Source organism: Lepidochelys olivacea (genome assembly GCF_965140295.1).
Source record: "Lepidochelys olivacea isolate rLepOli2 genome assembly, chromosome: 3".
Lineage (NCBI taxonomy): Eukaryota > Metazoa > Chordata > Testudines > Cheloniidae > Lepidochelys > Lepidochelys olivacea.
In genome coordinates, this window is record NC_140413.1 from 278,529 (window position 1) to 835,672 (window position 557,144).

A 557,144-nucleotide genomic window follows, 5' to 3' on the forward strand; every position below is an offset into this window, starting at 1 on the left:
GCTAGGGCAGGGGGTTGGGACGGGGTTGGGGTGCAGGCTCGAGGAAGAGGTTCCGACCTGGGGCAGAGGCTGGAGGTGTGGGCTCAGGTGGTTCCTGATCTGCAGCGTAGCAGGGCTAAGGCAGGCTCCCTGCCTGCCCTGGCTCTGCACAGCTTGTAGAAGCGGCGGGGGGGGGCGGCGGGGAACAGGGACACACGACACGAAGGCAGCTCTGTGTGCTGCCCGCAGGCACTGCCCCTACAGCTCCCATTGTCTGCGGTTGCCAGCATAGGGCCTGGCCCCATGCCCGGGGGTCCTGGCCACCAGCACCGCCCCTCTGCGTCTGGCCCCCCATGCAGCAGCCGGCCCCATGCCACTTCTGGCCACGCATGCGGCTGCTGGCCCTGGGCCTGAGGGTCCTGGCTGCTGGCCCTGCTCTCGACCCCAGCTGTGGCCAGAGCCTTGGCTCCCTTACTGCTGTCTGGGTCCCCCACCCCCAGAGATCTAGCCCTGCTCCCAGCCCCAGCTCTGGAGTGGACAGGGGGCTGGCTTTCAGCACCCCTATTATTAAAATGTTCCAGCACCACTGGTTCTCAGCCACTGGGAGCTGCGGAGCTTCCCTGATCACCCCTGTGCCTAGGGGCTGCAGGAACATGCCGGCCACTTCTGGGACTGCATGGAGCCAGAGCAGGCAGGGAGCCTGTCTTAGACCCGCTATGGCGCTGACCGGACTTTTAATTGCCCAATCAGCAGTGCTGACCAGAGCCACCAAGGTCCCTTTTCAACTGGGCGTTCCAGTCAAAAACCAGACACCTGGCAACCCTACGGCTGGCCTGAGCAGGACTCTACCCCTGCCTGTTTCAGGGAAGAGGAGGAGCAAGGGTGGGGTCACAGCCTGGGTTAGGGGAGCCTCCCCTGGCCTACGATACTCCCAGCTCATGGAAATTGCTCATTCATTAACATAAATGTGATCTAGTTGGTAGGACTGACACCCAGTAGAATGATTCACAAGATTGGATTCTACTTCTTTAGAAAAAAGAAAAGGAGTACTTGTGGCACCTCAGAGACTAACCAATTTATTAGAGCATAAGCTTTCGTGAGCTACAGCTCACTTCATCGGATGCATACCGTGGAAACTGCAGCAGTCTTTATATATACACAGAGAATATGAAACAATACCTCCTCCCACTGTTTCATATTCTCTGTGTATATATAAAGTCTGCTGCAGTTTCCACGATATGCATCCAATGAAGTGAGCTGTAGCTCACGAAAGCTCATGCTCAAATAAATTGGTTAGTCTCTGAGGTGCCAGAAGTACTCCTTTTCTTTTTGCGAATACAGACTAACACGGCTGTTACTCTGAAACCTGTCATTACTTCTTTAGAAAGAGTCACATGGGCAAAAGGGGAATGGGAGGGCCACTCTGTGTCAAAAATGGCATTACCTGTTTCCAAGTCACTGGTAACTCAATAAAACCATTTTGAATGTTCATGGATCACTGTTGTAACAGGTAAAGCACAAGATGGGCAATGAGTCGGTGTTCGCTACAAACTGCCAAATCAGGTTCCTTATATCTCTGTCTAAAGTGCATCATGGGGAAATTGCAATTGGAGGGACATGCTGGAGGTCTCATATGGCCAGTAGAACCCTAGAATCACAGAGTCTCAGGGCTGGAAGGGACCTCAGGAGGTCATCTAGTCCCAGCCCCTGCTCAAAGCAGGACCAACCCCAACTAAATCATCCCAGCCAGGGTCTTAAAAATATCTAAGGAAGGAGATTCCACCACCTCCCTAGATAACGCATTCCAGTGTTTCACCACCCTCCTAGTGAAAAAGTTTTTCCTAATATCCAACCTCAACCTCCCCCACTGCAACTTGAGACCATTACTCCTTGTTCTGTCATCTGCTACCACTGAGAACAGTCTAGAGCCATCCTCTTTGGAACCCCCTTTCAGGTAGTTGAAAGCAGCTATCAAATCCCCCCTCATTCTTCTCTTCCCAGACTAAACAATCCCAGTTCCCTCAGCTTCTCCTCATAAGTCATGTGTTCCAGACCCCTAATCATTTTTGTTGCCCTCCGCTGGACTCTCTCCAATTTTTCCACATCCTTCTTGTAGTGTGGGGCCCAAAACGACACAGTACTCCAGCTGAGACCTCACCAATGTCGAATAGAGGAGAACGATCACGTCCCTCGATCTGCTAGCAATGCCCCTAACTATACATCCCAAAATGCCATTGGCCTTCTTGGCAACAAGGGCACACTGTTGACTCATATCCAGCTTCTTGTCCACTGTAACCCCTAGGTCCTTTTCTGCAGAACTGCTGCCGAGCCATTCGGTCCCTAGTCTGTAGTGGTGCATGGGATTCTTCCATCCTAAGTCCAGGACTCTGCACTTGTCCTTGGTGAACCTCATCAGATTTCTTTTGGCCCAATCCTCTAATTTGTCTAGGGCCCTCTGTATCCTATCCTTACCCTCCAACGTATCTACCACTCCTCCCAGTTTAGTGTCATCTGCAAACTTGCTGAGGGTGCAATCCACACCATCCTCCAGATCTTTTATGAAGATATTGAACAAAACTGGCCCAAGGACTGACCCTTGGGGCATGCTACTTGATACCGGCTGCCAACTAGACATGGAGCCATTGATCACTACCCGTTGAGCCCGACAATCTAGCCAACTTTCTATCCACCTTATAGTCCATTCATCCAGCCCATACTTGTTTAACTTGCTGGCAAGAATACTGTGGGAGACAGTGTCAAAAGCTTTGCTAAAGTCAAGGAACAACACATCCACTGCTTTCCCCTCATGCACAGAGCCAGTTATCTCGTCATAGAAGGCAATTAGATTAGTCAGGCATGACTTGCCCTTGGTGAATCCATGCTGACTGTTCCTGATCACTTTCCTCTCCTCTAAGTGCTTCAGAATTGATTCCTTGAGGACCTGCTCCATGATTTTTCCAGGGACTGAGGTGAGGCTTACTGGCTTGTAGTTCCTAGGATCCTCCTTCTTCCCTTTTTTAAAGATGGCCACTACATTAGCCTTTTTCCAGTCATCCGGGACTTCCCCTGATTGCCATGAGTTTTCAAAGATAATGGACAATGGCTCTGCAAATCACATCCACCAACTCCTTTAGCACTCTCGGATGCAGCGCATTCAGCCCCATGGACTTGTGCACGTCCAGCTTTTCTAAATAGTCCTGAACCACTTCTTTCTCCACAGAGGGCTGGTCACCTCCTCCCCATGCTGTGCTGCCCAGTGCAGCCGTCTGGGAGCTGACCTTGTGAAGACAGAGGCAAAAAAGGCATTGAGTACATTAGCTTTTTCCACATCCTCTGTCACTAGGTTGCCTCCCTCATTCAGTACTAAACATCATTGAAATTTCTGAATACTACCACAATCCATTTCCTAACTCAAACTGTGGCATCCAGCATGGTGGGATTGTGTATTAGACCTCATCTTGACCGATAAAGAACTGATCACAACACTAAAAATTATAGCTCAGGTGTAAGTAATCATTTTCGTTGCCCTCCGCTGGACTCCTTTCAATTTCGTCACATCCCTTCTGTAGTGGGGGGTCCAAAACTGGACACAACACTCCAGGTGTGGCCTCACCAGTGCCGAATAGGGGGGAATGATCAGTTCCCTCGATCTGCTGGCAACACTCCTACTACCGCAGCCCAATATGTTGTTAGCCATCTTGGCAACAAGGGCACCCTGCTGACTCTTGTCCAGCTTCTCGTCCACTGTAACCCCCAGGTCCTTTGTAGCTCTTTGCAATCTACTTTGGACTGAACTATCTTGAGTCGCTTTGTATCGTGCACATTTTTCCATCTCACTGTTTATCCCTTTTTCCAGATCATTTATGAATATGTTGAATAGGATTGGTCCTAATACAACCCCCTGGGGGACACCAGTATTTACCCTCTCCATTCTGAGAACTGACCATTTATTCCTACCCTTTGTTTCCTTTCTTTTAACCAGTTACCAATCCACGAGAAGACCTTCCCTCTTATCCTATGACTGCTTACTTTGCTTAAGAGCCTTTGGTGAGAGACTTTATCAAAGGCTTTCTGAAAATCTAAGTACAGTAAGTCCACTGGATCCCCCTTGTCCACATGCTTGTTGACACCCTCAAAGAATTCTCATAGATTGGTGAGGCCTGATTTCCCTTTACAAAAACCATGTTCACTCTTCCCCAACAAATTATGCGCATCTGTCTGACCATTTTGTTCTTTACTATAGTTTAAACCAGTTTGCCCAGTACTGAAGTTAGGCTTACAGGCCTGTAATTGCTGGGATCACCTTTAGAGACCTTTTTAAAAATTAGCATCACATTAGCTATCCTCCAGTTATTTGGTACAGAAGCTGATTTAAATGATAGGTTACAAACTACAGTTAGGAGTTCTGCAATTTCACATATGAGTTCCTTCAGAACTCTTGGGTGAATACCATCTGGTCCGGGTGACTTATTTCTGTTTAATTTATCCATTTGTTCCAAAACCTCCTCTACTGACGTGTCAGTCTGGGACAGTTCCTCACATTTGTCACCTAAAAAGAATGGCTCAGGTTTGGGAATCTCCCTCAAATATTCAGCCATGAAGATGAATGCAAAGAATTCATTTAGTTTCTCCGCAATGGCCTTATCATTCTTGAGTGTTCCCTTAGCCTCTTGATTGTCCAGTGGCCCCATTGGGTGTTTATCCGGCTTCCCGCTTCTGATGTACTTAAAAAAAATTGTGCGATCACTTTTTGCGTCTTTGGCTAGCTGATTCTCCGTTCTTTTTTGGCCTTCCTAATTATATTTTTACACTTCACGTGCAAGAGTTTATGCTCCTTTCTATTTTCCTCACTCGGATTTAACTTCCACTTTTTAAAGGATGCCCTTTTTGCTTCTCACTGATTCTTTTACTTTGCTGTTTAGCCACCGTGGCACTTTTTTGGGTCACTTACTATGTTTTTTAATTTTGGGTATAGAATCATAGAATCATAGAATATCAGGGTTGGAAGGGACCCCAGAAGGTCATCTAGTCCAACCCCCTGCTCGAAGCAGGACCAATTCCCAGTTAAATCATCCCACTTGAGTTGAGCCTCTATTGTGGTGCCTTTAAAAAGTTCCCATGCAGCTTGCCGGGATTTCACTTTTAGCACTGTACCTTTTAATTTCTGTTTAACTAACTTCCTCATTTTTGTGTAGTCCCCCTTCTGAAATTAAATGCTACCATGTTAGGCTACTGTGTTTTCCCTGCCACTGGGATGTTCCATTTTATTATGTTATGGTCACTATTACCAAGAGGTCCAGCTATATCAGTGGCGGGCAAACTTTTTGGCCTGAGGGCTGCATCGGGTTTCGGAAATTGTATGGAGAGCCAGTTAGGGGAGGGAGTCGTGGCCCAGCCACCACCTCCTAACCGCCCCCGGGACTCCTGCCCCATCCAACCCCCACTCCCCGCTCCCTGGCCCCTGACTGCCCCTGGACCCCCACCCCAACTGCCCCCCCGGGACTCCTGCCCCATCCAACCCCCCCTTCTTCCTGACTGCCCCCCCGGGACTCCTGCCCCATCCAACCCCCCCCTTCTTCCTGACTGCCCCCCCCGTGATCCCTGCCCCATCCAACCCCCCCTTCTTCCTGACTGCCTCCCCGGGATCCCTGCCCCATCCAACCCCCCCTTCTTCCTGACTGCCCCCCCCCGGGATCCCTGCCCCATCCAACCCCCCCTTCTTCCTGACTGCCCCCCCCGGGATCCCTGCCCCATCCAACCCCCCCTTCTTCCTGACTGCCCCCCCCGGGATCCCTGCCCCATCCAACCCCCCCTTCTTCCTGACTGCCCCCCCGGGATCCCTGCCCCATCCAACCCCCCCTTCTTCCTGACTGCCCCCCCGGGACTCCTGCCCCATCCAACCCCCCCTTCTTCCTGACTGCCCCCCCCGGGATCCCTGCCCCATCCAACCCCCCCTTCTTCCTGACTGCCCCCCCCCGGGATCCCTGCCCCATCCAACTACCCCTTCTGACTGCCCCTGGAACCCCTGTCCCTGACTACCCCCTGCCGCCCCATCCCACCCCCCCTTCCTGTCTGCCCCCATTCAACCCCCTGTTCCTGCCCCAACCCTTATCCACACTCCTGCCCTCTGACCACCACCCTAAACTCCCCTGCCCTCTATCCAGCCTCCCCCCCGCTCCGTGGCCCCTACCACGCTCCTGGTGCACTGGTGGCTGGCGGCGCTACAGGTGCTCCGCCCAGCTGGAGCCGGGCCACGCCGCCGCCGCCACCGTGCAGCACAGAGCGCCAGGTCAGGCCGGGCTCTGCAGCTGCCGCTGCCCCAGGAGCTCACCCCGCCGCCCAGAGCATTGCGCCAGCGGCGAGGTGAGACTGCAGGGGAGGGGGTGGGGGACAGCCTCCCCAGCCAGGAGCTCAGGGGCCGGGCAGGAGGGTCCGCAGGCCAGATGTGGCCCGTGGGCCGTAGTTTGCCCACCTCTGAGTATATTCACCTCCTGGACCAGATCCTGTGCTCCACTTAGGACTAAATCAAGAATTGCCTCTCCTCTTGTGGGTTCCAAGACGAGCTGCGCCAAGAAGCAGTCATTTAAGGTGTCAACACACTTTATCTCTGCATCCTGTCCTGAGGTGACGTACCCAGTCTATATGGGGATCATTGAAATCCCCCACTATTATTGCGTTTTTTATTTTTATAGCCTCTCTAATCTCCCTGGGCATTTCACAGTTACTATCCCCATCCTGCTCAGGTGGCCGGTAATATATCCCTACTGCTATATTCTTATTATTCGAGCATGGAATTACTATCCATTGAGACTCCATGGTACAGTTTGGTTAATTTAAGATTTGATTCTACACTTTCTTTCGCATCTAATGCCACTCCCCCACCAGCACAACCTGTTCTGTCCTTCCAATATATTTTGTACCCTGGTGTGACTGTATCCCATTGATTATCTTCATTACACCACATTTCTGTGATGCCTATTGTATCAAAATCCTCATTTAATATGAGGCACTCTAGTTCACCCATCTTATTATTTAGACTTCCAGTATTTGTATATAAGCACTTTAAAAAATTGTCACTTTTTAGCTGTCTGCTATTACATGATGTTACATCATGTTACATGATTGGTCCTGCTTTGAGAAGGGGGTTGGACGAGATGACCTCCTGAGATCCCTTCCAACCCTGATATTCTATTATTCTATGATGGGACTCTTTTCCTTTGACTGATTCTCATCAGATCCTACCCATATTTTATCATCTTCCATCCTCTCCTCCTTAGTAGGACATAGTGAATCTCCATTAATAGATCCTCCCCTAAGGGATGCCTCTGTCCAAACTACGTGGTCCTCTGAACCTGTGGCTTTCCCCCAGTCCTTAGTTTAAAAACTGCTTTATGACCTTTTTAATTTTAAATGCCAGCAATCTGGTTCCATTTTGGTTTAGGTGGAGGCCAGCCTTCCTGTATAGACTCCTCCATTCCCAAAAATCAGAGGGGTAGCCAGTCCACATAAGAGATCCACTTCCTGGACACGACAGTGCAAATAAGTGATGGTCACATAAACACCACCCTATACCGGAAACCCACTGACCGCTATACTTACCTACATGACTCCATACAGCCATCCAGGACACATCACACAATCCATTGTGCGTTACCTAGGGAGGTGGTAGAATCTCCTTCCTTAGAGGTTTTTAAGGTCAGGCTTGACAAAGCCCTGGCTGGGATGATTTAACTGGGAATTGGTCCTGCTTCGAGCAGGGGGTTGGACTAGATGACCTTCTGGGGTCCCTTCCAACCCTGATATTCCATGATTCTATGACCTCCAAATGCTCAAACCCCACACACACACCCCCAACCCCTCCACCTCCACGTGCTCAACCCCCCCCAAACACACGCAACCCCTCCGCGTCCACATGCTCAACCCCCCCCCACACCCAACCAACCCCTCCGCGTCCACGTGCTCAACCCCCCCACACACCCCCAACCCCCCGCCTCCACGTGCTCAAAACCCCCCCACACCCAACCAACCCCTCCGCCTCCACGTGCTCAACCCCCCCCCACACCCCCAACCCCCCCGCCTCCACGTGCTCAAAACCCCCCCACACCCAACCAACCCCTCCGCCTCCACGTGCTCAACCCCCCACACACACACCCAACCCCCCCGCCTCCACGTGCTCAAACCACCCCACACCCAACCAACCCCTCCGCCTCCACGTGCTCAACCCCCCCCACACACACCCAACCCCTCCGCCTCCACGTGCTCAACCCCCCCACATCCAACCCCCCCGCCTCCACGTGCTCACACCGCCCCACACACCCACCCAACCCCTCCGCCTCCACGTGCTCAAACCCCCCCACACACCCAATCCCTCCACCTCCACGTGCTCAACCCCCCCTACCCCACCCAACCCCCCCGCCTCCACGTGCTCAACCCCCCCCACACACCCAACCCCTCCACATGCTCAACCCCCCCACTCAATCCCTCCACGTGCTCAACCCCCCCCACACACACCCAACCCCCCGCCTCCACGTGCTAAAACTCCCCCACACACCCAACCAACCTCTCCGCCTCCACGTGCTCAACCCCCCCCGACACACCCAACCCCTCCGCCTCCACGTGCTCAACCCCCCACACACACCCAACCCCCCTGCCTCCACGTGCTCAAACCCCCCCCCACACCCAACCAACCTCTCCGCCTCCACGTGCTCAACCCCCCCACACACACCCAACCCCTCCGCCTCCACGTGCTCAACCCCCCCCACACACCCACCCAACCCCTCCGCCTCCACGTGCTCAACCCCCCCACACACACCCAACCCCCCGCCTCCATGTCCTCAACCCCCCCCACACACCCACCCAACCCCTCCGCCTCCACGTGCTCAACCCCCCCCCACACCCACCCAACCCCTCCGCCTCCACGTGCTCAACCCCCCCCCACACCCACCCAACCCCTCCGCCTCCACGTGCTCAACCCCCCCCACACACACCCAACCCCCCCGCCTCCACGTGCTCAACCCCCCCACACACACCCAACCCCTCCGCCTCCACGTGCTCAACCCCCCCCACACACCCACCCAACCCCTCCGACTCCACGTGCTCAACCCACCCACCCCACCCAACCGCTCCACCTGCTTAAACCTCACACACACGCACCCAACCCCCACCCACACACACACCCAACCCCTCCGACTCCACGTGCTCAACCCACCCACCCCACCCAACCGCTCCACCTGCTTAAACCTCACAGACACACACACCCAACCCCTCCACATGCACAACCCCCCCAACACCACATGCTCAACACCACATGCTCAACCCCCCGCACTCAACCCCTCCACGTGCTCAACCCCCCCCACACACACCCAACCCCTCCACCTCCACGTGGTCAACCCCCCACACACACACCCAACCCCCCCGCCTCCACGTGCTCAAACACCCCCACACACCCCCAACCCCTCCACCTCCACATGCTCAACCCCCCCCACACACTCAACCCCTCCACCTCCACGTGCTCACCCCCCCCACACACACACCCAACCCCTCCGCCTCCACGTGCTCAACCCCCCCCACACACACACCCAACCCCTCCACCTCCACGTAGTCAACCCCCCCCAACACACACCCAACCCCCCCGCCTCCACGTGGTCAACCCCCCCCAACACACACCCAACCCCTCCGCCTCCACGTGCTCAACCCCCCCACTCACACCGAACCCCCCCGCCTCCACGTGCTCAACCCCCCCCACACACACCCAACCCCCCACCTCCACGTGCTCAAACCGCCCCCACACACACCCAACCACCCCGCCTCCATGTACTCAAACCCCCCCACACACCCAACCCCCCCACCTCCACGTGCTCAAACCCCCCCCCACACACCCAACCCCCCCGCCTCCACGTGCTCAACCCCCCTACACGCAACCCCTCCGCGTCCACGTGCTCAACGCCCCCCCACACACCCAACCCCTCCACCTCCACGTGCTCAACCCCCCCACACACACCCAACCCCCCCGCCTCCACGTGCTCAAACCCCCTCACACACCCAACCAACCCCTCCGCCTCCACGTGCTCAACCCCCCACACACACACCCAACCCCCCCGCCTCCACGTGCTCAACCCCCCACACACACACCCAACCCCTCCGCCTCCACGTGCTCAACCCCCCCCACACACCCAACCCCCCCGCCTCCACGTGCTCAACCCCCCCACACACACCCAACCCCCCCCCCGCCTCCACGTGCTCAAACCGCCCCACACACCCACCCAACCCCTCCGCCTCCACGTGCTCAAACCCCCACACACACACCCAACCCCTCCACCTCCACGTGCTCAACCCCCCACACACACACCCAACCCCCCCGCCTCCATGTGCTCAACCCCCCCCACACACCCACCCAACCCCTCCGCCTCCACGTGCTCAACCCCCCCCCACACCCACCCAACCCCTCCGCCTCCATGTGCTCAACCCCCCCACACCCACCCAACCCCTCCGCCTCCACGTGCTCAAACCGCCCCACACACCCACCCAACCCCTCCGCCTCCACGTGCTCAACCCCCCACACACACACCCAACCCCCCCACCTCCACGTGCTCAAACCGCCCCCACACACACCCAACCACCCCGCCTCCACGTACTCAAACCCCCCCACACACCCAACCCCCCCACCTCCACGTGCTCAAACCCCCCCACACACACCCAACCCCCCCGCCTCCACGTGCTCAACCCCCCTACACGCAACCCCTCCGCGTCCACGTGCTCAACGCCCCCCCACACACCCAACCCCTCCACCTCCACGTGCTCAACCCCCCCACACACACCCAACCCCCCCGCCTCCACGTGCTCAAACCCCCTCACACCCAACCAACCCCTCCGCCTCCACGTGCTCAACCCCCCCCACACACACCCAACCCCTCCGCCTCCACGTGCTCAACCCCCCCACATCCAACCCCCCCGCCTCCACGTGCTCACACCGCCCCACACACCCACCCAACCCCTCCGCCTCCACGTGCTCAAACCCCCCCACACACCCAACCCCTCCACCTCCACGTGCTCAACCCCCCCTACCCCACCCAACCCCCCCGCCTCCACGTGCTCAACCCCCCCCACACACCCAACCCCTCCACATGCTCAACCCCCCCACTCAATCCCTCCACGTGCTCAACCCCCCCCACACACACCCAACCCCCCGCCTCCACGTGCTAAAACTCCCCCACACACCCAACCAACCCCTCCGCCTCCACGTGCTCAACCCCCCCCGACACACCCAACCCCTCCGCCTCCACGTGCTCAACCCCCCACACACACCCAACCCCCCTGCCTCCACGTGCTCAAACCCCCCCCCACACCCAACCAACCTCTCCGCCTCCACGTGCTCAACCCCCCCACACACACCCAACCCCTCCGCCTCCACGTGCTCAACCCCCCCCACACACCCACCCAACCCCTCCGCCTCCACGTGCTCAACCCCCCCACACACACCCAACCCCCCGCCTCCATGTCCTCAACCCCCCCCACACACCCACCCAACCCCTCCGCCTCCACGTGCTCAACCCCCCCCCACACCCACCCAACCCCTCCGCCTCCACGTGCTCAACCCCCCCCCACACCCACCCAACCCCTCCGCCTCCACGTGCTCAACCCCCCCCCCACACCCACCCAACCCCTCCGCCTCCACGTGCTCAACCCCCCCCACACACACCCAACCCCCCCACCTCCACGTGCTCAACCCCCCCACACACACCCAACCCCTCCGCCTCCACGTGCTCAACCCCCCCCACACACCCACCCAACCCCTCCGACTCCACGTGCTCAACCCACCCACCCCACCCAACCGCTCCACCTGCTTAAACCTCACACACACGCACCCAACCCCCACCCACACACACACCCAACCCCTCCGACTCCACGTGCTCAACCCACCCACCCCACCCAACCGCTCCACCTGCTTAAACCTCACAGACACACACACCCAACCCCTCCACATGCACAACCCCCCCAACACCACATGCTCAACACCACATGCTCAACCCCTCCACGTGCTCAACCCCCCCCACACACACCCAACCCCTCCACCTCCACGTGGTCAACCCCCCACACACACACCCAACCCCCCCGCCTCCACGTGCTCAAACACCCCCACACACCCCCAACCCCTCCACCTCCACGTGCTCAACCCCCCCCACACACTCAACCCCTCCACCTCCACGTGCTCACCCCCCCCACACACACACCCAACCCCTCCGCCTCCACGTGCTCAACCCCCCCCACACACACACCCAACCCCTCCACCTCCACGTAGTCAACCCCCCCCAACACACACCCAACCCCCCCGCCTCCACGTGGTCAACCCCCCCCAACACACACCCAACCCCTCCGCCTCCACGTGCTCAACCCCCCCACTCACACCGAACCCCCCCGCCTCCACGTGCTCAACCCCCCCCACACACACCCAACCCCCCACCTCCACGTGCTCAAACCGCCCCCACACACACCCAACCACCCCGCCTCCATGTACTCAAACCCCCCCACACACCCAACCCCCCCACCTCCACGTGCTCAAACCCCCCCACACACACCCAACCCCCCCGCCTCCACGTGCTCAACCCCCCTACACGCAACCCCTCCGCGTCCACGTGCTCAACGCCCCCCCACACACCCAACCCCTCCACCTCCACGTGCTCAACCCCCCCACACACACCCAACCCCCCCGCCTCCACGTGCTCAAACCCCCTCACACACCCAACCAACCCCTCCGCCTCCACGTGCTCAACCCCCCACACACACACCCAACCCCCCCGCCTCCACGTGCTCAACCCCCCCCACACACACCCAACCCCCCCGCCTCCACGTGCTCAAACCCCCTCACACACCCAACCAACCCCTCCGCCTCCACGTGCTCAACCCCCCACACACATACCCAACCCCCCCGCCTCCACGTGCTCAACCCCCCCCACACACACCCAACCCCTCCGCCTCCACGTGCTCAACCCCCCCCACACACCCACCCAACCCCTCCGCCTCCACGTGCTCAACCCCCCCCCACACCCACCCAACCCCTCCGCCTCCATGTGCTCAACCCCCCCACACCCACCCAACCCCTCCGCCTCCACGTGCTCAACCCCCCCACACACACCCAACCCCTCCGCCTCCACGTGCTCAACCCCCCCCACACACACCCAACCCCTCCACCTCCACGTGCTCAAACCCCCCACACACACCCAACCCCCCCGCCTCCACGTGCTCAAACCCCACCCCACACACCCAACCCCCCCGCCTCCACGTGCTCAACCCCCCCCACACACACCCAACCCCTCCACCTCCACGTGCTCAAACCCCCCACACACACCCAACCCCCCCGCCTCCACGTGCTCAACCCCCCACACACACCCAACCCCCCCGCCTCCACATGCTCAAACCGCCCCACACACACCCAACCCCTCCACATGCACAACCCCCCCCACTCAACCCCTCCACGTGCTCAACCCCCCCCCACACCCAACCCCTCCACCTCCACGTGCTCAACCCCCCCCACACACACCCAACCCCCCCGCCTCCACGTGCTCAACCCCCCCCACACACACACCCAACCCCTCCGCCTCCACGTGCTCAACCCCCCTACACGCAACCCCTCCGCGTCCACATGCTCAACGCCCCCCCACACACCCAACCCCTCCACCTCCACGTGCTCAACCCCCCCACACCCAACCAACCCCCCCGCCTCCACGTGCTCAAACCCCCTCACACACACCCAACCACTCCGCCTCCACGTGCTCAACCCCCCACACACACACCCAACCCCTCCGCCTCCACGTGCTCAACCCCCCACACACACACCCAACCCCTCCGCCTCCACGTGCTCAAACCCCCCACACACCCAACCAACCCCTCCGCCTCCACGTGCTCAACCCCCCACACACACCCAACCCCCCCGCCTCCACGTGCTCAACCCCCCCCCCACACACCCAACCCCCCGCCTCCACGTGCTCAACCCCCCCCACACACACCCAACCCCTCCGCCTCCACGTGCTCAACCCCCCCCACACACCCAACCCCTCCGCCTCCACGTGCTCAAACCCCCCACACACCCAACCAACCCCTCCGCCTCCACGTGCTCAAACCCCCCCACACACACCCAACCCCCCCGCCTCCACGTGCTCAAACCCCCCCACACACACCCAACCCCCCCGCCTCCACGTGCTCAAACCGCCCCACACACCCACCCAACCTCTCCGCCTCCACGTGCTCAAACCCCCCCACACACCCAACCAACCCCTCCGCCTCCACGTGCTCAACCCCCCCACACACACCCAACCCCCCCGCCTCCATGTGCTCAACTCCCCACACACACCCACCCAACCCCTCCGCCTCCACGTGCTCAACCCCCCCCCCACACCCACCCAACCCCTCCGCCTCCACGTGCTCAACCCCCACACACACCCCCAACCCCCCGCCTCCACGTGCTCAACCCCCCCCACACACACCCAACCCCCCCACCTCCACGTGCTCCAACCGCCCCACACACACCCAACCCCCCCGCCTCCACGTGCTCAACCCCCCACACACACACCCAACCCCCCCACCTCCACGTGCTCCAACCGCCCCACACACACCCAACCCCTCCGCCTCCACGTGCTCAACCCCCCCACACACACACACATCCAACCCCTCCGCCCCCACGTGCTCAAACCCCCCCACAGTCTCTCACAGTATTCTTGTCAGCAAGTTAAGGAAGTATGGGCTGGATGAATGCACTACAAGGTGGGTAGAAAGCTGGCTAGATTGTCGGGCTCAACCGTAGTGATCAATGGCTCCATGTCTAGTTGGCAGCCAGTATCAAGTGGAGTGCCGCAAGGGTCGGTCCTGGGGCCGGTTTTGTTCAATATCTTCATAAATGATCTGGAGGATGGTGTGGATTGCACCCTCAGCAAATTTGCGGATGATACTAAACTGGGAGGAGTGGTAGATACGCTGGAGGGGAGGGATAGGATACAGAAGGACCTAGACAAATTGGAGGATTGGGCCAAAAGAAATCTGATGAGGTTCAATAAGGATAAGTGCAGGGTCCTGCACTTAGGATGGAAGAACCCAATGCACCGCTACAGACTAGGGGCCGAATGGCTCGGCAGCAGTTCTGCGGAAAAGGACCTAGGGGTGACAGTGGCCGAGAAGCTGGATATGAGTCAGCAGTGTGCCCTTGTTGCCAAGAAGGCCAATGGCATTTTGGGATGTATAAGTAGGGGCATAGCGAGCAGATCGAGGGACGTGATCGTCCCCCTCTATTCGACATTGGTGAGGCCTCATCTGGAGTACTGTGTCCAGTTTTGGGCCCCACACTTCAAGAAGGATGTGGATAAATTGGAGAGAGTCCAGCAAAGGGCAACAAAAATGATTAGGGGAATGGAACACATGAGTTATGAGGAGAGGCTGAGGGAGCTGGGATTGTTTAGCCTGCAGAAGAGAAGAATGAGGGGGGATTTGATAGCTGCTTTCAACTACCTGAAAGGGGGTTCCAAAGAGGATGGCTCTAGACTGTTCTCAATGGTAGCAGATGACAGAACGAGGAGTAATGGTCTCAAGTTGCAGTGGGGGAGGTTTAGATTGGATATTAGGAAAAACTTTTTCACTAAGAGGGTGGTGAAACACTGGAATGCGTTACCTAGGGAGGTGGTAGAATCTCCTTCCTTAGAGGTTTTTAAGGTCAGGCTTGACAAAGCCCTGGCTGGGATGATTTAACTGGGAATTGGTCCTGCTTTGAGCAGGGGGTTGGACTAGATGACCTTCTGGGGTCCCTTCCAACCCTGATATTCTATGATTACCCCCTCCACACCCAACCCTTCCACCTCCACATGCATAAACCCCCTCTGCTTCCATGCACCCAACCGGACTCACTCAACCCCACTTGCTTTTACAGGCTTGACCCTCCACTTCCACATGCGTGACCCCCCCACATGCCCAACCCCCACCTGCCTGAGCCCCCAACCTCCATGCATCCACCTCTCCTTCACCCCATGCCTGATCTCCAGTCTTCACATGCCCAACCCCCTACCTCCATGTGCCCGATCCCTCTTTCCCCTACACACCTAACCCACCTCCATGTGCCCAATCACCTCCCAGCTCCATGCACCTACCCCCTCACTTCCACATGCCTGCCTCTCCCATGGACCTGCCATCCTCTTTCCCCAGGCCTGCCCTCACTCCTTCTTACATACCCAGCTGCCCCAGTGCCACACATCCAGCACTGCCTCTTCATGCACCCTGACTCCCTCAAATGCCCAACACCCCCTCCCCACATGCTCTCTCAGGCCCAATACCCCCCGCTTCCATGTTCCTGAGCACTCCTCCACCTCACCCTGACCCCACTCGCTCCAACACACCCAAGTGATGATGATGATGAACAGTAATGTGTGTGGCTCGGCAGGTGCATGCTGGGCCTGAGTGGTTTGACATCTGTGGGCCAGACCTGGCTACGAGGTGGCTGCTCTGTGCCTTGCTGCTGGCAGAGTCTGGCCAGGGAGCCACAGGACCATCAGGTCAGCAGAGGGGGTGGGAGTTGACTTAGCAGTTAGAACAAACCCCCCTTCATGATAATGTGGGCTGGGACCAGGATCCCTGCTACTACACTGGCCTGTTTCTGCCCCTAGGGAGTGTTAGCATCCAGAATAAGCTAGAGCCGCCTGCAGGCCCCAGGGTTGAGAATTGCAGAGGTGAATCTTAGCTACAGCCAACGCTCTGGCCCTCAGTCTATACTGATCAGGTGGTGCACAGCAGCCAGAATGCTAGGTTGCCAAATGCTAAAGAGGAGGCGGCCCTCATAGCAGGGGCTCCGCAGGCCCTGCGGCAAGGGGAAAGGTTATTCTATGCCATGCTGGCTACAAGCCCAGGAATGTACTGACTGCCCAGCCCGGCCAGAAAGCTCAGTTCTGCTGCCTGAGAATTGCGCCATAATCTTGTTTTTCTCAGAGTGCAGCCAAACCGAGTTTGGAGATGCAGGGATGGCGTGACAGCACTAGGAGGGAGATGATTACAAAGTCAAGGACAATGCCCACCACAGTTCCTGTCTGTCAGTGTCCTGGTAATGTGGTGCCTAAAGCAAAGGCAAGGGGTGCCCCCACAGCTTTAGAACACAGGACTGTTGCAAGGCAAGTTCCTCACATCGAACCTCCAGCTCCAACATCCATCATCCCACCTCCAGAGATAATGCAACAAAGGAGTTTGCCATGGCAGGGGTGTGTGGAAGCTGCTGGACACAGGGACAAATACAAGGGTTTTTGACAGCCCTGGCCCTCCAGCCACTCAGTGAATAACTGCCACAATGCAGACACCCCTTCCCCTCCAGCCCCTACTGGTAGGGTGGGGCTGTGCCTAGGCCCTGACAGACAGGCCCTGGGGGCGGCTGGCAATCAGTACGGTTTGGAACGGGTGGGCACACATCCCCTCTGCTGCCAGCTCTGGTCTTGCACAAGCTGGGAAGATGCCCATGAGTCCCTCATAGCTGAGCTGACAGCACAGACAGCTGGGCAAACAGAAGTTTATTTAAAAAAAGAAGAACAAACAAAAGCAATGAAGAGACAACAGCAGAGATCACAGCGTGACCCCCCCCCAATCACACATCCCCCCTGCAGGGCTCACAGGGTGACTCAGCCCTCCCACCTCCCAGGAGATCACAGAACACAAGGTGACAACATCCAGCCCCACACGTACAACCCACCCCATGCTCTGGGGATTACAGAACAACTTCCCTCTGGAGCTCATATCACAGAGTGACTCTTCCTCCTCCCCAGAACAGAGAGAACAGCTGACCTGCTCAAAGGATTACAGTGCACCCCACACCCTGATTCCCCAGGGTAAACTGATACCCCCCCGACCCCATCCATCAGAGATTAGCTCACCCAGAGCAATCCAGACCCCTGGGGAGCACATGATCCTCCAAAGAAATTCAGGCTCTTAGAGAACACAAGACTCCCACCTCCAGGTAATGTCCCCTCCCACCAGGAGCTAACAGGAGAGCCCATGGCACTCGGCCTCCCATCTAGGCAGGTGCTGCTCGTGTTCACCAGATCCCAGCTGCTGCTCTTGTTCAGGGAGTTGGCTTCTCTCCCTGCCTGGAAGACAGCCCACACTGCTGGATCCGTACAGAAGTTAATGATGCTAGGCCCTTCCCTCCCCACATAGTCCCCTTAGTGGATGGGTGCTGCCTCCTACATGCTCCTGCCTGTGGAGTCTGATTTGTCTGCACCCCGTTTGCGCCCCGGAGCATTCAGTGAGGACTCAATGGCTGCTCGGATGGATGGGGAGGTGTCAAGCCGCAGCTGAGCCTCCTGCACTGAGCAGTTCCGCAGCAGGCACAGAAGGGCTGTGGGGACAACCTGGGAGATAAGAGGAGACAGTGTCAGAATCAGGCAGGGGGAGCGCTCACCAGCTCATTTCCCCACCAGCTCAGCCAGTTGCACAGGCCCTGGTGTGCAGGTGCTAAGGGGAGCACCACCTGCTAGGGATTTGGGGGCATCAGCACCCCACTTGTCTACTTAATGCATCTGGGGTGGCCTCCCCCCTTCCAGGGGGAAACCTGCCTGCTGGTGCCTCCCGAGAGCCTCACCCCTCTGCAAGGGGAAGCCCCAGCACTCATGATGGTTTTTGGAAGGTGGCTCCCAATCTTCGCCCCACACCAACCACCTGAAATTCTGTCTCCTGCCTTCGAAAGCTGTTGCTGCATGTCCCTGTGCTGGTGTTACAGGTGCCAGAGTTTGCACCAGACCCATCGAGACGCACATCTGAGCAGACTGGAGCCAGTGGGCTGGGGCCCCACCGTGCATGACACCATGAGGTGGGGTGCTGAGGAGAGACAGGGCATGGGCCTTGTTACCTTCTTCTTCTCCGTTGCTATTGCAATATGTTTGGAGATCTCTGTATTGCGAATGTCATCTGAGAGCACCTCAGCGTCATATATGGTCTGCAGCAGGCCCTCTAGGCACCTGGCCTGGGAGTGCCCCGTGAACCGCTGTGGGGAGAGCATGCCAGTCAGAGCAGGGACAGAGACCAGATTCCATTTCAGCGCAGCTCAGGAATGGTGCTGGAGTGGCTCTCATAAGGCTCAGCAAGCGGCATTTGCAGAGCCCTGTACACTGATCCTGAGCAGGCCAGGGAACCAGGGGGAGTGGTAAGTAACACTGAGAAGAGGACTACGACAGCCAGAATGGCTGGGAAGCAAGGCTGGCTCCTGTCTGCTCCAAATCTACATGGCTTGGCTGGGGGATGGGCAAACTCAGAGTTGTGTATGACATCAGAGATGACAGCCCCAGCCAGGGTTGGGTGAATGGGGGTGTCATAAATATAAAAGGGAAGGGTAACAACCTTTACGTATGCAGTAATATAAAAAAAGGGGGGGGGGAAGAGGCTTTGTTTTTGTGCTCTGTGTGTGTTCTCTCCAAGACAGAGAGAGAGACCAAGCAAGTAATCCAGCTCCTACTGAAATGATACATCTAATATTACAAAAATAGTAAGTAATAGCAAGGAATGCGTTACATTATCTTTTGTTTTAGCTTGTGAATTTTCCCTATGCTAAGAGGGAGGTTTATCCCTGTTTTTTGTAACTTTAAAGTTGTTCCTAGGGGGGGAATCCTCTGTGTTTTAAGTCTTATTACCCTGTAAAATTACCTTCCACCCTAATTTTACAGAGGTGCTTTTTTTCTTTATAATAAAGTTCTGTTTTTTAGGAATCTAATTGTTTTTTAGTGTCCTAAAAACCCAAGAGTCTGGTCTGTGCTCACCTTGTTTACCTATTTGGTTGGTAGATTATTCTTAAGCCTCCCCAGGAAAGGGGGTGAAGGGACTTGGGGGAATATTTTGGGAAAACAGGAACTCCAAGTGGTCCTTTTCCTGAATCTTTGTCTAACTCATTTGGTGGTGGCAGCAGTAGTCATCCAAGGACAAGGAAGGATTTGTGCCTTGGGAAGTTTTTAACTTAAGCTGGTAGAAATAAGCTTAGGGGGTCTTTCATGTGTGTACCCACATCTGTACCCTAGAGTTCAGAGTGGGGAGGGAACCCTGACATGGTAGCAGCACGGTGGGATCATTCTGAACCAGAAGCACAGACCTCAGGATTTTAAAAAGAAAGTATTTTTTCTTTTACTTGCTTGAAGTCAGGGAGGTTTGTTGTTGTTGTTGTTTTAAAAGGACACTTTTTTTTTAAGCTGAGAGCAGCTGGAGGTTTTGGGGTTTTTTTCCTCTTTCTTCTCTGCCTCAGGGCAGAGTATTTAAGCTACAGCAAGGGAATTCACAAGCTAGGGTTTTTTTTCTTTCTAGCTCTCGGGTTAGGCAGGCTAAGTGCAGGGAGGTTAGGATGACAGAAAGTGATGTCCAAAAGAAACTAGATTTAGCAAGATTGGAAGCTGAAGAAAGAAAGAAGGAACATGAAAGACAACTGGAATTAAAACAGATGGAGATTGATGCACAAGTGGCCAGAGAAAAAGCTGCTAGGGAGAAGAAGGAAAAAGAGAGGCAGCATGCTCAGGAGGAGAGGGAAAGAGAGAGGAAGCATGAACTGGAGGTGATAAAGTTAAAAGGACAAAACCCTTCAGCAGTTGGCTCCACCTCCCCAAAAATCCACAAACGGGAGCGACTATGTCCACAGTATGATTAATCCAGTGATACTGCTGAATATTTCATCACCTTTGAAAGACTGTGCACTCTCCATGCAATTCCTGAAGATCACAAGATGACCACATTGGTAGCAAAATTGACTGGAAGAGCTCTGAACATATTCAACAAAATGCCTATTGAGGATGCTTCTGTCTATGGTAAATTCAAGGATTTGGTTTTGAAGCAATTTCAAATTACACCTGAAACTTACAGAGTGAAATTTAGAGCCCTTAAGAGAGAGGCTGGACTAAGTAATGTGGCTTATGTAAACCAGATAAAGGATCCGTTAGATAAATGGATCAAAGGAAGGGGTGTAACTAGCTTTAAAGGAATGTGTGATTTGGTTGTCCAGGAGCAGTTCCTGACTATGACCAATGATGATGTAAAACAGTGTTTATGGGATAAGAAAATGGACTCAGCAGAAAGTCTTGCTTCTTATGCTGATCAATACGAACAGTCCCAGACTGTCAGAAAGGCAGGGCAAATCAGAACAAAACAGATGGAGGTAGCAGAGAGGAACAACCCTGGTCGCAGTTTGGGCGGATACCAGAAGGGACACCCCGAGACCACATCCTACCACCAGGGGCAGCCCAAGGCCCCAACTACACCCCAAGGAAAACCCCAGACACCTTATTGTCCCACCACACCATTCTCCAGCAACCCACCTCGCCCCATTGACCAGTCAGCTGGGCGATGTTTTAAATGTAACAAGCTGGGGCATGTAAAGGCCAACTGCCCCAAGAACCCCAACAGTTTGCAGTTCATTGCACTGGGGTCACACCAAAGGTCCTCAGGCCCAGATGCCTCCCAGATACCCTCAGAACGAAGGGAAACTGAGTGTGGGTGGGAAGAAGGTTATCGCATGGAAGGACACTGGAACACAGGTGTCAGCTATCCATCAATCCCTAGTGGACCCCAAATTCATCAATCTAGAGGCCCAAGGGACGATTCAACCCTTCAAGTCAAACTCTTTTGACTTGCCTACAGCCAAGTTGCCTGTTCAGTACAAGGGCTGGTCAGGAATGTGGACTTTTGCAGTCTATGATGATTATCCCATTCCCATGCTCCCGGGGGGAAGACTTGGCCAACAACATAAAACTAGCCAAGCTAGTTTTATGCACAGCTACAGACTAGAGACCAAATGGCTAGGCAGCAGTTCTGTGGAAAAGGACCTAGGGGTGACAGTGGACGAGAAGCTGGATATGAGTCAGCAGTGTGCCCTTGTTGCCAAGAAAGCCAATGGCATTTTGGGATGTATAAGTAGGGGCATAGCGAGCAGATCGAGGGACGTGATCGTCCCCCTCTATTCGACATTGGTGAGGCCTCATAGAATCATAGAATATCAGGGTTGGAAGGGACGTCAGGAAGTCATCTAGTCCAACCCCCTGCTCAAAAGCAGGACCCATCCCCAATTAAATCATCCCAGCCAGGGCTTTGTCAAGCCTGACCTTAAAAACTTCTAAGGAAGGAGATTCCACCACCTCCCTAGGCAACGCATTCCAGTGTTTCACCACCCTCCTAGTGAAAAAGTTTTTCCTAATATCCAACCTAAACCTCCCACACTGCAACTTGAGACCATTACTCCTTGTCCTGTCCTCTTCCACCACTGAGAATAGTCTAGAACCATCCTCTCTGGAACCACCTCTCAGGTAGTTGAAAGCAGCTATCAAATCCCCCCTCATTCTTCTCTTCCGCAGACTAAACAATCCCAGTTCCCTCAGCCTCTCCTCATAAGTCATGTGTTCTAGACCCCTAATCATTTTTGTTGCCCTTCGCTGGACTCTTTCCAATTTATCCACATCCTTCTTGTAGTGTGGGGCCCAAAACTGGACACAGTACTCCAGATGAGGCCTCACCAATGTCAGATAGAGGGGGACGATCACGTCCCTCGATCTGCTTGCTATGCCCCTACTTATACATCCCAAAATGCCATTGGCCTTCTTGGCAACAAGGGCACACTGCTGACTCATATCCAGCTTCTCGTCCACTGTCACCCCTAGGTCCTTTTCCGCAGAACTGCTGCCTAGCCATTCAGTCCCTAGTCTGTAGCAGTGCATTGGGTTCTTCCGTCCTAAGTGCAGGACCATGCACTTATCCTTATTGAACCTCATCAGATTTCTTTTGGCCCAATCCTCCAATTTGTCTAGGTCCCTCTGTATCCTATCCCTGCCCTCCAGCGTATCTACCACTCCTCCCAGTTTAGTATCATCCGCAAATTTGCTGAGAGTGCAATCCACACCATCCTCCAGATCATTTATGAAGATATTGAACAAAACCGGCCCCAGGACCGACCCCTGGGGCACTCCACTTGACACCGGCTGCCAACTAGACATGGAGCCATTGATCACTACCCGTTGAGCCTGACAATCTAGCCAATTGTCCCCTACGCTTTCCAAAAACTTCCTGGATTGTCTATGCACCGCTGTATTGCTCTCCCAGCAGATATCAGGAAAATTAAAGTCACCCATGAGAACCAGGGCGTGCGATCTAGTAGCTTCCGCGAGCTGCCGGAAGAAAGCCTCATCCAGCTCATCCCCCTGGTCCGGTGGTCTATAGCAGACTCCCACCACTACATCACTCCTGTTGCTCACACTTCTAAACTTAATCCAGAGACACTCAGGTTTTTCTGCAGTTTCGTACCGGAGCTCTGAGCAGTCATACTGCTCCCTAACATACAGTGCTACTCCCCCACCTTTTCTGCCCTGCCTGTCCTTCCTGAACAGTTTATAACCATTCATGACAGTACTCCAGTCGTGTGATTTATCCCACCAAGTCTCTGTTATTCCAATCACGTCATAATTCCTTGACGTCACCTGGACCTCCAGTTCTCCCTGCTTGTTTCCAAGGCTTTGTGCATTTGTATATAAGCACTTGAGATAACCTGCTGATCACCCCTCATTCTCAGTATGAGGCAGGAGCCCTCCCCTCACAGACATTTCTGCCTGTGCTTCCTCCCGGTATCCCGCTTTCCCACTTACCTCAGGGCTTTGGTCTCCTTCCCCCGGTGAACCTAGTTTAAAGCCCTCCTCACTAGGTTAGCCAGCCTAGTACTCATCTGGAGTACTATGTCCAGTTTTGGGCCCCACACTACAAGAAGGATGTGGATAAATTGGAGAGAGTCCAGCGAAGGGCAACAAAAATGATTAGAGGTCTGGAACACATGACTTATGAGGAGAGGCTGAGGGAACTGGGATTGTTTAGTCTGCAGAAGAGAAGAATGAGGGGGGATTTGATAGCTGCTTTCAACTACCTGAGAGGTGGTTCCAGAGAGGATGGTTCTGGACTATTCTCAGTGGTAGAAGAGGACAGGACAAGGAGTAATGGTCTCAAGTTGCAGTGGGGGAGGTTTAGGTTGGATATTAGGAAAAACTTCTTCACTAGGAGGGTGGTGAAACACTGGAATGCGTTACCTAGGGAGGTGGTGGAATCTCCTTCCTTAGAAGTTTTTAAGGTCAGGCTTGACAAAGCCCTAGGTTGGAATGATTTAATTGGGGATTGGTCCTGCTTTGAGCAGGGGGTTGGACTAGATGACCTCCTGAGGTCCCTTCCAACCCTGATATTCTATGATTCTAAGAGGGTGGGAATGGTCACCTGCAGCCAGGCTAAGCAAGCTGTCATGCCTAGCTCTGTTCCTGAGCCTTTGACAAGGGCCCAGTCTGTGATACCAGAGACCCAGACTGAGGTGGTGGAACTGGACCCCCAGGCAAACATCTGCGACAGCAGTAGTGGACCCAGTCACAGAGACCCAGCCAGAGCCAGACCCAGAACCAGAACCGGCAGAGCAACCAGCACCAAAACCATTGCCAGCACTGAGTCCAGCGCTTGCAACCCCGTCTGCAACCCCTACACCAGAGGGCCCCACCGAGCCTGCCTTGGTAGCAGCAGCTAAACCTGCACAAGAAGCTCAGCCGGAGCCTGAACCCCAACCAAGTGCACCTGCGGAGATTGGGTCACTGTCCCCGGAACCAGCCCCATCCCCCGCATCGCTTCCTGAGGGACCAAGTCGAGGTCCACTATCCAGTGATGAACTGAGGTTCCATTTCAGCAAGTAGCTGTGGATATTCTGGGTCCTTCCCAGGGGAAAGCAGTAGATACTGACTTTCATGGATTTTGCCACCCGATGGCCGGAAGCAGTAGCTCTAAGCAACACCAGGGCTAAAAGTGTGTGCCAGGCACTAGCAGACATTTTTGCCAGGGTAGGTTGGCCCTCCGACATCCTCACAGATGCAGGAATTAATTTCCTGGCAGGAACTATGGAAAGCCTTTGGGAAGCTCATAGGGTAAATCACTTGGTTGCCACTCCTTACCACCATCAAACAAATGGCCTGGTGGAGAAATATAATGAAACTTTGGGGGCCATGGTATGTACATTCGTAAATGAGCACTCCAACCATTGGGACCTAGTGTTACAGCAGTTGCTCTTTGTCTACAGAGCTGTACCACATCCCAGTTTAGGGTTTTCACCATTTGAAAATGTGTATGGCCGCAAGGTTAAGGGGCCATTACAGTTGGTGAAGCAGCAATGGGAGGGGTTTACGCCTTCTCCAAGAACTAACATTTGAAACTTTGTAAACAACCTATAAAACACCCTCTGAGACTCTTTAGCCCTTGCTAAAGAAAACCTAACAGATGCTCAGGAAGAGCAAAAGGCCTGGTATGATAAACATGCCAGAGAGCGTTCCTTCAAAGTAGGGGACCTGGTCATGGTCTTGAAGGTGCTCCAGGCCCATAAGATGGAAGCGTCATGGCAAGGGCCATTTACGGTCCAAGAGCGCCTGGGAGCAGCTAACTATCTCATAGCATTCCCCCACCTAAACCCTAAAGTGTACCATGTTAATTCTCTAAAGCCCTTTTATTCCAAAGAATTAAAGGTTTGTCAGTTTACAGCCCAGAGAGGAGAGGACGCTGAATGGCCTGAAGGTGTCTACTATGAAGGAAAAAGTAACGGTGGTGTGGAAGAGGTGAATCTCTCTATGACCCTCGGATGTAGGCAGCAACAGCAGATCAAGGAGCTGTGCGCTAGCTTCACACCGATGTTCTCAGCCACCCCAGGACAGACCGAACGGGCATACCACTCCATTGACACAGGTAATGCTCGCCCAATTAAAGCCCAACCTTCCCGGGTGTCTCCTCAAGCCAAAACAGCTATAGAACGGGAGATCCAGGACATGCTACAGATGGGTGTAATGTGCCCCTCTAACAGTGCATGGGCATTTCCAGCAGTTTTAGTTCCCAAACCAGATGGGGAGATACGCTTTTGCATGGTCTACCGTAAGCTAAATGCTGCAACTCGCCCAGACAACTATCCAATGCCACGCACAGATGAGCTACTGGAGAAACTGGGATGTGCCCAGTTCATGTCTACCTTGTACTTAACCAAATTTGCTGAGAGTGCAATCCACACCTTGGCAGGTACCGCTAGATGAATCCACCAAGGAAAGGTCAGCCTTCACCACACAGGTCGGGCTGTATGAATTTAATGTGCTCCCTTTCGGGCTGCGGAATGCACCCGCCACCTTCCAGAAACTTGTAGACAGTCTCCTAGTGCGATTGGGAAAATCTGCAGTCACCTACCTTAATGATGTGGCCATATTTTCTGATTCATGGGCAAAACATCTGAAGCATCTGCAAAAAGTCTATGAGTGCATAAGAGAGGCAGGACTAACTGTTAAGGTTAAAAGGTGTCAAATAGGCCTAAACAGAGCGACTTACCTTGGACACCAGGTGGGTCAAGGAACTATCAACCCCCCTACAGGCCAAAGTGGATGCTATCCAAAAGTGGCCTGTCCCAAAGTCAAAGAAACAGTTCCAATCCTTCTTAGGCTTGGCCGGATATTACAGGCGATTTGTACCGCACTACAGCCAAATTGCTGCCCTACTGACAGACTTGACCAAAAAGAAACAGCCAAATGCAGTGCAGTGGACTAAAAAGAGTGTCAGAAGGCCTTTAACCAGCTTAAAGCAACACTCATGTCTGACCCTGTGCTAAGGGCCCCAGAGACTTTAACAAACCTTTCCTAGTAACCACAGATGCATCCAAGCGCGGTGTGGGAGCAGTTTTAATGCAGGAAGGACCTGATCAAAAATTCCATCCTGTCGTGTTTCTCAGCAAAAAACTGAGAGGGAAAGCCACTGGTCAATCAGTGAAAAGGAATGTTACGCCATTGTGTATGCTCTCAAAAAGCTATGCCCATACGTTTGGGGGCGGCGTTTCCACCTGCAAACTGACCATGCTGCGCTAAAGTGGCTTCATACTGTCAAGGACAGTAATAAACTTCTTTGGTGGAACTTAGGTCTCCAAAATTTTGATTTTGAAATACAACACATTTCAGGAGCTTCTAACAAAGTGGCTGATGCACTCTCCTATGGACATTTCCCAGAATCAACTGGTTAAAATCGTCCTTAAAATGTGAAAAATATTGTTCGTTTTTATACAGTATATCTAAAGGTGCATGTGTCTTATTAACTCTGTTTTCTCCTAGAGCTCCAGGAAGAAATCACAGCCAGTGTGGAACAGACTGTCCCGCACCATCTGTGATTTGGGGGGGCATGTCATAAATATAAAGGGAAGGGTAACAACCTTTACGTATGCAGTAATATAAAATCCCTCTTGGCCAGAGGTACAGAATCCCCTTACCTGTAAGGGGTTAATCAGTTCAATTAACCTAGTTGGCACCTGACCAGAAGGACCAATGGGAAAAGAAGATACTTTCAAATGGGGGGGGGGGGAAGAGGCTTTGTTGTTGTGCTCTGTGTGTGTTCTCTCTGAGACAGAGAGAGACCAACCAAGTAATCCAGCTCCTACTGAAATGATACATCTAATATTACAAAAATAGTAAGTAATAGCAAGGAATGTGTTACATTATCTTTTGTTTTAGCTTGTAAACTTTCCCTGTGCTAAGAGGGAGGTTTATCCCTGTTTTTTGTAACTTTAAAGTTGTGCCTACGGGGGAATCCTCTGTGTTTTAAGTCTTATTACCCTGTAAAATTACCTTCCATCCTAATTTTACAGAGGTGCTTTTTACTTTTTTTCTTTATAATAAAGTTCTGTTTTTTAAGAATCTTATTGTTTTTTAGTGTCCTAAAAACCCAAGGGTCTGGTCTGTGCTCACCTTGTTTACCTATCTGGTTGGTAGATTATTCTCAAGCCTCCCCAGGAAAGGGGGTGAAGGGACTTGGGGGAATATTCTGGGGAAACAGGAACTCCAAGTGGTCCTTTTCCTGAATCTTTGTCTAACTCACTTGGTGGTGGCAGCAGTAGTCATCCAAGGACAAGGAAGGATTTGTGCCTTGGGAAGTTTTTAACTTAAGCTGGTAGAAATAAGCTTAGGGGGTCTTTCATGTGGGTCCCCACATCTGTACCCTAGAGTTCAGAGTGGGGAGCGAACCCTGACAGGGGGTGTGTACATGCACATGTGTGTGGACGCTAGCTGGGCAGGGGCAGCACAGAGAAAGGCCCAGGTTACAGATAACTGGGCAAGAAAACCCCAGCTAGATCCTATTATCCATCCACCCTCCCCATCACACTAGCTGAAGTCCAGGAAGCCCAGAAAAATATTAGAGCCACAACCTGTGCAATGGATCCCTGCCCTTCCTGAATGATAAAAGAGCTATGCCCACTACTAACCGGAGTAGGCAGGGAGAAACACTTACCAGCTCCCTGAGAAATGCCAAAACGCAACCTTGAGACCTTTTCAACTTCTGTCCCATCTCCAACCTCCCATTCCCAGGCCCAGTAATTGAGACAGTAGTGACCACCAAGCTCCAGCAACATGCGACATCAGCCAACATCCTGGCCGTCTCTCACAATCTGCCTCAGAGCACGGCACAGCAAGGAGACGGCTTGAGGGGCACCAACACATGTTCTATAATGGCCTGGTACATGCTCACCATGTTCATACTGCTGGGCTTCTCCCCCAGTTACCCCATGTAAATAGTGGGCTATATACTTCCACCTATAGGACAAAGCAGGTTAGCAGTACACTGTGGTGCACTGTTGCAAAGGCTGCATCTTGGTGATGAGATTCTCTCATGCTCAGAATTAGGATCCCAGCTATGGTACAGGGGATGGGGGAGGTGGAGGACGGGAGGGTCAGCTACTGGGCTGTGGTGCTCTGCCTGGCCTTGAAAAGGTCCCACTGGGGGCAGTGCCAATGTCCAGAGAAGGGCCACACCAGGATTCCCTCCTCCCCCCCCGCCCCACTTAGCTATTGACCTTGCTTCCTGCCTTTCTCACAACTGGGGCCTCCCCCTACACTCTGAAGTAATAACTGGTAATGCTGCTACCTTCTTATTCCCTCGCTAGGCCATTGACTTGGGCCTCAGTACCTGCAGGATGGACAGCGCCCTCCAGAAGAGCTTGGAGTTGCTGATTCTCAGGTCCACCATGTAGTTGTGGAGAATTTTGCCCTTGAGGACATGGGCCCCGGTGCTGACTGTGTTGAGGATCCACTTGGTGCTGAGCTCCCTCTGGAACTTCTGTGTGAAATACAGAAAAACAGACCCCCGTGAACTAGGCAGCCACAAACTGCCAGCCAGAGGAAGCCAGCCACGGCCCTGCAGCAGCCGGGCCCACCTCCCCGCAGGGCGAGCCACGGCCCTGCAGCAGCCGGGCCCGCCTCCCCACAGGGCGAGCCACGGCCCTGCAGCAGCCGGGCCCGCCTCCCCACAGGGCGAGCCACGGCCCTGCAGCAGCCGGGCCCGCCTCCCCACAGGGCGAGCCACGGCCCTGCAGCCACCCCTCACTTACCTCAGAAATCACAAAAGTCCAGTCAGTCGGCACCCTGCTAGGAATCGACCTCAGGATCCAAACAGGTTTGTCATGCATTACCTGGATAAAATTCCCCTCATACTCCAGGAACAGGATGGGCCACATGATGCTCATGATGCAAGGAAACAGCTTCTTGAGGGAGGCCTGGTGAGGATAAAGATACTAACAGAAATCTTGTTGTGACAGATGTGCCCAAGCATGTCCTGACAGGGATACTGAGTCCCACCGTTTTCTCAATATTATACCGAAGGGAGTTGTGTTTGGTCTGACAAAAGCTAAGCTCTAGCTGATTATCCTGGTTATTATGAGATGTTTGTATGGGAAACAATTTTAGAGTTAGCTAACACAGGACATTGTGTTCTAAATCTGTTGGGAGTGAAATCTAGCTCTCGAGGGAGGGCAGTCTCAGAGCTGACCCAAACAGGAGAACAATGAACACCCATCAGACAGCCTATGTTTGCTGTCTGGAGTAGATGCAGGCTGGAGATTTACAAAGCCAAACCGAGAGTTCTGGGGAGAGTGGGCCCCCTGGGGTAAGACTGTAAGAGCAGACGATTGTCCCAAGTAGGTATCCATTAGGGAAGGGGACTGTGTCAGTGGGGACAAGCGCTGGACAAACTAACCATTGGGTGAGAAATACCTTATTAGATAGGAACGTAACTTGTTGATAAGTATAGGCTGCAGATGGCTTCTTTTGTTCTTCTTTGACCTCTGAGGTTTAGGGCTGGTTGGGGGCAGTGTGGCCTTGGTGCAAGTTAGAGTAGCTCCAGGGGCACCCAGTGCCACCATGGGGCAAGACTCACTCCCTTCCCCCTCAGCAGTTAAGGAATTAAGGAATTCCAGAGTGAAGGCAACCCCAACCCTGCCCCCTCTAGGCGTGCACCAGGGTACAGTCTAATTACATGAGCACAAGCTCCATTTCCCACAGGACCGTTCCCTCACCTGGGATGGAGACAAAGAGCCTTCTCTACTCACCGGAAGGTACTGCCCAACAGTGGCATGAGAAAGTGCTTGGACATTTGATGTCTTCTCCTTCACCTGAACCACAAGCTTCTCCACCTCTGTGAGGTCATCTTAAAGCAAGGGGGAGCATAAGACTGGGGTAACCAGGCTCTGGACAGTCATTCAGGAAGATCCAGAGCTAGTCAGAGTCAAGAGTCCTTTGCACATCAGCCAAATCACCATACCAACATGCAAGAGACATGTTTACACACACATACACATCCCAGCCTATACTTTTCACCTTACTTCTGTCTCATTCACTTTCTTTGCTACAACTCCAGGGTAAGAGGGTAACAGGTCCATGGACTCCCTCCCAAGCCTTGTTGCTGAGGTACATCAGAGAACAGCTGCACCCCTCTACCAGACAACACAAACAGGCCTGGTTTGCCTGTAGCTCAGCAACGGACCCAGTGTGATTGGCTCTGCCATGACAGATCTAGACTGCAGTGACATTATTAGTTACATTGGATAAGATGGGGGTTAATCTGAGAATTGAAAGATGGATAAGGAACTCGTTAAAGGAGAGACTACAATGGGTCATTCTGCAAGGTGAACTGTCAGGCTGGAAGGAGGTTACTAGTAGAGTTCCTCAAGGATTGGTTTTGGGACCAAACTTTTTTATTACTGACCTTAGCACAAAAAGTTGGAGTGTGCTAATAAAATCTGTGGATAACACAAAGTTGGGAGGTATTGCCAATATGGAGGAGGACACGATTATCATACAAGAAGATCTGGATGAACTTGAAAACTGGAGTAATAGAAATGGGATGAAATTTAAATAAGTGCAAGGTCATGCATTTTGGGACTAACAAGAATTTTTGCTGGGGATGTATCAGTTGGAAGTGACGGAGGAGGAGAAAGACCTGGGTGTATTGGTTGATCTCAGGATGCCTAAGAGCTGCCAAAGTGATGCAGCCATGAAAAAAGCTAATGCAGTCTTAGAATGCATCAGGCAAGCTATTTCCAGTAGAGACAGGGAAGTGTTAGTACCATTATACAAGACACTGGTGAGATCTCATCTGGAATACCGTGTGCAGTTCTGGTCTCCCATGTTTAAAAAATATGTATTGTATTTTCTCTGATAATTCTGGATATTCTTCATGCCCATAGGAACGTCTAACCCCTCTCTGAATCCTGCCAGGCTCTTAGTCTGTTATGTCATGTGGCAGGGAGTTCCACAAGCCCCTTGTGCCTTTGTGGGAAAATATTTCCTTTGATCAGTTTTTACTTTGCTGCCTTTCAGTCCCAGTGAGCTTCCCCCTCATTCTTGTCTTATGAGACAGGGAGAACAGATACTCTTGATCTCCCATCTCTAGACCCTGCATTGTTTTAGATACTTTTCATAATTTTTTTTATCGTGTTCCCTCTTACTTGTCTTTTTCCAAGGTAACAACAACCCCAAACTTTTCAATCGTTCAGCATACTAGGGAGAGGTGAGGCGAGATAAATCACAGCAAGAGGCTGACATGATCACTCAGCAGAGGGTAGTGCCCAGCAGGGGGAACAACAGCTCCTTCCTTCCCCCCCCAAACTAGTGCTGACCCCTTCCCTCAGCTCCCAGCCACTCCTCACCATCCAGCGTGAAGAGGAAGAGAACAGTATCAAGCTCTGTCAGTGATGGAAGGATCGTCTTCACAAAGTCCTCCTGAGAGAAGGCAAATTGTGGGCCCTGCCAGAGAAAGGGAGCCTGTTTAGCATGATGCCAGGGCTCCCGCTAAACTCTCTGACACATGGGCCGCCCTATCCACCCCTTCACTGGAGCCCCCTCCTTCTCTCCCAGACACTAGGGTTACCTTCCATTCCCAACATTAGAGCCCTCTCCTCCCTTCCCAAACCCCATCCCCTTCACAACACTGGGACTTCCCTGGCTCTCTCCTGCCCTACTCCAGGTCCCCCCATCTTCCTGACACCAAGGCCCCATGCCCCCCCATAACATCAGGGTCCCCCCTCCACACCCTGCCACTGGGACCTTCCACCTGCCCTCCCCCAAACCAGGACCCCATGCATCCCTCTCCAGCCAGGTTTCTCCACATACCCTGAGACCAGGCCCCTCATCCTCCCTGACATCTGGACTCCACCTCCAGTCCCTAACACTGGGGAATCCTTCCCCACGATGGGGACTCCCCCTTTGCTCCCCGACATAGCAGCACTCTCCTCCCTTCGCTGATACCAGGGAGCACAGGGGTATCAGTCCCTGTCTGCCCATGAGCCTGGGAGGCTCCGGGAACCAGAGGCATGGGCACAAAGAATCACCACACGCTCAGAGTCCACCACGCCCCCACAGTATGCGCCCCAGGCCAGCACCCACTCCCCACCCAGCACCCATCCCAGACCATGAGGTTCACCACACCCATAAGCTACCTCAGATCAGACCCTGCCTGGTAGCCACCCCAGCCGAGTCCAGCCCCGGACTCATGGTCAGAACTACTCCCAGGACTTACTTCCCGCCTAGAACCTACCCAAGGGCGGGCTCACAATCAGCTAGAACTCCCCAACCACCCCAGCCCCCTCCCACCAGGCCAAGCAGGATCTCATCTCCTCCAGAATCCGCTCCAACAAACCCAAAACACACCTAGAGTAACCCTGACAGCCAGGGCCTTGTTCGTCACCCGTACTGCAGCCCAGCTCCTACCTGCATTATCAGATCTGCCTCCTTGTTGAACATCTCACTGCGATCCCCAATCAGAAAGCCCCGCACGTCATTGTAGTCTGTGTAGGAAAGCAAGGGGGTGACCCAGAGGTAGAGGGAACAGGGCTGTGGGCCAAGGGGTCTCTTTGCAGGATCCCAGAGGCTGGAGGTCAAGGAATCTCCAAGCAGGATCCCTGGTGGCCAAACGGCCTCTGAGCAGGATCCCCAGGGATCCAACTTGGGGATATCTTGCCCCCAGCCCCTCAAGATCCAGCTGAGACACCCCCTTTTCCCCCAGCCTACAGGGATCCAGCTTGGAGACCCTAGGATCCAGCAAAGAGAGAAATTTCCTTCTGACCCCGGGGGATCCAGCTTGGGCACTCCTTACTCTCCAGCCCCCAGGAAACCTGCTCAGAGAACCCTTCCCCCCAATTCTTTGGGAGTCCTGCTTGCAGACCCTTTGACCCCCAGCTCCCAGGATTCAGCTCAGAGACTCTTGCATCCCACCTGCAGGTATCCTGCTCAGAGAGACCCCTGGCCCCCAGGTATCTGCTCAGAGACCCCTTGGCCCTCCCGTCCCCAGGGATCCAGAACAGAGAACGTTTGCCCCACAGACCCTGGGAATCCTGCTTAGAGGGCCTTTGTGGGGCAAGATATCCCCAAGCTGGATCCCCAAGGGCTGGGTGTGGGGGACAGCATCCCCAAGCTGGGTCTCCTTGCTGGGTCCTTGGAGGCTGAGTGCAGGAGTCTCTCGGCAGGCTCCCTGGGGGCTGGGGGTCAAGGGGTCTCAGAGCTAGAACCTAGGCAATTGTTCATGAAGCTGTGGTAGCCAATACATGCTATGTTAGGCATAGTTAGTATAAGTGTTGGGAAGTTATGTTAACTGACTGTATTATACTTGCCCCACAATTCTGTTCACCGATGTCAAGTATCCATAACACTTTGCGTTAGCTGAAATAAGCTTTGGTTTAAGTAGAAAGGAAAACTGTCAGGATCAGGACATATGAGTGTCTTTCCATAGCACCTGGTAGGATGTTACGCTCACAGGCTAAGACTGGAATGTCCCAAAGGGAAAGGACAATATACATGAATGGTCTACCCTGGTACAAACATAGGAGGTGCCTTCATGCTCCTTGGTACCTGAAATGCATGTGTTCAGAACAAAGATAAGGTATACATCATGATACCAGAAACACAAGGTGGTAAACTGATTGGTTAAATCTAATTTTAGATGATGTACACAATACCTTTTACTTGTAAACAGGCAGAGTATAAAAATGGCGTTAGGGTTGTAACTTTTGGAGCACACCTTCTGTGCAAGGTGACCGTAACAACACTGTACACAACAGCTTCCTGGAGACTGGTATCAGATTGAACTTTTTTCCTGTACTTATATGTGATGTTGTATGATTAAAATAGGACCATGTAGAACGCTGTTGCTACCACTGCTATATAATTACAACAAATCTTGTACAAAATATGTCATGTAAAGTGTCAATGGAAAAGTTATGGTTTACTGAATGTTATTACCCTATTTGTTTGCATGTATCATTTTTGTCTCTGAAGTTACAAATATTGACTATTGTACTTGTATTTCAAATGTGTTTGCTCCCATGGTAATATCCACACAGTAGTTTACATCCAGTCTAGTCAGCACATTGTGAATGGACTATTCAAGCTGACGGCCCATCAGTTAACACAGTGGGCCATGGAAGAAGCTTATCTCCACTGATGGACTTTCCTGAGGATGTTCTAAAGAGAGTAGGGTAATGGCTGCTATGACTCATTGAAGAATACAAGGGCATGTGACGAGATTATGTGGTAATGAACTCCATCTCGTGTGCCTGTACTTTTCCCACAAACTGTGCTGAGGGCTTTACTTGGAACAATGATTTTCCCTCCACATGACAGAAGCTACAAAAGGCCCTGGAAACATCTCCATTTTGCCTTTTTCCTGCTCTGATCTCTGGACTATGGACTTAATACTAACGGGTTTCAGAGCAGCAAAAACAACGAGGAGTCCTTGTGGCACCTTGGAGGCTAACAAATTTATTTGGACATAAGCTTTCGTGGGCTAGAACCCACTTCAAGGGACCGAGGACCTTCCAGGCATTTGGAAGCAACCAGAGACTTAACAAGCCAGCAGTTTATTCCATCAGTGCTTCAAGCCCGATCCAAGAACTTTGCCATTATTGTATGTATTTGATTCCTTTAACCAATTTTAACTTTCACCTCTTTCTTTTTTCTTATAAATAATCCTTTAGATATTAAATACTATATAATATCTAAAGGATTATTAGACTATTAAATATTAGATAATCACGCTATTGCCAAAGGATTGGCAATAGCATGATTATTGGGTAAGATCCGAGTTATATATTGACCTGGGTGTGTGGCTGGTTCTTTGGGATCAGAAAAACCCTTTGGTTGATTAAACTGCTTTTAAATAACCAATCATCATTAAGTCTAGTGTCTGGGTGGTGAAACAAGGACCGGGATACTTAAGGATACTGCGTTTCTGACTTCTGGTTAGCCAGTGTGGTGAGACAGAAGTTTACTTGTATTACTGGATTGGTATATCTTATGGGAGAATAACCACCAGTTTTGGGGTATGTCCGCCCTGTTTCTCACCAGTTTGTCCTGCATCTGGTATTCTCACTTGTGACCCACAGAGGCATGATGACACTATATTATTATTTGCTTAGAGCAATAAACCTGATATTGGTTATTTGGTTTTTTGAATATATTTTAATAATGAACCAAAGTGTGGTCAAGCAATTGACTCTATGATATATCAAAAGCCTGGTGCAGGGGGAGCTCAGAGCAAGGAGCTTGGACACCTCTCTCACATCACAGAGACCCTTTATTTGAGGCATCAGGGCTCTTTCCAACACAGCCAGTTCCCTTACCTGCCCCAAACGTTGAGATGCATTCAGCACCATCCATGATGGCAATGATGCCCAGCGTGTGCCAGCCCACCATGAACACACAGGCCTTCTTCTGCAAGCTGGGGAAAGGACAGCACAGACGGGTTACTCAGGATGCTCAGAGGGTAGGGGCAGAGCACAGCACAGGGGTATTGCGGGGTCAGGGCAGACCACAGCACGGGGGGTTAGTGGGTATTAATTGGCTTTTCCCCCCTGTAACAGGGTGCATTCACCCCTCGTGAGCATCCCCTTGGCCAAGTGTGTGTGCTGCTCTCTCTGATTGTACCTGCTCTGGGATAGAACAATGCCCCAGAGCTCCCTCCCTGGAGACAATGCCTTAGCCCTCTTGGGCTTCCTGGCTACAGCTCTCCAGCTGGGCCACTATAATTCAGTTCCCCTTCTGAATTACAGCTCACCGCCCAGGCCACTTCCCCACAGTGGCTAATGCAGCGTTGGGGAGACCTGGGCCCACCCACTACTCTGGGTCCCAGCCAAGGGACCCTGTAGAGTGTAGCCATCTGCTGTGTCCCTTTAATTATATTGCATGGCTTCTCTAATTCCCTGAGCTACTTCCCCGTGGCCCCATGCCATCTTCACCCTTACCTCAGGGTCTTGTCCTAATGGAGTCCCAGCAAGCAGCTCAGGGCTCCTTCTTGCTCTCCCCGGCTTCTGGCAGCGCTGCCCTGTCTGGGGTTCTGTAGCTTATCCAGCCAGGAATGCACCACCCACACCCCTACAGCTCCAGAAGGAACTGAACTGCCTCTGGCCCTGCAACTCTTCTTATACTAGGCTGCTGGGCTGTGTCCTACACAGCCACTCTAAGTAGCTTGGAGGACTTCTCTACTGCCTTTTTTGGGGGGCAGGGTGTGCCAGGGCCATGAGGCCTCCAGCAGGGGGCCTCAGAGGATCTGATATACCACATCTCACCCCCACGCACTGTTCACTGAGTAGTCCTGCACCCTACACGTCTTTCCTCTCCCCCTTCCTTCTATCCCCAGCCCCCACTTCTCCAGCAGAAATGGAGATGCCTTCCCACCTCACCTGGTGCCCGCTTGCTTCATCAAGGCAGCAATCTTTTTGCTCTGGGCATAGGTGACTTTGTGAGCACGTTCATATGTCCTCAGGATTTCCAGGAGGCACCTAGACATTGGAAGAACATAGAGAGGACTCATGGGACCTGTGCATGCCAAGCTCCTGTCTGCCCCAATGCCATTCACAGTCTGACCAGGAGCAGTCAAGTGCGGAGGTCCTGTCCCAATGTCCCAGCATGACATCAATATTCCCAGCCAATCCCCGACCATAACAATAGGCCAGCTGGGTACCCAGCCAAGCAGGGGACTCCAGCACTGGGGGGAGGTTGCCTGCCTAGTGTAGCCTACTAGCTCTGTAACCGGAGACTTACTTCTCTGAGATGTCAGTGTCCTTGGAGGCTGTCTTGTGTGCTCCCAGCAACAATGTCTCTAGCAGGATCTTGGTGGCACTCCCACCCTTCATCCGTGAGGAGCCACTGATGCCTTCAGGCTGAGGCAGTGGGAGAGAGAGAACTGAATGACACATGGGCACTGGGGCTCAAACCCACTCCCCAAGCCCCCATCCTGAGTGTACTGGAAAATTAAACCCCACTCCCTGTGCACCCCATCCTGTGGGATTGAAGACTGTCTTCCAAGCAGCCCCATCCCGGGCAGGTACTCCCTAGACTTATATAAATATATGGCTGGAAATGATCTGAGTTGTCATCAAGTCAAGACCCTGCCCTCAGGCAGCACCAAGAACACCATATAGACCATCCCTGACAGGTGTTTGTCCAACCTGTTCTGAAAAACTTCCAGTGATGGAGATTTCACAACTGCCCCTGGAAACATATTCCAGAACTTAACTACCCTTATAGGTCTTAGGAAAAACTTTCTAACTAACCGAAATCTCCCTTGCTGCAGAGAAGCCAATTACTTCTTGTCCTGTTCTCAATGGATGTGAAGAACAATGGATCACCATCCTCTTTGTAATAGCCCGTAACATATCTGAAGACTATCAGGTCCCCCTCAGTCGTCTTTTCTCAAGACTAAAGCTGGACAATCACAAGTCCATGCACTGCATCCGAGAGTGCTAAAGGAGTTGGCGGATGTGATTGCAGAGCCATTGTCCATTATCTTTGAAAACACATAACAATCGGGGGAGGTCCTGGACTGGAAAAAGGCTAATGTAGTGCCAATCTTTAAAAAAAGGGAAGGAGGATGATACTGGGAACTACAGGCCAGTCAGCTTCACCTCAGTTCCTGGAAAAATCATGGAGCAGGTCCTCAAGGAATCAATTCTGAAGCACTTAGAGGAGAGGAAAGTGATCAGGAACAGTCAGCATGGATTCACCAAGGGCAAGTCATGCCTGACTAACCTAATTGCCTTTTATGATGAGATGAGATAACTGGCTCTGTGCATGAGGGGAAAGCAGTGGACGTGTTATTCCTTGACTTTAGAAAAAGCTTTTGATACGGACTCCCACAGTATTCTTGCCAGCAAGTTAAAGAAGTATGGGCTGGATGAATGGACTGTAAGGTGGATAGAAAGTTGGCTAGATTGTCGGGCTCAACGGGTAGCGATCAATGGCTCCATGTCTAGTTGGCAGCCGGTATCAAGTGGAGTGCCCCAAGGATCGGTCCCGGGGCCGGTTTTGTTCAATATCTTCATTAATAATCTGGAGGATGGCATGGACTGCACCCTCAGCAAGTTTGCAGATGACACTAAACTGGGAGGAGTGGTAGATACGTTGGAGGGTAGGGATAGGATACAGAGGGCCCTAGACAAATTGGAGGTTTGGGCCAAAAGAAATCTGATGAGGTTCAACAAGGACAAGTGCAGAGTCCTGCACTTAGGATGGAAGAATCCCATGCACCGCTACAGACTAGGGACCGAATGGCTAGGCAGCAGTTCTGCAGAAAAGGACCTAGAGGTTACAGTGGATGAGAAGCTGGATATGAGTCAACAGTGTGCCCTTGTTGCCAAGAAGGCTAACAGTATTTTGGGATGTATAAGTAGGGGCACTGCCAGCAGATCGAGGGACATGATCGTTCCCCTCTATTTGACACTGGTGAGGCCTCACTGGAGTACTGTGTCCAGTTTTGGGCCCCACACTACAAGAAGGATGTGGAAAAATTGGAAAACATCCAGAGGTGGGCAACAAAAATAATTAGGGGACTGGAACACATGACTTATGAGGAGAGGCTGAGAGAGCTGGGATTGTTTAGTCTGCGGAAGAGAAGGATGAGGGGGGATTTGATACTGCTTTCAACTACCTGAAAGGGGGTTCCAAAGAGGATGGATCTAGACTGTTCTCAGTGGTAGCAGATGACAGAACGAGGAGTAATGGTCTCAAGTTGCAGTGGGGGAGATTTAGGTTGGATATTAGGAAAAACTTTTTCACTAGGAGGGTGGTGAAACACTGGAATGCATTACCTAGGGAGGTGGTGGAATCTCCTTCCTTAGAAGTTTTTAAGGTCAGGCTTGACAAAGCCCTGGCTGGGATGATTTAATTGGGGATCGGTCCTGCTTTGAGCAGGGGGTTGGACTAGATGACCTCCTGAGGTCCCTTCCAACCCTGATATTCTATGATTCTATTATCCTCCAGGTGCTTACAAACTGATTGTTTAATAATTTGTTCCAGTATCTTTCCAGGTATCAAAGTTAGATTGACTGATCTATAATTCCTGGGATCCTCTATGTTCCTCTTTTTAAAGATTGGTATTAGGTTTGCCCTTCTCAAGTCCACTGGGACCTCACCCATCCTCCACGAGTTCTCAGCAATATTGTGTTGAGTATCTTGCATTAAATGCCTCAGCCTTCTTGATGTCATCAGTCATTAGCTCTCCTTCTCTGCTAAGGAGAGGACCTACATCTTCCTTCATCTTTCTCTTGTTCCTCATGTATTTAAAGAACCTCCGCTTATTGCCTTTATGTCCCTTGCTACGTATGATGCATTTTGTGCCTTAGCCTTTCTGTTTTTGTCCCTACATGCCCAGGCCGTTCTTTTGTACTCCTCCTTAGCAAATCGGACCTTTTACGTAGAATTCTTTTTTCGTTTTCAGGTCATTGAAGAGCTCCTGATGAAGCCATACTGACCTCTTATTATTTATCCTATCTTTCCTTGATATGGGAAGTTTGCAACTGTGCCTTTAATATGGTCTCCTGGAGAAACTGCCAGTTCTCCTGAACTCCTTTATCCCTTAGATTTTCTTTCCATGGGACCTTACATAGCAGTTATCTGAAGTTCTTAAAATTGGCTTTTTTGAAATCCATTGTCCTTATTCTGCTGCTCTCACTCCTTGCTTTCCTTAGAACATACTGGTACACTGAACCGAGGCCAGAAACCACTGAGTTTCAGTCTCTCACTGCAGATGTTCATGGGCAGCTTGTCCAACTGGGGAGACCAACCCAGAGGCAGGGCTTCTGGGACACAGTGCATTCTGCATGCAGTTCACAGCTGTCCCTGCAGGCAGCAATTCTCATGGAGCTGGAACAAGTACCTGTGACCAGAGTGCTGGGAGCTTGTCCCTACTGGGAATCCAGGCGTCAGTCAGCTCACCTGCAAAAGACTGCTGGGGATGTGTAAGCTAACCGGCTGGGAGGCTGGATGAGCCAATTAGTCCATTAGCTGAGGGGTATAAAAAGGACAGGCAGTACTGGGGGAGAGAGGGAGAGGAGCTAAGTCCAGTCTGTTCACAGCGCTGAGGGAAAGAGCTAATGGGTGAGAAGCCCTGTCTATAATATTGCTGCCTGGGATTGTATTGGGGTTGGTGGCGGGAATGTAAAGAAACCACACAAAGTTGCCACTCAACCGAGAGATTCTGAGAAGTTTCTGGGGTATCGGAGGACAGGGATGGGGAGGGCCCCGTTACAGTGCCAAATCCCTTCAACTCCTACTGTGACTGCAACACACAGCTCTAGCTCCCCTCCCCATCCGGCCTGCTGCACAGACACAGATCACAAGAGCAATGCTGAAAGGCTGAAGGCAGAGCTGCCTCCCAGCGTCAGCAGTGCTCCCATTGGCCTGGCTCACCCCACTTCCTGCCCTGGCCTGCCTCATCTCATCCTGCTGTTCCTGTTGTCACCTGACTATGCTCCTGTGCAGGGATCCCAAAAGCCCCAAGCACCTTTTGTGCATGAGAGGGGGAACAAATAAATGCTGGAGGCCTACAGAGCCCCACTAGCAGTGGGAGCTCCCTTCTGCCTGAGCTTCTGATCCTGTGCTATTCCCATGGCAATGGGGTGAGGTGTAACCCCAGTCCTGAGCCTCTTCAGACGCAGCACTCACCTATATTAAATCCAGACCCCCACAGGTCGACTCCGAGCAGGAGCTGGGCTGCTCTGATCGCAGAGGCCTTGGCCCTCTACCCCAGGGATCTGCAGAGCTCTCTCTCAGTTCCAGCCCCTTTCTCCCCAGTCTTCTGTAACTGATCCTGCTGACCCTGTCTCATCAGAACTCCTTGCTGAACGTTAGAGACAGCCAGCCCTTCACCGAGCAGGAGCCCAACCCAAAGAGGATTTCCAGGCAGCATTCTGGAGAGGATCCAAAAAGCGGATGGAACCTGTCACCTACCCCCACAGCAGGATTGAGGATAAAGGCTTTGTGCGACTCCTGCAGCTTCTGCATCCGCTCAGCCACCTGGCGGAAAGTAGAGTGCCAGCCCTCGATCTTATCATTCCTGCAGGAGAGACCTACTGCAGTCAAGCCTGGGACAAGGACCTCACCCTGCCTCAGAGACTAACATCCCTGTGACCAGGCCTGGGCCTGAGCCAGACACTGGGGCTTCCCCATCCAATCCCAGGCCTGACATCCCCAAGAGAGGGCCCAGCCCTCAGCCCTGCCCTGGGGCTTCCCCATCCAACCCCAGGCCTGACATCCCCCTGAGAGGGCCGGGCCCTCAGCTCTGCCAGGGGCTTCCCCATCCAACCCCAGGCCTGACATCCCCATGAGAGGGCCGGGCCCACAGCTCTGCCAGGGGCTTCCCCATCTAACCCCAGGCCCTCAGCTCTGCCAGGGGCTTCCCCATCCAACCCCAGGCCTGACATCCCCATGAGAGGGCCGGGCCCACAGCTCTGCCAGGGGCTTCCCCATCTAACCCCAGGCCTGACATCCCCGTGAGAGGGCCGGGCCCTCAGCTCTGCCAGGGGCTTCCCCATCCAACCCCAGGCCTGACATCCCCGTGAGAGGGCCGGGCCCACAGCCCTGCTCTGGGGCTTCCCCATCCAACCCCAGGCCTGACATCCCCGTGAGAGGGCTCAGCCCTGCCAGGGGCTTCCCACCCTGCTCCAGGGGGCCGCGTAGATTTTCAGGGAATCATAGAATCATAGAATATCGGGGTTGGAAGGGACCCCAGAAGGTCATCTAGTCCAACCCCCTGCTCGAAGCAGGACCAATTCCCAGTTAAATCATCCCAGCCAGGGCTTTGTCAAGCCTGACCTTAAAAACCTCTAAGGAAGGAGATTCTACCACCTCCCTAGGTAACGCATTCCAGTGTTTCACCACCCTCTTAGTGAAAAAGTTTTTCCTAATATCCAATCTAAACCTTCCCCAGGGAACTGGGTGAGACAACGTGGGAGGCTGACTGGCAGGTTCCACCTCAGCATGATCTGGTTCTCACTGGAGATGGACTCAAGCTCTGGGCTGGAGAGGCCAGCATTAGGGCCTGGTGGAGCAACTGAGCCCACGGTGCCCCTTCCCTGCTCCCTGTTACCTGGCCATGCTGACGGGGTTGAATCCCACCAGGACTGGCAGGAAGATGTCCAGGTTATTCATGCAAAAGTCCAGCTGTCCTGCCACAAAAGGGGCCTGTAGCAAACAGAGTCAGTGAGACCCCTAACTACTCTCCCCAGGCTGAGCACAGATCAGAGTCCACCCTGCCTGCTACCACAAAGGGGACCAACCAAGGCTACAAACCAAGACAAGTTGCAATCCCCACCCTAACTGTCCCCCATGCTGAGCACTGATTGTACCACAGCCAGTAAGCCACCCTACCATGGCAGGCACCCACTCCCCTCCCAAACCTTGACTATGGCAGGTACCCACTTCGTCACCCCCTTCTGTGATCATCCACTCTGCAGCTCCCCACCCCGACTATACCAGGCACCCACTCTGCACCCGCACCACGACAATGGCAGGCACCCACTCTGCACCCACCCACCCTGACAATGAAAGGGACCCACTCTGTTTCCCCTCCTAACACTGACTGTACCAGGCATCCACTCTGCTCCCAGCAAATTTGCAATAATCCATTGGATACTTACAGAAAAACCACATGAAATTCCAATGAAAACTACTTTTTTCTTCCCCTCACAGACCTGGGGAGAAAATGGGAGAACTCAGTATGGTGCGGGTGAGAGGAGGGGCTGCCCTGGCACTGCACTGGGGTGGGGAGAGGGGCTGCCCCGGCACTGGGATGAGTGGGCAAGGTGACCTTGTACTTTGCTGCCCCCTCCTCTCCCTGCCTGAGCAGTGGGAAAGAGGGAGACCCTGCCCAGGCAGAGTTGAGAGAGAGGAAGCCAGAGCTGCTCTGGCCCTTCCTCCGCTGTGCCCTGCCTCGCTGCCCCCTTGAATGCCTTTGGGGAGCAGTGGGCACTGCCCGATTTTCACCCTGTGACCTTTACTCCCATCCCTGTTTTTTTGTTTGTTGTCCCCAGTGTTCAGCTGTGGCCCCAGTTCCCTGGCCCATCCCAACGGCTAAGGAGGAGGGCCTTAGCTATGTGCGGGGCTTAGGCCCGCTGTCTCCTGGAAATCCACAGTATGCCCCCCCTGGCAATCCTCTTCCTGCCTTCCCGCCTTCCCAGAGAGACTCGGTGCATGAAACCGCCATGGGTCCTCTGAGTCACAGCTGAAGTTTTGTTTCAGTCTGTCTCCTTCCCCATCTCCAGACCTCACCTTGCTCAGCTCCTCGATCCCCAGCAGGGCGCAGTCCTCCAGTTCCTCCTGGGACACCACTAGGGATCTACATGAGGAAACAACCTTGTTCAGTTACTCACAGGTACAACCAAAACACACACACTCAGATCACAGGAACCCGCAGGCTCATGCTCCCCTTCTCAGGGCTGAACTGTCCCCCATGCACTCAGGGATGCAGGACATGTAGACTCCACAGCCTGCAGCTGGCAGACACAGGAAACCTAAGCAGCCTGTGACCGCAAATGGGCCCCGTCACTCTAGCCCAAGTGGCCTGGGCTGCCCCCGGTGCGGTGCAGTGCAGCACACATGTTGCAGCTGGTTAATCTGGAGGCCACAAACACCAGGCTCACTGCAGCCACATCCTGCACCTGGGAGAAATGGGCAGTGAGCTGGTGCTTGTGGCCTCCGGGTTAACCAGCTGCAACACAGGGGGGAAAAGGGATTTCTGGCTCCATTTGCCACCTGATAGCTAAAAGCCCCTCTTCACTGAATCTCAGAGTGGGAGCAAGACCTCCTCCTGTGCACCAGCCTCAGCTCAGTCCTATCTGAGTGAGCTCCAGCTGGCTTGGTTGCATAGATTCATTGAGGTTAATGTCAAAAGTGACCAGCATCATTAGCTCATGTAGTCTGATGTCCTGTAGAACACAGCCAATGTGTTAATAATTCCACCCAGCTACCCTTGGACTCAGCCCAGTAATTTGTGTTTTGACTAAAGCATCTTCCAGAAAGGCAGCTAGGCTTGAGCTGGAGATATCAAGAGATGCTGAATCCATCATTTCTACTGGTAGTTTGTTACAATGGTTAATCACCTGTGCCTTATTTCTAATTGGAATTTGTCTGGCTTTATCTTCCAGCCATTGGTTCTTGTTCTACTTTTCTCCACCAGATTGAAGAACTCTTTAGTACACAGTATTTGCTCCCTGTGAAGGTACTTAGACACTGGAATCAATCAGCTTTTGATCTTTTTGACTAACTAAACCAAGGGTGGACAAACTTTTTGGCCTGAGGGCCACATCAGTGAATAGAAATTGTACTGCGGGCCATGAATGCTCACAAAATTGGGGTTGAGGTGTGGGAGGGGGTGCGGTCTCTGGGGTGGGGCTGGGGATGAGGATGAGGAGTTTAAGGTGTAGGAGGGTGCTCCAGGCTGGGATCGAGGGGTTTGGAGAGTGGGAGGGGGATCAGGGCTGGGGCAGGGGATTGGGGCCCGGTGAGAGGCTCAGGGGGTGCAGGCTCCGAGCAGCGCTTATCTCAAGTGGCTCCCGGAAGCAGTGGCATGTGCCTTCTCTGGCTCCTACACGGAGGTGCGGCCAGGTGGCTCTGCACACTGCCCCATCCTCAGGCACCGCCCCTACAGCTCCCATTGGAGGGCATAGGAGCCAAAGCGGGGCCATGCCGTGGTTTCTGGGAGCTGCGTGGTGCAGCCCCCGTCCTTGTGTCCCGGCTGGAGCACCGGAACAGACCTGAGCTGCATAGCGCGGCCCCAACCCTGCGCGGCTCAGCCCCACTCCGGCCGAGGCATAGTGCGGCCCTGAACCTGTGCCCTGGCCGGAGCACTGGAGCGGGTTTGAGCAGCATGGTGTGGCCCTTGACCCAGCACACAGGCCGGAGCAGGGCCAAGCCGCATGGTGCAGTGTGGCCCCGACCCAGCGCCCAGGCCAGAGCACCAGAGCAGGGCCCAGCTGCTGGTGTGGCCTCCGACGCAGCACCCGTCTGGAGCACCAGAGTGCGGCCGAGCCGTGTGGTGCAGCCCTGACCCAGCGCCCCGGCTGGAGCGCCGGAGCAGGGCTGAGCCGCATGGTCTGGACCACAACCCTGTGCCCCGAACAGAGCACTGGAGCAGAGCTGAGCTACGTGGTGCGGCTCACAGGCTGGCTTAAAATGGCTCGCAGGCCAGCTTAAAATGGCTCGCAGGCCGGCTCCAGCCCACGGGCCGTAGTTTGCCAACCCCTGAACTAAACTGATTGAGCTTCGTAAGTCTCTCACTGTAAGTGAATTTTTCCAACCCTTGAATAATTTTTGTGGCTCTTCTCTGCACCCTCTCAAATTTTCCAACATCCTTTTAAACTGTGGATACCAAAACTGGATACAGTATTCCAGTATCAATCTCACCAATGTCATATACAGAGGTGAAATCATCTCCCTGCTCCTACTCACTTCTCCCCTGCTTATACATCAAATAACTGCATTCACCCTTTTGGCCAGACCATCACACTCCTCTTCAGCTGCTTGTCCAGTAGGATCACATAATCTTTGCAGAGTCACTGCTTTCCAGGATGCAGTCTCCATTCTATAGGCATGGCCTACAGTCCTCATTTCTAGCTGTAGGCATTTGGCAATATTAAACCACATTTTGTTTCAAATCAGCCAGCTTACCAATTGATCCACCTTGCCCTGTATGATGCCCTGTCCTCTTCGTAGTTTACTTTGACAATCTGTGTGTCATCCATGAGTTTATATTTAATTCCAGATCATTGATTAAAGGGTTGAATAGCATCAGGCCCAGTACCAGTGAATTCCATTAGAAACACCCCCATTAGATTATCATTCCCTATTGACAACTGCTAACCAGAGACCCACATGCGCTCGACCCCACACGCGCTCGACCCCACACATACAGTACTGGTCTATAAACGGTGCACTGGAGCACTCTCTGCCATCCCCTGCTTGGCCAGGCAGAGGGGGAGGCAAGATGCTACCCACTAGGGTCTCAGATGGGACAAATGTCGGTGTCTGGCTGGGAGACAGCCAGAGCCACAGCCGGAAGCAAAGGCCATTATCTGCTCAGCCAGGCTGAGTGCAAACACATGCTCTCCCCCTTACCTGTCTCCCCCAGCAATGATGTACGTGTAACGGGGCAGCTGACCTAGACCCTTCAGCAGCTTGTTAAAGGAAACCTGGGAAGAGAGAGAGAGAGGAGAGAGGCACAAAAACAGGCAGGCCATGCACCCCAGCAACCTGTCTATAAATTAACCATCCTAGGAACCACCCAGCCCATGCAGGCCAGGGAGCTACAACATACTGTGAAGAGAAGACAAAGCCAGAGGCAGCAGCAGACCCCTTTCCCCAGTGACATACACAACAGGAGGCCCCCTAAGCCAGCACTGCTGTATCTGCCCTGTAGAGCCCACCTCTAACAGGAAACTACTGGTCCTCGCCCCAAGGTTTCCAGTCCAGGCATGAGCTCCAGTGCACAATTATTTCTGCCAGGGGCTTGGGGCTGGCCCCATAACACAAGCAGAAACAGGTATTATAAGTGGGAAATCGAACCCAAGAGGAGCACCCGCACCCACCCCATCCCAGGCAGCCAGAACTGACCCAGAGAGTTCATGGCAATTTGTGATTGCAACCCATTGCACCCTTTCTGCCTGCTGCCATGGCACCCTGGGGCGCCCCTGTGCTGCTTACAGCACCCTGCAACCTCAAGCCCTCCTCACCCATGCAGCCCATGGCACTGTGTTCTCTCCCCTCATGGTTCAAGGCCTGGGGCGTGCTGAGCACCTGCAGGAAAGCTGAGGGGCCAGGGAGAGCTAAGTGTCTTGATGTGGCGAACCGGGGAAGTCCCGGATGACTGGAAAAAGGCTAATGTAGTGCCAATCTTTAAAAAAGGGAAGAAGGAAGATCCTGGGAACTACAGGCCAGTCAGCCTCACCTCAGTCCCTGGAAAAATCATGGAGCAGGTCCTCAAAGAATCAATCCTGAAGCACTTGCATGAGAGGAAAGTGATCAGGAACAGCCAGCATGGATTCACCAAGGGAAGGTCATGCCTGACTAATCTAATCGCCTTTTATGATGAGATTACTGGTTCTGTGGATGAAGGGAAAGCAGTGGATGTATTGTTTCTTGACTTTAGCAAAGCTTTTGACACGGTCTCCCATAGTATTCTTGTCAGCAAGTTAAGGAAGTATGGGCTGGATGAATGCACTATAAGGTGGGTAGAAAGCTGGCTAAATTGTCGGGCTCAACGGGTAGTGATCAATGGCTCCATGTCTAGTTGGCAGCCGGTATCAAGTGGAGTGCCCCAAGGGTCGGTCCTGGGGCCGGTTTTATTCAATATCTTCATAAATGATCTGGAGGATGGTGTGGATTGCACTCTCAGCAAATTTGCGGATGATACTAAACTGGGAGGAGTGGTAGATACGCTGGAGGGGAGGGATAGGATACAGAAGGACCTAGACCAATTGGAAGATTGGGCCAAAAGGAATCTGATGAGGTTCAATAAGGATAAGTGCAGGGTCCTGCACTTAGGACGGAAGAACCCAATGCACAGCTACAGACTAGGGACCGAATGGCTAGGCAGTAGTTCTGCGGAAAAGGACCTAGGGGTGACAGTGGACGAGAAGCTGGATATGAGTCAGCAGTGTGCCCTTGTTGCCAAGAAGGCCAATGGCATTTTGGGATGTATAAGTAGGGGCATAGCGAGCAGATCGAGGGACGTGATCGTTCCCCTCTATTCGACATGGGTGAGGCCTCATCTGGAGTACTGTGTCCAGTTTTGGGCCCCACACTTCAAGAAGGATGTGGATAAATTGGAGAGAGTCCAGCGAAGGGCAACAAAAATGATTAGGGGACTGGAACGCATGAGTTATGAGGAGAGGCTGAGGGAGCTGGGATTGTTTAGCCTGCAGAAGAGAAGAATGAGGGGGGATTTGATAGCTGCTTTCAACTACCTGAAAGGGGGTTCCGAAGAGGATGGCTCTAGACTGTTCTCAATGGTAGCAGATGACAGAACGAGGAGTAATGGTCTCAAGTTGCAGTGGGGGAGGTTTAGATTGGATATTAGGAAAAACTTTTTCACTAAGAGGGTGGTGAAACACTGCAATGCGTTACCTAGGGAAGTGGTAGAATCTCCTTCCTTAGAGGTTTTTAAGGTCAGGCTTGACAAAGCCCTGGCTGGGATGATTTAACTGGGAATTGGTCCTGCTTTGAGCAGGGGGTTGGACTAGATGACCTTCTGGGGTCCCTTCCAACCCTGATATTCTATGATTCTATGATGGGTCCGGGAGAACCTGAGCATCTTTGTGGGAGCTGGGGAGGGGGAGGGGGCAGAGTGTCTCCACTGAGGCCAGTGCGGCTGGGGGGTTGAGCATCTCCAGGGATCCCAAGAGGGATGTGCCTCACTGGGAGACCATGGGGGCACAGTGTGCTTGGGAAATGGAGAGGGATGCTGAGCCCCTCTGGGGTGGGGTTAGGGAGGCTGAGCTGCACTGGGTAGCCAGGGGCGTTGCTGGAGAATGTAGGGGGCTGAGTATCTCCAAGTAGGCTGTGTCCTTAGGAGGTTGGTGTGCATCATTGGGAGGATGGGGTGTGCTGAGCATATCCCGGGTGTTCCCCAGGGCTGGGATTCTGCACCAGCACACTGTGGAGATGAGGAGGAAGCAGGAGCAACTCACGGCTATAAGGAAGGCCAGCCTGCCCGAGGTGCCCCCGCCGCTCAGCACGATAAGGGTGTTGTCTGGGTCCTGCAGAACCAATGGAGACAGGTGACTGTCCTGCGGAGCTGGGCCCATCTCCCCAGCCAGAGGCAGGAGTCCCACAGCTGCTCAGAGCAGACAGAGGCCACGGTCGCTTGCACTGAGGACTGTGGCAGCCTTTGATAACAACATTCAGGATCCCCAGTGGCTCTTAGACCAGGAGTGTTTTTCCCTTTCATATCAGCCTTCCCTGTGAGACCTGGGCCTTGGCCCCCTCCCAGCCACACTCTGCAACACGCTCACTCAAAGCTGCAACTTGTGCAGAACATGGCTGCCTGCTCCGGGAGTCCCAGACCTGGCCTGGACCACAGGCCCAGATGCCTGCCTTGAGGGATCCCATCAGCTGGCTGCTGTGCGAACACATGGACTCCAGAATCTGGGGTAAGAGCCCCCAGACCCTGCTGCCTCTCCAGCACGTCCTTGAGGAATAGGGAGTGGGCTCTGTGATGGCAGCGCATTCACTGTGGTGAGACACCTCTTCCTTTATCATGCCATGGCCCTGATATGGCCCAAGGCTGGTCTGTCCCCAGCTCCCCTGGCTCTGCGAGAGGGAAGGAACCCAGGATGGGGCAGGCCTGGTCCTGTCCAGTGTGGAACTCCAAGAACCACTGAGCCATGGCTCCCCAGACATGCTGATGATGTCACTAAGGACAGCAAAGAGGGCTGATTGAGCATCTCCTGTACGATGTCCAAAGGGTACAGTACCTTTCAGAGCTGACAAAGGGGTACAGTACCTTTCAGAGCTCCATTCCTGTACTGTATCATGCTGCACCTCACCACACTGTACCATGCTGCTCCATACCTCACCTCACTGCACCATGCTGCTCCATACCTCACTGCACCACACCTCACCTCGCTGCACCACACCTTGGTGTACCATGCTGCAACACACCCCACTGCACCTCACCTCTCTGTATCATGTTGCTCCATACCACACTGCATCTAGCTGCACACCTCACTGCACATCACCTCACTGTACCATGCTGCTCCATAGCACACTATGTCTCACCTCATTGCACCACACTTTACCTCATTCCACTGCACTGCACCTCACCTCATAGGAACCACATTGCATTTCACCATGTCATGCCACACTACACTGCATTTCACCATACCACATCCTACTGCATTGCTTCATGCCAAACTGCAGCATACTGCATCACAAGCACGTCCTACCATACCGTACCACACCACATTTCTCTGCACCATACTGCAGTGTGCCGTACCATACCACACCCCACCCACTGCCCCACAGTGCACTGCACTACAATGTACCTTCAGGACTTCCTGCACTTTATTGATAATGTCAATCATGGTCTTCAGCACTGACTCACTGTACAGTCTCTGAGAAGAAAGTGAGAAGATTAGGGCTTTGTGATGTTATCTCCCAACCAGCCCATAGATCGTGAGGGAGAGGTCAGGGCTCTGTGGGGTTACTCACCCCAGCGGGACCCATACTCCATGGGGTGGCTCAGTGGCCTATGAGGTAACCCCCTCACTCCAAAGCTCAGGGCTCCGCGGGTTTACTGCCCCACCCACCCATATATACACACACACCAGAAATAGTATGAAAAGGCAGACTATTAACATCATCTGAATACAGGGTTCAGGGTGAGGGCCTGACTGGTCGTCTGCTGGGCTCTGAATGACTGAACTGGGGTTCCCTCATGTGTCATCTCTTTCCTTACAATCAACAAGCTCTCGGTGATGAGGGCAAGGCCAGTGGGAGCAAGAGATAGAGCCTTCTCAGGGGCCAGCCTGATGGCTTTTCAATGCCCTCCAACACAAAGGGAAAACTATCACAAATCTCAGCACCTCCAGGACTCAACGCCAGGCCTACCACTTCCCTAGGCTCTCCCACAGCTCTACAACCAATGTGGCTATGGCAAGGGGATCTCAACACACAGGCAGGCAAGGCAGAGAACTTACCGTATAGTTGAGCAGAGCTTCGTCCTCCTCCTGGAATATCTCTGCATCACATTCCTTCAGAAGCTGGACAATCTGCACAGGGTCAGCCTTATCCAGCTCCCTGGTGATGGGGTTTGACTTCTCACTGATGGGCAGGGTTGCCTCGTACCCCGCCAGCTGAAAGCCAATGCACACAGGATGCAGAGTCTCCCCAGGGCAGAGCAGGACTGGGTCCCAGTGCTAGAATGGCTCCCACAGCCTCTAAATATACTAGTCCAACTGTGCGCATTTAGCCTGGGACAGAAAGCCCCTCCACTGCAACCCTCCACCCCTTCCTCCTCCGCTCACCAGATGGGCTTATTTAAGTTCTTTCATTGTTGTTATTGTTACTTTCTATTATGGCTGCTCCTAGGAACCCGACCGGTGATCAGGGCGCCATGGTGTTTGGTGCTGTACACATGCTCCCTACCCAGGGATCATCCAGTCTTGGGTCAGAAAGGGCACATTAGGAGAACAAAACAGAGCAACAAAGAGGGCTAGAGATGAGGAAACAAAACATTTGGCAAGGGCACAGCAACCTCAGCATTAACTTGCCTTTGGGTTTCTAAACCTGCTGCACTTGAGATTGAGCCTCAATGGAGAAGATTTGGGAACAAACCGATTAAACAAACAGCAATAAGTCACCAGGACCAGATGGGATTCACCCAAGAATTCTAAAGGAACTCACGTATGAAATTGAAGAACTCCTAACTGTGGTATGTAACCTATTGCTTAAATCAGCCTCTGCACCACGTGACTGGAGGGTAGCTAATGTAATGCAGATTTTTTTTAAAGGATCCAGCGGCAATCCTGGCAATTACAGGCTAGTAAGCATAACTTCAGTACCAGGAAAGTTGGTTGACACTATAGTAAGGAACAGAATTATCAGACACAGAGATGAACACAATATATTGGGGACGAGCTGCTGCTGCTGCTTGCCAGGAGCTAGGATTTGCGATGTGACGGAGAGACTGCCGAGACTCATCAAGCCCTCAGATCGCTGCCCCTTCCTGCTTCTCCACGTGGGCACCAATGACACTGCCAAGAATGACCTTGAGCGGATCACTGTGGACTACGTGGCTCTGGGAAGAAGGATAAAGGAGTTTGAGGCGCAAGTGGTGTTCTCGTCCATCCTCCCCGTGGAAGGAAAAGGCCTGGGTAGAGACCGTCGAATGGTGGAAGTCAACGAATGGCTATGCAGGTGGTGTCGGAGAGAAGGCTTTGGATTCTTTGACCATGGGATGGTGTTCCAAGAAGGAGGAGTGCTAGGCAGAGACGGGCTCCACCTAACGAAGAGAGGGAAGAGCATCTTCGCAAGCAGGCTGGCTAACCTAGTGAGGAGGGCTTTAAACTAGGTTCACTGGGGGAAGGAGACCAAAGCCCTGAGGTAAGTGAGGAAGTGGGATACCGGGAGGAAGCACGAGCAGGAGTGCACGAGAGGGGAGGGCTCCTGCCTCATACTGAGAAAGGAGGGGCGATCAGCGGGTTATCTCAAGTGCCTATACACAAATGCAAGAAGCCTGGGAAACAAGCAGGGAGAACTGGAAGTCCTGGCAAAGTCAAGGAATTATGATGTGATTGGAATAACAGAGACTTGGTGGGATAACTCACATGACTGGAGTACTGTCATGGATGGATATAAGCTGTTTAGGAAGGACAGGCAGGGCAGAAAAGGTGGGGGAGTTGCACTGTATGTAAGGGAGCAGTATGACTGCTCAGAGCTCAAGTATGAAAATGCAGAAAAACCTGAGAGTCTCTGGATTAAGCTTAGAAGTATGAGCAACAAGAGTTAGGTAGTGGTGGGAATCTGCTATAGACAACCGGACCAGGGGGATGAGGTGGAGGAGGCTTTCTTCCGGCAGCTCGCAGAAGCTACTAGATCGCATGCCCTGGTTCTCATGGGTGACTTTAATTTTCCTGATATCTGCTAGGAGAGCAATACAGCGGTGCACAGACAATCCAGGAAGTTTTTGGAAAGTGTAGGGGACGATTTCCTGGTGCAAGTGCTGGAGGAACCAACTAGGGGCAGAGCTCTTCTTGACCTGCTGCTCACAAATCAGGAAGAATTAGTAGGGGAAGCAAAAGTGGATGGGAACCTGGGAGGCAGTGGCCATGAGATGGTCGAGTTCAGGATCCTGACACAAGGAGGAAAGGAAAGCAGCAGAATATGGACCCTGGACTTCAGAAAAGCAGACTTTGACTCCCTCAGGGAACTGATGGGCAAGATCCCCTGGGAGAATAACATGAGGGGGAAAGGAGTCCAGGAGAGCTGGCTGTATTTTAAAGAATCCTTATTGAGGTTACAGGGACAAAACATCCCGACATGTAGAAAGAATAGTAAATATGGCAGGCGACCAGCTTGGCTTAACAGTGAAATCCTTGCTGCTCTTAAATACAAAAAAGAAGCTTACAAGAAGTGAAAGATTGGACAAATGACCAGGGATGAGTATAAAAATGTTGCTCAGGCTTGCAGGAGTGAAATCAGGAAGGCCAAATCACACCTGGAGTTGCAGCTAGCAAGAGATGTTAAGAGTAACAAGAAGGGTTTCTTCAGGTATGTTAGCAACAAGAAGAAAGTCAAGGAAAGTGTGGGCCCCTTATTGAATGAGGGAGGCAACCTGGTGACAGAGGATGTGGAAAAAGCTAATGTACTCAGTGCTTTTTTTGCCTCTGTCTTCACGAACAAGGTCAGCTCCCAGACTGCTGCACTGGGCAGCACAGCATGGGGAGGAGGTGACCAGCCCTCTGTGGAGAAAGAAGTGGTTCGGAACTATTTAGAAAAGCTGGACGAGCACAAGTCCACGGGGCCGGATGCACTGCATCCGAGAGTGCTAAAGGAGTTGGTGGATGTGATTGCAGAGCCATTGTCCATTATCTTTGAAAACTCATGGCGATCGGGGGAGGTCCCAGATGACTGGAAAAAGGCGAATGTAGTGCCAATCTTTAAAAAAGGGAAGAAGGAGGATCCTGGGAACTACAGGCCAGTCAGCCTGACCTCAGTCCCTGGAAAAATCATGGAGCAGGTCCTCAAGGAATCAATTCTGAAGCACTTAGAGGAGAGGAAAGTGATCAGGAACAGTCAGCATGGATTCACCAAGGGCAAGTCATGCCTGACTAATCTGATTGCCTTCTATCATGAGATAACTGGCTCTGTGGATGAAGGGAAAGCAGTGGACATGTTGTTCCTGGACTTTAGCAAAGCTTTTGACACGGTCTCCCACAGTATTCTTGCCAGCAAGTTAAAAAAGTATGGGCTGGATGAATGGACTATAAGGTGGATAGAAAGCTGGCTAGATTGTCGGGCTCAACGGGTAGTGATCAATGGCTCCATGTCTAGTTGGCAGCTGGTATCAAGTGGAGTGCCCCAAGGGTCAGTCCTGGGGCCGGTTTTGTTCAATATCTTCATAAAATGATCTGGAGGATGGCGTGGATTGCACCCTCAGCATGTTTGCAGATGACACTAAACTGGGAGGAGTGGTAGATATGCTGGAGGGGAGGGATAGGATACAGAGGGACCTAGACAAATTGGAGGATTGGGCCAAAAGAAATCTGACGAGGTTCAACAAGGACAAGTGCAGAGTCCTGCAGTTAGGATGGAACTATCCAATGCACCGCTACAGACTAGGGACCGAATGGCTTGGCAGCAGTTCTGCGGAAAAGGACCTAGGAGTTACAGTGGACGAGAAGTTGGATATGAGTCAACAGTGTGCTCTTGTTGCCAAGAAGGCCAATGGCATTTTGGGATGTATACGTAGGGGCATTGCCAGCAGATCGAGGGATGTGATCGCCCCCCTCTATTCGACATTGGTGAGGTCTCATCTGGAGTACTGTGTCCAGTTTTGGGCCCCACACTACAAGAAAGATGTGGATAAATTGGAGAGAGTCCAGCAGAGGGCAACAAAAATTATTAGGGGACTGGAACACATAACTTACGAGGAGAAGCTGAGGGAACTGGGGATGTTTTAGTCTTCAGAAGAGAAGAATAAGGGGAGATTTGATAGCTGCTTTCAACTACCTCAAAGGGAGTTCCAAAGAGGATGGATCTAGACTGTTCTCAGTGGTAGCAGATGACAGAACGAGGAGTAATGGTCTCAAGTTGCAGTGGGGGAAATTTAGGTTGGATATTAGGAAAAACTTTTTCACTAGGAGGGTGGTGAAACACTGGAATGCGTTACCTAGGGAGGTGGTGGAATCTCCTTCCTTAGAAGTTTTTAAGGTCAGGCTTGACAAAGCCCTGGCTGGGATGATTTAGTTGGGGCTTGGTCCTGCTTTGAGCAGGGGGTTGGACTAGATGACCTTCTGAGGTCCCTTCCAACCCTAATATTCTATGATTCTAAGAGCCAACTTGGCTTTTGTAAAGGGAAATCCTGCCTCACCAATCTACTAGAATTCTTTGAGAGTGTGTCAATAAGCATGGGGACAAGGGTGATCCAGTGGATATAGTGTATTTAAACTTTCAGAAAGCCTTTGACCAGGTCCTATACCAAAGGTGTTTAAGCAAAGTAATCAGTCATGAGATAAGAGGGAGGTCCTCTCATGGATCAGTAACTGGTTAAAAGATAGGAAACAAAGGCTAGGAATAAATGGTCAGTTTATACAATGAAAGAGCTAAATAGCAAGGTCCCCCAAGGATCTACACTGGGACCTGCGCTGTTCAACATATTCATAAATGATCTGGAAAAAGGGGTAAACAGTAAAATGGCAAAGTTTTTAGATGATACAAAATTACTGACAAAGCTCTGGCTGGGATGATTTAATTGGGGATTGGTCCTGCTTTGAGCAGGGGGTTGGACTAGATGACCTCCTAAGGTCCCTTCCAACCCTGATATTCTATGATTCTATGATACTGAAGAAAGTTAAGTCTAAAGCAGGCTGTGAAGAGCTACAAAGGGATCTCACAAAACTGGATGACTGGGTGACAAAATGGCAGATGCAATTCAATGTTGATAAGGGCAAAGTAATGCACACTGGAAAAAATAATCCCAACTATACATAGAAAATGAGTCTAAACTAGCTGTTACCACTCAAGAAAGAGATCTTGGAGTCATCATGGATAGTTCTCTGAAATCATCTGCTCGATGTGCAGTGGCAGTCAAAAAAGCAAACCGGATGTTAGGAGCCCTTAGAAATGGGATAGATAATAAAACAGAAAATATCAAAATGCCACTGTATAAATCCATGGTGCACCCACACCTTGAGTACTGCATGCAGTTCTGGTCATCCCATTTCAAAAAAGATATATTGGAATTGGAAAAAATACAGAGAAGTCCAACAAAATTTATTAGAGGGATGGAGCAGCTTCCGTATGAGGAGAAATTCAAAAGCCTGGGACTGTTCAGTTTAGAGAAGAGATGACGAAGGGGGGACTCAACAGAGGTCTATAAACCATGACTGGGGTGGAGACAGTGAATCAGGAAGTGTCATTTATCCTCTCACATAACACATGAACTCGGGGTCACTCAATAAAATTAACAGGCAGCAGGTTTAAAACAAACAAAAGGAAGTTCTTCACACAACACAGTCATCCTGAGGAACTTGTTGACAGGGGATGTTGTGAAGGCCAAAAGTATATGTGAGTTCAAAAAAAGAACTCAATCAGTTCCTGGGGGACAGGTCCATCAAGGGCTATTTGCCAAGATGGTCAGGGACACAACCCCATGCTCTGGGTGCTCCTCAACCTCTGACTGCCATAACCTGGGAATCGACAAGAGGGGATGCATAACTGCCTTGGTCTGTTCATTCTCTGTGAAGCATCTGGCACCAGTCACTGTCGGAAGACAGGATATTGGGCTCGATGATCATTGACCTGACTCGGTGTGGCCGTTCTTTTGTTCTTATTAGTTAGTTTAATCTCAGCTATTAGAGTTGGAGCAGAAATTACTTCAGGGAAGTTCTCTGGCCTGTGTTATACAGGAGTTCAGACTAGATCAGAGGACCCCAAACTGTAGGGCATGCCCCCCTAGGGGGGCACGGAGGAACATTGGGGGGGGCACGGCAGGGCCTGGGCCAGCCCCCATGGAAGGGAACGCCACCTAGCCCCGCTTTGCTCCCAGATCTGCTCCAGCCCCGCCCCCGGGCTTGGCCTCTGACCGTGGACCAGCCAAGGCTCTGCACCCATCCCCAGTCCTGTCCCCGTCCTCAGCCTTGGCCCCTGGTCCTGGTTCCACTACTATCCTTGGCCCCTGGCTGCAGCACCCCCCTCCCGGCTCCACTCCTGGCCCCAGACCCACCCCCAGCTGCAGCCCCAGCCTCAGTCCCTTTATCAATATCGGCATCCCCCACCCCTGGGGGCCATAGCCCTGCTCCCATTCCTGGTGCAGGCGGATGGGGGAAAGGGGTATGGGTGGGGGTGCAACCCTGAAAAGTTTGGGGACCACTGGACTAGATGATCACAATGGTCCCTTCTGGCCTCAGAGTCTGTCCTTCTGTGCTGAAGTCTGTTCCTTGCACGTCATGAACCAGAACCAGCTGAGCCACTGTGGGAAGAATCACACTCACAGACGCACACTGGCACTGCCAGGTTGCAGCTTTTCTTCCTGGTTCCCTCTCCCATGTTTCAGGGTCATAGTAACTGGAATCAGAGTAACAGCCGTGTTAGTCTGTATTTGCAAAAAGAAAAGGACGACTTGTGGCACCTTAGAGACTAACCAATTTATTTGAGCATGAGCTTTCGTGAGCTACAGCTCACTTCATCGGATGCATACTGTGGAAAATACAGAAGATGTTTTTATACACACAAACTATGAAAAAATGGGTGATTATCACTACAAAAGGTTTTCTCTCCCCGCATCCCACTCTCCTGCTGGTAATAGCTTATGTAAAAGTTCTCTCTCTCCCTACAATGTGTATGATAATCAAGGTGGGCCATTTCCAGCACAAATCCAGGGTTTAACAAGAACGTCTGAGGAAGGGGTGGGGGGTAGGAAAAAACAAGGGGAAATAGGTTACCTTGCATAATGACTTAGCCACTCCCAGTCTCTATTCAAGAATTATGTCAAGAATTATAACAGTCATAAACCAGTAAAATACTCTACTTGCGCTATATTGATGACATCTTCATCATCTGGACCCATGGAAAAGAAGCCCTTGAGGAATTCCACCATGATTTCAACAATTTCCATCCCACCATCAACCTCAGCCTGGTCCAGTCCACACAAGAGATCCACTTCCTGGACACTACAATGCTAATAAACGATGGTCACATAAACACCACCCTATACCGGAAACCTACTGACCGCTATTCCTACCTACATGCCTCCAGCTTTCACCCTGACCACACCACACGATCCATTGTCTACAGCCAAGCTCTGCGATACAACCGCATTTGCTCCAACCCCTCAGACGGAGACAAACACCTACAAGATCTCTATCAAGCATTCTTACAACTACAATACACACCTGCAGAAGTGAAGAAACAGATTGATAGAGCCAGAAGAGTTCCCAGAAGTCACCTACTACAGGACAGGCCTAACAAAGAAAATAACAGAACGCCACTAGCCGTCACCTTCAGCCCCCAACTAAAACCCCTCCAATGCATTATCAAAGATCTACAACCTATCCTGAAGGATGACCCAACACTCTCACAAATCTTGGGAGACAGGCCAGTCCTTGCCTACAGACAGCCCCCCAACCTGAAGCGAATACTCACCAGCAACCACATACCACACAACAGAACCACTAACCCAGGAACCTATCCTTGCAACAAAGCCCGTTGCCAACTGTGCCCACATATCTATTCAGGGGACACCATCACAGGGCCTAATCACATCAGCCACACTATCAGAGGCTCGTTCACCTGCACATCCGCCAATGTGATATATGCCATCATGTGCCAGCAATGCCCCTCTGCCATGTACATTGGCCAAACTGGACAGTCTCTGCGTAAAAGAATAAATGGACACAAATCAGATGTCAAGAATTATAACATTCATAAACCAGTCGGAGAACACTTCAATCTCTCTGGTCACGCGATTACAGACATGAAAGTTGCGATATTACAACAGAAAAACTTCAAATCCAGACTCCAGCGAGAAACTGTTGAATTGGAATTCATTTGCAAATTGGATACAATTAACTTAGGCTTGAATAGAGACTGGGAGTGGCTAAGTCATTATGCAAGGTAACCTATTTCCCCTTGTTTTTTCTTACCCCCCACCCCTTCCTCAGACGTTCTTGTTAAACCCTGGATTTGTGCTGGAAATGGCCCACCTTGATTATCATACACATTGTAAGGAGAGTGATCACTTTAGATAAGCTATTACCAGCAGTAGAGTGGGGTGCGGGGAGAGAAAACCTTTTGTAGTGATAATCACCCATTTTTTCATGGTTTGTGTGTATAAAAACGTCTTCTGTATTTTCCACTGAATGCATCCGATGAAGTGAGCTGCAGCTCACGAAAGCTTATGCTCAAATAAATTGGTTAGTCTCTAAGGTGCCACAAGTCCTCCTGTTCTTTTTAGTAACTGGAATGGGAATGGTTTCTTGGCAGTGGCTGCCACAGGGCAACCAGCTCATCAGGGCTGGTTTGGTTGAGGAGTGGCAGCAGGTGATGAAGAAAGCTCCTGCCCTGTCCCTGCTGGAGCAGCCAGGGCAGCACCTGGTCCCGGGGTAGTGTCCTACCTCAGTCCCGGCACAGGGGAGTTCCTGGAGACAATAACGACCCACAAGCTGCTCTGTGGTTCTTACCTCCCACTTGCCGGGATCTGGCGTCTCAATAACATGCCTGTATTTCTTTGTCCCACGCATGGTCCAGGCCCAGAACTGATGGCGATGGCTCTGAAAGAATCCGAAGGTTCCCAAACCTGTTACTCCAGTACAAACAGTCGCCTGCCTGCAGGCGGGTGAGACAAGGACTGGGTACTCACTCCTCCCCCCTCATTCCAGGCAGCGAGGTTTGTCCCAGTCTTATCAGCCCTACGCTGTAATGATTAATCTGAACAGTTACATTTCAACTGCTCCTATCACCCCATGTCCTGCTGCTGGGCAGATACCCCAGCTTATCTCTCCAGGGTCCCCACCACCCCCACCACTGATCCCAGGAGGATAAGGGCAGCTGCTTGCGCCATTTCTGCTGCACAGGCAGAACACAGAGCCCAGGCAACTGGTCAGCAGCTGTGCAGCTGCATGGCATGACAGGTGCATGTGGGCTCCTGGCCAGGGCCCGCGTGCAGGGCAAGGGACTGATCATGAGCCCAGCTCACCCTCAGAGCAGCCAGGGACGCTGCTTTCCCCAGCAATGCTGTAGGCAGCCAGAGAAAGCTTGTGCCCCCTCCCCAGGAATCAGACAGAGCAAGCATCCCTACAGCCCGTCTCTCCCCACTCACCTGCTATTCTGTATCCACCTCAGTATCCTGAGGGCCCTGTCTGCTCCACTTCAGCACCATGGAGCCAGCATCTCGGGCCCAGGAGAGATCACAGAACTGAATGGAATTGTCTCTTATGGGAGCATGGGCAGAGATGGGCAGCCCTGCCCTTGAAGGCCTGTGTTCCCACCTCCCCTGGAAGCACACACGTGGGGGAGACTGCCCTCAACTGCACCAAGTCCATACACGCTCATCTGAGATTACACTACCCTATACCAACAACTGCTGGTGGGAAATGGTGCAAAAGGGCATCACAAGAACTGACCTGCTCTAAATAAAACAGCCAAGTTAATATGAGTCAAGAATTGTGTTGAAATTTTGCTTGTTAAAAACAGGAGCTGTGTAGCCAGAGGCTAATGATCCAAAATTGATATGTCAGACATTAGGCCTAATTGGCAGCCACAGTAACGAGGGGATGGGCTGTTCCACCCAACACTCCCTCTGTGGGGCATTAAAAGAAAGAGATTTTGCAGGGAAAGTACAAAAGAATGGAGCGGCTACTAAAGAAAGCTTCACCACCATGGTGTGTGTCGTCCCCCCCACATTGTTTCCTGGGACTCTGGGCCATCATCACCCTGAGCCTGAGAAATGTCCTGGCCAGGCCAGGCCAGGCCAGGAAGAAGGAGCCCAATGACACTGCTAACCTACCAGCTCCATCTGAATCTTAACCACCGCCTGGGAGGAAAGGACTTTAACCAGCAGCAGCAGGGGCAATAACACCAGCTCCGGCCTCTCTCAGCGAACCTCTCACTCTAGGAAGGACAGCGATTGCCATCTCAGATACCATCTAAGAGCCTGTCAAGCAAGGGTTGGGTTTTCCTTCAAAACACTCTGCTCCTAAAGGAAAGGGAACAAGAAATGGTCACATGAAAGCCTTGTTTCATCGCTCACATTTCAGCTGCTTTACCTGTTTGCCTTTTTCTGTTGCTGTAACAGCAGGTGAGCATGCTGTTTAACGGGGAGTCGGCCATGGTGCTAAGCAAGCGGAGGCCTCTGCACACCAAACGCCAAGCCTTGGTTAAACCTGATTAATGTTGGGCAGTGACTGTGTTCTGTTAACAGCTTTGTCCCATTTATTCCATCTAAATTAATACTTCGCAGGCCGGAGAGGACCAGGCTGGACTGGGCAGCGCGGGCAGGGCCGGGCAGGGCCGGGCAGGGCCGGGCAGGGCCGGGCAGCGCGGGCTGGGCTGGACGGAGGGTATGTCTGCACTGGGGCTGGAGGTGTAATTGCCAGACAGAGAAGACATAAGTGCACTAACTCTGATCAAGCTCGAGTGTTAAAGGTAGCAGTGTAGCCACGGCTGCATGGGCAATGGGATAGGCTACCTGCCTCAGGGACATACCTAGGGGTCAGATAGGCGCGTATGTGGGGCGGCTAGCCTGCTGTTTTCAGCACAATAGCTTGATCAAAAACTAACCGTGGCTGCACTGCTATTTTTAGCACAATCGCTTGATCAGAGCTAGTGCAGGTATGTCTGCCCCAACAGGAAGTTACACCTCCTGCTCCTGTGTAGACTTGGGGCTGAGCAGAGAGGGGCAGGCAGGGCTGGGCCGCACAGGGGAGATCCACTCTTGGTTCAAGCTCGGAGCAGCTCTGTGTTACTTGCTTCAGCCCCAGCACCCGCTGGCAACCAGCGAGATGTAAAATGGAGAAGCGGAGCCCACCAGATCTCTGGCACAGCAAAGCTCCTCATTGCAAACTTGTTAGTTCTCATCAGACCCCGCAGGGTCAGCAGCTCCAGGATGTCCTCCCCGTACACCATTGCTGGCTTTCTCTCCTGTGCCAAGTGGCCAGAGGAGCTCAGCCATGCTGGAGGCAGCATGGGGAAGGAGGGTATTGTACTTGGGCATCTCCTCCCCAGAGACACAAGCTGGAGGGAGCTCCGAGGCGAGTCCTGGCCTGCAGCACCGCCAGGCTGAACTACTACAGGGGCCTAGAGTTTACTGCCGCTGGGGCCGCCTGTGGCAGCTGGTTTCCTGATGGCACTTTCCTGCAGGACCCCATGTCGTGCTGCTGCTCTGGGATCTGCACTGGCCACTCAGTGGTTTCCAGGTGGAATTGGAGGTGTTTGTTCTGACTTATAAAGCCCTAAAGGGACATCCCTACTTGAGAGAGACTGCTCTCCCCACCGGGCCACACTCCAGGTAAGCGGAGGCACCTCAGCTGGAGCCCACTTGTTATAAGAGAAGGGGTTGGCAGCAGGGCTCTCAGCTTTGTAATCTGCTCCCCACATTACAGGGCAAAATAGTCTGGTTCTACAGACCTTCAGGAAATGTTGCCAGACCCACGGTGTGAGGAGTGAAGCCTTGATGGGCTGGTTTGTGGGGAGGGAGGAGCTTTGGTTGGGGCCTGTTAGGGGGCTAGATGCTAGTTTGATCTGACTGTTTAAATGCATCATCGAGGTGCCTGGTGCCTTTTGTGTATGAACCAATGGAAGTCTACAGCAATAAACAAAATGCATATATTAATTTGAGTCTTAGGAAGCAACTAGAGCCTCCTGCCTTTCACTATTGGTCTTGAGGAACTCCGAACCCTTACCTTGGGAATATGCTCCAACCCAGGGCATCTCTCAGTCCACAGGAAAAGGCCACCCATAACAGCCCTCCTCCCAAACTGATCTGGTCTGAGGATGCTGCCATCCCTGGAGACCCTGGGGGTCGCATGCCTCCAGTTCTCTTCAGGAGCAGGGCCTGGCTGGTCATGGGCCACAGCACCCATGGACAGGGCTGGCCTTACCATGTGGAGAACTGAGGCGGCCGCCTCTGGTGCCAGACTGTGGGGGGGGTGCCACTGCGACCCAGAGTGTAGAAAATGGTGTCTGCTGCTGGTGCATCTGTATTCTCTCTGCTCTGGATGCACAGAGATGGGGGAGTGCTGTGCTGGAGGAAGGAGGGCACAAGAGACATAACAGGCAGGCAGGAGAAAAGGTGAGGGGGAATAACAGAAAGCAGCAGGAGCTGCAGGGACAGAGAGGAGCAGGAGCCTCTTATGTCCCTCGCCTGCACCCCCAGGAGCCTGGACTGATTAATCCCAGCTTCTCCGGGAGCTTCCTGTTTCCTGCTGCTTCCCTGAACCCACTTGAGGAGAACAGGCAGCCAACTGAAGTAGTAGGAGCCAGTTAGCCCTTAAGACGCTGACCTCTTCCCTCACTCAGGCCCTGCTACCGGCCTGCTTATTTGTCCTCTTCAGTTGAGTGCTGGGAGCCACTATAGCTGGCCCAGAACAGCAGTCATGAGTGAAAGAAGAAAACGCCCCTCTGGGGCAGCATTCAGAAAAAGAAAGAAAGCAAAGGAAGCTTTTCTATCTAAGCAGGAAGGAGCTCTCCCGAGATACATAGACACAAATGTTCATGGTGAGTCTTCCGGCCCCAGTGAGGATGTGAGTGGTGAGGAGATGCCTGATCTTCCAGGTAGTCAGAGTGCAGGTGACCTGGCAGCTACTGCAGCATCCGTATCTCCATCTCAAGTGGATGGAACCCTGCACATTCCTGAAGTGTAGATCAGAGAAGAGTGTGGTGGAGGCGCAAGAAACAGCTGCTGCTGAGTTTAGTTCCTTACGTCTAGAGGATCCAGGACTGTGGACCCACTTGAGCAGTAGCCCGAGGGACTTCCTTGTACTGCATGGGCCACAGCAAGTGAAAAACTTCATGTTCCCCAAAGACAATGAAAATCGAAGTTTCCATCCAACACATTACTGGTGTGAAATCCCAAGTGGTGACAAAGTGAAGAGGCCATGGTTTATGTTCTCAAAAACCCAGAATGCTGCATACTGTCTTTGTTGCAAACTCTTCCGGTCTAATGTTCCAGCCACATTGGGTTCTACAGGAACAAAGGACTGGAAAAATCTGGCAAGAAATCTGGCATGCCATGAGAAGGCAGCAAATCACCAGAGAGCATTCCACAGGTGGAAAGAGCTTGAGATGAGACTAAGGTTAAAGGTCACCACAGATGATCAGCATCAAGAGAAGATTTGCCAACTTTACTGGCAAAATGTTCTGAAAAGGCTCATTGCCATTGTGAGAATGCTTGCTACCCAAAACCTAGCCCTGCGTGGCACTGCAGATCAGCTGTATGTGCCAGACAGTGGAAACTTCCTTAAAACTGTGGCGCTGATGGCTGAGTTTGGTGCAGTACTCTAGGAGCATCTAAGAAGAGTCACCACCCAAGAAATGTACACACCCCACCACCTTGGAAAAACAATTCAAAATGAGATCACACAGTTACTGGCATAAAAGTCAAACAGAAGATTGTGGCAGATCTGAAGCCAGCAAGATATTACTCTGTTATTCTGGACGGCACACCTGACATCAGCCATAAGGATCAAATGACTTTAATGGTGCGTTTTGTAACAACAGCAGAACCTATGACAATGTCCCTGCAATGGTGACTGTCAGAGAGCATTTCCTAGAATTTATTGACATTGATGATACTACCGGAGCTGGTATGACAAATGTGCTTCTTAAAAAGCTGGAAGAGACGGGAATTGCGATAGCTGACAGGAGAGGTCAGGGCTACGATAATGGTGCCAACATGAGAGGCAAGAACAGAGGAGTGCAGACATGGATCCGAGAGTTAAACCCTCGAGCTTTTTTTGTCCCATGCAGTTCTCATTCATTGAACTTGGTGGTCGTGATGCAGCATCAGCTTCTCGTGAGGCTGCTGAATTTTTTAATGTAATTCAAAGCATCGATGTATTTTTCTCTGCATCAACTCATCAATGGCAAATTTTGAAGCAACATCTGGGAACATCCTCTCTGACACTGAAACCACTGAGTGCCAGACGATGGGAAAGTCGAGTGGAGGCGATAAAGCCTATCAACCGCCAAATTGGGAAGATAGATGATGCCATAGTTGCCATTATGGAGGATAATGCTATGACAGGAACTGTTCGTGGGAGAACAGTGGCAGAGGGAAATGGAATCACCAGAAACATACATAACTTCAAATTTCTGTGTGGCTTAGTGTTGTGGCATGACATAACTGTTTGAAATAAATGTTGTAAGCAAGAGACTCCATGGTGTTGACCTTGATATATCTGGAGCAATGGAACAACTGGACAAAGCAAAGTCATACCTACAGTCTTATTGGTCAGATGAGGGATTTCAAAATGTTCTGAAGAGTGCACAGAAGTTGGCAGAGGAACTTCACACTGAAGCTATTTTCCCACCCATTCAAGAATACAAGAGTCACCGAAGAAGACATTTTGATTACGAGGCATGGGATAATCCCATAAGAATCCCCAAACAACAATTCAAAGTTGAATTCTTTAACCAGGTGCTAGATTGTGCAATACAGACAGTTGAAGAACATTTCATGCAGCTCAGGGAACACAGCAGTATATTTGGGATGTTGTATGATATTCCAAAACTCCTCACTGTACCTGAAGAAGGCCTACACTGCTGCAAACCAGCTGAGCGGCGAACAGCTGAGAGGCTAACAGAGGGAGTTTGCCTGGGATCTGTCTGAGAGGAGGTATGCTAAGGGCTGCTTTAGGGAGGCTGTGTTGGTGAGTATCCGAGTGTCTGTTGTGGGGACAGTTTGACCACGTGCTTGATTGGTTGTTTGAAAAAAGTGTGAATTGGACGTGCTTTGTTCCAGGTGAGCCTTGAGTGGGCCTGAGTGTTATAAAAAGCCAGTCAGCTGCGAACAGCAGAGAGGCGAACTCCCAGGCAAACTCCCTCTGTTAGCCTCTCTGCCGGCTTCTCTGAGTAGTTACTACAACTCCTGAGGAAGCTCGTAGAAGGAAGGTAATATGGATGGGGAGCGTTCAGCTGTTGTGACCTGCACTGGATGTGCCATGTTTGTCTTTCTTCCACAGGACAGAAGTGACTGTCTGTGCAAAGTGCAAGGTGGTCTCCATATTGGAAGAGAAGGTTCAAGATCTGGAGAAACGAATATCGACCCTGCATTGCATAAGAGAAACTGAAGATTTCCTGGACAGATGTCAGGATATGCTTCTACGGGCACAATGTTCTGAAGATTCAGAGCAGGCTGCGCAGTGGGGACAGAAGGACAGTGAAGAAATTTGGCAGCATGTGACCTCCAGAAGAAGAAAGGGGAGCGTCCATGTACCAGCAACGCAGATACAGGTAAGCAACCGTTTTCATATTCTCTCCACAGGTACTAATGTGGAGAGTGGACTAGATGATACATCTGAGGGAAGGGAACAGAAGGAGACTCCGCCGATTGGAAGGCATGAGATGCACTGTCCTAGGGATGGGGGTTCCACAACCACCGCTCCCAAGACGAGGAGGCGAGTAGTGGTGGTCGGGGACTTGCTCCTCAGGGGGACTGAGTCATCTGTCTGCTGCCCCGACTGGGAAAACTGAGAAGTCTGTTGCTTGCCAGGAGCTAGGAATCACGATGTGACAGAGAGACTGCCGAGACTCATCAAGCCCTCGGATCACTACCCCTTCCCGCTTCTCCACGAGGGCACCAATGATACTGCCAAGAATGACCTTGAGCAGATCACTGCAGACTACGTGGCTCTGGGAAGAAGGATAAAGGAGTTTGAGGCGCAAGTGGTGTTCTTGTCCATCCTCCCCGTGGAAGGAAAAGGCCTGGGTAGAGACCATCGAATCATGGAAATCAACGAATGGCTACGTCGGTGGTGTTGGAGAGAAGGCTTTGGGTTCTTTGACCACGGGATGGTGTTCCAAGGAGGAGGAGTGCTAGGCAGAGACGGGCTCCACCTAACGAAGAGAGGGACGAGCATCCTCGCAAGCAGGCTGGCTAACCTAGTGAGGAGGGCTTTAAACTAGGTTCACTGGGGGAAGGAGACCAAAGCCCTGAGGTAAGTGGGGAAGTGGGGTACCGGGAGGAAGCACGAGCAGGAGCGAGCAAGAGGGGAGGGCTCCTGCCTCACACTAAGAAAGCAGGACAAACAGCAAGTTATCTGGGAGGAAGCACGAGCAGGAGCGAGCAAGAGGGGAGGGCTCCTGCCTCACACTAAGGAAGCAGGACAAACAGCAAGTTATCTCAAGTGCCTATACACAAATGCAAGAAGCCTGGGAAACAAGCAGGGAGAACTGGAAGTCCTGGCACAGTGATTAGAATAACAGAGACTTGGTGGGATAACTCACATGACTGGAGTACTGTCATGGATGGATATAAGCTGTTCAGGAAGGACAGGCAGGCAGAAAAGGTGGGGGAGTAGCACTGTATGTAAGGGAGCAGTATGACTGCTCAGAGCAACAAGGGCGATGTCGTGGTGGGAGTCTGCTATAGACCACCGGACCAGGGGGATGAGGTGGACAAGGCTTTCTTCCGGCCACTAACGGAAGTTACTAGATCGCAGGCCCTGGTTCTCATGGGAGACTTCAATCACCCTGATATCTGCTGGGAGAGCAAGACAGCGGTGCACAGACAATCCAGGAAGTTTTTGGAAACGGTAGGGGACAATTTCCTGGTGCAAGTGCTGGAGGAACCAACTAGGGGCAGAGCTCTTCTTGACCTGCTGCTTACAAACCGGGAAGAATTAGTAGGGGAAGAAAAAATGGATGGGAATCTGGGAGGCAGTGACCATGAGATGGTCGAGTTCAGGATCCTGACACAAGGAAGAAAGGAGAGCAACAGAATATGGACCCTGGACTTCAGAAAAGCAGACTTTGACTCCCTCAGAGAACTGATGGGCAGGATCCCCTAAGAGAATAACATGAGGGGGAAAGGAGTCCAGGAGAGCTGGCTGTGTTTTAAAGAATCCTTATTGAGGTTGCAGGAACAAGCCATCCTGATGTGTAGAAAGGATAGTAAATATGGCAGGCAATCAGCTTGGCTTCACAGTGAAATCCTTGCTGATCTTAAACACAAAAAAGAAGCTTACAAGAAGTGGAAGATTGGACAAATGACCAGGGAAGAGTATAAAAATATTGCTCGGGCATGCAGCAGTGAAATCAGGAAGCACAAATCACACCTGGACTTGCAACTAGCAAGAGATGTTAAGAGTAACAAGAAGGGTTTCTTCAGGTATGTTAGCAACAAGAAGAAAGTCAAGGAAAGTGTGAACACCCTTACTGAATGAGGGAGGCAACCTGGTGACAGAGGATGTGGAAAAAGCTAATGTACTCAATGCTTTTTTTGCCTCTGTCTTCACGAACAAGGTCAGCTCCCAGACTGCTGCACTGGGCAGCACAGCATGGGGAGGAGGTGACCAGCCGTCTGTGAAGAAAGAAGTGGTTCGGGACTATTTAGAAAAGCTGGATGAGCACAAGTCCATGGGGCCGGATGTGCTGCATCGGAGGGTGCTAAAGGAGTTGGCGGCTGTGATTGCAGAGCCATTGGCCATTATCTTTGAAAACTCATGGCAATCGGGGGAGGTCCCGGATGACTGGAAAAAGGCTAATGTAGTGCTCATCTTTAAAAAAGGGAAGGAGGAGGATCTGGGGAACTACAGGCCAGTCAGCCTCACCTCAGTCCCTGGTAAAATCATGGAGCAGGTCCTCAAGGAATCAATTCTGAAGCACTTAGAGGAGAGGAAAGTGATCAGGAACAGTCAGCATGGATTCACCAAGGGCAAGTCATGCCTGACTAGTCTAATTGCCTTCTATGACGAGATAACTGGCTCTGTGGATGAGGAGAAAGCGGTGGACGTGTTATTCCTTGACTTTAGCAAAGCTTTTGACACAGTCTCCCACAGTATTTTTGCCAGCAAGTTAAAGAAGTATGGTCTGGATGAATTGACTATAAGGTGGCTAGATTGTTGGGCTCAACGGGTAGTGATCAATGGCTCCATGTCTAGTTGGCAGCCGGTATCAAGTGGTGTGTCCCAAGGGTCGGTCCTGCGGCCGGTTTTGTTCAATATCTTCATTAATGATCTGGAGGATGGTATCATAGAATCAAAGAATCATAGAATATTAGGGTTGGAAGGGACCTCAGGAGGTCATCTAGTCCAACCCCCTGCTCAAAGCAGGACCAAGCCCCAACTAAATCATCCCAGCCAGGGCTTTGTCAAGCCTGACCTTAAAAATCTCTAAAGAAGGAGATTCCACCGCCTCTCTAGGGACCCCATTCCAGTGTTTCACCACCCTCCTAGTGAAAAAGTTTTTCCTAATATCCAACCTAAACCTCCCCCACTGCAACTTGAGACCATTACTCCTCGTTCTGTCATCTGCTACCACTGAGAACAGTCTAGATCCATCCTCTTTGGAACCCCCTTTCAGCTAGTTGAAAGCAGCTATCAAATCCCCCCTGATTCTTCTCTTCCGTAGACTAAACATCCCCAGTTCCGTCAGCCTCTCCTCATAACTCATGTGTTCCAGACCCCTAATCATTTTTGTTGCCCTCCGCTGGACTCTTTTCAATTTTTCTACATCCTTCTTGTAGTGTGGGGCCCAAAATGACACAGTACTCCAGATGAGGCCTCACCAGTGTTGAATAGAGGGGAACGATCACGTCCCTTGATCTGCTGACAATGCCCCTACGTATACATCCTAAAATGCCATTGGCCTTCTTGGCAACAAGGGCACACTGTTGACTCATATCCAGCTTCTCGTCCACTGTAACCTCTAGGTCCTTTTCTGCAGAACTGCTGCCGAGCCATTCGGTCCCTAGTCTGTAGCGGTTCATGGGATTCTTCCGTCCTAAGTGCAGGACTCTGCACTTGTCCTTGTTGAACCTCATCAGATTTCTTTTGGCCCAATCCTCCAATTTGTCTAGGTCCCTCTTTATCCTATCCCTACCCTCCAGCGTATCTACCTCTCCTCCCAGTTTAGTGTCATCTGCAAACTTGCTGAGGGTGCAATCCACACTATCCTCCAGATTATTAATGAAGATATTGAACAAAACCTGCCCCAGGACCGACCCTTGGGGCACTCCACTTGATACCGGCTGCCAACTAGACATGCCAACAGAGCATGAGCTGGCCCAGACTGTGGACCTTCAGGAAGCAGCTCAAATCTTTGCAGCCAAGAAAGCACGGAAAGCACCACTTTGGTTATTCAAACAGATAAAAATGCCGGTGTTTACTATGCAGACAAGAAAAGTTACATTTGCCGTTCAGCGTTAGAAAGTGAATTGTTACTTAAAATTTTTGAACAAGGTATTTTAAGTTGTTAGTTCTCCTATATTGGGGTAGGTGGCAGAGCAGGACCATGAGAGGAGAAGAACAGGAAGAAGGCAGAATTGAGACCTTTCAAAGTTTTGGCCCAAGCAAGGTGGCATGGGGGTGTCATTTGAGCTCCCTGCCTCAGGTGCCAAAATGTTGTGGGCCGGCCCTGCCCATGGAGAACAATAGCAAGGGAGGAGACAGGAGGGAGGGAAAGCAAGGCTGGGCAGCCATGTCAGATAAGGAGCCTCAGAAGTCCTCTGGGATCCACAGCCTTTCCCTTTCGACCCTTCCTGGATCCCCCAGCCCTGCTGAAGGCTGGGTCTTCGAACAATGGGAGCATGGAGCAGGTCATTAACCTAACCCACTTCCCCCCACCTCACACCAATCTCCATGCAGGGAGGGGACTGGGCTCCACCTCCCTATCAACCTATCCCCACCCCCACCAGCTCTCCTTTCAGATTGGCTGAATGAGGCAATGCGGGGCCAGGTTCTGGAAGCAGGGGCCCAATCTCGGAGATGTGTTGCACAGACCAGGCCAGGCAGCCTCACGGGGATTGCACCAGGGAGAACAGCCAGCTGAAACACTCACGCTTTCCCCAGCCTGGCTCCTCGCTGTGCCCAGACAGGGGTTCCTAGAGGGAGCACTGGGCATCCCATGTACAGTGTTGCAGTCCAAACTGGGCCTGGTTTAGGAAAGCATATATAGCAGCAATCCCTTCCTACCCCACTTGGGAGCGCCTCACACCTGGTTTTGCTGTTTGCTCCTGGGACTGTAGTCATCTCTGCATACCTGGGAAGTTAATATGTCCATCAGTGATTTAAAACCAATGAAGCAGGAATGAATGGGAGGGACCTGGTCTTTGTCCTCCTGTCACAAGCAGCCAGAGGGTTCAGGACGAGTCTGTGTCTGGTGTGATCATGCCCCCAAATAATCACGTTTCACTGGGATGGGACAAGGGCAGCTGAGCCACTCACATCTGCAGGCTGATTATTCTGAGCTGATTGAATTTTACATTGATTTGTAGATATGTGATCAACAGCAGTCAAAAGGTCACAGTCAGTAAACAAGGCAAATCAGTCCCAGCAGGTGGACGCTGTCCCCTTGTCTACAGAGTTCAGAAGTCTGATCTCTTTGCTGACTGCCGTCTCTGTTACTACTTGGCTAAGCCTCTCACAGCCACAGCGAAGGAAAACACCTTGCCTTTAGGAGAAACGTGGGTCCAGTGCGACCCCTAGCCAGGAGTGAAACCACCAGCAGATTCTCTACGCGGAGGCCAGGTCTGCCTCAGCACAAGCGCTTTCCTACTAAAGGAAACCAGCACGCAGTTGTATAGAGAGCATTTGCACAGCTTCCTCCTGCCTCTGTCCCCACCTGCACTGCCAGACACACTGCTGGAGCATGCTGGCTTTATCTCCACACCCCCAGAATCCAGCAGCTCCTCTCCAAGGCCTCAGTTGCCTCACTCCTCCTCCTTGGCTGTGGCCTCCTGAGACCATCTCTGCCTTACCCAATCTGTCCAAACTGGAGCTGCAAACCCTACATTTCACCGCCCACACCTCTCCCTGCCAGCTCCCAGAGCAAACGCTCCTTGTTCTGGCCTGTGAGGCCCTTCACACCACAGCCCCTCATCACCAAGGCTTAAGCTCTCTCTTCTTACCAGGACCCCAACTGCCGCAGATGCTCCTTCATGTCTTCGTCCACTTTGCAAGGAGGCTTGCGAATTGAACTAAACACAAAGGCAGAGACTACAAGTCACCAAATGAAATTAACAGGCAACAGGTTTAAAACAAACATAAGGAAGTACTTTACACTACGCACAGTCAACCCATGGAACTTGTTGCCAGGGGATGTTGCGGAGGCCAAAAGTATAACTGGGTTCAAAAAAGAACTAGATAAGCTCATGGAGGCTAGGTCCATTAATGGCTATTAGCCAAGATGGCCAGGATAGAGCCCTATGCTCTGGGTGTCCCTAGCCTCTGACTGTCAGAGCTGGGACTGGACGACAGGAGATGGATGGATCACTTGATAGATGCCCTCTTCTGTTCATTCCCTCTGGGGCACCTGGCACTGGCCACTGTTGGAAGACAGGACACTGGGCTAGATGGACCATTGGTCTGACCCAGCTTGGCCATTCTTGTGTTCTTATAATTGAAATAGCTATTGGCCTACCTCCCTGGTTAAGAACCCGCTGAACTAAGGAGGTGGCTCTGGGAATGGCTTGTTCTGATAAATCTGGGTTGAAGGACCTGGAGAGGTTCTTGGTCGATCTGCAGTCACAGTCAGAAGGAGCGGAGGTAGTTGGGGTGCCATCCCCCTTTTCATAGCCATGCCCTGAAACCATTCAGAGTATGTCCATCCTTCAATCACAGGTGTGACTGCAGCCTGGGTAAAGATACCCACGCCAGCTCTAATCTATCTAGCCTGGCCAGGGCTGGATTAACCTCTTGTAGGCCTGGCGCCAAATATATTTGTGGGCCCCCATGGGAGCAATGGAGCATGGCGCAGGGAGATCGGTCCCTGGAGCGAGGGGCCAACCAGGGGCATGGCATGGCAGGGGCGGCCCCGCTCCACCCAGCCCAGTGCGAGGGCACTGTTTTTTGCCAGACGTACAATGTCCTGCCCAGCCCTGTGCTGCCAGCATGCCCCTTCCTGTTGGGGGTAGGCCTAGGCCACACCACACAGCCCCCAACCCAACATCCCCCTGACTCCCTATGGCCAGAGCCCCCCCGGACTCGCTATGCCCAGCACTCCCCGAGACCCTCCCACAAATGCGCACCGCCCTGCACAACACTGTTGGGAACACTGGGGCATGGCCACTAGGTAACTCGAGGGGATGGAAGACCACGAGTGTCGATGAAGCCCCCTCGCACTAGGCCCCGGTGTCCTTGCCCCCCCCCGCCTGAAGGCACACACAGCAGTTATGCTGAGAATCTGCAACAGTATGTTGCAGAGTCAGACTGCCTGAAATTAAGCAAGGCCAAACAGGGGAGATATGGAAGAACAATGCTGAATAAAGCAGCTTTATGTATAGTTTAACAAATGATACAGAGAATCAGGGAACTAGCTGGGAACTGGATTGGCTGACTAGATGGATACTTGGGGCAGCTTGCTATTGGATAAGTATGCTGGGAAAAAGGATGTATAAAAGCCTGTGTAACTTCCTGCTCTGGTGTGCAGGATTTGAGATTTTATTCTCCCTGTACCTTTTTGCAGCTGCAAATAAACTTTTCTGCTTCTCCACCCCGTTGTGATTATTGGGTGTAGCACACCGGGTAACGAACCACTCAAGCTGTTGTTCAGCCTCTCGGCACTGGGTGCCAGCAACAGCTTTTGGCGTCCCTGGGTGGGCGACGAGGCTGCAATTTAGCCTTGCCCGGACCCCTCCTGGAGGTCGAGGATTGCGGCGAGAACCGACGCCCAGCGCGCACCGGTGAGTTCATCGGGGGCCTCGGAGGAGACGCAATTTGATCGACCCCAGAGGGCACAACGGTGCAACGCACTCATATAGTGGAGAAGCTGTTGTGGACGGCGGTGAAGAACCGGTCCCTTAGACGTGGGGGAGGAGCAGCTGAAGGCCACGGTGAAGAACCGGTCCCTTGGATAAGGTAGGATCCTTTTAAAATCCGGATTATATGCTCTGTTGGAACCTGGGGACGCCCAGAGTTACCCTGTAGGTATGGGACAGGGACAGAGCTCAGAGGTTAGGGCACGGTGTACGCCCCTAGAGTGCATTCTAGCAAACTGGAAGGTATTTGGTGCGGATCCGATGACTAAGAGCCAATTAAAACGATTCTGTACAGTTGACTGGCCTCAATATCAACTAGAGGACCAGGAGTGGTGGCCACCAGGAGGGTCAATTAATTACAACACGATCCTCCAATTAGTTTTGTTTTGTCAGTGAATGGGTAAATGGAATGAACATATGTATGCGCATTTGTTTCTGACTTTATGTACTCGACCAGATATTTTACAGCACTGTAATCTGACTCCGACTGGTTCGGTAGCAGCTAATGTTAGTCCCCAGACCCCCACCCCCACTGTAATGGCAGAGCCGGTGTCCCCTTCGGCCCCCACACCCCCACCGTATAAGGGTAGGATGCCTCGGGTTACAGAGATTGCCCTCTCGGTGGTACTCTATCCTTTGCTTACCGAGACTGTTGTGGCTTGCCCAGGGGCAGACGGACGTCAGGCTACCACTATGCAAGTTTACACCCATGTGCCATTCAATCCAATAGACTTAGCAGCTTTCAAAGCACAGGCAGGAGAGTTTTCCACCAACCCAAGCAGGTTTATTTCAGTCTTTAAGGGGTGCCTCAGTAGTCACAAGCTGGTTGAGACGACTGTAATATCCTCCTGAGAACCCTGTGGTCTGAGGTGGAGAGGGATCAGGTTACAGCTAAGGCAAGGGGAGCGTCAGCGTTCAAGCGAAAAAAAAGAAAGGAATCTATCTGTCAAGTTCCTCTCCAAATAATTGTGAGCGGCTCAGGGCATTTCTGGGTATGGCAGGCTTTTGCAGGATATGGATACCAGAGTTTGGACTGTGGGCTAAACCCCTGTACGACTGTGTAAAAGGAGCAGATCATGACCCCTTCTATTGGACCCCAGAGGCTGACAGGGCATTTAAAATCCTGAAAAGAAAATTGATGGAAGCCCCGGCTCTGGGCCTGCCAGATCTCTCTAAGCCGTTTCAGTTGTATGTACATGAACGAAGGGGGGTGGCCCTAGGAGTGCTCACACAGCTGTTAGGAGCATGGAAGCGTCCTGTGGGTTATTTTTCTAAGCAATTGGATCAGGTTGCAAAGGGTTGGCCGGCATGTTTACGGGCGGTCGCAGCTACTGCCCTATTGCTTGAGGAAGCCGAGAAGCTAACATTGGGAGGGGTTATGCAAATCTATACTCCCCATATGGTCAGAGCCTTATTGGATGCAAAGGGAGGGCTTTGGCTCACCCAGGCTCGGATTGCTCAGTACCAGGCTAAGCTGTTAGAGAACTCTGAAGTCACCCTACAGCCTTGCCCCTCCCTTAACCCAGCCACTCTCTTGCCAGAAACAGAGGAACAGAAACATGACTGTTTAGAGATCATAGATGTCCAGTACTCCAGCCGTCCGGATTTAAAGGATGCACCCCTCCCAAATGCAGATTATGAGTGGTACACTGATGGTAACAGTACTGTAATAGATGGGCAAAGGAGGGCGGGTTATGCTGTTGTGACCCTCCATGACACTGTGGAAGCTGAAGGTTTGCCTGCTGGGACCTCTGCCCAGCTTGCCGAACTAATAGCCCTGACCCGTGCACTTGAACTGTCAAAAGGAAAGCGGGTCAACATTTGTACTGATTCAAAGTATGCTTTTGGTGTGCTGCATGCTCATGCTGGCAGGGAAGCACTTATCCAGCTAATGGGAAAATACTTTATCACTTCTGGACTCCGACCCCTGGCTGCCCAGGTACAAGCGGACTGCTTAGTCTGCCAAAAGAATAACCCCCGACCGGGACATCCTGTGCCACCAGCTGCCCTAGAACCCACTCCGGGCCCCGGACGAGTGTGGCAAATAGATTTTACTAAGTTTCCCCGGACCCAAGGGTTCAAATATCTCCTTGTCTTAGTGGATCGGTTCAGCGGATGGCCAGAAGCCTTCCCATGCCGTAACTGCACTGCCAGAACAGTGGCCCTCAAGTTTGTTAAGGAGATCATTCCTCGCTTTGGACTCCCCCTGTGGATGAAATCTGACAACGGGACACATTTCACGTCAAAAATCATTCAAAGCATCTCACATGCCTTACAGATCCCCTGGAAACTCCATACGCCCTGGAGACCGCAAGCCAGTGGGGTAGTGGAGCGTACCAATCAGACCCTTAAACGGCATCTCTCAAAAGTGTGCCAAGAAGCCTCACTGCGATGGCCTGATGCTTTGCCCCTCATCCTACTCCGTATCCGCGTTCTCCCAAAGGGTAGATTAGGGCTCAGTCCCTTTGAAATTATGTTTGGAAGGGCATGGCCTATGAATGGCACCCCGGTTCTGTCAGGGGAATGGGAGTTGGGTAATGTTTTTTTGTCACAGTATATGTGTTCCCTGTCTGCTGTTCTCTTGTCTCTTCACAGGTATACCAAGGATTCCCAGCCTCTCCCCTTGGACTCTCCCGTTCACTCCTTACAGCCCGGTGACTCCGTGCTTGTTCGCACCTGGAAAGACGAGCCTCTCCAGGAAAAGTGGAAAGGACCCTATACCGTCCTGCTGATCTCCCATACAGTGGCAAAGATCGAGGGACACAAGAACTGGATCCATCACTCTCGTCTGAAGGCAGTACCTGCCCCCTCGTCAGCAGAACAGTGGACCGTCCAACCTGCTGACTCCTCATCTAGTGACGATCTCGGGCTAAAGCTACTGTTTAAAAGACACAAATAGTGGGCATCTTAATGCTAAAATGGGCCCACCCAGGTACTGGAGACCCTGGGTTGGGAAGACTCTGGTAATAATTAATTGGGTAACATTGTTATTCTTTGTATTGGTATTTCCAAATTGTGCATATCGGGAGCATAACTCCTTTGTTTTGCTTGCGCACCATGTTGCTACTTTAACAAACCAGACTGATTGCTGGGTGTGTGCTCCGACTCCACTGTCCCGCAAAACGGGAATGCCCCTTGACATGCTGCCCTTGACCCTAGCAGAATTAGCCACCACCAAAGAGCAGGAAAGAACGGACTCACCGTTCTGGAACAAGACCTCTTTACAGCAGGCCACCTATCAGGACCAGGAGTATTCAGTTGCAGTACTCACTGAGGGAGTGTTATGTTTTACCCGAAACCAATCTGATCCCTATGGGCATCCTGTGGGAAAGAGCTCCTGTGTTATTACACAGTGGGCTGATGGGTATTGGATAAAGACCAACAGGGGAGGCCAACGGTGTGGGTGTAATGGTTCCTCCCCTTTTAGGGAAACACTTACAAATAATCTTACCACAAAAAAGGGGTTTGGAAATGTAACTTGCCGTCCAGTTAATATCTCCAATGTAGCAAGCCCAAGTGAGAAAACTCAGAGCCAAGGCTGTTGAGTGTTCTCAAAGGGGGGAGTTGTTGGGAACACTGGGGCATGGCCACTAGGTAACTCGAGGGGATGGAAGACCACGAGTGTCGATGAAGCCCCCTCGCACTAGGTCCAAGTGTTCTTGGCCCCCCTCCCGCCTGGAGGCACTCGCAGCAGTTATGCTGAGAATCTGCAACAGTATGTTGCAGAGTCAGACTACCTGAAACTAAGCAAGGCCAAACAGGGGAGATATGGAAGAACAATGCTGAATAAAGCAGCTTTATGTATAGTTTAACAAATGATACAGAGAATCAGGGAACTAGCTGGGAACTGGATTGGCTGGCTATATGGATACTTGGGGCAGCTTGCTATTGAATAAGTATGCTGGGAAAAAGGATGTATAAAAGCCTGTGTAACTTCCTGCTCTGGTGTGCAGGATTTGAGATTTTATTCTCCCTGTACCTTTTTGCAGCTGCAAATAAACTTTTCTGCTTCTCCACCCCGTTGTGATTATTGGGTGCAGCACACCGGGTAACGAACCACTCAAGCTGTTGTTCAGCCTCTCGGCCCTGGGTGCCGGCAACAACACCACCCCTGTCTAAAGCCCCACGACAACTGCCCAGCACCCGCCCCAGAGCCCCCAACATACACAGATCTTCCCCGCCCCCTCACAGCCCAGCACCCCAGCCCCAGAGACCCACTCCCCGACTCTCTGCCTCCTGGCTGCACTCACTGGCCCTGCTGGGAGGCAGCTGTGTCTGGCGCAATCAGCCAGGCCAGGGCCTACCTAGGCCGGGCTCCCTCAGGACCCACTTGCCTGGAAGGGCCCAGCCAAGCCCCCCACCCCCACACACACACTGTCCCCTCCCCACCCCACGACTGCCAAGACTGGCCAGGCTTCTGCACGAGTCCCAGGCGGCTCAGCTCTGGGGAGACAGGCGGGGCCCCACAGGTGGTGGGAAGCAGACACTGCCCGGAGCCAGAGGTGCGCTGAGGTCTGGCCAGGGGGCAGAGAGAAGTCCTCGGCTGGCCAGCGGGCAGGCCGAGAGGAGCAAGTGATTCAGGGTGGAGGGAGCCAGCGGGGCCTCATGGCACAGTGCAAGCAGAGCAGGTCGGGACCCCTTCTGAGCATTGGCCCGACATTGGCCACTGGTGCCATTGTAAACCCGGCACTGAGCCCAGCTCAAAATAGCAGTGATGAGACAGCAGTGCCGATTCTCCAAGCCTATCGGGAATTGCTGCATCCGCACTTTTATTTTCAGTCATGCTAGCTAGATTAGGGTTAGAATCATAGAAGATTAGGGTTGTAAGAGACCTCAGGAGCTATCTAGTCCAAGCCCCTGCTCAAAGTAGGGCCAACACCAACTAAATCATCCCAGCCAGGGCTTTGTCAAGCCAGGCCTTAAAAATCTTTAAGGATGGAGATTCCATCACCTCCCTAGGGAACCCATTCCAGTGCTTCACCATCCTCCTAGTGAAATAGTGTTTTCTAATATCCAACTTAGACCTCCCCCACTGCAAATTGAGACCATTACTCCTTCTGTCATCTGCCACCACTGAGAACAGCCGAGCTCCATCCTCCTTGGAACCCCCCTTCAGGTAGTTAAAGGCTGCTATCAAATCCCCCCTAACTCTTCTCTTATGCAGATTAAACAATCCCAGTTCCCTCAGCCTCTCCTCGTAAGTCATGTGCCCCAGCCCCCTAATCATTTTCATTGCCCTCTGCTGGACTCTCTCCAATTTGTCCACATCCCTTCTGTAGTGGGGAGCCCAAAACTGGACGCAATCCTCCAGATGTGGCCTCACCAGTGCCGAATAGAGGGGAATAATCACTTCCCTCGATCTGCTGGCAATGCTCCTACTAATGCAGCCCAATATGCCATTAGCCTTCTTGGCAACAAGGGCACACTGCTGACTCATATCCAGCTTCTCATCCACTGTAACCCCTAGGTCCTTTTCTGCAGAACTGCTGCCGTGCCATTCGGTCCCTAGTCTGTAGCGGTGCATGGGATTCTTCCGTCCTAAGTGCAGGACTCTGCACTTGTCCTTGTTGAACCTCATCAGATTTCCTTTGGCCCAATCCTCCAACTTGTCTAGGTCTCTCTGGACCCTATCCCTACCCTCCAGTGTAATTACCTCTCCCCCCAGCTTAGTGTCGTCTGCAAACATGTGGAGGGTGCAATCCATCCCATCATCCAAATCATTAATAAAGATGTTGAACAAATTCAGCCCCAGGAACAACCCCTGGGGCACTTCGCTTGATACCGGCCGCCAACTAGACATGGAGCCATTGATCACTACCCGTTGAGCCCGACAATCTAGCCAGCTTTCTACCCACCTTATAGTCCATACATCCAATCCATACTTTTTTAACTTGCTGGCAATACTGTGGGAGGCTGTATCAAAAGCTTTGCTAAAGTCATCATATATCATGTCTATTGCTTTCCCCATATTCACAGAGCCAGTTATCTCATCAGAGAAGGCAATCAGGTTGGTCAGGCATGACTTGCTCTTGGTGAATCCATGTTGACTGTTCCTGATCACCTTCCTCTCCCCCAAGTGCTTTAAAATGGTTTCCTTGAGGACCTGCTCCATGATTTTTCCAGGGATTAAGGTGAGGCTGACTGGTCTGTAGTTCCCCGGGTTCTCCTTCTTCCCTTTTTTAAAGATGGACACTATATTTGCCTTTTTCCAATCGTCCAGGACCTCCCCCAATCGCTATGAGTTTTCAAAGATAATTTGCCAACTTTCTAGTTGCTGAAAACCGAACACCCTTGCCCCATCCTCTGCCCCGACTCTTCCCGATAGGTCCTGCCCTGTCCCTTCCCCCGAAAACCCATCCCCCACTCACTCCTCTCCCCCCTCCCTCCATCGCTCGCTGGTCACACACACACCCCACCCACTCCCCATGCCCGAGCTCACTCCCCACCTCTTCCAGGACTCACCTGCTGCCTGCAGAGCCAGGCTGGGAAGAGCTGATGTGGAGCCTGGCCTGCCTAATCGTGGCACAGTGGGGCGAACAGGGGCAGTCCCCAGAGTGAGGGGTTGGGGCAGAGTGTGGCACAGCAGGGGCCAGTCCCTGGAGCAAGCGGCCAGGGCAATCGGGGCACGGCAGGGGCCAGTCCCTGGAGCAAGCGGCCAGGGCAATCGGGGCATGGCAGGGGCCAGTCCCTGGAGCAAGGGCCGGAAGAGGTCAGTCCCCATAGCGAGGGGCTGGGGCAATCGGGGCACAGTGGGACAGGAGGGAGGGGGTTGGTCCCCAGAGTGAGGGGCCGGGGCACAGCAGGGGTCAGTCCCTGGAGCAAGTAGCCAGGATCAGGGCACAGAGGGGGATGGTGGGGGTTGGTCCCTGTAGCGAGGGACCAGGGCTGGGGTAATCAGGGCACGGTGAGGGCCAGTCCTCAGAGCAAGGGGGCTGGGACAATCAGAGCACAAGTGGGGGCGGACAGGATCCCCCCCACTCCGGGCAGTGGCACCCACCTCTGGGAGCCTGCCCTGGAAGCCTGCCATGGTTCTGTCAGGTGTCAGCAGCTGACCAGAGAGCAGCTCCTCCATGTGGCTCCAGCCGCAGCTGCTGCTTTTCCAACCCCCCAGTGGCAGAGGCCAACTGGACTTTTTAGTGTCTGGTCAGCTGTGCTGACCAGAGGCTGCCAGGCTCCCTTTTCGACCGGACGTTCCAGTCAAAAACCAGAAACCCGGCAACCCTGAGACAGATTAAAGCTAGCACAGACATTGCCTCTCGCTCTGCAATCACACCTCCAGCTGCAAAGTAGACACTCTCAGAGAAGGGGGGGGGTGTGCGAACTCTGCAATGAGCACTGCCACTGGAAGGTTCCACTGATCCAGGCTGCCTTTGTCCAATCCCAGCCGTTAATTTCATATCATCCCTTATGCTGGCCTGAGCCCCTGCCTCCTCCCACATTGCTCCCCCAGTCCCTGGCTCAGAACACACTGCACCTTCCGTGGTGCATCACCAATGCCTTGGGGCTCACCTACCGCAGTGCCCAGTGTGGTGCGCCGTGCGCCCTGTGAGCAGAAGAGTGAAGCCCAGGGACGCTACATAGTGGCTTCCAGCTCTAAAGAGCGCTACCCAAACAAGACCGAGGAGGCGTGACCACCATAAATTGTGCTGTGCCCAACCCCAAGAGCCTCCAGTGCTGATGCAGCATGAGCACCAGCTAATTAATTTAAGAGGCAACTTGTGATGCCAGATTTCATATCTTACTCTTAGTATTCAGGAATACTTTGTTGTCAGGAGGGGGAAGGCCTGGGTGCTCCAGTCCGAGAGGTGGTTTCTCCTGACCCAAGATGCACTCTCCAGGGCTTGGAGGAGCCCTGAGGAGTGAAGAGGGAGCAGAGCGATCCCAGAGGTTGAAGGAGCTGGGCCTAGAGCCAGCTGCCTGCCTGGGAGAAGACTGAGGGGGTCCAACAGGAGCAGACGTGGATGAGGTACGAAGGGAGGTCAGGAGAGACAAGGCAGGTGGGGCCTCCTGCTGAGACAGGTGTAGAAAACAGGAAGGGGCAATGAGGACGAATGGAGCAATTCTAGAGGAACTAGACAGGAAGAAAACATGTCTGTAGCCATGAAACCAAGATACCACCAGGCGGTGAAGGGAGAGACTGAGAACTCGCCAGAGGCAGAGAACAGTCTGGCCAGGGACAAAGATGTCAGCTCTGAAAGGAGCCACGACATCCTGACACCATAGGAAGGAACATGGCCTGAGACCCCTGCAACCCAGCAAAGCAGCTGCTCCTCTGTCTCCTAGCTGCCAGGAATAGGCAGAGCAAGTCCCCAGGGTGCTGGAGAGCTCCCACTAACAGCCACCCCCTGGGATCGAGGGCCAGGCAGAGTCCCCATAGTGCTGGAGAGCTCCCAGGGGATCCAAGTAGAGGGGGATCCAGCTGAACCAAGAATGACCTTGGGCTGAGGGAGAGCTGGAGGGAGAAGACTCACAGACATGCAGGGCTGGAAGGAGCCTTGAGAGATCATCACAACCAGGGCTGAAGCAAGACCAAGTAAATCTCTGAACCATCCCTGACAGGTGTGTTCTGTAAACCGCCAACAACAGGCCTCCAAGGCAGGCTGTGAAATCCCTACTCCAGAACTTAACTATCCTGACAGTTAGAACGTTCTCCCTAAAATTTAACCTAAATCTCCCCTGCTGCAGATTAAGCCCATTACTACTTCTTCTACCTGCAGGGGAGCTGGAGAACAACTGATCACCGTCCTCTTTGTCCTCAACATATCTGAAGACTGTTATCAGGTCCCCCTCAGTTTTCTTTTCTCTATGCCCAGTTTCATAACCTTTCCTCAGGGGTCAGCTTTTCTAAACATTTATTATTTTTGTTGCTCTCCTTTGGAATCTCTCCAATTTATCCACATCTTTATTACAGTCCGGCACCCAGAACTGAACCAGCTGCGGCCTCACCAGTGCTGACTAGAGCGGGACATTTACCTCACATGTCTTACAGCCCACACTCCTGTTAATGCACCCCACAATTACATGAACCTGCTCTGCAACTTCATCACATTGTTAACTCAGACTCCATTTGCAATCCACTACAATCCCCTGGTGCTTTTCAGCAGTACTGCCGCCTAGCCAGCTATTTTGTAGTTGTGCGTTTGATTTTTCCTTCCGAACTGTAGAACTTTGCCTTTGTCTTTATCAAATTTCATCTTGTTGATATGGAACCAATTCTCTAATTTGTCAAGGTCTGGAGCTGCAGCAGCCAGAAGTACATGTGGTTGCCCGGACGACTTCTTGGGGCACCTTCCAGGGTTAAACAGTCCACGTGGCCAATCAGAGGGCCGCAGGGTACCGTCAGTCTGGGACCTTCGTCCGGTACTGCCTGTAGCACCTACTCTCCACCGTGCTCCCTGGATGCAGCTTTGCATGCCTGCCGAAGGCATTGCGGGAACATCAGCCATCCCAGGCTCTGCCGACCTAGGTTTAATCCAGAGATCCTTAAAAAAAAAAAATGTATGTCCTCTACTTAGCTTTCTTGATGTCCTCAGCTATTAGCTCTCCTTCATGTCAGCGAGGCCTGATGAAATGTATCCTAGGGTACTTCGGGTACTAGCTGAAGAAATCTCAGAACTGTTAGCAATTATCTTTGAGAACTCTTGGAGGACGGGTCAGGTCCTGGAAGACTGGAAAGGTCAAACAGTACCTGTCTTTTAAAAGGGGAATACAGAGGATCCAGGGAATTATAGACCAGTCAACCTAACTTCAATATCTGGAAAGATACTTGAACAAATTACTAAACAATCCGTTTGTAAGCACCTGGAGGATAATAAGAATAAGGAATAGCCAGCATGGCTTTGTCAAGAACAAATCATGCCAAACCAACGTAATTTCCTTGTTTGACAGGGTTACTGGCCTTATGGATGGGGGGAGGAGAGGAAGCTGTAGACATGATATATCTTGATTTTAAGGCTTTTGACACAGTCCCACATGGCATTCTCATAAGCACACTAGGGCTATGTTGTCTACATGAAATTACTATAAGGTGGTGCACAACTGATTGAAAGACCATACTCAACACATAGACATCAATGGTTTGCTGTCAAACTGGGTGGGTGAATCTACTGGGATCCTGCAGGGGTCAGTCCTGGGACTGGTACTATACACTTTCTTCATTAATGACTTGGCTAATGGAGTGGAGCTTACACTTGTAAAATTTGCAGGTGACACCAAGCTGGAAGGGATTGCAAGAACTTTGGAGGACAGGATTAGAATTCAAAACAACCTTGACAAATTGGAGAATTGCTGTGAAATCAACAAGATGATGTTCAATAGAGACAGCTGCAAAGAGCTACACTTAGGAAGGCAGGGGGCGGGGAATCAAATGCCCAACGGCAAAATGGGGAATAAGAGGCTAGGTGGCAGTACTGCTGAAAAGATCTGGGGGTTACAGTGGACCGCAAATTGAATATGAGTCAGTGAGATGCAGCTGCAAAAAAGGCTAATAAAATTCCGGGGTGTACGAACAGGCATGTAAGACATGTATATAGGACATTGGAAATAATTGCCCTGCCCTGCTCGGCAGTGGTGAGGCTTCAGCTGGGGCACTGTGTCCAGTTCTGGGTGACACACTCTTGGAAAGTTGTGGACCAACTGAAGAGAGTCCACAGGAGACAACAAAAATAATAAAAGGTTTAAAAAAAGCCTCTGAGGCAAGGTTAAAAAGCTGGGCATGCTTATGTAACAGTCATGTCTCAGACATTTAGCGACATGCCTACAGCATCTGCAGAGAAGTGGGGGGAGTGTGTGTCTGGATTGTTATTGCTAGGCAGATGCACAATTAGCATTCCATGCCCAGAAGTGTCTGAAACTGGGGGTGAAAGTTCTGGGCATCCTCAGCAGGCTGCCTGTAGCTGGACTAAGACTTCACTGAAGGCAAGTAGTCAGGGCAGCTGCTTTACAAAAGGATGCGTGACCTTTGTGGGTTGAGAGACGCTCAGCCACAGGAGCTGAAAGCAGCAAACTATTCTCCTTAACTCTGAAGCATTTTGGAGCAGGAATATTAATTTATATACTTACTATTGATTGGTTGGTTAGTTAACTGACTGGCGAATGAAGTAATTCCAGCCACTCAGCAGAAGGAGAGACAGAGTGTGCATAGGTTCCCCAAACTGAACATTTCTGCAAGCAAGAGGTGGGAAATTATTATTGCAGTGCTTTTAACGCAGCAGACTGTAGAAAGCTGATAAACACTCTAGGCTCAGGTAAACTCGACCTAAGCTTTGGAACTCCGAGTTCCTTCTCACTGCGTTTCCCCAGGGACTGATCTGTTTTGATTTAAATTTGTTTCTTTTATTAATATCTATGTATAACTGAATATAATGTATGTGGATTCTGAATTACTTGCTATGAATAGACATTAAGCTATTATATTTCTTTATCATTATAAGATTTTATAAAGTTGGCACTTAAGAATTAATTTCATTTCCCTTGTTCTTTTTGGACTGGATTTTGGGGAGGTTGACCCTGTGCAATCCTTACTGAAATGCCTCAGATGCAGTGATGAGCTGCCAAAATCTTAACAACGGGTTCCCTACTCACCCCACGAGGGGGTCGTTGCCCACCCCCGCCCCCCGGGACTCCTGCCCCATCCAACCCCCCCACGTTCCTTGATGCCCCCCCCGACCCCTGCCCCATCCACCCCCCTCCCCTGTCCCCTGACTGCCCCCAGAACTGGGCAAGAGGGTCTCGTGGGCCACCGTAGTGGGTGCCCACCCCACCCCTAAGAGCCAGAGGGACCTGCCGGGGGGGCGAGGTGGGGAGTCCCGGCAGTGCTTACCTGGGGCAGCTCCCAGGAAGCATCCGGCAGGTCCCTCTGGCTCTTAGGGGTGGGGGAGCATAGCTGGGGGGGAGAAGGGAGAGCGGTCGCTCCCCCACTGATCACATCAAAAGTGGCGCCTTAGGCACCGACTCCCTGGGTGCTCCGGGGCTGGAGCACCCACGGGGAAAATTGGTGGGTGCAGAGCCCCCACCGGCAGCTCCCCACCCCACGCCTGGCCCCAGCTAACCTCCACTCTGCCTCCACCTCCTCCCCTGAACGCGCCGCCCCGCTCTGCTTCTCCGTCCCCCCCCACCCCCCCGCCACAGCTTCCCGTGAATCAGCTGTTCGCACGGGAAGCAGGAGAGGGCTGCAAAGCAGGCGGCGGCTTCCAGCTCAGGCCCAGGGAGGTGGAGGTGAAGTATGGGCTGGATGAATGCACTATAAGGTGGGGAGAAAGTTGGCTAGTTTGTCGGGCTCAACGGGTAGTGATCAATGGCTCCATGTCTAGTTGGCAGCCGGTGCCAAGTGGAGTGCCCCAGGGGGCGGTCCTGGGGCCGGTTTTGTTCAATATCTTCATTAATAGGTTGGTGTGGATTGCACTCTCAGCAAATTCGCAGATGATACTAAACTAGGAGGAGTGGTAGATACGCTGGAGGGCAGGGATAGGATACAGAGGGACCTAGACAAATTGCAGGATTGGGCCAAAAGAAATCTGATGAGGTTCAATAAGGATAAGTGCAGGGTCTTGCACTTAGGACGGAAGAACCCAATGCACCGCTACAGACTAGGGACCGAATGGCTAGGCAGCAGTTCTGCAGAAAAGGACCTAGGGGTGACAGTGGACGAGAAGCTGGATATGAGTCAGCAGTGTGCCCTTGTTGCCAAGAAGACCAATGGCATTTTGGGATGTATAAGTAGGGGCATAGCGAGCAGATCGAGGGACGTGATCATTCCCCTCTATTCGACATTGGTGAGGTCTCATCTGGAGTACTGTGTCCAGTTTTGGGCCCCACACTACAAGAAGGATGTGGATAAATTGGAGAGAGTCCAGTGAAGGGCAACAAAAATGATTAGGGGACTGGAACGCATGACTTATGAGGAGAGGCTGAGGGAACTGGGATTGTTTAGTCTGCGGAGGAGAAGAATGAGGCGGGATTTGATAGCTGCTTTCAACTACCTGAGAGGTGGTTCCAGAGAGGATGGTTCTAGACTATTCTCAGTGGTAGAAGAGGACAGGACAAGGAGTAATGGTCTCAAGTTGCAGTGCGGGAGGTTTAGATTGGATATTAGTTAAAACTTTTTCACTAGGAGGGTGGTGAAACACTGGAATGCGTTACCTAGGGAGGTGGTAGAATCTCCTTCCTTAGAGGTTTTTAAGGTCAGGCTTGACAAAGCCCTGGCTGGGATGATTTAACTGGGAATTGGTCCTGCTTTGAGCAGGGGGTTGGACTAGATGACCTCCTGGGGTCCCTTCCAACCCTGATATTCTATGATTCTATGGGGCGGGGAGCGGTTCCCCTGCGCGTGCCCCCCTGCCCGGGTTACCTGCTGCAGCATGGGCAGCCCTCCTCGCGCCCCACCCCGGCCCGAGCTCCCCTCCGCCTCCCTGGGCCTTAGCGGGAAGCGGCGGCCTGCTTCTCAGCCTGCCCCGGCTTCCCGCACGAACAGCTGATTCGCGGGAAGCCTGGGGGGCCCAGAAGCAGAGCGGGGCAGCGCGTTCAGGGGAGAAGCGAGCTGGGGCTGGGAGCGGGGCAGGGAGCTGCCAGTGGGGGCTCTGCACCCACCAAATTTTCCCCTTGGGTGCTCCAGCCCTGGAGCACCCATGGAGTCGGCGCCTAAGGCGCCACTTTGGGCCGGTTAAATTTAGAAGCCCTTTTAGAACCAGTTGTCCCTCGCAGAACAACCGGTTCTAAAAGGGCTTCTAAATTTAACAACCGGCTCCAGCTCACCACTGCTCAGATGTCTGAGTTCTGTCTCTCCATATGCTTTTGTATAGTTGTGATGAAGTGGGAATTTTCTGTCGTATTTTTATGAACCCTATGTGTGCCTCAGTTTCTCCATATGCTTCATTACTACTTCATAGAATCATAGAATCATAGAATATCAGGGTTGGAAGGGACCCCAGAAGGTCATCTAGTCCAACCCCCTGCTCAAAGCAGGACCAATTCCCAGTTAAATCATCCCAGCCAGGGCTTTGTCAAGCCTGACCTTAAAAACCTCTAAGGAAGGAGATTCTACCACCTCCCTAGGTAACGCATTCCAGTGTTTCACCACCCTCATAGTGAAAAAGTTTTTCCTAATATCCAATCTAAACCTCCCCCCCTGCAACTTGAGACCATTACTCCTCGTTCTGTCATCTGCCACCATTGAGAACAGTCTAGATCCATCCTCTTTGGAACCCCCCTTCAGGTAGTTGAAAGCAGCTATCAAATCCCCCCTCATTCTTCTCTTCTGCAGACTAAACAATCCCAGCTCCCTCAGCCTCTCCTCGTAAGTCATGTGTTCTAGACCCCTAATCATTTTTGTTGCCCTTCGCTGGACTCTCTCCAATTTATACTCACATCCTCAACATGAGTAAACAATGTGATGCTGTTGCAAAAAAAGCAAATGCAATTTTAGATTGCATTTGCAGATGCATAGCAGGCAAGTCATGGGAGATGATAATACCGATTTACTCAGCACTGGTTAGGCCTTCGCTGGAGTACTGTGTCCAATTTTGGTCACCAGTATATAGAAAGGCTGTAGAGAAACTGGAAAGGATCCAGAGACGAGTGACTAAGATGATCAAAGGGATGGAACGCAAGCCATGTGAACAAAGGCTGAAGGAGCTGGGTAAGTTTAGCTTGGAAAAGAGGAGATTAAGGAGAGACATGATAGCGATCTTCAGATACTTGAAAGGCTGCCATAAAAAAGATGGAGAAATGTTGTTCTCTCTTGCCACAGAGAGTGGGACAAGAGACAGTATGTTCAAACTACAGCAGAGCAGATTTATATTAAATCTCAGGAAAAGCTTCCTAACTGTAAAAACAGTAGGATGATGGAACAGACTGCCTAGGGAGGTTGTGGAAACTCCTTCACTGGAGGTTTTCAGAAGAAGGCTGGATAGCTATCTGTCTGGGATGGTTTAGACACAACAAATCCTGCATCTTGGCACAGGGTTAGACTAGATGATCCTTGTGGTCCCTTCTAACTCTATGGTTCTATGATTCTAAGCAGAGCAACATCTTCCTAGCTCAGGAACAAAGGACTGGGGGGTGGGGGTGAGGTGGTTAAGGGTTGGCTGCTGAGGGCTTCTGAGGATACACACAGGAGTCTGACAAAGGAGATCAGACAGACACAGGGACAGAACTTGAACCCTGGGGGTTGCTGCAGCTGGGCTGGGCGCCGGCTGCCCAGAACGGACTCTGCTGGAACCTTCACTTCTCTGGGCGACCCCAGGGCTGCCTGTGCCGTGTGCCAGGCCACGGATACACCCGCCTGTCTGCCTGCGCTGGCTGGGTGTCCCTGCAGACGCTGGGGGGGGGGGCGGGTGCGCTGCTCCCTAAGATTGTACACATCTCCCCCAGGGTCTGGCTCAGTGGGACTTGCTGACTGGCGCTCCCAGGTTGGGACAGGGGTCTGCAGCCCCAGGGGCCCAGTCTTAGGAGGCGGCGAGGCCGCATGGCTCACCCTGGGGGAAGAGCAAGTCCCCGGGGGGAGGGTTGGCCGACTGTAGGGCTCCTCCCAGAGACTGTTCCCAGGCTGCGGCCAGAGCACCGGCCCTGTGGGTCTGCGACAGAGGGACAGTAAACTCTAGCCCAACCAACGGTTACATTTAGTTGTGAGAAAAGACTGAGGGGGGGCTCTGACAAGTCTTCATATGATGATGGCTGTTATAGAGGATGGCGATCAACTGTGCTCTGTGTCCACTGAGGACAGGACAAGAGATAATTGAATTATCGGCAGCAAGGGAGATTTCGGTTCGGTCTTAGGGAAAACTCCTAACTCTTGGGTAGTTAAGCTCTGGAACAGGCTCCCAGGGGAGGCCATGAAATCCGGATCATGGGAGGTTTTTAAGAACAGGTTAGACAAACACCTGTCAGGGACGGTCTAGGTTTGCTTGGTCCTGTCACAGTACAGGGGGTTGGACTCGACTCCTCAAGGTTCCTTCCAGCCCTACATTTCTAGGGTTCTGTGGACTCTGTTAGGGACAAGGCCGAATCCCAGTGAAAATGATGGTCTGTGGACCCAGATATTCATTTAGGACTCCCTTCCCCTTCCATGCCTGGCAGAAGTGCCTTGAGCTCAGAGCCCTTGGGTAGCTACTGAACGCAGTTATTTTATCATTGATCGTTGGTGTCCCCCCAAGACACCAAGCAGCAGGAAGATGCACATCTGGGTCACTGCCCCCATCCTGAGGCATCAGTATCAGCTGTAAGAAGCCCTTCAGACACCCTCAGCTTAAGCTCCACACTGCCAACACAGAGTTCTTCGTCTTCCCCACGTCTTGCCACTGCCTCCTTTCTCAGTTACTGTGGAGAACGTGGCCGTCCTCCCTGTCACTCCAGCCCGTAACCTGGGCATCCCCTGAAACCTGGCTTTTTCTCCAGGTCCTCACCCACAGGCCAGGGACCCTGCTGGTTCCTTCTGTAAATTCTCTTTAAGATCCAGTCTTTCCTCTTTGTCCACAAACCTAAATTTCTCATCCAGCCTCTCATCATGTCGCTTCATGACTACTGCAGCTGCCTACTCTGTAGCTTCGGCATATTCATGGTCACTCAGAATGCAACTGGAAAGATCATTTTCCTGGTTCCCCACTTCGACCATGTCCCCCCCCGGCAGCCTCCACTGACTCCTCCTTCATTGCATCAGACACAAACTTACTGGTCTCTAGTGTTAGGGTGCTTTGTGGCCTATCCCCATCAAATTTACAGTCTCTCTGACACACTCGGGCTGTTGGCCCCTCCTCCCCCCCGCCACTTCCTTCTACAAATGAAGACTCTTTAATTGCCCATTTAAAAAATATTCCATCAAGCACCTTCACCCACATTGCCCCATACACATGGGAGGAGCCGCCCACAAATGCACCTCATTGTCATCTTTCAAATGCCTCCTTCAAACGCTCCTGCCTGGATGCCTGCATGCAGCTCCGCAATAGCTGGGCAGCTGGTATGCTGTGACCACGGGCTTTCATGCTGACTGGGATTGTCACACTGTTTCCTTATGTCCCCATGTGCCTGTTGTTTTCAGCCTCACACTTCGGCCTGGTCTACACGTTGGTAGAACTACATCACTCAGGGGGACGGGTATGTGAAAAACCCACACCCCTGAGTGACGCAGTCACACGGGCCTGCCCCTGGGGTCAACAGCGCTAAGTCCATGGGAGAATTCTCCCATCAGCCTAGCTACTGCCTCTCAGGGCGGTGGATTCCTTACGCCCCCGGGAGAACCGCTTTGGTTGGCACAGGAAGCGTCTTCGCTGAAGTGCTAGCATGGCCAAACTGCCCTGAGACTGTGAGCTCTCCAGGGCGGGTGCAGTCTCTGTGCTGAAGGCCCCAGAAATAATCCTCAAGACGAACAGGACAGGCTTGTTTCAGGGCCCAGGTGCTGAGAGAGTGGCTGCTGAGTCTTGCTGACAGGAGGGAATTTGCCCCGGGAGAAGCAGTGGAGACCACAAGCTGTGTGACTTCACCAAGGGAAACCCCTGGGAGCCTGAGGGAGCACAGAGTCCCTCCAGCCAGGCGGACGTCCACGAGCTGCAGGGAGCTGTGTGGTCAGTGTGTGGAAAAGTCCCAGCAGCCAGGAGAATGGTCTGTCAAACGTATGGGTAGGAGGTGTGCTGAGAAAGGACAGGGTCTGGGCTTGTCTCATGCCCCAGCACCGACACCAGCCATGTGAATACGCGGGAGTCCTGCCCCTTGCTGTGGCCCTCTGGCATCACTGCATTATTTCAGCCCCGAGTGGATGAACGGTGCAGCCTCTTCCCCTCCCTCATTGCGGGAGCCAGCGAGAACCTAGCAGGACTGGTGGATCATCTCGCTCAACTCCCTCAGTCTCATGGCCCCTCTCCTTAGTGAGCCAGGAGTGCTGCCCCGGCCCAGAAAAATCTCTCCTCTCAGCTCCTAGATCAAGCTGATTAAGCCCTTTCTCTTCACTTGCTTTGCTTTCCCTCCCAAACATCCTGCCAGCATCAGCTGCACTGCCTGGGGGATCAGCTGCAGTGCCTGGCAAGCACATTCTGTTTCCTCCATCTGGGTGGCACAGACCCAACCTTGGCTCCTTGTTCTTCCTTAATGGAAGCAAATGCCAAGTCAGCCGAAGGGAAATGCAGCAAGTGGATCCAGAATCAATGATGCAGATGACAAATTGTCCTGGCCCAGAGGAAATGCCAAAGAAAAAGCACCAACCTAGCACTCTTTGGAAGAAGCTGGGAATTAGTCCAGACCCAGCCAGAGTCTAGTGATGGAGGAACAAACAACTCCTCCTCATCCCACCAAGAGTCTCCTGGGGACCTGGGACAGGTGTGAACTCAGCCCTCAGGGCCCTGTGGGGAACTAAGAGAAGAGGCATTGCCTGACTGGATAAGACTCAAGGTCCATCTAGTCCAGTACCCTGTCTCTGACAGTGGCCAGTACCAGAGAGTTTAGATGGTGAAAGAATCCTTCAGCAGCAGATAACCTGCCCTCCCTTCTCCATGAAGGGCTCATCCTGGTCTCTACTAGCCAGAGATCAGCTTATACCCTGAAGTATGAGGGTTACCTCCTCTCCAAAACTTATCAGTAACTGTAACAACTCTGGATATTCTTGTGATCCATCCAATTCTCCAGCTCCTTTTTAAATCTTGCTAAGGTATTGCCTCAATGGCATCCTGTGGCAGGGAGTTCCACAGGCTAATTATCATAGAATCATAGAACTGGAAGGGACCTCGAGAGGTCATCTAGTCCAATCTCCTGCACTCAAGGCAGGACTAAGTATTATCTAGACCAGCCCTGAGAGGTGTTTGTCTAACCTGCTCTTAAAAATCCCCAATGATGGAGATTCCACAACTTCTTTAGGCAATTTATTCCAGTGCTTAATCATCCTGAGAGTTAGGAAGTTTTTCCTAATGTCCAACCTAAACCACCCTTGCTGCAGTTTAAGTCCATTGCTTCTTGTCCTATCCTCAGAGGTTAAGAACAATAAATTTTCTCCCTCCTCCTTGTAACAACCTTTCACATACTTGAAAACTGTTATCATGTCCCCTCTCAGTCTTCTCTTCTCCAGACTAAACAAACCCAATGTTTTCAATCTTCCGTCATAGGTCTGGGTGAAAACCGAAATAAAGAAGTCATTAAGCACCTCTGCCATTTCCACATTTTCTGTTATTGTCTTTCCCCCCTCATTGAGAAATTTGTCTTTGAAAAAATATTTCCTATTTGTGGTTTTGAATTGACCATCTTTCAGCTCCCCATCCATTGATGAAGCTCAGATCCACCTTTTCTATACTTCTCCACTCCATTCATTAGTTTGGGGGCTTCTCACATTCCACAAAGTGTTGGGTTTAGGTTTGGGTCTGTTATTAAACAGAAAATAATCAGGCTCAATTGGAATTTATTACTCAAAGATTGTTAGTAAAAGATTAATGCAAGACAATACGGAATAAAGAAAACAAAGCTTTATGTCACCAAACAGAGCTGGATCCTGGAGAAGTGACTGCAGCTCAATTAATTCCCAACTAGCTTCCAAAACTCTCATCCTTATACTTCTGTAAGACAAATTCCTTTCCTGAAACTGACCGACACATGGAGTTCCTTTTGTGGTAGCTCAGCTTACCTAACCAATAGACTAAAGATACCAGAACTAATTCCTTATTATAGATGATATCTGTGGCAACAAGTAATTCTTATTAATCTAAAAACATCTTTCAGAGTACCTGTAGCAGGAAGGCCTAGTGACCAGTTGGCCTAGCGTTTAACATCCTTGTAGGGAGGAAATATCGAAGAAACCCACCACAGTAGCATTTAAGTTCTAAAAGGGGAACTACACAAAAATGAGGTGGCTAGTGAAACAGAAATGAAAGGGACAGTCACATGAGTGAAATCCCGGCAAGCGGCATGGAAACTTCTTAAAAACACCATAAGAGAGGTTCAAACTAAATGTATACCCCAAATAAAAAAAAAAAAAATAAGAACCAAAAAATTGCACCATGGCTCAGTAATGCAGTAAAAGAGGGTTAGAGACAAAAGGGCATCCTTTAAAAACTGGAAGTCAAATTGTACTGAGGAAAATAGAGAGGAGCATAAACTCTGGCAAGTCAAGTGTACAAGTGTAATTAGGCAGGCCAAAAAAGTATTTGAAGAGCAACTAGCCAAAAAAAACAACAACAACAAAAACAACCACCCCACAAACACTGAACAGCAAAATTATTTTTTAAGAACATCAGAAGCAGGAAGCCTGCCAAACAATCAGTGGCACCACTGGACAATTGAGGTGCTAAAGCAGCACTCAAGGAAGACAAAGCCATTGCAGAGAAGCTAATGAATTCTCTGCATCAGTCTTCACTGCCGAGGATGTGAGGCAGAGGTGGGCAAACTACGGCCCGCAGGACCGTCCTGCCCAGCCCTTGAGCTCCTGGCTGGGGAGGCTATCCCCTGGTCCCTCCCCCGCTTCCCCCCTCCTCCGCAGCCCCAGCAGGGCTGTGCGCTCCTGCAGGGCAGCGTGGCAGCATGCCTGGCTCCAGCTGGGCAGCATGTCTGGCTCCAGCCAGGCGGTGCGGCTGCCAGACATGCTGCTCTGAGCGGCATGGTAAGGGGGCCGGGGGGTTGGATATGGGGCAGGGGGTCCCGGGGGGCAGTCAGGGCACAGGGAGCAGGGGGCTGTTGGATGGGGCGAAGGTTCTGGGGGGGGGCAGTCAGGGGACAGGGAGCGGTGGGGATTAGAATCATAGAATATCAGGGTTGGAAGGGACCCCAGAAGGTCATCTAGTCCAACCCCCTGCTCAAAGCAGGACCAATTCCCAGTTAAATCATCCCAGCCAGGGCTTTGTCAAGCCTGACCTTAAAAACCTCTAAGGAAGGAGATTCTACCACCTCCCTAGGTAATGCATTCCAGTGTTTCACCACCCTCTTAGTGAAAAAGTTTTTCCTAATATCCAATCTAAACCTCCCCCACTGCAACTTGAGACCATTACTCCTCGTTCTGTCATCTGCTACCATTGAGAACAGTCTAGAGCCATCCTCTTTGGAACCCCCTTTCAGGTAGTTGAAAGCAGCTATCAAATCCCCCCTCATTCTTCTCTTCTGCAGGCTAAACAATCCCAGCTCCCTCAGCCTCTCCTCATAACTCATGTGTTCCAGTCCCCTAATCATTTTTGTTGCCCTTCGCTGGACTCTCTCCAATTTATCCACATCCTTCTTGAAGTGTGGGGCCCAAAACTGGACACAGTACTCCAGATGAGGCCTCACCAATGTCGAATAGAGGGGAACGATCACGTCCCTCGATCTGCTCGCTATGCCCCTACTTATACATCCCAAAATGCCATTGGCCTTCTTGGCAACAAGGGCACACTGCTGACTCATATCCAGCTTCTCGTCCACTGTCACCCCTAGGTCCTTTTCCGCAGAACTGCTGCCTAGCCATTCGGTCCCTAAATTGGATTGGATAGGGGGTGGGGTCCCGTGGGGGCGGTCTGGGTCAGGGGTCTTGGGAGGGGGCAGTCAGGGGACAAGGAGCGGGGGGAGGGGGTTGGATGGGTCAGGGGTTCTGAGGGGGGCAGTTAGGGGGTGGGAAGTGGGAGGGGGGCGGATGGGGGCAGGGACCAGGCTGTTTGGGGAGGCACAGCCTTCCCTACCCGGCCCTCCAGACAGTTTTGCAACCCTGATGCGGCCCTCGGGCCAAAAAAAGTTTGCCCACCCCTGACGTGAGGGGATTCCCACAACTGAGCCATTCTTTTTAAGTGACAAATCTGAGGAACTGTCCCAGATTGAGGGGTCAATAGAGGAGGTTTTTGAACAAATTGATACAAACAGTAATACGTCACTAGGGCCAGGTGGGATTCACCCAAGAGTTCTAAAGGAACTCAGATATGAAATTGCAGAGCTATCACTGTGATATGTAATTTGTCGCCTAACTCAGTCTCTGTACCAGATGACTGGAGGACAGCTAATGTAATGCCAAGTTTTAAAAAGTCTCCAGAGGCAATCATGGCAGTTACAGGCCGGTAAGTCTGACTTCAGTACCAAGCAAATTAGTTGAAGCTATAGTAAAAAATAGAAATGATCAGACACAGAGATGAACACGATTTGGTGGGGAAAAGTCAGCACTGTTTTTTGTAAAGGAAAAATCAGGCCTCACCAATTAGAATTCTTATAGAATCATAGAATATCAGGGTTGGAAGGGACCTCAGGAGGTCATCTAGTCCAACCCCTTGCTCAAAAGCAGGACCAATCCCCAATTAAAACATCCCAGCCAGGGCTTTGTCAAGCCTGACCTTAAAAACTTCTAAGGAAGGAGATTCCACCACCTCCCTAGGCAACGCATTCCAGTGTTTCACCACCCTCCTAGGGTGACAGTGGACGAGAAGCTGGATATGAGTCAGCAGTGTGCCCTTGTTGCCAAGAAGGCCAATGGCATTTTGGGATGTATAAGTAGGGGCATAGCGAGCAGATCGAGGGACGTGATCGTTCCCCTCTATTCGACATTGGTGAGGCCTCATCTGGAGTACTGTGTCCAGTTTTGGGCCCCACACTTCAAGAAGGATGTGGATAAATTGGAGAGAGTCCAGCGAAGGGCAACAAAAATGATTAGGGGACTGGAACACATGACTTATGAGGAGAGGCTGAGGGAGCTGGGATTGTTTAGCCTGCAGAAGAGAAGAATGAGGGGGGATTTGATAGCTGCTTTCAACTACCTGAAAGGGGGTTCCAAAGAGGATGGCTCTAGACTGTTCTCAATGGTAGCAGATGACAGAACGAGGAGTAATGGTCTCAAGTTGCAGTGGGGGAGGTTTAGATTGGATATTAGGAAAAACTTTTTCACTAAGAGGGTGGTGAAACACTGGAATGCGTTACCTAGGGAGGTGGTAGAATCTCCTTCCTTAGAGGTTTTTAAGGTCAGGCTTGACAAAGCTCTGGCTGGGATGATTTAACTGGGAATTGGACTAGATGACCTTCTGGGGTCCCTTCCAACCCTGATATTCTATGATTCTATGATTCCTAGTGAAAAAGTTTTTCCTAATATCCAACCTAAACCTCCCCCACTGCAACTTGAGACCATTACTCCTTGTCCTGTCCTCTTCTGCCACTGAGAATAGTCTAGAACCATCCTCTCTGGAACCACCTCTCAGGTAGTTGAAAGCAGCTATTAAATCCCCCCTCATTCTTCTCTTCTGCGGACTAAACAATCCCAGCTCCCTCAGCCTCTCCTCATAACTCATGTGTTCCAGTCCCCTAATCATTTTTGTTGCCCTCCGCTGGACTCTTTCCAATTTATCCACATCCTTCTTGTAGTGTGGGTCCCAAAACTGGACACAGTACTCCAGATGAGGCCTCACCAATGTCGAATAGAGGGGGACGATCACGTCCCTCGATCTGCTCGCTATGCCCCTACTTATACATCCCAAAATGCCATTGGCCTTCTTGGCAACAAGGGCACACTGCTGACTCATATCCAGCTTCTCGTCCACTGTCACCCCTAGGTCCTTTTCCGCAGAACTGCTGCCAAGCCATTCGGCCCCTAGTCTGTAGCTGTGCATTGGGTTCTTCCGTCCTAAGTGCAGGACTCTGCACTTATCCTTATTGAACCTCATCAGATTTCTTTTGGCCCAATCCTCCAATTTGTCTAGGGCGCTCTGTATCCTATCCCTGCCCTCCAGCGTATCTACCACTCCTCCTGGTTTAGTATCATCCGCAAATTTGCTGAGAGTGCAATCCACACCATCCTCCAGATCATTTATGAAGATATTGAACAAAACCGGCCCCAGGACCGACCCCTGGGGCACTCCACTTGACACCGGCTGCCAACTAGACATGGAGCCATTGATCACTACCCGTTGAGCCCGACAATCTAGCCAACTTTCTACCCACCTTATAGTGCATTCATCCAGCCCATACTTCTTTAACTTGCTGACAAGAATACTGTGGGAGACCGTGTCAAAAGCTTTGCCAAAGTCAAGAAACAATACATCCACTGCTTTCCCTTCATCCACAGAACCAGTAATCTCATCATAGAAGGCAATTAGATTAGTCAGGCATGACCTTCCCTTGGTGAATCCATGCTGACTGTTCCTGATCACTTTCCTCTCATGTAAGTGCTTCAGGATTGATTCTTTGAGGACCTGCTCCATGATTTTTCCGGGGACTGAGGTGAGGCTGACTGGCCTGTAGTTCCTAGGATCCTCCTTCTTCCCTTTTTTAAAGAAGGGCACTACATTAGCCTTTTTCCAGTCATCCGGGACTTCCCCCGTTCGCCACGAGTTTTCAAAGATAATGGCCAATGGCTCTGCAATCACAGCCACCAATTCCTTTAGCACTCTCGGATGCAACTTGTCCGGCCCCATGGACTTGTGCACGTCCAGCTTTTCTAAATAGTCCCTAACCACCTCTTTCTCCACAGAGGGCTGGCCATCTGTTCCCCATGTCGTGATGCCCAGCGCAGCAGTCTGGGAGCTGACCTTGTTAGTGAAGACAGAGGCAAAAAAAGCACTGAGTACATTAGCTTTTTCCACATCCTCTGTCACTAGGTTGCCTCCCTCATTCATTAAGGGGCCCACACTTTCCTTGGCTTTCTTCTTGTTGCCAACATACCTGAAGAAACCCTTCTTGTTACTCTTAACATCTCTCGCTAGCTGCAGCTCCAGGTGCGATTTGGCCCTCCTGATTTCATTCCTACATGCCCGAGCAATAATTTTATACTCTTCCCTGGTCATATGTCCAACCTTCCACTTCTTGTAAGCTTCTTTTTTATGTTTAAGATCAGCTAGGATTTCACCGTTAAGCCAAGCTGGTCGCCTGCCATATTTACTATTCTTTCGACACATCGGGATGGTTTGTCCCTGTAACCTCAACAGGGAGTCCTTGAAATACAGCCAGCTCTCCTGGACTCCTTTCCCCTTCATGTTAGTCCCCCAGGGGATCCTACCCATCCATTCCCTGAGGGAGTCGAAGTCTGCTTTCCTGAAGTCCAGGGTCCGTATCCTGCCGCTTACCTTTCTTCCCTGTGTCAGGATCCTGAACTCAACCAACTCATGGTCACTGCCTCCCAGATTCTCATCCACTTTTGCTTCCCCTACTAATTCTTCCCAGTTTGTGAGCAGCAGGTCAAGAAAAGCTCCCACCCTAGTTGGCTCCTCTAGCACTTGCACCAGGAAATTGTCCCCTACGCTTTCCAAAAACTTCCTGGATTGTCTATGCACCGCTGTATTGCTCTCCCAGCAGATATCAGGAAAATTAAAGTCACCCATGAGAACCAGGGCGTGCGATCTAGTAGCTTCCGCGAGCTGCCGGAGGAAAGCCTCATCCACCTCATCCCCTTGGTCCGGTGGTCTATAGCAGACTCCCACCACTACATCACCCTTGTTGCTCACACTTCTAAACTTAATCCAGAGACTCTCAGGTTTTTCTGCAGTTTCGTACCCGAGCTCTGAGCAGTCATATTGCTCCCTTACATACAGTGCTACTCCCCCACCTTTTCTGCCCTGCCTGTCCTTCCTGAACAGTTTATAACCATTCATGACAGTACTCCAGTCATGTGAGTTATCCCACCAAGTCTCTGTTATTCCAATCACGTCATAGTTCCTTGACATCACCAGGACCCCCAGTTCTCCCTGCTTGTTTCCAAGGCTTTGTGCATTTGTATATAAGCACTTGAGATAACCTGCTGATCTCCCCTCATTCTCAGTATGAGGCAGGAGCCCTCCCCTCACAGACATTCCTGCCTGTGCTTCCTCCCGGTATCCCGCTTTCCCACTTACCTCAGGGCTTTGGTCTCCTTCCCCCGGTGAACCTAGTTTAAAGCCCTCCTCACTAGGTTAGCCAGTCTGCTCGCAAAGATGCTCTTCCCTCCCTTCGTAAGGTGGAGCCCGTCTCTGCCCAGCACTCCTCCTTCATGGAACACCATCCCATGGTCGAAGAATCCAAAGCCTTCTCTCCGACACCACCTGTGTAGCCATTCGTTGACTTCCACGATTCGACGGTCCCTGCCCTGGCCTTTTCCTTCCACGGGGAGGATGGACGAGAACACCACTTGCGCCTCAAACTCCTTTATCCTTCTTCCCAGAGCCACGTAGTCCGCAGTGATCCGCTCAAGGTCATTCTTGGCAGTATCATTGGTGCCCACGTGGAGAAGCAGGAAGGGAAGCGATCCGAGGGCTTGATGAGTCTCGGCAGTCTCTCCGTCACATTGCAAATCTTAGCCCCCGGCAAGCAGCAGACTTCTCGGTTTTTCCGGTCAGGGCGGCAGATAGGCAGATAGAGAGTGTCAACAAACATACGTACAAGGGTGATCCAATGGACATAGTGTAACTTGGACTTTCAGAAAACCTTTAACGAGGTCCCTCACCAAAGGCTCTTAAGCAAAGTAAGTTGTCATGGGATTAAGAGGGAAGATCCTATCAGTTACTGGTTAAAAGACAGGAAACAAAAGATAGGAATAAATGGTCAGTTTTCAAAATGGAGACATGTAAATAGTGGGCTTGCCCAAGGATCTCTACTGCACTGTTCAACATATTCATAAATGATCTGGAAAAAGAGGTAAAAACAGTGAGGTGGCAAAATTTGCAGACAATCCAAAATTACTGACGATAGTTAAGTTCAAAGCTGACTATGAAGAAACAAAGGGATTTCACAAAACTTGGTGACTGGGCAACAAAATGGCAGATGCAAAACAATGTTGATAAATGCAAAGTAATGCACATTGGAAAAAATAATCCCAACTGTAAATACAAAATGAGTCTAAATTAGATGTTACCATTCAAGAAAGAGATCTTGGAGTCATCATGGATAGTTCTATGAAAACATCTGCTCGATGTTGTTAAGAAAAAGTTAGCACATGTGGCTCCATTTTGGTTTTGGGCCCACCATTGTTTAAATGCCAGCACATCATACACCAGGAGGAGTGATCCTTAGATACTGAATCCCTGTGAAAATCCTCCTTCTTGTCTCCAGCCTGCCTTGACTCCCAGTATCTGTTTTTTGTCAGTCTCTAACTCCCTGTCTCTTGGCCTTGATGTGAGGCCTCCCATCCTGATAATAAAGGTTACTGATGCATGGCTTTAGGACCATGCTGTGTAATTAACATACTGGTTTAGCACGAGGAATGCACCAAGCAGGGATAGGTGGTAGATAAGAACAGGGTTTGTTTATTGGCTAAGGTTTCCGATGCACGAGGGCAACGTGCTTTGCTAAAAAGTATATAACCTTTGTATAATCTGTATTCAGGGTCCCCTCCTGGCTAGCAGGGGGGCACCACGCTCGAGCGTAATAAACTTAGTGTTTTTTTGGGAACTCTGCAGTTGTGGACTTTGTTTATGTGCCTCAGCCTAGATTCGAACTGTGCGTGTCCTACCAGGTGTAATTCTGAGCATTTCTGCGCGTGTCCTACCAGGTGTAATTCGTAACAATGTGCTGTGGCAGTCAAAAAAGCAAACAGAATGTCAGGAACCATTATTAAACGGATGGATTACTATATAAATCCATGGTACACCCACACCTTGAATAATGCATGCAGTTCTGGTCACCCCATCTCAAAAAAGATATATTAGAACTAGAAAAAGTACAAAGAAGGAGAACAAAAATGGTAAGGGGTATGGAACAGCTTTCATACAGGGAGAGATTAAAATGACTGGGACTGTTCACTTAGTCATCCCTTTTCTAAGCTGGAGATATGTACCGTCTATAAAATCATGAAAGGTGCAGAGAAAGTGAATAAGGAAGTGTTATTTACCCTTTCACATAACACAAGAACCAAGGATCAATCAATGACATTAATAGGCAGCAGGTTTAAAACAAACATAAGGAAGTACTTCACACTCCTTGCCAGAAGATGCTCTGAGGGCCTAAAAGTATAACTGGGTTCAAAAAGTAATTAGACAAGTTCATGGAGGACAGGTCCATCAATAGCTGTTAGCCAAGATGGTCAGGGACACAGCCCTGTGCTCTTGGTATCCCTAGCCTCTGACTGGCAGAAGCTAGGACTGGACAAGAAGGTTGGATCACTCAATGATTGCCCTGCTCTGTTCATTCCCTCTGAAGCACCTGGCCCTGGCCGCTGTAGGAAGACAGGACACTGGGCTAGACTGACCATTTGCCTGACCCAGTGTGGCCGTTCTTAGGTTAGCGTCAGTTTATGGCCTTAAAGTTTCTGCCAGTTTAGTCATCCCAGAGGGAGCCCCTGCTGCAGCCTCAATCTCCCCCTTGTTCTCCGATTGCTCGCCCAGAGCAGCCTTCACAAAGATGTTGCCACTCCCTGCCCAGTTCTCAGCATCAGCCTTGCTTCCTACTGCCACATGCAGCTCGTTCCCACTTCTCCTGGGCTAACAGTGTCCTTTTGAACTGTTCCTCCACGTGGAACATGCCTTGCACCTGCTGAGGGCAGGGCCTCCCTAGCCCAGCGCTGCCCCACTCGCAGCCATGGTTCAGCGCGGGGCCTGTAGATCCCATCCCAAGGTTTTTAATCTCATTGATGACTGCAGACATATCCCTCAACAAGTATCCCTCAATCAATCACAAAGGGTCTTTCTGTGGCATCTGGATACATTCGCCACAGGTCAGCAGGATCAGGCGAAAAATCGTACACACATTCCACCATTTGGTCACACGCTAAATTCACCGTAAGTACAGAGTCCCCAGGATCCCAGGGGTTTATATACAAAGAGCCATGGGGCCTCTGGTTCATTTGTTAACCAAAGTTACATCCCGATACAGCCCCCAGAGCTGGAACTCACATCCCAGGAGTGGGACTCCCCCTCCCTTTTCCCCCAGCCACCATCAGGAAAACCTGAGGCTGCACTGGGGACATCCCAAGCAGGATGGCAGGGCACAGGGCCCCAGAGCTAGCACACATGGCCAGACCCTGGGCATTTTGACAAACCCAGCTGCATGGAAACTTTTTAAAAACAAAATGACACAGAGGGCAAGAGATGAGATTTCCTTCCCACCGCTGGCCACCCGGATTTCCTCTCAGCCCACTGAAGTCAACAGAAAGGCTCTTATTGACCTTCATGGTCTCTGGATGAGGCCCCTGATGAAGAGCCCTGCAAACCTCAGGCGAGGGTCGTGGGAGAGCAGCAGTTGGGAGGAGAAAGAGCTCTTCACTCTAGAGCTTTAGTGAGCCCAGACTGAGCTACAACTAAAAACCTGGAGGGGGTGCTCTTTGGAGAAGTGCTGCTGAACTGGAATTGGGGGCCTGTTTCAGACCTGCCCCCTGCAGTTCATTCACGGATACATCTTCATCATCCGGACCATGGAAAAGAAGCCCTTGAGGAATTCCACCACGATTTCAACAATTTCCATCCCACCATAAACCTCAGCCTAGACCAGTCCACACAAGAGATCCACTTCCTGGACGCTACGGTGCTAATAAGCAATGGTCACATAAACACCACCCTATACCGGAAACCTACTGACCGCTATTCCTACCTACATGCCTCCAGCTTTCACCCAGACCACATCACATGATCCATTGTCTACAGCCAAGCTCTACGATACAACTCCAACCCCTCAGACAGAGACAAACACCTACAAGATCTCTATCAAGCGTTCTTACAACTACAATACCCACCTGCTGAAGTGAAGAAACAGACTGACAGAGCCAGAAGAGTACCCAGAAGTCACCTACTAAAGGACAGGCCCAACAAAGAAATAACAGAACGCCACTAGCCATCACCTTCAGCCCCCAACTAAAACCTCTCCAGCGCATCATCAAGGATCTACAACCTATCCTGAAGGATGACCCAACACTCTCACAGACCTTGGGAGACAGGCCAGTCCTTGCTTACAGACAGCCCCCCAACCTGAAGCAAATACTCACCAGCACCACACAACAGAACCACTAACCCAGGAACCTATCCTTGCAACAAAGCCCGTTGCCAACTGTGCCCACAGATCTATTCAGGGGACACCATCATAGGGCCTAATCACATCAACCACACTATCAGAGTGTTGCCAGCACCCAGTGCCAAGAGGCTAAACAACAGCTGAAGTTGGTTCGTTACCCGGTGTGCTACACCCAATAATCACAACGGGGTGGAGAAGCAGAAAAGTTTATTTGAAGCTTCAAAAAGGTACAGGGAGATTTGAATCTCAAATCCTGTACACAGAGCAGGAAGTTACACAGGCTTTTATACATCCTTTTTCCCAGCATACTTATCCAATAGCAAGCTGCCCCAAGTATCCATATAGCCAGCCAATCCAGTTCCCAGCTAGTTCCCTGATTCTCTGTATCATTTGTTAAACTATACATAAAGCTGCTTTATTCAGCATTGTTCTTCCATATCTGCCCTGTTTGGCCTTGCTTAGTTTCATGCAGTCTGACTCCGCAGCATATTGTTGCAGATCCTCAGCATAACTACTGTGTGTGCCTCCAAGCGGGGGGGGCAAGGACACTTGGGCCTAGTACACAGAGCTGCTGCGAGTGCCTCCAGGTGGGAGGGGGGGCCAAGGACACCTGGGCCTAGTGCGAGGGGGCTTCATCGCCACTCGTGGTCTTCTATCCCCTCGAGTTATCTAGTGGCCATGCCCCAGTGTCCCCAACAAGAGGCTTGTTCACCTGCACATCCACCAATGTGATATATGCCATCATGTGCCCACAATGCCACTCTGCCATGTACACTGGCCAAACTGGACAGTCTCTACGTAAAAGACTAAATGGACACAAATCGGACATCAGGAATTATAACATTCAAAAACCACCCCGAGAACAGTTCAATCTCTCTGGTCACTCGATTAGAGACCTAAAAGTGGCAATACTTCAACAAAAAAACTTCAAAAACGGACTCCAACAAGAGACTGCTGAATTGGAATTAATTTGCAAACTGGACACAATTAACTTAGGCTTGAATAAAGACTGGGAGTGGATGGGTCATTACACAAAGTAAAACTATTTCCCCATGTTTATCCCATCCCCCCACCCCCCATTCCTCAGACATTCTTGTCAACTGCTGGAAATGGCCCACCTTGATTATCACTACAAAAGGTTTTCTCCGCCCCCCACCCTTCTCCTGCTGGTAATAGCTCACCTTTCCTGATCACTCTCCTTACAGTGTGTAGGTAACACCCATTGTTTCCTGTTCTCCGTGTATATAAATCTCCCCACTGTATTTTCCACTGAATGCATCCGATGAAGTGAGCTGTAGCTCACGAAAGCTCATGCTCAAATAAATTGGTTAGTCTCTAAGGTGCCACAAGTCCTCCTGTTCTTTTTGCGAATACAGACTAACACGGCTGCTACTCTGAAACCTGATTTGTTTTTGTCCCTCATTTCTGAATGCTTGCCAATTTGACAACATCTCTTTTGAAGTGTGGATGTCAGAACTGAACACAGTATCCAGTAATGGTCTCACTAATGCCATATACAGCAGTAATGCCCCTTCCCTACTCCTGCTCGATATTTCCTTGCTTATACCTCCAAGGATCGCATTAGCCCTGTTTGCTACATCATTACACAGAACGCTTATACTCAGCTGTTTCTACTCCAACCACTAAGTCCTTTTCAGAGTCACCAGCTGTACTAGATGTATGACTAGTCACTAGGCTGTTCCTAGATGTATGACTTTGCATTTGGCCATATTAAAAGCACATGTTTATCAAATAAGCCCACCTTATCAAGAGATGCAGACTGGTCTGTGTAATTGAACTGTATTCATCATTATTTACCACTCCACCAATTTGGGTGTCTTTGGCAAATTTTACCAGCAGTGATTTTATGCTTTCTTCCGGACCATTAATCGAGACTGTCAAGGCTGATTCCCCACTCTGGCACCTCAAGTGCCGAAGATGGGGTCCGCAAGGATTCTAAAAATGAATACTAACCACTCCAGGCTTGTATTAAACTCCCAAGGTTACAGCTCCTCTCTGACCTTGGATTTGTAGATGCTGCCACCACCCAAGTGCAAAAAACCCCTTTGAAACCAGAAAGGTGCACTTGGGAATTCCTTCCTGTGGGGTACCCTCAAGCCCCTTCATGCCCCCTCCGGGGAAGAGCTGAGAAAAAAAACAAAGGAAATCAGCTGTTGCCACCAACTAATTAAACAACAAGTGCACGAACCTCTTATGACACAAAAATCCAATCCTGTTCTTAAAAAAGGTAAATTTTATTAAAAACAAAAGAAAGAAAATACATCTGGAATTTAGGCTTTTTGCTAGATTTAAAAAAAAACAATTACAAGGATTTAGCATCATCGCTTCTTGAGGTCCAGCTTAAAGGTTACAAGCAAAACAAAAACACCTGGGGTTAGCACAGAGGAGTCCACAAGCCATAAAGAAATAAGAGATAAACCTAATCGCATCTTCCTAGACATTTCCTGATCTACTCACATATCTGGGGTTTCAAATGAGTAGTTTCTAGGTACGATCTGATGGTTTTTCATACCTGGCCAAAGTTTTTACAGCATAGTTCCAGCCCTGTCTCTCCTCTCTGGAGAACACCACCACACAGACAAAGGGAAGTTTTTTCCCAATTTTAAAAAGTTCTAGCCCTCCCATTGGCTCTTTTGGTCAGATGCCCACTCCCTTCCTTTTACCTGTGGACTTTTTAACCCTTTACAGGTAAAACAAGTAGAGAAGAGCTACTAACAGGGATTTTACAGCTAACTGGCTGGCTGGGTGTCCATAAAAGGGAGCTACCTCCCCTCTCATTTATCACAGAGACATTGAATAGCAGTGGACTGAGAACAGATCTCTGTGGGACCCCACTAGAAAAAAAACGTTTGGTAAATGATTCCTCATTTACAATTACTTTGAGACCTACCAGTTGGCCCCTTTTCATCCATTTAATACAGGCTACACAGATTTTGTTTACTCTTAACTTTGTAATCATCATATCATGCAGGACCAAGTCAAATGCCTTACAGAATCTAAGTATATCATGGCAATAGTTACCTTTGTCAACCAAATTTGTCATTTAATCCAAAACAAAACAAAAAACAAATTTGTCTGAGAACATTTATTTTCCATAGAACCATTTTAACTGGCATTAATTATGATGCTATTCTTCAACCCTTTACTGTTGGCATCCCAGATCAACCTTTCCATGATTGTGCCTGGGAACGACGTCAAGGTGACCAGCCTCTAGTTACCTGGGTTGCCCCATCTGCCCTTGTAAAATATCAGCACAACAGTAACTTTTTTCCAGTCATCTGGAACTTCCCCAGTGCTCCAAGATTTGTTAAAAATCAACATTAATACCTCATAGAGCACCACAGCCAATTCTTTTGAAACTCTTGAGTGCAAGTTATCTGGTCCTGCTGATTTAAAAATCTTTAATTGTAGGGAGGATGTTAAACTACAACTATTAGTTACAGATGGAGTAGAAAGTATTTAATTTTCACTGTAAGATGTGAATACATCATCTTGCTTCTTTTCAAATACAGAACAGAAATATTTATTGAATGCTTCTGTCTTTTCTGCACCATGATTGACTTAAAAGCTTTAGTGAATTCAGTAAGATTACACAGACATAGACTGGGGCGCATATTGAAAATCGGATCATCGGATGCATTCAGTGGAAAATACAGTGGGGAGATTTATATACATAGAAAACATGAAACAATGGGTGTTACCCTACACACTGTAATGGGAGTGATCTAGGTGAGCTATTACCAGCAGGAGAGCGGGGGGGAAAAACCTTTTGTAGTGTATTTTCCACTGAATGCATTCCGATGAAGTGAGCTGTAGCTCACGAAAGCTTATGCTCTAATAAATTTGTTAGTTTCTAAGGTGCCACAAGTCCTCCTGTTCTTTTAGCGATATCTCACTATTCTTTCCTCAAAGCTACCTAAAACACCTAATTAGTGAGGCCCCCATGAAATGGAGGGGCCATGCAGAAAGCCACAAGGCCTCTGGACACAAATTGAGAGATGAAACAGCAAGAGTGTGCTGGAGCAGATCTAGATCCCTTACCCTGTATGCTCAGATTTGCCCAAGTGATGGTCACTGGTTCCAGCTTTCTCCTTCTAGAGAGATCAGGATGCTCTTAGTATGGATCACCTGATTCAGAATGAAATTGCCTCTGTTTGTGGAACACAAACTCCCTGGCGCAGGCAGGACGTTTTATTGGTGCAGTTTTAGAATCCTGTTCCCTGCAGCTGCCCCCCAGGAATTAAAATAGGAATTAGGCATGACCAGCAGGAGGTCGAAATCATAAAGCTGGTCATGTTTTATCACATGCACAGACCAAAACAGTCAGGGCTGTGCACAGGGAGGAAGAGGAGAAGGAAACATGCACCAGGTTTCCAGATAGCAGCTTTTAGGGCCAGCATTGCAAAGAGAACTCCACCCACTTCCTCGGCTTCCACCCAGAATGCTGTGCAGAGTCCCTTGTGAATCAGATAATAGAATTTAGCCATCTGGCTTCCTGATTTGTGGTTGAAAATGACATTTTTGCCTGGGGAAAAAAACCCAAACAAGTTACTGCTCAAGATTCCAGTCACCTCCTTTTATCATTGCTACTCATCATTTTTAAACTGCTCAGAAACAAGTGGGCATGTGAGACAGACAAGTATTGACCCTTCCCCAGAGAACATGCAGATTCCATATAACAGACCACAGGGAAGGAGGATCCTACACAAGCAAGGAGTGGGAAGATTAGAGGAGGGCCATTGTGAGGGTGAGGAGATCACATGGTTAGTTACATAATGGGCCTGGACCCTGTTTGGTGGGCTGGTCATCCTTTTTGTTTTATGTTCTCATTTGCTGCTTCCTAATCTCCTGCCTTTGCTTCTTGTAGCTTTCATGGTATACACAAGTTTTGAAGAGGGGTTTGAATGTGGTGAAGGAGGGGGGCTTGGGAACCAGGTATTCTAGAGAATATGGTTGTAAATACATGGACCTTCTCCCAGACACCCCCTCGTGGCTTCAGGGCAGCCCTGCAAATGGCCCTTTGCCTCAGTTTCCCTCTTGATTTCTCAGATAAACTTGGTACAGCCCTCAGAGTATATAAATAGTCCCTTTTGTGGGGTTAATTTATTACCAGAAGTCTCACTACTATTATGATGCTGCCAGCTGCCAGCCCAGCTGCCAGCTCATGCCAAGATCCCCATGTCTCCCCTGAACCCTGACAAATCCACAGCTGAAGTCAGTGTGGCTCACCTCTGCATGAGTTAAAACAGGGATTAGAATGATAAGAACGTGTTTAGATTATATTGAATGCTTGTGAGTTGTTGCATGTGTTAATTTCACTCAATTTCTGTATGCCATATTGAAAGGTAATATTTGAGCATTTGCATTGTAAGCCTTTGTAACTGTATACATCACCAGACAGGAGAGATTTCAGAGTAACAGCCGTGTTAGTCTGTATTCGCAAAAAGAAAAGGAGTACTTGTGGCACCTTAGAGACTAACCAATTTATTTGAGCATGAGCTTTCGTGAGCTACAGCTCACTTCATCGGATGCATCAGGAGAGAGACATTTGCATTTCACACTAATTAGTCTCTAACAGAAGGTGTTACATCCTGCCTGACAAAGAAGGCCTGTCGACATGGGTGGGACTACAGTGGAACATTAACCAGGATAAAAGACTTTCTTGTTTACTCTCCCCACACACATACCCATGAAGATGAGACTTCCAAATAAATTCCACTCATCGGCTGAGTGTGCAACTCAAAGCATAAGGGTGGAAGGGAATATAAAGCCCTGACAAGGAGGAACTATATCTTCATGCTGTTTGAACTCTAGGGGACAAAGATTACTAGTCATAAGCAAAAGATCCCCCGTGCTTACCCTGGGTTAGCCCTAAAGGAGGTATAGTGGTTGCTTATTATAGAAGCCTCTATTATTTTTTGAAACTTAAGATTGGAATTAATATTTGTGTATGTATGTTTGCCTACTGTAACCTTGTAAATAACTTTGTTTCCCTTTTCTATTAATAAACCTGTATAGTTTATTATAGGATTGGCTACAAGGATTGCTTTGGTCTGGGCTATAAAATGCAATTGACTTGAAGTAAGTGACTGGTTCTTTGGGACTGGGAGTATGTGGTATGTAACCTATCATTTAAACCAGCTTCTGTATTAGATGACTAGAGACTAATGTAATGCCAATTTTTAAAAAAGGCTCCAGGGGTGATCCTGGCAATTATAGGCTGGTAAACCTCACTTCAGTACCGGACAAACTGGTTGAAACTATTGTAAAGAACAGAATTATCAGACACAGAGATGAACATGATTTGTTGGGAAAGAGTCAACATGGTTTTTCTAAAGGGAAATCAGGCCTCACCAATCTACTAGAATTCCTTGAGGGGGTCACAAGCACGTGGACAAGGGTGATCCAGTGGTGTACTTAGTGTACTTATATATAGTGTACTTAGATTTTCAGAAAGCCTTTGACGCTCACCAAAGGCTCTTAAGCAAAGTAAGCTGTCATGAGATAAGAGGGAAGGTCCTCTCATGGATCAGTAACTGGTTAAAAGATATGAAACAAAGGGTAGGGATAAATGGTCAGTCTCAGAATGGAGAGAAGTTAATAGTGGTGTCCCCCAGGGGTCTGTACTGGGACCAGTACTATTCAACATATTCATAAATTATCTGGAAAAGGGGGTAAACAGTGAGGTGGCAAAATTTACAGATGAAACAAAATTATTCAAGATAATTAAGTCCAAAGCAGTCTGTGAAGAGTTAAATAGGGATCTTGCAAAACTGGGTAACTGGGCTACAAAATGGCAGATGAAATTCAATGTTGATAAATGCAAAGTAATGCACATTGGAAAATATAATCCCAAAATGATGGGGTCTAAATTAGCTGTTACCACTCAAAAAAGAGATCTTGGAGTCATTGTGGATAGTTCTCTGAAAACATCCTCTCAATGTGCAGCGGCAGCCAAAAAAGCAAACAGAATGTTGGGAATCATTAAGAAAGGGATAGATAATAAGACAGAAAATATCATATTGCCTCTATATAAATCTACGATACACTCACACCTTGAATACTGCATGCAGAGGTGGTTGCCCCATCTCAAAAGATATTTTGGAATTAGGAAAGGTATAGAAAAGGGCAACAAAAATTATTAGGGGTCTGGAACAGCTTCCATATGAGTAGAGATTAATAAGACTTGGACTTTTCAGCTTGGAAAAGAGATGACTGGGGGGAGATGAAAGAAGTCTATAAAACCATGACTAGTGTGGAGAAAGTGAATCTGGAAGTGTTATTTACTCCTTCACATAACACAAGAATTAGGGGTCACCCAATGAAATGAATGGGCAGCAGGTTTAAAACAAACAGAAGGAAGCATTTCTTCACACAACACACAGTCAACCTGTGGAACTCTTTGTCGGAGGACAGTGTATAGGCCAAGACTATAACAGGGTTCAAACAAGAACAAGGTAAGTTAATAAAAAATAGGTCCATCAATGGCTATGAGCCAGGATGGGCAGGGATGGTGTCCCTAGCCTCTGTTTGCCAAAATCTGGGAATTGGCAACAGGATGGATCACTGGGCGATTCCCTGTTCTGTTCATTCCCTCTGGGGCACCTGGCACTGGCCGCTGTCGGAAGACAGGACACTGGGCTAGATGGAGTCTTGGTCTGACCCAGTCTGGCCCTTCTTCTGTAGTAACCTGAATAGTGATGTAATCATCTATCACAAAGGTAAACTTACCTGGGTGCCAGGCAGATCGGAGAACCCAAGGGGCGTCTCCGTAGCTCCACGTCTAGGCTATTATAACGCCTCAAGAGTTTACACTGGATAATTAGTTGGGGAAATCGAAGTATAGAACTCACAGCCAATTTAGGTTTTAAAAGTCTGGCTTGAGTTTAATACTCATGCTCTTGAAACACTATGGGACAGCTTGACAGCCATAAATCAGAATCCTCCCAGCACAGTCCAAATAGTGCATTCATCCTAACAGTGCAACGTGAATACAGCTCCAGCATCTCTCACCACGCTCCAGCTCAGCTCCGTGTCTCTCACCACTCCTCACTCCGGCTCCTCCAGCTGGGGAGTTTCCATTCTGTTTCCTTCCCAGGGAGGGGGAGCCAGCTGTTGCCTGGCAACATCAGTGGCCTCACCCCTCCATCAGCCCTCTCTGCCCCTCTGGCTTCAGCTCTCCAGTTCAGAAAGCCAGCAGGCACCTCCTTCTGCTGTCTCAGAATCCAGCCCTCTCTGCCTCTGTCTCTGTGGCCTAGGGAGGGTTGTAGGTGGGCTCCTGGCTGCCTTCCTGCCTTCTGCTTTCACCAGCCTGACCTATCTCTACCAGGTGTAACCCTTCTGCCCGTCAACCAGGGCCGGGTTCAGTGTCTAGGGGTTCCTTTCCAATAACACAATGCAAAACCAGCTCGAGCCCCCACCCAGTGACCTGGGACAAATATATACCGCGCCGCTAAAAGGCAATACTTCCCCTCTCACAAGCACAGAGTCAGAGCATAGCAAAAGCCTTTTAATAACAGAGAGAAATAATATGGCATTATGTTGGGGAAACACCACCAACAGGATTCATAACACAACCCATGAGCAAAAACCCATCCCAAGCGAATTGGGCTGTGTCCTTTCCCTTTGGTTCTTGAGTCCAGCAACCCAAAAGTCACCCATAAAGAAAAGGAGGATTTGTGGCACCTTAGAGACTAACCAATTTATTTGAGCATAAGCTTTCGTGAGCTACAGCTCACTTCATCGGATGCATGCAGTGGATGAAGTGAGCTGTAGCTCACAAAAGCTTATGCTCAAATAAATTGGTTAGTCTCTAAGGTGCCACAACTCCTCCTTTTCTTTATGCAGATACAGACTAACACGGGTGCTACTCTGAAAAAAGTCACCCAAAGTCCAGCAACCCAAAAGTCTCTATCTCTGTCCTTGGTGAGTCCAAAGCTCATCTGCAGAGTTTTAACCCCCCCACCAGCCTGTGTGGAAATGGGGAAGTAAAGGGGCACCTTACATGCTCTGATAGCCGACTGCCCCGCCTCTCCATGGGTTTCTACTGCAGCTTTCACCGCCAGCTGCTCCTCTCCCATGGCCAACCTGTAAGCCGCTCACCCATATACCTTCAGGCCCCCTACTACTTAACACCATACTCAGCGATTTCAGCTGATAGCAGGGGAGCCCCAGGGCTAGTACACATTAGCCCAAAGTGAATTCAGCTCTACAATCCATAACCAAACTCCTAGTGGAATCAGAATTAGCTCTGCTATTACACAGTGGAAAGAAAAGCTATAGTTAGCATTTAGGGCCCTTAGAAGGAACACAAACACCTATCCACAACCTCTTTCTAGTCACTGGGTTTTGGAACCCATGTCCCTTGTCTAGAGAATGCTCCTTAGTTGATGGCGAGTCCCTCCATCATAAAACAGTTCCACTCTCCATGATTCATGTAATCAGGGTAATAACAATTTATTCTTCCTGCCCCAATAACAGAGAAACTGGGGACCCCACAGCAGCCAAAGTGACTATTTGGGCTGCTGTGGGCTCATGCTAGGTGGGGTGGGTGTGCCTATGCAAACGAGATCAGCCCCTGAAGTTCTTTTCCACAACTTGCCACAATTCACCACCAGATGTCAGGGTAGAGCTCATCCTGACTTGGCTTACATAGGGAACTCCCACCACTCCCTCGCTAAAAGAAAAGGAGGACTTGTGGCACCTTAGAGACTAACCAATTTATTTGAGCATGAGCTTTCGTGAGCTACAGCTCACTTCATCGGATGCATACCGTGGAAACTGCAGAAGACATTATATACACACAGAGACCATGAAACAATACCTCCTCCCACCCCACTGTCCTGTTGGTAATAGCTTATCTAAAGCGATCATCAGGTGGGCCATTTCCAGCACAAATCCAGGTTTTCTCACCCTCCGCCCCCCCACCACAAACTCACTCTCCTGCTGGTGATAGCCCATCCAAAGTGACCACTCTCTTCACAATGTGTATGATAATCAAGGTGGGCCATTTCCTGCACAAATCCAGGTTCTCTCACTCCCTCACCTCCCTCCAAAAACCACACACACAAACTCACTCTCCTGCTGGTAATAGCTCATCCAAAGTGACCACTCTCCCTACAATGTGCATGGTAATCAAGGTGGGCCATTTCCAGCACAAATCCAGGCTTTCTCACACACACCCCCCGCCCCTTCCCGGGGACACACACACACACACACAAACTCACTCTCCTGCTGGCAATAGCTCATCCAAACTGACCACTCTCCAAGTTTAAATCCAAGTTTAACCAGAACGTCTGGGGGGGGGGTGTAGGAAAAAACTAGGGGAAATAGGCTACCTTGCATAATGACTTAGCCACTCCCAGTCTCTATTTAAGCCTAAATTAATAGTATCCAATTTGCAAATGAATTCCAATTCAGCAGTTTCTCGCTGGAGTCTGGATTTGAAGTTTTTTTGTTTTAAGATAGCGACCTTCATGTCTGTGATTGCGTGACCAGAGATTGAAGTGTTCTCCGACTGGTTTATGAATGTTATAATTCTTGACATCTGATTTGTGTCCATTTATTCTTTTACGTAGAGACTGTCCAGTTTGACCAATGTACATGGCAGAGGGGCATTGCTGGCACATGATGGCATATATCACATTGGTAGATGTGCAGGGGAACGAGCCTCTGATAGTGTGGCTGATGTTATTAGGCTCTGTGATGGTGTCCCCTGAATAGATATGTGGGCACAGTTGGCAACTGGCTTTGTTGCAAGGATAAGTTCCTGGGTTAGTGGTTCTGTTGTGTGGTATGTGGTTGTTGGTGAGTATTTGCTTCAGGTTGCGGGGCTGTCTGTAGGCAAGGACTGGCCTGTCTCCCAAGATTTGTGAGAGTGTTGGGTCATCCTTCAGGATAGGTTGTAGATCCTTAATAATGCGTTGGAGGGGTTTTAGTTGGGGGCTGAAGGTGACGGCTAGTGGCGTTCTGTTATTTTCTTTGTTGGGCCTGTCCTGTAGTAGGTGACTTCTGGGAACTCTTCTGGCTCTATCAATCTGTTTCTTCACTTCCGCAGGTGGGTACTGTAGTTGTAAGAAAGCTTGACAGAGATCTTGTAGGTGTTTGTCTCTGTCTGAGGGGTTGGAGCTGGTCCCTCGCTGCAGCTCTCAGCCCAGCTCTGCTCTTCCTCGGTGCTCGCTTGTCTCTGAGGTCTCTGGACTTTTCCTTTTCTTAACTCTGGTTTCTGAAACTTTCTTTCAGGACTCTGAACTCCCCTCTCATGAGTCTGAGCTCTCATTTATAACTCCCAGCAGCATGCTTCCCTCCTCATTACACCAAAGGAGGGTAGATCTGGACTGGAACAGGCAGGCTGAGCCCAGTTTAATTTAAGGGGCCAGCTACTCTGTCACAGTGGTCCTTCCAAATCTATTACCAGTTATTTATACAGCACCACAGACTGAGGGCTTTGTGATTCGTTAGCGTTGTTATTGGTATGACAGTAGCACTAGAGGCCTAGTCGGAGCAGGGACCCCCACTGGGTGAACTCGATACAAAAATAGAGAATGAGACAGTCCCTGCTTCAGAGCGCGCACATGCTAACAGGAAGGAGATGCAACAAATGGGTGTAATGCACACTCACAAGGAAGACAGGAGGGAGCAGGTGTTTAACAGCGGCAGGAAACAGGTTTGTGAGGGCTGGCACCGCACATGCCCAGAGGCAAAAGTTCAAACACATCCCGAGTGATCACAGCTGTGCACCTGCCAAGCATTCTCAGCTGATAATGCCCAAAGCCAGCCTGGCAGGGTCTTGGGCAGGAGAGAATAATCAGGAAACACCAGAGGGTTGGAAAACAGCTAGCACTGTGGCGATATTTTACAGGACAGGTGGGTCGAGCCGGTAACTATAGGCCAATGATGGCAGGAGCCTCTGGGAAATCAGGGAGCCGCTGATACGGGAGAACTAAATGGTGGCAGCTGGCTCTATGGAAACAGGTTGTCACACGTGCCTCTTGTCACTGCTGATGACATTACAAGTCTGCTTCATACAGGTAACTGGGTTAATACTTGGTGCTCGGCCCTGAGGGTGCCCCCAAGACCACAAGACCCAGGGCCAGCCCTGCGTTGTTCCACGCACTGAGATACCATACAGTCAGCACCAGAGCTCAGCCCTGAGTGGCTCTGGGTGTTCAGCTATCATGTTCTCCTGCACTGGACATGGACAGGCTGCAGCACTTCCTTATACACACCAGGTGTGTGCATCGTAACAGCCTTCAGTGCTCTGCCAGGCATGGCTGGGATTAGTTTAAATAAGGCATTTTACACACACCACCACCTCATGGTGGAACAATGTTATGGGCCAGGATGTAGGCAGTCTGGCCTAGTAGTCAGAGCAGGCATCCAGGTTGGGGAATGAAGCTAAGGGTCAGCATCAGAGTCAACTGCCAATTACCAGAGCCCGGGGTCAAGCCAGAGTCAGAACCAGGAATCAAAACTGAGGCTCAGAGCCGAGGTCAGATACCAATTACCAGAGCCTGGGGTCAAGCCAGAATCCGGGTCAAAAGGCAGCAGCTGGGGTCGGAGCCAGGGCGGGTCACTGAGGATTGGAGGTGAGGGCAGGAACTAGCGGAGAGGCAAGGATCAAGCATGAAGCAAGAGCATGGTGGGAACAGGAGCAAAGGCAGGGGTCAGGCAGGAGCGGAGCAGAAATCAGGAACAGCGCTGGATGCAGGAGGCAGGCACAAGCCAGGTCCAATTCAGCCACAAGAGGAACGCAGAGGAACAAACGGCCTGGACCTCCTTCTGACTTAAACAGCATGGTTGGGCCGATAGGTATAGCCGATAGGTATAGCCAGGCGATCCTCCAATCAGGGGTCTCATGGGTGGCGCTTTGGCTGTAGGCCTACTAGCTTCTTGGCCCACCAGCTTTCAGCAGAGCTTAGGTAGAGGCCAGCGTTAGGGGAATCTAGGGAATGGTCCCACGGTGACCAGTGTTGTGGGAGGCTCTCTGCACCGGCAGCCGGAAGGAAATCTCTGCATTGCAGCTCCACTCCTGCTAGCTATGGTGGGAGCTGCAGCGCAGACCAGCTCCAGCCATGTGTGGGTATGTCTGCGCTGTAATTAGACACTTAGGACTGGCTCATGCCAGCTGATTCAGGCACGCAGGGCTCGGGCTAATGGGCCATTTAATTGCAATGTAGAAGTTTGGGCTCAGGCTGGAGCCCAGGCTCTAGGACCCTGCGAGAGGGGAGAGTCTCAGAGCTCGGCTGCAGCCCAGCTGACATGCACCACTTGTGGGTTTTTAATTGCAGTCATCTAGACATGCTCTGAGCAGGCTCAGACCTCAGGGAGGTTGAAACACAGGCAGCTGGTCTCTACTGGCCCACCCGTCAGTGGAGCTTTGTGCAGGGAGGCCTCCCCTCCTCTGACCCGCATCCCTCCCCTAGACAGACTGAGCGTGCGCTGCAAGACAGAAGGAAAAGGATTGATACCCCCAGCCATATTCTTTGCCAAGAGGAGTAACTGTGCTCAACTGGCCTCATGCCGCTGCCTGCTGGGTGTTGGTTCTAATCCTTGCGTCTGGCGTGTGCACTGAGCACAATCCTCCCCAGGCCGTTCTCTGTGCAGCACCTCTGATGTTTGTCAGCAGCAGTCAATCGTTATCATCCAGAGCTCCAGCTTCTCGCTCATTTTCTGCTCTGGCTGCAACCTGCCCCGGGGGACTTTCTAGGAGGAGAAAATTCCTCTTTGCCCATTAAAAAATTTGTGACCACCTAACTACTCCTCCCCTCCCCTGATCTCAGCATATGGACCCACTGGCGCCAGGCCAAGCAGACTTCCCAGCAGCTTGTGGTATCAGCGCTGGCCAAACACACTTCTCCCTCAGGAGCTGAGGAAGAGGGAGCAGCATGTGGCATCCGAGTGCAATTAAAGCCCATGATGAACAGCTCACTGTAAATATTGATAGCGCAGAGTTTGAGCCCCCCCGGCCCGGCAGAGATCAGGCTCTGGCGCTGCTAACCCATCAGAGGAGGCTGTGGTGAGGACGGAGCAATCTTTACGTGCTGCAGTAAGGAAGCGCTTGGTTCACACTGCATGACATAGGTCTGGCTGGGCCTGTGTTTGGTTCAGTGGAGAGATAAGCAGAAAAGACCAGCAAAGGGGAGTCTTTGGCCAGGAGCCAGCACTCTCCCAGGATGAGAACCCACCAGTGCAGGCAGGGATTCCTAAGGAGTTGAAACCCCGACGATTGGCACGTGTCCCCTTTCCACAGGGAGAAAGGCCCAAAGGAGCCAGCGTCCACTTTCCACACCCTGTCGCACAGCTGCACCCGAGCTCGCCTTGCTCTAGCTCGCCCCGCAGCGCGGGGCAGTCCGTGTAGCCCCGGGCAGAGATCACTGCGCAGGGCAAGCTGGGGGAAGGGCCCCTGCAGGCCTGGCTTAGCCCTGGATGACAGGTCTACACTGCGCAACTCGGGCCCTTGCCAGGCCACCTGTATGGGTAGCCCAGCTGTTACCTGCCTGTGCAGCGAGGCCAGGCCACACCGTGGGCTAGGGGCAGGCGGAGGAGCCATTTCACCAGCCCCAGATGGCACAGGGCTGGCTATGGCCACCACCACCACAGAATCTGCGCCCGCCGTGCGAGCCAGGGCAGTCACTGGTACCTCTCTTTCTGGGGCAGGAGGCTCTATTTGAGGGGTGTGGGGCTGGTTTGTCACCGGTTTGGGGGGCCCGGAGTTGGAAGATGGGGGAGCAGTGCGCGAGTGACATTCCTGCTGCAGGGGGCGGGGCAGTGTGGCCCCAAACCTGGAAACACAGGACTTGGGGAGGCAACGTTTGGATGAGTCATTTCAAAGCTTGGAGGGTTCCTCCCCGGGGCCCGGCGCTGTGTTGGCCTCCCTGCGAAACCAGGGTCTTGCTGGGTGCGTAGGAGCGTGTACAGAGCGCAAGGCGGCATCCAACTTAGCGGGTGAGGACGCTGCACCCTTCTGTACAGGGGCATGAAGGGACCCTGCAGCCAAGCTCACAGAGCCCAGGGCAGGAGTCACCCACTTCCCCAGCTCTGCCAAGGCCTGAGCCTCGCCAGCTGGGGCCTCTCAGCCGCTGGGCTTGCAGCAGACGCCGTGCAGCTCAGCACAGGGCGCGCAGCCCTCGGAAAGCTCCCCGGGGCCTTTGCGCCCTGAGCTGTCCCTCTGCACCCCGTGAATTTCACCCCAGCTGCAAATCGCCCCCCCCAGGGCTGGGGCGGCGATTCCCAGACCTCGGAACCAGCCCAGGGGACAAGTTCGTGTCCGCAGGACCTGCAGGGAGAGCTCCCGTGTGACCGCAGCGAGAGCAGGGGAGGAGCAGGGCCAGGTGCCCGGAGAGACCGGCACAGGCGATGGGGGAAACGCGTCCACTGAGCAAACACCCCCCGTCGGGCAGCGAGGCCATGTCACAGCGTGAACACAGCCCTGCGGGAGCGGGGGGGCTGCGGGGCGGAGCCGGCCGGCGCGGGGGGGTCTGGGGGCGGAGCCGGCCGGCGCGGGGAGGGGGGGGCGGTCTGGGGGCGGAGCCGGGCGGCGCGGGGGGTGGGGCGGTCTGGGGGCGGAGCCGGGCGGCGCGGGGGGGGGCGGTCTGGGGGCGGAGCCGGCCGGCGCGGGGGGGGGGCGGTCTGGGGGCGGAGCCGGGCGGCGCGGGGGGGGGCGGTCTGGGGGCGGAGCCGGCCGGCGCGGGGGGGTCTGGGGGCGGAGCCGGCCGGCGCGGGGAGGGGGGGCGGTCTGGGGGCGGAGCCGGGCGGCGCGGGGGGTGGGGCGGTCTGGGGGCGGAGCCGGCCGGCGCGGGGGGGGGGCGGTCTGGGGGCGGAGCCGGCCGGCGCGGGGAGGGGGGGGCGGTCTGGGGGCGGAGCCGGCCGGCGCGGGGAGGGGGGGGCGGTCTGGGGGCGGAGCCGGCCGGCGCGAGGGGGGGCGGTCTGGGGGCGGAGCCGGCCTGCGCGGGGAGGGGGGGGCGGTCTGGGGGCGGAGCCGGCCGGCGCGGGGAGGGGGGGCGGTCTGGGGGCGGAGCCGGCCGGCGCGGGGAGGGGGGGCGGTCTGGGGGCGGAGCCGGCCGGCGCGGGGAGGGGGGGCGGTCTGGGGGCGGAGCCGGCCGGCGCGGGGAGGGGGGGGCGGTCTGGGGGCGGAGCCGGCCGGCGCGGGGAGGGGGGGGCGGTCTGGGGGCGGAGCCGGCCGGCGCGGGGAGGGGGGGCGGTCTGGGGGCGGAGCCGGCCGGCGCGGGGAGGGGGGGCGGTCTGGGGGCGGAGCCGGCCGGCGCGGGGAGGGGGGGCGGTCTGGGGGCGGAGCCGGCCGGCGTGGGGAGGGGGGGCGGTCTGGGGGCGGAGCCGGCCGGCGCGGGGAGGGGGGGGCGGTCTGGGGGCGGAGCCGGCCGGCGCGAGGGGGGGCGGTCTGGGGGCGGAGCCGGCCGGCGCGGGGGGGGTCTGGGGGCGGAGCCGGCCGGCGTGGGGGGGGGGCGGAGCTGTCCGTGGTGCTGGCCGCGCAGGTCCCGCCAGTCTCCAGCCTGCGCGCTGCGCTCGGCCGGTGCCCGCCGCGTCCCGCCCCTGCCCCGCTGCGCTGCGCGCCCGGCTCCCTGGGCGCGGCTCCCTGGGCGCGGCTGCCCCCCGGCTCGCTGCCCCCCGGCGCGCTGCGGCGGGCTCCGGTGCGGGGCGCCGGCGGGGAGCCCCGCGCCCCTGTCCCGCGGGGCCGCCCCCTGTGAGGCTGATGCCCCGGCCGCGCCCCCTGTCCCTGCGCACCGGCGCAGGGGCCGATCCCGCCGCGGCGGGCACGGAGCCCGGGGTTCCTGCGGCCCCAGCCCGGGGTTCCTGCGGCCCCCGCGGGCTGCCCCCGGCGGGGCCATGGCCCCCTTCCCCGCCTGCCTCCACTCGGCCGTGCTGGTGCTCTTCAGCTGCGACCTCTGCCTGGTGCGAGCAAGTGAGTGCGGGCGGGGGCGGGCCGGGCCGGGGTCCTCTGGCCGGCTTGGCACCGGGGTGAAGCCGGCGCCGAGCCCCGCAGCCGGCCAGACCCGGGCCCGGCAGCGGCGGCTCGGTGCGCGGCGCGGCTGCGACCCCACGGAGAAGCCCCCGCAGCGCAAAGGGCTCCGGCTGCGGGAGCGGCTTGCGCGGCGCTCGCGGATTGAAGCGGAGAGTGGGACAGAGACGGGAGGTTCCGCAGCGACCCGAGCCCGCCAGCCCCGGCCGCGCCGGGGTTCACCCGCGCTGCGCTCCCCGCCGCCCCTTTGCCCCCCGGCCCCCGGAGAGCGCCTGGAAGTCGGTTCTGATTTCCCACCTGGGAAGGCGAAGAACCCACCGAGGCGGCTCGATAGGGTATCCGTTCCTGCCGGCGGAGGCCCGCTGCCGAGCCAAGCACGGGAGAACGGAGAGCCCTGACTTAGCTGCCATGTAAACAGTACAGTTCCCCCTCCTTGCTGAAGAACAAATCTTGTTTACCATAGTCATACAAGCAGCCCCACTGGCCCAAATTCATCCCTGGTGTAACTTCATTGCCCTTGCTTGTGTGAGTAAGGGGGGAGGGGCACTGTTTTACCAAAAAAAACCTGATTAGTCTGTAGAGTTCCAAGCTCCTCCAAGAAGGCCAATGGCATTTTGGGATGTATAAGTAGGGGCATTGCCAGCAGATCGAGGGAGGTGATCGTTCCCCTCTATTCGACATTGGTGAGGCCTCATCTGGAGTACTGTGTCCAGTTTTGGGCCCCACACTACAAGAAGGATGTGGATAAATTGGAGAGAGTCCAGCGAAGGGCAACAAAAATGATTAGGGGACTGGAACACATGAGTTATGAGGAGAGGCTGAGGGAACTGGGATTGTTTAGTCTGCAGAAGAGAAGAATGAGGGGGGATATGATAGCTGCTTTCAACTACCTGAGAGGTGGTTCCAGAGAGGATGGTTCTAGACTATTCTCAGTGGTAGAAGAGGACAGGACAAGGAGTAATGGTCTCAAGTTGCAGTGGAGGAGGTTTAGGTTGGATATTAGGAAAAACTTTTTCACTAGGAGGGTGGTGATGCACTGGAATGCGTTACCTAGGGAGGTGGTGGAATCTCCTTCCTTTGAGGCTTTTAAGGTCAGGCTTGACAAAGCCCTGGCTGGGATGATTTAGTTGGGGCTTGGTCCTGCTTTGAGCAGGGGGTGGGACTAGATGACCTCCTGAGGTCCCTTCCAACCCTGATATTCCATGATTCTCCTGCGCTCCTTGTGCTGGGCGCACTCAGGAAAGCTGAGCCACTGCATCTGGGTGTCACTGGTTAGCTCTGGGGGCAAGTCCTGGCTTCTTCAGAACATCACACCACATTCTGCACAACCAGAGGCAGGTTGCATTACCGTTTCGTTTTCTACTAGAGCTCACAATTTAATCATGTAGGGTGAAATACACCACATGCAGAGGGTCTGCACCAGATCCCTGCATCACTGAAGCCCCAGCAAGCCCACACTGTAAGTACAAGAAAGTTACTAACATTCCCTTTAGATGTCATTGTCTGCTTTGCTTATTTATAAAGCAGCTGAAATTAAGAGCTTCAGGTCAGCTCTACTTGCTGGAGTGCAGGCCAGTTTTTAGGTGCACAGGTGCCAGACTGCATCAGACCCAAGGCCCACCTAGCGCAAGATGCTGCGGCTGGTACCAGTGCGACAGAGGAAGGTGAGAGAACACCACAGCCGCAGTTAGGGATAACCTGCCCCACACTTTAGTCCTCATCCTGGTCTCTAATAATTACAGATCATCTTAAAACCTGAAGCAGGAGGTTTATGCTTCCTGCCAGAACTTTTGTTATCGTTAACTGTGATAACTCTGGGTATTCTTGTTATCCATATAACTCCAGTGCCTTTCTGAAGGCCAACCCTTGGCCTCAATGGCTTCCTGTGGCAGTGAACTCCATGGGCTGATTATACCTTGTGTGAAAACATATTTCCTTTGATCAGTTTTGAATTCCCTGCTTTCAGTTTTTCTTACTGTCCCTTCTTTCTTGGGTTATGAGACGGAGAAAATGAGCTCTCAATCTACCTGCTCTAAACCAGTCTTTATTGTAGGTACTTCCATCATAGCTCCTCTTATTCTTCTCCTGAGGTAACAAGCCCAGTCATTTTGATCTCTCTTTTTCATGTCTTGATCACTCTCCAGTCTCTGTGCTCCTCAGGCTTTGCAGTATCCCTGTGGATGTGAGACGGTCACTGCACACAGGATCTGTCTGAAGCTGCACCATTTATATATATGACGGCATTAGGCTATTCGTCATCTTATTTTCTATCCCATTCCGTGTGCAACTGAACACGAGGTTGTTTGTTTGTTTTTTGCCAACAGCTGCACATTGAGCAGAGATTTCATTGAACTGTCTACAGTGACACCTATGTCCTTTTGCGGGCTGGTACAGTTTAATTTAGAACCCTGTAAGCTGTACAGATCGTTTAAACGTTTCACTCCAATGTGCCTTACTTTGCATTTATCACCATTGAATTTAATTTGCCGTCAGATTGCCCGTTGCCCCGCTGGGTTAGGTCTCTCTGAAGTTCCTCACAGCTCTCTCTGGTCCTGACTGACCTAAAGAATTTTGTGTCAGTTGCAGATTTTGCTCCTTCACTGTTCATAGATTCATACATCCCAAGGCCAGAAGGGACCCTTGTGATCACCTTGTCTGACCTCCTGAATAACACAAGCCCTAGGATTTTCCTGCATTAATTTCTGTTTGAACTGGAGCAGATCTTTTGGAGAAACGTCCCCTTTTTATTTAAAAAACTGCCAGTGGGGGAGAAGCCACCAGAGCCCTTGACAAGTGGTTCCAGTGGTTAATAATCATGTTAAAAAATTGTGCCTTATTTCCAGTCTGAATTTGTCTAGCTTCTGCTTCCAGCCCTTGGCTTCTGTTCGGCCTGCCTCTGCTATACTGAAGCACCCATTATCAAATATTTGTTCCCCATGAAGGTACTTACAGTCTGTGTCATCACCCCTTAACCATCCCTCTGTGACGCTCTCTCCCCTTTCCGGCTCATTAATCAATATAGTAAACAATGCAGGACCAGTACTGAGCCATGTTGCTGTTAACTTCAGCCAGAGTGAAAACTGACCTTTTAATTCTGCTCTTTGCTTTCTGGGGCAGGGGACCTGGGGCCTGAGTCACCCACACCTTGGCTAAGTGAGTTTTCTCACCTTTGTGTGCCCTCGATCCCCAGCCCAAATGATTTATCCAGAGTTCACAGGAGAGACTGAGCAGGCCCCCATCAGAGTATTCCACAGCTCAGTGGTTAGAGCACTCACCTGCCAGGTAGCTCAAATCCCTTCTCCCCAAACCAGCGCCTCCCCTCTCCCTAAAAGTTATGAGGGAGCTCCTCCTCCACCCCCTGAGGCCACCTACGGGATCAGCCAGATGCCTATCTTCCCCCAGCCTGGGACTTGCCTGGAGCTTAGAATCATAGAATCATAGAATATCAGGGTTGGAAGGGACCCCAGAAGGTCATCTAGTCCAACCCCCTGCTCGAAGCAGGACCAATTCCCAGTTAAATCATCCCAGCCAGGGCTTTGTCAAGCCTGACCTTAAAAACCTCTAAGGAAGGAGATTCTACCACCTCCCTAGGTAACGCATTCCAGTGTTTCACCACCCTCTTAGTGAAAAACTAAGGTGGGAGATAGGTGTGCAGATGCCCAGAGCGAGGCTGCAGGTCACCCACTCAGAGCTGGAAACACAGGTGCCAAGGGAATTTTCCTGCAGACACACAGGCGCTGGCTTCCTCCGGGCCCCAGGCCCTACCCCCACCCCGCCTCTTCCCACCCCTGCTCCACCCCAGGCCCCACTCTTGCACTCCCCCTTTCCCCAAGATCCCATCCCCACCCTACCTCTTCCCGCCCCCACTCCATCCCTGCCCCACCTCTTCTCACGCAGTTCCAACTCCTCCCCTGAGCGCGCCTCCTCCCCACTCCTCCCCCTCCCTCCCAGCGCCTCCTAAATGCTGCAAAACTGCTGATCACAGTGGGAGGGCGGTGCTGGGAGGGAGGGGGAAGAGTTGGTTGGGGGGAGCTGGCTGCTGGTGGGTGCTCCAGCCCAGACTCATGGAATCCGCCCCTATGTGCATCTACCTACGTGCCAGGTGAGCTTAGGCACCTGCAAGGTTCAGTGGGAGTTTTGTGCAAACCTGGGACCTAGGCGCCTAACTCCTTTTGTCCATCTAGTCCTAGGTTCTGATTCACGCAGGCGCAGGTCCGCTCTTGGCTTCCCCTGGAGCTGAGGGCGCCCAGCACCTCTGAAGATCAGACCCCAGGTGTTTCAGCTTAGGCACCAAAACTCAGTGGGCACCTTTGGAAATGCTGTCCTCAGTTAACAGGGGTTAGGCAAGAAGCCAGAACCACTTGGGCAGCTGTTCAGTGGGATGGGACCAGGGTGAGGCTGGGCTCTGGGGTGTCTGACATTCACTCTGCCACAGGGCAGGATGGCATCCTGCAGGAGGGATCGTCAGCTCTTTACAGCCATCAGCTCTGTCAGGGGCCAGTTAGCTGCCATTTCAGCTCACCCCCATACAGTGTTCTCTTCTCTCGGTGTTACAACACTTTGAAAAGGCCTGGACAGCTATGGATTGAACAGCTATGGAAGCCAGGAACACGTTTTGTCCCTGCCTGTGCCAAGCACAAAGAGGTCGCATCAGGCAGCTCCTGCTTCCTTTGCCACCCAAGAGAAACACAATGATCCCGTACACCTTGCCGCAGATTAACATCTCAGCAGGGGTGTCCTCAGAGGCTGCAGGGACACTTGGGCGCCGATTCTAGCCCTAAAGCTGCCTGTTGATGTGACACAAGCTGTCCTCCAAGGTGATCAGTGTGTTTGGAGAGTGGAGCATCCCCCCTCCAGCCCAGCTGCTGTTCGGGGATGGGGCCCAGGGAAGGAGGGTCTGCAGCCTGTGTGGTGTACATGAGTGTGGAGGGGCGGGGGGGAGGCACTGGGCCTGCGTTCTCTGTTCTGTACGTGAGTGTGGAGGGGCTGCGGGGGGGGGGGGGCATTGGGCCTGCAATCCCTGTTCTGTACGTGGGTGTGGAGGGACTGGGGGGGGGGCACTGGGCCTGCAATCCCTGTTCTGAACGTGGGTGTGGAGGGGCTGGGGGGGCACTGGGGATTGCCAAGGCAGTACTGACTGGCCTTCTGGCACGTCAGGAAATACAGAGATGGAGGGAGGGTAGCTCCGGCTCCCCAGGGATCTGTGCTAAATGACACTTGTAGAACCCCATCCAGATCCCTGCCCCCCTCTTTCCCACAAGCCCTCTTGCTGCCTCCTGTCTCCCACTGTGGCTGTGGCAAACCCTCTCCCTGCCTGGGAGGCCTCATGATTGGGAACCCAGGAGGCAGAGCCCCGGCGCACAGCCTTCCCCGGGAGGGCCAGGGCCGCTGAGGACCGAGTCTGTGGCGGGCACTGGCCCTGGAGCTGATGCACTGGCTGGTGGGCGAGGCACAAGGCCTTATGGGCTAACATGGAGGAGAGTGTGTCCAGCCCTTCAGAGCCTGCGGAGATCCCAAAGGACGGAGAGTGGCGCTCCTAAACCCCTGGAGAGAGACTCCGGAGCTTTCCCTCAGGATCTGGGGGCAGGGAGCTTTCCCAGAGCCCAGGGGCTGCCCGGCAGCCAAGGAACACAGCCGTTATTGCTCCAGCCCATCTCGCACTGTCCAGGCCATGCTCTGGGTGCACTGACTTCAATGGGAGCTGCAGGATTGGGCCCACTGCATACCTCTGTACTGAGCACAAGGAAGGGCGACTGGAGATACAGCAGGGACTGCCCCAGGCATCATGGCTCCATACAGGATATGTGTGCGGGGGTGGGGGGGCAGAAAGAGTAGAGTAATGCTGGGCTGAGGAGACAACCGTCAGGCAGGTCTTCCAAGCTGCAAGCACCTCTTCAGACCTCACTTCTTGCCTGTGACCTTCTTTGGAAAGGGGGCAGGTGTGGGTTTGTTATAACTGCATGCCATGGTGGGAGTGCTGGGGACTAGATGGCGTTAGCAAGGAGCTTTCCCAAGAGCAAGTGTCTCTATAAACCTACACAAGAAACAGAAATCTGGTAGTAACAAAGGTCCAGGGGCTGGAAGCTGACAGACACTAACAGACTAGAAACGAAGCACAATTGTAACACTGGTTATTAGCCATTGGAATAATACATCAAGGGTTGTGGTGAATTCTCTACCACTGGCAATTTTTAAATAAAAATTGGATGTTTTTCTAAAAAATGTGCTTTTCTTCAAACAAAAGTGAATACCTGTGATATGCAGCAGGTCAGACTAGAGGAGCCCAGTGATTCCTTCTGGCCTTAGAATCCACGGGCAGTGGAGTAGCAAAGTCTGCAGCTGACACAAAATTCTTTAGGTTAGTCAGGACTAGTGTTCCCTCTAATTTTTTACATCTATGTGCAGAATGAATTTTGTTATGTGCATCAATATGGAGGGGAGGTGCGACATCACCGTCATATTGATACACATAACAAAATTTATGTTCGGGTTCGGTGTGCGGGAGGGGGCTCAGGGTTGGGACAGAGGGCTGGGGTGAAAGGGAGTGCAGGCTGTGGGGTGGGGCCAGGGATGAGGGGTTTGGGGTGCAGGCTGCCCCGGGGCTGCAGTGGGGAGAGAGGACTCCCATGAGCCCTCTCTTGCACCAGCAGCTCAGGGCCGGGGGAGCGGAGCTGGGCTGGGCCAAGGGAGGGGCTCTTCTCCTCCAGTCACAGCAGGTCCATGCTGGGGCTGGGCCAAGGGAGGGGCTTCTCTCTCCTGGCTGGTCTGCGCTGGGGCCTCTGCGGGGGAGGTCTGCTCTGGGGCCAGCGGGGAGGGGCATCTCTCCCCGCCACAGCCCTGAGCCCCTGTGTGGGGCTTAATAGGAGCTGTGTGGCCGTGTGGCTTAGAGGGAACTTAGGTTAGGACCAGAGCGAGGTGTGAGCAATGTGAGAGACCTAACCCTGCTTGGCGATGAGCAACACGATGCCAAGTTAAGTTCAATGTCAATAAACACAAAGTAAGCCACATGGGAGGGGAAAAGGCACAATGGAGGGACCTCGAGAGGTCATAAAGTCCAGCCCCCTGCACTGAGAATGGACCAAGTAAGCCTAGACCATCCTGAGATTTGTTTGTCCAACCTGTTCTTAAAAACCTCTAATGACGGGGGATTCCACTACCTCCTTTGGAAGCCTGTTCCAGAACTTAACTATCTGTATTGTTAGAAAGCTTTTCCTAATGCGTAACAAATCTCCCTTGTTGCAGATTAAGCTCATTAACTCATTACTTCTTGACCTACTTTTCAATGAACATGGAGAACAATTGGTCACCATCCTCTTTATAGCGGCCCTTAACATATCTGAAGACTGTTATCAGGTCCCCCCTCACTCTTCTTTTCTCAAGACTAAACATGCCCAGTTTTTGTAACCTTTCCTCGTAGGTCAGGTTTTCCAACCCTTTTATAATTTTTATTGGTCTCCTCGGGACTCTTTAGTTTAGCCACACCTTTCCTGAAGTGTGGTACCCAGAATTGGACAGTGCTCCATCTGAAGCCTCACCAGTGCTGAGTAGAACAGGACAATTACCGCCCATGTTTTACAGATTATATTCCTGTTAATACACCCTGGAAAATAAGCCATTTTGCAACTGCATCACATTGACAACTCATTCAATTTGTGATCCACTATAACTCCCAGATCCTTTTCTGCAGTACGCTGCCACCTAGACAGTTATGCCCCATTTTGTAGATGGGCATTAGATTTTTCCTTCCTAAGTGTAGTTCTTTGCACTTGTCTTTACTGAATTTTATCTTCTTAAATTCAGACCAATTCTCTGACTTGTCAAGGTCATTTTGAATTATAATCCTGTCCTCTAAAGTGCTTGCAACCCCTCCCAGTTTGGGGTCACTTGCAAATTTGATAAGCATACTCTCCACTCTATTATCCAGGTCATGAATTAAGATATTGACTAGTACCAGACCCAGGACTGACTCCTGGGGAATCCCACTAGATATATTCTCCCAGTTTGTCAACAAACCATTGGTAATTACTCTTTGAGTATGATCTTTCAACCGATTGTCCACCCGCTTTATAGTAATTTAATCTATGCCACTTTTCCCTAGTTTCCTTATGAGAATGGCATGTGGGATTGTGTCAAAAACCTTAATACAAAAAGATCAAGTTGTACCATGTCTACTGCTTCCCCCCATCCACTAGCCCAATAGCCCTGTCAAAGAAGGAAATTAGGTTGGTTTGGCATGATTGGTTCTTGACAGAGCCATGCTGGCTATTCCTTACAACCCTCTTAATCTCATGGGGTTTACAAACTGATTGTTTAATCATTTGTTCCAGCATCTTTCCAGGTATTGAAGTTAAGCTGATTGGTTAGGCTGTGTTCGCTTAAAGGTATGTACTATATTTTCCCTTCTTCAGTTCTCTGAGGGCGCACCCACCCTCAAAAATAATTGCTAATGGTTCTGAGATTGCTTCAACTTTTGGGAAAGGAGGAGCCTATTCAGGAGGGATGGGCTCCACCTAAACCAAAATGGAACCAGACTGCTGGCATGTCAAATTAAAAAGGTCAGAGGAGTTTCTAAACTAAGGGCTGGGAGAAAGCCGACAGGTGTGGAGGAGCACGCCTTTCAGGCAGACTCAACACAATTAATATTAACAACAAGGGGGAAGCAACACATTCCCTGATAGGGAAAGAACAGGTTACAGATTGTTTGGATAAGTTAAATGTATTCAAGTTAGCAGAGCCTGATGAAATTCATCCTATGGTACTTAAGAGTTGATAAAGTACAGACAGGAACTGACGAGAAAATCAAATGAGAAAGAGTCCCATTTAATAACATCACATAATGGAAGACAGCTAAAAAATGACAAATTCTGTAAGTGCTCATATACAAATGCAAGAACTCTAAATTGTACCATCGGTGAACTTGAGGGCCTGATATGAAGTGAGGATTTGATGTAACAGGAATCACAGGAACTTGATGGAATGAGGATAAAGCAATGGGACACGGTAATACCAGGGTACAAAGTATATAGGAATGACAAAATAGGTTGTGCTGGTAGGGGAGTAGCACTAAATGTGGGGAAAAAAAACCAGAGTCAAATAGAATAAAAATCTTAAATGAATCAAACAGTACCATAGAATCTCTAGGGACAGAAATTCCATGCTTGGATAATAAGAGTATAGCAGTAGGGATATACTACCGACCACCTGACCAGGCTGGTGATGGTGATTGTGAAATGCTCCAGGAGATTGGAGAGACTATAAAGCTAGAAAACTCTGTAACTCATATTGATTACTCATAGAAATAGAAATAGAAAACTCATATTGACTGGGTACATGTCACCTCAGGACGGGATGCAGAGATAAAATTTGTAGAGATAATTAATGAGGTCGCCTTGGAGCAGCGAGTCCTGGAACCCACAAAGGGAGAGGCAATTCTTGATTTAGTGCTAAGTGGTGCACAGGATCTGGTCCAAGAGGTGAGTACAGCTGAGCCATTCAGGAACAGCAACCACGGGCGTGTGTACGGGGCGTGCCCAGGCACGCCCTAATGTCTCAGAAAAAGTGGCTTTGTGTTTTCATTTAATCGCATGATACGCTCTTTTAGTTTTAAAGTATGGCTTGTAGTGTTATGCAATCAGCGCCGAATTGCGTAATATAGATGTTGAGAAATGTATAGAAAGCCTGCGTTCGCTCGCAGCATGCGACCCCATGACTGTGGCACTGCATTACCATTGGTCCTCCCCCCGACTATTATTCTAGAAAATTCTTTGACCTCTAAGCGCGGCCGCGTCCAGCATGCCCAGCGCAGTATCTACAGTATTTGTAATGTTTCAGAGTAGCAGCTGTGTTAGTCTGTATTCGCAAAAAGAAAAGGAGGACTTGTGGCACCTTAGAGACTAACCAAGTTATTTGAGCATAAACTTTTGTAAGCTACAGCTCACTTCATCGGATGCATACTGTGGAAAGTGTAGAAGATCTTTTTATATACACACAAAGCATGAAAAAATACCTCCTTCCACCCCACTCTCCTGCTGGTAATAGCTTATCTAAAGTGACCACTCTCCTTACAATGTGTATGAATCAATCCTGAAGCACTTACACGAGAGGAAAGTAATCAGGAACAGTCAGCATGGATTCACCAAGGGAAGGTCATGCCTGACTAATCTAATCGCCTTCTATGATGAGATTACTGGTTCTGTGGATGAAGGGAAAGCAGTGGATGTATTGTTTCTTGACTTTAGCAAAGCTTTTGACACGGTCTCCCACAGTATTCTTGTCAGCAAGTTAAAGAGGTATGGGCTGGATGAATGCACTATAAGGTGGGTAGAAAGTTGGCTAGATTGTCGGGCTCAACGGGTAGTGATCAATGGCTCCATGTCTAGTTGGCAGCCGGTATCAAGTGGAGTGCCCCAAGGGTCGGTCCTGGGGCCGGTTTTGTTCAATATCTTCATAAATGATCTGGAGGATGGTGTGGATTGCACTCTCAGCAAATTTGTGGATGATGCTAAACTGGGAGGAGTGGTAGATACATTGGAGGGCAGGGATAGGATACAGAGGGACCTAGACAAATTGGAGGATTGGGCCAAAAGAAATCTGATGAGGTTCAATAAGGATAAGTGCAGGGTCCTGCACTTAGGACGGAAGAACCCAATGCACAGCTACAGACTAGGGACCGAATGGCTCGGCAGCAGTTCTGCGGAAAAGGACCAGGAGTGACAGTGGACGAGAAGCTGGATATGAGTCAGCAGTGTGCCCTTGTTGCCAAGAAGGCCAATGGCATTTTGGGATGTATAAGTAGGGGCATAGCGAGCAGATCGAGGGACGTGATCGTCCCCCTCTATTCGACATTGGTGAGGCCTCATCTGGAGTACTGTGTCCAGTTTTGGGCCCCACGCTACAAGAAGGATGTGGATAAATTGGAGAGAGTCCAGCAAAGGGCAACAAAAATGATTAGGTGTCTGGAACACATGATTTATGAGGAGAGGCTGAGGGAGCTGGGATTGTTTAGTCTGCAGAAGAGAAGAATGAGGGGGGATATGATAGCTGCTTTCAACTACCTGAGAGGTGGTTCCAGAGAGGATGGTTCTAGACTATTCTCAGTGGTAGAAGAGGACAGGACAAGGAGTGATGGTCTCAAGTTGCAGTGGGGGAGGTTTAGGTTGGATATTAGGAAAAACTTTATCACTAGGAGGGTGGTGAAACACTGGAATGCGTTACTTAGGGAGGTGGTAGAATCTCCTTCCTTAGAAGTTTTTAAGGTGAGGCTTGACAAAGCCCTGGCTGGGATGATTTAATTGGGGCTTGGTCCTGCTTTGAGCAGGGGGTTGGACTAGATGACCTCCTGAGGTCCCTTCCAACCCTGATATTCTATGATTCTATGATAATCAAGGTGGGCCATTTCCAGCACAAATCCAGGGTTTAACAAGAACATCGGGGGGGGGTAGGAATAAACAAGGGGAAATAGGTTACCTTGCATAATGACTTAGCCACTCCCAGTCTCGATTCAAGCCTAAGTTAATTGTATCAAATTTGCAAATGAATTCTAATTCAATAGTTTCTCGCTGGAGTCTGGATTTGAAGTTTTTTTGTTGTAATATCACAACTTTCATGTCTGTAATCGCGTGACCAGAGAGATTGAAGTGTTCTCCCACTGGTTTATGAATGTTATAATTCTTGACATCTGATTTGTGTTCTGTCCAGTTTGACCAATGTACATGGCAGAGGGGCATTGTGGGCACATGATGGCATATATCACATTGGTAGATGTGCAGGTGAACGAGCCTCTGATAGTGTGGCTGATGTGATTAGGCCCTGTGATGGTGTCCCCTGAATAGATATTTGGGCACAGTTGGCAACGGGCTTTGTTGCAAGGATAGGTTCCTGGGTTAGTGGTTCTGTTGTGTGGTATGTGGTTGCTGGTGAGTATTTGCTTCAGGTTGGGGGGCTGTCTGTAGGCAAGGACTGGCCTGTCTCCCAAGATTTGTGAGAGTGTTGGGTCATCCTTCAGGATAGGTTGTAGATCCTTAATAATGCGTTGGAGGGGTTTTAGTTGGGGGCTGAAGGTGACGGCTAGTGGCATTCTGTTATTTTCTTTGTTAGGCCTGTCCTGTAGTAGGAGACTTCTGGGAACTCTTCTGGCTCTATCAATCTGTTTCTTCACTTCCGCGGGTGGGTATTGTAGTTGTAAGAATGCTTGATAGAGCTCTTGTAGGTGTTTGCCTCTGTCTGAGGGGTTGGAGCAAATGCGGTTGTATCGCAGAGCTTGGCTGTAGACAATGGATCGTGTGGTGTGGTCAGGTTGAAAGCTGGAGAATCTTTGTCGCGTGTACTCTATTGAAATAGCGTAACAAGCCCGTGGCTTTACGTTTTAATTCAATCATATGATACCCCCTTTTAATTTTAAAATATGGATGGGTTCGTTGTTAAGAGAAGAAAAGGAGCCGACAAACTGAATAATAATGAACGTGCTGATCGTTGTGCAAATACCTCGGACTCCTCAGTTAAGAACGTACCTGAAGAGAATGCTGCCACCAGTTCCAGTGCGTGCAATGAACTGAGCAATGACCACTAGAAACAGACTTCGTCTCTTAGCTCAGGTCAGTGTAGCTCCTATTCAAAGCCATCAAACGTTCCCTCTGATGATCCAGTCTGTGATATTCCAAAAAATAGATTAGAACGCCAGTCTCTATTATCTAGAGGTCCTTATCAGCCTAGATTGAGCATGTTTCCTAGAAGTAACATAGGGAATAAACAAAGAAGTTTTCAGTCTGACTGGTATGAAAAGTCTAGGTGATTAGAATACAGCCCATCAAAGGACGCAGCATTTTGCTTTTACTGCCGTTTCGTCTCCTCTAATGATGCAGCAAACAAAGGTCACACTGATTCAGCATTTATTGATAAGGGATTCAGAAACTGGCATGGGGCTAACGAATGTTTTAAAAACCACAAACTGTCAAAATCTCATGTGTTGAGCTGTTCTTCATGGTCAAGTTTTAATTAAGGGAAACCTATTGATGTATTCTTGGATGAGGGCAAGCAGGCTTATCTGTCTAAACAAGAAGAAGAACGGTGCCAAAACCGAAGTGTAATGGAGCGACAGACTGACATTGTTCTGTGTTTGGTGAAAAGTGGGAGACCACTCAGGTGAAAGGTCACGATGAAAATGCTGACAGTTTTGAGAAAGGTTTATTTCTAATCTTGTCAATATGCTCCAAAAATATGATCCTATAATGGCAAAGGATGTGCAACAATCTCCTCGAAACGCTACCTCTCTGAGTAATCGCATCCAGAATGATTTAATTGTGGCCTTGCACAACGTTGTGCAACAAAAGATTGTGTCTTCACTAGTTGGAAAAGTGGTCTCAATAATTGCCGACAACACTACTGACTGCGGACACCATGAACAGATGTCCATTGTGGTGCGGTATTTTGACAATGAAAAACATAGTCCAGTTGAACATTTTGTATCTGTTCAGAGACTATTAACAGTTGATGCTCAGTCTATTTTTGACCAGTTAAATGACGTCCTTGGCATTCTTAAAATTGACGGGTCATCAGTGACGTCTGTCGGTTTTGATGGCGCATCTACTATGTCTGGATGTACTGCGGGAGCTCAAATGAAATGTAAAGAAAGAAACAGTGAAATGCTCTATGTACACTGCTATGCGCATTGTTTGAACCTCGTCCTAGTAGATGCCTGCACTTCAAGTAAACAAAACAGAACCGTCTTTGATTTTTTTGGTGTTATTCATTCAGACTCTTTATGCCTTCATGGAGGGCAGTCCTGTGCGACATGCAATAATGGAGAAGATTTCACAAGAAGTAGGATCCCAGTTGAAGACTTTGAAGTCACTATCAAACACAAGATGGGCATGCAGAGCAGAAGCAGTGGCTGCTGTAAAACAAAAGCTACTCCATCACTTTAAAAGCTTTACAAGAGATTATCGAAACAACTCGCCTTGCTGATGCTAAAATAAAAGCCAGGGGCCTTATCCATGAACTAAATTCGTTCAAGTTCATCTTTGCCCTTCACATGATGCACCCTATTCTCCAGATGGTGGTAAAAGTGAATAAGGCTCTTCAAGCTCCAGATCTCAATTTACTTACTGCAATGACAGGGATGAAAAGCTTGGGTAACTCTTTGGCTGCAATGAGAAGTGGCCCAGAATATTTTCAATCTATTTTCAATGACAGTGTGAAAATGTGTGTAGAGAATGATATATCGATTCCTGCAGTTAAGAAGAGAAAAACGTCCACTTGTATTGATGACGCTTTTGAGTCCCAGCATCACTTTGATATAAAAGAGGAGCAGGAGAGAATAACTTCCTTTTCCCCACTCCTAGACTCAACGATTACCAGCATTGACCAGCGATTTGAACAGGAGACTTGTAAAATTGTGACCGCAACGGGAAAACTGCTGAGCTTAGACATTGGCAGGGACGATATGAGAATCACTGCCAACAAATTTAAAGTGTCCTTGGATGAGTTGGAAGCTGAAGTCGGATTGCTGCGGAGTTATGATGTATCTGTTCCTAAAGGTAGCACTATGAACACCACCAGAGAGTGGCTTGATTGGCTAACGGAATCAGATCAGTCTTCCATGTTCCAGGCCTTTTACAAACCTATTCAATGCTTTGCAGTCTTACCTGTTACAAGCTGTTCATGTGAAAGAGCCTTTTCGAAACTAGCACAAGTTCCTTCCCCACTCTGAACTCTAGGGTACAGATGTGGGGACCTGCATGAAAACTTCCTAAGCTTACTTTTACCAGCTTAGGTTAAAACTTACCTAAGGTACAAACTATTTTACCTTTTGCCCTTGGACTTTATCGCTGCCACCACCAAATGTCTAACCAGTATATATCTGGGAAAGAGCCCTTTTGGAAACGTCTTTTCCCCCCAAATCCTCCCAAACCCTACACCCCCTTTCCTGGGGAAGGTTGGATAAAAATCCTCACCAATTTGTATAGGTGACCACAGACCCAAACCCTTGGATCTTAAGAACAATGAAAAAGCATTCAGATTCTGAAAAGAAGAATTTTAATAGAAGAAAAAGTAAAAAGAATTACCTCTGTAAAATCAGGATGGTAAATACCTTACAGGTAATCAGATTAAAAACACAGAGAATCCCTCTAGGCAAAACTTAGAGGAGAGGAAAGTGATCAGGAACAGTCAGCATGGATTCACCAAGGGCAAGTCATGCCTGACTAATCTAATTGCTTTCTATGACGAGATAACTGGCTCTGTGGATGAGGGGAAAGCGGTGGACATGTTGTTTCTTGACTTTAGCAAAGCTTTTGACACGGTCTCCCACAGTATTCTTGCCAGCAAGTTAAAGAAGTATGGGCTGGATGAATGGACAATAAGGTGGATAGAAAGTTGGCTAGATTGTCGGGCTCAACGGGTAGTGATCAATGGCTCCATGTCTAGTTGGCAGCCGGTTTCAAGTGGAGTGCCCCAAGGGTCGGTCCTGGGGCCGGTTTTGTTCAATATCTTCATAAAAGATCTGGAGGATGGTGTGGATTGCACCCTCAACAAGTTTGCAGATGACACTAAACTGGGAGGAGAGGTAGATACGCTGGAGGGTAGGGATAGGATACAGAGGGCCCTAGACAAATTAGAGGATTGGGCCAAAAGAAATCTGATGAGGTTCAACAAGGACAAGTGCAGAGTCCTGCACTTAGGACGGAAGAATCCCATGCACCGCTACAGACTAGGGACCGAATGGCTCAGCAGCAGTTCTGCAGAAAAGGACCTAGGGGTTACAGTGGACGAGAAGTATATGAGTCAACAGTGTGCCCTTGTTGCCAAGAAGGCCAATGGCATTTTGGGATGTATATGTAGGGGCATTGCCAGCAGATCGAGGGACGTGATCGTTCCCCTCTATTCAACATTGGTGAGGCCTCATCTGGAGTACTGTGTCCAGTTTTGGGCCCCACACTACAAGAAGGATGTGGAAAAATTGGAAAGAGTCCAGCGGAGGGCAACAAAAATGATTAGGGGACTGGAACACATGACTTATGAGGAGAGGCTGAGGGAACTGGGATTGTTTAGTCTGCAGAAGAGAAGAATGAGGGGGGATTTGATAGCTGCTTTCAACTACCTGAAAGGGGGTTCCAAAGAGGATGGCTCTAGACTGTTCTCAGTGGTAGCAGATGACAGAACGAGGAGTAATGGTCTCAAGTTGCAGTGGGGGAGGTTTAGGTTGGATATTAGTTAAAACTTTTTCACTAGGAGGGTGGTGAAACACTGGAATGCGTTACCTAGGGAGGTGGTAGAATCTCCTTCCTTAGATATTTTTAAGGTCAGGCTTGACAAAGCCCTGGCTGGGATGATTTAGTTGGGGCTTGGTCCTGCTTTGAGCAGGGGGTTGGACTAGATGACCTCCTGAGGTCCCTTCCAACCCTGATATTCTATGATTCTATGATTCTGAAACCTTAAGTTACAAAAAGACACAAAAACAGGAATCTACATTCTATTAAGCACAGCTTATTTTCTCAGCCATTTAAAGAAATCAGAATCTAACGCATATCTAGCTACATTACTTACTAAGTTCTAAGACTCCATTCCTGTTCTGTCCCCGGCAAAAGCATCACACAGACAGAGAGGGCCATTGTTTCTCCCCCTCTCCAGCTTTTGAAAGTATCTTGTCTCCTCATTGGTCATTTTGGTCAGGTGCTAGCGAGGTTACCTTTAGCTTCTTAACCCTTCCAGGTGAAAGGGTTTTTCCTCTGGCCAGGAGGGATTTTAAAGGGGTTTACCCTTCCTTTATATTTATGACACGCTCCCCAAATCACAGCTAGGGTGAAACGCTGGCTGGGATTTCTTCCTGGAGCTCTAGGAGAAAATAGAGTTAATAAGACACATGCACCTCTAAATATACTACCAAGTACATAAAGACTAACAATATTTTCCACATCTCAAGGACGATTTTAACCAGTTGATTCTGGGAAACTTTCACGGGAGAGTGCATCAGCCACTTTGTTAGAAGCTCCTGAGATGTGTTGGATGTCGAAATCAAAATCTTGGAGAGCTAAACTCCACCGAATAAGTTTTTTGTTATTTCCCGTGGCGGTATGAAGCCACCATAGCGCAGCTTGGTCAGTTTGCAGGTGGAAACGCTGTCCCCAAACATATGGGCGTAGCTTTTCCAGGGCGTAGACAATGGCGTAACATTCTTTTTCACTGACTGACCAGTTGCTTTCCCTCTCAGACAGCTTCTTGCTGAGAAACACTACAGGGTGCAATTCTTGATCCGGTCCTTCCTGCATTAAAACTGCTCCCACACCACGCTCGGACGCATCTGTGGTTACTAGGAACGGTTTGTCAAGGTCTGGGGCCCTTAGTACAGGGTCAGACATGAGTGTCGCTTTAAGCTGGTTAAAAGCCTTCTGACACTCTTCGGTCCACTGAACGGCATTTGGCTGTTTCTTTTTGGTTAGGTCTGTCAGTGGGGTGGCAATTTGGCTGTATTGCGGTACAATTAGTCTGTAATAACCAGCCAAGCCTAAGAAGGATTGAACCTGTTTCTTTGACTTGGAGACAGGCCACTTTTGGATAGCATCCACTTTGGCCTTGTAGGGGGTTGATAGTTCCTTGACCCACCTGGTGTCCAAGGTAAGTCACTCTGTCTAGGCCTATTTGACACTTCTTAGCCTTAACAGTTAGTCCTGCCTCCCTTATGCGCTCAAAGACTTTTTGTAGATGTTCCAGGTGTTCTGCCCAGGAATCCTAAAATAAGGCCACTTCGTCAAGGTAGGCGACTGCATATTCTCCTAATCCCGCTAGGAGACCATCTACCAGTCTTTGGAAGGTGGCGGGTGCATTTCGCAGCCCGAAAGGGAGGACATTAAATTCATACAGCCCGACATGGGTGGTGAAGGCTGACCTTTCCTTGGCGGATTCATCTAGTGGTACCTGCCAGTACCCCTTGGTTAAGTCCAAGGTAGAGATGAACTGGGCCCGTCCCAGTTTCTCTAATAGTTCATCTGTGCGTGGCATTGGATAGTTGTCTGGGCGAGTTACAGCATTTAGCTTACGGTAGACCATGCAAAAGCGTATCTCCCCATCTGGTTTGGGAACTAGAACCACTGGAGATGCCCATGCACTTTCAGAGGGGCGGATTACACCCATCTGTAGCATGTCCTGGATCTCCCGTTCTATAGCAGTTTTAGCTTGAGGAGACGCCCGGTAAGGTTGGACCCTAATTGGGTGAGCATTACCTGTGTCAATGGAGTGGTATGCCTGTTCAGTCAGTCCTGGGGTGGCTGAGAACATCGGCACATAGCTAGTGCACAGCTCCTGGATCTGCTGTCGCTGCATACGCCCAAGGGTCATGGAGAGGTTCACCTCTTCCATGCCACTAGCACATTTCCCTTCGTAGTAGACACCTTCAGGCCACTCAGCATTGTCTCCTCCCTGGGCTGTAAACTAACAAACCTTTAACTCTCTGGAATAAAAGGGCTTTAGAGAATTAATATGGTACACCTTAGGCTTTTGGTTGGAGGTGGGGAATGCTATGAGATAATTAACAGCTCCCAGGCGCTCCTGGACCATGAATGGCCCTTCCACGACAATTCCATTTTATGGGCCTGGAGCGCCTTTAAGACCATGACCTGGTCCCCTACTTTGAAGGAAAGCTCTCTGGCATGTTTATCATACCAGGCTTTTTGCTCTTTTTGAGCATCCTGTAGGTTTTCTTTAGCAAGGGCTAGAGAGGTTCGGAGAGTGTTTTGTAGGTTGGTTACAAAGTCCAGAATGTTAGTTCCTGGAGAAGGTGTAAATCCCTCCCATTGCTGCTTCACCAACTGCAATGGCCCCTTAACCTCACGGCCATATACAAGTTCAAATGGGGAAAACCCTAAACTGGGATGTGGTACAGCTCTGTGGGAAAGAGCAACCGCTGCAACACTAGGTCCCAATCATTGGAGTGCTCATTTATGAATCATGGCCCCCAAAGTCCCATTAAATTTCTCCACCAGGCCATTTGTTTGATGGTGGTAAGGAGTGGCAACCAAGTGATTTACCCCATGAGCTTCCCACAGGCTTTCCATAGTTCCTGCCAGGAAATTAGTCCCTGCATCTGTGAGGATGTCGGAGGGCCAACCTACTCTGGCAAAAATGTCTGCTAGTGCCTGGCACACACTTTTAGCCCTGGTGTTGATTAGAGCTACTGCTTCCGGCCATCGGGAGGCAAAAACCATGAAAGTCAGTATGTACTGCTTTCCTCGGGTGTCTTTTTCGGAAAAGGACCCAGAATATCCACAGCTACTCGCTGAAATGGAACTTCAATGATGGGGAGTGGCTGGAGAGGGGCTTTGACCTGGTCTTGGGGTTTTCCCACTCTTTGGCATACCTCACAAGACCGGACATAGGTAGAAACATCCTTGCCCATTCCCTCCCAGTGGAACGACCTCCCCAAACGGTCTTTGGTCCTGTTCACCCCAGCATGGCCATTAGGGTGATCATGGGCTAAGCTCAAGAGCTTGGCCTGGTATTTAGTTGGAATTACCAACTGTCTCTGAGGATGCCAGTCTTCCTGGTGTCCACCAGAAAGAGTTTCCTTGTATAAAAGTCCTCTTTCTACAACAAACCTGGATCAATTAGAAGAGCTGAGAGGCGGTGTGTTGCTCCGTGCCGCCGTCCAAGCTCTCTGGAGGCTTTCATCCGCTTCCTGTTCGGTCTGGAACTGTTCCCTTGATGCTGGAGACATCAGTTCCTCATTGGATTGTGCACCTAGGCTTGGTCCCTCTGGAAGCGATGTAGGGGATGGGGCTGCTTCCGTTGACTGTGAACCGCTCTCCACTGGTGCCCTATGTTGGGGTTCAGGCTCTGGCTGAGCCTCTTGGGTAGGGTTATCGGCTGCTGCCGGTTCAGGTTCAGTGGGGCCCTCTGGTGTTGGGGTTGCAAGTACTTGATTCAGTGCTGGCAATGGGTCTGGTGCGAGTTGTTCCGCCGGTTCCGGTTCTGGGACTGGCTCTGTCTGGGTCTCTGGGACTGGATCCAATACTGCTGTTGCTGACGTTGGCCCGGGGTCCGGTTCCATCACCTCTGACCGGGTCCTGGTAGAAGTTTCCAGAACAGTGCTAGGCATGACGGCTGGTTTAGTCTGGCTGCGGGTGACCATTCCCACCCTCTTGGCTGACTTCACATGATTGGGTATAAAAGTAAAGTATAAAAATATTGCTCAGGGATGCAGGAGTGAAATCAGGAAGCACAAATCACACCTGGAGTTGCAGCTAGCAAGAGAGGTTAAGAATAACAAGAAGGGTTTCTTCAGGTATGTTAGCAACAAGAAGAAAGTCAAGGAAAGTGTGGGCCCCTTACTGAATGAGGGAGGCAACCTAGTGACAGAGGATGTGGAAAAAGCTAATGTACTCAATGCTTTTTTTGCCTCTGTCTTCATGAACAAGGTCAGCTCCCAGACGGCTGCACTGGGCAGCACAGCATGGGGAGAAGGTGACCAGCCCTCTGTGGAGAAAGAAGTGGTTCGGGACTATTTAGAAAAGCTGGATGAGCACAAGTCCATGGGGCCGGATGCGTTGCGTCCGAGAGTGCTAAAGGAGTTGGCGGATGTGATTGCAGAGCCATTGGCCATTATGTTTGAAAACTCATGGCGATCGGGGGAGGTCCCAGATGACTGGAAAAAGGCGAATGTAGTGCCCAGCTTTAAAAAAGGGAAGAAGGAGGATCCTGGGAAATACAGGCCAGTCAGCCTGACCTCAGTCCCTGGAAAAATCATGGAGCAGGTCCTCAAGGAATCAATTCTGAAGCACTTAGAGGAGAGGAAAGTGATCAGGAACAGTCAGCATGGATTCACCAAGGGCAAGTCATGCCTGACTAATCTGATTGCCTTCTATGATGAGATAACTGGCTCTGTGGATGAAGGGAAAGCAGTGGACGTGTTGTTCCTTGACTTTAGCAAAGCTTTTGACACGGTCTCCCACAGTATTCTTGCCAGCAAGTTAAAGAAGTACAGGCTGGATGAATGCACTATAAAGTGGATAGAAAGCTGGCTAGATTGTTGGGCTCAACGGGTAGTGATCAATGGCTCCATGTCTAGTTGGATCAAGTGGAGTGCCCCAAGGGTTGGGCCTGGGGCCGGTGTTGTTCAATATCTTCATAAAAGATCTGGAGGATGGTGTGGATTGCACCCTCAGCAAGTTTGCAGATGACACTAAACTGGGAGGACAGGTAGATACGCTGGAGGGTAGGGATAGGATACAGAGGGACCTAGACATATTGGAGGATTGGGCCAAAAGAAATCTGATGAGGTTCAACAAGGACAAGTGCAGAGTCCTGCACTTAGGACGGAAGAATCCCATGCACCGCTACAGACTAGGGACCGAATGGCTCGGCAGCAGTTCTGCAGAAAAGGACCTAGGGGTTACAGTGGACGAGAAGCTGGATATGAGTCAACAGTGTGCCCTTGTTGCCAAGAAGGCCAATGGCATTTTGGGATGTATAAGTAGGGGCATTGCCAGCAGATCGAAGGACGTGATCATTCCCCTCTATTCAACATTGGTGAGGCCTCATCTGGAGTACTGTGTCCAGTTTTGGGCCCCACACTACAAGAAGGATGTGGAAAAATTGGAAAGAGTCCAGCGAAGGGTAACAAAAATGATTAGGTGTCTGGAACACATGACTTATGAGGAGAGGCTGAGGGAACTGGGGATGTTTAGCCTGCGGAAGAGAAGAATGAGGGGGGATTTGATAGCTGCTTTCAACTACCTGAAAGGAGTTCCAAAGAGGATGGCTCTAGACTGTTCTCAGTGGTAGCAGATGACAGAACAAGGAGCAATGGTCTCAAGTTGCAGTGGGGAAGGTTTAGGTTGGATACTAAGAAAAACTTTTTCACTAGGAGGGTGGTGAAACACTGGAATGCGTTACCTAGGGAGGTGGTGGAATCTCCTTCCTTAGATGTTTTTAAGGTCAGACTTGACAAAGCCCTGGCTGGGATGATTTAGTCGGGGATCGGTCCTGCTTTGAGCAGGGGGTTGGACTAGATGACTTCCTGAGGTCCCTTCCAACCTGATATTCTATGATTCTATTCTTTGATTCTATGATTGGCCAAGTCTTCCCCCAACAGCATGGGGATGGAATAATCATCATAGACTGCAAAAGTCCACGTTCCTGACCAGCCCTTGTACTGGACAGGCAACTTGGCTGTAGGCAAATTGAAAGAGTTGGACTTGAAGGGTTGAATAGTCACTTGGATCTCTGGGTTGATTAAATTGGAGTCCACTGAGGAAGTGTGGATAGCTGACACTTGTGCTCCGGTGTCCCTCCACGCGGTGACCTTCTTCCCGCCCACACTCTCAGTTTCCCTCCACTCCAAGGGTATCTGGGAGGTATCTGGACCTGAGGACCTCTAGTGTGATTCCAGTGCAATGAACTGTAATCTGTTGGGGTTCTTGGGGCAGTTGGCCTTTACATGCCCCGGCTCGTTACATTTAAAACATCGTCCAGCTAACAATAAAAAAAAATGTTTAAGTACATCAGATGCAGGAAGCCTGCCAAACAATTAGTGGGGCCTCTGGCCCATGGAGGTGCTAAAGGAGCACTCCAGGAAGACAAAGCCATTGCTGAGAAGGTAAATGAATTCTTTACAACAGTCTTCACTGCAGAGGCTGAGGGAGATTCCCACACCTGAGACAGTCTTTTTAGGTGACAAATCTGAGGAACTGTCCCAGATGGAGGTGTCAGTAGAGAAGGTTTTGAAACAACTGATACATTAAACAGAAATAAGTCACCAGGACTAGATGGTATTTACCCAAGAGTTCTCAAGGAACTCAAATATGAAATTGCAGAATGACTAGCTATGGTATGTAACCTATCATTTAAATCAGCTTCTGTACCAGACGACTGGAGGGTAGTTAATGTGACACCAATTTTTTAAAAAGGCTCCAGAGGTGATTCCAGCAATTACAGGCCAGTAAGTCTAACTTCACTGCCAGGCAAAATGGTTGAAACTGTGGTAAAGAACAGAATTATCAGACACACAGATGAACACGATTTGTGGGGAAAAGCCAACATGGCTTTTAGAAAGGGAAATCATGCCTCACCAATCTATTAGAGTTCTTTGAGGGGGTCAGCAAACGTGGACAAGGGGGATCCAAAAAGAATGAAAAGTGGGGGGCAGGGGGGAGATGAAAATGTTCTTTTTCTTGGCTGGGCCCCCTGCTGTGCACAGGGCCCCCCCCAACTCTAAATCTGCCACTGCCTACACCCGCCCAGCCCCTGCCCCTGCCCTGCCTCTTCAGCTCCTGGGCTCTTCAGCCCCCTCTCCCAGGCCTGGGGCTGCCGCAGGGGTCTGTCCCCACAGCCAGGCTGCAGGGAGCGGGCCGACCCACTGCGCCCGGCGGGGGAGATGCATAGTGCCCTGAGCTGCTGGAATCTTCCTGCTTCCTCCTCCACCCTCCCGTCCTGCAAGCGTAACCCACACACCTCCTGGGCTGGGCTTCTGTCCCCTCGGGTGCACCGAGGCCACTGAGAGAGAGAGAGAGAGAGAGAGAAAAGGAGTCTGCCCACAGCCTTAGCTAAGCACCAGGTGGCTTGTAGCTCGTGCACTAAGCGCCAGAGGTCCCTGGTTTGATCCCGCCTGCCAGCGACCCATAAGGACGGTGTCGCTGCTGCCTCGCCTCTCCTCTCCCCAGAGCAAAATGTCCCCTGGCTCCTGCAGGGGTGGGGCGAGAAAGATGGGCCTGCTCCTGCTCCCCCAAGAGATGGGGAAGTGGGGCAGACATCCCATCAGAAAGGGTTTCCCTTAGTGGAACATCAGGGGGGTCAGATGGACTGCACCCCCAGCTGAATCGCCCAACCATGTGACCCTGCCCCTCACTGAGACCTCAGCCTCCCTCTCCCCAGCCCAGCCACACTGTCCCCCTCTGTTCTGGGGACCCCCCGCCACAGCGCTCCCACGGCCACACCGCTGCCTCCGGTTCTGCCACAGGCTTCTCCTGGATTCCCACAGCAAAGCCACGCTCAGTCAGCAGCCCCCACAGATCCTCGAAGGGCTGCCTGAGCAGCTCCTGGCCCCCTGCAGCTTGGAATACGGAGGAAATCCCAGGAGACAGGAGGGGAGCTAGTGTGCTCTTAGGCTGGGTACAGGGCACTGGTCCTGGGCCAACAACAGACACCCGCCACCCTCTGCTCTCTGGCCCTGCAGACCAACCTCCCCTCTGGCTCCCAGTTCATGCAGATCCCGCCAAACCTCAGCCCGGCCTGTCATTCAGACCACGTCACCCGCTCCTCCTCCCCATTTCATCCACTCTTCCTACACAGCCACCCCCATCTTCTCCCCGCCCCTCCCCAATGGGCCCACCCAACGGGTGCTTGTTGGGACACCCTTGTAGGCAGGCTCTGCCCCCATCCAAATCCATCCTGGAGTCCCACTGCAGGAAAAGGACTGAGAACTGACAGACTGGGGGGCCCAAGCGGTGTGCGGCACACAGCAGGTCCCTCTGGGGGCACTCCCAGATCAAGCCGTGGGTCAGCCCGCCTCTCAGCTGCGCATGTCACAGTCTTCCCCACACTTCCTCTTTGTCACTTGGACTGCGCGCTCTTCGGGACAGGGCTGAGCCAGGCCTCCTTCAGGCGAGCGCGGCGCTGGGCATGGCACAACACGCGCGGGGGGAAGCTTTGCACATGCCTATCCCTGGACGGCAACCGGGCTCCTCTCACGAGCACCTGCTCAGCAATGAGTGCGTGCGTGTCGGCATCATCCGTGTGCTCGTTTGTGCACGCGTGCCGGTTTGTGTGTGTGCCGGGGACTCGTGGGTCACACCGTGGCCCGTAATAAATAGCAAACCAGCACGGATTAACACAGACCCCGAGAAGAGCCGCTAGTGAATGTTGGCACCACTCTCGTTGTCAGCCGGACCCTTATCTGGCCTGCCTGCCTGCAAGGCACTTGGCCAGAGCCCTGGACCAGGAGTATCTGCTTAGATCCCCAGGCCAGACAGGCCCACTGCGATCAGCCAGTCTGACCCCCCTGTAGCGCACAGCCCAGAGGACTGCCCCACAGTCCTTCCGAGAGCAGCTGTTAGAAAAACAGCCAATCTGGACTGAAAAGTGGTCAGTGCTGAAGAATCCACCACAACCCCTGGGAAATTGCTCCAGTGGGCAATTCCCCTTATTTCCATGGATCGTGTTGTACCGGACTCTGCTAGACTGAAGAGCTCACTGTTAACTATTTGTTCCCCATGTAGGTACCGATAGATTGTGATCTAATCGCCCTGTCACGGGGTTTACGGCTCACCAGTGGGGCGCCTCCTTGTGGTTCATCTGGGGATTAGCTCTCAACCCATGTGATACTCTCTCTTCATGACTTGGCCCTTCAGCCAGCTCACTACAGTCCTCCCCTCCCACAAAGTCCCTCTGGATAAGCTGTCTCAGGCAGTCTTCCAGTCCACCTCCCAGGGGCCAACAGAGGAACCCAGGCCCGCCCACTATTCCAGCTTCCAGCCCAGGGACCCCGTGTCTAACAACAACCAGCTACACACTCGGACCCGGCGGCTGTTTCCCTGGGCTTCCATCCAGGTGACCAGAGTTTCCTCTGCTCCCGGGGGCTATTTCACCAGGACCGGCTGGAGGCACCAGCAAAGCAAACACTGCTTGGGGCGACGCAATTCCAGGGGCAACATTCCGGCCCCCCCTTTCCCTTTCTTTTTTCTTGCTTGGGTAGTTGCACTCTCAGAACTTGGGGCAGCAAAAACCCTAGAGCTGGCCCCTGTATTTCACCTGCTCTCAGGTTCTTGCCAGAGTTTGTATTTCCCAGGCAAGACCCCAGGGCTCACTCCCCCAAGGCCACCTGCTTGTCTCTTGGCAGCGCCCCTCTCAAGGGAACAGTTGCAGAACTCCTTCCTAGAGCCTCCTCTTGTGCCTTACGTCCTGGTTTTATACTTGCTCAGCTTGCCCCTGCCCAGCTGGGCATCATCAGTGAGACTGAGCAGATCAGCCCAGACTCTCTTCCAGGTGCAGCCTGTCGTGAGGTTAATGACCCTTTTTACCTACTCAGGCCTTGTGTGGAGTAGAAACCCCCTCACGCACTCCTTAACCTTCTCTGGGTTCAGCTAATCAGGCTTAGCAATAGGCTCTAAGAGCTCTCAGGCAGGTTTTCTAATCCTTTAATCCATCTCATGGCTCTTCTCTGACCCCTCTCCAATTGAGGAATATCCAAAGCTTAATTTGTAACGTAAAAGGTGCTGGGACTCAAGCAATTTTTTACATTCGTAACTGATGCAGCCCAGAGGTGCCAGGGCTATGAGCTGCCAAGCCCTGGCACAAATTAAGCACCGTGAACGTCCTTCTTGAATTGGACACAGTATCCCATCAATGGTCGCACCAATGCCAAATAGCCTCTCTACTCCTACTCAAGATTCCCATTTATGCATCCAAGGGTGGCATTAGCCCTTTTGGCCATAGTGTCACACTGGGAACCCATGCTCAGCCGATTATCCATCACGACCCCCAAATCTTTTTCAGAGTCACTATTTCCCCGGGTAGAGTTCCCCCATCCTGTAAATACAGCCTGCATTCTTGGTTCCCAAATGTATATATTTAGCAGTATTAAAAGGCATATTGTTTGCCCGTGCCCAGCTTCCCAAGCAATCAGTACCTGTTTTCTTCATTATTTACCACTCACCCAATTATTGTGTAGTTTTACATTTTCTTCCCGGTCATTAATAAAAATGTTAAATAGCAAAGGGAGCACCACGCCCCCCTCACCCCGCTTTCCTGGCTGCCACCTGTGGGAATCCCCAGTCGGTCACGGAGCACAGGACCTGCTCCCGTGTGCCTCCTCCAGGCCTGAGCAGCAGTGGCCTTACCCCTGTAGCCAGCCTGCGTGACTTTGTGGATGGAGATGGGGTGCCCAGGGCCAGAGTGAATAGATCCCTGCCCCGCCTGGGCTGAGCCCTAGGAGGGCCCAAGGCCATAATGAGTTTGAGGGTCTCCTTCCTTGGGCTGGAGGATGCAGGAGGGCCCAGCACCCACGCCAGAGTCCTTGGTGACCTGTGGGCTCAGAGGAGCTGAGCACAGTGCAACCCCAGACAGGCCAGCACAGCTTGGCACCAGATCTCTGCCCTACACGACGCAGCTGCAGAAACAGCCAAAGCCAGCTCCCCTTCGCGCTTGGGAATGTCACGTATGTGCCTGTCTGCACACCCAGGCACAAATCCTCTCCCTACCAGCATGCATGGATGCTAGTTACCCCACCCAGCCCCCACTGGCAGCCCTCTGCCCAGGGTGAAGCAGTCAGATGCAGAGGCCTACATTTGGGGAGGAAATGGCTTTACCTCCTCAACTCACACTCCCTTCAGCTGCTCGGGCCATGAAACACCCTGCGCTGGCCAAGTCCTGCACTGTGCCCTAGTGTCCCTGCTGGGCTGCTCCTACGAGCCCAGGCACCACGGAGCCAAGTCAGGGGTTGTCAAGGTTCCTCCCCCACTCTGAACTCTAGGGTACAGATGTGGGGACCTGCATGAAAAACCTCCTAAGCTTATCTTTACCAGCTTAGGTCAAAACTTCCCCAAGGTAACAAATATTACCCCCGTTATCCTTGGAATGGCCGCTACCACCACCAAACTAATACTGGTTACTGGGGAAGAGCTGTTTGGACGCGTCCTTCCCCCCAAAATACTTCCCAAAACCTTGCACCCCACTTCCTGGACAAGGTTTGGTAAAAAGCCTCACCAATTTGCCTAGGTGACTACAGACCCAGACCCTTGGATCTTAAGAACAATGAACAATCCTCCCAACACTTGCACTCCCCCTTTCCTGGGAAATGTTGGATAAAAAGCCTCACCAATTTGCATAGGTGACCACAGACCCAAACCCTTGGATCTGAGAACAATGAAAAAGCATTCAGTGTTTTACAAGAAGACTTTTAATAAAAAATAGAAGTAAATAGAAATAAAGAAATCCCCCCTGTAAAATCAGGATGGTATATATCTTACAGGGTAATTAGATTCAAAAACATAGAGAACCCCTCTAGGCAAAACCTTAAGTTACAAAAAAGATACACAGACAGAAATAGTTATTCTATTCAGCACAATTCTTTTCTCAGCCATTTAAAGAAATCATAATCTAACACATACCTAGCTAGATTACTTACTAAAAGTTCTAAGACTCCATTCCTGTTCTGTCCCCGGCCAAGACGACTACAGACAGACACACAAACCCTTTGTTTCTCTCCCTCCTCCCAGCTTTTGAAAGTATCTTGTCTCCTCATTGGTCATTTTGGTCAGGTGCCAGCGAGGTTACCTTTAGCTTCTTAACCCTTTACAGGTGAGAGGAGCTTTCCCCTGGCCAGGAGGGATTTCAAAGGGGTTTACCCTTCCCTTTATATTTATGACACGCCCCCCAAATCTCAGCTAGGGTGAAACACTGGCTGGGATTTCTTCCTGGAGCTCTAGGAAAACAGAGTTAATAAGACACATGCATCTCTAAATATACTACCAAGTACATAAAGACTAACAATATTTTCCACATCTCAAGGACGATTTTAACCAGTTGATTCTGGGAAACTTTCACGGGAGAGTGCATCAGCCACTTTGTTAGAAGCTCCTGAGATGTGTTGGATGTCGAAATCAAAATCTTGGAGAGCTAAACTCCACCGAAGAAGTTTTCTGTTAGTTTCTTTGACGGTGTGAAGCCACTTTAGTGCAGCATGGTCGGTTTGCAGGTGGAAACGCCGTCCCCAAACATATGGGCGTAGCTTTTCCAGAGCGTAGACAATGGCATAACATTCTTTTTCAGTGACTGACCAGTTGCTTTCCCTCTCAGACAGTTTTTTGCTGAGAAACACTACAGGGTGGAATTCTTGATCAGGTCCTTTCTGCATTAAAACTGCTCCCACACCACGCTCGGAGGCATCTGTGGTTACTAGGAACGGTTTGTCAAAGTCTGGGGCCCTTAGTACAGGGTCAGACATGAGTGTCGCTTTAAGCTTGTTAAAGGCCTTCTGACACTTTCTGGTCCACTGAACAGCATTTGGCTGTTTCTTTTTGGTTAGGTCTGTCAGTGGGGCAGCGATTTGGCTGTAGTGCGGTACAAATCGTCTGTAATAACCGGCCAAGCCTAAGAAGGATTGAACCTGTTTCTTTGACTTTGGGACAGGCCACTTTTGGATAGCATCCACTTTGGCCTGTAGGGGGCTGATAGTTCCTTGACCCACCTGGTGTCCAAGGTAAGTCACTCTGTTTAGGCCTATTTGACACTTCTTAGCCTTAACAGTTAGTCCTGCCTCCCTTATGCGCTCAAGGACTTTTTGTAGATGTTCCAGGTGGTCTGCCCAGGAATCCGAAAATATGGCCACATCGTCAAGGTAGGCGACTGCATATTCTCCTAATCCCGCTAGGAGACCATCTACAAGTCTTTGGAAAGTGGCGGGTGCATTTCGCAGCCCGAAAGGGAGTACATTAAATTCATACAGCCCGAGATGTGTGATGAAGGCTGACCTTTCCTTGGCAGATTCATCTAGCGGTACCTGCCAGTACCCCTTGGTTAAGTCCAAGGTAGAGATGAACTGGGCCCTTCCCAGTTTCTCTAATAGTTCATCAGTGCGTGGCATTGGATAGTTGTCTGGGCGAGTTACAGCATTTAGCTTACGGTAGTCCACGCAAAAACGTATTTCCCCATCTGGTTTGGGAACTAGAACCACTGGAGATGCCCATGCACTTTCAGAGGGGCGGATTACACCCATCTGTAACATATCCTGGATCTCCCGTTCTATAGCAGTTTTAGCTTGAGGAGACACCCGGTAAGGTTGGACCCTAATTGGGTGAGCATTACCTGTGTCAATGGAGTGGTATGCCCGTTCAGTCAGTCCTGGGGTGGCTGAGAACGTTGGCGCGTAGCTAGTGCACAGCTCCTGGATCTGCTGTCGCTGCATACGCCCAAGGGTCATGGAGAGGTTCACCTCTTCCACACCACCAGCACATTTCCCTTCGTAATAGACACCTTCAGGCCACTCAGCGTCGTCTCCTCCCTGGGCTGTAAACTGACAAACCTTTAATTCTCTGGAATAAAAGGGCTTTAGAGAATTAATATGATACACCTTAGGCTTTCGGTTGGAGGTGGGGAATGCTATGAGATAATTAACAGCTCCCAGGCGCTCCTGGACCACGAATGGCCCTTCCCACGATGCTTCCATTTTATGGGCCTGGAGCGCCTTTAAGACCATGACCTGGTCTCCTACTTTGAAGGAACGCTCTCTGGCATGTTTATCATACCAGGCTTTTTGCTCTTTTTGAGCATCCTGTAAGTTTCCTCTAGCAAGGGCTAAAGAGGTTCGGAGGGTGTTTTGTAGGTTGGTTACAAAGTCCAGAATGTTAGTTCCTGGAGAAGGTGTAAATCCCTCCCATTGCTGCTTCACCAACTGCAATGGCCCCTTAACCTCACGGCCATATACAAGTTCAAATGGGGAAAACCCTAAACTGGGATGTGGTACAGCTCTGTAGGCAAAGAGCAACTGCTGCAATACTAGGTCCCAATCATTGGAGTGCTCATTTACGAATTTACGTATCATGGCCCCCAAAGTTCCATTAAACTTCTCCACCATGCCATTTGTTTGATGATGGTAAGGAGTGGCAACCAAGTGATTTACCCCATGAGCTTCCCAAAGGTTTTTCATAGTTCCTGCCAGGAAATTAGTCCCTGCATCTGTGAGGATGTCGGAGGGCCAACCTACCCTGGCAAAAATGTCTGCTAGTGCCTGGCACACACTTTTAGCCCTGGTGTTGCTTAGAGCTACTGCTTCCGGCCATCGGGTGGCAAAATCCATGAAAGTCAGTATGTACTGCTTTCCTCTGGGTGTCTTTTTCGGAAAAGGACCCAGAATATCCACAGCTACTCGCTGAAATGGAACTTCAATGATGGGGAGTGGCTGGAGAGGAGCTTTGACCTGGTCTTGGGGTTTTCCCACTCTTTGGCACACCTCACAAGACTGGACATAGGTAGAAACATCCTTGCCCATTCCCTCCCAGTGGAATGACCCCCCCAAACGGTCTTTGGTCCTGTTCACCCCAGCATGGCCACTAGGGTGATCATGGGCTAAGCTCAAGAGCTTGGCCCGGTATTTAGTTGGAACTACCAACTGTCTCTGAGGATGCCAGTCTTCCTGGTGTCCCCCAGAAAGAGTTTCCTTGTATAAAAGTCCTCTTTCTACAACAAACCTGGATCGATTAGAAGAGCTGAGAGGCGGTGGGTTGCTCCGTGCCGCCGTCCAAGCTCTCTGGAGGCTTTCATCTGCTTCCTGTTCGGTCTGGAACTGTTCCCTTGATGCTGGAGACATCAGTTCCTCATGGGATTGTGGACCTAGGCTTGGTCCCTCTGGAAGCGATATAGGGGATGGAGCTGTTTCTGTTGACTGTGAACCGCTCTCCGCTGGTGTACTATGTTGGGATTCAGGCTCCGGCTGAGCCTCTTGTGTAGGATTATCGGCTGCTGCCAGTTCAGGTTCGGTGGGGCCCTCTGGTGTTGAGGTTGCAAGTACTGGATTCAGTGCTGGCACGGGGTCTGGTGTTGGTTGTTCGGCTGGTTCCGGTTCTGGGACTGGTTCCGTCTGGGTCTCTGGGACTGGATCCACTACTGCTGTTGCAGACATTGGCCTGGGGTCCGGGTCCATCACCTCTGACCGGGCCCTGATAGAAGTTTCCGGAACAGAGCTAGGCCTCACGGCTTGTTTAGCCTGGCTGCGGGTGACCGTTCCCACCCTCTTGGCCTGCTTCACGTGATTGGCCAAGTCTTCCCCCAACAGCATGGGGATGGGATAATCATCATAGACTGCAAAAGTCCACATTCCTGACCAGCCCTTGTACTGGACAGGCAACTTGGCTGTAGGCAAATTGAAAGAGTTGGACTTGAAGGGTTGAATCGTCACTTGGATCTCTGGGTTGATTAAATTGGGGTCCACTAAGGAAGCATGGATAGCTGACACTTGTGCTCCGGTGTCCCTCCACGCGGTGACCTTCTTCCCACCCACACTCACAGTTTCCCTTCGCTCCAAGGGTATCTGGGAGGTATCTGGGCCTGTGGACCTCTGGTGTGATTCCGGTGCAATGAACTGTAATCTGTTGGGGTTCTTGGGGCAGTTGGCCTTTACATGCCCCAGCTCGTTACACTTAAAACATCGTCCAGCTGACGGGTCACTGGGGCGAGGAGGGTTGCTGGAGAACGGGGTGGTGGGACGATAAGGGGTCTGGAGGGTTCTTTGAGAGGTAGGTGGGGCTTTGGGCGGCCCCCGGTAATAGGGTGTGGTCTGGGGTGGTCCCTTCTGGTCTCCGCTCCAACTGCGACCAGTTTTCTTCTTCTCTGCCACCTCCACCCATCTGGCTCCAATCTCTCCTGCCTCAATTACAGTTTTGGGTTTCCCATCTAGGATGTATCTTTCTATTTCCTCAGGAACACCCTCTAAGAATTGTTCCATTTGCATTAGGAAGGGCAAATTTACTGGAGATTCAACACTTGCTCCTGATATCCAGGCATCCCAATGTTTCACAATGTGGTAGGCATGTCGGGTAAATGACATGTCTGGTTTCCACCTTAGGGCTCGGAACCTCCGACGAGACTGCTCGGGTGTTATCCCCATTCTGACTCTCGCCTTGGATTTAAACAGTTCATACTTGTTCATATGTTCTTTAGGCATTTCAGCTGCCACCTCAGCTAAGGGTCCACTGAGCTGCGGCCTCAGCTCTACCATGTATTGGTCAGTAGAGATGTTGTACCCAAGGCAGGCCCTTTCGAAGTTTTCTAAGAAGGCCTCAGTATCATCACCTGCCTTGTAGGTGGGGAACTTTCTGGGATGGGAAGTGGTACCTGGAGAAGGATTGCTAGGGTTTGTTGGTATATTCTGCTGGGCCTTTATCCTCTCCCTCTCCTCCACATGCTTCCTCTCTTTTTCCCTCTCCTCCTCCACATGCTTCCTTGCCTCCATTTCCCTCTTGTGGGCAGCCTCTTGGTGTTGTTCTGCCTCCCTTTCTTGTTCCTTCTTCAGCTGCATGAGTTCTATCTGTCTTTCATGTTCCCTTTGTTTTTCCTCAGCCTGAAATTTGGCTAATTCCAGCTGTAGTCGAGCTGAGGATTTGGCCATTCTAACCTCTCTGTTTTTAACTAACTTTACACCCGAGGTTTAGAAATAAACAAACAAAACTTGACTGTAAAATTTTGCTGTGCTGGAATAGAATACCTATTCTCTGATAGTGATTGTCAGCCTACAGAAAAAGACAATTCCCTTGTCTCTGCTCTGGGCCCAAATTAAAGCAAAAAACCTCCAACTACTTGGAAACCTGCTTACCCAGCCCAAAGAAGAAAAAAAATTTCTTTTCAAACCTGTGCTCCTTGTAAAACAAAAAAAAAAAATCAAAATCCTAAAAAAACCCTGCCACTTTTGTCTCCAGGCAAATGGGTAGAGCACACACCCCCTATTTACTTTTAGGAAGAAAAGAAAAAAAAAAACCTCTGGGTTGGAAGACTGTGAATTTCCCTGCAGGAGTTAAGTACCCTGCCTCCAGGCAAGAAAACCTGCAATTCACAAGATAATCCCCTTTTGTCTCTGCTTGGCCACAAAGCAGAGAGAAACCAAGCTGCTTTCAGTTTCAAAGCTGCCTTCTGGACTTCCTAAAAATTCCTTTTTAAAATCTGTATTTCTAGTTCAAAAAATCTCAACTGGATCTCAAAATGATTTCAGGTTAATCCCACCTCTGTGCCACCATGTCAAGGTTCCTCCCCCACTCTGAACTCTAGGGTACAGATGTGGGGACCTGCATGAAAAACCTCCTAAGCTTATCTTTACCAGCTTAGGTCAAAACTTCCCCAAGGTAACAAATATTACCCCCGTTATCCTTGGAATGGCCGCTACCACCACCAAACTAATACTGGTTACTGGGGAAGAGCTGTTTGGACGCATCCTTCCCCCCAAAATACTTCCCAAAACCTTGCACCCCACTTCCTGGACAAGGTTTGGTAAAAAGCCTCACCAATTTGCCTAGGTGACTACAGACCCAGACCCTTGGATCTTAAGAACAATGAACAATCCTCCCAACACTTGCACTCCCCCTTTCCTGGGAAATGTTGGATAAAAAGCCTCACCAATTTGCATAGGTGACCACAGACCCAAACCCTTGGATCTGAGAACAATGAAAAAGCATTCAGTGTTTTACAAGAAGACTTTTAATAAAAAATAGAAGTAAATAGAAATAAAGAAATCCCCCCTGTAAAATCAGGATGGTATATATCTTACAGGGTAATTAGATTCAAAAACATAGAGAACCCCTCTAGGCAAAACCTTAAGTTACAAAAAAGATACACAGACAGAAATAGTTATTCTATTCAGCACAATTCTTTTCTCAGCCATTTAAAGAAATCATAATCTAACACATACCTAGCTAGATTACTTACTAAAAGTTCTAAGACTCCATTCCTGTTCTGTCCCCGGCCAAGACGACTACAGACAGACACACAAACCCTTTGTTTCTCTCCCTCCTCCCAGCTTTTGAAAGTATCTTGTCTCCTCATTGGTCATTTTGGTCAGGTGCCAGCGAGGTTACCTTTAGCTTCTTAACCCTTTACAGGTGAGAGGAGCTTTCCCCTGGCCAGGAGGGATTTCAAAGGGGTTTACCCTTCCCTTTATATTTATGACAGGGGTTACTAATGGGTTTGCTGCATCTCTCCAGCTGGAGCCTCAGGCTAGTTCCCTGCCCTTGTTTCAAATCTCTCTGGGTCCTCTTGCATCAACCAGTCCCTCTGCCAGTCCTGTGCCTCCCATCACCTCACTCCCATGCAGCCCCTGCTCCAGGACCGGCTGGGCCGGATGTTCAAACACACCGTGCCCTGTCACTCTGGGCGTGCACTAACATCTGTGCAGGCTGGTAGGGACAGGATTTGTGCCTGGGTGTGCAGACAGGCACATATGCGACATTCGCCAAGCACTAAGGGAGGCTGGCTTTGGCTGTTTCTGCAGCTGCGTCACATTGCTCAGAACAGAGACCTGCTGCAAAAGCTGCTGTGGGAGTTTCTCTGCTGCTATTTCAGAGCTTATTCAGGAGGTGAAAACAAAAGCAGGGTGAAGGGAAAGCAATGCCCAGAGTGGTGAACACCTGTCATGGTGGGGCTGGGGCCCTGCAGGAAACCCAGTGAGTGGGAATCCTCAGGCAGTCAGGGCGCTTAGGGAGCCCTTAAAGATCTCTCCTTAGATGGGCAGGGACCACATCTCCTCTAGCCCCCAGCACAACAGGCCACAACCAACAACTGGAGAGGCACTGGAAGTGGCTACATCAGGCTTTTGCCTTTGACAGGACCTTTGCACTCTGGAGCGGAAACGGGAATGTGCTTTAAAACATCCCTGGGAGTGGGCAGTGCTGCCGGGGCTCACGGCTGCAGTCATCGTCCGCTGCTTTCATGCGTGGCCTGGGTTTGCGCCCCTTTCACATGGAAGCCATAGCATCCACCAACACTGGGGTTCACCTGGACTGCACATCCCCCTTCTGGGTGCTGCAAACCCCCAGGGCTCCACAGCCTTTCAGCCCTCCTCCAGTAGGAAACAATTTCTACTTATCGGAAAAGAAAACACCAGCACAAAGTGGCCACTTTCCAGCTGGCTCAGCAAAGGATGGCCTGGCCTGGAGAATGGCAGGGCTCCCAGTTTGGCCTAGGAGGAGGTCCACTGGGCTGGGAATCAAGGCAGCAGGTGTCCCTAGCTCTCTGCCCTTTGCACCCTTATCACTGAGCAAGGAGGCTGACAAGCATCAGTCCCTCCATCCTACAATCAGCTCTCAGAGGCTGCAAAAGGTCACAGCTGGCAGAGCAGGGAATAGAACCTATGCCTCTGCCATGGGAGACCCACGAACGGACCAGCTGAGGGAAATTTGGGCTGCTGGTACATCCTGTTCGCTGGGGCCCCACCCTCTCCCATTTAACTTTATTTACATAGACACTAAGCTGCTTTAGGGGGACCTGAACTGAGGCCCTGGTACAATTGTCTCCCCCTCATCAGCCCTGCCCATGGTGCCTCCACTTCCCCACCCTGCCTCTCAGAACGATTAGGCCAAATCTGCGTGCTTGGCTATGCAGTCTGCGCACGCTGCGAAGCCCGGTCAGGCCGTGGCAGAAGGGCTGTTGCTATGGACATCCTCAGATGCCGGTCGTTGTACAGGCTGGTTGGAGCTGGGTCCCAGGCAACGAAGCAGCTCGGTAATTTTATAGCGCACGAAGTGATCTTGGTCTTGTCCCCGCTTTCCTGCACACTGGCTTTCTGCTCCCTCTCCTGGTTCACAGCTAGGCCACCGGCCCCAGTCAATGTGACTGTTACACACCTGAAGGCAAACTCCGCCACCGTCTCGTGGGATGTCCCAGAAGGAGACGTCATCATTGGCTATGCCATCTCACAGCAGGTACACCAGGCTCTGCCCCCAAGGTGTCTCTGCCCCTCGTCCCCATAGCCTCCACACTGCCTCCCCTTCCCTTGGGGAGGGCTTTCCCGGGAACCCCACCCCACCCGAGGGATGCACCATGAGCAGTGCTGGCCATGGGTTATGCAGGCTCCTTCTTCCTTTTCTGGCCATCCCACTGCTGGGGCATCAGCTCCGACCCCACCCATCTCTCATCATCCTCTCTGGGGCCAGCAGGCCATCGGGCCTCCAGGGGGTAGGACTGACTTGGCCCCACCCTCCTGGCCACCCCCACCTTGAAACCCCTCTACAAAAGGGGTGTGCTTCAGGCCAGTCTTGAGCCCCATCCCCTCCCTGCTGCCCTGGGCAGGGTCCCCACTCTGGGCGGGGCTTTGCGAGGGAGGAGTTTGTCCGTGTGACTGTACAATGGCATGGGGGGCTCTAGAAATACTGCTATTCACATGACTATCGCTGCCCTGCATGTGAACAGCCCAGCAGAGTCTCCTAGGAGCTCAGAGATCACCATGCCTCCACCCACCCATGCTGGCGACTTGCCCTCACTAACCCGTTTCCAGAAGGGCAGGGGAGCCCTCCCTGTGACTGACAGTGTCTCTCCCACTCTGGCAGCGGCAGGACGGGCAAATGCAGCGGTTCATCCGGGAGGTGAACACCACAAACCGGGCCTGTGTGCTGTGGGACCTGGCGGAGGACGCAGACTACATCATCCAGGTGCAGAGCATCAGCCTACATGGAGAGAGCCACGCCAGCAAGAGGGTCCATTTCCGGACCCTGAAAGAGACCGATCGCCTCCCCTCCAACAGCTCCAACCAAGGTAAGGGCAGAGCCCTTGCCACACGCTCTGGTTGGGAGATTGGTCACTGGGCCCTGCGAGAAATTCCCTGCAGGGCCCCACAGCCCACGGAAGCAGGTTCTGGGAACCGAGGGGAGTCGGGGCTGCCACGCGGGAATCCCCATGGGGGCAGCTAGGGCTGGTGCTGTATTGCAATGCCGAGCTACACAGGAGCCCTGATTAAAGTCAGACCCCTCGCTGTTCAGCCTGCCCCCGATGAGGGGGCAGAAGGGGGGGATGGCTTGCAGAGGGGCTGGAAAGAGGCTCCTGGGGGCTCTTGGCAGGGGCTGGGCCCGGCCCTGGAGAGGAGCCATCTGTGCTCAGTGCAGAAGCCGCCTCCGCAGAAGCCTTTCGTTCCCCACTGCTCGCTCAGGGCTCCTGAGGCCGGGCTGCTCAACGGGGGACAAGGAGACCCGGCTAGAACCACGAGGCTGTTGAAATAGCTCATGCAGTGTCCCAGTGTGGCAGGTTTGTCAGTCTGGGAGCGTCAGGAGCAGAGGCCCCAGGACCAGAGGCGAGGGAGTAAAGCCACGGCAGGACCTAGCACAGCATCTCTGGTATTACAGCCACGCAGGCGGAATAGAGGCAAGCCTCTGCCCAGCGTGGAGCCGAGCTCCACAGGAGACACAAGGCCGGTGGGGAGACATTTCCTGCTGCACAGCCCAGACCCAGAGCGTCTGGGGCATCCTGCCGTGGGGTGGCACCTGCACAGGTTCCTCCACTAAATCCTGCGCCGAGGCAACAGAGGTGAGGGTGATACGCAGCCCCTCGCTCCTGGAAAAGCCCGTCCTAGAGAGGCGCAGCGCTGCCTGGCCTGCAGCCTTGCCCGCGCTGGACACCTGCTAACGTCACCCAAGCTCCCCCAGTACAGAGCAGGGGCAGAGCAATGGGGACCAGCTCCCTTGTCGTGTTGGGCTGCAGGGTGCTCGTACCAAGTCTCTGTTCCCACCAGCTCCCTGCAGAGGGTCAGTCCTGAGGGTGGAGCACTTTTCCCTGCTGGAGGAAAGTGATGGGGCACGCTCACTTCTCGTGAGCGCCTCCTGTTGGCTGGGTGCGACCCTGCACTTTCCATTTCTGTGCAGCCAGCGCCCCGTTGGCTGTCGCCCTGATCAGGCAGGTCCTCAGTGGCTCAGCCCCCCAGCCAAGTCACTCGGTTAATAGGTGAACGGATGGATGAACCCCTTCCGGGGGAGAAGGTCCACAAGGACCTGTCCCAGTGCTTATCTCTGGGCTTAGTTCTCAGCTACTCCTGGGCTTGATGTCCATGCCTGCCCTGATACAGAGCAGGGCCCCCAGCTTCCTGCCTGGGAGCTCTCTGCCTTTATGGGTTCTTATTGCCCCGCTCTGCAGCCAGGTCACTCCTTGCAGTTAAGTCCCCTTCCAGGGTAACAAAGTCCAACAAAAGGCTGGCCCTCTGCAGGGTCTTCAGCCCTGTTTAAACTCCAAGCCCCTTTCTTGGGCATTTAATGCCTTTTCTCCTCTCCTTGGGGCTTAGGCCACTCCTCTGGGGGGAACCTGGGCCTGCCTCACTACTCTGCGTCCCAGGCTCCCAACTCAGCATCCCTGTAGACAGCAGCCATGTGCTGCTTCCCTTTAATGGTCACTGCTGCCTTCCCTGGGCTGCTTCTCACTCTGTCCCGTCCCATCACCTCCATGGGGTGTCACTGCCCGCCCGCCTGCTTCTGCTCCCAGCCAGCAACTGGAGATGCAGCCTTTGCAGTACCTTTTAACTGAGTCTGTTGTGCTCTGATTGGCTGCTTCTCTGCAGCCTCTCTAGGCAGGCCTGGAGGACCCACCTTCAGTGCTCCTGGCCTGGGGTGCGGGTGGTAGGATCGTGAGAGCCTGGTGCAGCCAGTCACAAGGATCCCTGGGCGTGTGACACTGGGGAGGTCCCACAAAGGGTTAAACCTGCCATGTGGCTGCTGCAACACTCCAGCATCTCCGTCCAGGCTGGGTCCCATCCGTCCCCCGCAGCCCGGGGCTCGCTCCGCCCCACACCCTGCTCCGGACGGGGAGCTGTGTTGATGCTCCTCGTGGGCACCGTTGCCCAGGGGAGGAATCATAGAATCATAGAATATCAGGGTTGGAAGGGACCTCAGGAGGTCATCTAGTCCAATCCCCTGCTCAAAGCAGGACCAAGCCCCAATTAAATCAAAAGGAGCTGGCTGGGGCAAGTGCGCGGTGCAGGGTGGACAGCTCGGCGCCCGACCCTGGAGCCCCAGGCTCAGCCCTCGTCCTTCTCCCCCTCCAGGCAGTGGCTGTCTGGTGAGCTCTTGGCTCACGGCCCTGCCCTCCTTGTCTCCCCAGTGACTTCTCCCAGGGGCCAGCGGGCTCAGTCCTCTTCCCCCTGGAGGGGCGTGCTGGGCTGGGAGATGCCAACCATGGGCTTCCCCATTAGAAGAGGGATTTCTGGGTAAACTGGCTGGTTTCTGAAAGGCAGCCAGCGCCATCAGTCCAGTGCCGCTCTCTGCAGGGCCGGAGGCAGCTTGGATCTGGACTGGAGCCTGAGTTTTGTCCACACAGGACCAGGTTGGCCTGACCTGTGTTAAAGGGGACAGCAGAGCCTTTGCACTGAGTGCTTTCCCCACACCTCCAGGTGCCATCCCAGTCCCTAGTCTCACCCCAGTGTTTGCCCTTGCTGACCCCTGACCCCTCTCTGGCTTCCCGTGTCGCTCTGCAGGCCCTGGCTGTGTCAGTCTCAATGGACTAAATGGGCCCAGAGAGCCCCAGACAGTAACGTGACCCTGTTGCTGTAAAACACAAAGCAGCTAAACAGCTTGCAGGCCTGACTCCAGCGACCTCGGCTTGCTTAGCACCTGGCAAATGCACTAGAAAACTCACACTCCCAGTCTGCAGAGCAACAACGCCGCCCTTCGTGCAGCACGCTGACCACCTCCGCATGCAGCCTTCGTGCAGCACGCTGACCCCCTCCGCACGCAGCCTCCGCTCTCCCCAGCCAGCTGCCGAGGGCTGGTACTGACCCTGGACTCTGACATGAGCAGGAGGTACATCATCATCCCAGGCCGAACCAGAAAGCAAGGAGCTGCTGCTGAGCAGGAGGTGTGAGCCCCTTAGGGTGGGTGGCACATGCTGGAGTGTGGATGGAAGGGAGACAGGTGGGGCAGCTCTGTCAGCAGCCTGCTCCCCAGCACACACAGGCCTGCCAGACACAGACGCAGCCGTGCCCCAGGCCCCCCGGCTAGTGGGTATATGCCCCCTTTCCCTGGTGCACACGCCTCCCCCGACTATACACCCATCTCCCGGGAAGAAGAGAAGGTGCTTTAACTCTCAAGGGACCGTCCGGGATCAGACCAGCCAGGCCAGCCTGCTGCCTCTGACCAGCCCCAGATGCCTCCGGGGCAGCAAAGGTGTGATTGGCTCAGGTGTCCCCTGCCCTTTACACAGCTGGGAGCTGAGGGGATGAAGCCCAGAGCCGTGTTTCCACGCCCTCCACTTGTGTCCTGTTGGCCCCTACGGTTCTGGGAGTCTCCTCTGGCTCCGTGCCGGGGCTGGGTGCTGTTTCTCATCCGCCCGCAGCCTGGTGGGGGCTGCACAACCTGACAGCCCCACCAGGCCAGGCCACTCCACGCTGCGCGGCATGTGTCTTGCAGGTGACATCACTGTGGAAGGGCTGGACAAGCAGCGGCAGCTCCAGACCGGGGAGATTGTCATCATCGTGACGGTGCTGCTCATGTGGGCAGGTGAGGAAAGGGGGAGGGCCAGTGCTCACTGGCCACCACCCAGGGTCCCACCCCATGGGCCTCTGGCCCCTCTGGATTCCATACAGGGGTTGGGCTGGAAGGCAGACATGGGTGTGAAGGCGGGCCCAGGAGATGCAGCGGGCTGTGGCTCGAGTGGGGGCGGGGGGCGGGCAGCTGTAGGTGTGAAATAAGCTTTTGACACCGTCCCCAGTGACGTTCTTGTAATGAACTAGGGAAATGTGGGCTAGATGAAACTAGTAGGTGCAAAACTGATTGCAAGACTGTACTGGAAGAGACGTTGTCAATGGTTCGCTCTCACGCCAGGGGGCATATCCCGCAGGTCAGCTCTGGGTCCAGTACCAGTCCCTGTTTTCATGAGTGATATGTGTAATGGAGTGGAGAGACTGCTTATAAAGTTTGTGGATGACACCAAGCTGGGAGGGGTTGCAACCACTTTGGAGGACAGGATTAGAACTCAAATTGGCCTTGACAAATTAGAGAATTGGTCTGAAAACAACAAGATGAAATTCAGTAAAGACAAGGGCAAAGTCCACGTGCAGTGTTGCTGTAGCCGCATTGGACCCAGGATGTTAGAGATACCGGGGGGGTGAGGTAATATCTTTTATTGGATCAGTGTCTGTTGGTGAGAGAGACAAACTTTCAAGCTTACACTTGAGACCTGAAGGTGGGACAAGAACAATGAACTTAATCTGCAGCAAGGGAGATTTAGATTAGGTTTTAGGAAAAACTTTCTAACTCTAAGAGTAGTTACGCTCTGGAACAGGCTTCCAGGGGAGACTGTGGAATCCCCATCATGAGAGGTCTTTAGGAACAGGTTGGACAGACCCTGTCAGGCACAGTCTAGGTTTACTTGGTCGTATCATAGTGCAGGGGCTGGACTTGGTGAAAGTCAATTGACCCTGACTACAGATAACCAGCTGAGCCATCGAGGCGTCTAGACAGACTTATGTGGAGTGCTGGGGAGGAGCCGGTGGCTGTGGCACATGTAGGTACCAGTGGCGTAGGGAAGGGGAGGAGAGACGCCCTGGAGGCCAAATTTAGGCTGCTAGCAGAGAGACTGAAATCCAGGACCTCTAGGGTGGCATTCTCAGAAATGCTTCCAGTTCCAGGCGCAGGGCCAGGTGGGCAGGCAGAGCTTCGGAGTCTCAATGCGCGGATGAGATGATGGTGTAGGGAGGAGGGGTTTAGATTTATTAGGAACTGGGGAAACTTTTCGGATAGGGGGAGCCTATACAGGAAGGATGGGCTCCACCTAAACCAGAGTGGATCCAGACTGCTGGCACTTCACATTAAAAAAGTTGCAGAGCAGTTTTTAAACTAAGAGATGGGGGAAAGATGATTGCTGCAGAGGAGCATGTGGATCGGACAGAGACTTCTCTTAGAGGAGAGTCTATTGATAGAGATTCTCTAGGTTTTAGGAAGGAGGAGGGGGATGAAAGAGGATAAAGTATGGGCCAGATCAGACGAGAAGATTCACATTAAAAAGAATCTGACACATCAGGAAAGGGCAGACAAATAAACAGTGACAAGATTTTAAAATGCTTGTACACAAATGCGAGAAGTCTAACTAATAAGATGGGTGAACTAGAGTGCCTCATGTTAAAGGACGATATTGATATAATAGGCATCACAGAAACCTGGTGGAGCGAGGACAATCAATGGGACATAATCATTCATAAGAACATAAGAATGGCCGTGTTGGGTCAGACCAAAGGTCCATCCGGCCCAGTATCCTGTCTACCGACAGTGGCCAATGCCAGGTGCCCCAGAGGGAGTGAACCTAACAGGTAATGATCATTGATCTCTCTCCTGCCATCCATCTCCACCCTCTGACAAACAGAGGCTACGGACACTATTCCTTACCCATCCTGGCTCATCGCCATTAATGGACTTAACCTCCATGAATTTATCCATTGTCTTTTAAACCCTGTTATAGTCCTAGCCTTCACAACCTCCTCAGGCAAGGAGTTCCACAGGTTGACTGTGCTCTGAGTAAAGAAGAACTTCCTTTTATTTGTTTTAAACCTGCTGCCCATTAATTTCATTTGGTGGCCTCTAGTTCTTATATTATGGGAACAAGTAAATAACTTTTCCTTATTCACTTTCTCCACACCACTCATGATTTTATAGACCTCTATCCTATCCCCCCTTAGTCTCCTCTTTTCCACGCTGAAAAATCCCAGCCTCTTTCCGGGGTACAAAATATATTGGAAGGATAGAACAGGTCATGCGGGGGGGGGGAGGGGAGTGGCACTATATGTGAAAGAAAATGTAGAATCAAATGAAGTAATAATCTTAAATGAATCCACATGTTCCATAGAATCTCTATGGATAGTAATTCCAGGCTCTAATAAGAATATAACAGTAGGGATCTATTACCGACCACCTGACCAGGACAGTGATAGTGACGATGAAATGCTTTAAGGGAGATTAGAGAGGCTATCAAAATAAAAAACTCAGTAATAGTGGGGGATTTCAATTATCCCCATGTTGACTGGGTACATGTCACCTCAGGACGAAATGCAGAGACAAAATTTCTTGATACTTTCAATGACGGCTTCTTGGAGCAGGTGGTACAGGAACCCACCAGGGGAGAGGCAACTCTCGATCTCGTCCTGAGTGGGGCGCAGGATCTGGTCCAACAGGTAACTGTAACAGGACCGCTTGGAAATAGTGACCATAATATAACAACATTTAACATTCCGGTGGTGGGAAGAACACTGCAACAGCCCAACCCTGTGACATTTAATTTCAGAAAGGGGAACTATGCAAAAATGAGGCGGTTAGTGAAACAGAAATTAAAAGGTTCAGTGGCTAGAGTGAAATCATAGAATCATAGAATATCAGGGTTAGAAGGGACCCCAGAAGGTCATCTAGTCCAACCCCCTGCTCAAAGCAGGACCAATCCCCAATTAAATCATCCCAGCCAGGGCTTTGTCAAGCCTGACCTTAAAAACCTCTAAGGAAGGAGATTCCACCACCTCCCTAGGTAACGCATTCCAGTGTTTCACCACCCTCCTAGTGAAAAAGTTTTTCCTAATATCCAACCTAAACCTCCCCCTCTGCAACTTGAGACCATTACTCCTTGTCCTGTCCTCTTCTACCACTGAGAACAGTCTAGATCCATCCTCTTTGGAACCCCCTTTCAGGTAGTTGAAAGCAGCTATCAAATCCCCCCTCATCCTTCTCTTCCGCAGACTAAACAATCCCAGCTCTCTCAGCCTCTCCTCATAAGTCATGTGTTCCAGTCCCCTAATTATTTTTGTTGCCCACCTCTGGATGTTTTCCAATTTTTCCACATCCTTCTTGTAGTGTGGGGCCCAAAACTGGACACAGTACTCCAGATGAGGCCTCACCAGTGTCAAATAGAGGGGAACGATCATGTCCCTCGATCTGCTGGCAATGCCCCTACTTATACGTCCCAAAATACTGTTAGCCTTCTTGGCAACAAGGGCACACTGTTGACTCATATCCAGCTTCTCATCCACTGTAACCTCTAGGTCCTTTTCTGCAGAACTGCTGCCTAGCCATTCGGTCCCTAGTCTGTAGCGGTGCATGGGATTCTTCCATCCTAAGTGCAGGACTCTGCACTTGTCCTTGTTGAACCTCATCAGATTTCTTTTGGCCCAAACCTCCAATTTGTCTAGGTCCCTCTGTATCCTATCCCTGCCCTCCGGCGTGTCTACCACTCCTCCCAGTTTAGGAGGAGTGGTAGATATGCTGCAAGCTGCATGGACACTTTTCAAAGACACCATAATAGAGGCCCAACTTAAATGTATACACCAAAATAAAAAACACAACAAAAAAAACTAAAAAAAAGAGCCACCGTGGCTTAACAACCATGTAAAAGAAGCAGCAAGAGATAAAAAGGCATCTTTTAAAAAGTGGAAGGCAAATCCTAGTGAGGTAAATAGAAGGGAGCATAAACACTGCCAAATTAAGTGTAAAAAGGTAATAAGAAAAGCCAAAAAGGAGTTTGAAGAACAGCTAGCCAAAAACTCAACAGGTAATAACAAAATGTTTTTCAAGTACATCAGAAGCAGGAAGCCTGGTAAACAACCAGTGCGGCCCCTGGGCAATCGAGATACAGAAGGAGCCCGTAAAGACGATAAAGTCATCGCGGAGAAACTAAATTAATTCTTTGCTTCAGTCTTCATGGCTGAGGATGTGAGGGAGATTCCTAAACCTGAGCCGTCTTTTGTAGGTGACAAATTGGAGGAATTTGTCACAGATTGAAGTGTCAATAGAGGAGGTTTTGGAATTAATTGAGAAACTGAACAGTAACAAGTCACTGGGCCCAGACGGCATCACCCAAGAGCTCTGAAAGAACTCAAACGTGAAATTGTGGAACTATTAACTATGGTTTGTATCCTGTCCTTTAAATCAGCTTCTGTACCCAGTGACTGGAAGATAGCTAATGTAACGCCAATATTTAAAAAGGGCTCTAGAGGTGATCCCAGCAATTACAGACCAGTAAGTCTAACGTCAGTACCGGGCAAATTAGTTGAAACAATAGTAAAGAACAAAATTGTCAGACACATAGAAGAACATAAATTGCTGTGCAAAAGCCAACATGGTTTCTGTAAAGGGAGATCATGTTTTACTGATCTATTCGAGCTCTTTGAGGGGGTCAACAAACATGTGGCCAAGGGGGAGCCAGTGGACATAATGTACTTAGATTTCCAGGAAGCCTTTGACAAGGTCCCTCACCAAAGGCTCTTACATAAATTAAGTTGTCATGGGATAAGACGGAAGATCCTTTCATGGATTGACAACTGGCTAAAAGACCCCTAACAAAGGGTAGGAATAAATGGTAAATTTTCAGAATGGAGAGGGGTAACTAGTGGTGTTCCCTAAGGGTCAGTCCTACGACCAATCCTATTCAACTTATTCATAAATGATCTGGAGAAAGGGGTAAACAGTGAGGTGGCAAAGTTTGCAGATAATACTAAACTGCTCAAGATAGTTAAGACCAAAGCAGACTGTGAAGAACTTCAAAAAGATCTCACAAAACTAAGTGATTGGGCAACAAAATGGCAAATGAAATTTAATGTGGATAAATGTAAAGTAATGCACATTGGAAAAAATAACCCCAACTATACATACAATATGATGGAGACTAATTTAGCTACAACTAATCAGGAGAAAGATCTTGGAGTCGTCGTGGATAGTTCTCTGAAGACATCCACGCAGTGTGCAGCGGCAGTCAAAAAAGCAAACGTGATGTTAGGAATCATCAGAGAATAAGACGGAGAATATCTTATTGCCCTTATATAAATCCATGGTATGCCCACATCTTGAATACTGCATACAGATGTAGTCCCCTCATCTCAAAAAAGATAGACTGGTGTCAGAAAAGGTTCAGAGAAGGGCAACTAAAATGATTAGGGGTTTGGAACGGGTCCCATATGAGGAGAGATTAAAGAGGCTAGGACTATGATTTAACTGGGAATTGGTCCTGCTTTGAGCAGGGGGTTGGACTAGATGACCTTCTGGGGTCCCTTCCAACCCTGATATTCTATGATTCTATGACTTTTCAGCTTGGAAAAGAGGAGACTAAGGGGGGATAGGATAGAGGTCTATAAAATCATGAGTGGTGTGGAGAAAGTGAATAAGGAAAAGTTATTTACTTGTTCCCATAATATAAGAACTAGGGGCCACCAAATGAAATTAATGGGTAGCAGGTTTAAAACAAATAAAAGGACCTTCTTCTTCGCTCAGCGCACAGTCAACCTGTGGAACTCCTTGCCTGAGGAGGTTGTGAAGGCTAGGACTATAACAGGGTTTAAAAGACAATGGATAAATTCATGGAGGTTAAGTCCATTAATGTCAATGAGCCAGGATGGGTAAGGAATAATGTCCCTCGACTCTGTTTGTCAGAGGGTGGAGATGGATGGCAGGAGAGAGATCACTGATCATTACCTGTTAGGTTCACTCCCTCTGGGGCACCTGGCATTGGCCACTGTCGGAAGACAGGATACTGGGCTGGATGGACCTTTGGTCTGACCCAGTACGGCCATTCTTATGTTCTTATGAGCCTGATCTCCCTTCTGTAGCTGTAGCTAAGAGGACTCTGGTGATCCTTGGACATATATGCAAGAGTAAGGAGGTGTTATTTCCTCTTCGCTTTGCATTAGTGGGACCACTGCTAGATACTGTGTCCGGTTCTGGGTCCACCCTTCAAAAAAGATTGCAACGAGTTGGAAAGGGTTCAGAAGAGAGTGACACGCAGTGTGGGTCTGCCTGAGTACACAGACGCACACTTGGGGGCGGGAGCTAACGCGCTATCAGTAACAGCGTGGCCAATGCAGCAGCAGGAGAGATTCTGGCTGGACACCAGAGCTCAGCTCCCAGGCTCGCGAGGTTAGGCTGCTACTGGCCTGCAGTGGGCATCCTGCGATTTTTAGCTCCAGCCCCACTAACGGAAGTCAGTCCCCCCAGGCTGGGAGACCCACTCCCAGCTGCACTGCTGACACCCTGTCTGAGGCCTGGAAAGTGTGCCTCCGAGTGAAAGATTCCAGGAGCCCAACCTGCTTAATGCAGGAGAAGGTTAAGAGGGAGGGGGCTCTTTGGGGCAGTCTACCCAGAGATTCCCAGACTCTAGGCCGGAAGGGAGTCTCATGATTTTCTAGTCTGACCTGCATAACACAAGCTAGAGAACCTGCCTCAGTGATTTCTGCAGCCGGCCCATTACTTCCCATGGAGCTATTAAAAGCACACCCAGTCTTAATGTAAAGACTCCAAGCAAAGGAGAATTCACCACTCCCCTCGGTCAGTCATTCCAATGGACAATTGCCATTTTGCCAGGGTGTGAGGTCTAAGGGGGGCAGGGTAGGGGGCAACACAAGAGCTAGGCAAAAGTTTTAATCAAAATGTATTTTTGATGACAGAGGCTTTATGAAGTAAACCAAACCTTTGTGAACAATGTTTTTTTTCTACGATTTTAGATTTTTTGATTAAATGAGATTTTGTTGCGATTTTTTTTCTTTCTTCTCTTTTTCCTCTGCACATGGTATTGATGAGACTGAAACTGGATACTGCAGCCAGTCCTGGTGTCCACATTTTAAACAGGATGTTGAAAAATTGGAGACCATGCAGAAAATAGCTATCAAATTATTCAAAGGCTGGAGAAAACAAGTGAGAGACTTAAAGGGCTCAATCTGTTTAGTTATGAAAAAGAAGATTACAAGGTGAATTGTCTAATTACCTTCATGGGGAGAAAACCCCAAGTACTAACAGGCTCTTTGGTCTACCAGTAAAAGGCAAATAAGAACCAATGAAGCCAGACAAATTCAAAGGAGAAATTAGGCACAAATGTTTAACAGTGAGGGTGATCAGCCATTGGGACAAACTCTCAAGGAAGCAGTGGAGTCTCATCTCTTGATGTCTTAAAATCAAGCCATGCTGCTTTTCTGGAAAATATTTTAGGGGGGAGTTGTGGGATGGGGTAGGGTGTTGGGGAGTTGTGGGGAGGGGCGGTGTTGGGGGGATGGTGTTGGGGGAGATGTGGGAAAAGGGTGTCGTGGGGAAAGGTGGGGTGCTGGGGGAGTTGTGGGGAAAGATGGGATGTTGTGAGGAAGGGGAGTTGTGGGGAGGGTTGGTGTTGGGGGGATGGTGTTGGGGGAGTTGTGGGGAGGGTGGTGTTGGGGGAGATGTGGGAAAAGGGTGTCGTGGGGAAAGGTGGGATGCTGGGGGAGTTGTGAGGAGGGGTGGTGTTCGAGGTGGGTGTTGTTGGAAGAAGGTGGTATTTGGGCTAATGTGGGCAAGGGGTGGTGTTGTGGGTGTTGCGGGGGGAGTTGTAGGGTGGGGGTGGTGTTGGGGAAGACGTAGGGAAGAGGTGTTGTGGGGAAAGATGGGATGTTGTGGGGAAGGGGAGTTGTGGGGAGGGTTGGTGTTGGGGGGGTGGTGTTGGGGGAGTTGTGGGGAGGGTGGTGTTGGGGGAGATGTGGGAAAAGGGTGTCGTGGGGAAAGGTGGGATGCTGGGGGAGTTGTGAGGAGGGGTGGTGTTCGAGGTGGGTGTTGTTGGAAGAAGGTGGTATTTGGGGCAATGTGGGCAAGGGGTGGTGTTGGGGGTGTTGTGGGGAGGGGGTGTTGGGCAAGATGTAGGGAAGAGGTGTTGTGGGGAAAGGTGCGGTGCTGGGGGAGTTGTGGGAAAGGGTGCTGTTGGAAGTATTGGGGGGAAGGGGAGTTGTGAGGAGGGGTGGTGTTGGGGTACTTCCAGGGGGGTGGTGTTGGAGACATGTGAGTTGCAGGAAGGGCACAGTGTTGGGGGATGGTGGTGTTGGAAGAAGGTGATATTTGGGGCAGTGTTGTGGGCAGGGGGTGGTGTTGGGCACAGTGTTGGGGACGCCCCCTCAAACCATGCCTGTCTCTCCCTGCAGCGGTGATCGCGCTCTTCTGCAGACAGTATGACATTATCAAGGACAACGACTCCAACAACAACAAGGAAAAGACCAAGCCACCCTCAGAGCACAGCACCCCGGAGCGACCCACGGGGGGGCTCCTGCGCAGCAAGGTAACAGGGGGAGTGGGTTACTGGGGGATGGGGTCTGTGTGTGCGAGTCACTGGGGGTGGTCGTGTGGTAAGAGACCTCAGATTTCTTAAGACAAGGAGCAGTTTGGGGCAGGGACTGTCTCTTAGTATAGTCATGGGCAGCAGCCAATGGAAGGGATCCCCGACCCCCATGGCTCTTTGGAGTTAACCCTGGTAATAATAAATATGGGGTAACGGGGCTCCTTTGAGGCTGCCAGTTCTGTTGTTTGTTTAGTGAATTTTAGCCAAGAACAGTGTGGCCGGCACAAGGCTCAGAGGGTGATAATCTCCACCTCCAGCCACAGCAAGCTGCCTGCTCTCTGATACTCATTCTTCTTTGATTACAAGGCCAGAAGGGACCACTTGTGATCATCTAGTCTGACCTCCTGTATGACACAGTCCGTATGACCCCATATCAGCTTATCCATTAGTCTCTTGGGATTGATATCAGGTTGATTGGCCTATAGTTATCCAAATCATCTTGCTCGCCCTTTTTGAATACTGGCACAACACTAGAGTTCTTCCAGTCATTTGGAATTTCTCTAGTGGTCTGAGTTATTAACAATGAACACCAGCAGCCAGAGATCCTCAGCCAACTCTTTTTTTACTCTTCTGTGACAGTTCTCATAGCCTGAGAGCTGATTTTAAAATGTTTATCCCTAATAGATGATTTTTAACATTCTCCCCAGTTACTAATGGCCTGGAAAGAACTTCATCTCCATGTGATACAAGCAGTTGTTATCTGTCTGTCTCAGGGTTTCATACAGCTGCCCATCACCACATATCTGAGCACCTTCCACCTGAAACTCCCAGCAATCGCCCAGTCCCTAGAGACTGGGGTGGCTGGCTCGTCTCATTTTGGGGCAAAATCTCCATTTGGAGAGGGATTTGGGGTTTTTTTTCCCCTAATGTTATTTTCTCTGTGTTGGTCAGTTGGGTTTCTTAGGGGCGTGGGGGGCAGTGCTGGTGGGTTGGGCTTATTGGGGAGGGAAGGGGGGCAGTCAGGGGCAGAAGGGAATGGTAGCAGTGGGTTGGATGGGGAGGGGGTGCAATGTTGTTTATCTGCATTTTTTGCAGGGAGTCAGTTCACCTTGAAGTGCTTTAGTCTCTATTGAGTCTCAAGTTTTATAAAGAAACCACGAGGAGAGGCTAAAGCCAGAGCATGGCACCAGGCCGGGGAGGCGGGGTGTGCGCCACTGCTCCGCCCGTGGCTGGGGTGCACCTGCACTGCTTGGCCCGGCGGGCGGGGGGGAGGATGCTGCCACTGGGCTCATGGAAGAGGGGAGCGCACCCCCCACTTGGCACATCGGTGGAACTCTCAGAAGTGCTCAGTACCCACAACTGGGACCAGATCTCCGAAAGAGCTCAGCACAGCGGATCCCTGTGGCGCTGGGCGCGCTGAACTCAGGAGGAATCTGGTCCTGAGCATTTTGGAAAATCCGGTCTTAATGCTGATTTTTCTCTTGTAGAAAAAGTCTCTATCTGTCAATATCATTGAGGTGTGAGCACAGATCAGCTCTGGATCCGAGGGCCCTGGGAATGCTGCCAGAGCCGAGGAAGATCATGGGATAAAAGGACAACACCAGGCTGCCAGCCTGCAACCCTCAGCATGCAAAGACTTGTTTATCAGAAATTATGCTTCTTCCAAGGCCTTCTCCCCATGAGGGGATCTGCATGGAGACCGTTTGGATGATGCATGCAGAACTCAGCCTCACACCCATCATGTAATCGCCCATGGGCCGCTCGGGAGTCAATGGGGAGCCTGGAACAGCACCGAAAGAACAAACAGCAATATCCGGATTTCAAGGGATGCGGGAGCCTCCTGCTGATGCAGGGATAATGTCGTGGAAGTGGGCTCTCATGGCCCTGTCTCTCAGCAGCTGTTACGTAAACGGCAGTGTGTCCTCATGTTCACGCCTGTTACAGCCTTAGGTGTGGCCAGACCTAAGCCAGGCTGCAGACATAGCTCCAATCACCAGAGAGCCCTAGAAGGGGCCTAGCTCTCATTCAGCGCGCCTGGAGCCTCAGAGGGATTTTCTGTTTGTTTACGGTCCCAGAGAAGTGCCCACTTTCCAGCCCCCTAACCCTGCAAGCCTAGACTGTGGGGCCCACGGAGGTGGAGCAGGTGCTAGCTCAGGAACGGCTGCCAAGAGAACTGATCGGAGCTGGGGAGGTTTTCGCAGCACTCCCCAAAGTCTGGAGTCTGAATTGCAGGATGGCCCCATGCCCCCTGCAGACATGCCAGAGATGGTATCCCAGCCCAAGGAGGCAGGAGGTTGGCTGGGTCACTGAGCTGACTTCAGCTACTGGCGGCTCAGATGAGCTTCCATCCCTTCCCTTAGTATGAACGTGACCACCCCGGGGAGGTGAGGACCTCAGACCAGGAAGGGCCAATGCTGCCTTGTGCTGTGCTCAGCAAACAGCAAACAGGGCCTTGCTGCAGAGACAGCGGGATGCAGGGGAGAGTTCTCCCTATCACATCTCACGCCTGCCCAGTTTGTAGGGCAGCAGGGACGTACCCAGTGCACATAAAAACATATCCCCTGCTAACTGCATTGCCTGGGAGGTCTCCAGGTCACGGTTCAGCTCTGGGTGTGGGAGGGAAATCTAGCACATGTAGCTCTGACTCCTCTCCTCCTCTGCCTCTGGCTCCCTTGGAGGCTTCCAGCATGCAGAAGCTCTGTTCCAGCAGCCCTGGTGCAGGCTACATAGAGCCAGAGTCTGGGTCACTGGGAAACACCCACAGGCCCCAGAGAAATGTGTGTGGCGGGGGAGAGAATACCGTGCTGAATCCCCATGCCCCTGGGGGGCAAAGGCCTCAATGCAAACTGCCTGTGGCCCATCTGCCTCCGCCATCAGGGCCCTGCCCCAGCCCCCTCACTCTGCCAAGGCCTCACTCTTGGTGGCCGCCCCAGCTCTATCCTATTGCTCCTGGCATTGAAGGCTTCACTGCAGGCCCTGCCCCGCTTGCAGCGTGGTTTTAGGTTGGGTCCCTCTGGAGTGTGCGAGGGGGTAGTTCCTTTACACACCAGTGCATGGCCTAGAAGGGGTTGGTCTCCATCCCTAGGGAGATGCTGCTGCTGGAGAGAGACTGTCCCAGGGCTTCCCAGACACACAGCGCCTGCTCTATGTAGGAGACAATGGCGTCAGAGTCTGTGCAGGAGAGCCATTCCTCCTCCCTAAGATGCAACTAGGAAATGTGCTACTCCAGCCCACCCCCATCACAGCACCAGCCCTGAACGTGGCAGAGTTCTCCCCCACCGCAACCCTTTGCAGCCTCCTGTGCCCTCAATGACTGCCTTGGACACGGCCATGACATACAATTTCCAGGCCACCTGGAATCCCAGAGTTAAATCTCTCTGGCAACAGGGACCGGGTGGGCAGGATTCTATGCCTGAATTATTCAGTGTCCGTTCAGTCACAACCCCAGCCCGGCGAGCTCACAGACTCTGGTTCAGCGGGTCTTTACAGCCTGAATCCTTGCCTGTGCCTCAGCTGTCACATAGGGGAAACGCTTCCAGTCCGACAGGGCGATAGTCCCACTCCTGCCGCACTCCCCACGGCTCTCTGGCTGCAGCTGTTACTCCTTCCCCCCAGAGCAGGCAGTGCCCCCGGCCCAGGTTCCCATGGGAGAGGGTGGTGTTTATTCCACTAGGCCCTTCTGCTGGAAAGGAGCTGACCCAAGCAACTTGGAAACACCAATGAAACCCACCAAGTTCTTGTACCCACCAATTAACCCTCAAGTTCAGGGCAGAGGAGTATCCAGGGCGGTTAAAGCTGAACACCTCCTGCTAGCACCCAAACCCCAGGGTCCATGTGGCATCACCGTGGAGTGAATTCTGTCATTTGGAACCAGCATTGCTCCTAGCCAAAAGGCTGAGGCCAAACCAACCCCAGCCTCTCCCCCCCATCTGCCTTCCTCCATCAGAAGAGAACAGAACAGCCTCCACTGGAGGAATGACAGGTTTGTAGCCTGCTCCCCCAGGGGCTGGGATGCTGTCTGTGCAGCCCCAAGGTTAATGAGAATCACAGGATCCAGTGTCTTCCAGGGACTTAAATCTTCAAGCAACGCACTTTCAGGACTCTTCCCTCCAGGTGCTGCTCAGCTCCTGCCACGGGCACACCAGGGGCAGGACAAGTGACTCCCTGTGGCAGGGTCTTTCCAGTAAAAGTCTCTGGCTCAAAGGCAGAAGGGTCGCTGTGGTGGCTAGTCCAGTGTGTGCACAGTGCTTGCGAGCCAGCTGCCCAGGCTGAGGGACAGACCCACTAGCACAGGATGGGATGGTGCTGGCGGGCTGGGCAGGGGAACAGAGGAGACACAGAGGTTTTGATGCAGGGCAGTGACAATGGCAAAATGGGGGACAGCAGAGGCGGTACTGGAGCTGAGGGATGGGAGTCCCATGGGCTCTGCTCCTGGATTTTTCTTCAGCTCTGCAACAGCTGGCTCCTGAAAGAAGAACGGCCTCCCCTTCCCAGCAGCTAGAGTGTCTCATGCTCCCACCAGCCACCTTCAGCACAGACCCGCTCCTGGGGGCAGGGCAGTTCTGGAGACAGCACACTTCTCCCCTTGGGGAGCAGGCCCTCCGCCATCTGTCCATGCCCATCAGGGAGATGGCCTCTGCTTCTCTCCAGACAGCATGGGCAGTGACCAGAACTGCTGCCTGGCGGTCTCTGCTGATGGCTGGAGCCCAGCGACAATGCTGTTCCTGGCTGAGTCACCTGGAGAGAGGGGATCTCTCCCTCCCCTCACCCCCCCCCCCCGGTCCTGTTGCATGCATGCTCACTCTCACATATATGCACAAGAAGCTGGCGGCCCACCCTCTGCTGTTCTCTTGTCATTTGCCAGATCAAAGTGTGCTGGTGATTCCTAGCAAGCGTAGCACTTGCTATCCCATCCTACCCCACACTTCCCTTGCACAGGACATCAGCCCAGGCTGGGTCCCTACTGGAAGCTGCTGCCAGGAGTCCCTATTGGGGAAAGTGATTCACCCTTTGCCCCCCCTCCCCTAATTGTCCCATTGCTCTACAGGGCCTTGAAGTGGGAGAATTGACCCTCCGTCTTTGCAGCTCCATGGCACTGGTTGGGGCTGCCTGACCACCTGCACTTGGCAGAACAGTAGTTTGACAGAGAAATGGGGCTGGCGGCTGAAGAGGGAACAGCAAAGGCCTTGTTTGCTCCCAGGATGGAGTCTCAGAGAAAATGGCAGCAAGAGACACAAGATGCAGGATCCAGAGCACAGAGAACAGAAACCTGCACAAGCTGTTCTCCTCATGGGCCAGGAGCAGGGCTCCCGCATCTGCGCTGTTGGGAGGGGAATGCTGGAGGACACCAGGGGATGGAAGGGCTTAGAATCTCCTGCTGGGACAAAGGGGCATGCACACCAGATTATACCAAGTGCAAGCAGAGGGAGGGGGCATTAGCTTGTGTTCCTAAAGGGACCTCACTTAATGAGACAAGTGTGGGGGGGGGTGGAGCCTGAACATCCCACTGCCCCCAGAAGCCCCTGCTGGTAGGGATCACTTGCCCCCTTGCTATCTGGGACTAGGCCTTTTGACCCAGGCTTGTGGCCCGTGCTTTCACAGTCCTGTCGTGGAGCAGGGGTGGACAGATCACACAGAAGAGGTACTGGGACCTACCACTCCTTAGCATCGCCTCAGAGAGCTGGTGCCTAGTGGTGTGGCTGAGGGCAGGGACCTTCTCCTTACCATCTCTTTGACTGTCTTCATCCCAGGGTGACATGTCATCATCTGCTGAAGCTATTACTATCACTCGGGCAGCAGGGGAGGGAGCTTCCTGACATGGGGCAGGGCTGAAGGTTTAAAAACCAAACCAAGCGGGTAGCAAGGGGCACGAAGAGCCACTGGCCTGCTTCCTCAGTAATCCTTCCCCTCCCAAACTCAGAGGGACCCAGGAAATCTATGCTAGAGGCCGCAAGGACAGAGTCAAGCTTACAATGTTAAAAAACTCATTTTATCGCACTCTACAAAGGTGGCATTTTCATTTAAAAACCAGTGATTTCACCACATGACAGTGAGAGTTTGAAGTAAAGGGTGTGGGGGCTGCAGGTGTCAGAGCTATGAGGACCTCCACCCCACAGACGCAAGGGGAGCAAGCAGAGCCCATGGCTTTGTGCCCTCTCTGGGCTACAAGAAATGGGTTCTCTGGGACTACCAGCAAAGGGGTGTGACACCTACACAGAAGGAGAGAATAACCCACTTATGAATCTGTGGGCAGCACCCTCTGGCCTGGCTAGGCTGGAATTCAGACCAGATGCTCAGAGGACTCCCTCCTGCCCTTAAATCTAGGACTTCCCTAAGAAGCAGGAATCTGCTGACCCTTATCCCAAAGGAGAGAGGCAGTAAGGATAAAGGGCTTGCAGGGGGCATCATCCACACAGTCCTTCAGTTCACACTTCCATGCTTCAGCTACAGGAAAGACTGGAGCTATGGGTCTCTTCTACACAGAGCAAACACAGCAAGCAAGAAAACATGTGAGCCAGAGAAAACTGAACAATGCTCTGGACTCTGTGTGACTGAGAGTGCATGCCCAGCTAACAGCGGTGAGCACCACTGTGCACTGAATGTGCTTGGAAACTCATGCCCAGCTAACCATGGTGAGCACACTGGAATTCATGCCTAGCTAACAGTGGGGAACACCCATATGCATGGGGCAGTCGTGCTTAGGAACACAACACGGAACACAGCTGCCCTGCATATGCTGGGTGCTGAGTGGTGCTCAGCGCGGTTTGCTGGCTAACGCATTTTCTAGCATGCTGCATTTACCCAACATGAGGATGAGGCCAAAGCCCTGAGACAGCTGTGCCCCAGAACCAGACAGCAGAGGAGGGAAAGGCCTTAATTGAGTTGCCAGCCCAGTCAGTACTGGGAACCAGCAGCACCCTTGGTCATGGGGTCAAGCCCAGCCAGTGCACCAGGGAGCACAGGGAGCTGTTCTGAGGCCCACAGGGCTGGGTGGCCCCATCTCACCAATTCCAATTGACCATTACTGGCACCCTCCATGAATAGGCTGAGGAGTAGGCAGGCCATGGATGCTGCACTCCCTTTCTCCCGCTAGTGGAAGTCCCTGCTGGGCTGGGTGGTGGCACAGAGCAGGCCAGTGGGTGTGGGTTGCCAGCCCTGCCACTGCCTGGGCTGAGCCTAGTTGTGGGGAAGCCCAGAGGTTGTTGGCATGGCAGCTTCACTAGTACAAGCAAAAATGAACATACAAAAGAGTCAAAGAAACCTGCCTGGCTAAGTCCCAGGAGCAAAGCAGGGAGAGCTGCCAGCTAGTCCAAAGGCACAGGGCAGAGAGGAGAGCAATGCCTTAGGCACAGTGTGGGGAAGAGATGCTCCTTGGTCCACGTTCCAGGTGCCAACTGGTCTGAGCCTCAGGCACAGAGAGGGTTCTGACTGGTTAACCCATTATGGTGATATATAAACACTGGAAGACTGACAAAGCCTCATTAGCCTGTGGAAACCTTAGAGGATGGTCCCTTGTGGCAGGTGGGTGCTTGGCCTCCAGTGCCCCCATCCCATTTCATCCTGCTGTGTTGGGGACATGCCAGGTGGGGCCCAGCTCTGTGGTAGGCGCATGATGGACGAGCTGCCTCCTGGTGTGGGAGACACAAAGTCTGAAACACAAAAGGGCATGAGCCCCAGAGCTGTGAGAGGATGGCTGGGGGGGATGGGGCCAAGGGAGGAGACGGGGGGACGGGAGAGCAGGCAGAACTTGCAGGAGCCCTCTGGGTTGGGCCTATGAGTACCCCCGGCCACACTGCACCCTGGAGCATGTCTCTACAGGGAAATCTTGGGTGGGAGCAGAGGAGAAGAAATACGACAGAAAGCCCTTTACCTGCTGTGCCTTGAGTGCCCTCCTCGGTGCAGCTTGGAACAAAGAAGAGAGCACACATTACACCCTTCCGTGAAACAGGACTGCGGTGGCATCTGGCCATCAATGCCATGGGCACAACAAATACACAGGTCCTAAACCCATGGGGAGTCTCAGGCACGTGCAGGGAGCCCCACGCACTCGCCAGGGCAGATAAGATGAAAAGGCAATGTGTTGTTCACTGTAGCTGATCAGCCTGTGCTGTGACCTCCTCAGATCCCACAAGCCGAGCTGGCTCAGTGACAGCACCCACTCCATAAGAACCACCACACTGGGTCAGACCAAAGGCTCATCCAGCCCAGTATCCAGTCTTCCAACAGTGGCCAATGCCAGATGCTTCAGAAGGAATGAACAGAACAGGCAGTCATAGAGTGATTCATCTCTTGTCATCCAGTCCCAGTTTCTGGCAATCAAAAGCTAGGGACACCCAAAGCATGGTGCTGCATCCCTGACTATCTTGGCTAATAGCCATTGATGGACCTAAACTCCATGAACTCATCTATTTGAACCCCGTTATAGTTTTGGCCTTCACAACATCGCCTGGCAACAAGTTCCACGGGTTGTGTGCGCGTTCTGTGAAGAAATACTTCCTTTTGTTTGTTTTAAATCTGCTGCCTATTAATTTCATTAGGTAGCCCCTGGTTCTTGTGTAATGTGAAGGAGTAAATAACACTTCCTGATTTACTCTCTCCACACCAGTCATGATTTTATAGCCCTCTGTCATATCCCCCATTAGTTGTCTCTTTTCCAAGCTGAAAAGTCCCAGTCTTTTTACTCTCTCCTCCAGAGAGAAGGGGGATTGTATGAAGCACTGCACTGCCTCACAGTTACAATTTATCAAGGTTTGTGATGGACTCACCATCAATGGTAATTTCTAAATCAAGAAATTATTGTGGGGCAGGTCTCTGGCCTGTGTTATACAGGAGGTCAGATTAGAGGATTAGAATAACTCACAGACAGACATGGTCTGCAGGATCTCCTCGTGCACCGGTCACTGTGGTGGCTGGGCAGGTTATTTCAGTCTCACAGCTCCTCCCCATCTAGTGTCATAAATGTGGTATCATCCCCATTCCTCGGAGAGCTTTAATGAAGACTCTATATGAGCCCAGACCTCACCGCAAACCCTGGGTCCCCAAATGCACAGACTCTGCTGGGTTAATTATCCTTCAGTCGGGGCTCAGGGCACCGACTGAGCCATGTTCCTGGACAAGACAATCTCAGGCAAGAGTTTTGGAGCTATAGTATCAAAGGTTTCCCCAAACTCCAAGGAGTGCCCTCTTCCCCACCTTCAGGGTGCCCCCTATCTGCAGGTCTTCCCCCCACTCCATCATGGCTCCCTAACTCTGCACATTCTGTGACTAATTTAAACAATCAAACCAATGTGGCCTGTTGAAATCTGTTCTTTACAAGCTCCCGCCCTGCTCTGGCTGCACCGGCTTTCATTCCTCTTTAGCTTCCTCACTACCCATAGTGCAGAGAATTCTGCTGCCCTGCCCGAAGAGTGCATCTCTTACTCCTGAGGACATTCTGCACCAAAAAAATAAAAATTCTATGCCAAAAATATAAAAATTCTGTGCACAGTATTTTAAAATTCTGCAAAATTCTGCAGAAGTTATTTGTCAAAAAAATGTGGAGGATCCAGCATAGCATTGGGGAGCACAGGTCACTGGCTGCACAGACATTGGAGATCACTGTGCAGCTCCCCCCAGGACACTGACTCAGCAGTGAGGCTGCACCCAACCCTGACACAGTGCAAGGATCCGGCCTGCCCCAGAAACACTCCAGGGCAGTGCCCCTCTGTGCCAGGGTACCAGGTGTGGGCGGGCAGGCTCAGCAAGACAGGGCACAAGTGTGGAGGGGCTTAGTGTGGGGGGATCCAGGTGGGGGTTGAGAGGGTTCTATGTGGGGCAATCTGGGTGCGGGCAGCTCAGTGCGGGATCTGGGTGCGGGAGGGATCTGGATGCACAGGGGCTTGTTGTGAGGGGTTCTGGGTGCAATGGTAATGGGACTTTGCAGGGGGTCCAGGTGGAGATGGTTGGGGCTCAGTGGGAGGGGTCTGGGTGTGGGGGGAATAGAGCTTGGCAGGGGAGTAAAGGTGTGAGGGGGCTCAGTGGAGGGTCCAGATGCAGCTGGTTGGGGCTTGGTTGGGTGCGGATCTGGGTGTGGGTGGCTTGTCAGGGTGATCCAGGTGCAGGGGGAGTGGGGCTCATCAGCATGGGGGATGGGTTCTGAGTGCAGGGCTGTGAAGCTTCGTGGGAGGGTCTGGGTATGAGGGGGGTCTGGATGCACAGCAGTTGGGTGAATGGGGGAGCAGCTCCCTGTACAGGGATCCCACCCCCTGCAGTTGAGGAGTGATGGGTGCAGGAAGTGGGGCGATGGGGGGTGGTTGCAGAGCTTCCTTCAGCTTGGGGAGAAATCGGGGGTGGGTCTGACCCAGCCCCAGATGCCATGCAAGGGAAGAGGAAGTCCAATCCTCCTCAGCCCAGCCGAGACTAGCAGCTGAACCTGGCACAGGGTAGGCGCCACCAGCTGGGTCTTCCCCAGTCCCGCCTCCTGCCCCACAATGATTTACCTCTCTGCCAGCTGCCCTGGGCCCCCAAAACATACTGCTGGGGAGGGTCACATGACCAGTCTTGTGGCTTCTCTTTGCTTCCCTGTCAGAAAGTAATTTTTCTGCAGGGAAGCAAAGAAATCTGCGGGGGACATAAATTCTGTGCATGCACAGTGGCGCAGAATTCCCCCAGGAGTAGAATCTCTGGGGCGTTAGCATTCAGCACTGCTCCACAGGGACTTCTCCAAAGGAAGACGAAGCCACAGAGACAACCTCTCTTCCCCACAAATGTTTGTTTCAATGCAGTTCCCCTTTGATATCTGACTATGCCAGTAAAGCTAACGGCACTCCTGGAACAGGCTGGAGCAGGACGCACAGCTGACATCTTCATAGGGAGGAGAAATTGGAGCACTCATCTCATCTAAAGACAGGAAATGGCCCCACCTCCTCAGGCTTCAGGATAGCTCTGGGCTTGGGTGGGCCCCGCTATCCTATGGTCACCTACCCAGAAAAGGTTTCATCGAGATCATCGTCTTCCTCCTCCTCATCATCCTCCTGGCAAATCAAGAAAGAGGAAAGCTTCAATCCCAATAGATGACTCCGTCTGGGGTATTGCTCCCACTCAGCAACATGGCCCCAATGACCTTGCCACACCTCCTACATGCAGGCCTGATACCCCGGACACACCTCCCACGCGCGGCCCTAAGCTACAGGACAATAAACCCCTGAAGCTTTGCACTTGAAAAGGGCACTGTCTTTTCCTGGGAATCAGCATGGTGAGAACATAAGAAAGGCCATACTGGGTCAGACGAAGGGTCCATCCAGCCCAGTATCCTGTCTACTGACAGTGGCCAATGCCATGTGCCCCAGAGGGAGTGAACCTAACAGGTAATGATCTAGTGATATCTCTCCTGCCATCCATTTCCACCCTCTGACAAACAGAGGCTAGGGACACCATTCCTTACCCATCCTGGCTAATAGCCGTTAATGGACAACCTCCATGAATTTATCCATTCTTTTTTAAACCCTATTATAGTCCCAGTCTTCACAACCTCCTCGGGCAAGGAGTTCCACAGGTTGACTGTGCGCTGAGCGAAGAAGAAGGTCCTTTTATTTGTTTTAAACCTGCTACCCATTAATTTCGTTTGGTGACCCCTAGTTCTTATATTATGGGAACAAGTAAATAACTTTTCCTTATTCACTTTCTCCACACCACTCATGATTTTATAGACCTCTATCCTATCCCCCCTTAGTCTCCTCTTTTCCAAGCTGAAAAGTCCTAGCCTCTTTAATCTCTCCTCATATGGGACCCGTTCCAAACCCCTAATCATTTTAGTTGCTCTTTTCTGAACCTTTTCTAATGCCAGTCTATCTTTTTTGAGATGAGGGGACCACATCTGTATGCAGTATTCAAGATGTGGGCATACCATGGATTTATATAAGGGCAATAAGATATTCTCCATCTTATTCTCTACCCCTTTTTTAATGATTCCTAACATCCCGTTTGCTTTTTTGACTGCCGCTGCACACTGCGTGGATGTCTTCAGAGAACTATCCATGATGACTCCAAGATCTTTCTCCTGATTAGTTGTAGCTAAATTAGCCCCCATCATATTGTATGTATAGTTGGGGTTATTTTTTCCAATGTGCATTACTTTACATTTATCCACATTAAATTTCATTTGCCATTTTGATGCCCAATCACTTAGTTTTGTGAGATCTTTTTGAAGTTCTTCACAGTCTGCTTTGGTCTTAACTATCTTGAGCAGTTTAGTATCATCTGCAAACTTTGCCACCTCACTGTTTACCCCTTTCTCCAGATCATTTATGAATAAGTTGAATAGGATTGGTCGTAGGACTGACCCTTGGGGAACACCACTAGTTACCCCTCTCCATTCTGAAAATTTACGATTTATTCCTACCCTTTGTTCCCTGTCTTTTTGTTGGATCATATTAAAGAAGTTCTGTATTAAAATCACAAATGAGTTTGATTCTCCATAGTTTAAATTTCAGGGTATTACTAATTAAGAGGTCTCTTGGTTTTTGGTGCTGTTTCTCTCCCTCTATGTGTGAAATTTGCAAGCTGCTAATTGTGTTAGTACATTCTAAGACAGAGTCTGTTCTCAAAGCAATTCTTTGTAACAACAACTACTCACACAGAGAGAAACTCAAAGCAATACTCTGTAACAACAGAAACAGCACCCAGAGATTTCCCGCCCTTTTGTTGTATTCATCTCGCTTTGTTAACAATTGTGATTAAAATAGAGATACAGGATGTATGTGGATGGATGCTTGGTGTGGATAATAACTGAGTGATCAGGGAGGTGCCAGCCTAAGAATCCAGTGTCCATCGGCTGAAGAAGGCGTCAAGTGGAAATAACCAGAGGACCCCTGGAGGGCAGACTGGAATCCACCCAACAGCCTCAAGAATGGGAGAACCAAAGAACAAGATAACATCTGGCAGCACGGAGCCATCAGGAATGTGCCATCTGCTGATTGATTCAGCAACAGCATGATGAAGCAATTCCCATAGACTGGCATAGGAAGAAATTCTTATAAAAATGGACTCTAGAAAGTGAGAACTTTGGAGTCTGATTCTGCAAACCAACTTTCAGGAGCATCAGATGAACATCTGACAAGGCCCTGCTCCCTCCTCATGTCCAGACCACCTGGCCAGTGGCGTGGCATGAGCAACTCTAAGGCTGGTAACTATGATAACAACCTTGCAGAACCTGTGTGTGTGTGTGTATGAATGAACGTGTGAATAAATATGAAATTGAATGGAATGTTATAGCTATAACTAACTGCTCACTATGATTCTTTCTGTATTCACAGTAAATGTGGCATTTTGCCTTTTCCCCTTTAATAAGATCCCGCTGGTTTTTATTTTATTGGTATAACATTTTAACCAGTTCTAAATCCATGAAAGGATCTTCCCTCTTATCCCATGACAACTTAATTTACTTAAGAGCCTTTTGTGAGGGTCCTGGCACTGTGAACCACAGCTTAGCCTGCAAGTGTGCGTGGTGAAATTGTTTGGGCTAGGGCACAAAGGAAAGGCCATGTGCTTGGAGGGGAGAGGACACAGAATTCCTACCCTGCCTCTCTTGGTGCCCAAAGGAGACCACAGAGTACTTGCACTTGGGGTCTGAACTGGGGCATGAGTTAGTAGACTTGCATCAGAGAAGCCCGTTACACACAGAATAAGGCTGTCCAGAGAGCACAACAGGGCCTGGTGCTCATAGGATTATAGAATTGTAGGACTAGAAGGGACCTCAAGAGGTCATCTAGTCCAGTTCCCTGGCCTCATGGAAGGTCTAAGTATTATCTAGACCATCCCTGACAGGTGTTTGTCTAACCCGCTCTTAAACATTTCTAAGGATGGAGATTCCACAACTTCTCTAGGCAATTTATTCCAGTGCTTAATCACCCTGAGAGTTAAGAAGTTTTTCCTAATGTTCAACTTAAAAAACCCTTGCTGCAATTTAAGACCATTACTTCTTGTCCAATCCTCAGAAGTTAAGAAGAACAATTTTTCTCCCTCCTTCTTGAACAACCTTTTATGTATTTGAAAACTGTTATGTCCCCTCCCAATATTCTCTTCTCCAGACTACACAAACCCAATTTTTTTCAATTTTCCCTCATAGGTCATGTTTTCTAGACCTTTAATCAGTTTTGTTACTCTTCTCTGGACTTTCTCAAATTTGTCTACATCTTTCCTGAAATGTAGCACCCAGAACTAGACACAATACTCCAGCTGAGGCCTAATCAGCAGAGAATAGAGCAGAAGAATTAATTCTCCTGTCTTGCTTCCAACACTCCTGCTAATACATCCCAGAATGAAGTTTGCTTTTTTTGCAACAGTGTTCCACTCTTCACTCATATTTAGCTTGTGATCCACTATGACCCCCAAATCCCTTTCTGGGCAGTCATTTCCCATTTTGTATGTGTGCAGCAGATTGTTCCTTCCTAAGTGGAGTACTTTGTATTTGTCCTTATTGAGTTTCATCCTATTTACTTTAGACCATTTCTCCAGTTTGTGCAGATCATTTTGAATTTTAATCCTGTCCTCCAAAGCACTTGCAACCCCTCCCAGCTTGGTATCATCCGCAAACTTTATAAGTGTAATCTCTATGCCATTATCTAAATCACTGATGAAAATATTGACCAGAACCAGACCCAAAACTGATCCCTAAGGAACCCCACTCAATATGCCCTTCCAGCTTGACTGCAATCCTGGACCTGCTAGGGCCTCACATGACAGCTTCCACAGCAAGCACCGCTCAACAAACCCCTGTCCTGCCCCATCCCTGAAAGTCAGTTAAAGGACTCATAGAGCATAGAGCTCACCCTCCTCCTGCACCAGAGCCTGCCACGCTGCTCGGCTCTGTCCAGCACATGAGAGGGCTCAGGAGTCAGCAGCACAAGCCAAGCGGGGGGGAGGGGGGGCTGTCTCAGCCAGGGGGAGACAGCAGGGGAGGAATTGCTTTTCCCTAGCATTCTGACCTTCCCTGATGCCCAGTGACCGGAATCCCAGCCCTGGATATACCTGGGGGGAGCCAGGCCCAGCTGCAATGCTCTCTACTGTGGTGGGGATTGGCAGACCAGACTCTTCGCTACCCCAGGAGGACTCAGTCTGCACCTTACAGGGGCAATGATCTGGATATACTGTACCTCAAAGTGGTGTTTGAATGGGGTGCTCCCCATGGGGACCGGAGCTGGCTCACTTGTGCTGCCTGGCCTGTTGCTCTCCAGGGTACACTCAGGGTGGGACTGTTTCTGCACAGAACCTGAAACAGGGTGAAAGACACAGAGACAGAGCCTGGGAGTCCTGGGGGCAGGTGAGGAAGATACCTTAGAACAGGGGTCGGCAACCTATGGCACGTGTGCCAAAGACGGCAAGCTAGCCGATTTTTAATGGCACGCTGCTGCCTGCCGGGTCCCAGGCGCTGGCCCTGCTCAGCCCGCTGCCAAACCCAGGCTGGCAGCGGGCTGAGCGGGGCCGGCAGCTGGGGGACCCTGGCAGGCAGCAGCATGCCATTAAAAATCCTGCCCACCCCAGCCCGCTCTTCTCTGCCCCGCCCCCCGCGAGGGCAGGGTGAAGAAGCTTGGTCCTGCTGGCTACTGCGGCAGGGCAGGCAAGGTCCCCCCCTCCCCCGCCTCTTCCCCCAGCATGCGGGGTTCCTGCCCCTCCTCCTCTCCCTGCCGCCAATCAGCTGATGGCCCTTGCGCAGGACGGGGAGAAGCAGAGCCGCAGTGCGCTCGCTGCTCCAGGGAGGAGGCGGAGAAGATGTGGGGATGGGGCCTTGGGGAAATGGGGGTGGAATCAGGGCATATCCCCTCCAGCCCCCTGCCGTGAGCCGCTCTGGGTAGGGAGCTGGGAGCACCCCCACGACCCTGGCCTATACCCCCAGCCCTCTGCCCTGACCCCTGCACCCCCCCACACCCCAGCCTCCTGCCCTGCAACCCCCCACAACCCCAGCCCTGACTCCAGCCCCCCTACGCATACCCAGCCCCCCACACCCCATGCCCTGACTCCTGTACCCTCCTCACACACCCCCAGCTCCCTTCCCTGACTCCTGCACCCCCCACATATACCCAGCCCCCCATGCCCTGACTCTTGCACCCCCCACATTCCCACCCCCACCCTGAGCACCAAATGGGAGCTCCTGCACCCCACCCCCCACATTCCCACCTGCACCCCTCGCACCAAATGGGAGCTGCCCAGGTAGGCACTCCACACCCACACCTCCTGCCCCAACCCTGAGCCCCCTCCCTCATTCTAGCTCCTGGCCAGACCCTACACCCCATCCCCCAGCCTGCTCCTTCACCCCCAGCCCTGTGCTCAGTGCACTCCCACCCTCAGCTCAGTGCAGAGAGAGAGAGGAAGAGAATGGGCTAGAACCAGGGGGAAGGTAGGTATCCACTCTATGTGGGCAGGCCGGGATCCCAGAACGGCAGCGGGCTGAGCGGGGCCAGCAGCCGGGATCCTGGCTGGCAGGAGCTGGAGGACGGAATACCAGAACGGCAGCGGGCTGAGCCACTCAGCCCACTGCTGGTCTGGGGTCCCGGCCACCAGCCCTGCTCAGCCCGCTGCCGGTCTGGGGTTCTGGCTGCTGGCCCCTTGCCAGCTGGGGTCCTGGCCACAGGCCCCACTCAGCCTGCTGCCGGCCTAGGTGAATGGAACCCCAGGCTGGCAGCGGGCTGAGCGGGCCAGTGGCGTAAGATCAGCATTTTAAATGAAGCTTCTTAAACATTTTGAAAACCTTGTTTACTTTACATACAACAATAGTTTAGTTATATAATATATAGACTTATTGTGAGAGACCTTCTAAAAAACTGGCATGCGAAACCTTAAATTAAAGTGAATAAATGAAGACTTGGCACACCACTTCTGAAAGGTTGCCGACCCCTGCCTTAGAACCTGCTCAGGGGAGAAGGAGGCTGGGAATCCAAGGCCCAGGGACAGGTTTCATGTGGGCTCCCAGGGGTCTCCAGGGTTTCAAGCTGCATCTAAAGTCAGCAGATGGGGGAAGTGTTAAATGATTAAAGCCAAGCTGGGAACTGCCACTGCCAGAGATCCAGGGACTTAGGTGGGGGTCGAAAGGGGCCCAGGCTTGCTGGCTCAGAGAAGGCTGCTCTTCATGCTGTGGTGTATTTCCCCAGCAAGTGCAGGGAGCAGCCCTGGTCAGTCCCAAGGGGAGTCCTGGGCTGGTCCGAGGGAGGTGTCAGGGGACAGTTCTCTCCTACCTGCCTGCGCTGCTTCCCAGTGATCTAGCGCCACCTGGAAGGCCTGAGCCACAGTCCGAGTCACAGCTTGGGCCTATATGCAAGAGAAACAAGGGGATCAATAATGAGGCAGCCTGCCTGCACCCCTCCTGCACTAGCACTCCCTCCCGCCAGAACCTCCTGCTCACCCAGAACCTCTACAAGTGCCCCATGTGCCCCAGGGCCAGCACCCCTTAACCTGCCAGTGTCCCTTGCCCACAAAGCCCCAGCATCCTTGCCCCCACCTCCCCCATGCCCCTTGGCCACAAACCCATCATCTTTTCCTTCAGCACCCCTACCACCCACAACGTCCAGCACGCCCAGAGCTGAAAGGGAGGAGAAAGAAAGTAAGGTAGAGTCCTCCAGGGAGGGGGTGTGTCAGAGCCTACACAGAGTGCCTGTTCCCCAGGGAGGAGTGATCAGGTCTGCAGGGCACTGGGGAAAGGCACAAGCATAGTGAAGTGTCAGGAACAGAACAGAGTCCTGGGATCACTAGGCTGTGGGGATGGGGATCAGGGTAATATTGCATTCATTGCTTTCATAAATTCACAGGGCACTGGCCAGTCCAGAAGGGACTAGCCAGTTTCCTGGGGTGGGGGGCAGCAATAGACGGTGCTGTAGTCGGTGGGCCTATGGGGGAAAACCAGTCCCACACCCCAACTCCCTCCTCCCAGGAACTTCTTCTCTCTCGCCCACTCCCTCTCCAGCTGAGAAGCACCAGGGGCTGGAGGGCTCATAACTACATGAGCAACAGGGGCTGGCAGTTGAAGGCCTAGCCAATAGAAGGTGCAGGTCAGCTGGGAACAGCAGACTCTTTAGGTGGGAAGGGGGAAGGCTGAGGGGCTGGGATGAAGTGGGAATTTTCTGTAATATTTTTATGGAGCCTGTGTGTGCCTCAGTTTCCCCCTGTACTTTGCTTTGCTACCCAGTGGGTTACAAAGGGTTAACACTGCTCTTTTGGCAGAGTAGGAGACATGAGGTGTGTGTGTGTGTGTGTGTGTGTGTGTGTGTGTCACACCCTACACATACTATAATAGTCTTTGTGCAAAATATGTCTTGTGAGGTATCATTTAAAAACTAGTAACAGATTGATCATCAATATTCTTGTGGAGTGTATGTTCGGAATCTGTATTAAGAGTTATGAACATGAGCTGAAATTATAACTACAATGTGTTTACCAGACAAGTCTGGACGGGGGTAAACTGTTTTCTCAAAGACACAGGACAAGCTGACGCCTCTAGCCAGCTGTCATCAAAGGTGATTGGCAATCACTGGTCAAGTGGCCATTCTTTGGCAACAAAGGGGGGCAGGAACAGATCAGTCTGCATTTTAGCAAACAACAACTTGGAACCTCTTTCACCTTGAGCCTCCATGTCTCTGTCCTCACAGCTGGAATGAGCTTTATTTAGGGGTTACCCTCGGGAAAATGCATTTCAAAGGGTAACTATAAAAGTGAGGGACACAAACACCCCAGGTTCATTCTCTCTCACCTAAGATGACAAAGGAAGCAGCCCTTTGACTTTGGGAGGAGATCCTGAGCTGAGAATTTGGTCAGCCCTGTTGCTGGGAACATGTGGTAAGGATTTTACCTTGAACCATGTCTAGCTTATAAAGTTTTAGCTACTAGAAAGCATTTTATCTTTTGAAGGGTTAATGTCTAGCTATTCCACCTGGAAGCAGGCGGGGCACACCCTGACTGTCTCCTAGGAGCAATGCACACATTGCTCTATCCAAGGACAAGGGCTAGATATGAACCCTGAGAACTTGATTGTTTGGACAGCAACTGTGGGAGGTTTTTTTAGCCTGGGCTCAAGGCCTGAGAACCAGGATTGTAGTAGATAGAGGATGGTAACTAAGCATATGAATCAACGTCATACATTCCTTTGTGTAGCAGTGTGTAATGCTTAGGGGGAGAAATATAATAAAAGGAGAAGGTGGAAGGCAGGGGGGGCAGAACAGCCCATCTCCGCTGACCAGCCTGCTTGCTTGCAAAAAGCTGTGTTCTGTCTCATCACTGAACCGCAACAATCTTTATTTTTCTTGTAACCATTTCTGACTTTAATCCTTCATACTTGTACTCACTTAAAACCTCTCTCTTTGCAGTTAAACAACCTTGTTTCAGTTTTAATCTAAATTAATCCACTGCTGTGTTTAAACTGAACTGTTTGGTAACTCTGGTTATAGTAGTGAATTGTTAAATACTGTCCCTTTACAGGGGCAATGGACCTTTAATATCTGAACTGCCAGGAGAGGGCTGGACAGTGCAGAACACACATTTTTGGGAAAATCTGGGACCGGGAGTGTTTTGGGATAACCCTGCAAGTAGTAACCACGGCTGGTGGAAGCCAGCATGTGACTGGAGTGTTGCTGACAGGCTGCTGGGATCAGAAATGCTGGACCAGGGCTGCACCTATACACAGACACCCAAGGTGTGACCTGCATGCCGGCAGGCTGTTTGTGAGTGGCTCCGATTGGAAGCTACAAGAGTAAAGCATTGCAAGGCACGCAATGTTGTGGGGCGGATGGTGACAACCCCTCACTGGTCTAAATTGCACCCAGGAAAGTGACAATCACCTCACTGTCCAGGGTGCAATGACTGGGTCATTAAGAAAATAGCTGGAACCTGCTAAAATTCCCCATATCAACAGAGAATTGAAAAAAAGACAATGGGACACCCCACTGCCCAGAACATTCCCACCCAGCAAAGCTCCAGAGGAAGGAGATTTCCCATGCCCAGCTCTCGGCAGGGAAGCCAAGCCAACACCCCAGATCAAGAACAAAGGGAAAGGTGTCAGGGTTAAATGCTACCCTCCACATAGACCCCCGACCTCTCACCTGGGACTGAGAAAGGAGAGAGAGAGAGAGCCTGAAATGGAGTCCATAGCAGCTTGGCTGGCTGATTGCACTGGCTTGGCCAACTGGACTATGGCTTAATCTTTGTTTCTCTGTGCTAACTTCAGGACTTCTTGATGCTGTGTCCAGGTGACTAATAAACCCTGCTCTGTTTGGAAAACACTGCCTGGTGTCACTGCAAAGCCTAGCCGGGGTGTATCAGTCCCTGAGATGTGGGCAAATCTCTGAGTAGGAGTCTATCTCAGCTGGACTTGCTGGACAGAGCTCAATGCATGAAGCAGGAGTGCTGGAGCCCAGGGGCTCAGTCTTGGAGGTGGTGAGGATGCAGTGCCAACCCTGAAAGACAAGTGGGACTCCTTGGGGATGTGTCACACTAAAGGGGTTCCTCCAAGAGACTCTTTAAAAGTGGGGGAATAGCACAGGTCCTGTGGATCTGTGACAGGTGATGGGAAGAATGCTGTTCTTTCTGGGAGAGGGACATCGGGCAGCAGAGTTGAGATGGCACCCTCTGAAACATGGCATGGACAGATGGTTAGATCCTGGAGGTGCTGGGGAAGGAGGGACCTTCCCTCTCCTGGGCAGAGGGGACTTGCTGGACCCATCCTGGACCTCTTCTTGCTAAGGGCAGGTGCTTACGATCTTCTTCTTGGGTGAGAGGAAGGCATGGCACTCCAGTGCCCCACTCTGCTGGCTTTGCGCCACGTAGGCAAACACCTTGTTCTGCAGCTTGTCTGTGGTACAGTAGGAAATCCTGCAAGAAGGGATAGCCATTCAGGAGGACGGTGCTAGCTCCAAGTGACTGGGCAGGTTTGGTAGCAGCCAGAGGCCCAGGGTTCAGCCTGGACCTGAGGGCTTGGGCAGCACTGAGCTGGCTAAGCAGATATGTTGCTGGTGGGTCTTACACAGGGGACGCCCATGGGAGATGAGTCAGGAGGGGTAACAGCATGCAACACCCATGGCAAGCAGGGAGGGGATATGCTGCTCCCTTTTACCAGCCCCATGCTGGCCCTGGCAGCCCAGCACAGCAACACTCAACAGGCTCCCTGGGTGCGAGCAGTGGGGTTGACGCAGTCGTTGGGGGCTGTAGTTTGGTGCTGGCCCACCATGTTTCCTGCCCTGAGTGACCAGATAGCCTGACCTACCAGCATGGGGGATAAAGGCTGCCCGAGATCCTGGAGGATTACAAACTGTTCTCTGCCTGCCTCCTCCGGCTGCACCCTGCTCTACACCATGAATTTAAGCCCAGAACCAAGACCGTGAACTTGACCGCATGTTCTATGGGCAGCCAGCGTCAGGAGCGGTGCACAGGTGTGATGTGATTGCAGGAACCCATGTTGCTGGGGAGATGTGCTGCAGAAGGCTGAGCTAGCTGGAGTTCCCTAAGGTCTGAAGGCTCCTGCTCCAGGTGTATTGCATTCTGTAATGCAGATGGCGGGGAATGAAGCATGTATAACTGAGGCACGTCATCATCTACCAGGATGGTGCAGGGTCTTCTAGCCATGGAGATGGTATACAGCGTTACAGCGACTGCTGAGCGAGAGCTCAGCATCTGTGAAGAATCCAGGAGTCTCCTAGACTACAGATTGAACTGAACTGACCAACTGTGGGTATGAACCTGCCACCAGTAGAGACTGCATTGGGGCTGTGAACTCCTTACAGTACTTTCCTCTGACACCAGCATCACCTTTGTCTTGCTCAGGATAGTCTGCCATCCATCCACAGCAGATCATCATCAGTGACACTAAAACAGTTCCCATCCTATATCCTGGCCTGAATCCAGCTTGTGCCAAGTCCAGGATATTAGCTAAAGATAGAGGAAGAGCAGCTGGCTCAAGCTGAACCCACGCAAGACTGAAGTGATGGTGGGTGGAATGGGGAACACTTTGAAGAGCTGTCCAAGACGTTGTCTTGACAGCCCCTACTCTAAGATGCATCTAGGTTCAGGGTCCTGCTGGACTCCTCACTGAGCTGGACAACCAGGTAGCCTCCTTTCACCTCCAGCTTGCTAGGGAACCTCATCCTTCTGCCAGAAGAGGACCTGGCCACAGTGATCCACGCATTGATCACCACCAGGCTGGATAACTGCAATTCACTTTGTCTGAAGCTGAATGTGACGATGATGCACAGGCTCCAGTCAGTGCATGGCTGGCTGCCTTCTCCATGGCCCAGGCCACTTACGTTATGTCTACACAGCCCATGGCAGTGCCCTCTAGCCGGGGCTGACAGATCTGGCCTAGTGGGGCTCATGCCAGTGCTCTAAAAATAGCTGAGTAGGTAGCACTTTGCGGCTCAGACTCTGAAGGCTAAGGAGGAGGGTGAGCTTCAGAGCCCAAGTTCCAGCCTGAGCCGCAACTTCAAAGTGCTGCAATTCTAGCTATTCTTAGAGCACTAGCGCGAGCCCCAGCTAACACAAGTGTGTCGACCCAGGCTGGGTGCTCGCTGCTGCAGGTTGTGTAGACATACCCTATGAGCATATCAGGCCTGTGCTCAAGTCCCAGCACTGTCTTCCATAGGAACAAATGACATAGGACTGCAAGGGACCTCTGGGGTCACCAAGTCCCCTGCTATCAGATAACTCCAGTTCATAAATTTATCAAGCTCTGTCAAAACTAGTCAGGTTATTTGCCTTCACTCCTCCTATTGGAAGGCTCCCAGCCAGCTTCCGATGCCAGTTTAAGGCCTTCATCCTAATCTTCAGAGCAATTACTAGATTAAGCCCCAGCTACAAAGACTGAATTTAATCGCTGAACCCCTGTGACAGTGTTGGTGCTGTGGGATGGCACAGATCACACAGCCCAGGACAAAGCATGTGGGATCTGGAGACAAAGCGCAGAGGGGAGGAACCAGCTATGTAACAAACTTCCAGGGGAGACCAGGGGCATCCAGATTCAGCCTAGGAAACACTGCAAAACCTTCCTCTTGGAGGAGGCCTTTCCATCCTAAGAATGACACACACAAACTCCCCTACTTCTGCCCCCTCAACACACAGACTCCCTCCTTCTGCCCCCCACCCTGGACAGACAGACACTCCTGACACACCCACCCACCCAACCCCATGACACACACAGACTCCCTCTTCCACTTCCACAACACCCCCAACACAGATAACCCTCTTCCGCCCTGGCCAGCCCGACAGACACCCTGCCAACCCACAACCCACGCCATCCCTGCCTCCCAACACACAGACCTTTCTCCACTCTCCATGCCCCCCAACACAGGCTGCTGAAGCCTAGAACCTTCCACACCCTGCCCCTTCCCACGATGTGTGGGACATCCCCCCAACCCCTATCCCCACCAAAGCACGTGTGGCTTGGCATCTCTCTCTTATCAATGCACAGCACGTGGGGCCACCCACCTGCATCTGTCCCACTGCAGCCTGCCAGGGTGCACACAGTTCCATAAAGTCCCACACCACAGCCTAGTGTAAAGTCAGCTGAGCTTGGGGCTGGGACAGGGCACTAGAGTCACCAATGGGACAGGGCTGGAGGGCTGTTTGCTGACTAGGAAGGTGAAGGGAAGACATTCCCACTGACAAAGGGCACAGAGGACCACCTCCTGGCTGACAAAATCCTCCCGCCCCTCCTCCTGCCCCCTATTCCTAGTAGCCTAGTACCTTTTACTTTTCTGTTCCACTGCCCCTACACACACCTGTAAATGGAGACACACTCTATCATCTCCTTGGTCTCAGCGTCCTGCAGTGAGATGCCCCTCGGAGAGACAGTCAGAATCACCTTCTGGAATTTCTTGGCTCCCACGCGAGCCTGGAGGCGGGGAGAGGGGAAATGCATGGGGGGCACTTTAGTCACTGACCAAAACCCAGTGCGTGATTCTGGCTCCTGTCACTCTCCATTGGAATCAGCAGTCCAGACCCTCTGCAGCATCCCAGGCACTGGGATTTCAGCTAGCAAACGTCAGTACCACAGGAAGTGGGAAAGGCTGGGCTTGGGGCTCTGGCACTACCCTTGGAGCCAGGACTCCTGGGTTCTGTTCATGCCTCTGCCATACTGCATGACCCTGGGCAGATCCCTTCCCCTCTCTGCACTTCAAGCTCCCCATCTATGTAACAGGGTTTAAGTCACTGATCAAGCTTCCCATCTGGAAAGTGCTTTGAGATTCTCAGAAAAGGAGCTAGAGGCAGGCAGAGAGGGGGGCTCACTCTCTCCCTCCCCTGCACGCAAGTGGAACTGAGAGTCTCCCTCCCCAGAAAGCAAGGCCCCTGCTGGGCCCCCTCCTCTGCGTGGACAGGGGCCAGTTGCCATCTGATGCTCTGGAGGTTTGACTCAGAGGGCAGGACACATGGGCTGTGAGACCATGAGCATGTTGGAAACAGAAGGTGCAGCGCTGAGAGCAGCATAAGGCCTGGGAAACAATCACTTAGTCCAGTTCCCCCTACTTCTGTGGGGCTGAGTCCCTAAATACTGACTTTCTTCAACCCCCCTCACCAGGCAGGCAGACACACTGAAGTCCAGCACTGGGGGGCATCTCTTACCATAGTAATGATCCGGCGGATGGCATTGGCTGCCATGTCTTCTCCTTTGGGTTTCTCCACCAGCGTCATGCCCAGGTACTTGAGTGTGAAGCCTATCCCCTCCAGCAGGGGCTCCTGCATGTCAGCCCAGTTCTCCGGGAGCTCTGCAGGGGCACAGATAGTGGGGTTAGTGTGAGTGATTACATGCACAAACAGCTGCCATGCTGGTACCTGATGCACTGTTCCTAGCTTGATTCTCTCCAGCAATTTGTTACTATTTGCAGCAGGTATCCTGCAGCAGAGTTAATGGATCTGTGTGCACTTTTCCTTCTGAAGATCCCCCTCTCAGTGCTGCTACCTGCACCAGGGGGTGCATTTAATTTCTCATCTTTTTGCTTTTAAATGGGAAAATAATCCATCTCATGATGCTCTAAGCTCCTTGTTCTGGAGGCATTTGCTTTGCCAGCAGAACTTGTAAGCTCCTTGACCCAACTGGTGCCTACATAGAGCCTGATCCTGTGAGATGCTGTGCTGAGTGCTCCCAGCTCCCATTGACTTTGCTGGGAGCGGTGGGTGCACTGCATCTTGCAGGAACATAAGAACGGCCATACTGGGTCAGACCAAAGGTCCATCTAGCCCAGTATCCTGTCTTCCCACAGTGGCCAATGCCAGGTACTTCAGAGGGAATGAACAGAACAGGTAATCATCAAGTGGTCCATCCCTCTGCCCATTCCCAAGGACTGGCCCTTAACTCAGTGGCCACAGGTGCACCATGCCCACAATAGTGTTCTCAATAGTGTTCTCCACTGCACTTGCTCAATGCATAATTTTTAAACAGTCACAGCTAGGTTAAATCAAAACCAGAGTCCCTGTTGTTGTTATCCAGAAATCATAAGTCTGCTGGGTTACCCTAACCCTAACTAGCTCAAGAGCTAAGCAGTCGGAGCAGGAGTTGGATGGGATGAAGGCTAGGCAGCACCATGGCTCGAGCAAAGATTTTGTTAGCCCTTCTCAAAGGTGAGAACTCAGGTACGTGGAAGAGAGGTGGTTTTTGGAGGGACTCGGAGGAGAAGAGGGGAAGGGGCATCCAGACCTAGGGTGCTGCATGGGGGAGAGATGGGACATAAGGGCACTAGTCTTTGTTGAAGTCCACATCCTGCTGCCTTTCGAGCTGCAACCATTTTTCCTGAAGACATAGAATGTTTGTTTAGAATGAGGAAGGTTCCCAATGGCCAGCCCCTGATTTTTCCTAGCACGTCCAGCTAGCTTCTTTGAGAAAGAAGTAACCACAGGGCTTTGCATTCTCATGGCAGGAGGCTATGGGGAATGGGTTACATAATTACACATGCTGCAGCTACAGTATGTGGGACACGTGGCTTAGAAATAGGGTATGAATACATTTGAATCTCCATTTGTGCCACTCCAGCTTCAGCTTGGCTCCCACAGGATCTAAGTAATCTTTGATAAATGGAAGTTCTCTATCTCTAAAGATGACAGACCTATTTATTGGTCAAAGTACTATCATATTTGATATATGGAAGGAACTTTTAATGTGAATGTCTCATTGATCTCTATTCTGTCCAGTAGCCAGTAATAGAAACAAATGGGTAGCTTAACAGGGAGAACTGAGGCTCTGAACCTGCTGTTTAAAATCCGTGGAAGATGGTTGTTAACAGCACCAGCTAGGTTAGTTAACAGGGAGGGGAACTATAGAAATGACAAGAAACAGGAAGCCAGGGCCTTACCCTTGAAAGGGTAATGGGAATGGATCACAGAGGATGGACCATTCAATATTGTAGTTGCCCTCTTCTCACACCCTCTGAAACATCTGGCACTGGCCACAGTCAGAAGATAAGGTACAGAGCTAGATGGATCACTGACCCAGTATGGCTGTTCTTATTGGTGAGTCAGCCTGGGGCTCCTAATAATATTGTGAACATCAGAGTGGCATGGATTTCCTCAGCACAGGGCAGGGTCTTCCCTCTCCTTGCAGATGAGCCTCTTTTCAGAACCATATTTCACCCCTTCCAGGAAGGCCCCAGTCCATGTGTCAGAGGCTCAGTTCAGTGCTGGAAATGGTTTGGACAAAGGCGTTTCCCACAGACAGTGTGAAAGCCCACATTCCAGATGCTTTTAAGCAGGTTATAATCAAGAGCCCAACCCCACTCTGTAATGATGAGGCTTTTTCCTGTAGCCATATTAAGAGAGCAGGAGTCATGAGCCAAGAAGCAGAGAGTCACATCCTCACATTCCATCTACATTACATTAAAACAATGTAATATTGGGCTGTTAAGAAGGCAATCCTGTCCTAATACTGCCCATCACCAGATAAAGAAACAGATCTTAAGATGGTTAAAGAAAACTTTGTTTAATAGCATTCTCTGTGGCAAGAAATCAATTGGTCAACAAGTTGCAGTTGTGAAAATCCTACTTTATTGTTTTGTCTTTATGGTCCCCATTTCTCTATTGTTTATCTATATGGTCTCTGTCTAGTTCTTTGATTGTTTGTCTGCTGCATAACTAACTTTTTAAGATGTAAATCAGCTAGGGTGGTGGGACATGATTGGCTAAAGAATTGTTTTACAATATGTTAGGATTGGCTAGAAAATTGTTTAGTAATATTTTAGTAAAATGATTGATTAAGGTACAGCTAAGCAAGACTCAAGTTTCACTGTATAAAAAGAGGTCCAAAAGGAAGTTCTTTGGAACCAACTCCAGGACATACCCCAAGATCAGAGTTGTCAGACCTCAATACCCTGTCAGTCACACTGTACAGAAGCTGGAGTCCCCAGATGACCTGATCCTAACTGGCCATCAAGAGAAGTTCACCTGCCTTATTGGGAGTGGTGAGCATGGTATGCTTAGTGTGTGCATTCTGTTTTGGTGATAGAGGTTAAGGATATTACTGTGTAAAGCTCTTTCACTGGTAAAAGACCCCATAAACCCGCCATAGATTATGCCTTGAGCCCTAGCAATTGGGTATGGATGGCCTGGACCCCTATGAACTGGGAAAAGGTGGGGGTGCCTAAATCAATCAGGTTATGCCTTGATCCCTAGGAACTAGGTAGAGGTGGGGTGTCCTAGAGTGTGCGGGTAACAAATTTAGGGTAGAGCTGGGTGCCTTATACCTTGAGCACACGGATGGGTAAAGGTGGGTGCCCGAGAGTGTGTGTAACAGAGAATTTTGTGTGGGTAAGAGCTCCTAATGCACTCAATAGGGACAGGCCCCAAAGAGATCCTTGCAGGGCTAGAAGGGTTCATTCCTCTCATTCTGAGCACTGGCAATTGAGCGCTTGTGGGCCTCTACTCTGCCAGCCCTCTTGTCAAGGTGTCTCTGGAGCCATGAGTGAGGAGATACAAGATGCAGCACCTTAAGGATGCTGATAAGACCCAGCTCTAGAGAGCTCTTGCCTAAACTGATTAAACAATTTAGCCAGGGCCTCGCAGACTGGGACCTGCCTGAGACTCAGCCCAGACAGCACTGAGGCATCACATGCAGGCTGGAGGGAGAGAGGAAGGAAGCAAGTGGCAGAAACGGCTCTTTTGGCCCCCTTGTGCTCCCTGCCATTCATTGCACAGGCTCCCAGCTCCGGAACTTGTTGGCTCCCCAGCTGCTTCTGGAGTCCAGGCAGCAGCCCGGCCAACAGCACTTTTTCTAACCGTGCTTAGCTAGAGGTGATTCATGCCCTCAGAAGGAAAAGTAATCCGTCCAGTTAACTAGACCAATGCAAACTTGAGCCTGGATCACAGCAGCACACTCTACATGGGGTAGCATTTGGAAATTCCAGCTAGTGCTGGATGCAGCACTCATGGCGGGCAGAATATTCCACCAGCACTCAGATCTATGCTGCTCCTAAATCACTGGGTTAGATTTGAGCCCCACTTGGTTTGAAGTTAGCAATAATCTTATTCATAGTCTCTCCTGGTGGATGAACAGGCTCCAAAACAGCTTGCTATTGAGGGTATTATAATCCAAGTGGATTAATTGCATAAGAAAGTTTATAATCTTCATTTTTTTCTGTAATATTTGTAATTGAATTAATTCTACATGTGCGTAGGGAGCACATGGTCAGGAGACTTGTGGAGATCTAAATAAACCAAAATATGCTCCTATTGCTTTAATCACTCTTGTCTGACAATCAGATTTTCTGCTATCATCTTGCAGAGTAACAGCAGTGTTAGTCTGTATTCGCAAAAAGAAAAGGAGTACTTGTGGCACCTTAGAGACTAACCAATTTATTTGAGCTTGAGCTTTCGTGAGCTACAGCTCACTTCATCGGATGCGTATCGTGGAAACTGCAGAAGACATTATATACACACAGAGACCATGGAACAATACCTCTTCCCACCCCACTCTCCTGCTGGTAATAGCTTATCTAAAGTGATCATCAAGTTGGGCCATTTCCAGCACAAATCCAGGTTTTCTCACCCTCCGCTGCCCCCCCCCCCACCACAAACTCACTCTCCTGCTGGTAATAGCCCATCCAAAGTGACCACTCTCTTCACAATGTGTATGATAATCAAGGTGGGCCATTTCCTGCACAAATCCAGGTTCTCTCACTCCCTCACCGCCCTCCAAAAACCATACACACAAACTCACTCTCCTGCTGGTAATAGCTTATCCAAAGTGACCACTCTCCCTACAATGTGCATGATAATCAAGATGGGCCATTTCCAGCACAAATCCCGCCCCCACAAACTCACTCTCCTGCCTGGATTTGTGCTGGAAATGGCCCAACTTGATGATCACTTTAGATAAGCTATTACCAGCAGGACAGTGGGGCGGGAGGAGGTATTGTTTCATGGTCTCTGTGTGTATATAATGCCTTCTGCAGTTTCCACGGTATGTATCCGCTGAAGTGAGCTGTAGCTCACGAAAGCTTATGCTCAAATAAATTGGTTAGTCTCTAAGGTGCCACAAGTCCTCCTGTTCTTTTTGCTATCATCTTGTAAATGATTTTCTGCATTACCGTAACACTCAGCAGCCCCAGCCAGAATTGGTGCCCATTGTGCCGAGTGCTGTACAAACACAATAAGAGTGTAATCACTGGTGGAGGCACTATCTTGATAGGAAAACGACCGGACGGTGAATATGGAACACAGCTGGCGACGGGTGAGACAGGGCCACATACATTAATGTACACCTTGGAGACCACACTAAGGCATTACTAGCCACGATCACAGCTTCCCATGGGCAAAAGTGCGATTAAAGCAACAGGAGCACATTTTTGTTTCTTGACCTACTTTTTGCCTTCCATGCACTTTTCATTCCCCCAAGATTTTGCTAAAACTTTCCAGGGTCATTCCGCTCTGGGCAAAGCCCAAACAAGCAACATTTCAGTGGAAAAAGTGCAATATGCAAAAGTCTAAGCATGAGAAGAGGGGCATATGAGTGGAAACTTATCAACTGGCGTCCAGGGTAATAGCTTTATATGGCATTGTTTGGACACAATCTGTACAGGGCCTACATGGCCCACAGCCCAAGGATCCAGGTCCCTGCCTCTCAGCAGGTACAACGGACAGAAGGCACATTAACAAGGAGACTGCTCTGAGTGCATGGCAGGCATGAATCAGTGGGAGAACAGCTTGCTTCTGTGCTCTGTACAATCTGGACAGTGTAAGCCTTCCCAGGGAACCCTCTCAGTCACTGTCTCCTGCAGCATCTTTCACTAGCTGAAGCAAGTGACCTTGATTCAAAAAGTAGGGCAAGAAACTGCTAGTTAGAAAGGGGAGGATTCAATTGTAAGTGAAAACTAAATAAATGGGGCCAGGCTAGCACCTCCCTTCCCCCCAGCTCCACATACATGGCTGGTCTGGCATTCCCCAGGTCAGGCTGGCTCAGTGACTATGTCCCACATTAAGATCCTTTTGCCCCTTCAGCTTTATGTGTGGTCCCCACCTGCGTGGTTATGGATCAGGGAAGCCCATCCCACTGGAGTATCAGGGTGCATGTGTGTGAGGTCTCCAGCCATCACTGTGGGGCTGGTCTCATGCTGGCTCAAGCCCCACTTGCTAGACTACTCTAGCTCTTCCCACTCTGCAGCTCTCCAGGCAGGGGAGGCTGCTGAGATTTCACAGCTTCCTGTATCTTAGCAACGTGCTCCTGCTACCACCAACTGTTCCACTTTCATCTGCACACAGGGGAGCTGGGGGTCTGGAAAAAAGTGAGTCTCCAAAGGCAGAACAGGGCCAGGAGCACAAAGTGCTTTCATCAGAGCATTCAGGCTCTGCACAATCTCCTCCTGAAGACAGTCTGGCCTGCCCACCCCACTATCCAGAAAGCATAGAGCCCCTTTCCCCCAGAAAAGGCACAGCCCAAGCCACTAAGAGCAAGGAAAGAACAGCTTAATCATTCAACACCCGAGCTCTGCTCTTCAGTGCCCCTTATCCATCAAAGCTACCTCCCTTCCAGCACCCCCATTGTTCCACTCAGCTCTCCCCACCCCGGGTGCCTTGCAGTCAACATCTCCTTCTTCCTTCTGACCAGCCAACAAGCAGCCTTAGTTTGCAAATGCAAATTTTGATTCCTCATTTCTACTGATAGGTTTCAGAGTAGCAGCCGTGTTAGTCTGTATTCGCAAAAAGAAAAGGAGTACTTGTGGCACCTTAGAGACTAACGATGAAGTGAGCTGTAGCTCACAAAAGCTTATGCTCAAATAAATTTGTTAGCCTATAAGGTGCCACAAGTCCTCCTGTTCTTTTTGCATTTCTACTGAGTTACCAATCCAGATCACTCTCCAGCAGCACTCCCCCGTTTGCTGTGTTTCCCCTGAACATCTCTCACACTGAGACGGGGACCTGATGCCAGACCTCACTCACATCAGTATGAAGCCACTGGGCATTCACAAGGGTGGAGAGACAGGTGATGGTGAGTACATGCTGAGCGGTTCAGTGTAGGTGAGGTACGAATGTTTGCTGTAATACTGCTTTCAGTTTGCACATCTGGGCCCTGTGCTCTAGCAGCCCCAGCTTAATGCTTTCAAGGCTTATTGTGTGAGACTTGCTTTCAGAGGGATAGCCGTGTTAGTCTGTATCAGCAGAAACAACAAGGAGTCCTTGTGGCACCTTAGAGACTAACAAATTTATTTGGGCATAAGCTTTCGTGGGCTAAAACCCACTTCATCAGATGCATGGAGTGAAAAATACAGTAAGCTGTATATTCTATTATATATATACATATACAACACACACACACAGCACATGAAAAAATGCGAGTTGCCTTACCAAGTGGGGGGTGAGTGTTAACAAGGCCAATTCAGTTAAGGTGGAAGTGGTCTGTTCTCAACAGTTGACAAGAAGGGGTGAATATCAAGAGAGGGAAAATTACTTTTGTAGTCTTAATGGGGCCAATGCAATTAAGGTGGACATCGGCTATTTCCAACAGTTGATAAGAAGGTGTGAGTATCAGCAGAGGGAAAATTACTTTTTATAGTGACCCATCCACTCCCAGTCTTTATTCAGGCCTAATTTGATGGTGTCCAGTTTGTAAATTAATTCCAGTTCTGCAGTTTCTCGTTAAGTCTGTTTTTGAAGTTTTTTTGTTGAACAATTAAGTCTGTTATTGAATGTCCAGAGAGACTGAAGTGCTCTCCTACTGGTTTTTGAATGTTACAATTCTTGATGTCTGATTTGTATCCATTTATTCTTTTGTGTAGAGACTACCTAGTTTGGCCAATGTACATGGCAAAGAGGCATTGCTGGCACATGATGGCTTATATCACATTGGTAGATGTGCAGGTGAACGAGCCCCTGATGATCTGGCTGATGTGGTTAGGTCCTATGATGGTGTCCCTTGAATAGATATGCGGACATAGCTGGCAACAAATTGCTTACTGTATTTTTCACTCCATGCATCTGATGAAGTGGGTTTTAGCCCATGAAAGCTTATGCCCAAATAAATTTGTCTCTAAGGGCTTGGCTACATTTGCGAGTTACAGCGCAATAAAGGAGCCCCGGGCGCACTAGCTCACTACCTGTCCACACTGGCAAGGCACACAGAGCGCTCTGACTCTGCGGTACAGGGCTGCTGGTACTCCACCTTGGCGAGTGGAATAAGATTTGCTGTGCCCCAGCTGGAGCGCCGCAGTGCCAGTGTGAACGAGATGTTGCATTACTGCACTCTGATCATCCTCTGGAAATGTCCCATAATCCCCTTAAGTCAAGTGGCCACTCTTGTCATTGTTTTTGAATCGCTGCAGAAATGCGGATATGCCCTTTGAAAGCTCCGTTTCTGACAGCCGGCTACTTATCTGCTCTGAGACAAAGCAAGCCATTAGTGTGGAATGCTGTGTGTGTGAGAGAGGGGCTGGGGGAAGGGGGGGGTCTGCTGCTGTCTGAACTTACAAGACAGCATGCTGACATGCTCTCAGCCCCCCAAAAACCCACTCTCTCCCTCCCCACATACACACAACACATTCCCTGTCACACTCCACTCCCCCCCCATTTGAAAAGCATGTTGCAGTCACTTGCATGCTGGGATAGCTGCCCATAATGCACCACTCCCAATGCCGTTGCAAGTGCCACAAATGTGGCCACTGAAGCTGTCAGTGTGGACAGACTGCAGCGCTTTCCCTACTGCGCTCTCCGAAGGCTGGTTTAACTCAAAGCGCTCTACATCTGCAAGTGTAGCCATGCCCTAAGGTACCACAAGGACTCCTCGTTGTTTTTATGTGGGAATTGTAACTTTCCAGCCATGTCCCTCTTCCCCACCCTTCCTATGCTGCAACAGGGCCAGTGTTGTGTTCCTGAATCTGCCTCAAACAATATCCCGAGAGGTGTAATTGTCCAAATTATCCCAATGGGATCTTGACTCTGAAGCCCAGTGTCATCATTCATTATTTTACTACTGATCACTTTAGCAGAAATAGCCAGTTAATGTGCTGATTCCTTGCTGTTGAAAGGGAGGGCAGTGAGGAGTTCAATCCCCTCCCTCTTTCCCTCCAGTTATGAAAGAACTGACTTTAAATTCAAAAGAAAGAGGAGTTGCCTCACTCCTGGGTGCCAAGAACTCAAGCCATCTTTCCCTAATCATCAGTCCCCTTTATGTATACAAAAATATACAGCATATTGAAAATGTGACCACTTTGTAAAACAAATTAATGTACTATGAAATGAGGCCCTCTGTACTGATTGTATTACTTACGCTTCATATCTAATACAATAGAAATCTCAATTTTTGAGTTTATTAATCCACATGTGCACTTTGAATCCTAAAACTGCAAGCTCCGTGGGATGGGGCCAGCTTTTGTCCAGCACCACCCAGGACAATGGAGCCCCATCCCAAATCGGGTCTTTGGGCACTAAACACAAAGACAGTACCGGCCACATATCCATATCCGTTAGTATAAAACCATCTTGGAGACAAGAGATTAATCCTTGGAGTCTGGGTTCTGAGATAGCACCATGTCCCCTCTCAGAGGCACTGAAGGAACATGACCCGATTCCCAGAGAGTCTGGGCAATTATTACTGGGCCCGATTAGAACCAGGTCACTGGGGTCTTTGAGTGATGGGCCTGCAGCATTTGGGGCAGTTCAACTGTGTTTGGAAAGATGCCCCCCTTTTATTCGCTGCCCCATGGTCTGAGTGCAGGGTCATCTCCGACTGCAGAGAGAAGCAGGGGTCCCAAACTGGTGTTCCAGGACCCAAGGGGACAGTGCTATGGACACTCCCAGCCCATGAGATTAGGGCTCAGACTCGCAGTGTCTCTGCAGTCTGGAGGCAGCCCTGCTTAGATCAGTGGTTTTCAAAGCTTTTTCTAGGGACCCAGTTGAAGAACATTGTTGATGCCTGCGACCCAACGCAGCTGTGGATGAGGGGTTTGTGGTGTGGGAAGGGCTCAGGGCTGGGGCAGAGGGTTGGGGTGAGGGCTGTGGGGTGGGGCCACAAATGAGGGGTTCAGGGTAGGGGAGGAGGCTCTGGGCTGGGGCAGGAGGTTGGGGTGTGGGAGAGGGTCAGGGCTCTGGGCTGGGGATGCAGGCTCTGGGCTGGGGCCAGGGATGAGGGGTTTGGGGTGCAGGAAGGGGTTCCAGGTTTTGGGGGGCTCAGGGCTGGGGCAGGGGATTGGAGCACACTGTTACCTCCGGCAGCTCCCCGTCAGCGGCGCAGCCGGGGTGCACAGCGGATTGCGCTGTGCCCTGGAAGCGGCCAGCAGCAGGTCTGGCTCCTAGGCAGAGGCTCTCGCCTGCAGGCACTGCCCCAGTTCCCATTGGCTTGAGCCAGTGCTCAGGGCAGGGGCAGCGCGCAGAGCCCTGTGAACCCCCTGCCTAGACGCCGGACCTGCTGCTGGCCACTTCTGGGGCACAGCGCCGTGTCGGAAAAGGTAGGCACTAGCCTGCCTTAGCTGGGCAGCATTGCCAACAGGACTTTTAACGTCCCGGTCAGCAGTGTTGACCAGAGCAAGGCGACCCAGCACTTTACATGCCGGGACCCAGTAGTAGGTCACGACTCATGGTTTGTAAAACCCGGGCTTAGATCATGAGGTGCCCGGAGACATAGGGGTAGGGGGCACAGACACTCACTCCCCCAGCAATTTCATGGCTCCTCCTGCTCCTGGGGCCCCTGGCACTCATTGCCCCCCACTTGGGCTGGAGGACGAAAAGGGCCCCACCTGCCAACTCACCCCCACCACGGCCCCCCTCAACTGTGCCTGCTGCTTCCATTCGCCCTCTAATCCCCGCCATTCCACCCTTAGTGCCCCCACCCAAACTGAAAGAAAAAGAGCCCCACCAGCCAGATTCACCTACAGATCTAAGTCCATGCTGTCACTGCCCCCCACGGCAAATACCCCCGCGGACCTCCACCCCGCCCCTGCCGTCAACGGACGCCTCAATACCCCCATCCTGCCCCTCAATACTCCCACAGGCCCCAACCCCACCCTCAGTACCCCCACAACCCCTTTCAGTACCCTACAACACCCTCACCCACAGTACTCCCACAGCCCCCTCAGCATCCCCACCCTGAAATACCCCCGCGGCCCTCCACCCCGCCCCCGCGGTCAACACCCCCACGGCCCCCCCCCCAGCATCCCCACCCTGAAATACCCCCGTGGCCCTCCACCCCGCCCCCGCCGTCAATACCCCCACGGCCCCCCTCAGCATCCCCACCCTGAAATACCCCCGTGGCCCTCCACCCCGCCCCTGCTGTCAATACCCCCACGGCCCCCCTCAGCATCTCCACCCTGAAATACCCCCATGGCCCTCCACCCCGTCCCCGCCGTCAATACCCCCACGGCCCCCCTCAGCATCCCCACCCTGAAATAACCCCGCGGCCCCCCCCTCAGCATCCCCACCCTGAAATACCCCCGTGGCCCTCCACCCCGCCGTCAATACCCCCACGGCCCCCGTCAGCATCCCCACCCTGAAATACCCCCGTGGCCCTCCACCCCGCCGTCAATACCCCCACGGCCCCCCTCAGCACCCCCACCCTGAAATACCCCCGTGGCCCTCCACCCCGCCCCCGCCAATACCCCCACGGCCCCCCTCAGCACCCCCACCCTGAAATAACCCCGCGGCCCCCCCCTCAGCATCCCCACCCTGAAATACCCCCGTGGCCCTCCACCCCGCCCCCGCCGTCAACACCCCCACGGCCCCCCTCAGCACCCCCACCCTGAAATACCCCCGTGGCCCTCCATCCTGCCCCCGCCGTCAATACCCCCACGGCCCCCCTCAGCATCCCCACCCTGAAATACCCCCGTGGCCCTCCACCCCGCCCCTGCTGTCAATACCCCCACGGCCCCCCTCAGCATCCCCACCCTGAAATACCCCCGTGGCCCTCCACCCCGCCCCTGCTGTCAATACCCCCACGGCCCCCCTCAGCATCTCCACCCTGAAATACCCCCGTGGCCCTCCACCCCGTCCCCGCCGTCAATACCCCCACGGCCCCCCTCAGCATCCCCACCCTGAAATAACCCCGCGGCCCCCCCCTCAGCATCCCTACCCTGAAATACCCCCGTGGCCCTCCACCCCGCCGTCAATACCCCCACGGCCCCCCTCAGCACCCCCACCCTGAAATACCCCCGTGGCCCTCCACCCCGCCCCTGCTGTCAATACCCCCACAGCCCCCCTCAGCATCCCCACCCTGAAATAACCCCGCGGCCCCCCCCTCAGCATCCCCACCCTGAAATACCCCCGTGGCCCTCCACCCCGCCGTCAATACCCCCACGGCCCCCCTCAGCATCCCCACCCTGAAATAACCCCATGGCCCTCCATCCTGCCCCCGCCGTCAACACCCCCACGGCCCCCCCCTCAGCATCCCCACCCTGAAATACCCCCACGGCCCTCCACCCCGCCCCCGCCGTCAATACCCCCACGGCCCCCCTCAGCACCCCCACCCTGAAATAACCCCGCGGCCCCCCCCTCAGCACCCCCACCCTGAAATACCCCCGCGGCCCCCCCCTCAGCACCCCCACCCTGAAATAACCCCGCGGCCCCCCCCTCAGCATCCCCACCCTGAAATACCCCCGTGGCCCTCCACCCCGCCCCCGCCGTCAACACCCCCACGGCCCCCCTCAGCACCCCCACCCTGAAATACCCCCGTGGCCCTCCACCCCGCCCCCGCCGTCAACACCCCCACGGCCCCCCTCAGCATCCCCACCCTGAAATACCCCCGTGGCCCTCCACCCCGACCCCGCCGTCAACACCCCCACGGCCCCCCTCAGCATCCCCACCCTGAAATACCCCCGTGGCCCTCCACCCCGACCCCGCCGTCAACACCCCCACGGCCCCCCTCAGCATCCCCACCCTGAAATACCCCCGTGGCCCCCCCCTCAGCACCCCCACCCTGAAATACCCCCGTGGCCCTCCACCCCGACCCCGCCGTCAATACCCCCACGGCCCCCCTCAGCATCCCCACCCTGAAATAACCCCGTGGCCCCCCCCTCAGCACCCCCACCCTGAAATACCCCCGTGGCCCCCCCCTCAGCATCCCCACTCTGAAATACCCCCGTGGCCCTCCACCCCGCCCCCGCCGTCAATACCCCCCACTCCCCTCAACACCCCCCTGCCCTCACCTCCGTGCCCCCCATTCACCCCCACATCACCCCCAGCACCCCCACTTGCCCCCTCGGCACCCCTCCCCCCCAGTGCCCCCGCAGCCCCCCGGGCCGCTCCCGCCAGCGCCCCGCGCTTACTGCGGTGCCAGCAGAGCCCCAGGCCGTGGCGGGCGAGCCGGGGGCTCCGCAGCACGGCCCGGCCCGCCGCCCGCAGCGCCTCCATCGCCGCGCTCTGCCGGGCCGCCCCGGGTGGGGGAGGGGAGGCGAGGCGAGGCCAGCGCGCGCTCCCGCCCGGGCCCCCGGGGCCCGCTGCGTCGCTCGAGCGCGCGCCCGGCTTTGGGGGCGGGGCTTGCTGCGCGGGGTCAGGCTGCCGGAGTGGGCGTGGCTCGTGGGGAAGGGCGCGGCTAAAGGTTGATGGAGGCGGGGTCTGCGGAATGGGCGGAGTTTGTGGGTGAGGGCCGTTGCAGGCGAGGGCGGAGTCTCTCCACCGAACCCTTCCGTCGCCCAGAGGCGCGGCCTGGCTGGGCGCATGCGCGGCGCGGGGCGCTCCCGGTGACGCAGGCTGCTGGGGTGCTGGGTGTGCGCGTGCGCGTGCCGCCGGTTGCTGTGGTGTTCGGCAGGCGGTTACCGGGGCAACGCGCGGAGGCGGGAGACGCGGAGCCCGAGTGGCCCCGGGATGCAGCTACGGCACGTACGGACGCTGCTTACCCCCCAGGTCAGCCCCCGACTCGCGGGCGCGTGAGGGGCGAGGCGGGTCCGTGGCGGGCGGGCGGAGGGCGGCCTGGAGCCTGGGAATCCTTCACGCTCGGCCCAAGGGGCTGCGGAACTCCCTGCCGCAGGACGTGAGGGAGGCCCAGAGCCCGGCAGCCGTCAGAGAGGGGTCCGCCCAGAAACATGGGGGCAAATGCCGACGCCCACACCAGGGCTCGGGCTGCGTTGCGGGCCCTCCAACGTGTGGTCGTGCGCATCGGAAAACGTAATCCCCAGGGAACATACCGAGTGGTGGGCTCTGAATTAGCTGTTACCCCTCCAGAGGAGAGGTCTTGGAGTCAGTGGCGACTAGCCATGCTGGGCGGGGATGGGGACCCGCGCCTCTGTTTGCCAGATGCTGGGAATGGGTCACTGGACGGTCTGTTCACTCCCTCTGGGGCACCTGGCCCTGGCCCCTGTCGGCAGACAGGACACTGGGCTGGACGGGCCTTTGTTCTGACCCCGTCTGGCCGCTCTTATGTTCTAATGGACCTTGCTCCAGTCCAGACTGGCAATGGCGATGTTTTCTTCCAGGATGGTGCTGCAAAGGTCACCTGCATGGCTTGGTCCTACAACAATGCCAAGTTTGCTGTCTGCACTGTAGACAGGGTTGTGCTTCTGTATGATGAACATGGAGAGAGAAGGGACAAATTTTCCACCAAGCCTGCTGATGCAAAGGTAAAGAGATTGTTTGTTTGCTTCTGTGTAACTGGGCATCCGACACTCTTGATCTGTGACACACTGATACTTTACATGCTGCTATGCAGGGCAGTTTTTGGCAGTAGCAGAGCAACTTGTAAGTTGCTCCATACTTTTCAGAAGGCTCATAACAGCTTGAAATGCTACACCACATTCTGCATAGCCCCAAAGCACAGCCTTAAATGTTGCTCCCATCAGAGTACAACTACAGGCCCAGACTGTTCCTATGCTGTTGTAAAGGGGACAGGGGAGGGAATGCTCAAGCAATATTCTGTATAATTATACCATCCCTACTTCCTCGACGTCAGCTGAACTCTTCGTTGAAGCAGAGGCCAAAGTTCTGTCTTGTCAAAACTTTTCAGAAAGTATGACACAGAGTTAAACCTTAGAGAGACTACTGTACGCTTTCTTCATAAAACAAGCAATGCACACACAACACATTTTATATAGTATAAAGTACTGTAAATAGTTTTTGGAATACTAGGAATAACTTTTCAAAAAGCTATTAATAAATCTACTGATTTTCCTTATACAGATGTTTCCCCTTTTGTTTTTGTTACCTTATATTTGAATGTTTGCATCAACAATTTTTTTTATATTTTAGCACACACATCAAAACACATTCCCTTTTGAACTCTCAGAGATGATTTTTCAGTCTTTATAATATGATCATAGTGTGTACTGTGTATCACTTGGACTTTTCAGAGCTTGAGAAATGGCAGCTTTTCAGTCCTTTTAAATGCTTCACAACCGTGTCAGCAAACAAACAGCCTGGAGATATCTACAGGTAGCTTGCATTTCAGCATAGCTGACTGGTCCTCTTGGTGGCTGGTGAAACAGAGGTCTGTAGCCTGTACCCAAAATGATACAGGGGTTGGATCAGAATATAAAACATCAATTTCATAAGAACATAAGAATGGCCATACTGGGTCAGACCAATGGTCCATCTAGCCCAGTAACTTCTCTTCTGACAGTGACCAGTGCTAGATGATTCAGAGGGAATGAACAGAATAGGGAAATTATCAAGCAATCCATCCCCTGTCATCCAGTCCAAGCTTCTGGCAGTCAAAAGTTTAGGGACACCCCGAGGATGGGGTTGCGTCTCTGACCATCTTCATAGAATCATAGAATCGTAGGACTGGAAGGGACTTCAAGAGGTCATCTAGTCCAGTCCCCTGCACTCACGGCACAACTAAATATTTTCTAAACCATCCCTGACAAGTGTTTGTCTAACCTGCTCTTATGCCCTATTTATGATCTATTTAAATAAATAGTATTCTATTATTGTTTAACAGTGCAATTAAAACTGCAATTAATCGTGATTTCTTTTTTTAATCTCACGATTAATCATGATTAATTTTTTTAATCGTTTGACAGCCCTAAAATAAAGTTAAAACCCTACTGGTGCCAAATTAACAAACTATATCAGATTCAAGCAAAGTTTCTCACCATGTGTTTTCAGCAGTCTTACTGACCAAACCCTGTAGGTCAGAACTCCTTCCCGCAGAATCCAGTGAAGGCTTCCTTTGTTGCTTCAGGTGTAGAGAATGCAATGGGAAAGGGAAGAGAGAAGGGTATACTGGGGTGTTCTCCCTTCCTTTTTATAGTCTCAGTCCTTCCATTTGTAAAACATTTCCAGCTGGATACCAAGGAGTCCAGGAGAGCTGGCTGTATTTCAAGGAACCCCTGTTGAGGTTACAGGGACAAACCATCCCGATGAGTCGAAAGAATAGTAAATATGGCAGGCGACCAGCTTGGCTTAATGGTGAAATCCTAGCGGATCTTAAACATAAAAAAGAAGCTTACAGGAAGTGGAAGGTTGGACATATGACCAGGGAAGAGTATAAAAATATTGCTCGGGCATGTAGGAATGAAATCAGGAGGGCCAAATCGCACCTGGAGCTGCAGCTAGCCAGAGATGTCAAGAGTAACAAGAAGGGTTTCTTCAGGTATGTTGGCAACAAGAAGAAAGCCAAGGAATGTGTGGGCCCCTTACTGAATGAGGGAGGCAACCTAGTGACAGAGGATGTGGAAAAAGCTAATGTACTCAATGCTTTTTTTGCCTCTGTTTTCACTAACAAGGTCAGCTCCCAGACTGCTGCGCTGGGCATCACAAAATGGGGAAGAGATGGCCAGGCCTCTGTGGAGATAGAGGCGGTTAGGGACTATTTAGAAAAGCTGGACGTGCACAAGTCCATGGGGCCGGACGAGTTGCATCCGAGAGTGCTGAAGGAATTGGCGGCTGTGATTGCAGAGCCACTGGCCATTATCTTTGAAAACTCGTGGCGAACCGGGGAAGTCCCGGATGACTGGAAAAAGGCTAATGTAGTGCCAATCTTTAAAAAAGGGAAGAAGGAAGATCCTGGGAACTACAGGCCAGTCAGCCTCACCTCAGTCCCTGGAAAAATCATGGAGCAGGTCCTCAAAGAATCAATCCTGAAGCACTTGCATGAGAGGAAAGTGATCAGGAACAGCCAGCATGGATTCACCAAGGGAAGGTCATGCCTGACTAATCTAATCGCCTTTTATGATGAGATTACTGGTTCTGTGGATGAAGGGAAAGCAGTGGATGTATTGTTTCTTGACTTTAGCAAAGCTTTTGACACGGTCTCCCATAGTATTCTTGTCAGCAAGTTAAGGAAGTATGGGCTGGATGAATGCACTATAAGGTGGGTAGAAAGCTGGCTAGATTGTCGGGCTCAACGGGTAGTGATCAATGGCTCCATGTCTAGTTGGCAGCCGGTATCAAGTGGAGTGCCCCAAGGGTCGGTCCTGGGGCCGGTTTTATTCAATATCTTCATAAATGATCTGGAGGATGGTGTGGATTGCACTCTCAGCAAATTTGCGGATGATACTAAACTGGGAGGAGTGGTAGATACGCTGGAGGGGAGGGATAGGATACAGAAGGACCTAGACCAATTGGAAGATTGGGCCAAAAGGAATCTGATGAGGTTCAATAAGGATAAGTGCAGGGTCCTGCATTTAGGACGGAAGAACCCAATGCACAGCTACAGACTAGGGACCGAATGGCTAGGCAGCAGTTCTGCGGAAAAGGACCTAGGGGTGACAGTGGACGAGAAGCTGGATATGAGTCAGCAGTGTGCCCTTGTTGCCAAGAAGGCCAATGGCATTTTGGGATGTATAAGTAGGGGCATAGCGAGCAGATCGAGGGACGTGATCGTTCCCCTCTATTCGACATTGGTGAGGCCTCATCTGGAGTACTGTGTCCAGTTTTGGGCCCCACACTTCAAGAAGGATGTGGATAAATTGGAGAGAGTCCAGCGAAGGGCAACAAAAATGATTAGGGGACTGGAACACATGAGTTATGAGGAGAGGCTGAGGGAGCTGGGATTGTTTAGCCTGCAGACGAGAAGAATGAGGGGGGATTTGATAGCTGCTTTCAACTACCTGAAAGGGGGTTCCAAAGAGGATGGCTCTAGACTGTTCTCAATGGTAGCAGATGACAGAACGAGGAGTAATGGTCTCAAGTTGCAGTGGGGGAGGTTTAGATTGGATATTAGGAAAAACTTTTTCACTAAGAGGGTGGTGAAACACTGGAATGCGTTACCTAGGGAGGTGGTAGAATCTCCTTCCTTAGAGGTTTTTAAGGTCAGGCTTGACAAAGCCCTGGCTGGGATGATTTAACTGGGAATTGGTCCTGCTTTGAGCAGGGGGTTGGACTAGATGACCTTCTGGGGTCCCTTCCAACGCTGATATTCTATGATTCTATGAAAAAGTCTATGCGGAAGTACATTCCCTGCGGCTTTTTCTCATCTATTTGAGCTTCCTGTGTTTCCCCTTCCTGCTTGATGACTCTGTTTACTGCAAATTAAACAGAGCACACATTCCTTTGTTTAGGACAGACCTATTTGCCAACTTCTGCTTGGGGAGAGCTGTGATTTGGAACATGTTAATAACATCATACTGGAAAATCTTATAACTTCACATAAAATGTTGCCACGCATATTTTGCCAGGACAGTAATGACCAGCAAATTATGAGTTTTCAAATGATCCTTCACAAGGCATACTTTGGACAAAGATGATTACAATAGTGTTTAGGGCTTGGACCCAAGGATACATTCTGGTATGACTGTTCTTATATCCAGTGTATGTGCCATCCACCTACCTGTGAGTGTGTATACCTGTGTGTGTGTTTAAGGGCTGCCACTGTGAGAGTGCATGCTTTTGTTTGTGGTCTGGCAGTGGGGTTTGGCCATGTGCAGTCGTGGGAGTAAGCTTGTGCTTCTGTGTGCATGAACACAGCAATAGGGAGCCATATCTCTAATTGCCTAGCATGCATCCAGTTAACAACTTATACAGAGGGAGAAATCAGACTGAGCTAGCAGGTTACCTAATCCTTCAGCTGGCTCTGCTTTGCTGGGGTATCTCACTCACACTGACCCACCCTCATTCCATAGATCCCAAGGCCAGAAGGGACCATTGTGATCATATAGTCTGACCTACTATATGACACAGGCTATAGAACTAATTCCTAGGATGTAGCTTTTAGAAAAACATCCAATCTTGATTGGAAAATTGTCGGTGATGGAGAATCCCCCATGGCCCTTGGTAAGTTCCAGTGGTTAGTTACTCTCATTAACCTCCCTGCTAGATATTGTATATAGCAGCAATAACCCACAGCCAGGTGCCTGGCAACACTAGATTAGTGTAGTCCATAACTGCAGGAAGCTCACACCAGGGAGGTGGGATGGGAATGGGATCAGCTTGTACATTGTATGGGTCTTTGCGCTACTGAATAGGTTGACCTGTGGCCCTTACTCTGGGTCTGTCTTGAAGTTCTTTTGGGACATGTTTTATTAACCTCACCCTCAGTCCCTGCTTCTTCCCTTCTCTCCCCAGTATGGCAGGAAGAGCTACATGGTGAAAGGCATGGCGTTCTCTCCTGACTCCACCAAAATCGCCATTGGACAAACAGACAACATCATTTATGTCTACAAGATCGGAGAGGAATGGTGAGGGCCTTGGTATATCATCCCTCTGTGTATGGTGCCATCCCTGTGGTGCCATGCACCTGCGTGTGCGGTGCCTCCTTTCTTCCAGTACCGCAGGCTGCTTTGGAAATGCACAATGTGTTCTTCACGCCTAGGGTTTTTGCCCCGGTATTCAGCCAGATCTCATTCGACACTAGCCCTCACCTCCCCTTCAAATCATACCTTACCCAACCCTGAACTGCGGTCCCCCATTACTCTGGTTACATTGAGTGGTTTTGTTGAACAGCATAAAGGTTCTTCAGGTACTACCTGTCAGATCCCTTCTGCAGGTGTGTGCCAGCCAGAGGTCTGGAGGAGCAGGCTATAGGGCCTATGCACACCCTGCCTACTTCTTTGTGCCCTCTGACTTTTGCCGGGTCCTTATAAGGAGTACAGACATGACTGCTTCTCAATTCCTTCTGGGGACAGTTGGGGCAATAGGAATTCAGCTCCCTTTTATAGAAGTTTGGCTTTTCTCAATGTCTGTCGTTCCTATAGTTAGTGTTAGGGATATTGAGCCCCAACAGGCATATTGTTTTGGCTCATGGCTTGCTTGTGCCTTTCCTGCCCCACTGCAGGCCGTACTAATGTGGCAGAAGTCAAATTCCTCCACTCTCAAGCTGTGGCCTCCTGCAAATCAAATGTAGGTCACCATATTCTCCTGTGTATGCTGATGTGAGTGGGGAGTGAGGAAATGGGCAGAATGCACAGCCCCAGTGGACATGGCTGTTTAGAAGGTCAGTGCTGATGCATCCAGGACATATACATCCCCTGCAGTATGGATCTGTAGAGGCCCTTACCTACAAGAACTACAATTGTTATGGGAAGCAACTGTTTTAAAGGCCTGGTCCCCGTCCCGTCCCCCCCATGATGGTCTGCGCCCCCTGTGTGTGGTTCTAGGGAGCTGTTTGGGCTCCACTTTATCCCTCTGCAGGGAGATGTTCCTGCTGCTGCATGAAAGCTCCTACACAAAATGAGAGAATTCTGTGCCTGCTCAGTACCCAGACTCACTGCCCTGAGAACATATAGCAGGGGAGGGGCCCAAACAAAGGCCTGTGTTGCAAGACTGAAATTTATGGAAATAAGTATAAATTAGCAATTTATAAAATAATTTCATAGATTCCAAGGCCAGAAGGTAGCATTGTGATCATCTAGTCTGACCTTCCTATATAACATGGACCATGGAACTTCCCCAGAATAATTCCTAGAGCAGAAGTTCTAGAAAAACATCCAGTCTTGATGGAAAAATTGCCTGTGATGGATAATCCACCATGACACATGGTAAATTGTTCCAGTGGTTAATTACTCTCATTTAAAACTTTAGGCCTTATTTCCTACCTGAATTTGTCTAGCTTCAGCTTCCAACCATTGGATCTTGTTAGATCTTTCTCTGTTAAATTGAAGAACCTATTATCCCTTAACTTGTTCCCTGTTAAGGTAGTAAAACTGACTATAATCAAGGCATCTCTTAACCTTCTCTCTGTTAAAATAAATAGATTGAGCTCCGTGAGTCTGTCACTTTGTGGCATGTTTTCCCATCTTATAACCATTTTTGTGGCTCTTCTCTGAACCCTCTCCATTTTATCAGTGTTCTTGAACTGTGGGCACCAAAACTGGACTCACTATTCCAGAAGCAGTCACATCAGTGCCAAATACAAAGGTAAAATAACTTCTTTATTCCTGCTTGATATTCCCATGTTTCTGCATCCAAGGGTTGCATTAGCCCTTTTGGGCACACTGGGAGCTCATGTTCAGCTGATTATCCACCTTAACCCCCCCAAATTTCTTTCAGAGTCATTGCTTCCCAGGATGGAGTCTCCCATCCTATAAGTATGGCCTGGATCCTTTGTTCCTGGATGTATACATTTCAGTGTATTGAAATGCATATTGTTTGCTTGCACCCAGCTTCTCAAGTGATTCAGATCATTCTGTATCAGTGACCTGTCCTCTTCATTGTTTACCACTCCCTCAATTTTTCTGTCATCTGTAGACTTTATCAATGATGATTTTAAGTTTACTTCTAGGTCGTCAATAAAAATGTTATGTGGTGTAGGGCCAAGAACTGACCCTTGTAGGCCCTCAAGAGAAACACTCCCATTTGATGAGAGATCTGGGGGTCACAGTGGGTCACAAGCTAAATATGAGTCAACAGTGGAAAGCTGTTGCAAAAAAAGCGAACATCATTCTGGGATGTATTAGTAGGAGTGTTGTAAGCAAGACACGAGAAGTAATTCTTCCGCTCTACTCTGTGCTCATTAGGCCTCAACTGGAGTATTCTGTCCAGTTCTGGGCGCCACATTTCAGGAAGGATGTGGACAAATAGGAGAAAGTCCAGAGAAGGGCAACAAAAATGATTAAAGGTCTAGAAACCATGACCTATGAGGGAAGATTGAAAAAAATGGGTTGTTTAGTATGGAGAAGAGAAGACTGCGACGGGACATAACAGTTTTCAAGTACATAAAAGGTTGTTACAAGGAGGAGGAAGAAAAATTGCTCTGAGGATAGGACAAGAAGCAATAGGCTTAAATTGTAGCAAGGGCGGTTTAGGATGGAGATTAGGAAAAACTTCCTAACTGTCAGAGTGGTAAAGAGCTGGAATAAATTACCTAAGGAAGTGGTGGAATCTCCGTCATTGGGGATTTTTAAGAGCAGGATGGACAAACACCTGTCAGGGATGGTCTAGATCAGTGGTCCCCAACGCGGTGCCCGCGGGCGCCATGCATTTATGTGCGGATGCCTACTGAGAAGGGAGCACTTCCGCCGGACAACCTGCCGCTGAGGAGCGTGGCCACCAGACAACTAGCCGCCAAAATGTTGCCCAGAAGCAGCAATGCCAAGAAGCGTCGCTGCCCAAATGCCACTGCTTCTCAGTGGCATTTGGGCGGCGACGCTTCTTGATGATGCCCCTACTCAGCGGCATTTTGGCAGCTGGTTGTCCGGCGCCCGCCACACTCTTCTGGGAACATGAATATGCTATTGCAACAGCAAGGTTGGGGACCACTGGTCTAGAGAATACTTAGTCCTGCCTTGAGTGCAGGGGACTGGACTAGATGAACTCTCAAGGTCCCTTCCAGTTCTGTGATTCTATGATTTACAGTTGAGACCTATCAGTTAGCCAGTTCTTAATCTATTAAATGTGTGCCATGTTAATTTGATCTCTTTCCAGCAGGGTGTATAAAAATCAATGATTTCTTTAAAAAAAAAAATAAAAAAAATAAGATTTTTTTTATTTAAATCATATATTTTTTTTATAAAATGCTTTTTGAGGAAAAAAACCATCTAAAGATAGTTTTAATTAGGATATTTTTGACCTATAATGTATCTCATCATGGAATGGGGATTATAACTTCTAATTCTATAGTATGAGACAATATATTCATGTAATATTTAAGAAAAGTTTTGTAAATGAGTCATAGAATCATAGAATATCAGGGTTGAAATGGGACCCCAGAAGGTCATCTAGTCCAACCCCCTGCTCAAAGCAGGACCAATTCCCAGTTAAATCATCCCAGCCAGGGCTTTGTCAAGCCTGACCTTAAAAACCTCTAAGGAAGGAGATTCTACCACCTCCCTAGGTAACGCATTCCAGTGTTTCACCACCCTCTTAGTGAAAAAGTTTTTCCTAATATCCAATCTAAACCTCCCCCACTGCAACTTGAGACCATTACTCCTCGTTCTGTCATCTGCTACCACTGAGAACAGTCTAGAGCCATCCTCTTTGGAACCCCCTTTCAGGTAGTTGAAAGCAGCTATCAAATCCCCCCTCATTCTTCTCGTCTGCAGGCTAAACAATCCCAGCTCCCTCAGCCTCTCCTCATAACTCATGTGTTCCAGTCCCCTAATCATTTTTGTTGCCCTTCGCTGGACTCTCTCTCCAATTTATCCACATCCTTCTTGAAGTGTGGGGCCCAAAACTGGACACAGTACTCCAGATGAGGCCTCACCAATGTCGAATAGAGGGGAACGATCACGTCCCTCGATCTGCTCGCTATGCCCCTACTTATACATCCCAAAATGCCATTGGCCTTCTTGGCAACAAGGGCACACTGCTGACTCATATCCAGCTTCTCGTCCACTGTCACCCCTAGGTCCTTTTCCGCAGAACTGCTGCCTAGCCATTCGGTCCCTAGTCTGTAGCTGTGCATTGGGTTCTTCCGTCCCAAGTGCAGGACCCTGCACTTATCCTTATTGAACCTCATCAGATTTCTTTTGGCCCAATCCTCCAATTTGTCTAGGTCTTTCTGTATCCTATCCCTCCCCTCCAGCGTATCTACCACTCCTCTCAGTTTAGTATGAATCCATGCTAACTGTTCCTGATCACTTTCCTCTCATGCAAGTGCTTCAGGATTGATTCTTTGAGGACCTGCTCCATCATTTTTCCGGGGACTGAAGTGAGAATGACTGGCCTGTAGTTCCCAGGATCCTCCTTCTTCCCTTTTTTAAAGATGGGCACTACATTCGCCTTTTTCCAGTCATCTGGGACCTCCCCCGATCGCCATGAGTTTTCAAAGATAATGGCCAATGGCTCTGCAATCACATCCGCCAGTTCCTTTAGCACTCTCGGATGCAGCGCATCCGGCCCCATGGACTTGTGCTCGTCCAGCTTTTCTAAATAGTCCCGAACCACTTCTGTCTCCACAGAGGACTGGTCACCTCCTCCCCATGCTGTGCTGCCCAGTGCAGCAGTCTGGGAGCTGACCTTGTTCGTGAAGACAGAGGCAAAAAAAGCATTGAGTACATTAGCTTTTTCCACATCCTCTGTCACTAGGTTGCCTCCCTCATTCAGTAAGGGGCCCACACTTTCCTTGACTTTCTTCTTGTTGCTAACATACTTGAAGAAACCCTTCTTGTTACTCTTAACATCTCTTGCTAGCTGCAACTCTAGGTGTGATTTGGCCTTCGTGATTTCACTCCTGCAAGCCCGAGCAACATTTTTATACTCATCCCTGGTCATTTGTCCAATCATTCACTTCTTGTAAGCTTCTTTTTTTTATTTAAGAGCAGCAAGGATTTCACTGTTAAGCCAAGCTGGTCGCCTGCCATATTTACTATTCTTTCTACATGTCGGGATGGTTTGTCCCTGTAACCTCAATAAGGATTCTTTAAAATACAGCCAGCTCTCCTGGACTCCTTTCCCCCTCATGTTATTCTCCCAGGGGATCTTGCCCATCAGTTCCCTGAGGGAGTCAAAGTCTGCTTTTCTGAAGTCCAGGGTCTGTATTCTGCTACTCTCCTTTCTTCCTTGTGTTAGGATCCTGAACTCGACCATTTCATGGTCACTGCCTCCCAGGTTCCCATCCACTTTAGCTTCCCCTACTAATTCTTCCCAGTTTGTGAGCAGCAGGTCAAGAAGAGCTCTGCCCCTAGTTGGTTCCTCCAGCACTTGCACCGGGAAATCATCCCCTACACTTTCCAAAAACTTCCTGGATTGTCTGTGCACCGCTGTATTGCTCTCCTAGCAGATATCAGGAAAATTAAAGTCACCCATGAGAACCAGGGCCTGCGATCTAGTAACTTCTGCGAGTTGCCGGAAAAAAGCCTCGTCCACCTCATCCCCCTAGTCTGGTGGTCTATAGTAGACTCCCACCACGACATCACCCTTGTTGCTCACACTTCTAAACTTAATCCAGAGACTCTCAGGTTTTTCTGCAGTTTCATACTTGAGCTCTGAGCAGTCATACTGCTCCCTTACATACAGTGCAACTCCCCCACCTTTTCTGCCCTTCCTGAACAGCTTATATCCATCTATGACAGTACTCCAGTCATGTGAGTTATCCCACCAAGTCTCTGTTATTCCAATCACATCATAATTCCTTGACTGTGCCAGGACTTCCAGTTCTCCCTGCTTGTTTCCCAGGCTTCATACATTTGTATATAGGCACTTGAGGTAACCTGCTGATCACCCCTCTTTCTCAGTATGAGGCAGGAGCCCTCTCCTCTCACGCGCTCCTGCTCGTGCCTCCCCCCGGTATCCCACTTACCTCAGGGCTTTGGTCTCCTTCCCCCGGTGAACCTAGTTTAAAGCCCTCCTCACTAGGTTAGCCAGCCTGCTTGCGAGGATGCTCGTCCCTCTCTTCGTTAGGTGGAGCCCGTCTCTGCCTAGCACTCCTTCTTGGAACACCATCCCATGGTCAAAGAATCCAAAGCCTTCTCTCTGACACCACCTGCATAGCCATTCGTTGACTTCCACGATTCGACGGTCTCTACCCAGACCTTTTCCTTCCACAGGGAGGATGGACGAGAACACCACTTGCACCTCAAACTCCTTTATCCTTCTTCCCAGAGCCACGTAGTCCGCAGTGATCCGCTCAAGGTCATTCTTGGCAGTATCATTGGTGCCCACGTGAAGAAGCAGGAAGGGGTATAAGGAGAAGAAGTCTGGAGATATATGCGAGAAGGGAGGGACAGGCAGGAGAAACAAAAGTGAAACTGTTTGAGCAGCATATTCCAGAAGTCTTGAGGTCTTTCTGAGTGTAGCCTTCATTGATTTGAAATCTACCATGCCATCCTCTCACTAGAAGGGAAAACCTCTAATGACAGCAGGCCGTAAAAGAGACCCAGTTTGGGACTATTTTAATGAAGTTCCTCTACCTGTGGGTAAAACAGGCATGCGTACAAAATGCAAATGGTGCAACAAAGAAATGCAAGGCCTGATAGCCCGAATGAAACAACTTCATGAGAAGTGCTCCTTCTCAGGAGGAAGCTGCGTTGAAGATGATGAAAGGAACGTGTCTGAACATACAGGATCTTCAGGTTGGTAACAACTAACAAGAATGCACTTTTATGTAGAAATCCATGATTAAATAGAGTCTTCCTGACTAGTGATTTAAATCATGATTTAAATCAAATCCACCCTGCTTTCTAGTTTTTTAATCAGAATGTCTTGTGGTACCAAATCAAATGCCCTTTCGTCAACACTATTACCTTTTTCATATTTTCCAAGAACCTATATTGATTGACATTAATTATGTTACCCTTCTTTAATTCTTTGTTAACTGCTTCCCTTATCAGCCACTTTCAGGGACTCGGAGGTGAGCAGTCGGGTCTAGTGGTTAGAGCACGAGTTGCTGCCAGGAATAGGAATCCAAGGTCAGAGCCAGTATGAGATGCCAGAGCCAGGGGTCAGAGTTGAAGTCAGGAATTTGAGCCGAGGGTCAGAGCTGGGTTACCTGGAGTGAGGCAAGGCAGGAGTAGGGCTGGGAGTGAGGTAGGAATGATCACAGCCTTAGCAAATGCTTTGAGCAGCAAGCAAGCTGCTGCTACTGCTGGGCTTAAGAGCAAGCTTGCTGGCTTCCTCAGCCAGTCAAGCAGGTTATTTAGTCAGACAGTCTGGCTTATGCAGCCCAGCTCTGTTCATTAGGCTGTCAGGAGACTCGGGAGGCAAAGCTGCAGGGCCTTATTCCTGATATCTACTCCATTACCTTGCCCAAATTGATGACAGACTGACAGGCCTATAATTATCTGGGTCATCCTGTTTACCCTTTTTAAATATTGGCACATTAGCTTTCTTCCAGTCTTCTGGAACCTCCCTGGTGTTCGAAGACTTATTGAAAATCAACATGAATGGTCCAGTGAGCTCCTCGGCCAGCTCTTCTAAAACTTTTGAATTCAAGTTATCTGGACCTGCTGATTTAAAAGTGTCTAGCTTTAGTGGCCGCTGTTTAACATCCTCCTGAGATGCTAGTGGAATGGAAAGTATTTCACCATCATTATATGATATGACTATATCATCTGTTTTCCCCTCAAATACATAATAGAAATATTTACTCAGCACTTCTCCCTTTTCTGCATTATTGATAATTCTACCATTTCCATTGAGTAATGGACCAATACCATTGTCAGGATTCTTTTTCTTCCTAAATATACTTCAGAAACTCCTTATTCTCTTTAACTTTGCTGGCTGTATATTTTTTCTTGTGTCCCTTTGCTTCATCAATTTTCTACAGTTACTAGTTTCTTATTTAAATTCATAATTGTCAACTTCCGCATTCTTCCATTTGTTATATATTATTTTTTAATTTTTATAGCTGCCTTTGCTTCTCCTCTAAAGCAGGTTGGTTTTTTAACCAATACAGCCTTCTCCCTTGATTGTGGTATTTTGGGCATGTAGTAAAGTGTTCTTAAACAATTCCCAATTATCATTCAGATTTTTCGTATTAAATTCTGCAAGCTGATCTGGCTCATCATTGTTTTCAGCCTTGTGAAAATGGCCTTTTTAAGGCACCAGGCGTATGTACGTTACTTCTCTGGACTTTATTCTATTTGCATTTTATAAATGTGATCAAACCATAATCACTTGCACCTAAGCTACCATTAGCTTTTAACTTTCAGATACCATTAATTTTAATTCTGTGATCAGTTCCTCTGTATGTGTCAAGGCAAGGTCTAATATAGAGTTCCCCCATGTTGGATGCAGCACTTTCTGAGTTAGGAAATTGTCATCTACCATATTTAGAAATTTCAGTGAATGTTTTCGTACTGGTAGCATCAGATCTCCGACATATATCATTCAATTGAAGTCCCCCAGGATGTAAAGAATTAAATGAGGGTGATATAATTAACCCAATCAACATGGGCTTATGGAAAATAGATCCTGTCAACTTTGTCATTTTTTATGAGATTACAAGTTTGGTTGATAAAGATAAGTGTTGATGTAATATACTTTGTCTTCCGTAAAGCATTTCACTTGGTACTGCATGACATTTTGATTAAAAAAACTAAAACAGTATAAAATTAACATATGGCAAAAGTATAAGCAACTGAAAACAGGGTATTATAATGGAAGTGTCAGGCAACCTTACTAATAGGAAGTGTTACCAGCCCTAACTGTAATTATATGTGTGTATTTCTTTTTCTGCAGGGGTGATAAGAAGGTGATCTGCAACAAGTTCATTCAGACGGTAAGTCCCAGCCTCCCTTTCAGCTCCCTTACACTGCAGCATAAGGGCAAGGCCTACTATAGGTCTTTCCTCTGGCTCTCAGGCGTGATGAGCCAGATTGTCAAAGGTATTTAGCTGTCTAAGGATGCAGATGGGTGCCCAGAGGGACTTTCAAACCCATCTTAAGCACCTATCTGCATCTATAAGTGCCTAATTACTTTTGAAAATCTAGTCCTGTGTGTTTAAGCTCCCAGCTCTGGGGGCTCTGCTCTCTTCCTTTGAGACTAAGCTATTGATTCATATGGCCTGAAGAGACCATTGTGATCCTCTAGTCTGACCTCCAGGATAACACATGCCGAAGGACTCCTCTGATTTCATTCCTGTTTGAACTGGAGCATGTTGTTGAAAAAAATATCCAATCTCAATTTTAAAATTGCCAGTGTTGGAGGATCCACCACAGCACTTGATAAGTTGTTCCTATGGTTAATTACTCTCCCTGTAAAAAATTGCCCATTATTTCAAGTCTAAATTTGTCTAGCCTCAGTTTCCAGCTATTGGACCTTGTTATACCTTTGCCTGCTAGACGGCAGAGCCTTCTATTATTGGCCAAGCTTATGAGTCCCTATCCCCAACCCGATGCCATTTCTCTGTTTTGGATGTAACACGACAACTTCTGACTGGCATCTCTGATCAGTTCCAAAATTCCACGGAATGTTTTAGGCATCAGTGAACAGAACCCTGTTGCTTTTGGGGAAAATTGGAAAACCAGAAGGAAAAAATGGGGGACACATGGAGCCCCTGCTATCTGTTTAGCAGAGCCACATCTTCAAGCCCCTCTGCAATTTGTCTATAGATCAAAGAACTGATTGAATGGCATCCATTAGCATCTTCCAGCATGACAATACTTCTATTTCATTTCTCTCAATACAGTTTAATATGTTGGCACCCTGAAGGACTTATTTCCCAGGCAGAACGAGGAGAAATAATGTGGGAGAAGGGGAGCACACAGAACCTATGGCTTGGTGTGGGAGAATGGGGACCCTGGTAAAGGGAATGGAGTTGCACGCAGAGTCCGTGGGTTAAAGGGAGGTCCCTGGTAAGGAGAGAAGGGGGAATAAGGTTACACACAGCATCCCTGGCTGGGGGGGACAAATGGGGGACCCTGGTATTAAAGGGAAGGGGGCACACAGAGGCCCTAGTATGAAGGAGGGGATGAGGGCTTGCAGCAAGTCCTTGAAATAGAATGGGATGGGAGGGCATCTGAAATGAGCTTGGTCTAAAGAAGCAATGAAGTGCATGGCCCACTAGTCAAATTTGTGTTCCCCATGTAGGTACTTGCAACTGTGATCAAGTCACTCCTTAATCTTCTCTTTGTTAAGATAAATAGATTGAGCTCCTGGAGCCTATCACTGTAAGGCATATTTTCCAGTCCTTTAATCATTCTCATGGCCCTTCTCTGAGCCCTCTCCAATTTTTCCACATCGTTCTTGAACTGTGGACACCAGAACTGGACACAGTATTCCAGCAGCGATCACACCAGTGCCAAATACAGAGATAATAGAACCTCCCTACTCCTACTTGAGATTCCCCAGCTTATATAGCCAAAGATTGCATTAGCCCTTTTGGCCACAGCATTGTACTGGGAGCTCCTAGAGTTTTAGGACCAGAAGGGAACATGCGATCATGTAGTTGGACATCCTGTATATCACAGGCCATGAAACACCACCTCCACACCAAACCCAAACAGAAACAGAATTGGATCAAAGTATTACGGTTAAGCCAACCTCACTTTTGTTGTAGATTCTTCCATTGACCTAGGTACCACTGCTCAGGGAGGTAGATTTTAAACTGATAAGAACAGATTTAAAATTTTTATTAAAGCTAATGTTTAAATTATATAATTATTTTTTATAATTATTATATAATAATAGCCACAGGTTAAGGGAAGAGTGGCTGTACATCTGCGTGTAGTGCTGAGATTATCCAAAAGTACACAGTCTGGTGTAAACATCATAAAATACATCTACATCAACAGAAAACACCTTCCATTCATGTAGCCCTAGCCGCAGCTCTGCAGCTGTTGAACTTCTAGCGTAGACAGCCTGAGTATGGTGTTCTTTGTTCCTAACTGTAAAGTGGTATGTTTAGCTGTATTAAAATGCACATCATTTGCTTGTGCCCATCTTACCAAGCAATCTAGATTGCTTTGTGTCACTGACCTGTCCTCTTCATTATTTTACCACTCCCCCAGTCTTTGTGTCATCTGCAAACTTTATCACTAATGATTTTGTTTTCTTCCAGGTCACTGATAAAAATGTTAACTAGTATAGGGCCAACAACCGATCCCTGTGGGACTGTGACGGGTTCGGTCACAGAGACCACCTTGGGACTGTCACCTGATGTGCTGAAACTACCTTTGAGCCCGTTTTCTTTGCCAGCTTGGGACTCCAGAACCCCTAGAGGAGGATCTATAAATGGAGATTCCCTATGTCCTAATAAAGAGTAGAGGATGGAAAATGATAAAATACAGGGAGGATCTGATGAAAAAAAGTCCCATTCAATTACGTCATGCAATAGGGGAGAGCCAAAAAATGACAAGTTTTTAAAATGCTTATATACCAATGCTAGAAGTTTAAATAATAAGATGGGTGAAGTACAGTGCCTAGTATTCAATGTGGATATTGATATAATAGGCATCACAGAAACCTGGTGGAATGAGGATAATCAATGGGACACTGTAATACCAGGGTACAAAATGTAATGGAAGGACAGAACAGGTCGTGCTGGTGGGGGAGTGGCACTATAATGTGAAAGAAAGCGTAGAATCAAATGAAGTAAAAATCTTAAATGAACTAAATTGTACTACAGAATCTCTATGGATAGTAACTCCATGCTTGAAAAATAAGAATATAGCAGTAGGGCTATATTACAGACCACCTGACCAGGATGGTGTTGGTGACTCTGAAATGCTCAGGAAGATTAGAGAGGCCATAAAAATAAAAAACTCAATAATAGTAATAATGATTGATTGGCAGCTATCCCCATATTTCAGCTTGAATTTCAGCTATCCCCATATTGACTGGGTCCATGTCACCTCAGGAAGGGATGCTGAGATAAAGTTTCTTGACACCTTAAATGACCGCTTCTTGGAGCAGCTAGTCCTGGAACCCACAAGAAGAGAACTAAATCAAGAATTGCCTCTAAGTGGAGCACAAGGATCAGGTCCAAGAGGTGAATATAGCAGGACTGCTTGGTAATCGTGACCATAATATAATTAAATTTAACATCCCTGTGGTGGTGAAAACTCCACAGTGGCCCAACACTGTAGCATTTAATTTCAGAAAGGGGAACTACACAAAAATGAGGAGGTTAGTGACACAGAAATTAAAAGGTACAGTGCCAAAAGTAAAATCCCTGCAAGCTTCTTGGAAACTTTCTAAAGACACCATAAGAGAGACTCAACTTAAATGTACACCCCAATTTAAAAAACATAGTAAGAGAACCAAAAAAGAGCCACTGTGGTTAAACAACAAAGTAAAAGAAGCAGTGACAGGCAAAAAGGCATCCTTTAAAAAGTGGAAGATAAATCGTAATGAGGAAAACAGAAAGGAGCATAAACTCTGGCAAATAAAGTGTAAAAATATAATTAGAAAGACCAAAAAAGAATGTGAAGACCAGCTGGCCAACGACTCCAAAAGTAATAGCAACATGTTTTTAAATACACCAGAAGCAGGAAGCCTGGTAAGCCACCCGTGGGGCCACTGGACGATCGAGAGGCTAAAGCAGCACTCAAAGACGATAAGGCCATTGCGGAGAAACTACAGGAATTCTTTGCACCGGTCTTCACTGTTGAGGATGTGAGGGAGATTCCCAAACCTGAGCCATTCTTTTTGAGTGACAGATCTGAGGAACTGTCCCAAATTGAGGTGTCATTAGAGGAGGTTTTGGAACAAATGGATAAACTAAACAGTAATAAGTCTTCAGGACCTGATGGTATTCACCCAAGAGTTCTGAAGGAACTCAAATGTGAAATTGCAGGGCTACCAACTGCCATCTGTAACCTGTCATTTAAATCAGCTTCTGTACCAAATGACTGGAGGATAGATAATGTGACTCCAATTTTTAAAAAGGGCTCCAGAGGTGACCCTGGCAACTACAGGCCAGTAAGCCTCACTTCAGTACCGGGCAAATTGGTTGAAACTATCGTAAAGAACAGAATTGTCAGACGCATAGATTAACATAATTTGTTGGGAAATAATCAACATGTTTTTTGTAAAGGGAAGTCATGCCTCACCAATCTACTAGAATTCTTTGAGGGGGTCAATAAGCATGCGGACAAAGGAGATCCAGTGGATATAGTGTATTTAGATTTTCAGAAAGCCTTTGACAAGGTCCCTCACCAAAGGCTCTTAAGCAAAATAATCAGTCATGGGATAAGAGGGAAGGTCCTCTCATGGATTGGTAACTGGTTAAAAGATAGGAAACAAAGGGTAGGAATAAATGGTCAGTTTTCAGAATGGAGAGAGGTAAATAGTGGTGCCCCCAGGGATCTGTACTGGGCCCAGTCCTATTTAACATATTCATAAACTATCTGGAAAAAGGGGTAAACAGTGAGTTGGCAAAATTTGAAGATGATAGAAAACTACTCAAGATAGTTAAGTCTCAGGCAGACTGTGAAGAGCTACAAAAGGATCTCACAAAACCGGGTGACTGGGCAGCAAAATGGCAGATGAAATTTCATGTTGATAAATGCAAAGTAATGCACACTGGAAAACATAATCCTAACTATACATATACAGTGATGGGGTCTAAATTAGCTGTTACCACTCAAGAAAGTGATCTTGGAGTCATTGTGGATAGTTCTCTGAAATCATCCACTCAATGTGCAGCGGCAGTCAAAAAAGCGAACAGAATGTTGGGAATCATCAAGAAAGGGATAGATAAGACAGAAAATATCATGTTGCCACTATATAAATCTATGGTACGCCCACACCTTGAATATTGCGTGCAGATGTGGTCGCCCCATCTCAAAAAAGATATATTGGTAAAGGTTCAGAAAAGAGCAACAAAAACGATTAGGGATCTAGAACGGCTTCTGTATGAGGAGAGATTAATAAGACTGGGACTTTTCAGCTTGGAAAAGCGGTGACTAAGGGGGGATATGATAGAGGTCTATAAAATCATGAGTGGTATAGAGAAAGTAAATAAGGAAGTGTTATTTACTCCTCCTTATAATACAAGAACAAGGGGCCACCAAATAAATAGGTAGCAGGTTTAAAACAACACGCTGTCAACCTCTGGAATGCCTTCCAGAGGGAGTTATGAAGGCCAGTACTATAATGGGGTTCAAAAGGGAGTTAGCTAGATTCATGGAAGATAGGTCCATCAGTGGCTATTAGTCAGGATGGGCAGGAATAGTGGCCCTAGCCTCTGTTTGCTAGAAGCTGGGAATGAGCGACAGGGGATGAATCACTTGATGATTACCTGTTCTGTTCATTCCCTCTGGGGCACCTGGCACTGGCCACTGTCGGAAGACAGGATACTGGGCTAGAAGGACCTTTGGTCTGAACCAGTAGATATGAGTAGGGCCATTCTTATGTACTGGTTACCCAGAAGCCAAAACACAGTGCCCTTAAAGCAGCCCAGCCTTTGGGCTCACTCCCAGACAGCCAAGTCAAATAAGAAAGTTCTACCAATCCCAAAGGATTGGATACATTACCTCCCAAATTAATGAATATTCCAGATCTTACCCAAATGTACATTTACAGCCAATTCTTATTAACTAAACTAAAATGTATTTAGAATCATAGAATCATAGAATATTAGGGTTGGAAGGGACCTCAGGAGGTCATCTAGTCCAACCCCCTGCTCAAAAGCAAGACCAATCCCCAATTAAATCATCCCAGCCAGGGCTTTGTCAAGCCTGACCTTAAAAACATCTAAGGAAGGAGATTCCACCACCTCCCTAGGCAACGCATTCCAGTGTTTCACCACCCTCCTAGTGAAAAAGTTTTTCCTAATGTCCAACCTAAACCTCCCCCACTGCAACTTGAGACCATTACTCCTTGTCCTGTCCTCTTCTACCACTGAGAATACTCTAGAACCATCCTCTCTGGAACCACCTCTCAGGTAGTTGAAAGCAGCTATCAACTCCCCCCTCATTCTTCTCTTCTGCAGACTAAACCTCAGCCTCTCCTCATAAGTCATGTGTTCCAGACCCCTAATCATTTTTGTTGCCCTTCGCTGGACTCTTTCCAATTTATCCACATCCTTCTTGTAGTGTGGGGCCCAAAACTGGACACAGTACTCCAGATGAGGCCTCACCAATGTCGAATAGAGGGGGACGATCACGTCCCTCGATCTGCTCGCTATGCCCTTACTTATACATCCCAAAATGCCATTGGCCTTCTTGGCAACAAGGGCACACTGCTGACTCATATCCAGCTTCTCGTCCACTGTCATCCCTAGGTCCTTTTCCGCAGAACTGCTGCCTAGCCATTCGGTCCTTAGTCTGTAGCTGTGCATTGGGTTCTTCCGTCCTAAGTGCAGGACCCTGCACTTATTCTTATTGAACCTCATCAGATTTCTTTTGGCCCAATCCTCCAATTTGTCTAGGGCCCTCTGTATCCTATCCCTGCCCTCCAGCGTATCTACCACTCCTCCCAGTTTAGTATCATCCGCAAATTTGCTGAGAGTGCAATCCACACCATCTTCCAGATCATTTATGAAGATATTGAACAAAACCGGCCCCAGGACCGACCCCTGTGGCACTCTACTTGACACCAGCTGCCAACTAGACATGGAGCCACTACCCGTTGAGCCCGACAATCTAGCCAACTTTCTACCCACCTTATAGTGCATTCATCCAGCCCGTACTTCTTTAATTTGCTGACAAGAATACTGTGGGAGACCATGTCAAAAGCTTTGCCAAAGTCAAGAAACAATACATCCACTGCTTTCCCTTCATCCACAGAACCAGTAATCTCATCATAGAAGGCGATTAGATTAGTCAGGCATGACCTTCCCTTGGTGAATTCATGCTAACTGTTCCTGATCACTTTCCTCTCATGCAAGTGCTTCAGGATTGATTCTTTGAGGACCTGCTCCATCATTTTTCCGGGGACTGAAGTGAGAATGACTGGCCTGTAGTTCCCAGGATCCTCCTTCTTCCCTTTTTTAAAGATTGGCATTACATTAGCCTTTTTCCAGTCATCCGGGACTTCCCCCGTTCGCCACAAGTTTTCAAAGATAATGGCCAATGGCTCTGCAATCACAGCCGCCAGTTCCTTTAGAATCATAGAATATCAGGGTTGGAAGGGACCCCAGAAGGTCATCTAGTCCAACCCCCTGCTCAAAGCAGGACCAATTCCCAGTTAAATCATCCCAGCCAGGGCTTTGTCAAGCCTGACCTTAAAAACCTCTAAGGAAGGAGATTCTACCACCTCCCTAGGTAACGCATTCCAGTGTTTCACCACCCTCTTAGTGAAAAAGTTTTTCCTAATATCCAATCTAAACCTTCCCCACTGCAACTTGAGACCATTACTCCTCGTTCTGTCATCTGCTACCATTGAGAACAGTCTAGAGCCATCCTCTTTGGAACCCCCTTTCAGGTAGTTGAAAGCAGCTATCAAATCCCCCCTCATTCTTCTCTTCTGCAGGCTAAACAATCCCAGCTCCCTCAGCCTCTCCTCATAACTCATGTGTTCCAGTCCCCTAATCATTTTTGTTGCCCTTCGCTGGACTCTCTCCAATTTATCCACATCCTTCTTGAAGTGTGGGGCCCAAAACTGGACACAGTACTCCAGATGAGGCCTCACCAATGTCGAATAGAGGGGAATGATCACGTCCCTCGATCTGCTCGCTATGCCCCTACTTATACATCCCAAAATGCCATTGGCCTTCTTGGCAACAAGGGCACACTGCTGACTCATATCCAGCTTCTTGTCCACTGTCACCCCTAGGTCCTTTTCCGCAGAACTGCTGCCTAGCCATTCAGTCCCTAGTCTGTAGCTCTGCATTGGGTTCTTCCGTCCTAAGTGCAGGACCCTGCACTTATCCTTATTAAACCTCATCAGATTTCTTTTGGCCCAATCCTCCAATTTGTCTAGGTCTTTCTGTATCCTATCCCTCCCCTCCAGTGTATCTACCACTCCTCCCAGTTTAGTATCATCTGCAAATTTGCTGAGAGTGCAATCCACACCATCCTCCAGATCATTTATGAAGATATTGAACAAAACCGGCCCCAGGACCGACCCTTGGGGTACTCCACTTGATACCGGCTGCCAACTAGATATGGAGCCATTGATCACTACCCGTTGAGCCCGACAATCTAGCCAGCTTTCTACTCACCTTGTAGTGCATTCATCCAGCCCATACTTCATTAACTTGCTGACAAGAATACTGTGGGAGACCGTGTCAAAAGCTTTGCTAAAGTCAAGAAACAATACATCCGCTGCTTTCCCTTCATCCACAGAACCAGTAATCTCATCATAAAAGCCAATTAGATTAGTCAGGCATGACCTTCCCTTGGTGAATCCATGCTGGCTGTTCCTGATCACTTTCCTCTCATGCAAGTGCTTCAGGATTGATTCTTTGAGGACCTGCTCCATGATTTTTCCGGGGACTGAAGTGAGGCTGACTGGCCTGTAGTTCCCAGGATCCTCCTTCTTCCCTTTTTTAAAGATGGGCACTACATTAGCCTTTTTCCAGTCATCCGGGACTTCCCCGGTTCGCCACAAGTTTTCAAAGATAATGGCCAATGGCTCTGCAATCACAGCCGCCAATTCCTTCAGCACTCTCGGATGCAACTCGTCCGGCCCCATGGACTTGTGCACGTCTAGCTTTTCTAAATAGTCCCTAACCACCTCTATCTCCACAGAGGGCTGGCCATCTCTTCCCCATTTTGTGATGCCCAGCGCAGCAGTCTGGGAGCTGACCTTGTTAGTGAAAACAGAGGCAAAAAAAGCATTGAGTACATTAGCTTTTTCCACATCCTCTGTCACTAGGTTGCCTCCCTCATTCAGTAAGGGGCCCACACATTCCTTGGCTTTCTTCTTGTTGCCAACATACCTGAAGAAACCCTTCTTGTTACTCTTGACATCTCTGGCTAGCTGCAGCTCCAGGTGCGATTTGGCCTTCCTGATAACATTCCTACATGCCCGAGCTATATTTTTATACTCTTCCCTGGTCATATGTCCAACTTTCCACTTCTTGTAAGCTTCTTTTTTATGTTTAAGATCCGCTAGGATTTCACTGTTAAGCCAAGCTAGTCGCCTGCCATATTTACTATTCTTTCGACACATCGGGATGGTTTGTCCCTGTAACCTCAACAGGGATTCCTTGAAATACAGCCAGCTCTCCTGGACTCCTTTCCCCTTCAAGTTAGTCCCCCAGGGGATCCTGGCCATCCGTTCCCTGAGGGAGTCGAAGTCTGCTTTCCTGAAGTCCAGGGTCCGTATCCTGCTGCTTACCTTTCTTCCCTGCGTCAGGATCCTGAACTCAACCAACTCATGGTCACTGCCTCCCAGATTCCCATCCACTTTTGCTTCCCCTACTAATTCTACCCGGTTTGTGAGCAGCAGGTTAAGAAAAGCGCCCCCCTAGTTGGCTCCTCTAGCACTCGCGCCAGGAAATTGTCCCCTACGCTTTCCAAAAGCTTCCTGGATTGTCTATGCGCCGCTGTATTGCTGTCCCAGCAGATATCAGGAAAATTAAAGTCACCCATGAGAATCAGGGCATGCGATCTAGTAGCTTCCGTGAGCTGCCGGAAGAAAGCCTCATCTACCTCATCCCCCTGGTCCGGTGGTCTATAGCAGACTCCCACCACTACATCACTCTTGTTGCACACACTTCTAAACTTAATCCAGAGACACTCAGGTTTTTCTGCAGTTTCGTACCGGAGCTCTGAGCAGTCATACTGCTCCCTTACATACAGGGCTACTCCCCCACCTTTTCTGCCCTGCCTGTCCTTCCTGAACAGTTTATAACCATCCATGACAGTACTCCAGTCATGTGAGTTATCCCACCAAGTCTCTGTTATTCCGATCACGTCATAGTTCCTTGACATCACCAGGACCTCCAGTTCTCCCTGCTTGTTTCCAAGGCTTTGTGCATTTGTATATAAGCACTTGAGATAACCTGTTGATCGCCCCTCATTCCCAGTATGAGGCAGGAGCCCTCCCCTCACAGACATTCCTGCCTGTGCTTCCTCCCGGTATCCCGCTTTCCCACTTACCTCAGGGCTTTGGTCTCCTTCCCCCGGTGAACCTAGTTTAAAGCCCTCCTCACTAGGTTAGCCAGCCTGCTGGCAAAGATGCTCTTCCCTCTCTTCGTAAGATGGAGCCCATCTCTGCCCAGCACTCCTCCTTCATGGAACACCATCCCATGGTCAAAGAAACCAAAGCCTTCTCTCCGACACCACCTGCGTAGCCATTCGTTGACTTCCACGATTCGACGCTCCCTACCTAGGCCTTTTCCTTCCACAGGGAGGATGGACGAGAACACCACTTGCGCCTCAAACTCCTTTATCCTTCTTCCTACAGCCACATAGTCTGCAGTGATCCGCTCAAGGTCATTCTTGGCAGTATCATTGGTGCCCTCGTGGAGAAGCAGGAAGGGGTAGCGATCCGAGGGCTTGATGAGTCTCGGCAGTCTCTCCGTCACATCGCGAATCTTAGCCCCTGGCAAGCAGCAGACTTCTCGGTTTTCCCGGTCAGGGCGGCAGATAGATGACTCAGTCCCCCGGAGGAGAGAGTCCCCGACCACCACCACCCGCCTTCTCCTCTTGGGAGTGGTGGTCGTGGAACTCCCAACCTCAGGACATCGCATCTCATGCCTTCCAACCAGCGGAGTCTCCTTCTGCTTTCTCGCCCCAGACATATCATCTGGTCCACTCTCCGCAACGATACCTGTGGAGAGAACATGAAAGCGGTTAGTTACCTGTGTCTGTGTTACTGGAACCCGGACATTCCGCTTACCTCTTCTGGAGGTCACATGTTGCCAAGCTTCTTCACTGGCCTCTTGGCTCCTCTGTGCAACCTGCTCTATATCTGTAGAGCTTTTTGCCCCTAGAAGCCTATCCTGAGTTTTGTCCAGAAAATCCTCAGTTTCTCGTATGCAACGCAGGGTTGTTATCTGTTGCTCCAGACCTTCAATCTTCTCTTCCAATATGGAGACCAGCTTGCACTTTGTACGGACAAAGTCACTTCTGTCCTGTGGAAGAAAGACAAACATGGCACATCCAGTGCAGGTCACAACAGCTGAACCCCCCCCTTCCATATCACCTTCCTACTATGAGCTTCCTCAGAGCAGTTTGCAAGACGTAAGCCTCACTGGGCTCCCTCCAGGCGAACTCCCAGGCAAACTCCTGCTGTGAGCTGCTTTGCTGTCCACTGCTGCTCAGCTGGTTCTCCGCCGCTCAGCTGGTTCGCAAAGCTCTGGCTATTTTTAAACAGCCAGGCTTCCCTGTCGCAAACAAATAGACACCCTACTGCCCGCCCCCTGCAGGCTAGCAGCCAATCAGACACTCACTCAGGCTCTCACACTGCCCCCCCAGCAAACACAAGCTCATAGCTTTCGCACTCTTGGATGCAAATCGTCCGGCCCCATGGACTTGTGCACGTCCAGCTTTTCTAAATAGTCCCTAACCACCTCTTTCTCCACAGAGGGCTGGCCATCTATTCCCCATGTTGTGATGCCCAGCGCAGCAGTCTGGGAGCTGACCTTGTTCGTGAAGACAGAGGCAAAAAAAGCATTGAGTACATTAGCTTTTTCCACATCCTCTGTCACTAGGTTGCCTCCCTCATTCAGTAAGGGGCCCACACTTTCCTTGGCTTTCTTCTTGTTGCCAACATACCTGAAGAAACCTTTCTTGTTACTCTTAACATCTCTCACTAGCTGCAGCTCCAGGTGCGATTTGGCCCTCCTGATTTCATTCCTACATGCCCGAGCAATATTTTTATACTCTTCCCTGGTCATATGTCCAACCTTCCACTTCTTGTAAGCTTCTTTTTTATGTTTAAGATCAGCTAGGATTTCACCGTTAAGCCAAGCTGGTCGCCTGCCATATTTACTATTCTTTCGACACATCGGGATGGTTTGTCCCTGTAACCTCAACAGGGATTCCTTGAAATACAGCCAGCTCTCCTGGACTCCTTTCCCCTTCAAGTTAGTCCCCCAGGGGATCCTACCCATCCATTCCCTGAGGGAGTCGAAGTCTGCTTTCCTGAAGTCCAGGGTCCGTATTCTGCTGCTTACTTTTCTTCCTTGTGTCAGGATCCTGAACTCAACCAACTCATGGTCACTGCCTCCCAGATTCCCATCCACTTTTGCTTCCCCTACTAATTCTTCCCAGTTTGTGAGCAGCAGGTCAAGAAAAGCTCCCACCCTAGTTGGCTCCTCTAGCACTTGCACCAGGAAATTGTCCCCTACGCTTTCCAAAAACTTCCTGGATTGTCTATGCACCGCTGTATTGCTCTCCCAGCAGATATCAGGAAAATTAAAGTCACCCATGAGAACCAGGGCGTGCGATCTAGTAGCTTCCGCGAGCTGCCGGAGGAAAGCCTCATACACCTCATCCCCTTGGTCCGGTGGTCTATAGCAGACTCCCACCACTACATCACTCTTGTTGCTCACACTTCTAAACTTAATCCAGAGACACTCAGGTTTTTCTGCAGTTTCGTACCCGAGCTCTGAGCAGTCATACTGCTCCCTTACATACAGTGCTACTCCCCCACCTTTTCTGCCCTGCCTGTCCTTCCTGAACAGTTTATAACCATCCATGACAGTACTCCAGTCATGTGAGTTATCCCACCAAGTCTCTGTTATTCCAATCACGTCATATTTAAAAAGAAAAGAGAGAATTAGTTAAAATATCAGTATACATATAGACATGAGTACAGTTCTGGGACCAGATTCATAGTACAGATGGTGAGCTCTATAGATGCAAAGAGTTCTTTTAGAATTAGTCCATGGGTTATAGTCCAATGGTCATATCCAGGATGATCCAGACGGGACTGGAGATTTCAGTCTTATGACTCAACTTTCCCTGCATAAAGCATCAAGCAGATCTGAGATGAAAGGATCAGGTCCCCAAAGTTTTTATATAGTTTTCCGGCAGCCTCTTGACCATACAGTCCTGAGTGAACAACAGGCTTTTGAACTAACTTTCTATTTCGTAAGCATCACTGGTAGTTACCTTATGTTAATCCATGTAGTTAATTATTCATTGAGCAGTTCATATACAGTTTACCACAAACTTTAAAGAGACATATGGACAGTGACATTATTTCACCCAAGATTTATCTAAATGTTAATGTTCCCTTTTGATCTCTGAATCAATAGCTATAGTAATAGACAGGAACTCTGTTTACATCTAACAAGATATTCATGGGAAAGCTACTCCCAGCTCCTCAGGCACGCACCCCCTTTGGAGTATAAACCCAAAATTACACCATCTTGCACTGCACAGGGAACTGCAGCATAAGCTCATAAAATTCGCCCCCCTCCCTCAATGTGGAGAGGAATATGCAATAGCCTTTTGCCCCTGAGTTATGATTCCCACACACTGGTTTAGGTAAAGCAAAAACAAGTTTATTAACTACAAAAGATAGATTTTTAGGTGATAGTAAACAGATCAAACCAGGTTACCTAGCAAATAAACAAAAAACGCAAACTAAACTTAATATACTAAATAGATTGGATATGAATAGCAGATTCTCACCCTAAGAGATGATACAAGCAGGCTGCAGATTCTTAAGGGGCAAACTGCACTTTCTTACAGCTTGGAATCCCCAGGTGTTCCACTGACAGGCTAAAAATCCATTTAGCTTGGGTCCAGCACTTCTCCCAGTTCAGTCTTTTTTCCTTAGGTGTTTTCAGGAGTCTTCTTGGGTAGGGAGTGAAGAACACCAGATGATGTCACTCCCTGCCTTATATAGTTTTTGCATATGGTGGGAATCCTTTGTTACAAAGCTTGGTTCTGAGACCGGTCTGTGGAAAAACACTGACATCCCGAGATGGAGTTCAGAGACATGTGGTCTCATCACATGTCCTTGTCGAGTCATAGCAGCCATTACTCACAGGCTGTTTGGGGCATTCACAGGAAGGCTCCCTGGGTGGGAGGTAAGCTTCTCTTAAGGCCTGTTGTTCTTCCCTAATGGCCCTTGCCCGCCCTCTATCTAGAATGAAAGCATCTTGTCTGGTGGGCATCACCCAGGTGTAACTACATTTGAAGTACAGATACATAATCAATATTCATAACTTCAGATACAAAAATTATACGTGCATACAAATATAGTCATATTCAGCAAAACATAACCTTTTCAATGACATCTCACATGACTTATCTTGCATAAAATACATCATAATTATGTCATAATCCTATCCTAGTAATATCACTGTGAAGAATATGGGGTGCAGTGTTACAGCCCTTGTCAAGGCTGATTCCCCACTCTGGCACCTTCGAGTGCAGAAGGTGGGGGCCCGCAAGGATTTTAAAATTTAATACTGGCCACTCCAGGCTTGTATTAAACTCCCAATGTTACAGCTTCTCTCTGACCGTGGATTTGTAGATGCTGCCACCACCCAAGTGCAAAAAACCTCTTTGAAACCAGAAAGGTGCACTTGGGAATTCCTTCCTGTGGGGTACCCTCAAGCCCTTTCATTCCCCCCAGGGAAGAGCTGAGAAAGAAAAACAAAGGAAATCAGTTGTTGCCACCAGCTAATTAAACAACACATGCACAAACCTCTTAGGACACCAAAAATCCAATCCTGTTCTTAAAAAAGGTAAATTTTATTAAAAACGAAAAGAAAGAAAATGCATCTGGAACTTAGGGTTTTGCTAGATTTCAAAAAACCAACTTACAAAAATTAAACATCAAGAATAACCTTGAGGTTCAGCTTAAAGGTTACAAGCAAAACAAAAAGCGTTTGGGGTTAGCACAGAGGAGTCCACAAAACAATAACAAATAAACCTAATCGCTTCTTCCTGGACATTCCCTAATTTACTTACATATCTGGGGTTTCAGATAAGCAGTCTCTAGTTGTGATCTGATGGTCTTTCATTTCTAGCTTTTAGCTTCTTACAGCATAACTGCTCCCTGTTCCCCTCTTTCCCAGAGAACAACAACACACAGACAAAGGGAAGTTTTTTCCCAATTTTAAAAAGTTCTAGCCCTCCCATTGGCTCTATTGGTCAGGTGCCCACTCCTTTCCTTTTACCTGTGGGCTTGTTAACCCTTTACAGGTAAAGCAAGCAGAGAGCAACCACCATAGCCAACTGGCTGTCCACAAAATGGAGCTATCCCCTGTTTAGATACTTTTCTAACATGTTTCTAAAGGTTGAATGTGGGTCAATTAGCCTGCAAGCTGCTTATCCCTTTCTGGCCATGTGTCAGAATGGGTCTATCAGTCCTTTGTTCAAGCTTTGGTTTGTAGAGAAGTTCCTCCAGTGGTGAGAAGCAGGATTGAAGATAAAATGGAGAAGATGCAGCTGCCTTTTATATCATTTGTCAAGTGGCTTGTACTTCCTTTGTCCCAAACATAAGCTTACAGCATATGGGCATGGAAAAGTTCTTGGAGTCCCCAGTCATATCCCTATATATCCTGCTGACTCATAACTAAGGCTACCATTTAATCATGGGTAAAAGTCATGGACAGGTCATGGGCAAGAAACAAAAAATCACAGCCTATGACCTGTCCATGACTTATACCATAAATATCTTGATTGAATCTTGGGGGGAGGCCATGGGGCCTGCGGCACCAGCTGTGGGGTTGTGGGGAAGCCCTGGGGGGAGCCCGCTGCTGTTCTGACCGCAGCTGGGGGGAAGCCCTGAGGGGTCGGGGGGCTGCGGCCGGGAAAAAGCCCCGTGGGGCCCACTGTTGCTTCAGCTGCCGCTGGGGGGAAGCCCTGGAGGGCCAGCCACTGCCCTGGCCACCTTTGGACCGCTGCTGGGAGCCACCGAGCTGTGGCTGCTCCCTGGGCCAGCCCCATCGGCAGCTGCTCAGGCAGTCCCTGGGGCCAGCCACTCGGGTGGCCCTGCAGTCAGCCACACCGGCTGCTGCAGAAGTCATGGAGGTAGCAGGAAGTCACAGAATCCGTGAGTTCACTGACCTTCGTGATGGACATGGAGCCCTACTCAGCCCGTGCCTGCTCTCAGTGGATTCATTGTACAGCTGATTGCCCTTGATGGGCCATTAAGCAGGCTAGATAATGCTGATACCAATCTGTCTGGGGGTGTCACCCAGATACACAGCACAAGTTTAAGATATCAATATATCACACATATTTATAACTCATACAAAGATGATACATACATATAAACAAGAGTATCGTATTTGGCAATTATAACTTTTCCACTGATACCTTATATGGCATATCTTGTATGACTCATTGCAATTTTGTGATATTGGTATCCATAATATTATAAATGGTCACGCATATTCTATACAGTGTCACAAATGGGCCCAATCCAGGCTCCTCCGTGGGGATTCTCATCTCAGTCTCACTCAGGATACTGGGTGCTGTCCTGTTAATATCTGCTCCAGGCTCCATGTGCCGATAGCTCTGTGTCTAACTGGAGTGGCATTGCTGCCTGTGGGCCAGGAAGCCTTCTAGCTTGGCTGAGAGCTCTAACCTCTTTGTGCCTTTCCCTGACAGAGCGCAGTGACCTGTTTGCTGTGGCCAGCAGAGAACATCATTGTCTTTGGACTCGCTGAGGGGAAGGTAGAGAAGCCTAATGCTGTCACTGAGTTATGGGCCCTGGGTACTGCTCAGTGAAGGGATTATACTGGTTACTTGCTCTCCTGCACCAATTCCCTGTGAGTCTCTCATGAGACTGTGCAGCGTGGTGTGAGAGTGAGTTATTCATCCACTCCAGCTTCCATTCCTCCCACCAGAGACCATGGAGCTCCTTGTGATTTCTTACCTTGCTGCTTGGCCTAAACGTGCCAGCCCAGCACAGATGAGAGCCTCTCCCTTGTTCTATTTAAAAGCCGTCTTGTGCTGCACCATGAGTGAATCCCTGTTTCTGATATGAGGACAGAGACTACACTGACCAGTGTCCTTCTCTTCCTCAGGTTCGTTTAGCAAATACAAAGACCAACAAGTCCTCCACCATTTACGGGACAGATTCTTTTGTGGTCTCATTAACCTCCAAGTGAGTATGGTGCTGCCGCAGGCTCCCACTGCCCCCGCTCGGTCTCCTGACCCAGCTGCTGGCTCTGAAGAGGCCTCCTTAGTGCTCATGGGGCAGCTTCATAGGCTCCGCTGTAAAGATAAATAAGCCCAGAGCCCCCCTCCCTTGGGGTTCCCTGTGTGTTTTACCATAATACTGTAACATTGCATTATCAGGACATGCCACCCGGTTTCTATACCCTTCCCACCTTCCCTTCCCACCTTCCCCTCCCCATGTCTGTCTGTCTGTCTGCTTTGTCTTTACAGAGACTTTGAGCTCTCTGGGGCAGGATCCAGACCTTAGTATGTGTGTGCCATCGGGCAGATTGTAGGCACTCTCAAAAAATAACTAAGGAAAAACAGTGGGCTACCATTGGCTCCTGCAACCCCATGAGAATCAAATCAGCTGGGGATGGGAGGGAAAAGTGGGACAATGAGTGCTGCTGTGCTATGCCGACTTGTCCTGGTGTCTCTTGACAGCGTGTCGGGGAAGGGGATCCTGTCTGGCCATGCAGATGGAACCATTGTGCGCTACTTCTTTGATGACGAAGGCTCAGGTGAATCACAGGTACTGAATGGCTCTTTGGAAAAGACTCCTTCTTGCACACATCCTTCCTCTGTAGTCACACCAGGCCTGGAGAGTAACTCCAGGACAGCAGCAGGCTGCTCTCATCACTGCGTGGCTAATGGAGCACTGATTAAACCATGGAAGGGTGTCTAGATCTGGTTTTGTATCAGTTTCAGAATTTGTGTGGGAAGGGGAATTACCCCAGTGTCTGTGAGACCCAAGGCTATCCACATCTCCATGGGGCTCTGGGAGCACCCTGGTGCCCAGGAGAGCAGCACTCAAGTTGTGAGAGCTGTGGGGTATGTGTATTGCCTTCTTTCCACTGCCCCCTGTTGTGTTCTTCATAGTTACACCAACAGATTTTAACAGGAGATTTCCATTTGTAATGATCACCTTGGGCTTCCTCCTGAGAAGGCTTGAGACCAAACAGTCCTAAGCCAAGCTTTTCAAGCTCTCCATAGTGGACAGGAAGGAGGAAGAGTACTTATTATTCCAGCTGTCACCCAAAGCAGCATTTTAATTGCAGTAACAGGAAAAGTAAGTGGCTGATCCTCCTTCACAACGTGCCACAGGGGCAAAGTCGTCTTGTGTCCTCATCCCAAATTCTTGCTGGATGTGGTGTCTGAGTGTCACCTAGCCAGACCAGTCATCGTCCAATGGTCTTCCCAAAACCTCATTCTGATCACAGAAAGCTGGACCCCATGGCCTTGGCCAGGGGAAAGGGAATGCCATTTCCACTTGGCCCTTCCCTCTCTGGCTGGATTAGGTTGTGCATATATGTTACCCAGGGTGACAGAACCTGATGGTCTTAGAGATCACTTTGCCAGGGCAAAGGTGTACCGAGTCCACAGCCTGTTTATAACATTTCATTGTTTCCTGTTGGTCTGTCTATATCTAGGTATTGTCTCTTGGCTTACATTAGATTGTCAGCTCTTGGGTCTGGGACTGTCTTTTTGTTCTGTTTGTACAACATCTAGCACAGTGGCGTCCTGGTCCATGACAAGGTCTCCTAGGTGCTATAGTAATACACTGCTAATAGTTATAACAGTCCTGCCTCGGTAATGTTTCTGTTACAGAAATCTGCAGGGCTGCTACCAGGAGTTTTTTCACACATACTCCGTGCTGCTGTAGCATGACATCTAGATCTGATATTTGCTCTGGGGGGCAGATCTGCAATCTGTTTGACTAGAACTTGCTGGCTTCCCACAAGTGGGAATATGCAGAGGTGACCTTAGAGAACTGTTTGGTTCCCCATGCATTGCTGCTGCATATTCTACTCCTGGTGGAATTCTGCACCAAAACATTAAAAATTCTGTGTACAATATTTTAAAATTCTGCATATTTTATTTGTCAAAGTAACACAATATAATTACACCAGTTTCAATTATTTTTGGTCATTTATTTCAAAATACCTGTCAGCAAGTATGTCTGTAACAATACAGACAACAAAAAAGATTCAGGAAATGTTTTTTGACAAATAGATTCCTTACTAGGCATATTAATACAGAATTCTGAGTAATTCATGTAAACTGCAATACAGAACTGTATTTCCCACACCCCTCAGAAGCACTGCAAAGGCTGGGGGAGTCAGGGGTAGCTGAGGGACAGGGAAGTAAATTGCTGGGAAGGAGCTTGGGTGTGAACTTGGAGGGTTGTTGGGTATGGGTGGGAAAAGTATGGAACAGGGATTGTTAGGGAGCTTCCCCCATGCAGACCCTGGCTGACCCCTAGCCTCTCCCATTCAGTCAGGCACATCTGCCCCTGTCCCCATGTGTCTCTGTGCCCCCACCCAAGCACGCCCCTGTCCCTGTGTAGCTCTGCCCCTCCCTCCCCCTTGTGACCCTGTGCCACTTTTCCACTCCCATTCAGCCCCTGTCCCAGTCTGTCTTCCCCCACTAGCCCTTACGAGCCCCTGTCTGACCCCTCCAGCACCCCACGCTTTCTGTCTCCCCATAGCCTGTGTCTTCTGACCAGGTCTAACAAGCTCTGCAAAGAAGGCAGCTCTCTCTCTTCCCTTGCTGGCCTTGAGCTGCAGCTTTGTTTCATCAGCACAGCGCCCTCTGGTGGGCAAAAGGCAGCACTACAGAAGTTATTTTCTGCTGGGAGCTGATGCTGTTCTTGTGCCACAGCGCCCTCTTGTGGGCAAAAGGCAGAATAGCAGCAACTCGTCAGGGGAAGCTTTTTTCTGCGCAAAAAATTAGAAATCTGCAGAGCTCATTAATTATGCAAGCACGCAATAGCACAAAATTCCCCCAAGAGTAATATTCATGCTACTCCCCTGACGCTGCCTTCCCCTCTTCTTTGGAGGGCTGCTCTCATGAAGCACTTGGCTTTAGCAAGAGGAATTGAGGCAGCTGATCCTCTTACAGCCTCAGTTTCGAATATCTGTTGCCACATGAGATTGGTTGTGCAGCCCCAACAGGCACTGCTTCCCAGGAGGTGCATCCCATGAGTGTATCTGTGCAGGGGCAACACTGTATGCAAGAACTAGGGGACACTGAATGAAAGTGAAAGGGGGGAATTCAGAATGGATAAAGGAAAATACTTTTTCACACAACATGTAATTAGATTGTGGAACTCACAGGAAGTTTTTTGAGACCAAGAACTTAACAAGATTCAAAAAGGGGTTGGATGTTTATATGGCTAGCGAGAGTATGCAGAGCTGTCATAATGAATGCTAACCAAATTCTGGCAGGGATGTTAAACCTCTTTCAGGGCTTAAGCCTCTAACTACGTGGGTGTGTCTGCAGTGCAGCCCGGGGTGTAATTTTTGGCTCAGGTAGACATACCCTTGCTCACTTTGACCGAACTAGTGTGCTAAAAATAGCAGTGTAGCCATGGCTATATGTGTGGAGGCAAAAGCTAGCTGCATGAGTACCGTTCTGCCCAAACCCCTAGGTACATACTTGAGTGTCTAGCCTATACCACTGCCCGTGTAGTCATGGCTACTGTCATAAATATAAAGGGAAGGGTAACCACCTTTCTGTATACAGTGCTATAAAATCCCTCCTGGCCAGAGGCAAAACCCTTTCACCTGTGAAGGGTTAAGAAGCCAAGGTAACCTCACTGGCACCTGACCCAAAATGACCAATGAGGGGACAAGATACTTTCAAATCTGGAGGGGAGCAGTGGGGGACACAAAGGATCTGTCTGTGTGATGCTTTTGCCGGGAACAGATCAGGAATGCAGCCTTCCAACTCCTGTTAAGTTAGTAAGTAATCTAGCTAGAACATGCATTAGATTTCCTTTTGTTTAATGGCTGGTAAAATAAGCTGTGCTGGGTGGAATGCATATTCCTGTTTTTGTGTCTTTTTGTAACTTAAGGTTTTGCCTACAGGGATTCTCTGTGTTTTGAATCTGATTACCCAATAAGGTATTTACCATCCTGATTTTACAGAGGTGATTCTTTTACCTTTTCTTTAATTAAAACTCTTCTTTTAAGAACCTGATCGATTTTTCATTATTCTTAAGATCCAAGGGTTTGGGTCTGTGTTCACCTGTACAAATTGGTGAGGATTCTTATCAAGCCTTCCCCAGGAAAGGGGGTGTAGGGCTTGGGGGGATATTTTGGGGAAAGACTTCTCCAAGTGGTCTCTTTCCCTGTTCTTTGTTTAAAACGCTTGGTGGTGGCAGCATAGAGTTCAAGGACAAGGCAAAGTTTGTACCTTGGGGAAGTTTTTAACCTAAGATGGTAAGAATAAGCTTAGGGGGTCTTTCATGCGGTCCCCACATCTGTACCCTAGAGTTCAGAGTGGGGAAGGAATCTTGACAGCTACGCTGCTGTTTTTAGTGTGCTAGCTCAATCAAACTAGTAACTCTGCCCAGGCTGAAAATTACACTCCCAACTGCAGTGTAGACGTACCCAGAGAGACCTAATGTGGGGGACAGATTGTTCTACATCTGCTACTGTGGGGTTCTTTTACCTTTGCTGGACTAGATGAGCCCTGGTTCTGGTCCAGAGAGGATGGTTCTAGACTATTCTCAGTGGTAGAAGAGGATAGGACAAGGAGTAATGGTCTCAAGTTGCAGTGGGGGAGGTTTAGGTTGGATATTAGGAAAAACTTTTTCACTAGGAGGGTGGTGAAACACTGGAATGCATTACCTAGGGAGGTGGTAGAATCTCCTTCCTTAGAAGTTTTTAAGGTCAGGCTTGACAAAGCCCTGGCTGGGATGATTTAATTGGGGATTGGTCCTGCTTTGAGCAGGGGGTTGGGCTAGATGACCTCCTGAGGTCCCTTCCAACCCTGATATTCTATGATTCTATGATTCCAGTCTGGCAGTTCCTGTGTCCCTAGAAAACCATAGTCACGATGGTAAATAATGGTGGGTTTTGGCATCTGGGTGTGGGGTGCATCTTTTCTTTGCCTGCCCCTGTGGATAGCAGCAGGGGTGACAGAAGATTTTAGGGGGCTTAAACTCCGTTACTATTAGTAGTAATAGTTCCTGGTCCCAGCAACTTAAGAAGAGCAACCAGGCTCCCCTTTGTGCCCCACCCCAGATCCAGCCCTGTGTCCTGCAATGCTATATCCATGCAATCAGGATGTTTTTGCTGCAATGATCAGCAGTGAAATATTTGGCCGAGCAAAGTGAGGTCAACTTGATCACTTAATTGTTTGTTTTTCTGTCTGTCTTCTGGTAGAAGCTATGAAGTGTGCAACACTCTAACAATGTCGACATTTAAATTGTTAATAGTAGAGTGCAGAGTTAACACACATTAAGGTGATGGGGCAGCTTATTCCTCTCAAAGCTCTGGTTTCAGGCTGTTTCTGTGGCAACTTTGGCAGTCAGCCCTAGAAACCTTCTAGAAACATAGCTCACGAAAGCTTATGCTCAAATAAATTGGTTAGTCTCTAAGGTGCCACAAGTACTCCTTTTCTTTTTGCGAATACAGACTAACACAACTGTTACTCTGAAACCTGTCACTTTTTAAACAAGCAGCTGATGGCTCGCAGGGGGCTTTGTACCTGGTCTGCTCAGTCTGCTGGTGGTGCTGCTGCTCTGTTCAGGACTTTCTGTCTTGTTTGTTGTAGGGTAAATTGGTGACGCACCCCTGCCCTCCGTATGCCCTCACCTGGGCTTCCAGCAGTGTCGTGGCTGCAGGCTGTGATAAGAAGATTATAGCTTATGGAAGGGAAGGCCACATAATTCAAACCTTTGATTATAGCCGGGACCCCTTGGAGAAGGAGTTCACCACAGCAGCCACTAGCCCCGGGGGCCAGTCAGTTGTCATTGGCAGCTACAACAGGTATGGTGCCTAATGGCTGGGCCTTTCCGTTAGAACAGCCTTCCTCGCCTGCCACTTGCAGTTTTTCAAGGTCACTGCTTCCTCATCTCTTCCCACAGGCTGAGGGTGTTGAACTGGAGCCCCCGCAGGAGTGCCTGGGAGGAAGCCAAACCCAAAGAAATCGCACACCTTTACACTATCACAGCCTTAGCATGGAAGAGGGATGGCTCGCGGCTCTGTGCGGTGCGTACCATGAAATTATAGCCTCAAGCCATCCTCCAGAGCCACCCTGAGGTGTGCTGAAGTGGCATTCCTGCCTGCTGCATGGTGGAATCTGATCTGTGTCCCTGCAGTCAACGACACATGGCACTGGGAGGGACAGCCAGAGACCAAGGGGGAGGGATGGCACCTAGAAACACAAGGAGGAGGGGTGGGCTGGGATTTAGAGTGGGAAAGAAGTTCCTGCAATCTGGTATGTGATGAGAGTCGCAGGAGTTTGAGAAATGGCACAAGTGATGGTTCAGCGGCCGCAGCAAGATCCCTTCCTCCGCCTGGCCTTCCCAAATGCAGTCTGCCCTCTGTCTCCCCATAGCACCTGGTGGGGTGGGGAGGAGCTGAGCTGGCTTTAACCCCTTGTATTCCAGGGACCAGAGAATGCCCCTGTCTCTGCCTTAGGGATTCTGCTCAAAATTATCCCAGGCTGAAAGTCCCTGGGCAAAAGATGTGCCCTACAAGGCTGTTCCTTGCTTCCCCTTACACATTTAAGACCTTCATCTTTAAAACGAACCTGGTTTCATTCTTTGATAAGATTAGACGTTTGGTTGATGAGGGTAAGTGAGTCTATGTAATTACTGAGACTGTGGAAAGGCATTTGGCTTAGTACCGCATGATATTCTGAGTTAAAAAATGAGTACATGTTAATGGATTAAGAACTGGCTGACAGACCTCACAAAGTAGTTGTTAATGGGGAATCCATCATTCAATGGCGGTGTTTCTAGCGGGATTCCACAGGGATCGTACTAGGCTTGACACTATACTACATTTTCTTCAAAGATCCAAACGTAAATATAAAATCACTGCTGATCAGATTTGTGGTGACACAAAGATTGGTGGAATGGTAAATAACTATGAGGACAGGGCAGTCTTACAGAGCAGTCTGGATAGCTGGTAAGCTGGGCCCATTCAAACAAAATGTGTTTTTAATGCAGCCAAATAGAAGGTCAGACATCTAGGAAGAAGGAATGTAGGCCATACCTATAGAATAGAGACTCTATCCTGGAAAGCAGTGACTCTGAAAGGGATCTAGGGATCATCTTGGACAGACAGTTGAACATGAGCACCCAGAGCAATGCGCTAGTGAAAAACGCGAATGTGATCCTTGGATAGATAAGCAGGGGAGTAGTGAGTGGGAGTCAGGAGGAGATTTTACCTGCGTATACAGCATTGGTGAGCTTAGTACTGGAATACTTGTGCGGTTCTGATGTCCACTTTTTCAGAAGGATGTTGAAAAATTGGAGAGGGTGCAGAAAAGAGCCACAAAGATTATTCAAGGGCTGGAGCAAATGTCTTACAGTGAGAGAGCTTCATCTGTTTAGCTTATTGAAAAGAAGACTGAAGAGTGACTTGATTACAGTATCTAAGGACCTTCACTTGCTGCACTCTACCTGCCTTGTGTTTGCTCCCCAGGGCACCCTTTGTGGAGGGGTGGAGCAGTTTGACTGCTGCCTTCGCAGGAGCATTTACAAGAATAAATTTGAAATGACATATGTGGGGCCGAGCCAGGTAAGCAGTTCATCACCTGTGTGAAGCAGGTGTCTGTGAGTGAAGCTGTGATAATCAGTCACCTAGCACGCTTAGTCCTCAGTACTGTCTACTACCCTCCTGTCTCGCCCAGGTCTGCCTCCACAGCCCGCTCCCAGTCCCCAGACCCTCCCTACAGTCCGCTGTGATGGGTTTCATAAGCTCTCACAGCTGGGCTCCTGCTTACACCCAGCCCCAATAAAACATTGACTTTGTTTAAAAAATTCTGTTCAAAAGAGTTAAGGGTACCATTGGAATTCAGCAAAGTGCTTAAACAATTCCACTGGCTTGGAAAGCCCTGTGCCTTCTAAAACACCCAAACGTTTAAAAGTCTGGAAACGGAATCCAGCCTCTGCCCTTGCCCTCCTGCCCACCCCAAGCCAAACTTTGGCCCCTAAAATTTGGAAAATATACACAGAAGTCAACACAGTGCATTACCAAGCGAGGGTAAAATCCCATTGCTAGCTAAGGGATCCATCTCCACCAGTTTGCTGGGAAGTGTGTATATTTTTGCATATATTAGGAACAAGATTCAGTGTGGGTGAGTGGTGGAGGGCAGCTGGGGTGACAGACCTGGCATCAGTTCCTGGCTCTAACATAGACTCATTGTGTGCCCGTGAACAAATCACTCAGTCTCCTTGTGCCATAGCTCCCCAGGGGTACAATGTGGGGGGGGTGAGGGGAATGCTCCCTTTCCTGCAGGGGTGCTGTGTTTGTGAGGGGCTGGGGCATAGAACTACCTAGACAGATAAACAAGAACCTTCCTTAGGGCTCTTGTGTTGTGCTCCTGTAGGGGCCAGCCAGCTTCCTTACCTCTTGCCCTGCTCTCTCCAGGTCATTGTGAAGAACCTCTCCACAGGAACCAGAGTGGTGCTGAAATCCCACTATGGTTATGAGATTGATGAGGTGAAGATTTTGGGGAAGGAGAGGTACCTTGTGGCCCATACCTCAGATACACTGCTGCTGGGGGATTTGAACTCCAACAAGCTCAGTGAGGTACTGGAAGTTGCTGCAGAACCTTGTGGTTGACCTGGTGTCTCTGGATTCCCAGGCAGACTCACTGGCGTCTGAATAGTGTGTTGGTTAAAAACAACTAGTGGTTTTAATAAGTTGGAGGGGACTGGTTAGCTGAGAGAATTGGTAGTGGGATCTGGGCCCTGTTCTGTTAATTTAGGTGGAATAAATAGGCTAAGCATTTGAAATTTAAAGTATTAAATAAAGCTTTCATTTTAACAGCATCCCTTGTTCCCTTGCTCTTTAGCTGGAGGCAATGGTTGGAAGGAAAATCCCCCGGCTGTTGGACCATCTCTGAGATGGTATAGACCGTGGTAATAACTGTCATCCCAGGTGGTGTCTGAGATTCAGCTGGGGCTGGTGGAGGTGGCAAAGTCATCTGGTTCCCTGCCCCCCCGGCCCCGGCCATTCTGGCCAGGACACCTCACGGGATCAGGATGATGAAGGCCAGGGTCCCGGGAAATGGCAGGAGTGGCAGCCGTGACGGTGAAGCTCACTCCAGTAGCATCTGCTGTTCTTTCCAGCTGTCCTTTTTGTTCTTTCCGTACTTTCCCCACCAAATCATTTTCTTTTAAGGACCCAGAAAGAGCGTGATGGGTGTTGTGTCTCCATTTCACATCTTCTCCCTTAATATTTGTTGTAACATCTTACAAACTTTTACATACTTTTTACAGCTGAGCTGACAATTGGGGTAAATTTGTAGGCCCAGTTGGCATGACAGGTCTTTATGGGGGCCTTAGTTCCAATCTAGTAAGGAGCCCGAGCCCAGGATCAGCATTTGTGACATCTCTATTAACATGTTCAGCTTGTATGTTTGTCTGGGCTGTGCAAGTTATAAGCTCTTCAGGATAGCATCTGTGTCTCCTTATGGGCTTGTGCAGTATCTAGCACGTTGTGGGTGCTATGCAATAGATACAGTAAAAATAATTACAGTATATGCTCCCTAATAGCAACCCTGATATTAACGACTTCCAGCTAATAACAACATTTTGCCAGGAACCAGTCCCATCCTATTTAATTTAATAGGATTCAAGGCTCTTAAGCAAAGTGAGCAGTCATAGGATAAGAGGGAAGGTCCTCTCACAGGTCAGTAACTGGTTAAAAGACAGGAAACAAAGGGTAGGACTAAATGGTCAGTTTTCCCAGTGGAAAGAGGTAAATAGTGGGGTCCCCCAAGGATCTGTACTGGGACCAGTGCTGTTCAACATATTCATACATGATCTGGAAAAAGGGGTAAACAGTGAGGTGGCAAAGTTTGCACATGATACAAGATTACTCCAGATAGTTAAGTCCAAAGCAGACTGCAAAGAGTTGCAAAGGGATCTCACAAAACTGGGTGACTGGACAACAAAATGTCAGATGAAATTCAGTGTTGATAAATACAAAGTAATACACATTGGAAAACATAGTCCTCAACTATACATACCAAGTGATGGGGTCTAAATTAGCTGTTACCACTCAAGAAAGATCTTGGAGTCATCATGGATAGTTCTCTGAAAACATCCACTCAGTGTGCAGTGGCAGTCAAAAAAGCGAACAGAATGTTGGGAATCATTAGGAAGGGGGTAGATAATAAGACAAAAAATATCATGCCACTGTATAAACCCATGGTGAGCCCACACCTTGAATAGTGCATGTAGGTCTGGCTGCCCTATCTCAAAAAAGGAATATTAGATTTGGAAAAAGAACAGAGAAGGGCAACAAACATGATCACAAAAGCTTATGCTCTAATAAATTGGTTAGTCTCTAAGGTGCCACAAGTACTCCTTTTCTTTTTGCGAATACAGACTAACACGGCTGTTACTCTGAAACCTGTCATGATGAGGGGTGTGAACCAGCTTCCGTATGAGGAGAGGTTAAAAAGACTGGGGCAGTTCAGCTTAGAGAAGAGACGACGAAGTGGGAGAGGATCCAGGTCTATCAAATCATGACTGGTGTAGAGAAAGTGAACCAGGAAGTGTCATTGACTCTCACATAACACACGAATTTGGGGTCACCCAATGAAATTATTAAGCAGCAGGTTTAAAACAAACAAAAGGAAGTTCTTCTTTACATAACGCACAGTCAACCTGTGGAACTCCTTACCAGGGGATCTTGTGAAGGCCAAACAGGGAAACTGCTGCTGATACTGTGCAAACAGAGGGTGCACTCACTGACTCAGCAGGCTCAGCTGACTAGCAGCATACTGCTGATTGGTCATCTCTTAAAGCTTCCTGTTCCTGCCACACCCCTTGTCTGAGCAACTGGTAGCTGGGCCTGCTGCTGACCAGACCCCAGAGACTAAGTTCCTGCCTTCTCACCTGGTTCCCACTCCTTGTTCCTGTTACCTCACCTCATTCCGTGTTGTGCTCCCTTGCCCTAACTCCAACTACTGACTCTGGCTGTGACTCCCAACCCCAACACTACTCTGGGTTCCAACCATTAGTTCAGTCTGCTCTCAAACAGGCCCTGACAGACTGTCAGAGAGAGCACCACAGCTGATCTGAGTGCTCAGGGAGAGAGGCGGTCTCTCCAACAGCTACAATTCAAACTGTACAGAGATTCATCTTTACTTGTAAAAAGAAAAGGAGTACTTGTGGCACCTTAGAGACTAACAAATTTATTTGAGCATAAGCTTTCATGAGCTACATCTAGCTCACAAAACCTTATGCTCAAATAAATTTGTTAGTCTCTAAGGTGCTACCTTTTCTTTTTGCGGATACAGACTAACACGGCTGCTACTCTGAAACCTATCTTTATTTGTGCAATACCTATTGGTGTAGATGAAACTTTACAGACACTTCTGCCCCAGAAGGGGAGATACACAAAGGGTGTGGGGGAAGTTTGAAGGTCACAGCAATAAGAGATCAAGAAATGCTTTGTTTACATATATGGCATGTCTCTTTAGTCGGCACCTTGTATTACACCTGGAAGCAAATCAGAAGCCAGTGTGCTACAAAGGCCAGGTGAACACAGGGTTCATCCACTCGCAGTGCCCTTCCCAAAACTGGGTCAAGGGCTTTGTGCTCAGCAGCCAAGTCTGAACTTCCTGTCTCCATTGCAGCTCCTGCTGACATCAGTTCCCTAGCTTCGGTAGCATCCTCAGGGGAAGGGATGCTGTATATGGCCTCCAGTTACAGTGCTAAACTGGACTGGGAACAACAGCACCTGTTCAGAAACCTGAGCCTGTGGACACTGCTGCTTGGTAATCAGAGCAGGGGTTGGCTGGAGTTAGTCTCCATGTTTCTCTCTCCAGTGCTCAGCATCAAGCACAGTATCCCTCTCACGCGTCCATCATACTTGTTTCTAGTAAGGAATCAGGTCTTGGCGTGGTCAGTTTATCTTGCCTGTGCTCCTTGAAGCTATGACTGAAAGCCCCTGCTTGGGGGAGGAAGGGCCAACTGCAGCCGCTTTCTCTGGCTGGCTGGGTTTGCTGCCTCAGTCCGTTTAATGCCCTTTGACATCACTACAACTATTCTGTTGTTAATTATTTTCAGTTGCCAAAGGTGTGCTGGGTACCTCTTCACTGCAGCTGGGAGCTGTAATTCTCAGCTCTGGTAGATATTGTACGTTCGCTCTGCTCAAGCTAGCGCACTAAAAATAGCAGTGTGGCCACAGTGGCACAGCGGCCGCTTTGGGTAGCCGCCGAGTAGCTAGTGAATGCATGTCTACCCAAGCTGGGAATTACAGCTCCTAGCTGCAGTGTAGACATAGCCAGAGAGACTGGGGAAAGGCACCTTCCGGCACAGAAGGGAGACATATCTGTAGTCAGCATAACACACAGCAAGTGAGAGCAAAAACAGTGAGGTGAGGAGAGGGCAGGCAGAAATTCTGTCCCTTCCCCTTCTTTCTCCTGGACTTCGGCACCACTGAGTTCTATGGAGGACTTTAACAGAGGCCAGAGAGGTAGCTTGGGGAGCATTCCATGCATGGGGGCGGCATGGAGGAAGGCACATTTCTTGATCTCTTATTGCTGTGACCTTCAAACTTCCCCCACACCCTTAGTGTATCACCCCTTCTGGGGCAGGGGTGCCTGTAAAGTCTCATCCACACCAGTAGGTATTGCACAAATAAAGATAGGCTTCAGAGTAGCAGCCGTGTTAGTCTGTATCCACAAAAAGAAAAGGTAGCACCACCTTAGAGACTAACAAATTTATTTGAGCAGGCCTGTGAGAGAAGGAGATGAAGGGATAGACAGGCTGTGTCGTCGGTGGAGGGAATGTGAAAGGAGTCCAGGTCCAAGGTGCAGGCTGGGGCCCTGGGAGCAAAGGCAGGGAGCTTGAATTTGACCCCAGCTCAGTGGGGAGCCAGTGATGGGTGTGGGGGTCTTATTACCTGGAAAAGTAGGAGGAATGGCAGTGCAAACTGCTCACTGGCCGTGCAGGCACCTGAAGCGTTGGGAGGTGAACTCTTGTGCTGCATCCCTCACTGTGTCTAGTCAGGCTGTTTGCAGGGAAGGCACCAGGCTTATCTGTGCTGCTGCAGAGAGTGGGAGGAGGTTAGTTCCACAGAGCCAAACAGCAGTGAAATTTCAGAACCCAACAAGATGTAACAATCGAGATGAAGTAAGAGCTGAAATGCTTCTGCTGCTTTGATCGCTAGCTGGAATCCCATCTCGCTGACCCCAGATTCCATGGTGCCTGCAGCTTGACAGCAGTGCAGTGACAGCAGCCAAGGGACCACCAGGGCAGCGCTCATTCACTCCACACCCTTGTGTTGCAGGTGGCCTGGCAAGGATCCGGAGGGAACGAGAAATTTTTCTTTGACAACGAGAATGTGAGTTGGATTGGGTGAAACTCTTCCCTCTCCTAGCTGAATACACTATTCACAAACTGCAAACATGAAGTCGTCCCCTGGGGTGGCCCATTTCTTTGCCATGCCTCATGCTGTCCACCCAACTCCTGCAGCCTGTGGTCTGCTCCCTACCCTGCCCATGTTTCAGGGAGCAAAACAAACCTTTGGTATGGGAGCTTGCATGAACAGTGTTTCCACAACAGAGAGGTGGAAACACTGCCCAGGCAGCAGAGGGGTAGGGCAGAGGAGGAAGACGTTGGGGGGAAATTAGACATACAGAGAGCAGACATATGACTCACTGGGGGGAATCCTACTCCACCTGTCATGGCTGAGAGGCTTGGAGAAGTCGGCTTACTAGCCTACAGCCTGGCTCCTACAGGACAAGAAACTCAGCCCATTGGTACTGATTAGTGGCAGACACAGAAGGGAGACCAAGGATGGAATGAGCTCCAGAGACTGAGCGCTCCTCCTGACCCTAGAGGGTGAATCCAGGTCAGGGTGCAGGGCATCCCTTCCACAAACCCAGCTAGTACCTGTGCTCCTCCACTGAGCCCTTCCTCTCACACTGCCTGCTGTCCGAGTCCTGTCTTCTGTCTCCCTACAGGTCTGCATGATCTTCAATGCTGGAGAGCTGACTTTAGTGGAATATGGAAGCAATGAAATTCTGGGATCTGTCCGCACAGAGTTTATGAACCCTCATCTCATCAGGTAAGTGTCGCACTCCTCCTTATCCCCATCACAGGTACTGCCTTGAGACTGCATGGGACTGATCGGGGGCCATCACATCCTAAATTGTCCCCATGCATGGGTCCTAGCCCTGAGACACAATGTGACCTGGGAGTGAGGCCAGGCCATCACATCCTAAATTTTCCCCATGCATGGGTCCTAGCCTTGAGACACAATGTGACCTGGGAACCTAGGAGTGAGCCCGGGCCATCACGTCCTAAATTGTCCTATTGCATGGGTCCTAGCCCTGAGACACAATGTGACCTGGGAACCTGGGAGTGAGGCCGGGCCATCACATCCTAAATTGTCCCCATGCATGGGTCCTAGCCCTGAGACACAAGGAGACCTGGGAAACTGGGACTGAGCCCGGGCCATCACATCCTAAATTGTCCCCATGCATGGGTCCTAGCCCTAAGACACAATGTGACCTGGGAACTTGGGAGTGAGCCCGGGCCATCACATCCTAAATTGTTCCCAGGCATGGGTCCTAGCCCTGAGACACAAGGAGCGCCATGTTGCTCCTGAATGGTCTCTGAGGCTTAGCCTGCACTTAAAAGCTAGGTTGAGGTGGCTACATTTGTCAGATGTGAAAAACCTTACATCTCTGGCTGATGTCGCTGTGCCGACTTACGTTTCAGGGGACATGCATGTGCGTCAACAGAAGAATGCTTCTGTCAACGTACCTACCATTGTTTGGGGAGGTGGTATTTCTGTACCTATGGAAAAACCCCTTTTGTCTGTGTAGTCTATGCCTACACTGCAGGGCTATGCTGGCATAGTCTCCATAGTGTAGACACCCTCAGTAAATCTGCGTCCCGTGGACAATGTTATGGCTAGTGGGTGCACAATTGTTATAGGAGGACAGAAGTACATTTGTCACATGCATTTTTGTGCATGGCTCTGATATTCCTCTTTCTGAAGAGGGACCCCTAACCCACACCTGGAGGCCAGCTGGTCTGACTGGCACTAAATGGAAGGTCTCAATGCCACGAGTCTTGCTGTATTTCTAAAAAAATCTGTTCTTCACTTCTCTCTCCTTCGCAACTGAAGGCCTCTCTCTCTTGAGTGGTAACAGTTAATTTAACTATAACCAGGTTCAAAAAAGAACTAGATATGTTCATGGTTATGTTCATGTTCAAGGCTCTTATGTAAATTAAGTTGTCATGAGATAAGAGGGAAGATCCTTTCATGGATTGAGAACTGGTTAAAAGACAGGGAACAAAAGGTAGGAATAAATGGTAAATTTTCAGAATGAAGAGGGGTAATTAGTGGTGTTCCCCAAGGGTCAAGGGTCAGTCCTAGGACCAATCCTATTCAACTTATTCATAAATGATCTGGAGAAAGGGGTAAACAGTGAGGTGGCAAAGTTTGCAGATGATACTCAACTGCTCAAGATAGTTAAGACCAAAGCAGACTGTGAAGAACTTCAAAAAGATCTCACAAAACTAAGTGATTGGGCAACAAAATGGCAAATGAAATTTAATGTGGATAAATGTAAAGTAATGCACATTGGAAAAAATAACCCCAACTATACATACAATATGATGGAGACTAATTTAGCTACAACTAATCAGGAGAAAGATCTTGGAGTCATCGTGGATAGTTCTCTGAAGACATCCACACAGTGTGCAGCGGCAGTCAAAAAAGCAAACGGGATGTTAGGAATCATTAAAAAAGGGGTAGAGAATAAGATGGAGAATATCTTATTGCCCTTATATAAATCCATGGTATGCCCACATCTTGAATACTGCATACAGATGTGGTCCCCTCATCTCAAAAAAGATAGACTGGCATTAGAAAAGGTTCAGAAAAGGGCAACTAAAATGATTAGGGGTTTGGAACGGGTCCCATATGAGGAGAGATTAAAGAGGCTAGGACTTTTCAGCTTGGAAAAGAGGAGACTAAGGGGGGATAGGATAGAGGTCTATAAAATCATGAGTGGTGTGGAGAAAGTGAATAAGGAAAAGTTATTTACTTGTTCCCATAATATAAGAACTAGGGGCCACCAAATGAAATTAATGGGTAGCAGGTTTAAAACAAATAAAAGGAAGTTCTTCTTTACTCAGAGCACAGTCAACCTGTGGAGCTCCTTGCCTGAGGAGGTTGTGAAGACAAGGACTATAACAGGGTTTAAAAGAGAACTGGATAAATTCGTGGAGGCTAAGTCCATTATTGGCTATTAGCCAGGATGGGTAAGGAATGGTGTCCCTAGCCTCTGTTTGTCAGAGGGTGGAGATGGATGGCGGGAGAGAAATCACTAGACCATTACTGATTAGGTTCACTCCCTTTGGGGCACCTGGCATTGGCCACTGTCGGTAGACAGGATACTGGTCTGGATGGATCTTTGGTCTGACCCAATATGTCCTTTCTTATGTTCTTATGGAGGATAGGTCCATCAATGGCTATTAGCCAGGATGGGCAGGGCTGATCCTGGAAGATCCAGGAAGATCCTGGGAACTACAGGCCAGTCAGCCTCACCTCAGTCCCTGGAAAAATCATGGAGCAGGTCCTCAAAGAATCAATCCTGAAGCACTTGCATGAGAGGAAAGTGATCAGGAACAGCCAGCATGGATTCACCAAGGGAAGGTCATGCCTGACTAATCTAATCACCTTTTATGATGAGATTACTGGTTCTGTGGATGAAGGGAAAGCAGTGGATGTATTGTTTCTTGACTTTAGCAAAGCTTTTGACACGGTCTCCCATAGTATTCTTGTCAGCAAGTTAAGGAAGTATGGGCTGGATGAATGCACTATAAGGTGGGTAGAAAGCTGGCTAGATTGTCGGGCTCAACGGGTAGTGATCAATGGCTCCATGTCTAGTTGGCAGCCGGTATCATGTGGAGTGCCCCAAGGGTCGGTCCTGGGGCCGGTTTTATTCAATATCTTCATAAATGATCTGGAGGATGGTGTGGATTGCACTCTCAGCAAATTTGCGGATGATACTAAACTGGGAGGAGTGGTAGATACGCTGGAGGGGAGGGATAGGATACAGAAGGACCTAGACCAATTGGAAGATTGGGCCAAAAGGAATCTGATGAGGTTCAATAAGGATAAGTGCAGGGTCCTGCACTTAGGACGGAAGAACCCAATGCACAGCTACAGACTAGGGACCGAATGGCTAGGCAGCAGTTCTGCGGAAAAGGACCTAGGGGTGACAGTGGACGAGAAGCTGGATATGAGTCAGCAGTGTGCCCTTGTTGCCAAGAAGGCCAATGGCATTTTGGGATGTATAAGTAGGGGCATAGCGAGCAGATCGAGGGACGTGATCGTTCCCCTCTATTCAACATTGGTGAGGCCTCATCTGGAGTACTGTGTCCAGTTTTGGGCCCCACACTTCAAGAAGGATGTGGATAAATTGGAGAGAGTCCAGCGAAGGGCAACAAAAATGATTAGGGGACTGGAACACATGAGTTATGAGGAGAGGCTGAGGGAGCTGGGATTGTTTAACCTGCAGAAGAGAAGAATGAGGGGGGATTTGATAGCTGCTTTCAACTACCTGAAAGGGGGTTCCAAAGAGGATGGCTCTAGACTGTTCTCAATGGTAGCAGATGACAGAACGAGGAGTAATGGTCTCAAGTTGCAGTGGGGGAGGTTTAGATTGGATATTAGGAAAAACTTTTTCACTAAGAGGGTGGTGAAACACTGGAATGCGTTACCTAGGGAGGTGGTAGAATCTCCTTCCTTAGAGGTTTTTAAGGTCAGGCTTGACAAAGCCCTGGCTGGGATTATTTAACTGGGAATTGGTCCTGCTTTGAGCAGGGGGTTGGACTAGATGACCTTCTGGGGTCCCTTCCAACCCTGATATTCTATGATTCTATGATTCTATGATGCCTCTGTTTGCCAGAAGCTGGGAATGGGTAACAGGAGGTGGATCACTTGATGATTCCCTGTTTTGTTCATTTCCTCTGGGGCACCTGGCATTGGCCGCTGTTGGAAGACAGGATACTGGGCTAGATGGACCTTTGGTCTGATCCAGTGTGGCCATTTTTGTGTTGTTAATGCTTGCTCGTTTCTCTGTGAGGAGCTGGGAACACTCTCCCATCTCTGTGTTTGCCAGCCCAGTCTTGAGGTAGCTTCTGGTCACTCACCCTTTCCAGCTGCTTCAACAAGCCAGAAAATGGCTAATGCCTCATCCTTGCTTCTCCACCTGTGGCACCTGAGTCAACTGAGCACCAAGTATGGCGTAGTCAGGCCTAATCCTTGTGCTTATGCTCCCCTCTGGACTGTTGTGGCAGTGCAGCCTAGCCCAAAGTGCTGGCCATGCTGTCAGAGGCAGGATGCTGACTTTCCGGACTAGATTGCAGCAAACACTTTGCAGGGTCCTGAGTCTGTGAGACAGGAGGTGGTTCCAAGGGTTGTGGCCATTTTGGTACACTTATCAATCATGGATGTTCCTTAGGGGACTAAAGGCTATTTGCGGTGCTTCTGTAATTCGGCATCCCTGGTCATCATCTGACGGATTCCTCTGCTCTGAATTGGTGCTCTCCATCCCTGAGGAGGTTTGGGTTGCACCCTTTGAGTGAACAGAGGCAGCTAACAGGAGAATTGAAGGGCATAGCTGCAGCCTCTGTGCTTGGAGGTGGCAGGACTTGGTGAGTGATGCATTTGGTCTTTCTGGGGGTTGTCTGTTGCACTATTCTTTTGCTCTCTGTGTATGGGCTGCATCACTGTGCCAAGGGTCCCTGAGGAAGCAGACAAACAGGGAATTGGAATAACTCATTTATGAGCATAAATTGAATGGAATTTGGTATTACTGAAACTTGAAGGGATGATTCCCATAACTGGAATGTTAAAATCAATGGTTATAACCTGTTTAGGAAGGATTGCGTGGGCAAAAGGGAGGGGAACATGGCACTCTATGCAAAAATGGCATTACCTGTTTCTGAGTCACTGAGAACTTGGAATGATCTTGAATGCTTACTGAGAAGGTTTTGGAACAAATAGATAAATTAAGTAGTAATAAGTCACCAGTAGCAAATGATGTTCACCCAAGAGTTCAGATGTGAAATTGCAGAACGAACAACTATAGTATGTAACATATCGCTTAAATCAATCTACGTACCAGATGACTGGTGGATAGCTAATGTGATGCCAATTTTTGAAAAAGTTCCAGCGGTGATCCTGGCAATTCCAGGCCGGAAAGCCTAACTTCAGTACTAGACAAACAGTGTTACTCAGAACTCTAAGCCCAGGTCCCTGCTTCCTTCCTGGTTGCTGCTACCCTGCGTGGTTCCTGTTTCCTTGCCATTATTAGATAGAAATGGTAGAATTGTTCATTGATTTATAGATTCTAAGACTAGAAGAGACCATTGTGATCATCTCGTCTGACCTTCTGTATAACACAGGCCAGAGAAGTTCACCAAAACTATTCCTAGAGCAGATCTTTTAAAACAACTTCCAATCCTGAGTGTACATTTAACAGTAATTAACCATTGGAACAATTTACCAGGGGTCGTGAGTCTCCATCACTGACAATTTTTGAGTCAAGATTTGATGTGTTTCTAAAAGATCTGCTCTAGGAATTATTTCAAGGCAATTCTCTGGCTTGCGTTATACAGTGGGTCAGAATAGGTAGTCAAAATGGCCCCTGTTGATCTTGGAATCTAGGAATCTATTAATTTGCTCTCGTTGTGTTCGGAGCCTATTTAGGATAATTTGTGGCATACCAGCCTGGGAGCCTGGCCCCTGCACCTCCCAGAAGCTGTCTCTAATGTGCAGATGCTCCCAAGTGGGTAGTGATGTGAGGGTCCTGGCTCCTGCTCCATTTGCTTTCACTGCCTTCACGGGTTGCTGAGCCTGTGCTATAAGAACTGAGAACCCTGCCCACACAATATGATCAAATGGGAATTGTCTGTGACAGTTTTATGAATTCTGTGTGTGCCTCAGTTTCTTTCTGTCCTTTGCATTATTAACCCTGGTGACAAAAAAGGGTTAAGTTTCCTCTGGGGGCGCAGCACAGGACATGAGGTGAGAATATTGCCTTGTTATCTGGGCTCCAGTGAATGAGGAGGTTGTGGAACTGGCTGGAACCTGCTGAGAGGAGAATCCAAAAGAGACAATGGAAAGCTCCAATGACCAGAACATTGACACCTAGCAAACAATGACACAGAGCAAGGAGGTTTTTGAGACATAACCAGCAAGAGTGGGCTTCTGGAGGAGGCTGGCTGCTCTCCCCTGGGAGTGGCTAAGGAGCCAAAGAGGGACCGAGCCTGAGGCGGAATCCACTACAGCTTGGCTGGTGGGCTGCTCTGGCTTGACCGGAATGGGTGATGCTTTAACCTTTATTTCTGAATGCTAACCTCAGGCCTTCCAGTGCTGTGTTCCAGTTGCCTAATAAGTCCTACTCTGTTTTGAAAGGCCAGTTTGGTGTCACCACAAATACTGGCTAGGGAGCATTAGTCCCTGAAGAGCGAACAAGTCTCTAACAAGGAGTCTATCTCAGCTGAACTGCTGAGCAGAGCTCCCAATGTGAAGCAGGAATTCTGGAGTGCCAGGGCTCAATCTCAGAAGCTGTGAGGCTGTGTAGCCTAACCTGAAGGAAGAGTGAGCCCCCCTGGGGAGTCTGACACACAGATGGGGTTCCTCCAAAAGACTGTTTAAGATGGGGTGTAGGACTTATCCCACAGATCTGTGATACAAGGTGTTTCAGAGGCAGAATTTCAGGGACCTGAGTAACTGTCCCTTCTAGGTAGAGAACCACCAATCTGCAGGGACTAAGGGCTGTACAGTACCCCATGGGACCTGATGGGTAGACTGGGGTGGTTGTGGGGATGGAAAGCCACAGGTCAGGAGGTGTGGTTCCATGGGTGGAGGGGGACACCAGGGGTGGTTCTGGGGGAGGGTGGGAGATGCCCCATGTGGTTTGGCAAGTGCACAGCATTATCAGTCATTCTTCACTCTTCTCCATTACAGCGTTCGCATCAATGAGAGAAGGCAAAGAGGGATGGAGGAGAACAAGAGACTGGCATATCTTATCGACATCAAGACTATAGCAGCAGGTGAATGGTGACTCTCGTCCTTCTGCCCCGTCTACATTCACGTTCTTCCGGGAGGCGAATCATTAGAGTCAAGTTGCACCCATGTCTGACTGGGAGGCTGCCCTGCTCACGGGTCTGTTACATGTCTGGTGAGGACGGTGGCTCTCTGGGGCAGGGCCACGTCTCCTGTCTGTGCGTGCGGCCGTCAGTCATCATAACTGTGTTGCTGCGGGCACTGTCAGTGCACGGGCCCCTTGAGCTGACGAGATGGGTGTTCGTGCTGCCAGGTGAAGCTCCCAGAATTGGGATGTCTCAGCGCGTTCTGCCCCGATGCCTTAGGTATGCGATGTCATGGTGCAGTTTCCATGGGACCCCGCCTCATCCGGGATCGCAGGACTTGAGTTCTGGATGCTCAGGTTGAACAGTGTGCAGAGAACAACAGAGTAGGGCAAGAATGATTTGCAGTCTGCAATGCTTGTCGTGCAGTGAGCCTAAAGAAGCTGTTTATTTAGCTTAACACAGAGAAGGTTAAGAGGTGACTTGATCATGGTCTACAGGTACTCACCTGGGGAAGAGATTTTTCATAGGAGAGACTCTTTAGTGTAGCAGACAAATGCAGGAGGAGATTCAGTGCTTGGAAGTTGAAACTAGACGAAGATTGGAAATAAGGTGCACATTTATATAGTGAGGGCAATTAACCCTGGGCACAACTTACCAGGCAGTGTGGCAGGTTCCCCAGCACTTAGAGTCTTTAAACGGGGACTGGGTGTCTTTCTAAGAAATATGCTGCAGTTCATCCAGCAGCTACACGTTCAGTGCAGGAATCGCGGGTGGGGTTGTCTGGCCTGTGCTGTGCCGATCAGACTCGATGTTCAGAATGGTCTCTGCCTGCCGTAAATAGTGAATAAGAGCAGAAGAAGAGAGAATTGCTGTCTGTCACCATCATGAACAATAATGTTCCCGCCTTCCTGGCATTGCTCCCCAGCCCCCTGCTGGCCGTGTGGTGATGAGGTTCAATAAGGATAAGTGCAGGTTCCTGCACTTAGGACGGAAGAACCCAATGCACCGCTACAGACTAGGGACCGAATGGCTGGGCAGCAGTTCTACGGAAAAGGACCTAGGGGTGACAGTGGACGAGAAGCTGGATATGAGTCAGCAGTGTGCCCTTGTTGCCAAGAAGGCCAATGGCATTTTGGGATGTATACGTAGGGGCATTGCCAGCAGATCGAGGGACGTGATCGTTCCCCTCTATTCAACATTGGTGAGGCCTCATCTGGAGTACTGTGTCCAGTTTTGGGCCCCACACTACAAGAAGGATGTGGATAAATTGGAGAGAGTCCAGCAAAGGGCAACAAAAATGATTAGGGATCTGGAACACATGACTTATGAGGAGAGGCTGAGGGAACTGGGATTGTTTAGTCTGCAGAAGAGAAGAATGAGGGGGGATTTGATAGCTGCTTTCAACTACCTGAGAGGTGGTTCCAGAGAGGATGGTTCTAGACTATTCTCAGTGGCAGAAGAGGACAGGACAAGGAGTAATGGTCTCAAGTTGCAGTGGGGGAGGTTTAGGTTGGATATCAGGAAAATCTTTTTCACTAGGAGGGTGGCGAAACACTGGAATGCATTACCTAGGGAGGTGGTAGAATCTCCTTCCTTAGAAGTTTTTAAGGTCAGGCTTGACAAAGCCCTGGCTGGGATGATTTAATTGGGGATTGGTCTTGCTTTTGAGCAGGGGGTTGGACGAGATGACCTCCTGACGTCCCTTCCAACCCTGATACTCTATGATTCTATGATTCAGTTACAGGTCGTTCCTGAGTGGTAGGTGGCAGGGATGCACAATTCCCCTGCACCCTGGACTACATAGACCAAGGGTGTAAATCCCTGTCCTCAGCTCCTCTCTGCCAGCTGGAGTGGGCACAGAACCAACCTCTCCCTTTACCATCGGGTACGCTCAAAATAGTTCTTAAGTAGCATAATTAATCGAAAACATTTTAGACTCATGTCAGTTCATGAGAGGGTATGGCTGTGTGTATTGAGGTTTTGCTGTGTTTGGATTTCTTGGGCCAGGCCCAGGATGGTGGATCTGCCCCAGAGATTGCAGCTGAAGAGGTGATCCTCTTCCCCACAATGATCCGTCTTGGGTGGGAATGAAAAGTGCCTTCCTGCCTCAAGGAGGGGTCTTGGCCAAGGGATACGATGCCTGTAAGGCTTTCTATAAAGATAAGAAGGGCTGAAGGACTTTGCTCCAGGAGTGGCTCCTGCAAGAGGCTCTGGGGGACCCACTCCCGAAAAGCTTTCCCCAGGCATGAGTAGCATGAACCCTAAGCCTCCCTTGGTGCCAAACCCTGAGGCTAAAGCCCAGACAGAAAGGCATTGACCTTGTGTAAATTCACTCCGCATATGGATTTTAACTGGATAACAAAAGACTATCCAGAGATAAACCAGGTAACTTTAATGTTGGCAGGGCAGTAAAACCCTCTGCTTCAGGGTGTCTCTAACAATTGGGGCTGGGATGAGATTTTCATGAGGAGCAGGTTTAATAGATATTTAAAGGCCAGAGGGAACCATTCGATCATCTGATCTGATCTTCTGTAAATCACAGGCACCCAGGGGTGAAAGTAAAATGCAGCTCTTACCGGTATGAGGTCGCTCCCTCCGGAAGGGGCGTGGCCTTGGGCGGAAGGGTGGAGCTGGGGGGTCAGCGTCCCACAGCCCTTCCATCTGCGCTCCCTGGCCAGCGCTGCCTGGGGCTCTAGTGGCAATTTAAAGGGAGCCCCGGGACCTTTTAAATCGCGGCCCTGGGGCAGCTGCTTCTTCCGCCGTCGCTCTGTCAGCGGCTGGGGGGCAGCAGCGCTTTAACATGGCTGCCCCTTTTGCGCCCCCCATCGGCGGTCCTGCTGGGTCATCGCTGCCCCTTTTGTGCCCCCCCAATTGGCGGCCCTGCTGGGTCATCGCTGCCCCTTTTGCGCCCCCCATCGGCGGTCCTGCCGGGTCGTCGCTGCCCCTTTTGCGCCCCCCATCGGCGGTCCTGCCGGGTCGTCGCTGCCCCTTTTGCGCCCCCCCATTGGCGGCCTTCTGGTAGGGACCTGGCAGAGCCGCCAATTGAGGGCGGAAAAGGGGCAGCGATGTTTAAGCACTGCTGCGTCAGCGGAACGGGCCAGTACTAGTGGCTACCTTTTACCGGTACGCTGTACCGGCCCGTACCCACTTCCTTTCACCCCTGCAGGCAGCTGAATTTCACCCACTTACCGCTGTATTGAGCCCAGTAGCTTTTCTGTTTGGCTAAAGCATCTTCCAGAAAGGCAGCCAGTCTGGATTTGAAAACTTCAAGAGACGAATAATCCACCACATCCCGTGGTAGTTTGCTCCAACGATTAATCAACTGTAATGATAAAATATTGTGCCTTCTTTCTAATTTACATTTCTATAGCTTCAGTTTCCAGCCATTGGTTCTTGTTCTGCCTTTCTCCACTGGACTAAAGAGCCCTTTAGTACCAGTGTTTTCTCCCCAGGAAGGTCCTTAGACACTATAATTCAAGTCACCTTTCAGTCTTCTTTTTGCTAAACTAAACAGATTGAGCTCTTTAAATCTCAAAGTTATCCTCGGTTTTCTTCCATATGGGTATCGTGCACCTGTGGGATTTGGCCCCAGTGTCACTGGTCTCTTTAGAGAGCAGAGCTGACAATAGACTTAGGTCTGCTTCTTGGCTTAAGAAGGCAAAAGTTCTTGCAGGGATCCCTTGGCTTCCTTGTCTGCGTTTCTGGGAACACTAGTTCTGCTTGATGTGGCTTCCAAGTCACTCTCTCAGCAGAGGAACCAGGGGCACAGTGAATAGCAATGTCCCCTCTGCCTTACCTCTGGGTGGGATGGCATTGATTGCAATGCCAGGGCCTGCCGGGACTTAGTGGACAGAATGGCAGCAGGCAGGACGTTTACCCAGGAAGCCACAGACTGACATCTAGGATCTTCAGGAGAAAGAGAGAAAAGGGTATCCCTGTGAGTGACAATCTAGCCATGAGTTATTGTCTGCTCCAACTCTTGCATTGAAGTCACTGAGGAGGAAAAAAGAAAAGGAGGACTTGTGGCACCTTAGAGACTAACCAATTCGTTTGAGCAAAAGCTTTCGTGAGCTACAGCTCACTTCATCGGATGCATTCAGTGGAAAATACAGTGGGGAGATTTATATACACAGAGAACATGAAACAATGGGTGTTACCATACACACTGTAAGGAGAGTGATCACTTAGGATGAGCTAATACCAGCAGGAGAGCGGGGTGGGGGAGAAAACCTTTTGTAGTGATAATCAAAGTGGGCCATTTGCAGCAGTTGACAAGAACTTCTGAGGAACAGTGGGGGGTGGGGTGCGGGGAATAAACATGGGGAAATAGTTTTACTTTGTGTAATGACCCATCCACTCCCAGTCTTTATTCAAGCCTAAGTTAATTCTATCCAGTTTGCAAATAATTCCAGTTCAGCAGTCTCTCGTTGTAGTCTGTTTCTGAAGTTTTTTTGTTGAAGAATTTTCACTTTTAGATCTCTAATCGAGTGACCAGAGAGATTGAAGTGTTCTCCGGCTGGTTTTTGAATGTTATAACTCTTGACGTCTGATTTGTGTCCATTTATTCTTTTATGTAGAGACTGTCCAGTTTGGCCAATGTACATAGCAGAGGGGCATTGCTGGCCGATGATAGCATATATCACATTGGTAGATGTGCAGGTGAACGAGCCTCTGATGGTGTGGCTGATGTGATTAGGCCCTATGGTGGTGTCCCCTGAGTAGATCTGTGGGCACAGTTGGCAACGGGCTTTGTTGCAAGGATAGGTTCCTGGGTTAGTGGTTCTGTTGTGTGGTATGTGGTTGCTGGTGAGTATTTGCTTCAGGGTGGGGGGCTGTCTGTAGGCGAGGACTGGCCTGTCCCCCAGGATCTGTGAGAGTGATGGGTCGCCCTTCAGGTTGGGGGGCTGTCTGTAGGCGAGGACTGGCCTGTCCCCCAGGATCTGTGAGAGTGATGGGTCGCCCTTCAGGTTGGGGGGCTGTCTGTTGGCGAGGACTGGCCTGTCCCCCAGGATCTGTGAGAGTGAGGGGTCACCCTTCAGGTTGGGGGACTGTCTGTAGGCGAGGACTGTCCTGTCCTGCAGGATCTGTGAGAGTGAGGGGTCGCCCTTCAGGGTGGGGGGCTGTCTGTAGGCGAGGACTGGCCTGTCCCCCAGGATCTGTGAGAGTGATGGGTCGCCCTTCAGGGTGGGGGGCTGTCTGTAGGCGAGGACTGGCCTGTCCCCCAGGATCTGTGAGAGCAATAGGTCACCCTTCAGGTTGGGGGGCTGTCTGTAGGCGAGGACTGGCCTGTCCCCCAGGATCTGTGAGAGTGAGGGGTCACCCTTCAGGTTGGGGGGCTGTCTGTAGGCGAGGACTGGCCTGTCCCCCAGGATCTGTGAGAGTGAGGGGTCGCCCTTCAGGGTGGGGGGCTGTCTGTAGGCGAGGACTGGCCTTTCCCCCAGGATCTGTGAGAGCGATGGGTCGCCCTTCAGGGTCGGAGGCTGTCTGTAGGTGAGGAGTGGCCTGTCGCCCAGGATCTGTGAGAGCGATGGGTCGCCCTTCAGGGTGGGAGGCTGTCTGTAGGCGAGGACTGGCCTGTCCCCCAGGATCTGTCAGAGCGATGGGTCACCCTTCAGGTTGGGGGGCTGTCTGTAGGCGAGGACTGGCCTGTCCCCCAGGATCTGTGAGAGCGATGGGTCACCCTTCAGGTTGGGGGGCTGTCTGTAGGCGAGGACTGGCCTGTCCCCCAGGATCTGTGAGAGTGAGGGGTCGCCCTTCAGGTTGGGGGGCTGTCTGTAGGCGAGGACTGGCCTGTCCCCCAGGATCTGTGAGAGTGATGGGTCGCCCTTCAGGCACCAGTAGCGGCTTACCTCAGGTGGCGTGGGGTGCTCCTGTTTCCATACTTCGATGACTGGCTCATCAAGGGCAGGTCTCCGGAGCAGGTGCAGAGAAGCCTCAATCTGGTACATTCCACCTGCCTCTACCTGGGCCTGTTAATAAATACAGAAAAGTCCACGTTAACCCCAGTCCAACATATAGAGTTTATCGGGGCAGTTCTTGACTCCACGCGTACCAGGGCCTCCCTTCCGGAAGCGCGGTTTCAGGCCATGGTGGACTTGATCTCCCACATAAGAGCCCACTCTCTCACCACGGCCCACACATGTCTGCGACTGATGGGACACGTGACCACGTGCACGTACATGGTTAGCCATGCCTGGCTTCACCTGAGGCCTCTGCAACCGTGGCTAGCCTCGATGTACATTCCCAGCAGGCACCCCCTGGATTGAGTGGTCATGATGCCGAGCCACATCCTACTGTCTTTGGACTGGTGGCGGGATCCCGACTCGGTGCTGCAAGGAGTTCCCTTCGTGACCCCATCTCTATCGCTTACCCTGGTCTCTCACGCGTCGGACCTGGGCTAGGGAGCTCATCTTGGGGAGCTCAGCACCCACTTGCTACAAAACGATCTAGCCGTTCATATCAATGTCAGGGAACTCAAAGTGGTTCACCTGGCCTGCCAGGCTTTTTTGCCCCACCTGAAGGGCAGGGTGGTCAGGTCCTGGCAGACAATACTGCCGCAATGTATTACATCAGCAGGCAGTGCCTCTACCTGCATGTCCAGGACCCGGTTCCCCCTTGGGACCTGAATCTTGTGCTGTCACGGCTCATGGGTCCCCGCTTCAAACCCCTGGCGTCCTGCTCCCTCCTTCTCTCTTGGAAGGTCTCCTTTTTAGTCGCTATTACTTCGGCCTATAGGGTGTCTGAGATCAGAGTGTTCACTTCAGAACCGCTGTTCACGATATTCTATAAGGACAAGGTCCAGCTGCACCTGCACCTGGCCTTTCTACCCAAGGTCGTCTCCCAGTTCCATACTGGTCAAGACATATACTTGCCGGTCCTTTGTCCTAAGCCTCACATGACCGATGAGGAATGCAGGCTGTATACCCTGGATGTCAGATGGGTCCTGGCTTTCTACATAGACCGAAAAAAGGTGTTCTGCAAGTCTACACAGTTGTTTGTTGCTGTCGCGGATAGAATGAAGGGTTGCCCAGTGTCTGCCCAGAGAATCTCATCCTGGATCACGGCCTGTTATGAGCTAGCGAAGGTGACCCCACCGGCGACCGTGACGGCTCACTTGACTAGGGTGCAGGCATCCTCGGCAGACTTCCTCGCCCAGTGCTGATCCAAGAAATTTGTCGAGCTGCGAGCTGATTGTCCATCACACATTTGCTTTGCACTAGGCACTGATCCAGCAAGCTTGAGATGATGCTGGTTTCAGCAGAGCAGTGCTCCAATCTGCAAAACTGTGACCTCCGAGCCCACGACTGAGGATTCTGCTTGTGAGTCACCTACAATGGAATCTACAAGCAAGCGCTCGAAGGAAAAACAGTTACCTATATTTTGTAATTGTTGTTCTTTGAGATGTGTTGCTCATGTCCATTCCATTACCCGCCCTCCTGCCCTCTGTCGGAGTTCTCAGCAAGAAGGAACTGAGAGGGTGTAGGGCCGGGGGCGCCAGATATACCACGGCATGAGCGCAGCACTCCAGGGTCCCCCACAGCTGACCCTACGGATACCGCTAAAGTAAAAGTCTCCGACAACTGCGCACGTGGCACGCGCACACCTACAATGGAACAGACATGAGCAAGACTTCTCAAAGAACAACAGTTATGAAAAGGTGGGTAACTAATTTTTTTAGTGGATTCATCCTGCGATGGGGTGTGTGCCCCACACAGGCTGTGAAAGGATAATGGCGGCCTGAGAGGCCAATTACCGTACCAGACTGCACTGGAGAGCAGGTCAGGCTTAACTGAGGATAAGTCTAGCTAAGGAAGGGCTGGGAGAGGACTGTGAACAGAGGAACTTGACCACAGAAGGGGACTAGAAGCAGAGAGTCTGCAGTCACTCTCTGGGACTAGAGAGAGTGAGGATACCAGGAGGGTCCAAGAGGAAGCCCCTGGGGAAGAGATGACCCGGGATCCTCCCCTGAATAGAGAAGTCTGGTAAGAGCCAGGGGAGAGACAAAGTAGCCACTGGCTCCAGTGTTAAGCCCTGATAAAAGGCATGATGCAGACTTCCAAGGAGAGGGCCCTCTGAGCTGTTCAATGCAGGAACAGCAAGGGGAGTTTAAGAGGCATGAAAGACTAAGACCAAGGAAGGCAGCAGGCGATTTGGGTTTGCTAGAGGATTCCGGGGGAGGGCCCTGAGGGTCCCAGTCCTGAGAAAAAGGTGAACCTAGAGAGTTGCAGGGAAGAAGGCCTGAGAAAGGCTCAGTAGGAAGAAGCTCAGAAAGCCAGCGGCAGCAAGGAGTTGGACCAAGCAGTCCTTGGTCCTGGTTATAGGGTCCCTGGGCTTGAATCCAGTGTAGTGGGAGGGGAATCCAAACCCTCCCATTATCAGCCACCAGAGAAGGCGATGTGAAGTCCCTGAGAAGGAGATAAAGATGACTGAAAGCCCTAGGAGTAGGATCTGAGGACCACCAGGCACAGAGTTGGGGCTGAAGACCTGATAAATGGTCTTAGACTTTTTTGGACTTTCTGTTACTCTTGAAGGAGCAGACTAAATCATGACCACCAGAGGACTAGAGCACCTGCCATCAGGGGATGCCAGATTGGGGGAGAGATGCTACAGCACCCCTGGCTATGAGGAGGTGCTCTAGTGGTGAGGACCCCTGCCTCCTTCACCCATACCCTTCATCTGCTCCCTTTGGCAGGCCAAAAAACGAATTTGAAGAGCAGCTAGCAAAAGACACACAAGCTAACAGCAAAAATGTTTTAAAGTATATAAGAAGCAGGAAGGCTGCCAGACAATCAGTGGGGCCACTGGATAATCAAGGTTCTAAAGGAGCACTCAAGGGAGATAAGGCCATTGTGGAAAAGCTAAATGAATTCTTTGCATTGGTCTTCACTGCAGAGGACGTGAGGGGGATTCCCATTCTTTTTTGATAACAGATCTGAGGAATTGTCCCTGACTGTCGTGTCAGTAGAGGAGGTTTTGGAACACATGTATAAAGTAAACAGTAACAAGTCACCAAAACCAGATGTTATTCACTCAAGAGTTCTGAAGGAATTCAAATATGAAGTTGCAGTTACTAATTGAGGTACCATAACGTATCATTTACATCAGTCTCTGTACCAGATGACTGGAGGGTAGCTTCTGACATGGCAATTTTTATAAAAAGGCTCCAGAGGCGATCCTGGCAAATACAGGCCTGTAAACCTAACTTCAGTATCAGGTTAAATGGATTGGAACTACAGTAAAACACAGAATTATCAGACACGTAGATGAACAAGATTTGTTGAGGAAGAATCAACGTAGTTTTTGTCAAGGGAAATCATACGTCACTGATCTATTGGAATTCTTTGAGGGGATCAACAACCATGTGGCAAAGAGTGATCTGTTGGATGATGTGCACTTGGACTTTCGGAAAGCTCTTGACAAGGTGTCTCACCAATGGCTCCTAAGCAAAGTAAGCTGCCGTGGGATAAGAGGAAATGTCCTTTCATGGATCCATAATTGGTTAAAGGATAGGAAACAAAAAGTAGGAATAAGCTGTCAGTTTTCACTGTGGAGAGAGGTAAATAGCAGGGTCCCTCAAGGATCTGTACTGGAACTAGTGCTGTTGAACATATTCATAAATTATCTGGAAAAGGGGGTGAACCGTGAGGTGGCAAAATTTTTAGATGATACAAAATTCTCAAGATAGTAAACAAAGCAGACTGTGAAGAGTTACAAAGGGATCTCACTAAACTGGGTGACTGGGCAAGAAAGTTGCAGCTGAAATTCAGTGTTGATAAATCCAAAGTAGTGCATCTTGGAAAAAATAATCCCAAGTATACATACAAAATGTTGGGGTCTAAATTAGCTGTTACCACTCAAGAAATTGATTTTAGAGTCATCAATGGATAGTTCTCTGAAAACATCTGCTCAGTGTGCACTGGCAGTCAAATAAGATAACGGGGGTTGTTAGGATAGTGATAGATAAGACAACAGAAAATATCATGATGCCATTATATAAATCCATTCCATACTACACTTTGAATACTGTGTACAGTTCTGGTCACCCCATCTCAAAAAAAGATATGTTAGAATTGGAAAAGGTGCAGAGAAGGGCAACAATGATTAGGGTTATGGAGCAGCTTCCATATGAGGAGAGATTAAAAAGACTGAAACTGTTCATCTTAGAAATGAAATACGTGAGCAGGGATATGATAGAAGTCTATAAAATCATGAATGGTGTGGAGGAAGTGAATAGGGAAGTGTTATTCACCCCTTCGTGTAATAGACAAGGTGTATGAGGTTATATCTTTTGTTAGATCCACTTCTTCTGGTGAAAGAGACAACCTTTGAGTTTACACAGAGCTCTTCTTTAGCCAAGATGGTCAGGGACGCAACTCCACGCCTTGGGTGTCCCTAAACCTCCAACTGCCAGAAGCGGGGACTAGACAGCAAGGGATGAATCATTCGAAAATGCCCTGTTCTTTTCATGCCCTCTGAAGCATCTGGTACTGGCCACTGTCCGAAGACAGGATATTGGGCTAGATGGAGCATTAGTCTGACCCAGTATGGCCATTCTTATGTTCAATATCTGCCTATCATCCTTAGATTGTTGGTTTTAATATATTTTCTCATCCTATTTCTAAAAGATTCCTTTAGGGTCTGGTTAAAGTATTTCCACCTATGAAGGATCCCTGGAGATCTGAATATTGTATTGTCTAGTTTAATGAAAACTCTATTTAAGACTTTAGTTACCCCTCTGTTAAACCTTCCGTCCATGGAAACAGTATTTTTTCATATAGCATGAGTGAAATTAATGCTTTGATGTCAGGTCCTCCCTATATGATATTTCATAGAGGTAAAGTTTCATTAAGACCTCATCCAAGCTTCCTGCCTAAGATTGTGTCCGAATTTTATGTTAACCAGGCAGTTAATTTACCAATAGTTTGTCCAAAACCTCATGCTGATAAAATGGAAAGAACTCTGCACTCTTTTGCTGTAGCTAGCGCTTTATTTCACCTTTTATCTGAACAGAACTAAATCTTTTAGTTGTTCTTCCGTATTATTTGGCATATGCCGAGAGAGTTAAAGATAAACCGATTTCCTCTCCGACACTTTCAAGTTGGATTTCAAGATGTATTAAATTGTGCTATTGTTAGCAATTAGGGCCCATTCTGCAAGAGCCTAAGATGATTCCATAGCTTCTTTTAGTAATGTCTCGGTTTTAGGAGTTCCTAAGGTAGCCACATGGGCTTCTATTCATACTCTCATGAAACATCATGTAGCTAGACAGGCAACAAGAGAAGATACGACCTTTGTTACAGCTTTGTTACTTAGATCTGTCTTTACGTAACGCTTGTGTACCCACCTCCATCTGTCAATTGCTTTTCAGTCTCCATGAGTGGAAGACATATAGACAACCACTCAGTTAAGAAAAAGAGGTTACTTACCTATAGTAAATGATGTTCTTCAATGTGTGTTGTCTGTATGTATTCCATGACCCATCCTTCTTCCCCACTATATGAAGGCCTTGCAAGATTTTGGCTGGCGAAGGAACATACTGGCAGTTGGTCCACCCCACCCCTTTATTCTTGGGTGGGATGGATTGTGTGAGTATGTGTAGACCAACGGGGGACCTGCTAGTAAGAAGAAAATGTCTTATCTCTGGTGCTAGGGGGTGCACAATACCTGTGAGTGGAAGACGTACAGACAACACATCTCAAAGGTCATCAGTTACTATAAGGTAAGTAATTTCCCACTTTACTGAAATGTTGGTGTGTTCCAGGGGCGAGGAGACAGAGATTTTCTAGCACACGCTGATCACAGAGAGCAGTTTGGAACCTCTCACTTTGTTGAACAACGCTCTTTGCCTGGGAATTTATTAGTGTTCTGTCTGGTACTAGTTTAAATGTCTCAGGAGATGGATGGGCTTCCATCCTTGGGAGATGAGTCCCTGCCTGACACAGCTCGCTGTCAGGGGACTTATCCTGATATGCAGCTTACATGTCCCTTTCTCAGTGTCATCCCCTTGCTCTGAGTTGTGTCCTCCTTGTACCACCCTAAATAATCCCTCCCCATCCTTCGCCTGCCCACAGACTGAGTGCCTCCTTTGCAGCAAGGCTTCTGGCAGCTCTGCCCTGCCATTCACCTCCTGGCTTGACAGAACATTCTCATACTGAGCCTCTCTTCTTTCCCTTTCCCAGTGGATCTTGTTGGTGGCTACAACATTGGCACCATCAGCCATGACAGCAAGATTGACTGGCTGGAGCTGAATGAGACGGGCCACAAACTTCTCTTCAGGGACAAGAAGATGAGGGTGAGGTGGGAGACAGGCATGTCCAGGGTATGGGGTGTGAGCTGGGCATGCTCAGGAGCAGGGAAGGTGGTGGGTAAGGTGGGTGTCACAGCTCTAATCTAATGTCCCCTGTTGGCCACTTGCCAACTGCCATGAGGGGATCCAGCTGCTCAGTCCCAGGTGTTTTAATGCTCTGGACACTGCGCAGCATCCAAACACTACCACTGCTTGGGGACCTCTAGTCATATTCTCAGAGCACAGCCCCTGTCTAGCACCCTTTCCGGAGAGCTGCTACCACACTGCTCAGCCCCTGGAGTCAGTACTGACCCCTTAGACTTGCCCATAATTTAAATGCACCCTTTCCCCGAACTCCAGCCAGGGTGTGTTTTGGGCCTACAGTTTACCTCTTCAGGGGCACGTGATAGCTGCAACACGTGAAACACACACTTTGCACAGGATTGTAACACCGTTGCTGTTTACATAATCATACGAGAAATACACAGATCTTATAGAAAACAACAAACATCCTGAACACAGTGCTTTACACTGCAGTTGACCTTTTCCTGGAGAGACAGCCAAGTTTCACAGATTTATAGATTCCCAGGCCAGAAGAAACCACTGTGATCACCCAGTCTGCTCCCCTGTCTCACAGAGGCCAGAGAACTTCCCCAAAATCTTTTTGAAAAACATCTAATCTGGATTTTCAAATTGTCACTGATGGAGAATGTACCACAACCCTTGGTAAATTATTCCAGTCGTTAAATACTCTCACCATCAAAAATGTGTGTCCTATTTCCAGTCTGAATTTGTCTAGTTTCAATTTCCAGCCGTTGGATTGTGTTGTGCTTTTCTCTGCTAGATTGACCAACCATTATTAAATATTTGTTCCCCACGTGGTGTCTTGCAGGGGTCAACCCTATGTCTGGTACTATCAATGTTTTCATTAATGACTTGGATAATTGAGTGGAGAGTTTGCTTATAAAATTTGCAGATGATACCACACTGGGAGGGGTTGCAAGCTCTTTGTAGGACAGGATTAGAATTCAGAATGACCTTGACATATTGGAGAATTGGTCTGAAATCAACAAGACGAAATTAAAAAAAGACAAGTGCAAAGTACTTCATTTAGGAAGGAAAAATCAAAAGCACAACTACAAACTGAGGAATAACTGGCTAGGTGGTCATACTGCTGAAAAGGATCTAGGGATTCTTGTGAATCACAAATTGAATAGAAGTCAATAATGTGATGCAGCTGTGAAAAAGGCTAATATTCTGGGATGTATTAACAGGAGTCTTGTATATAAGAGATGGGTGTGATGGGTTGGGTCACAGAAACCCCCTTGAGAACTGTCACCTGATGTGCTGGGACTACCTCTGAGCCCATTTTCCCTGGCAGCTTGGGACTTCAGTGCCTTGCCTGGTTGTGCCAGACATGCTAGCCTACTACAATCACAGACCCAGCTCTGAACCACGTCCCCCAAAAGCTGCAGGCTTAACTGAAAACAGCTTAAGAAGTACTCCTGTCTCCAACACCCAGACACCTAGTTCCCAATGGGATCCAAACCCCAAATAAATCCGTCTTACTCTGTATAAAGCTTATACATAAAGCTTATACATAAATTGTTTGCCCTCTATAACGCTGATAGAGAGATATGCACAGCTGTTTTCTCCCCCAGGAATTAATACTTGCTCTGGGTTAATTAATAAGCAAAACGTGATTTTATTAAATATAAAAAGTAGGATTTAAGTGGTTCCAAGTAATAACAGACAAAACAAAGTGAATTACCAAACAAAATAAAATAAAACACACAAGTCTAAGCCTAATACAGTAAGAAACTAAATGCAGGTAAATCTCACTCTCAGAGATGTTCCAATAAGCTTCTATTACAGACTAGACTTCCTCCTAGTCTGGGTCCAGCAATCACTCACACCCCTGTAGTTACTGTCCTTTGTTCCAGTTTCTTTCAGGCATCTCTTTGGGGTGGAGAGGCTATCCCTTGTGCCAGCTGAAGACAAAATGGAGGGGTTTCCCAGGGGCTTACATAGTCTCTCTCTTGTGAGTGGAAACCCCTCTCTCCCCCTGTGTAGAATCCCAGCTACAAGATGGAGTTTTGGAGTCACATGGGCAAGTCACATGTCCATGCATGACTCAGTTCTCTACAGGAACATTCCCAAGAAAGCTTAGATGTGGATTGGCGTCTATCAAGGAAGCCAAGTGGACCTTCCATTTACTTGAATAACCCCTTCATACTATGTTGACCAAATCTGCCTTAGGTGCTTTCTACTGCAAACCCTTTAAATACAAGCATAGAGCCAACGCTCATAACTTCAGATGGCATCTTTATCAGTGATCTGGATGATGGGATTAATTGCACCCTCAGCAAATTCACAGATGACACTAAGCTGGGGGAGAGGTAGATACGGTGGAGAGTAGGGATAGGGTCCAGAGTGACCTAAACAGATTGGAGGATTGGGCCAAAAGAAATCTGATGAGGTTCAACAAGGACAAGTGCAGAGTCCTGCACTTGGGAAGGAAGAATCCCATGCACTGCTACAGGCTGGGGACCAACTGACTAAGCAGCAGTTCTGCAGAAAAGGACCTGGGGATTACAGTGGACAAGAAGCTGGATGTGAGTCAGCAGTGTGCCCTCATTGCCAAGAAGGTCAACGGCATATTGGGCTGTATTAGTAGGAGCATTGCCAGCAGATCGAGGGAAGTGATTATTCCCCTCTGTTCGGCACTAGTGAGGCCACACCTGGAGTATTGCATCCAGTTTTGGTCCCCCCACTACAGAAGGGATGTGGATAAATTGGAGAGAGTCCAGCGGACGGCAACGAAAATGATTAGGGGGCTGGGACACATGACTTACGAGGAGAGGCTGAGGGAACTGGGGTTATTTAGTCTGCAGAAAAGAAGAGTGAGGGGGGATTTGATAGCAGCCTTTAACTACCTGAAGGGGGGTTCCAAGGAGGATGGAGCTAGTCTGTTCTAGTGGTGGCAGATGACAGAAGAAGGAGCAGTGGTCTCAAGTTGCAGTGGTGGAAGTCTAGGTTGGATATTAGGAAACACTATTTCACTAGGAGGGTGGTGAAGCACTGGAATGGGTTCCCTAGCGAGGTGGTGGAATCTCCATCCTTAGAGGTTTTTAAGGCCCGGCTTGACAAAGCCCTGGCTGGGATGATTTAGCTGGGGATTGGTCCTACTTTGAACAGGGGGTTGGACTAGATAGCTCCTGAGGTCTCTTCCAACCTTGATATTCTACAATTCTATTAACCTGACCTAGGAGGAAAGGTTACAAAAACTGGGCATGTTTCATCTTGAGAAAAGAAGGGGCAGGGGGAGGTGATTACAGTCTTCAGCTATGCTTGGGGCTGTTATAAAAAGGATGGCGATCAGTTGTTCTCCATTTCCACAGAAAGTAGGACAAGACATAATGGTCGTTAATCTGCAGCAAGGACGATTTAAGTTATACGTTAGGAAAAACTTTCTAAATCTCAGGGTAGTTAAGCTATGAAATAGGCTTCCAAGGGAGGTTGTAGAATCCACGTAATTGGAAATTTTAAAAGGCATGTTGGACAAACACCTGTCAGGGTTGGTCTAGGGTTACTGGTCCTGCCACGGTGCAGGGGCTGGATTGACTGTTAAAAACCAGGGAACAAACCCCTAACTGGTTGTGAGTTCTAAACGTAGATTTCACCAACCACCTGCACCAAGGGCAAATTTCTCAGGTACTTTAATAGCTTTAACACAGAGTCACAGACAGTCCCCTTGGGTTCTCCAGTCTTTCTTGCCACCTAGGTGAGCGTATCTCTGTGTTAGATGGCCCCTTGCACCAAAAATCACAGCGATAATCAGGTTACTCCTCATCCCAAAGGACCAGTCATCCCAGGTCAATTGCACTTTAGATCTGACACCAAAGACAACACTTGTAGCCTTATAGTAAAACTATATGAAGATGTATTAAATTGGAAAAGGAAATCAGAGAGCTATTTACAAGATTAAAGCAAGCAAACATTAACTCATTCATGTGTCTCAGTCTTAGGTATGAAAAGGTAATACAGGCTTCTATAATCAGCAAGTTCTATTTGAGCTTTAGGGCTAGCCCAGGTTAAGCAGCTGGGGATTTCTTGCTTATGTTTAGAAACACCTTGCTTCCTCCCCTGAGTCCAAGGAGCATAGGTTTTTATCCCTCTCCTGTCATGTGCTCTGAGCTTCAAACTCAGTTGATGGGACTTGGGAGGAGTCCACTGGCACGACTCATCTTCACAGGGAGGAGAGCAGAACAAAAATAAGAGTCTTTAGTCCTTTTGTTGACAATTCCTCAGCCCAGATGTAGGGAATTTCCAGTTGTAAGATTCACCCATATCCTGTCTGGTATCCATGGGTCTCCTCTTTCGGGAGGGGCATAACTGTTTCTGTAGAAGAGAGCAGCTCTTCCCACTAATTAATGTGTGTGATAATTCATACAGCCACAGAGGTTCACAGGGCAACCGCTCAAATATTACATTACAGTGTGGAGCACAGATAGCTCAATTAGATTTATGCAGCAGCAACTCACAAGTGTTCAATAGAGTTTGAACACTAATCACTTCCTTGTAATTCTATCAATTTTTTTTTGTTTTATCAATATTAACCCACAAGTGAGCCGACAGAGTCCAGCTACGTGTCTGTCATTGTCCAGTTGAGACATGGAGACCCTGGCATGAACTGGCACTTGGCCTGTCAGTGTCACAGTATACATTTACATTTAGCTGTATTGAAATGCATGCTGTTTGCTTGCATCCTGTTTACCAAGTGGTACAGATTGCTGTGAATCAGTGACCTGTCCTTTTCATTGTTTACCTCTCCCTCAATTTTTGTGTCCTCTGCAAATTTTATCAGTGATGGTTTTATGTTTTCTTCCAGTTCATTGATAAAAATGTTAAATAACAGGGCCAAGATCAATCCCTGCAGGACCCCACTGGAAACACACCCACTCAGTGACAATTCCCTGTTTGTAATTACATTTTGAAACCTTGAATGCAGTGTTGTTGTAGCTGTGTCAGTCCCAGGATATTAGAGAGACAAGATGGATGAGGTGATATTTTTTATTGGACCAACTTCTAGTGGTGAGGGAGACACGCTTTCGCGCTACAAAGAGCTCTTCTTCAGGTCTGGGAAAGGCACTCACAGACAGCGTCACAGCTAAATGCAAGGTGGAACAGATAGTTCTTCTTCGAGTGATTGCTCATGTGTATTCCACAATGGGTGTGCGTGCTTGCCACGTGCACCGGTGCTGGAAGTTTTTCCCCTAGCAGTACCCGCAGGGGGGAGCGCCCCCCACAGCCCCTGGAGTGGTGCCTGCCTGGCGTGGTGTAAGGGGAGCTGCGCACTCCCCCCACCCTCAGTTCCTTCTTGCCGCCAGTGAAGGTGCATTGGGACTGCTGTGCTCCAGCTTTGCTGTAGCTCGTCCCCAGAACTGTTCGTTCGTTCAGCGTTAGTACCTGTAGTTAGTTAGCTGTTTTGTTAGTTTAGTTAGTCAGTGAGCCCAGGCCGGGGCATGCCCCGCGCCCCGGGGTTTAAGTCGTGCGGCTCTTGTAGGCATTCTATGCCATGAAGTGACCCGCATACAGGTTGTTTGCACTGCTTGGGAGAAATCCATATCAGTGAAAGATGCAAGATTTGCAAGTCGTTTAAGCCTTGGACCAAAAGAGAAAGGGACATTAGGCTCTGGGCCATCCTGATGGAGTTGGCGCTGACTCCAACCCCAGCATGCCGCTCCGAACCGGTACCCGGCATCACAGCGTCAGTACGCGGCGACCCTCCAGTGCCATTGACCAGTTGGCACTGCTCCCTGTTCATGGGGCATGCTAAGAGGGCCAGGAAGACTCCCTTTTTGCAGCGGCACCGAGGGAAGTCTGGGACAGAGGCTAGGCCCATGTCGGGCAGCTCTGACTCACGTTGAGCGGAGTAGCCCGGCCCCTTTGGAACAGGCCTCTCCGGATGTCCAGATGCTGTCCACGCCTGAAGCCCTCCAGGTGGCCCAGGACGTTATGTCCATGCTGGTGCCCGGAGCTCCGCCGATATCGGCCCCGCAGTTGCCTCCAGCCCGGTCTCGGTCGAGGGAATGTTCCCGACGCTGATTGCCGCCCAGCAATCGCTCGGGGCAGAGTCCAGGTGGATCGCCCTCAACACTGACCAGACTGTCTGGCTGGGTTCTAGCCGGCCAGGACTCACGGCACCGCTTGACCTCAAGGAGCAAATATCAGCGGGACCGCGGCAGGCATCACCATCGGTCCTTGTCTTGGAGAGGGCACCGCAGTCCGGCACGGTCATTGACGCTGTTCCCGCTCGGACTCCCGCTCCAAGTATCCGCCAAGACAACGCAGCCTCGGGCATCGATCGCCAGCGTTGCGCCGTTGTGGGTCCGCCTGTCGAGGCCATTCTCGAAGCAGCTGTTACCACGGTTACCGGTCCTCCACATCGAGATCGCTGTCCCACGGTCGTCATAGATCCCGGCACCACCGCTCCTCCCGGTCCAGAGACAGCAGCAGATCTTACGCCAGCCCGGTCTCCGTTCGTAGCCGTCCTTCGATGGGCCAGGCCAGCCAACACGAACAGCCGGCCCCGCCGGTGCCACGGCAGGTGCAGCGGCACCAAGCGCCATGGCCAGCCCAATGGTACCCGTGGGCACCATGGCCTCCGGCGCAGCCCCCGGTGGGAGCTCGCTCGGTGGCCGGAGCTTCAGAGGCACTGTCGGCCTCCCTCTCCAGACCCCAAAGGAAGGAATCGGTGGCATGTGCGTCCTCGGCACCGTGCCCGGAGTCTGACGAGGTGGTGGACCCTCCGGTGCCGGCCGACACCCAGAGCACCGCACCAGCCTCTTCGCCCCGCCCAGAGGAGGCAATTGCGGCCCTGCCCACCTCCATCCCGCTGGAGGTCTTCAGGGCCCACCAAGAACTCTTAAAGAGGGTGGCAGAAAGCCTCCACCTCCAGGCAAAGGAGATGGAGGAGACCCTCAGACTCCCTGTTTAATGTTTTGTCACCATTGGCACTGGGTAGGGTGCCTTGCCTCTCCATGAAGGGGTGGCTAAGATTTCAAATGCCCTGTGGCAAACGCTAGCCTCATTGGCCCCGTCTCTAAAAAGGAAAAACGCAAGTACTTTGTACCCGCTAAGGGGCATGAGTACTTGTATACCCACCTGGTGCCCAACTCCCTGGTGTCGGTCAACCACTGGGAACAGCAGGGTCAGTCAGCCCCAAAGAACAAAGATTCTCGGAGACTGGACTCTTTGGGAAGGAAAGTTTATTCATCTTTGAGCTTCCAGTTACGAGTGGCAAACCATCAGGCTCTCCTGGGCCGGTACAAATTCAATCTGTGGGGCTCCCTGTCCAAGTTTGAGGACTCCCTCCAGGAGTGTGATAGGAAGGAGTTCAAGGCGCAAGTGTTGGGTCACATGTTGGTGTGCACGTACATGGTCCATTACACCAGACGCAGGATGATGCCCCTCCAGCTCTGGTTGGCCTCGAAGTTCTCCCAGGCCATGGACAGGATGGACAAGGTCCTCACCGTGCTGGACTCTATGATCACCTCCCTACGGTGGTGGTCTTCCCCAAACAACATGCTCCAAGGGGTCACATTCAGGGACAGGTCACTGGAGCTGGTGTCCGATGCTTGGGACCTGGATTGGGAGGCCCATGTGGGGAACTTTCAGACCCAAGGCCTGTGGTCAGCTCAAGACCTGACCGTACATATAAACGTCAAGGAGCTCAGGACAGTGCATGGCCTGGATGGCCTTCCACTCACACCTGGAGGGCAAGGTGGTCAGGATCCTCACGGACAACACGGCCTCAATGTTCTATATCAACAGGCAAGGCAGGGCCCGATCCTCTGCCCTCTGCCGCGAAGCCCTCAGGCTGTGGGACTTCTGTATAGCCCACGATATCCACCTGAAGGCCTTCCACCTGCCGGGCGCCCGGAATGAGAGGGCGGATCTCTCGAGCAGGGACTTTTCCTCGCAACACAAGTGGTCCCTCAACCCGGAAGTGGCCCACCTGCTCTTCTGAAGGTGGGGAACTCCCCAGGTGGACCTGTTCGTGACTCGGCAGAACCGTTGATGCCCCCGGTTCTGCTCCAGGGGAGGTCTGGGGAGGGGCACTGTCTCCGATGCCTTTCTCCTGTCCTGGTCAGGCTGACTTCTCTACGCCTTTCCCCCATTCTCTCTAATCAGCAGGGTCATGGAAATATAAAGACAGACAAGGCCCGAGTCCTCCTGATTGCCCCGGCGTGGCCCAAGCAGCATTGGTACGGGACCCTCACGGGCCTGGCAGTAGCCATTGCCACTCTGCCCGGATCTGCTCTCTCAGGACTAGGGCCGCCTCCTCCATCCCAACCTGGCGGCTCTTCACCTCACGGCGTGGCTGCTCAGTGGTTAGGTGGAGAGGAAAGGATGTGCTCAGAGCAGGTTCAGCGCGTCCACCGTAGACAGCCCTCCACTCGCCGCGCTTATTTGGCGTTTATTTGGCCAAGTGGTCCCGGTTTTCTAGGTGGGCAGCAGACTAGGGTGTCTCCTCGATGACCGCCCCAGTCCAGCTTATCTTTGATTACCTCCTCCACCTGAGGGCTCAGGGCCTGGCGCCCTCATCAGTCAAGGTGCACCTGGCAGCCATATCAGCCTTCCATCCGCCGGTGCAAGGGCACACGGTATTTTCCCATGCTATGACTGGCCGGTTCGTTAAGAGTTTGGACCCTCTTTTTCCGTATTGTAGACCCGTGGTCCTGCAGTGGGACCTAAACCTGGTGTTGGCTCATCTCACAGGGCCCCTGTTTGAACCATTGGCCACGTGCTCCTGGTCTCAACTCTCATGAAAGGTGGCCTTCCTGGTAGCTATCACATCATCTAGGCAAGTCTCGGAGCTCAGGGCCCTGACCTCTGAGCCACCATACACTGTCTTTCATAAAGACAAGGTCCAGCTCACGCCCCGCGTTCCTCCTGAAGGTGGTCTCCGCCTACCACATGGGTCAGGACATTTTTCTACCGGTCCTCTGCCCCAAGCCTCATGCATCCAGTGAGGAGCGCCATCGCCACATGCTTGATGTGCGGCGGGCTCTGGCTTTCTACCTCAAGCGGATCAAGCCGTTCAGAAAGTCCTCGCAACTATTCGTCGCCTCGGCTGAGCGCGTGAGGGCCCAGCCAATTTCCACTCAGCGGCTTTCCAATTGGATCGCTTCATGCATCCATTCCTGTTATGAGCTGGCGAGTGTCCTGCCACCCATTGGGAGGGCACACTTGACTTGGGTGCAGGCCTCATCAGCTGCCTTCGTGGCCCACGTCCCCATCCAGGACATTTGTAGGGCCGCCACGTTGTCTTCGGTTCACACGTTCACTGCGCACTATGCGATCATCCCCCAAACCAGGGATGACGTCGGGTTCAGCAGGGCTGTCTTCCGTCCTGGGAACTTGTGAACTCCTACCCACCTCCAACAGATATAGCTTGGAATCACCTATTGTGGAATACACATGAGCAATCGCTCAAAGAAGAAAAGACAGTTACCTTTTCCGTAACTGGTGTTCTTCAAGATGTGTTGCTCATGTCTGTTCCACCCCCTTCCCCTCTGTTGGAGTTTTCTGGCAAGAAGGAACTGAGGGTGGGAGGAGCGCGCAGCTCCCCTTATACCGCGCCAGGCAGGCGCCACTCCAGGGGTTGCGGCGGGGGGGCGCTCCCCCCCTACGGGTACTGCTAGGGGAAAAACTTCCGGCACCAGTGCACATGGGGAGCACGCACACCTATTGTGGAACAGACGTGAGCAGCACCTCTTGAGGAACACCAGTTACGGAAAAGGTAATTGGTCTTTTCAGCATAAGTAGTTAGCACGTATTGTAAGAGACCATTCAAGGTGAAGTGGCCTGTTAACACCGTTGTGGTCATAGGACAAAAAGGGGGGGTTAGTGGGTTGCAGATTGTTGTAATAAGCCAGAAATCCAGTGTCTTCATTAAGACCATGATTTTTAGTGTCTAGCAGAGTTATGAATTTAAGGTCCCAGGCTCGTCTTTTGAAAGTCTGGTGCAGGTTTCCTTTGAGGCTGAGGGCTGGTAAGAGGAGACCCATCAATACCAGACAGGCTACAAGCTATCTTATAACTGTCTGGTAATCATAGAATCATAGAATATCAGGGTTGGAAGGGACCCCAGAAGGTCATCTAGTTCAACCCCCTGCTTGAAGCAGGACCAATTCCCAATTAAATCATCCCAGCCAGGGCTTTGTCAAGCCTGACCTTAAAAACCTCTAAGGAAGGAGATTCTACCACCTCCCTAGGTAACGCATTCCAGTGTTTCACCACCCTCTTAGTGAAAAAGTTTTTCCTAATATCCAATCTAAACCTCCCCCACTGCAACTTGAGACCATTACTCCTCGTTCTGTCATCTGCTACCATTGAGAACAGTCTAGAGCCATCCTCTTTGAATCCCCTTTCAGGTAGTTGAAAGCAGCTATCAAATCCCCCCTCATTCTTCTCTTCTGCAGGCTAAACAATCCCAGCTCCCTCAGCCTCTCCTCATAAGTCATGTGTTCTAGACTCCTAATCATTTTTGTTGCCCTTCGCTGGACTCTCTCCAATTTATCCACATCCTTCTTGTAGTGTGGGGCCCAAAACTGGACACAGTACTCCAGATGAGGCCTCACCAATGTCGAATAGAGGGGAACGATCATGTCCCTCGATCTGCTCGCTATGCCCCTACTTATACATCCCAAAATGCCATTGGCCTTCTTGGCAACAAGGGCACACTGCTGACTCATATCCAGCTTCTCATCCACTGTCACCCCTAGGTCCTTTTCCGCAGAACTGCTGCCTAGCCATTCGGTCCCTCGTCTGTAGCGGTGCATTGGATTCTTCCATCCTAAGTGCAGGACCCTGCACTTATCCTTATTGAACCTCATCAGATTTCTTTTGGCCCAATCCTCCAATTTGTCTAGGTCCTTCTGTATCCTATCCCTCCCCTCCAGCGTATCTACCACTCCTCCCAGTTTAGTATCATCCGCAAATTTGCTGAGAGTGCAATCCACACCATCCTCCAGATCATTTATGAAGATATTGAACAAAACCGGCCCCAGGACCGACCCTTGGGGCACTCCACTTGATACCGGCTGCCAACTAGACATGGAGCCATTGATCACTACCCGTTGAGCCCGACAATCTAGCCAGCTTTCTACCCACCTTATAGTGCATTCATCCAGCCCATACTTCCTTAACTTGCTGACAAGAATACTGTGAGAGACCGTGTCAAAAGCTTTGCTAAAGTCAAGAAACAATACATCCACTGCTTTCCCTTCATCCACAGAACCAGTAATCTCATTATAAAAGGCGATTAGATTAGTCAGACATGACCTTCCCTTGGTGAATCCATGCTGGCTGTTCCTGATCACTTTCCTCTCATGCAAGTGCTTCAGGATTGATTCTTTGAGGACCTGCTCCATGATTTTTCCAGGGACTGAGGTGAGGCTGACTGGCCTGTAGTTCCCAGGATCCTCCTTCTTCCCTTTTTTAAAGACTGGCACTACATTAGCCTTTTTCCAGTCATCCGGGACTTCCCCGGTTCGCCACGAGTTTTCAAAGATAATGGACAATGGCTCTGCAATCACAGCCGCCAATTCCTTCAGCACTCTCGGATGCAACTCGTCCGGCCCCATGGACTTGTGCACGTCCAGCTTTTCTAAATAGTCCCTAACCACCTCTATCTCCACAGAGGGCTGGCCATCTCTTCCCCATTTTGTGATGCCCAGCGCAGCAGTCTGGGAGCTGACCTTGTTAGTGAAAACAGAGGCAAAAAAAGCATTGAGTACATTAGCTTTTTCCACATCCTCTGTCACTAGGTTGCCTCCCTCATTCAGTAAGGGGCCCACACTTCCCTTGGCTTTCTTCTTGTTGCCAACATACCTGAAGAAACCCTTCTTGTTACTCTTGACATCTCTGGCTAGCTGCAGCTCCAGGTGCGATTTGGCCCTCCTGATATCATTGCTACATGCCCGAGCAATATTTTTATACTCTTCCCTGGTCATATGTCCAACCTTCCACTTTGTAAGCTTCTTTTTTATGTTTAAGATCCGCTAGGATTTCACCATTAAGCCAAGCTGGTCGCCTGCCATATTTACTATTCTTTCGACTCATTGGGATGGTTTGTCCCTGTAACCTCAACAGGGATTCCTTGAAATACAGCCAGCTCTCCTGGACTCCTTTCCCCTTCAAGTTAGTCCCCCAGGGGATCCTGGCCATCCGTTCCCTGAGGGAGTCGAAGTCTGTTTTCCTGAAGTCCAGGGTCCGTATCCTGCTGCTTACCTTTCTTCCTGCTTCAGGATCCTGAACTCAACCAACTCATGGTCACTGCCTCCCAGATTCCCATCCACTTTTGCTTCCCCCACTAATTCTACCCGGTTTGTGAGCAGCAGGTCAAGAAAAGCGCCCCCCCCTAGTTGGCTCCTTTAGCACTTGCACCAGGAAATTGTCCCCTACGCTTTCCAAAAACTTCCTGGATTGTCTATGCACATGTAAGTCCTCATCCTCAAACGAAACCTGCCCAGCACTTTTGGCAGACCAGCCGGGGAGATTATTTATAACTTTGCTAGACCTTAAAAATCATGTTGTTAATAAAGACCCTGGATTTCTTAAGGGCTAATACTCAATATATGAGGGCTGTATATTCAGACTGGAGCATGCAGCTTGGTAAAGATACATACAGGGAGTTCATAATCTCACACACAATTTGTTACATTGTGAAGACAGGTTTCCCAGATCATCACAATCGGCTCTCTCTGGGAATGGCCCCACAGCACAGCCTAGCACCATACTGGGTCCTTGGGATCCGTAGTGCTTTGCCCCCTCCCTGACCTACTCACCGCAGTCTCTGCAGCAGACGTCTGTGCCTAGAAAATCTCCCATCGAGGTGCTGAGCAGGCCTGACCTGGCTCAGGATGTGAGATGTGGCTGGAAGCAGGGCACCAGTGTCCTCGCTGGGGGTGGGTCACAGGCCAATCACAGACCCTGCTGATTCTGTCTCTTTCCTCATCTAGTTGCAGCTTTATGACATTGAGAGCAGCACCAAGGCCACGATCCTGAACTATTGCTCCTATGTGCAGTGGGTCCCAGGCAGTGACGTGGTGGTGGCCCAGAACAGAAACAGCCTCTGCATTTGGTACAACAATGATGCCCCAGAGCGAGTTACCATGTTCCCGCTGAAGGTAAAATTCCAGTCTTCTCACTTCCCCCAGAGCTCCCCACTGTCATGTGTAGGAGTTCTGGGAGGGCGCTGGGCAGCTCAGTATTTTATGCAGCGAGAACAGATGGGGTGGTGCTTTGAAAGGGGAACAGGAGGAAGCCTGGGGTCTGACCCTCCTGAAAGCTGTGGGGGCAGGAGGGGATAGAGAGAGCAGAAAGTGGGCGGATGAAGTGGGGGAGCTCACTGGGCGAAATGGCCTTTCTCTTAGTTCTGCATGTGACGGTGGGGTTAGCCCAAGTGCCTAGTGGGGGGTCCGTTCTGCTGAGCTCATCTACCTGTAGGAGACTAAGGCAGAGCTGTCCCAGTGCGCTCCCAGCCCTCTCCCCTCGCACAGTGGAAGGTGGAATGGGAGCTGAGAGTGGAGGTGCTGAGGTGTCTGGGACTCTTTCAGGGGGATATCGTGAACCTGGAGCGGAGCAATGGGAAGACTGAGGTGATAGTGGCAGAAGGGGTGAACACAGTGTCGTACACGCTGGACGAGGGGCTCATTGAGTTTGGAACAGCCATTGATGATGGGGACTATAGCAGGTGAGTCCTGGCAGCCAGCGACCCGGGGCGGGGTGGGCAGTGGAGTCCACAAGGAAGCTAAAAGGTGGGTGGAAGTGAGGTGTTGTGATGAAGAGCAGGTGTGGGGGAGCCATCCGTCCCAGACGGTGCGATTTGTGGGGGACAGGGCAACTGGCCACTGAACAGAATGGCGTGGGCAGGAGGGAGATCATAGAATATCAGGGTTAGAAGGGACCTCAGGAGGTCATCTAGTCCAACCCCCTGCTCAAAGCAAGACCAGTGTCTGAGGGCAGCCACCAGACATGGTGCCAGTTTCGTTCAAGGGAAGAAGAGGGTCCCAGACAGCGAGAGAAAATCCCCAGAGAGCTGGAGGGGAGCGGAGCCAGGAGCTGTGAGTGGTGTGGCAGCTTACAGAATGAATCTGCCCAGACTTCCCTGAGCCCAGTATAAGTAGCAGAAGGGAGTGCAGTAGCTAGGTGTGATGTCCTAGGATATGTGTGCAAATATGAGAGCACAGCCAGAGGATGAGTGTGTGCTAATAGATGTGAGACGACTAAGGCAGGAGAGGACAGAGGTCTATAAAATCACGACGGGTGTGGAGACAGTAAATAAGGAAGTGTTATTTACTCATTCTCATAACACAAGAACTGGGGCTCCCAATGAAATTAATAGACAGCAAGTTTAAAACAAAAAAAGGAAGAATTTTGTCACACAATGCACAGTCAACCTGTGGAACTCTGCCAGAGGGTGTTGTGAAGGCCAAGACTATAACAGGGTTCAAAAAAGAGCTAGATAAGTTCCTGGAGGATAGATCCATCAATGGCTGTTTAGCCAGGACGGGCAGGGATGGAGCCTCTGTTTGCCAGAAGCTGGGGATGGGGACAGGAGATGGATCATTTGATGATTCCCTGTTCTGTTCATTCCCTCTGGGGCACCTGGCACTGGCCACTGTCGGAAGACAGGACACTGGGCTAGATGGAACTTTGCTCTGACCCAGTCTGGCCGTTCTTACGTTCTTAAACCTGTGCAAAGGGACGAGTGCAGGTTCTGAGCAATGTGTGTGAGGGCCTGTTCTAGGCTGCATGCATATGTCAGGTCTCCTCAGAGAAGGGAAGCTCTGCAAAAGCCTCTTGAGCCCACATGGACCTGTGCATGGATGCAGATGCCGTCTGTGGGGCTGGAACTTCACCTTGGCTCCTCTGTTTGCATAACAGTGGGAGGTAGGTTGCGGGGGGGGGGGAGGAGTATTGAGCTGCTTCTGAGGTAAAACATGGCACTTCTTTGTGCTTCTTGCCAAATGGTCGAAAAGAGCCAGCCTAGTTCTCAGCACCCAGAGGCTCGCTGTATGAGACGCTGGCCCCAGTGAAGTTACTGGGAGTTCAGGGGGGACAGGATTTCCCTGCTGTAGCCAGAGGAGTAACAGCAGGGTGTGTCTGTGACTGTTATAAGCAGCAGAGCTGCGATGCTTTTCAGGGGATCCCCAGAGTGGTCCAGCAGGTGGGGCTCCTTGGGCTGCCCACAGCCTGTTCCTGCGTGAGGGAGTTGGTTTCAGACACAGCTAGAGAGTGGGCGGCAGGGCTGGATGGGCTTCGGAGCCTCTGGGGTGACATGCAGGACAGGGACTGAGCAGTTAATATAGCACCAGCTAGAGCCCTGTCTGTGGCCAGAACGGGCGAAGGGTGGTGACTGTGTGGAACAAAATCCATCAGGGTTTTCCAAAGTGGGAAAATGCGTCAGACACTCCTCGGACAGGCCCAGCTGAAGGGCTGCTCAGCCCCAGGGCCTCACAGTGACCTGCCCCAATCCCGGCTGCAGGGTAACATGGTAACCCACCTCCCTCTTCTCTAATGTGCTGCAAACCCTCCTCTCCCCAGGGCAGCTGCATTCTTGGAGACGCTGGAAATGTCCACGGAGACCGAAGCCATGTGGAAGACCCTAAGCAGACTGGCCCTGGAAGCCAAGCAGCTGCACATCGCTGAGAGGTACAGAGAGGAACCAAATACGCCCTGGTACCTTTCCTTCTGGGGGTTCCTCGCCCCCCAAAGGCCCGATCCCAGTGGCCCAGGTTCTAGCCAAGGAGAACTGGATCCTGTGCCTTTCAGTGCTACTTGTGAGCCAGAGTTCCTGCAGTGAGGTGCCCAGTGTTCTCCATCCCAGGAGCTGGCTCCATCTTACCATCCTAGGCCCTAGGGCAGAGGTGGGGGACACATCCCCATGTAGCATAGCTCTGCTACAGATCACAATGTGGACAGAGCACATGGCTGGCGCTCTCTCCTGCAGAGCAGAGCTCATGGCCCTTTGGGGGTGGAAAACAGGCAGAGCATGGGGCTCGAGCTCCCTCCAGTGGAGTCAGACTGTGTTATGGCTTGGCCTTACTTCGCTGTGACTACCTGCCCCAGTGTTCTGAACCCTCGCCTCACCTTTTGGGTCTGAGGGCGGATGAAAGCCCAAGTATATGCTTGGCAGCCCATGCTGCTGGTAACTCTGCTCTCCTCACTCTGCCCAGATGCTTCTCAGCGCTGGGCCACGTGTCAAAGGCGCGATTCCTCCATGAAACCAATGAGATTGCCGACCAGGTGGCCAAAGAATACGTGAGTCAAACTTCACTTCTGCTGTGCAGCAGCATGTGTGCGTGTGTGAGTGCGTGCACCACACCTACATCCCCTGGCATGGAGAGTGTGCAGCCAATCACACTGGCCTGGCAGGGGTCTCTGGAGACCCTGAGCCGTGTGGGAATTGCTTACATTGTCCTTCACCCAGGCCTCCCAGCCCCCTCCTGCGGATGCCTCCCTCATGGGGTGCCCAGAGCGCTCCCCTCCCCCGGCTGCCACCCTCACAGGGTGCCCAGAGCGCTCCCCTCCCCCGGCTGCCTCCCTCACGGGGTGCCCAGAGCCCCCCCAGCTGCCTCCCTCATAGGCTGCCCAATGTGCCCCCCCCACTGCCTCCCTCATGTGTATCCAGTGTGCCCCCCTCCCCCGGCTGCCTCCCTCACGGGGTGCCCAGAGCGCCCCCCTCCCCCAGCTGCCTCCCTCACGGGGTGCCCAGAGCGCCCCCCTCCCCCGGCTGCCTCCCTCACGGGGTGCCCAGAGTGCCTCCCTATCTTCCTCCCTCATGGGGTGCCCAGAACACCCCCCACGGCTGCCTCCCTCACGGGGTGCCCAGAACACCCCCCACGGCTGCCTCCCTCACGGGGTGCCCAGAGCCCCCCTGGCTGCCTCCCTCACGGGGTGCCCAGAGTGCCCCCTGGCTGCCTCCCTCACGAGGTGCCCAGAGCGCCCAACTCTGCTGGCTGCCTCCCTCACGGGGCACCCAGAGCCCCTTTCGTACAGCTGCCTCCCTCATGGGGTGTCAGTTGCTGGCCCCCCACAGCCACCTCCCTTGCACCATGCCCAGTGCCACATCCCCCAGCTCGTCTGAGATGTTTGTGTGTGTTTATAGGGTGGGGACGGCACAGATTATTACCAGGTGCGTGCCCGCCTGGCCATGCTGGAGAAGAATTACAAGCTGGCAGAGATGATCTTTCTGGAGCAGGTGAGGGAAGGGAATTGGGGGTCTGTTGTTGGCTATGGGGTTTGCCCTGCAGGGGTGGGGCTCGTTCGTTGGCTATGGGGTTTGCCCTGCGGGGGTGGGGCTCATTCGTTGGCTATGGGGTTTGCCCTGGGGTGTGGGGGCAGAGATCTGATTAATTGGCTGTGACCTTTTCCCTGAGGTACGGGGATGGGGGGCTCATTTGTTGATGTAGTGTGAGGAGACATACGCAACATCCGGAGAACTCTCTACCAGGAAGTTCCTTCCTATGTTTTTTGAGCTGCTCACTACAACACATCCAAAATGTCTCATTTTGTGGCATCTCAAGAACAAATGGATATAAACTGGTCATTGGGAAGTTTAGACTTGAAATTAGACGAAGGTTTCTAACCATCAGAGAAGTGAAGTTTTGGAATAGCCTTCCAAGGGAAGCAGTAGGGGCAAAAGATCTATCTGGCTTTAAGATTAAACTCGATAAGTTTATGGAGGAGATGGTATGATGGGATAACGTGGTTTTGGTAATTAAATATTCATGGTAAATAGGCCCAATGGCCTGTGATGGGATATTAGATGGGGTGGGATCTGAGTTACCCAGGAAAGAATTTTCTGTAGTATCTGGCTGGTGAATCTTGCCCATATGCTCAGGATTTAGCTGATGGCCATATTTGGGGTCGGGAAGGAATTTTCCCCCAGGGCAGATTGCAAGAGGCCCTGGAGGTTTTTCGCCTTCCTCTGTAGCATGGGGCACGGGTCACTTGCTGGAGGATTCTCTGCACCTTGAAGACTTTAAACCACGATTTGAGGACTTCAATAGCTCAGACATAGGTGAGAGGTTTTTCGCAGGAGTGGTGGGTGAAATTCTGTGGCCTGCGTTGTGCAGGAGGTCAGACTAGATGATCATAATTGTCCCTTCTGACTTAAATATCTATGAATCTCCTATATTGTGTTTCTTTTGCTGGTTGTTGCCAGCTGTGGCTTTGTGTCTTGCCACATCTTGCACAGCTTTTCCTACCTATCCTCCAAAGATGCTTTGGTCTCCCAGTTGGGTTGTGCACTGTTCTAATGTTGTACATTTGGTCTGTCTGCTCCTTTCACGTTGTTTCTTTCCTCTTTATTGGATCAATAATATAGTCTCCCCTATGCTGCTGGCGTGTAAGTCACGTTGCAAGAAATGGTAAAAATACATCACTTTCACTTTTGCTATAATTCTCATGGAGAACAGAAGCTCTGTAACCACTCCACACCTCCCTTTCTTTATAATAAAAGATTAAAACCTAAATTAATAACTGGAGTATTTACACACAGCAATTCAAAATACACTGAACATTTCTTAAAACTGTTTACACTAATACAGTTATTATTATATTATAATAATAATATTAATATTAATATTATATATAATATTAATAATATTATATTATATTATTATAATACAGTTATTATTATTATTATATTAGTTTTCAATTGCATTTAAATAGTCCTGAGCAGTACTCTAAAGATCTTGGTGTGGCGGGGATGTGGCCACACATCCAGACTGTGTTCTCATTTCTGTTGAGTTTGGGTGTGGAGTTCTTAAGAGAGGCTCTCATGTCCTCACAGAGTACCTGCAGGTTCCTGATCCTCTGTTGGGTTGGGAAATATGAAGATGGAGCCAGTTCCTCCAGAGAAGTCTTCTTGGAATCGTGTCTCGGTAGGATCTGGGAGTTTCTGCCACATTCCAAATGTCTGCAAGCCTTTACACTGAACTTTGCTGCTGGTCTTAGTCCAGGCCCTGCTTTTGTTCTATGCCAAACATTCAAGTTTGGCTGCTGCCAAACATTTATTTCAGCATCCCTGTCTCAAAATTCCTTCAGGTCGGGCCAGTGAGGTTTGAGCTGAGTCAGTGCCACAGGTAAAAGCCTCCGTCACTGTCTGCACCAGAAGTTCTGCTGGAGGTCGCCCAGAGGCAAACAGTGTTGACTGATATGCCAGGAGTCCTTTCTGTGGGTCCACTGATGTTTGCAGAAGTCTTTGTAATGTCTGCAGTGACCTCTCCACCTCCCCATTGCTCTTGGGGTAATGTGGACTGCTAGTATGACGTTCAAAATCAAAGTCCTGTGCAAACGCTAGGGATGTTTCAGAGGTGAATTGAGGCCCATTATCAGACATGAGGACTTCAGGAACTCCCTGTCTTGCAGATATTGACTTTAGTTTCTGGATGATTGTGCTGAGGAACTCTGTGGAAGGATAACCAAGTCAATCAGCTACAATAATGTATGTGTCCTTTCCAGAAAAACTGTCGCTACCCACTGCCATGGTCTGTCGTGTAGCTTTGTAGAGAGCAGTGGCTCTGGCAATTGTTTTCTTTCCTTATTACATATCTCATAGCCTTCTAAGAAGGTCTGAATTTGCCTTCTCAGAGACCACCCAATTCTTGTGCAAATGCCTTGCACTTGTTTATACCTTAGTGTCCCTCATGGATTTTGGAGAGCATCTGTTTCTGAAGTACCTGCCGCAGGGATAAATTAATCTCTAATGCCTGGTCAATTGCAGGAAGCATGTGTCTTTTCTTTGTCTGCACATGTTTATTTTATTGTGTAAAGTCCATGCAAATCTGGATTTTGCCACTGGGCTTTTAATACTCCAACAATTCTTGCACACCAGTCTGTGGGTTCTTCTGTCTGGGAAACCCCCATATCTTCCATTCACTTTAATTCTTTGACTTTTGCTAGCAGTGTGTGGGTATGCGGTGTGGGGCTGTGAGAGCAAAGGGAGTCACTGATGGCACCAGTTTTCTTTTGAACTCCCCTGACAGCTGTCCTGGCCCTGGGAAGATGTGTGGATACATCTCCTGTACAGGTTGCTTTCTGCCATTAATGCATTCCAGTTTCTCTGCTAGGTGTAATCTTTGTATTGTTGGCAACCCTACTGTTTCCCCTTGTTCCTGTCACCCTCTATTAAATTTGGCCCTTCACACATAATATTCTGCCTACCTATGAAATGGGCTTCAAAAGCCTCTTTCATTTTGTCACAGATCCACAGGATCTGTGCTCTGCCCCGTTTTTAAGCAGTCCCTTGGAGGAACCCCTGCAGACCCCCAAGAGTCCTTCTCTTCCTTAAGGGAAGACCACGTGGCCGCCACATCTCCTAAACTGAGCCTCTGGGCTCCAGCACTACTGTTTCACACTGTGATTCCTGCCCAGTGAGTCCATCTGAGATAGATTACAGAGACTCATACAATCTTCAGGGACCAATGCACCTCCTCAGGTATTTGCAGTGACACCAGGCAGCTATTTCAAAACAGAGCAGGGTTAGTTAGCTGGAACGCAGCGTCAAAAAGTCCTTAAGTTTGCATAGACATAGTCCAGCCTGGTCAAGCCAGCACATCACAAAGCCAAGCAGTTGTGGAATCCATTTGTTGGCCCTCCCCCTCTGTCTCTTTGTCAGTTTCCCATAAATAGGGGTCAGTTGTTCAGTCCCTGGAGCTCCCCTTTGTCTTTCCGGATCTTCTGTTGATGTGGGTTGGTTTCAGACAGTCCTTTTGTGACGGGTTAGATTACAGAAACCCCCTAGGGACTGTCACCTGATGTTCTGAGACTACCTCTGAGCCCATTTTCTCTGCCAGTTTGGGCCTCCAGAACCCTGCCTTGTTGAGCCAGACATGCCAGTCTGCTCCAACAAAGACTCAGGGTCTGAACCATGCGCCCCAAAGCTGCAGACTTAACTGAAAACAGCTTAAGAAGTGCTCCTGTCTCTAGCACCTAGACACCCAGCTCCCAATAAGATCTAAACCCCAAATAAATCCGTTTTATTCCATATAAAGCTTATACAGGGTAAACTCATAAATTGTCCGCCCTCTATAACGCTGATAGAGAGAGATGCACAGCTGTTTGCTCCCCCAGGTATTAATTACTTGCTCTGAGTTAATTAATAAGCAAAAAGTGATTTTATTAAATATAAAAAGTAGGATTTAAGTGGTTCCAAGTAATAACAGACAGAACAAAGTGAATTACCAAGCAAAATAAAATAGAACACACAAGTCTAAGCCTAATACAGTAAGAAACTGATTGCAGATGAAATCTCACCCCCAGAGATGTTCCAATAAGCTTCTTTCACAGACTGGACTCCTTCCTAGTCTGGGTCCAGCAATCACTCACACTCCTGTAGTTACTGTCCTTTGTTCCAGTTTCTTTCAGGCATCTCTTAGGGGTGGAGAGGCGATTTCTTGAGCCAGCTGAAGACAAAAATGGAGGGGCTTCCAGGGACTTTTATATTCTCTCTCTTGTGGGCGGAAACCCTTTTGTTCTTCTGTGCAAAATCACAGCAACAAGATGGAGTTTGTAGCCACCTGGGCAAGTCACATATCCATGAACGATTCACCTTTTTGCAGGCGATGCTAATGACCCATCCACTCCCAGTCTTTATTCAAGCCTAAGTTAATTGTATCCAGTTTGCAAATTAATTCCAATTTAGCAGTCTCTCGTTGGAGTCTGTTTTTGAAGTTTTTTTTTTTTTTGAAGAATTGCCACTTTTAGGTCTGTAATTGAGTGACCAAAGAGATTGAAGTGTTCTCCGACTGGTTTTTGAATGTTATAATTCTTGACGTCTGATTTGTGTCCATTTATTCTTTTATGTAGAGACTGTCCAGTTTGACCAATGTACATGGCAGAGGGGCATTGCTGGCCCATGATGGCATCTATCACATTGGTAGATGTGCAGGTGAACGAGCCTCTGATAGTGTGGCTGATGTGATTAGGCCCTATGATGGTGTCCCCTGAATAGATATGTGGATACAGTTGGCAACGCGCTTTGTTGCAAGGATAGGTTCCTGGGTTAGTGGTTCTGTTGTGGTGTGTGGTTGCTGGTGAGTATTTGCTTCAGGTTGGGAGGCTGTCTGTAAACTTGACTGGCCTGTCTCCCAAGATCTGTGAGAGTGAGGGATCGTCCTTTAGGATAGGCTGTAGATCCTTGATGATTGATTCTTCAACAAAAAAACATCAAAAACAGACTCCAATAAGAGACTGCTGAATTGGAATTAATTTGCAAACTGGATACAATTAACTTAGGCTTGAATAAAGACTGGGAGTGGATGGGTCATTACACAAAGTAAAACTATTTCCCCATGTTTATTCCCCCCACCCCACCCCCGCCCCACCACTGTTCCTCACACGTTCTTGTCAACTGCTGGAAATGGCCCACCTTGATCATCACTACAAAAGGTTTTTTGCCCCCGCTCTCCTGCTGGTAATAGCTCACCTTACCTGATCACTCTTGTTACAGTGTGTATGGTAACACCCATTGTTTCATGTTCTCTGTGTATATAAATCTCCCCACTGTATTTTCCACTGCATGCATCCGATGAAGTGAGCTGTAGCTCACGAAAGCTTATGCTCAAATAAATTGGTTAGTCTCTATGGTGCCACAAGTCCTCCTTTTCTTTTTGCAGATACAGACTAACATGGCTGCTACTCTGAAACCTTTCTGTAGACACCTTTCTTGACCTCCTTTGTACAAGATTTGGTGCAACTATAGGACCTTGGTTGCAACAATGATCTTTATGGTCACAGTTCATGTCAATAACGTCACACCTTTAACAATCCATTCCTCCCACCCCAGACAGTTATGTGACACAAACATCTCAAGTCTCTGTCTCTGCCCCTGCCCCATGAGCAGGGTTTCAGCCCTTTAACACCCACTGGCTAGCAATCCTTAGTCCAGTAAGTCACCACATAGAGAGACAAGGGGGGTGAGGTAATATCTTTTATTGGACCCAACTTCTGTTGGTGAAAGAGTCACGCTTTCGAGCTTATGCACAGCTCTTCTTCAGGTCTGGTACTCAGAGTGTCACAGCTAAATACAAGGTGGAACAGTTCGTTTAGCAAGTGTAGCTTGAGAGCTTGTCTTTCTCACCAACAGAAGCTGGTCCAGTAAAAGATATTACCTCACCCCCCTTGTCTCCCTAATACCCTGGAGACAACACGGCTACAACAACACTGCACACCGCGTGCCAACAATATGCTCATAAAATAGTATAGAAATTACCATTTTGTCACATCTTTTCCTCTTCGAGAGAGACCTGGGAAGTTCAACCCACAGTTGTTATTCATGGGTGCCAAAACTGATTTCCTACCCCTTTGGTAGCTCTCTTCCCAGGCATTTCAAGGATTCTTACAGCACAGGTTTCATAACACAATACAGAACAGTTTCACATCCTCCCTTAGATTTTGTGAGTTTGTCACTAGCAGGGTGGACACAGAGTCATAGAATTGTAAGACTGGAAGGGACCTCGAGAGGTCTTCTGATCCAAACCCCTGGACTCAAGGCAAGACTAAGTATTATCTCTAGACCATCCCTGACAGGTGTTTGTCTAATCTGCTCTTAAAAATTTCCAATGATGAAGATTCCACAACCTCCCTAGGTAATTTATTCCAGCTCTTTACCACTCCGACAGGACATTTTTCCTAATGTTCAGCCTAAACCGCCCTCGCTGCAATTTAAGCCCATTGCTTCTTGTCCTGTCCTCAGAGGTTAAGGAGAAAAATTTTTCTCCCTCGTTCTTGTAACAACCTTTAATGTACTTGAAAACCGTTTTCATGTCCCCTCTCAGTCTTCTCTTCTCCAGAGTGAACAAACCCAGTTTTTTCAATCTTCCCTCAAAGGTCATGTTTTCTAGACCTTTAATCATTTGTGTTGCTCTTCTCTGGACTTTTTCCAATTTGTTCATATCTTTCCTGAAATGTGGTGCCCAGAACTGGACACAATACTCCAGTTGAGGCCTAATTAGCGCAGAGTAGAGCAGAAGAATTACTTCACGTGTTTTGCTTCCAACGCTCCTGCTAATACATCCCAGAATGATGTTCTCTTTTTTTGCAACAGTGTTCCACTGTTCACTCATATTTAGCTTGTGATCCCCTATGACTAAGGGGGGACATGACAAGAGTTTCAAGTACATAAAAGGTTGTTACAAGGAGGAGGGAGAAAAATTGTTCTCCTTAACTTCTGCGGATAGGACAAGAAGCGATGGGCTTAAATTGCAGGAAGGGAGGTTTAGGTTGGACATTAGGAGAAACTTCCTAGCTGTTAGGGTGGTTAAGCACTGGAATAAATTACCTGCGGAGGCTGTGGAAACTCCATCATTAAAGATTTTTAAGATCAGGTTAGACAAACACCTGTCAGGGATCGTCTAGATCAACGGTTCTCAAACTGTGGGTCATTATCCCAAAGTGGGTCACGAGCCCATTTTAATGGGGTCACCAGGGCTGGCTTAGACTTGCTGGAGCCTGGGGCTGAAGCCGAAGCCTGAGCCCCACCGCCCAAGGCCAAAGCTGAAGCCTGAGGGCTTCAGTGCTAGGCGGTGGGGTTCAGGTTACAGGCCCCCTGCCTGGGGCTGAAGCCCTTTGGCTTTAGCCCCCTCATCCAGGTGGGCTCAGACTTTGGTCCCCCCTCCTGGGGTCATGTAATAATTTTTGTTGTCAGAAAGGGGTCACAGTGCAATGAAGTTTGAGAACCCCTGGTCTAGATAATACTTAGTCCTGCTTTGAGTTCAGGGGACTGGACTAGAAGACCTCTTGAGGTCCCTTCTAGTCCTACGATTCTATGATTGTCTAGTCTCCTGTGGGCTGTAATACTTTGGTCTCATTTGGGTTGTTGGGTTTAGTGTGCCTTTGCTGGGTGGTGGTTGGTGACCTGTGATATACAAGAGGTCAAACTACATAGTCTAGTGGTCGCTTCTGGCTTTAAATTCTGAGACTCTATGACCCATGCTTAGACCAGTCCCCTCTGGACTTATTGTCTTTTCATACCTGGACCTACTGTCCACAACTTCTGACACCAGTTGGCCTGGACTACACAGATCCTCAGGCTTCCTCTACACTAACTACATTTAAGCTCGTGGGGACATATCTCATAGAGTTGCTCTAACCCAACTAGGCCATATAAATGTTCCGACGTAGCAACATCTGCACCTTTACCTCATTTGTGGACATCTCCTCCCATCAGGGTGGTAGCTATTGTATACATCATATCCTGAGTCATTTGTACACCCTGAAACCTTTCCCTGTAAGCCTCAGGTTTCCAGTCAAACTTAAGCAGTAGAGCCTTTTGGATCTGTTCATAGTCCCCAGTATTCACTCTGTCTGTTTGGCAAGTTGGTACATAGATTCCCTGGGGAATTGGCTTCTCATGGTCTCTCCACACATACTCCTCTATGGAACCTCTTGCTCCTCTGCATCTCCAAATTCAGTTCATGCTGTCCCTGCCTCTTGCAATTCTTCAGCTTCTGTTTCTCCAGCTGAAGGTTCTTCTCCCTCGGCACCAACTTCTGCCCCTTCAAATCTAGCACTGTGGAATTGGGCCATGAGGACACTTGCTACCGGGGAATTGGGCCACGAGGATGCACTGCTGCGGCTGCCCTTGTTGCCCTTGGACTCTCTTGGAATCCCACGTGTATCTGGATCCTGGTTCTTGGTCCAATCATCCTTCTCCAGGCGAGCAATCAGCTGCACCTCGTTTAACTTCCCAAAGCTTAACCCTCTCTCCCTGCACAGCTCTGCGATGCTGTTCTTAGGAGCTGGTTCTGTCGGGCTCAATGGGTAGTGGTCAATGGCTCCATGTCTAGTTGGCAGCCGGTGTCAAGTGGAGTGCCCCAGGGGTCGGTCCTGGGGCCGGTTTTGTTCAATATTTTCATAAATGATCTGGAGGATGGTGTGGATTGCACTCTCAGCAAATTTGCGGATGATACTAAACTGGGAGGAGTGGTAGATACGCTGGAGGGCAGGGATAGGATACAGAGGGACCTAGACAAATTGGAGGATTGGGCCAAAAGAAATCTGATGAGGTTCAATAAGGTTAAGTGCAGGGTCCTGCACTTAGGACGGAAGAACCCAATGCACAGCTACAGACTAGGGACCGAATGGCTCGGCAGCAGTTCTGCGGAAAAGGACCTAGGGGTGACAGTGGACGAGAAGCTGGATATGAGTCAGCAGTGTGCCCTTGTTGCCAAGAAGGCCAATGGCATTTTGGGATGTATAAGTAGGGGCATAGCGAGCAGATCGAGGGACGTGATTGTCCCCCTCTATTCAACATTGGTGAGGCCTCATCTGGAGTACTGTGTCCAGTTTTGGGCCCCACACTACAAGAAGAATGTGGATAAATTGAAAAGAGTCCAGCGAAGGGCAACAAAAATGATTAGAGGTCTGGAACACATGACTAATGAGGAGAGGCTGAGGGAACTGGGATTGTTTAGTCTGCAGAAGAGAAGAATGAGGGGGGATTTGATAGCTGCTTTCAACTACCTGAAAGGGGGTTCCAAAGAGGATGGTTCTAGACTATTCTCAGTGGTAGAAGAGGACAGGACAAGGAGTAATGGTCTCAAGTTGCAGTGGGGGAGGTTTAGGTTGGATATTAGGAAAAACTTTTTCACTAGGAGGGTGGTGAAACACTGGAATGCGTTGCCTAGGGAGGTGGTAGAATCTCCTTCCTTAGAAGTTTTTAAGGTCAGGCTTGACAAAGCCCTGGCTGGGATGATTTAATTGGGGATTGGTCCTGCTTTTGAGCAGGGGGTTGGACTAGATACCTCCTGAGGTCCCTTCCAACCCTGATATTCTATGATTCTGTGATTCTATGGTCTTACGCCATTTTCTTGCTGTTTCCTTTGTCTAACCTTGTTTTTCTTCTTCGAGAGATTGCACATGTGCATTCCACTCTTCGTATCTGTGCTCCCAGCACATGGCCATTGGAAGCTTTTCCCCTCAGCAGCATCCATTGGGCTGCTCGAGCACCCTCTGCTGCTGCATACCACTGCAGTCAGGTCTGAAGGGCAGAGCAGCCGCTAGCCTGCCCATCGTTCCTTCTTACCGCCTGTGGCAGTCACTGGAGCCCCTGTTAGTTGCCAGAACAGCTTTCTCTCTGCGGTGTAGGTAGTATCGTTGTGGTATAGCAGTTGTTATAGTTAGTAAGTTTTAGTTGTTTGGTTAAAAAAAAAGGGGGCAGGGGGGAGGGTTGATTTTATTGTTTTTCTCCCTTTCAGTGTTCTGCTGCCGGCACCGAGGCATGCCCCAGTTGCTGGGCTTCAAGCCAAGTGCTTCTTGCTCAAAGCCTATGCTGGTGAGCGACCCACACAGTGGTTGTCTTAAGTGCCTGGGCAAATCACGTGTGAAAGACCCATGCCAGGTTGCTGGGAATTGAAGCCTAGAATGAGAAGGCCAGGGAGGCAAGGCTGAAATTCCTGCTGATGGAGGCAGCATTCAGACTGCTCCTGGAGCTGTCCTGGTCCAACTCGGTGCCAAGGGCTACCACTCCAGTGACAAGCTCACCTCCAGTGTTGCTGGAGTCCTGGCAGCGATCTCCTTCACCTGTGCCGAGGAAGAAATATAAGTCTTTCAAAGAGGAACCAACCAGGGGAAGAGCTCCACCTTGCAAGCCTGGTATAGAGTGTATATGAAATCTAAGCGCTCCCCTCCAAATCCGTGCCTAAGTCGGCACAGTTGGCTTCGGTGCCGGAGAGGGCACCTTTGAGGGCAGGGCCAGAAGTAGCAGCTCTGCAGTGGCAGACTCAGACTCAGCGCCGAGAGCCCTGGAAGTCTTGGCAATAGCCAGGAATTTTCTCTGCCGCTGTGTGTCACTGGCCGCGCAGGAGTCAGATCCCTGGGCCTCACTGGCCCGTCTGGCACCAACACCAGCGGTGTTCCTGCTTCCTGGACAAGCGGCCCGTCGGCATCGTCTGAGGGGAAGCCAGCAATGCCGGCAATGCCGTGCCCAGCCCCCAACACCCACTGGGCCAGCCCCTTCATGGTCAGAGGGAAGGGGAGCGTCACTGCCGGACTCAACAATGGGTCTCGTATTTCACAGTGCTGGAGCATATCCCGCAGATCCCCCCTCTCTCCTCCTCTCCACCCACCAGCGTAACCCCAACATGGGCACTTCTGTGGAAATCTGCCCAGGAGATCACTGGGGGCCAGGCCTATATCGGTGGCTTGTTGGAACCCCTGGGTTTTCCCCCCAACTTCTAGATCCTCCCCTCATCGTGCCTACTCAGTGCCCTCTTCTCGGGGGGGGCGGGGAGTCCTTGCACCGAGCTGCCCATACCAAGTCCAGTACTGGGCTCAGGACCAAGCGTCAAGAAGAGGCGTTGAAAGCAGAGGAACAGCCTGTAGAAGAAATTGAACCACGTCCAGTCTTGTCTTCCTCCTCCTCCTCTCCGGACAAGGCAGTTTCCTCAGAGGCAACTTCACCCTTCATGATCAGGAATTGTGAGGGAGGGTGGCTGCAGGTCGAGGCAGTCAGGGAGTCCTCATCTCACCTGATTGATGTTTGATCAATGGCAGGTCCCTCTAGGATGGGACTGCCAATTAATGAGGCAATATTGGCATCTGTAAAGTTGCTATGGAAGACCCCATCTTCATTGCCTCCCACCTCAAAGAGAGCAGAGCAGAAGCACTATTTGCCCTCCCAAGACTTTGAATATCTTTACTCCCACCCATTTCCAGGGTCCTTAGTTGTTACAGCAGCTAATGAGAGAGAGCGATGGGGCATCAGGCTGTCACCCCCCAAATCAAAGGACTCAAAGAGATTGGACTTGTTTGGCAGGAACATTTATTCAACTAGAGGATTGAAGCTTTGAATTGCCAACCAGCAGGCTCTGCTGGGGCCTTATGACAAACCCCTGTCAGGGGTGGTCTAGATAGTACTTAGTCCTGCCTTGAGGCCAGGGGACAGGACTAGATGACTTCATGAGGTCCCTTCCAGTCCCATGATTCTTTGATTCTATTATTTTAATGTATGGGGCTCCATTGAGAAGTTCTAAGAACTGCTTCCTGAGAATGCAAGGCAGAAGTTCTCTTCACTGGTGAACGAGGGCAGACGAGTACTGAGAACCTCACTGAAGGCTGAGCTGGACGTGGTAGACTCAGCTGCTAGAATCGTGGCTTCCATTGTTGCCATGCAGAGATCCTCATGGTTACAGTCTTCTGGTCTCCCCTGTGAAGTCCAGAGTACTATTCAGGACTTGCCGTTTGAGGGTCCTTCTCTGTTCTCAGACGAAGTGAACAACAAGCTCTGTGGGCTTGTACATGCCTGCCGGCAGGGCTGGCCTTACCATGAGGCGAACTGAGGTAGCTGCCTCAGGTGCCAGACTGTGGGGAGGCACCACTAGGACCCAGAAAATTGTGTCTGCTGCTGGTGCATCTGTATTCTCTCTGCTCTGGATGCACAGAGATGGGGGAGTGCTGTGCTGGAGGAAGGAGGGCACAAGAGACATAACAGGCAGGCAGGAGAAAAGGTGAGGGGGAATAACAGAAAGCAGCAGGAGCTGCAGGGACAGAGAGGAGCAGGAGCCTCTTATGTACCTCTCTAGCACCCCCAGGAGCCTGGACTTATTAACCCCAGCTTCTCAGGGAGCTTCCTGTTTCCTGCTGCTTCCCTGAACCCACCTGGGGAGAACAGGCAGTCAACTGAAGTAGTAGAAGCCAGTTAGCCCCTTAAGACGCTGACCTCTTCCCTCACTCAGGCGCTGCTACCAGCCTGCTTATTTGTCCCCTTCAATTGAGTGTTGAGAGCCACTATAGCTGTCCCAGAACACCAGTCATGAGTGAAAGAAGAAAATGCCCCTCTGGGACAGCATTCAGAAAAAGAAAGAAAGCAAAGGAAGCTTTTCTGTCTAAGCAGGAAGGAGCTCTCCCGAGATACATAGACACAAATGTTCATGGTGAGCCTTCCAGCCCCAGTGAGGATGTGAGTGGTGAGGAGATGCCTGATCTTCCAGGTAGTCAGAGTGCAGGTGACCTGGCAGCTACTGTAGCATCCGTATCTCCATCTCAAATGGATGGAACCCTGCACATTCCTGAAGTGTAGATCAGAGAAGAGTGTGGTGGAGGCGCAAGAAACAGCTGCTGCTGAGTTTAGTTCCTTACATCTAGAGGATCCAGGACTGTGGACCCACTTGAGCAGTAGCCCGAGGGACTTCCTTGTACTGCATGGGCCACAGCAAGTGAAAAACTTCATGTTCCCCAAAGACAATGAAAATCGAAGTTTCCATCCAACACGTTACTGGTGTGAAATCCCAAGTGGTGACAAAGTGAAGAGGCCATGGTTTATGTTCTCAAAAACCCAGAATGCTGCATACTGTCTTTGTTGCAAACTCTTCCAGTCTAATGTTCCAGCCACATTGGGTTCTACAGGAACAAAGGACTGGAAAAATCTGGCAAGAAATCTGGCATGCCATGAGAAGGCAGCAAATCACCAGAGAGCATTCCACAGGCGGAAAGAGCTTGAGATGAGACTAAAGTTAAAGGCCGCCACAGATGATCAGCATCAAGAGAAGATTTGCCAACTTTACTGGCAAAATGTTCTGAAAAGGCTCATTGCCATTGTGAGAATGCTTGCTACCCAAAACCTAGCCCTGCGTGGCACTGCAGATCAGCTGTATGTGCCAGACAGTGGAAACTTCCTTAAAACTGTGGCGCTGATGGCTGAGTTTGGTGCAGTACTCTAGGAGCATCTAAGAAGAGTCACCACCCAAGAAATGTACACACCCCACCACCTTGGAAAAACAATTCAAAATGAGATCACACAGTTACTGGCATAAAAGTCAAACAGAAGATTGTGGCAGATCTGAAGTCAGCAAAATATTATTATTAAACCCTGGATTTGTGCTGGAAATGGCCCACCTTGATTATCATACACATTGTAAGGAGAGTGGTCACTTTAGATAAGCTATTACCAGCAGGAGAGTGGGTTTGTGTGTGTGGTGGGGGGGCTGGTGAGAGAACCTGGATTTGTGCTGGAAATGGCCCAACTTGATTATCATACACATTGTAAGGAGAGTGATCACTTTAGATAAGCTATTACCAGCAGGAGAGTGGGGTGGGGGGAGGTATTTTTTCATGCTTTGTGTGTATAAAAAGATCTTCTACACTTTCCACAGTATGCATCCGATGAAGTGAGCTGTAGCTCACGAAAGCTTATGCTCAGATAAATTGGTTAGTCTCTAAGGTGCCACAAGTACTCCTTTTCTTTTTGCGAATACAGACTAACACGGCTGTTACTCTGAAAGATATTACTCTGTTATTCTGGACGGCACACCTGACATCAGCCATAAGGATCAAATGACTTTAATGGTGCGTTTTGTAACAACAACAGAACCTAGTGACAATGTCCCTGCAATGGTGTCTGTCAGAGAGCATTTCCTAGAATTTATTGACATTGATGATACTACCGGAGCTGGTATGACAAATGTGCTTCTTAAAAAGCTGGAAGATACGGGAATTGCGAAAGCTGACATGAAAGGTCAGGGCTACGATAATGGTGCCAACATGAGAGGACGGAACAGAGGAGTGCAGACATGGATCCGAGAGTTAAACTCTCGAGCTTTTTTTGTCCCATGCAGTTCTCATTCATTGAACTTGGTGGTCAGTGATGCAGCATCAGCTTCTCGTGAGGCTGCTGAATTTTTTAATGTAATTCAAAGCATCGATGTATTTTTCTCTGCATCAACTCATCAATGGCAAATTTTGAAGCAACATCTGGGAACATCCTCTCTGACACTGAAACCACTGAGTGCCAGACGATGGGAAAGTTGAGTGAAGGCGATAAAGCCTATCAACCGCCAAATTGGGAAGATAGATGATGCCATAGTTGCCATTATGGAGGATAATGCTATGACAGGAACTGTTCGTGGGAGAACAGTGGCAGAGGGAAACGGAATCACCAGAAACAAACATAACTTCAAATTTCTGTGTGGCTTAGTGTTGTGGCATGACATTCTGTTTGAAATAAATGTTGTAAGCAAAAGACTCCAAGGTGTTGACCTTGATATATCTGGAGCAATGGAACAACTGGACAAAGCAAAGTCATACCTACAGTCTTACTGGTCAGATGAGGGATTTCAAAACGTTCTGAAAAGTGCACAGAAGTTGGCAGAGGAACTTCACACTGAAGCTATTTTCCCACCCATTCAAGAATACAAGAGTTACCGAAGAAGAAGACATTTTGATTACGAGGCACGGGATAATCCCATAAGATACTCCAGATAACAATTCAAAGTTGAATTCTTTAACCAGGTGCTACATTATGCAATCCAGTCAGTTGAAGAACATTTCATGCAGCTCAAGGAACTCTTTCCAAAGGCCAATGGCATTTTGGGATGTATAAGTAGGGGCATAGCGAGCAGATTGAGGGACGTGATCGTCCCCCTCTATTTGACATTGGTGAGGCCTCATCTGGAGTACTGTGTCCAGTTTTGGGCCCCACACTACAAGAAGGATGTGGATAAATTGGAAAGAGTCCAGCGGAGGGCAACAAAAATGATTAGGGGTCTGGAACACATGACTTATGTGGAGAGGCTGAGGGAACTGGGATTGTTTAGTCTGCAGAAGAGAAGAATGAGGGGGGATTTGATAGCTGCTTTCAACTACCTGAGAGGTGATTCCAGAGAGGATGGTTCTAGACTATTCTCAGTGGTAGAAGAGGACAGGACAAGGAGTAATGGTCTCAAGTTGCAGTGGGGGAGGTTTAGGTTGGATATTAGGAAAAACTTTTTCACTAGGAGGGTGGTGAAACACTGGAATGCGTTACCTAGGGAGGTGGTGAAATCTCCTTCCTTAGAAGTTTTTAAGGTCAGGCTTGACAAAGCCCTGGCTGGGATGATTTAATTGGGGATTGGTCCTGCTTTGAGCAGGGGGTTGGACTAGGTGATCTCTTGAGGTCCCTTCCAACCCTAATATTCTATGATTCTATGAACACAGCAGTATATTTGGGATGTTGTATGACATTCCAAAACTCCTCACTATACCTGAAGAAGACCTACACCAGCAATGCAGGGCACTAGAGACAGTGTTTACACATGATGAGATGCACGATATTGATGTGAGTGATTTCGGTGATGAACTGAAAGCCCTTTCAAGATACATTTCAGCAAGATCAACTCCAAAGGCTGTTCTGGAATATATGTGCACAAATAAGATGACCACCCTCTTTCCAAATGCTTTTGTTGCTCTGCGCATACTTCTAACACTTCCTGTAACAGTTGCCAGTGGAGAACGCAGCTTCTCCAAGCTGAAGTTAATAAAAACACATCTGTGCTCCACAGTGACACAGGAGAAGCTAGTTGGCTTTGCAACCATCTCAATAGAGCATGAGCTGGCCCAGACTGTGGACCTTCAGGAAGCAGCTCAAATCTTTGCAGCCAAGAAGGCACCACTTTGATTATTCAAACAGATAAACATGCCAGTGTTTACTAGGCAGACAAGAAAAGTTACATTTGCCGTTCCGGCGTTAGAAAGTGAAGTGTTACTTAAAATTTTTGAACAAGGCCTTTTAAGTTGTTAGTTCTCCTTTATTGGGGTAGGTGGCAGAGCAGGACCATGAGAGGAGTAGAGCAGGAAGAAGGCAGAATTGAGACCTTTCAAAGTTTTGGCCCAAGCAAGGGGACATGGGGGCGTCATTTGAGCTCCCCGCCACAGGTGCCAAATGTTGTGAGCCGGCCCTGCCTGCCGGGTCAGAAAGCACTATTGACCTCAGCAGATCCACTGGTTTTCCACTCCACCTCCTTGTCAGGACCTGTCAAAAAAGAAGTGCAGGGGTTAGACGTGCAGGCCTCTCCCTCCTGTTACTTTGGCTCCAGCTCTGGGCCCTTCAAGACACCTGGGAACTGCCCAGCAGTCATTTTGATGGGCCAGTCGAGGACGCCATGCCAGTCTCCATCTCTCCAGATCCTACTTCCCCCACATTTGCAAACCATCTGTTCCACTTCCTCAGTGCTTGCTCCCACCTTACTTCACCCAGTGGGACGTGAGCATTGTGGAAGTGGGATATACCCTTCAGTTTGTTTCTTCCTCTCCCTCCCCGCCTGTATTCCTCTGCAGGGATCACGCCTATGAGGAGCTCCTTCTCCAGGAGCTGCAATCTCTCCTTCGCTCAGGGGCCAAAGAAGAGGTTCTACACTGTCCAAGAGGGAAGGGGTTTTATTCCTGTTACTTCCTAAACCCAAAAGCGAAGGGGGACAGTCTCAGTCCAGTTTTAAACCTGTGTCAACTCAACATATTCTTAAAAAAGATAAAGTCTCTCATGGTCACCCTAACTTCTGTTATCTCCTCCCTGGATCCGGGGACTGGTGTGCCAACCTTGACTTAAAAGATGCCTACTTCCATGTGGCAGTCAACCAAGTTCACAAGAAGTACCTCAGATATGTGGTAAATCAAAATCATCAGCAGTTCACTGTACTACCATTTGACCTGTCAGCAACTCCCAGGGGTTTTACAAAAGTTATGGCAGTAGTAGCTGGCTTCCTGAGAAGATCAGGTATTCAAGTTTACCCCTACCTAGATGACTAGCTTGTGATCCAGACTCCAGGTTTTGTGTAGTCCTGATCCAGTCAACATTCAGTGCTCTGGGACTGCTAGTCAGTGCAGAGAATGTCTCCTTTCCCCTGTCCAGAGGATAGTATATAAGGGCTTTACTGGACTTGTCTCAAGCCAGAGTTTTTCTTCCGGACCTGAGGATTCAGACAATCCATAAGAATGGCCAGACTGGGTCAAACCAATGGTCCATCTAACCCAGTGTCCTGTCTTCGGACAGTGGCCAGTGCCAGATGCTTCAGAGGGAATGAACAGAACAGGGCAACTATCAAGTGACCCATCCCCTGTCTTCCACACTCAGCTTCTGACAGTCAGAGGCTAGGGACACAGAGCATGGAGTTGCGTCCCGAGCATCTTGGCTAATAGCCATTGATGGATCTATCCTCCATGAATTTATCTAGTTCTTTTCTGAACCGTTATAGTTTTGGCAATTGGATCAATTGTTACAGCTATGAAAGCTCACTTGATCACAACAGCGTGAAGCTGAGGCTCCTTGGGGCATATGGCCTCTAGCACTTTTGATTCAGTAGGTCAGACTGCACCTCAGAACAGGCTAGGCTGGCACTGGGGCATGCAGCTCTCCTACTCTTCTGGCCGAGGTAACGGCAACCAGAAATGGCACTTTCATTAATGGATGCAGCAGCGAGCAAGTAACCAAAGGCTCAAATGAGGGACCCATAAATCTTGACAACACAAAGTTCAGATCTCATGGCAGGAACGGGTCTTGGAGTTTCGCTTGGATAGGTGTTAGTTGTTCAGTGTTTGGGGCTCTTTCTGGATCCTCCATTGATGTGGGTTGGTGTCAGCCAGTCCTTCAACAATCCATTCCTCCCACCCCAGACAGTTACCTGACACAAGATCTCATGTCTCTGGCTCTGCCCCAGGACAGCTTTTTACCCCTTCTGCCCCCATGGCATCAGCCCCTAGGCCAGGGAGTCACTACCATGTGCATCATTCACAAAAATCTTACAGGTTTCAAAGTAGGAGCCGTGTTAGTCTGTATTCGCAAAAAGGAAAGGAGTACTAGTGGCACCTTAGAGACTAACCAATGCATCCGATGAAGTGAGCTGTAGCTCACGAAAGCTTATGCTCAAATAAATTGGTTAGTCTCTAAGGTGCCACTAGTACTCCTTTTCTTTTTTTAAAAACCTTACAGAAAATCCCACTTTGTCACAGCTTTGGAGTGTTCTTGCTTTTCCTCAGGGGTCGGGCACACAGCAGCAGTATCACTCATGGCAAATATCGGGGCATGTACCTGCTGTTCTTGTGCTTTCTCTGTGAATCACAAGCCACCTGGAATCACTCTGACTTACGGATCCAGCAAGGCTGCTGCCTGAGTTTCCAAAATCAAACTTCTCTCGCAGTCCCCTGAGCTATGGGCCCTGTTGCTGAGCTGAGAGGACTCTGCATCCTTCCTGTTGCAGCTTTCGCAGCTCTGCTCCCTGGCTTTCCACTGCTCCCACTCCCACACCACTCTGCTGCTCTGGAGTCTCTTTCCTTTACCCCTGAGAGAGAGGGGTTTCCCGCTGCTGACACCCTGTGGTGTGAGGACATAAGCACAGAGCACCAAGCCTTAAGCAGTGTCTAGAGAACTCCCTCCTTCCTACATTTCTTAAGCTCCATCCTGGTCCTGTCTGGTGACCCTTGGGACCAGGAACTGTATAACCACTCCACAACTGGCTGTGAGGTTTGCCCTGCAGTGTGGTGGGGCTCATAGTTCCCTAGAGAAGGGACCATTGTGATCATCTAGTCTGACCTCCTGTAGAACACAGGCCAGAGACCTGCCCCACAATATTTCCTAGAGCAGAGCTTTTAGGAAAACATCCAGTCTTGATTTAAAGAATCCACCACAGCCCTTCATAAATTGTTCCCATGGCTAATTACTCTCACTGTTAAAAATTTGCACATTATTTCCAGTCTGAATTTGTGTAGCTTTAACTTCCAGCCACTGGATTGTGTTAGCCCTGTCTCTGTTAGACCAAAGAGCCTGTTGTTAAATATTTGTTCCCCATGTAGGTGTTTAGAGACTGTGACCAAGTCACCCTTTCACCTTGAGCTCCCGGAGTCTGTCACTGTGAGGCAGGTTTTCTAACCCTTTAATCATTCTCATGGTTCTTCTCAGTGGGAGCGAGGTTTCCCTGAGGTGCGGGGGGCTCATTTATTGGCTGTGAGGTTTATCCTGCTGCCCAGCCTTCCAGACTCATTAGCTGAATGAGTTTCCTGCCTGGCCTCATTTTGGGAGCTAACCCCATGTGGCAGGGTGTTCCTCAGGCTCAGGGTGCCGAGTCAGCAGAGAAGGAAGCCCACCCCATAGTAACGCTCTGCTCTCTGTGCCCAGAACGCAGTGGAGGAGGCCATGGAAATGTACCAGGAGCTGCACATGTGGGATGAGTGCATTGTGGTGGCAGAGGCCAAGGTACGGTGTATACTGCGCTTTGCCCTCCCTTGCCTGTGGACTGGGCCCTGCTGGGGTACTCCATCTGCCGCTGGGGGGATAATGCCCGAGTGTGGATTCTGTCACGGGAAGCCTGCACCTGCCTGGGAGGCTCCCAGTAGGACTCGGATGAGCCAGTTCAGCGCCAGATGGCTGAGAGGGCAGGTGCCTGGGGGCTCCCAGCCTGGGCAAGGCCTCTGCTGTAGAGAAGGGGGGAGAGGGAGTCATCGCACCACGTGTGCGCAGAGCTGCAGAAGGGAATGGAGGGACAGGGCAGGGGGTGAATGAGGGGCTTGGCCGTGGCGCCAGGGACGGGGTGAGGAAGGAGGATTCCTGCAGCTCTGTCAGGCAGGCTGGGAGGGTACACGGGTCTGTGGCAGGCCTGGGGACTGTGGGCTTGGCAGGTGAGGCGGCCTGGGAGGAAAGGCAGGGCATCCTGCTGGGCCGTGCAGCTGGGGGATGGAACTGAGAGGGGCTCATGGAGGGACACAAGGCTGGGGGAGGGATGCATGTGGGGCTGAGCGGAGCAGGAGAGAAGCTCAGGGGCTGCTGTGGGGTGGAGCAGAGTGGGAGGGGAGCTCGGGGTGCTGTGGGGCTGAGCAGAGGGAAAGGGAGTTCAGGGGACACTGTGGGGCAGAGCAGGGGGAAGAGGGGCTCAGAAGGCACTGTTGAGTGGAGCACAGGGGAACTCGGGACACTGGGGCAGAGGGGAGGGGAGGGGCTCAAGGGGCACTGTGGGGTGGAGGGGAGGGGAGCTCAGGAGGCACTGTGGGGTGGAGCAGCGGGGGAGGAGCTCAGAGGACGCTGTGGAGCAGAGCGGGAGAAGGGGAATTCAGGGGGCACTGGGGCAGAGGGGTGGGGAGGGGAGCTCAGGGGGCGCTGTGGGGTGGAGTGGAGGGGAACGTGGGGGCCCATCAAGGTTTCTGGGGGGCTCTGGCCGGCGTCTGTGCCTGGCACTGGGAGAAGCCTGCAGGAGGGGTGGGGCCGGGCTGGGGGATGCTGACAGACGCTGCCCCTCACCCACCCACCCACCCACCCACACCAGGGGCACCCGGCGCTGGAGAAGCTGCGCCGGGGCTATTACCAGTGGCTGCTGGACACGCAGCAGGAGGAGAAGGCTGGGGAGGTGCAGGAGAGCCAAGGGGAGCCCCTGGCCGCCGTGGGCCTGTACCTGAGGGCTGGGCTGCCAGCCCGAGCCGCTCGGCTGGCCATGGCCAGGGACCAGCTCCTGGCCAATGGGGATGTCATCAACCGAATCACCACCGCGCTGATCAAAGGGGAGCTGTATGAGCAGGTGAGAGCCTCCCCCTTCCCCCAACCCCCAGGTCAGAGCCTCTCCCCTTCCCCAACCCCACTCCCCCAGGTCAGAGCCTTGCCCCAACTCCACCCCGAGGGTTAGAGCCTCATCCCTCCCCAGCATCACTCATACATGGCCTCCACTCTCACAGAGTAACAGCCTTACCCCCATACTCCCCTTGTCCCCCACCCCAGGAGAGTTGGAGCCTCACTTGCACAGAGCTCCAGATACCTGCGCCCTAGAGATCGAGGGCTTGGAACAGGAGGCTCCAGGACCCCAGCCTTGGGGCTAGCAGGGTGCATGGCTTGTGGGGTGGGCCTGGGGCTCTGGACTGGGACTGGGACTGGCCCTGGGGCTGGCAGGGTACATGGCTGGGGCAGCAGCAGGGGCTTGGGAGCTCTGGTACCGGCCCCTGGCCTGGTGTGACCTGTGGCAGGTGGGCCAGCAGCTCTGCAGCCTGTCTGACAGCCTGTGTGTGTTAGGCTGGAGACCTGTTTGAGATGATCAAGAACCCCCAGAAGGCTCTGGAGTGTTACCGCAAGGGCTGCGCCTTCCTGAAAGGTATCGTGGTCTCCGTCCCCCTTTCTTGGTGTGAGCACCCCCAATGCCTCTTGCTGGGATGCAGGGATGCCCTGTCCTTTGCTGCACAAGCGGCTGCCCCAGAACCCAGAGGACCTGGCTGTGTGTCACTGCTCCCTGTCTTCCAACCTCAGTCAACAGCTCTAGTTCTGAGCTGGAGCTCCATGAGCTGAGGACTAGGATTGCCTGGTGAGGCTGCCTGCAAAGCGGGCACTGGACTCGGTGCCCCAGGCCATCCCTTCCAGTCCCGAGTTCCCCTCTCCTGTAGCCACTCATGGCCCCAGGGCAGGTTCCTCCTGGGCTTATCAGCCAGCAGGAGGCCAGGCGCCACTCGAATCAGCCCCACGCCTCCCAGGGCCTGTCTTCAGTACTGCCATGTCAGCGTCCTCTCCCCAGCTGGTGGCCACTGTGACATGTTCCTCTTCCTCGCAGCGGTGGAGCTCGCTCGTGTGGCCTTCCCTGCAGAGGTGCTGAAGCTGGAGGAGGCCTGGGGAGATCACCTGGTGCAGCAGAAGCAGCTGGATGCTGCCATTAACCATTACATTGAAGCCAGGTAAGGCCAGGCTGGAGCATTGCCATGGCAGCTGCGCAGTTCAGAAAGCAATGACTTGGGTGAGTCTCCTTACACGAGTGGGCAAGCTGAACCCTACTGACATGTGGCTGGCGTGGAGCACACCAGCCCTCCCCTCCCCAGCTCTGCTGGTGCCCCGCAGGCCAGACCCACAGGCCCCTGCTATCCCAGCCCTGGGCTCCCTCCCTCCCTCCCTCGCGCCCTGCCCTGCTGGTGCCCAGAGACCTTTGCTATCCCAGCCCTGAGCTCTCTCCCTCCCTCACACCCAGGTCTGCCGGTGCCCAGAGCCCTCTGCTATCCCAGCCCTGGGCTCCCTCCCTCCCTCGCACCCAGCCCTGCCAGTGCCCAGAGACCTTTGCTATCCCAGCACTGAGCTCTCTTCCCTCCCTCACACCCAGGTCTGCTGGTGCCCACAGCCCTCTGCTATCCCAGCTTGGGATGCTGATCGTACCCTCTTGTGCCACAGTGTATGGTGGTTTTGTGATGGGGAAACTGGAGCCTAGGCTCGGAGCCTAAACTGCCGTTCCCTCGTGATCTGCGGGAGGTGCCCAGAGCCTGTGCTAGGCCGTTTCTCTAAGGTGCTGGTGAACTTTCTCTCCTCCATGTGCCAGGCCTCGTGACACCTTCCTCTCCTTGCCAGCCATTCTCCCTGACCCTCCTTGCTCCCCAGTCCCCTGTGGAGACATCCATGCAGGTGACCCGAGCAGCGAGGCTGCTTCGTTGTCTCCTCACACAGTTCCCAGTCTCGCTACCTGTCCCTAACGTGAGCAGAGCTCAGCCGGATCTGATCTCCCTGGCCTGCTAAGGATCTCTGCCCCTTGCGGCTCTAGGTGCGCCATCAAGGCCATTGAGGCAGCCATTGGGGCCCGGCAGTGGAAGAAGGCCATTTACATTCTGGATTCACAAGAGAAAAGGATAGCAGTCAAGTACTACCCCAGGATTGCCCAGCACTACGCAACCTTGCAGGAGTACCAGGTGAGATGCCAGCTCCCAGCATCTCCCAGCCCCACAACGGCCAGAGGTGGCTCACCTGCTGTCCTGTTCCCCACAGATCGCAGAGGAGCTGTACATCAAAGGAGATCGGCCCAAGGACGCTATTGACATGTATACGCAGGCGGGGCTCTGGGAGCAGGCACACAAGGTAGGGATAGAGGCTGAGAGTGGCTGAGTCTCTTGGGCCCTGCTGCCACCTTCCAAAGCAGTAACTGTCTCCATACCAGGAGGTCCTAGTGCCCTGGGCTCAGCAGCCTGCAGGTAGAGCTGTGTTCCCAAAGGGTCGTTGCAGGCGGGAGCCGTGAGCTCCCAGTCACAGAATGGGACAGGCGACTGCACCCTGTGCCCGCTCTGTGTCTCCCTCCATTTCCGGCTCTGGCCTGAATAACAGCATCTCTCAAAAGGACTGGGCAACCCCCAGGCTCAGCCCCGCTCTCACTGAGCTGCATGACCAAGTGCCCTCAGTCTGCGGTGGATGCAGCATCTGCTCCCCAGAAAGGGGTCGGTGTCTGTCTCCAAACCATCCAAAATGGAGACCAGCGAGATTGGCCATGGGCACCAGCATGTGCAGAGTGCTCAGTGGGTGCCTGGAATCAGTGTCTAGGGCTTCTGAGCTGAGCCCATCACACGCCCACCTGGTATTCCTGGGGGGAATGGCTGCTTTTATGCCGTGGCCTGCCTGGCTAGCTCAGAAGGGAGCCAGAGCAGATCTGTGAGGGGGTTGCAGCTCTCTCCCCAAATTCTCATTATCCCCTTTACGCTGAGGTTGCTGGGTAGGAGGCTGGAACCTGTTTCGTGTCTCCCTGCAGCTGGCGACCAAGTGCATGAGGCAGGAAGATGTGTCCGTGCTCTACATCACCCAGGCTCAAGAGATGGAGAAGCAGGGCAAATACAAAGAAGCAGAGCGGTGAGTGTCTGCCTGGACACCATGAGTGGGGGGCTAGGCCTCGGTAGTGGCCCATGGGACTTGGAGCAGGGCAGGGCTGAGTCTCTCCAGAGTCCAGTCCCCAGCCAGGCCTGTCAAGAATGTGCCTTAGGAGTCTTGCTGTGAGGTTGGTTTTATGATGGGAGGACAAAGGCACTTTCCTGGGACTAGAGGAGAGTTCCAGGCTGAGGGTGAGGAATAGAAACCCCCTGCAGGTCACATGTCATTGCTCAGCCACGTGGCCCTTGAGTCATCTCACATGCCTCTGTAGCCCCAGGCAACCCTGCCAGGCTGTCCTGTCCTAACTTCTCCCCAGCTGTGTGAGGCTAGTGGCTGGGCTGGGTGTTCCCCTGTGTGCCACCTGTAACCATTCCTTGCCCAGCTCTGAGCCTCACTGCTGCCACTCCCGGTTTCTGGGGAGGCCCTATGAGGCCATGCAGCATGTCTCCCCAGGGCAAGGAGAAAGGACTCTTCCCTGTGCGGGGGCAGAATGTGCTGGCCTTGCCATGGGCCAAGGTGCTGCAGTTACTTTTCCAGATTTCTCTCTTCCATTTTTCTTAACTGCAGCAGCCAGTGGGATTTTTCTGGGTTTCCCCCCAAACCAAGTCTCCTTTCCCGCTCTGGGACCAGTCAGGAACACCCCACCCTCTCTCTCCTGGTTCTGTGGAGGGCTCCTTGGAGGAGCAGAGAATGATGAGACCTTTCTCAGCCCTTCTGAAGGGACACTGGCTCTTCTCTCCCAAGTGCTTGGTCTAGCTAAAGCTGTCCCCTCAGCGAGCGTGGGGTTTGATCTCTGGCACCTGCTCTCCCACCATCCACACAGCCCTCCCGCAAAAGGAGAGGAACTGGGACTGAGATTTCTGTTATAAAAAACAAGCAGGGGGAGCCTGACAGTCCTCTGGGTACACGAGAGAGGCCAGAAGTTCACCAACCCAGTGGGGAATTCTGCAGGGTGGCGCCAAGCCACTGGCAACCTCCAGCTGAGACGCCAGGAAGGATTCCTAGGGGTGGAGCAGTTGTATAGTTTGTGCATCTGTTTGCACATGGGCAGAGAGGAGCTGGACCAGATCCAGCAGCTGGCTCAGGAGGGTGGTCGGGGCCTTTTCCCTCCAGTGAGCGCCAGCTCCTATCTTATCCCAGCTTGAGTGGACTGGCTGGCTTGGGGATTAGGAATGCAATACAAGGCCTTTCTCCTCTACGGGCACTGGCTCTGGTCAGCCCAGGACAGGACTGCTGAGGGTGTGGTGGGAAATGGGATACTGGGCCATTCCTGTGTACATCACCAGGTCCAGTCGATCCCAGGGCAGTAGTGACATAAACTCTTCAGTGGCCTAAGCGAGGTGAGCTGGGGTCCACATCACCAAGCCGTCATCAACCACCGGGACTGCTGGCAGCCTCAGCAGGGAGGCGAAGGCATGACTGGGCCCCAGAGACCCAGGAGGGTCCCTCCAGGGGACAGCAGAGGCAGACCGGTAGGGACAGGATGAGAAGGTGGTCCTGTCATCCCCTGTGTGGGTAGGTTACATGGAGCTGTGCATCTCCACAGCACATAGTCCCACACCGTTCATCAACACAACATGCCGTGCACCGTTTCCTGTCTGATGAGTATTCAGCCCATGCCCATGCCCTGCTCCAGCTGGCCAGGGAAGAGATGGGTTCTTGGGCGCAGCCCAGCAACAGAGTCTGCGTCTGAATCATAGAATCATAGAAGATCAGGGTTGGAAGGGACCTCAGGAGGTCATCTAGTCCAACCGCCTGCTCCAAGCAGGACCAATCCCCAATTTTTGCCCCAGATCCCTAAATGGCCCCCTCAAGGATTGAACTCACAACCCTGGATTTAACAGGCCAATGCTCAAACCACTGAGCTATCCCTCACCCCCGAGGCCCGGCTCAGTGACAGAGTCTGCGCCTGCCACGCCTGTGTCCCGGGACCCGGCCCAGCGACAGTCTCAGCATTTCCGTGCTTGTGTTCTCAGGCTGTACATCACGGTGGAGGAACCTGATCTGGCCATCACCATGTATAAAAAGTGTAAGATGTATGATGAGATGATTCGCCTGGTAGCAAAGTACCACAAGGACTTGCTGAGTGACACACACCAGCATCTGGGAAAGGTAAAGCTGTCGGGGTTCGGGCAAGGATCTGTCATCCCAGCGGGAGGGCTAGAGACGCTCCCTAACACGCCGCCTCCTATTACAGGAGCTGGAGACTGAGGGCCGCCTGCAGGAGGCTGAGTACCACTACCTGGAAGCCAAGGACTGGAAGGCCACAGTGAACATGTACAGAGTGAACGACATGTGGGAGGAAGCGTACAGGGTAACAGCAGCTCTTTAACAGCGAGGACAGGGCATGGCACCAGCAGGTCCCCATATGTGTCTAGCCGCAGTGTTGCTGGCAGCACTGCAAGTCCCAGCATGCACTGCTCCCCACTGGTCCGAACATAAGCCGCGTGTGATGATGGATGAGGTGCTTGGGTCAGGATGGAGCAGTGCATGCTGGGATCCACATCTGCTGCCCTCTTGGGTGAGCAATGCAGGAGGCAGGGAGGTCTCTGCATTCCGTCCTCTGCAGGCCCTTGCCTCCTTCTCACCAAGCCGCAGGGAGGCCGTAACTTGGGGAAGGGTCTCTGTGTTGGGGAGGGAGTCACGGACTCAGCTTGCTCCAGCAAGGAGCCCCCTGGGAGACTCAGCTGGTCCTTCAGGTCTGTTTGCTTTGGACAGGTAGCCAAGGCCCACGGGGGGGCGAATTCCTACAAGCATGTGGCCTATCTGTGGGCAAAGAGCCTTGGAGGGGAAGCTGCCGTGAAACTCCTCAATAAGTTTGGGCTCCTGGAAATGGCCATCGACCATGCAGCAGACAATGGGTGAGTGTCCTGAGGCCAGGAGCTTGCCTCCTGGCACAGGGAGAGCAAAGCCAGGCCTGGCGAATGCCCTTCACTCACAGCCGCTACAGGCCCCAGGAGGGAGGCGCCCTCTGCATCCCACAGGGACTGAGGAGGAGCTGCTGTGGCCTCTGCCCCCCTCCCATCCCTGGGGGCCTGGGAAGGAGCTTTTCCCGTCTTGGCTTGGGGGAGGTGAGGCCTTGCACACCTTCCACCTGCAGGGGCGGGGGCCAGGGGCCAACTCACCAGCAGCACCACAAGCTACCACCTGCTGGGGCTGCCTCCTGTTGTACACCAGCACCTGCCCTGCCCACTCTCACTGCCTGCACCATCAGTCACCACAGCCATCTCCTGTGCCGGGTCCTAGCCCCAGCTCTCCCCTCACAAGCCTCCCACCTCGCCCTGGGTTCTGCCTGCCAGCACCAGCCCTTCCCCTCCCGTCGGCTGTGCGGGAGGCATGGCCAGGCTGTGCCCCACGTGGGGCGCAGCCAGGACCTAGCTTGGCTCACCCCGTCTCTCTCCTCTCATCACAGTGTCTTTGACTTTGCATTCGAACTGGCTCGGCTCTCGCTGAAGCAGAAGACACCCGAGATCCACTTCAAGTACGCCATGTTCCTGGAGGACGAGGTACGACCTTGCACTGTGTCCAGGCTGCAGAGCGCTTGCCCGGGGGCCTGCACGAGGCAGGTTCTTCCGCCTCCCCAGGGAAGTGGCGTGGCAGCAGTTCGGAGTCTGGAGCTCTGTGAAGCCCTTGCCCCTCCTGGCCGAGGAGGAGCAGGAGGCCACAGTGCCTAAGCAGATTGCTCTCCTCTGTCCTAGGGCAAGTTCGAAGAGGCTGAGGCCGAGTTCATTAAAGCTGGGAAGCCCAAGGAAGCGGTGCTAATGTGAGTGCCCCCTGCTGACTGCATCCAGGTTCCAGGCCAGGGGGCCTTGCTCCCCTGCCTGACCCCAGCCTGGCAGCTCTTCTTTCTAGTTGATCTCGTGCTCCCTCCCGCCCCCATCTGCTGGACCCAGGCTGGCATGTCTCATTGGCTCCCCAGGTTTGTCCACAACCAGAACTGGGACGCTGCCCAGCGCGTGGCTGAGGCCCACGACCCAGACAGCGTGGCTGATGTGCTCGTGGGGCAGGCTCGCTTCGCCTTTGAGCAGAAGGAATTTCAGAAAGCAGAGGCCTTCCTCCTGCGGGCCCAGCGCCCAGAGCTGGCCGTGAAATATTACAAGGTGGGTGTGGCCAGTGGTTACATCGCTTGACCCCACAGAGCTCAGTGTCTGGGTGGGGAACCCACCCCCATTCCTACCTGAGAGCTCAGTGTCTGGGCAGGGAACCCCTGCATCATCGTCCTGAGCGCTCAGTGTCTGGGTGGGGACCCTCCCGTGCCCCCCCACCCCCACCCCCCGTTCCCATACGAGAGCTCAGTGTGTGGATGAGGACCCACCTCCCCTGTCGTCCCCCACGAGAGCTCAGGGTCTGGGCCTAGAACCCACAACCCCTGTCCTGTGAGTAGCTGTGGGAGACTGGGGGGTTGGATTGGGAGAGGCTGTGGGTGCCACCTCCCCAGGTGTAGCTGTGAGGGGGTGGGGGATCAGGAGGGGCTATGGTGTCCCCTCCATGGTAGTAGCGGTGAGGGGCTGGACCGGGAAGGTCGGGGGCTGGATCAGCCCTGGGGTGCCTGGGAGCCCAGCAGGCTGAGCAAAGACCTTCCCCACTCCGGCCCTGGTGTGCTTGGTGCAGGAGGCCAGCATGTGGAGCGATGCCCTGCGGACCTGTAAGGAGTACGTCCCCAGCCGGCTGGAGGCACTGCAGGAGGAGTACGACAGGGAGGCTGCCAAGAAAGGTACCAGGTAGGCCAAGGCTGTTCAGCTGGGGGCATTGGGCTGAGCCAGTGCAGGGACATCCAGAGCTTGGCTGAGTTCCCTGCTCCCTGCGGCGGGGCTTCTGAGCCCATCACTGCTGCCTCCCTAAGCACCGGGGCGGGGGCAGGAGACAGGACCAGCTGAACCTTTCTCCATCCCTGCACCTGCCTCCCCCTCTGTGTGCAGGGCTCATGCCCAGGCCTGGCCCCACCATGATCCCTGCACCATCTCCCCGTGCCCAGCATGGGCTCACATCCTGTGTTGGTCCTGGCAGAGGCGTGGAGGGCATGCTGGAGCAGGCCCGGCAGTGGGAGCAGGCTGGGGAATACGCCAGGGCCGTGGACTGCTACCTGAAGGTACAGGATCCCAGTAACAGCCTGCTGGTGGAGAAGTGCTGGCTGAAGGTAAGTCCTGAGCCCCTGGCCCTCCACTGGTACCCCAGGGGCCTCACCATACACTGGCTCCCTCACCCCAAAGAGACACCATGCCCAACCCCCAAGTGTCTCTGGGGGCTTCAGGCTGACTGAGACCCGAGAGATGAGCTGGGCACCAGTGACCCATTGAAGGCTGTGCCCTGAACAACCCCATCGCCTGAGGCCAGGGCCAGGGTTGGACTCTCCGTGACGGGGTCTCTCTCCACAATCTCGGGGCCGAGGCCTGGCTCTCCCCAAAGGTGGCCTCCCCAAATCTCGGGGCCAGGGGCCGGCTCTCCCCAAAGGGTCCCTTTCTCTGACAGCTCCTGTCCCTTGCACCGCTGATGCCTTTTGTCCTGCAGGCAGCTGAGCTGGCCATTAAATTCTTGGGCCAGCCCCGGAGTGTGGAGGTGATGCGTCTGGTGGGACCCCAGCTGGTGGCCATGAAGAAGTCCAGCACGGTAAGGGCTGGTGCTTTCAACACGGTGCTGAAGAGAGGTGTTAATGTCAGGGGAATGAAAGGTGAAGGGGTAACTTGGTTACAGTCTGTGAGTACCTACATGGGGAACAAACATTTAATAACGTGCTCTTCAGTCTAGCAGAGGCAGGGCTAACGCGAGCCCATGGTTGGAAGCTGAAGCTAGAAGAATTCAGACCGCCAATAAGGTGTGAATGTTTAGCAGTGAGAGTCATTAATTACTGGAACAACTAGTTCCTCGGCTGTGCAGTCGCTGTGTGCTGACCAGGGGGGCAAGAAGGGAAGTGGGCATTTTGTCCCAGAGAAGGAGGCAGGTGCTGTGTCCTGAGGCTAGGGGAGTGAAATATTGGGTGATCCAATCACCATAGTGTGCTTGGACTTTCAGAAAGTCTTTGACAAGGTCCCACACCAGAGGCTCTTGCGCTAAGGAGTCATGGGATAAGAGGGAAAGTCCTCTCATGGATCAGTAACTGGTTACAAGATAGGAAACAGAGAGTAGGAATTAGTGGCCAGTCTTCACAATGGAGACAGGTAAATAGCAGGGCCCCCCTGGTGATCAGTGCTGTTCAGCATGTTCATAAATGATCTGGAAAAAGGGGGTGAACAGTGAGGTGGCCAAATTTGCAAATGATACAAAATTCACTCCCCCTGAAGCCTCTGGCATTGGCCTGTGTCGGTAGACAGGACCTGGGCTAAATGCAGCATTGCTCTGACCCAGTGTGGCCATTCTGATGTTCTCATTTTGTGGAGCATGTTTCAGTAGTGCCCAGAGGCTGCAGTCATGGCTCTGGCCCCATGGTATGGGTTCTGTAGAAGTGGGTCCAGATGGCCTCTGGCCTTGGAGCCCCAGGTGACAGTGCCCAAGTGTGACCCTGCTCCGGTCCTGCAGGCAGCTGAGCTCTACCTCAACCTGGACCTCATCCGAGAAGCTATCGATGCCTTCATTGAGGGTGAAGAATGGAACAAGGCAAAACGTGTGGCCAAGGAGCTCGACCCCAGGTAACCCTCAGGCCTGGTCCTCGCCCCTGCCCCTTGCAGGTTCCTCTCCATCCTCTCCCCTGACTGTCCCCTGCAGATTCCCCTCTGTCCTGTCCTCCCCACTGCCCCCTGCAGGTTCCCCTCCATCCTGTACCCCGTCACTGCCCCTTGCAGGTTCTCCTCCATCCTGTCCTCCCCACTGCTCCTTGCAGATTCTCCTCCATCCTGTCCTCCCCACTGCTCCCTGCAGGTTCTCCTCCATCCTGTCCTCCCCACTGCTCCCTGCAGGTTCTCCTCCGTCCTGTACCCCCGCCACTGCCCACTGCGGGTTCCCCTCCATCCTGTACCCCGTCACTGCCCCTTGCAGGTTCTCCTCCATCCTGTCCTCCCCACTGCTCCTTGCAGATTCTCCTCCATCCTGTCCTCCCCACTGCTCCCTGCAGGTTCTCCTCCGTCCTGTACCCCCGCCACTGCCCACTGCGGGTTCTCCTCCGTACTGTCCCCCAGTCACTGCCCACTGCGGGTTCTCCTCCGTACTGTCCCCCAGTCACTGCCCACTGCGGGTTCTCCTCCGTACTGTCCCCCCGTCACTGCCCCCTGCGGGTTCTCCTCCATCCTGTCCCCCCGTCACTGCCCCCTGCGGGTTCTCCTCCGTACTGTCCCCCCGTCACTGCCCACTGCGGGTTCTCCTCCGTCCTGTCCCCCCAGTCACTGCCCACTGCGGGTTCTCCTCCGTCCTGTCCCCCCAGTCACTGCCCACTGCGGGTTCTCCTCCGTCCTGTCCCCCCATCACTGCCCCCTGGGGGTTCTCCTCCGTCCTGTCCCCCCGTCACTGCCCCCTGCGGGTTCTCCTCCGTCCTGTCCCCCCGTCACTGCCCCCTGCGGGTTCTTCTCCGTCCTGTCCCCCCGTCACTGCCCCCTGGAGGTTCCCCTCTTTCCCGTCCCCCCGTCACTGCCCCCTGCACGTTCCCCTCTTTCCCACCCTCCCCCACTGTCTCCCAGTCACCGTCAGTCCCATTTCCCACTACTGCCCTTAAGGCACTTACAGTCCTACCCCCCACTTCCCTTTTGCCTGTCTCCATCCCCTCCCGCCTGGAGTGCTCTTGGTCCTGTCTCCCTGCACGCAGTTTTCTACTGCCTTACTCCCAGCTGCCTCTGTCCCTCGCAGCCTCCTGCCACGGATTGGGGGTGTCTTCTGCCCTCACCCCAAGTGCCCCAAGAGCCTGCTCCTCCTCCAGGGTCCTGCTTCTCTCAGGAGCCTGGCAGACACACCCCAGCTGGGTTGTTCCCTGTCCCTGTCACTGCAGCTGCAGTGGGACCCCCGCTGGGCCCCTGTGCTCCACTCTGGGCACCTCCCCATGGTGGCCATAGGGCACCCTTGGTTTGGCTGCTAACAAAGTCTCCTTCTGCCTGGCAGGTCGGAGGAGTATGTGGACCAGCGCTATAAGGAGTATTTAAAGAATCAAGGCAAAGTGGATTCAGTAAGAATGTTTTTGTCTGGGGCTGAACAGGGGGCCGGAGTCGTTCTGTGCCCAAGGGGCCCTCCCACGGGGCCGGTGAGGGGCCGGGGCCATTCTGTGCCCAAGGGGCCCTCCCACAGGGCTAGCAAGGGGCCGGGGCCGTTCTGTGCCCAAGGGGCCCTCCCACAGGGCCGGCGAGGGGCCGGGGCTGTTCTGTGCCCAAGGGGCCCTCCCACAGGGCCAGCGAGGGGCCGGGGCTGTTCTGTGCCCAAGGGGCCCTCCCACGGGGCCAGCCAACGGACCGGGGCCGTTCAGTGTCCACGGGGCTGGCGAGGGGCTGGGGCCATTCTGTGCCCAAGGGGCCCTCCCACGGGGCTGGCGAGGGGCCGGGGTCGTTCTGTGCCCAAGGTGTCCTCCCATGGAGCTGGGTGAGGGGGCAGGGCCATTCTGTGCTGGGGGTGGTGCATTGTTTGGGGGTCTGGGTGCTAACGTGCAGGGCAGTGTGATGTATGTGTGCCTGGGTGCCGGTGCTGGGGGGCAGTGGAGGGCTAGGTGCCTGTGCTGGGGAACGGTGTGATGCATCGGGGCTGGGGGAGGGAGCTGGGTGCCTATGCCGGGGAGCTGTGGGGGGCTGGGCACCCGTGCTGGGGGAAAAGGGGTCTGGGTGGCTGTGCTGCTGGAGGGGGCTGGGCACCCATGTTGGGGAGCACTGGGGGGCTGGGCACCCACACCAGGGGGCATCTCCCCTACTCAATGCATTCTCAGGGTGTTGTGGCTCTCTCCTGTTCCACAGCTAGTGGGGGTGGATGTCATGGCTGCCCTGGACATGTATGCGGAGCGGGAGCAGTGGGAGAAGTGCCTGGAGACCGCTGCCAAGCAGGTACCGCTCCAGCCCTGGGCACTGCGCTCACAGCTCTGTCCCCACCACCGCTGCACAGGCCAGGCCGAGTGCCAGGGCCCAGGCTCTGCGGGGCACGCAGGGGGAGAACGAGAGTAAGGGAGAGGAGTGGGGCAGATGGGTCAGTTCTGAATTTTCCCCCTTTTGATGTCATTGAATGTCCCCGCATTCTCATGCTGAGGGGTAGGGAGACGAGATGCTCCCAGTCTCCCTTCTCTGGACCGCGCAGTATCTTAGGGCTTGTCTCCACGGAGCGAGCTGGGACCCTGCCGTTCTAGCTCCACGCACACTGTGGATAGGCTACCCTGGCACGTAGAGCTGGGCGTGCTGGCACATCATGCCGGCGCTGGTGGAGTAGCCTGCTGGCAACAGGAGTGGAGAGCGGCAAGCGTCAGCACAGGCGAGCTGTTCTGAGTGTGTGCCCCGGGCTCCAGGCAGGCCTGTAACTCAGGGCAGCTAAGCCCTCCCGCTGCTGGCTGCTGCTCATGCTGCTGGACCTACATGGCTGTTTAGTGCCTTGTATGAGGGCTAGTGCAAGTAGCTCCCAGCTCCACGTGCAGACCGAGCCGTAAGGGTTGTTGGAAGGGTCCACGCAGCCAGTTAGGGCGCGGCAGGCTAGGGCGCTGTAGATTTACACACACACCCCCCCGTGCTGTGCCCCAGCTCTCCATAGACACTAGTATCGTCTGCTCTCTAAGGTAACAATCCCAGCCCATGGTTTTACAAAAGGCAGATCGTGCCAAACCAACCTGATCTCCTTCTTTGAGAAAGTAACAGATTTTTTAGACAAAGGAAACGCAGTGGATCTAATTGACCTAGATTTCAGTAAGGCGTTTGATACGGTGCCACATGGGGAATTATTAGTTAAATTGGAAAAGATGGGGATCAATATGAAAATTGAATGGTGGATAAGGAATTGGTTAAAAGGGAGACTACAGCGGGTCCTACTGAAAGGTGAACTGTCAGGCTGGAGGGAGGTTACTAGTGGAGTTCCTCAAGGATCGGTTTTGGGACCAATCTTATTTAATCTTTTTATTACTGACCTCGGCACAAAAAGTGGGAGTGTGCTAATAAAGTTTGTGGATGATACAAAGCTGGGAGGTATTGCCAATTTAGAGAAGGACAGGGATATCATACAGGAGGACCTTGTAAACTGGAGTAATAGTAATAGGATGAAATTTAATAGTGAGAAGTGTAAGGTCATGCATTTAGGGATTAATAACAAGAATTTTAGTTATAAGCTGGGGACGCATCAATTAGAAGTAATGGAGGAGGAGAAGGACCTTGGAGTATTGGTTGACCACGGGATGACTATGAGCCGCCAATGTGGTATGGCCGTGAAAAAAGCTTATGCGGTCTTCGGATGCGTCAGGTGAGGTATTTCCAGTAGAGATAAGGAGGTGTTAGTACCGTTATACAAGGCACTGGTGAGACCTCACCTGGAATACTGTGTGCAGTTCTGGTTTCCCATGTTTAGAAAGGATGAATTCAAACTGGAGCAGGTACAGAGAAGGGCTACTAGGATGATCCGAGGAATGGAAAACCTGTCTTATGAAAGGAGACTCAAGGAGCTTGGCTTGTTTAGCCTAACCAAAAGAAGGTTGAGGGGAGATATGATTGCTCTCTATAAATATATCAGAGGGATAAATATGGAGAGGGAGAGGAATTATTTAAGCTCAGTACCAATGTGGACACAAGAACAAATGGATATAAACTGGCCATCGGGAAGTTTAGACTTGAAATTAGACGAAGGTTTCTAACCATCAGAGGAGTGAAGTTTTGGAATAGCCTTCCAAGGGAAGCAGTGGGGGCAAAATACCTATCTGGCTTCAAGATTAAACTCGGTAAGTTTATGGAGGAGATGGTATGATGGGATAACATGATTTTGGCAATTAATTGATCTTTAACTATTCATGGTAAATAGGTCCAATGGCGTGTGATGGGGTGGGATCTGAGTTACTACAGAGAATTCTTTCCTAGGTATCTGGCTGGTGAACCTTGCCCACATGATCAGGGTTCAGCTGATCGCCATATTTGGGGTGGGGAAGGAATTTTCCTCCAGGGCAGATTGGAAGAGGCCCTGGGAGGTTTTCGCCTTCCTCTGTAGCATGGGGCATGGGTCACTTGCTGGAGGATTCTCTGCACCTTGAAGTCTTTAAACCATGATTTGAGGTTTGATGATTCAATAGCTCAGACCTAGGTGAGAGGTTTATTGCAGAAGTGGGTGGGTGAGATTCTCTGGCCTGCATTGTGCAGGAGGTCAGACTAGATGATCGTAATGGTCCCTTCTGACCTTAATATCTATGAGTCTATCAGTCTCTCTGTGTGGCAGACTTATTCCAGGTCCTTGATCATTCCTGTCACTCTGTTATAACTCCCTTGAGCTCTGTGACACCCTTTGAGATGGGGGACCAGCACTGCTGTGTCCGGATGAGCCTGCACTGTTGATTCATATAAAGGCATTGGAATATTCTGCGTATTGTTCTACATCTTGTTCATGGATTAATTCATTTTTAAGGCTAAAAGGGACCGTTGTGATCATAGAACTGGAAGGGACCTTGAGAGGTCTCTAGTCCAGTCCCCTGCACTCATGGCAGGACTAAGTATTATCTAGACCATCCCTGACAGGTGTTTGTCCAACTGGCTCTTAAAAATCCCCAATAGTGGAGATTCCACAACCTCCCTAGGCAATTTATTCCAGTGCTTAGACACCCTGACAGGAAGTTTTTCCTAATCTCCAACCTAAACCTCCCTTGCTGCAATTTAAGCCCATTGCTTCTTGCCCTATTCTCAGTGGTTAAGAAAAACAAATTTTCTTCCTCCTCCTTGTAACAACCTTTCACATACTTGAAAACTGTTATCGTGTCCCCTCTCAGTCTTCTCTTTTCCAGACTAAACAAACCCAATTTTTTCAATCTTCCCTCATAGGTCATGTTTTCTAGACCGTTAATCATTTTTGTTGCTCTTCTCTGGACTCTCTCCAATTTGTCCACATCCTTCCTGAAATGTGGCGCCCAGAACTGGACACAATACTCCAGTTGAGGCCTAATCAGAGTGGAATAGAGCAGAAGAATTAATTCTTGTGTCTTGCTTACAATGCTCCTGCTAATACATCCCAGAACGATGTTCGCTTTTTTTGCAACAGCGTTACACTGTTGACTCATATTTAGCTTGTGATCCACTATGACCCCCAGATCCCTTCCTGCAGTACTCCTTCCTAGGCAGTCATTTCCCATTTTGTACGTGTGCAACTGATTGTTCCTTCGTAAGTGGAGTACTTTGTATTTGTCTTTATTGAATTTCATCCTATTTACTTCAGACCAATTCTCCGGTTTGCCCAGATCATTTTGAATGTTAATCCTGTCCTCCAAAACACTTGCAATCCCTCCCAGCTTGGTATTGTCCACAGATGTTATAAGTGTAATCTCTATGCCATTATCTAAACCATTGATGAAGATATTGAACAGAACCGGACTCAGAACTAATCCCTGCAGGACTGCACTCATTATGTCCTTCCAGCATGACTGTGAACCACTGATAACTACTCTCTGGGAATGATTTTCCAACCAGTTTTGCACCCACCTTATAGTAGCTCCATCTAGGTTGTATTTCCCTAGTTTAGTTATGAGCAGGTCATGCGAGACAGTATCAAAAGCCTTACTAAAGTCAAGATAGACCACATCTACTGCTTCCCCCCTATCCTCAAGGCTTGTTACCCTGTCAAAGAAAGCTATCAGGTTGGTTTGACACAATTTGTTTTTGGCAAATCCATGCGGACTGTTAGTTATCACCTCATCATCTTCTAGGTGTTTGCAAATTGATTGCTTGATTACTTGCTCCATTATCTTTCCGGGTACAGATGTTAAGGTGACTAGTCTGTAATTCCCCGGGTTGTCCTTACTTCCCTTTTTATAGATGGGCACTATATTTGCCCTTTTTCAGTCTTCTGGAATTTCTCCCATCTCCCATGACTTTTCAGAGATAATCGCTAATGGCTCAGCTATCTCCTCAGTCAGCTCCTTGGGTATTCTAGGATGCATTTCCTCCAGCCCTGGTTACATCTGATCTGACCACCTGCATCGCACCAGCCATAGACACCCAGTGATTCCTGGCTGAGCTAGAAAGAGACATGCGACCTGAGCTTCCAGCCACTGGATCTCATTCTGCCCTTTTCTGTGAGGTGCAGTAACTCTCTTCTCCAAGCTCACTCTCCTCCACTGAGATACTTATAAAAGTCCCCTCCAAACCCTCTCTTTGTTCAACTCAGTAGTCTGAGTCTGTCACTAGAAGGCAGCTTTCCCAGACCTTGCATTGCTCTTGTAGTTCCACTCTGAACCTTTCGACTTTGCCGATTTCCTAGCCCATTCTGCATGCACCCTAACGTGTTGTGTATTCTCCTGGCCACAGCTGCACATTGAGCCACCCCCTTGATGCCTAGGTTCCCGTCCGGAGCTGGTACAAGTAGCGTGAAGCCCTAGAAGGTGCTGAGTAGTCACAGTCCTACCACTTTGAAGGGGAGTGGGAGAGGCTGAGAGCCACAGGCGGGCACTGGGGCAGACAGCCCGCAGAGGGGCTGTGGGCTGTGTGGAGGGACAAATCTGCTAGCCGGGGTGTTGGCTTTTCCTTTGCTGTTGCTCTCTCGGAGATGTGGCCGATTGTGCTGTGCGTGTGTGACTCTGGTGGACACTGTCCTTCTGGAATGGACCACGCCCATCAGCTCCAGCAACTCCTCTCCCAGAGCTGGTCACCGTCCTAAGCCATTGTCTGCTCCCTTTTCTGGGTCTGTCTGGCACTCCTTTCTCCCCTCCCTGCCGGCATGGGGCAGCTAATAGGAGCAGGCATGGCACAGCCTGTATTCACCATCTGTGGTGGGGTCAAAGGGTCAGCCACAAACAGGGCCTCCTTGTGCTGGGTGGTGACAACCCCAGCAGCCCCAGGGTGAAGGAAGGGGTCTCACACACCACAAACCAGATTAGTGCCACAGGGTTCTTGGGGGAGGGATTTGTTTTGTTTGGAGGAGAGCAACTAATGGGAGGGGAAGGCAGCAAGGCAGGGGAGAGGAAGGTGAGGAGGACAGTTGTGGAATGAAGCTGAGGACTCATCCTCCCCTGCTTGCAAATCTCCAATACTCCGTTCTGGGGGTGAGAAGTTAGGTTTGTTTGTTCTTACCTGTACTTTTTCCCTCTTAAGTAGCTTATTAGTTCCATAGGGTTGTTGATCACTGGGAGTTCTTCTTCAAGTGCTTGCTCCTATTGATTCCAGTTAGGTGTGTGCATGCCGTGTGCATGGCTGTCGGAGAATTTTTACCCTAGCAACGCTTGGTGGGTCGGCTGTGGAGCCCCCTGGAGTGGTGCCTTCATGGTGCTGGATATATACCGCAGCCGACCCAGCGCCACCTCAGTTCCTTCTTACTGCCCGTGACGGTCGCTGGAACTGTGGAGCTCGGCTTTGGTGCTCTCCAGTCTCCCTAGTATTTTTTCCTACAGTTTGTTAATAGTTTATAGTTATAGTGTTTAATAGTTGTAATTGTAGTATAGTATAGTTAGTGGGGTTGGAAGGGGTTTTTCCCTTCTCCCCGCTGGTAGCTTGGGCTCATGCCCAAGGCTCCAGGCTTTAAACCCTGCGCTTCCTGCTCCAAGCCCATGCCAACGGGTGACCCCCCCATGACTCTTGCCTAAAGTGTCTGGGGGAATCTCATCAGACAGAGAAGTGCAGGATCTGCAAAAGTTTTCGGCCCCGGACTAAGAAGGAGTGGGACTTTCGCTTAAGACAGCTCCTCATGGAGGCGGCTCTTAGCCCTCAGCCTCCAGCGGCACGCCAGGACCTGGCACTGAGCATTTCGGTGTGCAGCTCCCCGGTGGCAACAGTAGGAACTGTTCTCTGATGGAGACGTGCGGCACCGGCGTTCCCCGGCCCTGCAACTGACATCATTGGTCTGGCACCACTCCCACTCGCCTGGCCAGAAGCGGCACCGTAGACCGGAAAGGGTGGGCCCACTCCAGCAGACACCAGCTTCCCTGGATCCGCCTTCAGAGCTGCGTCCCATAGCGAAGCGACCAGGGGCACAAGAAGCGACTTCGGTGCCACTGAGTCCAGTGCAACTGGACTCCCCGACTCGTAGCCTGGTTGAGGTCCAGTCACCACCGACTCCTTTGCGGCTGCAGGGATCTGATTGCTATGGCAGTGTCGGCATCCCCTCAGCAGACCAAGGCACCGGCTCCTGTTCATGTGGTACCATCCTCGGGCAAGCCGGCCCTTATCCACCTGTCAACACCATCGGTTGATCTGCAGCACCGATCCCGCTCTCGGCACCCTTCCCACTCCCAACGCCACTTGCAGTCCCAGTGACGCTCGCAGTCCTGGCACCGCTCTCCTTCGCGGCGCCAGTCATGCTCGCGGCACCGATCAGACTCCTGGCACCATTCTCGGCACTGCTTCGTACACCAGTCACCGTCCAGGAGCAGAACCCAGTCCAGATGCCACTCCCGACGGCGGTCATCATTGCGAACTAGGTCCAGACCCCGGCACGGGTCTAGGTCCCGGCACCGTTCCCCAACGTCACAGCGCCGCTCTCCACCTTTGCAGCACTGATCTCCAGCTTCGCAGCACCGATCTCCATCACATCGACGTGACTCGGCGCAGACCCACTTGGCACCACTGTAGCCATCGCATTCCACCTCTCGTTCAACAGAGTCGGACGCGGGGTCGCATCCCTCGGACCACCGTCACTTAGATCACAGCCACCTGGACTCAGGGGCTGCTCATTGGCAGGCGCAGGGACAAGGTCCTGTTCAAGGGTCTACTCAGTGGCCCTTTTGGATGCCTTGGGCATACCATCAGGCCAGTGTTCTCCATCTGGGGCTTCTCATTCAGCCCCCTCCGAGCCACAAGTGCCAGAGGCCACTGGCAGCCGTCCTGCTCCTGGGGGCACGGAGGCTATGGTGTCGTCCTTCCTGGCTCCAGACCCTTCTCCAACTCCGGTTCCCAGTCCGGACGCTGAGGTTGCGGGCTCAGGACTACGAGACCCAGCTCAACAAGAGGCCTCAGATGATCCTCTTCCTCCCATGGTCTCCACCTCATTCTCACCTGACGAGGCAGTGGCAGGAACTGCTATTTTGGGTCCCCCTCCAATAGACCTCCGCACCCACCTCTTATGTAGAATGGTGCGAAATATGAACGTCCAAGCAGAGGAGGTTATGGAGGCGGAGGACCCTGTGGTTGACATTTTATCCACAGAGGCTCCATCTAGGGTGGCCCTACCGCTCATCCGGACAATCCAGACCACGGCCAGAACAATCTGGCAAACGCCCGCGTCCATTCCTCTGACTGCTAAAGGGGTGGAGTGGAAGTACTTCGTCCCTTCCAAGGGATATGACTATTTGTACATGCATCCACAGCCCTTTTCACTGGTGGTGGCCTCAGTGAATGAGAGGGAGCGGCATGGTCAGCAAGCCTTGGCACCAAAATCAAAAGAGGCCAAACGCCTCGATTTATTTGGGTGCAAAGTCTATTCCTCGGGTGGACTTCAGTTCCGGATTGCGAACCAGCAGGCACTCCTGAGCCAATACAACTATAACTCTTGGAACTCCATGTTAAAGTTCAAAGAGCTGGTTCCTTCGGAGTCCAGAGTGGCATTTGGGGTCCTGGTGGAAGAGGGCAAAACAGTGGCACGGACCTCATTGCAGGCCTTGTTGGACACCACGGACTCCGCTGCTCGGACCCTCTCTTCAGGGATCGCAATGCGGTGTATCTCATGGCTGCAAGTGTCCGGCTTACCACCAGAGCTTCAGCAAACATTGCAGGATCTTCCCTTCGAGGGCGAAGGCCTGTTCTCAGACAAAACTGACTCAAGGCTTCAAAGACTCAAGGGCCATAATGAGATTGTAGGGCATGCACACATTGGCTACCCAGCGAAAGCCCTTTAAGCCTCAGCCTCAACGCCCCTACCCCCATCCTCAGTCGAGGCAGGATTTTTACAAGAGACGGCGTAGTGGCAGGAGGAAACTCTCCAACCACCAGTCCGGGCAGAGCCAGGGCCCATCCAAGCTCTCGGCAGGTCCTAAACAAAACTTTTGAAGGGACGCCCGAGGACAATGTGCTGGACCTTGTTCAGTATCCTACCCCACCCTTCCTGAATCATTTATCCCATTTCCACCATGCTTGGTCCCTCATAACCATGGACCGCTGGGTTCTTTGCACAGTGGAAAGGGGATACTCTCTCTAATTTTCTTTCTCCCCACCCTCCCTCCCCATCCCTCTTCAGGGACCCCTCTCACAAGCAGCTCCTCATTCAGGAGGTTCAGATGCTCCTTGCCATGGAGACGATCGAGGAGGTTCCAAGGGAGCTATGGGGCAGGGGTTTCTACTCCTGTTACTTCCTAATCCCCAAGGCAAAGGGTGGGCTTCGGCCTATCCTGGACCTGTGCGGACTCAACAAATTCATGGTAAGATTGAAGTTCCGCATGGTCTCCTTGGGCACCAATATACCTTCCCTGGAGACAGGTACGCCGCCCTCGACATGAAGGACACGTATTTCCACATAGCGATCCATCCAGCGCACAGACACTTCCTCCGCTTTGTGGTCAACCGCGAGCACTATCAGTTCACAGTTCTTCCATTCGGTCTTTCCATGCCCCACCCTGGTGTTCACCAAATGTATGGCAGTTGTGGCAGCCTTCCTTCATCGGAGACGGATACAGGTACACCCGTATGTCAACAACTGGCTCATCCGAGGCCACACCAAAGAACAGGTGCAGTCCCACCTTCAACTGGTCACGGACACGTTTTGTCGATTAGGCCTCCTCCTCAATGTGGCGAAGTTGACTCTAGAGCCAACCTAGAGATTAGAATTCATAGAATCATAGAATCATAGAATATCAGGGTTGGAAGGGACCCCAGAAGGTCATCTAGTCCAACCCCCTGCTCAAAGCAGGACCAATTCCCAGTTAAATCATCCCAGCCAGGGCTTTGTCAAGCCTGACCTTAAAAACCTCTAAGGAAGGAGATTCTACCACCTCCCTAGGTAACGCATTCCAGTGTTTCACCACCCTCTTAGTGAAAAAGTTTTTCCTAATATCCAATCTAAACCTCCCCCACTGCAACTTGAGACCATTACTCCTCGTTCTGTCATCTGCTACCATTGAGAACAGTCTAGAGCCATCCTCTTTGGAACCCCCTTTCAGGTAGTTGAAAGCAGCTATCAAATCCCCCCTCATTCTTCTCTTCTGCAGGCTAAACAATCCCAGCTCCCTCAGCCTCTCCTCATAACTCATGTGTTCCAGTCCCCTAATCATTTTTGTTGCCCGAGAATTCATCGGGGTGGTCTTAGACTCCGTGCGGGCCCAAGCCCTCCTGCTGAACACTTGTTTCCAAGCTTTGTTGGGCCTCATCCGGAGCCTTCAGAGCTTCCCAGCCTTGACAGCAAGAACATGCTTGAGTCTTCTAGGGCACATGGCTTCCTGCACATACGTGACCAGACATGCCAGACTATGGCTCCACCCACTTCAAGCCTGGCTGTCATCAATCTATCGCCCAGCTCGAGACAGCCTGAACCTGGTGGTCACAGTCCCAGGAAAGGTCCTGGCCTCTCTCCGCTGGTGGCTAGACCCCAGGGCAGTATGCAAAGGAGCCTCTTTTCACAGCTCTCAGCCCTCCTTGTCCCTCATCACAGACTCATCAGCCCTGGGATGGGGCGCCAATCTCGGGGACATCCAGACGCAGGGTCTATGGGCCCCATCCGAGCTCTCTCTCCATATCAACGTACGGGAGCTGATGGCGGTGCGTCTTGAGTGTCAAGCCTTTTGGGAACAGTTGCAGGGTCGTTGCGTGGCGGTCCTCACAGACAACACCACGGCCATGTTCTACATCAACAAGCAAGGGGGGGCCTGTTCCTCCCCCCTCTGTCAGGAGGCCATCCGACTGTGGGAATTCTGCATAGCCCACTCCATTCACCTGGTGGCGTCTTTTCTCCCAGGGGTCCAGAACACCTCAGCAGGTTCTTCCACTCCCACAAGTGGTCGCTTCGACCAGATGTCATCCACCCCATCTTCCTAAAGTGCGGGTTTCCCCAGATCGACCTGTTTGCCTCCCTCAGCAACCGGAAATGCCCGGCTTTCTGCTTCCTCCGAGGCCGCTCCCCGGGGTCTCTCACAGACGCCTTCCTACTCCCTTGGATGAGCCGATTGTTTTACGCCTTTCCCGCATTTCCCCTGGTACAGAAGGTCCTGCTCAGAGTGCACAAGGACAGGACTCCGCTGATTCTGGTCGTCCCGGCCTGGCCCAGACAGCACTGGTACACCACGCTGTTGGAGATCTCCGTGGATGCCCCAATGCCACTGCCCCTTTTCCCAGACCTGATCACTTAGGTCACGGCTGCCTCTGTCACCCCGAGCTACGATCCCTCCACCTCACAGCATGGATGCTGCATGGCTGAGCTCTCAGAGCTCCTCTGTTCTCATTTGGTGCAACAGGTTCTGTTGGGTAGCAGGAAACCTTCCACTCGGGCCACATATATGGCTAAGTGGAAGCGATTCTCCTGCTGGTGCTCTCACCGCGGCACGGCTCCCCCCTCCAAGCGTCCATGCCTCTCATTTTGGACTGTCTCCTGAGCCTGAAACAGCAGGGCCTGGCGATATCCATCAGAGTTCACCTGGCGGCCATCTCGGCTTTCCACCTGGGAGCGAATGGCCGATCTGTCTTCTCCAACCCCGTGGTCGGTAGGTTTCTTAAGGGCCTGGATCGTCTCTACCCGCAGGTACGGCAGCCAGTCCCTACATGGGACCTTAACCTCGTCCTCTCCAGACTTATGGGGCCCCCGTTCAAGCTGTTGGCCACCTGTTCCCTCCTATACCTCTCTTGAAAAACGGTGGGCCTCGTCGCTATCACGTTGGTGAGGCATGTCTGAGCTCAAAGCTCTTACATCGGAACCACCGTACACGATCTTCCATAAGGACAAGGTGCAGCTACGACCCCACCCGGCCTTTCTTCCCAAGATAGTATCGACCTTTCATATCAGCCAGGACATTTTCCTCCCGCTTTTTTATCCAAAACCGCATGCTACTCGTCAGGAACAACGGCTACACTCCCTCGATGTTCATAGGGCCCTTGCCTTCTGAGCGTACAAAGCTGTTCAGGAAAACAACCCAGCTCTTCGCTGCAGTGGCAGACCGGATGAAGGGCCTCCCAGTCTCCTCCCAGCGGATCTCCTCTTGGATCACCTCCTGTATCCGTGCTTGCTATGGTCTTGCTGGTGCTCCGACCCCGCCCCTCACCGCTCACACTACAAGGGCTCAGGCCTCCTCAGCGGCTTTCCTGGCCCAGGTTCCAATCCAGGGATCTGCAGAGCTGCTACCTGGTCTTCAGTACCTACCTTTGCCTTTCACTGTGCCATCGTCCGGCAAGCCAGAGACGATGCGGCGTTTGGTAGAGCGGTCCTACAATCTACGGTACTTCACTCCGACCTCACCACCTAGGTAAGGCTTGGAAATCACCTAATTGAAATCGATATGAGCAAGCACTCGAAGAAGAAAAGACAGTTACTCACCTTTGTAACTCTTGTTCTTTGAGATGTGTTGCTCATCTCCATTCCAAACCCGCTCTCCTTCCCCTCTGTCGGAGTAGCCGGCAAGAAGGAACTGAGGGGGCGCTGGGTTGGCTGGGGTATATATCCAGTGCCATGAAGGTGCCACTCCAGGGGGCTCCACAGCCGACCCACCGGGTGTTGCTAAGGTAAAAATGATCCGACGGCCTTGCACGCGGCGTGCGCACACCTAATCGGAATGGATATGAGCAACACATCTTGAAGAACAACAGTTACAAAGGTGAGTAACCATCTTTTCTCTCCTGGGTTTGTGATGCAGTTCCCAGGCTCACAGGGGGAGCTGTTTGGTGCCAAAACTCCTCAACTGGAGCAGCTAACAGGGGAGCTTTGCAAGGGAGTTTAGATGGGTTGTGTGAGGTGGGGCTAGAGACACTTAACATTCTTTAAACTTAAAACCAAAAACACCCCCTGTTAAAAACAATACATCAACAAAGGAACAAGCCGCAGGAGTAAAAAGAGAAAGCAGGCAGAAGTTCAGCCACAGAGTGGGGGCTACCCAGTTTATTGCACACAATGCAGCATGTATGGTTACCTGGGTTATGAGCAGTTGTCATATGCGTGCATTCGGTGCAAGGAGCTCCTGGCCCTAAAAGACTGTATACGGGCTTCAGAGAGCAGAGTGGCTGAACTGGAGGAGCTAAGGGAGACAGAGAGGTACATAGAGGAGACTTTCCAGGACCCAGTAGAGCAGTCTCACCCCCAGTCTGGCAGCCGCTGTGCTGTTGAGGAGGATGAAAGTCTCAGGGAAGGAAAACATCCAAATGGAGCAGACAGAAATGATCCCTTAGTTGGGACCCTCCTTCCAGATGATGTTGTGGTATCCTTTCGCACTGGGGGGGAGGGATAGCTCAGTGGTTTGAGCATTGGCCTGCCAAACCCAGGGTTGTGAGTTCAATCCTAGAGGGGGCCATTTAGGGATCGGGGGCAAAAAATGGGGGATTGGTCCTGCTTTGATGATCTCCTGAGGTCCCTTCCAACCCCAGGGGAGGGAATTCCATTTATTAGTAAGAGACAGGTAATAGTAATGGGGGATTCAATCATTAGAAACACAGATAGCTGGGTTTGCGATGACCAGGAGAACCACATGGTGACCTGCCTGCCTGCCAAGGTTGTGTATCTCTCCAGACATCTGGATGGATTATGTGTAGTGCTGGGGAGGAGCCAGTGGTCGTGGTACATGTAGGTACCCATGACATAGGGAAGGATAGGAGAGAGGTCCTGGAGGCGAAATTTAGGCTGCTGGGTACGAGATTGAAATCCAGGACTTCCATTGGAGCATTCTCTGAAATGCTCCCTGTTCCACGCGCAGGGCCAGTTAAACAAGCAGAGCTGCAGGGTCTCAGTGCATGGATAAGATGATGGTGTAGGGAGGAGGGCTTTAGATTTATTAGGAACTGGGAAAGCTTTTGGGAGAGGAGGAGCTTATACAGGAGGGATGGGTTCCACCTAAACCAAACTGGAACCAGATTGCTGGCACTTAAAATTAAAAATGTCGTAGAGCAGTTTTTAAACTAAGGGCTGGGGAAAAGCCGACAGGTGCAGAGGAGCACGTGGTTCAGACAGAGGCATCCCTTAGGGGAGGATCTATTAATGGAGATTTTCTATGTCCTAGTAAGGAGGAGAGGATGGAGGATAATAAAATACAGGCAGGATCTGATGAGAAACAGTCAAATGAGAAAGAGTCCCATTCAATTACATCATGTAATGGCAGACAGCTAAAAAGTGACACGTTTTTAAAGTGCTTATATACAAATGCTAGAAGTCTAAATACCAAGATGGGTGAACTAGAGTATATGATATAATAGGCATCACAGAAACTTGTTTGAATCAGGATAATCAATGGGACACAGTAATACCAGGGTACAAAATACATCAGAAGGACAGAACAGGTCGTGCTGGTTGGGGAGTGGCACTATATGTGAAAGAAAGCATAGAATCAAATGAAGTAAAAATCTAAATGAACCAAAGTGTACCATAGAATCTCTATGGATAGTAATTCCATGCTCTAATAATAAGAATATAGCAGTAGGGATATATTACCGGCCACCTGAGCAGGATGGGAATAGTGACTATGAAATGCACAGGGAGATTAGAGAGGCTATAAAAATAAAAAACGCAATAATAATGGAGGATTTCAATGATCCCCATATAGACTGGGTACATCACCTCAGGACAGGATGCAGAGATAAAGTGTGTTGACACCTTAAATGACTGCTTCTTGGAGCAGCTCGTCTTGGAACCCACAAGAGGAGAGGCAATTCTTGATTTAGTACTAAGTGAAGCACAGGATCTGGTCCAAGAGGTGAGCATAGCTGGACCGCTTGGTAATACTGACCATAGTATAATTAAATTTAACATCCCTGTGGCAGGGAAAATACCACAGCAGCCCAACACTGTGGCATTTAATTTCAGAAGGGGGACTACACAAAAATGAGGAAGTTAACTAAACAGAAATTAAAAGGTACAGTGCTAAAAGTGAAATCCCGGCAAGCTGCATGGAAACGTTTTAAAGACACCATATTAGAGGCTCAATTTAAATGTACACCCCAAATTAAAAAACATAGTAAGAGAACCAAAAAAGTGCCACCATGACTAAACAACAAAGTAAAAGAAGTGAGAGACAAAAAAGCATCCTTTAAACAGTGGAAGTTAAATTCTAATGAGGAAAATAGAAAAAGAGCATAAACTCTGGCAAATAAACTGTAAAAATGTAATTAGAAAGGCCAAAAAAGAATTTGAAGAACAGCCAAAGACTCGAAAAGTAATAGCAAAAAAACATTTAAGTACATTAGAAGCAGGAAGCCTGCTAAACAGCCAGTGGGGCCACTGGACAATCAAGATGCTAAAGGAGCACTCAAGAACGATAAGGCCATTGCGGAGAAACTAAATGAATTCTTTGCATCAGTCTTCATGGCTGAGGATGTGAGGGAGATTCCCAAACCCAAGCCATTCTTTTTAGGTGATAAATCTGAGGAACTGTCCCAGATTGAGGTGTCATTAGAGGAGGTTTTGGAACAAATGGATAAACTAAACAGAAATAAGTCACCAGGACCAGATGGTATTCACCCAAGAGTTCTGAAGGAACTCATATATGAAATTGCAGAGCTCCTAACTGTAGTTTGTAACCTATCATTTAAATCAGCTTCTGTACCAAATGACTGGAGGATAGCTAATGTGATGCTAATTTTTAAAAAGGGCTGTAAAGGTGATCCCAGCAATTACAGGCCTGTAAGCCTAACTTCAGTACTGGGCAAACTGGTTTAAACTATAGTAAAGAACAAAATGGTCAGACAGATGTGCATAATTTGTTGGGGAAGAGTCAACATGGTTTTTGTAAAGGGAAATCAGGCCGCACCAATCTACTAGAATTCTTTGAGGGGGTTAACAAACATGTGGACAAGGGGGATCCAGTGGATATAGTGTACTTAGATTTTCAGAAGGCCTTTGACAAGGTCCCTCAGCAAAGGCTCTTAAGCAAAGTAAGCTGTCATGGGATAAGAGGGAAGGTCTTCTCATGGATTGGTAACTGGCTAAAAGATAGGAAACAAAGAGTGGGAATAAATGGTCAATTTTCAGAATGGAGAGAGGTAAATAGTGGTGTCTCCCAGGAATATGTACTGGGACCAGTACTATTTAACATATTCATAAATGATCTGAAAAAAAGGGGTAAATAGTGAGGTGGCAAAATTTGCAGATGATACAAAACTAATCAGGATGGTTAAGTCCAAAGTAGACTGCGAAGACCTACAAAAGGATCTCACAAAACTGGGAGACTGGGCAACAAAATGGCAGGTGAAATTCAATGTTGATAAATGCAAAGTAATGCACACTGGAAAACATAATCCCAACTATGCATATAAAATAATGGGGACTAAATTAGCGGTTACCACTCAAGAAAGAAATCTTGGAGTCATTGTGGATAATTCTCTGAAAACATCCACTCAATGTGCAACAGCAGTCAAAAAAGTGAACAGAATGTTGGGAACCATTAGGAAAGACAGAAAATATCATATTGCCTCTTTATAAACCATGGTACGCCCACATGGAATCATAGAATATCAGGGTTGGAAGAGATCTCAGATGGTCATCTAGTCCAACCCCCTGCTCAAAGCAGGACCAACCCCAACTATATCACCCAGCCAGGGCTTTGTCAAGCTGGGCCTTAAAAACCTCTAAGCAGAGTGGATTTGATTTAAATCAAATTGATTTAAATCACTAGTCAGGAAGACTCGATTGAATCATGGATTTCTACATAAAAGTGCATTCTTGTTGGTTGTTACCAACCTGAAGATCCTTCATGTTCGGACATGTTCCTTTCATCATCTTCAACGCAGCTTCCTCCTGAGAAGGAGCACTTCTCATGGAGTTGTTTCATTCGGGCAATCAGGCCTTGCATTTCTTTGTTGCACCGATTGCATTTTGCACGCATGCCTGTCTTACCCAAAGGTAGAGGAACTTCATTAAAATAGTCCCAAACTGGGTCTCTTTTACGGCCTGCTGCCATTATAGGGTTTCCCTTCTACTGAGAGGATGGTATGATAGTACTCGGGCCAGCCTGGCCATGCCATGGGTCTTTTCTTCCAACTTAGACGTACCCTGTAAGGTAGTTGACTTAGTCCTACATGACGTTATCTTGAAAAACTTAGCATTATACAAAATCATTGCAGGCCATAGTGAATGGAGCAAAATCTGTTTCCATGGTAGATTGCGAGAAGTGGCTGAACAGGAAATCTTTGTCTAAGGGGGTGTTTCTAGTGGGGTCCAGAAGGGCTCTGTTCTCTGTCCAGTGCTGTTCTATATCGAGATCAGTCGTCTGACAGAATATATCAAATCACTTGCTGGTAAAATGCCGAGGTGTCCCCCAAATGAGTGGAGGGGTAAATTATGAGACGGAGGGCAAGTTCTACAGAGGATCTGGATCTAAAGCCTGGCCCAGCCATTGCTTCCTCTCTCTGTCCTTGCTCCAGAATTATAAGGTCCTGCACAAGTACGTTGCTCTGTATGCAACCCACCTCATCCGGGAAGGCAGCTATGACAAAGCGCTGAGCCTGTATGTCCAGCATGGAGCTCCCGCCAACCTGCAGGTAAAGGAGACGTTCAGTGCAGCACCGGGATCTTCTCCAGCCCTGGCCCCCAGGCTGGGGCCTTGTGCTCTGGCTCTGCCGCTCTCCCTCTGGGCCATGTCTGTAGGGAAGGTGGTGTAGGACCCAGCTCTGCACCCACAGGGGCTCCTCCATGCTGGGTCTGCGGCCACTTCCCGTTCCCTCTGACTCCTGTGCAGAGGAGGTGGGGAGGAGGCTGAGGATCTGCCCCACATGTGTACGGCATGCGGGGACAGGCCACGGTTCTGCTAGGTACCATTGGTCTTGTTCTTTCCTGGGAGACTCTGGGCTGTAGGGAGAGGCCTGGGGGGAGGCTGTGTTGCCAGGGGGCAGTTCCGGGACCACTGCTCCCTGCATACTGGCTGGACACATCGCTGCAGGATACTGTGCGCGCGTGGAGCTGCTGGGACCCCCATCTGTGTTCCCTCACGCGGCAGGGGAGGCTGGGGCTCCCCTCAGCTCCCACCCAGTGCCCAGGATACGTGGCTTCCCCTCTCATGCAGAATTTCAACATCTACAAGCGTCTCTTTGTGGAGATGGTGAACGCGCCCGGCATGAACAGCACCGAGGCCTATCCCAGCTGGGCCGACCTGCGCGACGTCCTCTTCAACCTGGTGAGTGTGACCACGCTGCCCCCCCTGGCGACATCCCAACGGAGCTCAGAGCTCTGCCCCCCGGCCCCCGGCGCTGCTCAGCGCCCACGGCTCCCTCTGCACCCCCCCCCACTGCTCAGCGCCCACGGCTCCCCCTGCCCCCCACTGCTCAGCACCCACGGCTCCTTCTGCCTACCCCCCACTGTTCAGCGCCCACCGCTTCCTCTACCCCACACTGCCCAGCGCCCACGGCTCCCTCTGCCCCCCACTGCTCAGCGCCCACTGCTCAGCAACCACGGGTCCCTCTGCCCCCCAGTGCTCAACGCCCACGGCTCCCTCTGCATCCCCCCACACTGCTCAGCGCTCACGGCTCCCTCTACCCCCCACTGCCCAGAGCCCACGGCTCCCTCTGCCTTCCCCCCACTCCTCAGCGCCCACGGCTCCCTCTGCCTCCCCCCCACTCCTCAGCGCTCACGGCTTCCTCTGCCTCCCCCCGACTCCTCAGCGCTCACGGCTTCCTCTACCCCCCACTGCCCAGCGACCATGGCTCCCTCTACCCCCCACTGCTCAGCGACCACGGCTCCCTCTACCCCCCACTGCTCAGCGACCACGGCTCCCTCTGCTTCCGCCCCCCACTGCTCAGCGACCACGGCTCCCTCTGCTTCCGCCCCCCACTGCTCAGCGACCACGGCTCCCTCTGCTTCCGCCCCCCACTGCTCAGCGCCCACTGCTCCCTCTGCCTCCCCCACACTGCTCAGCGCTCATGGCTTCCTCTGCCTCCCCCCACTGCCCAGCAACCACGGCTCCCTCTGCCCCCCACAGCCCAGCGCCCACGGCTCCCTCTGCATCCCCCCCACGGCTCAGGGCCCACGGCTCCCTTTGCCTCCCCCTCCACTGCTCAGCGCTCACGGCTCCCTCTGCCTCCCCCTCCACTGCTCAGCACCCACGGCACCTTCTGCCTATCCCCCACTGCTCAGCGCCCACGGCTCCCTCTACGTCCCTCCCACTGCTCAGCACCCACGGCACCTTCTGCCTTCCCCCCACTGCTCAGCGCCCACGGCTCCCTCTGCCCCCCCCCCACTGCTCAGCACCCACGGCACCTTCTGCCTATCCCCTACTGCTCAGCGCCCACGGCTCCCTCTGCCTCCCCCTCCACTGCTCAGCACCCACGGCACCTTCTGCCTTCCCCCCACTGCTCAGCGCCCACGGCTCCCTCTGCCCCCCCCCCCACTGCTCAGCACCCACGGCTCCCTCTGCCTCCCCCCCATTGCCCAGCAACCACGGCTCCCTCTGCCCCACGCTGCTCAGCGCCCACGGCTCCCTCTGCAACCCTCCCCACTGCTCAGCGCCCACAGCTCCCTCTGCCCCACACTGCTCAGCGCCCACGGCTCCCTCTGCATCCCCCTCACTGCTCAGCGCCCACGGCTTCCTCTACCCCCCACTGCCCAGCACCCACAGCTCCCTCTGCGTCCCCTCCCACGGCTCCCTTCACACCCCACTGCTCAGCACCCACAGCTTCCTCTGCCTCCCCCCCACTGCTTCCTCGGCCTACCCATTGCTCAGCACCCACAGCTCCCTCTACCCCCTACTGCTCAGCACCCACAGCTCCCTCTGCCCCCCACTGCTCAGCGCCCACGGCTCCCTCTGCCCCCCACTGCTCAGCGCCCATGGCTCCCTCGCCCTACCCATTGCTCAGCACCCTCAGCTCCCTTTGCCCCCCACTGCTCAGCACCCACAGCTCCCTCTGCCTCCCCCCCAACTGCTCAGAGTCCATGGCTCCCTCTGCGTGTCCCCCCCACGGCTCCCTCTACACCCCACTGCTCAGCACCCATGGCTTCCTCTGCCTCCCCCCCACTACTCCCTCGGCCTACCCATTGCTCAGCACCCACAGCTCCCTCTACCCCCTACTGCTCAGCACCACAGCTCCCTCTGCCTCCCCCCCCCACTGCTCAGCACCCACGGCTCCCTCTGCATCCTCCCCACTGCTCCCTCGGCCTACCCATTGCTCAGCACCCACAGCTCCCTCTGCCCCCCACTGCTAAGCGCCCATGGCTCCCTCTGCCCCCCACTGCTCAGCGCCCATGGCTCCCTCTGCCTACCCATTGCTCAGCGCCCACGGCTCCCTCTGCCTCCCTCCCACTGCTCAGCACCCACGGCTCCCTCTACCCCTTTCAAGGTTCCTTCCCCACTTTGAACTCTAGGGTACAGATGTGGGGACCTGCATGAAAGACCCCCTAAGCTTATTCTTACCAGCTTAGGTTAAAAACTTCTCCAAGGTACAAACTTTGCCTTGAACCCAATGCTGCCACCACCAAGCGTCTTACACAAAGACCAGGGAAAGAGCCCACTTGGAGACGACTTCCCCCCAAATATCCCCCCAAGCCCTACACCCCCTTTCCTGGGGAAGGCTTGATAAGAATCCTCACCAATTTGTACAGGTGAACACAGACCCAAACCCTTGGATCTTAAGAATAATGAAAAATCGATCAGGTTCTTAAAAGAAGAGTTTTAATTAAAGAAAAGGTAAAAGAATCACCTCTGTAAAATCAGGATGGTAAATACCTTACAGGGTAATCAGATTCAAAACACAGAGAATCCCTCTAGGCAAAACCTTAAATTACAAAAAGACACAAAAACAGGATTATACATTCCATTCAGCACAGCGTATTTTACCAGCCTTTAAACAAAAGGAAATGTGAGGCATGTTCTAGCTAGATTACTTACTAACTTAACAGGAGTTGTAAGGCTGCATTCCTGATCTGTTCCGGGCAAAAGCATCACACACAGACAGATCCTTTGTTCCCCCCCTCTCCAGATTTGAAAGTATCTTGTCCCCTCATTGGTCATTTTGGGTCAGGTGTCAGCGAGGTTCTCCTAGCTTCTTAACCCTTTATAGGTGAAAGGGTTTTGCCTCTGGCCAGGAGGGATTTTATAGCCCTGTATACAGAAAGGTGGTTACCCTTCCCTTTATATTTATGACAACCCCCCACTGCTAAGCACCCACAGCTCCCTTTGCCCTCCACTGCTCAGCACCCACGGCTTCCTCTGCCCCCCACTGTTCAGCATCTCAGCTCCCTCTGCCCCTTCCATCCCCTTCCAGCATTGCTTAGCACCCACTGCTTCCCCGCCTGCCCAGCCCTGCCCTGGATGCTCTATGGCCTGGCTGCCACAGCCCCCACGTACTCACATGCTCCCTCTCTCTGCAGTGTGAGAACCTCGTGAAGTCGAGCGAAGTGAACACTCCCGCGCACGAGGAGTTTGAGACCATGCTTCTGATATCACACTACTATGCCACCCGCTCCGCTGCGCAGGGTGTGAAGCAGCTGGTAAGGCCTGCCGTGCCCTCTGCTCGGCCTCCGTCCCTGGGATCCATGGGCGGGCGGCGCTGGAGGCAAAACAGCTGGTTGGGGTCTTCCCCAGTGCATTCAGCCATTGCAGAGGGTGCTGCCCGGGGGAACGTGGGAATGGTGCCCCAGCCCCGCCAGAACCAGGGGTGGCCTTGGGGATCCCTGCTGTGAGAGTGCAGAGTGACACGCTGCAAGCCAGCACACAGGAGGAGCCCTAGCAACATGCTAGGAATTCAGCCTTCGGGGAGGGCCCCCTTACCACCCCCTTCACAGGCCTCATGCAGACTTTCGTGCCTTCCGCCTGACAGGCTGTCCTAAATATAAAGGGAAGGGTAACCACCCTTCTGTATACAGTGCTATAAAATCCCTCCTGGCCAGAGGCAAAATCCTTTCACCTGTAAAGGGTTAAGAAGCTAAAGTAACCTCGCTGGCACATGACCCAAAATGACCAGTGAGGGGACAAGATACTTTCAGATCTGGAGCAGGGGAAAAATGCTTTTGTCTGTCTGTGTGATACTAACTTTACAGGAGCTGAAGTGCTTGCATCCTTGATCTGTTCCCGGCAAAGGTATCACTGAGACAGACAAAAGCCTTTCCCCCCCCCCTCCAGATTTGAAAGTATCTTGTCCCCTCATTGGTCATTTTGGGTCAGGTGCCAGCGAGGTTACCTTAGCTTCTTAATTTAATTGGGGATTGGTCCTGCTTTGAGCAGGGGGTTGGACTAGATGACCTCCTGAGGTACCTTCCAACCCTGATATTCTATGATTCTATGAAAGGGTTTTGCCTCTGGCCAGGGGGGGTTTTATAGCACTGTATACAGAAGGGTGGTTACCCTTCCCTTTATTTTTATGACACAGGCCTTGGTAGCCAGCCATAGATGGACAGACAGCGGGCAAGACTCTCCAGGGCTGACACTGAGTTCCGGGGATCCAGGCGGGGCAGAGAGAGGGCCGGGCTCTCTGAGGCTCAGACACTGGGTGCTGGGGATCCGGGCAGGGCAGAGAGAGGGCAGAGCTCTCCGGGTCTCAGACACTGGGTGTTGGGATCCAAGTGGGGCAGAGAGAGGGCAGAGCTCTCCGGGGCTCGGACATTGGGTGCTGGGGATCCAGGTTGGGCAGAGAGAGGACAGGACGCTCCAGGACTCAGACACTTGGTGCTGGGGATCAGGGCGGGGCAGAGGGAGGGCAGGGCTCTCCGGGACAGAGACACTTGGTGCTGGGGATCAGGGCGGGGCAGAGGGAGGGCAGGGCTCTCTGGGGCTCAGACACTGGGTGCTGGGGATCCGGACTGGGTCACTGTCTCTCATACATGGTGGCTCTCAAGGCATCTTTGCCCGCAGGATGTCTTGGCGGCCAAGCTCTCCATCTCCCTTCTGCGCCACACTGAGCTCATCCCCGCAGACAAGGCCTTTTATGAAGCTGGCACAGCAGCCAAGGTAAGAGGCAACCTGATTCGCAGGAGCCAGAGGCAGGAGGGCCTGGTCCCTGGCTCCCATGGGCTCTCTGTCTGCTGTGGGGGAATTGGTCCTTCTCTGGCAGCTTTCCCTCCCTCCCTTCATCCTGCCTGGTGGGCTCCTGCCTCCACCTTCCACCAGCCCCTTGGCAAATGTGGCTGCAAATGCCCCTCCTCTGGGGGTTCTCCATGAGTATGTATCCCATGGGAGCATGAGGAGAGAGTGACGTGCCTGGCAGGGGAGTGGGTGTCCTCAAATTGGGGAGGGTGGGAGGGTTAGGGATTGAGGGATGGGTATGGGGCCCTGGGAGTCAGCGATTCCCCCCTTGTTGCACCCCTGGCCCCCACCCCTGATTGGGGACCGGGAGGATCTGGTCCAGGAAAGCTGCCCTCCTATGCCACCTAGGGTCCTTAATTACCTTGACCAGTCCCCGGCCTGGACCTCCTCTGCCATCAATCGCCCCTCCAGCTTCTTTCCCCCCCACTCAGCAGACTGTGCAGGGAGGGTGTGATGGGAGGCGAGCCACAGAGACCGTCAGCGGGGCTTGGGGAACTAGTGTCATCAAGCCAGCCACAGGTTGCGTCTCACACTCTACCTGCCCCAGGTAGCCCCTGCTGGTGCACTCTAGTACCCGGGGTATGTTGAACATAAGCCTCCTGTCCACCCTTGCTGCAGAGTCAGTGCATGGCCCACTGGGGCAACGGAGAAGAACGCCCCACATTCGCTGTGTTCATCAGACCGGAGTAGTGGTGAATGACACGTGGACTCGCACACACACTCGTAAAATATGCCCATGCTGGGATCTCACAAAACTGGGTGACTGGGCAACAAAATGGCAGGTGAAATTCAGTGTTGATAAATGCAAAGTAATGCACACTGGAAAACGTAATCCCAACTCTACATATACAACGATGGGGTCTAAATTAATTGTTACCACTCAAGAAAGAGATCTTGGAGTCATTGTGGATAGTTCTCTGCAAACATCCACTCAATGTGCAGCAGCAGTCAAAAAAGTGAACAGAATGTTGGGAATCATCAAGAAAGGGATAGATAATAAGACAGAAAATATCATGTTGCCTCTATATAAATCCCTGAGACGCCCACGTCTTGAACACCGTGTGCAGATGTGGTCGCTGCATCTCAAAAATACATTGGAATTGGAAAAGTATAGAAATGGGCAACAAAAATGATTAGGGGGGTGAAATAGCTTTGATATGAGGAGAGAGTAATAAGACTTGGACTGTTCAGCTTGGAAAAGAGATGACTAAGGGGGGATCTGATCGAGGTCTATAAAATCATGACTGGGGTGGAGAAATTGAATCAGGAAATGTTATTTATTGCTTCACGTAACACATGAACCAAGATCACCAAATGAAATGAATAGGCAGCAGGTTTAAAACAAACGAAAGGAAGTATTTCTTCACACAATGCACAGTCAGGCTGTGGAACTCTTTGCCAGAGGATGTTGTGAAGGCCAAAACTATAACAGGGTTCAAAAAAGAACTAGATATGTTCATGGAGGATTGGACCATCAATGGCTATTAGCCAGGATGGGCAGGGATGGTGTTCCTAGCCTCTGTTTGCTAGGAGCTGGGAATGAGCAACAGGGGATGGATCACATGGTGATTGCCTGTTCTGTTCATTCCCTCTGGGGTACCTGGCACTGGCCACTGTTGGAAGACAGGATACTGGACTAGATGGACCTTTGGTCTGACCCAGTCTGGACATTCTTATGTTCCCACTCCTGTATGTTACTCTGAAACCACTCCTGTATGTTGACATGGGACTTGGTAGCTCCAGGGAGACAAATGGATGTCAACACTTCCAAAACCTGCGGCAGTGAGTCTGGGAGCCCTGGTCTAGACTCAGGCTTGCGGGGCTCATGGTACAGCGCTAAAAACAGCTATGGAGACAGGCGGGCCCGAGCTCTGAAGCTGTGGTGGGGTTGGGTTTCTGAGTCTGAGCTCCAGCCCGAGCCATAACATACACACAGCTGTCACAGAGACACAGGCCCAGTGCTCTGGAACTGCTCTGTATGAGGCCAGACAGGACTCTGGTGTAGCATGCCTCCCCTCACACTATCATCAGGGCAAGAAGAGTTTTCAGCTATGGCCTTTCTGGGTCTGACCTCAGAGCATTCAGGACCCCTATTCTCACCATGCGCTTCCCGCAGCAGGTCCACCTGAACGGGACCCCTGGGAAAGCCAGAGGGGCCCTGCCCCCCAGCTTTGCAGTCAGCCGTGACTCTCAGCCAGCGTGTAAAACAGAAGGTTTCTTAGTCGACAGGAACATAGCTCAGAACAGAGCTTGTTAGCACAGAAAGCAGGACCATTCAGTAAAGTCCATCTTGCGGGGATCCAGGCCTCATGCCCTGGACTTTTCCCCACTCCAAGTCCCAGACAGGAGACTGACTGGCTTCCAGTGGCCTAACCTCCAAAAGGCCTGTTGCCCCTTCTCTGGTTTTTATCTTGCTTCCTAGGCAAAGTGTCACCTGGTTGCATCCCCCTCCTGGGTCTCAGGTTACAAAGGGCACCGTCCATCGCTTATGTGCAGGCAGCTGGAGCCGCCTCACCTGCCCCCGAGGGTCTCAGCAAAAGTCACACCCTTATTCCCACCACCTTAAACATTGGTGCAGCACACAGGGAAACTGAGGCACACACCATATTTATGCAAAACAGTAAGATTCACATCGGCTCATGTGCAGCATAACAAGGGGAAAAAACCCACTTCATCACAACAGCTGTTTTTAGCTCTGTAGTGCAAAGCCTGCATGCCCAAGTCATGGGCTCTGAGGCTTGCTGCTGTGGCCTTTAAAATGCTGTGTTGATGAACCCCAGCTCCCCTGGGCCAGCTCTTGGCTTCAGACATGATCATCCCGAGCCAGGGCTGCAGCCGTGGTTCTTTCCCCAGACACGAATCCCTGGGGCGGAAAGTGGCCACTACTGCACAGCAGCCAAGCAGGGTGAGCCGGTGAGGGCCCAGGGGAAGTGGAAGCAGAGAAGTTAAAATTCGTGGATTTGCAAGTCGAATTTTACAGCTGAAATTTAACAAACTAGAACTGATGTGGAAAACCATTCATTACTGAGTCCAGGGAGAAAAGGAGTACTTGTGGCACCTTAGAGACTAACCAATTAGTCCCTAAGGTGCCACAAGTCCTCCTTTTCTTTTTGCGAATACAGACTAACACGGCTGCTGCTCTGAAATGAGTCCAGGGAGCACTAGCTCAGTATGGTTTGTGCTGGGTTCCTCTCAGGTCAGCTCTGACCTGGGACATTATTTCTCAGATCAGATACTTGGTTAGTCTTAGCCAATCGACAAGTTTGTTAAGTCACCCAGAACCATGGAGGTATGTAATGAACAGGTTTGTGGCTTATGCTCAAATAGCAGATGTTCTAGGCACATACGGACCACACCAGTGTTTTACAAACCCTGGCCAAAGACCAGCATTGAGGGCAAGCAGTTATACCATAAAGCAGTGAACTCACCACTCATCAGCTTTCGTACCTCTAATAAGGTTATGACATGTCATGTGATCCTCCAGTGAATGAGGGGGCACTTGTCTGAAGGTGTTTGGTTTGAAAGGAAAGCTTTCTCTGAAGGTCTCTAAGACCAATGTCCTTGGATTTACAAAGGGAAAGCATGCATATAGCATTGCTTAGTTAAAAATCCTCAAATAGAATTCCTTGAGGGAGAGAGCTGTCATGGACTCAAAGGGTCAGGGCTATGTCCCAGCCTGGGAACAGTCTCTGGGAGGGGGCCTTCAGTGGGCCAGACGGGGTCTCACCGCCTCCTGAGACTGGTCCTCTGAGCCTGCAGTCCCCTGCCCCACCCCAGAAGCTCCAGGCAGCAAGTCCAGCTGAGACAGATCCTGGGGGAGATGTGTCCTCTCCTCAGGGATCAGTGCCCCTTGCCCAGTGTCTGCAGGGACACTCATCCAGCGCTGTGAAACCAGGTGGGTTTATTAGTCACCTGGCACATGGCCCAGGCAGCCCCTCGGGTGGCCCAGAGAACTGATGGTTACAGCCCAGACCAGCTGCAGTGACCCCCTTGGTTCACGCTCTGTCTGTCTCTCCATCCAACCTTGGTCAGACTCCAGGCGAGAGCCCGACCACTTCCAGGCCCTAGCTCTTATCTCCCCTCTCGCACCTCTCCAGTCCATTAATCTTGAGCTAGGGGATTGTTGTTCAGCTTCCCTAAAGGAGGTGGGGACGTCCATCTCCCTCTCGGTCCTTGATCACTATGTGCAATGTCCTGGCGATCAGATTCACCAGTCTCCTCAGCTGCTCCACTGAGATGGAGACTAAGTCCCACATAGCTGGGCCACACCCATCCTCTGTCTCTTTGCCTGCCCTGAAAGCAAACAGCTCTTTTCCACCCACTAGGTAACAATGCAGCATATAGGGGAAACTGAGACACAAACAGGACTCATAACAATATTACAAAATAGTCCCACTGGCAGATGCAGACTCAGCAAGGAAACATTCAGTTACTTCTGTTAAAGAACACAGAGTCTGCAATGACATCTTGCCATTCTCAGGCCTGGTAACCCTGGGAGAGTTTGCCCCCGGGCCTGGTCTGAGTGTGTGGTAGCATTTCCATGTTCTGCGGCTTCTTGGGGGCTTCAGCAAGCTCTGAGTTCCCTGCAGGGCCTTGATTTATACCAGTGTCAGGTTTGTGGAAGGCTTTATAACTAAACAGAGGGGAGAGGAACAGTCCCTCCCTGGTTAAACGACTAACAGCAAGGTGGAGATTTTATTTAAACTTGCCATTTTCTATCCCTGAGGGATTGAGATACCAACTTCATTTTATCTGGGATTCCTTCTTCGATGGTGTCTCCCATTTAAGCTGGGCATTGCTGCTCTTCCTTTGTCTTTAGCTAATAGGAGAGCTAGCGTCTGCAATCAGCACAGCAGTGGGTGGCTGTGACTGTGGGTGTGTCCCTGGTTCAAGGGCCAGCAGGAGCTGTAGTTATTAGTAATGTATTCCAGGCATACTTGACATCAGTACGTCTCCCAGAAGGACCTGCCGTCCAACGGGAAGTCCGAACTCACCACACCCCCATCAAAGCAGCCAGTAGAGAGGGATGGGGAAAGGCTCAGCAGCCAGCCCTGGAACCCAGACTCTGCCTCTGCCCCAAGGGCCATGCCACAGCAAAGGACTCAGTCATGTCTAGAAGTGCTGGCAGGTGCCAGACCGTGTTCTCTGGGGTGGGGGACTGTGTTCCTGCTCCCCAGCTTACCCTGGGCAGGGAGGGGAGTCCCAGTGGGCACTGATGTGCCTGGCAGCAGGGCCTGCAGCGCGACCTGGCTCCAGGTTTGCTGGGTGCAGGGCCCGTTTGTCCTAGAGCAACAGCGTGTCACTGCAGGCTCCTGCTGCTGGCGCTGGGGAAGAGACCCGCTGCACAGCACTGCATTTAGGAAAGGGCTTGAGGTGACCTGACGCAGCTCAGGAGAGGGCTCTGGGCATTGCTGGGCCAGCACAGCGAGAGCTCAGCTCAGCATGCACAGGGATCCCAAAAGCAAACGCCATGTGCAGCAGGATGGTGGTGATATGGAGAGTACCTAGTGCCTTCATATAGATCAGTATCACGGTGGGGACTGTGTGCAGTGCTGGGTCCCTCGTCTCAGACTATTGCAGAACAGGGGGTTCAGAGAGATTAAAACGATTGGGACTGTTCCCTTAAGAGATAAATAAGAGGGGATGTGACAGAAGCACCTAAAATAATGTCTGGCCTAGAGAAGGGAGATCGGGCGCTTTTGCTCTTCTTGTCTCATAACGTAAGAACAAGGGTGCATTAAATGCAATTCAAATGGGGGAAATTCAGACCCAGTGCAAGGGAATACTTTTTTGCACCATGCATTATTAGCCTGTGGAACTCATCTCCACATGACGTTGTTGAGCCCAAGGACTTGGCAAGATTCCAAAAGGGACTGGACATTTACCTGGATTATGTTACTATCCAGCGTTACCAGAGTTAATGCTAGAAAAAAAAATGGTGGAAGGAATTTTTAACCTGTTTCAGGGGTTAAGCGTGGCTTGTCAGTGCTTTGTGGTACAGACTGTTCTTTAATTCTGTGTCTGTACAGTGCCTAGTGCCATGGGGGCCTGGCCCATGAGCAGTGCTACTAGGCACTGCGTTCATGTCTAGATGCAGTTACTGCACAGCAAGCTAGGGCTGTCTGCAGTGCTCTAGCCCACCATGTGCTGACTGTCTCTGGCACCCTGCTTGTGCTTCTGTCTACTCCACTTTACAACAGGAGTAGCTCAAAGTGGGCTGCTGGGAACCTTTAGTGCCTGGTGAAGGGGCCCAGGGGCGGGGAGTGCAGGGCAGGCTAGTGTGTGGTAAATTCATGCCCCAGCTTGCCGCACACTCAACAACCCCACAAATAAATAATCTGAACTCTAAGTATGAGCACCCAGGATGAGATCCTCGTGAGGGCAGGTTATCACACATCTGCTGCTTTGGGGGTCTTATGGTCTCACACCTGCCTCTGATGTAGCTGGGGCTGTGACGGGCCTTGAGGCTGTGCAAGCTGGGGATGCCGCTGTTCTCTCTGAACCCTGCAGATTCACTCCCCCACAAGGCTTCTTTGCCTGGTTTTCCCCCCCGAATCCTGGCTGCTCAGGAAGGCGCAATGCAGGTGCCCCCCGTTGTCCTGCTGAATTGTTACTGCTCTTAGCCCAGAGGGCATTTCTCCACATCACCGGTGCGTGGGACATGGCTGGGGCTCCCCAGAGCATCACTTCCCACCACTCACACTCATTCTTGCTTTCTCTGCACTAGGCGATCGGCTGGGAGAACATGGCATTTATCTTCCTGAACCGATTCCTGGACCTCACAGACGTGAGTAGCGCATCAGGACGAGGGTAAAGGCGGCACAGGGGTGGGTCGCTGTGAATGTGGGGGCCTTGAGCTGCTCGGGGCCCTAAGCAGGGATACTAACAGTGAATGCGGGGGCCTTGAGCTGCTCGGGGCCCTAAGCAGGGTTACTAACAGTGAATGCGGGGGCCTTGAGCTGCTCGGGGCCCTAAGCAGGGATACTAACAGTGAATGCGGGGGCCTCGAGCTGCTCGGGGCCCTAAGCAGGGTTACTAACAGTGAATGCGGGGGCCTCGAGCTGCTCGGGGCCCTAAGCAATTGCTCAGGCTGCTTACTCCTAGCGCCGGCTGTAGGGGGCAGGCTGTTCTGAGTCGGGGGGCTGCAGGGGAGGTGCCCATGGAAAGACAGAGAATGTTCCAGCCCTGCCTTGAGGACCCACGGGGAGAGCGGGCCCTGTGTTAAGGTGCATCTGGCTGAACACTGCAGGTTGGAAATGGCACAGCGAAACTGCGGCTTGTACGAGCAAAGCCTGGCTGCGTGTCGGAGCAGCACGGCCCCTAGCCCAAGAGGCTTCCAGGCCAGAAGGGCCATGATGCCTGGCCTGGAGGTGGCTCTGAACTAGGGAGGGAAGCTGTTCTCATTTCCTGACACTTCAGCTGCTGCCCGTACAAGAATCAGGAAGCGAAGCATCCAGCTCGGCCCTTTCCTTGCACTCCTGTTGGTCCGGCACACAGCAGAGACCCCAGAGCATCTGGCAAGTGGGGTCACTCAGGTTCCAAACTGCAGCAGCAGCTGCTCGAGTGGCGGTCCTGTGCCTGTTTCCATTCTAACCCTGTGCTCCTTAGCAGCAGGGGCCAGCTGTGGGACCCAGTTCCCCGGCACCCTGGCCAAGGGTGTTAGTTGCTGTCCTGTTGGCTGGGACACACTCCATTGAGAATTGAAAGACAGCAGCATTTGATTATAGCTTTATGGAAAATAGGTCTCATAAGAGAAGCTTCTTCTCATAAGCCTGGCTGCTAAACTTCTGTCAGGGCTGCGGTTTAGTCCTGCTCGACAGACCATACGAAAGTTAACGCGATGCCAAATCAGTAGCACCCATATTAAATGGATTGAACAGCGGCTAGCTAGTGGATGTCAAAAAGTCAATGGGCAGTTGTCATCCAGTGGGGGCGGGGGGTTCTAATGGGGTGCTGCCCAGGAGCTGCTCTCAGCTCCATGTTATTCAATGTCTTCTTCGAGGATCTGGTTGAAAATATAAAAATCTCTGGTGATAAATCTTACAGTGTACAGAAAATTCGGTAAATCATGATGGGGACACGTGGGTTCCACTGAGCAACCTGGCTCCCATCGTAAGCTGGAGGCAGGGTTGTTGGAGCCGGGTCGGCCCCAGGGTATGAGACAGACAAGGTGCGGGAGGGCATAGCTTGTATTGGACCAAGAGAGCCCTGCACAGAGGTCTTACTCTCAGGTGTGAGTGCCAAAGCGTGCATTGCTCACCCACAGAAGCTGGTCCAATACAAGCTATTCCCTCACCCACTCGGCAGTATGCTGGGTGCATGTGAACAGAGCTAAATGCCAGGACGTACCCTTGGAACAGAGAATGTAGGTCCCGCAGGATGGGGCCTGGCTCACTGGGTGGAAGAGCAGTTGACTGCAAGGTCAGGGCTAATGTGAGCCATTGGTGTGTCCGCTAAGAGTGGCAAACGCATCTCCTGGGACCCTGCTGCGGCCATTGCTGATGCGGGAGGTTTGGGCTGCCTGGCCTGGCACTGCAGGATGCTGTCCCCCCCAGCACTCTCCCTCTGCCCCCCAGGCCATTGAAGAGGGCACGCTCGACGCCCTGGACCATGTCGACTTCCAGAACACAGACATCCCCTTCGAGGTGCCACTCCCGGCGCACCAGCACGTGGCTGTGAGTGTTGTCCGTGTTCTCCACCCCCCGCTTCCCTCAGCCCCAGGACAGGCAGGTTGTGAGGCAGCAGGGCCCAGCTGTCAGCAGTAAGCGGGGGTGTGCAGGATCTGACCCTCAGCAACAGGAGGTGGGGAGTGCGAGGGACCAGGCCCCCGGCTCTCAGGACTGTGGGAAGTGAGGAAGGGGCTCCCAGCTCTCAGGACCGGGGGAAGTGAGGGAGCAGGGCCCCAGGTCTCAGCAATAGGGGATGATGCAAGGAACCAGGGCCCCAGGTCTCAGGGCCAGGTGAGTGGGGGGAGGGAGGGACCAGGCCCCCAGGTCTCAGGACCAGAGGGTTAGGGGGTCGAGGGGCCAGACTCCCACCTCTCAGGAACACGGGGGAGGGTGGCTCAAGGGACCAGGGCCCCAGCTCTCAGGACTGGGGGGTAAGGGAAGCGAAGGATGAGGCCTCAGCTCTCAGGATCAGGTGAGTGGGGGGTGAGTGACCAGCCCCCCCACCCTGCACCCCTCCCAGCTCTCAGGACCAGGCAGAGGACACAAGGGACCAGGGCCCCCTCTGTCAGTGGGGGTTCAGGATCTGGGGGCCTGACCCCCGCCCTGGTCTCAGGGCCGGGCCAGGCCAGCTCGCAGGGCGGTGCCCGGAGTCAGCAGTGATCTGTGCTGCGTGGCAGGAGGCGACACGGGAGGAGATCAGGGACTGGGTGCTCACCATGTCCATGGATCAGCGGCTGGAGCAGGTTCTGCCCCGAGATGAGCGGGACACATACGAGGCTTCGCTGGTGGCCGCAAGCACGGGCGTGCACTCCCTGCCTTGCCTCCTCACCGGTGAGTCCCTGGACATTTAGCCCCTCGGGGATGGGGGAGCAGGATTGGGACCTAGGGGGGCAGGAATGAGATCTGGGAGCGGCGAATTGGCGGTGGTGGGGAGGTTTGGCACAGAGGAGGAAGGATCAGGACCTGGGGAGTAGGGGGGCAAGATTTGGACCTGGGTGGGCAGGATTGGCGGTGGGGGGGAGATTTGCAACCTGGGGGGGGAGGCGGGCTTGGCAGGGGAGCAGGATGGAGAGAGGTTTGGGACCCACGGGGGCAGAATTGGCAATGGGGAGAGGTTTGGACCAGGGGGTGAGGTTTGGGACTGTGGAGGAGGATTGGGACCCGGTGGCGGGGGCAGGTTTGGGCCATGGGGGTGGATTGGTAGTGGGGGGGGATTGAGACCTGGGGGAGAAGGGTTGGTGGGGGGAGGTTTGCGACCGTGGAGGAGGATTGGGACCTGAGGGGAGCAGGGTTGGTGGGGAGGAGGTTTGGGCCCGGGGGGGCGGATTGGGACCTGGGGGGGAGCAGGGTTGGTGATGGAGAGGTTTGGGACCTGGGGGGAGCAGGCTTGGTGGGGGGGAGGTTTGGGACCGTGGAGGAGGATTGGGACCTGGGGAGAGCAGGCGTGGTGGGGAGGTTTGGGCCTGGGGGTGGAATTGGCAGCAGGGGGCATCAGACACTGGCGAGGGAACTGCAGACGAAGGCCTCGGGCATGGGGCAGGGTCCTGGCACCTGAGATCCTGGCAGGGGAATTGCTGTGTGTTGGGGCCCCCGCCCCCGCATGGCACCTCTGGGCCCCCGTGCTGGCTCTGCCCTGGGTGGTGCTGTTGGCTAAGCGCCTGGGCCAGGCCCCTGGGGGTGGTGCCGGCAGGGCTGGGGGTCGGGCAGCGCTGGGCTCAGCCCAGCTTGGCCCCGCTCAGCAGCGTCTGTCTGTGGCCAGGCTACCCTGTGCTGAGGAACAAGGTCGAGTTCAAGCGGCCTGGGAAAGAAGCCAACAAAGACACATGGAACAAGTTTCTGATGGCCGTCAAGGTGAGGGGGGGCAGGGCCTGTCTTCAAGGGAGGGGCTCAGCGCCCAGCACGGGGGGGGGAGAGCCTGTCTTCATGGGAGGGGCTCAGCGCCGGGGGGGGGGGCGCGCAGGACAAGGCAATGGCTCTGGCTCACTCACAGGCCTGTGCCCACTGGGAGGGAGAATGGGGGGGCAGCCGTTCACCCCACCCCCTCGCCCAGCGCTTCTGAGCTGCAACAAAGGCAGGGGATCTAGGGGCATTGGCTCCCCCAGGGGGAACTGGCTGAGCCCAGCAGGGGAAGACGTGGCTGGGTTTAGCCCTCGTATGGGGTCTCAGCCTGGCCCAGCCCCACCTCAGGTGAACATCCCCCAGCGTCACGCAGCCCCCATGTGCATTATCCTGCTGGGCTTCCCCCTTTCCCAGGCTCTGCCCCATGCCCACCCCCAGTGGGCCCCAGGGACCAGGGCCGTGCCCCACCCTGCCCCAGTCCAAGGGACAGGCTCCTGTCTGCCCTAGTGCCCCATGGGGGCAGGAGGCATGTGAGGTAGGGGGGCTGGGCCCAGCTGCTGCCTGGTCATGCACCTGCTCGGGGGCTGGGCTCGCACTGTCCCCCAGGAGGGAGTGGGAGGATGCGCTGAATCCCCCAAGCCCGGGTGGCTCCGCGCAGCCTGTGCCCAGCACCTCCTCTTCTCTCTTGCAGACGTCCCATAGCCCCGTGTGCCAAGACGTGCTCAAGTTCATCGGCCAGTGGTCTGGGGGGCTGCCGAGCAGCAGCCTCTCCTTCCAGTGAGCGGCCGCCAGGGCTGAGTGGGGCCCCGCTTTCCCCGCCCCCTCACCGCTCCCCAATAAAGCAGGCTATGGAACCCCAGCTGTGATCCTGGATCCCGTGTCCGGCCCTGCTTGCGAGTCCTGCGCTTCCTCTGGGGGTGGGCAGCATCCCATTGCCTCCAGCCCATGGCACCCCAGGGCCTGGCCAGGCCGCAGGTGAGCACAGGAGCCCAACACAGGCTCGCATCACCTGGAGGGCCCTGAAGTGATGGGGCTCAGGCCAGGCTCAGAGCAACCGAGAACGAGCACAGGGGCCCTGCCCTCCAGACCGCTCCCTGCGGGGTCGGGTAGGCTGGGCCCTTCCGCTGCCTGGGGGATGCAAGTGCAGGGGGAGGACTGAGCGCCGAGCAGCAGGCCCCGAGTGTGTAAGCAGAGCGTCCAGCACCCCACATCTTCCTCTAGGGCTGAGACCCCCCGAACAGCGAGCTGGTGAACAACGGGCTGGCCCCAGAGAGAGTCCTTCCTGCACCATGGCCCCAGTGCCAGGCTCCTCCCCTTTCTTCAATGCCCCACCCACTGCAGGCTCCACCCCTTCAACATGCCCTGCCCCTTGCAAGATTCCTCCTCCCTTAACACCCCCACTGCCAGGCCTCTCCCTGCTCTAGTGCACCAGTCCCATTGCCACGCTCCTCCCTCTTCTACACACAGACCCACCCACAGCCAGACTCCTCTCCCTGCTATACTGACCGCAGTTACAACCTGCTTCCCACTGCGGCTCAGCCCCCCTCAGAGGACAGCCAAGGGCTGTACCCAGTGACTCTCTCGCTTGCAGCAGCTCACCCAGACTCAGGGAGTCGCTTGGGAAGCCAGGTCCCAAACCACTGAGAGTTTATTAACCATGTTTATTCGGATGGTGCCTGAGGGCCAGCCAAGCCCCGTGTGCTAGGTACAGGACAGCCCCAGAGCCGTGGCCTGTCCTGGCGCCACAGACTTGGCAGGGCCTGGGGCCGAGCACACCCGCAGCGTGCCGGGGCGAGGGCCGGTTCATGCCGTGGCTGGGTGTGTGGGTGGGAGGGGGCGAGCTAAGGGGCAAGTGTGGAGTGAGGCTGAGGGGAAGAGCTGGAGGGAGGGGTGCTGAGAAAGGCCAGCCCCACCTGCAGCGGGGTCACTGGCTGTCCAGATGTCTCTCCCCTCCTCGCTGGTGTCTCTGGTGGGATCCCTTCCCCCATGGCCCTATGGGGCTGGGAATGCAGCACAGCATGGTGGGAAGAGCCCCAGGAGGGCTGGCAGCAGCAGGACTGGCACGAGGGGGACAGCCGCGGGAGCCCTGATACCAGCAGGGCCCTGCCACAGCAGCCGAGAGCCTGCTCCCCCAGGAACAGTCTGCTGGGAGGGGCAGCTGCCCCCTCCCTCCTGGCCCTGCGTTCTGCCTCTCCCATGGGGCTGCATCAGCATGACGGGCACTTCACTCACCCGCTCCCGGCCGATGTGGCCGGGGGGGTCCTGGAGCAGCGCCTGCGAGAGAAAGAAACTGTCCAGCTGTGGTGGCTGCAGACCCCTGCGGCCCCTGCCGGGCGGCTGCACCACAGAACTCGGACCCTGGCGCGGGCCGGGAGGGGGCAGGAGCCCCGGCATGGGCAGGGAATGGGGCCCTGCCAGGCGGTGGCACCGTGGGACTCAGAGCCCCGCGCGGGCAGGGAACGGGGCCCTGCACAGCCAGGAGGGGGAGTGACAGGGTCCCCATTGCCTGGGTGGAAGTTGCACCGGGTTGAGCAGCTCCTAGCCAGGCTGGGCTGGACAGTCAGAGACCCACCAACCCAGCGGGTTCCCCCATGTGCCCCTTTCCCCCTGCTGGGCCAGGTGACGCCACACACTCCCCTCACCTCTGCCCCTAGGCCGGGGCCCCGTCCGCCACAGCCAGCAGCTGGCACAGCTCTTGCTTGTGCCGGTCCTCAGATGCCACCTCCTTTGTTGCCATCTCTTCCTCCAGCTGGAAAGGAACGCAGATGCCTGAGCGAGGCACCCTGGGCAGCAGCACCCCAGGGGCAGTGTGATGCCAGGGCTGGGGTGACTGAACCCCCAGGGAGGTGTGCAGGGGTCATAAGAACAGCCAAACTGGGGCAGACCAAAGGGCCACCTAGCGCAGTCTCCAGGTCCCACAGCGGCCAGTGCCAGGTGCCCAGGTTCTCAACCAGGGGTCTGGGGCCCACTGCGGGGCCATGAACATGTTTCAGGGGGTCCCCCAAGCAGGGCTGGCATTAGACCTGCTGGGGCCCAGGGCAGAAAGCCAAAACCCCACCACCCAGGGCTCCAAGTCCTGTCACCTGGGGCTGAACTTAACTTCGCAGGGCCCCCTGTGGCATGAGGCACCAGGAAATTGCCCTGCTTGCTACCCCCTAATGCCGGCCCTGGCTTTTATATACAGAAACACAGTTGTTGTTGGCCATGGAGTTTTTAATAGCACGCTTTGGGGTTCGGAAAGGAAAAGCTTGACAACCCCTGCCCCAGAGGGAATGAACAGGGTAGTTGTCAAGTGATCCATCCCATTCTCCAGTCCCAGATTCTGGAAGGCAGAAGGTGAGGGACACCCAGAGCATGTGATTGTGTCCCTGCCCATCCTGGCTAATAGCCATTGATGGATCTACCCTCTGTGAATTTATTTGAGTCTTTTTTCAGCCCAGTTATACTTTTGGCCTTCACAACATCCCCTGGCAATGAATTCCACAAGCTGTGTGTTGTGTGAAGAAATACTTCCATTAGTTTGTTTTAAACCTGCTGCCTGTTAATGTCATTGGGTGACCCCCAGTTGTTGGTTTATGAGAAGGAGTAAATAACACTTCCTGATTTACTCTCTCCACACCAGTCATGATTTTATAGGCCTCTGTCATATCCCCCATTAGTCGTCTCTTTTCCAAGCTGAAAAGTCCCAGTCTTATTAATCTTTCTTCATATGGAAGCTGTTCCAGACCCCTAATCATTTTTGTTGCCGTTTTCTGAACCTTTTCCAATTCCAATATATCTTTTTTGAGATGGGACGACCACATCTGCACGCAGTATTCAAGATGTGGGCGTCCCATGGATTTATACAGTGGCATTATGACATTTTCTGTCTCATTATCTCTCTCTTTCCTAACGGGTCCCACCATTCTGGTAGCTGGTTTGACAGCCGCTGCGCATCGAGTAGATTTTTTCAGGGTTGAAGCTGGATGAGCAGTGTCACATGCTGCTGTGTGGGCAGAGCATGGGGGGCAGATGAGGGACAGCCCCTCTATCAGCCCTGGGGAGACACCCCTGGCCCTGCACTGTAATCTGGACCCTCCCACCCCAAAACCCATACATATCTGGCCTTGGACCCCCCCCCAACCCCACACTTGCTCTGGCCCCTCATTCCCTTCACACCCGAGGGGGGTGCAGCACCTCTCAGTGGGTGTTGGGGACACCACCCCGGGACCCTGTGCTCAGGGTTACAGCAGCTGAATCTGTCTGGTGCACCAAATGGGGAGAGCCCCACCCCCCCGAGAGAGTCCCTGGCAGGGCCAGGGGAAGAAGGGGGCGGTTCTGGCTGGAACCTCTGACCTGCTGGCGGATGTAGGTGTCTGCACAGGGGCCGATGCCGCGGAGGATCAGGGACACCACACAGCACCTGCCGGAAAGCGCCGCTTCGACCGCAGCCATCACCATGGAGGGGAACCAGAGCGCCAGGGCCGTGTCCTGGGGGGTGTGCAGTCAGGTCAGGGCGTGCAGCAGGGGGGCGTGCAGGGAGCAGGGGAGCCCAGCCCGCCAGGGGCGACGGATGGGCAGGGCCCAGCTCCGCAGCAGGGACTCACGTAGATGCGGGTGGTGTTGAAGGGGCAGTCGTTGGTGGCTATGGCAGCCCGGGCGTCGGCTGGGAGGGCGGAGCTGTTGCATCCCTCGATCAGGCGGCGCCCCCTGCTGGCGATGGTGAGGGAGACGGCCAGGGCCAAGCCCAAGCTGCAGGCCGCGGAGAGCAGGCAGTTCAGCAGCGAGACGCACAGCAAGGCCCAGTGCTGCGGGCAGAGACCAGAGCTGGGGGGCAGGCGGCCGGGCAGCCACGGGGCGTCGCCCCACCCCCCGCCAGGGGCCACTCACCAGCTCCAGCAGCCCGGGGTGAGGTGGGCAGCGGCCCTGGGCCCCACACGCCCAAGCAGGGACCCGACCCCTCCCCTCCTCCAGCAACTGGAGCAGCTGCTCCCAGACGAACGTTTCCCTGGGCCTCCAACGCCTCCCTGCACCCCAGGCCCTTGCAGCCCTACGGGGCCCAGCCCCACCCCCGTGTCCATGTGAAGCTGCAGGGGTCAGGGTCTCCCCTGCCTCGCCCGTTCCAGCACTACCCGATCCCTGCACTAACGAGCACGGGCGCCTGGCAGCCGTTGCCCTGGCCTCAGCTCTTGGCAGCCCCTTCCCCCACCCCCCGGTGACTGCGCCTGGCACCGTCCTGTCTGCTTACAGCTGGTGGCAGACGCACCCTTTGCCAGCCTAGCCACGGGGAGGGCTTGGCACAAACCCTGGGTGCCCTCTGCCTCCTAGTGCCCCAAGGCCCCACTTCTGCGCCTGGCTTTCCCTTGGGGACGGGCCATCCTGCACCGAGCCAATGCTAGTGTCTGAGCCGAGACACCTGCATTGCACCATGCTGCACAGCGCAGCCGCGGCCCAGCCATGGGGTGGGCGGACCTGCCCCCCCGCGTGTGTCAAGGGCTGTGGGGTTGCCTGTGAGCGCTTGGCGGCAGGGAGGGGCTGTCACATATTTACACAGCACAAGGTAGGGCCTTGGCCTTGGCTGGGGAGAGCAGGGGGTGCCTGGCACGGGCTGGGGAGGCCTTACTCAGCCAGGGGAGGTCTGTCCGTGCACCTGGCATGCATGGGCGGAGGCGGGGACAGGGAGCAGCCCGGATGGAAGGAGCTGGGGCCTTATCTGCAGCAGGTGTGGCCGGCGGAGGACACAGCTGAAAGCAGGCTGGGCCCACACAGCAGAGACAGGCACCTCAGGGAGCAAGGTCCAGGGAGCGGCTGCTGCAGGAGCTGGGCCACGGCCCTGAATGCTGCTTCCTGCCCGAACTCAGCCCCCCTCCCCCCCGGGGCTGTGACCGCAGCATTGCCCCCCATCCCCTGGCTGTGATCCCAGCACTGGCCTCCCCCTCCCACCCTGGGTTCCCCGGCTGTGACCCCAGCACTGGCCTCCCCCTCCCACCCTGGGTTCCCCGGCTGTGACCCCAGCACTGGCCACCCGCTCCCACCCTGGGTTCCCCGGCTGTGACCCCAGCACTGGCCACCCGCTCCCACCCTGGGTTCCCCGGCTGTGACCCCAGCACTGGCCACCCGCTCCCACCCTGGGTTCCCCGGCTGTGATCCCAGCATTGGCCACCCGCTCTCACCCTGGGTTCCCCGGCTGTGACCGCAGCATTGCCCCCCATCCCCTGGCTGTGACCCCAGCATTGGCCTCCCCCTCTCACCCTGGGTTCCCCGGCTGTGACCCCAGCATTGGCCACCCACTCCCACCCTGGGTTCCCCGGCTGTGACCGCAGCATTGGCCTCCCCGTCCCACCCTGGGTTCCCTGGCTGTGATCCCAGCATTGGCCTCCCCCTCCCACCCTGGGTTCCCCGGCTGTGACCCCAGCACTGGCCTTCGCTCCACCTGGCCCTGCAGCCCCGCCGGCTCCCCAGCGCTCACTCACCAGGGCTGCCTTGAGGAGGTTCTGGGACACCAAGATGGCCACAATCCCAGCAGTGATGCTCTAGGGAAAGATGGGGGGAAGGGTCAGTCCCTCCCCCAGTGTATGCCCCCCCCGGCCGCAGCTGCCCCAGACCCTGGGGCTGGTCCCTGGGGCATAGCAAGCAAAAGCATTGTTAAATCAGGGGCCCTATGGCCCAAAATCAGCCACACCCATGCTCTGACCCTGGCGTTTGGGCAGGAAGGGGGCAGGACTGGCATCTCACCGCTGCAGGGATTCTGCTTTCTGCTCCTTGCACGGGCCCAGTGGCCTCAGTTTCCCGCCCAGCTTCTAGCTGCGCTCAGCTGCCCAGCACGTGTCTCCCTCCGGGGTCAGCGGGCAAGGGCCGCCGTGTCCCTGCAGGCTCAGGCTCGCCGGGCACATCGCTGGGGCTCACCCCACGGGGCTACGCAGGGACTCCTGCAGGCAGCTGGAGCCCCAGGGACACCGGGGGGGAGCAATGGGGCTACGGGTGCTGGAGCAGGGCCGGCCGGCGGGGCCTCACTCACCAGCAGCCCGGAGCCGACGGAGATGACGTTGGCAGTCGTGTACTCGGAGGTGACCGTGCGCTCAGGGTTGGCCACGTGGCGCAGGACGGTGCCGTGCACGATGGCCCCCAGGATGAAGTTCAAGTGGCCCAGGATGATCAGGGTAATGCCAGAACGCATGAGGCTCTGGGGCCCGTGCCCCAAGTCTGCAAGAGAGGCAGGCGTCAGGCATGGGGGGGGGGCACTGGAGAGAATCACACACAGCGTAAGGGCCTAGTAGCCCCCAAGGGGCATGGGGGGGAGGTGCCCAAGTGTGCTGAGGGGGGTCACGCATTGCAGGGGAGAGGGTACCCGAGTGCAATGGGTGGGAAATCACACATGGCATGGGGGGAGGGTATCTGAATGTGCCGTGGGGGGGTCACACATGGCATAGGGGGAGTGTACCTGAGTGTACAATAAGGGGGGTCTTCACACACAGCGGGGGGGACACACCTGAGTGTGTACTGGGAGGTCACGCACGGCAGGGGGGGAGGGTACCCAAGTGTGCACTGGGGGAAGTCACACACAGCAGGGGGGAGACACCTGAGTGTGCAACGGGGGGTCACAGCAGGGGGGAGACACCTGAGTGTGCAACGGGGGTCACAGCAGGGGGGAGACACCTGAGTGTGCAGTGGGGGGGTCACGCACGGCGGGGGGAGACACCTGAGTGTGCAGTGGGGGGGGTCACGCACGGCAGGGGGGAGACACCTGAGTGTGCAGTGGGGGGGGGTCATGCACGGCAGGGGGGAGACACCTGAGTGTGCAGTGGGAGGGAGACACCTGAGTGTGCAGTGGGGGGGGTCACGCACGACAGGGGGGGAGACACCTGAGTGTGCAGTGGGGGGGGGGTCACGCACGGCAGGGGGGAGACACCTGAGTGTGCAATGGGGGGGTCACGCACGGCAGCCGTGAGGGAGATGGGTGTTGGGGGGCGGTTCGAGGAAGGCCCCCCCCCGAATGGGCTCCGGGCGGGACCCCGGCACTCACCGAACCCGCAGCGGCCGCAGCCCATCCCGCCGGTTCCGGGCTCCGTCACCGCCCCGCCGGCAGCCACCGGCCCAGCCCGGATCAGCCTCACAGCCCGGCGCGGAACCCAGGAGTCCGACGCCGGCCCCCCACCCCCGCGCGGAACTCAGGAGTCCGGCCCCGCCCCTCCACCCCTCCACCCCCGCGCGGAACCCAGGAGTCCGGCCCCGCCCCTCCACCCCTCCACCCCCGCGCGGAACCCAGGAGTCCGGCCCCGCCCCTCGCCCTCCCGGCGCGGAACCCAGGAGTCCGGCCCAGCCCCTCCACCCCCGCGCGGAACCCAGGAGTCCGGCCCCGCTCCTCGCCCTCCCGGCGCGGAACCCAGGAGTCCGGCCCCGGCCCCGATCCCCCTCTCGGAACCCAGGAGTCCGGCCCCGGCCCCGATCCCCCTCTCGGAACCCAGGAGTCCGGCCCCGCCCCTCCACCCCCGCGCGGAACCCAGGAGTCCGGCCCCGGCCCCGATCCCCCTCCCGGAACCCAGGAGTCCGGCCCCGGCCCCGATCCCCCTCGCGGAACCCAGGAGTCCGGCCCCGCCCCTCCACCCCCGCGCGGAACCCAGGAGTCCGGCCCCGGCCCCGATCCCCCTCGCGGAACCCAGGAGTCCGGCCCCGCCCCTCCACCCCCGCGCGGAACCCAGGAGTCCGGCCTCCCGGCAGAACGATTGATCCGGGGGGGGTCTCTCCACCTTCCCCTCCGAGGCCGGCGAGCCCGGGCCTGGGGGTCCCGCGCCGGGAGCTCAGTCCCCGGCAGCGCTGGAGGGAAGGAGCCGCCCCCTCCCCGTGGCGGCTGCTCCACGCGTGCCCGGAGCCCCCGGGGGGTCGATGCCCCCCTCAGGCCCACACAGCGGGGGGGCGGCTGTAGCCCCGCCAGGGCCGCCCCCCGCCGCCCCCCTCGGCCCCCCACGGGCGGAGGTAGAGGGGGCCCAGCACACATGGCAAAGAGGCGGTGTTTACTTATTTACAAAACAGTTTATTAAAATAGGAAACGATAGAAACTAGAGCCCGAGGCTCCAGGGGCCAGAGGCAGCGGCCCTGGCCCCTGGGGAAGGGGCTGCAGGGGGGAGCGGAGTGGGTGGGAACAGGCCTGGCTCAGGGGACTGGGAGCAGGGCTCAGAGCCCCCCAACCCCTCCAGGGCGACGTGGGGCAGAACTCACGCAGGACGGCCCACAGCTCCCCAGGCCCAGGGGCCAGTCTCCTACCCAGGGGGGCTCTAGGGCCAGCAGGGGGAAGAGCAGTACCCAGGTGCCCCTCCCGCAAGAGCCTGCTGGGGGGCACCTGAGAGTGCTCCAAACACCTGCTCCCAACCCCACCCCTGCCCAGCTCGCTCCAGGTCCAAGAGGGCAGTGACTACCCCTGCCCCAGGGCTCCAGCCCAGCCTCGGCCAAGCTGCTGCGTAACACACGTAAACAAGAGGGATAGAGAGCCACAGGGTGAAGCGCCAAGGGGCTGCTGGGGGCGAGGGTGAGCAGGGCGCGTTGCAGAACCCCCCTCACCTCTGCCCCGGGGGATGAGTACAGAACAGTGCTAGAGGCAGACAGCAGGTGTGGTGCGCATGGGGGTAGGGGGCTCCCCTCTTTTCTACCTTTAAATAAAAAGATTTCTGTCCTGTGCAAAAGAAAACCCACCAAACTTTGTACAGTTCCAACAGACCAAATACCATGCACATTCCCGCGGGCCGGCTGGCCACGCCGCCCCACACAATCCCAACAAAACACGGCTCAAATAATACTGACTCGCAAAGTCCCCTTTAATAGGCAGGCAGGGCAGACTGTCGCTGGGCCTGGCGACGGCACATGCAGGATGAGCTTCCAAGCGCAGCGTCTAGGGTCTCGCTGGTGCCCTACACAGATGGACAGACTCTGAAAAGGGTCATGGGCCGGCCAGCGTGGAGGGGCTGCTAGGATGACACGGTCACCGCCGTCAGGGCTCCATTCCGGGCATAGAAGAACTTGCTGAACGCCTCTTCAAGTAAACAGGTAAGTCTGTTCTGGTCGGCCTGGGGAGAGCAGAGCAGTGAGCAGGGTGACTCTGCACGCCAGGCCGCCCCAGCTGGCACCCCCGGGCAGGCAGAGGGCAGGGGCAGGCAAGCTGGGCCATAGGCCTGACCAAGCCCACATCTGAGAGACTGGGGTGGAGGGAGCAGCAGGAGCCTGGCCCTGGAAGGGGAAGACTGGTGGGGACAGCAGGACAAGAAACCCTGTGGCCTGTGCGCTGAGGGGAGGGGGTTGGACTAGATGACCTTCTGGGGTCCCTTCCAACCCTGATATTCTATGATTCTATGAGGGGCAGCCCACAAGCACAGCTAGGTGAGCAAAAGGGGCTGACACAGGAATAAGCTTGGAGAGGTGTGGGGGGGACCCATGCAGCCAACTCCCCCTCGTGCCAGCAGGGGTGAGGCAGGAGCTCACCTCACTGATGAACCCCAGCTGTACCAGCTCGGCCGCCAGCTCCTGGATATTGTCATCTACAACAGAGAGGACTGAGTGAGTCCTGGACTGGCGGGACGCCCCACAGCCCAGGGGAGGGGAAGGGCAGGTACTTACTGGGCAGTAAGTCACAGCTCAAGTGTCTATTCAATTTGTCTTCCAGTTTCAGCAGCAGCGTCAGCTGCAGGAGAAAGGTGGACATGAGAAGGAGCCGCAATTCCTGCATGAGCTGGGGGGCTGCCACGGCCCGGGTGGCCCCTGCCCTTTACTCCCCACCCTGCCCCCCTCCGTACTTCGAGCAGTGCCTGGAGCAGGCCCAGTACAATCCCCTCTGCTCCCCGCGGGACAGTATGCGCCACACCCAAGCCAGGAAATGCCAGGCTCTCTCCTGCACAAGGAGCGTGGATCCCGCAGGGACTGCGCTGCACCAGGTGGGCTGCCAAGCTCTGCCACGGATCACCAAGCCTGTCGTGGCTTTGGGCCCTGCATACTGGAGACCTGCCGGGGCAGCAGGGCTCAGCAGCCAGCACGTCCAGGCCACAGCACGGCTCACCCCACCACTGCTGCCAAGGGGGAGCCGAGACGTTTGAAGCAGCCTGTTCAGCAATGGTGCCTTAAGACCCTGCCCGTACAGAGCACACGTGTGCAAGAGGGAGACGGAAACGTACGTGGTGCTTGACTCCCTCCTCCACTGACTCAATGTTACACTGCATTAGCACCACCTGAAAGGGAAGCAGAGAGGCCACGTGACTCCAGCTGCCACTGCACGGTGCAGCCACTAAGGGGAGAGCAGCAGCAGCATCTCCTCCCCGTCTCACCTTGCGGGTCTCCACCTCAGCAGGTTCTGGCGTTGGGGTTTTCACTGACGGGGGGACAATGGGGGACTTCACCACCTCCTGCTGGGGCTGCTGGGGCCGAGGCATCCCAAAGGCTGTGAGTGGGTAGATGCCGTTCCTGCAAGAGGAGCAGCGTTATGGAGGGCGCTTGCCTTCTCCCGGTGAGCGGAGGCAGCGTCCAGGAACCTGCCCAGGGCCAGCTGCAGGCAGGAGAGTCTCACGGCATAGGAGGGGGATGGCATCTTACCTCACATCCTCCAGGAACTTGTCCAGCTCCAGTGCCGGGGACTGGGAGAAGCTGGAAAAAAAAAAAAGGGGGCAGTGAAGTCACAAGACAAGCCAAACCGAGCCTGTGCCGCCTCCCTGCCCAGTGCCATGGGGGGGCTTGCCTGACAGTTCTCTCCTCATTACAACCAGAAGGTAGAACCTCTCCCCTGTGCAATGCAGGGGCTGGAGGCTCTAGGACTAAGCCCTGCCCTTCAGCCTGGGCCCTCCAAGGGGCTCTTCCAAAGCTGAACACACTAGGAGCTTTAAGGGAAATTAAGCCCTAACACAACGGTAGCCCTGTCTCCCTGTTGACCAGCCTGTTAACACACCACAAAGTGTATTGCAGCCATTTAGCCAATGCCAGGAATCAATGGACAAGGAGAGGCCCTGCGAGTGGAGAAGGCACCCTGCTGCACAGCTGCTCTCCATCACTCACACTGTACTAGCAGAGAGGGATAAAGCAGAACTGTCAGAGGGCAGTAGAACAGGCAGAAATAGGTAGAAGTTCCATCCATATAAAGCAAGATCTTTGTAATTTAAGGACTTACTTGGGAACCAACCCAGTAGCACCTACCTACCAAAGGATGCTTATGAACACAGGAGCCTCCAGACTGAATCAGACCAGGTTCCCTGTCTTCTGACAGTGTCAGCACTAGATAATGCTGAGGAAGAGCAGAGAACCCTGGGGTAGCAGAGGTGGGATAATCTACCCCCCACATAGACCTCACCATGGTATCTAATAGCTGGAGATTGATGTAAGCCCTGAAGCAAGAGGTTTAATGTTGCTGCCACACTTATCAACTGTGATCATGCTGAATAGTTTTGATCCACACGTGTCCAGCCCTTTTCACATTTACTAAATTCTGGCTTCAGCCACTTCCTGTGGCAGTGTTCTGCATCAGGGTCGGCGTGTGTGTGAGAAAGTGTTTCCTTTTCTCCTTTCCCTTTTAATAACTGAACACTGCCATTCTTGTGCAGGGAGACCAGATGCTCCCGCTCTCCCTTCTCTACTATTGATTTTATATACCTCTCTGTCGTGTCCCCTCTTATTCATCTCCTTTCTAAGGTAAAAATCCCAATCTCTTCAGTCTTCCTGGAGAATTTTTACAGGTCCTTGATCATTCTCATTGCTCTTCTCTGAACCCCTTCCAGTTCTGCAATATCCTGGGAGATAAGGTGATTGAAGTACCCCATGTTGGCCACAGTTGGGGGGGGGGTACACAGTTAAGTACATACCCAGGGACTTACCTAGATATGCCCAGATGGGCATGTTTTCCTTGTGATTGTCATCTTTATGGTATTTCAGCAAAGGGGACCATTTGGTCCCTGCCGAAAGCTACGAATTCGCTGGTTGTCATGGTTATTCCAAGATGTGTATGTGGAAGAGATTAAGAGTCATGTGACAGGTGGAATATTGTGTCCCAAAGCTGCTGGATGTGAAATTGGGCAAGAGGGGTGGTTCTCAGAGCTTATTCAATCACATGTAACAACAACGGATGTCTTTCTACCTAGCCCCACCAAGAGTCTACGATCTAGACAAGGTGTAGGCTTGGGCCTTTACACAAAGCACAAAAGAACCCAAGAAAAAGACCGTGAACAGGGGGATGACCAGGGACAAGCTGATTACAAAGGAGACAAAAGGTCTGGTTCTGTATAATAGGAGAAAGAAGGGCACAAGAGATTGTCCATTATAGAAGTGACATGCTGCCAGCATGAGTGTCTCATGGAAAGTGGCTCCCAGCTCTCTGGACTGGGCAGGAGTTACACAGACTGACCATTGGGTGAGAAATCCCTCAGACCGGAAAAGAACTTGCTAACACGTGTAGACGCCACAATGCATCTTCTGTTTTTCTTTTACCTGTCACCTGATGTTTCCAGCTCTTCTCCTTTCTGCTATTTGAATCTCTCAAGCTTTGTCCCAAACTGCCACTAGGTTTTACTAGAGACATGGCTCAGTGTTGTGTGCTAAGTACAGGGCAGATCTGTGGTGACGCTAGTGAAGGGGGGATGCTGCTTCCACAGAGGCAGCGAATCTCTGCACATTGCGTGTGTCCAGAAGTTGCGGGACTGGACACTTGAGTGTAATGAAGTGGTGTACACAGACAGGCTGGAGAGACTTTTGCCCCAGGGCCAGAGTAGAACTCAAGGGGTTAACTAGCCCCATACATTATCTCCACTCAGGCTCCCTAAGTGAGCCCTGGAGGCAAAGAGCTGGGGTATGCAAATTGTTTGCTTGCAGAAGGAAAGAACAGGGCTTGCAGAGCCTGGAGTGGGCTGCTTGTGTTGCCAGCAGCTGCTAGTTTTGGGCAGGTTCCCTCCAGGGGGCACAGAGAAGGCTCCCTTGCACCGTAAGCAGGTGGGAGCGATTCACCCTGTAGCCCAGGGGTAACACTGAAAGCATCAGTGACCAGCACTCCACCCAGAACCCATCTGAGGCCACATCGATTTACAGAACTGCATTAGAATGTTCTCTGTTCACTGCCCCACTCTCCATGCATCCTAACACGTTGTTTGCTTTTTTGACTGCCCTGCACAGAGCCCAGGTCTCACCAAACTGTCTACAGTGACGCTCCTGTGTGCAACTGAAGACTGCCACCACATCCCCAACTCTCTCCATTCCCAATGCGGATCAAAGCCCCTGTTCCTTCTGTGGAGGGACGGACACCAACCTTGCACAGCGTTTCCTCAGATGAGGCTTAGACACGTTCTTCCCACAGTGTCGCTAGGCCTTGGAGAGAGCCTCTGTTTGATTCCCGAATGGCTTCGCAAATGCCTAACAGGATTTTAACCTCTTGCCTGCAGCAACTATGAAGTCCTGTGGCCCCTGGACAGAAAAGTTTCTGGAGCGAAGAGAACAGCCTTCTCTCACAGCATAACAGAGAGAGGCATCAGTTTCAAAACTTGCCTTTCAGAGACAGCGGCAACTAGAAAAGCCAGCCACAAGCTTGTATAATTTGGCCAGTTTGAGGACTATCACCACCGGATAATGCTCACGTGGAGAGTCCCACGTACCTACATAAAGAATGCTCCGAGGGCTGGTACCCACTTTTCTACAGGGCTTGGCTTGTAGGACTCCAAGCATCCACCAGGAGACTAGTGTAGCCAAGGTTTCAGAGTAGCAGCCATGTTAGTCTGTATTCACAAAAAGAAAAGAAAGACTTGGGGCACCTTAGAGACTAACCAATTTGAGCATAAGCTTTCATGAATGCATCCAATGAAGTGAGCTGTCGCTCACGAAAGCTCATGCTCAAATAGATTGGTTAGTCTCTAAGGTACCACAAGTCCTCCTGTTCTTTTAGTGTAGCTAAGATCACCATAACTTTGCAATGATTATTATTTAGAGGCCAGTGCCTCCATGCCAGGCCCTGTACAGATGGCCCTTTCCCCAAAGTGCTTACTATATCGCTTTGCACCAGAAATGAAACTTGACTAAATAAAGTTTCCTGGTTGAGTTCTGTCTGGACAGCCTGAATGACCTGGTTTGCTGAACTGCACCTCAATTCCAATCCCCAAGCTGTGGATATTTTACTAAAAGATCTGCTCTAGGAATTACTGAGAGGCCTCTGTTGTACAGGAGTCAGACTAGAGGATCATAATGAACCCTTCCGGCCATGAAAACCTGTAGGTGGTCCAAATCTGCTTCAAGATCTGTTCTTTTCTGCATGTGCAATGGAGATTCCCTGTCCACCATAAGACAAGGAGGAGGACTTCACATCTCTTTTCCGTAGCCTTTATGTGAACTGTTATGAAAGGAAACAGGTTCTTCTCTGCCTGGGACAATATTTCTCTGAGACGCTCTGATCTTGGTTCTGTTCAGACATGCTACAGATTGAGCTGTCAAAGGGAACTAACAGGACATGGACTGAGAGATTGAAAAACTGTACAGCACAAGGGGTGAGCTTGAAACAGAGATTACCTCCTTCTGAGTGAGGAACAAGATGACCCAGGGGTTATTGTCTTCCAGCTATGCTCCCCACTCTGAGAAGCTTGCTAAGGGTCCAGAATAACCTGGGGTAGCTGTCAGCATATCTAGTTGGCAGCCAGTATCAAACAGAGTGCCCCAGGAGTCTGTCCTGGGGCCAGTTTTGTTCAACTTCTTAATTAATGATCTGGATGATGGGATGGATTGCACCCTCAGCAAGTTCACAGATGACACTAAGCTGAAGGGAGAGGTAGATATGCTGGCGGGTAGGGATAAGGTCCAGAGTGACCTAGACAAATTGGAAGATTGGACTAAAAGAAATCTGATGAGATTCAACAAGGACAAGTGCACAGTCCTGCACTTAGGACGGAAGAATCCCATGCACCGCTTCAGACTAGGGACCGAATGGCTGGGCAGCAGTTCTGCAGAAAAGGACCTAGGGGTTACAGTGGACGAGAAGCTGGATATGAGTCAGCAGGGTGCCCTTGTTGCCAAGAAGGCTAACGGCATACTGGGCTGCAATAGTAGGAGCATTGCCAGCAGATCGAGGGAAGTGATTATTCCTCTCTATTCAGCACTGGTGAGGCCACATCTGGAGTACTGCGTCCAGTTTTGGGCCCCCCACTACAGAAAGGATTTGACGAAATTGAAAAGAGTCCAGCGGAAGCCAACAAAAATTATTCGGGGGCTGGGGCACATGACTTATGAGGAGAGGTTGAGGGAACTGGGGTTATTTAGTCTGCAGAAAAGAAGAGTGAGGGGGGATTTGATAGCTGCCTTCAACTACCTGAAGGGGGGTTCCAAAGAGGATGGAGCTCGGCTGTTCTCAGTGGTGGCAGATGACAGAACAAGGAGTAATGGTCTCAGGTTGCAGTGGGGGAGGTCTAGGCTGGATATTAGGAAACACTATTTCACTAGGAGGGTGGTGAAGCACTGGAATGGGTTCCCTAGGGAGGTGGTGGAATCTCCTTCCTTAGAGGTTTTTAAGGCCTAGCTTGACAAAGCCCTGGCTGGGATGATTTAGTTGGTCCTGCTTTGAGCAGGGGGTTGGACTAGATGAGCTCCTGAGGTCTCTTACAACCCCGATCTTCTATGATTCTATGTCTGCACTCTCTTCTGCCACAAAAGAACATTGGGATGGGATCCGGGAATGATGCCTAACCACATTGTAACCAATCAGTTGTTCACTTTTGGAGGTGCCCTGCCAGCAACCAACCAAAAAGACAATGTTTTGGATCTTTGCAAATCTCTACCATGTTGGTAATATTTAGGCCTATTTTGACTCCTGGGTGAACAATTTTCTGTATTGGGATCAAAAAGCTCTTGACTTTGAAGAACTGGTGGGTCTGAATCCTTTCCAGTAGCTGGCAAGGGACAGGTGGATCTGTTTTTCTGGAGACAGTAGATTCTGATATTGTCCAAAAGTGTTTCTAATTTGGGACCTGTGAGGACACCTGGATGGACTCTGAGTGCTGGGGAGGAGCTTGTGGATCACAGCAATTGCTGGTACCAGTGACAGTAGGCTATAGGGGACAGGTCCTGGAAGCTAAACTTAGTTTGCTAAGCAGAAGGTTTAACTCTCAGGCCCCTGTGTTATCCGTCTCTGAAATGTGCACTGGTCCAGCTAGACATGAATTCTCTGCATTGGTCTTCATGGCTGAGGAAGTGACGGAGATTCCCACCCTGAGCCAGTCTTTTTAGGTGACAAATCTGAGGAATTGTCCCAGATTGAAGTGGAGAAGATTTTGGAACAAATTCATAAATTAAACAGTAACAAGTCCCCAGGACTAGACGGCATCACCCAAGGGTTCTGAAGGAACTCAAATATGAAGTTGCAGGTACTAATTGTGGTATGTAACCTATCGCTTAAATCAGCCTCTGCACCAGGCAACTGGGAGACGGCAAACCGAACACCAATGATTCTTTAAAAAGGCTCCAAAGGCGGACGATGCTGGCAATTACGAGCCAGTAAGCCTGACTTCAGTACCGGCAAATGGGCTGAAGCTATACGGGCTTGGGTGGGAGGGAGTGGAATGGGAAGGGGGGGGGGGGTCGAGCACCCACCAGGCAGAGGGGAAGTCGGCACCTATGGTCTGGTCTCTTGAGAAACCTCCTCGTTGTAGGATGAGTGAAAACAGAAAAATCATATGCTGGAAGGCCATCATGGTTGCCAAACACACCTTTACAGAACTTAAAGATAATCCGGTCATCTTTAGTTCTAAGATATAATCTAGCAAAAATGATAACAGAGGATGTAGAGAGAGAGGGGTGTGCATGTGTGTGTGTTAACAGCACTCCCTTTACATCCCCGGCACAGGTTGTTTTTAAGCTGTGCAAATCATGCCTTGAGCCAAAGAACCCCAAGGCCAGGGCAGCCTCCTGGGAGAGGAAATGCGGGACAATCTAGAGAGAGTGATTGGTTGACAAACAGCGAGCTGAGTGAGGTAAGGAAACCACGTTTGTCTCAGCCACGTTGGAACTACAAGAATAACCTAAGCTATGTCTTTCTCTTGAACAGCAGTTTGAACATCAGAGGAACTAGGGGAAATGCATACAGAAGTCCTGGACTCCAACAAAGGAGAAAGGCATCTCCCAGGGAGTGGTGACTTAGACCACCTTGAGCAGAACTCGGCACATTTCTTGTTTTTGGATGTGGTGATCTAGACTGTCTGTGGGACACCCCAACAGTGAAATACTCATTGGCGTATAGTGGGATCTATCTTCCATTCTTGATCTTGTGAGAAGCATCTGCTGAGAGAATCTGCTATGGTGTTTTGTACATCTGGGAGGTAAGATGCTGAGACATTGATCTGGTTTCATCTGCACAATTCCAAAATCTCACTGCTTCGGCGCAGAGGGAAGGCAATCTCGTTCCTCCGTGGCAGTTTATATAAAACATGAATGACATGTGGTCCACCATTATCTTTATGTATTTTGAAATATTTGTATATTTCAACAGTGTGTCCTTGTTGCCAAGAAGGCTAACGGCATTTTGGGCTGTATAAGTAGGAACATTGCCAGCAGATTGAGGGACGTGATCGTTCCCCTCTATTCGACATTGGTGAGGCCTCATCTGGAGTACTGTGTCCAGTTTTGGGCCCCACACTACAAGAAGGATGTGGAAAAACTGGAAAGAGTCCAGCGGAGGGCAACAAAAATGATTAGGAGACTGGAACACATGACTTATGAGGAGAGGCTGAGGGAACTGGGATTGTTTAGTCTGCAGAAGAGAAGAATGAGGGGGGATTTGATAGCTGCTTTCAACTACCTGAAAGGGGGTTCCAAAGAGGATGGATCTAGACTGTTCTCAGCGGTAGCAAATGACAGAACAAGGAGTAATGGTCTCAAGTTGCAGTGGGGGAGGTTTAGGTTGGATATTAGGAAAAACTTTTTCACTAGGAGGGTGGTGAAGCACTGGAACGTGTTCCCTTGGGAGGTGGTGGAATCTCCTTCCTTTGAGGTTTTTAAGGTCAGGCTTGACCTGAAAGCCCTGGCTGGGATGATTTAATTGGGGATTGGTCCTGCTTTGAGCAGGGGGTTGGACTAGATGACCTCCTGAGGTCCCTTCGAACCCTGATATTCTATGACCCACCCTCTGCTCCCGGCAGTTGCAGCCAGACGGTATCTGGTAAGCATCCCACCCACTACCCTCTTTAGACTTTAAAACCAATTTTTCATCCAACCTTGGGACGGAATCTTCCCAGTCCCGTTGAACTGGACATTGACAAAGAAGAAAAGCTGTCGGTGTCTGCCCCCTTCCTCCCCAGCCCGCTCCTGTGCACAGGAACAAGCTGCTTTGCACACACCACACCACCTTGCAGATTCCAAACCCTGCCCCCATCCTTTGATTGGCTGATCCCTATTGAGACGGACATATCCAGGGATGCTCAGCTCAAGCTAAATCTGCCAGAGAGCAGTCCACAGGGGTCACTTTAGACCCAGAAGTGACAGTCACAGGCTGGGAAATCCTGGATGTGTGGCTCCTAGAAGAAGACTTGCATACAGCACCTGTCCGGGGGGGGGCTCTCCCTAGGCAGCAGAGATAGTGGGTCAGACACTTGCCAAGTTCCATTTGGCTGCCATAGGCAGCCAGAGGGAACTGAAGGAAGGCCGTGGCTGCTCCGCCCTTTGTGCGGCTGCAAGAGGCGGCACAGGGCACATGCACAGCCCCAGACACGGCTATTCAAGACTCCACTCACACGCATGAGGTGCATATGCACCTACAGTGGGATCCACCTTGGCGACAGCTCAAAGAAAAACAAGTTTCTTACCAGCATGGCTGCAGAGAGAAGCTTTAAAATGCAGGCAGGAAAGAAGAGACCCTTTCACTGGTTACTCAGTAAATTCCCCCAATTCTGAAGTCTTGGGGTACAGTGAGTACGACAGAAGCGGCCTCAGAGTTAGGCCTGAAGCGTTGACCAACTTCAGCACTGACTTCTGGGGGTAGCCTGACCCGGCAGGGAGGAGACTGAGCCGCAGGTCAGCGAAGCTAGCCTATCACTCCTGCTTCCCAGCCCAGCCCAGCCCATGGGATACTGCCTTTCCGGAGCCAAATCCCCTCCCTGGATCAGTCCAGGCACATGGAATAATGGCTGCTCTGGGTAGTCCCATTTGGATCAGAACAACCCAGAACAGCCAAAAGACTGCCCCTCCCACACCCCCACCATCTGTTCTCTTCCTCCAGTTTCTCCTCCTCTGCAACCCCCCCGCCGTGGAGACAGCCAGGCTGGCTTCCTCTCACTCCCAGGCTCTTTGGGCCATCCCCACACAATGAGTCAGCTCCCACCAGAGCAGAGTTTGGGAGCTTCACATGCTCAGCATTATGCTCTTGGTGGCAGGGCCTGTCTTTGTACAATGCCTGGCATAGAGGGGTTCTGGCCAAGGACTGGGGCTCCCAGGTGCGACAGTAATACAGACCATAATGTGCTGGGCAGCTCTTGCTGTTCACTGCAGCAGTGTGGGGAGGTTAGCTCTCCTGCAGAGAGGGGTACTCACATCATCTTGACTCCCTCCCTGTCTGTGTGGTTGATCTCTGCCAGCACTGCATTCATGTCCATGTTTTTGGTCATTTCTTCTAGAGCGTTTTCAGGAATCATATCTGCACAGAAGAAGAAGATTACACCCACACTGTCCTAACCCTGCCCAATTTGCCTGAGGGCTGCAGGAAGCCATGGGATGCAGCTCAGACATCCACACTGCTCTGCAGCAGGCAAGGCACTGCCAAGGGATGGACACTCAAATGCTGCAGCCACCCCAAGCCTCGCATTCCAGGCTAAGCTTCCGGCTTCCCAATGCTGGGATGGCTGTAGGGTGGTGAGCTGCTGGAGTCTCCTGAAAGCACAGAGCAAATTGTGCCCTGGATCTCATACTCACGCTGGTGTCCAACGATACAATGAGCAGCCAGTAACTTCATGGAGGGCACCTCGAACAGAGCTTGGTTGAAGAGGAGCTCCCGAGCAGTGGGACGTTTCCCAGGGTCCAGCTCCAGGCACTTCTGAATGAACTCCTACAAGGCAATAAGCCAGACATAGGAAGGCACATCAGACAGAGCCAAGAGGGTGCTGCTGCCAGGGGCCAAATCTGGGCCCTGCATGTCAACAGGCATATTTCTAACACTGCCTTGTACTCACCCTCTGCAAGGGGTCCTCCAGCAGCTGGATGGCGCTGTTAATAGCCTCCTGGGGCACATAGGATGACTCACCATTACCCTGGATTTCCAGCACCGCCATCTGCCAGCAGAAACAAACATCAGGCCCAGCTGAGCCCAGGTGGCCTAGTCACTCTACCAGAGTTCAGCCCAAGTGAGTTACTCCCGGAATTGTGGGGGCGGGGAGAGAACGGAGGGAAACTCCATATTGCCAACTCTTGTAATTTGATCAGATGATATTTGGTGTTTCTTGTAAAGTACCAGCCCTTGGAGGCATGTGATTAAGTGAGAATCTCTGCATATTATATATATATTTTCATTCCTCATGATTGTAGGGACAAGCCTGAACGCAGGACTCTAACATGGCCTAATGGCTCAGAAAGCAAATAAAAGCACCCACTGTTATTTCAAATCATAGTTTATCTCTCAGCTAGGTCTAATTTCCAGTCCAGCTCAGGATTTGCTGGGGTCTTACTCATGGTTTTTGAGCTCTCGGGGTTGGCAATACTGGATCCAATTGTAGGAGAGTAACTGAGCTGGCTGCAGGGAATGGTTCCACCCCTGCACTCCCTCAGGAACTATCTGGACTGCTGCCATAAGTTTGCCAAAATTGTCCCTGCTCCCAGTGACTCCAGTGACCCAGAACAAGCTGGAAAGGCTATTTCCCCCAATACCATCAGAAAGGTAGCTAAGGAAATGCCTTCAGCAGTGTTGCTACCCACAGTTCAGAGGGAACCTCAAAGAGCCACCAAGGCTACCCCATCCACTTCCAATGGCAGCCCAACACACAGATGGGAGTGTTGTAATAACTGGGGTCTAGCTGCCTGAAAACAGTGTTGGAAAGAGAGCGAAAGCTCAAAAGCATTACAATCACCTATGCCAACCGCGGACAAGCACAGACAGAGACTGAATTAGTCCAAACAAAGTTTAGCTGACACCACCCAAGGACTGTGTTGAAAGCGTCACTGGGAACCAACGTGAGAGAAGAATCAGAATGGACCAAATTGGAAATTGGACCTAGTTGAAAGATAAACTATGGGATGGACTATTTTGCCCATTGCCCCCTTCTGAGGAGTCACGTGGCGAAAACAGACTCCTGGGGGATTCCCTTGAGCAAAGGCTGACAGGCCTCTGCTTCACTCCAGAGCCTGACTGATTGTGCTCGAAGAGCCTCATTCATCAGGAGGGCCAGACTAGTGAGGACCCCAGACTGATAATCACAAGATCCTGCTCCGTTTTCCCCTCTCTCCTGCGCTTCTTTCCATCCCCCACTGCTTTTCACACCAGCAATGACCCGCACAGTCTTGGTATGGTGGGATGAAGTGGCACACGCACCTCTGCCCAGCCTGAGAAGCAACAGTGATGGAGCAGGACCCCCCCAAAACCAGCCCGATGGCGTCACACACCAGAGAGGTGTGCTAGGGTCCAAAGTCGAGGCCGACTTGCTAGCCCAGAACATCTGTCTGATTGACCAAGGCCCTTGCATCCCAAGATTAACAAAAAGCCATATTTCCTGCCCCTTTTCTAATCTCTTCTGCTGGTCTGTTTTGTCAAAGGCAGGAAAAGTAACCACCACTCACAACAGTCAACTCAAAATTCAACAGCACTAACCCTTTCTTCTCCACTAAGGACTGCTTGACAAAATAAGAGTGACAAATATCCTCTCTAAAAGAGGTCTGATAAGTTTTGATTATGTTTGTTTTGCATCACAATTCCAATTCAAAATGCTCTCTGTCTGATTCTTTTTTTCCCTGTCTCCCCTAATCAATAAACTTCCAACTTTGGCATGAATGTTCTAGAGCAGTGGTGCTCAGACTTTTCCAGTTGTGCCCCCTTGCCTGTAACGGAATTTGTCCATGCCCCTGCCCCCCACCCCATTACTGCACAGCCAAGGCTCTCTCAGCAGCGGAGCTTGGGCTGGGGGGTGGAGAGGGAACGGGGACAGAACCAGGCTGGGGACAGAGCGAGGCTGCGGCTGGGGGGTGGAGAGGGAACGGGGACAGAACCAGGCTGGGGACAGAGCGAGGCTGCGGCTGGGGGGTGGAGAGGGAACGGGGACAGAACCAGGCTGGGGACAGAGCGAGGCTGCGGCTGGGGGGTGGAGAGGGAACGGGGACAGAACCAGGCTGGGGACAGAGCTAGGCTGGGGGTGGAGAGGGAACAGGGGCAGAGTTGGGCATGGAGGCAAAGCAGGACTGGGGGTTGAGAAAGGAGCAAGGCTATGGGTAGAGCTCCCTCCCTGCCCCCTGTGGAGACTGGCCCAGTCCAGGCCCACCATGCGCCACCCCAAATGCTCCTCTGCGCCCCCCTGGGGGGGGTGCACACCATAGTTTGGGGACCACTGTTCTAGCGTTTGCCATGGGACTAAGCACACAGAGGTCTCTGTGCTCAAAACTCCGAACCATGTCTAACTCTTCAGTGTTGTGCAGCAACAGGGTCACGTTAAACACTTGTGACTTTCTGGTCTCATTGATGCCATCAAAATTAACTCAACTGCAACTCCGGCAGCGTTCACTGAGGAGGTCGCCTCAGCCATTTCCAATGACAAATGTTTGCATGATAGATGAAGGTGTCTCCAAAGCACCCAATCTTATCATAGAATCACAGAGTTGGAAGGGACCTCTGGAGGCCATCTAGTCCAACCCCCTGCCCAAGAGCACAGCTCATCGGGGCAGAGCCCTGCTGCCCTGGCACATAAGGACCAATAAAACATGATTCCCTCTGCAGTGACCAACTCAGGTTACAAACTGCTGCTCTCCTCAGAGGAGACGATCAGTGAACTCCTCCTCAGGAAAACACGCTGCTCACTTAGAGTCGGCACTTTGAGACCCTGGACAAGAATTGGGGGAATTGTCATGTACACATTTTGTTTGGTCTCCTGTGGAAGCAGGCGAAAATCTGTCAACTACTGCAAAGGCTTCTGTACTGTCCAGTTCTTCCTGTGCCCGCACCAGATTCTTCATATCCCCGGCTGGGAAGAATACTACTGGACTGACTCGCTGCCTTCTGTACTGTCCAGTTCTTCCTGTGCCCGCACCAGATTCTTCATACCCCCGGCTGGGAAGAATACTACTGGACTGCACTCTTCACTCCTTTCCTCTCGTCTCCAACGGGTGCTGCCTCACCAGCTCCCTGTCTGCTTTGTTCTTCCGGGGCATTTATTTGTCCCCATGTGTCACTCCCACTATTGATTTTCATGCTCCCCAGACTCGGGTTGCAAATTACCGTAACGTCACTGCTGCATGCATTGAGAAATACCTACTTTCCATAGCAGCAATGGAAGCGATGGGCAATCAGCGAGGTCAGATGAGAATCCCTTGTTACCACAGACCCCTTGGAACTCAAGGAGGTAGTTTAAGATTTTTTGCTTCAAAGGGTTATTTTTGTATTGTTAGTCTGGACCCCTCCCTGCGTCTCCTATTGTTAGGCTGCAGGGGCTTACATTATGGACTGCAGAGTTCTCTACCTGGTCTGTTTCCTGAAACCGGTTGCAGATTATATTTTTTCTGCTGAACTCCCGATTCCTTGGCTCAGGCCTGGTGAACACAGGGACATAGGAATTTTCAGGCCAAATCAGAGCAGGGGTCCAACTACCCCCATCTCCTGGCTCCAAGAGTAACCAGCACCAGCTGCTTCAGAGTTAGGAAAAAGAAGCCCCAAAATGGACAATTATAGAATAAACTGCCCAGGGCCAGTTCTGCCTAATCTCAGGCAGATGGTTTATGCCCTGAAGCAGGAAGCTTCGTATTCCTTATTAAACTGTATCAAACCTGGGGTGGCTCAGATTCCCCATAAAAATTCGCCCTCCTCCTTTGACTCCTACTAAGCTTCTGGCCTCAATATCTTGTGGCACCGAGTTCCACAAGTTACTTGTGACATTTGGAACAGGAAAATCCACCCAAAGGAGACCAATACAGAGGACAGACACTGATGGAGAGGCCCCAACCCGCCCAAATCCTTGTCTAGCATGTTACAGCCAGTGGGGGGGATGCAGCAGGGGGAGGGCATGGACCTTGGTGACATAAATGGTTGGACTGCTGCTGAGCGATTGGGGGATAATGAGTAACTCCAACAGAGAGGATTCTTGTTTCACTCAGACATCCCTCCCCGTGCCCAGAACATACCCCCATGCCATCTCCCTTCCCGCTAAGACAAGAGGAGCCCTGCCCACTCACCTCAAGCGCACACATCCCGAAGGAGTAGATGTCCACAGCAGTGGTGACATTGGTGACTTCTGTAACACAGGAACAAGGCTCCACAGTCAGTCCCCAACAGGACAGGCCCAGCACCTTAGAGCACTAGGAGCTGCCACACCAGGCAGTGAAATCCTGCAGACCCCTCCCCTCCACTGCTATTCCAGGGACAAGGGCTCCCAGTGGCTGCAGATCAAGGCCACGCAGCCCCAAGGGGAGTAGCATTAGCTCCCCTTAGCTGCAGCCTCTCATGGGATATGCAGGTAATAGCCACCCACAGACCGGCTACTAGCAAGACACAGGCCAGCCATACCACACCCAAGGCCTGCGGGCACTGTGCTGCTGTACTGTACCTCCGTACTCTGGGGCGAAGAAGTGCAGGTTCTTCTGCTCCTCACGACACGTCTTCACATGGTTGTTGATGGTGTCTGGTGCCACTGGAAGAGAGTCACAGACGCTTACAATGCAGTAATCCTTGCCAGCTGGGCCCCAGGCTGCTCAGGGGGACGGCACAGCTGTGCATACTGACCCCAGGCACCAGCTCCCTCATCTCACACGGAGGTGGGAGCTCCTTCCCCATGCACGGGAGAGCAGAGGGGCACTGGAATGTTTCTCTACCCTGTTCCCTTGACTGCACACTCACTGAGGAGACCTGGTCTTGGGCTCAAACAGCAACTGTGGAGTCCCTGGTTCCTGCAGAGGAAGCAGCAGCTAAGCAAGGCCTCTCAAGTTTACAACCAAGCCTGAAGGCTCCCAGCTCAGATCCACAGCATTCAGCCACTTGAAGCTTGGCTACAGAGGCACTGAGTTTCAGACAGATTGACAGCTCTGCAACGAGGCTACTTGTTCCATGGCCAACAAGTTGTTGCTGGTACAGATTCTGCTCTGCTCAGAGGGGTCTCTCAGTAGGGCAGAGCCAAGCACAAAGACCACCAGTACAGAGAACAGATACCCTGATGGAGAAGGCCCAGCCAGCCCAGTGCCTCTGTGGGTCTACCTATGGATGCCTGCAGGAGGCCTCTGCCAGGAGCACTCGGCCTACCGGCAGCTGCAACATGGCACCAAAGCCAGCAGTGAGGGCAAGCAGAGCAGCATGAGCACGTGGGACTTCCGAGGGGAGGGGATAAGCTCCTGAGACAACTCGCTCCATTAGGGGATTATGGACAAGTTTCCAAGAAGGAACAGCAGTCTAAACATTAGCCCCGCAAGCTGTGGGGAGGAAAAATCAAGGTAAATAGAGAACACAAGGGTTCCCTCCTTTCTAGCACTCACCCCTCCCTGGAGCACAGCCACTCCTGCACCAAAGTCCTCCCAACACTACCTCATCTCCTTGTGACAGGGCATCCACACCCTCCCACCCACAATCCTACAAAGTAGCAACACTTAACTCGGAACGTTCTCCCACTAGTTACTCCTGGGAGAATTCTGCGTCACTGTGCATGCGCAGAATTCATGTCCCCTGCAGATTTGTTTTTTCTCTCGGCAGAAAATACACTCTGCCAGAGAGGCTCTGCAGTTATGCCTTTCAGCCACCAGGTGCTGCTGTGGTGCCAGAACAGAGGACAGCCAGCTCACCAGCCATAGCAGTCAGCCGCCAATAGGGAGGGGTCAGAGTCTGCGTTCCTCACAGCACCATGCCCACGAGGCCAGGTGAGGAGGCATGAGATATGGGGGGAGACACAGAGAACAGGGCACACGGAGCTGCTGGGAGGGTCAAAGACTGGGGTTCAAAAGGGCTAGTGGGGGGAATGGACTGGGGTGGGGGCTGAATGGGAGTGGGGGTGCAGGGCAACATGGGGACAGGGGCAGATGTGCCTGACTGAATGGGAGAGGCTAGGGATCAGCCAAGTCTGCATGGGGAAGGCTCCCCAAAAAACCCTGTTCCATTCTTCTTCCACCCACACCCAACAACCCTCCAGGTTTGCTCCCAGGCTCCCATCTAGCAATTACTTCCCTCTCCCCAAACATTTGCCCTGTTTTTGAGGGGTGTGCGTAATACATTTCTGTATTGTAGTTTAACTGAGTTACTCAAAGGTCTGTATTAATATGCCTAGTAAGGAATCTATTTGCCAAAAAATGTCCAGAATCTTTTTTGTCGTCAACTGTTACAAATATACTTGCTGACAGGTATTTTGAAATAGGTGTGACTATTATTTTGATAAATAAAATACGCAGAATTTTAAAATATTTCTGTTTGAATGGGAGACTCCACACAGTGCTTGTTTCAAAAAGGTAGAGATTGTTCTATTCCAAAAGGAGGAACAACAGGAAGAAACTAAAAGGAATTTCACACTGAGTGAGCTCAGACTAGTCAACAGCCTCAAGAAAGCCCTGTCACTTGGGCTGCAGAAAAGCCTTGGAGAACAGACTGTAGATACAATCCTGCCCCAGGCTCCCAGGGGCCAGGACCTAACAGGGTGTTTTCATCTCTTATATCCGTGTTTCTATGAATGAACAGAGTGCTCTGCAACAAGAGAACAGAACTAGGAGAAGAAGGATGTCATCACTGGAGACAACTCAATGCGCAGCTGCAGTCAAGAAAAACAAAAACAATATTAGGATGCATAAGGAATGGCATAGAGAATATTAAAATATTCTGCCTTCATGTAATCAAGGATGCAGCCTCATCTGTATACTACATGCAGGATTGGTCATGCAAGGGCACTGCAAAATTAGAGGGGGTTCAGAGAAGGATGACGAGAATGATCAAGGGCTTGGGAAAACTGCTCTGGAGAGAGTTTAAGAGATAAATGCAAGAGAACATGACAGAAGTCTAAAATAATGAACCGTCTAAAGAAGGGAGGTTAGGAGAATCTGTTCTCCCTGGTTCATAACACAAAAACACAGGGACATTCAATGAGATTAATATAGGTGGGATTTTCAAAACCGATAAAGTACTTTTTCACACAAAGAGTAATTAGCTTGTGAAACTCTCTGCTGCAGGAAGTCCTTGAGGCCAAGAAGCTACCAAGATTTAAAGAGGGACTGGACATTTACCTGGGTCACAAGAATATCCAGTGTCTTCATAATTAACAATAGTTCTGGAAGGAAGATTAAACCACCTGCTTTGCAGGTTAAACTAATCTGTAACTACCAGGGATTAGGAGGCTTCTTATATCTTTCTTTGGAGCACCTGGCTCCGGCCACTGGATGATATGGATTATGGACCTGAGCCATACTGGCAGCTCCTGGGCTCCCTAAATCTCCCAAGGGGAAAAGCAAAGCAGCTTACCAATGACGGGACATGTGACCCTCTCCTGTGCAGCAATATGCCCAAGGGGATGCACAGAGGAGCAGGAGCAGACCCCAGTGCTCCTGCCAGAACAGAGACTCCGAAGCAGAATGAAGGACTGAAACAACAGGGACCTCTCTAGTAACACTCCAGCTGCTCCCATTCCTGCTATAAACAGCTTCCTCCCTCACACAGTACTACAGGGAAACTTACCAACACTAGGAACAGGAGGCAAACAGTGCAAGATACTAGCAACACAGACAGTACACCAACACCAAACAGGCACCAGCATCACAGCAAAGGATATACCTTGTTCCAAGTAGCGCCCCTGCAGCTTTCACAGATGTCTGTTTCACAAGGGCAGGCTAAGGCACCGCACAGAAGTAGTCAAATGGGCCCCCTACTATCCAAGTCTCTGCCTGAACAGAGACCATGACTGCAAAGAACAAACCACATGAGGCACCTTCCACAACAGGCAGAGTGTGTGGTCAGATGTTGGGCTGTGTGTATGTGTTCTCCACGTGCTGTCCCAGCTCTGCACAGACAGCTGGCACAGCAGACCTCAAGCGAACCACCCAATGACCACAAGATCCATTAAGGAGCAAAGGCACCCGCCCCGATTTATTGTCGAAGTGCAGTAATAGCACCTGGCAGACTGAGGAGATTAAGACATGTAAGCCCATGACAATGGACACAGCTCAGTGAATGGCTGGTTTTTCCATTCCCCTCTAGGCTGGCCAGAGACACTCCCTTTGAGGTTCCATTTTATACATCCATAGAAACAAGTTACGTACTGCCCCTTTGACATAGTTAGTTGACACCCTTTGATGTAGCCAGTTACCACCCATCACCTTGTACATGTCTATCCATCACACGGTCATCCTGACTATCTTTAGGATGGGTCAGCGTGTTCCTGTTATCTTCAGGGAATGTGTTGATATCAAGGTGTTCTGGTATGACCCTTCTGGAATATGTTTGCGTGCGTGCTCTGTGTCCAGCACTTCTTAGGAAGGTGCATTTCTGCAATATCAGCCCTTTGTTTGCCAGATTGTGAGCAGGCCCTGCATAACTCACAACCTGACTCTGCTTTATATCAGCAAAGTTTTGACCACTACTTTAGCCCAGGCCTCATACCAGGCCTCTGCTACAAGGCCGTAAGTCTCAGGCCCTCCTTCTACTACAGTGGAGAGCCTGCAGAGCAGAGATATGTACCCCCATGGAGTGGGGGAAGAACAAAGACAACACCCTTGTGCTTCAGCCTCCCCTCCCTCCTTTATCCAACTCAGTTCTAAACAGAGGTGTAACCTCATAGGAGCCATGAGCAGAGGGGACAGTACCCGGCAGGGACCACTTCCAATGACAGGCCTACAAACTTGGGCCAAACTAATTCACAGGCTCTTTTAAAAGAGCGGTTGGGTTTTGTGTAAATACAATGCAACTACTTTTGCTTCGCAGCCCAACATCATTAGCTAAACCTCAGTGTTCACTGATGATTCACTAATAGGAAGGGGGATCAGCATGGCAGCCATGGGAGAACCTCACCTGAGGACTTCGTTAGCACAGTTGGTAAAGAAGAGCTCGCTGCAGCAGGAGTGGCTTGCGCTCCCAGGTAAGGGAAAGACAAAGCGAAGGCTGTCACCAAGCGAAGCAGAAGCGACGTCGTCTCCCACCCTCAGCCCATAGCTGTTGTATACCCACTTGACCTAAAGATACCGTTGGGACTGAGCCAGGACAGAAATCCCTAGGAGTACTGCCACACCACAGAATATGCTCAGAGAAGTCAGATGCATTTGCTTTGCTGCTCTTAGGAAACATCAGACATGCCTATAAACTGTCAGAAAGATAACGTTCTCACAGGAAAAGCTGTCCAGAGCAGTCAAAGGGATAGCAAATTAAAGACCACATGAGGCTAGCACACCCTTGTACCAAGCATGCGGCAGTTCACACTATGAGGAAACCCTGGACTTAGTAGAGTGCCAATCGCAAGGCATGTCCTGAGTGCACGGACCCTGCAGCAACACAGAGAGCAACTGTGGAGAGCAGCAGCTGACCGAAGTCAGGCTGGTTCCCCTCCTGAGGATGTGTTCACACAAGCAGCATGGACAAGCCCCCACGGTTAAGGGTCTCATCCACAGATCTACGGATTGATAGTAGATTCCTCCTGTTCACCAGAACCCCAGTGAGGCGAGAGCTAGATGAGTGAATCATCAACACTGCCCTGCCGAGCCAGTCATGAGGTACAGGAGACCTGGAGAAGTGATGGAGATGAAAAAGCTCATGGCCAAATCAGGACGGCAACCGCTGCAGAGTGGTGGCGATTCAGCACATGCCAGTTGGTCATGAATCAGCACCAAAACAATGCCCAGAGAGGGCTAGGGGCACTGTGCTACTGAAGGGACCATATTTCTAATATGGTCTAAAAGCAAGGACCTCCCCATGTGGGGCCAAAGACCTGGGGTTTGCCAAGCTAGGGTTTCCATTTGGGTCCTTACACAGTACCTGTAAGCATAGTAACTGGATAGCTATGTGGCCCTCTAGACAGCAGTGGCGAGAGGGCTTGGTCACTGGGAGGAGCCAGTCCTGACTGGAATCCCGACTCCCATGACCTGCCCGGGAGTTTCTCATTCCTCATTGTTGATGTCTATTGGAACAAAAAGAAACCTAACAACGGCACTGGTCCATTACTAGAATGAGATGTAGACATGTACAATCAATTTGTTCAGTAAAAACAGATGTCATCTCATATCATGATGAAATACTTCCCATTCCAATAGTAATTCCCCGATGACTAGAAACAGCCACTACTAAAGTTAGACACCTTTCAATTAATGGTGGTTTTCAATCATTCTGAGAACAGGAGAGAAGTTCCAAGGACTGGAAGAAAGCTCATCTTGTGCCAATGTTTAAAGCGGGCAGACGGGATGACCTGGGTAACTATAGCCCTGTCCGTCTGACACTGATCCTGGCCAAAATAATGGAACAGCTGATATGGGACTCAAGTAAGAATTAACAAGGATAATCTAATTAATTAATTCCTATCAATATAAGTTTAAGGAAAACAGATCTTTCAAACTAATCTGATAGCTTTATGACAAATTTATAAGTTTGACTGATAAAATTACTACTGTTGCGGTAACAGACCTCTGCAGACATTTGACTTGGTACTCCATGACTTTTTGATTAAAAACTAGAATACAACTTCAACATGAGCTACACAGACTACACAGTCTTGCACAGCTACAGACTAGGGACCGAATGGCTAGGCAGCAGTTCTGCAGAAAAGGACCTAGGGGTGACAGTGGACGAGAAGCTGGATATGAGTCAGCAGTGTGCCCTTGTTGCCAAGAAGGCCAATGGCATTTTGGGATGTATAAGTAGGGGCATAGCGAGCACATCGAGGGACGTGATCATTCCCCTCTATTCGACATTGGTGAGGCCTCATCTGGAGTACTGTGTCCAGTTTTGGGCCCCACACTTCAAGAAGGATGTGGATAAATTGGAGAGAGTCCAGCGAAGGGCAACAAAAATGATTAGGGGAATGGAACACATGAGTTATGAGGAGAGGCTGAGGGAGCTGGGATTGTTTAGCCTGCAGAAGAGAAGAATGAGGGGGGATTTGATAGCTGCTTTCAACTACCTGAAAGGGGGTTCCAAAGAGGATGGCTCTAGACTGTTCTCAATGGTAGCAGATGACAGAACGAGGAGTAATGGTCTCAAGTTGCAGTGGGGGAGGTTTAGATTGGATATTAGGAAAAACTTTTTCACTAAGAGGGTGGTGAAACACTGGAATGCGTTACCTAGGGAGGTGGTAGAATCTCCTTCCTTAGAGGTTTTTAAGGTCAGGCTTGACAAAGCCCTGGCTGGGATGATTTAACTGGGAATTGGTCCTGCTTTGAGCAGGGGGTTGGACTAGATGACCTTCTGGGGTCCCTTCCAACCCTGATATTCTATGATTCTATGAGACGAAAAAATGATTAAAAATTGGCTGATAGACTTCAACATGTAATTGAAAATGGGGAATCCTCCAATAGGTGCATTTCTAGTGGGGTCCCACAAGGACTGGCTCTTGACCTAGGGTATTTAACATTTTTGTTAATAAACTGGATGAAAACAATCACTGATAAAGTTTGCAGGTGACAAAAGCTGAGGGAGTGGTAAATAATGAGGAAGTTAGGTCACTGATACACAGCAATCTGGATCACTTGGTAAACTGGATGCAAACCAACTATGTGTGTTTTAATAGGACGTCATGCACCCAGGAACAAAGGATCCAGGCCATACTTACAGGATGGGGGACTCTATCCTGGGAAGCAGTGACTCAAAGAGATTTGAGGGTCATAGTGGATAATCAGCTGAATGTGAGGTTCCAGGGCAAAACCTGGATGCTTAAGTAGGAGTCAGGTCATTATATTACCTCTATTTGGCAATGGGGCAATTATTACTGGAATACTGGGAACAATGCCTACAGTTTCAGAAGGATGCTGATAACTAGATAGGATTAAGCAAAGAGCCATGTGTGACCAAAAGCACCCCTGTATTCATACCCTATATACACTACACTGTAATCATCTTTATACAAAATATGCCTTGAAATTAGGGATGTAAAAGGTTAACCAATAAGCACAGTCTTACAGGTTAACCACCTTAACCATTAACCCCAAGCAGCACCGCCCGGCCGGAGCAGGCCCAGCCCTCGGTACGCTGGCCAGATGGGCCCCAGCCGCTTAAATGGTTAACCATTTAAACAACATTTTTAATCGTTTCAACAGTTAACTTTTTAAACAATATTTACATCCCTACTTGAAATATTTGAAAACTAATAACTCACTTGTTGATAACAGCATGGTGAAATATATGAAGCAACATTACATACAAAGTTATGAAATCCCCCTGTAAGATGGTCTTAGCATATGTCCAAAATCTCACAGGCCTGCCCAGGCAGAAATACATTTCTTTCTTCAGGGTGTCTTTACCTCAGTTTACATATAGGTAATGAACAGGATCCTTGAGACTGAAGGGAGACGAGATGGCAGGAGACAAAGCAAATTTGCATTTCAGCAAACATAGGTAAGAAGAGCATGGACCCTTCTTCAACAGACTCCATGTCATCATCTCTACTGTTTGAATAAACTTTGCTTTGAGGGGTACTTTCAGAAGAATCCACTTCAAAAGGTTCACTGGACTATAAAGGAAAGGGGCAGAAAACCCCAAGCTCTTTCTCTCTTTCACAAACAAAGGAACCAGCCCTTTGGGGTTTTTTGTTTTTGTTTTTTGGGGTTTTTTGGGGGGGTGGGGCGGGGGGTGTGGGAGAGAAAGGGATCCGAACCTGAAAATTTGGTCAGCCCTGTTGCTGGGAAAATATGGTAAGGATTTTACCTTGAACCATGTCTAGCTTGTTAAAATGCTTTCTAGTAGCTAAAACATAGTTATTTCTCTTGTAACCATTTCTGACTTTAATCCCTTATACTTGTACTCACTTAAAATCTAGCTCTTTGTAGTTAAACCTGTTTTATTTTTAACCTAAACTAATCCAGTGCTGTGTTTAAACTGAACTGTTTGGTAAATCCAGTTAAAGCAACAAACTGTTGAATACTGACCCCTTTTCAGGGGCAATGGACCTTTAACATCTGAACTGCCAGAAGAGGCACGAAGAGCAAGTGATAGAGAGAAGGAGGGAAGGGTTGGGGTGGAGACAAGCCGCATACCTTTGCCATGCTGAGCTCAGGCTGGCAGCAGAGTAAGAAGGAGGAGTGATTGTTTTTATTTACAGCCCACACAGCATTGCAGAAACATCCCAAACATTCAAGGATGGTCCCTACTATGAGGACTGACACTTCCTATAAGAAACATCTAGACTTGATACTGGAGCGATAACCAGGGATTCGTTTGCTGGGTTAACCAAACTCATCTGCTTTGTAAAGCTCTCTTTACATAATCCAGTGGCTGGAAGTTGAAGATAGACAAGTTCACATTGGAAATAAGATGTAAATTTTTAACAGTGAGGATAATTAACCATTGGAACAATTTGCCAAGGATCATGGGGAGAGGCAGCTCTTGATTTAGTCCTAAGAAGAGCACAAGTTCTGGCCTAAGAGCTGAGCATAGCTGAACTGGTCAGTAAATATAATTACATTATGGTAGCTATTAACATCTGTGTAGGGGGGGAAATGCCAAAAGAAACACACCACAGTAGCATTTAAACAAGAAAAACAGGAACCACACAACTGAGGAAACTAGTTAAACTTAAGTTAAAATGAACAGTCACAAGGGTGAAATGCCTGCAAACTGCATGGAAGCTACCGGCTCGATATCTAGTTGGCAGCCGGTATCGAGCGGAGTGCCCAAGGAGTCGGTCCTGGGGCATGTTTTGTTCAACATTTATTAATGATCTTGGTGATGGGATTAACTGCACCCTCAGCAAGTTCGCAGATAACACTAAGCTGCGGGGAGAGGTAGATATGCTGGCAGGTAGGGATAGGGTCCAGAGTGACCTAGACAAATTGGAGGATTGAGCCAAAAGAAATCTGATGAGGTTCAACAAGGACAAGTGCAGAGACCTGCACTTAAGACAGAAGAATCCCATGCACTGCTACAGGCTGGGAACCGACTGGTTAAGTAGCAGTTCTGCAGAAAAGGACCTGGGGATTACAGTGGACAAGAAGCTGGATATGAGTCAGCAGTGTGCCCTTGTTGCCAAGAAGGATAATGGCATATTGGGCTTGTCATAAAATAAAGGGAAAGGTAACCACCTTTCTGTATACAGAGGCAGAACCCTTTCACCTGTAAAGGGTTAAGAAGCTACGGTAACCTCACTGGCACCTGACCAAAATGACCAATGAGGAGACAAGACACTTTCAAATCGGGAACGGGGGGAAAAACAAAGGGTCTGGCTGTCTGTGTGATGCTTTTGCTGGGAACAGATCAGGAATGCAGACTCAGAACTTCTGTAAAGTTAGTAAGTAATCTAGCTAGAAATGCGTTAGATTTCCTTTTGTTTAATGGCTGGTAAAATACGCTGTGCTGGATGGAATGTATATTCCTGTTTGTGTGTCTTTTTGTAACTTAAGGTTTTGCCTAGAGAGATTCTCTATGTTTTGAATCTGATTACCCTGTAAGGTATTTACCATCCTGATTTTACAAAGGTGATTCTTTTACCTTTTCTTTAATTAAAATTCTTCTTCTAATTGATTTTCTGATTGATTTTTCATTGTTCTTAAGATCCAAAGGTTTGGGTCTGTGTTAACCTGTACAGATTGGTGAGGATTTTTATCAAGCCTTCCCCAGAAAAGGGGGTGTAGGGCTTGGGGGGATATTTGGAGGGGAAGTTGTCTCCAAGTGGTCTCTTTCCCTGTTCTTTGTTGAACACGCTTGGTGGTGGCAGCATAGAGTTCAAGGCAAAGTTTGTACCTTGGGGAAGTTTTTAACCTAAGCTGGTAAGAATAAGCTTAGGGGGTCTTTCATGCAGGTCCCCACATCTGTACCCTAGAGTTCAGAGTGGGGAAGGAACCTTGACAGTGCTGTATTAGTAGGAGCATTGCCAGCAGATCGAGGAAAGTAATTATTCCCCTCTATTCAGCACTGGTAAGGCCTCATCTGGAGTACTGCATCCAGTTTTCGTCCCCCCACTACAGAAGGGATGTGGATAAATTGGAGAGAGTTCAGCAGAGGGCAACAAAAATGATTAGGGGACTGGAACACATGACTTATGAGGAGAGGCTGAGGGAACTGGGCTTATTTAGTCTGCAGAAGAGAAGAGTGAGGGGGAATTTGATAGCTGCCTTCAACTACCTGAAAGGGGGTTCCAAAGAGGATGGAGCTCGACTGTTCTCAGTGGTGGCAGATGACAGAACAAGCAGCAATGGTCTCAAGTTGCAGTGGGGGAGGTTTAGGTTGGATATTAGGAAAAGCTTTTTCACTCGGAGGGTGGTGAAGCACTGGAATGGGTACCCTGGGGAGGTGGTGGAATCTCCATCCTTAAGAGGTTTTTAAGGCCCGGCTTGACAAATCCCTGGCTGGGATGATTTAGTTGGTGTTGATCCTGCTTTGAGCAGGGGATTGGACTAGATGAGCTCCTGAGGTCTCTTCCAACCCTAATATTCTATTATTCTATTTAAAAACCAACATGAAGCTCAAACTAAATGTATGCCTCAAAACCAAATTACCATGGCTAAACAGCAGAGAAGAAGAGGCAGAGGCAAAAAGACATTCTTTAAAAACTCGAAGTCAAATCCTAGCAAGGAAGATAAAAAGGAGCATAAACTCTGGCAAGTCAAGAGTAAAAGTATAATAAAGCAGAGCAAGAAAGGATTTGAAGAACAATTACCTGAAGAAAGAACAGGAGTACTTGTGGCAGCTTAGAGACTAAAATTTTAAGAGTATAACCTTTCGTGGGTAAAAACCCCATTTCTTCAGATGCATGGAGTGAAAATTACAGATGCAGACATAAATATACTGGCACATGAAGAGAAGGGAGTTACTTCATAAGTGGAAAACCAGTGTTACCTAAAGAGAAAAACTAAGAGCACTTTTTTTGTAATTTTATCAGAAGCAGGAAGCCTGCCAAAGTAGTCAGTGGGATTACCAGCCAATCAAGGTGCTAAAGTAGCACTCAAGGAAGACATGGCCACTGTAGAGAAGCTACATGAATTCTTTGCATCGGACTTCACTGCAGAAAATGTCGGGGAGATGCCCACACTCAAGCCATTCTTTTTAGATGAAAAAAATGGAGGAACTCCCCCAGGTTGAGGTGTCAAGAGGTTGTTTTGGAACAAACTGATAAACAGTAATAAGTCACCAGGACCAGATGCAATTCACCCAAGAATTCTGAGGGAACTCAAAAATGAAATTGCAGAACTACTAACTGTGGTATCTGACCTATCGCTCAAATCAGCTTCTGTAGCAGATTACTGATGGATGGCTAATGTAACACCAATTTTTAAAAAGGACTCCAGAGGCGATCCTGGCAGTTAGAGGCCAGTAAGCCTTAACTTCAGCATCACGCAAATTAGTTGAAATGATAGTAAAGAACAGAATTATTTGACATGTAGATGTACACAATATGTTGGGGAAGCGTTAACATGACTTTTGTAAAGGGAAATCATGCCTCACCAATCTATTAGAATTCTCTGAGGGAGTCAACAAGCATGTAAACAAGGGTGATCCAGTGGATAGTGTAACTTGGACTTTCAGAAAGCCTTTGACAAGGTCCCTCACCAAAGACCCTTAAGCAAAGTAAGCAGACAGGGGATAAGAGGGAAGGTCCTCTCATGGATCAGTATCTAGTCAAAATATAGGAAACAAAGGGTAGGAACGAAGAGACAATTTTCACAGTGGAGAAAAAAGTAAATAGTGGGGTTCCCCAATGATCTATATTGGGACCAGTTCCGTTCAACATATTCACAAATGACCTGGAAAAGAAAGTGAATAGTGAGTTGGCAAGATTTTCAGAGAATACAAAATTACTCAAATTAGGTAAGCCCAAACCCGACTGCGAAGAGTCACAAAGGAAACTCACTGAACTGGATGACTAGGCAACAGAGTAGTAGATGAAATTCAATGTTGATAAATACGAAGAAATGCATTTTGGAAAAGATAATCCCAACTATACATACAAAATGATGGGGTATAAATTAGTAGTTACCACTCAAGGAAGTATTCTTGGAAGCACCCGGATAATTCTCTGAAAACTGTTCAATGTGCAGCAGCAGCAGTCAGAAAAGCTAACAATGTTAGGAACCATTAGGAAAGGGATAGATAAGACAACAGAAAATATCATAATGCCACTACAAAAATCTATGGTATGCCTACACGTTGAATACTGTGTTCACTTTTGGTTACCTTATTTCAAAAAAAGATATATTAGAATTTGACATAGTACAGAGAAAGGCTACAAAAACGATTAGGGGTATGGAAGTGTGTCCACATAAGGAAAGATTAAAAAAAGAAACTGCTCAGCTTGGAAAAGATGACTAAGAGGGGATATGAAGAGGTCTAATAAAATCATGAGTGGTGTGGAGAAAGTGAATAAGTGTTATTTACCCCTTCACCTAACATACAAATTAGGGGTCATCTGATGAAATTAACAGGCAGCAGGTTTAAAACAAACAAAGTTCTTCGCAATGCAGTCAACCTGTGGAACTCATTCCTATAGGATATGGTGAAGATCAAAAGTATAACTGGGTTCAAAAAAGAACTAGTAAGTTCCTGGAGGATAGGTCCATCAACAGCTATTAGCCAAGATGGCCAGAGACCCAACCACATGCTCTGGTGTCTGTGAACCTCCAACTGCCAGAAGCCAGGAAAGGATGACAGGGGACGATCACTAGAAATTGCCCTCTTATTTATTCCCTCTGAAGCACCTCACACTGGCCACTGTCAGAAGATGGGATACTGGGCTAGATGGACCATTTGTCTGGCCCAGTATGACCATTCTTATGTTCTTAAGCTGTCTCTCACACTTGCATACATCTGCCAAAGCATGGACATTAATCCAGCTGCATCAAGGTTCATGAATGGAGTGAGCTGTGAAAAGAGGGCATCGGAGACTTGGAGAACATGACTTCATGTTGTATCAACCAGGCAAGGTACTAACAAGCTTCAAAAGGGCTTTATTTTCAAAGTGGAAACCTCTTTACCAGCTGCTGCTGCACCCTCTGTAGCTTTCTCCCAGCCTCTCAACTCCTCCCAACAGCCAGTGCTCCCAATTCTAATAATTACAAGCAACATCTAAACACCACACTTCAGAGCCACTGTGACAAAGTGAAGTTTACAGCCATTAAGTGTGGAATCAAAGCTGGAGAGGAAACATCTCAAAGGTGCAAACTGAGCACCTGCCGCATTTTGAGAACCCAAACATTTTACATCCAAATGCTGTCACATGGGAGATCTACCTTAAGGGGTGCAGACCAACAGTGCTGAGATGATCTTTTCAGTTTGCAATAAACTGAAGACAGTTAACCAGCAAAAGCTCATGCACAGAAATCAACTCATTCTGTTCAAGGTATCAAGCCAGAGGGTGAAGATTGTGCAGAAGACCCATCCAGTTAAGTGTTACAATCCCCAAAATAGTGCAAAATGCAGTTACAGGCAGCGAGCTGGATTAATTATCAGACAACCATGAATCTGAAAGAATACATTTTCAGCGTGCAACACCAGAGTAACGTAATGCTTGAAAAACAAAGGGTCCGGACTTTGGGAACAAAACCACTGCTCTTTCTAGTTTCATTCATAACTAACATGGCAACAAGTGGACCAACTGCAGCAGCTACATGCCCCTGCACAAGATCATATAAAAAGAAAAGCACTTCACTCAAATGTCATGGCCTGACCCATTCGAAGGGCACTCTCCCACTGAACAAGGACAAAAGAAATTGACGGGCAATGCCCAAACATGGCCATTACACTGGATCACTTTACACTTTAGGTACTGTGCAGCATTGCCCAAGAAATCACATCTCTTTCGCTTCAGCCAGGCTAAGTTGCACCTTCAATTCTGATAAATCATTGCCTTACCCACTCACAGGGCTATCATACCTCATCAGGTTATTATTCAGAATGTTCACAATTGCCAGAAGGCACTGTGATTTCAAACCCCAATTCCTGTGAAGTGGTAATTATAACATATCAATAAAATAGTGACCTTGAGTAAGAGAGAACATGGCCTTAAATGTTGAACAAGGAGATGTGCACCTCTTTGGAACAACAGCTAGAATTCAGACATTCAGTTCAGTCCAGGTACTTCAGAGGGCAAATCAAGCAGAGTTTCTCAATCAAGATAAAACTTCAGATTCAAGCTTCAACAGTAAACCGGGAGGATAATACACTGAAACAGTTAAAATTAAGTGTTTTTAAATCTGCAGGACTAGGGTAATTGGCTGAGGAGCTCTCTGAACCATTAATATTGATGTTTTACAAATGTTAGAACACCAGAGACATTCCAGAGGACTGGAAAAGTGCTGCCAGGGTTTACAACGGGTAAACCTTTACGAGCCACGTATCTACAGACCAGTTAGCCTGACGTCTGTCCTGGGAAAACCACAGAAAGGCTGATATAGACACCATCCATAAAGAATGCAAGCATGTCATCACAGCAACAGACTACTTGTCAAACTAGGAAAGAAGGCAGAACAAGATCCAACAGCTCAAACCTGAAGCTAAAGAAATCCAGACTAGAAATATGGGTCACTTAAAAAAAAAAATATGAAAAACAGTGAGCGTAACCAACCACTGGAACAACTTACCTAAGGACATAGTGGATTCTCCCTCACTTGGAATCTTTAAATCAAGGCTGGAGATCCTTTTAAAGATCTGTTACAACTCAAACAGAACTCACAGCTTGATGCAGGAACTACTGGGTGAGGCATTCTAGCTGGTGTGATGCGGGGGGTCAGACTGGATTTTCATAATGATCCCTTTTGACTTCTACTGATACTCTCTCAAATTGGGCAACTCGCTGCACCACTTTAAGATCCCAGAGAGCATAGCATAAAGTTAATGTTGAGTAATGAACATTCTGACGGATAAGATGAAACCATCAAAGCTAGCTTTGAACATGACATAACTAAAAGCTCCTTTTCACACAGAACTTGCTGACAACCTCCTTTGGACATGGCACTATTCCAGTTCAAACAGACTAGTAATCTCATTATAGCCCAGTTACTCCTACCTCAGGGCTTATCTGGGCCTCATCACTGTAATGCCGATGCCATGCCAGTATTTAAAGATATACATCATGGTCTTTCTTCCCAGCCTGCTGGAGAACTTGCTTGCCATGCTCATCTGGGATACTTGAGCTGACAGCACAATTGTCAACTCCCAATAGCTGTTGGGGTGCATAATTCTCAGAGAAGGGACTCTGATTATGGAAGAGCATGCTGCCAGATGGGCCTGTTTAAGCTGGCATTTCCCTAAACAAGGAGTTTTCAACCTTTTTTCATTTGTGGACCCTAAACATTTTTAATGGAGGTGTGGACCCCTTTGGAAATCTTAGGCATAGTCTGCAGACCCCCGGGGTCCATGGACCACAGGCTGAAAACCACTGCCCTAAACACTTGGCTGTAAAACACACCCAACGCAGCATGACTCAGCCACCAGCCTCTACCACTGTAAGAAACTGGCTGAAAAAGAGAACTGCTACCTTCTGGAGGTGACTGAGGTATCACGGATATTATGGAGTACTCTAACACCACACAACTTTTATTCATGCAGTATCCCATTCACCATCAAGTACTCTATCCAGAAACCAAAAGGACAAGTCACCAGCCAAATCTGAGTGGTGGGGTCAGAGCTCCGGATGGACTTATTTAATGAAGTACACAGCTGGAAAGACCCAGCCTCATCACCTGTTGACAAACACATCCCTCACATGACAGTCAATGCAATGCCTAAACCTTTAACCACAATCAAGAAAGCTCACACTTTAAAAAAGACCAAAATCTGTCTTAGATGGAAGTGAAAGCAGCTATAAGCACATATATAACAAATGGAAGAAAGGGGAAGTTGACAATGAATATAAACCAGATGCTAGAAAGTATAGAAAATTGATAAAGGAAGCAAAAGAACAGAAGAACTCTATGGCTAGCAGAGTTCAGGACAATAAGGTTTTGTTCTGGTTCTTAATATACCAAAAACAAAAAACCCAAAAAACAAAAACCCAAAAGTATGCTAACACTGGTATTTGATCCAAACCATTACCAAATGGAAATGGTAGAATTGGCAACAAAAATGCAGAAAAGACTGAAGCGTTCAGTAAAGATTTGTTCTATATTTGGGAAAAAGTCAAACACTCATGTCATGATGAAACCTTCAATTCCAGTAGTAACTCAGACGACGTTAAGCAGCAACTACTAATGCTAGACATTTTAAAATGAGCAAGTCTGAATAACTTACCTCCAAAAATTTTTAAAGAGCTGTCTAGAAACCTCTCTGGACCATTAATATTGATTTTTAATAAGTCTTGGATAACAGGGAGAGTTCCAGAGGACTGGAAGAAAGCTATTCGACATTGGTGAGGCCTCATCTGGAGCACTGTGTCCAGTTTTGGGCCCCACACTTCAAGAAGGATGTGGATAAATTGGAGAGAGTCCAGCGAAGGGCAACAAAAATGATTAGGGGACTGGAACACATGAGTTATGAGGAGAGGCTGAGGGAGCTGGGATTGTTTAGCCTGCAGAAGAGAAGAATGAGGGGGGATTTGATAGCTGCTTTCAACTACCTGAAAGGGGGTTCCAAAGAGGATGGCTCTAGACTGTTCTCAATGGTAGCAGATGACAGAACGAGGAGTAATGGTCTCAAGTTGCAGTGGGGGAGGTTTAGATTGGATATTAGGAAAAACTTTTTCACTAAGAGGGTGGTGAAACACTGGAATGCGTTACCTAGGGAGATGGTAGAATCTCCTTCCTTAGAGGTTTTTAAGGTCAGGCTTGACAAAGCCCTGGCTGGGATGATTTAACTGGGAATTGGTCCTGCTTTGAGCAGGGGGTTGGACTAGATGACCTTCTGGGGTCCCTTCCAACCCTGATATTCTATGATTCTATGATAATGTGCCAATATTTAAAAAGGTAAATAGGACAGCCTGGATAACTACAGGCCAAGTCAGCCTAACACCGAACCAAAAATCAATCAGGCAAATAATGGAATGGCTGACACAGGACTCTTAATAAGGAATTAAAGGAAGATAATAGGACAATCAATATTGTATAGAAAATAGTCAAATTTATTTTTTTATATTACAAGTTTGGGTAACAAAGATAATAGTAAAAAGAAAAGGAGGACTTGTGGCACCTTAGAGACTAAAATTTATTTGAGCATAAGCTTTTGTGAGCTACAGCTCACTTCATCGGAAGTAATAGTGTTGATGTAATATACTTAGACTTCTGTAAGTCACTTAACTTGGTACTTGGGATGTAAAAGGTTAATCGGTAAGCATTAGTCTTACTGGTTAACCCGCCTTAATCGTTAACCACGACCCCAGCCGCACCACAGCTGGCCGCATCGACCCCAGCCCCATCGACCCCAGCTGCTCAATCGGTTAACCGTTTAAACAACATTTTAAACAGTATTTACATCCCTACTTAATACTACAAGTATTTTGATTGAGAAACTAGAATATAAATTTAATATGGCACATATTAAATGGATAAAAATCCTGTCAAACTGATGGGTCTGAAAATGTAATTGTAAAAGTGAAATCGTCATCAACCAAGTGTGCTTCCAGGGGATTTGTCCTTGGCATTATGGTATTTAACATTTTTATCAACATGGACGAAAACAAAACCATCACTGGTAAAGCTCGTAGATGACACAAAAATTAGAAGTGGTAAATAATGAAGAAGATAAGTCACTTATTCTGGATTGCTTGGAAAACTGGGTGCAAGCAAGCAGTGTGTGTTTTAAAAGACAAATGTAAATGTATCCATCTAGGAACAAAGAATGTACGCCATATTTACAGGATGGAGGACTTTATCCACGGAAGCAGTGACTCTGAGAAAGACCTGGGGGTTGTACTGGATTACCAGCTGAACATGAGCTCCCAGCCATGAGATTCAGTATCCACAAGGGTTAATGCGATCATTGGATGCATAAATAGGGGAATCTCAAGTAGGAGCAAAGAGGTTATTTTACCTGTGTATTTGGCCCTGGTGTGACCACTACTGGATTACTGGGTCCAGTTCTGCTTTGCACAATTCAAGAAATATGTTGATAAACTGGAGATAGTTCTGAGAAGAATGACTCAAGGATGAAAAAACAGGTCTTATAGTGACAGACAAGGAGCCCAACTTATTCATCTTAACAAGAGAGGGTTAAGGGGTGAGTTGATAATCTATAAGTATCTACATGGGGAACAAATATTAAACAACAGGCTCTTCGATTTAGCAGAGATAGGTAGAGCATGATTCCATGGTTGGCAGCCGAAGCTAGACCAGCCTCTCTCAAATGCGGCCACCATGGCCGTATGCAGCCACCAGGGGCTTTTCTTGCGGCCACAGTCTCCTGGGTGATGATGGGGGAGGGGAAGCAGTGGCCCCTCCCCCAGGGCCTGGTCCCTACCCCTTCCGGAGTCCCAAACAGTGGAGGAGCAGGCAACCAGGATGAGTTCTCCACCTTCCTATGGGTGGTGGGGCTCGGGCGTCAGCCCTAGGGAGGTGGGCAGAAGGCCCTAGCTGTGCGGCAGTGGGCTCCATCCCACAGCCACCGGGCTCTGGCCCTGGGCTTGCCCTCCCATGTTACCCCTGATCCCACTGCCTCCTCCAGTCCCCAGCAGGACCCCAGGCTCCAATCCCAGGCTCACCTCCCCACCACTAATTGCCCTGACCCATGCTGCCTCCTCCAGGCCTCCACAATTCCCTATCTATCTCCCCAGACAGGGCTTAATTTGCCCTCCAACTTGCAGGGGCCGAGTAAGTCTGCTGTGAAAAGTGATATTAACCAATATACAACTACCAATTTTCATAGTAGCAAGCTTACTAGCTAGCAAGTCTGGGGTAAAAAAGAAAAAAACTAAAAAAACATAACAGTATGTGTGTCTATTCTGTTTAGGTCCAGTAAGGAATAGAGACAACTGTATATTATTTTATTGTTGAGTCTTCAGTAAAACCTACATAAACAAATTACAATGATTTGGACATGTATATGTACATATTTATTTGTTTTTCCCTAGAGTTAATTAAGTATTTTAGGGAAAACTGTCAGAGCGGCCACCAGCAAAAGTTGGTGGTCGCACTCTGAGGCCACCAAAAAATTTGTTGTGAGATCTGCTGAGCTAGACAAATTCAGACCAGAAATAAGACAAGGGTTTTTTTGGGTTTTTTTTGTTTGTTTGTTTGTTTTGACAGCAAGGGTAATTAAACCACAAACAATTTACCAAAGGTTGTGGAAGATTCACCATCACTGACAACTTTTAAATCAAGATCGGATGCTTTTAGAAAAGTTCTCTGGCCTATGTTTTAAGCAGGTTAGATGAGATGATCACAATAGTCTCTTCTGGCCTTGAAATCTATAAATCAAATTGGTGTTTCTCTAGCTGGGTGCCACAGGGTTTGATTTCAGCTCTAGGCTACATGGTATCTTTTTCAATTACCTGGAATAAAACAAAATCATCACTGATGACATTTCAAGATGACACACAAGATAGGAGAGTGGTAAATAATCAAGAGGACAGGTCACAGATACAGAGCAATCTGGACTGCTTGGTAAGCTGCATGCAAGCAAACAATATGAATTTCAACAAGGACAAATGTAAAGTCACATCGAGGAACAAAGAATGTAGGCCATATATACAAGACAGTAGACTCTATTCTAGGAAGCAGTGAGTCTGAAAAAGTCTTGGGGACCATGGTAATTATCAGCTGAACATAAATTCCCAATGTGATGTTTGAATAGAAGGGCTAATGCAATCCTTGGATGCATAAACAGGGGAATCAAGTAGAAGTAGAGAGGATCTGTTACTGGTGCAACTGTTCCTGGAATACTATGTCCAATACTGGGGTCTGCAATTCAAGAAGGTTGATAAATTTAAGAGGGTTCAGAGAAGAGCCACAAGAACAATTGAAGAATTACAGAACATGTCTTACAGTAAGAGATTCCAGGAGCTCAATCTATTTAGCTCAGCAACGAGAAGATTAAAGGGTGACTATTACACTATACAAGTACATACATGGGGAACAGAAATATGATAGACGGCTCTCCAATCCAAGAGAAAAAAGTCTAACAAGACCCAAGGGCTGGAATCTGAAGCTAGACCAATTTAGACTGCAAATAAGACATATGTTTTCAACTGGGAGGATTAAAGCACTTTTGGAAGTGCTTACCAAAGGGCTGCGGTGGATTCTCTATCTTTTAAATAATGTTTTTTCTAAAAGATTTGCCCTAGTTCAAACAGGAATTAATTCAGGGCAAGCCTATAGCCTGTGCTATACAGGAGGTCAAACAGATGACCACAGGGATCCCTTCTGACTTTAAACCAGGGGTCTCAAACTCAAATGACCACGAGGGCCACATGAGGACTAGTATATTGGCCCGAGGGCTGCACCACTGACCACCCCCCCCACTGCCCTGGCCCTGCCCCGATTCCAACCCCTTCCCTGAAATCCCCACCCCAACTCCCCCCCCCGCCCCCAGGGGTTCAGGGTGCGACAGGGAGCTCAGGGCAGGGTGCTGGAGGTGGTTCAGGGCAGGGGGTTGGGGTGCAGGAGGGTTTCAGGAGGGCAGGTCCAGCCTGGCGCACACCGGGGTCAGGGCAGGCTCCCTGCCTGCCTGCCCTGCCCCCACGCCGCTCCAGGAAGCGGCCGGGACCTCGAGGGGCACAGGGGTCTGCATGTTGCCCTGGCCGCTCCTCCAGGTACCTTCCCCGAAGCTTCCATTGGCCGCGGTTCCCCGTTCCGGTGCGTGCCGGGCCGGAGCAGCTCTAGGTAAATGCTGGGGGAGCGGGGGTGCCATGGGGAGCTGGTGGGCCACAGAAAATAGCATGTTTGAGACCCCTGCTTTAAATCATGAATCTACGTATAATTCCACAGAGTAACTGAGCATGCTCCATGCCAGGTCTGAAGGGGCTGAGCAGGACTTACCTTGCAATTGCTCCTCCCAGCTGCCAGGGGTGCTATGGCACCAAGCACCAGAAGTGAGAGCTGGGAGACTGTCTCCTATACTGTGAATGCTCCCCCTGCTGGTGCCCAGGCAGCAAGCCAGATGCAGAGGGATGGTGGAACAAAACACCAGACAGACAGCAGAAGTCAGAGCACCAAGGGGCAGAGAAAAGGGGGCAGGGAAGGACAGGAGCAGAGAACATAGGCAAAAGATGGGGGGAGTCGCTCCAGAAAAGGGTCCGACCACTGCAGCATGCTCACTTTCTTACAAGTCCAGTTCCAAGGTTTGTTACTGAGCCATGGCATTCCTCTGATGTCTAGTCTCATCACCTCTAGCAGCAGGTCCACACTGAACATAAGTCTCCTACTCTTACTAGTTACTCAAGTGGCAGAGGGCTGTGCTGAGGATCAGAGATCCCAAACCTGCTGATGACCCAGGTTGGGAATCAATATTGTTTCATGTGATTTGTTTTTTCAATTTAAGGGTTTGTTTGCAAAGAACTTCACCTAATTTCCTAACACTCAAGTTAGGAAATGCCAATATTGAAGTTCTTTGTGCAACTCAAATGCATCTCCCTTGTGTGTGCGCAGTACGTCTTTAATTGTCTGACGACATTCTTCTCCCCCGCCACCGTAGCACACACACTGGACAGACTTGCTCTGGGAACAAATCAGGGATGTGCAGCAAATGAGCCTGTTGTCTACAGGACCAGTGCCGCCTCATCATTTGCAGGAGTTGCAAGGTACATACTGAATGAGGCAGGGGACTGCAGAAAAAGAAAAACAGTCTCATAGTTAAAGCAACTGAATGCTGCCCTGGAGAACTGGATTCTATCCATGCCTCCGCCACACAGAGAAACTACATGAAGCTGGGCCCATCACGTACACCAAACTTTTCACAGCTGGGCCACTGTGTTTCCCATTTTCTGAGTACTCAACTTAGTCACCCAGGATCTGATTTACTGAAGTGCTAATGACAGGTTTCAGAGTAACAGCCGTGTTAGTCTGTATTCACAAAAAGAACAGGAGGACTTGTGGCACCTTAGAGACTAACCAATTTATTTGAGCATAAGCTTTCGTGAGCGATGAAGTGAGCTGTAGCTCACGAAAGCTTATGCTCAAATAAATTGGTTAGTCGCTAAGGTGCCACAAGTACTCCTTTTCTTTCTGAAGTGCTAATGCTCATAGTTGCAATTGAAGTCAATGAGAGCTCTCCTCTGAACATATAAAGTCCTGTAAAATGCTTAGTCTGATAACTCAGGCCCATTGCTTCTCAAAACTGAGCACCCAAAGTTAGCTGACACTTGACAGTTTGGGCTTTAATCTGTGCCTCAGAACCCCATGTGTAAAATGGGGATACCACCGTCTCACAGGGAAATGGTGAAAAATTAATGATTAATCGTTGTAAAGAACTACGGTTCAATTATAAGAGAGCCATAGAAAACCCATGAATAAATAGTGTATTTATTACAGGGTTTGGATGGTATGCAGTAAATATGTGGGGCACACATTGAATGGATGAGAAATGATTTTTTGGAAGATATGCTTTAGTGAAGCACGTCGCTGAGCTCAATACTGGATGAAGTTCTATGGCCTGTAATATACAGAACATCAGACCAATTTTAATGGTCTCTTCTGGTCTTAAAAATAAAATCTATGCTTCTGAATAAGTTTAAGTACAATTTATGAAGCATCTAGTTTGTTTCAGAACCTCAAAACTATTTTGTGGGTGTTAACGTTGGTGTTGAGATTGTACAAACTTGGAATGATTTAAGTTTACACAGCAGCATGACCTCTGACAACATATTCATGAAAAAGGATTACAGTGATTACGTCTCTCTGCCTTGGTCTACACTAGGAGTTGAGGTCGAATTTAGCAGTGTTAAATTGATTTAACCCTGCACCCATCCACACAACGAAGCCTTTTTTTCCGACTTAAAGGACTCTTAAAATCGATTTCCTTACTCCACCCCCGACAAGGGGATTAGTGCTGAAATCAGCCTTGCCAGGTCGAATTTGGGGTACTGTGGACACAAATAGACGGTATTGGCCTCCGGGAGCTATCCCAGAGTGCTCCATTGTGACCGCTCTGGACAGCACTCTCAACTCAGATGCACTGGCCAGGTAGACAGGAAAAGGCCCACAAACTTTTGAATTTCAATTTCCTGTTTGGGCAGCGTGGCAAGCTGCAGGTGAGTGCAGAGCTCATCAGCAGAGGTGACCATGATGGAGTCCCAGAATTGCAAAAGAGCTCCAGCATGGACCGAACGGGAGGTACGGGATCTGATCGCTGTATGGGGAGAGGAATCTGTGCTATCAGAACTATGTTCCAGTTTTCAAAATGCCAAAACATTTGTCAAAATCTCCCAGGGCACGAAGGACAGAAGCCATAACAGGGACCCAAAGCAGTGCCGCGTGAAACTTAAGGAGCTGAGGCAAGCCTACCAGAAAACCAGAGAGGCAAACGGCCGCTCCGGGTCAGAGCCCAAAACATGCCGCTTCTATGATGAGCTGCATGCCATTTTAGGGGGTTCAGCCACCACTACCCCAGCCGTGTTGACTCCTTCAACAGAGATGGAGGCAACACGGAAGCAGGTTTTGGGGATGAGGAAGAGGATGATGAGGTTGTAGATAGCTCACAGCTAGCAAGTGGAGAAACCGTTTTTCCCGACAGCCAGGAACTGTTTCTCACCTTGGACCTGCAGCCAGTACCCCCTGAACCCACCCAAGGCTGCCTCCCAGACCCGTCAGGCAGAGAAGGGACCTCTGGTGAGTGTACCTTTTAAAATACTATACATGGTTTAAAAGCAAGCATGTTTAATGATTAATTTGCCCTGGCATTCGCGGCTCTCCTGGATGTACTCGCAAAGCCTTTGCAAAAGCTTTCTGGGGAGGGCAGCCTTATTCCATCCACCATGGTAGGACACTTTACCACTCGAGGCCAGTAACACGTACTCTGGAATCATTGTAGAACAAAGCATCGCAGTGTATGTTTGCTGGCATTCAAACAACATCCGTTCTTTATCTCTCTGTGTTATCCACAGGAAAGTGATTTCATTCAGGGTCACCTGGTTGAAATAGGGTGCTTTTCTTAAGGGGACATTCAGAGGTGCCCGTTCCTGCTGGGCTATTTTCCTGTAGCTGAACAAACGTTCCCCGCTGTTAGCCACGAGGACGTGGGAAGGATGAGGGGCTAGCCACACGGTGGGGGGAGGCAAAATGCGACCATGGAACGAAAGCACATGTGCTATGTATGTAATGTTAACAGCAAGGTTTACCTTGAAAGAGTGTACCCATTGTTCTATAAAATGTGTCTTTTTAAATACCACTGTCCCTTTTTTTCCCTCCACCAGCTGCATGTGTTTCAAGGATCACAGGATCTTCTCCTTCCCAGAGGCTAGCGAAGATTAGAAGGCGAAAAAAATGCACTCACGATGAAATGTTCTCTGAGCTCATGCTGTCCTCGCACACAGAGAGCACAGACGAATGCGTGGAGGCACACAATGTCAGAGTGCAGGAAAGCACAAAATGACCGGGAGGAGAGGTGGCAGGCTGAAGAGAGGGCTAAAGCTGAAAGGTGGCAGCAGCGTGATGAGAGGAGGCAGGATTCAATGCCGAGGCTGCTGGAGGATCAAACTAATAGGCTCCAACGTATGGTTGAGCTGCAGGAAAGGCAGCAGGAGCACAGACCGCCCCTACAGCCCCTGTGTAACCAACTGCCCTCCTCCCCAAGTTCCATAGCCTCCTCACCCAGACGCCCAAGAACACGGTGGGGGGGCCCTCCAGCCACCCAGCCACTCCACCCCAGAGGATTTCCCAAGCAACAGAAGGCTGGCATTCAATAAGTTTTAAAGTTTTAAACTTTTAAAGTGCTGTGTGGCCTTGTCCTTCCCTCCTCCACCACCCCTCCCGGGCTACATTGGCAGTTATCCCCCTATTTGTGTGATGAATTAATAAAGAATGCATGAATGTGAAGCAACAATGACTTTATTGCCTCCGCAAGCGGTGATCGAAGGGAGGAAGGGAGGGTGGTTAGCTTACAGGGAAGTAGAGTGAACCAAGGGGAGGGGGGTTTCATCAAGGAGAAACAAAAAACTTTCACACCGTAGCCTGGCCAGTCATGAAACTGGTTTTCAAAGCTTCTCTGATGCGCAGCGCGCCCTGCTGTGCTCTTCTAACCGCCCTGGTGTCTGGCTGCGCGTAACCAGCAGCCAGGCGATCTGCCTCAACCTCCCACTCCACCATAAACGTCTCCCCCTTACTCTCACAGACATTGTGGAGCGCACAGCAAGCAGTAATAACAATGGGAATATTGGTTTCACTGAGGTCTAACCGAGTCAGTAAACTGCGCCAGCGCTCTTTTAAACATCCAAATGCACATTCTACCACCATTCTGCACTTGCTCAGCCTGTAGTTGAACAGCTCCTGACTACTGTCCAAGCTGCCTGTGTACAGCTTCATGAGCCATGGCATTAAGGGGTAGGCTGGGTCCCCAAGGATACATATAGGCATTTCAACATCCCCAACAGTTATTTTCTGGTCTGGGAATAAAGTCTCTTCCTGCAGCTTTTGAAACAGACCACAGTTCCTGAAGATGTGAGCATCGTGTACCTTTCCCGGCCATCCCATGTTGATGTTGGTGAAACGTTCCTTGTGATCCACCAGTGCTTGCAGCACTATCGAAAAGTACCCCTTGCGGTTTATGTACTCACCGGCTTGGTGCTCCGGTGCCAAGATAGGGATATGGGTTCCGTCTATGGCCCCACCACAGTTAGGGAATCCCATTGCAGCAAAGCCATCCACTATGATCTGCACATTTCCCAGGGTCACTACCCTTGATAGCAGCAGATCTTTGATTGTGTTGGCTACTTGCATCACAGCAGCCCGCACAGTAGATTTGCCCACTCCAAATTGATTCCCAACTGACCGGTAGCTGTCTGGTGTTGCAAGCTTCCACAGGGCTATTGCCACTCGCTTCTCAATTGTGATGGCTGCTCTCATCTTGGTATTCTTGTGCCTCAGGGCAGGGGAAAGCAAGTCACAAAGTTCCATGAAAGTGCCCTTACGCATGCGTAAATTTCGCAGCCACTAGGAATCGTCCCAGACCTGCAACACTATGCAGTCCCACCAGTCTGTGCTTGTTTCCCGAGAACCCAGAATCGACATTCCACTGCATGAACCTGCCCCATTAGCACCACAATGCCCACATTGTCAGGGCCCGTGCTTTGAGAGAAGTCTGTGTCCATGTCCTCATCACTCTCGTCACCGCGCTGACGTCGCCTACTCACCCAGTTTCGCTTTGCCAGGTTCTGGTGCTGCATATACTGCTGGATAATGCGTGTGGTGTTTAATGTGCTCCTAATTGCCAAAGTGATCTGAGCAGGCTCCATGCTTGCCGTGGTATGGCGTCTGCACAGAAAAAAGGCGCGGAACGATTATCTGCCATTGCTCTGACGGAGGGAGGGGCAACTGACGACATGGCTTACAGGGTTGGCTTACAGGAAATTAAAATCAACAAAGGGGGTGGCTTTGCGAGAAACTGAATGGCCCCCTTAAGGATAGAACTCAAAACTGGGTTTAGCAGGCCGTTGATTTCACAGAGGGAGGGAGGAGAAAATGAATACAAAACAAATCTGGTCTATTTCTTGTTTTGATCCACTTCATCTATCTTTATACATCTTGCTGGCAGCAGACTGTGCAGTAGGATTGCTAGCCATCGTCATCTCCTGGGTGCTCGGCAGAAGACAGTGCAGTATGACTGCTGGCCATCGTCTTCTGCTGGCTGCAGATTAAAAGACAGTGCACTGCCGGTAGGACTGAATCGCCATGAGACGAAACTTAAAAGGGAAATGACTTGACTGAATCACTCCCATGTTTGCCCAGGAGCCCCTGACCTCATCGAGGTCAGCTAAAAGAGCACCCTGGACTACGGCGACGATGGCTACCAGTCGTACTGCACTGTCTGCTGCCGAAAGGCAATAAACTGCTGCTGTGTAGCAATGCAGTACCGCGTCTGCCAGCACCCAGGAGACATATGGTGATGGTTAGCTGAGCGGGCTCCATGCTTTCCGTGGTATGGCGTCTGCACAGGTAACTCAAGAAAAAAGGCGCAAAACGATTGTCTGCCCTTGCTTTCACGGAGGGAGGGAGGGAAAGGGGGCCTGACGATATGTACCCAGAACCACCCGCGACAATGTTTTAGCCCCATCAGGCATTGGGATTTCTACCCAGAATTCAAATGGGCGGTGGAGACTGCGGGAACTGTGGGATAGCCACCCACAGTTCAACGCTCCAGAAGTCGATGGTTGCCTTGGTATTGTGGACACACTCCGCCGACTACATGCACTTAGAGCATTTGTGGGGGGACACACACAATCGACTGTATAAAAACACTTTCTACAAAACCGACTTCTATAAATTCAACCTAATTTTGTGTGTAGACATACCCTCTCTCTCTCTCTCTCTCTCCAAGACAGACATCCTGCCATCACTTCCCAAATTCTACTGTATAACTTGTGCATCATTAGGATCAAGGGGTGGATTTATGTTGTGTGCAGTCCATAATGTGTACATAGTTTAGTGCTGCTGTCAGTGGCAATACAGAGGCAGAGGACACAAAATAGAAGTAACAATCATATTCTAGTGGTCAATATGGGAGTTTTGACCCCCATCAAACCCATTGTAGCTTCAGGCAAAGAAGACAGAATGGTTGAGTGACCTTGTGCATTAAGGGGGGGAAGAGAGTCCAAGATACCAAAGTAATCCCTGTCCTAGTTCCTGCAACACTAAACACGTACACTATGAAGTGACAAATGCGACTTACATGCCGCCTGTTAGAGATATGAAAATGACAATATGACATGCCCTGAACACCAGGTGATAAATTCAAAGAGTGGAAAAAATGACCAAGTCCAACTGGATGCACGAAGAACAGCTACACACTGGCTAACATTTTCAAGTGCATCTAAGTGACTGAGGAGTCTAATTCCCAGCTCTCATGAGCCAAAAGTGTGAGGGGATAACGCAGTAAAACTCATTCCAGTCTTTTGGTCTAGCTCTCAAGAGACTGGCTGAGAAAGCCTGAAGTTTGAAGGAGGTCTCACTGCTGTTCCAGCAAAACTGAGGTCCCATGAGGGTTTTTTTTCCCCTCTGCAGGCGTCTCCAAGACCACTGAGTAGCTAACAATACAGCATTTCCCAGGGGGCACTGCCGTACGTTATCGGTTGCGATCTTAGCTTTGTTTATAGGCAGAATGGTGTAATAACTATGAAGTAACACCTCCTGAGGGCTGAAAGCCCAGCAGCCATGAGGTGGGCAATCAGTGCCCAGTGCAGAAGGATTTTCTGGGTGATGGTGCTGAAGCTGCTCCCAACAACAGGTTGCATTTTGTCCCAACATATGTCCCCACTGCAGCGCTGTAACGTGCTTACTGACACAATGCTCCTTGTGTGCCACACCTTCCCCTCCACACTCCAGAGCAGCCTGCTGGGGAGAGGGATTTGTCCAGTCACTTGACACTTTTCAGAGCCAGACTCTCAGCACAATATGCTGCCACCTAATTCTTAGCTCCCTTGCAGATCAGACTCTGGAAAAAGGAGATCTGCTATACTGCTAAGACCACACGACACCCAATAACTTCACCATCAACGCGAAGAGACTCTGGACCAGCCACCTTGGGAGAGGCTTTGGTCTACCCCTACTGTAGAACATCTGCAGACATGGGGAACCCACAGAGTTTATTCTGACAGCCCCTTAGGTGGTGGTGACTAGGGTTTGGGGAAAGCGGAGCATTGCCCCATAATCGTTCCCATTTGACAGAAGGTGGAACAGGATCACTAAGGGTGGACTCCTTGTTTGTTTCCTCATGTCAAACCCAACATGGTTATGAATTAAGTAAACCAAGGGGGCAATCCAACAGCCCCTGCCATTGCTCCACCCAAAAGCTTCAGCAAACTCCCTGCCCACAAACACACGTGAGCTCAGGTGAGCTCACTGAATGCCAAAGGCCTGGCTAGGGAGAGATGGGCCTCATTTCACAGCTACGGGCTCACCTGGGTGGAAGATCTGCCTAGTCACCAGGTGCAGAACACATTTCGTTGAAACATTCAGATTGAAAACAAAATGTCTATGGGGTTAAAGCTACAAGCAAGCTGCAGGGTGTCCAAGCAAGAAGCAGAGCCTGGTCTAAGTCTGGCCCTCAGCCAAGCCCCGCAGAGCAGCAGCAGGTAAGAGCCAGATGTACATGGAGAGCTTGGCTTCGAGCAGTCAGAACAATGCATTTATCTCGCTTGACATGCAAGAGCTGGCATGCAATGAGGGCCACAGACTAGTGCAGTCTAAGAACAAGGAGAAGGGACAGAACTAACATTTAGAAGACTTCACACAAGGCAGTGTCCCTCTCTGTAAGGCTTTGGCTGGGAGCACAAGGAATAGATTATCTCCCAGAACAGGACAGGGCTATTGCTGGCAGGGGGGGCCTATGCTGGACAGTTTTATACACCAGCCTTATAGCAAGGGAACACCGTATAGATAAGTTATATATTATATATATAATGAACATTATATATATAGTGACACAGTCACATCACAGGAGCGGAGAAGTTTGCTCACCATTAGCAAAAATCCTATGAAAGACTGTTGGTAACAGAGCAGCCCGTAAGCGGGAAGTAAAACAAGATAGAAGTCGATGAGTTGATGAAACAGCAAGCACTTAACATCAATACAGACAGCTGGGTAGAACCAGGCAAAACAGGGACAAAAGGAAGAGGCTGGCTGCCCTTTCAATAGCCCTCACACCTGCTGACTCTAAGCCAGGAGCATGATGCCTCTACACACCAAGAACTGTAGAGGGCAAAGGAGAGGTGGGCTCTGGGGGCCTCTCACACCCACCAGGGCATTATGTTCGAGACTCTGGGCTTTTGAGGAGGCTGAAATTCCAACCACGTCACTCAGCCACCATTGTCCAGTGACCAGTCCCTGTGCCCATGCTCAGCGGGCAGATATGGGCAGCATGTTGCTGGGAGTAGAGCTAACACCCCACATGGATTTTAGCAGTCGCACCCATACCACATGCCTTGGCACTCAATTTGTTTTGCTGTCTGGATGAACACAAACTTCAGGTCAAGTCCCATGTTCCCCGAGCACCCACAGTGGGGATTTAGTGATGGCTGGGTTATACAGAGACACACTGGATGTATCCAACCCAAAAGCCCAACAAGCACGTTTAGAGGACAAAAAGGTGCTTGTGGCAAGTGGTGAATGGCCCAAGGCAGACTCTACGAATATCTTCGGGACTCTCCCACAAAAGCTACCCTTACAGCCCTTGGGGACCAACACAGAATATCAGGGTTGGAAGGGACCTCAGGAGGTCATCTAGTCCAACCCCCTGCTCAAAGCAGGACCAATCCCCAACATGTTCCAAAGCCACCCACACCCAGTCACTGAAGAAATGACTATATAATCTTTTGGGGGAGCACAATACACCACCCAGTCAGATTTCACTGAGGGCAGCCCCAGAATTCATCAGCAGACCCAGACTTCAGTTTAAGAGTTTCCAATTCTGCTATGCATTTAAAAGTTGCCCTATGCAAGGTATTGCTCACCAAGAGCAAACAGTTCCCAATGATGCACCTACAGAGCTCCTCCATACCACAGGCTGGCTCTCACATTCACAGCCCCCTGGGCTCAGGCCTCTGCTAACACCTACAAAGTGACTCCCAAGAAGTCTGTGAACCTGGAGAGAAAAGTCCTCAGCCATATTCCACACTGGAGCTTCCAGTTCACATCACATTCTTCTCCCCGCTTCTGCCTAAAGGGCCCTGCCTGACAGCCCCTTAGGTCCAACCCAGCATCTCCCTGGAATCTCCTTCCTCCAGGATCCCTTCTCCTAGACAGTACCACCCCCACCTCTGCCACCATGGCAGCTTTCTCCCCCGACCCACCCAAAGGATCTCCAGGCCACGAACCCTTCAGAAGCAAGCTGCATTTTCAAAAGAAAGCCCCCTGCAACATCGGAGAGATTATAATCACTGCAGCCAATGCGAGAGGAAAGGCAATTGCCATCCTAACCACAGCGCCCTCCTGACAGTAAGATAGGGGCTCTGGGAACATCGTCTGGTGAAATGCACAGGGAAGCAGGCAGCTTTTAGTTCTAGGTGATTTAAACTGAACACAAGAAGTTGACAGAGTAGCTCAAAACATTCTCTCTCTCCCCCACAACATTCTGACTTGGAGAAAGAAGTGCCGGTATCTCCCTTGCTCTGGCCACAGCCTTCCCAGTCCCCTTACTCCCTGTGCCTTAATAACTCCCCTCTCCGCTATCCCTAAACCCACTTTTTATGTGAGAAAAAGACCACATGGGCTCAGGAACAGATGGACTGCTGCCCCAGCACTGTGTGGCCTTTGCACTATACCCATCACTATCCCATATCCTTTGTCCATCCCAACCCACCTCTTTGTCAGATGATCCCCTTCATCCACAGCTCTATTTACTGCTCTGCAGCTTACCACTCCCCACACCCTCCAACAACCAGTTTCTGAGACACTGGTACCCAGACTGGGCTTCTTGATTGTCCTTCCTTCTTGCAAGTCCCACCTCCCCCTCAGGGTGCCTATGAAGAATGGGTGAAGAAAAGGGATTGTATTGCTCCAGGACTGCATGTAGAGCTGGACCAGTCCTGCCCCTGCACATGCTACCTCAACTCCAAATATTGCACAGGGAGCACTGCGTAGCTGGGCTGCCAGGCAGGCAACAAGCTGCCTTGCCTCCTGCAGGTGCACTAGAGGCTACAGTACCCAATCGATAGTGTTACATTATTTAAAGGAGCCAGCTGCCCCAGAAGCACCATGCACCTTTAACATTTCCAGCCCAGCTGGAGTTATGCGTTCTTCCTTTAAACAGGGCAACGTGGCGGCTTCCCCCATCCTCCTGCTCCCAGTGCCAGCTTCACCTGCTGCTTCAGCCCAAAGAGAACTGAACCTGCTCTCACTTTCATGCCCTTCTGTTCTAACAGAGCAGTGCAGTGAGGGACAGCACTGGGCATATAGGGGCATCTGAGTTCTGCTTTTCTGTGCATTGCCAGTCACTGCTCCCCCTCACTGTCAGAACTGAGCTACTTACCAATTCCTTTCAATTACACACAGGATAGTAAGGGTTCTCAAAGTTTGGCTAGTCCCTGAAAAGTGACTAAATGGCAACATAGGCTCCATATTTATTGCCTGAAGAATCCTAGAGTACCATAAACTCTCCCTATGATTTGAGGGTCACACTGGTTTTGCTGGCTCCCATAGTCAGAGGGAATAGAGATCACGCAGTTGGAATGCACTTAGCTATTCAGACTGGACTCCAGCTCCCTCTCCTATAGCTGTGTGGGCGCTGTAGGAGGGGGAATGAGGTCACTGGTGTCAGCAGCTCTGACTCTAGGGCACGCTGGGAGGAGAGCTACTACACAGAGTGGAGCTTTTATGATCATAGACCCATTTTAGTGTTCATCTCCTTTACTTAAAAGAAATGTTTCAATCAGAGATTCCGATCATTCTTCTTCTATACGTAAGGAAAAAGGAAAAAAGGTCCCAGCTAGCACAATCTGTAGCTGAGTGGGGAGGGCTGCCTACTAGTAACTAATTCTGAGTATTGCCTCTGCATATTCACGCTTACGGGATATACCCTCCCCAGTGCTGGGGGAAGATCTTTTAGAAAGCACAACCTGTTAGGCCACTTGTGCACCTTTGCGCTACACCGTCCTTAGAAAGGCTGCAAGGCTCCAACTGCTTCACTTCCTTCAATACACACTAGAAAAACAAAACCCAGGCAAAGGCAGGCAGGCAGCATGCCTATGCAAAGGCGACACTCAAAGACCCATGACAACCTCCTTCAAGGCAGCCTCTGCATAGTCCCATTTGTGGGAGTCCAGCAAGCAGTACACCCCCAGGAAGGCGTATGAGAAGTGTTAAAGACTGTCATTCCAAATCAAGCCTCAGATCTAAAATACCAAGTCAAGAGTAGATTCCTTCTCTGAATGAAGTGCTGACTCAATCAGAAAACCTGCAACTGCATGCGATTCTTACCAATGAGGAAGGGGAGGATGCATAGTTCACAGATCCAGTCAAGTCTCCTTCCTGTAGTATCAATGGGCTGAACTTGGGGAATGATGGTGGGCAAGTGGTTTGCCAACAAGGGGGAAATCAGACATGCAACTCCTGGGAAGTGTTCCCAAATGTAGATTTATCAGAAAGACAATGGAGTAAGCACCAGGGCCCTGAGAGCTCCCCACTCTGGCTAAAGGATCACAGGGCTCAATGCACAGCCTAATCCACTGGTCTGATGGGGATGTTCCTCTGCAGTGATCCCCAAGGAATACAATGTCTATAGAGGATTTCCAACATTTTCATCCTATGCGAGTTCGAAGCCTCTGACACCTGCTGTATGGAGTCTAACTTCCGTGGAGAAGCAGAGTTTGGTTGTCTGATTTAGAAGGAATACAGATACCATAAGTGGTATACATTTGAGATGAGGACACCAGTGTCCCTTTGGAGCACAGTGAAGGAGGATCAGCCACAAAAACTGTAGGCATGATCATGTTTGCATGTTCTCTTTAGTTAACAGGTGAAACAAGCGGGTTCAAAGGGCAAATCAAACTGATACAGGTCACAAGTCAGCCTGAATATTATTCGCTAGGGCCTTGGCCTTTGGATGGATTTGCTAGTGATGATGGAATGACCAAAGACAGCAACATTGTCAGCTGGAGGGTGGTATGCCAAGATGGCAGACAGCGCACCGTGGTTGCAGACAAAGTCTTAGAGGCCTTAAGAACAGCAACACAGATGAGATGGAGGCAGAGAGCAGGCACATTGCTTTTCACCGCCCTAGGAAATGCCTGCCCAACTTCTGACATTCACATTTCAGTGGGGATGACTTCCCGGACTGGAAGCCAATTTTCTGCACGTGGAGGCCTAGTCCGAGTCAGACGATGTTCTGTGGCCCAGACCAGATGCAGTGACTCTAGGCTGGCGTGCGTGGTGAGGCAAGAGGTCTGAACAATGGTAGAAGAGGCACACATGCACCAACACGGTTAGGCACAGGCCAAGGCCATCACTACGAGATGAACTGTGTCCCCACTGTCAGCAGCTAGCCATGCGAAAGGAACCAAAGGGGTAGGGGCCACAGAATCCTTCCATTACTTTGGCTCTGAACAGTTGTTGCCCCCAAGAGGGCGCTCATGTGGCCTCAGGGGACAATTTTCCAGGGAGTTCTCAAAAGTCAACAGCACTGGGGGTGACTAAGTGTGAATAGGCAGAGGCAGGTATAGTCCTTGGGGAAGGCCTGATTGTGAGGAGAGGCTTAAACAACTGAGGACTCTGCCCGAACACCCGACCTGGGAATTTCCAGTACCATTTTTACTTTCAATTCCTCGCCTCAAGGACACGAACTAAACCCAGACCTAACTGCCTGGAAGGGAAAGCAATTTGTGCCACCGAGCCCCTCTGTGCCCCAGGAACAGAAGAGGCAGGACATACCCTCCTGCCCAGCCCTCTCCCCACTCTGGTGAGGGGCAGCGGTAGTACTTACATAGCCCCCCCTCAGTAGCTCAGGAATTAGGCGCCCACTACTGATGGACCACGTTAACTGCTTTGTCGTCGAGGATCACCTCTGGAGAGTCTTACCTGACCCAATCTTGATCAGTCCATTGTGCTGAATAAAGATGGTGTCACAGGTCAGGTTGCCGTGGATGATTGGGGGATCACAGGAGTGGAGGTAGCTGGGAATTCAGAACAGAACACTGGTGAAAAGAGTGCAGTGGGAAGGGGAACACCCCAGCTCCTCCCTGCCCTGCTGGAAAGGCAACATTACAGAAAAGAGTATTTACAATACCAGGGCAATACAATTCAGGAACTGGGTGTGCACAGTCTTTGGGTGAGGAGACAAAGAATAAGACAAAATAAAACTGGCTCCTGCTAAGGGACCCCAGGAAAGGAAACTATCTCTGACCAACTCTTGGAGCCCAAAAGCCCAGGATACCACAAATGGAGGATGGGGTGGGAAGGGAAGGGAAGGGAAGGGAAGGAAGAGAAATATTACTTGTCCTGATGTCTGATGAGAATACCACCACAGGGGTTTCAAAAATGTTCAGACGTTATACTGAGACAAACCAAAGTCTGAAAGCAGAGTCCACCCCAAAAGGAACACCCATTCTGATCTTATTTACTGGGAACCAAGAAGGTACCCAGTATTGTACAGACGTTAGACCTAGCCCTTGTCCCAGCGAGCATGCAGTCTAGTACGTGCACACATACACGCAGTTCAGATACCCGGATCAAGAAGGGCCTCTCAGGTACCATAGACACACACCTTGGCCTACTAGATATTTATACCTTGCACATCAGTGTGGTTTCCATGCGGTCGAGGTAAGCTAAATCCCCAGAGCTGACTGTCTTTGGGCGCATGTGTTTAGACAAGGGGTTCTTAGCAGAGAGCCATCAGTTCCGGAACTTATTCCCCAGCCCTTGGCCTAGGCTCTTTAAAGAGCCAGAAGTAGAGATTATATCTACCCTGCATCTTTTGTTAGCCAAGTTAGCAGCCTGAGGGGCTCACTGGATGCCCAACTATTTCTGGATATCTGTACTTGGCAAAAATGGTAGTGATGGGATGATTCAGGCCTTCCTCTTTGCAAGGCTGCATATTTCATTCTAGTTTTGTAACTTGCTAGTGATGTGGTGAATGAGTTTACAATTTAAAAAGTAACCTGGGGCTCACAGGACCAGTGTCCCCAGCTGCCTGCAGGACCAGTCTGAATCTGCCTCTGGTCCGTGGGAGGGGCAGGATTACCAGCAGAAGAGGAAGTGGGGAGGAGGTCGTCATATTTGAAACCAAGTCTACTAGTAAGAGTAGTTTTTTCTAGACTGCCTAATTAGTAGGCTGCACACTTCCATCCCACAGCTAACCAGGAAGACTGGCTCAGACTGCCGAACTCCAGAACAGCTGGCCATTCATACACAGGGCATCTCCCTACTTCACCTACCTGAGAGCAGAGAGGATCTGGGTGCACCAGCGCTTCCAGGCCTAAAAATACAAGGTGAAGTACAAGCCACAATCAGCAAGTAGGACTAACTGCTACCAATTCAGCTCATCTGGAGGAAGGCACCTCTCCTGCTGCAGCCCGGCCTCTAAGCTCCAGCCCATCCCAGCTGTACTGGTGAATGGTAACCCTGGATCCCCACTCCCATGCTCAACCCAGCCCCCACAGTCATGCAGTGACCAAGAAATCCCCCACCGCCTTTCTGTACTCTAGGATGACTGCAGAGCCCCTCCTTCCACTCAGGTACATGCAGGTGTGCACAATCTGTGCACTTCTCAAAACTAGCTCATTCCCTCTGCAGAGTTACATCAACCTGCCTGATGCTTCCCTGGAGAGCCACCCCTAGCTATGCTGGCCGACTTTGCCAGGGATAGCAGCTGAATGGAGCTTCTACTGTAGGCAGGGACAGAGCAAACCCCAACCATAAGCAAGGGGCCTGTGAAAAGAGCTCTCCAGAGGAGAGACGGCCCAGTCAAAGCAGGGCACACATGCAGGAGGAGAGATTACCTTTTCATTCATTGTCTTGTGGTTCTTCTTTGTCTTCTTCAGGAACTGTTTCAAGCTGCCTGAGGACATGTACTCAGTGATGAAAATCACCTGCAAGGGACAAGATGAGACATTACCTGCTGCTTCCCCTCTAGCCCACAGTATCCCCAGCGAGTGGATAAGAGGAGCTTCTTACGCCACTTACCCTGGCCTTGTTCTCCTTTACATCAGCCCAGTACTTGTGGAATTTCACAATATTCAAGTGTTCCAGCTGGATCAGGTTGTCAAAGACAGCTTTAACCTTCTCCTGTGACAACCAGACAAGCAGAACCACATTACCACCCTAAGCCAAGGAACATTCCCATCCATTCCCCAACCTTCTCTTCTCCTATGTCTGAGTCCCGAGACGTTCCAACGCCATGCACTACCCCATGGCATTGTTCCAGCTGGTGTGCCTAACACTAGCAGCATCTGACCCCCAATGCTGCTACAAACTGTGAGCCTTGCCCCCTAACTATGGCTGGACATTATTTGGCCACAGATATTGACGGATTCAAACCGTGTTCCACATCCAGGGAGCAGAGCCTGACAGAACCAGTCTGTCATCCTTTCTGCACTGGAAGCGCAACACAGTTCAGTTCCAAGCATGCCCAGAGCTCTGCACGTCCAGTTGCAGAATCAGAGCAATTCAGCACTCCTCTCAGACCGGCTGGGTTTGTAACTCTGTGCTATGTAACTATGCTCAGCCACCATGGTCTATGATCCCCACCTGGCCACAGGGCACATTCTTGGCACAAGGTGCAGGACAGCCTCCACCCTAACTTACCTCCTGAAGCTTAAAATTCTTGCGCTCAGAAAATTGAACCTCATTCCAAACAACTTCCACACCTTCTTCTGTATCCATCGCCAGGTAGGCACTATCAATCCCAGGGACATTGCGCTGATTCACCTGGACAGATAGATGGGGACAGATGTGAAGCCTAAGGCAGGGAAACACCACCACCACCAGTCACTCATCTATAGCTTCCTCCTACGCTGAGCTTACAGCCTCAGCTCCACTTAGTCACAGGGTGCAGTCTGAGACTTGGTTATTCATGTAAGGTATGGTCTGTCCCAGCAGAGTCTACACTCTAAGCCACATGTGTAGAGGCAGACCAGGAGTCATGTGGGCGGGAGAGGAGGGAATGCTCTAGGGAGAGAACTTTTTGCACAGATATTAGCTTGTCATTTGAGTTGCCTCATGGCATTGATTTGTTTGTATCGTTTATGATATTTTTAGTTCTATCAGAATCATGCCCCCATGCAGATCCAGGGGGTGAAGAGAGGACCCGCACGTGGAAACCAAGCAGACATGAAGTGTGAGGAGGGATTTGCAAGGAGTGATGTTGCTTGAAGCACAGAAGGAGGGAAGTCATTTCAGACACAGGGGAATCAAGACAGTTGTGAGATGCATAGCTGTCTACACAGTTGTTGCGCCAATTTAGGTAGAACAGATTGAAACAGTTGATAGTACTTTAGCTGGCATCAGCAGGCTTACCAATGAACAGCTATAACCCAGTGCGAGTGTGCCCGCACTTGAGATGTGCGCAGACGAGCTCCAAGGAAGTATCTAGACGAGCAGACAAAGCATGAGAGGGACAAAGATGCCTTCATACAGATAAGCTTTTAAGAGCCAAGGAGAGCCTAAGAGAAAGGTGCTTGAATGCAAGTTAGAGAGACTTGAAGAAGAGCAAGTCACAGCAGCAGGAAACGTTGCAGTCCCTTGCTACTGGTAAGGTACATTTTCCCATGACATGCAGCAGCTGCCGCCAAGGATCTACTAGGAACATGGCCTGCATGTCCCTGCTGCCAGAAGCCAAGCAGGTGGAGCCAGTCTGAGAAATAGCTGTTGTTGGAGTCGCTCAAGAAGCAGGAAAGACCTGCAGAAGGAGGCTGCATGTCTGCATAGAATCTGGGAGACAGAGGACTTCACCGATGGGATGCACATCGAAGCATCTGGGACAGAGGATGGTAGCCGACTACACGTGACTAGAGCATCACCAGAGGAAGGAGGAAAACAGTCTGCTCTGCAGGGAGTAGATTGGCCACTTGGAGCAGTTCTCCACCCCGATCCCCAACCCAGCATGGTCAAGCACCAGTATGCTGCACTGGCAACATGAGGTGAGGAGCAGACCCCAATGGCTGAGGAGGAGCCACCTCCTCACAAGGCTGGGAGCCTCATGGCCACCCAAGAGAAGGCAGCATAGAAAGCTAGTTGTCAGGGACTCTTCTGTAGGGGATGGAGGTATCTATCTACTGACCTGATGTCCCATGTGGAGTGCTGCCTGCCTAGAGCCCACATCTGAGACATTACGGAAAGGTTGTCGTGGCTCATCTGTCCTCTGATAGCTACCCCATGCTGCTCATCCATGTGTGTACTTATGGTATTGTCAGATGTGACCCTGAGCATTTCCCTCCAACAGGGCCTGTCGTTTCTATAGCATCTTCTACTGCTGCTAGTGCTCTACTGACGTACAAGTCTTGGCTCTGTGAGGCACCTGGGGTACATCTACACTGCAATAAACGTGCACTATGTCCACGGCTGGCTGAAGTCAGCTGACTTGGGTTCACAGGATTATAAAATTGCGAGATGGGAGGTTTCAAAGCCCCAGGCTCCAGCCCGAGCCTCGACATTGTAATTTTATAACCCCATAGCCTAGGCCCCAAGAGCCCAAGCCAGCTGATCCAGACTCAGACTCATTGCGATTTTAAAAACAAAACAAGCCAGTGTACCACATACACCCAGAGGCTCCCATCAGGGTCACATCCTGTTGTATTAAGCACTGTTCAAATACATAGGAGATTGTCCCTGCCCCAAAGTGCTTCCAAATTTAGAGACAAGGTGGGGAAGATGAGCACAGATGCATTTTATAAATGGCTGCAATTTCTTAATCCTTTTACAATAAGGCACTGACTACTCCCATTTGCCTCTGCCTGGCCTTCACTACAAACACACAGGAATCACACCACTAACATGATCCTACATCTGGGATGGAAAGCAGCTGCTGTTTACCACCACCAACTACCTACACAAAGAGAACAGGAAAATGAATGACACCATATCAGACTGAAATTGCATGAAGTTTTAGCCAATGAGAGTCCTTATATTTGAATTTGGCCAACACATGAGGCCCTCATCTCTCCTACTACACATGGAATCTGGGCTGCTTACACTCACTCAGGACTTCGGTATTACATCTCTCTGCCAGAAGCACAACACCCTTAGCACCATGCTGGGACCCTGGGGTGAGCGCTGATTCAGCCAGGGATCAGTCACCCGACCCAGCGGCTAAAAATAAATGATTTAAAAAACAAAACTGGATTATTTAAATTGATATTAAATACATTTCTTTTTCAAAATAAATCTGTTAAATGAAATCTAAACTTAATACAAAATATATGTTAAGACCTAAATTTATTATAATCTCTTAAAAACATTTAAATAAAAAAAAAGTATGCAGAATCCATGAGCCTCTATCAAAAACTGAGTTAAAGGCTGATTTTCTATATAAAGAAAGAATCAGAGGAAAAACCTCTAACTTTTGAGATCAAGCTTTATAAATATGGCACAATAGGTTATGTACTGTATTAAGGGCTTGTTTTAATAAAAAATTATATGCTATTGTATTTAAATGCCAGTTACCATCATAATGCAGCTTGACACAAAGCATAAGCAAAAAAGTTACTTATCTAATAAGCAATATATCAGTCACTGTTTTCTACATATTAAAAATGTAGAATTAATAAGAACCTGAAAATATTAAACAACATAACTACTTAAATAAAAGTATGTAATTATAATGTACCCTCCTAGGGAGAAAAATTATATATCAAATCTAGCATAAAGACTCTGTTTCATTGTAAATCAAACTTTAATGGCTGTATCAACCATTGAGAATGCCACTGAGACCTCTTTAAAAGTCAATTTAAATGCAGGCTCTCCACTTGATGTAAATCAAACCATCTTGAGCACTGCAGCGCAGCAAAGGGCATTTGGTCAGTACTGAGAAGATTGCCTTCTCAATCACCTGAGATGAGAAAACAGACTTTATGTCACAAGTTGGGTTCTCCTTGGAGAGGTGACCAGACATCACACCCTGCTTAGTTTGTGAAAGTCCCATGACGAAGACTTTCTCCACTACAGATTTGCTCACTGCTTCAGGTCCCTCCATCCAATGCCAAATCACAGCCTGTCCTAGATGTCTCAGCATCAACTAAAATGTAACATAGCCCAACAGAATACCTGCTCTTTCCTTCCTATCACTACGGACAGAAGTTACCGACCAGTCATCAGGGTGCCCTCCGCATACGCACACTTGTGGGATTGGTATCTCTCAGTGTAACATCTTCTAGAGAGCACTGTCCTTTGGGGCCACTTTTCCCTTCCTCCCCCTACCTTGCAGATGGTTCTGAAGACATAAGGGGCAGTGGCCCCAACTGCCTCCCAGTTCCTTCTTTCCTTATGGAGTTCTTGACCTGAGACTGAAGTGAGGGAAGGTGGGCTGAACTGTGAATGTGCAGAGCACGCGCACGCACACACTGACCAACCACCGCTAAAATGCTGTGGTCTGGTCTGATGACCACAATCCAAGAAGGAGGTTGATAAATTGGAGAGGGTTCAAAGAAAAGCCACGAGAACGATTAAAGGATTAGAATATCTGCTTTACAGTGATTGAGCTCCTTGAGTCTATCTATTTAGCTGAACAAAGAAGGCTACCTTGATTGCCGTACCTACATGGGGAATATTTGATAATGAGCTCTTCAGTCTAGCACAGAAAGTTCTAACACAATCTAATGGCTGGAAACTGAAGCTAGACTCAGACTGGAAATAAGGCATACATTTTTAACAGCAAAGGTAATTACCCATTGGTCATGGTGGATTCTCTATCACTGACAATGTTTAAATCCAGATTGGATTTTTTTAAAAAAAAAACTGCTCTAGGAATTATTTTGGGGAACTTCTCTGGCCTGTGTTACACATGAAGTCAGACTAGATGATCCCAATGGTCCTTTCTGGAATCTTGGAATCTGAAGTTACTGGTAAGCAACCTTTTTCTTCTTCCAGTGGCCTCTACATATTTCCACTCATGGGAAATTAGCAACCAGTACAATTCCTGCACCAGGAAGGTGGGTTACGAATTTCTAAGTGAACAGGAACTACTAAACTGCCATAATGAGAATCAGCTCTAGATGGCACATCAAGAGAATTAGAAGCTAATGTAATTTTGCTCTCCCAGATCATCCCTGGACACATTATGGACATTTTTATTTCAAAACACAAGTATATCTTCAAATAATAGCTTTGCAAATTCTAAGAAAACACAGAAGAAAGGCCTGCAATGGCTGCTGCCTTTTGATTAGCTGAAAGCCTTTTTCTATATCCAGGTGAACTCACACCCAAGTAGTCATAGCAGGGGTGTAAAAGGGGAAAAGGGGGAATGAGATAAGTTAATGGCCTGTTCAAGACGGAAACAAACAGATGACTTGAGACCGGAAGTGGGGATGAGGACATCAACCAAATCACATTTCCCACATGGACTACAGTTTATAGAGGACTAAATATTTGGCCAGTATCTCGTTAAGTCTATGGACTGTAGCTGTTGACAGATGTCTAGTAAAAAATAATATTCTGACAAATAGCAGTCCAGAGGTCCCAAGAACTTTGTGACTTAAGACTACACCTCCAAATCAAGAAAGATCCACGTGTTAGGAGGGAATATGCCCATCCTTCAGCACAGCTAAATTAATATGCAAAATGACTACCACCATTAGGTGGGCAATCAAGTGTACTGGTAAGAAGAAATCTAGTTTCCTTTAGCACCGTCATCAAGGCAAAGAAGTTAACTCAAAACAACCCTAGCAGTACATGGAACAGCCCTCCCATGAACTAGGGTATTAGAAGGCATATGAGGACTGCTGTCCTCAACGTCACAATCCATGCAGCTTTAAGGAGTATTGCAACCACTCCGTAGACCATACTGCCTTGCCGCACAAGGCCTCTCTTCTGAGCAGACTGGGCCCTCTGGATGCCACATCTCTGATGCTTTAGCCCCAGCACACTATTTTACTGAAGTGCCAGGAAGACCGTGGACCTTCCTCCTCCACGTACGTGTTCTCACCTTGTTTTAAACTTACCTGAGGGCTTAGCTCAGGACAATGAGCAATGAAAAGCACTTCCCTTGTCAATTAAGGGTTCTCAACTAAGATTCACCCTGTCAATGGTTGGTGTGTAGTGCTATTCCTCCATCACAGCACATGAAAACTGCTACCTACCGAGTGACATGAGTATTCTATCACTTCTCACAGGGCAAACTCCAGCCCTCTGATCAAGCCAACTAGTCCCAAGTATCCATGGGCGCTTTACTTTAAGCGGCAAACTTTGTTTTATTTTTTTAAAGCAAACCCTGCTATCCTGACCTCATGTGGCTCAGACATTAGGGCAGCATTTCTCAAATGTGGCCACAGCCTCCTGGGCAGTGATTGTGGTGGGCAAGGCAGTGTTACCTAACATACAAATATCGCTTTTCACAGAAACAGACTTACTACCTAGCAAGGTGTTTCTCTCCCCCCCCCCCCCCCAAGCAACCAAAAAAGCAAAAACAAACAATAAAAAAAAGGAGAATGTGCAAAGCACAGTATTTGTGTCTATTCTGTTTAGGTCCAGTAAGGAATAGAGACAACTGTATGTTATTTTTATTGTTGGAAGTCTGCAATAAAAACCTACATAAACAAATTACAATGATTTGGACATGTATAAGTGCATATTTGTTTGTTTTTCTTAAAGTTAATTAAGTATTTTAGGAAAAATTGTCAGAGCAGCCACCAGCAAGAGTTTGTGGCCGCACTCTGAGGCCACCAAAAAATGTCTCGAGATCCCCTGCATTAGGGCATTCTTGTCAGTATTTGGTCTCCAGTCCACAGGAAGGTTCCTTAGAAGCTCAATCAATCTCAACTGACTGCACACAAATAGAAGCCTGCAGAGCTGGTGATCCAACAATGGGCAGGTGACAGTGGAGCAGACCTCAAGAAAGCTCCTTATGGCTAAGCATCAGAACGGCCATTCTGGGTGAGACCAATGGTCCATCTAGCCCAGGATTCTGTCTTCCTACAGGGGCTAATGCCAGGTGCTTGAGAGGGAATGAACAGATCAGAGCAATTTATTGAGTGATCCATTCCCTGTCGTCCAGTCCCAGCTTCTGACAGGCACAGGTTTAGGGACACCCAGAGCGTGGGGTTGCAACCCTTACCATCTCCTGACAGGTCCGTCAATGGTTATCCTCCATAATTTTTTTTTTTAAATCCCATTTATACTTTTGGTCTTCATAATATCTCCAAGCAAGGAGTTCCACAGGACTACTGTGTGTTGTTGTGTGAAGAAGTACTTCAGGAGGAGCTAGTAAACAAGAACAGCCAACAGGAGTTTTGCAAGGGAGTTCTCCAGGTAAAGGAGGAGCAACTACACGACCCCGGGGGTGAGTTTGCTATCTGTCTGTTGTTGTGTGCTTGGTTGCCGCGTGCCTGCTTGACTGCAGTTTATAGTGTGGTCTGTTTGGGCGGCTGTGTGCTGAGCCTAGCAACCTGCTAGGCAAGGCCAAGAGCTTCCTAATGAGGGTCTGGCCTGCCATGCTTTGATTCCTAACCCTTTAGGATTCCTTGCCAAAGGGGTGGCCTGACTCACAGAGAATATGTGGTTTAAAATGCCTGCTCGTAAGAGACTACAAGAGCTAGCAAACAGGAGCACCAAACTAGAGAAGGAGCATGAGAGCCAGATATACCTAACAAACACTCTCTAAACTTGGGCCAATAACTCCTCAACCAAAAACAAAAAACAAAACAAAAAAAACCAGCATGAGTAAAAATAACGGAGGCAGAAGTCCAGTAGCCGAGTCGGGGGCGCGGAGGGGGAGGAGGATCCAGTTTATTGCACTGAATGCAGCATGTACGACTGGCCTTGGGGGCAGGTGTAATGTGCGTGTGTCAAATATAGCGGGAAGAGTAAACCCCTTTGAAATCCCTCCTGGGCAGGGGAAAGCTCCTCTCACCTGTAAAGGGTTAAGAAGCTAAAGGTAACCTCGCTGGCACCTGACCAAAATGACCAATGAGGAGACAAGATACTTTCAAAAGCTGGGAGGAGGGAGAGAAACAAAGGGTCTGTGTGTCTGTCTATATTCTGTCTTTGCCGGGGATAGACCAGGAATGGAGTCTTAGAACTTTTAGTAAGTAATCTAGCTAGGTACGTGTTAGATTATGATTTCTTTAAATGGCTGAGAAAAGAACTGTGCTGAATAGAATAACTATTTCTGTCTGTGTATCTTTTTTGTAACTTAAGGTTTTGCCTAGAGGGGTTCTCTGTGCTTTGAATCTAATTACCCTGTAAGGTATCTACCATCCTGATTTTACAGGGGGGATTTCTTTATTTCTATTTACTTCTATTTTTTATTAAAAGTCTTCTTGTAAGAAAACTGAATGCTTTTTCATTGTTCTCAGATCCAAGGGTTTGGGTCTGTGGTCACCTATGCAAATTGGTGAGGCTTTTTATCCAACATTTCCCAGGAAAGGGGGGGTGCAAGTGTTGGGAGGATTGTTCATTGTTCTTAAGATCCAAGGGTCTGGGTCTGTAGTCACCTAGGCAAATTGGTGAGACTTTTTACCAAACCTTGTCCAGGAAGTAGGGTGCAAGGTTTTGGGAAGTATTTTGGGGGGAAAGACGTGTCCAAACAGCTCTTCCCCAGTAACCAGTATTAGTTTGGTGGTGGTAGCGGCCAATCCAAGGACAAAGGGTGGAATATTTTGTACCTTGGGGAAGTTTTGACCTAAGCTGGTAAAGATAAGCTTAGGAGGTTTTTCATGCAGGTCCCCACATCTGTACCCTAGAGTTCAGAGTGTGGGAGGAACCTTGACAGCGTGCATTCAGGGCAAACAGCTCCAGCACTCAGAGACAGCGTACAGGCTCTGGAGACCAGAGTGACTCAACTGGAGGAGCTAAGGGAGAGAGAGCTGTACATAGACAAGTCTTCTGGGACTAGGGATATAAAAGTTTAACCGGTTAACCAGTCTTATCAGTTTTAGTAAACGGTTAACAATTAAATTCCACAGACCCCCGGAGCCCAAGACTCAGCTGCCAGCCCTGCACCCGGGGCAGCAGCTGAAGTACCTGGCCGCAGGGGCGCAGCAGCAGGCAGCGGAACCCCACTTAAAACATGGGGGTGCTGCAGCACCCCCCGGACCTCCCTAGTTCCCCGGTTAAATGTTTAACCATGTAACCGATTGATAAAATTTTATCAGTTACACGGTTACTTTCTTTAGCCTCTATTTACATCCCTACCCGGGACACAGCAGAGCAATCCAACCCCCAGTCTAACAGCCTCTGTATTGTTGAGGAGGGGGAAGTATTTGGGAAGGAGAATCATAGAATATCAGGGTTGGAAGGGACCCCAGAAGGTCATCTAGTCCAACCCCCTGCTCAAAGCAGGACCAATTCCCAGTTAAATCATCCCAGCCAGGGCTTTGTCAAGCCTGACCTTAAAAACCTCTAAGGAAGGAGATTCTACCACCTCCCTAGGTAACGCATTCCAGTGTTTCACCACCCTCTTAGTGAAAAAGTTTTTCCTAATATCCAATCTAAACCTCCCCCACTGCAACTTGAGACCATTACTCCTCGTTCTGTCATCTGCTACCATTGAGAACAGTCTAGAGCCATCCTCTTTGGAACCCCCTTTCAGGTAGTTGAAAGCAGCTATCAAATCCCCCCTCATTCTTCTCTTCTGCAGGCTAAACAATCCCAGCTCCCTCAGCCTCTCCTCATAACTCATGTGTTCCAGTCCCCTAATCATTTTTGTTGCCCTTCGCTGGACTCTCTCCAATTTATCCACATCCTTCTTGTAGTGTGGGGCCCAAAACTGGACACAGTACTCCAGATGAGGCCTCACCAATGTCGAATAGAGGGGAATGATCACGTCCCTCGATGTGCTCGCTATGCCCCTACTTATACATCCCAAAATGCCATTGGCCTTCTTGGCAACAAGGGCACACTGCTGACTCATATCCAGCTTCTCGTCCACTGTCACCCCTAGGTCCTTTTCTGCAGAACTGCTGCCTAGCCATTCGGTCCCTAGTCTGTAGCTGTGCATTGGGTTCTTCCGTCCTAAGTGCAGGACCCTGCACTTATCCTTATTGAACCTCATCAGATTCCTTTTGGCCCAATCTTCCAATTGGTCTAGGTCCTTCTGTATCCTATCCCTCCCCTCCAGCGTATCTACCACTCCTCCCAGTTTAGTATCATCCGCAAATTTGCTGAGAGTGCAATCCACACCATCCTCCAGATCATTTATGAAGATATTGAATAAAACCGGCCCCAGGACCGACCCTTGGGGCACTCCACTTGATACCGGCTGCCAACTAGACATGGAGCCATTGATCACTACCCGTTGAGCCCGACAATTTAGCCAGCTTTCTACCCACCTTGTAGTGCATTCATCCAGCCCATACTTCCTTAACTTGCTGACAAGAATACTATGGGAGACCGTGTCAAAAGCTTTGCTAAAGTCAAGAAACAATACATCCACTGCTTTCCCTTCATCCACAGAACCAGTAATCTCATCATAAAAGGCGATTAGATTAGTCAAGCATGACCTTCCCTTGGTGAATCCATGCTGGCTGTTCCTGATCACTTTCCTCTCATGCAAGTGCTTCAGGATTGATTCTTTGAGGACCTGCTCCATGATTTTTCCAGGGACTGAGGTGAGGCTGACTGGCCTGTAGTTCCCAGGATCTTCCTTCTTCCCTTTTTTAAAGATTGGCACTACATTAGCCTTTTTCCAGTCATCCGGGACTTCCCCTGTTCGCCACAAGTTTTCAAAGATAATGGCCAGTGGCTCTGCAATCACAGCCGCCAATTCCTTCAGCACTCTCGGATGCAACTCGTCCGGCCCCATGGACTTGTGCACGTCCAGCTTTTCTAAATAGTCCCTAACCGCCTCTATCTCCACAGAGGGCTGGCCATCTCTTCCGCATTTTGTGATGCCCAGCGCAGCAGTCTGGGAGCTGACCTTGTTAGTGAAAACAGAGGCAAAAAAAGCATTGAGTACATTAGCTTTTTCCACATCCTCTGTCACTAGGTTGCCTCCCTCATTCAGTAAGGGGCCCACACATTCCTTGGCTTTCTTCTTGTTGCCAACATACCTGAAGAAACCCTTCTTGTTACTCTTGACATCTCTGGCTAGCTGCAGCTCCAGGTGCGATTTGGCCCTCCTGATAACATTCCTACATGCCCGAGCAATATTTTTATACTCTTCCCTGGTCATATGTCCAACCTTCCACTTCTTGTAAGCTTCTTTTTTATGTTTAAGATCCGCTAGGATTTCACCATTAAGCCAAGCTGGTCGCCTGCCATATTTACTATTCTTTCGACTCATCGGGATGGTTTGTCCCTGTAACCTCAACAGGGATTCCTTGAAATACAGCCAGCTCTCCTGGACTCCTTTCCCCTTCAAGTTAGTCCCCCAGGGGATCCTGGCCATCCGTTCCCTGAGGGAGTCGAAGTCTGCTTTCCTGAAGTCCAGGGTCCGTATCCTGCTGCTTACCTTTCTTCCCTGCGTCAGGATCCTGAACTCAACCAACTCATGGTCACTGCCTCCCAGATTCCCATCCACTTTTGCTTCCCCCACTAATTCTACCCGGTTTGTGAGCAGCAGGTCAAGAAAAGCACCCGCCCTAGTTGGCTCCTCTAGCACTTGCGCCAGGAAATTGTCCCCTACGCTTTCCAAAAACTTCCTGGATTGTCTATGCACCGCTGTATTGCTCTCCCAGCAGATATCAGGAAAATTAAAGTCACCCATGAGAATCAGGGCATGCGATCTAGATCATCAAGAGGGAATGGAGAGAAACAATTGCATAGTCTGAACCCTCCTTACAGATGATGTAACGGTATCCTTGTGTACTAAGTATACCACGCAAGGCAAGGGGACCCCTATATAACAGATAATAATCTAGAATTAGAAATACAGATAGTTGGGTTTGTGATGAGCGGGAGAACTGTATGGTAAATTGCCTGCCAAGTGCAAAGTTTGTGGACCTCTCAATACATCTAGGAGCGCCGTAGGGAAAGAGGAGAGAGGTCCTGGAGGCCAAATTTAGGCTGCTAGGTAAAAGATTAAAGTCCAGGACTCCATGGTAGCCATTCTCTGAAATGCTTCCAGTTCCACGCGCAGGGCCAGTTAGACAGGCAGAACTGCAGGGTCTCACTGTGTGGATGAGACAATGGTGTAAGGAGGAAGGATTCAGGTTTATCCAAAACTAGGAAACCTTTTGGGAAAGGAGGACCCTATACAGGCAGGATGGGCTCCACCTAAACCAAACTAGATTGCTGGTATGTCAAATTAAAAGGCCATAAAGGAGTTTTTACATTAAGGGCACGAGAAAGACAAAAGATATGGAGAAGCATACGGTTCAGAAAGACATATCCCTTAGAGGAAGATTAATGTGGATTCTCTATATCTCAGTAAAGAGAAGAGGAATAGAAGTTAAAAAAGTACAGGCAGGAACTGAAGAGAATTAGTCAAATAGAACAGTCCAATTGAATTACACCACATGAAGGCAGACAACTAAATATTGATAAATTTTATAAGTATTTGTATACAAATGCAAGAATTATTAAGATGGGTGAACCTGAGTGATGTACTAAATAAGGATATTGATATAATAGGCATCACAGAATCTTGGTGGAACAATGATAATCAATGGGACACAGTAATACCAGATTTCAGAGTGGAAGCCATGTTAGTCTGTATCGGGGACACCCCCCCGCGGGAACACGATACCACAAGGAGTACATGTGGCACTTCCAGTCTTTATTCAAGCCTAATTTAATGATGTCCAGTTTGCAAATTAATTCCAATTCTGCAGTTTCTCATTGGAGTCTGTGTTTGAAGTTTTTTTATTGGAGAATTGCAACTTTTAGGGCTGAAATTGGGTGACCAGGGAGGTTGACGTGTTCTCTGACTGGTTTTTGAATGTTATAATTCTTGATGTCTGATAGTAAACAATACATAGGAATGACAGAATAGGACATGCTGGTGGGGGAGTGTCACTATATGTGAAAGAAGAGTCAAATATCATAAAAATCTTAAAAGAATTAAACTGTACCACTGAATCTCTATAGACAGAAATTCCATGCTAAATAATGAGAGTATAGAAGCAGGAACATACTACTGACAACCTGACCAGGATGGTGATAGTGACTGTGAAATGATCAGGGAGGTTAGAGAGGCTAAAAATACAGAAAACCCAACAATAATGGAGGATTTCAACTACCCCATATTGATTGGGACAGATCACTTCAGGACGGGATGCAGAGAAGTTTCTAGACAACATTAATGACTGCTTTTTACAGCAGCTGGTCTTGGAATCCACAAGGGGAGAGGCAATTCCTGAATTAGTCCTAAATGGCACACATGATCTGGTCCAAGAGGTGAATATAATTGAACTGCTCAGTAATAGTGACCACAATGTAATTAAATGTTACCATACTGGGTGTCTTTGGTATTTCCCCCACCCAGAAGAATGATAAATTTAATTTCAAGAAGGGGAACTACACAAAAACGAGCCCCCTAGTTAAACAGTAATTCAAAGGAACACTGACAAGAGTGAAACGCCTGCAAGCTGCATGGAAACTTTTTACCACCACCACAGAGACTCAAACTATATATATACACCCCAAATTTAAAAAAAAAAAAAAAGAAAAACAAAACCACAGTAAGAGGACCAAAAACACGCCACCATGGCAAAACAGAGTAAAAGAGGCGGTTAGAGACAAAAACATAATTTTAAAATGGGAAGTCAGATCCTACTGAGGAAAAGGGATAGGAACAAATTCTGGCTAAATCAAGTGTAAAAGTATAATTAGACAGGACAAAAAAAATCTGAAGAGCAACTACCAAAAGACAAAAAAAAACTAACAGCAAATAATTGTTTCAAGTACACCAGAAGTAGGAAGCATGACAGACAATCAGTGGGGCTGTTGGACAAATTGAGTCGCTGAAGGAGCACTCAAGGAAGACAAGGCCCTTGCAGAGAAGCTACATGAATTCTTTGCATTGTTCTTCACTGCAGGGGATAGGAGTGATTCCTGCACCTGAACCATTCTTTTTAGGTGACAAATCTGAGGAACTGTCCCAAATTGAGGTGTCAGAGGTTTTGAAACAAACTGATAAATAGAATAGGAATAAGTCACCAGGACCTGATGGTATTCACTCAAGAGTTCCGAAGGAATTTAAATATGAAATTTCAGAACTAATAAATGTGGTATGTAACCTATCCCTTAAATCAGCCTCTGCACCAGATGACTGGAAGACAGTTAATGTGACAATTATTTGCTGTTAGTTTTTGTGTCTTTTGGTAGTTGCTCTTCAGATTTTTTTTGTCCTGTCTAATTATACTTTTACAATTCTTTTTTTTTTTTTTTTTTTTTTTAAAAGGGCTCCAAAGGCAACCCTGGCAATTATAGGTCAGTAAACCTTACTTCAGAACCAGGCAAACTAGTTGAAGCTACAGAAAAGAAAAGAATCAGACACACAGATTAACACGATTTGTTGGGGAACAGTCAACACGGCCTTTGTAAAGAGAAAAATCATGCCTCACCAGTCTATCAGAATTGTCTCAAAGGGTCAACACACACATGGACAAGTGTGATCTAGTGGATTTAGTGTTCTTCAGAAAGTATTTGCCAAGGTCCCTCACCAAAGGCTCTTAAGCAAAGTAAGGAGTTAGGGGATAACAGGGACAGTCCTCATGAATAAGTATCTGGTTAAAAGACAGGAAAAAGGGTAAGACTAACTGGTCAGTTTTCTGACTGGAGAGATCCACACAAGAGATCCACTTCCTGGACACTACGGTGCTAATAAGCGATGGTCACAAACACCACCCTATACCCGAAACCTACTGACCGCTATTCCTACCTACATGCCTCCAGCTTTCATCCAGACCACACCACACGATCCATCGTCTACAGCCAAGCTCTACGATACCACCACATTTGCTCCAACCCCTCAGAGGCAAACACCTATAAGATCTCTATCAAGCATTCTTACAACTGCAATACCCACCTGCTGAAGTGAAGAAACAGATTGACAGAGCCAGAAGAGTACCCAGAAGTCACCTACTACAGGACAGGCCCAACAAAGAAAATAAGAGAACGCCACTAGCCATCACCTTCAGCCTCCAACTAAAACCTCTCCAACGCATCCTCAAGGATCTACAACCTATCCTGAAGGACGACCCATCACTCTCACAGATCTTGGCAGACAGGCCAGTCCTCGCTTACAGACAGCCCCCCAACCTGAAGCAAATACTCACCAGCAACCACACACCACACAACAAAAACACCAACTCAGGAACCAAACTCTGCAACAAAGCCCGTTGCCAACTGTGCCCACAGATCTATTCAAGGGACACCATCACAAGACCTAACCACATCAGCCATGCTATCAGGGGCTCGTTCACCTGCACATCCACCAATGTGATAGATGCCATCATGGGCCAGCAATGCCCCTCTGCCATGTACATTGGCCAAACTGGACAGTCTCTATGTAAAAGAATAAATGGACACAAATTGGACATCAGGAATTATAACATTCAAAAACCACCCGGAGAACACTTCAATCTCTCTGGTCACTTGATTACAGACATAAAAGTCGCAATATTACAACAAAAAGACTTCAAAAACGGATTCCAACGAGAGACAGCTGAATTGGAATTAATTTGCAAACTGGACACCATTAACTTAGGCTTGAATAAAGACTGGGAGTGGATGGGTCATTACACAAAGTAAAACTATTTCCCCATGTTTACCCCCCCCCCATTCCTCAGACATTCTTGTCAACTGCTGGAAATGACCCACCTTGATTATCACTACAAAAGGTTTTCTCCGCCCCGCCCCCCCGCTGGTATTAGCTCATCTTAAGTGATCACTCTCCTTACAGTGTGTATGATAACACCCATTGTTTCATGTTCTCTGTGTATATAAATCTCCCCACTGTATTTTCCACTGCATGCATCCGATGAAGTGAGCTGTAGCTCACGAAAGCTTATGCTCAAATAAATTGGTTAGTTTCTAAGGTGCCACAAGTACTCCTTTTCTTTTTGTGAATACAGACTAACACAGCTGCTACTCTGATATTATTACAGTAGTCAAAAATTTAGATGTTCTTTCAAGGTGGTTGAAAAAAACTTCAGGCACTTGTGTGTAATTGGATGCAATCAGTGTCCTCCCATCTGGAGCAAGCTGAGAAAGCAACTTGGTTCCTAGAGAAAAGCGAACACACAGGCCCAGTACTATTTACTTCTGCTAAGCATGCCAGCTGTGCACAGGTGCCTCTGGTTCAAATGCCAGTCACAAGGGGTCTGCAGACCCCAGCGTAACACTACAGGGCTGGAAAGTTCTAACAACGAATTAAAACAAATTCTGTTCTATGTCTACACCGGAGTTTTTACCTCACGTTGGTTGTCTGTCAATAAACATGTTTGTAAAAGCTAGTGTGGACATTAATGAAATGCTTGTTCCAGGTTATAACCGTTTGCATTTTACCCTGGGGAACAGCAGTCTAACTCAGGATAGTCTTGTCTACATTAGATTTTTAACACATTTGAAGCCATGTTTTAGCTAGGCAAGCCAAGGCTAAAAGAGCGAGCTAATCTAACTTCCAACTTCCTTGGCTGTATTGCAACAGGGCTTTTCAATCCTGATGAGATAACCTGATTGAGCTAACATTGAAACATATCCTTTTTGTAAAGGTAGGGCTTTAGTGGACAAAGATTCATTTGTTCTGGCCCAGGGATGCATACAAGACCCGATGTACTCTCTAGACAGTGCACTAGGAAGGCTAAAAATCAGCTAAAGCTGCCAGAGAAACACTGTGAGATCTGGGGTTCTTGGTCATTCTTTGGTTTTCATTGCTGAGTGAAATACCCAGTGAGCACCATGGGAAGGGAAAGGTAGTTTTCTAGTAAGCGCCGTAAATAGCATGAGAGGTAAATAGCAGGGTCTGCCACAGATCTGCACTGGGACCTGCACTGTTCAACACATTCATAATCAATCTGGAAAAGGGGGTAAACAGTGAGGTAGCAAAGTTTCCAGATGATACAAAATTACTTGATTATACAAAATTAAGCTGACTGCAAAGAGTTACAAAGGAATCTCACTAAACTGGTGACTTCTTGTCCTAAGACTACAGGAGTGTTAACAGGCCATTTCACCTGAAATGGTCCCTTAGAAAGTTTAGCATAAGTAGTTAGTACACAATCTGTTTAACCTTGTATTTAGGTGCGACACTGAGTACATTCCCAGACCTGAGGAAGACTGCTGCCATACACACAAAATGATGTGGTCTAAATTAGCTGTTACCACTCAAGACAGATCTTGGAGATGTTTAAGTGTTTTGCTGACACAGCTATCCACAGCTGGGACCCCACAACCTTAGCCCCAAATCCACCACAAGGAGCACACAAACCCTGTGGTGGGAATCTGAGGTAATTTTCAAAGGGGCAATTCTGATGAGAAGCTGCTAGGTAAACCATATTATGCACTTAGGATCACGGAACAGCCCATGAAGGTGTGCATTAACAATTCCTATATTCCAAGGCCAGAAGGAACCATTGTGATCATCTAGTCGGACCTCCTGTATAACACATGCTAGAGAACTGCCCCAAAATAATTCCTAGAGCAGATCTTTTAGAAAAACATCCAATCTTGATTTAAGAATTTCCACTAATGGAGAATCTACCATGACCCTTGGTAAATTGTTCCCATGGTTAATTACTCTCATTTAAAACTTTAGGCCTTATTTCCAGTGTGAATTTGTCTAGCTTCAGCTTCCAGCCATTGGATCATGTTATTACCTTTCTCTGACAGACTGAAGAGCCCATCATCAAATATTTGATACTCATGCAGGTACATAGATTGTGTTTATGCATCCATGGATTGCATTAGCTCTTTTGGCCACAGCATCACACTGGGAGCTCATCTTCTACTTATTATCCACCACAACCCCAAATCTTTTCCAGAGTCACTGCTTCCCAGGATAGAATCCCCCCAGTCAGGTGAGTATGGCTTCCATTTTTGTCCTAGATGTACACACTTACCCATATTAAAACTTGTATTGTTTCTATCCTGCATTTCACTGATCCAAAGTGTTGTCATTCAATAACCTGCATAAAGAACTGTAAGTTCTTAGAAAGAATTTGAGTTGGTCTCTGGCATATAGAATTTTCCCAGCTCTCTGGCTACGAATGTGGGATGTCACTACAAAAACTTGTTTCCATTCACGCACCACTTTCCACGTTTGGGCTCAGTCAAGGAATATATATTTATGGGGAAGAATGGCTGAGAAACAAGGAAGTAGGAGGAAAACTACTGAAGACAGATGTGCAGCATTTTAAGACTTTTTTCCTCACTTATGACTCAAACTATATACTTTGCAACTACAAACCCCTTGTAGGGGGTTGTCCTATTGCAAGAATGGTAGGAGAGTGAAGCAGAAAGGAAAAAAAAAACATTTCTGAACATGTTCCCTTGGTACCCAATAAAGTGTACAATAAAAAAGATAAGCACTTAATAGCGATCAGCATTCTATTAGCAAATCCTAGTGCAAATCTGCCCTCTTCTTGGTGATTTGCCAGGGCCCCAATGTTCTCCAGCTGCTACATATGGTCTCACTAGATTAAAACTCACTGCCAAATTCTGTATAATTGTAAAGAAACCTAGGCCATTACATACACCAAACTACACTAAAAGAATGTTATTTAGGTCACAAAGTCAATGATTCAAAAGAAAGGAAATGCCAAAATGAAGGTTGCCTGTGCAACTTTAATTCTGTTCCCCAATGCATATCCATCATGATGTAGACTAACGATCACACACTATTTTGTTCCACAGGCATCTGCCCCTTTCAGTGCACAGGATGGATGATGCTCAGAGAATGAATCAGCTGTGTAATGACTAGAGGGTTTTCAACAGGATCACTACCTCACTGCTGCAAAAGTTAGGAGGTGGTGTGTAGTGAATAAAAGTTTGTCTACACAGAGAAATTAGCTGAACAGTTGTTCCACTCTAGCTCCTTCTGTGAACACTGTATTGGAATCAAAGTCACTTTAATTCCAGAATAATTAGTGCACTTCCATAGCAATTTATCTGAAATAAAGTGACTGATTCCAGAACAGCATCCACACAATGAGCTATTCGTGAATAGTTTATTCGGCTACAGCTAGTGTGGTCACTTTCCCCATGTAGGCGAGCCTTCAGGAAGGCTTCTCTGCAGAAAGAGGAAGGCTGACCACATGGTTAAGATAACGGACTACCACCCAGAAAAAAAAAATATGCTATCCAACACACACACTTCCCATGTGACCATTGGGCAAGTCAAGCCAAAACTGGCATAGGCAGCCACTAGCTGTGTGTTCCTCATTTTCTGGGTGCCTCACTTGAGATACATGGAGCCTGACTTTCAGAAGTGGTAAGCACTCACAACTTCAGCTGAAATCAAAGGGAACTGTAGATGCTGAGCATCTCTAGCAGGAAGGCAGTTTGATCTGGAAAAATGAAGAGTTAGTGGGCCCTGAGTTCTGGCATTGACTCACTGTGTGGCATTGGACAGGTCCCTTTGCTCATTTATTTTAGGTTTTCCATCATTAAATATTGCCACATTTTCCCACCTAACCTTATAGAAATGCCAAATATTCTGGAAAACAGACAGCTGGAGAAGTTTGCAACTTTTGGCCTTAATCTGTCTGTTTCTCAGTTTCCTTATCTGCAAAAACCCCCTCTACCACACAAGCATGCTGTAGAGAAATTATTTAATGTTTGTTAAGCTCCAATATGCCAGTGATAAGCACCACAGAAAAGCCCATGAAGCCATTAGTCATTCCATGTGTGGATATCTGGGTGTGCAATCAATGAGACACGGAGCCACATACTGAGTTAAGACGTCAAACAGAAATACTGAGCAGCTGCCTCATTCCTTAAACACCATCCATCCTGGGTGCTTAGGAAGAATGGGTCCTATGAAGAAAACATGTGCTCACATAACTGTAGACTATCATCCCACCACACACAAGCAGGCAGTTATTAAGCGTGTACATACCCTCCTTGTACCCATCAACGGTATGCCTTTACTAGCAAGAGCACACCTTGTTTCCCTGGTATTAGCTAACATGAGATAAAATGAAAACAAGGCACCACATGGTCTTTGCATGTATTAGCAGGTCAATATCAAGACTATGAGCAAGCCTTGGGTTCACCTTGACCTTCTAACTTAGGTGTTAAAACTACCACTGCCTTGTCTTCATGAAGAAGTTACCTAATAATACCGGACATGAAGTAAGCGTGCACTTTTTTCCCCTAGTAAAGCCAAGCTTTGAGAAGGGAGGATGGGGTGTGTCTTGCACGATCCTCAAGATCACATTTGTTTTAGCAGACCACATCAGGAAGCAAATCCCAGACCCAAGCGCTCCTCATAGACAAGTCCTGTCACCTGCCTGGAGGTCAGCTCTGGTAACAGACCACTAGGACTACGTGAAATGCACGGGCCATAGTGGAGGACGGAAGGAAGCTAGCGTCTGTGACAGCCCACTGGGGGCTTTATAAAGGGCAAACAAAACCCTGCTGTGCATCAGGAGCTTAGTGAGAGCAAGCAGCATGTGAGTCAATTTTACATGGCGTGCCCCTACTTAAAAGGCAGTATTTTGCATTGGCTGAAGTTCCAAGTCAAGCCCGAAATACAGCCACAACTGCAAGAGTCCAGCCAGCAGCTGACAGAGGGATGGATGATTGTGGTAACCTCCACATCAGAGAAGGTCTCAGTCACCACACCAGACAAAGACAGCAAAACACAAACTGGCTAACGCTCTCTGGATAACCAACAACATGATGAGACATGTGCACTGATGCCACAAATACCATCTGTCATAAATATAAAGGGAAGGGTAACCACCTTTCTGCATACAGTGCTGTAAAATCCCTCCTGGCCAGAGGCAAAACCCTTTCACCTGTGAAGGGTTAAGAAGCTACGGTAACCTAGCAGGCACCTGACCCAAATGACCAATGAGGAGACAAGATACTTTCAAATCGGGAGCGGGGGAGGGCAGGGGGGACAAAGAGTCTGTGTGTTGCTTTTGCCAGGAATAGATCAGGAATGCAGACTCACAACCCCTGTTAGTTAGTAAGTAATCTAGCTAGAAATGAGTTAGATTTCCTTTTGTTTAATGGCTGGTAAAATAAGCTGTGCTGGGTGGAATGGATATTCCTGTGTGTGTGTCTTTTTGTAATTTAAGATTTTGCCTAGAGAGATTCTGTGTTTTGAATCTGATTACCCTGTAAGGTATTTACCATCCTGATTTTACAGAGGTGATTCTTTTACCTTTTCTTTAATTAAAATTCTTCTTTTAAGAACCTGATTGATTTTTCTTTGTTCTTAAGATCCAAGGGTTTGGGTCTGTGTTCACCTCTACAAATTGGTGAGGATTCTTATCAAACCTTCCCCAGGAAAGGGGGTGTAGGACTTGGGGGGATATTCTGGGGGAAGACGTCTCCAAGTGGGCTCTTTCCCTGGTCTTTGTGTACGACGCTTGGTGGTGGCAGCATAGGGTTCAAGGACAAGGCAAAGTTTGTACCTTGGGGAAGTTTTTAACCTAAGCTGGTAAGAATAAGCTTAGGGGGTCTTTCATGCAGATTCCCACATCTGTACCCTAGAGTGGGGAAGGAACCTTGACACCATCCGTCACTTCTCTGTTGCCCATTTTCTGTGCAGAAGTAAACTGCACCAGCTCTAACCCAGCTTGGATAAAAAGAGAAATAAACCCTAACATACAGAGACCACAGATAGGCCCCTGGACTCGATATTCCAGAGACTGAGGAAAATCATTTTCAAAACGGGGCTTGTGAAGTTCTCTCTTTTGCCACCATCCAAAGGGGATTAGGTAGGAGATTACATGATGGTGGAGTTAAGTGCTATTCAGTAGCACTCAGGTACATTCAGTATGTTGTCTCATTCTCTTACACAAACAGGGGCAAAGCAAACTATCATCTGGAAATGACGACAGGGTGAGGGAGAGAAGGATGTAAAGGAACCAACAGAAGAAAGCTACTTTGAGAGAGGCAGAGAACAGTTCAGCTCAGGAAGGGAACCAGGTTCTATGACTGGACCACTCACTAATAAAAAGAACTGATGGCACCAATCTGTCCTGCTCACTTTGAGGTAGTCACATGACAACCACAGGACAAGATGCCCTGGGCTACTCAGACAGATTAGTTCACTTCTAGCCAGACCACAAAGCAGTTCCTCATCCCGAGGCTGAGCTTCCTCATCCCACCATTGTTCTTCCTGGGGAACTGTAACTCTGCACCAGCCCCAAACACTAGCTATACCCAAAAGAAAGTACAGCATTTCACAAGCTCACATAGGCCCCCACCTCTGATCCTCATCTGTGTTTCACCCCTCAATAGAGGCCATTAGAACATAAGAACAGCCATACTGGGTTAGACCAAAGGTCCCTCTAGCCCAGTATCCTGTCTTCTGACAGTGGCCAATGCCTAGAACAGGGAATCATCAAGTGATCCATCCTATCGCCCACTCCCAGCTTCTGGCAAACAGAGGCTAGGGACATCATCCCTGCGCATCCTAGCTAATAGCCATTGATGGATCTATCCTCCATGAATTTATCTAGTTCTTTTTTGAATCTGTTACAGTCTTGGCCTTCCAACATTACAAGTTCCCTGTCCCTTGCTCATTTGCTGTGCACTGACCTCTTCACGTCTCTTTTGCCACCGTCCACAAGGAGATTCTTCAAGGATTTCAGACTCATCTTCACTCTCCTCCTCTTCCTCCTCCTCCTGGGGTGCTGCTGGAGCTGCAGAAGTCACTGGTGGAGACACGGAGGTCATTCCTGGCCCAGAAGATGTGGATTCTGGCTTTGTGTCTGAGCCACTGCTGGGAACCTGCTTGGCTTCTCCTTCAGACATGATGGGATGCAACTCTAGTACCTGGAAACCATAACAAAGCTCATATACCACCTCTAGTCAAGCACCCAGCACTGTACTAAGGAAAGTGGAGCGGATATTCCCCAAGGACAGCCACTCTCCAGCTCAGGGCAGCTCACTCAGGATGAAGAGTTTGACTTGATTCTTCTAAGACTTAGCAAAGCAGCACTTGGTGTCTGACCACTGCAGATCGCTCACCCCACAAGTTCCTTAAGTACGGCAGCCCCCCTCGTTGCTTGGGGAGAACATTCTCTCTGTGAAATCGGATCCACCAGAGGGTGAAGAGTTTTGCTCGTTTCCCATTCTCCTACAGGCAGTTCTGGGTCAATCACTGTGGGGGGCCCTCTGTCTCTCTCACACACTTCAGCTGCAGGCCTTGCTTTCTGGGAAGGCTCAAGAACAAGGGCTTGGTTAAGGTGGAGAAATCTTGCTGCTCAGGCAAGCAGAGCTGCATTTTTCTGGGCATTACCAGAGGTGCAAAGAGCGAGCCCTGCACATGGGTACCAGTGGCCTGGGACCCAGCCAGCAGCAGCGGAGGCCATTCTCGGAGACTTCCCAGAATCATTTCGGTGCAGCAGATCCCTAGACTGGGGAAGAGGCGGATTTGGGGCCAACTCTGCTAGGAGGAAGTGTCACAAGCTCATACAAGCACCGGCAAGCTGGCGAGCACCCGCCGGGGACTTGCCCAGCCAGTGCCCAAGCTCGGTCCTGGCTGACGCAGACCCTACACACCAGCCGCTGCCCGCCCCACCAGCGCCCGGGGATGGGACGTCTCCGGCCCGCCCGGGGAACGGGGAGAAGCAGATTCGAGCCTGGGAACCCCGCAGCCCCGGTCAGTGCCCGCTCCGCCCGGAGACCCCCCCGCCCCGCCTCGGGCCCCCACCCCCCACCGCCCCGCCTCAGGCCCAGCACCCCCGCCCGGCCCCCCGCCCCCCGCCTCGGGTTCCCCCCCGCCTCGGACTCCCGGGCCTCGGGCCCTCCGGCCCCTCCCGCCGCCGTGCCCCCCCGCCGCGCCTCGGGTCCCCACCCCCCAGCCTCAGCACCCCCGCCCGGCCCCCCGCCGCGCCTCGGGCCCCCACCGCCCCGCCTCAGGCCCAGCACCCCCGCCCGGCCCCCCGCCGCGCCTCGGGCCCCCCCCGCCTCGGACTCCCGGGCCTCGGGCCCCCCCCCGCCGCCGCGCCCCCCCCCGCCGCGCCTCGGACCCCCACCCCCCAGCCTCAGCACCCCCGCCCGGCCCCCCGCCCCCCGCCGCGCCTCGGGTCCCCCCCGCCTCGGACTCCCGGGCCTCGGGCCCTCCGGCCCCTCCCGCCGCCGCGCCCCCCCGCCGCGCCTCGGGTCCCCACCCCCCAGCCTCAGCACCCCCGCCCGGCCCCCCACCCCCCAGCCTCAGCACCCCCGCCCGGCCCCCCGCCCCCCGCCGCGCCTCGGGCCCCCCCCCCGCCTCGGACTCCCGGGCCTCGGGCCCCCCCCGCCGCCGCGCCTCGGACCCCCACCCCCCACCTCAGGCCCAGCACCCCCGCCCCCCGCCGGGCCTCGGGCCCCCCGGCCCCTCCCGCCGCCGCGCCCCCCCGCCGGGCCTCGGGCCCCCCCCGCCGCCGCCCCCGCCCCACACCCCGCCGCGGCCCACAGGCCCCTGGCGCCGGCCCGGCCGCTGACAGGCCGCACTCACCGGGCTGGGCCCAGCGCCTCCCGCTCTCGCCGCCGCCGCCCGGGGCCGCTCGCTACGTCGCCGACAGCCACGGCACTAACCGCGGCGCAACGCACCCTGCTGGCGGCCCGCACGGGCGGACCAATGGCACGCGCCCGGCCCGCCGCCGCCGCCTCCCGATTGGACGGCACCCGGGCAGAGCCCGCCCCTCCAGCCGGGCAGGGACCGCGCTGGGGGCGGGGCATCTGGAATGGTCTGGCCGGCAGCCCTGGCTGGGGCGGGGCGGCCCGGGGCCAGGGGGATGGGCGCAGCCTGCCCTGCCCCCAGCTGGCGGCCCCCCCGTCCAGGCAGGCACCAGGCGTGAGGCCAGGGGGATGGGCGCAGCCTGCCCTGCCCCCAGCTGGCGGCCCCCCCGTCTAGGCAGGCACCAGGTGAGAGGCCAGGGGGATGGGCGCAGCCTGCCCTGCCCCCAGCTGGCGGCCCCCCCGTCCAGGCAGGCACCAGGCGTGAGGCCAGGGGGATGGGCGCAGCCTGCCCTGCCCCCAGCTGGCGGCCCCCCCGTCCAGGCAGGCACCAGGCGTGAGGCCAGGGGGATGGGCGCAGCCTGCCCTGCCCCCAGCTGGCGGCCCCCCCGTCCAGGCAGGCACCAGGTGAGAGGCCAGGGGGATGGGCGCAGCCTGCCCTGCCCCCAGCTGGCGGCCCCCCCGTCCAGACAGGCACCAGGTGAGAGGCCAGGGGGATGGGCGCAGCCTGCCCTGCCCCCAGCTGGCGGCCCCCCCGTCTAGGCAGGCACCAGGTGAGAGGCCAGGGGGATGGGCGCAGCCTGCCCTGCCCCCAGCTGGCGGCCCCCCCGTCCAGGCAGGCACCAGGCGTGAGGCCAGGGGGATGGGCGCAGCCTGCCCTGCCCCCAGCTGGCGGCCCCCCCGTCCAGGCAGGCACCAGGCGTGAGGCCAGGGGGATGGGCGCAGCCTGCCCTGCCCCCAGCTGGCGGCCCCCCCGTCCAGGCAGGCACCAGGTGAGAGGCCAGGGGGATGGGCGCAGCCTGCCCTGCCCCCAGCTGGCGGCCCCCCCGTCCAGACAGGCACCAGGTGAGAGGCCAGGGGGATGGGCGCAGCCTGCCCTGCCCCCAGCTGGCGGCCCCCCCGTCTAGGCAGGCACCAGGTGAGAGGCCAGGGGGATGGGCGCAGCCTGCCCTGCCCCCAGCTGGCGGCCCCCCCGTCCAGGCAGGCACCAGGCGTGAGGCCAGGGGGATGGGCGCAGCCTGCCCTGCCCCCAGCTGGCGGCCCCCCCGTCCAGGCAGGCACGAGGTGAGAGGCCAGGGGGATGGGCGCAGCCTGCCCTGCCCCCAGCTGGCGGCCCCCCCGTCTAGGCAGGCACCAGGTGAGAGGCCAGGGGGATGGGCGCAGCCTGCCCTGCCCCCAGCTGGCGGCCCCCCCGTCCAGGCAGGCACCAGGCGTGAGCCCAGGGGGATGGGCGCAGCCTGCCCTGCCCCCAGTTGGCGGCCCCCCCGTCTAGGCAGGCACCAGGTGAGAGGCCAGGGGGATGGGCGCAGCCTGCCCTGCCCCCACCTGGGGGCCCCCCCGTCCAGGCAGGCACCAGGCGTGAGGCCAGGGGGATGGGCGCAGCCTGCCCTGCCCCCAGCTGGCGGCCCCCCCGTCCAGGCAGGCACCAGGCGTGAGGCCAGGGGGATGGGCGCAGCCTGCCCTGCCCCCAGCTGGCGGCCCCCCCGTCCAGGCAGGCACCAGGCGTGAGGCCAGGGGGATGGGCGCAGCCTGCCCTGCCCCCAGCTGGCGGCCCCCCCGTCCAGGCAGGCACCAGGCGAGAGGCCAGGGGGATGGGCGCAGCCTGCCCTGCCCCCAGCTGGCGGCCCCCCCGTCCAGGCAGGCACCAGGCGAGAGGCCAGGGGGATGGGCGCAGCCTGCCCTGCCCCCAGCTGGCGGCCCCCCCGTCCAGGCAGGCACCAGGCGAGAGGCCAGGGGGATGGGCGCAGCCTGCCCTGCCCCCAGCTGGCGGCCCCCCCGTCCAGGCAGGCACCAGGCGAGAGGCCAGGGGGATGGGCGCAGCCTGCCCTGCCCCCAGCTGGGGGCCCCCCCGTCCAGGCAGGCACCAGGCGTGAGGCCAGGGGGATGGGCGCAGCCTGCCCTGCCCCCAGCTGGCGGCCCCCCCGTCCAGGCAGGCACCAGGTGAGAGGCCAGGGGGATGGGCGCAGCCTGCCCTGCCCCCAGCTGGGGGCCCCTCCGTCCAGGCAGGCACCAGACGTGAGGCCAGGGGGATGGGCGCAGCCTGCCCTGCCCCCAGCTGGCGGCCCCCCCGTCCAGGCAGGCACCAGGCGAGAGGCCAGGGGGATGGGCGCAGCCTGCCCTGCCCCCAGCTGGGGGCCCCCCCGTCCAGGCAGGCACCAGGCGTGAGGCCAGGGGGATGGGCGCAGCCTGCCCTGCCCCCAGCTGGCGGCCCCCCCGTCCAGGCAGGCACCAGGTGAGAGGCCAGGGGGATGGGCGCAGCCTGCCCTGCCCCCAGCTGGCGGCCCCCCCGTCCAGGCAGGCACCAGGTGTGAGGCCAGGGGGATGGGCGCAGCCTGCCCTGCCCCCAGCTGGGGGCCCCCCCGTCCAGGCAGGCACCAGGCGTGAGGCCAGGGGGATGGGCGCAGCCTGCCCTGCCCCCAGCTGGCGGCCCCCCCATCCAGGCAGGCACCAGGTGAGAGGCCAGGGGGATGGGCGCAGCCTGCCCTGCCCCCAGCTGGGGGCCCCTCCGTCCAGGCAGGCACCAGACGTGAGGCCAGGGGGATGGGCGCAGCCTGCCCTGCCCCCAGCTGGCGGCCCCCCCGTCCAGGCAGGCACCAGGTGAGAGGCCAGGGGGATGGGCGCAGCCTGCCCTGCCCCCAGCTGGCGGCCTCCCCGTCCAGGCAGGCACCAGGCGTGAGGCCAGGGGGATGGGCGCTGCCTACCCTGCCCCCAGCTGGCGGCCCCCCCGTCCAGGCAGGCACCAGTTGAGAGGCCAGGGGGATGGGCGCAGCCTGCCCTGCCCCCAGCTGGCGGCCCCCCCGTCCAGGCAGGCACCAGTTGAGAGGCCAGGGGGATGGGCGCAGCCTGCCCTGCCCCCAGCTGGCGGCCTCCCCGTCCAGGCAGGCACCAGGCGTGAGGCCAGGGGGATGGGCGCAGCCTGCTCTGCCCCCAGCTGGCGGCCCCACCGTCCAGGCAGGCACCAGGTGAGAGGCCAGGGGGATGGGCGCAGCCTGCCCTGCCCCCAGCTGGGGGCCCCTCCGTCCAGGCAGGCACCAGGCGTGAGGCCAGGGGGATGGGCGCAGCCTGCCCTGCCCCCAGCTGGTGGCCCCCCCGTCCAGGCAGGCACCAGGTGAGAGGCCAGGGGGATGGGCGCAGCCTGCCCTGCCCCCCGCTGGCGGCCCCCCCGTCCAGGCAGGCACCAGGTGAGAGGCCAGGGGGATGGGCGCAGCCTGCCCTGCCCCCAGCTGGCGGCCCCCCCGTCCAGGCAGGCACCAGGCGTGAGGCCAGGGGGATGGGCGCTGCCTACCCTTCCCCCAGCTGGCGGCCCCCCCCGTCCAGGCAGGCACCAGGTGTGAGGCCAGGGGGGTGGGTGCTGCCTGCCCTGCCCCCAGCTGGGGACCCCCCAGCCAGGCAGGCACCAGGCGTGAGGCCAGGGGGATGGGCGCTGCCTACCCTGCCCCCAGCTGGCGGCCCCCCCGTCCAGGCAGGCACCAGGCGTGAGGCCAGGGGGATGGGCGCTGCCTACCCTGCCCCCAGCTGGCGGCCCCCCCGTCCAGGCAGGCACCAGGTGTGAGGCCAGGGGGATGGGCGCAGCCTGCCCTGCCCCCAGCTGGCGGCCCCCCCAGCCAGGCAGGCACCAGGCGTGAGGCCAGGGGGGTGGGCGCTGCCTGCCCTGCCCCCCAGCTGGGGCCCCTCCCTCATCCATGCAGGCATCAGGCGTGCAGCTTGGGGCAGCAACTCCCAAAGAAAGCTGGGGCCCTGGTGAGTAATAGCTGAATATGGGCCGGGCTGCAGCCCAAGGGGCTAACAGGGGTACGGAGAACTTCCAGTAGGAGCCCCGAGGTGATTTTCCCTCTGATTCTGGCACGGGTGCCACCACTGCTGGACTGCCGTGACCAGTTCAGGTGTCAAGTACAGCTCAAGTCAGATATTGATCAACAGGAGAGGGGTCAGAGAGGGCCCACAAGAATGATTCAAGTATTAGAAAGCTTCCCTTATAGTGCTCAGTCTATTTGGCAGGAGAAAGAGAAGGCTACCTGGATTGCAGTCCATAAGTACTGACAGGGGGAACAAATATTTGATCATGGGTTTTTCAGTCTGGCAGAAAAACGTTTAACACTATCCAGTGGCTGGAAGCTGAAACTACAGAAATTCAGACTGGAAATAAGGTGTACATTTTGTCACAGTGAGAGTAATTAACCACTGGAACAATTCACTAAGGGTCATGGTAGATTCTCCATCATGGGCAATTTTTCAATCAAGATTGAAAGGTTTTATAAAAGATTTGCTCTAGGAATAATTGTGGGTCATTCTCTGTCTGTTTTTTACAGGAGGCCAGACTAGATGATCACAATGGTTCCTTGTGGCTTTAGAATCTATTAATCTCATTCTGGCTGTTCATGAACACATGCTCCCCTTCCCTACAGTAGGCTGGGGAAAGCCTTGCATTTGCTACCTGGATTCTACTCTCCTCCCTTCTGCTCTGGGTGTTGGAGTTATTATTTATGCAGAGTATTACCATGACACTAATTTAACCATAAATTCCTTTATTCAATCCCCAAAGGTCCAATGGTGTTTATGCAATTGAGCTAACCATGCCTAAAAAGCCTACATAAATAGCAATTTACCTCAGCCAAACAGAACAAAAGCATTTGATCAAGGTACTTACAAATGGGCTAAAGCCAGGGGTCCTTAGACTCATTCGTCAGCTCCAACTTGGTCAGGCAGATATTAGCAATGAACCCTTTAAGAGTTTATTTTTATATGCTTAACATAAAGTGATGTCATTACCAATTATTGAACCTTAGCTAAGGTCAGGTGAAGGAGTTTTTTATATAGCCAAGTATTTACTGCAATTAACGGTGTTTTATTTCTAGTACTTTAGCTCAAACCTTAAAAAAGGGAATGCTTGTATTTCAAAGGGTCACTATAAGTTTAACACAACAACTCTTCTTTCGTATGATTTCCTTTTTGGTCACGTGCTTTGGGCCTGTTGGTCATGCCAATATCACAACTCAATTTAAAAACATAGTTCATCCAAACCTAATGTGGGCCGACAGTCCTGTACTGGGCCAGCCTATCCTGGTAACAGCTGTCTACATTACAGAGTGGCTTTCATCACTACAGAGTCAGGATCCAGAATCTAAGGTTCCGTTTTTAAAAATCAAGTTTTTAAACCCCATGGTTGCAAAATTAACACTATCAATCCAAACTGTCTTCCCTACTTCCCCAGGTGACAAGAGCCCATCCCCCTATGCAGTTGTAGAAACCACCAGCTCCTTCCAACAACTTCTAGAATGCAGAAACACAAATAGCCTAGCGTGGTTACTGTTCCAATATAACAAAAGCAAACACGATTTTATTATTCCCCTACTACTCGTTTATGGGTTCTCTAGTGAGTCTCTACACGAGAGAATTCAGGGCTGGCACAGCAAGTGTAACACCAACCAACCCCGGTCGGTTGTCGGCAGGCAGGATCAAACCTGGGGCCTCTGGAGCTTAGTGCATGAGCCTCTACCACATGAGCTAAAAGCCAGCTGTCTCGGTGCCACTGTATGGCACAGAACACCACACCCAGGAGGTGTGTGGGTTACACAAGCACTGCCTTAAGTGGGAAAAGCACCCTAGGATCATAAGAACGGCCAGACTGGGTCAAACCAAAGGTCCATCCAGCCCAGTGTCCTGTCTTCCGACAGTGGCCCATGCCAGGTGCCCCAGAGGGAATGAACAGAGCAGGACAATCATCAAGTGGTCCATCCCCTGTTGTCCATTCCCAGCTTGGGACACCAAGGCTAGGGCCACCATCCCTGCCCATCCTGGCTTATAGCTAAGGCCACGATTATGTCACAGAAGTCAGGAAGTCACAGAATCTGTGACTTCCAGAAACCTCTGTGACATTGGGGGCCCCCACAGCTGACCAGCAGCCATGTAGTGTGAATAATTGCTACCTGACTGAATGTGCTACTTAGGGTGTACTGAGCATGCTCACATGAACTGAGCATATTCAGTAACATCTGCTGAAGCCAGCAGTTGGGGGTCCCTGCAGCCTCCAGCTGTTGCAGACGGGAGGAGCTGAACCCTCCTCCCTCCCCATTTTGTCAAGGATGTTTTCAGTAAAAGTCAGGGACAGGTCACAGCTCCTGTGATATTTTGTTTCTTGCCCGTGACCTGTCCTTGACTTTTACTAAAAATATCCATGACAAATTTGTAGCTTTACTAATAGCCATTGGTGGGCCTATCCTCCATGAACATATCTAGTTCTTTTTTGAACCCTATTATAGTTTTGGCCTTCACAACCTCCCCGGCAAAGAGTTCCAGAGCCTGACTGTGTGTTGTGTGAAGAAATACTTCCTTTCGTTTGTTTTAAACCTGCTGCCCATTAATTTAATTGGGTGACCACTAATTCTTGTTTTATGAGGAGTAAATAACACTTCCTTATTTACTTTCTCCACACCAGTCATGATTTTATAGACCTCTATCATCTCCCCCCTTAGTCATCTCTTTTCCATGCTGAAAAGTCCCAGTCTTATTAATCTCTCCTAATGGAAGCTGTTCCATACCCATAATCATTTTTGTTGCCCTTTTCTGAACCTTTTCCAATTCCAATATATCTTTTTTGAGATGGGGTAACCACATCTACATGCAATATTCAAGATGTGGGCATAGATTTATATAGAGGCAATATGATATTTTGTCTTATTATCTATCCCTTTCCTAATGATTCCCAACATGCTGTTAGATTTTTTGACTGCTGCTGCACTTTGAGTGGAAGCTTTCAGAGAACTATCCACAGTGACTCCAAGATCTCTTTCTTGAGCCATCATCATCATCATGTTCCTATTACGGCTCTGGCGTTTAGGGCAGTGACGAAGCTCCTCCACTCCTGTCTGTTTCTGGCAAGTCTTTCAATGGTTCCCCAACTGTGCCCCAGGTTTTTCAGCTTGGCTTCCACAGCTCTTCGCCATGTTGGTTTTGGGCAGCCTTGTTTTCGCTTGCCTTCAAGTGTCCAACTTATTGCTACTCTGCTGATGGAATCAGTTTCCATCCGAAGCCCACAACCGATCCATAGAATCATAGAATATCAGGGTTGGAAGGGACCTCTGGAGGTCATCTAGTCCAACCCCCTACTCAAAGCAGGACCGATCCCCAATTAAATCATCCCAGCCAGGGCTTTGTCAAGCCTGACCTTAAAAACCTCTAAGGAAGGAGATTCCACCACCTCCCTAGGTAACGCATTCCAGTGTTTCACTACCCTCATAGTGAAAAAGTTTTTCCTAATATCCAACCTAAATCTCCCCCACTGCAACTTGAGACCATTACTCCTTGTTCTGTCATCTGCTACCACTGAGAACAGTCTAGAGCCATCCTCTTTGGAACCCCCTTTCAGGTAGTTGAAAGCAGCGATCAAATCCCCCCTCATTCTTCTCTTCCGCAGACTAAACATGCCCAGTTCCCTCAGCCTCTCCTCATAAGTCATGTGTTCCAGTCCCCTCATCATTTTTGTTGCCCTCCGCTGGACTCTCTCCAATTTTTCCACATCCTTCTTGTAGTGTGGGGCCCAAAACTGGACACAGTACTCCAGATGAGGCCCCACCAGTGTCGAATAGAGGGGAACAATCACGTCCCTTGATCTGCTGGCAATGCCCCTACTTATACATCCCAAAATGCCATTGGCCTTCTTGGCAACAAGGGCACAATTGTTGACTCATATCCAGCTTCTCATCAACTGTAACCCCTAGGTCCTTTTCTGCAGAACTGCTGCCGAGCCATTCGGTCCCTAGTCTGTAGCGGTGCAAGGGATTCTTCCGTCCTAAGTGCAGGACTCTGCACTTGTCCTTGTTGAACTTCATCAGATTTGTTTTGGCCCAAACCTCTAATTTGTCTAGGTCCCTCTGTATCCTATCCCTACCCTCCAGCGTATTTACCTCTCCTCCCAGTTTAGTGTCATCTGCAAACTTGCTGAGGGTGCAATCCACACCATCCTCCAGATCATTTATGAAGATATTGAACAAAACCGGCCTCAGGACCAACCCTTGGGGCACTCCACTTGATACTTTCTGCCAGCTTGACATGGAGCCATTGATCGCTACCCGTTGAGCCCGACAATCTAGCCAGCTTTCTATCCACCTTATAGTCCATTCATCCAGCCCATACTTCTTTAACTTGCTGGCAAGAATACTGTGGGAGACCGTGTCAAAAGCTTTGCTAAAGTCAAGGAACAACATGACCACCGCTTTTCCTTCATCCACAGAGCCAGTTATCTCGTCATAGAAAGCAATTAGATTAGTCAGGCATGACTTGCCCTTGGTGAATCCATGCTGACTGTTCCTGATCACTTTCCTCTCCTCTAAGTGCTTCAGAATTGATTCCTTGAGGACCTGCTCCATGATTTTTCCAGGGACTGAGGTGAGGCTGACTGGCCTGTAGTTCCCAGGATCCTCCTTCTTCCTTTTTAAAGATGGGCACTACATTCGCCTTTTTCCAGTCATCTGGGACCTCCCCCGATCGCCATGAGTTTTCAAAGATAATGGCCAATGGCTCTGCAATCACATCCGCCAATTCCTTTAGCACTCTCAGATGCAACGCATCCGGCCCCATGGACTTGTGCACGTCCAGCTTTTCTAAATAGTCCCGAACCACTTCTTTCTCCACAGAAGGCTGGTCACCCCCTCCCCATGCTGTGCTGCCCAGTGCAGTAGTCTGGGAGTTGACCTTGTTCGTGAAGACAGAGGCAAAAAAAGCATTGAGTACATTAACTTTTTCCACATCTTCTGTCACTAGGTTGCCTCCCTCATTCAGTAAGGGGCCCACACTTTCCTCGACTTTCTTCTTGTTGCTAACATACTTGAAGAAACCCCTCTTGTTACTCTTAACATCTCTTGCTAGCTGCAACTCCAATACTTCCTGGCAATGATGGTGCTCAGATCCTCTTGGCTGCACTGTGTCATTAGATCTTGGTTTGAGATTGTTCTGGGCCAAAAGATATGGAGGATTTTTCTGAGGCAGGTTGTAAGTAATGAAGACAGTTTGGACATGTCAGACTTTCTCTTTCCCCAGCATTCTGCACTCTAAAGCAGTGTTGAAAGTACGCAGCTCTGATAAATCTTGAGTTTGGTTTTGGTGTATTTTGATGATTTCCAGACTGTATTTAAGCTCCTGGAGGCGTTTCTGGCTTTATTGATTTTGTTCCAGATGTCCTGGCTTGTTCCACCGTCCTGGCTGATGGTGCCGCCCAAGTATGTGAATGTTTCTATGTTGGTGAGAACATAATCCACTATCCATACTGGCGATGGTGAGGCAATATTATGACCTCATAAACCAGTCGGAGAACACTTCAATCTCTCTTGTCACGTGATTACAGACATGAAAGTTGCGATATTACAACAGAAAAACTTCAAAACCAGACTCCAGCGAGAGACTGTTGAATTGGAATTCATTTGCAAATTGGATACAATTAACTTAGGCTTGAATAGAGACTGGGAGTGGCTAAGTCATTATGCAAGGTAACCTATTTCCCCTTGTTTTTTCCTACCCCCCCCCCCCCCGTTCCTCAGACGTTCTTATTAAACCCTGGATTTGTGCTGGAAATGGCCCACCTTGATTATCATACACATTGTAAGGAGAGTGATCACTTTAGATAAGCTAGTGGGTTTGTGTGTGTGGAAAAGGGGGAGGGGGGGAGAAAACCTGGATTTGTGCTGGAAATGGCCCACCTTGATTATCATACACATTGTAAGGAAGGTGATCACTTTAGATAAGCTATTACCAGCAGGAGAGTGGGGTGGGGGGAGAGAAAACATTTTGCAGTGGTAAACACCCATTTTTTCATGGTCTGTGTGTATAAAAATATCCTCACTGCATTTTCCACTTTTATGCATCCGATGAAGTGAGCTGTAGCTCACGAAAGCTTATGCTCAAATAAATTGGTTAGTCTCTAAGGTGCCACAAGTACTCCTTTTCTTTTTGCGAATACAGACTAACACGGCTGTTACTCTGAAACCTATGACCTTACACAATACTTTGCTTGGCACAGATAAAAGTGTGATACCATGCCAGTTATTACAATCACTGAGAGTTCCTTTCTTTGGTATCCTCACTACAACCCCATTGGTCCACTCATCTGGCACTTTTTCCCTGTCCCAGACTGATGTAAATAGAGGGGCCAGGATAGATGCTCTTAATTTAGGATTTACCTTGAACAATTCTGCATTCAAGTTATCCTTGCCAGGAGCTTTCCCATTTTTTAAGGATTTGATGGCTTGAATGATCTCTTCCTTAGTTGAGGTGTCTGATATCAAGATCTTCTTCTGCCTCCTGGAAGTTTGCTTCCTCTTTAGGTGGCTCCCTGTTCAGCAATTCTTTGAAATGCTCTGTCCAGTGCATTTCTTGTTCTTTTTCGGTTGTTAGTTGGTGTCCTTATTTGTTCCTGTAGAGTGTGTTTGTTGGTGTCTGTTGTTTACCACTGATAAGCCACATCGTTTTATAGACGGTTCCTTGTTCACCATGAGCAGTTGCATCCTCTGCTCGTGTTGCCAGATTATCAATATAATGCAGTTTGTCCACTCTCGCAAGGCATTTGACCTCCCTGTGTGCATTGCTATACTGTTCATGGTATCTGTTCTTTAGCTTCTGGGATTTTTGTGTCTAAAACTTTTTTCTTCAGGGCTCATCTGATTTCTCTGGCGTTCCATGTGCTGGGTGTAATCCACTCCTTCCTTCTCTTCCGCCTGTAGCCTAGACAGGCTTCACTGCTCTGTTTATAAATTGCTGTTACTTTGTCCCACTTCTTGTTGATCTCCTCATCTACATTCCCCTCCTCTTCATCAAGGTCTGCAAGTGCTTGAAACCTGTTCTTTAACTGCAGAACAAAGGTTTTCTGTATTTCAAGGGACTTTAGCTTATCATAACGTCTATGTCCCTTGTTTGGTGGACCCACACTTCTCAGTTTTAGCTTGATGGAGGCTGTCACAAGGTGGTGGTTGCTGCCAACATCTGCACCACTTCTCACATTGACATCTGTCAGAACGCGTCGCCATTTGCCATTGATCATGATATGGTCAATCCGGTTCTTGTCTTGGAGTGCATTTCTTGGAGAACACCGTGTCAGCTTGTGAATTTCACAATGTTCGTATAGGGTTCCGCCAATGACTAGGTCATTCATATGACAGAAATCAACAAGCCTTTCTCCATTCAACAAGGTCAAGTGCAGAGTCCTGCACTTAGGACGGAAGAATCCCATGCACTGCTACAGACTAGGGACCGAATGGCTTGGCAGCAGTTCTGCAGAAAAGGACCTAGGCATTACAGTGGACGAGAAGCTGGATATGAGTCAACAGTGTGCCCTTGTTGCCAAGAAGGCCAATGGCATTTTGGGATCTATAAGTAGGGGCATTGCCAGCAGATCGAGGGACGTGATCGTTCCCCTCTATTCGACATTGGTGAGGCCTCATCTGGAGTACTGTGCCAAGTTTTGGGCCCCACACTACAAGAAGGATGTGGATAAATTGGAGAGAGTCCAGCAGAGGGCAACAAAAATGATTAGGGGACTGGAACACATGACTTATGAGGAGAGGCTGAGGGAACTGGGGATGTTTAGTCTTCAGAAGAGAAGAATGAGGGGGGATTTGATAGCTGCTTTCAACTACCTGAAAGGGGGTTCCAAAGAGGATGGCTCTAGACTGTTCTCAGTGGTAGCAGATGACAGAACAAGGAGTAATGGTCTCAAGTTGCAGTGGGGGAGATTTAGGTTGGATATTAGGAGAAACTTTTTCACTACGAGGGTGGTGAAACACTGGAATACGTTACCTAGGGAGCTAGTGGAATCTCCTTCCCTAGAATTTTTTAAGATCAGGCTTGACAAAGCCCTGGCTGGGATGATTTAGTCGGGGATCAGTCCTGCTTTGAGCAGGGGGTTGGACTAGATGACCTCCTGAGGTCCCTCCAACCCTGATATTCTATGATTTCATTTTCACTCATGATGCCACACCCATGTCTTCCCATTGCTCTGTCATTGTTTGTGTTGTCCTTACCGACCTTGGCATTCAGGTCTCCTATGATGATAGTTAGGTCATGGTGTGGTACTCTCTCTAATTCCGCCTGTAGTGTAAGGTAGAATTTGTCCTTTACTTCTTAATCACTGTCATTTGTCAGAGCATAGCACTGAATCAGGGTGATATTATGTTTCCCTTTCTGTCTGGCTCTCATAATTTGACTTTTTTAAGTGGTAACAGCTAATTGAGACCCCATAATTTTATATTTATAGTTGGGATTATGTTTTCCCATGTGCATTACTGACAGGTTTCAGAGTAGCAGCCGTGTTAGTCTGTATTCACAAAAAGAAAAGGAGTACTTGTGGCACCTTAAAGACTAACAAATTTATTTGAGCATGAGCTTTTATGAGCTACAGCTTATGCTCAAATAAATTTGTTAGTCTCTAAGGTGCCACAAGTCCTCCTTTTCAATGTGCATTACTGTGCACTTATCAACATGTATCAGTTTTCTAGTATTATATGGAAAATACTCTATGCAATGTATGGTTGGTCACAGCTGGTGAGGATTCTGAAGAACTTCTGAAGGACTTCACCCAGGAATTTACTCAGACAATGGGGCCTGCTCCTTCCTAGAAAATACTCCAAGGAGGCAGATGGTATCCACAGCTGTATCCTGTGCAACCCCTTGCAATGGAAGCCCAAGGTCCTCCTACCTTCCCACTTCACCACGACCCCTACTGTGCCAGTTCCATGCCCACATGTATAGGGAAAAGGAGGATCAGGCCCACAGGAAAGAACGTGCAGGGGGAGAATATAATTGAGGACCAAGAACAAATGAAGAGATGTGATCAACTCTTTAACGGACACAAAACATTCATCATGTTAAACAGTTACAAGCCCATAAATATGTCCCTCTTGGGACTTTTCCAGCTCAGCAATTGTTGAAGGTGCCTATGAGGTGGGGCCATCTGAAGGCAAATGAAGGCTGGGATCCTGCTCTTAACAGTGTCCCGTTGCTTCAGTGGTACCAAGAGACTTTTAGTCTTTCATCTTAAATGTGACCTACTGATCACACACGTGGGGGAGGGGCACACACAGGGGCCCCGGGGGGGAGGGGCGCAGAGGGGCCCGGTGGGGGGGTGCCGTGGGGGAGGGGCGCGCACACAGGGGGCCTGGTGGGGGGGTGCCGTGGGGGAGGGGCGCGCACACAGGGGGCCTGGTGGGGGGGTGCCGTGGGGGAGGGGCGCGCACACAGGGGGCCTGGTGGGGGGGTGCCGTGGGGGAGGGGCGCGCGCACAGGGGCCACGGGGGTGGGGGAGGGGCGCAGAGGGGCCCGGTGGGGGGGTGCCGTGGGGGAGGGCCGCAGAGGGGGGTGCCGTGGGGGAGGGGCGCGCACACAGGGGCCCGGGGGTGGGGCACAGAGGGGCCTGGTGGGGGGGTGCCGTGGGGGAGGGGCGCGCACACAGAGGGGCCTGGTGGGGGGGTGCCGTGGGGGAGGGGCGCGCACACAGGGGGCCTGGTGGGGGGGTGCCGTGGGGGAGGGGCGCGCACACAGGGGTGGGGGAGGGGCGCACAGGGGGCCCGGGGGGTGCCGTGGGGGAGGGGCGCGCACACAGGGGCCACGGGGGTGGGGGAGGGGCGCAGAGGGGCCCGGTGGGGGGGTGCCGTGGGGGAGGGGCGCGCGCACACAGGGGCCCCAGGGTGTGGGGGGGGGCCGCCGTGGGGGGGGGCTTTCCCGGGCCCTCCCCAGAGACGCGGACCTCCTGCTCCCAGGCCTGCCCCGCCAGCAGCCTCCGCCGCGAGCCGCCTGGACCGCGACCCGGCCCCGGTGGCCGCTCTGTCCGCCCGCGGCGGCTCCGTGGCAGGTATTTCCGGCCGCTCGCTCGCCCCTGCGGGACTCTATGGCCCTCGCTTCCGGCCGCTCTGGTTCCGGCCGCTGGCTCCGTGGTGCCTGGTTCCGCCTCGCTCCCGCGCTCCGCTCGCGTCCCGCCCGCCCCCGCCCGCCCGTCCCCGCGGCAGGGCCCGGGCCCCCGCCCCCGGCCGAGGCCGCCGCACCATGGGCGCCTACCTGTCCCAGCCCAGCACGGTGAAGAGCTCGGGGGACGGCGCCGGGGCCGGGCCGCGCCCGCTGCACTTCGGCTTCAGCGCCATGCAGGGCTGGCGGGTCTCCATGGAGGTGAGGGGCCGCGGGGCCCGGGGGGAGGGGAGGGCGGCGCCGGGCCCCGGGGGGGGGAGGGGAGGGGAGGGCGCGCCGGGCCCCGGGGGGGGGAGACCCGGGGGGGGGGAGGGGAGGGGAGGGGCGGGCGCGCCGGGCCCCGGGGGGGGAGGGGAGGCCCGGGAGGGGAGGGCGCGCCGGGCCCCGGGGGGGGAGAGAGAGACCCCGGGGGGGGGGAAGGGAGCGGGCGCAGGGGGGGAGGGCGCGCGGGGCCCCGGGGGGGGGAAGGGAGAGGGCGCAGGGGGGGAGGGCGCGCGGGGCCCCGGGGAGGGGCGGCCGCGGGGCCCCGGGGGGGGGAGGGGAGGCCCGGGGGGGAGGGGGGGAGGGCGCGCCGGGCCCCGGGGGGGGAGAGAGAGACCCCGGGGGGGAGGGCGCGGGGCCCCGGGGGGGAAGGGAGAGGCCCCGGGGGGACGGGAGAGGGCGCGGGGGGGGTAGGGAGGGGCCCCGGGGGGACGGGAGACGGCGCAGGGGGGGTAGGGAGGGGCCCCGGGGGGGCGGGAGGCCCCCAGGGGGGTAGGGAGGGGCCCCGGGGGGGCGGGGCCCTGGGGGGGGAGGGAGGGGCCCCGGGGGGGTAGGGAGAGAGAGACCACGGGGGGCTGGGAGGGGTGCGGGGCCCCGGAGGGGGGAGGGAGGGAGAGGCCCCGGGGGGGCGGGGCCCCGGAGGGGGGAGGGAGAGGCCCTGGGGGGGGTAGGGGGAGAGAGACCACGGGGGGCCGGGAGGGGCGTGGGGCCCCGGAGGGGGGAGGGAGGGAGAGGCCGCGGGGGGGCGGGAGGGGCGTGGGGCCCCGGAGGGGGGAGGGAGGGAGAGGCCCCGGGGGGGGTGGGAGGGGCACGGGGCCCCCGGGTGGGGGGAGGGAGGGAGAGGCCCCGGGGGGGGTGGGAGGGGCGCGGGGGCCCGGGTGGGGGGAGGGAGGGAGAGGCCCCGGGGGGGTGGGAGGGGCCCCGGGTGGGGGGAGGGAGGGAGAGGCCCCGGAGGGGCGCGGGGCCCCGGGTGGGGGGAGGGAGGGAGAGGCCCCGGAGGGGCGGGAGGGGCGCGGGGCCCCGGGGGGGGGGAGGGGGAGGCCCCGGGGGGAAAGGGGGGCGCGTGGGGCCCCGGGGGGGAGGGGGAGGCCCCGGGGGGAAAGGGGGGCGCGTGGGGCCCCGGGGGGGAGGGGGAGGCCCCGGGGGGAAAGGGGGTCCGGGGGGGGAGAGACCCCGGGGGGAGGGGGGGCGCGCGGGGCCCCTGCAGGACACCAGGGGTGGGGAGGGTGGCATTAAGTACAACAGACCCCCTTTAAAGCCTTGTTAGGTCCCATCACCCCCTCCCAGGACAGGTTCCCTGCAGAGAATTGGGGGTTAAGTGTCTCCCATGTCCCTTCCTCAGCCAGATTTGTCCATCTCTCCTGAGATTGACCCTTAATTGCTTCTTTGTACATTTAATTCTCTCTCTCCCCAGATTGACAGTGAAACATCCCCAGGATGCTATTGTGTCTTTCCCTCACTTGTTTTGCAGAGGGGGTGGGATTTCACTTGTTTTAGCACCCCACAGTACACTTTTTCCAGCCTGGGGCATGTCTGTGGCTTATCTCTGAACTCCCTGCCAAGCCCTCAATATCCTGCTGGTAATTAAATGCCCAGAACAGAGCACAGTATACTCTTGCAGTCCCAGAGGAGCCATACAGATGGGACAGACTGCCCTCTCCTTGCTCAGAGACTCCTCAGAGCCTGGTGCGACTGAGGGGCCAGAGCTGAGAGCAGAATCCTAGTTGGGATTTCCCTGAGCTGAGGAGTGAGAGACCATTCTTTCCCTGCTGTAGAATGTGATGTATTCGTAGCCACAAACTGTACTGACCTTTCATTGGAGCCATATCACGCTGCAGTCTCCTGGCTAGCTTCCTCTCTGCTCTCCCCACTGCAAGTGTCTCACCCATTCCTGCTACCCTGTTTCTCCTTTGCACATTTTTAACATGGGGCGAGGAACCACTGGGACAAACTGCCAAGGGCAGGGATGGGTTCTCCATCCCTTTTTGTCTTTAGATCCAGACTGGCTGCTTTTCTGGAAGATTCTTTAGTCAAATGTAAATCATTGGGCTCAATACAGGGGTAACTGGGTCAGACACCATGGTCTGTGTCATGCTGAAAGTCCGATTAGATGATCTTATAATCCCTGCTGGCGTTAAAATCTATACATCAATGAGGAGCTGGGTTTTGGAGTCGTTGTCACCAGCTGGATTAGCTGCATTTGTTCAGGTGAAATCTCATTTTATTCTGTGTCCGTATATCTAATATCTCAAGAGTCTTGCTTATGTTAAAAAAGTCCCGGGGCTGACCTTGGTGTACAGCAGGCTCCTGCAGCCAGATGGGAGCATAACTACCATACCAGTTAGGGTTGCAGTCCGCAGCCCAAACTAAAACCAGGGTAAAAATGGGTCTGGCTGCCAAGGGTCAGGAGCAAAGTAAGGCTCTTGTCACCAGCTGGAATTTCTTAGTAACACTCCCTCTTATGGAGACCGCACACATCCCTTCACATTGTGTCTCACCTTCAGTAGTATGTACAGCTTCTCTTCATTTAACTCCCTCTGTGAATTTTATTAATGTGCTGTTTGCGCCCATCTTCCAGATTATTAACAAAGATGTTAAATTAGGAAAGGGCTAATTCTAATTCTGTTCCCTGCTGTACACCTCTCATCTCAATAGAGTGGTGTTTGATTATAGTTTTTTGTCTACACTCAGCCTTTGGCTAGTTCACAATCTCTGTGACAGTGTCACATCCAAGCCCGCTGGCATTTATTTTTCCAAGTAGGGTTTTGCGAGCCAGGGTATCAAATGATTTACAGCTTTTGAAATACTGTAGCCATCTTGCTGGTAACTAAAAGGAAGAGCTGTGTGTAGCTTGAAAGCTTCTCTCTTTCACAACAGAAATTGATCCAGTAAAAGATACAATATTACCTCACCCATCTTGTCCCCCTTTGTCACACACTTGAGACTATGAATCCTTCACCTTTAGGCCGAAATTTTTTAGGCCTTTGGGGGGAGGTGTTTACAGAATTTGAGTAAAATCCTTTCAGGCTTTTTGTATGTGAGAGTGAAAACATATCGGATGCTTTTTCTGGTTTCTCATTGAACTACGCTGTGGGGGTTGGGGGCTATAAAAAATTGTGCTGCCTTTCAAAGGAACTGGGATGGAAATAGTTCTGGCCTGGCACAGCACGTGTGGGAGAAGCTCCACGAAGCTCTTGTCTGCATCTTCAGGGGAATGCTGTGTGCGCTTGTGCCCAGGTGATTGAATGGCGGTGCCCCAGTCCGACGGCGCTGATGAGCTCTGTGCGGGTGGACCAGTAGCACAAAGAAGGTGGATGCACCCCGCAGTCTCGGCAAGGCAGTTAGTGCTTGGGGCTGTTGGTGGAGGTTGAACTGAGGTAGCACAGGGTGCAGGGGTGTGTTGGGCAGGTAGGCCATGTCAGCACTAATAGGAGCCATGCTGAGAGCCCTGGGGTAGACAGGCTGGAAGTGTTCGAAATAAGGAGGGTATGATGATGTGGGTGAGACTCTGCTCGCTCACTCCATTCAAAGGCAGCATTGCTTAGAATCATAGAATATCAGGGTTGGAAGGGACCCCAGAAGGTCATCTAGTCCAACCCCCTGCTCAAAGCAGGACCAATTCCCAACTAAATTATCCCAGCCAGGGCTTTGTCAAGCCTGACCTTAAAAACCTCTAAGGAAGGAGATTCTACCACCTCCCTAGGTAACCCCTTCCAGTGTTTCACCACCCTCCTAGTGAAAAAGTTTTTCCTAATATCCAATCTAAACCTCCCCCACTGCAACTTGAGACCATTACTCCTCGTTCTGTCATCTGCTACCATTGAGAACAGTCTAGAGCCATCCTCTTTGGAACCCCCTTTCAGGTAGTTGAAAGCAGCTATCAAATCCCCCCTCATTCTTCTCTTCTGCAGGCTAAACAATCCCAGCTCCCTCAGCCTCTCCTCATAAGTCATGTGTTCCAGTCCCCTAATCATTTTTGTTGCCCTTCGCTGGACTCTCTCCAATTTATCCACATCCTTCTTGTAGTGTGGGGCCCAAAACTGGACACAGTACTCCAGATGAGGCCTCACCAATGTCGAATAGAGGGGAACGATCACGTCCCTCGATGTGCTTGCTATGCCCCTACTTATACATCCCAAAATGCCATTGGCCTTCTTGGCAACAAGGGCACACTGCTGACTCATATCCAGCTTCTCGTCCACTGTCACCCCTAGGTCCTTTTCCGCACAACTGCTGCCTAGCCATTCGGCCCCTAGTCTGTAGCTGTGCATTGGATTCTTCCATCCTAAGTGCAGGACCCTGCACTTATCCTTATTGAACCTCATCAGATTTCTTTTGGCCCAATCCTCCAATTTGTCTAGGTCCTTCTGTATCCTATCCCTCCCCTCCAGCGTATCTACCACTCCTCCCAGTTTAGTATCATCCGCAAATTTGCTGAGAGTGCAATCCACACCATCCTCCAGATCATTTATGAAGATATTGAACAAAACCGGCCCCAGGACCGACCCTTGGGGCACTCCACTTGATACCGGCTGCCAACTAGACATGGAGCCATTGATCACTACCCATTGAGCCCGACAATCTAGCCAGCTTTCTACCCACCTTATAGTGCATTCATCCAGCCCATACTTCCTTAACTTGCTGACAAGAATACTGTGGGAGACCGTGTCAAAAGCTTTGCTAAAGTCAAGAAACAATACATCCACTGCTTTCCCTTCATCCACAGAACCAGTAATCTCATCATAAAAGGCGATTAGATTAGTCAGGCATGACCTTCCCTTGGTGAATCCATGCTGGCTGTTCCTGATCACTTTCCTCTCATGCAAGTGCTTCAGGATTGATTCTTTGAGGACCTGCTCCATGATTTTTCCAGGGACTGAGGTGAGGCTGACTGGCCTGTAGTTCCCAGGATCCTCCTCCTTCCCTTTTTTAAAGATTGGCACTACATTAGCCTTTTTCCAGTCATCCGGGACTTCCCCTGTTCGCCACAAGTTTTCAAAGATAATGGCCAATGGCTCTGCAATCACAGCCGCCAATTCCTTCAGCACTCTCGGATGCAACTCGTCCGGCCCCATGGACTTGTGCACATCCAGCTTTTCTAAATAGTCCCTAACCACCTCTATCTCCACAGAGGGCTGGCCATCTCTTCTGCATTTTGTGATGCCCAGCGCAGCAGTCTGGGAGCTGACCTTGTTAGTGAAAACAGAGGCAAAAAAAGCATTGAGTACATTAGCTTTTTCCACATCCTCTGTCACTAGGTTGCCTCCCTCATTCAGTAAGGGGCCCACACTTCCCTTGGTTTTCTTCTTGTTGCCAACATACCTGAAGAAACCCTTCTTGTTACTCTTAACATCTCTCGCTAGCTGCAGCTCCAGGTGCGATTTGGCCCTCCTGATATCATTGCTACATGCCCGAGCAATATTTTTATACTCTTCCCTGGTCATATGTCCAACCTTCCACTTTGTAAGCTTCTTTTTTATGTTTAAGATCCGCTAGGATTTCACCATTAAGCCAAGCTGGTCGCCTGCCATATTTACTATTCTTTCGACTCATTGGGATGGTTTGTCCCTGTAACCTCAACAGGGATTCCTTGAAATACAGCCAGCTCTCCTGGACTCCTTTCCCCTTCAAGTTAGTCCCCCAGGGGATCCTGGCCATCCGTTCCCTGAGGGAGTCGAAGTCTGCTTTCCTGAAGTCCAGGGTCCGTATCCTGCTGCTTACCTTTCTTCCCTGCGTCAGGATCCTGAACTCAACCAACTCATGGTCACTTCCTCCCAGATTCCCATCCACTTTTGCTTCCCCCACTAATTCTACCCGGTTTGTGAGCAGCAGGTCAAGAAAAGCGCCCACCCTAGTTGGCTCCTCCAGCACTTGCACCAGGAAATTGTCCCCTACGCTTTCCAAAAACTTCCTGGATTGTCTATGCACCGCTGTATTGCTCTCCCAGCAGATATCAGGAAAATTAAAGTCACCCATGAGAATCAGGGCATGCGATCTAGTAGCTTCCGTGAGCTGCCGGAAGAAAGCCTCATCCACCTCATCCCCCTGGTCCGGTGGTCTATAGCAGACTCCCACCACTACATCACTCTTGTTGCTCACACTTCTAAACTTAATCCAGAGACACTCAGGTTTTACTACAGTTTCGTACCGGAGCTCTGAGCAGTCATACCGGAGCTCTGAGCTTCTCTGTGGCCATGTCACCAGACTGGACACAGGCCCTCCAGCACGTTGTGCTTTCAGACACGCCATCGACACACAAAGAGGGGCCGCCCCCAGGGATCCGTAGTTTTGCAGGATTGAGCCAGAGCTGGGAGCTTCACTCTACTGTACCGTGTGTGACGCCATCAGCCGTGCTTGCTCTGGTGCAGTGGTCCTCAACAGACTGCGTGTTTGATGGTGCGACTCTGCTAGGGCTGCCTCTTTTTCCTAATGCTGGTGGAGCCAAAGCAACGAGAGCAGCAGTGGGACACTTTGGCACAATTTTCCAAGTGTTGTCAAGGTTCTGAGGCCTGGTACATCTGCCCCTGACCACTTGAAATTGGACCAAGGCCTGAGCCTGGAGCTGTATTGTATGGCCAGCTTCATAGGCAAAACTCCCTGCTGGCAACAACAGCGGTGGAACCATTAAATGTGGCCATGGTTCGGGTGTGTTTACAAAGGTAGAAACACTGGTGTCCTGAGCCGCACTAGCGGCAGCTTTCCTGTGAAGGCCTGTGGGCTCACATGTGGCACTGAGCCGAACTTGGCCAGCACATTGCATTTCCTGGGGTTCCAGTGCCATATTCTCTCCCTCCATGAGTTGACTTGCTTTGAGATTTGCCTTTTCCATGATTTTAATTAGATTTTTCACTTTCCCATGGGGTTGGGAAAGTTGCACTCTCAGCAAATTTGCGGATGATACTAAACTGGGAGGAGTGGTAGATACGCTGGAGGGGAGGGATAGGATACAGAAGGATGGGTTTTGTTAAAAAGTGGGTTGTGGGAGCAAAGGTGCATGGGAGTTTTGAAAAACTGCTGGATTTAATAACTTTGGAACAGTTCTTAGACCTTGTGACTGACCATGTGAGAGCAGCTGTGGGTGATAGGGACCCTGAGTCAGTCGTATGGGCTGCAGAGATAATAGAATCATAGAACTATAGAATATCAGGGTTGGAAGGGACCTCAGGAGGTCATCTAGTCCAACCCCCTGCTCAAATGAGATTGCGGATGCCCATACCCAAAACAGGGCTTGGGAAGGGTGGAAATCCCATGGGAAAGCTAATCACCATTCTCCCCAGTTCAAGCGGAGGGGAGGATTTAAAAGTAAACCTGGCCCTGACTCTTATAAAGGAGCTCATGGGGGCCCAGAGGGAAGAAGCTCTCACCTCAAGAATAAAGAGGTTACATGCTCTCACTGTAGTGTGCTTGGCCACATGAGACCAGATTGCCCGACCCTGAAGGGCGGCCCAAAACCAGCAACCCCAAATGCCACGGTAAATGCTAATTCTATTATTATAAACTCACAGGCAAGCCACACACAGCCCAGTGTTGGTGCCCTGTGTGCAATTGCTGTTTCTGTGGTCTCTGAAGCATTTGACCTTAAAACTCACATTAAAGCTAAATATGGGGAAAATAATGCAGAGTTTATTAGCAGTGCAGAAGTGAATGGAGTAAGGTGTATGGCATGGAGGGACACCACAGCAGATATTACTTTAGTTAAAGCAAGTCTTGTCAGGGAGGAAGATTATTTGCCAAGTAAAAGTGTAACTGTTGTTGTATCTGAGTATTTTGTCAGGGTGCCTTTGGCTAAGATCCACCTGAAATGGAAGGGATATGAGGGCACCATGATTGTGGGAGTGAAAAACACAATTCCTAAGGATCTTACGATTGGATATGATATTAAAGCTATGTTCAGTCAAGTTAACACAAACCAGGCACAGGGGAGGATTAATCCTAAGGTTGTGTCTATGGAGGGTTTTTCCAAAAGTTTGTCTTTGGAAAGTAGCTGTTTGGCTGTGAATGAAGTTTCTGAATGTCTATCTAATGTCTCAGAAGTAAATCTGGAATTAGATCAAACAAAGGGAGAGGAGAACAAGGAAATTTTGAATGAGCGTAGGCAGCCGTGTGAGCTGATGGCTTTATCTAGTCAGCGGTTTGGGAAAGCAAGGATAGTGGAAGACGAGTGTCCCTATACCTTACCTTGCATAATGACAGGTTTCAGAATGACAGCCGTGTTAGTCTGTATTTGCAAAAAGAAAAGGAGTACTTGTGGCACCTTAGAGACTAACCAATTTATTTGAGCATGAGCTTTCGTCATGCTCAAATAAATTGGTTAGTCTCTAAGGTGCCACAAGTACTCCTTTTCTTTATACCTTACCTGTTACCTGTGTGGAGAATTGTGACAGTGAAGGAAATGTGCTTGTGTCTGTCAGGGGTATTGACTTGCCTATGGAGGGAGCTACCCTGATCTCCAAGCAGTTGTCTGTGAATAGCCCTGTGTGCTGAGACAAGGAAAACAGGATCCCAAGCTGTGTGTCTGGTAAAGGAGAATGTGTCTCCGGCTCTTCTTTGTCTATAGAGCAGACAGAAGATGCCTTTCAGCCTGTGATGGTTGAAAATAGTGCAGTTGTCTCAGAGTTGGTCCTGAATTCAACTAAAGCCCAGGAAGGGAATGATCCTCAGTTTCTTAGAGACTAACCAATTTATTTGAGCATAAGCTTTCGTGAGCTACAGCTCACTTCATCGGATGCATATTGTATGTATACTTCCACAGGATGCATCCGATGAAGTGAGCTGTAGCTCACAAAAGCTCATGCTCAAATAAATTGGTTAGTCTCTGAGTTGCCCCAAGTACTCCTTTTCTTTTTGCGAATACAGACTAACACGACTGTTACTCTGAAACCGGTCCTAAGTTTGCGTCCGCTCAGGAGAATGGCACTGTAACTAGGTTGCATCCAGTTAGTATCTTAGCAAAATCCCAGAGACCAGACAATTCCGATGCTTTTGTATTTTGCCTGTTGTAATGTGCTTTTGGGAAAGGGTGTAGCAACTCTGTCTGATCAGGGTGATATCCTAGCCAGGGCACAAGGAGAGAATGAAGGTGATTCAATTGTGTTACCTACTGATGGTGTGGAAACTTGTAGCAAGAAGGAAAAGATTCCTGAACTTGTGTGTGGCAAAGGGAAGGAGAATGCTTCTAACCTGTTATCTGGGAAGTCTGTAAGTTTGCCTGAAAGGGGATTGTGTAGGAATCCACCTGACGGGCCAGAGGTGATCCTGGATGTGAGTAAGACCGAGAAAGAGTCTGTGGTTGCTCAGGGAAGTGTTCCTTTAGAGCAAGCCCTAGGTGAAGAGGGTAAGGGCAGAATTTCTGAGAGGGGTGAATTGTTGTTTAGAGAAGCTCCTAGGGAAAGGAATCCTCATGGTAGTCTTTGCAAGCAGTTTACTGCAACTGAAGGGCGTGAAACTGATTTAATCAAGGAAGTTTCAGTTCCTAACTGCCAGAAATTTTCTGTTGTGAATGGATCCACTGACTTTCCATTTGAAAGATCCAGTGGGGATAGCTTTGAGAAGGTCTCAGATGGAGTGAAAGCTGTTAAGAAAGTTGAGCATCCTATAACGAAGTGGCTTTGTTTGGCCAGCTTGTTGGGGAGACAAGGTTGTTGAGAGAGGAATGTCTCCATGCTGATTCTGTAAGTGAACAGTCTGTGTCTCAGGTTCAGAGGGAAGACTTGGTAGCTGAGTCTGCAGAGCAGAACAGCTGTGCAGCTAATCTCTCAAGAATGCAAGGGATGGCAGGTATACTCTCCTCTCTAGACACTTGGGATATGACTTGTAGTCTCTCAGTGAACTTAACATCTGATTCCATGTGGAAGCAGAGGTTAGTAAGGGAAGAACAACAGAACGTAGAGTCTAGCTTGTTAGTGAAAATGGATGGCATCTCTTTAAGACAGAGTCCAGCCTTGGAATCAGTAGCAGTCAAGGATCTGAAAACTAGTAAACTGGCTTCTGTCTGTGGTAATGCAAATTACTTGTCTGGCAGGGAAAAGGATTTGCTAATAGCTGTTAGCACAGAGAGCATGCCCAATCAGCTAGTGAATTCTGTTAAGCAAGAGAAATCAGGGTCTGATCCTTCAGGACAAGGAGGAAAAAGAGACTTTAATTTTGCAACGGGAAGCCTAAAATGCTGAAACCCCAGTGGTATTAAGCCAAAGGTGGGGCATGACAAAAATGATTGTAGATGGACACTTGCAATGAATTTTTTGTTATTGCTAATGGTAATTCTTGTAACTAATGTGTTGCTATTACCAAAAACGGTAGAAATGTACAATGTGCCTAATCTTTGGAAAATCCCTTGAATATGTTAAGTGATACATAAGATCATACTTTGTGTTAAAAGGCCTTGTTATACTGATGTTGCACAGTTAATGCCTGTAAACAGTCTTGGAACTTTTCACAGAGGAAAAGACATTCCAAACCTGATATGCTGTAGGAAAAGGGAAACTGAGGCGCACGACCATACTGCTTTCGCAGCTAAATTCCAAGATTCCTGTACTATGGACAACATTAATATCTTCATGGACTTGATGTTAATTGGGTTTCAAACATTTGCCAGAGCTTGTATGGATAAAGTAGCTATGTTCTTTAGGTCTTGGCAAGATCACATAAGACATACAGGAACCATGCGGCAAGAGCAGATCCAATCCACTGTTCTAACCAAGTTTTACCTTGAGTTTGTAAAAAGATTCAATCATGTTATTGAACATGACTTTGGTAAAGCATTTCTGTTATACACTAATATGGCTTCTAACCCAGTACAAGCTGAAGTGAGACCGAACCCAGGATGGGGAGCTCTTGGGATGCAGTCAGTGATGTTTGTGTCATCCCTTCCCGCATCAATTTTGCGTTGGGGGTGTGACTTTGTGAGTGTAATATAATATCTCATTGAAAGGTGACAGGGCCAGAAAGAGTTAATTAGCTCACAGGCTGACCTGACCCATGACCGAACTTTAAAGACTGGTTAGGAAGATCTGTAAATGAATAGAGCTGTGAAATGCACCCAGCATTGTTAGAGATAGAAGGGTAGATGTTTCTTCAGGTCTTGTGATGTCAGCAACCAAGTCTTGTCTATGGCTATAGCTTTGATTCAAAGATCAAAAGAGGAATATTAACATTTAGGAAGACACTTGAGTGACATGCATCCGATGAAGTGAACTGTAGCTCACGAAAGCTTATGCTCAAATAAATTGGTTAGTCTCTAAGGTGCCACAAGTACTCCTTTTCTTTTTGAGTGACATAGTATTATTGTCTATATGGCTCTTTGAAGGTTGTGGTAACTGGTATCTGAACTGTTAATGGGTAAATTACCCTGGGCTAATTGACAGGATGTTTGGGAGAAGGAAAGTGAAGCCTATTGTTTTCTCAGGCCAAGGGGCTGCTGGAAATGTATAAATACCCTGGGACATGATCCTTCTTCATCTCAGATCTGCTTTGGGTTTCAAGAAGGGGAAACCCTGAGCCATAAGGATTGAGATCCCCAGTCACTGACTGGAGTCACCCTGAACATGGACATTGGACTATAACCCATGACCTATTTCTAAAGGGACTTTTGGCAACTACAAGCTCAGCTCTGCTCTGTGTCTGAACCTCAAGAACTGAACCCAAGTCTGTCTGTATACTGATCTTTTAACCAGCATGCGCTCTCTTTTCTTTTTTAATAGATTTTGGTTTAGTTAATAAGGATTGACTGTAAGCATGTATTTTGGGTAAGATCTGAGTTATCATTTGACCTGGATCTGGCACTTGGTCCTTTGGGGTCAGGAGAATCTTTTCTTTTCTATGATGAAATAAGATTTTCAGAATTTATCATCCTGTGTTTGACGTGTGTCTGGATGGAGGCCTGAGGCTGGGTACTTTAAGGGAACTGCATTATTTGGACTTCTGAGTACCCAGGGAGGTGCTATAGAAGCTGGTTTGGACTGTTTTGGTAAATCTAAGTAGTGGAATATCCACCAGCGTTTGGGGTTTTTCTGCCCTGTTCTGTTTGCAGTTCACCCTGACTGAGTGACCTTGGCTGGCTCCCACAGGCAGCACCGTCACAGGCTCTAAGCTCCCTCTTTCTGCCCAAGTGTCTTGTCGTTGTTGTTTGTATTACTGTAGGACCAGTGTGGTGCTAGGCACTGGACAAACAAAATGAAAACATGGTCCCTGCCCCAAAGCGTTTACAATCTCAGATTCTTCTCTGTGGTAAATTCTCTCTTGTGACAGAATTTCCATTTTTTGCTGTGAATTAGCTGCCATTCAGCCACCTAGGGTTTATCCTGGCTGCTTGCTTGTGATTCCAGCTTTCTTAGAATTCTCTGGCAAGTGACTGTACAGAAGTCATTGTGTTCTCTTCTCTGTAGGCGCCCACACCCACCTTGTCACCACAGAGTAGCTGTCTCTCCAATTTCCTGATTACATTAGCTACGTTTACATGTCAGAAGGTGCTGTACTGGATTGTGTTTAATTAAACCAGTGTCGTCACGCACCCCACCCAAATATTATTTGTAGCATTACGGTGCCCAGGAGCCCCACTCATGGGCCAGAGCCCCGCTCTGCAGGGTGCTGTACAAAGATATAATACAAAGATGGCTCAGCCCTGAAGAGGCTGCGTTCTTGGTCCAAGGGGGCAGGGTTTAAGCTGTGTGTTCAGCATTAATGGTGACCTACAAGACCGACCTACTGGGGCTAGGGCCCATTTTGCTGCTTGTAGTGGATGAAGGTCTGACACACAAACAGAAGGTCCTGGCTTGTTCTGACATTAAATGGAGCTCTTGTTTCCACCTAGAAGTGACTGTGGTCAACTGGGGACCTGCCAGGACAGTGCCATCACCACTACAATGAAGGGATGTTTATTCACTTGGTTTACTCTTTGTTTTCATTAATGCCATATGTAAATCCCATGGAAACAAACTCTCTTACTAAGGGATTCAACACCCCTACCACTGTGGTTAAGGGCTGAGAACGTCCAGGCTACGTTTCAGTCAAGGAGTCCCCTGGCAAAAGAGCCAAGGCACAGCTTTCCTGATACTTCCACAGAAATAAACAAAGGCTTTTGCAGGGGAGATTCTCCTTTCTAGTCTCTCTGCTATACCATCAAAATAAAGATGTAGTAAAAGAAGGACCCATGCCAAATTCAAGTTCCTCTGGCATTTCCTGATTTTCAAGTGTTTAACTGTGCATTTACTGTCACCCTAACATAGGATTTAATCTGCTGTGCCAGTGTAAACGAGCCTGTCCCGGAGCTCTGGGTCCAGCCCAACAGAACTCCCTCAATGGCATTGAGATAACCATCACAATCCCTGTTGGATGCATTGGATCTCTTTCCTTTCCTCCACCTTCCATTCTTGGGTTGGAAGGGGAGCAGAGCACAGGGAGCTGCCCATTCCCCCTGGCTCCCCAGCCTCTAAGGTTAGAAGAGACAGTGGATTGGTGCTGGAAAAAGATTGTCACTTGCATGGAAACCCCAGCCTCCCCTGCTTGCCCAGTGAGAACTAGCAGGGCTCCTGGCTGGAGGGGGCCAGACAAGAGTCTGACAGAGACAGTATGCTGCAGTATGCTCTGTCTCTGTCAGACTCTGCTCCAGCTGCTGCTGCCCACCCAACCTTCCTTCCCCACAGGCTGGGAACTGAGAGTATCCCCCAGGCTAGGACTTGGCCTCAGCCTGGCAGCTGGGTCCCCCAGTTAACAGCTTGACTTCTTCTCAAGAAGCCTAGGTGTTCTCTGTGATGACACCTTATCTTTGCCATTGTTCGATTTCCTGCAAGTGTCCCCTTCCCAAGCTTCTGCCACTGAGTTCTTAGCAATCAGCTAGGAGAATACCCAGCAGGTGACCTGAGGAGCTATTTCCCTCCTTCTCCATGGTCTACTGTTACACACGTGGCCTGTTCCCCTTGTGCATTGGCAGTGCCCTGCGTGGGTCAGTGTTGCTGTTTTTCTGGTGGTTATTTGCACTTTCCTCGGGCACTAACTGGGTGCCACCTCTCATCTTGGCTGTGGAGGGTTGGTTTTGCTTTTTGGCCTCTTCAAACCCTGTTAAATTAGGCTGAATAATGGGGAAAGAGGAGTCAGTGAACACTGTTGATAGTGAATTTTCCTGTAGAGCTCCTCTGATGAGGTAAGTCTCAGTGTCAGCAGGAGATTCACTCAAACAGAGCCATCCCCAATTACCAAGCGAAGAACAAAGCACCTGTGTTGAGAGGGAGTGTTCAGCATTTCCAGACCTCCAGGCATTTCACCCCCACCCCCCGCAGGCTGAGCACCAGCCAGAGAACGGTTAGTCTGACAGGTACAGTCTGTGCTTGTGCTTCAACTCCAGCCCAAGTCCCTGCCAGCTGCTGTTCCTGGGGCCCAGGTCTGGGGCAGGGAAGGAATTTGGTCTTGAGCCCTTGTCTGCAGCTCTGTGATGTTCTGCTCTGTACAGGTGATTGTCCTGTGCTCGTTACCTCAGTGGCTGAGTGCCTGTAGATAAAGGCCAGAAAGGGTTTCATTTTTGTGTTAAGCAGTCCCCTTGGCGGGTCACCCTTTCTGCTTGGCTCACTCGGGAGGTTCCCTGGGCGGCCGGAGAACGAGCAGGACTTAGTGCCATGGCAGACACACCTGCCTGGGAGGTGGGATTTGCGTGATGCTATTTCTGATTCGCTACAGTGCCCAGAGAACAGTGGGGGACAGTGTCAGTTCTGGACTCCTCAGCCTGTCTTTCAGGACGCCGTTACCCAGCTGCACGGGGCAGAGTCCACTTGGCATGCCCAGGACAGGCTTGGCGCCCTCTGGCCAGAGAGAGGGGAAAGGCCTCTAGCCCAGGTGTGCAGGGATCCCCTGTGAGGGCCTGGGGAACGTGGTGGTGCTGCCGTACCACTTCCTGCTCTCGCTGGTCAGTGGGACGCGCTCCCTCCTGTCAGGTGACGCTCCAGTCTCTGTAGCTCTGGGCTGCTTATGAGCTGGGGAAAGGAGCCCAGCAGCGGGAGGGGCCGCAGACGCCCTGCTTGACCTTGGCCAAGTCCCTCGGGGCTTGTTTACACGGGGAAACTTACCAGCGTAACGACCAGTACGATGCTACCCCTGTGGTTCTCCTGGTGTGCTATGGTGGTGTAGTCAGGCCAGTAGACTTCCTTGTGCACTTGGTCTCCCTGGACCTCCATTCCCGTCTCTACATTGGGGCCAATAGCCCTGTCCTGCCGCACAGGGGGTGTGGGGATAAATACACTCGGATGGTACGGTGACGGGAGCCTGGATGGATAGGGCTGGAGTCTGGCTCAGGACTGGCAGAATCCCAAGTTACCATTTTAATAAGCTCTCAGTCTGGAGGAGTGAGGAGGCTGCTGTGCATAGTAGGAGGCTGAAGATTTGCATGCCCTTCCCCAGAGGAGTGAGCTGCACTGGTGACCTGTAGAGGAAGAGTGTGCTGTGGGTCTGGGAGGTTCTCAGCGGGGTCTCAGATTCACCCCCCTGCCCCCTGTAGTTGCACTGACCCACTCTCTGGGGCAGACCTAGCTAGGTCAATGAAGGATTGCTTCTGTCAGCCTAGATAGAATAAGGGAGGTGGAGTTCCTGTGACAGCAGCACCCCTTCTGTCACGGAAGGAAGCGTCTGTGCCACAGTGGCACGTAGCTGTAGCAGCTGTCGTGAGACATGGCCCCAGGCACTGCTGCTTACTGTCCCTGCCCTCCTCTGGTTTTGTGAGAACAGGGTGGGAGCGCGGAAATCTCCGGGTGTGAAATGTGAGTGTGTCTGTGCCGATACCGTATTTTCCTGCCCCTCAGCTCCGTTCACGCCAGGTCATCTGCTGGAGACAGTGTACCCCAACGCTCCTGACCTGGTGCTTTCTCTTTCAGGATGCTCACAACTGTATTCCTGAGCTGGACAGTGAGACGGCCATGTTCTCCGTCTACGATGGACACGGAGGTAACTGCTCCTCTCGCTCTTTCCAGGGAAGTGTACTTGGGCAGCTTCTCATGTGGAACTGCTCTGGTCTGCTGCAGTGGCTGTCCCTCCAGGGCAAACCCCTCCGGCAGTAAAAACCCTGCTCCTTCTTGGGATGTGTTCTCTGGGGCAAAGCGCAGACTGAGGCTGTGTGGGGCTGTGGGAGGAAGGGCACTGGGTTGGCACAGTGGGATCTGCACAACCTCCCTCTGTGCAGTGGGAGTTGGGCTTGAAGGGTCCACAGGAGGCATTCCAGGACTGAGGCTGTTTTTTTTCAGCTGTGCAGTCGGGCGGGGGAGCGGTTTGAGGGTCACCACTTGGAGGTGAGTACGTGCATACACAGAGCAGGTCCTAGAGGAAGGGGCCTTTCCAGTTCTGCGGTGAGGGGATGACTTGGGGTTTGCAAGCTGCTCTGGGGGGCTCTGCAGTTGGTGACCTTGATCGTGCTTTAGTTTCTAGACTATAGCTGAAGGTCCTTGCCTTGATGCTGCTGCCCACGCCCACTTCCAACGTCAGACTGAAGCCTGTGTCCACAGAGACTAAGAGATGGAAAAGTTCTGTTAGGTTCCAGCTAGTCCAGGAGTTCTCAAACCAGGGGTCGTGACCCCTCAGGGGCTCGCGAGGTTATTACATGGGGGTCGCAAACTGTCTGCCTCCACCCCCAAACCCTTCTTCTCCTCCAGCATTTATAATAGTGTTAAAGATTTTAAAAAGTGTTTTTAACGTGTAAGGGGGTCGCACTCAGAGGCTTGCTGTGTGAAGGGGTCACCAATGCAAACCTTGGAGAACCACTGAGCTAGTCCCTTTGCCTCCGCACGCCCAGCGAAGCCAGTACTAGATATGTGGGCCCACAGACTCCTAAGCTTTCTGTAAATGCCTAGGTGGATGGATTCTGTCCAGGGTCAGTTTCCAATCAGAATGCACGTATTCTGTACCTCTGTGCAGAAACACGGTCTGGCATCTCCACTTGCAATGTAACTAATACAGTGGCATCCGCCCAAGACTGCGGACAACAGCATTTATTTATTTGCCACGCCACCCTGGTCGTATCTGAGCAGCTCACATCTTGCAACAACCCTGTCAGGTAGGAGAGGGTTGTTATCCTCTGGCTGGCAGTTGGGGAACAGGGACAGATCAAGGACTTTTTGGAAATGCCTTTGAGTTCAGGTGGTGTTTGGGTGCTGGACAAGTCTGTCCAAAGTCACGTGCTATCAGCCTGGCCCGCGGTCACCGTGGAGTCCCCATTGTAAGTGCAAGCCCTGCCCTGTCTTTTGCTGCTGCGTCCAAGCAGGATGCTCACTTTGAAACTGAACCCTGGAATTCTCAACCTCCCTGTATATTGTGTTTTGTGTTGTTGGTAGTATTGGCTTGTGTTACCATAGCAGCTACAAGCCTCCGTCATGGGCCAGAACCCCAGTGCTAGGAGCTTTACACACGGGACAAAAAGATTACTCCTTCCCCAAATAGCTTACAGTCAAAGTAAGGACAAGAGGGACTCAGCCAGACGGGGTGGCAAGGGAAGAGAGAGTCAGCTTTGTTGAGCAGGAGGGGCGGGCGTCTCTGCACACCAGCAGCCTAGAGGTGGTCAGGTTTCTTTTTTTTTTTTTTTTTTTTTTGAAGCCTCAAGGCAACAGAGGGTGTTGGAGGAGAATGAGGCAGCTTTGTGGATGTTTGCAGGGAGCTCCTCTCAAATACATGGGCGGCAGGGAAGAAGGCTCGAAAATGTACCAAGGGGGCAGTTGAGGCCGGCACCACGGGCCAGTCGGAGGCAGGAGTCAGCCTTTCACTAATGAATGAGAGAGGACAGGTTGGTGTGGACAGGGCGTTGAGAGTGAAGACCATTAGCTTTTGTTAGCTACAGTAGAGAAGGGGGGGCAGTGGAGGAATGCGAAGAGAGGGGTGACCTAGAGCGCCCCAGCTAGGACAGTGATATTTGCAGCAGCATTCTGAAGGGGTCTGAGTGAGACAAGACTGTATTTGTCAAGAGTCAGAGAGAAGGGTGTTGTACTAACGAGATTGGAGTGCAGAGGAGATTCATCCTAAACCAGTCTGAGGTGATGCTGGTGGGTTGGGGGAAGCAGCTAAAGGAGATGGTGGGTAGCTGCAGCACCTTGGATTGAGGGGGTACAGCCACTAGCAGTTACTGATCACAGTTTCGGGTGATTTGAGACCCACAACTCGCATTTGAGTGTGTCTGGCCAATCTTTGTTATAAGCCTAGTATGCCTCTCCGTGTTCCCGCCTCCTTGTCTCCCTAGGTCCTACCAGGGTGTTTTAGAGTGACTCTCTCCTCCGCTGCTCTCCTCAGTTAGGAACCAGCGATTTATAGGCCATAAAGCCAGGAGGAATCTCTGTGATCATCTCTCTGACCTCTGGTGTAACACTTGTGGTAATCCTTGTATTAATCCCTGTTTGAACTAGAGCAGAGCTTTTGGGCAACTATCCAGGCCTGGTTTAGACGGTGCCGGCGATGGAGGATGCACGGTGCCAGTGGCTCGTTACCTGCAGCGGCTGTCGCTGTCGTCGTAGTTGCATCTTATTTCTGGTCTGAATCTGTCCAGCCTCAGCTTCCAGACACTGGGCTGTGACCCCTTTGCCTGCTCCACTGAAGACTCCCTCCATGGTCAAATCACTGTCTCTCTCCTTTTCTCCCCCCTTCCCCCCCAGTGTGCGGATAGACTGGGATCAGGTCACCCCTTAGCCTTCCCTTCTTTAATAAAAATGTCATGGCACCAAGTCAAACACCTCATAGAAGTCTAAGTCTGTTACATCAGCACAGTGACCTTTATCAGCCAAATGTGTCATCTCATCAAAACCAGATAGCGCATTCTTTTGACAGGGCCTGTTTTCACAGGCCATAAACCCATGCTGCTTTGCATTAATTATATTCTAAAAGAACTGCCATGTAGGGTCAGACCATGGTCCCTCTAGCACAGTAGCCTGTCTCTGACAGTTGTCCATACTGGAGCTTCATGGGGAGTGCACATGACAAGGCAGTTAGTGATCCATCCTGTTTTCCCTTGCCGGCTTCTGGTAGTCCGAGCTTTAGGGTTGCCCCAAGCATAGGGTTGTGTCTCTGACCATCTTGGCTAATAGCCATTGATGGACCTGCCCTCCATAAACTTCACTATTTCTTTTTTTGAGCCCAGTTCTACTTTGGCCATCACAACATCCCTGGCAATGAGTTTCACAGATGAATTGTGCATTGTGTGAAAAGGTACTTCCTCTTGTTTGTATTCATTCTGCTACCTGTTAATTGTATTGAGTGTCCTGGTTTTTGTATCGTGGAAAAGGGTAAATAACACTTCATTATTCACTCTCTCCACACCAGGCATGATTTTCTAGATATCTGTCGTCCCCTCTTAGTCGTCTCTTTTCCAAGATGAACAGCCCTAATCGTTTTAATGTCTCCTCATATAGAAGCCCTTTCATAAACTTGATCATCTTTGTTCCCCTTTTCTGAACATTTTCCAGTTCCACTATATCCTTTCTGAGATGGGATAACCAGAACTTGACACAGTATTCAAGGTGTGGATGTACCATGGACTTACATAGGGGCATTATGATATTTTCAGTCTTATTTTCTATCACTTTCCTAATGGTTCCTACCAATCTGTTAGCCTCTTTGAGCGCTGCTGCCCATTGAGCTGAAGTTTTCAGAGAACTATTCACTGTGACTCCAAGATCTTTCTTGAGTGATAACAGCTAATTTCGAACCCATCATGCGTTACTTTGCGCTTATCAATGTTGAATTTCATCTATTTTCCTGCTCAATGACCCAGTTTTGTGAGATCCCCCTGGAACTTTTTGTAGTCAGCTTTGAACTTAACTATCTCGAGTAACTTTGTATCATTTGCAAACTTTGCCTCTTCATTGTTCACTCTTTCTTCCAGATCAGCAATGAATGTGTTGAACAGCACAGGTCTTTGTACAGATCCTTAGGGGACCCTCTTATCCCATGACAGCTTAGGCTCTGGTTACACGACAGCTTAAGTCATCATAAGTTACGTTGCTCATGGGTGTGAATTAGCTGCGCTCCTGAGCGCCATAACTTATGCCGGTGTGGACAGTGCTATGTCGGCAGGAGAGCTTCTCGTGGGGGCTGGTGTAGTTAAGCTGACAGGAGAGCTCTCTGGAGCGGTGTAGCTGCATCAGTGCTCTCTTGTGTAGCCACAGCATAAGTTTCCTTAAAAGTCTTTGGTGAGGGACCTTGTCAAAGTCTTTCTGAAAGTCCAGGTACGCTCTATCCACTGGATCACTCTTGGCCACATGCTTGTTGACCCTCTCAAAGAATTCTAATAGATTGGTGAGGCATGATTTCCCTTTAGAAAAGCTGTGTTGATTCTTCCCCAATAAACTCTGTTTAACTCGGTATTTGATAGTTCTGTTCTTTACTATGGTTTCTGCACTGACCTTCGTCCTGGCCAGAGGCTCCAGATTTCCCTCGGGGCGGTCACAGCTCAGCTCGCTCAGTGCCTAGGGCCACTGGAAGGAGCAGGCTTTTCAAGCAGCCTCTGCTCTCTTTCAGGGGAAGAGGTTGCCCTGTATTGTGCCAAGTATCTCCCGGAGATAATCAAGGACCAGAAGGCATACAAGGAAGGCAAACTACAGAAGGTAAGAGCCTGGCACTGCAGTGGATAAGTGTAGGCACTAAGGCAGGAGAACAGGCCTCTCTGGGTGTCTAGTCCCTCCCAGGTCCCGGTGTCCTCTGGGATTGCCCAGCCCCTCCCTCGGAGGGTGTCCCAGGGCCTGGTTATTCTCCCAGGGAAGCTTTCTTCCTTTCTCCACCTTGGGTCTTCTGCTCACTAACTGTTGGCCTTGTTGTTTAGCTGTTCCTCCTCTCTCCTTTAGCGCCCTTGAAGTTACTGAGAGGCAGTGCTCAGTTCTGGCCCATGTCTTGTGTTCCCTACAGAGTGTCCCCCTCTGCTCTCCATATCCCCACAGAGCTGCCCTAGTTTTCAGTCTCCTCCTAGATCAATGCAGGAATCGGAATGATGGGCAGCAGTGTAGGTGAGAGAAATCCAGCCCCTTGAGACTCACAGCGATGGCAGAGTGGGGCTCTGGGAGAACGCGGCATTAGGCAGCATGTTCTGGGTGCAGACCAATCTGGCCAAGCCAGTGACCTGTAGGAACGAGGGGCTGTTCCTCATGCTGACCCACCCCAGTGCCGTGCCATCCCATCCCCCCACACGCTCTTTGGCCAACCTGGCCAGTCACCTCAGTGATTCTCCTGGAGGGGCTGGGGACATGATGGGATCCCGGTGCTGCTGAGAGAGGGGCGGGCACTCCCCTGAACAGCATGCAGCCCCCATGCTGTGTGTTTGTCCGTAGGCCCTGGAGGATGCCTTCCTGGCCATCGATGCCAAGTTGACCACAGAGGAGGTGATTAAGGAGCTCGCTCAGATCGCTGGGCGGCCCCAGGATGACGAGGAGGAGAAGGAGAAAGTGGCTGATGAAGATGATGGTAAGTAGCTGAGGCTGAGCACTGAGGCGCTGGCTGCCAGCCGTGTGAGGGGCAGGGCAGTGACTGTGTTAGGGAATGGTTTTGCTGTTCAAAGGAGCCAGTTAAACACGGTGCAGCTGGAGCTGACTGAGCGGCCTCCTCGAGGTGCCCCCCCCCCCAGCGCTCTGGGCTGGCATGGGGGAGTCGGAGTTGTTTTGGCAAGCTTGCTCATTTAACTGGCACACCCTCCCTTGGGTGTATCTGCAGCAGGTGCTCTGCTGCAGCCAAGGGTTCGAGCTTTCTGGGCCACGGCAATACTGGTCTGAGCTGAGACGTGGTGTCAGTGAAATGGGCAGCAGCGTCCTGAGCTCCTGGCCCAAGACTCTGCCTTTTTCATTCCATGAAGCAAATGTGCTTTCCCCCCTGGGCATGTCTGTCAGAGCAAGGAGCAAAGCCCTAACCAGGAAACAAGAATTACTGGGGGCCTCGCTGCCAGCCTTTGAGTCAACATAAAGGGGCACCTGCACTGGACCATGGCATTTCTCTGCGAGTGCCGGGGACACCCGGGTTCCTAAACCTGGTGGGGAAAGCCCTTTAGTTTGCTCCTTGCAGTTGACAGCACTCTGGATAGAGTCATTTCACTTCCCATCTTTGAGCTGACTAGCAAAGGAAAATCTAGCAAAAAGCCAGCTTCAGGGAAGCAGCAAGATTCTCCCTTGAACTCCTAGACCCAGTTTGGTGTTTGGGAAGGGTGTGCCTTAGCGTTACATGTTTCCCCATGGCCCCAGTGCCTGGATTTCAGGTGGGCAAGCGACCTGTGCCAGAGCCCTGCAGAGTGACTTGGCCCTTGAGAAGCTTAGCCTTTCTCGTTTGTGGTGTCTGATCTGTGCAAGAAAACAGACCCACCCCCAAACAAAACCCAAATGCTTCGCCAGCATCAGCTGTTCCCACTTGTGAGCGCCTCCCCCCCAACCCCGCACCTTGAGCTGAGCTTCCATTGGCTAATCTGGAAGGCGCTTCACATCCCTCCTTGGTGACCACTATGTCCATGATGTTGACCAGTGAGCATCGGCCAGGCTTAGCGGCTGAGAGCTGGCTGCTGTGTGTCCACAGAGCCCACTGTACGAGTGTGATGGTCGCCCTCTCCACTGCCCGTTCCAGGCGGCCTGCCTGCTTGGCCTGGGAGCTGCGTGGAGCAGGCTCTCCCTGCGTGTGTGTGTTCGGCACGGCTGGAACACAGGGCATATCTTGGCTAGCACAGCTTGGAGCCAAATCTGTCCTGCCTTGCTGTCCTGCCGCCACCCCACTGGCAGCGTTTTCTGCTCTGACTTGCCCTCTCTCTTGCAGTTGACCACGAGGAAGCGGCCCTTCTGCACGAAGAAGCCACAATGACCATCGAGGAACTGCTGACCCGCTATGGACAGAACTGCATCAAGAACCTCAGAAACAAGCCACTCTCGCTAGCCGGGGAGATGGGCCAGGAGCATGATGGGGAGACGAGCGTGAATGGAGAGACCAGTCCGGGAGAGCTGGCCGAGCATAGGGAGAGGAAGAATGGGAAGCCAAACAACGAGGCCACTGGCATTTCCTCCACCTCGGACGGAGCCGAAGCTGGGGGCAACAGCTGTGCTGCAAAGCAGGCCGAAGTGGGCAGGGGTGAAGAGACGGTCACCTCCTCCACCGGGGAGGCGGGGCCCTCCTGCTCCTCCACCGGAAAGCCCCAGGGCACAACCAAGTCCAAATTTTTTGAAGACAGTGAGGACGACTCAGATGAGGCCGAAGAGGAGGAGGACAGTGAGGTAGGCGCCAGAGCTCTGGGGCATCTACCCTTCCTGAGGGTGGGGAATGTCTCTCTCGCCACATTCTTTAAGGGCTGTGAGAGCATCGGGCCACCCCAGGCCTGCCATCGAGGTGGGATTTACAGGCCAACACCTGCGTCCGCACTGCCTCTCTGTGGGCCTGTGGAGTGAGGGTGCTGCAGACACTGGCCCGTGCATGAGCTGGGAGCTGCTACCTGCTGCCCAGATCCTATGCACCAGAGAGAGAAAAGACCTGCTGGGTCATTGGCTCCCTCTTGCTGAGCTCATCTTGTCCATCCTCCCGGAGGGGCTTGTGCCCTCAGAGCCAGGCATTCCTGCTCTCTGATGGTCTCTCTTGTTTCTGTAGGAGTGCAGTGAGGATGAGGATGGCTACAGCAGTGAGGAGGCAGAGAATGAAGAGGATGAGGATGACACAGAAGAGGCTGAGGAGGATGAGGACGAAGAGGAAGAGATGATGTTACCAGGCATGGAGGGGAAAGAGGAGGTGCACATACCATTTCTGCCTTCTCTAGCGTTGTTAGTCCTGTGCCAGGGAGCACCCGCGGGTCACTGGGGAGCCAGAGGATGCCCCTTGGCCATGGAGGCTTTCTGCTCTGTGCAGCCCATTGATTTCCTACACAGCTTTCCTGTGGTGGAGCATGCTGCCTGAAGCAGGTGTCTTCCCACCCGGCGGCTGTGGAGGGTTTGGAATGGGGCATGGGCTGTGGGGAAGCTGCAAAGGGAGATTCCACTGCTAGCGTATCTGGTCGGAGCTCTGCCCAGAACCCGAGTTCCGCAGACTGTACCGCAGAACAGTGCAGCAGTGCCTTCTGGAGCAGCCAGCCGGGCTGTGTGTCTCACCTGCACACAGCAAATGCTGGTCATGAATCATAGAATCCTAGAATCTCAGGGTTGGAAGGGACCCCAGAAGGTCATCTAGTCCAACCCCCTGCTCAAAGCAGGACCAATTCCCAGTTAAATCATCCCAGCCAGGGCTTTGTCAAGCCTGACCTTAAAAACCTCTAAGGAAGGAGATTCTACCACCTCCCTAGGTAACGCATTCCAGTGTTTCACCACCCTCCTAGTGAAAAAGTTTTTCCTAATATCCAACCTAAACCTCCCCCACTGCAACTTGAGACCATTACTCCTTGTTCTGTCATCTGCTACCATTGAGAACAGTCTAGAGCCATCCTCTTTGGAACCCCCTTTCAGGTAGTTGAAAGCAGCTATCAAATCCCCCCTCATTCTTCTCTTCTGCAGGCTAAACAATCCCAGCTCCCTCAGCCTCTCCTCATAACTCATGTGTTCTAGACCCCTAATCATTTTTGTTGCCCTTCGCTGGACTCTTTCCAATTTTTCCACATCCTTCTTGTAGTGTGGGGCCCAAAACTGGACACAGTACTCCAGATGAGGCCTCACCAATGTCGAATAGAGGGGAACAATCACGTCCCTCGATCTGCTGGCAATGCCCCTACTTATACATCCCAAAATGCCATTGGCCTTCTTGGCAACAAGGGCACACTGCTGACTCATATCCAGCTTCTCGTCCACTGTCACCCCTAGGTCCTTTTCCGCAGAACTGCTGCCTAGCCATTCGGTCCCTAGTCTGTAGCGGTGCATTGGATTCTTCCATCCTAAGTGCAGGACCCTGCACTTATCCTTATTGAACCTCATCAGATTTCTTTTGGCCCAATCCTCCAATTTGTCTAGGTCCTTCTGTATCCTATCCCTCCCCTCCAGCGTATCTACCACTCCTCCCAGTTTAGTATCATCCGCAAATTTGCTGAGAGTGCAATCCACACCATCCTCCAGATCATTTATGAAGATATTGAATAAAACCGGCCCCAGGACCGACCCTTGGGGCACTCCACTTGATACCGGATGCCAACTAGACACGAGCAGCTCCCCAGCCAGCCAGGTAGCCAGCCAGCTGAGGACGGCATTGGCAGCTGGCTGGGAGGCCTCGGGCTGCAGCTAGGTGCAGTGGAATGGAGACTGCAGACATCTCCATCCTTTCCACTACCCAAGCGCAGGCTGCAAGGACCGTCGGCTCCAGCCTGCAGTGCAGCCTCTGCTTGAGGCAGGCTGAGGCCAGAGTCACCACCGCTTGCCCCTCCATATGAAAGGAGAGGACAGCTGCAGGCCGTGCTATTGAGCTCACTGGTGTTCCTAGGACGGTGTTTTTTCTCTTGGCGGGAGAGGAGATCTCCCACTCCTGGGAAAATGTACACGTTCTGTTCCTTTCGCACCGGTTCCGAGCCCCCTCCCCTTCCCTCGCCTCCTGCAGTGGCCCCCTCTTTGGACCCTGCACCTTTTGGGATGGGAGGTCTGGTACATCTGATGTCCTATAAGGGCTCCTGGGGCAGGTCTGTACCTTCTCTCCCCTGAATGGTTCCTTTAGGGCTAGGGGCATTGTGTATCTGGAAAGAAGTCTCACCAAACCCCTTGCCTCTCAGCCTGGCTCTGACAGCGGGACGACTGCTGTGGTAGCCCTTATTCGGGGGAAACAGCTGATCGTAGCCAACGCTGGAGACTCTCGCTGCGTGGTGTCGGAGGGCGGCAAAGCCGTGGACATGTCCTATGACCACAAGCCGGAGGATGAGCTGGAGTTGGCCAGGATAAAGAATGCAGGCGGCAAGGTCACCATGGATGGGAGAGTGAATGGGGGCCTCAACCTCTCCAGGGCAATCGGTGAGTGAAGCCAGGAGACAGGCCAGGGCACCCTGCAGCCTTGGGGATGGCACCTGTGCGTAGACCACCTGTTTCACGGTGGGTTTGTGAGTGATGGATGATTTAGATGGGGCCCAAGTCATGTTAGGTACGTCAGCCAGGACTGGGGCATGTAGGGCTAGGTGCCAAAGAGCCTGCTGTGTAAGCAGGTAAACTGATGTCCAGTGAAGTTTCCTACTGAGAGATGCAAGGTGATGCACATTGGAGAAAATAACGTGAACTACCTGTGCACCGGAGAGGGCTCTGAAGAGAGGACCATTGGCAGTTCAATGGGACCTCAACTCAGCACGCAGCTGGGCTCAGAAAAGCAAACAAGATATTGGGGTGTATAAGGCATGGGATGGTGTATTTCCTAATCAGTGGTGTGGGCTCATCTGAACACCATGTGGAGTTCTCATCAGCCTCTTAAATAGGGTGTTGCACAACTAGGGGAGTTAGAGAAGGGCAGCAGGAATGGTCAAGGATTTGGGGAAAACTCTTCTGTTCAGAGTGGATTGTCCCCTTGGAAAGGAGACGAATGAGAAGGGACATGATTAAAGTTTCTAAAACAATGCATGGTCGAGAGAAGGGAGATCAGAAGTGTCTGTTTAAATGATGGGGACATTCATTGGGACTGAAAGGCAGCAAAATAAAACTGATCCAAGGAAATATTTTCGCACAAGGGGCCTGTAGAACTCCCTGTCACATGACATAACTGAGGCTATGAGCCTAGCAGGATTCAGCAAGAAGTTAAATGTTTCTGTAGGCATGGAGAATATCCGGAATTATCAGAAGAAATACTAACCCCCAAACAGAGTTCTGAACTGGCCATGAACCCTCCTGCCCCAGAGCATGAGCCTCTAACTACTGGGGCTGGGGGAACCTTCCTCTGGGGCAGGCCCTGGTCACTGCCCCTTCCCCTGAAGCAGCTGGTGCTGGCTCCTGCCGGAGATGAGACACTGGACTAAATGGACCCTGGTCTGGTCCACGTGTGCAGTGTCTGTGTTTCTGCTCCTAAAAGCACAGGCGGTGGGGTGAGATGTGTGGCTGGGCTGGGGATGCTCTATTTTGGGGTGCTCTCTCTTCTTCAGTGTTGTAGCAGCTTAATTGCCAGGGTCTGCTGAGCTGGCCCCATGCTCCAACTCAAATGCAGACTGAGGACGGGGGAGGTTGTCCCCTCCTGCCTGCGGGAGTGCTAGCTCGGGCTCTCGGCCAGCCCCCCTCCAGCAGTCAGGGCAGTGTAGCTGGAGGAGACTTTGCCAGCACTGACTTTCCTCTCTCTTGCCAGGTGACCACTTCTACAAGCGGAACAAGAACCTGCCTCCGGAAGAGCAGATGATCTCAGCCTTACCTGACATCAAGGTGCTGACGATAAATGAGGAACACGACTTCATGGTTATCGCATGTGACGGAATCTGGTGAGTGCCAGAAGAGCAGAAGCCCCTATGGGACGGATCCTGCTCCAGCCTTTGCACGGGGCAGCAGACCAGGTGCATATCCCCATGACGCCCTCAGTACAGGTTAGAGGCCTCCTGGATAGCTCATCAAAGAGCCCGAGGCAGGCTGTCCCCAGTGGGGCACCATTCCCTGGGTAGAGGATGGCACAGCGCACTGAGAGCCCAATCCCTCCTGTTCCACGGTGCCCATGGCCCCTGAACAAGGGGATCTCCTTTAATATCTGCCTTGGTGCGTGCCCTGCCTCTCCCATTCAGCAAGCCAGGGCTCTCCTCCCTAGCACAACCGAGTGTGGGGGACCAGCAGAACCAGGCCTCCCTGCTGTCAGCTGCAGGGCACTCTTCCCTTGCCCTACCAGCTGCTCTGACTCTTCTCCTGCTGTGCTGGCAGGAATGTGATGAGCAGCCAGGAAGTGGTGGATTTCATCCAGGCCAAGATCTGCCAGAAGGATGAGAACGGAGACCTGAGGCCTCTCTCCTGCATAGTAGAAGAGGTAAGCAGCCTGACTCCAGTTGCCCTTCGCTGGATGGGCTTCCTCAGCTTGCTGGGCATCTGCACGCTCGCTGGGCAGTGACTCCCTGCAGGGAGAGTTACTGGAACAGGAATCTGGGGCCTGCCCATTGCTTGGTGGTGACGAAATCCATACGGACCCAACAACTTCATCTGCCTTCCTAGTTTCAGAGGGGTAGTCATATTAGTCTGTATCAGCAAAAACAATGAGGAATCCTTGTGGCACCTTAGATACTATCAAATTTATCTGGGCATAAGCTTTCGTGGGCTAAAACCCACTTCATCAGATGCATGGAGTAGAAAATACAGTAGGCATGTATATAAATATATACAGCACGTGAAAAGATGGGAGTTGCCTTCCCAAGTGGGGGGTCAGTGCTCATTAGGCCAATTCAATCAGGGTGGATGTGGCCCATTCCCAGCAGTTGACAAGAAGGTGTGAGTATCAGCAGAGGGAAAATTACTTTTTGTAGTGACCCAGCCACTCCCAGCCTTTATTCAGGCCTAATTTGATGGTGTCCCGTTTGCAAATTAATTCCAGTTCTGCAGTTTCTTGCTGAAGTCTGTTTTTGAAGGTTTTTTTGGTTGAAGAATGGCCACATTTAAGTCTATGCCTGCCTACTGTATTTTTCACTCCATGCATCTGATGAAGTGGGTTTTAGCCCACGAAAGCTTATGCCCAAATAAATTTGTTAGTCTCTAAGGTGCCACAAGGATTCCTCGTTGTTTTTGCCTTGCTAGTGTTATCCTGACCAGCCAGCGGGTGGCAGTGCTGAGCAGCAGAAGGCCCTGCCAGCAGGGGTGGTACTAGCACATCGGGGGCCCTCAGCAGGAATATTTGGGGGGTGCGCCACAACGCATCCTAGGAGTGAACAGGAGTCCCCTGGAGGTGCCTCGCGCTGGCTCTGCCTGCCGGCCCCCCAAGGCACAAGCAACGCCTTGAGCTGTCCCGTTCCCTCACCTGGGAGGAGCTGAAGCCTGGGCCCGGCCCCGGAGCCAGGAGTCAGCCGGCGAGGGGCCCCTTTGGACTGCCTCGGCTGTGTGTGAGGTTGGTGTCCTGGTGGCTGCTCCCCGGGTGCTGTTAACTTGTCCTGTTCCCTCTCAGCTCCTGGATCAGTGCTTGGCTCCCGACACCTCAGGGGACGGCACCGGCTGTGATAACATGACCTGCATCATCATCTGCTTCAAACCACGCTCCACGCAAGCCCACACCGACAGTGGCAAACGGAAACTGGCGGTGGCAGAGGCCCAGGCAGCAGGGGAGGAGAACGGCAGTGACAGCAGCAAGAAGGCCAAGCTGGACTAGCAGGCCCGGCACAGAGACTTGTCGTGCACTCCCCAGACTCGTTTCTTAAACAAGCTGAACTCGAGACTCCAAAGTCTTGTCCTTTTTTTTAGCCTTAGCAGAGGCCTCGTTTGTCTGTGTCCTGGACAGGGGTGGGGTGGGCTAGCCAGGGCATGTCATGTTGTTCATTTGTAACCATTCCAAAGAGTGAGCCAACAGGAGAGCTGCCGAGTGGGGCTGGCTGCAGATCCACGGACACGGGAGCCCCAGCAGAGGTGAGTGGCGCGTTAGTGGTTAGAGGATGGACGTCCCAACATTGTCTCCATGTAGGTGTCACCATTTTTGTGCCTGTGATTGTTCTGTTCAGAGGGGAAGAACTTTTTCAGTGTTGAGGTTTTTTAATCTGCGCCCCTTTATTTAAGGCCCTTTCTGGTTTTATTTGTGGAACAGTCTGGCTCGGGTGCCGGCGTTGCACCTCGCTCTGTTGTACACTTTCAGTCAACACTTTTTCAAACTAAACGCCCAGAAAACTTAGCCGCACCTTTGTCCTTGGCTCTTTCGCAGGAGGTGGGGCGGGAAGTGGGGAGAACCAAGTCTGTCTGTTTAATCTTTCCCCCTTTACAGGTTAGGAGACCTTAGGAGAATGCGAGGAGCCGATTGCATGGTGTGTGCCCCAACCCACTACTGCCTTTCCTGCTGCAGCTCTTCTCTTGCACCTTGCTCCTGGTCTGCAGGCCCCAGTCTTGGGCTCCCTCCCGCTCCCCAGCTCTGCGACACTGCTGAGCCCTGGCCCTGCAGTGTTTGAGCAGAAAGCTGGCAGTGCTGTGGGGGGATGGCTTGGGGGTGTGTAGAAATGGGCAGTAGGGACAAATCTCCTGAGCTCATTTGTCTTCACTGAGTTGCTGATTTGAACCCTGGGCCCAAGAGGCAGGACTGACGCCCAAACATCTCGGGGCCCACCCAGCTCTTCTGTTCCGGGTGACGGCAGCACGGTGCGCTGGGCGGGTTCTAGCCCTACACCCATCTCTGGCAGCTTGTGCGCTTTGCTTCTCCAGCCCCCCTCAGGGCAAAGTGCCTGGGTTGGAAACAATCTACTGAAGACTGAACTGCTCCTTCTTCCCTCTCTTCTCCTCCCGCCCCCGGGCCTTCTGCATGGATCGGGATTGGCCAATGTGGGGAAGGACTGATGGGGGATTTTCCTACAGGCCGTTGCTGACCAAGGGGCTGTGGAGATGTTGGATCATCCAGTCCCTCCCCAGGGCTCTCCCCAGTCATGGGGCTCTCAGCCAATCTCTCGGGGGACGTCCACTGCTCAGGAGGTTCCAGCACTGCTCACGTGCCCACTGGATCATCCAGTCCCTCCCCAGGGCTCTCCCCAGTCATGGGGCTCTCAGCCAATCTCTCGGGGGATGTCCACTGCTCAGGAGGTTCCAGCACTGCTCACGTGCCCACCGGAGCTGTGCTCCCTCCTGCTGTCCTTCTGGGGGAGCTGAGCAGATCTCTTCGAAAGAGACCTTCAGTCTTGCAGCTCCAGGAGATGGAGACTCTGCCGATTCCTGTGGCAGTTCAGTGGTTTGTCACCCGCTCTGGTAACAGTAATTGGAGCCTGATTTCCAATTTTAATTTGTCTGGCCTCAGCGTCCAGCCATAGGTTCTTGTTCTGCCTTTCTCTGCTAGATTGAAGAGCCCATTAGTACCTGTGTTTTCTCCTTAGGCACTGTAATCAAGTCTCCTCTCAGTCTTGTTTTGATAAGCTAACCAGATTGAGCTCTTCCAGTCTTGCTGTAAGGCATTTTCCCCAGCCCTCGGAGAACTTCTCTCTCTTCTCTGCACCCGCTGCTTTCACAACCTCCTTTTTAAAATGTGGACCCCAGAACTGGGCACAGTATTCTAGTACTGGCCTCCCCAGTGCCACCTACAGTGGAAAAATCACCTCCCTCCTCCAAGTCACTCCTTGCCTGGGTGTGCATCCGAGGATTGCGTTAGGCCTTTTCCCCAGTGCATCACGCTGGGAACTCATGTTGAATTGCTTGCTCACTGTGACCCCTAAATCCTTTTCAGGGTCCCTGTTTTCCAGGCTCCAGTCCCTTTTTTGTACATCTGGCCTGCGTTTCTCGTCCCAAGATGTATGACCTTGCATTGGGTTGTATTAAAATGCATTTTGTTGGAATGGGCTCAGTTTACCAAGCAATCCAGTCACTCTGCGACTGTCCTGCCTCTCGTCCTTCACCACTCTGCCAAGCTTTGTGTCGCTGCAGTTGTTTTCATATTTACTTCCTGATCACTGATGGAAATGTTAAATGGCATCAGAACTAGCACGGATCCCTGTGGAACTCCGCTAGAAACATCTCCTTCCATGCCAGCTCTTAATCCACGAGAACACAGGAATGGCCATACTGGGTCAGCACCAAGTACTTCCAAGGGAGTGAACAGTTCAGGACAATTATCAAGTGATCCCGGCCTGTCGTCCCCTCTCACTTTCTGGCAGTCAGAGGCCTAGGGACACGCAGAGCATGGGGTTGCGTCCTTGACCATCTTGGCAATAGGCATAGATGGACCCATCCTCCATGAACTTATCTAGTTCTTTTTTAAATCCGGTTACACTTTTGGCCTTCACAACATCCAGTGGCTATGAGTTCCACAGGTTGACTGTGCATAGTGTGAAGAAATAATTCCTTTTGTTTGTTTTAAACCTGGTGCCTATTAATTTCATTTGGTGACCCCCTAGTTCTTGTGTTATGTGATGGGTAAATAACAATTCCCTACTCAGGTTTCAGAGTAGCAGCTGTGTTAGTCTGTATCAGCAAAAAGAAAAGGAGTACTTGTGGCACCTTAGAGACTAACAAATTTATTTGAGCATAAGCTTTCGTGAGCTACAGCCCACTTCATCGGATGCATGCAGTGGAAAATACAGTGGGGAGATTTATATACACAGAGAACAGGAAACAATGGGTGTTACCATACACACTGTAACCAGAGTGATCACTTAAGGTGAGCTATTACCAGCAGGAGAGCGGCGGGGGACACACACGGACCTTTTGTAGTGATGATCAAGGTGAGCCATTTCCAGCAGTTGTCAAGAATGTGTGAAGAACAGTGTGTGGTGGTGGGGGGAAATAAACATGGGGAAATAGTTTTACTTTGTGTAATGACACTTCCCTATTCACTTTCTCGACACCAGTCATGATTTTATAGACCTCTATCCTATCCCCTGTTAGTCTCTTTCTCGAGCTGAATAGTTCCGTCTTTTTAATCTCTTCTCATAGGGAAGCTGATCCAAACACCTCATCAATTTTGTTGCCCTTTTCTGAACCTTTTCCAATTCTCATACATCTTTTTTTTTTTTTTTTTTGGATGGGACAACCAGAACTGCAGGCAGTATTCAAGGTATGGACATACCATGAATTTACATAGTGACATTGTTATTTATTGCCTTATTATCTATCCCTTTCCTAATGGTTCCTAACGTTCTGTTTGCTTTTTTGGCTGCCGCTGCACACTGAGCAGATTTTTTCCACGATGATTCCAAGATCTCTCTATTGAGATGTAACAGCTAATTTAGACCCTATCATTTTGTATGTAGAGTTGGGATTATATTTTGCAATGTGCATTACTTTGCATTGACAACATTGAATTTCATCTTCCATTTTGTTGCCTGGTCACCTAGTTTTGTGAGATCCATTTGTAACTCTTCACAGTCAGCTTTGGGCTTAACTATCTAGAGTAATTTGGTATTGTCTGTGAGTTTTGCTACCTCACTGTTTGCCCCTTTTTCCAGATTATTTATGACTGTTGAACAGCGCTGGTCCCAGTACGGAGCCCTGGGAGACCCTGCCTTTTACCTTTCTCCGCTGTGCAAACTGACCATTTATTCCTACCCTTTGTTTCCTAACTTTTAACCAGTTACCAATCCATGAGAGGACCTTCCTTCTTACCCCTTGACTCCTTACTTTGCTTAAGAGCCTTTGGTGAGGGACTTTGTTTAGGTACACTATATCCAGCAGATCCCCCTTGTTCAAGTGACTGTTGACCCCCTCAAAGAATTCTAATAGATTGGTGAGGCAGGATTTCCCTTTACAAGAGCCATGTTGACTTTTCCCCCAACAAATCGTGTTTATCTGTGTGTCTGATAATTCTGTTCTTTACTATAGTTTCAACCAATTTGGCTGGTACTGAAGTTAGGCTTACTGGCCTGTAATTATCGGGATCACCTCTGGAGCCTTTTTAAAAAATCAGCATTATATTAGCTACCCGTCGGTCATCTGGTACAGAGGCTAATTTAAGAGAGAGATTACATATTACACCTAGTAGTTCTGAAACCTCATATTTGAATTCCTTCAGAACCCTTGGGTGAATACCATCTGGCCCTGGTGACATATTAATATTTAAATTAACTATTTGTTCCAAATCCTCCTCTATTGACCCCTCAATCTGGGACAGTTCCTCAGATTTGTCATCTAAAAAGAATGGTTCGTGTGTAGGACTCTCCCTCACGTCCTCTGCAGTGAAGACTGATGCAAAGAATTAATTTAGCTTCTCCGCTATGACTTTGTCTCCCTTGAGGGCTTCTTTTGCACCTCAATCATCCAGTGAGCCCATTGATTGTTTGGCAGGCTCTTCAAATTCTTTTTTGGCCTGCTTAATTATACTTCTACACTTGACTTGCCAAAGTTTATCCTTTCTGTGTTCCTCAGTAGGATTTGACTTCCAGATTTCAAAGGATGCCTTTTTGTCTCTTACCATCTCTTGTACTCTGTTGTTTAGCCAGGGTTGGTTTTTTTGTTTTTTTTTTTAATTTGGAGTATACATTTAATTTGTGCCTCTGTTACGGTGTTTTTAAAAGTTTCCATGCAGCTCATAGGCATTTCACTCTTGTGACAGTTCTTTTTAATTACAGTTTAACTAGCCGCCTCTTTTTTATGTAGTTCCCCTTTTTCAGGTTAAATGCTGCTGTGGTATTTCCGCTCACCCCCACAGGATGGTCAATTTAATTATGTTGTGGTCACTAATACTGAGCGGTTCAGCTATCATCACTGCTTGGACCAGATCCCGTGTGCCACTTAGGACTAAATCAAGAATTGCCTCTCCCCCTGTGGGTTCCAGGACTCGCTGCTCCAAGGAAGAGTCATTAATGGTGTCTAGAAATTTTATCTCTGTGTCCTGTCCTGAGGTGACACGTTCCCGGTCAATATGGGGATAGTTGAAATCCCCCATTATTATTGAGTTTTCTGTTTTTCATAGAGTTGTAGGATTGGAAGGGATCTCGAGAGGTCATTTAGTCCAGTCCCCTGCACTCAAGGCAGGACTAAGTATTTCTAGACCATCCCTGACAGAGGTTTGTCCAGCCTGCTCTTAAAAGCCCGCAATGATGGTTTCCACAAACTCCCTGGGAAATTTATTAACCACCCTAACAGGAAGTTTTTCCTAATGTCCAACCTAAATTGCCCTTGCTGCAATTTAAGCCCATTGCTTCTTGTCCTATCCTCAGAGGTTAAGGAGAACAATTTTTCTCCCTCCTCCTTATAACAACGTTTTATGTACTTGAAAACTGCTATCATGTCCCCTCTCAGTCTCCTCTTCTCCAGCCTGAACAAACCCAGTTTTTTCAATCTTCCCTCATAGATCATGTTTTCTAGACCTTTAATAGTTTTTGTTGCCCTTCTCTGGACTTTCTCCAATTTGTCCACATCTTTCCTGAAATATGGTGCCCAGAACTGGACACAATACTCCAGCTGAGGCCTAATCATAGTGGAGTACAGCGGAAGAGTAACTTCTTGTGTTTTGCTTACAACACTCCTGCTAATACATCCCAGAATGATGTTCACTTTTTTTTGCAAGCGTTACACTGTTGACTCATATTTTGCTTTTGATCCACTATGACCCCAAGATCCCTTACCGCAGTACTCCTTCCTAGGCTGTCATTTCCCATTTTGTAGCCTCTCTTATGAGCATTTCACAATCACTGTCACCATCGGGGGGGGGGGGGGGTCAGCCGTCTGTTCCTGCTTCTACATTCTATTGTTGAAGCATGGAATTTCTGTCCCTAGAGATTCTGTGGCACTGTTTGATTCATTTAAGATTTTTACTCTATTGGATTCTATGCTTTCGTTAACAAATAGTGCCACTACCCCTTCTACGTCATCATTCCTATATATCTTTATCCTGGTGTTACTGTGTCCCATTGATTATCTTCATTTCACCCAGTTTCTCTGTCGTCTGATCTGGTGTGGGGCCTTCAGGGCCTCTGGAAGCACTCAAGGAGACACGGGTGACATGGTGCCCTTTGCAATGCAACACGCATTGTCAGGGGCTCTGGAACAATTTGTACAGTGGGGGTGCTGAGAGCCATTGAACTAAACTGTAAACAATGGACACCACTTCTAGCCATGAGCAGTGTGTGGGGTGGGGGCCAGAGGGATGGGGGACACTGCTTCCTTTGCTGAATGTGCTGCTCCTGCCAGCCAAGTGCCTCTGCCCCACTGGGGGGGAGGGGTGCACTGGTTGCACAGCATTGAGTAATGTGGGTCGTCCCCCCCCAGCCCCGGGGCAAGAGTGCTGAGGGCTGGCTGCAAGCCAAAGCCCCCAGCCAGCCTCAGGCTGAGCATCCCCAGGCCAGTGGGGCTCGTACTGCGTGTGCCAGGCAGTGCCCAGGAGCCCCATGCTGAATCAATACCCAATGTCCATCAGCACCTGGACCGCTGGGCGGAGCGTCCCCTCACCAGGCCGCAGGGCCCTGTCTGGGCCAGCAGTAGCTCGGCTGTACAGCAGAGCCCAAGGCAGCCTGCCCAGAACATCCATGGCCTACTGCCAAGACAGGAGACCTGGGGTCAAATCGGGCAGCTGAGGCACTTGACTCCGGCCCCCCTTCCAGCGGGTGCCTCAGTCACTGGGTGTCTCTGGTTTGCCATGACCGGGGCTGGCCTGGCTCAGACACTGAACTCCAGGAGAGGGGCAAGACCAAGCATCCTAGGTGGATGCCGGTGCCTAGAGGCCCCAAGCAATGGCAGAGGGGGGCCTAGGTCCAATCCCCTGCCTTGGCATGTCCCTCCGGGCTAGATTAGGCGGCTCCCTGCTCAGCTTACTGGGAATCTCTGTAGGGGCCCAACTCTGCTCACTGGCCTTGGATTCTGTGGGTCCAAGCACTGGAACACAGGACTTGCTGAGGAAGGCATCAGAACCCCCTAGTCCAAGGGCTGTTGGGTGGGGTGGGATGAGATCCCAGCACCTATAGAAGGCCAGTGTCTCTGACAGCCTGCACTGGCATACATGGGGCAGAGGGGATCTCTCCAAAAGTGGGTGTGTGACAGGCCTGTATCCAGAGCCCTTTAAAAATAACCAGAGCGCTCAGGGCAGATGTGCTCCCTGGCTGAAGAGCCCCAGCCTATCTAGAAGAAGGAAAACTCTGACTTCAACCCCCATCTATGGGTCAAATGAAGCCTGGTTCTGAGTAGCCGTGAGGCCTGTACCAGCCGTTGGCCCCTTCAAAGCTAAAGTGAGACTGCATCCAGGGTCAGCTGTGTGTCCACTGCTGCTTGTGATACTGATGGACTAGGTCAGCAGGACACTGGGGCAAAGGTGAGAAGATCCTGTGTGCAGGCGATATGGCAATAAAGGTGTTTTCCAAAGAAGATCTGAAGGAAATAGCAAGCCAGTGGTATGACCGGCTAAGCAGGCCTGGGATGAAAACGAGCACAACCAAGACTGAGGTCATGTGGGTCAGTAGAGGGAAACTGGACCTAGAGATTAACTGAGTATGATTAAACCAGACGGACCAGTTCGGCCAGCTTGGTGGCTGGGTCATGGAAGATGGTGTGACTGAGCAGGAGCTGTAGGCCAGACTGGGATGTGCTGGAACAACCCGTCAGGGGTTGTGTATGACAGGTGTACACAATTGAGCCCGAAAGCCCAAGCGTGCAGAACAATGGTGCTCCTTCAGTGCTGTAGGGTGCAGAAAAGAGACGACAGATCCTACACCTGCAGGCATGAGATGAGCTGGCTTTATGCTATTAAAAAGAATAATAGTAAGAGACAGATTTCAAAATGAGAGTATTAGGATGGAAGTCAAAGTCCATGAGGTGGCTGATAAAATCCAGGTGTGACCATGTTGGAGTCACATGCACAGGATGAATGGAGGGGACCTGGTGAAAACAGCATGACAGGAGAAAGTGGTAAGGAAGAGATGCCAAGGAATCTGAGGAAGCAATGGATGGATTGCATCAAAGAAGGCAGGAAGACCTTAGTGCCATCTCGGAGAGATGAAGCTGGCAGAGGCTTGCGCAATGACCCAACCCCAGCTGATGGGACGATAAAGGGAAGAGGAAGTGGAAGAAGTTGCAGATGGGGGGTAACTTGCCCTCTACATTAGGGGTCTCACCCTGGTCTCTAATAGTCAAAGATTGGCTTGAGCCCTGAAGCAGGAGGTTTAATATCTCTGCCAGAATTCTGTTCTCATTAATTATGAGAACTCTGAACATTCTTGGTAACCACAGGAACTTCTAGTCCTTTTTTGAATGTTATCAAGTTCTTGGCCTCAATGACTTCCTGTGGCAGTCTGTTCCATAGGTTAACACTGTAAAGTCTTTGAGGGCAAAGCCTATCATTCTGTGCCCTTTCCATAGTGTGTGGTACAGTGGATTCTGGTCTGTGACTGGCTCTTAGACACTATGGGAATACAAATAATAATAAACATGGAAAAGTGTTTTTAAATCAGTTTATTTCCCACTTTTTAATGTCACCAAATTTCCCCTTCTTATGAGACGCTCCCCGTCTCCCTTCTCTAGACCATTCAGTTTTAAATACTTCTGCTGCCTCCCATTCATCACCTTTCCAAGGTAACAATCCCAATCTTCTCAATCTCTTTCCATAGAAGTTTTCCCAGGCATCACCTGCCTCAGAGCCCCCTCTCGCTCTGCAATACCATGTCTGAGACGAGGGGATTGATACTGCAAACCATGTCCGATGGGGCCACACCGTTGATTGATACAAGGCATTAGGAATTTCTCTTCATTATTCTCTGGCCCTTTCCTTCTACACTCTGATCTTGTTTGCTTTTTTGACTGCAGCTGCACATTAAGCCTGGTCTCACTGAGCTACCCCCAGGGATGCCCAGGCCCCTCTGAGTTAATGCAGTTAATTTAGAAGCCTGTAAAAGTAGTTTAAATGGCTCCCTCCAAGGTGCATTACTTTGCATTTATGAGCTTCATTTTGAATTTCCTCAGAGCCCTCTCTGTCCTGACTAGCCTAATCCTTTTGTGTCATCTGCAGATCATAGAATCATAGCAGATTAGGGTTGGAAGAGACCTCAGGAGGTCATCTAGTCCAACACCCTGCTCAAAGCAGGACCGATCCTCAACTAAATCATCCCAGCCAGGGCTTTGTCAAGGCGGGCCTTAAAAACCTCTAAGGAAGGAGATTCCACCACCTCCCTAGGGAACCCATTCCAGTGCTTCACCACCCTCCTAATATCAGTGTTTCCTAATATCCAACCTAGATCTCCCCCCGCACTGCAACTTGAGACCATTGCTGCTTGTTCTGTCATCTGCCACCACTGAGAACAGCCGAGCTCCATCCTCTTTGGAACCCCCTGTTCAGGTAGTTGAAGGCAGCTATCAAATCCCCCCACTCTTCTCTTCTGCAGACTAAATAAGCCCAGTTCCCTCAGCCTCTCCTCAGAAGTAAAGTGCCCCAGCCCCAATCATTATCTTCCTGCTTGTGTCTCTCCAATTTTAGGAAGGAAGGAAGCTGGGTCCAGTCTCCCTATGACTAATGCTGGTGAGCCAGCCTGAGGGGAACTGATTGCCCAGCTAGCGCTTTAGGGCTTAACTGGTAAATGAGCACCTGGGCCTACCAGAGTTTTTTTCAGAATTCAGGGAGGGTCGATCCAGAGGCAGAACCTGTGGAGAAGGAAGGAGATCACTGCAAAGGCTGTTGCTGCTGACCCAGCTCCAGGGAAGAGAAGGGGGGTTCTTCATCTACGGATAATAGCAAGACTGCTGTATCCCACTCTAGGAAGCTTCTTGCTTTAAACAAGGATTCAGAGACTGTCAACAGGAGCGCTTAGTGGGACCAGAGCCCCTGGTGAAGTGGTTTCTTTTTTTTGTTTGATGGATTCCTTGTTGAATTAAGGGGTATTCTTAGATACAGAAACAATGAGGAGTCCATGTGGCACCTCTGATTAACCATTTTATTTGGGCATAAGCTTTCGTGGGCTAAAACCTACTTCACCAGATGCATGGAGTGAAAAATACAGCCTGGACCAGTCCACACAAGAGATTCACTTCCTCGACACTACGGTCCTAATAAGCAATGGTCACATAAACACCACCCTATACCGGAAACCTACTGACCGCTATGCGTGCCTACATGCCTCCAGCTTTCACCCAGATCACACCACACGATCCATTGTCTACAGCCAAGCTCTACGATACAACCGCATTTGCTCCAACCCCTCAGACAGAGACAAACACCTACAAGATCTCTATCAAGCATTCTTACGACTACAGTACCCACCTGCTGAAGTGAAGAAACAGATTGATAGAGCCAGAAGAGTACCCAGAAGTCACCTACAGGACAGGCTCAACAAAGAAAATAACAGAACACCACTAGCCATCACCTTCAGCTCCCAACTAAAACCTCTCCAACGCATCCTCAAGGATCTACAACCTATCCTGAAGGACGATCCCTCACTCTCACAGACCTTGGGAGACAGGCCAGTGCTCGCTTACAGACAGCCCCCCTCAACCTGAAGCAAATACTCACCAGCAACTACACCCACCACACAATAAAGACACTAACAAGTCCCTGTGCCAACTCTGTCCGCATATTTATTCAAGGGACATCAGCCACACTATCAGGGGCTCGTTCACCTGCACATCTACCAATGTGATAGATGCCATCATGTGCCAGCAATGCCCCTGTGCCACGTACATTGGCCAAACCGGACAGTCTCTAAGCAAAAGAATAAATCGACACAAATCTGACATTAGGAATTATAACATTCAAAAACCAGTCGGAGAACACTTCAATCTCTTTGGTCACTCAATAACAGACCTAAATGTGGCAATTCTTCAACAAAAAAGCTTCAAAAACAGACTCCAATGTGAAACTGCAGAACTGGAATTAATATGCAAACTGGACAGCATCAAATTAGGCCTGAATAAAGACTGAGAGTGGATGGGTCATTACAAAAACTAATTTTCCCCCATACCACGACTACCCCTCTGAAACCTTAGATACAAAGCTTATCTTAAACTTGTTGGAAACACCCGGGGAGTGGGGATTAAGAAAAGCATCTACAATGCCATGACTGACCCCAAGGGCCCAGTTACCTGCAGGGATATGAGTCTGTTACAAAAATCTTTTATATGGAGTGTCATTGCAGCCCTTTTAGTCCTAGGATATGAGCGAGACTCCAGGTGGGTGAGGGAATATCGTTTATTGGATCAACTTCTGTGGGTGAGAAAAATAAGCTTTTGAGATACACGGAGCTCCTGGAGGGAGAAAGCTTGTCTCTCTCATCAACAGAAGTTAGTCATGTAAAAGTTATTACCTCCTTGTCTCGCTTAATAAATTAGGTCAACTAATTCCCCATTAGCAAGTATTTTACTGACCCATTCAAAGAATTTGAACAGCCTTGCTGAAAGTGAGCTGGTTAGGGGCTCTTGGGTCATGATCATCCAAGCATTTTGTTCTGTTAATGATCATTTCAACCAAATCACCTGAGTGATGTAAGGCTGCCTGCCATGTAAGTCTCAGAATCAACTCTAGAGAATTTTTTTGAATTAGGAAATACATTTGCCACTCTCTGTCCTCTGGAACAGTGGCTGCCTTTAGTGAGAGGATGCATCTGTTAGGTTTCAGAATAGCAGCCGTGTTAGCCTGTGGCCGCAAAAAGATCAGGAGGACTTGTTGCACCTTAGAGACTAACCAATTTATTTGAGCATAAGCTTTTGTGGGCCTCCCTGGATCGGATAGTTTGCTCAGCCATTTCCTACCCAAACTCCCTGGGAGGGAGCAGCTGGGCCCATGGACAGACGGCTGCTTCGATGACCAGTTTGCGCCAGGCCCGCAGCCTGGGATCGTGCCTGGTCTGGATTAGCAGCAAGGCGCAGCTCTTTCCCCCCCCGCCCCGGCAGCGTCGGTACAGGCTGGGGGGAACTCCCGGGTTTCTTTGCCTCAACGTCCTTGTCTTTCTTAAGTGCTCCCTGTAGCCTGGGGGGCCCCCGCAGCCCCCCAGATTGGGGCACAGGCGTCCTGCTTCCGGCACAGGCACAGAGTCTCCCCCTCTGGGTTCTGCGCCTCCCGTGGCCTGCCCTGCGGCTCTGCCAGGGCTGGGCTCCCCTGGGCGGCAGCCGGTGCCCCAGAAACGCCCCAACACACTCGGGGTCTCCTGGAAGCGGCAGCCCGCGCCGGGGGGACGAAGCTGCGGCCAAGCAATGCGGGGCTTGATGCGCTCGTGTCACCCCCAGGCCCGGCCTTAATCGCCCCAGGGACCAACCTGCAGCGCCCCCGCCTGCCCCTGGTAACCCCCCCGATCCCCCCGCCCCCCTCCATTTCACCCCCAACACCGCCCCCACTCCCCTGCCCCTGGTAACCCCCCCGATCTCCCCGCCCCCTCCATTTCACCCCCAACACCGCTCCCCCTCGCCCCCCTCCATTTCACCCCCAACACCGCCCCGCTCCCCTGCCCCTGGTAACCCCCCCGATCCCCCTGCCCCCCTCCATTTCACCCCCAACACCGCCCCCGCTCCCCTGCCCCCGGTAACCCCCCGATCCCCCTCCCCCCCTGCCCCTGGTAACCCCCCCGATCCCCCTGCCCCCCTCCATTTCACCCCCAACACCGCCCCCGCTCCCCTGCCCCTGGTAACCCCCCCGCCCCCCTCCATTTCACCCCCACCCCCGCCAACACCGCCCCGTTCCCCTTCCCCCCCGCCTCTGGTAACCCCTCCCCCCGGCCCCGCCCCGCTTCCGCCCCGGGCAGTGGGCGCGCCGATGACGTCACGGCGGCCGCCGTTTCCCCGAAGGGCCCCGCGGCTCCCAGCGCCCCCCGCGGCCGGAAGCGGAAGTGGGGCCGGAGCCACCGGCCGCTCCGAGCCGCGGGGCCCATGAGCGGCGGGGGCGGCGCGGCGGAGCCGTATCCGGGGCCGGGGTCGGGCTGGAGCCGGACACGATGCCCCGCCGGAAGCAGCGACACCCGCAGCCCGTGAAAGGTGGGGGGGGGGTCGGGTCTCCTCGGGGGGGCCCGGCGTGGGGGGGGAGGCCCCGGGTAGGGGGCGCGGGGGGACCCCGGGGGGGGCGCGGGAAGGGGAGGCCCCGGGGAGGGGGCGCGGGGGGAGGCCCCGGGGGGGAGGGGACGTGGGGAGGCCCCGGGGGGGGCGCGGGGGGAGGCCCGGGGGGGCGGGGAGAGGGGCGGGGAGTAGCACGCAGCTGTTGGGGTCCCTCCATGGCTTTTGTCCCCTCGGTCAGGGACGGGAGCTGTGGCTGGCTCGGTCGTTGCCCGGCTCTGTCCGTTCCCTCGGGCACCCCTGGGCCGGGCACCCCTGGGCCGGGCACCCCTGGGCCGGGCACCCCTGGGCCGGGCACCCCTGGGCCGGGCACCCCTGGGCCGGGCACCCCTGGGCCGGGCACCCCTGGGCCGGGCACCCCTGGGCCGGGCACCGGGCTGGCTGGACCATCGGTCTGACCCCGCCTGGGTCCCGGGAACCGAGCGGAGGCTTCTCCCCGGGGGAGCGCTGGGGTGAGGCGGCATCAGAGCAGCCCCGGAGGGCGCGTCGGTGCCCCCGGCTGCAACCTCCGTTAGCCAAGCGCAGCGCTGCCGGTCCGAGGGGGGAGGCCGGCACATGAGGCGCCAGGTGCTGCGGCGGACCCCAAGGATCCCGTTGTGCCCAGGGGTGCCGTGTGCCCATAGCAGTAGGGCACTGGGAGGCGGCCCCCCATCTAGGCGCAGGCAGTCCCCAGACCCTCGCGCATTCAGCTTTCAGTCCTGTCCATTTCCCTTACGCTGGACCTCGGTCAGCTCTCCTCTCGGAGGAGGAGACCCTATTGGGTCTGTTAGGAAGCTCCCCTTAGGGACGTCCCCACTCCCTTCTGAGGAGCGTGCGGCGACGATTCCCCTGGTCCTGTACTCGCTCCAGCTCTCAGCAAGTTAGCATGAGTGTAGGTCACAGCCCAGCTGCAGGAGCATGGGCAGCGGCCGCAGAGGTACAGCTGAAACGTTCGGGCATGGACTTGGCACAGCCAGGCCATGCCGCTGCGGCCACACGGCTGTTTATACTCTGAAAGCCTGAGCAAGGGAATCTCAGTCTTAGCTCATGGTGCAGCCATAGCCTGGGATAGAGCTCTTGGGGGGTATCGGGGGCGGGAGGGGGGAATACGTGGGCAGCTCCCCAGCCCTGGTAGAGGAGCTGTGTGAGCGGTTCCTTTCGGGCAGCAGAATCTCTGATTTCTTAGCAGGTGGGGAGTAGCCAGCAGGGAAGCTGTTCTTCCTCCCCTCCCAGTGAAATATACAAGGCAGATGGCTCCAGGCTCCTCTCCTGAAGGCCTGAAGGGTCTCCTGAACACCTGAAGGGTGTGTGGAATGGCAGAACCCAACATCTGACCTGAGCACCAATGGGCTTTGGTGGAATAACTTGCATGGGCGGGGTGCTGTCCTGGGAGCCAGTCTGTGTTCTGCCATGGGCTCCCTGTGTGGCCCTGGGCCAGTTGCTTTGGGTTTCAGTTCCCCACCAGCACCAAGGGAGCGAGCCGCTGAAGGCTGGATAGCTGGCGTGGCTCAGAGGCCGTAGACGTTGGGCTAGGTCAGGACTGTAGTGGGGCGAAAGCTGCACATCCCGGGGCTCACACAAGCTCACACAAGCCAGCACAATCTCTCTCCCACCACCCAGCTGTGCTCAGCGTCCCCTGGACTACACTGGCAATTCCCTGGTGCAGTGAAACCTAATCTGGTCACCTGAGTCTCCCGGCAGCGTTGTGGCTTGTCTGCAGAGGCATTAGGCTTTGGGATGTGGGGACAGAGCTTGCCAAGTTCCCCACCCTGTTGGGACCAGCAACGCTAGTTGTGTGTAGGTGGTCACAGTGCTGGCTAGGCCCTTTGCTGTCGCTGGCTGCTGGAGTGCGGGGGTGTGCCTGGACCTTTTACTTGCAGTGCTTCTGCCCTGCAGAGTGGCCTGAGGGCATTGGTGAGCTCCACCCTGCAGGCCTGGCTGGGCGGCTGGCTCCTCTACTGGCTATCAGTGCTTCTCCAGTCCCCTTGGGTATAATTTTCTCTTCATGCAGGAAGCGGGTGTGAAGTCCCTGCTGCATGGGGAAAGGGAGGTGCCTGCATTTGTTTCACTCTGCTGCCCCAGTCTTCCCTTGTCTTGCCTAGTTCCCCTGCGTGCTGTGGGAGCTCTGATCCGTGACGCTGAAGGCAGCCTGAGGAGGGGCATTGGGACTGTGGGTTTCACCTTTTTCTCCGTGCTGTATGATGGGAGGCTTGGAGGGCACTTCACATGCAGCTGGTAGCATGTGGAGGACTCTCCCTGGAGCCACTGCCGAAGCCACGGCTCCCCATGTGGCTGGGCGCAGCTGCCTGGGCCCAGCCCGGGCTCCCAGACACTAGAGTAACGTCCATTTCCCGTGACTCCCATGGTTGCGCGGCGGCAAAGAAGAGAGCTGGGCGCTCAAGTCCTCAGCCTGTGATAGCGCATTTCCTTGTGCCCCAGCAGTAACTGGCTGGCGCTCCGTGTGTTGCAGTGGACACTGAAGACACTCTTGAGGAGACGCCAGGAGGGGGCCTGGTGCTGCAGAGTGACCTGCTGCTGGGCCAGGACCTGGAGTTTGAGGACAGCAGCGACAGGATCATGGGCTTTGAGAAAGACTCGGAAGGTTTGTCTGTGGGCTGCGTGTGTTTTCCAGAGGGACCCTGTAGGCCTGCAGTGAAACGGGAGCTTGCTTCATTGGAGCTGGGTGAGGGTAGCTCTCCGCTAGACCCGAGTGCAGGACCTGCACTCAGGAGGAGGGAGTGGCTGGCGAGCCAGCTGGCCTGTGCTCTCTGCTGGGCACTGGGAGGCTGGTAGTCCAGGCAGCAACTGTTGTTGCTAATTGAGGGAGGAAAGAGGGGAGGGAGTTGGCCCTGTGCTTGCAGTTTTGGGGAGGAAGTTGGTCCTGGGGACCTGGCACAGGCCCCTCGCTGCAGTCACCTCCATCCCAAGCAGGATGGGGAACCTCTGTCGTGCCCAACGGATGCTGCTAGGGCTTCTGGGGGAGCGGGAGCTGTGAAGTTCTGTCCCCAGAGCCCCCTGGGGCCATAAGGGAGCACTACCCGCAGGACCCAGCACCCCTACATGTGTCCCCTGAGACTCTGGGTGGGGAGAGGCTGGGCAGGGCATGTGCCTCACCCACCCTTGGCTGCATCGACTTTTATCTGCCCTCACGCTGCCCAGGTGCCTGATTAGCTGCAACCCTGGGACCCACGTGGAGGCAGGGCTGGCGCTTGCCTAGGTCGGGTGAGAGGGGGATGGGGTGGCTCTGACCCCTTGCTCTGGGCGCTTGTACTGCCATGTGGTGGGGGCTCCACTCCCTCGGAGGTAGCCCGGGTTCCTGTGGGACACGTGCACGACCGCTGAGCTCTGTGCAGAGGAAAGGCAGGGTCTGTGATGGTGCCTTCCGAGCGAGGCAGGGCCCAGGAGCAGGCCTGCTTTCTTCCTTATGAAACGGGCTGGGTGGGGGGCTGAGCTGCCTGGCCTCTGGGAGGGGCTTTGTTCGTCACTGTAAAAAGCACAGGCAAGTCGAGAGAGAGAGACCGCGAGAGCACGTGGACGAAGTCAAGATATGAGAGCACTACAGTCGCCTGGGTGCCCTTCATGCACGTGGGTTGCGATGGCCCATAACTAGGGACGGCGTCACGTGCTACCTGTCGCTGCAAGGCCGTGGCGAGTTCGCCAGGCAGGGCTGTGGGGAAATGGGCCTGAGGCTGCTGCAAGTCCTGTGCTGGGTGGCGGAGCCAGGAGTGTGCTGGTGGAGGCAGCCTGGATGGACAGACCCCAAAGATCTGGATTCCCTTCCTGCCCTGGGGCTGCGGGCAGTGACCTTCGGTGTATGTGCTGCACTCCTGTGCTGACCAGGGTTGGCCACACAGCTATGTCAGTGCAGCAAACCCAGCACCGATCAGCCAGGAGCCTGCCTGTGCCCCGGATCCCTGTTTGTAAAATGGGGGGTGAAGGAATGCTTGCTGGGCTCCAGAACTCCAGGGATAAGTAACACACACAAGCCCGGGAGCAGTCAGTCATTCCGTGTCTGGATGGTGTGCAGTAAATGAGGCCGTGGCTCATGTGCTGAATTAAGAGGATAAACAGAAATATTGAACAGCTGCCTCATTCCCTGTCCATTCATTCTGTGCACTGAATGAGACACAATCCCTTGGTAAAACAGCACATGCTTCTGTAGCTGCAGACTACTGTCATGCATGCGCTCGGGGGCAGTCAGGTGTCCAGGCAGTTCCAGCTCTGTACTTCCAATGGATCAAGCCCTAGGCACATCACAGACCAAATTTATCTATGAACCACCCCAAGAGCTGTGCTCTTCTGGGCCAGTGCAGATCAGAGTGCAGGAACAGCGTGGCAGAGCATTTGCGGTGGAGGGGACCTGGCCAAGGAACAAAATTCTAGAAGAGATCAGAGGAATGTGACCTCCAGTCATCTAGGAAATGTGCCAAGCCTTCCTCTGTCAGAAGGAACACAGGTGGAACACCCTCCTCTCTTCCCACCCGCGCCCAACTCCCCCAGACCTGCCCCAAGCAGAGTCCTGGCCCTGAAAAGAGAATCCCTGAGAGTGCAGCTGGAGCTGTTGAGCTGGCGTGGAAGATGCTCAGCGGGTGCTATGCGTGGCTGTATAAAACCCTTAGAAGATAGATGGATTCCTGGCTTCTCAGAGCTGTACCTCCCAGCTACGCATTTGTAATGTATGTTTTAAATGAAGTCATGTCTATGCACCAAGCAGAACTCCCTGGTCCTGGCATCCTCGCAGGGCCATGCCAGGCGTCAGTGGGATCCTGCAGCAACAGGTGTCCTTTCAACATCATCTGTCTCTAACACCGCCAAATGCAAGGCTGTCTATCTACCAGCACAGAGCATCATCCTGCTCACGAGCCAGAGGAGCTTCCCAGAAAGCAGGGACTCAGGAAATGACTTGTGGGCCAGCTGATCGTCGGCTCCCAGGGCCACCCTGCAGTGAAGAGGCTAACGTGATCCTTGGATGTGTGAGCCGGCAGGTGGTATTACCTCTGTGTGTGGCATTAGTGAAACCGTCACTGGATGCTGCGCCCACGCTGCAGACAGGATATTGATGAATTGGAAGGAATTCAGTGAAGAGCCACAAGAATGATCTGAGATCTAGAAAGCCTGCTTTGCAGCCAGAGACTGAAGAAGCTCAGTTTATTTAGCTCAACCAAGGGAAAGTGAAGAGGTGACTAGAGCATGATCTAAAAGCACCTCTCTTGGGAAGAGATTCTCCTAGCAGATGGCTCTTCAGTCTGGCAAAGGCAGGAGGAGAGCCAGTGGCTGGGAGCTGAAACTGGAGAAATTCAGCTTGGAAATAAGGTGCAGATGTTTCTCCAGCCCTGGGACAAGTTAGAAGATTGGGCACACTTCTTTTTTGAAGATCTGCTCTGGCTCAGCCAGCAGTTCTGGGCTTGATGCAGGAGTCCCTGGAGGAGGGTCTAGGACTTGTTCTACAGATGATCACACTCGATGGTTGCAATGGCCTTCAATCTCTGAGCTCCAATCAGCAGAGTAATGTTGCTTGAGGAGTCTCCATTACCCCAACAGTGAAGATGGATGCAGAGACGTCATTTAGGCAGGTGACCATAAGAGGCAGTGTCCCTGTGGCGGGGCCCTGGGCTGGCAGCCAGGATGTCTTTCTGCCTCTGTCAATGACCTGTGGCAAGTTCCACACTCTGTGCCTCCGTGCCCCTATCTGCAGACCAGATAGCGGCTCTGACCTGTGCAGAGCACTCCAAGGTCTCTGGGGGCAACGTGCAATGATGCTGCAAAGGTTTCTGGGGGTTAGTGGTGCAGAGGCTGGGTCGTGTGCTCAGCTGGGTGTGCTGATAGGGCTTGCCCTGGATGCCCGTCTGACTGCTGGCCCCGCACTGCCATGCAACTCTGTCTCCTCCTGGTGCTCGCTAGCCCTCTGCTCTTGGTTTGGAGTCTGGCTGAGGCTCAGCAGGTGTCATTGCCAAGCGCTACGTGGGCTCCCAGTGCAGTGGGTGAGAAGAGAGCTTGGCAGCGTGGCACTGGGACAAGGGCTGGGCCCTCCCTACTAAACAGTGCAGGAGCCTTGGCAGGTTCCCCAGAGCTGGTCACACTGGGGCCTGCTCTAACCAGAGCTGTCCCTCAGCCTCCCCTGGGCAGATCCCTCGAGCTCCACTGCTGTGCGAGTGGGCCTGCTCTCCGCCCTGCGCCTGGACCCACAGCGGTTCGCATGTAGGTCCCTGCAGCACAGGGGCTCTCTCTGGGGTAGTCGCAGAGGATGCAGAGCTCTCTTGGTGGAAGGGACCATTGTGATCATCTACTCTGACCTCCTGCATCATGCAGGCCAGAGAACCCGCCCAGTGATTCCTGCCTTGGGCTCAACTTCCAGAAGAGCTGGAGTGGCACTTGTAGACCTATGCCAAGCCTTGGCCTAAAAGCGTCAAGGGCTGGAGAATCCACCGCAGCCAGTTGTTCCAGTGGAGCGTCCCGCTGGGAGCACTTGGTCAGTTAGAGGTCAGAGTAGATACCCAAGTCCTGTTGTGACTCTCTGGTCTCAGGATAGTCCCCCGAGCTGTAACTCTGTGTCCCTGGATGCAGGATTGTACGTTTGGCTGGGTTAGTGAGCCCAGCTTCTCAAGCAATTCCAATTGCTCAGTATGTTTGCCCTGCCCCCATCCTTTAGCGACCTACTTTGACTCCTGTGCCAGGGTGGGCATTGTCCTTGAAGATAGCCCCTCTTTGTATTATTCATTTGTGTTCTCATCGTGCCAAGGAGCGTAGCTAGGGACCAGGCTCCTATTGTACTAGGGGCTGTACAGCCAGAACACCCTGTCCCAAAGCGCTGGCTGCCTAAGACGGGGGTGGGCAAACTTTTTGGCCCGAGGGCCACATCGGGGTTGTGAAACAGTATGGAGGGCCGGGTAGGGAAGGCTGTGCCTCCCCAAACAGCCTGGTCCCTGCCCCCATCCGCCCCCTCCCACTTCCAACCCCCTGACTGCCCCCCTCAGAACCTCCGACCCATCCAACCGCCCTCGCTCCTCACTCCTTGTCCCTTGACCGCCCCCCCCGGGACCCCACCCCCATCCAACCCCCCCATTTCCCGTCCCCTGACTGCCCCAACCCCTATCCACACCCCTGCCCCCTGACAGGCCCCCTGGGACCCCTGACCCATCCATCTACCCCCCCACTCCTTGTCCCCATCCAACCTCCCTGTCCCCCCCATCCATCCCCCCCGCTCCCTGTCTCCTGACTGCGTCCTGTTCCCCCCCCCCGCCCCGAACTGTCACTGCATCCAACCGCCCCCTGTCCCCAACTGCCCCCCAGGACCTCCTGCACAATATCCAACCCCCACCTCCCCCCATCCCCCTTACCATGCCGCTCAGAGTGGCAGGACAGACTTATTGGAAAGCCTGGGAGGTGGGCAGGCGCAAGCCGCACTGCCCGCACGGTGGCGCGGCTCCAGGGGAGGGGCCAGGGTCTAGCCTCCCCGGCCAGGAGCTCAGGGGCGGGGCAGGATGGTCCTGTGGGCTGGATGTGGCCCGCGGGCCATAGTTTGCCCACTCTGGCCTAAGACAAGAAGTGGACACAGACGACGGTGGGGGTACAAGGGAACAGTGCAACTGTATTGGTCAGCATGATGGCCAGTGGGCTGAGTTTTCACAGGCCTCAGAGCAAAGCGGGTGCCGAAGGAGGGTAATGAGTTTAGTGGAACTTTTCAGGGACCTCCCCAAGTGAGAGGCAGCCAGGGAGAAAACACTGGGGTGCTTGTTTAAAATGTAACGGGTGGGTGCTAGTGGTTGATCAGCTGCAGGAGTTGACCTTTGGCTGCGAGTGAGAGAGAGATTGCTTGTCTTTGCTTTCTCGGCTCTGCACAGATGGTTTGGTGCGGTAGAGAAGGGGGAGCCAGTGGAGGGATTCAGAGAGCACCATAGTCAGAGGGCGCCAGACTAGGACAGAGATCTTTACAGCAGAATTCCTAATGGATCTGAGTGGGACACGGTTGCCTTTGCAAGGCCAGAGGGCAGGATGTTGTAGTAACTAAGATGTGAGCCTGGCGGAAGGTTTTAGTTGGGCAGATGAACAGATTAGGCTGGATCTGAGAGCTGTTGTGCAGAAGGAATCTGCAAGATTTAGACACAGCCTGCAAGTGAGGGCCTAGAATGAGGTCCGAGTCGAAGACGATGCTCAGGTGATGGGCCTGATTGACAGCTGGATGGTGGAGGTGTCTTCAGCGATCCAGAAAGGAGGTGGCAGGGCAGATGACGTGGGGAAGATGAGGAAGCTCTGTTTTAGCCATGTTGCACTTTATCTGATGGCTACGCATCCACGAGGAGATGTCAGCAAGAGAGGCCGAGGCGTAGTTTGGCAGGAGACAGGTGTGGAGTAGCAGTAGATCTTTGAGCCGTCACAATGGAGATGGTAGTTGAATGTGTGTTTGCAGATAAGATGACCCAGAGATAAGGTGTGCAGGGAGAAGAGAAGGGGACCAAGCACAGAGCCCTGTGGAACCCCCCCCCCAGAAAGAGACGATCCCCCAAAGGTTGTGCTGAATGAGCACATGGAGCAGTAGGAGAACCAGGAGAGGACGGTCATGGAAACCAAGGCAAGACACTGCTTCAAGCAGAAGAGCATGGTTAGTGGTATGAAAGGCAGCTAACAGCTCAAGGAGGGCGAGGATGGAGTGCTGGTTCTGAGGTTTGGCTAGGGAAAGGTCATCAGAGATTTCAGCAAGAGCAGTTTCAGTGGAGAGTAAGGGATGGAAGCAAGGTCAGAGGGCCTCGGATGGAGTTGAGGAGAGGAACTCCAGACTGATATTATAGAAAGTGAACATAACGGCCATACTGGGTCAGAGCAATAGTGGCCAGTGACAGATGCTCCAGAGGTAATGAATGGAACAGAGCAGTTATCGAGTGATCTATCCCCTGTCATCCAGTCCCAGTTAAAGGGTTAGGGACACTACTTCTGGTGGAATTCTGTGACAAAAAATTAAAAATTCTGCGTGCAGTATTTTAAAATTCTGCACATTTTATTTGTCAAAATAACACAATATAACAAATGACCAAAATAATTGAAACTGATTTCAAAATACTTGTCAGCAAGTATGTCTGTAACAATACTGACAACACAAAAGATTCAGGAAATGTTTTTTGACAAATAGATTCCTTACTAGGCATATTAATATAGACCTTTGAATAATAATTCATTTAAACTACAACACAGAACCGTATTTCCCGCACCCCTCAGAAGCAGTGCAAAGGCTGGGGGAAGCCAGGGGTAACGGGAGAGAGAGAGAGAAGTAATTGCTGGGCAGGAGCCTGGGAGTGAACCTGGAGGGTTGTTAGGTGTGGGTGGGAGAAGTATGGAACAGGGTTGTTTTTGTTGTTGTTGTTGTTTTTTTTGGCAGGGTTGGGGGATGTTGTTAGGGAGCTTCCCCATGCAGACCCTGGCTGACCCCTGACCTCTCCCATTCAGTCAGGCACATCTGCCCCAGTCCCCCAGGTGTCCCTGCACCCCTGCTCAGCCATCTCCTCCCCCCCCCATCCCCAGGTGTCCCTGCACCCCCACTCCCGTTCTGTCCCTGGCTCAATGCTGTCACTTCACTGGCTCACGTGCCCCACTCTGGTCGTCCCCCTCACATCCTGTCTCCTCACCTGGCTCCGCAGGCAGAGCACTATAAGAAGGCAGCAGCTGCCCCCTCCCTCTCTGCGACTCGTTGCTCCAGCCTGGAGCCAGCTGCCTTTTCTTCTGGTGCCACAGCACCCCCTGGTGGGCAAAAGGTGAAACTGAAGCACCTCCCCTACTGAATCTGTTTTCAGGGGTGGGGGGAGACTTGGGGAAGCTGCAGGGACATGAATCATAGAAGATAAGGGTTCGGCTTTGTTAGAGCAGCAGGGCTGTCTGGGAAGATGCCATTTCCGTGAGCCCACTGCTGCAAAGCTTGCTGGCCCAGTGTGTGTCATGGGCTGCTCCAGCCTCTCTCAGGGCCTGGAGGGCAGCTGTCTTCATCTGGCTCCTGCTCTGGTGGCCACTGGATGCAAGCCTGGAGCGCCCTTGGCCCAGGCTGCCAGTTTAACAGCATATAGCCCATTGGCATTGCCCCTGACTGCCATCTGTCCAGCAGGGACGGTTCTCTCAGCTTAGCTGCCTGGCTTTGGCCATGCCCTTGCCATGGGGTGACCCTGCTGGGTGGGCGATCAGTGCAGGTACAGCCAGCCCCCTTGCCAGCTCTCATGCTGGTATAATGGCCTCTTAGAGGGCCTGGCCAGCAGGTGTAGAGGGAACCAGTGCGGTTGCACAGAGGCAGGCCCAGCTGTTGGGAACTGGTGTCTGCTGGGCTGTCATGTGCAAATGCCTCCATGGCCTGGGGGGTGGGCCCTGCCCCGCCCCAAGAGGAGGGGCTCATGAAGGGCTATTCCTGATTGTGGGGGGGCTCCTGCAGTGGGGCCAGAGCCAGTCAACACATTCATAAAGGATGTGGGGGGGAAAGGTGTAAACACTGAGGTGGCAAAGTCCCAGGCAGACTGCGAAGAGCTACGAAGGGGTCTCACAAAACTGGGTGACTAGGCAGCAAAATGGCAGGTGAAATTCAATGTCGCTCAATGCAAAGTAATGCACATTGGAAAACATAATCCCCACTCTTCATATACAGTGATGGGGTCTAAATTAGCTGTTACCACTCAAGAAAGAGATCTTGGAGTCACTGTGGATAGTTCTCTGAAAACATCCCCTCAATGTGCAGCAGCAGTCAAAACGGCAAAGAGAACACAGGAACCATTAGGAGAGGGCTGGATAGTAAGAAAATATCACGTTGCCTCTATATAAATCCCTGGTATGCCCACTGCTTGAGTGTTGTGTGCAGATGTGGTCGCCGCATCCCAAAAGAGAGATACTGGAATGGGAAAAGGTACAGAAAAGAGCAACAAAAATGATGAGGGGTCTGGAACAGCTGCTGCATGAGGAGAGATTAACAAGACTGGGACTTTTCAGCTTGGAAAAGAGGAGACTAAGGGGGGATCTGAGAGAGGTCTATAAAAGCACGACAGGTGTGGAGAAAGTAAATACGGACGTGTTATTTTTGCCTTCTCATAACACAAGAACCAGGGGCCACCAATAAAATGAATAGTCAGCAGGTTTAAAACAAACAGGAGGAAGTGTTTCTCCACACAACGCAGCCAACCTGGGGATATTGTGACAGCCAAGACTATAACGGGTCAAAAAGAACGAGATAAGTTCCTGGAGAACAGGTCCATCAATGGCTATTAGCCAATGTGGTCAGGACACAACCCCACACTCTGGGTGTCCCCTAGCCTCTGGCTGCCAAATGCTGGGACTGATGACAGGGTCTGGCTCACGTGAAAATGGCTGTTCTATTCATTCCCTCTGGGGCACCGGCCGCTGGCGGAAGACAGGACTCTGGGCTAGCTGGCCCACGGGGCTGACCCGGCCTGGCCGTTCTTATGTCCAGCCCAGAGGGGAGGGGCTTGTGGGTGGCTGCTGGGGGTGTCTGTTCAGGCCTGTGGGGCCTCTGGGCTGACTGCTCCCCTCTCCCTGCGGCATTTGCAGTGGACTCCCTGGTGGGGAAGATCACCATCCCGGCCTACTCGCTGAGCGATGACGACTACTCCTCCAGCTACCAGCAGCTGAGCGTGGAGAGTGACCCCGAGGAGGGGCGGGAGCCTGGCCCCCCAGCCTCACCTTGCCCCCGGTGTGGCCTGCAGCTGGCCGTGCGCTTGGGGCAGAGCTGCCCTCGGTGTGCGGGGGAGGAGGGCCAGCGTGTGGTCTACTCCTGCCAGCTCTGCCCCTTCGCCTCCCACTACTCCAGCCACCTCAAGCGCCACCTGAAGACCCACAACGGCGAGAAGCCTTTCCAGTGCCCGCACTGTGACTATGCCTCGGCCCAGCTGGTGAACCTGACCCGGCACAAGCGCACGCACACGGGCGAGAGGCCCTACCGCTGCCAGGCCTGCGGCTTCGCCTGCAGCAGCCTGGGCAACCTGCGGCGCCACGAGCGTACCCACAGCCAGGATCAGCCCTTCCAGTGCAGCGCCTGCGAGTACCGCTGCAGCCAGAGCCGCAGCCTCACGCGGCACATGCTGCGCCATCGCCCGGCCGAGGAGGCGCCCGGCTGCCAGGACAAGGCCCAAGGTAGGGGGGCCGGAGCAGGCAGCTCCAGGGTGGGGCTGCAGGGCCCCGCAGAGAAGCCCGACTCCAGCCCCTCCGGGACCTGGTGTGGCCACGAGCTTCCAGTGAGGCTCTGTGGGATCTGGGGGGAGCGGAGTTGTCTCTGGCCAAGTCTCAGGCCCAGCTCCGCTGACCTGGCCTGGGAGCCCAGCCCACTCCCCACACGCTGAGCCCCAAGGGCTCCGTCAAGCAGCTGGGGCATTTCCCCTCCTGGGCCCACTCCTACCCCACCTGGCGCGCGCCCTGGGGAGGAGACTGTGCAATGCCTTCGTCCCCAGAGCGCCGTTCGTGATTTCCGTGGCCAGCAGCCAGGGGAACAGGGAGCGTTGAGGGAGGAGCATTGGAACTGGGGGCTGCCCTTCCCCCCTTGATTTGTTCTGTGGGGGACCGGGCGGGGAGGCGCAGGGCATGGGGAAGGGAGCAGGGGGCTGGACACGGTGGGGGGGAGGTCCCCGCCCCCCAGTCTCACAGCTGCCCTCTGCCTGTCCTGCAGAGCCGCTGCTGCCGGAGCCGAGCCTGCGCCCGAGCAGTGCGGGCAGCCCCCTCCCGCCGGGCTGCGCCCGCCTGCGGGCCAACGAGGCGGACGCCCTGCCGGAGCTGCTCTTCCCCTTCACCTGCCGCACGTGCGGGCTGGTGCTGGCCGACGGCTTGGCGCCGGACGAGAGCCTGGTCGAGCAGGTCTGCAGCCGCTGCAGCCTGGCCGTGCTGAGCGGCAGCCCGCCCGCGAGCGGCCCCAAGGGCTTCTCCTGCAGCCTGTGCCCCTTCGCCACCCGCTACCCCAACCACCTGGCCCGCCACATGAAGACGCACAGCGGCGAGAAGCCCTTCCCCTGCCCCCTCTGCCCCTACGCCTCCGCCCACCTGGACAACCTCAAGCGGCACCAGCGGGTGCATACGGGCGAGCGGCCCTACAAATGCCAGCTCTGTGCCTATGCCTGCGGCAACCTGGCCAACCTCAAGCGGCACGGCCGCACCCACTCGGGCGACAAGCCCTTCCGCTGCGGCCTCTGCAGCTACCGCTGCAACCAGAGCATGAACCTCAAGCGGCACATGCTGCGCCACACGGGCGAGAAGCCCTTCCGCTGCCGGCTCTGCCCCTACACCACCGGCCACTGGGACAACTACAAGCGCCACCAGAAGGTCCACGGCCCCGCGGCTGCCGGCTGGGCCGGCCCCCCGGCCGCCAAGCCCCGGCCGGCCCTGCCGCCGCCCGCTGCCCCCCTGCCCTAGGCCTGGCCCAGGGCCGACGGGCTGCTCCGTGGGGCGGGGTGGCCCCTGCCAGCCCAACGGCCTGGGGACACGGCCTTGCTGGGCCTGTCCCTTCCTAGGGGGCATGGCAAGGAGCAAGGGCCTGGCCGTAGGGGGCTGGAGTGCTGGGTGGGGGTTGGCCGGCCAGGGGGGCAGGGCCCAGCAGTGCTGCAGATTCCCCCCGCCCCATGCCGGCTGGGCCTGGCCTCGGGTGGGAAGCAGGAATTCAGACCCATTGCCGCCCGGTAACCTGGGCTGGGGCCAGCTGCACCTCTGCTTCCTGCAGTGCCAGGACGACAGCTGCCCAGCAGCCTCGCTCGTCTGAGCTCCCCGGCATCAGGAAGGGCTGTCACGTGGGACGCAGGCCCAGCAGCACCCCATGAAGGCAGGGAGTGGTGTGTAGCTGCTATCTGAGGGAGGGAATAGACCCCCCCCCCCCCCTCACACACAGCTGTTCCTCGGAGCCCTTCGGCCTGGGCCAGCCCCGCCTTGGCAATGGGGGCTCAGGGGCCAGGAGGCCGAGCACTCGGGGCACAGCGTAGCTGCTGCCACCAGCCCGCAAGGCAGCCTGTCTGTGACCACCAAGCGTGGCCCCTTCCCTCCAGCATCCTTGGGTATAGCAGGGAGAGAGGGCATGGGGAGGCTGGCCGGGCCCACTGACCCAGGGTGCGTCTCAAGGCTGTGTAATTTATATTGTGTATAACAGCATTAAAGTCAATTTGGGTAGCTGGCCTCACTCTTTGGGGGGCTTGGCCACGGCCAGGGGGTTGTGAGTGATACTGAGCCCCCTGCTCCAGCAAAGGAGACGCAGCAGCACCCATCCTGCCGGCGTGCCACGCCCTGTAAGGGCTGATGGCACATGGCCTCAAGCTTCTCTGGGCCTGCTGGGTGCCTGGCCCTCACAGCACCCAGGGCAGGGCAGGGGAGCGCTGGCCTGTGGACCCTGCTCCTGCTGGCTCTCAGGCCTGACTTGGGTTAAGAGCCCTCCAGGGCCTGGACCTCCAGGGGGGTGCTCAGCCTCCCCTGGGACAGCCAAAGAGGGAGGTGCCAGGGGCCCAGCTGGACTTACGGCCTCTCTGGGCTGCTTCCCCCCACACACACACACACACACCTCCCAGCCCCACAGCCAGGGCAAGGCCAGCATCAACGGAGCCACCCCCGCACTCCACAGCCATACACCGGGTACCAATCATGATCCGCTTTAATCGCTGCAGTGTGTAAATACTGGTTAATGTCCATTAATGCTCCAGTCCCCTGCGAACAGCCGAGCGCGGCAGGTTACGAGCCTGGCGATTGTGCTGGCATCCGTGAGCGGGTTAGATGCGGCAGGCACAGCACCAGCCGCAGCTAAATTTCGCCCGTTCGTCTTCGTGCAAAGACCTAGCTGCTAATTTGGCATTTATGAAGGCTGGGAGGTGTCTGTTGCCATGGGAACAGCCCCAGGCCCCTGCCTCCACCTCCCCCTGCCCCCCCATGGCAGCCAGCCCTCAGACTGGCTCGAAGTGCAGGCTACGGGCCAGTCCTGGCCCCAGGCCGCTGAGCCCTCCTGCAGGGGTGGGGCAGCTGCCTCGTGGCACTGGACCGGCCCACATCCTGATGGGGGCTGTGTGCAACCCTTGCTCTCGCCACGTGCAGGTGAGCGTTAGTCCCCCTGTGAAATGGGCTCCGTGGGCTGAGTCTGGGCAGGGGCTGCCCTCAGGAAGGTGGCGGCAGCGGCTGGGAGGTGGCTCCCCCCAAGGCAATGGCAGGTGGAGGGGGCTGAAGCGGGGCAGGGCAGGCAGATGGGGACCCGGCAGAGGCACACGGGTCGTTCCCCAGAGCCACAGTGGCCGTGCGTGGCCGGAGCGGGCTACAGGTCCTCGTCGCCGATCCCCTCGAAGGCATAGTTGCCGTGGAAGTCGTCGGTGCCCAGGTCGCTGGTGGAGCCGGAGTGGCTGACGCCCCGCAGGCTGACGGAGGTGAGCTTGCTCTGCAGGGAGGGAGGGAGGGCGGGTTAGACCAGGCGCCCACCCGCCCGCGCCACCCCCCACACGAGGTGGCGAGTTACTCACCGAGAGTTTGAGCATGGGCTCCCTGCTGGCATCGGGCGAGTCCTGCAGAGAGGGACAGGGGTCAGAGCGGGCATGCAGGGCGGGGAGGGTGGGGGCGGGGGGCTGCACTTACCAGCAGGGGCGGGGACTTCACAGCTTGCTGGCTGTCCGAGCGCCGCAGGGCCCCGTTGGCTCGCCTGCGGAACATCTGGGGGAAAGCAGAGGAGAGCAGCTCAGCAAGGGCTCGGGGACAGCCGGGTGGCCACACAGGCCCCAGAGGCGGGGGGACAGCCCCTCGCCATCTGTGCTCCAGCCGGGGAACCTGGGGGGACAGGGGGACCCCAGGGGGGCTGGGGCAGCAGCAATGCAAGAGGGACAAGTTCACCCCCTGCCTAGCTGCCCCCTCACCTTGCGGATGCTGCCGCCAGACTTCTTCACCATCAGCTCATCCACCATGGACTGCAGGCAGATGCTCAGCATGATGGCCTGGGGGAGACAGCGCCCGTCACAGCCAGCCCCGAGCAGGCCCCCCATCTCCCCCAGAGCACAGCCCTGCCTGCAGCCCCCCAGCCACAGAGCTCTGGGAGCAGCACGGACCAGCTGGCAGAGCCCCCACGGCTGGGGCCCTGCGTGAAGCCCGGGGCAGGCTGGCAGCTGGCCCTACCTGGGGGCTGGTGATGGTCACCCACTGCAGCCGGTCCTTGCTCATCAGGTACTCGAAGGCCAGCTCCAGCTTCACCTCCGCTTTCCCCGGGCTGCTCCCCGGCGGCCCGCTGCTCGTGGGAACCTGAGGAAGAGGAGGGTGAGGCCGGGGCTGTCCCTGCCCACCCCTGCCAGTGGGGCACCAAACAGAGCCCCCTGGACCCAGCCGGGCCCTTGCCTCCCAGCCCAAGTCCCAGGGCCACTGGAGTGGGGGGCTGAGGGAGGCTGCCCAGCTCCTCAGGTAGCCTTTCTGCCATAGCAGGAAACCCCCACAGACCCCCCTCCCCCAACCCTCTCCCCCAAAGACCAGTCCCCTCCTGACACAGACCCCTCCCCCAGTCACACACCCCCACCCCTCTCCCACAGACCCCCCCACAGTCACAGGTACCTCCCACCACTCCCCCAAAGACCCCACCCCTCCCCAAAAGACCTCTCCTCCCAGTCACAGGCACCCCCCACCCTTCCCCCCCACACAGGCACCCCCATCCCTCCCCCAAAGACCCCCGCCCCCACAGATCCCCTCCTCAGTCACCCCCATCCCTCCCTCACAGCATCCCACACAGGAGGGTGTGGCCCGAGCTGTGGGGGGCAGGCGGGCAAGGGGCCTGGCTGGTACTGTGGGCGAGCCAGACGGGCCAACGGATACCCCCCAGCTCTGTGGGAGGGCGCGACCCGAGCCGCGGCGGGCGAGGGGCACTCACCGAGGACGTGACCCGCCAGCACCGCATGCGCGTCACCTTGAAGCTGCCCTCTTTGATCTGCTCGCTGGGCAGCCGCACCTGGAAGTTCAGCTCGCTGTTGCCGGCGCTGACGATGACCTGGCAGCCCTTCTCGGGGAAGTCGGTGACGCAGGGCTCGAACTTGAGATAGCCGTAGTACTTCAGGGTCTGCGCCAGGCGGATGAACTGCAGGCAGAGCCGGGCACGGGTTCAGGACCCTCGCTGCCACCAGCCTGGGGCACCTCTGCCCAGCTGTTCCCGGCAAGTGGGTGCGGGAACCTCCAGACAGACTCCTCCCGCAGCAGGAAGCGAAGGAGTGGGCCCAGGGGCCACAGACCCTGCTCCGCCTCTCCCCTCAGACCCTACTTGAGACCCCTGGGGCCAGCGTGAACCCAGCTCCCTTCCCCCCGCACGCTCCGCTCACCCACCTCCTTCTTGGAGACCTTCTCCTGCAGGGACTTGAGTTGCCGGTGCTGCTCCTTGGTGACGAGGATCCAGCCACGTTCTATGTCTGACACCGTCTGCAAAGGAGCAGAGGCCATGAGGGGCAGCCTGTGCGGGCCCGGGCCCCGCAGCACAGACAAGGGGCCCAAGACAGGCTGGGCTGGGCCCACGCGGACACTCACCTGCGCATACAGCAAGTTCAGCCCCACCCGCTGCTCCATGACGTCGTCGTCATAGGAAGAGTCCCAGTAACTAGAGAGACGGAGCACACGGAGTCAGCGGGTCCCCAGCACGCAGCAGGGCTGGGGCACGGCGAACCCAGCAGACCACAGACTGGGCTGGCATCGGGGGAGCAGGGCGCCACTCCTAGCCCTGTGGAGTGACCCCAGCCCAGTCACTGCTCTCCCCAAAAAGAAGAGGAGTCCTTGTGGCACCTTAGAGACGAAGACATTTATTTGAGCGTGAGCTTTCGTGAGCTGCAGCTCACTGCATGGGATGCATCCGACGCTCAAATAAATGGGTTAGTCTCTAAGGTGCCCCAAGTCCTCCTGTTCTTTTTGCGGATACAGACTAACACGGCTGCTGCTCTGAATGCTCTCGCCAGGCCACCAGCATTGTCACAGACCCACAGGGTCGGGGCTCTGGAACGGCTCCGGGAGGACCCCCCGGGGTCTCTCACTTCCCCCAGGGTGAGCCATGCGGCCTCACCGCCTCCTGAGACTGGGCCCGTTCCAGCAGAGTCCGTTCTGGGCAGCTGGCACCCAGCCCAGCTGCAGTGACCCCTGGGGTTCAAGCTCTGTCCCCCCGTCTGTCCGATCTCCTTTGTCAGACTCCCGGGGTGCCCCCGACTACTCCCCACAGCCCACACTTAGCCCCCTCCACCCCCAGGCCTTTGCTCCCAAGCTGGGGGATGGGGCTCAGCCCCCCTGCAGAGGGGCAGGGAATCCCCGTCTCTCTGGGTCGCTGGTCGCCAGGTGTCCACTCCTGGCCATGGATCTGCCCTTCTCTTCTCAAGAGCTGCATGGAGATGGGACCTAAGGGCCCAGGCCACCAGGCACCATCCACACCTGTGTCTTCACCTGCCCCAGAGCCCCCAGACCTTCCAATCTGCTGGGGAACTGTGCCTCACACAGGGGAAACTGAGGCACACACAGGCTTCATACAAAATATTTTAAAATTCCCACTTCATCACAAGCATCAATGAGAACAAGAGCCGGGGGGTGTTGTGTGTGTGCAGTGGGGGGTCTAGCCACACACCTGGGAGAGGGTGCCGCTCAAGGGGGGAGGCACAGGCAGGGCATTGCCACACACTCCAGCCCCTTGGGCCCTGCCCTAATCTGTGGGGCCCAGGGCTTTTCAGATAGCTAGGCCAGGCTCTCGTTCTCCATGCTGCGCAGCAGAGTAGGGCCCGGGGGGCCTGATTGGGCCCAAGGTGAGACAAGGGACTTTTTGGTGAAGATTTTATGCTCTATACATGTGGCTCAGTTTACCCTGCTCACTAAGCACACTGAGGGCAGGTCTACACTGCAGATTTACAGCATGTCTGGTGAAGACAACTCAGCTCCACACTAACACAGCGCTGTCTACATGGCGTCAGTCTGTCACTCGGGGTATTCACGACACGACCAAAAGCAATTCTCTCATGCAGACCAGGGCTGAGTGTAAAAGGGAATGAGGCATGGTGCACAGCGGAGTTTTTGCTAATACTTTTAGGACAGGCGTGCCTCAGTTTACCCGGGGTACCCTGCTATATGCGCACTGACTGCAAAAAGGAACAAGGCATGGCCAAGCAGCAGGGATGCTGCCTGGGTGAGAGCGGCTCCTCTCACGAGAACTGGCTGGAACCAGCACAGGTGGAGACACTGGCAGAGACAACGGGAGTGAAGTGACCAAACCTTATTGTGGGAGGCCATTAGCACACCTGGGAGCCAAAGCACGCCGAGCAGGTGCACCCAGCGCAGCTCCAGCCAGCCGGGAGCGCGGGAGGCTCAGAGACAAGGGCCCAGCGAGAGAAACGGCTCTCGGAAGAGCGCGGCGGTGGGGGCGTTGCCAGATCCCTGCCGATCGGCACTGGGTGAAGTCTCCGCGTGGCGTGACCCGCGCTGGGGAAAGCGTGGCCAGGCAGCACCCCGGAGAACAGGGCAGGAAGAGTCACGGATCCCCGGAACAGAGGGGCCCTTGCTCCTCACTCCCTCGGCCCAGCGAGGTCCTGCCCTGGGCTGGGGGGGGCCGCAGGCCGCCTGGCCGGCTGAGCCACTCACCTCTTGCGCAGGATGATCTTGTACTCGGGGTTGCGGAGGCTGGTGACAGACACGTACGGCAGCTCAAACTCCTGCAGCTTCCTCATGACTGACAAGGGACAGCAGCATTCAGAGCCCCGCAGCTCAGCCTGCCCGGCGCCCTGCCCTCCTTTCCCAGGGGCCTGCCCCACGCCCGGCGCCCTGCCCTCCTTTCCCAGGGGCCTGCCCCACGCCCGGCGCCCTGCCCTCCTTTCCCAGGGGCCTGCCCCACGCCCGGCGCCCTGCCCTGCCCTCCCCTCCCCTCCCCCACCCCAAGGCCCACCACGGGGCTCCCGGGCTGCAGCCCCCAGGAGGGAGGCACTCACAGGAAAAGGCTCCGTCCTTGGCTTCTCTTGCCAGGAAGAGGCTGAAGTAGCCAACTAGGTCCTCAGGCAGATCCAGCTTGGAGGCGACGGCCTGGTGAGCAAGCAGAGAGTTACCACTTCCCGCAGCCCCGAGCCCTGCCCGGGGCCACAGCCCCCACCACACCCTGCTTCCAGCCAGGCCGCTACAGGGCTGGGCACCAGGGCACGCACAGGGGCCCTGGGCACCCCAGATGGCAGAGACCCCAGAGACAGCCTGAGGGGGAGGTGTGGGGATGTTGGTGAGCGACCCCAGAGACAGCCCAGCCCGGGGGTGAGGACACGCCAGGAAGCGACCTAGAGCTCGCCCCCTGCCCCAGCACAGGCCCTGCTCTCGCTCCCTAGGCCCTTCCCGCACCTGTGCCCCCCACCAGCGCCTCTGCCCCGCCGCACCTACCTCCAGGACGTCCTCCGTCTGGTCTGAGGTCAGGATGGTGACCGTGACCTTCTGGCCGTTGGAGAGCAGCACCTCCAGCTGCACCTCCTCAGTGGGGATCTGCTGCGTCTCCTGGGGCATGGGGACAAGGTGAGGGGGCTCTGCGCCCTGCCCCCGCAGCCCCTGCCCACACCCCCGCCCGTGACCAGGGGGAGTTTTCTGTCCTCTTTTTAGGATGTTTAGGTGTGCCTCAGTTTCCCCAGTACTTTGCATTGCTCCCCAGGATGGGGGTGGGGGAGGGGTGTGGTTAGAGACCCGAGGTGGGCGTCACCTCCCTGCTGGGTGGAATGAACAGTCAGCCCGGAGCTGGCTGATCGGGGGGCCCAGAGACCCAGCACCAGCGACTCCCGGCTCAGCAGGAGGCAGGGCAGGCGACCCGGAGGGCTCTGACCGAGGAAGGCAGACAGAGACACAGCCAAACCATGGGCTCGTGACCGCACAGCTGGGGCTGGACTCACCGGGATGGACTTGAGCGCGGCTCGAACCCCCACTTCTCTGTGCTCCCCTACGGACTGTCTGTGCCACGCGCCGGGGCGGACACCCCAAATGCCTGGCCGGCGCGGTCTCTGTGCCGGGAGCCTCCGTGGGTTGAGGCAGGTGGGCTGGAGCCCAGGGGCTAGGAGGCAGGGAGACTGCACGGCTGACCCCAGAAGAAGAGTGAGAGTCCAGGGGATCTGTCTCACTGCGAGGTCCCCGTTACCGACGGTGGGAGCTGGGCGTAGCCCCTACCCCATGGAGCCAACACCCCCCACTCCCACAGCCAGCCACCCCCTGCACCCTTCCTCTGCCCCTGCTCACCTGCTGCGCCTTGCGCAGGAAGCTGTTGAAGGTCTCGCTGCCTCCCAGCACTGGGTCCTGCCGCACTAAGGGTGGAACAAACCCAGGAGTCAGGCGGCACGTCCAGAACCCGGCCCAGAGAGAGCCCCCCCCAGGACGCCCCCTCTGCCCAGAGAGAGCCGCAGCTCCCCCCGCCCCAGAGACGCCCCCCGGCGCCCTGTGAAACCCAGCCCAGAGAGAGCCCTCCCAGGACGCCCCCCCTGCCCAGAGAGAGCCACCCCGCTGCCCTGTGAAACCCCCGCCCCAGAGACGCCCCCCCCGCTGCCCTGTGAAACCCAGAACAGAGAGCCCCCCCCCAGGACGCCCCCCCTGCCCAGAGAGGGCCGCACCTCCCCCCGCCCCAGAGATGCCCCCCCCGCTGCCCTGTGAAACCCAGAACAGAGAGCCCCCCCAGGACGCCCCCCCTGCCCAGAGAGGGCCGCACCTCCCCCCGCCCCAGAGACGCCCCCCCCGCCGCCCTGTGAAACCCGGCCCAGAGAGAGCCCTCCCAGGACGCCCCCCCTACCCAGAGAGAGCCACCCCGCTGCCCTGTGAAACCCCCGCCCCAGAGACGCCCCCCCGCTGCCCTGTGAAACCCAGCCCAGAGAGCCCCCCCAGGACGGCCCCCCTGCCCAGAGAGAGCCGCACCTCCCCCCGCCCCAGAGATGCCCCCCCCCAGCACCCTGTGAAACCCAGCCCAGAGGGAGCCACACACTCCTCCCTGGAACACCACCCTGGCCCCCGAATTCTCACCCCTCATCCCCCCATGTTACACCACACACCCAGAGAGCACACCCCTGAACCATCACCGAAACCCCCAACCCTCCATGGTACCCCACACACCCAGAGACAACCCCCTGAGCTCTCACAGAACTCCCTGACCCACCTTGGTACCCCACTCCCAGAGAGCGCCTCCAATCCCTAAGGACCGCCCGACCCCCATGGTACCCCACACACCCAGAGAGCACCCCCCCATCTCCAATGGAACCCCCAGTGCTGAGAGCACAAACAGACACGCGCACACGGACTGTGAAATTGGGAATTTTTAGTAATGATTTTATGAAGCCTGTGTGCGCCTCAGTTTCCCCGGTGTGCAGCACTGTTTCCCAACAGGTGGGAAGGTCTGGGGGCTCTAGGGGCAGGCGAAGACACAGGTGTGGACGGCGCCTGGCGGCCTGGACCCTTAGGTCCCATCTCCATGCAGCTCTTGAGAAGAGAAGGGCAGATCCATGGCCAGGACATGGACACCTGGCGACCAACCACCATGGATGGTCCCACCCCTCCGCAGGGGGCTGAGCCGCATCCCCCAGCTTGGGAACAAAAGCCCGGGGGGGGGGGGAAAGCTAAGTATGGACTTTGGGGAGCACTCAGGGGCACCGCAGAGTCTGACAAAGGAGATCAGACAGATGTGGGGACAGAGCTTGAACCCTGGGGGTTGCTGCAGCTGGACTGGGCGCCAGCTGCCCAGAACAGACTCTGCTGGAACCTTCACTTCTCTGGAGACCCCAGGGCTGCCTGTGCCGTGTGCCAGGCCACGGATACACCCGCCTGTCTGCCCGCGCTGGCTGGGTGTCCCTGCAGTCGCTGGCAGGGGTGCTGCTCCCCCAGATAGAGCACGTCTACCCCAGGGTCTGTCCCAGACTCGCTGCCCAGAACTCCCAGGGTGGGGCAGGGATCTGCAGCCCCAGGGGCCCAGTCTCAGGAGGCAGCAAGGCCGCGTGGCTCACCCTAGGGGAAGAGTGAGACCTCGGGGGGTCTGGGTCACTGAAGGGTTCCTCCCAGAGACTGTTCCCAGGCTGGGGCATATGGACCCACATGGCTGTGTGTGGATGACACACACAGACATGCCCACCTCTGCCAGCCTGAGGTCTAGGAGGGGCTGCTACTGGGGCATGAAGCCGTGGAGAGCCCAGGCCGGGCTGCCCAGAGTCAGCCGCTGTGAGTGGTCAGCTAATGGCCCAGGCCTGGTTCCACGCTTGGAGAGATGCCCCAAGCCAAGCAGGGCTCAAGCTAGCGCTGCCTGCCTGCCCACTTACCGGCCTGCATGTACTTCTCCAGCTGCTCTCGTCTCTGCTCCACCTCCGCCGGGGTGAGGGTGAAGATCTTCTTTGGAGGAAAGGCGGGCACCACATTGGCCCCATACTCTTTCCTTAGCTGGAAGGAGAGCACAGAACACTGAGACGCCCCAGGGGCACGCCTGGACAGACCCATAGGCCCCACCATCGCCCCCTGGCCTGAGTCTTCCCCACCCTGTCCTGGGGCACGGGGAGCATCCTCTGAACCGGAGCTGGGGTGGCATCTAACTCCATGGCCCCAAACATGAGGGAGAGCCCATCCCGCTCACCACCCGGGGCCCTGAGGGACGTCTCACCAAGGCACCCCGAGGGAACCCTGTGCCCGCCCTGGAGATGGAGGGACGGAGGGCCCCGCGCTGCGAAGCCCAGGCAGCGAGTGCCTCACACAGCAGGAGTGCTCACATCTCGGACAGCCCGGAGCGGCCCTGCGGACTGCGACAGCCCTTTCCACCCGCAGCAGGGAGCGCTTGGTGGGGCCCAGGGGCTGGCAGGGGACTGTGCCAGGGCTGCCCAGGAGCCACCCCAGACAGCTCCTGCCCTGCGCGGAGCCAGGAATGGCGGATTCTCAGCAGCTCAGCTCAGCTTCCCCCCACGCCCCTTAGAGCCTGGCCGCCACATGGGCCAGACTCTTCCCCACCCGCAAGGGAAGCGGAGCTGGAGATCTCAGCAGGGCACCGGGCACCTGCCCGGCAGGAACGACTGGTGCTGAGGAGGGGAGCGGCTGCCGGGGAGCTCTGGGCTGCTCTTGGCTGGCGGGGAGCAGGGGACAGAGCTGCCCTCCGGGCTGCGGCAGGCGGGCGCGACTCACCTGTTCATGCAGGCCCAGCAGCTGCCGGTAGCGCACTCGGCAGTGCAGCACGCCGTTCACGTGGACGTTGTAGGCCTGCAGGGGGAAGTAACCCCAGAATCACCCGTCTGGGGCGCCGCCGGGAGCAGAGCTGGGGAGCCCTGAACGGGGCAGGGGAACCCGCCAAGGCCGGGGAGGGGAGGAGAGACCCCAGCACCCGCTGAGCAGGGGAGGTGTTTGGGGGAGAGGCAGACCTGGCCCGTGACCTGGCCCGGGCGCTGCGGGAGGGCCCTGCCCTGCACCCACTCCCAGCCCACAGGCACAGCTCGGGCCTCCCAGGCAGGGCCGCAGGGAGTCTTGTTTGAAGTTGGGACGCCCCCCACAGGCCCAGGCCCTCTGCCAGCCCCACAGAGCCCACGTGGGTTTTGCTGTGGTACAGCAGCTGGCCACCAGCTCCTGCTCAGCCCTAGTCGTCGTTACAGAGTTCGGGGCTGCGGGAGACCCTCAGCAAGCAGCAGCACCCTCCAGGAGATGGGGCTCGGCTGGGGGGCAGCACAGTGAGGGCTGCAGCCCGGGCCAGGTGTCTCTGGGGGAGGGGAGCAGGCGTGGAGGCAAAGCCCAGGGAGGGGTGAGTGTGGACCCTGGGGGTGGGGGCAGACCCAGCAGAGGGGGACTAGAGCTGGACTCCTCAGGGCAATCCTGACAGGTTGGGAGTCACCTGGGGGACTTCAGAACACCTAAGGCCAGAAGGGACCAACCCATCACCCCACGTGACCCCTGCACCGCGCTGGGCAGAGACCCCCCACCCCCGGCGAGCCATGCACCCACCCACGCCGCGTGTGGAGCCGCAGCGGAGCTGTCGGCAGACACAGCCCAGCTGGCCATGAAGCCTCCGAGGGCGGGAGATCCGCCCTGTCTCCACGGCGAAGGCCCCCCCCGGAACACTGGCACCTTTGGTCCTGCCATGGCCCGGGAGAGCGAGGATCTGCCTGCTCCGAGACTCTCCCCCACAGAGGTACTTGGAGACAGCATCACATGCACCCACCTTCCCTTGGCCCCTGGCACTGGAAACTCCACCCCCAGGAAGCCGCAGCTTTGCCTGACACCATCCGGTCCCCAGCATGGGGCTCCCGGCTCCCTCCCTCTCGCTGGCCAGGGACTCTCTCTCTCTCTCTGTTCACTAGCCAGAGAAGTCAGATGCCTGAGGAGGGAGAATGGTCAGGCCACTGCCACACAGGCCTTTCCAGGGTGTGTCAGGAGCTTGCCAACTCCCTGACTGCCCCTGGGAGAGGGGGGCAGGGCTGCCTGAAGACAGGCTTGTGAGAGAACAGAAAAGGACTCATCCCTTAGCAGCAGCTGCTGACTCAAGAGGTGATTACGACCTTTGCTTGTTTGCTCTCCCATTCCAGATTTAGAACGCTAGGGCCCGCTAGGGCCCACGCTGTGCAGAGCTGTCCCCTACAATCCCCAGAACACTGCTGGCTTGGACGGCACTGAGCCTTCGCTGCCGGTGGACAGCTAGGCAGCCAAACCACAAAGCAGCAGGACCACGCACAAGGACAGTGCTATTTAAATAAATATATAACTGGGAAAAAGGAGAACAAAATAGCAATCAACATAGATTAGAAATTATGACATGTACAAAACTGATAAGGGAAGCTAAAGACATCATGGAAAAATCCATGGCTGGCAGAGCAAGCACCAGTGTTCCCTCTAGTTTTTCCCCACACATGCGGAATGAATTTTGTTATGTGCACCAATATAGAGGTGATGTGTGGGGCTGAGGGGTTCGGAGTGTGGAAGGGGGCTCAGGGCTGGGGCAGAGGCATGGGGGGGGTGAGGGCTCTGGCTGGGGGTGCAGTCTCTAGAGTCAGGCTGGGGATGAAGGGTTTGGGGTGCAGGCTGCCCTGGGGCTACAACAGGGAGAGAGAGAGAGAGGACTACCCCCAAGCTCTCTCTCCCCACAGCAGCACCTGGTCTGGGTGAGAGAGGCATCTCCCCCCACCGCAGCCCTGAGCACCTGTGCGGCGCTTAATAGGCTCCTGCGCGGCCAAACAGCTTCAAGGGAACTTAGGTAAGGACAATAGGAAGGAGGGTTTTTTGGTTTTAATTCTGTCAGGAATAAAAATCCTACCAATGGTACAGGCCCATTATTAGATGGGGAAAATTTGAATAATGCTGCAGGAAAGCCAGGAATGTTCAAGTTCTGCATTTGGAAAGAAGCAGGATGAGGTACTCCAGTCATATCACGAGGATGAAGAAGTTACAGAGACCAAAATTTAATTAAATTCAATATCCTTGTGAGGGAAAAATTCCCAAGAAGCCCACCACAGTAGCATTTCATTTCAAAAAGGGGAACCACACAAAAATGAGGAAGTCAGTGGGGCGATGGGATGTGCGAAGTGCCTAAAGTGGCACGCAAGGGAGACAAGTCCATTGTGGAGAAGCTAAATGAATTCTTTGCATTGGTCTTCACTGCGGAAAACGTGGTGATGATTCCCATACTTTAGCCATTCTTTTCAGGTGACAAATCAGAGGAACTGTCCCAGATTGAAGGCTCAATAGAGAAGGGTTTGGAACAAATTAAAAAGTATTAAGTCACTAGGACCAGACAGCGTTCACCCAAAAGTTCTGAAGGAACTCAAACATGAAACTGCAGAAAAAAACCATGGTATCGCTTAAATCGACCTATGTACCAGATGACTGGAGGATAGTTAATGTGATGCTGTTTTTAAAAAAGGCTCCAGAGGCGATCCTGGCAATTACAGGCCAGTAAGCCTAACTTCAATACCAGGCAAACTGGCTGAAACTATAGTAAAAAACAGAATTATCAGACACAGATGAACGTAATATGCTGGAGAAGATTCAATACGGCTTTTGTAAAGGGAAATCCTGCCTCACCAATTTATTAGAATTCTTTGAGAGGGTCAACAAGCATGTGGACAAGGGGGATCCAGTGGATATAGTGTACTTGGACTTTCAGAAAGCCTTTGACAAGATCCCTCACCAAAGGCTCTTGAGCAAAGTAAGCTGTCATGGGATAAGAGGGAAGGTCCTCTCATGGATCAGTAATTGGTTAACAAACAGGAAACAGAGGCTAGGAATATATGGTCAGTTTTCACAACGCAGAGAGGTAAACAGCAGGGTCTCCCAGGGCTCTGTACTGTGACATGTGCTGTTCAACATATTCATAAATGATCCTGAAAAAGGGGTGAACAATGAGGTGGAAAAATTTGCAGAAGACACAAAATTACTCCAGATAGTTAAGTCCAGAGCTGACTGCGAAGAGTTACAAAGGGACCTCACGAAACTGGATGACTGGGCAATAAAATGGCAGATGAAATTCAGTGTTGGTAAATGCAAAGTAATGCACATTGGAAAACAATCCCAACTATCCATATAAAATGATGGGGTCTGAATTAGCTGTTACCACACAAGAAAGAGATCTGGAGTCACTGTGGATAGTTCTCTGAAAACATTCACTCAATGTGCAGCGGCAGTCAAAAAAGCCAACAGGATGTTAGGAAACGGATATATAAGAAGACGGTAAACAACACAATACCACTATATAAATCCATGGTACGCCCCCACCTTGAATACTGCTTGAAGATCTGGTCGCCCTGCTCAAAAAAGATATACTGGAATTGGAAAATTACAGAGAAAGGCAACAAAAATATTTAGAGGGATGGAACAACTTCCCAGCTGAGGACAGATTAATAAGACTGGGACTGTTCAGCATGAAAAAGAAACGACGAAGGGGGGATAGGATGGAGGTCTATAAAATCATGACTGGTGTGAAGCAAGTGAATAAGGACATGTCATTTACCTCTTCACTTAACACACAAACCGGGGGTCACCCTATTAAATTAGTAGGCAGCACATTTAAAAGAAACATGAAGTATTTCTTCACACAACATAAGAACAGCCAGACTGGCTCAGACCAAAGGTCCCAGCCCAGTATCCTGTCTTCTGACAGTGGCCAATGCCAGCTGCCCCAGAGGGAATGAACAGAGCACAGTTAACCTGTGGAACTCATTGCTAGGGGATGTTGTGAAGGCCAAAAGTATAAGAGAGTTAAAAAAAAAAATGAGATAAGTTCATGGAGGACAGGTCCACCAAAGGCTATTAGGCAAGATGTTCAGGATACAACCCCATGCTTCGGGTGTCCCCTAACCTCTGACTGCCAGAACCTGGGACTGGACAACAGGGGCTGGATCACATGATCATAGAATATCAGGGTTGGAAGGGACCTCAGGAGGTCATCTAGTCCAACCCCCTGCTCAAAGCAGGACCAACCCCAATTAAATCATCCCAGCCAGGGCTTTGTCAAGCTGGGCCTTAAAAATATTTAAGGAAGGAGATTCCACCACCTCCCCAGGGAACCCATTCCACTGCTTCACCACCCTCCTAGTGAAAAAGTTTTTCCTAATATCCAACCTAAACCTCCCCCACTGCAACTTGAGACCATTGCTCCCTGTTCTGTCATCTGCTACCACTGAGAACAGTCAAGATCCATCCTCTTTGGAACCCCCTTTCAGGTAGCTGAAGGCTGCTATCAAATCCCCCCTCATTCTTCTCTTCTGCAGACTAAACATCCCCAGTTCCCTCAGCCTCTCCTGATAAGTCATGTGTTCCAGTCCCCTAATCATTTTTTTTGCCCTCCGCTGGACATTTTCCAATTTTTCCACATCCTTCTTGTAGTGTGGGGCCCAAAACTGGACACAGTACTCCAGATGAGGCCTCACCAATGTCAAATAGAGGGGGACGATCACGTCCCTCGATCTGCTCGCTATGCCCCTACTTATACATCCCAAAATGCTGTTAGCTTTCTCGGCAACAAGGGCACACTGCTGACTCATATCCAGCTTCTCGTCCACTGTCACCCCTAGGTCCTTTTCCGCAGAACTGCTGCCGAGCCACTCGGGGCATGTTCAATCGGCAGGAGGTTCCCACCCTGGCCTGCACCGCCCCAGGCTGCGGCCCCAGCCTGCAAGCACATGCCAGGCTCCGCTCCCTCCCCTGGCCTGGAACCCCAAATGACGGGGAGACAACAGCAGCACCACCCCTCCAGGTCTGGAGCAGCTCGAGGGGTCCTCGCCTGAACTCTGGGGCACCACAGCCCAACAGCGGGCCCTGGAGCTCCAAACCCCTTTCCCAAGCTAGCCGGGGCAGTGCACGTGGCCTACCACAGGCCAGAAGTGTACAGTGAGGCTGCCCTCCCTGTCCCCGGCAGAGCTGGAGGGAGAGCACCTTGGCTGGGATAGCAGGGACTGTGGGGGACTGAGGAGAGTGGGGAGAGGGACCGCTCACTCCATGGTCAGGCCTGCTTGGTCTCTGCTACACCCCCCAGACACGGGGACCTGCCAAGTCTGCTGCGGGGCGACTCGCCCTCCCCGGGGTCCCAGCACAGAGGCCAATGCCTCAGAGGCAGTGAGGAGCCGCACCATGCAGCCGACGCGGATACGGCCCTGCCTGGAATACCAATGAGGAGCTGGGGGATCCGCAGGGAGGCCATGCTCCAGAGGCTGGCTCCACGGCCCAGCCAATGCAGTTCCAGCACTAACAAGGGCCCGGGGGACAAGAACAGGGAGGAGGGACGGTAAACAGTGTAGGCTGGGAATCAGCTACAGTAGTGCTGGGCAGTGTGACCTTAAGGCCTCCTTCCCTCTAGCCCTTGCCCCAGCTCCAATCACCAAATCCATGGGGAGCCCTGCCAGTGAGGCAGAAGCTTTGCAAGACGGGAGGCAATTCCCCAGCAGGGCTCACAGCATGGCTGCGTAGAGTTCTGCACCAAGGGCTCACTGCCAGCCCCAGAGGGAAAGGCACCCTCACACCAGGCAGCCTCCTTGCCCTCCCCACACATAGCCTCTCTGCAGCGGCACAGGGACCCCTGGGCAGCTCCTCCGCCGGGAGATGCACCAGCACAGACACATAGTGCCTGGGGACGAGAGAGGGCCCCCTTCTGCCCCCCGAGCAAGGGTAAGCAGCAGCTGTGCTCACTGGCATGAGGGAGCAAAGCCATGCTGCAGCCTGGTAGCAAACAGGCCAAGGACAGCCTCTGCCCCTGAGGGGAGGGGTGTGAGAGTGAGGGCAACCCCACAGAGGGCTCAGAGACAAGGGCTGATGCCTCACACGGTCCTTGGCACTCCCTGCGGAGTCAAAGTGCCCCATGGGCTCCCGAGGCAATGGGCTCCCGAGGACCAGAGGCTGTGGGCTTTCTGCTGCCACCCAGGCCATGCCATGGAGCTGACCTGGTGGATCTCAGCAGGCCACTGGGAGCTGTGGCTGTGTGGAAGGGTCAGTGAGCAGCTGGCAGGCTACATCACGCCAGTTCACTGAGGCTGACGGCAGAGTCCTTAGGCTCTGGAATTCAATTTGCTTCAAGATGGAGGATCCCTCACTCTCACAGACCTTGGGAGACAGGCCAGTCCTCGCTTACAGACAGCCCTCCAACCTGAAGCAAATACTCACCAGCAACCACACACCACACAACAAAAACACCAACTCAGGAACCAAACTCTGCAACAAAGCCCGTTGCCAACTGTGCCCACAGATCTATTCAGGGGACACCATCACAGGACCTAACCACATCAGCCACGCTATCAGGGGCTCATTCACCTGCACATCCACCAATGTGATAGATGCCATCATGTGCCAGCAATGCCCCTCTGCCATGTACATTGGCCAAACTGGACAGTCTCTATGTAAAAGAATAAATGGACACAAATTGGACATCAGGAATTATAACATGCAAAAACCACCCGGAGAACACTTCAATCTCTTTGGTCACTTGATTACAGACCTAAACGTGGCAATACTTCAACAAAAAAACTTCAAAAACAGACTCCAACGAGAGACTGCAGAACTGGAATTAATTTGCAAACTGGACAGCATCAAATTAGGCCTGAATAAAGATTGAGTGGATGGGTCACTACACAAACTAATTTCCCCCATACTAATTTCCCCCTACTGTTACTCACACCTTCTTGTCAACTGTTTGAAATGGGCCACTCATTATCACTACAAAAGTGATTTTTCCTCCCTTGGTGTCCTGCTGTTAATTGAATTGGCTCGTTAGCCTGACCCCCCACTTGGCAGGGCAACTCCCATCTTTTCATGTGCTGTGTATTTAAACCTACTACTGTATTTTCCATTCCATGCATCTGATGAAGTGGGTTTTAGCCTTCGAAAGCTGATGCCCAAATAAGTTTGTTAGTCTCCAAGGTGCCACAAGGACTCCTCGTTGTTTTTGCTGATACAGACGAACACAGCTCCCCCTCTGAAACCTGGCTCAATTTTTGTGACCTCCCCTTTGTGATAAGCATGATGCTGGCATACCAGCTCATGCAGCAGCGTATTCAGGTCAATTTACTGGTGTATTAGGATAGATCCAAGTGATAACTGGGTAAGTGTATTGGGTGTTTAAACTTCATAAAACTAAGGGGATGTTACACGCATTGTTTTTACTTATCTGTGTCTGTCCTAATGTAATAGCAACCTGGGACTTCGGGACACAACCATTTACACTGTAAATGCCCTCGGAACTGAACAACTCACCAGCCATCAAAGACGCCTTGGGGAATGCTAAGGAAGGACTCTCAGGAAAGGTGCTAATTCCAAAGCAAATGGCTACGGTGTGTAACAAGCGGAGGTCAGAGACTCCGAGTGCATTGCTCCTTGCTCATCCTAATCAAAGGAAAAGCTCCCCATGGTGGAGAAATGGTCAGCTTGTCTTCTGCCAGAAGATGATACAAGAACGAATGCAAAGGAAGAGCCCTCATCTCTGGACTATTTGGATTCTTACAGGGAAGTACACCAGATGCAAAGCGGAGATACCCAGCTCCTGAAATACTTTTGGGAAACTGGACATTTATTACATCACTGCCACCATTCGGTGTTACAGACTGACTCACCTGTGCAGTTATTGTACCTGCTTTAACCTCTCAATAACTCTCATTTGTTTCCTCTTAGCTAATAAACCTTTAGTAAGATTACTATAGAATTGGCTGCCAGCATTGCCTTTGGTGTAAGATCCAGACCTGATGTGGTTTGATTTTTGGTTTCAGTGCCCATTATCACAAAGTTCTGTTTGTGTCGGTGGAAGATAGGCTGGAGACTCTTAGGTCTTGTCTACACTGCGAAGTTGTCGACAAAACTTTTGTCTTTCACAGGTACTTAAAAAAGCCCCCCCCACAAAAGACAAAAGTTTTGCCGACGCAAGTGGCAGTGTGAACATGGCTTTGTCGGCAGGAGCGCTCTCCTGCCAACAAGCTAACGCCGCTTGCGGGGCTGGAAGTATTTATTTGGCAAAAGTGCCAACAAAATACCGACACAGCATTTACACACGCTGACTTTTAGCAACAAGGCTGTGTCGACACAGCCTTGTCGCTAAAAGCTGCGTAGTGTAGATAAGCCCTAAGATAGGCTGGAGGGGACTGTCTGTTGCTGAAATCTAATTACAGAACACACCATCCACTTGGGGTACCTGCCCTGTTTCTGACAGGCTGCCCTGAGGTCAGCACTCACAGCTAGGAGTCACTCCAGACAGCATGGCAATCACATATCACGCTCTGGCCAGCCCAGTGCAGTAGTCAGGCATCTGCAGGCCTATCAGGGTGGAAACCGTGGGATGCCCCTCCACTCTCGGCTTAAGAACATAAGAGCTGCCAAACAGGGTCAGATCTTGGTCCATCGAGATCAGCGTTCTGCCTCCACCAGTGGCCTGTACCAGAGCTTCAGAGGGAGCATACAGAACAGTGCGATTTTTGAGAGAGCCACATGTCTTCTCCTCCCAGATTCTGGCATGCAGAGATTTAGGGTCACCCCGAGCACAGGGTTGTGTCCCTGACTATCTTGGCCAGTAGCCAATAGCCTAGCCTCCATGAACTTATCTAGTTCTCTTTGGAACCCACTTATACTTTTGGCCATCATAAGAACCCATAGCAATGAGTTCCACAGGTTAATTGTGTGTTATATGAAGTAATACTTCCTCTTGTTTGTATGTCATAGACTTGCTCTCTATTAATTTCATCAGGTGACCCCTGGCCTTGTATTGTGGGAAAGGATAAATAACATGCCTGGTGTGGAGACAGTGAACAGAGAAATGATTTTCTAGCCCTCTATTATCCCCCCTTTGTCTTCTCTTTTCTAAGCTGAACAGCTCTCTCCATGTATGGATCATCTCTGTTGCCCTTCTCCAAACCTTTTCCAGTTCTACTATACTGTAGATGGGGCAACCAGAACTGGACACAGTATTCAAGGTGTGGGAGTACCACATGTGTATATAGTGGCATTAGGATATTTTCTATGGCTTCCTAACATTGTTGGCCTTTTATACCGCTGCTGCGCGTTGGGCTGAAGTTTTCAGAGAACTATCCACGTTGACTCCAAGATCTCTTATCGTCTGCAGACTCATCCACTTCACTGTTCACTCTTTTATCCAGATCATTAATGAATATGTTGAACAGCACTGATCCCAGTACAGATACATAGGGGACTGCATTGCTCACTGCTCTCCATTGTGAAAACTGACCATTTATTCATACTCTTTGTTCCCTATCTTTTAACCAGTTACTGATCCATAAGAGGACGTCCCCTGATATCCCATGACTGCTCAGTTTACTTAAGGTTTCAGAGTAGCAGCCGTGTTAGTCTGTATCCACAAAAAGAACAGGAGGATTTGTGGCACCTTAGAGACTAACAAATTTATTAGAGCATAAGCTTTTGTGGGCTACAACCCACTTCATCAGATGCATAGAATGGAACATATAATAAGAAGATATCTATATATACACATACAGAGAATATGAAAAGGTGGAGTAAGAGGCTAAAGAGTCTTTGGTGAGAGATCACATCAAAGCCTTTCTGAAAATCCAAGTACACTCTAGCCACTGGAAAACCCTTCTCTACATGCTTGTTCACCCACTCAGAGAATTCTGACAGACGGGTGAGGCAGGATTTCCCTTTACAAAAGCCCTGCTGACTCTTCCCCAACAAATCACGTTCACCTCGGTATCTGATAATTCTTTTTTTTTTTAACTACAGTTTCAACCAACGTGCCCGGTAGGCTCACCAGCCTGGAAGTGCCAGGATCACCTCTGGAGCCCTTTTCAGAACATGAGTGTCACATTAGCTACGCTCCAGACACATGGTCCAGCAGTGGATTCAAGTGACGGATTGCATCCCACAGTTAGGAGCTCTGCAGTTTCACATCTGAGTTCCTTCAGAATCCTTGGGTGATGCCATCTGCTCCTGGTGACTGATTACTATTTAACTTATCAATTTGTACTAAAACATTCTATTGACACTGCCTGTTTGGCAGGCTTCCTGCTTCTGATGTACTTTAAAAAATCCTCACTGGGAGTTTTTGCATCCCTTTTCATCTTTGGCATGTTGCTTCTCAATTCTTTCTTGGCCTGCCTTATTACACTTTTATACTTAACCTGCCAGAGTTTGCTTTCCTTCCTGTTTGCTTCACTAGGATCTGACTTCTAGAATTGAAAGGATGCCTTTTCGCCTCTAATGGCCTCTACCACTCGGCTGTTCAGCCATGGTGGCATTCTTCTGCTCCTCTCACTGTCTTTTCTCTTTTGGGGCACCCATTATGCTGAGCCAGGACTATGGCCTTTTAAGCAGCTTGCAGGCATGTAACCCTCGTGTGCAGGGGCGCACCCTCACTCAGGTAGAGGAGGCTAGCAGGCTCCCTGGGCTCAAACAGCGCTAACCAGGCCAAGAGGTGGGGGGAGCTTAACAAGGGAAAAGCGTGAACAGGAAGAAGACAGCTGTACATCAGAGACTGCTGACCACAGAGACAGATCAGCCAAGAGGGACACAGTTGCAGGCCTCATCACCCCTGAAGTGAATGGACTAGCTAAAAGGTAAGATGCCCCCAAGAGGAGGGACTGAAGGTAGACCCCAATTAAAAACACTACCAGCTGAGAAGCTAAACCCCATAAGGGCAAACCCAAAAAACTGCCAAAGAGAGATCACCACTGCCTTTACTTAGATTCCCCACTCTCTCAAGGGAGGGGCAGAGTAATGGGACCCTTGTTTGTTTGGAGAACCCCTGGTGTGGTACAAACGGGGGCAGGACATAATAACCAACTGGAATCGGGGTCTAGTGGGGACTCGGGAGCCCTGCACCTTGCCACTATTCCTTTTAATTTCTGGTCTAACAAGATGGGGAGCACAGGAGGCCAGGACGGTGTGGCACAAGGGGCCCGGAGCATTTGTGTGCCACTGACAGCCCCTGCCCACCCACCCACCGACCTCCAGGGTGCGGGCTGATCCACTTTCATGCTCTGCCCAAGGCACAAGCAGGTGAGATTCTGGAGAGAACGGCGCTGCTCTCCTATGGAACCCAGCCCCAGATCTAGTCCTGGCAGGTAACCACAACACCGGGCAACAAACAATGGCCCCAATGCAGTTGGAGAGGAAGCCTCTGTCCCCAGGTAGGGGAGGCCCAGAGTGTTTTACCATGGCCAGCGCTCCCCTGTGAACACATGTGAAAACCGCAGGCTGCCCCATCTTCACTGGGAGTTCACCTTGGGCTAGCAAACCCGTGGTAAGAACGTGCCTTCCTCCTGCACGTGGACAGAGCTTTCCGGTGCACAGCCGCAGTGGGCTCACTGCTGCAGCTGGCCTACCACACTCATAAGCACTACTCCCTCTCAGCCCAGTGCCCACCGGCGCAAGCCACAGGAAACAGCAGGGCTGGCATTCAGCATCCTGGCCACCCCCCCAGCTCCCTGACTCCAGCCCCCGGCACAGCCCACAAAACTGCCAACAGCTATGGAGGTGCCCAGGGCTCCCTGCCCCTCTCCCCGAGCAGCCCTCAGGGAGCCCCCATTTCAGGGCACACTGCTGCTTGTACAGCTGGTGCCTTGCAGCATGAAGTCTGGTGAGAGCTCTGCACTGCTCAAACAGGACCAGGTGCAAAGAAGAGCTCCTAGGATGATTGGGGGAACGGAGGGCCTCTGTGCCGAGAGGAGACTGGCCTGCCTTAGCCTCGCCAAAGGCAGGCTGAGCAGGGATGGGATTGCTCTCTCCACATCCAGCAGGGCAGTACACACCGGGGAGGGAGAAGAGCTGCTGAAGCTAAAGGTCAATGCTGGCCCAAGAACAGAGATAAACCAGCCACGAGGACACAGGCTAGCGCTGAGGAGTGAGGCTCTGGGACCCAGTTAGCTCTCCTGCTCCACTGGTTTGAAAATGGCTCTTGGCAAGTTTGTGAGCAGGATGACGTGAGGGGGCTACCTGTGCTAGCAGGGACTGGCCACGACGACACACACACTCACGCCCCCACCCGCCGGAGCTCCTGCAATGCACCGAGCTCCACCCCGGCACACTCCCTGCACAGCCTGGGCAGTGCAACACAACCAGGTGGCAATGGCTGGCAGGGGCAGGGCACGCAGCCCCGGCCACGCTGACCCCACCGGTAGGAGGAGGCGACACCCCTGCCCCAAACCCAACACTCGTCGTCACGTTCAGTCACCTTCGGGTCAGGCTGCACAGCTCTGCTGTGAGGAGCCACTGAGCGACCCTGACTGAGCTGGGGACCCCATTCAATCCTGCGCAGCTGGAGGCCGAGCTTCGTGGGGGATGTGCACTTTCACCCCTCTCCAGCCCCACAAACAGCGGGAAAGGCAAGAAAGCTGCCAAAGCAGCAGAGTACGAGTGGATTTCACTCCTGGAGCTCCCAACACTCCCCCCAAAGCACAGCCCAGGGGGCCTTTGCCTGCTGTCAGAGATGGCTCTGTGTCTAGAGCCAGCCCCTCAGCCACCAGCGGGAGCGAGCACGCACCAGGGCACAGCGTGAAAACTCAGCCAGGGGCATCAGACGCTCAGGAAGCTGCCTCAGACAGTCTGCTCCCCTGCTCCAGGCCCTGCTCCTCCAATGAGCAGCCAAGCAGGGAGGGCGTTCACACTCCAGCTCAACAAAACAGGAAGCTGGGGGCTGGCTGCCAGGTCCTGAGCCAGGCTGTGTGCTTCAGCCCCCTCAGACAGGCAGCACAAATCCCTCCCTCCAGGCAGCAAGCCACTGGGGCCAGGCACGTAGGGGTAGAGGGTGCCCTGCCCACACCTGGGCACCAGCACCCCCCGTGGAGGCCAGGCAGGGCTGGACTGTCCCGCACGGCTCCTAACACCACACAGCAGCTGCATCTTTAAGTCAGCTCCTGCAGAATGGCAGCCAGAGAAGAGTGCAGGGAGCCTGGGGAAAGGATCAGGGGAGGGACTCAGCGCGGGACCCTATCCCCAGAGCAGGCCAGCAGCTTTGCCCCTACGGGCCAGGCTAGGAGCTACAGCTGGGGCAGTTCTGGTGCCCTCCCTGAACTCTTTCTAAGGGCCCTTTGGAGCACTGCCCGCCCTGGACACAGGCAGGGCTGAGACAACGAAGCTATCCAGCTGCAGGGAGGGGGAAAGAGGTTTGCGGAGGAGGGACTCAGCCCCTCCCAGAACAGGGAGCAACCCCGTGGATTCCAACCAAAAAAGAACTAAACCCAGCCGAGGCCTCAGCAGAGTCCCCAGCACGGCTCCTTGCTGCCCCCAGGCCAGGAACACCGTGGGGCTGCGTCCCATGGCTCTGCACACTCGGAGGCCTAAGCCATGTGCAGAGCTGCTGGGCTTAAAACATGCCAATGGCTGCCTCCTCCCTTCCGGAGGGGCTTGAGGAGCCGAGGCCCCTCACTCCCCAGAATCCCAGCCACGGGGCTTGCTCCTGACGGGGCTTAAAGCCTGGCCACTGCAGTCTCCAAGCCCCTCTTGGGCAGGGGACAGCCACAGCTGCACTCACTGCTGGTTGGAGACCCCAGAGAAGAGGGATAGCTCAGTGGTTTGAGCATTGGCCTGCTAAACCCAGGGTTGTGAGTTCAATCCTTGAGGGGGCCATTTAGGGATCTGGGGCAAAAATTGGGGATTGGTCCTGCTTCAAGCAGTGGGTTGGACTAGATGACCTCCTGAGGTCCCTTCCAACCCTAACTTTCTATGTGAAGAAGCTCCTACACAGGATCGCTCTTGGCCTGCGCCACAGAGCACACCATGCAGCAGGCCTGGATACTGCCCTGGCAGCGTGAAGAGAATGCATGTCTCCATCCACACACAGCAGAGGTAACCGCACACATGTGCAGCGCATCTGAAACACCCACCCAATATCCTGCAGCATCCAGAGCCCATTTCCGAGTGTCACCTCAGGACTCCCTCCCTCCAGAAGCAGCAGCCGAACACCCCAGGCTCTCCCCGCAACACGCATGCTGTCAGCTGCCCAATGTCACCCTCACCGCCACTCACTGACCCTTAGTGAGAGAGCACGCAGCCTGGTGATGGGCGCCAGCAGCCTGGAAGGCCACTCCTGGTGAGCACGGCCCCTTCTTCCTCATCCACTGGGAAAGTGCGCAGGTAAGGGAGACACAAATGGGGGCTCAATCCAAGATGGTCGTCTTTCTGAGAGCGCCTCCTACAAGCAGGAAGCCCCCCAACTCTGGGTTAGAAATCCCTGTCGTTTATTGGGGTCTCGCGGACACACCACCAACCCCACTAGCCTTGCCACTGTTACTGTAAGCCAGCCTTCCCTGGCCTGGGGAAGGGTGTGCAAGTGACACAACTGGCCATCGTTATGCCAGCGCTGTCCCCGAACAAAGGGAATGATGTGAGAACAGCCAAGCCAATCCTTCCCATTGCAGGATTCCTCGCAGTCTCCCCGGGATAACGGCAGGTCGGCTTTCCCATGGCTAAGTGATCATCCTCGTCCCTCTCCGGAGGGAGCCCTGAAGGGCCAGAGAGAAACTTGGCACTATTCTCAACAGGACATGGCAGATCCCAGCCCTGACCCTTACAGATTATGCAAGCCAGTGAAAACAGCGAGCAGTAAGGATGCAGCTGAAGGGCCTGGCTCTCTGGGGGAAAACACTGTTGTTCACAGCTCAGCCTGTTTGGGGGGTCTGAGGAACTTTGTTCACACAGCACTTGGACCTTTTTGCCATGCAGTGAAACACAAGCAGGGGAGAATTTCCAGGAGCTGGTATTACCTGATACTGCATTGGTAAGACCATTATTGCAGCACTGTACTCAGCTCTGGGCTTCACATGCTTCGTACAGGATGCTCAAAAACTGAAGAGGGTTCAGAGAAGAGAACAAGAATGACTCAAGGGCTGGAAACCCGCCTTACAGTGAGAAATCGAAGGAGCTCGGTCTCCTTAGCTTAGAAAAGAGAAGGTTAAGGAGTGACTTGATGACAGTTCATAAGCAGCTCAGTGCGGAGAACGGTTCTGAAAGCAGACAGCTCTTTAATCTAGCAGACAAAGCCAGAACGTGCTCCAATGATTGGAAGCTAAAGCTAGAAAAATTCAGGTGGGAATAAGGTGCACGCATTTACAGTTCAGGTAAATGACCACTGAATGGAGGGTTCTCTGTCACTTGGGGTCTGAGACTGGAGAAACCATCGGCTCCTGTTCAACCACACACTACTGGGCCATGCAGGTCAGACTAGATATCAGAAGGGCCCTGGCCAAGATTTTCAAGGGAATAAGGGAAGCTGGGCTCCTAAGCCCAGACCAAAGAACCCAGCTCCGGGACCCTGCAGCTCCTCATTTGAGTTTTTCCAATCTTGGCCTATGAATCTATTCAGTCTGCTCCCCAGAGTTGGTCGGGGGAGTGCCTATGGGAGCCCTGCAAATGGGGACTGATTCGCGTATGTGGTTTTAATAGTTTCCAGGGGAGATGGAGTCAGAAGCAGCACCGGGTGCTCCTAGCCCACACATATTTCTGTGGGAGCCCCCAAGAAGACAAGGATGGACTCAGCCCAGCTCTCAAGGCCAGGTGCCCATGGCACAGTTAGCACAGTGGCCAGAGCAATGGGGAAGCGACACTTTGCACCCAGCCCTGCCACAGCTCGGGAGTTACAGAGGCCTCAGGCTCCGGGGCTGTCCAGCCAATGCTTCCCCCATTTAGATGGGCCGCAAGCTCCAAGTGCTCCCAGCTTGCTGGATGCACGAACAGCAGAGACTGAGGCTCACAGGGCACATCCAGAAAGACCCTCTAGGACAGGGTCATGAAGTTTAAGGCCTGAAGGGACCACAGATCACCTGGTCTGACCTCCAGTATATCACAAGCCACCAGCACCCACATACTGACCACAATGACCAAACAGGAGACCAGACGGTTACATGCCACAAGGGTAAACAGGAGAGGCCGAGGTGCACAAACCTCTGTGTCCTAGTGGGTGTCAGCAGCTCTGGGGAAAGGCCAATCTACAGAGGTAGGAGAAGCAGCCAATTGTCTTCTTCCCCCAGAAGCCCTTAGCGCCCCGCAGCAATGCAGGACGAGGACTCCAGTGCATGCTTCGGCCAGCAGCGCAGCCCACGAGGAGCCAAGAGACACGGAAGAGAAGGCGGGAAGAGTTTCCCAGCCCGCCAGGAGCCCAGGACAACAGCACCATTGGCTTGTTTTGAGCAAGGGAAAATAAGGCATCAAAGCCCTGAAGGCCCAGCCAGAGGGACCAAGAGGCAAGAAAGGCCAGGCTGGAGTCTGGGGCTACAGCAAGGAAGAGCCATGGGAACACAGTGTGTGTGACAAGTGATGAGATCACTAAAGCAGCAGGGCTAGGGCAGGCTGGGGAGCTGGGCCTGGGTTTCTCTCTCACCCTATAAAGAGGCAGGGGATTTTGCCTGCCAAACCTTACCCACAACCCCACTGTCGCACCCTGCGACACAGACAGAGCGGATCAAGGAGGGAGGGTGAGCCAAAGCAGGGGCCCTGGGGTATGTGCAGTTCATTCCCACAGGGAGAGTTACCCCCAGGAGAGTAACATGCACTGGCCCTTAGCACCACTGGCCACACGCTCAAGGCCCACTACCAGCACATGACAGCGAGGGATAGGGGTCCACTTCCAACAGTCCTGCTGCACCCTGGCTTGGGAAGGGTCAGAGTGGGACAGTACCTCTCTCCTCACCTTGTCCCTTGCTCACTGCAGCCCTAGCTGGGGGGAATTCATAGAATCATAGAATATCAGGGTTGGAAGGGACCCCAGAAGGTCATCTAGTCCAACCCCCTGCTCAAAGCAGGACCAATTCCCAGTTAAATCATCCCAGCCAGGGCTTTGTCAAGCCTGACCTTAAAAACCTCTAAGGAAGGAGATTCTACCACCTCCCTAGGTAACGCATTCCAGTGTTTCACCACCCTCCTAGTGAAAAAGTTTTTCCTAATATCCAATCTAAACCTTCCCCACTGCAACTTGAGACCATTACTCCTCGTTCTGTCATCTACTACCATTGAGAACAGTCTAGAGCCATCCTCTTTGGAACCCCCTTTCAGGTAGTTGAAAGCAGCTATCAAATCCCCCCTCATTCTTCTCTTCTGCAGGCTAAACAATCCCAGCTCCCTCAGCCTCTCCTCATAACTCATGTGTTCCAGTCCCCTAATCATTTTTGTTGCCCTTCGCTGGACTCTCTCCAATTTATCCACATCCTTCTTGAAGTGTGGGGCCCAAAACTGGACACAGTACTCCAGATGAGGCCTCACCAATGTCGAATAGAATTCAGAGATTCTTAGACTCCAAGACCAGAAGGGACCATTGTGATCAGCTAAGGCCTCAGCTGGAGTATGGTGTCCAGGTCTGGGTACCACATTTCATAGAATTTCAGGGTTGGAAGGGACCTCAGGAGGTCATCTAGTCCAACCCCCTGCTCAAAGCAGGACCAGTCCCCCAATTTTTGCCCCAGATCCCTAAATGGCCCCCTCAAGGATTGAACTCATAACCCTGCATTTAGCAGGCCAATGCTCAAACCACTGAGCTATCCCTCCCCCCTAATTTCAGGAAGGATGCGGACAAATTGGAGAAAGTCCAGAGAAGAGCAACAAAAACAATTAAGGTTTGGAAAACATGACCTGTGAGGGCAGATTGAAAAAACTGAGTTTATTCAGTCTGGAGAAGAGAAGACTGAGAGGAGACATGGTAATAGTTTTCAAATACATAAAAGGTTGTTATAAAGAGGAGGGTAATAAAGGTGTATAGAAAGCTGGCTAGACAGTTGGGCTCAACAGGTAGTGATCAATAGCTCCATGGCTAGTTGGCAGCTGGGACCAGAAAAGCAGGGAAGCACTGCATGATGGGGGGGGATCTCTGCTCCAGATGTTAATGAATCCACCCCTGCACACACCCAGCTCAGTAGTTATCAGACCAATTCTAGTAATAAATCCTGTACTGGTAACCAAAATACTGAAGCTGCCTAACTGCATTGTGAGCTCCCTGGAAGGATCATCATCCTTAGCCAGGAATGATCAGTTCCTATCGTCTAGCCTGAACAAAACAACTTTGGTATTCTCCCTTGAGCCATCAGTTTACGCATAAACAAATCTAGTGTTCTCCCTTGAACCATTGTTCTTTCCCTACATAAACCCCTACCCATGCTCAAGTAAGCGTTCTGATGCCTGGATCCAACATCTGCATCAGTTCCATTGGGACTTCATCTTCTCCTGACGGATCATGCTGGGGGCTCTGCCAGCACTCCGGACCCTCAGCTACCACCACCACCACCACCTGGGACCCTCGATCGATTCCAGCTTCACGGAGTGGTGAGAACCCAGCTCTCACTCTCTCTCGGTCTAGTCTTCTGACCCTGACTGGTGGGATCAGTTCTAGTTTTCTAAACCTAACTTTTATAATCAAATTTAAGTGAGATTTAATATTATCCCTGTTTTGTTTGTTTGGCTCCCCTTGTGTGGTTATTACCTGGTAATAAATAACTTTAACGGTTAAGCTGGTTGCTTCTCTCTATCCCCCACATGCCCCCGGTGGGTGTTTTTTGGCTTCCCCCACTCGCTCTGCAGCAACGTTCCTCATACCAAAGTAAGATCCCTGGAGTGCCCCAAAATCCTGTGGGGTTTGCTCATCCAGTGGGTTACGACCAGAACAATTGTAACGTGGAAGTGGGGTCAGGGACTTGCTGAATCTGGGGCATTTGAGGGTGGCAGCTTGGAAGTGCTGCTTGACCCGGCCTGCTGAGCCCAGGGACACCTAAGGGGTCAGCTTGGGAGTGCTGATTGACCCGGTCCTCTCAGATGCACTCTGTTAACGTGTGTGGGTGTGTTCGTCTGATTCTGGGGCTGGAGGAACCCAGCCCTGGGGAACCTCGGTCCTGCAGGATAGCTCCACTGGGAGGGAACTTGCAGCAGGGAGAAGTAGAGCTCCGTGTGAGAACACAAGTGACACAAGCAGCACATTGACAGAATTACAGAAAAAAAACCCATTCACACACAGAAGAGTAACCCTAATAAATGGAAAAGGAGTACTTGTGGCACCTTAGAGACTACAGCTCACGAAAGCTCATGCTCAAATAAATTGGTTAGTCTCTAAGGTGCCACAAGTACTCCTTTTCTTTTTCCGAATACAGACTAACACGGCTGCTACTCTGAAACCTAATAAATGAGCGTACCCCCACGGGCAAAGCTGGTAACACTGTGTGATTTAATTATTAACCGATCTAAGTCATTAACCAACCACGATGCTTTACTATCCAATTGTAGCTGATAAAATGATAGTATTTGGTCAGTCATTTTGATATGAGACCATAACATTAGATATACACACACACACACACTATTTCCCCGTCATACTGTTTAAATAGGACTATAGTAAATGAAATGATTAATTCACACTCCTGTGGCTCTTTTGGGGAATGTTGATGGCTAATTTGGCTCCTGAACCACTGAGGTCTGAGTGTCACTGGTGTGGACAATACTTATTCCTGCCTCAGTGCAGGGGATGGGGCCAGATGACCTGTTGTGGTCCCTTCCAGTCCTACATGTCCATGACTGTAGTCTGACCTCCTCTATAGCACAAGCCAGAGAACTTCCCCCAGATCATTCTTGGAGCAGCTCTTTTTAAACAGCATCCAAGCTGGACGGAAGCATTGTCAGTGCTGGAGAACCAACTGGCCACTGGGGAATTGTTCCAGTGGGTAATTCCCCACACCGGTAAAAATTTCCACCTCATTTCCAGTCAGAATTTGTCTAGCTCCAGTTTCCAGCCGCCGGATCATGTTGTACCTGTCTCTGACAGACTGAAGAGCCCATTGTTAACTATTAGTTCCCCATGTAGGTACTTTGACTGGGATCAAGTCACCCTTTCGCCTTCACTTTGTCAGGTAATAGACTGCGCTCCTGGAGTCTGTCACTAAGGAATATCGTCTAATCCTTTATGAATTAGTGTGGCTCTTCTCTGAACCCCTCTCCAATTTATCACCAACATCCCTCTTGAACCGTGGGCATCAGAACTGGACACAGGATTCCAGCGGCGGTTGCACCAGTGCCAGAAACAGAGACAAAATAACCTCTCGACTCCTACTTGAGATTCCTGTTTATGCATCCAAGGATCCCATTGGCGCTTTTGGTCACATCGCACCGGGAGCTCATTCACCTTATCGTCCAACCCATCCCCCAAATCCTTTCCAGAGTCCCTGCTTCCCAGGAGAGAGTCCCTTGTTCGGCAGGTACGGCTGCATTCGCTGCCCCTACACGTACATTTACACTGAGCGACGTTAAAAAGCATTCAGAGGGCTTGCAGGGCTGTCCGTTGGCGCAGACTCTCTGGAGGAGTTTCATGGTGGGTCTGTCCCCCCACATCCAAAGGTTGTATGGACGACTTGTAACTCAGAACACGCAAGGGACACTGGGGCAGGCAGCTGGCACAACGGGTCCTCACCCCCCGCCTGCTGCAGGGCTTTCGGGAGCCCACAACCCGGCTCCTCCCGGGCTGGGGGGCAGCCGTTTGCCGGACAGGGGGCAAGGGAAGGGCAGGGTCGATACCGAGGGTCCAACCACAACCCTGAGAAGCTGGGACTGAACTGGCAGCCAGAGGGGCAGAGCAACAGCCCCCCAGCCACAGGCCCGGCCCCACGCAGACTGACACCAGCCCCCCGGCCACAGGCCCGGCCCCACGCAGACTGACACCAGCCCCCCGGCCACAGGCCCGGCCCCACGCAGACTGACACCAGCCCCCCGGCCACAGGGCCGGCCCCACGCAGACTGACACCAGCCCCCCGGCCACAGGCCCGGCCCCACGCAGACTGACACCAGCCCCCCGGCCACAGGGCCGGCCCCACGCAGACTGACACCAGCCCCCCGGCCACAGGGCCGGCCCCACGCAGACTGACACCAGCCCCCCGGCCACAGGGCCGGCCCCACGCAGACTGACACCAGCCCCCCGGCCACAGGCCCGGCCCCACGCAGACTGACACCAGCCCCCCGGCCACAGGCCCGGCCCCACGCAGACTGACACCAGCCCCCCGGCCACAGGCCCGGCCCCACGCAGACTGACACCAGCCCCCCGGCCACAGGCCCGGCCCCACGCAGACTGACACCAGCCCCCCGGCCACAGGCCCGGCCCCACGCAGACTGACACCAGCCCCCCGGCCACAGGCCCGGCCCCACGCAGACTGACACCAGCCCCCCGGCCACAGGCCCGGCCCCACGCAGACTGACACCAGCCCCCCGGCCACAGGCCCGGCCCCACGCAGACTGACACCAGCCCCCCGGCCACAGGCCCGGCCCCACGCAGACTGACACCAGCCCCCCGGCCACAGGCCCGGCCCCACGCAGACTGACACCAGCCCCCCGGCCACAGGCCCGGCCCCACGCAGACTGACACCAGCCCCCCGGCCACAGGCCCGGCCCCACGCAGACTGACACCAGCCCCCCAGCACTCAGCCCCCCCGGGAGCTGCCTCCACGCCGCAGAACAGACCCCACCCACCTGGACAGGGACCCCCAGCACAGCCCCCCCCCGATCACAGCCCCCCACACACACACCCAGACCCCCAGCACAGCCCCCCCCCGCCGGATCACACCCCCCCCACACACCCGGACCCCCCATCACAGCCCCCCATCACACCCCCCACACACACCCGGACCCCCAGCCCCCCCATCACACACCCGGACCCCCAGCACAGCCCCCCCCGCCGGATCAAACCCCCCCCACACCCGGACCCCCAGCCCCCCCCCATCACAGCCCCCCATCACACCCCCCACACACACCCGGACCCCCAGCCCCCCCCATCACACACGCGGACCCCCAGCACAGCCCCCCCCGCCGGATCAAACCCCCCCCACACCCGGACCCCCAGCCCCCACACCCGGACGGGCCCCCTCACCACGTAGGCGGCGGCGCCGCCCTCCCCGCCGCGGCTCTCGGTCTCGGGGACGGAGAAGTGCATCGTCCCGCGCCGCCGCCAGCTCGGGCCGCGCACCCAGCGGGGGACGCGGGCGGCGGATGGTTCGCTCCGGGGGCGCCGGATGGTACGGCCCGGCGGATGTACCAAGCGGCCCGTGCAGGGGGGAGCCGCCCGCCGCGTGCCCGAAAGGCCCGGCTCGCGGGGGCGGGGCCACGGCTTGCACCTCCCTCCAGTCGGGGATTGGTACGGCCCTCCCTGGGCGGGCTCCCGCCACCGCGGGGCGGCTCCGGCTCCGCCCCCCGCTCAGCGCCCCGCCCCCGCGCCCCCGCCCCCCACTGACCCGACCCCCGCACCCCTCCCATTCACCCCCCGCCCCCCACTGACCCGCCCCCCGCGCCCCCCATCCACCCCCCGCCCCCCACTGACCCGACCCCCGCACCCCTCCCATGCAACCCTGCCCCCCACTGACCCGACCCCCGCGCCCCCAATTCACCCCCCGCCCCCCACTGACCCGACCCCCGCACCCCTCCCATGCACCCCCCGCCCCCCACTGACCCGAGCCCCGCGCCCCCCATCCACCTCCCGCCCCCCACTGACCCGACCCCCGCGCCCCCCATCCACCCCCCGCCCCCCACTGACCCGACCCCCCGCGCCCCACATCCACCCCCTCCGCCCCACCCCCCACTGACCCGACCCCCGCAATACACCCCGCCGCCCCGTACGCCACTGACCCGACCCCCGCGCCCCCCATCCACCTCCCGCCCCCCACTGACCCGACCCCCGCACCCCTCCCATTCACCCCCCGCCCCCCACTGACCCGACCCCCGCGCCCCCCATCCACCTCCCGCCCCCCACTGACCCGACCCCTGCGCCCCTCCCATTCACCCCCCGCCCCCCACTGACCCGAGCCCCGCGCCCCCCATCCACCTCCCGCCCCCCACTGACCCGACCCCCGCGCCCCCCATCCACCCCCCGCCCCCCACTGACCCGACCCCCCGCGCCCCACATCCACCCCCTCCGCCCCACCCCCCACTGACCCGACCCCCGCAATACACCCCGCCGCCCCGTACGCCACTGACCCGACCCCCGCGCCCCCCATCCACCTCCCGCCCCCCACTGACCCGACCCCCGCACCCCTCCCATTCACCCCCCGCCCCCCACTGACCCGACCCCCGCGCCCCCCATCCACCTCCCGCCCCCCACTGACCCGACCCCCGCGCCCCCCATCCACCCCCCGCCCCCCACTGACCCGACCCCCCGCGCCCCACATCCACCCCCTCCGCCCCACCCCCCACTGACCCGACCCCCGCAATACACCCCGCCGCCCCGTACGCCACTGACCCGACCCCCGCGCCCCCCATCCACCTCCCGCCCCCCACTGACCCGACCCCCGCACCCCTCCCATTCACCCCCCGCCCCCCACTGACCCGACCCCCGCGCCCCCCATCCACCTCCCGCCCCCCACTGACCCGACCCCTGCGCCCCTCCCATTCACCCCCCGCCCCCCACTGACCCGACCCCCGCGCCCCCCATCCACCTCCCGCCCCCCACTGACCCGACCCCTGCGCCCCTCCCATTCACCCCCCGCCCCCCACTGACCCGACCCCCGCGCCCCCCATCCACCTCCCGCCCCCCACTGACCCGACCCCCGCACCTCCCATTCACCCCCCGCCCCCCACTGACCCGACCCCCGCGCCCCCCATCCACCTCCCGCCCCCCACTGACCCGACCCCCGCACCTCCCATTCACCCCCCGCCCCCCACTGACCCGACCCCCGCAATACACCCCCGCCGCCCCACCCCCCACTGACCCGACCCCCGCGCCCCCCCAATTCACCCCCCGCCCCCCACTGACCCGACCCCCGCAATACACCCCCTCCGCCCCACCCCCCACTGACCCGACCCCCGCGCCCCTCCCATTCACCCCCCGCCCCCCATTGACCCGACCCCCGCGCCCCTCCCATGCACCCCCTGCCCCCCACTGACCCGCCCCCCGCAATACACCCCCTCTGACCCGCCCCCCACTGACCCGCCCCCTGCGCCCCTCCCATTCACCCCCCACCCTCCACTGACCCGACCCCCGCAATACACCCCCGCCGCCCCACCCACCACTGACCCGACCCCCGCGCCCCCCATCCACCCCCCACCCCCCACTGATCCGCCTCCCGCAGTACACCCCCTCTGACCCGCCCCCCACTGACCCGACCCCTGCAATACACCCCCTCCGCCCCACCCCCCACTGACCCGACCCCCGCGCCCCTCCCATTCACCCCCCGCCCCCCACTGACCCGACCCCCGCAATACACCCCCGCCGCCCCACCCACCACTGACCCAACCCCCGTGCCCCCCATCCACCCCCCGCCCCCCACTGATCCGCCTCCCGCAATACACCCCCTCTGACCCGCCCCCCACTGACCCGCCCCCTGCGCCCCTCCCATTCACCCCCCACCCCCCACTGACCCGACCCCCGCAATACACCCCCACTGACCCGACCCCCGCAATACACCCCCTCCGCCCCACCCCCCACTGACCCGACCCCCGCAATACACCCCCGCCGCCCCACCCACCACTGACCCGACCCCCGCGCCCCCCATCCACCCCCCGCCCCCCACTGACCCGCCTCCCGCAATACACCCCTTCTGACCCGCCCCCCACTGACCCGCCCCCTGAGCCCCTCCCATTCACCCCCCGCCCCCCACTGACCCGCCTCCCGCAATACACCCCCGCCGCCCCACCCCCCACTGACCCACCCCCCGCGCCCCTCCCATTCACCCCCCGCCCCCCACTGACCCAACCCCCGCAATACACCCCCTCCGCCCCACCCCCCACTGACCCGACCCCCACGCCCCTCCCATGCACCCCCCGCCCCCCACTGACCCGACCCCCGCAATACACCCCCGCCGCCCCACCCACCACTGACCCGACCCCCGCGCCCCCCATCCACCTCCCGCCCCCCACTGACCCGCCTCCCGCAATACACCCCCGCCGCCCCGTACCCCACTGACCCACCCCCCGCCCCTCCCATTCACCCCCTGCCCCCCACTGACCCGACCCCCGCAATACACCCCCTCCGCCCCACCCCCCACTGACCCGACCCCCGCCCCTCCCATTCACCCCCCGCCCCCCACTGACCCGCCCCCCGCAATTCACCCCCTCCGCCCCACCCCCCACTGACCCGACCCCCGCGCCCCTCCCATTCACCCCCCGCCCCCCCGCCCCCCACTGACCCGCCCCCCGCAATACACTCCCTCCGCCCCGTACCCCACTGACCCGCCCCCCGCACCCCTCCCATGCACCCCCCGCCCCTCACTGACCCGATCCCCGCACCCCTCCCATGCACCCCCTGCCCCCCACAATACACCCCCTCCACCCCGTACCCCACTGACTCTCCCCCCGCACCCCTCCCATTCACCCCCCGCCACCCCCTGACTCGCCCCCCACGCCCCTGCCATCCACCTTCCACCCCCCGTGCCCCCCACTGACCCTCCCTCCGCACCCCTGCCATGCACCCCCCGCCTCCGCGTCCCTCTCATGCCCTAAGCAAGGATATTTTGGGGTCCCGCACAACACGTAAAAAGTGAATAAGAGGCCCCCTTGAGCTGCTCGGGGCCTTAAGAAATTGCTTAGTCTGTTTATGCTGAGCGGCAGCAGCTCTGACCCCCTGCACCACCCTAGTGACCCTCCCTTCAGCAGCCCGCCCCCAGTGACCGACCAGAGAAAGGTCTGTGACAAAGGGTGGGAAAGTTCTCTCTGAATATTGTGTGGGTGCCTCAGTTTCCCCTATGCCTTTCTTAAGTATCCAGGTGGTGGGATAAGGGGGTGAGATTGTGTCAGAGCCCTAGGGGGCCAGCGTGATGGTGTCTGCACAGAGAGTGGCCGTCTCCTGGCCACTGATGGCCTGGGGCCCTCCCCTGCAAGGTGCCAACTGACGGGGTTGGAGAACAGAGAGATCAGGTGGCCTCCTGGCTCGGGAAAGAGACAAAGGCCAGAGGAGGGGCGGGACAGTTGAACTTTGGAGCTGGCTGGGGAAATGGAGGGAGGCCCAGATGGGGCTCTGGCCTCCCTGGCCCCTAAGACGGACCTGACTGTGGGGTCCTGTTCTCTGCACCTACAAGCTCTGTGTTAGACCATGTTCCTGTCGTCTAATAAACCTTCTGTTTTACTGCCTGGCTGAGAGTCACGTCTGACTGTGGAGTTGGGCGGCAGGACCCTCTGGCTTCCCCAGGAGCCCGCCTGAGCAGACTCGCTGTGGGAAGCACAGGGAGAATCATAGAATCCTAGAATCCTAGAATATCAGGGTTGGAAGGGACCCCAGAAGGTCATCTAGTCCAACCCCCTGCTCGAAGCAGGACCAATTCCCAGTTAAATCATCCCAGCCAGGGCTTTGTCAAGCCTGACCTTAAAAACCTCTAAGGAAGGAGATTCTACCACCTCCCTAGGTAACGCATTCCAGTGTTTCACCACCCTCTTAGTGAAAAAGTTTTTCCTAATATCCAATCTAAACCTCCCCCACTGCAACTTGAGACCATTACTCCTCATTCTGTCATCTGCTACCATTGAGAACAGTCTAGAGCCATCCTCTTTGGAACCCCCTTTCAGGTAGTTGAAAGCAGCTATCAAATCCCCCCTCATTCTTCTCTTCTGCAGGCTAAACAATCTCAGCTCCCTCAGCCTCTCCTCATAAGTCATGTGTTCCAGACCCCTAATCATTTTTGTTGCCCTTCGCTGGACTCTCTCCAATTTATCCACATCCTTCTTGTAGTGTGGGGCCCAAAACTGGACACAGTACTCCAGATGAGGCCTCACCAATGTTGAATAGAGGGGAACGATCACGTCCCTCGATGTGCTCGCTATGCCCCTACTTATACATCCCAAAATGCCATTGGCCTTCTTGGCAACAAGGGCACACTGCTGACTCATATCCAGCTTCTCGTCCACTGTCACCCCTAGGTCCTTTTCCGCAGAACTGCTGCCTAGCCATTCGGTCCCTAGTCTGTAGCTGTGCATTGGGTTCTTCCGTCCTAAGTGCAGGACCCTGCACTTATCCTTATTGAACCTCATCAGATTTCTTTTGGCCCAATCTTCCAATTGGTCTAGGTCCTTCTGTATCCTATCCCTCCCCTCCAGCGTATCTACCACTCCTCCCAGTTTAGTATCATCCGCAAATTTGCTGAGAGTGCAATCCACACCATCCTCCAGATCATTTATGAAGATATTGAATAAAACCGGCCCCAGGACCGACCCTTGGGGCATTCCACTTGATACCGGCTGCCAACTAGACATGGAGCCATTGATCACTACCCATTGAGCCCGACAATTTAGCCAGCTTTCTACCCACCTTATAGTGCATTCATCCAGCCCATACTTCCTTAACTTGCTGACAAGAATACTATGGGAGACCGTGTCAAAAGCTTTGCTAAAGTCAAGAAACAATACATCCACTGCTTTCCCTTCATCCACAGAACCAGTAATCTCATCATAAAAGGCGATTAGATTAGTCAGGCATGACCTTCCCTTGGTGAATCCATGCTGGCTGTTCCTGATCACTTTCCTCTCATGCAAGTGCTTCAGGATTGATTCTTTGAGGACCTGCTCCATGATTTTTCCAGGGACTGAGGTGAGGCTGACTGGCCTGTAGTTCCCAGGATCCTCCTTCTTCCCTTTTTTAAAGATTGGCACTACATTAGCCTTTTTCCAGTCATCCGGGACTTCCCCGGTTCGCCACGAGTTTTCAAAGATAATGGCCAGTGGCTCTGCAATCACAGCCGCCAATTCCTTCAGCACTCTCGGATGCAACTCGTCCGGCCCCATGGACTTGTGCACGTCCAGCTTTTCTAAATAGTCCCTAACCACCTCTATCTCCACAGAGGGCTGGCCATCTCTTCCCCATGTTGTGATGCCCAGCGCAGCAGTCTGGGAGCTGACCTTGTTAGTGAAAACAGAGGCAAAAAAAGGGGCAGAGGAGGCTGAAAGCTCCGAGGTCAGACCCAGGAAGGTGGAAGCTGTGTGTCCTGCAGACAGGCTGCTCCCGGAGAGGAGACTTCCCCAGAGTCCTGACTGGCTTCGTAGGGAGCAGTTCCAGAGCATCGCCCGGGGACCCCGTGACAAGGTCTAATGGACCAGTGGCTGGAAGTTGAAGCTAGACAAATGCAGACTGGAAATAAGACACAAGTTTGTAACAGTGAGAGGAATTAACCCCTAAAGCAATTTACTAATGGTAGTGGTGAATTCTCCCTCACTGACAATTTTTTAATCCAGACTAGCTGGTTTTCTAAGGACTCTCCCCTGCACTGCACCCCAGACCCCGTCCCCCAGTACACCCTGCATTGCACCGCCTTCCAGTGACCCTCTGACCTGCTCCCTGCACCGCACCCCCTGTACTATCTGCAATGCAATGCAATGCACCACCCCAGCACCCTGTTCCCTTGCAATGCAGCGTCTCCAGCCTCCTGGCCTCTCCCCTTTACCCCCTGCAATGCACCCCCTGCACCCTCCCGGTGCCCTGAGTTCGTGTCGCCCTGCTGACAGCCACGGCTGGCAACAGGTGGGGCCAGGTGTGGGAAGGCTGCAGGAGGGGTGGGGCCACATGAGCAGGTATGCAGATCTGGGTGCGAGCAGAGCATTGTGGGAGCGGGAGCAGGCTGTCAAGCAGGGCCTGAATTTGGCATCTGGGATCGGGTGGTGAGAAGGGGCCGGGGCCAGGACAGGGCAGCTTGTGGCAGTCGGGGTTGGTGTGGGCTGGGGTGGCGGGAGGTCTGAGGGGGCCTCCACCGTGAGCACAGAGTGTTGGGTGAGCGCGGGGACTGATGGGGGGCAGGAATAGTTCACGCTCACTTGGGGGGGGGGTACTAGGGTCCTGATTGATTTTTTTAAGCATGTGTCTGTATTGCCTATGATGGGGCTTCCCCCTGTGATTCCCCTGGCCTCTGTCAGCAAGAACAGATCGAGCAGAGGGGCTGCAGGCAGCGCTCTCCTTTCTCCTGCCCTGGCGCTTTGGCGGGGCAGCTGCAGCTGCTGGTTTGTTTCTTTGCTGCCCTTTGCAGGGCTTCTCTATCCTGTCTCCACTAGGGGGGCTTGGAGCTGAGCCCTTGCTCAGGATAGCAGGAGAACCAAAAGGGAACTGGAATGAGAAGCCCACACAGGAGGATTGTCCAGCTAAAGAGGCAAGAGGCATTGACTGATGGGGCTCCTGTCAGTCCCGTAACAGACTCCATATTGTCGGTGGCACCCCAATAGGGGTGCCTTGGGGTGCAGGCTGCCCCGGGGCTGTGGCAGGGAGAGAAGACTCCCCCTAGCTCTCGCTCACTGCAGTAGCCCAAGGCCAGGGGAGAGGCGCCTTTCTCCCGCCGCAGCAGCCCTCTCCACCTGCACGGCCCTTGATAGCCGGCTGCATGGCCACACAGCTTAGAGGGAACTTAGATGGCTACCCATTTGCGCAGCTAGGGGTGTGCACAGAGGAGGTGGAAAGCAATAGCTCATGAACAGTATTGGGCGCAAGTGGCAATTTTAATAAGGGGCAGAAAGGGAAACACTTACGTAACATGTGAAAGCACATCAGAAACTGGGGAGTGAGGAAGGATTTTGGAATAACAGTAGTAGTATATAGATCAATAGCATTCATCACCATGCATTTTTCACCGGTTTCCTGGCCCCATTTAGCGCTTATGTCCCGCCCTCCATTCCCGTTTCCATTGGTGTCGAGGTTTGGCGCTGTTGGCCATTTTCAAATATATTTTTTTAATTATTTTTTATGTTTGACTAGGGGGATTGTTGCATTCTTGTGCTTTGATACGTTTGGTTGATTGTTTAGAGAAAAAGGTTGAAACAACAGAGTGAAAGAGCTTAAAGATTAAAAAAAGAAAGCTTTGGTTAGGTTTAGAGGAAAAAAGGAAAGAAGGGTTATTAACCAGAAGAAAGATTGTTTGGTTAGATTTTGTAATGATTTTAAAGGACTAGTTTGGAATGTTATTAAAGACTAGAAAGAGAACTTAAAGAAAAATAAAGATTTTTCTTTTTAAAGGGCTAGTTTGAAAGAATAGAGGCAAGTTATTAAAGAATAGAAAGATTTTTGGTTAGGTTTATTAAGGAGAGATGATTTTAAAGGACTATTTTGGCATGTTATTAAAAAATTAAAAAATTTAAAATAAATTTAAAAGATTTATTAAATATAAAGTTAGGTTAAAAAGAGCACAGGGCAAACAAAAAAGGGAATCTGATAAAGCAGAGACTGTTTAGCAAGCATACGGTAAAAATATAAGTAGGTTAATAAAAAAATTAAAATATTAAATATAAGGGTAGGTTAAGAAAAGAGCATTTAAAAATATTAAAAGAAAAATATAAGTAATAGGTTAAAAGAGAACACATGGCAAAAAAGGGAATTTTATAAAGCAGAGACTGTTTAGTACGCACATGGTAAAAAATATAAAGGTAGGTTAATAGAAAAGCATTTAAAATATTAAATATAAAGTTAGGTTAAGAAAAGAACATTTAAAAAGAATTAAATAAAAGAGAAAAATATAAAGATAGGTTAAGAGAGAGGACAGGGCAGGAAAAGGGAAAAGAAAGCCCCTTTGCACAGGGCAAAGCCAGGCAGCATGTGGTTGAGCCAAAGAGAGAGAGATCTTACCCCTGCGACTGTTCCTGGGGAAATGGGAAGCTCGAAGGCTCTCAACCCCTCTGGCTAGTTACCTCTGCCTTTGGGTCAGACTAATCAGATGCCGTTCTATACATTTTCCTGAACCAATCCTATAGTCCCAAGATTTTTAAACAAAGAGCCATCTCCCCCCCTTCCCTTTAGCTGCCTGATTCTTATCTAAAAAACCAGACTCCAAGCATCTTTCCCACCATGTAGCACTTTTCCATAGGTGCTTTAATAAAGGTTAAAACCATAAGCCCTTAGTAACAAACCATTTTAAAAAGTTTTCCCTCTATGCTTTTGGTGAGGACAATTTGAAGCTGCAGCAAAAGCAGCTGTGTTAGCCAGTGAATTAGAAATAAAGAAGGCTGTTAGATGTTCGGAACATAGAGATAAGAAGTTTGTTTCTTTTCAGACTTTTGAACAAAAGCAAATAAGTCATATTAAGTTTTGTAAGGAATAATCATTTGAAAAGACAAGCCTATTTGAAGAAACAGCCCTTTATTTAGCACTTTTGCATATGTTTCAATAAAAAATGGAGCATGCGGAAACACCCCAGGCCTACAACCACAAACAACCAGTTTATCAAAGTAATTTATAGTAATAAAAAAGATTTCCCCTATCCTCTTGCTAACACTGGTTATTTTTTAGTGAGGACAATTTGAAGCAGCCTTTCTAAGTTAGTGGATTAGAAAAGAAGACCACCTCTTTGAAAGACAAGCCTATCTGAAGAAACATCCCTCCATTTAACACTTTTACATGTGTAACCCTTCTGTCAGGTGGAGCCGGCAGCAACAAGGGCCAGGGTCAGTATCTTGAGGTTCCTTTTCATTGATACAACACAGAACTGGCTCGAGCCCCCACCAGTGACCTGGGACAATTACACACTACCCCCTGGGCACCTCTAAGAGGCAATACTTCCCCTCTCACAAGCAGAGAGTCTGAGTGTATCAAAATCTTTTAATAAAAGGAGGGAATTAACTCAGCATTAATTTGGGAAAACACCACAACTAGGCTCATAAACACAAACCATGAGCAAAAGACCCACCCCCAAGTAAGTTGGGCAGGTTCTTAAG

The 557,144-nt window shown here is 51.8% G+C and overlaps 9 protein-coding genes across 26 annotated transcripts; 4 read left to right on the top strand and 5 right to left on the bottom strand.

Annotated features, from left to right (window-relative positions):
* Window positions 1-17,566: 17,566 nt before the first annotated feature.
* GCKR (glucokinase regulator) lies at window positions 17,567-61,430 on the bottom strand. Of its 5 annotated transcripts, none has more exons than XM_084624585.1 (21): window positions 61,303-61,430; window positions 59,978-60,067; window positions 51,275-51,430; window positions 50,621-50,689; window positions 49,265-49,333; window positions 46,695-46,768; window positions 43,851-43,917; window positions 43,220-43,273; window positions 42,670-42,764; window positions 41,532-41,637; window positions 40,459-40,527; window positions 37,347-37,465; window positions 36,986-37,084; window positions 35,927-36,024; window positions 33,021-33,097; window positions 31,961-32,057; window positions 30,362-30,459; window positions 29,366-29,530; window positions 28,945-29,094; window positions 18,842-18,976; window positions 17,567-18,344 (listed from the first exon to the last, which is right to left on the bottom strand). In XM_084624585.1, the coding sequence occupies exons 1-21, from the start codon at window positions 61,309-61,311 to the stop codon at window positions 18,177-18,179; spliced, it is 2,064 nt and encodes a 687-aa protein (XP_084480711.1). In that variant the 5' UTR covers window positions 61,312-61,430; the 3' UTR covers window positions 17,567-18,176. The 5 variants fall into 5 exon arrangements, with proteins under 5 accessions (XP_084480711.1, XP_084480713.1, XP_084480710.1 ...); XM_084624587.1 differs by lacking the exon at window positions 61,303-61,430 and adding an exon at window positions 57,791-57,863 and having other exon boundaries at window positions 29,447-29,530; window positions 59,978-60,153; XM_084624584.1 differs by lacking the exon at window positions 61,303-61,430 and adding an exon at window positions 57,791-57,863 and having other exon boundaries at window positions 59,978-60,153.
* Window positions 61,431-120,812: 59,382 nt separating this feature from the next.
* FNDC4 (fibronectin type III domain containing 4) lies at window positions 120,813-175,209 on the top strand. 3 transcript variants are annotated; one of them, XM_084623129.1, is made up of 6 exons: window positions 120,813-120,958; window positions 157,283-157,398; window positions 158,023-158,227; window positions 161,857-161,946; window positions 170,349-170,482; window positions 171,970-175,209. In XM_084623129.1, the coding sequence occupies exons 1-6, from the start codon at window positions 120,883-120,885 to the stop codon at window positions 172,003-172,005; spliced, it is 657 nt and encodes a 218-aa protein (XP_084479255.1). In that variant the 5' UTR covers window positions 120,813-120,882; the 3' UTR covers window positions 172,006-175,209. The 3 variants fall into 3 exon arrangements, 2 of the variants coding, with proteins under 2 accessions (XP_084479255.1, XP_084479254.1); XR_014710813.1 differs by lacking the exons at window positions 120,813-120,958; window positions 171,970-175,209 and adding an exon at window positions 168,991-169,104 and having other exon boundaries at window positions 155,428-157,398; window positions 170,349-170,483; XM_084623128.1 differs by lacking the exon at window positions 120,813-120,958 and having other exon boundaries at window positions 155,428-157,398.
* Window positions 175,210-176,449: 1,240 nt separating this feature from the next.
* LOC311517923 (low density lipoprotein receptor adapter protein 1-like) lies at window positions 176,450-208,348 on the bottom strand. 5 transcript variants are annotated; one of them, XR_014710820.1, is made up of 10 exons: window positions 208,156-208,347; window positions 195,050-195,192; window positions 194,209-194,321; window positions 191,197-191,311; window positions 187,690-187,762; window positions 185,614-185,729; window positions 181,445-181,494; window positions 179,343-179,428; window positions 178,353-178,724; window positions 178,014-178,131 (listed from the first exon to the last, which is right to left on the bottom strand). XR_014710820.1 is itself a non-coding variant. In XM_084623216.1 (9 exons), the coding sequence occupies exons 1-9, from the start codon at window positions 208,238-208,240 to the stop codon at window positions 177,980-177,982; spliced, it is 879 nt and encodes a 292-aa protein (XP_084479342.1). In that variant the 5' UTR covers window positions 208,241-208,346; the 3' UTR covers window positions 176,450-177,979. The 5 variants fall into 5 exon arrangements, 2 of the variants coding, with proteins under 2 accessions (XP_084479342.1, XP_084479343.1); XM_084623216.1 differs by lacking the exon at window positions 179,343-179,428 and having other exon boundaries at window positions 176,450-178,131; window positions 178,353-178,384; window positions 208,156-208,346; XR_014710819.1 differs by lacking the exon at window positions 179,343-179,428 and having other exon boundaries at window positions 208,156-208,348.
* A 227-nt stretch (window positions 208,349-208,575) lies between these two features.
* IFT172 (intraflagellar transport 172) lies at window positions 208,576-357,831 on the top strand. 4 transcript variants are annotated; one of them, XM_084623125.1, is made up of 48 exons: window positions 208,577-208,732; window positions 209,302-209,445; window positions 214,328-214,440; window positions 223,319-223,358; window positions 239,995-240,060; window positions 240,414-240,493; window positions 240,991-241,078; window positions 246,109-246,323; window positions 246,422-246,545; window positions 247,989-248,084; window positions 248,937-249,098; window positions 253,818-253,871; window positions 254,494-254,597; window positions 261,528-261,613; window positions 273,832-273,944; window positions 286,970-287,137; window positions 287,567-287,703; window positions 289,557-289,664; window positions 290,189-290,273; window positions 291,121-291,213; window positions 310,879-310,956; window positions 312,020-312,268; window positions 312,754-312,832; window positions 313,283-313,403; window positions 314,252-314,396; window positions 314,473-314,562; window positions 315,224-315,321; window positions 317,316-317,451; window positions 317,537-317,653; window positions 318,058-318,200; window positions 318,752-318,845; window positions 319,038-319,102; window positions 319,259-319,439; window positions 319,951-320,060; window positions 320,347-320,476; window positions 320,848-320,946; window positions 321,853-321,962; window positions 323,359-323,422; window positions 324,195-324,281; window positions 340,866-340,982; window positions 341,504-341,614; window positions 344,800-344,919; window positions 346,280-346,375; window positions 353,178-353,237; window positions 355,027-355,125; window positions 355,797-355,950; window positions 356,879-356,970; window positions 357,650-357,831. In XM_084623125.1, exons 1-48 carry the CDS (start codon window positions 208,694-208,696, stop codon window positions 357,737-357,739), a joined length of 5,250 nt encoding a protein of 1,749 aa, XP_084479251.1. In that variant the 5' UTR covers window positions 208,577-208,693; the 3' UTR covers window positions 357,740-357,831. The 4 variants fall into 4 exon arrangements, 3 of the variants coding, with proteins under 3 accessions (XP_084479252.1, XP_084479251.1, XP_084479253.1); XR_014710812.1 differs by lacking the exon at window positions 357,650-357,831 and having other exon boundaries at window positions 208,576-208,732; window positions 355,733-355,950; XM_084623126.1 differs by lacking the exon at window positions 340,866-340,982 and having other exon boundaries at window positions 208,576-208,732.
* A 768-nt stretch (window positions 357,832-358,599) lies between these two features.
* On the bottom strand, window positions 358,600-365,103 carry KRTCAP3 (keratinocyte associated protein 3). The gene is given in 10 exon segments (XM_084623130.1): window positions 358,600-358,905; window positions 358,908-358,950; window positions 358,952-359,018; window positions 359,020-359,159; window positions 359,161-359,232; window positions 361,294-361,428; window positions 361,545-361,745; window positions 363,411-363,470; window positions 363,956-364,140; window positions 364,961-365,103. Coding segments are annotated over 10 exon segments (951 nt in total). The 5' UTR covers window positions 364,986-365,103; the 3' UTR covers window positions 358,600-358,882.
* Window positions 365,104-365,947: 844 nt separating this feature from the next.
* Window positions 365,948-444,514, bottom strand: NRBP1 (nuclear receptor binding protein 1). The gene is made up of 18 exons (XM_084624302.1): window positions 444,398-444,514; window positions 442,495-442,731; window positions 420,490-420,612; window positions 419,869-419,970; window positions 419,685-419,774; window positions 419,121-419,161; window positions 417,766-417,860; window positions 382,644-382,727; window positions 382,273-382,331; window positions 378,081-378,179; window positions 377,824-377,956; window positions 377,446-377,548; window positions 368,509-368,559; window positions 368,244-368,379; window positions 368,094-368,147; window positions 367,543-367,606; window positions 367,408-367,463; window positions 365,948-366,995 (listed from the first exon to the last, which is right to left on the bottom strand). The coding sequence occupies exons 2-18, from the start codon at window positions 442,708-442,710 to the stop codon at window positions 366,897-366,899; spliced, it is 1,605 nt and encodes a 534-aa protein (XP_084480428.1). The 5' UTR covers window positions 442,711-442,731; window positions 444,398-444,514; the 3' UTR covers window positions 365,948-366,896.
* Window positions 444,515-458,569: 14,055 nt separating this feature from the next.
* PPM1G (protein phosphatase, Mg2+/Mn2+ dependent 1G) lies at window positions 458,570-488,499 on the top strand. The gene is made up of 10 exons (XM_084623625.1): window positions 458,570-458,763; window positions 474,678-474,747; window positions 479,293-479,378; window positions 480,096-480,228; window positions 481,555-482,006; window positions 482,374-482,511; window positions 484,463-484,697; window positions 486,004-486,133; window positions 486,561-486,663; window positions 487,786-488,499. The coding sequence occupies exons 1-10, from the start codon at window positions 458,644-458,646 to the stop codon at window positions 487,984-487,986; spliced, it is 1,668 nt and encodes a 555-aa protein (XP_084479751.1). The 5' UTR covers window positions 458,570-458,643; the 3' UTR covers window positions 487,987-488,499.
* A 12,506-nt stretch (window positions 488,500-501,005) lies between these two features.
* ZNF513 (zinc finger protein 513) lies at window positions 501,006-515,348 on the top strand. Of its 4 annotated transcripts, none has more exons than XM_084622062.1 (4): window positions 501,006-501,173; window positions 503,667-503,829; window positions 512,757-513,338; window positions 513,868-515,348. In XM_084622062.1, the coding sequence occupies exons 2-4, from the start codon at window positions 503,805-503,807 to the stop codon at window positions 514,602-514,604; spliced, it is 1,344 nt and encodes a 447-aa protein (XP_084478188.1). In that variant the 5' UTR covers window positions 501,006-501,173; window positions 503,667-503,804; the 3' UTR covers window positions 514,605-515,348. The 4 variants fall into 4 exon arrangements, with proteins under 4 accessions (XP_084478188.1, XP_084478187.1, XP_084478185.1 ...); XM_084622061.1 differs by having other exon boundaries at window positions 503,670-503,829; XM_084622059.1 differs by having other exon boundaries at window positions 503,698-503,829.
* Window positions 515,349-515,805: 457 nt separating this feature from the next.
* Window positions 515,806-547,653, bottom strand: SNX17 (sorting nexin 17). 2 transcript variants are annotated; one of them, XM_084622058.1, is made up of 15 exons: window positions 547,414-547,647; window positions 525,294-525,368; window positions 524,447-524,564; window positions 522,393-522,457; window positions 521,556-521,666; window positions 521,123-521,213; window positions 520,779-520,866; window positions 518,700-518,769; window positions 518,502-518,594; window positions 518,056-518,259; window positions 517,317-517,439; window positions 517,061-517,138; window positions 516,786-516,860; window positions 516,674-516,715; window positions 515,806-516,591 (listed from the first exon to the last, which is right to left on the bottom strand). In XM_084622058.1, exons 1-15 carry the CDS (start codon window positions 547,474-547,476, stop codon window positions 516,472-516,474), a joined length of 1,416 nt encoding a protein of 471 aa, XP_084478184.1. In that variant the 5' UTR covers window positions 547,477-547,647; the 3' UTR covers window positions 515,806-516,471. The 2 variants fall into 2 exon arrangements, with proteins under 2 accessions (XP_084478184.1, XP_084478183.1); XM_084622057.1 differs by having other exon boundaries at window positions 518,502-518,769; window positions 521,123-521,666; window positions 547,414-547,653.
* Between the last annotated feature and the right edge of the window lie 9,491 nt (window positions 547,654-557,144).

Bases quoted from the DNA above. Each gene is read 5' to 3' on its own strand.
- GCKR (XM_084624584.1), bottom strand. From the start codon at position 60,012: ATGTTATTGAGACGCCAGATCCCGGCAAGTGGGAG. The intron at 42,765-43,219 runs GTAAGTATCCAA...TGTTTGCTACAG, and splicing joins GAATTTCATGTGGTTTTTCT to GCCCCTTTTGTGGCAGGACA. The intron at 36,025-36,985 runs GTGAGGTGGGAA...TCCTTTCCCCAG, and splicing joins ATGAAGCAAGCGGGCACCAG to CTTGCAGAAGAAGGCCTGTG.
- FNDC4 (XM_084623128.1), top strand. From the start codon at position 157,129: ATGGACATCCTCAGATGCCGGTCGTTGTACAGGCTGGTTGGAGCTGGG. The intron at 157,399-158,022 runs GTACACCAGGCT...CCACTCTGGCAG, and splicing joins GCTATGCCATCTCACAGCAG to CGGCAGGACGGGCAAATGCA. The intron at 161,947-170,348 runs GTGAGGAAAGGG...CTCTCCCTGCAG, and splicing joins GGTGCTGCTCATGTGGGCAG to CGGTGATCGCGCTCTTCTGC.
- LOC311517923 (XM_084623216.1), bottom strand. From the start codon at position 208,240: ATGGAGGCGCTGCGGGCGGCGGGCCGGGCCGTGCTGCGGAGCCCCCGG. The intron at 187,763-191,196 runs GTAAGCACCTGC...TCTTGCATATAG, and splicing joins TCTCACCCAAGAAGAAGATC to GCCCAAGCTGTGACTCGGAC. The intron at 178,385-181,444 runs GTAGGTGACCAT...CTTTGTTCCAAG, and splicing joins CTCGATGAAACCTTTTCTGG to CTGCACCGAGGAGGGCACTC.
- IFT172 (XM_084623125.1), top strand. From the start codon at position 208,694: ATGCAGCTACGGCACGTACGGACGCTGCTTACCCCCCAG. The intron at 291,214-310,878 runs GTGAGGGAAGGG...CTCTGTGCCCAG, and splicing joins AGATGATCTTTCTGGAGCAG to AACGCAGTGGAGGAGGCCAT. The intron at 341,615-344,799 runs GTGAGTGTGACC...CTCTCTCTGCAG, and splicing joins GCGACGTCCTCTTCAACCTG to TGTGAGAACCTCGTGAAGTC.
- NRBP1 (XM_084624302.1), bottom strand. From the start codon at position 442,710: ATGTCTGAAGGAGAAGCCAAGCAGGTTCCCAGCAGTGGCTCAGACACA. The intron at 382,728-417,765 runs GTAAGACTCTCC...ACTCTCTTCCAG, and splicing joins ACTGATCAAGATTGGGTCAG to TGGCACCAGACACCATCAAC. The intron at 382,332-382,643 runs GTACAGTACAGC...CCTGTGTTACAG, and splicing joins CTTCGCCCCAGAGTACGGAG to AAGTCACCAATGTCACCACT.
- PPM1G (XM_084623625.1), top strand. From the start codon at position 458,644: ATGGGCGCCTACCTGTCCCAGCCCAGCACGGTGAAGAGCTCGGGGGAC. The intron at 479,379-480,095 runs GTAAGAGCCTGG...GTTTGTCCGTAG, and splicing joins AGGAAGGCAAACTACAGAAG to GCCCTGGAGGATGCCTTCCT. The intron at 480,229-481,554 runs GTAAGTAGCTGA...TCTCTCTTGCAG, and splicing joins AGTGGCTGATGAAGATGATG to TTGACCACGAGGAAGCGGCC.
- ZNF513 (XM_084622059.1), top strand. From the start codon at position 501,134: ATGCCCCGCCGGAAGCAGCGACACCCGCAGCCCGTGAAAG. The intron at 503,830-512,756 runs GTTTGTCTGTGG...CGGCATTTGCAG, and splicing joins CTTTGAGAAAGACTCGGAAG to TGGACTCCCTGGTGGGGAAG. The intron at 513,339-513,867 runs GTAGGGGGGCCG...CCTGTCCTGCAG, and splicing joins CTGCCAGGACAAGGCCCAAG to AGCCGCTGCTGCCGGAGCCG.
- SNX17 (XM_084622057.1), bottom strand. From the start codon at position 547,476: ATGCACTTCTCCGTCCCCGAGACCGAGAGCCGCGGCGGGGAGGGCGGC. The intron at 517,139-517,316 runs GTAGGGCCAGCT...TGTCTCCCCCAG, and splicing joins TGACCATCACCAGCCCCCAG to GCCATCATGCTGAGCATCTG. The intron at 516,592-516,673 runs GTGAGTAACTCG...CCCTCCCTGCAG, and splicing joins AGCCCATGCTCAAACTCTCG to AGCAAGCTCACCTCCGTCAG.